Source organism: Diceros bicornis, chromosome 14 (genome assembly GCF_020826845.1).
Source record: "Diceros bicornis minor isolate mBicDic1 chromosome 14, mDicBic1.mat.cur, whole genome shotgun sequence".
Taxonomy (NCBI): domain Eukaryota; kingdom Metazoa; phylum Chordata; class Mammalia; order Perissodactyla; family Rhinocerotidae; genus Diceros; species Diceros bicornis.
This window is the reverse complement of record NC_080753.1, coordinates 43,544,015-44,120,730: the sequence shown is the minus strand read 5'-3', so window position 1 is coordinate 44,120,730 and position 576,716 is coordinate 43,544,015. Positions and strand designations below refer to the sequence as shown.

The following is a 576,716-nucleotide window of genomic DNA, read 5'->3' as shown; positions in this document are numbered from 1 at the left end:
CATTGGTAAAGGTAAGTATATGGTTAAATTCAGAATACTATAATAATGTAGTATGGTGGAGTGTTAACCACTTAACTCTAGTATAAAAGTTGAAGGACAAGAGTATTAAAAATAGCTATAGCTACAAAAATTTGTTAACAAACACACAACATAAAAAGAGGTAAAAAGTGACAGGAAAAACATGAAAGGAAGGAGGAAAAGTGTACATTTTTTGTATGTGATTGAAATCAAGTTATCAGTGCATAAAGACTGTTATATCTATAAGATGTTTTATGTAAGCCTCATGGTAATTACAAAGTGAAAACCTGCAGTAGATTCAGAAAAATAAAGAAAAGGGAATCAAAGCAAGCCATTACAGAAAATCAATTCAAAAAGGAAGGCAGCACAAGAGGAAGAAAGGAAGAAGGGAACCGCAAAACAGCCATAAAACAATTAATAAGATGGTATTAGTAAATCCTTACCTAACAATATTTGCTCTAAATGTAAATGGATTGAATTGTCCAATCAAAAGACATAGAGTGGCTGGATGGATAAAAAGACAGGACCCAACCATATGCTGCCTACAAGAGACTCACTTCGGCTTTAATGTCACACATAAGCTCAGACAGAGGGATGGAAAAATATACAGATCTTCCTAGACTTACAATGGGATTACATCCTGATAAACCCATCATAAGTTGAAAGTGTCTTCAGTCAAAAATGCATTTAATATACTTACCCTGCTGAACATTGTAGCTTAGCCTAGCCTACCTTAAACATGCTCAGAACACTTACGTTAGCCTACAGTTGGGAAAAATCATCTAATGCAAAGCCTATTTTATAACAAAGTGTTGAATATCTCATGTAATTTATTGAATACTGTACTGAAAGTGAAAAACAGAATGGTTATATAGGTACAGAATGCTTGTAATTGTATTGGTTGTTTACCTTCATGATCACATGGCTGACTGGGAGCTGGAGCTTGCTACTGCTGCCCAGCATCCCAAAAGACTGACAATCAAAACATCAAAATTGAGGGCTGGCCCCGTGGCTTAGCGGTTAAGTGCACGCACTCCGCTGCTGGCGGCCCAGGTTCAGATCCCGGGCGCGCACCGACGCACCGCTTCTACAGCCAAGCTGAGGTCTCGTCCCACGTACAGCGACTGGAAGGATGTGCAGCTATGGCATACAACTATCTACTGGGGCTTTGGGGGAAAAAAATAAATAAATAAAATTATTAAAAAAAAAGATCAAAATTGAAAATTCAAAGTACAGTTTCTACTGAATGCATATTGCTTTCACACCATCGAAAGTCAAAAAATCATAAGTTGAACCATTGTAAATTGGGGACTGTCTGTATTTCATGCAAGTGGAAAAAAAAGAAAGCAGAATTAGCAATACTTAGCAATAAGACTAAATAGACTTTAAGTCAAAAACTGTAACAAGAAACAAAGAAGGTCATTATATAATGACAAGAGGTTAATTCATAGAGAAGATAGAACAATCATAAATATATATGCATCCAACATTAGAGCATCTAAATATATTAAGCAAATACTAACATCTGAAGGGAGTATAGACAACAAAATGATAAAAGTAGGGGACTTCAATACCCCACTTTCAATAAGGGTTAGATCATCAAGAGAGAAAATCTATAAGAAATCAGCAGACCTGAGCTATACTTTAGACCAAATGGACCTAATAGACATATGTAGACTATTCCATCCAACAGTAGCAGACCACATATTGTTTTCAAGTGCACATGGAACATTCTCCAGGATAGATCATATGTTACTTTACAAAACAAACATTAGAAATTTAAGAACATTGAAATCATACCATGGTATGAAACTAGAAATCAATAACAGGAGGAAAGCTGGAAAATACACAAATATGTGGAAATTAAGTAACACACTCCTGAACAACCAATGGGTCGAAGAAGAAATTAAAGGAAGATCAAAAAATATCTTGAAACAAATGAAAATGGAAACATAACATACTAAAGCCCTATGGGATGCAGCAAAAGCAGTTCTAGGAGGAAAGTTTATAGTGATAAACACTTGCATTAAGAAAAAAGAAAGCTCTCAAATAAACAACCTAATTTTACACCTCAAGGAACCAGAAAAAGAAAATGAAGGAAGGAAATAACAAAGATCAGAGCATAAATAAATGAAATAGGGATCAGAAAAACAATAAAAAAAGATCAATAAAACTAATAGCTGGTTTTTGAAAAGATAAACAAAATTGAGAAACCTTTAGCTAGATAAGAAAAAAAGAGAGAAGACTCAAATAAATAAAATCAGAAATGAAAGAGGAGACATTACAACTAATACCACAGAAATACAAAGGATGTTATGAGACTACTCTGAACAACTACAAGCCAACAAATTGGACAGCCTAGAAGAAATGGATAAATTCCTAGAAACATACAACCAACCAAGACCAAATCATAGAAATAGAAAATCTGAACAGACCAATATGAGTAAGGAGATTGAATCAGTAGTCAAAACTTTCCAACCAAGAAAAGGCCAGGACCAGACAGTTTCACTGGTGAAGTCTTCCAAACATTTAAAGAATTAACACCAATCTTTTTCAAACTCATCCAAAAAATTGAAGAGGAGAGAACACTCCCAAACTCATTTCATGAGGCCAGCATTACCCTGATACCAAAGCAAGATAAGGATAAGCAAGATAAGAAAAAAAAATTATAGACCAATATGTCTGATGAAGACAGATTGCAAAGATTCTCAACAAAATACTAGCAAATTGAATTCAACAGCACATTTTAAAAATCACACAAAATGCCATGGGATTTATTGCTGGGATGCAAGAATGGTTCAACATATGTGAACCAAAACTTGTGATACACCACATTAATAGAATGAAAGATAAAAGTCATATGATCATCTCAATAGGCGCAGAGAAAGCATTTGACAAAATACAACATCCTTTCATGATAAAAACACTCAACAAATTGGGTTTAGATGAAACGTACTTCAACATAATGAAGGCCATAGAGGACAAGCCCACAGCTAGCATTATAGTCATCACTGAAAAGTTGAAAGCTTTTCCTCTAACATCCAGAACAAGACAAGGGTGCCCACTCATCACTTCTATTCAACAAAGCACTGAAAGTCCTTGCCAGAGCAATCAGGCAAGAAAAAGAAATAAAGGGCATCCAAATTGGAAAAAAAGAAGTAAAACTATCTTTGTTTGCAGATGATAAGATCTTATACATAGAAAATCCTACAGACTCCACCAAAAAACTGTTAAAATAAATGAATTGAGTAAAGTTACAGGATACAAAATCAACATACAAAAATTAGTTGTTTCTATACACTAACAATGAAATACCTGAAAGAGAAAAAAAAAAAATATCACTCACAATAGCATCAAAAACAATGAAATACTTTGGAATAAATTTAACCAATGAGGTAAAAGACCTATACACTGAAAACAATAAGACTTTAATGAAAGAAATTGAAGAAGACACAAACAAATGGAAAGATACCGTGTTCATGCATTGCAAGAATTAATTTTGTTAAAATATTCAAACTATCCAAAGTAATCTAAAGATGCAATCCCTATCAAAATTCCAACATCATTTTTTACAGAAATAGAAAAAATCCTAAAACTCATCTGGAACCACAAAGGACCCCAAGTAACCAAACCAATCCTGAGAAAGAAGAACAAACCTGGAAGCATCACACTTCCTGATTTCAAACTATACTACAAAGCTAGGTATGTATGGTACCATACCAAAACAGTATGGTACCGGCATTAAATGAGACACATAGACCACCAGAACAGAATTGAGAGCCCAGAAATAAACACTTGCAAATAGATCAACTAATATTTGACAAGGGAGCCAAGAATACTCAATAGAGAAAAGATAGTCTCTTCAATAAATAGTGCTGGGAAAACTGGATCACATGCAAAAGAATGAAACTGGACCTCTATCTTAGACCACTTACAAAAATTAGCTCAAAATGGATTAAAGATTTAAACATAAGATCTGAAATCATGAAGCTCCTAGAAAAAAATATAGGGGAAAAGCTCCTTGACATTGGTCTTGGCAATGATGTTTTGGATGTGACACCAAAAGCACAAACAAGAAAAGCAGAAATAAGCAAGAGGGACTACATCAAACTAAAAAGCTTCTGCACAGCAAAAGAAATAATCAACAAAATGAAATACAACCTACGGAATGGGAGAAACTATCTGCAAATCACATATCTGATAAGGGGTTAATATCTAAAACATATAAAGAACTCATAACTTAAATAGCAAAAGAAAAAATTCTGATTAAAAAATGGACAAAGGACCTGAGTAGATGTTTTTCCAAAGACATACAAATATCAGACAGATAACAAATGTCTTACATTACTAATCATTAGGAAAATTCAAATCAAAATCACAATGAGATATCATCTCAGACCTGCTGGAATGGCTGTCATCAAAAAGACAAGAGATAACAAGTCTTGGTATACACATAGAGAAAAGGGAACCCTTGCGCACTGCTGGTGGGAATGTAAATTGGTGTAACCATCATAGAAAACAGTATGGAGGTTCCTCAAAAACTTAAAAATAGAACTACCATATAATCCAGCAATCTCACTTCTGGGGGATATCAAAAGGAAATGAAAACAGGATCTCAAAGAGATATCTGCACCCCCATGTTCATTGCAGCATTAGTTACAATAGCCAGGATGTAGAAACAGCTTAAGTGTACACCAATGAATGAATGGATAAAGAAGATGTGGTATACACACATACACACACACAGACACACACACACTGGAATATTATTCAGCCAAAACAAAAAAGGAATTCCTGCCATTTGTGACAACATGGATGAAACTTGAGGGCATTACACTAAGTGAAATAAGTCAGACAGAGGCAGACAAATACTGGATGATCTCATTTATATGTGGCATCTAAAAAAGCTGGACTCATAGAAACAGAGAGTAGAATGATGGTTTCCAGGGGCTAGGGAGTGGAGGAAATGGAGAGATGTTGGTCAAAGGTTACAAACTCCCAGTAATAAGATGAATAAGTTCTGGGGACCAAATGTACAGCATGGTGATTATAGTTAATACTGTATTATATACTTGAAAGTTGTTAAGAGAGTAAATCCTAAATGTTCTCACGAGAAAAAAAAGTAGTAATCAGGTGACATAATGGGGGTGTTAGCTACCGCTATGGTGGTAAGCATTTTGAAATATATAAGTGTATCAAATCAACACATTGAACACGTTTAACTTACACAATGTTATACGTCAATTATATCTCAATAAAGCTGGGGGAAAAAAACGCAGAAAAAAGAACACCATTATGGAGGTGCCGGCCCCACGGCCTAGTGGTTAAATTCAGCGCACTCTGCTTCCGTGGCCGGGGTTTGGTTCCCAGGCACAGACCTATACCACTCGTCAGCAGCCATGCTGTGGTTGCAACCCACATACAAAATAGAGGAAGACTGGCACAGATGTTAGCTCAGGGTGTATCTTCCTCGGGAAAAAAAAAATTATAGAGATGTACCACTCTGAGATCCTGGGGCACCTTTTCAGGCTCTGAACCTGTATTTCCACTCTAGCCCTATCCTACTCCTTTTCCATTCCCCAAGTCATTCTGTTACAAGAAAGGATCTGATTGGCTCTTCACTAATAACTAAGGAGCAGCTAATAGATTCCCCCTTCCAGAGAGTAACTTGTAAAAAGAAACTATTTCGAATGCCAAATACTCTCTCATGGTAGTGGATTTACAAGATCAGCAAAGGCCCTATTGTTAGTAGGGGAGAAAGGAATGCAGAAAAGCAAAGATATTTGGGTGGAGACCACGCCCAGAACCCCCTCCAATCACGTGCTCCAACTGAGCAAGGCTAAGTGCTGCCGCCACTACCTCCCGCTGCACTCTCTGTCCATATTAATTTGCAAAATCCAAGATTCCCTGCAAAGGGGGAGGCTGGGCCTCAGAACTGGCCAAACAGAATTTCTCAGCCACAGTGTTTCAGAAAATGTGAAGTTGGATTTTTATCATTGGGAACCTGCCATCATCATTAAGCAGAAAAAATCAGACAGACATCTGTTCTGTCCGGGAACACAGAGAGCATATGAATCACAAGCTACTGCCTCGTACAGAACACTGTGGCCTCAGCTTGGACAGGCTGCACAGCCAGGCGGGCAGAGGCTGACCAGCCTGCAGTCATCCTAGGAGCAATGTAGGCCACCACCAAAGTGTCCAGTGGCTCGGGGCTCTGCCTCTCATCAGTGAGTGAACAAACTATAAGGAGCCCCTTCTCCATCATTGTCCCATCCTCCTATTACAGATCTTGAATTCCAGGAACGATTCTGAGAACTGAGCCTGCAAGCTGAATCTTGTGTTTTTCATTTCCTAAGCCTGTCATGATACTCTCTTCTCTCCTCCTTTTATCCAAATCTTATCCACCTGTCAAGGCTCATCTTCAGACCCAACTCATTCATTCACTAATTTATTCACTTACCAAAAATGAATACTTAATCTGTACAAAGTGATGTACTAGTCATTGTGTAGAATACAAAGTGAATTGTGGGTAAATCCTTCCTTCATGATGTTTATAAGCCTGACAAGGGAGAGTAAATAGATACATAAATAACACCAACACAGAGCAAAAAAAAAAAGTGGCAGTACCATAAGACAGGCAAGACTAGACGCCACATGGGTTCAAAATAAAGAACAATGAATTGTATTCAAGCATATCGAAGAAGGCTTTATTGAAAAGGTGGTGGTCATGCTAGGACTTGAAGAATGGGCAGTGCTTAGAGATACAGATAACAGGGAAGAAGCATAGAGAATCACTGAAATAAATAACAGGAAGGAAGAAAGTGCAAGCTGTATTTGAAAAACACCAAATATGTTCAGTGTCATGAGAAATGAACTGAGAAGGGGAATCATGAAATATAAGGTTACAAAGGCAGGTTGAGGCCTGATCACAGCATCCCTTCTGGAAAATAACTCAGGAAGGTACAGCCTCTCCTGACCCCTCTTCTCTGTGACTTTCCACAATGCTTCTGTTTGTACCTCCCTCTTTGTACTCTGAATGGCAGACATTCAAAAAATGTGTGCTGAATAATGAATTAACAAGACATTCACTGGTAAATGTTTCTATGACTATAACACAGGGAAATTGTGTGGTATGTTCCAAGTGAAAACTTGGTTGCTTCAAAGTAATCATCTTTGTTTCCTAATGTTGCAAAACTAATAAATAAAAGCTATGGTTTGTGCAAGGCAAGATAACGGTGATAATTCACATTTTAAGGGCATCTTGGGGTGAATAAATCATATCTTACTTTATCTCACTAATTCAAGTTACTTCAGATTGAGAGAGAACCAAAGGCAGATGTGCTAGTGGAATTTGGAAGACCTGTGTTGCTCCCAGCCTCCTGGATAGGCATGTCCACCCATGTGCCACTTCATCAGAAACTTCCACACAGACACCAGAGATGGCACAGGCTGGAAATAGATACGGTAAAGAGGAAATGAAGCAAATGCAGAATGCCTGGGAAACTTAGAAGACTTGAGACTCCAAGCTGAAAGTATCACAGGCTCCCAAAACATTTAGCTAAAAAATAGCAACAATAATAATAATAATGCCTATAATTTACTGAGTATTTGCTATGCACCAGGCATTGGGATAAATGCTTTATAAATATAATTTTATTTAATTCTCATAATAACCATATTAAGTAGATATTATTATAACCATTTTATAGATGAGGAAAATAGAGTATACAGGGGTAAAGCAACTTAACCAGGTTAAATAACAGGAGGTAGCGGGGCTGGGATTAAAACCCAGGTCTGTCTGACTTCAAGCCCGATTTAGACTACCTCTCTGAAATAATGGATGATAGATTCTTTGTGCATTGTCAAAAGAAACCAGGACAATGACCAGAAACCAACAAGGAAGTCAGGCGTGCCCTTCCTGAAGCCTAACCTCTGACAGAAGTGCAACTCAGAGCCCCTGGATTTTTGCATGTGTGCAGATTCCTATGGACTTTCAAGGATGGGAAAACACACCAACCGTGTCACAACCTAAGAATAAATAAATGTTCACCAAATCCACACACCGAATATGAAAAAAGCAAGCTAACGAGCAACATGTCAAAACATCTGAAAAATGCACTTTCATGAAGACTGGGAAGGGACAAAGGAATAAGGGGCACCTTCAGGCTTACGCAGTGTTGAAAGGTAGTGTTGAAACCGGGACAAGAGTTGTGAACTGGAGGAACAAAGAAGACACAATCATCCCTCTCCTTGGTTCCCCTTGAAGCATTTGCTCAATATCTACTTTGATTTCCCCTGTTTAATAAAAACAGAGTTGTTTCCTAGTCTTTTTTAGGCGAAACACACTTGTACCCTAAATTCTCTCCAGGAGATAACATTGTAGATGCCAGTCCGCCTCCAACATTTAGTACTTGTATGACCTGTGACATGTAATTGTGAGCTTGTATCATCATGGGTGCAAGTCACTTCTCTATACCTCAGCTTCCTCATCTGTAAAACTGAGATAATAAAGGTCAGCCACCATCTAGAGCTAATGTGAGGACTTAATACGCATATAATAAATATATTTATAATATACTTAAAGGAATGCCTGGCATAGAGTAAGCACTATGTAAATGTTAGGTGTTATTATTATTTTATGTGTAGAATGGCTGTGCAAATATTAACTATTTTAGTAATCATTTTCATTCACTGCCACTTACCAGTGATCTGTAAAAGTCTCATGAAGCAGGGGTCATTCTATTTATATGCTAGCCTGCCCACACCTACACAAATTTTCTGAGGTATTCACAGGTAATTAATTGTCTAGTGTGTTCTTGCCTTCATTCTTGTGTTTTTTCTTGAATATCATCATTTAATTCATTTTCCTCATCGGTCTTCCATCTCAAGCATTTAGACTTCCTGATGTTGAGGTCAGGGGCAGGTGAGGAGCTGGAAGTGCCCAATGCTGACAGAATTGAGAAGGTTCTTTCAGGGGGACAGCACTCTGCCGGCCAGAGAAGCTCCTCACCTCGTGTTTCATCAAGGACAAAATAAACAAGGTGAAGAGAAGCCTCTACACAGCCCATATGGGATAGTGGTGGAAGAAACATACATCAGATCTGTCTGCCTCCTTCATTCATTTAAAAAACATGTGTCTTGAGCCTGCTATGGCCAGACATTTTGCTGGGCAGGAGAAGAAAACAGCGGACAAGGCAGAAAGGCAGAGAAGGCGCCCGGCCCAGTGGAGCTTCAGGGTGGCACAGCGACCAGCCTTCCAGATGGCCAGCCACCCTCCTGTGGGCAAGCACTAGACCCAGGGGTGCAAGCAGGAAGGGAGTCTGGCGCCCCGCCCCTATCCGGGCCCCGCCCACTCGCCGGTCACCCGCGCAGCGTGGACCCGGCCCCTTTGGCGGCGGCGGTGGCGGCGGCCGCAGCTGCGCGGGCCTCGGGTGCGCGGGCACGCCGGACGCCCAGCTGTCAATCACGCGCAGGCTGAGCTTGGCTAGGCGGGAGCAGTGGCGGCGGCGGCGGCGGCGGCGGCGGCGGCGGCGATGGGACCCCAGCGAGAGATCTGCGGCTAGCTGGCTGCACTTGCTCCACGGGTCAGGGGATCGGAGGGGGCAGGTAAAGCCATGGGGAGCCCAGGGGTGCGGCTTTCTATGCTCAATTTGTCTTTCTCCAGTTCTCCCTCTCTTCCCTTTCTCTTCCCTTCCTCTCTCCTCACGCACATATATTCATATTCTCTCTCTCTGTCTCTCCGCCCCTCCCACACACAGACCCCTAACTCATTCACGTTTGTTATACCAGCACAAATGTCTACAAAAACGTGCGTATTAAAATCTGTGAACACAAATAAATTAAGGGTAGCCAACTCCATGCTTTGGCGGTTTGTGATTTGTGTTATGTAAGAATTTGGGAGGTGTACAGGGAAAACTTGAGTTTCGTTCCTGTGAGACAAGAAAAGTTGTGTATTAGGTAAGAGTAAATACGTGTATTTGGAGTTTGCAAAGCTGGCTTGATTTGTTTTCCAGGCTGAATTTAACCCCCACTTGCCCTCTCCACTCCTTTGCCATGTCTAAAGGTGTTTGAGTGTTTTGATATCTCAGGACCTAGTTATTTATGTTGTTAGAAAGGGGCGTTGGGTGGGGGGTCAGACCCAAGCTGAAGACCTCAAAGAAAACAGCTGGAGTTAAACAGCTGGTGTTTGCTTAGTTGGTTCCTGGCTCTGTAGCAAAAATGTTTTCAGCACCATGGAGAGCTCCTTGGGCTCCAGACCAGGCCAACCTTTGGTGAAGGGCACGTGTGGAGTCACTTCCTTCACAAAAAAAATGGGGAAGGCGACAGATAAAAAGAAGGGACGTTTAATCGAGAGAGACAGGCACAGATGAGAGAGACTTGTTTTCTTTTGCTTGTCCAGATCCAGGATCCTAATATAATTTGCTTGTCTCCCCAAATCTGCTCACATATCACCCAGAAAATAAGATTTGGGGGCAAAAAAACGAGTTTTGAAGAAGATTTGGCTATGGTTCATAGAGACTAAACCTGGAAAGTACTGAAAACAGTTTGTCAGGCCTCAACTAGGCTTAATCACCTCAAGTCTTTGAGGTTCTCCTGCAAATGGATGAGGAACTGTTCATCAGAAAGAATTCTTAATGACCTCTTGAAAAAAATGGTCCCAGATATTTTTTTATTTCACATGACTAGAGTAATGTAGGAAACCAATAGCTCTATAGCTGGCAATGGCTTTTTAATTAAATCTTGCCTGGGCACCTGTTTTTCTTAGGCAGATGGAAAGTAAAATGATCATGATAGGAGAAAATGGATATAGGAGTAAAAATCAACCTAACGAGAAAATCATCCAAAGAGCCTTACTACATCTAAAATGCATGTAAACAGAAAATACAATGGCTATACCATGAATGTATTTTACAGTATAATGGAACAGGTACCAAATAGATCAATTCTGGAGTATTTAGGAAACAAGTAATCTTTTTATTTAGAATTTGTAAAATACAAATGGATCAGTCTTGTTGGGATTATTGACTACATGGAATATAATTATATCAAAATAAGAATAACATTTGTACAGTGTGTTATAGTTTACAAAGCCCTTTTCATTTATGTTGTCTCATTTACTCTATAAACTCTGATTAGAGCCCATTGAAAAGTTATAAAATATGTTATACTTTTGTAAAAGTATAATCTCTGCTCTTGAACAAGAAGTCTTTTGTCAATATTAAAATGATTCTTTACAAGTTATAAGAATGGCTTATGAAATTTAGATTTTTATCTGGGTCACATTCTGCAGAGATTTTTTTCTTAAATAGGTTTGAAGAATGCACTGTTAAAAAGAAAGTGTAAGGAGTAAACAACAAGAAGAGGAAGAGGAGGATTTCAAAGGTAAGATTCAAACCTTGTCCCATGTAAATTCATAAGCACCTTGTGGTCTGCATAAAGCAGAAGTTTAAAGAGACTATGGGTTCTTTTTCCTCTTCTTATTTTGGTTTTGGACTTTATATATTTTACTTAAAAATATAACTTGAAAGATTAAATTAATAAGATAATTGCATATCATTACCCCTATTTTAAAAATTATTAAAGTGGCTGCATATCCAATGACTTAAAGAGTATAAAGAGGCTCATAGTATAGAGCCTCAATCTCTAGCACTGTTCCAGGAAAGTAAAATATCCCTGAAATGATCCATTGGTAGAAACACATTTTCAAGTTTTGAGGTCATGCTTATATAATTCCAGAATGCCTGGTTTAAAAGTAAAAAGGCTGTTAGCAGGCTTTCATGCCTTCCTGCATCCACTCTGAGTCTAACTGACTCTTGTAAGTGAATTCACCTTTTGGTTTGGTGTTGAATAAATGATCTAAATCAGCTATGTGTCCCTACCTTGCAGCACTGGCCCTGTGGAAAAGTGGCTCTAATGGGAACTTCACTCTCATTATCTCAGAATGATTTTATGGGAGAGAAAAGCAGTATGAAAAATTGAATGATATTTCAAACAGAATAAATGGAACAGGGCCTGTGCCTGGCCTCACGACTGACTCACACATAGAGCCATGGGAAAACACTCATCCTTTTTGTGCCTCAATTTTCTGCTTCTCTTCTCTCAAGGAGACCATGAAGACAAATAATGTAAAGTCTGTGGTGTTCTTAGAGTTCCATGAGGCATAAAGACTTATTTCTGTTTTTATGGCTATGAAAATTTTTCAAGTAAAATAAAAAGTAACTGCATATATTAAACTGAAATTCAGATTTCCAACAAATTGATACCATAGTGTACTGGTACATATAGAGATCATAATAACGTATGTGTGGGTTTGTTTGCCTAAGATAGGAATTGTTCGAGGGATTCTCAGCATTTGCACTCCCTCCTGTTGCAAAACATCTTTTGGTTCCCATTTTGCTCCACTTATTGCTTCAGGAATATTTCTCCTTCCAAGCAAGAGTCCATTGAGAGCAGACTGCCCCACTTATCTTTGAAACCATTATCTCACATAATCCGGCACATAGTTAGTGCTTTAAAAACATTGACGGAAGGGAGGAATAAAAAGTAAAGGACCAGTCAGGCCATCACCCACACCAACTCATGTAGAACTCTGTGCCAAGAAGTTTCAAAGTGCCTGAGTTTAAAGTGGTAAACAGGACAGAAAACCTCCCTGCCCTCATGAGGCTTACAGTCTATCATGTACACGGTCTATCAGGCCATAAACAAATAAACCACATAATAGAGTATCAGGTAGTAAGGAGCTATGAAGAGAAATAAATCTGGACAAAGGGATGGAGAGTGATAGAGGGCTGATATTTAATATGCTGATTGTAGGAAGCCTTTCAGAAGAATTTGAGTGGGGAGATAAGGTATGATGTTCTCTTCCGTGGGTCTCTGGGATATGACAGATGTGCTGTGTTGCTGAGAATTAAATATCCATTTAATGTATAACTGTGCATGCAATTGAGATAGATACCATAGGAAGAAAACCATGGGTGGATCCTCACTTAACAGCACCTAGAATGTCCCTTTTCATAGATGACCAAACAACCAGACACTAATGTTACTTGCATTCCATCATGATGGCCATGCAGGCAGCGAGGATGCAACAGGTTCCGCTAGAGTGTTTATAAAATGAATACTCACATGTACTCACTTAAATACAATACTGGAAAATATTTTCACTCTCCACCCTGCATTTATGCACTTCCTGGGATGTTAAGACTTTCCCTAAAGAAAGGCACCCTCCAGAGTTAATCATTTAACAATAGTCATAGATTTAACATACTGTTTTTGCTGCTTCTACTACAGCTATTGAAATAGAAACACCAGAATTCTCATGAAACCTTGCTCATTAAGTAAATGCTGATTCCAGCTAGAAAAGCATTTGACATATCTTCCATTTCTTCTCAACTCTAGTTTATTGTATAATAATTGCCCAGAGTTTTTGTTTTTTAAATCCAAGAGCATGGTTTTATTTATTTATTTATTTATTTATTTATTTATTTATTTATTTATTTATAAGGAAGATTGGCCCTGCGCTAACATCTGTTGCGAATCTTCCTCTTTTTCTTTTTTCTCCCCAAAGCCCCAGTACATAGTTGTATATCCTAGTTGTAGAGTAGTAGCTCTTCTATGTGGGATGCCGCCTCGGCATGGCTTGATGAGTGGTGAATAGGTCTGTGCCCAGGATCTGAACCAGCGAACCCCGGGCTGCTGAAGTGGAGTGTTCGAACGTAACCGCCACACCACTGGGCCGGCCCCAATAATTTCCCAGCTTTCAAAGTGACCTCCTGTATCTTCTTTATGACACTGGAGGTGTCAATCAACCAAGCAGATTCCAAATAACTGTAACAGTTTTTATACTGAGGCAAAAAGTTACTGGCTTCTCTATGAGAATTGTAACTGCTGAGATTTTGTAGGTGCAAAATTCTAACTCTAAAATGTTATATTTTAAAATACATATTCTCCCAAGTGATCTTTCTCCTCTAGAAGTGAATTCCAACAAGTTAAATGTTTGGAAACATGTATGAAGCCTCTAAGACCCCTAGGGGCTGCTATTTTTTTTATTAAGGTAACATTGGTTTATAACATTATATAAATTTCATGTGTACATCATTATATTTTGACTTCTGTGTAGACTATATCTGTTCAACACCAAAATTCCTTTGTATACTGCTGATGGGGATGTAAATTGGTGCAGCCACTATAGAAGACAGTATGGAGATTCCTCAAAAATTAAAAATAGAACTACCATATGATCCGCCTATTCCACTTCTGGGTATTTATCCAAAGAACACAAAAACACTAATTCAAAAAGATATATGCACCCCTGTGTTCATTGCAGCGTTATTTACAATAGCCGAAACAGATGAATGGATAAAGAAAATGTGGTGTGTATATATATACAATGGAATAATACTCAACCATAAAAAAGACGAAATCTTGCCATTTGCGGCAACATGGATGGACCCTGAGGGTAAAATGCTAAGTGAAATAAGTCAGACAGAGAAGACAAATACCATATGATTTCACTTATATGTGAAAGATGAAAAATAAACAAACACATGGGTACAGAGAACAGATTGGTGATTACCATAGGGGAAGGGGCATGGGGGGAGGGCGAAAGAGGTAAAGGGGGACATTTATATGGTGATAGATGGAAACTAGACTTTTGGTGGTGGACATGATGTGGTCTATACAGGGACTGCTATTTTAGGCAACATACATGATACTGAAGTAACTTGTTAAACAAATAAACAATACACAACCATCCAGCCTACTTAATACCAAGTAACTAACCTAACTGGTAGCTTATATGCTCTTTTAAACTGAAGCATCATGCATACTATAATAAAGCAGAATTTGGGACAATCTGACAATCAATCAATGAGGGTGTGGGAGGAGGTGGGAAATAGTAAACCAGCTGTTAATCCAACAAAAATAATGGACTCATTCTGTAGATTCATGGCCAAAGACTCCTGGAAAACTACATCTGGAAGGAATTAGAGATTATCTGGTCCAACCATGTTATTTTAAGGATGATGAAACCAGAGCCCAGAGAAGTTGATGAGCTTGCCTGAGATCTCATGACCAGTAAGTTGCAGATCAAGAACTAGCATTAGAGCCCATTCTCTGTGCTGTGTGGTTAGCACAACGCAGACCATGTTCTTGTGCTCTGTGTACCTGGAGGAAAAATAAGGCTCATTAGGATTCCTTTTCTGGAATGTATCTAACATCACTAAAAATCCATTCTGACTTAGAGTAGAGCCTTCCATCACTCAGGCTCAAAAACATTTGTTTTATGACACTTCCTATCTCTTTTATGATTTTACCCATATTGTGTTTAACAAAGTTGGACTACTGGGTCTCATCTTATAAAGCAGAAACATTTAACCTAGTGTGCCAGAAACAAGCTGTGCAGGGACTGACTACAATATGTCACACGGTCCTGCTCTGCATCAAAGCTCAATCCTGAGAAGAACGACTTCAGGGTCTAAGGAAAATAACTCTAAGGAAAATAACTCTAACTGTTGCTATGAGGGATATTTTTTTACCCCTATCATGCCTATTTTTTTTTTCATGTTAAAGTCTCTGATGCTTTATAGAAAATCTGAAAATATATACTTGGATGAGTTGGTTCTGGTTATGCAAGTATGTGATTCAGTTCATACTCCTGCTTGCTGTAGTAATTGTCATCTTTCATCTGCTCCCTGACTCATGGTGTAACCTTTAGCAGATGATTTTTCTATGCCTAAGTTTCTTCAACAACAAGGCAGCATTAGTAATACTAATCCCACCTCCCCTTGACCAAAATTTTATTAGAATGTCTTGAAAGAAAGTGCTTTTTAAATTATTCTACTTATATTCACTAGTAATAGACCCTTATTAATCATCTTCATTGTATAAGCATCAAATAAAAGGTACTAAAGAGATCATCCTAGCATTTAAAATCTGAAAACGAGATTAACAAAAGAATTTGATCCATCGGACTTTGCTGCTCTAATCAGGCAATGTACATTCTAAAATGAAATAATATACTTCTGAAATGTTTAAAAGTAAAAAAAAAATTTCCTCCCCTGCTCTCTCCTCCTGGGTGATTTCTTCAGAAACCGGAAGAAGGCACAGGGAGGTAAGCACTAATGTAATACTGACCAACACTGAAAAAGATGAGGTTACTGGTCACCATCAGTAGCACCTGTTTATATCATTTTTCTAAGATCAGGGCCATATTTTCCTAAATTTGACTATATTTTCTAGTCAAAACTCATTCGTGGCTAACAGCACACGTTTACCAAGATATTCTTATGGGTTGACTTTGTGGCCATGGAACAGAGAAATGCTAACTATCCCTGGTTTCAACTTTGATTTTAGCCCCATGATGCTATCCAACCAAATCTAGCGGCTACATAGGGGCACTTGCTAGAACTTTAACTTTTTCCTTTTGGCTAAAGATTACTACTTGGTTTCTTGATAAGTAATTGAAAACATTTGCTATGTCTTCTGTTAGCCTGGATTATAGCACAAGCCCTGAGAGAAACTAGTTCAATGGGAAAATACCCTTCTATATTGTTTTTTACTTTGTCATGTTGAAACTGACTCTGTCCTGAAAAGGAAAACCATCTAGAGGATAATTGAAAAAATCCAAAGAAGTATTTCACTTCTCCAGCTATATATTTATCTGCTTATGTGGAGATCAGAAAACCAAAGAATAGAGAATTACTAAGAATTCCCTTGCTCATCAAAATTGCTATCCCTCAGTAATTCCTTTTTTTTTTTTTTTTAACATGAGTTAATAACCAAAAGCCTCTATGGGTATTGATTAGGTCAAATCAAGTAGAAATTTCCATCTTAAGAAGGCAAAGTCCCAAACCACCTACCCAGAGCATAGTTTCATTTAACGATTCTCTGAATTCTTGTATATGCTAGACACTTCATGGAAAATAATATAAGGTTGGATCTACCCTCTCCATTATGCTCTAGCATCCCACGCGGGCAGATGTATCCACAAATAATGACTGAAATATCTGGTGCTAGAGTCAATGAGGTGTAAATTATTGGCCACACCATTTGTGATTGATAAAGCATGAAGCGTTAAGTTGCTCAGCAGCTTTCGTACAATTTGACAATTAGTTAAAACATTAGAGCAAGATACAGGAGATCCAAAGGCAAAATTTCAAACTGCTAAGAGTAACACTAAGTAGCTTCCTCAAGGGTATGTGGTTACGCATCTGAGAGGACAGTCCAAGACAAATTCCATCTGGAGCAAGGGAGAGTGCCTGCCTAATTCCTTAATATGTAAGTGTAAAGACTACTGGATTTTAAGAGACTAAAGATTTCTTGTCAAGACAATGAAAATCTCAGCTTCTCTGCTGCCATTTCTCATGTGCTTCATGCTTAAATTTTTGTATAATTTAAATGAGCTCTGCTGTTATGTCTCATTTCATTTTGGAGAACCAGTTCTAGTCATTGGAGTAATTTTGCATTAAGTAGAAAAGAGCAGCTTATAAGAAAGACAGGTCTTTAAAAGTGCCTTTTCTCTTAAGAAAAGAGCATTGTTCAAACACACTGACATTACTCAGCCTGGTTCTCACCTTTAATATGCCATTTGATCTTGGGGCCAGAGCCCATGGGGCTGACACATGTGGATGTTGTCATTCCAGCTGGGAAGGATGAGTTCTTGCAGCAACATCTGTGGATCCAAGCAGGCACAGCCTGCTACAGAGGGTGGGTACCAGCGCTATGGAGTCCGGTCCTACCTGCACCAGTTTTATGAAGACTGTACCACCTCAATCTGGGAGTATGAGGATGATTTCCAGATCCAGAGATCACCTAACAGGTGGAGCTCAGTGTTCTGGAAGGTAAGGAAAGAGCATGTGTTTAACTCAGGAAACGGAAAAGTTATTGGATGTGGTAAATACTGTAGCTCTAGGGAACTGAGAGGTTTGGTACTCTCTGTGTGTGCATCACTCCTGGTTTCTCTAAATGCAGTTTTCTTCCCTTAGGAAAGGAGAACATAAACCTTGGGCTGAAAAGGACCTCTAAACACAGCACAATTGTCGATTTGCAGGTTAAACTTAAATAGGTATAATTGCCATCATTAATTATTATTACTTTTGTTACTGTTTTTAATGTGCCATTAAATTCACCAACTATGAAGCCATCTATAGGCAAAACATTGTATGCTTTAAGCCTCCCTTACAGGCTTGGTAAGTATCATTTGACAAATTACATCAATTATCAAAAAGAAATAATTGAGTAGAGAGAGCTAATGCTGAGATATAATACAGTGGTCAGTGTACCAGCTCTACCTCTACCAGATCTGTAATCATGAGGCTTTCTGAGCCTCAACTTCTTCAAATAAAAGAGCTTCATTAGACAATTCAATATTTGCTCATACAACATATAAGTAGTGGGCACCTATTCTGTGCCAAGAAGTTGCACATTGCTGGAGATGAAAGTGGTAAATAGGAAGAGAAAAAGTCCCTGCCGTGATGGAACTTACAATCTATCATAAGAAGCAGACCATAAACAAATAAACCACATAATATAACGTCAGACCGTGACAAGTGCTATGAGTATATTTCAAGTGTATATCAAGTGGTTTTTAGATATGCTGATTGTAGAAAGGCTTTCAGAGGAGATGACATTTGCGCAAATACCAGGATGAGCTGAGGGAGCAGACCGTAAAATTGTCTGGCTGAAGGTCATTCTAGGCTGGGAAAATAGCAAGTCCAAAAGCTCTGAAATGGGAACAAGTTTGGTGCATTTGAAAATTAGCAAGAGGTCCAGTCTGATTGGAGTGGAATGAGAGGGGGAAAAGAACAGGTGATGAATTCGGAAAAATAACAGGGCACAGATGATTTCTGTAGAGCCTTGTAGATGATGGTGAGGACTTTGGCTTTTACCTTGAGAGACATGGGAAGCCACCTGAACATTTTAGGCAGAGGAGTGACATGATCAAACTAATTTTTTAACAGAACCATTCTAGCTACTGTACAGAAAATAGATTATCGAAGGACAACGGTAGAAGCAGCTAGATCATTTAGGAGGCTATTAAAGTACCCCAGCAAGAGATGATGGTGGCTTAGATTAAGGTGGTGTTAGTGGAGATGGTGAGAAGTAGTCAGATTTAGCATAAAGTCTGAAGGCCAAGCTGTCAGGACATACTGATGAATTAGATGTGAGAGAAAGAGGAGTCAGGCATGACTCACTTGCAGCCTGAGCTATTCAGTGAATGATGTTATGAATTTACTGGGATGGGGAACGCTAGGAAATCAATGGGATGGCTGGAGAACCAAGAGTTTGTTTTTGGCCATGTTATATTAGGGATGCCCGTTAGACTTGCAAGTGGAGATCTGTGGTGGTAATTTATATATACCAGTCTGCAGCTCATAGACTGGGAGTCAATGACATGGAATGTATATAAGGCACCAGATTAGACGTGATCACCTAGGAAGAGAGTAGGGACATCGAAGAGAAGAAGGCATTGGGACGTTCCAACACTTAGCAATCAAGGAAAGGACGAAGATTCAGGAAAGGATGCTGAGAAGATGCAGCCTTGGATGATGTCTCAGGTCCCCTCCAGCCCTAACATTCTGTGCCTCTGGGATTTCCAATCATTTCCAGCTTTCTCCCAAAAGATCTCAGAATTTTTTATATTGATATTGACATAAACTTACAATTTACTGGCAATATAGTTTAACAAGAGGCAATGTATAATGATTATGTGCATGGATTCCGTCCTCAGATTACATGGGTTCAAGTCCCAGCTCTTCTTTTTAATAGCTCTGTAACTTTGGGCAAGTCACTTGACCTTAATAGGCCTCTAACAGTGATACTTATAGTACCTACCACATAAAGTTGTGAGAATTAAATAGGATAATATTTACAAAGAGCTTAAAACAATGTCTGGTATGCACTCAATAAGCATCTGATGTTTTAGCTACTATTACCAGATGCTGCATGGAACATTGAGTTCTAAAATGGAAATAAAACTGGAAATCTAGTTAATAAATAAAGTATTGGGTAACATAGTTGTTAACATGGATTACTCAAGACTTGTGTTAATTCAAAATCTTACTAGTGTCACGTACTCTGCATTAGAATTGGTCAAGCCAGCATCCTTGCCCTGTAGAAATGTTGCCTCTGATGAATCCTTACTGGCCTGTACCAATGAAATACATAGCCAAGCTTGGCACATCTTGTATTTACCCAGATAAGTGGGTGGTTGCTTCTCTATGTGTCAAAAAAACAAATATTTGCCTGACAGATCTGTTGTGCCAAGAGCCTAAAATGCCACTGACATACAAAATATTGTATGCGTTCATGTGGATCCAAAGCACTAGCGGTTGTGTGATTTGTGAAGCTGTAAATCCATCAAATAATGTATAGGCATAGATTTAAAATAAAGAACTCACAGTAAATTACCAGTCCCAGAATTCAGATTTTGATATTTTCTCCCTTTGATTTTAGACAAACAAGATCCAAAAGTATTTGTTGGACCTGGACCTGTTGTGCTGGACCTACTTCAGAAAATAAAAACAGCAGAAGTCCATGGCCTTATAGAGATTATATTCCAGCAAAATCCAAATTCTAGACTCATATCCTAATCATAAAACACTAGACTAGGCATTCAGAAGCCTACAGTCAACCTGACTAACCTAAGAATTCACTGTCTTAGAGACCTCACCTCTACCAAGGGAATAAACCAACCGTTCTAGCGTTTCCTCCTAAGGAATATAAGTGAATTTGTCCCAATGGGTTTATGAAGCACTTTCTACCAATACAGAGAAAAGCACTGGTTAAACACATGTTTCTATTATGATTCGTTTTTAATGTTTTTTTCTTTCATTTAAAACTGCATCTGTTGGTGGTTCAAGGTGTTGGCTTCCCCTTTCTCTTCTTCCACTACAGTGTTGCTAACGGCATGTTGGTCTCTCACTGGGGGCTATGCTCACAGTGCCTCTGTAGCACTCTGCCCTTGAGTGAGCTCTCTAGCAGTGAGCAGCATGGAGGGGCTTAATAAGAACAGAGATTGGAATCAAATGGGCTTGAGTTCAAGTCTGTGCTCTGTCGCATGGATCATCGTAACATCTATCTCACAATGCTATTCTTTCTTTCTACAAATGTTTACATGTTCACTATGCACAAGTCTCTGTGGTAGGCTCTGAGATTCAGTTGTGAATGAGACACTATTCTTCACCTATGAATAAGATATTGCTTTGACCTGAAGGAGTTCACAGTCAAATAGGGAAGGTAGACATGCATACCAATTGTTACAATCCACCGTGATAAACACTCCCCTAAAAGTAGTCATAGTACTTACTGGGAGCATGGGGTTTGGGAGCAGGGAAGACCTGATGCAGCCCGGGGAAGAAATGGCTCCTCAGAAGAAATCACTTGTGAATAAGCAGGAACAGGGCATGCAGGCAGCTTGCAAAAGCTGAGTCGTGAGAGAAGATGGCATGTTCAGGAGAACTGAACTGTTGTTCAGTATGGCTGGGGCGAAAGTTTAGAAGTTGGAGGAGAGAGGTCAGGAGATGAACGTGGGAATGCATATAATAGCCAGATCACAGAAAACTTTGAAAGGCTGTGAAATGGAAATTTCTCTAGAACCTTCCAGCATGGGTACAGTAAGGAGGCAAGATAATAAATCTAGGCTTTCTTGGGGAGATTGTCTCACAGTCAGGTGTAAACACACACACACACACACACACACACACACACTCACAGTATTGCATTCTCAGTGCCTCACAGGTTCTGGATTACTGTGTGGTTACCTCAGTCACTACTGATTTATCCCGGTGCCTATAACTGCTTCCATCTGCATAAACCTATGTGACATGTTCCACCTACCCCCTGCCAGCCACTGCTGCTGCCCACAGATCAAACGGGCTGTGGTGGAATTTTTCTTTCTTATTCTGGTACTTGACCTTGACTAAGGCTGTTGTCACTTGATTGTCTGTGCAATGAACAGCCTCTGTATGGCAGGTATGAACTAATGGGAGCAGTCTTCTCATCCCCAATCATTCTTTCCTCACCTCAGAGTTACCCTCCTTCTTACCTTCTCCTCAACCCATATGAGAAATTTCTCAGAGGGCGTTCAACAGCAATGTGCACGTACAGGGCAAGACTGCCTCCTCCACAGCCTTACTGAAAATGCAAGTGACTCTGATCCCTCTCTTTTCTCTTAAGACCCCCATTAGCCTCCTATCTGGCCTGATCTCTCTAGTTTCCTCCCTGAGCTAAGTCAGAGTTTAAACTTTGTTCTTAGATTTGTCTTCAAGTTTTGCTAGATATTAAGGAGTTGGTTTTATGCTAGAGATGAGAAGAGCTATGGAAACCTCATAAGAAGAGAAAATAGGTGGTATTCTTTCTGTTTCCAAACATTTTGTCAGATGGCATTTGAAGGGTGGACAAGGAAGGATGAGGCTAGCAATGGAGACGTTCCAAATAGTGTTTCAATAATCTGGGCAAGATATAATAATAGTCTGCACCCTTAGAGTAGCTGTTGTGCTGGAGAGGAAAAACAAGATTCAAGAGAGGTTTATGAGGTGGAATCAATAAGATTTAATTATCTATTAACTGAATGTGAGGAGGGACAGTGAATGGGTGGATGACAGGAACACAGATAGAAAATTGGGAAGGAAGGAAGGAAGGAGTACCATTTTGAATAGTTTGAGTTTGAGGAACGTTTGGGACATTTTTGTGTAGAGCCTCCTAGTGGCTGTCAGAAATACGAGGCTAGAGCCCAAGAGAGAGATGTAAGCTAGAGCTGGAGATTTGGAAGTCAGTGGTATACAGGGAGGAGTTGAAACTGTAGCCACAGATTAAACCATAGAGAGAACATACTGAAGAAGAGACTTGAGTCAAAGGTGCCATCCTGGGGGACACCAATATTTTAAAAAGAACGTCTGGCCAAGCAGGTTAAGAGTGAGATCTTAAAGGAGATGTAGAAACAGGAGAGAGTTGTGTCTAGGATGACAATAGGTGATGGTTTTAAGAAAGCATAAGTGTTTACCATCAATGACTGCAGAATATTCAAATGAGGTAAAACTCGACAGTTAGGAGGTCATTAGCGACCTTTGAGAGAACAGTGTCAGTGAAGTCAGGGAGGACAAAGCGTGGCCATCAAGAGTAGGAGTGAATTCAAGCAGTAGCTAGAGAGGGACCCAGGGCTCTAGAATAGAATTTTGAAGATGCAAGTGATTGAATATGTTCACGTGCTGGAGGGACAGAGTCTTTGTAAGACAGAAGAGTTAATGTGGGATACCATTACCCAGGAGAGGGAGCGCTGTGAAGACTGCATGAGTTAAGGGATACGGAAAGACCTAGATCATAGCCTGGCATCGGTTGTTGCTTTGTAAAGCTCCGTGTCCCTACAAGCAGGTCAGGCAAGAGGGTCGGGACAGATGAGCTAGAATCTGCCATCACTGCTGGCGGGTGACACCACTCAGAGCTCAGGTCCCGCTCAGGAAAGGTCAGCAGCAGCCCTCAGAGCTGATGAAGAAGAAAAGCCACTTCACTTTTGATGCACTTCCCCGAATTACCTCTAACCCAGATGGCTCCTTTCACATTTAGCTCCATCCAGCGCCCCACCCCCCGCCACCGCCCCGCCACGCTAGTTCTTCCCTGACACGCTAGTTCTTGCTTCCAACAGTCATTACTGCCTCCTCTCTGCCAGAACAGCTGCGCTGTTGCTGCTGCCAGCTCTGCTTATTGGAGTAAACTGCATTTTCAGACCTCATCAGCTCACAGAGATAACAGTGAAGGAGATATTGATCAAAATAACAGCAGTCTCTGGCTTGTCACTCCCAGCAGCAGAATTTCTGGAATCCAAGTTCTCCTCCCTGTCCAATCTTCCTTTCCAACATCAGAGATTGTGTTTTCACATACGCTGTGTGACATCCTCCCCAAAGCCAAGAGAATCATCAGAAGTCACAGCTTCAACTTTTTTTGACAATTTTTATGATACTGTATGGCATCACTCCCCAAATTCTTATTCTTTTCAGGACTCCAACATGGTACCAGGAGTCCCTTTCTGGGCTCATCTCTTGAAGATCCTCCTTAGACTCGCTTTGATGGCACCTTCAGAATCCGGGGAGTTAGCTATTCGTTAGGTCATGCTCCCCTCCACAGACAGCGAGCCTCTCTCTCATACTCTGACATAACAAGGAAAAGGGAGAAGGCTCAGAGAGGCCAGCCATTTTCCAGTTCTTGAAGTGAGCAGGAGTTCTGCCATCTGCAAGGCGTGGTTTGCCTTTTAGCTTCCGAGGGATATTCCAAGGGTGGATTTTAATCTCTAACGCACTGCTCAGTTGAGGAGCAGACTGCTCTGAGAATCAATCACCTGGCTCCATATTCAGCAGTCTGGTGGTTTAAGTTAGTCAGTCAGGAATATTTATTGAGTGCAAGGCTGGAATGAGAGCTGCGGTGAGACAAGACAGAAATAGAAGACAAAGAGCATTGGCCTCAGTTGCTCTTAAGAACCTCAGAAACTAAGATGGATACATTTTTGCTGCTCTCAATTTTTGAGAATTAGTGCCAGTTCTTGAGGAGGAAGGTAATTTAGTGACATATGAAGCATGTCACCATGGATATTTAAGTTAATTTAGTTTGTATATTCAGGACTTTCCAATGTGAGTCATTTTTTTTTAAGTTATGAATAATGGTTAGTCTTTGGAGGTGAATTGATTTGCTGCTATTTTTAGAAAAATGTAGAAAGCCATCCAAAATGTTATATTTTACAACCCAATTTTTCCTGTAGTACTTTAATCTTATATAGAACAGTTTCTATTATTTTTTTCAGAAAACGTTATATTGACTCTATTTTTCAGTTTCTTTACTATATTACGTAATAGAAATTAGTCCATATAGGGTAACTAAAACTCTGTTGTAATTTTTAAAAAGTAATAGCAGTAGTAATTGGTGAAGTATCCTGGGAGAATTAAAATGGGGAATAAGGCTTAGAAGTCATGTAGACCTGGGTTGGAACCCAGCCATACCACCTGCTAACTCTGGGACCTTGAACTATGCTTCTTCGACCCTATAAACCTCAGCTTCTTATAGGTGAAATAGGAATAAAAATACCTTCCTCTCATAAGATGCTGGTGAAAACATATCTAGCTCTATGTCTAGGTCACAATAGAAGCTCAATGATGCTAGTTCTCCCTCCCCCTCCACTTTGCTAGGGTGATGGATTTGTGAATGTTTTCCTTCTATTATTGAAACCTTCCTTATTAGTGTATTACCCTGAAATTTAACAAATAAATAGGTTAAATAAATATACTTTAAATGTTCAAGATTAAATAGTGTTATGCATTTGGCTATTTTTCCAACCTTGTTATTCTAACTAAAAGCAATCAGGAACAGGAAGAAATGAAAAGTGTGGTTAAAAAATAATTAACTATATTAGCTGTTCTTTATTCCAAGCTCTGAGCATTGGTTGTAATGCTGTTGCTAATGTAGCATAATTTTACAAGAGAAGCATGTCCAAATAATAATAATAATAGCTACTTATTACAGTGCATTACTTAGCCAGGCACAGGGCTCAGTGGTTTCACACATGATCTCATTTAGTCCTCACAACAGCTCTATGAGGTAGGTACTATTATCATTTATCATTTTGTAGATGGGGAGATTAACAACAAGAGCATTTAAGTGACTTTCCTTATATGATTCAAGTACTAGTTGGCAATGCTAGAATCCAAGTCTGTTAATTCCAAACCTCTGAGCTTAAACCACCAAATGGTATATTACTTTCCATCTTCAGTGTGTTACATTTTATTAGAACTTGAGCTAATGCAATTTAATCTCCATCTGCTGTTCTTAACACTTCTCACCATCTGCACAAGGAAAACCTAAATAGCTACATGTTAAAAGAGAAAAAACACTGGCCTGGAGGTCAGATCTGTGGCTTCTAGCCCTGCCTCTGCAACTCACCAGTGACCTACCCTCCCCGAGTCTACATTTCCTCTGGCACTTATGGTTCCTTCCCCACTTACTTAGGGTAAGTAGTTACACAGACTGTCAATGTCCTCCAGCCAAAATCACGAGGAACATACCTATATGCTGAATGAGTTGAGTTTATTACTCATCACAATGAGAGAGAAAGATACCATAGGGGCTCCTGGGGCATTTCAGTAAGAGACTGTGAGAAAGGATGTATTATAAAATGTGGGCTTTGGTTGGGTGATTTGGGAGAGGGTCTAAGAGAGCAGGATTCACTCTGGATTGTCAGAGACAATTCTATGATTGGATATCTTAATAAATCTTATCTAAGGGGGGCGTAGACTAGAGTGAGACTAAAGCTGTAGTGGGTAGAAAAGCAGCAATCATTCATATTAGCCAGGGGTGGGCAGGGGGTGGAGGAGAATGGGGCAAGGGTGTTTGTTTGGTATTTCTTGGTTTCCACATGACCTTGTTTTTGTCTGTGCTTAGACAAAATTACGAAGTGGTCTTGTTTTGTGTCACTCCATCACGGGCGCAGAATGAGGTTGTCTGATGTTGATGTTCTGTGAGATCCATTGTGTCAAGAGGAGAACAACATGGTATCACTGTGAGCTCCAGGCCAGTTTCTAACATCAAGGCCTAGTCAGGCCAGCTCCTGGATATCAGGGCTACTTTTCTCTTCCTCAAGACCAAATGGGGCAACGTAAGCAAAAGGAGGCTTTGTCAATTGCAAAGCATCGTGCAAACAGAAAGCTCAAAGGAAAAATCAAGACAGTGCTACAGTTTCTGGTTGACATTAAAATCAGAAAGTTCCTCCTTTCACCTTCTTTTTTGACTAGAAAATTATGTAGGCTTCTCATACAAATTTGGAGTGACTAGGAAAATGCACTTTTCCCAAAAAATAAGACAAGTCCTGCCCTGGAGGGCTCAGGGATATCTGAACCACCGTGCTTACTCTGTCTTGCTTCATTGTGTCTTTCTCTAGGTCGGACTCATCTCTGGCACAGTCTTCGTGATTGTCGGATTGACTGTTCTGGCGGTGGGCTTTCTTGTGCCCCCCAAAATCGAAGCCTTTGGCGAAGGCGATTTTGTGGTGGTGGACACCCATGCTGTCCAGTTTAACGGAGCCCTTGACACGTGCAAGCTGGCAGGAGCCGTTCTCTTCTGCATTGGGGGCACGTCCATGGCAGGGTGCCTGCTGACGTCAGTGTTCGCCAAAAGCTACTCCAAAGAAGAACAATTCCTCCAGCAAAAGTTTAAAGAGCGAATTGCAGACATCAAGGCCCACACCCAGCCCATTACAAAAGCTCCAGGCCCAGGGGAAACAAAGATTCCAGTCACTTTGTCCAGGGTTCAAAATGTCCAGCCTATCGCGGCAACCTGAAAGATTTCCAGCCCCGGTACTCTCCTCTCTGATTTACACACAGTGTTAAAATGGAGCAGGCCAGTTTTTGAGATGGCAGGAATTTGGCGTTGACTTGCCCCAGGGCTGTGCTCGGCTGTGGGCAGTACAGTGCGTGGGCTCACCCTCGCTCAGTTCAGGTGGGTCTGGAGAAGGTTGATGCCATGTGTCAGCCTGTGCACGTGCACCCAGCTGCTTAAAGGGGTGCTTCTGTGTGCCCTCCTGGAGCCCTCTGGAACTCCCCTCTCATTTATTGTGACTGTGTGTCATTTTCTGTGTTATTGGAAAGTGCTGAACAGTTTAGACCAGCCTACCAATGGCCAACATGGTCCATTTCATTTTCTAATATTGGTTTTTCTAATCTTTCCTGTGTGGTGCTGCCTTCCATCCCTGTCCCACTGCGTGTAAGATATTGTCATGTGTGTTCATAGAAAAATCGAGTTCCCTGATTTTGACACAAACATTAGTCTTTTAACTATATCTTAACACGAAGTTCCTGAGATTGGATATAAATTTATCGGAGTTTGCCACGAATCTTTTTTGTTGTTTCCCATTTTTTTTACTTAAAAGGCTAAAATTGCCAACTTTAGAATCTTGGGAAAGAAATTAATATTAGGAGCATCTATTCATGCAGTGTCCAAAAGCACTGAATTCGAAGCCAGGAAATTTGAGTTCCTGCTACCGACTAGCTGTGTGATCTTGGGGAAATCATTTAACCTCCCAGGTCTCAGTTGCTCCATCTGTATAATGGGGGTCTGGGACTGTGATGTCTGAGATTCCTTTTTCGCCATGTGTCATCGTGTCTCCCCCACTAAGGATGTTTACGATGTCCTTGTGGCTCTCACCACGGTGGAATTCTCTGGACTCCTGGAAGGTTTGCCAAGTCAGCAGCCTTCTCGCTACCTACTCTTAAATATCCAACCCCAGCAGGTTATACAATGCTATCATATTTTTATAAAGACAAAAGTAAGCCATCCTCAAATAAGAAATCCGTGAGTAGATATTAACCTTAAAAAGGGTTTTCTTTCTCAAATAAGACATTTTATTCTCCAGCAAAATGTTCATCTCATCCCTTCGCACTTTTATTTAATCTGTGGATTTAAATTAGACTGAGGGAAATGGAACATGTGACCTTGGTCTTCTCTCAGAATTTGTGCCACCTTCAAGTTCTGTCTTTTTTTTCCTTTCTTCACTGGATAAATAAAATATGTGAAACAAGCAGAACCTGAATTGCATTGTCATCCCTTCAGTGTGGCTATTTTCTCTCCAACATGTAATTTTCCATTCTGAGGCTGAATAAGCTCTGATGTTCCCCTGGCTAAATGGAAGAATAAATGAGGCAATTAGTGTTCTCTGCGCACACTGTTTATTTTGCACAGTCCAGCATAAAACACAGGGTAAATCAGCATCCTCAACAAGGATCATTGGCCAGATTTGGGAGAAATTGTTCCAGTCTCTTCAGGTTCTTACCTTCCTGTGGAAATACCATTTTAATTTTATTCTTTGAAGCCTTATTCAAGCCCTAAGCATCTGTTCAAGCCTACATCATTTGAAGCTTTCCATGTTTGCTTCTGTGTTGTGCACCAATGAATCTTTGAGGATGAGACTTGACTTTTAAAAGCCTCCAGAATGAAAAATAATGGCTGGAGGGCTTGGGAACTTTTTGGTACAGGCATGATAGCAGCCATAAAAAAGCAGCTCTACTCCTTAGACAAAGGCCTAAAAGAAATAAAGATGGATAAAGGAGGAGCTGGGTCTGAGAGATTCAACATGCCCAGTCTCTCCTGTCCTGCTCAGGCTTTGTGGAAGTGGGTACTCGTAAGGACCCTCCCAGGCCCCATGGGAGGGATTGGGGGCTATTGTAGGAAAGCAGAGGAAGGAGGCTGAATGGTATTAGGAAATACAGTTTAATCTTTGGAAAGAGTACAGGCTATGTGTAATCAGAGGGCAGGGAGCAGCAGACTAAAGACTTTTCAAAGTGATTTTCAGGCCCGACTGGGCAAACGTCAGTGCTATGGCAAACCAGAACAGTCTTAGAGCATTGGTCTCAGCCTGCTTGCTCACACTGAACCAATTCTTCACTTCAGTCCTGGAACTCCTAAAGCAAAGTGAAACCACATCCTTATAGCTGGAGAGGGATGTAGAAGAGAAGGTGCTGAGACTGCAACTGAAGAAACTTGGAAATGAGTTCTGGCCTGGAGATCATGTAAACATAGAGTGTGGAATCAGTAGAAACCTTAGATGATATGGACCCAAGCAGGCAGAAGATTCCCCCACCACCCCATGTCAGCACTGACCCAGCAACCGCCATTTGCGTGGGCACTTCTGGAGACTGGACCCCTACTGCCTCCCAGGGCAAGCCTCTGCATCTTATGATGGTACTGTATGTTTAGAAAACCATATAACCACATGCCTTTCCCAAAACTGCCTTTCTAACCCTTCCACACATTGGACCAAATTCTATAATTCAAAGTTACCTACAAGTCTAACTGCTGTTACATAGGACTGCCTAGCCCTCCCACCCTGGCCCCAGGCCATCAATTTTTTCATTCAGTTATTTTCAGTCCTGTTGCTTCCCTGATTGTGTTCTTCAAGGTGACATTTCTATATGTTCTCAATGTTCCTAATTTGTCCATGCCATCTATTAAATAGGGTCCCTAGTAGTTTCAACATTTATATAGGTTATAGACTCCCTAACTTCATTAATTGCCTTACTTACTATGTACACAGTACCTCAAGCCAGAAAACTGATGACAAGAGATTGATTGTGTAAGCAACTCCTTTGTGTGTTCCCAAGGCCTACTGTGATCAATTCCAGCTCCTTCCCAGTTTTATTGTGACACATGCCCAGGAACCCTGCATTCTAGTCACACTCAGCTACTCCCCTCTCTAAATGTGCCTGCACTTTCCTGCCACTATGCCTTCATTCACAAAGCTTATTTTCCCAGCAATAACCATCATTCTCTGGCTATTGAACTCATCATTCTAGGCCACATCAGGAAATAATAGCAATAATAATAAGAGCTAATATGTATTGAATGGGAGGCACCATTGAAGCATGTTATGTATAGTAATTCATTTAATCCTCACAAAAACTCTATGAGGTCAGAGCTATTATCATATGTCCATTTTACAGGGGCGGAAACAGGCAAAGAGAGGATAACTTGTCCACAGAAAACCAGTAAGTGACACAGGCAGGATGCCGATCTAAGCAGCCTGGGTCCAGAGGCTGCACTCTCATCCAATATGCTCTTCTCCTCTAGAAATATCACCTTGTCTGCAGCTTTTCCTTGCTCTCCCTCTCAGACTTAATGTCTCTTCCTCAAGTGCCAGCATTTTGTACAAACAACACTCTATCGTACTTCTCTCTCTTTATTGCAATGATTTGTTTACACACCTGTTTCTTCCATTAGAAGCTAGCCTATTAGCTGCTTGGGTACAGGGACCATGTCTTAATGTGGTGAACCCTCATTAGTGAATACATAAAGCTACGTGCTACTGTTATATGGTCATTTAAAACAATTTTTGAATTTTTACTTAAAGCTGGGCATTGTGCTGGCACAATAGAAAACAGATTACTAGGGGCATTAAAGTTTTTGCATACCTAACGTGTGTGTGTGCCTGTGTGTGTGTGTGTGTGTGTGTGCGTATAGGGAAAAAAATCGATTTTCTGGAGAGGCCTAAGACTGAGAGTATGGATATGGTTGCCCCAGAGCAAAGCTCTCCTCAATCTAACACTTGGGTTGGGAGGAGCCCAGTCTAATGGCTAGCTTGCCATTACTACAACTAAAAACAAAATCCTCCAGCCAACAAGCCCTGCTCAGTGACATAGAGATACCAGCCATACTTCTCACTCCTGGGAGAGCTTGTTGGAAGAGCTAGACCTGCCTAGTCAAGAGCAGAGTAAATTGTCTCCAACAGTCCTAAATAAACAACCTGGTCCTTCATCCTTCAATATGAAAGTACAACCAGAATCTTCAAACATCTGAGGGAAATCAGCACCTTGAAAGAGGATATGCATAAAGAATAATAGACTCCAAAGGAAACATAAGCATTTTAGAAATCACAGGAGAACTCTAAAAAAAAAATCTAATTAGTCTTCAAGAAGAAATTACATCAATAAGACAAAAATAGAATGCTATAAAAAAGAACATTAAATAGTTTAAAAATAACAAATTACTAAAGGAATAAAGGCATTTCCCAAAAAGTAAAATCCCCTCTCATAAAAATAAAGAAAAATAGGAGACAAAAAGTAGAAGACATAGAGATTCAATCAAAGATAAAAAGATAAGAAAAAGAAAAATAGAGGAGAAAAAATTCATCAATAAAATAATAAAAGAAAATTTCTCATGGCTATAGAATACAGAAATCTTCAGATTAGAAGCACCTGCTGAATACTCAGCACTAGGAATGGTTTAAAAAAAAGTCAGACACACTTTTGTGGAATTTTAAGACACAAAAGATAAAAAGAATCCAAGAGGCTTCCAGACAGAACAACCAGGCATCTACAAAATAATAAAAATTGGACTGAGAAAAGAAAAGGGCTGTGATTTCATGCAATGGATGGTAAGGTAACTTTTAGTCTACAGAAAATACATGTTATCAAGAAGAAAAAAGAAAAGCAATAGAAACTCCAAAAAGAAAATTTAAAAATAAACTACACAAGGAGATCATGGTCCAAATATTAAGCATGATGGTGGAACCACAGCAAAGAATTGATAAAGTAAAGGACAGAGAAGCCATTTGAAATTTGACCTTCCCGCTAGGCACAGGCTACATCTAATAGAACAGGAGCTGGGATGTTGAATCTGCAGAGGAGGAACTGAACCCTGCCGCCCCAGTAGTTCTGCAATGACAAACATTTACAAAGACAAAATAATACAAACTCTTACTTTTTTTTTGATTTTTCAGAATCAAACTATAGACAAAAGTCTAAATTATGATTATAAAAGTGTATATGTGATAAATCCGATGATGTGAATGTAAAGGTAGAGCTAGCTAAATTTGGAAAGCAGAAGAAAAAAGTTAAGGGGGGATAATAGTAGGAATATTAATATCATCCTCAAATTTAGTGAGGAGGTAAGAGTAACCATCTAAAGTTCATGGAGAGAAGTAATGGCTTCAGTTTATAATTTGCAGTCATAAAGATAACGAAAGAACTAAAACTGAAATTTGACAAATATTAGAAAGAAGAGAGGGAATAAAATGAGATGTAAAGAAAGTAAATTAAATCCTCATCTTTAATTGTAGCAAATCAATCATTATTGTCTCAGTTAATAAATCAAGAAATAATAAATAAGTATATCATGTAGAGTTACAGAGGAAACCACTAGAGGAATTTCAAACAGGAAATGTTAAGAGGTTGCCTCTGAGAAAGGTTAGGGGAGGCCAGGCGTAAGGCAGGACTGTTTTATTCACATAGTGAAGACCAGGACAGACAGAGTTCCTATCCCCATGGCCTTTATATAGAATTGAAGCAAATCCTCGTTGTGTTAGATGCTTCAGAAAAAGAGCATCAAGGAATACTGTTTAAATAAAGGGATTTATCCTAGATTAAGGTTCTGGGAAGGCCTCCCTCAGGAAGTGATATTTAATCTGTCTTGAAATATGAGCAGAAGTTAACCAGAGTGATCCTGGCTGAAGAAGGAATTTGTTCTTTCTGTGTGTTGGGGGAAGCGAGCAGTGGACTATGTGAAGAGAGAGAGAAGAGCTTTCAAGGCAGAGGGAACAGCACATACAAACTCCCAGAGCCAAGAGTGAGTGCGGCACATTGAAAGAACTGTATTACGTGCCTTCTATCCGAAGCAGCCCAGGAGCCCTGGGGAGAGCATCTGGGATGACAAGGGCACCAAGCTGTGCACCTCCAGTGTGAACAACACCCTCTAGGGCTGTGAACAGGCCAGACTGGAGGATGAGGCTGAGCAACGGCAGAGGGTAAGGTTTCCTACAGAAGGCCAAGATCAGGCAAGAGGAGAAAGGGAAGCTTGAAGCTAGTAGAGGACAGCTCAGAGCAGCCACTGTCAGGAGAGCAGCAGGAAGTTGACCAGAAGTAAATACAGAGCTGATGGAGGAGAGTGGATGCTCTGTACCCCAATGCTCAAGGTGGTCTTGACTTTCTCTCAAGGTCCCTGTCTCAAGCACATCACCAACTTCAGAGTCTAATCCAGAGGAATCGCTCCTTGTCACTTCCTTTGCCTTCTGAGAAATGGAAAATGTCAGCAAGAAATGCTGAGTTTGTTACTCCCATATCTTCCCCTGAACCAATTTACTATTTGCTCTGGGAGAAAAAAGAAAGAGAGGATCTATAATCTTTGTTTTGCTAGAGAGTCTCTTTTGGAGTACTGCATGATGAGATGGAACTTAGAAAGGAAACAATGCCAAGAAAATAATCAAAATAGCTTACACTTGTTGAGAGCTTTGCTATGCGTGTTTGCATTTAATTTAATTTATCCTTGAAAACATTCTAAGGCTGACTACTATTATTCCTCCATTTTACAGATAAGGAAGTCTAGGCTCAGAAGATGAAGTAATTCATCCAAGAACACGTAACCAGAAAGTGATCAAACTAGCATTTACTCCCAGTAGCCTGACTCAAAGACTTCCCTCCCTGTGAATAGAATCTGCTGGAAAGGATGAAAGAGTAGTTACCTCTCCTTTGTGTTCAAAATGTCCCAGATTAAACATGTTCTTTATCACAGAGCTATTTGCTTTTATGGAACATAAAAAAGGGGGCAGGAAATATTATATACATATGTTACCACTACATGGGAATTCAGTCTAAACCAGGGCAAATAATAAAGGCAAGATGCCCTCTGAACTCAAGTGCTGAGTTCACAAAAGATAGTCCAGACTGCAATTTTTGTTTTCCCAGAAATTTTATAAGGGGCAAATCTGCTCATCTGAGAGCTCCTTGAATGTCAATACCATGTCTTACTCATATTTCTCCCCAACACCTAACACAATATCTAGCTCACAGTAGAAGCTCAAAACGTGTTTGCCGAATCAAGGTGTTTTAGTTCAAAAAACTGCAATAATTGTTCCTACCAACCCGACTTCTTGGTGACCTCCACCAATCCATATGATATTGGGAAGACTCATGTTTTCCATGCAGCACCTGAGTGCTTACATGCTTTGACCTATCCTAAAATGCGTTTGCTGGAATTCCTGGAAGCTATTAGTGCCTGGAAACCCGGGAGACGTTTGCACTTTTTTAACTACGCGAGCACAACCCAATCCCTGATTGAGGGAGGTAGCAGAGCCTAATGGTTAAGCACACAGGCTCTGGAGTCAGACTCCATACATTCGAATCCTGGATCTATCACTTGGTAGCTGCAGAACCCTGGCCATATCATTACATCTCTCTGTGTCTCAGTTTCCTTATCTATCAAGAATTATAACAACGTACCTGCTAGCATTGCTGTTGAGGATTAAATGAGTTAATGCATCTAAAGCACTTGGAGCAATGACTTACACAGATCTAGCACTTAATAACTGCTCATTATTAGCTGGGATGTGGCTCATTTAAAATGCACTCGTTTAAGGCTCCAATGGAAGGCATAAGGCCGCCATTTGCCTGTGTACACCCCTACAGTTATCCCTACTGTTGGCTCTGAAGTGATTTGAAATCCACCAGACAGGGCACTGACCTTTTCAACATCAAGTTTAATTAAGGCTGGTGAGTAGCTGAAGTGTAATGTTTCATGTCTTTCCATGTAGTTCAGTGAGAAAGATTTATTAACTCATTAAAATGTCTTGTTAGTTATTTTCTGCTACTTAGAATGACTGCTACTTCCAGCCAGCTACTTATCCCAGAAAAGACCCAGAATAGAATCTGACTTTATTGACTTCCTAGACTGGCATTTGGGTCACTAGATCATATTGCTCCAACATTAGGATAAAAAGCTTAAACAAGTGTGGTGGTTCGTTAAAACTCACCTGCCTCTGGTGACATGCAAAAGGTTATGGATGTGTGATGATGAGGCCTCGTCAGGCGGCCACCATATCCCGCTCCTGCTTGCTACAGAGTGGAGCTGGCCACGCGGGTGAGCAATCTGGTTCTGAGGAGCTGGGTCTCTGTGATGTTCTGGCCTTGCTTCCTGCAGGCTAACTGCTTGAGCCCACTAACCTCAAGCTAACCCGCCTCACTCTCCATTTGGCCCATCAAACTGTTTCCATTTCTAACACACAACCTCAGCCTCTCCCCCTCGTCTGCCTCACCTATCCTTTTAATCAAGTTGCAAATGTATTGTCACCTCTGTGGATGCTCGCTTTTTTGAAAAGAGCAGAAATGCTCCTCAATATACAATTCTGGAAATTCCCTTCTCCTCCTTATTCTGCAAAATGTGCTTAACTCTAGTGTGCAATAATAAATCCATATTTAAATTTTTGGTCTGTGTGTGTACTCTCTATTCTTTCTAGTCTTTTCTGGTTAGATTAGAAACAGTAGAACATAGTGGTTAATAACGTGAGCTGGGAAGAGGTGAATCTGGGACTCATCTATTTACTAGTTGCATGACTGAGCAAATTATTGACTTCGTGTTTCATGCACTTCATCAATAAAATGAAAATAATAGTAGTACCTTCCTCATATGGCTGTTGTGAGGACTAAATTTTTAAAAAACCAACTATGATACTTAGAAGAGTGTCTATCAATAGTTAGGTATCGAAGTAATGCTGTCATTTCTGTTGTTACAGTTATTTGTTGTTGTTGTGTTGTTGTTATAAGCTGCTGGTGGGCAGGGGCCCAATCACTCCCTCATGAGGCCAAGCAGAGATGGATATTTAATAAAATTCTTTTGATAATGGCTGTTGATGAGGGGAGAAAATGCCAAATAAGGTCTAGGTTTTTAATATATTAAAGTAGGCAAAAATAATTTCCTAGCAACGAAATTTCTGAATGCATTTCGTCCATCAACTTAAGCTTCCTTCTTATTATGACAATTTCCTGCTTTCAAATATTGAACACCAAACAGGAAATTAGTTTGAGGATGACAGTCTCCAGCCAAAGAGACGAAAACAATTTCCATGGCAAGTAACCAGACACTCTTCCTAGGAAATTTTCGTTAGAAAATGGATAAAATGAATAAAGATCTTGAAATAATCTCAATGGACTTCAAAGTTTCACTCCTAGAATTGAAGGGCAAAGTTGCACTTTCCCATCTGAAGAGCCCAAATCGTCATCACAATTTTGTTTTATTTTCTAACTGGAGATTGCCTTTCAAAAATGCAAAGAAGGACCTGACACTGCAGCTGGAAAGCGGATGGCTGTCTGGTGACTCCTTCATTGTGTTGGGGTCACTTACGTGTGCAGGAGCAGAGAAGCTGGGTTGCAGAGCCTGGAGGCACAGTGCTGTACATGCAGGGAGCTCAATGAACATTTCATTAATAATGAAGACGACATTTTTCTTTCTTTTATTTTTGCTGAGGAAGATTGTCCCTGAGCTAACATCCGTGCCCATCTTCCTCTACTTTATATGGGACACTGCCACAGCGTGGCTTGATAAGTGCTGCGTAGGTCCACACCCGGGATCCGAACCTGCAAACCCTGGGCCACCAAAGCGGAGAGTGCAAACTTAACCACTACGCCATCTGCCCAGCCCTGAAGATGACAATTTTTAAAACTTAACTAATGTGAGGTCTAAACAGGTATCTGGTTACCCACTAGTATTTCAAAGGAAGCCTGACACTGACCGCTTCACAGATAACCATATTTACATAGTAGAAACTTTCCAATATACCATTTAAATCATCTGCCACTATTCCACCTGGGCTGCATGGGTTGGGATCAATATTAATTAAGGCTCTAAGGTAGATACAAAGATGAAACCCCTGAATTTTACATTTAAACAGTTTATGTGTTCAGTGTTGGAAAGCTTACCAAAACTAATGCCAGGATGATAAGATGTCAAGCAATATGGGTTTGATCCATCTCACTCTCATACATACACATACTCACACAGCATCAACACCATGTCCATGAAAATTAATCAGCAGCTTTTAGTAACAGATGAAAGTCACGACCCTAGCAGGTTCAAGGTAATATAGGTACAGCAAGACCAAAAATAGAGCTTCGGGAAGTATTTTTGTCAATAATGGAAAAGCACCAATAAAGAATCAATTCTGGCTCAAGAGTGGATAGTAAAGCAGCAGTAAGAAGCCAGGGAATGTTGGCAGGAGCTTCAAAAGAAGATCCAAAAACCAAGTCAGAAAGCTAATAATCATAATATCTAACAGCTGCGGGATGCTTACTCTGAGCTGAGTGCTGTACACACATTCTCTCTGTAAATCCTCACAAGTCTATAAAGTAGCTACTATTATTTTCTCCTTTGCATAAGAAAGAGAACTGAGGCTCGGAGCGGTTGAAAAAGTTGCCTAAATCACACAGTAAATGTTGAAAGCCAAAATTCACACCAGGTCTGCCTGACGCTGAAGCCCGTCTGCTTAAGCACTGGAGACAGTGGAAGTGACCGGAGATGAAAGAGGAAGAGAGTAGAGGAGGTAGCAGGAGCTGCACAAGCCCTGGGTGGTCCAGCACCTCTATGGAGGAGGGATTCTGGCTCCGGATAGCTTGTCAAAAGCCAAGCTCACACTTGTCTTCTCATGTCATCTGTGCTACTTGACTGCTCTTAGAAAGGAGCTGCCTAACGCTTAAGCAGAGCTGGCATGTCCAAATCCCACTCGTACATCCAGGCTCAGTTCAAATGCTGTCTCCTCCACGAAGTCTCTCCTGATTTCTTAAATGGAAATGGTCACTCCTTCCTCTGAATGTCTTCATTTTTATTTCCCTTAGCACTTTCTATCTTATAGGACAGTTATTTAAATACATGTCACTTATTTAAACAAATATCAGTCACCCACCACTGGATAGGAAAATGTCGGTTTTGTTAATATCCAACTGATATGAACTTGTAGAGACAGAAGACTCACTATTCTCCAAAGAAGTGAGCTCTTGTTTCATCAAGTAGATTCGAGAAGTATCTCCAAGCTAAGGTGACCTTTCCTAGCCTCTTTTTCATCTAGCTCGAGACATGTGACTGAGTCTGGCCAATAGTATGTGAGCAAAAGTAATTGTATGCCTCACCCAGGCCTGGCCTTTAAGATGCTCCCGTATAATTCTCCTCTCCCTCTTTTGCTATTTGCTGGCTGGATGTCAACACTCTGGGCAACCTGAGGAACCATGAATATCATAGCCAATGTCAGCCTGGTTCCCTGAATAATTGGGTGATACAGTTTCCCACTCCCCACCCCCCAATACCTTGATTTTATGTGAACAAGATGTTATTTCCTATTATGTTAAACTTTGAGCTTATATAGTTACCTGTTAAAATAAACCAGAAGAGTAAGATTCAATTACCACTATGATAAATTCAGGAGGTCTCAGATCTGTATAGAAGCCTGAAGCCTAGGGCCTTGATAGTTATTAAATGTCAAGAATGGAGACAGAGCCTATGCCCATGCCAGACAGAGAGGTGGAAAAGAAAATGAGCCTTCTTCCTAACATGGGATCTGCTATGGTCTGAATGTTTGTGCCCCCACCAAAATTCACATGTTGAAAATCTAAGGCCCAAAGCAATGGTATTAGGAGATAGGGCCTTTGGGAAGTGATTAGGTCAGGAGGACAGAGCCCTCATGGATCAGTGCCTTTATAAAAGAGGCCCCGTGGAACTCCCTAGTCCTTTCCACCGTGTGAGGACACAGGGAGACATCAGCAGTCTGCAATCCAGAAAAGGGCCTCCACCAGAACCTGACCATGTTGGCACCATGATCTTGGAGTTCCAGCCTCCAGAACCATGAGAAATAAGTTTCTGTTGTTTATAAGCCATCCAGTCTGTGGTATTTTGTTATAGCAGTCCGAACAGACCAAGACTGGATCCCTCAAACAAAAGCCAGCTAATGAAGGGAGAATTAGAAACATTCTGCTCATAGGCTCTGAGAAATAGCATGGACCTTTTGCTATCCACCCTAGCTTCTTGGTAGAAGGATGTATATATATACATGTAAAATAAAAATCTAGTCACAACATTCATGGGGTCTCAAATTTATTCTATCCCCCGTTTTGGGGACTCCTAAATCAAAATAATGTCCATAGAAGAACCATGACACCTCTAGGGCAGTGGCAAAAGGAAATGTGAAACCTCTCAAGAGACATTTCCACACCCAGAGTATAAGTGTCATGCAAAATAAAGAATTCAAAGATGAGCTCACAGTAACAATGTGCAAGCCACACAAGAAAAGGACCCTCACGAGGTAAAGTCAGCAGACACAAGTACGGAAATCGACAACCAAGGAAGCAGAAATAATAACTTTTAAAGTCTTATGGGTCTATAATTAAATATTTAAATTTAGATATGTTCAAAATCATTAAAATTATAAAAGAGATAGGAAACATAACAAAAGCACAAGATCTCCAAACAGACAAAAGAACAAATTTGAAAAAATAAGTAGAGCTTCTAGAAATGAACACCAGTCATTTTTTTCCAGCTTTATTGAGGTATAATTGACCAATGAAAATTGTATATATTTAAGGGGTACAACATGATTATTTGATACACATATACATTGTGAAATGATTACCACAATCAGGCTAATTAACACATCCATCACCTCACATAGTTATCTTTTGTGTGTGTGTGTGTGTGGTAAGAACACGTAAGATCTACTCTCTTATCAACTTTAAAGTATACAATATAGTATTGTTAACTATAGTAACTCTGCTGTGTATTAGATCTCCAGAACTTATTCATCTTGTAACTAAAAATTTCTACGCTTTGACCAACGTCTTCTACTTTAAAAATACACACACACAATACCAGGTCAAGACAGTTTTATAAGTAATCAAAGCCTTGGGAAAGAGAGGACCCATATTTACAAGCTTTTTAGTGAACAGAAAAGGAGGGAAAGCTTTCTTTCTCATTTTATGAAGCAAATATAACCTTAATATAAACCAGAAAAAGGTCATATGAGAAATAATAAAAATAGATCAATTCCATTTACATAGATATAAAAATTCTAAATATTAGCAAATCAAATCCAACATATAAAAATACACATATATACATGGTTAAACCATTCTTACATTCTCAGGACAAACATCTTCCCATTTCCCCCACCCTCAGCCTCTAATATCCACCATTCTACACCCTGCTTCTGTGAGTTTGACTTTTTTAGATTCCACATATAAGTGAGATCATACAGTATTTGTCTTTCTTTGTCTGGCTTATTTCACTTAGCATAATGTCCTCCAGGTACATCTGATACCGGTTCAAGACAAGGGAAGCCATATTGTAGAAAAGAAAAACTCTATTGTAACTTTGAATGACCTCTGACAAACTAACCCAGCTGGATATGCCCCCTCCAGGAGATCTAACTGCTCTGCAGATTTTACCACCCCTGCTTGTGCATGTACCTCCCAGCTGCAATAAGATGATAACTGCTTTTTTGAGTTCCTTAGGAATGTGATGACCCCCGAACAGAGAATCTATGCTGATAGCCATCATCAGTGAAAATTGAAAGATCTGGTGTGGCACTCCCAGTCTGTAACACCAGACGATCAACATTCCTAACCCCCTCCCCAATAACACAATGGCCTATATAACTGCTGCATGATTTCATGCCGCCTTAAGATGGTTCTTTTGGACATGAGTCAGCCATCTTCCCTCTTGCTAGCAAGCTGTAATAAAAAAGTCCTTTTTCTCCTACCACCTTGCCTCTTGATTATTGGCATGTCCTGTGGCGAGCAGAAGGCCCCATGTTGGGCAGTAATACATCCATGTTGTCACAAATGGCAAGACTTTCTTCTTTCTCATGGCTCAATAATATTCCATCATTCATATATATATATATATATATATATATATATATATATATATATATATACACATACAACATTTTTTTTTCCAGTTATCTATCAATGGACATTTAGGTTTTTTTCCATATCTTAACTATTGTGAATAATGCTGCAATGAACATGAAGGTGCAGATGTCTCTTTGAGATACTGATTTCATTTCCTATGGATATATACCCAGAAGTGGGATTGTTGGATCATATGGTAGTTCTATTTTTAATTTTCTGAGGAACCTGCATACTGTTTTCCATAATAGCTGTACCAATTTACATTCCCACGAAAAGTGCCTAAGGATTCCCTCTCTCCACATCCTTGCCAACACTTGTTATCTTTTCTCTATCTGAAAATAACCATCCTAACAGATTTGAGAAAGATACTGCATCTGACACAAGCTTTTGTAATTGGGGCTATTACTTTGTTAAATGGTGGTAGTATATTATTGTCACCATTTGCAGTAGCCAAACTAGTAAATTAAATGGGGATGTGATGGGGACTACCACCCTCGCATCCTTTAAATTTTTAAGAATAACACTAATCTTTGCCATTCCCTCAATACGTGATATATATTTTCTTGGTCTAGAGGAGAAGTTTCAGGGACTTCCACTTGGCTTTTCCTACTCTAATAGCTTTTATTCTACAGTTCATAGGGACCAATGTGTGGGATAAGAATGGTGATTCAAATTATCTATTTGGGACCAAGGAAATGACACTGGGTGGGTCTGTGGACCCAGTGAACCCACTGTGATACAGACTTTGGCCAAGACTCCATTTAGTATCTGACTCACATACATCTCCACTCTAATAGAGGAGGCCATGATATCACTTTAGGTGCCCAAGAATCAGTGTCAACTTGGAACTTGCATCCAACAGTGTTCAAAAAAACAGTACATATCCCTTTCATCAGTGTATGGTTATCCAAGTAAATGGCTATAGGTCCCTTTGGGAAAAGACTGAGGGAATTACTAATCTGTGCCCATGTCATGGTGTTTCAGGGTCCTCCTCCATGGGGACCTGACTTCTTTAGTTGATCAGTTTTGGGACTAAAAAGTTAGGTCAGGCTGAAAACCAGGAAAAGGACTGTGACTATTACAGCAGCTGACCTCAGCCTTCTGTTCAATCATTCTTTACTCCTTTTGATAATATATATTAAGAAACACTCTTGTTAGCTGCTCATCTATTTTGTCTTTAGGAACCCCATATTCTATTGGCCATCCTTATAGATGGTCATGGCCATCTGCAAATCAGGCCCCTCTGGATGCCAATCCAATATTGTTGTCCATAATAGTAATTACTCCCACTTTGCTTTGGTTAGGTGCTATTCTGAGATCCCACCATCTTTGTTGTTGCTAAAGAGCCAGTTCTGCAATAGTATCTCCTACCATCCACTCCAGCCTACAAACTATAGCCATTACTGAGCTTCTAGAACAAGCTGGTGCTCACCAGCACACTCATCACCTTGATAAATGGTGTGTCTTCCAAGCTTTCCTAATACTTTCCTGTCTTTTTAGGAGACTCATTCTAGCATTCCCATATCAAGGTGTCTTTTGATTCCTTCCTCCATAGTCTGCCATGACTGTCTGGCATCTCTACTTCATTTAATTGGGGCCAGTGCTTTTTCCAGTCTACCCAGAGCCATCCCAGTAGCATATAAGAACTGTTTCCCAGGGCCCTTGCTGGGGGATTAAATCTCATGTCACCAGAGCATGCCTCCGAATTGACAAACTCTCTCTCCAACTATATATTCTTCCTGACTTGATCCAACACCCTCAGGTTCCACTCTGGCCATGCCATCCTGGATCTTGCAGGATGGTAAGCACTGTCTTGTAAGTGATCTGCCCTATTTGAGGCCTCTGCATAGTCTTCAAGCAAAGGGCAGCTCTAATTTCCAACAAGAGGGAGTGGGTCATTTCTTCAGATCCAGAGGGTTCAGGGGAAACTAGAGGAAGTTCAAAGTCCTCATGTTCATCTACCTAGATACTCCCACATCAGTCCTTGAGGTCCCAGTCCTTCCTCATTAAGGACCTGACATTGCCATAGCAGACTTGCTTAGGCTGACAATTCAGCCTTCCTTGAGTTCTTTCTCTCTTATTAAGTCCTAGGTTTGGTCTTCAGCTCTATCTGCCTTTGAATGTGGGAGAAAAGAATTCTTTTAAACGCTGCCAATGAAGTGCTCTGAATGTCATACTCTACTCTAAATTGCTGATTAATAGATCTGAACTTGCCATTTTCTTTCTTCAGTGTTTAAAGGGACACTTAGTGAAAGCAAGCTAATTCCACAGTCTTCCTTAGAGTAACTATTTCCCCATACACTTCTCAAATCCCAGAGACACTGCACCAGCTAGTGCCTCGTCCTCCACCTATATACTGTCCCAGTTTAGCAAAGGGGACACAGTATGCCAGAGACTATCAAACCACCTACCCCCCAGTGATGGGATACCCATTGCTGTCTGGCTAGTGAGTTATCAACCTCCAGAATTCCATCCTAAAAATCTATTTCCAAAGCCCACGCTAATCTGGTACCCCTGTCTTAGGTTGTGTCCCCTAGATGCAGAATCTGAGAGGAGGATTCTTGTATGACTTAGTGAGGAAGGGTTCTTAGGAGAAGAGGAGTGGGAGAAACAGGAGAGGGAAGAAGAGAAAGTGAAGCAAAGATGTGGCCTAGCTGAAAAGTAGCTTGATCCCACAGGGAGCTCTGGAGCCCAAATGGCACCACAGAGTTAGCTCCACCTTGAGACAAGGCGGCTGACATTTTTTCCTCCCATGTCAGTTAGTCATTGGCTGCAAGCTACCAATATGAGAATGTAACCTCCTGGGAAAGGCAGCTTCTGTTTGGCTTAGGGAAATTCTCTGAAGAAAGTCAATACTCACAGCATTTGGCAGATGAGTGCACTAGTCAAGTAAGATGGGATCTGGATGGGACACCAACAAGACTCCCTGCACACACTCATTGACCCATGAGTCAATGAAGAAATAGAAAAACTTAAAAAAACTACTTAGAGCCTATAATTTATATCACAACTGGTGGTTATAGCTAATGTGATACAAACTGGTAAATTTACAGCCTCAAAAGCATATGTTAGAAATTAATAAAGTCAAAATATAATTAGCAAGGCATTCAACTTAAGTAGTTATACAGAACACACAGAAAATAGTAAGAAGGAAATGTTAGCGATAAGAACAGAGAGCAATAACGAAATAGAAAATTAAACAGCACAGAGGATTAAAAAATTGGGGTTTCTTTGGAAAACATTAATAAAAACAAATATCTGGAAATACTGAACAAAAAAGAGATAAGCAGATATTAACAATATTACAAATTAAGAGAAAATGACTACATTTAGACAAGAGTTTTTTAAAGTTCTAAAAGAATATTATAAATAACTCTAGAAATAAATTTGAAAACATGAAAAAAATAAACAATTTTCTAGAGAAATATGAATTACCAATTTGATTCAATGAACAGAAAACCTGAAGAGACATGTAACCTTTAAAGAAATTGAATTTTTTTTTTTAAACTACACACACAATATAAGGCCGAGACAGTTTTATAAGTAATCAAAGCCTTGGGAAAGAGATGACCCATATTTACAAACTTTTTAGTGAACAGAAAAGGAAGGAAAGCTTTCTTTCTCATTTTATGAAGCAAATATAACCTTGATATTAAAACCAGAAAAAGGTCATATGAGAAACAATAGATCAATTCCATTTACAAACATAGATATAAAAATTCTAAATATTAGCAAATCAAATCCAACATATAAAAGTAAGTACATATACATGGTAATTAACGTTTGTCCTAAAAATGTAAGAATAGTTTAACATTAGGAAAAAAGTAATGTAATTCACAACATTTAAAAAACTGAAGTAGAAAATAATGAAAATCTTAATGGATGCAGTTTTGTAAAATTCATTCATAGTTCATCCTTTCAGAGTTTTCAAATAAAACATCTCTAAGAAAACTAGGAGTAAAATAGAAATTTAACTTGACATAAGGTATCTATCAAATATACAGGCAAACTTCACACTCAATGTTAACACTGGAAGCATTTCCTTAATGTCAGGAGAAGACAAAAATATGTGCTATTGCTGCTTTCATTCAATATGTGCTGGAGGCTCTAGCTAGTTCAATAAGATAAGAAAAAAAATGATTTTAAGGATTGGAATAGAAAAAAACAAATGTTATTTTTGGAGATAACATTATAGTCTTTATAAAAATCCTACAGAAACTTACAAACCACCTCTAATAATGGGTTCAGCAAGGTGCTGAATACAAAATCAATTTACAGAAATCAATGACATCCCTAGATATCATGAAAATAATTGGAAAACATAATTTTTAAAATTATTCTATTGACAATAGCCACAGAACTATAAGATATCTGGGAGTAAATATATTAAAAGATGTTCAAGACCTTTACAATAAAAATTATACAAATTTTTGGAAGGATTTTTTTAAAGATCTGAATGGACATTTTAAATTTACAGATAGGATATCTCAATATTATAAAGACCTATTCAGTTCTAATCAAAATCTCAAGAGACGGCCGGCCCGGTGGCGCAAGCGGTTAAGTGCGCGCGCTCCGCTGCGGCGGCCCGGGGTTCGCTGGTTCGGATCCCGGGCGCGCACCGAAGTACTGCTTGGTAAGCCATGCTGTGGCGGCGTCCCATATAAAGTGGAGGAGGATAGGCACCGATGTTGGCCTGGGCTGTCTTCCTCAGCAAAAAAAAGAAGAGGAGGATTGGCGGATGTTAGCTCAGGGCTGATCTCCTCACAAAAAAAAAAAAAAAAAAAAAAAAAAAATCTCAAGAGAGTTTTTCACAGAACCTGACAAGTTGATCCTATAAATTTATATGAGGGGCCTGGCCCCATGGCTGAGTGGTTCAAGTTCCGTGCGTTCCACTGCAGCAGCCCAAGTTAGCAGGTTCAGATCCCGGGCACAGACCTGCTCCACTCATCAGCCATTCTGTGGAAGCATCCCACATACAAAATAGAGGAAGAATGGCATGGATGTTAGCTCAGGGCTACTCTTCTTCAAGTGAAAAAAATAAAAAAAGAGGAGGATTGCCAATGGATGTTAGCTCAGGACGAATCTTCCTCACCAAAAAAACTAAAACAAAAGAAACAAAAAAAAATTTACATGGAATAGTAAAGAGCCAAGATATTTTTGAACTGAGTAGGGAGATTCACTCAACCAGACATCACTTCTTAGTATAAAGTTACAGTCATTTAAAAGTGAAGTTTTGGCATAGAGAACCCAATAAAACAGAACGGAAGCAGATCATCAGGCCAGAGAATCTATGGACAAACCCTCCTCTATAGGCCATTTGTCATGAGCAATGTTTCCTACATCTATGAATACAAGGACTTAATACACTATCACAAGGAGAGCTGGGTACCTCTAGGGCTTGGGTCATTTCCACTGCAAGAGATCACGTCTAAAAGTTAGAAGAAAAAGAAAAAAGAAAACATGGAGTATCACATGCCCTTTTATATTGCACACAGTCTTGAACATTTTTTGCATGCTTGCTATTTTCTAATTTTTTTGTGTGTGAGAAAGATCAGCCCTGAGCTAACATCTGTGCTAATCCTCCTCTTTTTGCTGAGGAAGATTGGCTCTGAGCTAACATCTATTGCCAATCCTCCTCCTTTTTTCCCCCCAAAGCCTCAGCAGATAGTTGCATGTCATAGTTGTACATCCTTCTAGTTGCTGTATGTGGGACGTGGCCTCAGCATGGCCGGAGAAGCGGTGCGTAGGTGCGCACCCGGGATCTGAACCCGGGCCGCCAGTAGCAGAGCGTGCGCACTTAACTGCTAAGCCACAGGGCCGGCCCTCTAATTTTTTTTAATTAGAGAGGAACCTTGCCTTTCAATACCTTAGATGAGACATGCTTCTCATTGTCTCTCACTACTGTCAAGCATCCTGGGTATGAAAGAAAGTAACAGTCACCCGTAGGTGGAGAAGCAGTGTCTGAACTGTAGCTAAGGAGCCTGACCCCAGGCAGTCCTCCTTGGATCCACTTCTCCACTGAGACAGCCTCTACTACTCTTCTCAGGAAGGGAGCTCATTAGCAGAAGACTAAGAAACAAATGTGGATAATATGTGATAAAAAATGTTATCTTGAGCATAAAATAGATTTTGTTGAACAAACACTTCTGAACTAATATCTTCTCTTGTATATTTATTGACAAAAAAAAGAAAAATCCTACATAATTTAGGACCCAGCAAAAAGAAGGGATCTGTATTAGTCTGCTCAGCTGCCACAACAGAATACCATAGACTCGGTGGCTTAAACAACAAACTTTTATTTTGTCACAGTTCTGGTGGTAGAGTCCATATCAAGGTACTGGCAGATTCAATGTCTGGTGAGGACTCTCTTCCTGGCTTGTAGATGGCCACCTTCTTGCTGAGTCCTCACATGGCCTTTCCTCTGTGTGCACATGGAGAGAGAGCTCTGGTATCTCTTCCTCTTCTTATAAGGACACCAGTCCTACAGAATTATGGCCCCCCGTTATGACTTCATCTAACCTTAATTGCCTCCATAAAGACTCTATCTCCAAATATAGTCATATTAGGGGTTGGGGACTTCAACACACGAATTTGAGGGGACATAATTCAGTCCATAATAGGATTCTCCTCCAATCTTGGGCCAAGAATTTCCCTAAAACACATAGGAACTTGGTATAGTTCCCATTACAAATCAATGGGGAAAAGACAGCATGTTCAATAAATGGCGCTAAGACAGTTTGCTATCCATGTGAAAAAAATAAAATTAAATTAGATCCCTAACTCCAACATACACAAAAATACATTCTTGGTAGATAAAGTCCTAAATGTGAAAAACAAAACATTAAAAAAATTAGAAAGTATTATAGAATATAATTGACACCAGCGTTGAGACAGATTTCTTAAATAAAGCAAAAAAAAAAAAAACTATAAAGATTAATATATTTGACAACATTAATATTAAATGCTTCTCTAGGCTGATATCATTTTTAGAAAAGCAAAAAAGGTAAATCATAAGCTGGCAGAGATATCTGTAAAGCATATAATGAGCTAAGGTTATACAGAATAAATAAAGAGGCCCTTTAAAGCAATAACAAAATGTCTAAAACCTAGTAGAAAAAATGAGATAAGCATGTGAATCAATGAAGAGGAACTCTCATGGCCAATAAACAAGGTCATGAAAATTTCTATAAATACATAGTAAACTAACATTTCTAAGCATTAGATAAACAAACAACAAAAAGAGGAATTTAATGACTGATTTGACATAGAGTGAGAGAATGGCAATAATTTAAGATGACTCCTAGGTCTCTAGTTGGTTAGTAATGGGCATCATTAACCAAGATAGGCAATATAGGAATCGAAATATATTTTCAAGAAAATAGAACATTTGAGTTTGAAGTAACTATGGGATATCCAATTGAGAGTTGTATACCCAGATCTGGAGGTCCCCTGGGAGAAGGTGGGCCTGGAGATACAGATTTGGGAGTCACAAGCACATAGGTAGCTGTTAATATCATGATTGTGTATGAGATTGCTCAGGGAGACTGCGAGGATTGAAAGAGAAGGAAAAGAAGCCAATAAATTAGCAGTCAGAGTCAGCGGAGAACCGTGACAATCCTCACACTCCTCTGTAGCCAAAAAGAACAAATACAGGGAAACCAGGGGGAGTTGCCTCATCATGAGTTTTAAACTTAATGTGTATTTTTTTCTTCTTTAAATCATTTCTGTTATTACTAAATCAGTAAATTTGTTAAATCAATGGAAAGAGAAATGCAGTACATCCCTTCATCATTTGTCTCTTTAACGGAAAATTGAATTTGTGAGGGCATTTGAGAGACCTGTACCATGATTTAATAGATTAAAGCCCCATTGGGGGAGAAAAAACATACCTGGAAACCTGCAGCAAAGCTGTATGTGTATTTTCATAAATAAGAATTTTATAACCAATGCATGCCAGCCATTTTACAATACCTTGTAGAAACTACAGTCACGGTTGGTTGTAGGAAGTTTCTAATGTCAGTTCACCAGATAGTCTAAAGAGATTTGATTTTGGCAACCTGGATGCCTCCTTTGTTGCTGAGGTTTGCTTTTTCACTCTTAGGGAATAACAAAGATACACGGGTCAACTGTGGTACATTAATGTATTCTTCTCAGTTATGGTACCTGAATCACACAAAACAACATATTTTGTTATTTCACAGCAAGAAGGCAAAATGCTTGCGTTTAACTTCTTTTGTTTCTCAAACAGGAAGGGAAAGAAACAAAACTACTTTAATTCAATAGAATGATAGCAGTGACTATCCCACAAACTGAAGCAGAATTTTAGCCAATCTCTTTGTAAAATTGCAAATTTATTCCTATAGCTAGATCCACACAAATGTGCATAATGTGTGTAATTTATTCTCTGCTTTTAAAGATGTCTTTATTTATCATAACAAAAATTCTGGACCTGTGTTTCTCTAACACTGTTTCATAAAATAAAAAACGATGATTTTTTTAAATATACCTGAAATTTTTATCAACTAAACAACAGGTATTGGGAGATGTAAAACTGTTTTCTTTATATAATGAAGTTTATTATCCATGCCAAATAGAAACAGAAGTATCTTTTAATGTGCTGAATTTCCACATGGCAAAAAGTTTCTATTGTGTTTGTGAAAAACATCATGCAAAGAATTAATATGTGAAAAATTAGCAACACAACATCATAAATAAACAATAAACCATCCAGACACATTTTAATTATATAAGACACAGATCTATTTACTCAAAAGATACAGTAAACTTTCATATTTTAGAGTGAGAGCTGACAAAGAAGTAAAAACCTAAATGCTCATTCTTTGATCAAAGTACAAATAATTTTCCTTACAAAGAGAAGTTCTAAACATCAATCCTATAAAAATGATGAGCTCAACTTAATCTTTACTTACAACATCAATAGTCACCCATTATCATTGTACATATTAAAGATTTAAGGCACAAGAAAAACATTGAAACAAAAAAAAGAATAAGGTTTCTCCAAACTTCTAAAATTGCCTATAGTCATTCCCTCTTCCCACATGCCATTACATGTGTGACAATAACTCAAACACTCAATTAAACTATGCAGTTTAAGCTGATGAACCTACAGAGAATTCATTTGGTCCCAATTCTCAGATTAAAGCTAGGTCTGGTGTTGGCTTAAGTCAATGTACCTCCATTAGTTACCTCTTGATTTTACAAATGCTTGATGGTTATCAAGACATGTTTTAATTCTTTTCTAATCCTACAGGATGTTATACCTCTTCAAAAACAATAGTTTTCTTCCTCATCAACATGTGGGGACACACGTTCATCCTCCATCAGAGTCACTTAGACTTCACAGTAGGAAATACACAAATTTCCTGTGGTCAGAACAAAAATCAGACCCATCTACATACCAGGATATTTTCTGAAAAGCAAAATTTTTATAGTATTTACAAAAATGATATGTAATAACAAAGAACTCGATGTGCTCATCACCTTAGAAAAACAGACTAGCATTTAAAAAAAAAATGGTTCCATTCCAGGACATTATATTCATACAAGGAAGCTAAAAAGCCTCCGTGCTGAACTTGAACATTAGATAAACTAGTGGACTAATAAGTCAGTCTTTCATCCTATTCATAGTGAACCTGGCTACTTGGTACCAAAAAGAATCCTCTCTACATTCATGTGAATCATGCACACACATTCACAAACAGTAATAATCTTTTGACAGAGCTTGTGTTATTATAAGATATTCTGCACCTAAAGTATATGGTACTTAAGGCTGATGACAAAGAACTAAAGAGCTATACTCTGTAGTTACTTTAGGAAAACAAGATAGATAGATAGATAGATAGATAGATAGATAGATAGATAGATAGATAGATAGATAGATAGATAGATAGATACACAGCTATATAGATACATAGATAGACACATGGATAGATAGATGATAGACAGTCATCTCTTTCTAGAATAAATTTTTCATTAAAATGCTGGTAACTTTCTTATTTTGAGAAGAATTTTAAATCTCTTAAAGTCTTCAAGAACCAAGTTTTAAAGCACCATGAAATAGTATACCATTTCTCAGCATTTCTTCTCACATGTTCTTATGAATTGCTTCTCTCAAAAGAGCCTTATTCTATTAATAACGCTGTGCCTGAGGAGGCCTTTTTAATATTTTAAAGTGTGTGAGTGCATCTGTATACGTATTTGATATGCATATATGTAGGTCTATATAGTCTCTTTCTGTTCAGATTGGCAACAGTTCAGACCTGATGCCACAATTTTAAATATGCAGATGTTTCTTAGGTGAATGAACTTTAACCTTTGCGTATAAGGTAGCTCATTCCGTGAAATTTTCGAGGATGTTGGTTTATGAGCTATCAGCTGGAAGAGTGAGCATGAATAACTTCATATTAGTACGGCTTCACCATCGTGACCTTACGGAATTATTTGACTCCGAGCCACATGTATACAGGATGGTTCTGTCTTTACAGACCGTAGCAGAAACTAACACTCTCAGAATAAAACAGGAAACATGAGAGCATCATGCTCTTTCTATGAGTCTGGCTTTCTAATATTCCCCAAAAAACATAAGAAAAAAATGTCTTAATAAATAATCATCCTATAGCTATAGAGAAAAATAATGAGGAAAAAAATAATGGCCATCTTGTGGCCATCATATCACGTTTTATAACTAGAAGTCCAGGGATGCTCAATAGCTATTTTAAGGGAAGCTAAGCCAAGTAAAATGTCCTTAGCATGAAAATTACTTTAGTTAAAATCTTCCTTACTTGCTCTGCAAAATCCCTAATGTTCCAATTCAACTAACAAACCAGTTGTTTACAAATGTCTTAAAACTCAATTAAGTATAAGAAAAGAGTTCCTTGAAATCAGGACTATGAAATCAATGCACACAGCATCACAAAAAACCAACACCTTAAAGCATTTTATTGGTTATCACATAAAAGCTACGTGAGTTTTTCATAGTGCCTTCTCTCTATGAAATAACACCTGAAGCCTAACCAAGATCTCTTCTGCTCACTCACATAAGTGGTCTCCAGATCTGTCAGTGAGTCTCACTTAATTGGTGGAGGTAGCCTGCCACAGAGGCCACCATTTCCACGGAGAAAATGTCCACATTTGGGAGGTGAATTCACTGCCATCATTTTTGTTAAAGTCATCTCCAAATGACGTCCACAATTTTCATTCTCTGTGAATGATTTCTTCCATGGTTAGATGACATATTTCATTCCTCTTCTTTTAGTACTATATGTTTGCAAACTGTTTTAAAGTGATTAGTTGTTCATCTCTCCAAGTTAGAGCACAATTACATCTTGTCAACTGATGGTAAAATATGCACATACAAGAGGAGAATTATATCTCCATTTTTCAATTTTTTGGTATAAGTTATTGCGGCCTATCACTTTCTTGAAGTATACTTAAAATACCAAACTTTGTTTTTCATGTAAAATAACATTGTGCTGCATTAAGATGTATCTTAAAAAGTTCCCCAAAACCTAACTTTAAAATATAATGAAGAAAAGAACAAGAGAAAAGAGACAGAATATTTTTATGAAAAAAGGAAGAGAAAAACTCATTAAAGAAAGAAAAGAGAATCACCTTGATAATTAGTTATAACTGCTTATAAATCCCTTATTTTTATAAACTATTTAAAATCATTAACTCCAGGCCCAGTGATAGTGTGGGAATTGTACATTAAAAAACTAAGTAGTCTATTTCCCTAATTGTCTCATTTGAAAAAATAAGCCTACTAGTAGAAAGCACAACCTAGATATTATACTAGAAATACAGTACCCCATTTACAATTCATCCTCCCAGATTAAGATACCCTTATATTATTATCTCTTTCCAATACTGTTACGTTATAGTCTCTGCTTATACTTCCTATTTGTGGAAAATATTAAAATAGCTGTTAGGGAAAATATCCCTGTTTTCTATAGTATTACGCGCTTTACACAACTACTTTGATTCCAAATGGTTGGTTATGAAACCTGGAGGGGAAAAAAATCTTTTAAATTTATGATTAATAATGAATTCTATGAAAGCACGAGAAGCTAAAATTTCAAATTTATAATTTCTACATAATTAGCAAAAATATTCTTTAATATGAGAAAAAATATATTATTTTTATATTTAAGGAAGAACTGCATCATCTCTTAAGAATTCAAAAAACTAATACACTTATGTTTTTCCCCATATATACCTAAAAAGGCAACTGTGAGTTAATTTAACCAGCCCGCAAAATCGTGATCAGGAACTGGTTTCATTATGACAATTTTTAAACTTTTTTCAACAATTTCTATCAGATGGCTTCTAATTATATAGAAAGGAATTTGCTAAAAAGCCTAAATATAACTGGCCATGAAAATAAATGTTTGCAGATATCCCTAGGGGCAAAAATATGACAAGGCAGTCCCAACAGAAATAAGGCAAAAAGCAAGTGAAGTTGAGCAGCGACAAACTCTTCATATAGCCTACTTTTTTCTATTACTCTGTCTTGTTTTTTTGTAAAAAACTCTTTGGAGGGAATTCAATCTTTGCGATAGCCAATATTGAGTTTTCTAATATAATAACATGAAGGAGAAGACAGGGATATTATTGGTAAAGGTAGATTGGATCAGTGAAAATTCACAGGATACCAGATTTGCAAACCATCCAGCCAGGCTCAGCAATACAATCGGGTATTCCTCTATAATTCCTTCCTGGGTTTGTGGCATTAAAGCCATAAGGATTAAAATCTGAAGCACTTAAGGGAGGGGCATGACAATATTAACCACTAATACACTGAATGAATACTCCCTCCTTCCAAAATGAATATCTTGCATTGTATTTTTAATTCATTTAAGGTGGATTTTGGCTAAGGAGGAAGAAAGAAAGGAATGTCAACAAGTCATGGAAACACTTCAACGTATTGCCATTTCCAAATTATCTCTGAAACTAAATTGCAATTTGTTTATTCAAGAGTTTATTGCTTTAAAAAAATAGTACATGCTTTCCTATTATCATTTCTTTAAAATTCTATGCTTTCTTATATAAGTGCTTTAGAATAAGCTGCCATCTAATAATCTTGCTTCTAAATGTATAAGAGTATACAATAGGAGTGGATCCTATTCTTTTTCATCCTTTACAAAGACAAATGGCCAATTGTCTTCCAGTGCAAACTCCCCTCTATCCCTTTTACTTAATTTTTCTAAATGACTTTTAAAACAACATGCCATTTAAAGAAGTCACTCTCCTTTAGTAGCTATTCAAAGTTATCTAGCCTTTCCATTACGTCTCTAATTTTAAAATTCAGTAGGTAGTCTTCAACCATATTGTCACATTATGTTTAGCAATAACTATATACTTATTATTCAAGTATTATAACCCTTCATTTTTCTTATAATCAACATATTCTTTTTTAAAAATCACCTATGCTACAACAGCATAGTCCTTGTTTTGTTCGTTGTTATCATTTTCTTGTGGACTAGTGATTTTTACTTCTGGTCTTGGTGGTCTTTGAGGGTCTAAGTCAACCTGGAGGAAAATAGATAAAAACAAAGACATTGGCTCTTTAGTTACAAAGGTAAGAAAATTCACAAGGAAAAAAATTATTCAATATTCCCTTTAATCATGTAAATATTCAACTAAAAACAGTTCCTTCGGTTCACTATGTTTTTTAGTGTACCATCGCCCAGTGGACACACCATTCTCAACAACTGACTTGTACAGAAGCCCTTTCTGAGACATAATCCACTACGCGTTTTTAAGGGCACAGACTCACTTCTTGTGCTGCAGGCTTTATTTTTCTCAATTTTTTCATTTTGCTTTCAGTTTTTCTTTTCAACATCATATTTATACTTTTCATTTTAGCATTTGCAGAGAAAAGGGAAGTGAAAAAGGCAGCATTTCTACCCCCATATCACATTAATCCAGCCCCAAATCAGATGTTCTTCTGTTAGTTATCTACTAGAATTCACAAATTCTTTGTGAATATGATTCCATGTACCATCAAATATCAAGGAGATAAGAGCATGACAGAAAATCAAAACACAGAGGCAGCATCTCTCCAGCAGCAACCATTGTTCCTGCCACTTGGACTTCTCATATGTTATCAACAATATTGTCTCATTTACAATTTGTCCTTCCCCCACTAGACTGAAAACTAAGGGGGTGAGCTTAGAATTAGCTGGTTTTCAAACTCAGCTCCATGGAATCCTGGAGGCTCCAAAGCCCCCACAAGGGCCACCAGTATGGGGACAACAGGAGTAGCTCCAGGTCCCCCTCCCCTACAAGCCATGATTTATGCTCTAAAAAGGAAAAAAGATTACTGAGACTATCTCTTATTTCACATTGTTATCTCGTGATATGTCTCAAATAGGATCTTGAATATAGTACAAGCTCAACAAATGTCGATTGATTGCTCTGTATTTGTCATGTATTTCCTGCCGTTTTCCTACAATCATATCACACATTGTCTAAGAACTGTTACATGGAACAAAATGTTATATGAGAAACTGAACTTTTAGTCATTTTATAAGAATCCTTTTTAAAAAGTTAATTATTAACGTATAATTTATAATTCATCTAAACTTGGTTTTTCACATATTTGGTATGCTTAAAGTATACCTATAGTAATAATCCTTTAGGGAGAATGAAAACAAAATATATTATCATCATAAGAGAGATGAGTCAAATAAGATTAAATATCTGTGGGTAACTGCTCTGCTGTGGCATGTGTATAGTCCTTAAAATCCCTAACTAGTCATGTACCAGGCACTTGTTCATTTGAGCTCCCAAGAATTTAGATTCATTCTCAATACATACCATGAACACCTGTACTTCAAATTATATAACCTTGATCCTGACTGATGCCCAATTCCTATGAAAGGCAGATTTTTAGAAGTTAAATTTATGGAATGGACGGACAGGCAATCTATTCATTTCTGTAAAATCTATTTAGGTTGTAACACTGAATTAAGCTAGACCACTGGAAAAAGGCATACTTGATCTTACTATCTAGGTCTCACATAGAATTTATACTTTGATTTCGTGCTGTAAACTTTCATCAAAGGCCGCTATAACAAAGAGCTGCTTCATGAAACCTACTAATACAGTTGCCATATAAATGACACTGAGGACATTGTCCTCTACATTATTGTGCTTCCTATATGATTCCCCCAGACAACAGATTTTACTTTCTTTGAGAAACTTTTTTTGGCATTTCTTGAGAAATTCATTTTGTTTCCTTATTGAGGGAAAGGGAATCATGTAATTGGCTGAATTGTTTTTTTATTTTAGCTACAAACAACTTCAGGATACAAATTGTAGCTAAATTTTAATAACTATGTAGAAGTGTATACGGGGAATTTCTTACAGAATACGACTATGATTCTCTCATCTTCAGAAAAGATGAAATGAGAGACATGTTGAGTATTTTCATTTAGATGTTAAGAATGTTTTTGTATAAGCCATACAGTAGATTATAGATAACTTTGTACTGGTTACTGAAACCTGGCCACAAGAACATCTTGAGTGTTTTGCATTTTACCAGTACTAAACTTAGTCTCCCTAAGCAAGGTAAAACAGATGAATCAATAATAAATAATCAGGAAGACACCATTCATCATACTGGGTATCAGGAATGAATACACCAAGGTCCACTTGAGAGATTACAGACTGGAGGGAGGTGGGCCCTGATCTGATGCACAGACAGGGAGGAAGGGCATAAGCGCATGGTGATTGTACATCCTGCCTTGTATACTATGAGACTCAACTGGAGCCTATTCATGAGCACGTAACTTAGCCTATCCTATGGAACTTTATCTATCCTACGGAAGAATGCCAGGACTTGAGAATATCCTGCCCCAGGGCCAGCAGTGGGACAACAAGGTAGGAAGGAAGCTTCGCCACATATTTCTTTGCCTTCTCTGTATAATAAATAAAATTAAATATTATTAAGTGCCTGGTCTATTAAGTGCTTAATTCAATTAATCCATTGGAAGAGGACTAAACAAATTAAACTTTAATATTTCTAGAAAGCAAAGAAGTCACTCATAACAGAGATGATATTCTTTATATCATGACTAAGTCTTACTGGTCTTGATATTCTTCTCTGGTTTGTATCTTCCCTGGTCTTAACTTATTTGTATTTGTTATTTGTATTTCTCTCTTTTGTTATACATGTTCTTAGAAGCCTCTGTAAATTTTTTGTAGAAGGAGGTAGGAGACGGATGGATGGATGGATGGATGGATGGATGGACAGATGGACGGATGATAGAAGGACAGACATGGTCTGTCAGATAGAGGGGTGACAGTACTTGTTGACTGACTGAAATGATGTAGTCAAGTAAATGGTACTGGATCCTCCCTACTCAGTTGTAAGTGGTTTCAAGGCAAGTCCTAAGTGCTTGAATAATTCCCTAAGCGTGCACACACAAACACACACACACATTCATGCATGCACATGAGTGAGTAAAAGCAATAGAAATACCTCATCTTGGCCATCAGCAGCTCCTTGAGACTTTATTTCCTCATCCACTGCCTCTTGAAGCTCACTGTTAACCTGATCCAGCTCTTCACCATTTTCTTCATCGGTACCTCCATTTACACGAGCGGGACCTGGTTCTTCACCATTTTCTTCATCGGTACCTCCATTTACACGAGCGGGACCTGGTTCTTCACCATTTTCTTCATCGGTACCTCCATTTACACGAGCGGGACCTGCCTCCTCCTCCCTGTGATCCGGGATTTCCTCTGCTTGCTCGGGGGCATCTGAAGCCTCCCTACCTCCCTCCTCTTCACCATTCATTCCTGAAAAGTCTTCTTTCTGTTCTACATCCTTGTTTTCCTTCTCTCCATCTTCTTCCTCATCTACTATTTCTGCTGGCCTCTAATGGATCAAAAGGAATAATGGATAAAAGTAAGAAGTGTAACAGAGATTTTTCCATTGCACATATAATAATGTAATAATTATAATACTACAGTCAAGTAAAACTTCCTTACATTTGCACAGTACTTTATAGTACATAACGTGTTAACTTTTACCGAATATCTACTGAATGTCACTCTTCACAAGTATTTTCTCATTTAATCCTCACAATAATCCTGTGAGGTTGGTATTATTCCCATTTTACAAGTGAGAAAACTAAGGTAGAGAAAGACCAAATATCTAGCCCAAGGTCCCACTGTTTACAAGTGGAAAAGCCAGAATTACAACAAAGCATGTGACTCCAGAATCAATGCTCTTAATCCCATGACAGATAGGAAACTAAACTGCAGGGTCCTTGGCCAATATCTAGCCGAGTGTCTGGCCCAGAGGGGAAGGTAAAAAAACTCTTTGTGGAGAGATTATCATCCTCATCACTAGTGCCTGGTGTGTATTTATATCTCTAAATACAAAAATGGGCAATGGCGATGGCACCAGGATATGAATCCAGGTTTTCTAACACTGGATGTGGACAGTTTTCCACACGATTGTCTAAGATAGTTGACATATACCTGCAAATACATAGATTGACTGTCATACAGATCCAAGGCCAAAAAACTATATGTCCTTTGTATAAAAATAATATATGCTCAAACATTTTATAAACTCTAATTAGGCATCTTTACTGTTATTTGGATACACGTAAATTTGCTCTAAAAAAGAACAAGAGGCCGAGTTCCAGAGCCAAGACTGTAGAGAGAGAAAGACCCAGGTTCTAGTCCTGGCCAGGCACTCACTGGCTGTTTCCTAACTTCTGTGAGTTTCAGATTCCCCACTTGTAAAGTGGGAATATAATAAAACCTCCATGGTGATTAAATGAGACAAATCATATACAGTCCCTAGCACAGTACCTGGCTGATCACAGATTCTAAAACAACATTAAAATCCCTTCCCATTTGTTATGATACATTCTTTCCTGGAGCTATCATATTTCGTCATAGCCCCTGGTAAAATAATAGTGTTCTATGTTCTATGTTAGGACTCCAGACCTGCCTCTTTCTAGCTGTATAACATTGGACAGGTCACTTAATCCTCTGGCATCTGTAAAATGAGGGTTTGAGACACAATTAACTCTGACCTCCCTTCCAGCTCTGAAAGTCCATTCTCCTCTAACAGCCCAAATACCTGTTATGGAACTGTTAATTGTCTTCTTATAAAAGTTAACATAATGCTCTCAGCTTCAGAAGTAAAGAAGGAAGGAAAAGAAGGGGAGTAGACTAAAACTTTGGGGTAAAATGCCCCACATTATTTTGAAAAGGAAAGAGTTAGAACCATGAATTCCTCTATTCTGTCAAAAATAAAGTCTCAAATTTGATTACATGATATCAAAGATGCACTTTAAAAAATGAAGGGAAAAATTAGTTGTTCTTAAGATATTCCAAAAGCATTGTTTGTCATCATGCAGATTAAATGACAGCACAGGGAGGCTTTCAAATTCATCTTTCAAATTTCTATTCAGATGCTTAATGGCAGACAGTGTAGGGCCCTAGTGATCCCTAAGCCTGCTGCCCTGGGTGAGGCCCTTAGGAAGGCTGAATGCTGGACAGAAATGAAGGGTAGGAGGGGGTAGATATGCCAGGTGCTAAAAAAAGGCAAGATATAAAAAAAGGTAACCCACAGTGCTTGGTAAAGACTTCTGGCTTTTATGTATAAGACCTAAATGAATGAAGGTGAGAAAATCCTCCAATTTCCAAAAGAGAAAAGAGTATGTTCCCATCTCCATACCCTTGTCCCATCCTCTCTCCATAGAGAGAAACATGGCACAGCATTGAGGCAGACGTAGTTGAAGTGATGAGCAGAGGAGAGTTTGGAGAGGGAGAGAGTGGGCATTGTCACTATGAAAACAGAACAAAGGAAATATCCTGAGCCGATGATGTTTATGCATTACCGAGGAGCAAGAGCTACAGAGGGCGCAGGAAAGGAACCAGCACCAGGAAGTCCAGGGGCTTCCTCAGTAAGACACTAAGAAAGAGGGGACTCCAGAAGGCAGAGAGCTAGAATAAGGAGCCAACTCAGAGAAACACTGTGGGTGGCTCCCCACTAACATGTCACAAGAGGCTAAGAAAAGGCCCAGGGGTCTCAGGCCTAGAGACAGCAAGTTCCCTTCCTGATGACTCTGAGGGATTTGGGGGGACACTCACTGTGGGACCCTAAGAGACATTGGGAGGGCTCTCAGTCATCACAACTTGAGCGAATGGGCTTCGAGCACCCGTTTGTAGTACCTAGGTCCTGAGACAAATGGGACCATCTCTACAACAAAGCACTCAAGAGCAGTGCAGTAACAAATCACATTACAATCTATATATGGCATGAGGAGAGAAGCAGCAAGAGCATGTGTCAGGAAAGGGACACTTCAAGGTGGAGTGTGGCAGCCTGCTGCCGGATCTCACATGTTCTGGTCACTGAGACTTCTAAAATACTGCGTGAACAGAGTTTGAGGATGGAGAGCAACAGACGAGAAGCAAATACACTGAGCACCTGTGACCTGTCTATGCCAAACATCATGCTCAGCGCTCAGACATTCATCATTTCATGAAACCCTCACAATAACCCTACGAAGTATGCTTCTTATGCCCATTGGACATATAAGGAAACTGAGGAATCACTCAACATTTCCCACATCAGACAACAGGTGAACAAGTAGGGCTGGGATTTGAACCCAAGGCGATCTTGTCCCGAAGTCTTGATATTCTTCCCTAAAGAAATAACACAAGAAGTTGCTGCTTCACCTACTTGCTACAGCAAGCACACTCAAGTGTATTTTCAATGGCCAGAAAACATGACATCTGCAGGAGGCAACAATACTTTTACTGTTTAAAGAATTACTGACCTGAGAACAAAACATTTCTGGATTTCTATTAAAGATTTTTGGTGTGATCCAGGCAGGGAACATGACAAAGATTGTTAGGCAGAGTACCTGAAGCAGTACATAACAAAAATCCAGAAATACTACAAGCACTAATGGCCAGTAGGAGCATACTTCTTTATAAATTATCTGTGAAAACTGGATAATTGTATATCACTCTCCTGGAAATTGTTGTACTACTTACTGTACCTAAACTTGCCCTATTCAGAGCAACGTTTGGTTTTGGTTTTAAAGAGAAGTTCTATAGCACTTCTTAATAAAAAAAAAATTAATAATAATAACATAGAAAACATAATTTAGTGTAATCATTTAGGAATGTAGATATATTCCTTGCCTCTCTGAGAATATATTACAGAGCTTGCTAAAGTCTGTTAAGGCAACCACTTCTGTCTAAGTGAGGAAAAGTCTGTTTTTCTTTCCTGACATCTGGATTTATACCTAAAAGTTGCAAAATGACTGTGTGCTGGTTTTTAGTTTTTAGTTTTGTATTTCTCATCTTACCCCTTTCTTCCTCCCAATTCTCAAACACATATACATTTTTTTCTCCTCTTAATGCAAAGGGCTGGTATATACCCTAATCTCTTTTTCAGGACAGAGACACCCAGCTATGAACTCAGGCTCTGTTCTCCTCACCATTATTACCACCACTACTAACAAGCAGGGTTATGCTTTCATCCCATTATTTCTATTACACTTTCCAAACACAGTTATTTTAGTAGTCATCAAGTAAAGCCACATCTGGTTAGCTCAGCCTTAAGAAATGCAAGATTATGGTGCTGAAATACCAATTTGATCAATTTAAATAAGACGGTAACATTAGTTAAAAGCCTTATAATCCTTTAAAATATCCTGAGTGTAGAACAAAATTTATTATTACTATGACACTACAATTCAGGGCAAAAAAAAAAAAAAAATGCTGCTATGACAGATATGTAATGAATAAATGAAAAGCAATGTGCTTTTTGGTGTAATCTCCTCTGAAGCAGGCATTAAATTATTAAAGATGTTTCCAGTGTATACATCAATCAAATCATCCCCAGAAGGAACACTGGGTTTTACACCCGTACACACACAGAGATAAAATCTATAGCATGGTGAGGGCCTGCAAGGAAGGAAAAGAATAGTCCTTCTATAAGAAGTGGGTGTCCATAGCTGGAGGGAGCTATGCTTTAGGATAAAAAGAAATATAAGGGGCAAAGTGAGCAAGTTGCACACTTCCTCAATACCCTGCCCTCCTTCTCTTGCTATAGAAAATCTATGGAAGAGGAATCTGGTACCCCCCTCACAACTCAGAGCTGACATCCAGCCCTGGCAGTGGGGCCCTCGCAAAGGAGAATTTACTCAGGTGAATAGGATTCTTGGGAGGCCATAGGCAGGACCACGGCTTCTATCACCTCATAGCTGGAACAGCCCTGCCCTGGGAGTTAGGCCATGAATTAAATAGCTACATGCAAAGCCAGACACAGAAGGTCACATGTCGTATGATTTCATTTATACGAAACATTCAGAATAGGTAGATCTATAAAGCAGAAAGCAGATTAGTGGTTGCCAGGGTTGGGGAGTAGGGAGAATGGGGAATGACCGCTTAATAGGTATGAGGCGGTTTCCTTCTGGGGAGATGAAAATGTCTTAGAACTAGATAGAGGTGATAGTTGTGCAACATAGTGAACGTACTAAATGTCACAGAATTGTTTATTTTAAAATGGTGAATGGTTAATTTTATGTTATGAGAATATTTACTTCAAGTTTTTTTTAAAAAGCTATATGTTGGGGGCCGGCCCAGCAGCTTAGTGGTTAGGTTTGCATGTCTAACAGCTTTGGCAGCCCAGGGTTCATGGGTTCAGATCCAGGGCACAGACCTACACACCGCTCATCAAGCCAAGCTGTGGCGGTGTCCCATATACAAAGTGGAGGAAGATGGGCACAGATGTTAGCTCAAGGCTAATCTTCCTCAGCAAAAAAGGGGGAGGATTGGCATTGGATGTTAGTTCAGAGCCAGTCTTCCTCACAAAAACAAAACAAAACAAAACAAACAAAAAAAAAGCTCTATGCTGGAACTCTTGACTACCAAGTAGAGCCATGTGGCCACTCCTCTGTGTCCGCTAAGATGCCCACAGAATGCACCACTTAACTGGGGGACCAACATCCAGCTATTTCCCTGCTTTATTCTACAGTTTGGCTCTTGGTAGCCACCCCTCTTGTGTCAGGTATAAAAAGCTTCCCTTCACAAAATATCTGGTAATTCTTGGTAAGAGATGGTGTCAAATGAATGAGAAAACTGAATGAATGAACTAATAAACAGATCTGAGAAGAGCAGCTTACTTAGAATTAATATATAGAAAGTGCTTGAAAAATACTTATTAGATAGCCACATTTTATTTTAATAATGTGTTTCTACTCCTCCCTCAAAAAAAATGTTGCAACTATTTAATTTCCTCAAAATCCTCAAGTGCTTCTCAGCCTCTGCCCATTTAGCTGGCCCTGCCTGATTGTCCAGTTAAGCCGTAACAGTCACAGCTGGCCAGACACCAGTGTTAGCCCATCCAGCAAGGGATGTCACGTGCACAGCAGCCCATGTTCCACCCGCACCTCAAAGAACCTGACAAAGATCCTGATAATGTTAACAATTTAGATAGAGAAGAGCAGACACAGCAGCCAAAGGGAGGAGTTGGGGAGTGTGGGGAGAAAGGAACTCTTTCCTCTACCTTGCCAAAGGAAAAGGTAAGAGAAAGAAACTGAGGATTCAACTTGAGGGACTGAGGAAGGAGGAAGAGAAACAAGAAGGAAAACCTTTTTTCCGAGTCCAAACACTCCGTCCTTTTCACAGTAAAAGGAAGCAAAGCTTCCACACGTGACTTTGCCTCTTCTGCCTGCAGAGGCCAGTTCTCACGTGATCCCACAAGACTGTGTTCATAGCTGAGGAATATCAATGGGGGATCCCTGGACAAGATTTATGTCTGCTGATGTTTCCTGCAATGGTGACATCAACTGGCAATGTAAAATATATACTGTGCAGGTTGAGTGCCTGTGGAAAGGCAGAGGTCACACTATAGCTTCAGGCCCGTGAAGTCACCTCATCTGGCCTCAGAGTCCCCTTTGGAATTTGAGGATGATAATAACAACCTCACAGGATTGTAGTAAGGATCAAATGAGATCATACACATAAAAGACTATTGTAAACTGAACAAGCTATATACATGTTTATTATTGTTATCACTCCATTTTTCTTGCCATTGAATGGGAAGAGTTGAGAGGCTGTCTGATGAAATCTTATACAGGATTTGCACTATTGAAATTGTATTCTAGTAGGCCACTTTGAGCAGCATCTCTTAAATCTCATGAAAACAAACAAAAGATGATATCAACACACTTAGCAATTGTCTTGCCCTTATCAGTTAATACAGTTAAAATGCAGGCTGATGTTCAACTTCTGGTCCACTGAGACTGTTAGGTGTGATTTACACAAACTAATCATCCTTGCTCTTAGTTATGTTTATTCGCTGCTTCTGAGTTCTCTGGTATGCAATTTTCACAACTAATTTACCATTCAATAGCTTTTTTTGTTTCTGAACTGCCATCCACTCTCAAAAGTAATACAAATGTGCCAGCAAGAGATACCAAACAAGCATGACTTCATAAATTAGTATATTCACTTAGGTAACAACACATGACTTTGTCTTTAGTAGGGATAACAGGTTGGCAGCAGACAGTTAGGGGTATATTAGCGCCAGACATGTTTCTCAAAGCACTGGCACACATATTTTCTCATTTCATCTTCCCAAGCAGTAGGGCAGGTGTGATTATCCCCATTGTATAGAGGGGGAAACTGAGCCTGAAGAAGTCAAGCAACTTGCAAAGGGTTACATGACTAGTGAGTGACAACATCTTTCACCTGCATCATAAAAAATATTAATAAACAATGGTTCCAATGGAAGGACAGTGGTCCTGGTACTTTATAAACTGGTCACCATGGTCACCAGACACCTGGATAAGCCCCACTCCTAATATATGACTAATGGACTAATGAGGCACAGGGACTGGCTGGGCTGAGCTGGGTTCCATGTCTCTGCTTATCCCCTCTCTACTCACTGTTGATCATCTTTCTTACAGATGTAGATTTTAACAAGTGACTCTGGGGGCCAGCCTGGTGGCGTAGCAGTTAAGTGCGTGTGCTCCGCTGCGGCGGCCCGGGGTTTGCAGGTTCAGATCCTGAGTGCACACCGATGCACCGCTGGTCAAGCCATGCTGTGGCGGCATCCCATATAAAATAGAGGAAGTGGACATGGATGTTAGCCCAGGGCCAGTCTTCCTCAGCAAAAAGAAGAGGATTGAGATCGGATGTTAGCTCAGGGCTAATCTTTCTCACAAAAAAAATAAAAAGTGACTCTGCTCCCTGAATATTATCTTTTTGATCTACTAGGCAGCATCAAATCAGAGACAAACCTTATCTTCTTACTGTTAAGGGCTGAACTGTGTCCCCTCAAAATTTGTATTTTGAAGTCCTAACTCACAATACCTCAGAATGTGACTGTATTTTGAGATAAAGTCTTTAATGAGATAATTAAGCTAAAACGAGGTCCTTAGGGTGGGCCCTAATCCAGTATGACTGACGGCCTTATAAGAAGAGATTGGGACACAGACATGTACAGAGTAAAGACTACGTGATGCCGCAGGGAGAAGTCGGTCATCTACAAACCAAAGAGAGAGATCTCAGGGGCGGCATGGTAGCGCAGGCAGTTAAGTGCGCGCACTCCGCTGCAGCAGCCCGGGGTTCACTGGTTCAGATCCCGGGCGTGCACCGACGCACCGCTTGGCAAGCCATGCTGTGGCGGCGTCCCATATAAAGTGGAGGAAGATGGGCATGGATGTTAGTCCACGGCCAGTCTTCCTCAGCACAAAAAAAAAAAAAAAAAAAAAAAGAGGAGTATTGGCAGATGTTAGCTCAGGGCCGATCTTCCTCACCAAAACAAACAAAAAAAAAAAAACAAGAGAGAGATCTCAGAAGAAACTGACAGCCGACACCTTGATCTCAGACTTCTAGCCTCCAGAACTGTGAGAAAACAAGATTGTATTGTGTAAGCCACCCAGTCTGTGGTACCGTTCCATACTGTACTTGTTACGGCAGCTGAGCAGACTAAGCAAGTACTACCTTACCTCCCTTGCCCTCCCCACCCCCACACACATTCTTATTCCTATTCCTTCCTCTCTCTGCCTCTTCCTCCCCTCCCCCCCATTTCCTTAAAAAGTCCTTCAGCACTAACTAGGGAAGTCAGGTCCCTCATAAAAGGAAGAGGGCTGGCTGGATGTGGCAGAACAGGAAGGCCAAACCCAGTCTTTCCCAGACAGAAGTATTAGGGGAGGAGGGCAGGGAGAGTGAGTGTCCTCTATGGAAGCAGCTGAAAAAGAGCCCTGGCCTGCTCCCTCTGCACCACACTGTAATTCATGCTGTTCCTTCTACTTTTACCCAGAATGCTCTTCCCTCCCCTCTGTTAGACCCACCTTCCCTTGAAGCTTTCCTGGCTCCCTCAGGCGTTATCACTCCTTATCTGCGCCCTTATAATACCTGACAAATTCCTTTAGTACACTCTAATCACAGCGTGCGGTTTTCCTCTACTTATGGGTGGTATGAAAATAGTGAACATGAATTGCTATCAAGTAGATGCCTCAAATCATGTCTGGAATGATTATGGACTAATGGCGAAATATCAGCCTTGGCTCTGTGGAGGCCCTCTGGAAGTTTCCAGAAGACAAGGGTTCTTTCTTATTCATCTTTGTGTCCATCACCACGTTTACCACAGTATTGTACTTGTCTTTGAATTAACCACAAATGTGCCTCACACAGATAAAAGCCAGCATAATACGTGCCTTGAGGAAAGGACAGATGACGATGACAAGGCTCACATTTATTGGGTGCTCTCCAGGTACCTGGTACTGTGCTCTAGGCACCTCACGTGCATAATTGTATTGAAACTAACCTCACGACAATTATTCGAAGAAAATAGTATTATTATCCCAATTTGCAAATAAAGAAACTGAAGCATAAAGAGTTAGGTAAACTCATCCAAAACTCCCACAGGTCGTGACAGAGGGATAGGACCTCATTTTTGACCACTGGCTTGTAATAACTATTTCCCCAAAATAATGTATAAAGCAATATCCCGAACTCAACACAATGTTAAATAGTTACTTCTAGCCTAGAGTCTTCTAAGCCAGTGCTTCTCCATCGCCTGCAGATTCAATGCAGACTCTGAGTCAGCCATCCTGAGCATCTGCGTTTCTAACGGCTCTCTGGTGCTGCTGATGCTGGCTGGTCCCCAGATGACACTTTGCATGGTAAGGCTCTAAGCCACGTATAATACAATATGGTCATAAATACACCACTTCCAAAAATCATTTTTGGCTAAAATTTCTAATTGCAATAATGCCTTGAAATAATGCCTCTTTAAATGAAGATTGCATTTTTATCTTAAAAAATACCAATTTTATTGAAAGCTAGGAGGAAACAGGATTGACTGTTGACAGAATGATGTCTGGCCATAAAGACAGTTCTACAAGATTTATTCTAATTACATCACCATGCCACTGTTTATTGAGTCAGGTTATAAAAAGGAAACACATCACTGCAAAGGCAAAAAATTAGGAAGATATTTTTACCTATGCTTAGTCTTCCTCCCTGACATTCACATCAAATTTTAGTCAATTTGTGACTAAAATTTTAAGAGAACCAGTTTTCAGGAAGAAATTGTTTCTCCAAAGAGTACATCCATCCTGAAATTCCAGGAGTAGCTCATGCCTATGAGTAATTGTGTAATACTATATTTTGTATAAAGTACAATCCTTATGTTTCACTGGAGTCAAGAAAGAGTACTCGTTATACTCTATCCTATATATTCACTAAATTGACATACATAATAGTACAACGATTGCAGAAGTCATTTCAATGATTCCAGCCTCACAGCCTCAAGAATAATCAGAGTGCAGCCAGAATAACAGACATCTTACACATATATGCACAATTATAGAGAATATGTACCCTTAAACATAGAGGTTTTTGTAAGAAAGTCGATGGGGCCGGCCCCATGGTGTAGTGGTTAAGTTCACGCCCTCTGCTTTGGCAGCCTGAGTTCATGGGCCCAGATCCTGGGCACAGATCTACATCCCTTGTTAGCCATGCTGTGGCAGCAACCCATATAAAAAGTAGAGGAAGACCGGCACAGACATTAGCTCAAGGCTCATCTTCCTCAAGCAAAAAAAAAAGAGGAAGATTGGCAACAGATGTTGGCTCAGGGTGTATCTTCCTCAGCAAAAAAAAATAAAAGAAAGTCAAGACTTTTACCTTTTAAAAAGCATATTATTTATCATAGGCAAATGCTCTTAATATTGTTATTAAAAGGTTACACCAGATTTTCTCCGTAAGAGGACACCAGCGTTGGCATTTCAAGTGCCTTTTGCCTGAGTTTGCCTACCTGCCTATCTTACTATTTATTTTGTAATGGACATTCTGAGAAAATGGTTGATTTGTACTGCAAGACAGAAAAGGTCTGGTAGTTTTTATTGCTGGCTACATCCTAGTGGGGATGGCTCAGGGGAAACCATAAGTATTCAGGTTTTCTAGAGAACATGCATGCAGTTACTAAGGTTAACTCAGGATTCCTGAGTGGTAAGTGGAAAGAAGATGGAATATGGAAATCATATGGAAATAAGCCACAAAATATTGAAAGCATCAATTACTTGGAAGGTATTTTCACAGACAGATGGGGCTGCTCAAATGACTTACACTTTAAAGTCACATCACTCCTCTGACAGGGACAGTGGCACCAAAAATCAGAAATGGGAAAGGCATCTAAACAGAGACTACAGCTAATGTCCCACCCACTTTAGAAGTAATTGTTGATTTTTCTTATATCTACATCAGAATTCCCTGAGGAATATATTTTACTGTTTAAGACACTTGCTATCTGAGATAACAGCACAAGTTAGAACTTTCTAGTCAAGATATCCTACCTAACCACCCAGCCCTCCTCCCCATCTCCACCTATCAGGTCTCCCTCCCTGAAATATACTAGACTTAGAAACTGGAGATCAGAACTGAAAAATGAAAAGACGACCTTAGAGGTCCACTTCTCTATGTAACGTTTGCAAAATTTGAAATGCGGAACGAATGAAGATCTGTTACAGGCTTTGGGTGGAAGGTGTGTCTGCGGATTTTATGGCAGAATTCAGGCACGGATGTTGAAAGTACAGAAGTTACCACACTTGTTTTTATTTCTGTTCCCATGGAAACTAAAATCATCTCCTATCCAAGTTGAATGAGGTGTTTTGAAATAATCAGTTTCAATTTTTCATGATCGCAAAGTACCATTTCCTGTTTTCGGCTTTCAGAGGCTTACTTTCACAGAAGGAAAAAAGAAAAAAAAAAACGGCTGAAACCAGATGTGGTTTGAAGTACAAGGCCCTCAAAAAGGGTGGTTGTATTCACAGATGTGACCCTCAAAGGACACAAGTAGAGTGAAGCTTTGGCCAGCCAGCTGCTGAGAGCTGGCTCACCCAGGCCCATTCGGGCTCCACAAGTTCCTGCTACACCCATTTGAGAAGATATAATACACTGAAAACTTATATTTAGATAGCATAAGAATATTTAGTCTTCATTAGAAAAAAAAAATTCCCCATTAAGTTTTCTCACTTTAGAAGTAAATGTCGATTTTATTTCACTGACATCAGAAATCTCTGAAGGCTACATTTTCATGTTTAACCCCATTCCTATTGATTAAACACAAATCTGCAAATGTGATGTCATAGAAAGCCTTGTTGATGATGCACAGGAAGATGAAGAGGCCAGATCATCCTCATCTTAACTCTTCTAGATGGGTGCGATGCTTACAGCACCAAACATGAATATGATTCACTAAGAGGATACGACTTGAAAATAAAGAATGGTGAATATGCTATTTGCACATAATTCCTCTTAGTACAAGGAGGGCAGTGAAGGCTGAGTGGCCCTCTACACAGACAAAATATGTTACTGTTTGCGGGCTCATTAGAAGCCCCTAATCTCCCCATTTGCCTTCCTTGAGGTGTTGAGAGAGAGTACCAAACCAGAAGCCAGGCTGTGTTCTTGTGGGAAAATGGTGCTCCCCGCTGTGAGGCTTTGTTTCTTCAATGGCAAAACAAGGAGTTTAGAACAGCTTCCCTTCTGGTTCTAAACATTTGGTTATTCTTTTGTTTTTTGTTTTTTGTTTTTGTGAAGAAGATCAGCCCTGAGCTAACATCCATGCCAATCTTTCTCTTTTTTGCTGAGGAAAACCAGCCCTGAGCTAACATCTATTGCCAATCCTCCTCCTTTTTTTTCCCCCTTTTTCTCCCCAAAGCCCCAGTAGGTAGTTGTATGTCATAGTTGCACATCCTTCCAGTTGCTGTATGTGGGACGCGGCCTCAGCATGGCCGGACAAGCGGTGCGTTGGTGCGCGCCTGGGATCTGAACCCGGGCCGCCAGCAGCGGAGCGCGCGCACGTAACTGCTAAGTCACGGGGCCGGCCCCTGTTATTCTTATTTTAATAAATACATTTCAATGAAGTAGATTTAGGGGTCTGGTCAGAGGAAGCAGCTTCCTTTACCTTTTTGTGTATTTTATTATATATGAAAAAATAATACAAATAACCTCTCCATTGAGCTTGCTTTTCATGAGAGAATCTGTAAGTGACTGCTGATTCTCCACAAGTTAGCAGGTAGAGTCAGTGATGAGACCAAGTCAGGGCATGGAGAACAAAACTATGTCAATGGCCACATTTGAGTTTCAAACCTCCTGTTTCTAGGCTGTAGATTCTTTAAAATGGCATTATATTCTCTACGTGCAGACCAATAATCACAAACTCAAGCCCCAGGAGCCACGCAAATGCCATCAATGTGTAATTCAGGAATATATATCCCATGTTATATAACAGGGAGTGCTGAGGCCTGTGGTGAACTAAAGAGCACATGGCCTACTAAAGAGATTCTGATATTGTAAGCCTTGTGCCAGCCAAAGATTCTCTCACAGGGGATTTGGTCACTGGCTGCCAGTTTGCCATCCCTAGCATAGATTCTATGAAGGCAGTTTATTTTCCCTAGGATGAATTAGTGTGAAAGTGATTTCTGGTTAAACACAGCACGTGAAACAAATGTGCTTTTTTCTTAGCTCCCTTCTAATACACTTCTAAATTGTCAGTAAAGGCCATTTAAAAAGGGATGAACCTATAGGACACAGAGGCCTGAAAAGGAAACAACAGCCACAAAATTTGGGAAACAGTAAAGCCAATGGATGTGGAGCCAATTAACAGCAGATCTGAGGATGCAAAACATTTGAGCCTGCAGGGAGGGGAAACCAACAAGCAAGCCTTTGCAAGCTGAAAAGCCTATAGAAGGCTTGGAGATTGGAGGAACCATCTGTCTGTGGAAAAGGGGACATAGATATGACTGAAAATAGGTGAATTGCCTTAAAGTCTTTAAAAGAAGCAGATAGAGGAGCCAGCCTGGTGGCATAGTGGTTAAGTTTGTGCGCGCCAGTTCAGCGGCCCAGGGTTAGCAGGTTTGGATCCTGGGAGCGGACCTACACACCGCTTATCATGCCATGCTGTGGCAGGCGTCCCACATATAAAAGTAGAGGAAGATGGGCACCGATGTTAGCCTAGGGCCATTCTTCCTCAGCAAAAAGAGGAGGATTGGCAACACATGTTGGCTTAGGGCTAATCTTCCTCACCAAAATAAATAAATAAATAAATAAAGAAGCAGATAGACTCTCAAGATCCCCTCCCCACTCTTGAGAAATACAAGAGGTTTATTCTCTAAAGATGGTGAACTACAGGGAAGCTGGACTCCAGCACAGCTGGGAACAAGGGCACTGTACTGAAACCAAGAAGGATAAATCTCTTTATCTAATGGCCAAGCTCCCTTCCCATAGTCAGATCCCAAAATGCTGCCAGCCAGGCTTACACCACCAAAGCAAGTGATAAAAAGATTCCACTTAAAGGAAATAAACCAACCCAAAAGAACAACATAGATACTGAAAATTGGAAGTCTGCCAGTAAAATGGCCAAAACCAATCACCCTACTGGGAAACTCACTCAATCTAATGAGCTCTGCCTATGCACACAGTTTCCTAAATGCTTTACTCTAAAATCTAACCAGATAGCCAAGGAAAGCCTCTAACATGGAGGCAGAGATCAAAACTTTGAAAGAAACAAAGAAAGAAAAAAAGAAACTCAGAAGAAATAAAGGTAGTACAGGAAAAGAAAGTTTAAAATAATAGATTAATCCTTGGAGAGATAAGGGAAGATATCACATCCATAAAACAAGAATAGGATGCTATAAAAAGAAACATTCAGAGAATATGAAAGAGCTCTTAGAAATTAATATGATGACTAGGAAAAAAATCAATTGACGGAAGATAAAAGTTGAGGATTTTTGACTTTAAAAAAGTTGAGAAAATAGAAAAAAATCCATAGAGATGGAAAGTAGGAGAGAAAATAAGATGATCAGTCTAGGAGGTCCTATATCCAAATACTTGGAGTTCCAGAAGAAAGTAGAGAAATAGAGAGAATAAAAATTATCAAAGAGATAATTCAATAATTTTTTTCCAGAACTGAAAAACAAACATTTTCAGAATAAAAAACCCACTAAGTATCCAGTCCAATAAGCAAAAAGACCTGCACAAGGCACATAATTGGAAATTTTCAGAACATCAGGAACAAAGAAAAGATCCTAAAAGCTTCCAGAAAGGGAAAAATGGTTATTTACAAAGGTTCAGGAAACAGAGTGGCTTCAAACCTCCCAACTGCCATTCTGGATGAGAAGGACAATTGAGTAACACCTTCAAAATTCTGAGAGAAATTATATCCAAGTTTGAGTAGAGAGAAATACATTTTTAGACATGCAAAGCCTCCAAAAAGAAATGTGCCTCTCATGAAGTTTTTCTCAGGAAGCTACTAGAGGTGAGTTTCATAAAAAATGAAGGTGTAACCAAGAGGAAGACGTAGAATTCGAGAAATAGGGGATCCATCCACTGGGGAAGCAAATGAAATTCCCAAAAGAATAGTGAAGAAAAATACCAGGATAACTCTGAAAAACAGATCTAGAGAACAAATAACCAGCTTGAGGCAGATGATTGAAGAGTTTGAGAAAAAAAATGAATTGAGATTTCATCATCACTGGATATGTTTGAGTATACCAAGAAGAGATCAACAATTCTAGCCGAGTTTGAAGATGGCTTGGTAATAACTATACAAAAAAGTAAGCAAATGAAAAAAAGAAATACAGGCAATTACTAAAATAGGGAGGAGGAAAAATGGGTTACACAAGAAAGGAAATGTAACCACAGTACACTGTATGGCTCAGCTAAGAAGAAAACTTACACAGTAAAAAATAATGTACAGATAAAACATTGACTTAGCCAAAAATTATTATAAAATTATAGTGGAAAGAAAGAAGAAAGGAGTGTGTGTGTGTGTTCGTGTGCATGAGGCTTTATGTGGGGGGAGGGGGAAAGGGGTTGGTAAGAGAGCTGAATAATCATCTTCCATAGTCATTAGAGATAAAATTAATAAATAATATCTAAATCTGAAAAATAAAATCAAGAAATTTATTTCATCGAATTTGAGACATCACCAATTAAAAGGATCTCCATCATTTTATGTACCTGTAAAAATAAAAAAACATGCCAATTAAACTACAACATGCCATTACTTGTAAGATCCAAAGGTCTCAGACGTATTGAAATAAAGAGGAGTGAGAAATCTATGGTTTAGAAATATAGCAGTCTATTCCATGAGAAATAACTAAACTAGTTCAAACCGGTTACCTCTGTGGAGCAGGAATCCAGGTGGGGAAGAGGGGGGTAGGTGGTTGCTATTTTTGTTACCATCTTTGTTGAACTAGTTGACTTTTCAAAATATTATATGTATAACTTTGATTAAGAAGTAAATTCCAAATAAATAAATAAGAAAATAGTATATAGTACAGCTTTCAATTAAAAAAAAAAAAAAAAAAAAAAAAGCTTTCACTGCTCCAGTGTTCATGATTCTGGCTTGAATGCTATTTCACGAAGTTACTTAGCACAAAAACATTTTGCAATTCTCATTATTTTACTACTCAAAGTCAACTACCAGCTGATGGGAAAAGCTATAAAACCATCTGAGACCACTCTCAAGCTTCTATCCCCATCTTCTGCGCTCTTCTGTCAAATGGAACAAAATCCACAATATAATTGCTTATTTGCCTATTTTATAGGTATTTATTTGCCTGTGTTTCTGAAATAATGGATTCTTCCTGCCTGATCTTTACTTACTAGGCGCAGTTCACTTAACTATAATGGAGCATGCTCATTTCTTGCCTCCTTAGCTTGGAAAAGCATCATTTTATAAATAGAGCATATTGACATAGAGTTATCAGTGCCAGGGTATAACCACAGGTGTTGGTTAATCAGACACTTGCTCCACTGCTTATGGAGAACCAGATTGATTTGGATGTGCATGCAAAAAAAATAGCAATTTTTAAAAGAGTGCTTTATTCTTATTAGACCTAAACTCTCCCCTGAGGAAAGATATTTGTCCTGGCCTCTCCAAATACACAAAAGACTGTGACATTCTTCAGTTTCCCAATGGTTTGGAAGTAGTAAGAAATCCAGGATCATTAACTTGTCTCTAAGAAATGGAGAGTCTGGATCTTGGGACAGAGCTCAGGTTCTTTCTTGGCTCAAATTAGTCCACAACGCCCCATTACACACCCTTACACACACAAACACCATGGTAAATGGTACCAATAGAGGCTATTAAGGACTATGAAAGGACTGAAATTTTACCCTACTTGCAAGCTACCACATCAGCCTGCCACAGTTTCATGGATGCTGGCAGAAGACAGGAGACTAACGGGTCAGAGACAGAGGACTTGATAGTGCTCACAGCGATAGCAGTAGCCAGAGTACTGGCATTTGCACCCACTCCTTGAGGCCCCACTCCCACAGGGCAATGTGAAGGGAGGTGAGTGATACACACAGTGGCTTGCGTTTCAGGGGAAGAACCCCAAGCTTAGGGAACCCAAATCTTTTTTTTTCCCAAATATTTTTATTGTGGTAAAATATACATAATATAAAATTTACCATTTTAACTAATTTTAAGTATACAATTCAATGGTGCCACAGCTTTTATAATGGATAGTAAGCCTGCTGACCTTTGCACCATAGAGAAACATTATCTTTATTACAGTGGACAATAAACAAACCCAGCCTTCACAGCAGAGTTTCTCAATGTAAGCACTACTGACACTTTGGGCTAGATAATTTTTTGTCGTGAGGGCCATCATGTGCATTACAAGATCTTTAGCAGCATCCCTGGCCACTACCCACTAGATGCCAGTAGCATTCCCTCAGTTCTAACAATCAAAAATGTCCCCAGAAATTGTCAAATATCCCTTTGGAGGCAAAATCACCTCCAGTTGAGAAGGACTGTTCCAAAGGAAGTCACTAGCTCTGTCTTTCAAGGATGTTCACTATACAAACATCCTCGAAAACACAGTCCAGAACTAAGGCAATCGGTGCTTCTGCTCACTAGATATGCAGAAACATAGAGATCCATGGAGAACTGTCTCTCAACAGAGGCCTCGATATTTACTTATAAAACTTGATCTGCTTTTCAGGCATAAATAAACTATTTGGCCAATTTGCACATGATATGTATACACATACACACACACACACGTGTGCACACACATTCCCTTCTTCATGGCCCTTTGACTAAAATTACAACGTGATTCACTTAGATGATGGGAAACCAGTCCAAAGAAGTTAACTAGCGATGGCCCAAAGGGGAGTGTATGTAAGTATCATTTACAGCTGAGCCAAGAACTATACGATGACTACATTGTTTTTCTTATGCAGGAATTTTTTTCCTTCCCTGGGTTAATAATTGGCTTTTTTTCCTTCATTTAATACTCTTCCCCAAGATCACTCCTATATTTTGAAGTTAGACAGACATGCATTCAAATCCCAGTTCCTCTACCTAACAGTACAAGTAAAGGGCAAGTAACTCCACTACATGAGCTCACTTTCTTTCTATGTATATCTTATGGGCTTGTCATCACAACTATATGAGATAAAAGTGCCTAGAACAGTATCTGGCACTCAGTAGGTACAAAATAAATGGTAGTTATTGTTTAATGAAGATCACCGTTAGGGCATGTCCTCAGAGTCATTCTTAAGGAGCTAGGCTGTTCTTACTATAATGAAGCTTACTATAACGGAGCTCTCCACTCATTTATCCACACTGTCACTTGGTTTGCCACAATATTCATAACATAACTGCTTAGGCTATGGAGCAAAAGGTCACCAGACCACAGAGAGAATGACTCTACGACCTGACCTCATAAGCCTCTCATGCCAACTACGTGAGCCAGACAATCCCAACTCTATTAATAACTCTGAAGAGGGTAATTCTGATCTTTTGTTACCTGGCTTTATTTCCTTCAAACTGACATCATCTTGTTGATATTGCCCAGCTTTTACCAATCTGTTTAATCGGTCTTTCTTGCATACTTGTATTTTAATAAGCTAGCACTCTCCAGTCAAATAAGACATCAGGCTCTATGGACACTTATCCAAGGCTGTTCGAGTATCATCAGAGATCAGTTCCCCCTGCCAGCTCCTCTTCCTTGTGATCATCAGATTTATAAGAAACACCCTTAACAGATTTTGTAACTTGTTCAGTGATTAACAAACAGATTTCTCTTTTGATAATAAAGCTATGGTTTTCTCTTGATATTCGGCATTTTGACTTTGGAATATAAATTAGTCTTGGTTTTGGCAGCTATCAGTTGTTGTACATACATGATGATTACTCTTCTTTGTCTTAAAATATAATATTTAATTATAGCTTCAGAGAAGACTTAAAATTCCATTTTCCCTCAGAAAAAAAAATACCTATAACTAGAGTTTATGAAAAATTATTAGTTGTAGCTAATCCTGGATGATAAATTGGATTTTTGAAATCTGTGTGATTTTTAACACATTAGGTTTGTCATCAGGAAGGCGATGCTTACAGAAAATGCCTGCGGAATAATCAAGCAGCGATTGCACTGCCGCACTAACACAAATGCAATTGAGAAGATCATCTGTGGAATTTGCTAGATTGTGAAATTTGCTTTTTGAAAGGGAAATATCACATAATAGTCAGAGGACAAGTGGCAATTCCTAGTGACTCCTATTCCCTTGAGCCTGGGATTATGAATTTCCCCTCCTCACCTAAATTCCAATCCTCCACTTAGAATTGTAAGAAACCTGGCTGAATTCAGTATTAAAAGGCCCAACCAACCTTTATTTCTTGCATCATTTAGCCAGAATTAACACTACTTAGTCCCTTCTATAAGCACATGTGTGTGTACACACACACACTCCTAAAAGTACAGTGTTCCACTGGCCTAAGAAAGAAAATCAATACACACGCAGCAAATGTTTGAATTGCATTTATATAAGCAATTCTTTATGAAAAACAAATTCCAACCACAACAATTTCAAGGACTGTAAAGGAGAGAATATCACGGCATTTTTTTTAAAAATCTGCTTTTGTAAATGAAGGACTTTTTTCCTAGATAAAAACCCCAAGCCAATACTCTTTTGTATCAAACTTTCTCCCTCTTTGTATCTCATACCTAATTCCAATCCACCTCATTCTTCAATGTTGTTTATTAAAGATATACCATTTGCAAAAATAACAATAAGAAAGACTTCATCCAAATGGCTATTTTTTGTAGGAATACTAGGAAAAACCGAAGGCGTTTTATTTTGTTTTGTTTTTAAGGTCGTTCAGCCCCATAGCACCTGAGTGGGTTTAACATATGCTTAGGAACAACGCGGAGCAGATAACATAAAACTTGAACAAAAATAGTAGTTATTGGTTTATACATATTTTTAAAGGCATGGAGATTACCTGATCAATGGGAATCTCAACTTGAGTATCTTCATCTTCTTGGACTTCTGCTGCCCCCCGTGTTTCAGATCTCTCTTCTCCAGCTTTGAAAATGCCTTCATCTATTATTTGAGAGAAATACACAGTGAAAATCAAAATCCAATTGTGACATCGTGTGGCTTCATCTTGAAATTACAATCAAATATCTAATGAATATTATTCTTTAATAGGTATTTTGGTTTTTTGTAGCCTCCTCCCTGCAATTCTTCCACATTTTCATTGAGAAAAGGTTCAGTGGCCCAAACCAGGCTGACCCAGCACAGCAGAGCTGTGTCTCAGACTCCTCCTCACCCTTTGGCTATCGATTTTTTTTTTTTAAGTATAGTGGACATACAATATTGTATTAGTTTCGGGTGTACAACATAGTGATTTGACATTTATATACATTATGAAATGATCACCCTGATAAGACTAGTAACCATCTGTCATCATACAAAGCTATTACAATATTGCTGACTATGTTACTTATGCTGTACATTATATCCCCGTGACTTATTTACTCTGATTAAGAGGTAAGTGGCTACTGATTTAATAACGCAACCCTGTACAGGTATTTAGACGGAAAGATTCACACCTATTATCTCTGTTCGCATCTCCTATACATGAAACAGTGATAATATTTGGTGCTTTAAAACATTACTTTTAAAAGTTTTCCTTTTCCAAGAGAATGCTATACACTGAATATAATATATTGGAATAATTCCCTCTATTCAGAGTAATACAAAAAATATTTTTACTGCAACAGAATCATAGAGCTGACTCTGCATCTCACACAAATCAATCTTTTATTTTCTGGATTTCCACAGGATTTTCAGAACCTGTGTCTTAAAATCCTTAACTATAAAATGTAATCTAAATCTCTAAGACTTTAGGTTAAGTTCCTTCGATTTGGTTTCCTATGGAAAGCAATAATAGCTGTTTTCCATATTTGAAGTAGTTTTAAGGTCTCCCCTCAGTCTTCTTTCTCCAGGCCAAGTAATCAAAGAATCACAGAACCATTTGTCATTCTGTCTATCTACTTGCTTCAGTCATTCTCACAGATGTTTTCTCTGTCCAATTTTTAAGGATCTCCAGGGATGGAGATTTCATCTCCTTCTCTGATCATCTATTACAGTATTTGATTATCTCTGCATCTAGAAAATATGTGTTCATCTTTTGTCTTAAAACTCCGTCTATTTCTCTAATGGGAGCTTGTTTCCCAGAGCGCAACTATTTAACACATTTCACATATTAATACTTCATATTGTTAAAGTTATCAAGTCACTCAATTAAACGTAAAATGTATTTTTACACTTGTTGAGGGTCAATTATATGTAAGGCACCATGTGAGCCAATGTGACCATCTAAGATATGAACGAGATATAGACTGTTTCTTCAAGCTGCTTACAGACCAATGAGTAGACAGAGAAATATACACCACCAATGAGGTGTGCTGAGGTAGGTGCTCTAATAGGTAAAGGCCATAGCAGAACACTATGGAAGCTGAGAAGATACAGCCAGGTGACAAAGGAAGGGAAGGATGGAGGGAGGAAATAGAACCAAACTCAAGCCCTTTTTGTTTCTCCTAGAGAAAACATTTTCCTTTTTAATTACTTTTTTTGTAACCTGACTGGATGTTGTCTTCTCTACTCTCCTTTTTAAAAACCAGAGACAACAGAGCTACCTTCAAAGCTGATTATACATGTTAGATTAATTCACATGGATTAATTCATTTTGAGGATTATCTACAGCAATCATTTAATCCCAGACTGGTTTTTACTATCATCCAAAAAAGTCTTTTCAGCCAATGATTCTTTCTCTCCATCAGCTCTTGTATGCTTAAGAAATCCAAAGTAATTTTTCACTCACTAGAGTTTTCTCAGTTAAATCATCCTATATATATATGTAAATTGAAAATATACATATATACAGGAATCACTACAAAATCATCACCAAATGATGATTTCAGCTTTGGCAGCTATTTTGGATTATCTCTACAGCTAATGTTCCCCAAGGACATGGCCCACACAGCACATCTAAGGATTACATCCTGACTGTATAGTGTCTCACATCTGAAGACATGGATCCACAATGAAATTGCAGCCAAAAGCCCAGGAATATCAGAAGAAAGAATATAGAAAATGAGACAGAGACTGCGGTGATGTTCTCGCATATATAGGCCTGGAGTAAGTGCAGAGTTTTGGTCATGTACTCAACAAAATAATCCTCACGCTAAGAAAAGTGCAGGGAAGGACACTTCAAGGAGCCATGAAAATAGCTTACAATTATTCTGTCCTAAAAGAGGAAAGTGAAAGGGAGTAATCTATAAAATTGGAGTCAACAGAGATAGGGTAAGGTGATATTTGTCTCTCCATCAAAATTCTGGAACTTGGAACTCAATGGTAGAAACAATAAAAATAAATTCTGTTTTATTCACAGGTGGAGTTTATAACCCTGAGAATGTGCAGTGGTGGATTTCCAAAAAGGGTTACAAAATTTACCAAATGTTATTTCCAAAATGGTTTAAAAAGGAAAATTAAATGTGTTTGACATTCATTTCTACCTTCCGAGTTACCTTAGAAGACAACAATCATAGTCATCCACAAAGTGTCCCTTGAGTCAACCTTCAGAGACAGATGCTGGACTCAGTAGACTATAGTTATGATCTACGGATATGACTTTTTTACACAACATTTTTGCATCCAAGTGTTGTACTTGCTTTCAAAGAGACTACAAAAAGAAATCGACAGATTATAAAGGAACATATTCTTAAATATTCAAATTCAATGAAATGTTTGTATCTAAGCAGAGCTATGAATGGCTTGCAGATGTGTTTTAGGATAAACATTTCACCAGAAAAGATGAATAAGATCAATAATAACAAATAAAATAAAATTGAAAGGGCACTGGAATGGAAAATGGCAGCCACAAGGATATAAAAGGCAAAGAGAGAAAACAACAAAACTCAACATTGTGTACGGTGATGCAAATAGAGAATACAAAGATGAACTGCTTGTCTGAGGTGTAGGGGGAGGGTTCTGTTCATCAGTGAACTGAGATGTGTAAGTCATCTCCTTCACCAGCACAGAGCAAGAAATGAAGGTCAGAAAGGAGTTCACAGAAATAAACAGAGACAAAAACAATGGAAGAACACCTGGAAAGTTAGTTTGTGATAGGAGAAAGCCTACTACGATCTTAACTTTTACTATAAATGTTATATAAAATTAAAAACAGAGTAACATGAATTCCTAAAGAAAAAATATTTTTAAATAGCATTTTCTGATTATAAATTTAGATAATACATATGCTTTTTAGAAAACTTGGAAGATGAAGAAAATAAGCATCCTTCTAATCTCACTACCCAGAGATAACCATCACTAATATTTTGACAACAGATTCTCTCTCTCACACATAAATTCATAAAACTAGGATCTTATTATATATATAATTTTTTAAGTTTTTTTTTACTTTAAAATCATATCATGAACATTTCCTCTGGCATTAAACGTTATCTGAACACACAATAAATTGCTGCATGTGGTGGTACCATATGTAATTAATGGACAATACTGAATAATGAAAAATTGGAGTTTTTAAGTGAATAGGGGAGATTTCATTCATTTTATTGGTAAATATGTATCAAGATCTACTGTATAAAAGTCACTCTAGAAATACAAAAGGGTTGCTCTCTACAGGCTTAGCATCTTGTGGAAAGATCACAGAGACATGGGCTATTTATCTTCCTACGTACATACCCTGTGGCTCCTTTCCTCTCTTATAAGTCCTTGTTTCCCAAGAGTAAGTATGGTCACTGCACGCAATAAATCCTCAATAAATGTTCATTGAAATGTAAGACAAAAAATAAGTTCCTGGTTTAAACTCTTTCTCACATGTTGATTCCCTTCCTGCTCTATGCCCCCTACAACCTTACCCCCTCACACACTCTGCCAGTATTTAATTCTCCCTCCAAAACTTCCCCTTGGGCATACTGACATCACAGTTTTGATATAATTAACTCACATAAATCCTCAACCTCTTCTCTGAGTGCCCCTTCCACGTCATTTTAAAGGAAACCTCACCAACCTATGTCTCTCCCCATCTTGTGTCCTACCATCAGAGTAGTTTCGGTGCCCAGGTGAGGAGCCATTCTATGCCATGGCCTGAATACTTCAACTTTTCAACTCCATTGACAAGCCCCTCAGCTCCACCTTACCACACACCCTTTTCATCATGTGGAGTGACTTCAGTTGCAGCCCATGTGCAGTCATGACAAAGAACGTATAGGTCACAGTACCACTGTGCTAGTTCTTGTCTTATGCCTATGCGCTCAATGCCCAGTCTACTGCTTTCACCCTTGTCCCTGTCTGACTGCCTGCTGGAGTCTTACTCATGGTTCAAATCCTCTTCAACTCTATAAAAATTGCCTCTGATCTCATTCCCTAACCCCACCACCAAACAGAACCAATAGCTTCTACTATACACTACTTTTATATCTCACATACTTAATTTATTCATGAATCATGCTTACTTTTAACGATTTCCTGTATCAGTTCTGCCCCCCTAACCATTAGACTACAGCTCCTTCAGGCATAGACCATAACTTTTGTCTTTGTAAGTCCTGTGCCCAGCACAATGTCAGCCACATAACAGGTTCTGAGATATGTGTTAAAATGAACTAATATACAAAGCATTATATAAACACCAAATTTTTGGCATTTTCTAGAAGTATTATCTGCAATAGAATTTGTATGGGTTTATACTTCATACAGGGCCAAGATCAGCGCGCCAATGTGAATATTCAAAAGTACGTGAATGTTCAATATGAATGTTCAAAAGCAGGCCTTAAAACCAGAAAATTAAAATTATCTAATACCAAAGAATTGCCAACAAGGCCAAACTACAATGGAAAATAACTTAAACAATATAATAAGAATATGTCCCCTTTCTGTCAGTGCCATAGTAAAACGCATCTACAGACACACTCCATGCAAAAAGGCAAAGAAAGATAAAACATTAAAAATTTAAAACACCTGCTTGCGAGGATAGATTCTAAAAGAAATTTGCAAAAATATTAAGTTTTTTGTCAAGGGCAATATTACACAAGCACTTCACAGCTTTATCACTTTCTCTTTATTATTACTGCTAATTTAAACTTGCAGAGTAAATTGGTGAATTTAGATCATAGTTATTGCTATAGAAACCTCAGACACCCTAACTATGACTTACTATGGCTAGGTGCCATCTAGGATAGAAAAGTTAGTCTCCAATGGGACACAAGTAGTTTTAGTGTCACTCAGGAGTTTCATAAAAACAGGAATTTAGTCTTACTCAATCCCAATGTCAACAGATAAGTGACATTTTTTGCCATAGATTGCCAATCTGTGAATTTGTGGTGTGCCAATAATAGTCTTGCAAATATTCAAGATTTCTTCTAATCTTCCTTTTAATAAGCATCAGTATAATTTTCAACTGCTCATGACATTATTTCTTATTTGAGTCTTAGCAATTTTGCTCCCTCTAAAATTAATTGTACATGGCAAATGTAATAATAGAAAGTCTGTACATCATATAAAAATAAACTTTTCTTCTATAGGTAGGAAAAGTAGGTTTTTGGAAAAAGTGATAATGAGATGATGCCTCATCTTGGAATGCCCCGCCCTAGCAGAGCGCCTAGTGCTTAGCTGTCTGAACTCACTATCTTTGTCCCTCACCCACACACTTTCTCCCACACTTTCTAATGTAGCTTCTGCAGCAGCACCCATAAGGACTGCTCTTGTCAAAATTATCAATGACCATAATGGTCATCTTTATGTTCTCATCTTACTTGATCTCCTAGCACCTTTTAATATAGGCGATATCTCTTTCTATCTCTCTCTCTCTTTCTGTCTCTATCTATCTATATCTCTTCATTTCACTCTCTTGGTTTCAGCAACAACACCAGCTGCTTCTTCTCAGTCTCCTTGGCCAACCCATCCTCCTTTGTTCAACTTCTAAGTGTTGGACCACCCCAGAGCAGCATCATGGATCTACTTCTCTATTTACACTCTCTTCCTAGGTAATCTCATCAAGATCATGGTTTGAATATCATCAATATGCCAATGACTCTCATCTATACCTTCAGCTTCAACCTCATCATAGATCCCCAAACTTACATATCCAATTGCCTAACTTGACATCTCACTTTGGAAGTCTAATAGGCATCTCAACCTTAACATGGTCAAAACAGAACTCTGGTTCCCCACCCTAAACTCATAGTCTATATTTCCCACCCCAGGAAATGGCACCACCACTCAATCCCAAAATCTGGGAGTTATCCCTTATTTCCATCTTGCTCTCACTCCCTACTATATCTATTCTATTGTTGTCTTGTCAGTTCAATCTCCTTTTAAATATATACCAAATCTCTGAATATTGTTTCCATCTCCACTACCAACTTGGTCTAATCACCACTGTTTGTTGAATTGGCTATTGCAATAGCTTACAAATTAGTGTATCTCTTCTTCTACTCTTGCTATCCTGTAATCCATCCTCCACACAATAGTGAAGTGATCTTAATAGATTATAAAAATTATTTAGAAACTTTCCAACATCTTCCCATCATACATAGAATCCAAAGTCCTTACCATTGCTTACAGAGATGCGATCTGGCACTTAACTCCCTCTTGGACCACATTTCATACCACTTTCCCTTTGGCCATTAAACTCCAGCTACATTCTGTTTCTCCAAAAGAAAACTCATTCCTACCTTATGACTTTGTGCTTCTTACACCCTCTGCCTGAAATGCTCTTTCTCCCTTTTTCTCTTTCCTCCTCCTTCCAGATCTCAGTAAATCTGCCTCATTCCTATTCCAGTGTCCAACCAGTCACTCATATTGCTCTATCTTAATTCTCTGCCTAGCATATGTTAGCAGTTGATATTTTTCTTGTTTATTTGATACACTGTTTGTCAGTCCCCACCAAAGTGTAAGCTCCAAGAAAGCAGGTAGCACGCCCATATTGTGCACTGCTCTATCTGCAGCATTTAATAGAGCTCAGAAGACAGGTGTTCAAAAGGTATTTGTTCAAAGAATGAAGAGCAGGCACTCAAAAATAATTGCTGCATTGAGATAGAAGGTAAGGAGTATTCAATTTAAAAGCCACTAGCCCAGTCCATTAATTCTTAGTATTGTTACAGGGTTTTTGTCCCAATCTGTCCACACTTGATAGTATAGCATTTTAATGGAGAGGAGGAGTCAAAGGGGATTGAAGAGAAAGAAGATTGAAGTACAACCTACACGGGGATCAACAAATTATGCTCTGTGTGGTGGGTAAAATAATAGCCCCTCAAAGATGTCCATGTGCTAACGTTCAGAAACTGTGAATATGTTACATTACATGGCAAAGGGGAATTAAGGTTGCAGATGGAACTAAGGTTGCTAATCAACTGACCTTGACATGAGGAGATTATCCTGGATTATTTGTGTGGACCCAATGTAATTACAAAGGTCCTTTGTGATTACAGAGGAGGAAGAAAGAGGCAGGAAATCGTTGTCAGAGGGATACAGGGTGAGAAAGACTTGACTGGCCATTGTGGGCTTTGAAGATGGAAGGGGGCCATAAACGAGGGAATTGGAGACAACCTCTAAAAACTGGAAAGGGGAAGGATACAATTCTCCCCTTAGAGCCTCTAGAAGGAACGAAGTTCTCCCAACACCTCGATTTTAGCCCAGTGAGGACCATTTTGGAATTCTGACCTCCAGAACTGTAAGATAACGAATTTGTCTGTTGTTTTAAGCTACTGAGTTTGTGGTAATTTGTTACAGCAGTAATAGGAAACTAATAAACAATGTGTCCAAAAATCATGGTCCAGAAAGAATATCAGGGCAGTAGCCATGGCAAATCCTCTTTATGAATCCTCAGATACCTGCTAGGTGAGAGCAGCCATTTCAGACACCCTCTCCTCCTCCTGGTATTAAGGCAATGGTCAGAAAACCTCCTGTAAGTCCACTGCCTTTTGTTTTCCTTTTTTGTTATTACTTATCTTTCTCATTCCCCTACAACCTGCAAAAACCACCAGCACCCCCAGACACCCACACATCTGCCAAAAGAAAAGGATTCGATTTTCTTAAGTCTTCTCCTAACCTAAAACCTTTGTAATAAAAGCCATTCGCTAACAAACTAGAAAGCAAGGATAAATTTGATATACAATACTGCTCTCATTCAATTACTACACTAAGGATCAAATTCAATGCCTGGATGCACACTACACCCAAATTCAGCTCTAATCTTTTTTCTTTGAATCATGAATAGACATTTTAGTGTATATTACGCAGTAAAGCAATAACAAACACTCTAGTAAAAATCAAAATGCTCCTCAATTATTTTTCACTTATCCCTTATGAATTTTATTGCCTTAAAAATGAAAGCAGAGCTGCTGAGGTAGGACAGTCACATCATTACTGTGTAGTTCATAATAAATATGAAGCTGTTTCCCCTACAGAAATGGGAAACAAATGCCTGTGCTTTTTAGCCTTTCTGCAACAAGAACAGCTGAAATGAAAGCATTTCCTAGTCCCAGTGCATAAATATTTCAGTTGAGTAACATTATAATACTTTAATCTTCTCAAGTAGGAAAAGTTACCAAAAAATTAATGAATGATATTTTCATATAATTGATGATAATCAGTATTTAAGCCCAACAATCTTGTTTAAAAGATACTTTCTCATAAGAATTATTAAAAATAATTTTTAAATAGTATTATAAACCGTATTTTAATATGTTCAGTGATTGAAATAGATTGAAATTCATCAGGACACATAAGAAGAAAAATAACAGAATAATGCTCAGTTCTGAATACTTTATGGAAATATTAGATATCTATTAAGTGGAAGCTCTATGTGCAAGCAAGAAAGTTTAATATGACTATAAACATTTTACTTTGATTTACCACTGAGACTATCTCATAAAAATGTCAAATTAAAAACAAAATGTTAATATTAAAATGTAGCTCATTAAACCCAGCAGATTACTGAGAAAAATGTGGGAAACAAGCTATTTATGGCTTTCAGTATATAAGATAACATCCTAAGAAGAAAAAAATATATAGATCTATTTATAAGAAAAATCATGCACCCTTTATATGTGCCACATCAGTTACCAGAGGCAGAATTAAAAGTAAAATTGGTAAGAAGGTGACACACAAATGATTTTCATTAGCTAAGGTTAGTGAACTACATTCATATGTGAAATATATTGACTTTCTAATAAAACTCTTCATAGATACAGATTGTTGTCATCACAACATCTAACTGAAAGTTAAAGACAGCACTTCCAGAAAGCTGACCCAGTATGAAGCAGTCTTTATGAAGTTCAGCAGGTAGTAAGGTAGAGAAGAAGAACGATTCACATGTAAGAATACTTCCTTTTGAGAGGATATTGGCCCACCCTCCTCTGATCCGTGTTACAACTTATACAATATCCCTCCTCACAACACCCCTCTGAATTAAAGAAAATTATCATTAGGAAGAACGGAAAACTAATCAAACAACAGCTAATGTTCTGAGTGCATCTAATTTCGTACAGCCATATAACCCAAATGTTTTTTAATCACTCATCTCCATATGTTTTATTATGGCCCATAAACTCAAATGGAAACTCTTTACAGAAATAAGAATATTACAAATGATATTTTTCTTGGGCAATTTAGAATATTACATGAAAATAACTACCCAGTCACTTAAATAGGCGGGTTTTCTTAACTGTGGTTTGAAATATTTGGCTTCTTTCTATTCCCTGTCTCCCACTCCAGGGTATTAAATATCATCTGTTATGCAATTGATGTTTAAATTTGACTATCAACTCTTTGCATAGACTTGATCTTAACCACCATGGTTATTTTACCTTGACTTTAAATGGGTGTAACAAAATTTTCTAAGTGTAGACATAAAGCAAAAGTAGGATTATTACCATTGATTTCCCGAGATCATAGGTAATTTTGTTCTTATCCCTACATTTCTATCTTATTCTTTTTAGACAGATGTTTTAGATTTTCATCAAAATCAGAAATATTCAGAGTACAGAGAATAAAGCACATATTTATAATATGTAGAATTCATGCTTCTTAATTATTTTATAATCTATATAAATTTTGATAGAATTTCCAAAGTTATATCAAATACGTGGACTGAGAATAATAAAGCAATTCTGAGTAGGTTTACCTAAGCCAAGAAGTATACATAGCTTTACTTTTGCATTCTAATTTTGTAACCTTATAAAAATTATACCGCAAATTAGTTTTAGTTTATCAGAATAATTGAATTGTTCCTCTAGTGACTTGGAGTTACTTATTAAGTGGCCTAAAATTCATGATTCCTGTTCTTAATTCCAGCTAGTCCAACTACCTCCAAATGACCCTACATATTCCTGTCTGTAAAAGAGCTAGCCATACAGAAACTACCTCTCTACTCTAGAAAATGTATCATGGTAACAAATAGTACTCACATATAACAGAAATACATAGTACTCAAATTCCTCAACTTTTTTTCATTTATTCATTTGTTATGCCAATATTTACTGAACTTCCTCATGCTCAGGTATGTGCTGGACAATAGCCAAGAAAGACTGAACAAGGCACTGGCCTCAAGATGCTTACTGTCTACTGGGGAATTTAAATGGAAAAATCAACAGCACAAAATGATAAGTGACAAGTGCTACACAGACTGTGCATAGAAGTAGGAAAGGGTAATGGAGGAGGGGGTCAGCCAAAGAAGGCTTCTGAGAGACACAGAAGCTGCAAATCAAAAGACAAACAGAATTAGGGGCCGGCCCCGGGGCATAGTGGTTAAGTTCAGTGCACTCTGCTTTGGCAGCCTGGGTTCACGGGTTCAGATCCCGGGTGCGGACCTACTCATCAGCTGTGCTGTGGCAGTGACCCACATATAAAATAGAGGAAGACTGGCACAGATATTAGCTCAGCGCTAATCTTCCTCAAGCAAAAAAAGAGGAAGATTGGCAACACATGTTAGCTCAGGGTGAGTCTTCCTCAGCAAAAAAAAAAAAAAAAAAAAAAAACAAGACAAACACAATTTGTCACTGAAGAGCAGAGGAAGGGCATTCTAGACAGAAAGGTCAGTATATGCAAAGATTTGGAGGCACTGGAATGCATACTATGTTCCAGGAACTGCAGTCAGACGAGCATGGCTGCAGCAAGGCTGCAGGGCTGGGGAGTGGCAGGTGAGCAGGGGAGTGATTCAGAAAACCTTGTCTGAGAGAACCAAGAATGTGAAATTGATCCTGAAGATGATGAAGACCAACTGAAGGACTTTAAGCAGGGAGTGGGGAGCACAAAGCTGGGGGAGCGTCCTGGAAAGAGGGCTGCCTAGATGGAAGGGGGTGGGGATTTATGGCAGGCTGTGTGTGGACGGGGAGATATGGAAGGTATTACTCAAGGCCCTCTAGGATGACATTGCTGAGATGAAGATACCAGGTCAGAGTGAGAAGACTAGCCGAGATTGAAGAAAGGAAACCCTGGAATGTGGTTCCGACTGAAGCAACAAGAGGCTGGTAGCCTGGAGAGATTAAAGAAATGGCATGGGAGAGAAAGCATGGAACTATGGTCTATGTGCAGCACCCGTTGTGGTAGTGCGACAAGCACTGCTCTCTAGGATTGTGGCACTACACTAGACATACCAGGTCCTGAATGAAGGCAATGGCAGTGGGATGGCTAGGAGGGGACACAAGAGACACTTAAAGTCCTGTCAGACACTTGTACTGACAGGACTCCATGACTGCCTGGATGCGGGAGTGAGAGAGATGAAAGAGTGGAAGGGAGACTCTAAGGTTTGTGGCTTAGGTGTCTAAGGGGTTAGTAGTGCTATCGATCAAGACACGAGGAGGAAGAGAATGGAGGTTGTAAGAAGGGAGATGATGAGTTTCGATTCTGATATATTGGTTTGAGTACCCCATTAAGCATATTGATAGGAATGTCCAGTAGATGGCTAGAAATTAAGTCTGTTACTAGAATAAAGTTCTGGGATAAGGATGTAGATTTGGGAACTGTCAGAACAGAGTTGGTAAATAAAGTCATGGGTCTGGATGAGAACTTGGAATAAGAAGAGAAGATGGTTGTGGACAGAGGTCTAGGAAACAACATTCAAAGGATGGGCAGAAGAGAAAGGCACAAAGATTAAAAAGAAATAACAAGGGGCCAGCCCAGTGACGCAAGCGGTTAAGTGCGCGTGCTCCACTGCGAGAGCCCAGGTTCGCCGGTTTGGATCCCGGGCGCGCACCGACGCACCGCTTGGCAGGCCATGCTCTGGTGGCGTCCCATATAAAGTGGAGGAAGATGGGCATGGATGTTAGCCCAGGGCCAGTCTTCCTCCGCAAAAAGAGGAGGATTGGCAGATGTTAGCACAGGGCTGATCTCTTCAAAAAAAAAAAAAAGGAATAACAAAAGGTACAAGAAAAAATAAAAGAGTGAGCTGTCAAGGAAGCCATGGGAAAAGTGAAAGTCAACAACAAAGGAGTAATCAGCATGAAAAAGTGTCCCCCAGCTTTGGCATCCCAATGATCAAGTCATTCAGATGAGAGTAATTTCAGTGGAGCATGAAAAGCAGGTTATATTGGGGGGTGGGATACAAGAGTAATGAGGGAGTGGAGGTGGGCAATATAGACCACTCTTTCAAGATGACTGGCTATGAAGTGGAGAAGAGAGACCATAGCCCTGTAAAACCTAACTCAGAAGTCTGAGGTCATGGAGGTAACAAGGGCTGAAAGGGGGTTAAATCCCATCTCTTCTGACTCCTGCCTTCCAATGAATTTGTCACAGTTGTCAGCACCATAAAGCTGTTGCCAAACCTATGTCCCTAATGTACAAGCATGTCTAATGAAATCCAAGCATTCTTGCAGAAACTCTAACAATTCTCATTCACTCATGGCCAAGCTGAACCAAAAAGCATCATCTTCATCTTGATAATATAAATGTAACTAGAACTGAATTTCATGCAAATATCAATCATTCTATAATTACATTATTGGAGTCTGAACGTCAGCTAAAGCACCTACATGAATTACAACATAATAATCTGGCTGCAGGGAGTTGGGGGCCAGGAGGAGATAGGGCAAGAAGGAGAGAAACCTACAGGGCAGCAGCCATCCCAGGAAACAAGGCACCTTCAACTCGCTTGCCTGAGTGAAAGCATTCCATTCATACGGTCATTAACAATCATTTCAGAGAAACATTCCCTAGTTCCAGAAAACTACTAAGAATCCATGCAAGGAATCTAAAAAACCAAAGGCTAAAGAGAAACCAGGATTGTAAATCTTCAAAATCTATCTGCAGTTGATAAATTTGAGGTAGAAGGCTGAAATACTTCTCTAAATATTTATTTCCAAATTATATACCTAGTATATACTTAAGGGATTAAACACCTAGCTCAAATATGAAAATAAAAATGGACTGAATGTGCATTTTCAAAAGTTGGTTATTAATCCCAATTACTACTAAATTACAGCTTTGATTATCGGAGGCTCCAACATTCACTTTCAACTACTACTAGCAGTAATATGCTTTAAAATAATGTGTTGTGGTTCCATAGTGTAGTGGTTAGCACGCCTGCTTTACATGCTGTGGTTCCATAGTGTAGTGGTTAGCATGTCTGCTTTACACGCAGAAGGTCCTGGGTTTGAGCCCCAGTGGAACCACAAGGCAGCAATTAAGTCTCCCAGGGATATTAAAATAATATGCTTAACAATGCCAATACTACTATAAGTATAATGCAAGTATCACCATGAGACAGGTGCTAGTGCTCCTGTGAACTGTGGTCCTCACGCAGGATAAAGCGACACGCAGTGCAAATATGTAATCAGCCATCCTGAATAACAGGATGGGATAATTTTTCAGCTAATCTAATCGGCGCAGGTAATGTGCCTGAATTGCTCATTAAATCTGAGTGAGGGTGTTTTCAATGTGATTGTTTCAGCATTTTACAAATGCTTCCATTTGCTTTAGACAATCAAAGTGAGATCTCTTAAATGCTTAGCATTTCAAGTGTTTATGTCTGCTCCACAGTAATTTTTGAAGAGGATGATAAATTTTTATCAGAGTTGATGCCTTGCTAAAGATATAACTCAGCTTTCATTGGTGGTTAATCTTCCATCTTAACATAAAATGGGAAGTTACAATGTACTCAATTTAGCATATCTTTGACTATGCATGAAGTCTACAATTCAAGAAACTGCTGTCAATAAATGGTAGATAAAAACAAATTTTTGCCTCAGATACGTTTCTCTGCAATATCTACCGTGTTTCAAATTTTATTTAAAATAGCCTGAAATAAATCCACTTGAATCCATTGAACTCCATCGTAAGATGATTATCTAACCACATACATTCTCATATATCAGCAATTGATATAGACATTCAGATATAAAGTGACTATATATCAATTTAGTACCAAATTTGAAAGAATCAAGTAAAAATAAAATGTCAAAAAATCAACGTGAAAAGAGATCTCAGTAGCCTCAATTAATGAAGCGAAATGTGCAAAATAGCTACAAAATAGTACTGTTTATTATGAAACTATCAAAACAGAGCAAAACAAATCAGTCAGCATTTTGCTCACTTTGATCTAATGTTGCTCCAACAATAGGTACTGACTGAGCATCCCCGATTCTGTGCTTTTCCCTTTAGTGTTATGACTCAGGGATTTAGTCTGTATCTATAACAAAAATCTATGTATGCTGCATTTTTGTAAAGATAGAAGACATTCTCCTCTAGCATTTTAACCTAAGATTGAAGCCCATCTAAAAATTTCATTCCAAAAGGAATAATTCTGTCTAATGGTAGCTTTCAGATATCCTTGTTTGTTTCTAAACTGATAATTGAGAAACACCAATAATCTACTTGTTTTAATCTTGGGAAGGAGGGAGAGAAATAAAGTAATCTTTCATTAGATTTTTCATTACAGTATAATTTTTAAGTATTTCCATTGCATTAAGTATGGTATGAATTAATTTTCATTGGTTATTATAATATTTCACATACTTCCAGTCAAGATAGAACACAAATATTAGTAAACCTAAGAAAAGATCTATTTCAGAATAAGTGGAAATGCTTATTATTCAGTCAAGAAACATTTTTTCCCCAGCATTTACCCGCAGTAAGATGTAAATTAATAATAATAGTTACAATATTAATAACGATGATGATTAGCTAATACTTATTAGATGCTTATTAAATGACAAATATCATTCTAAGCATATTACATATATTAACTCATTTAATGCCCATAACAACTTTATGAGGTAATTACTAATATTACCTGCATTTTATATATGAAAAACAGAGGTACTCTAAAGTTCATAGATAGCAAGTGGTGGAAGTAGGATTCAGATCTAGCAATCTGACACTAGAGTCGACACTTTTAATCTTTATCAAGCTTTCAATGACAGGTTTCCTAATCTTCCAGTCATGACCCATTAGTGGACTGTGACATCAATTTAATGGGTTACAACTAGTGCTTTTTGGTGGTTTGTTTTTGTTTTTGTTTTTTGGTGAGAGAGATTGGCCCTGAGCTAACACCTGTTGCCAATCTTCCTCTTTCCGCTTGAGGAAGATTGGCCCTGAGCTAACATCTGTGCCAATCTTTCCTCTATTTTGTATGTGGGTCACCGCCACAGCATAGCTTGATGAGTGGTGTAGGTCCAAACCTGGGATCCAAACCCGCAAACCTGGACCGCCAAAGCTGAGCGCGCTGAACTTAACCACTATGCCACCGGGACAGCCCCTACAACTAGTGTTTTCCAAATAAAATAGAAGAAAACAGAAAATAGATTACAGTGCCAGAGTCAGCTTCACGGGCATGTGACCTGTGCAGTCGCACTTGGCCCCACTCTATGAAGGGCCCCCCATTTGGCTTAATGCTGTGTTGTCATCATCCTGAAATTCTTAAGACTTTTATCATTGAACTTGTGTTTTGTAAGTGAAGTTCAATGAGACAATGGAGCATGTTCATGAGGAAAGGATATATGCACAATAAGCGTGCCCATGGTTTCTTGCCACCCCATTCCACATAGAGTGTTTGCGATGCCCCATGAGCACAGAATTCAGGTGGGCCTACAATGTATGGGAGTTTGTCCAGTCTCAAAGTGAGTACAAGATAAGTATGTTACGCCTGCATCAGAATAAGGGGTAGTGGGGTGGCTGACTGACCTAGAGGCCAGTAAAACTAGAACTCACTTCCAAGGAAAAAAGAAGGCAATGGCATTCTAAGAAATAAGAAAGACCAAGGGTAATCCTCTCCTACTCTTTCTCACTCATGTTACTTCCCTGTTACAGTCAACCACTTCTGCTGAAAATGATGATGACATAGAAGGAAAGGCAAACATAAGGCAACCATGGTTACTTCCCTTTTCAGTCCTCCTTATTCATCAGTACGCCTACGGTAGGGAGTGTTGGTAGGATGTTTGCATATTGAGAAGTGAAATAAACAGTTGAGTTAGTTTTAGACAGTATTTCCATTCTTTGCATAAGAACAAAATGTAAACACAGGTATGAGCTAAGAAATAATTGTGTGATTTTGGTGATTCCACATGAGTTAAATGCTCTTATATTTTATATTTAAAACTGGCATTGCACGTCATAAAGATAAATGGTAAAATTCATCTTCATAACTTAAATTTCTAATTTAATTTTTCTTTACTTAGAATGACAATAATAGCAAATAAAAAACACCATGACAACTCAAGAAAGAGAGAGACCATGAAAGAAAGGAAAAAGTGTATACTTAAGTACCTTTAATAGCACTTTTTTCCTACTTTTTGAACAAAAGGCCCCACATTTTCATTTTGCACTGGACCCTGCAAATTATACAGTCAGCCCGGTGCAGCACACACAGTAAAAGTAAATAGTGTTTCACAGAACTGTTATTTCATGAAACGAATATACATAAGCATATGTGGGTATACTGGAGCATGACGTACATTTTTTTCATACAAGGGGTCACAGAAAGTTTATAAACCACTTCACTATACTGGAGAAAATAAAAGGCATAAAAACTCTCTCTCCTTGCCATCCAGAAAAATAATCCACTTAATGGGGGCAACACAGTTACCTGAATTCCTGCTCCCTGTTATGTTCTATGCTAGTCTGAACTCCTCTGCTCAATTTCTAAAGACCGCACAATTGGGCCTAACTTTCACTTTCCAGCAACTTGTCCTACAGCTCTGCAACTAGACCCCTCAACCCAAGGGAAACATAATCACTCTTGCTTCCCTGTCCTCCCCTCTTCTGTTCCCCTTGAAACCGCCCAACTCCTCCACATCTCAGCACCTTAGCTCAAGCAATTCCCTCATGGCCACAGTGCCTGTCCATTCTTCCCTTTAAGATACAACTCAAGGGCCACCTCCCCAGAAGTCTTCCACTTCTCTGAAATTTTTGTCCTTTCTCTCTGTACCCTAATGGTACCACATTACAGACAATTTAGATATTGACACAGAGAGGATATGAAATTGTTTCATACTCACTTCTCCGAAAGCCCATGACATACAATATGGTTGGGCTACACACAGCACTCAATCTGGTGCTAGGAGACAGAGAAGGGACCTAGTGTTTTTGAATACCTGCTATGTGCTAAGCACTATGCTAAGCATGTTCCTCACAATTTCCCTGCCAAGTAGGTACTTTTATCCTACTTTATGGATAAAGAACCTGAGTTTTAAATAACTTGCCCAAGGTTGCACACAGCCAGGACCAAGGCCCAAGCTTCTCCCACCATGATACCTTTTAAATGATACCCACCCTGGAAGAACATTGGAGGAAGTAACACAACTATTAAGATAATCAACTGCAATTTACACCAATTAGACCAAACCTGAACAAATGATTTAAGAGTCACAGGGGAGAGCTACTTTACTTTTGAATTTTCAGGCTCCCTTCTAAGTTATGGATGAGAAGAAGCAAATTCAAAAGCTAAAAATGGAAACAGCAGGCCTGCATGGGGAAGTGGAGGGGCAAATAGGGCAGGGTGAGTAGTTTTGAGATCATTTTGAGAAAAAGAGAGAGAATACTCTTAAAAATAAACCAAAATGGTAGGACAGTGTAAGAAATTCAATTTTGCAGGAACAATAGAGAACAGAGGGCTATCAGTTAAAAAACTGGGGGCAACTCAGGCATAAAACACAAAGTGTGAGTTCGAGTCTGGTGTGTACCTTGGAGGGAGTCGGAGAAAGAAAAAAGTTTCATCTGTTTTTCACTTAAGAAAGTTGAGGACTCCATCTGTGAGCTTGTCTTTAAAAATTTTAACCTATTATTGAATTTTCTAACCATCTTTTAAGATAATTCTTCTTCCAGATAAAGTAAAACCATATTTTTTCTTAACTTAGGGTTTAACTGTTGGAATCCTTCCATAAAAGGCATAATTGCCAACATAACCACAGGTTTAATACCTGATTATATCAGAAATTCCAGTGGAAATAAAAATGTTAATGAGAGATATGAGTGTAACATGCACTAATACACAGTATGAGAACATCCATAACAATTTTATTCTTAGCTCAAAAGTGAAAAGCATGAGATTTAATTTCAAGGTAAGGAAAATTCTGAAAAAAACATCTCTTTTCCTTAGATGTTCCTCAAGCTTATGTATATTCTTTTTCATTGAAAGAAGAGTTAAAAACAAGGAGAGAATAATGAGCTAAGCTACAGATATAATAATAGCATATCCATAAGGCAGTAGAATAAACTAGAACACAAAATAAAAATAATCAAAAAATTGAGTAACTGTTTAAATGGTGAAGTCACAAAGTTTTATCATAAAGCTATTTTTATTTCCAACAATATTTGCTTATTTTAATACATTTTCTCTTTTTTGGGCAAAAACCGAGCTTTTATTGAAAAAATAGACTGATTAAAGTATATATTTTCATATGGGTATGTGTGTTTAAAAAAATTAATGTACTCCTCTTCAAAAAGTCAGTGGCCAAATGCATTTAGCACCCATTAATGAATTCCACAGCTGGGTTTAAATGGAATCTGGCAAACCTCTATCAGAAAACTTGGGAAAAGCTTTTAAGAGGGAGCTTACAGTATCATTGAAACTGTGTCTAACTGAACAGATTTCATTTTGAATGCTATTCTAAGAATATTCACACCATCCAATTTTACATTTAAATGTACCACGGGTTGTTCTTAAATACATTTTAAGCTGCACATTTTAAAACTAGATGATGAAACCGTATGCAATGGTCTTGCGTGGTCACAAAGGAAGCAGAGGAAAGACCGGCATTTCTGCACACGCGTGAGCAGGCTGGGCTAACTCTATGCCAACACAGACAGCGCTTCACCGTCTTGCTTGAATCGGCAACCATAAACCTATCTTTCATGTATCAGGCACCCCCTCTCATTTTCCCAATTTATTTATTTTACAAGATTCATGCAGGTTGTAACAATTTTACCTTAACTTTGGAAAGGCCTTTGAATTGTCAGGTAGTACACACTGGCAAATCAATAACTGAATAAATAAATGCATACATGATGGACAACCCCAAAAAGAAATTTCTCTGTTAAGTAAACAATCCATGTAAATGTTTTGCACGCCTGGCTAACTTTCTTGAATTTATCAGCCTGCAAAAAGAAGCCATAAACTGCATTGCACAGGAATCATGCGAACCAGGCTTTTTATAAATTATCCTGTGTCTGAGGATTTGCAGCTAACCAATAGTTACCATACTTGCCTATGTAACCACCAAACTGGCACTTACAAATAAAAGCAAAATTGAAGAGACAAAATGGTTAAAACCACTATTCATTTGAAATGGTTTAAGAGTAAAAACTGTTCTTCAACTTCACTCTACTGAGCTTTCCAACCAGTGGGAAATAAAAGTGAGAAGTTGCTTTTTGTAATGCATTAAATGACCTTGACCTCACCCTTGACCTTCCTCTTAAAGCAGAGGATTGAGAGAATATGGATCATCTGTAGCTACCCACTCTGAACTCGGATTCCCACCAACCCTCTCAGCAAAGAGGAAAAAGAAGGCGTGCGGGAAGGTTTCTCCCCAACAGGCAGAGGCAGCATGGAACAGCATCACTGGAGTCCACTGGGAATGGGCTCCAGATCCCGCTTTACAGTTTATAAGCATTTCCACTGGTTTGTCCGTTCATTCATTTTTTCGTTGTCTGAGCACCAACTCTGTACCAACTGCGGCAGCTACTCATTAGGTGATGAGGATACAAAGAATCAGACAGTCCTTGTCCTTCAAGGAAATGGCAACATATGCAAATCAGCACACCAGGTGTTCTAGAGGCCTGAGGGACATCTGCTTGGGGTACAATGGTGCACAGAGGATAGAGTCGTTGAACACCCAAGAAGAAGGGCATGGAGGAGATTTTGTTTAAGCTGGTATGAAAGAAAGAGCAGCGCAAGCAAGGCCATGCTAGTTATAGAGCCGACTTGGTCAGGTTCGCTTGCGGAACTACAAAAGGTGCCTTATGGGTGAAGCGTTGGATGTGAAGGGTCAGGGTGGTCAGAGATAAGGCTGGCAGGGTGGGGTGGGGCCAGCTGGGGGAAGAAGCTTTGTAAGCCAAGTAAAAGGGTTTGGTCGTGTAAAGGGGAACCTATGGCAGGGTTTTAAGCTAAGGAGGAACATGCCGAGATTTGAGTTTTAGAAAGGCCACTCTGGAAGCAGTTCAGATTTGAGCTGTATTGGGAAAAAGTAGGAGGCAGGAGAGCCCTGGGGGTGGCTCAGTGTGTTGGCCTGGGATGTTGGGGGACAAATTCTGAGACCTTAACATTAAGGAGAGGCAGAATAAACAAGAGAGGCCTATGAAGCAGGCTGAAAGACACAGAGGGGTAGGAGGAGAACCACAGAGGGCTGTCAAGGTTACCAACATAAAGACTTTTTTTTTAAAAGAGTGATCAAAAGAGTTAAATAACAATAACACTTTATTATGCTTGCTTTGTACCAGGCACTTTGCACGTATTAACTCCATTAATACTCATAGGGCTGTGATGATAATAATAATTCTAGCATGATCTCATTTTATAACTGAGGAAATTGAGGCAGAGATCATTTAAGTAACGTGTCCAAGATTACACAAGTTTTAAGTGACAGAGACACCTACAAGGGGCAAAGAGGCCAAGTAAGATGAAGCTGTTAAAAGACTACTGGATTTAACCTTCCAGAAGTCAAGGGCAATCTTTGCCAGTGCCTTTTCATTGGAAAGTTGAGAACTGAAAAATGATTCCAATATGTTGAAGCATCAATTGTAGGTGAACAGTTAGAGATATCAAGGGTAAAGTATTCTTTTACAGAAGCCAATGAGATTTGAGTCTTTACTAATATGATCTGCTCAGTTCTCCTTAGCTGAAGATCTTGTAAGCCCCTCTCAAGAGTGTTGCCCTGAGGATGACAGGGAGCCAATCACAATGACCTGACTTGCCATACTTCCCTCAAGACTTCCCTCCCCCAGGAAGCTTGTCCTGGCCTCCCAGTCTGGTTTCAGTTATCCCTCTTCTGTGATCCCACAGCACCCTGGACCTGCGTTTATAGTAGGTAGCACTTACCACCCACACTATAAAAACTCATTAACTCATCTAGCTGTGAATGCCTTGTTCATCTTTGTATCCTTAGCGTCTAAGAGTTATGAAACCAACCAATAAAATAATAAATGTGTGGGTGAGTGTTTCTGATATGTGCCTGATGTCTGATATGCTTAGAAATATTCTTCTTGGACTCAGGTAGAAGATGACATAGAGAACAATGGGAATGAAGACATTTCTTTTAATTCATAAACATTTTCTGCTCTCAGGTCTCCTCCTCCAACTTGGGGGTCCCTTCCTTACTCAGATTTTTTATAAATGGTTGCTGAGTCTGTGCTGCAGCAAAACTTTGGAAATGTTTAGCTGCTGTAGGGCATTTAAAATTAAATTTTTTTAATTTTAAAAATGGAACTAAACGTTTGTACCATTTCATTTAGATATACAAAGATAATTAGGGTGACAGTAAGTAACTCTTGAGCATCTGCTACATGTCGAACAACTTATTAGGTGTGATGGATCTGGAGCAGGCAGTAGACTCAAACGAACAGTTTGTCTCTGATCTGGAAAAGCATGCAGGTTAACTGGATAAACATACACACACATAAATGTGCGCATAGATAGATAGATAGACAGACAGACAGACATATCCATATGAAGATGGATAGAAAGTTCACAAAGAAGCACTAAAAACCGAGTATTAACATGACTACTAAGTCAGTCAACCATACTGAATACGGCTCCTCTTCACAACCAGTCCCCAACACCAGACAGGCAGATTGTTTAACTCTTCACTTAAATGGTATGGAACTTCCAGTGTTGGCAAGCCCATGATTTACTTATATTCTACACATTCATAAAGAGAGCATTAGATAGGAGTTTTGCCTATGTGATCACACATACATAAAATACACATGTTCTGAGACTATAGCTCTTTGGTAGGTCTGAAACTCCTTTTTCTTTTTTAATTTGACTGCCTAAGTCAGCCTAAATAAACAGGATCCCAAAAGATCCTGGCAATTGATTTCTTACTTTAAAATCATGTGATCCCATTAATACCAGAGCAGTAAAAACAGTATATTACACTAAATTATAAGGCAGTAAGTCTCTATACACTACCAGCCGTCATTGTAACATTTACATCTCCTACTGTTCCATTTTCTCTTGCCTATAGTCTTAATCAAAAATTAGTCAACAAGTATTCATTCTTCGTCACATGTGTGTTTCAGCATTATATAAGGAAAAAAGAATTTAACACTTAATATTTGCCTAATAGTAGATTTGTATTCTAATTGGAAGTGAACACCTATTGACTGACAAACTTTCATTGGTACCCACCCCCCACCCTCCATGACCCAGGGATTGTGCTAGCATTCAGGATATAAAGATAAACAAAAGACATAGTCCTTGGCCTCAAATAGATTACGTTCACAATAAATAACATTTTATAGAATAGATACCATAATAAAGTTATATACAAAGAGCTAATGGTACCCTTAAAATGAGTGAGGACTCAATGACGATTTCACAGAGAAAATGAAATCTGAGCAGGCTCTTGCAAGGCATTTGCAAACTCCATGGTGGGACCATCCCTGTATGAGCTTGAGCAATGAAGAACAGAGCAGACCAGACGAGACTTAGGAGCTATGCGAAAGAGATGGGCCCCACTCTGGTGAGCAAGAAGCCACCAAGGTTTCTAACATAGAGCCACGATCTTATCTGTGTTCCAGACAATAATTTGTGACTGTCAAGAATAGATTAAAGGGGAATAGGACTGGAGGCTGAGAACCCCTGAGGTAGGACGGTTCATAGGTAGAGAGGATATGACCTAGGGCAACAGCAGTGGGGTCTAGAGGTGGAAACTGATTCCACAGATAGGTTGGGTAGACCAAACAGCATCCTGCGGGATGCAGCAAGGAAGAAACACAGCTGAAAGATGACTCAGGTTTCTCACTTAGGCATCTGAGTAGAATATACCAGGAAGACGTAATTGGAGGGGATTCACAAAGAATGGGTTTGATTTAGAATCTTGTAAGTTTGAAAATCTGTGACATCAGTGAATGTATGCAAGAGGTAGCTGGGACGCAGGGCCGGGGTTCCAGGGACATATGGAGGCTAGAGACACAGGAGAGAGAGTCTACGACGTAACTAAGGCACACTACACTTAAAGATAGAGAAGGGGGTTGATCTTTCTTCTCAGACTGAGAAGGAACAGAAAGGTAGAAAGAAATGCAGGAGACAGGAATATAACAAAAACCGAGGCAAGAGGATTTGCGAAGGTGGCAGGGTACCCACAAAACATCAGCATGACATACTGATTTAATTAAGCAATAAACAACATGGATGCCTTTTTGAAAACCAACCTCTATATAAGATGCCAGTTTTGTGACTCAGTAAGCAAATGTGAAAGGTTAAGATTAGTCTTCCCAGGGGGAGTTGTACTTCCTCTGGACTTTCAGAGTATGTAGACTATGGAAAAGAGAAATGGAGGAGCAGGACATTCCAGGCAAGAATTAAAAATAAGAACAGAGCATTGGAGGAGCAGGGATCGTCAAGGGACCTAATAAAGAGACCAATCTTCCTGGATTAATGTGGAGGAGAAGTGGGAGATGAAGCGGCACCAGTCAAAAGGGCTATTGTGGAGCCTTACAAGTCAAACAGAGACGTTGGGACCATCCTAGGTCAGGCCGTAGCAACGCCCACAGGTCCTGTCTGCCAGGAGTTCCCTGTTCTGTACCACCAACCGACTACAACAACCCCAGATTACTCTTGGCAACTCTTTATCCATACTACCTCCTGTTCTGAAAACTAGCTGGGCAGGAAGACAGAATGACAGACTCGGCCTGCTGGTTTTGCTAATCGCGCATGCTGCAAACGACCCCACCTGCCCATTTTTCAGCTGACCCCGCCGGCCCAATGTTCACAGCCAACTGTCCCTCGATTAATCTGATAAAGAGAAGGGGGCATGTCAAAGAGGTCCAGGGGCTTACGCCTCAGAAATTCTCACTAACCTGACTATCAGGATGGGAAGGCAGAGATAAAAGACCTGGACTTTCTCACTGCTTTAAAATTGCTCGAAGGTGGTGATTCTCACACCCGCTGATTCACTCTTAAAAGAGCCTTGCAAGGCAAGAAAGAACACTGTTGTCTTTTTCTCCCACCTCCTTCCTTCTCTTCTGTGGTTTGTGCAAAAACACCTTTGTTTTAATTCACAGGCAGAATGTTGGCAAGCTTCTATAAACTTCTTTCACAATTTCTACTAAACACACATAGCAGCAGATTATATGTCAACTATCAGTATCTTAAATAACTGGACCCGATGAATAGAAAGGGGTTTCACTCTGAAATAATTAGGTGAAAATCAGTTCTGGCTTCTTTTTGGAATCTGGAAGCCTCTTCCTACTGGAGACAGGAGCAAAAGGTTACACTAAATTGGGAAAAATGTCTGCACCCGGCTTGGAGAAATTTACACATTGGCTTTTTAAATGAAGGCACTTTTTATAGCATTAATTGGAGATTTTAAGCAGCAGGTGGTGGGAGTTCATTTTATTTTGTAAGGAAAAGTCTAACAGTTGTCAAAGGGCCTGGGTACAAGTGAATTATTTTGAGTTTTTTCACAAGCTCTCTGAAATGAAGCTTTTACTGCCTGCCGCGTAATGGCCTTCTTTTGCCATGTAAATGTGGGATCAATCTAGTTTTAAACAGAAAGATTTTTCTAATGCGTTTTTGGTATTTTTCAAGCTGTGATACAGCTGATAGGAGTTCTTATAAAATGCGAATTACAGGAAATTCATATTTATAAGCTTCTGTGTGTAATTTTAGAGAGCTGACTTTTAAACATCTGCTAATGAAGAATTCCAAGAGCAGCACTGTGCACTAACTTTTCACATTTCCCTTAGACAATATCTCTTTCCCTAACCCAGACCCTGGTGGAGTAATCATGGCTTGAGGCCTTCCCAGAGTGGGTCTTATTTTGTGAGCTTCTGGTCACTGTCCAGAAGTGAGGGTATGACTCAGAGGGCGGGGAGAGGCAATGGAAGTGGCAAGGGAGGAGGGACGGGGTCAGGGGTCACAACCCCTTGAGGGAAGTCTGCTTCCCTGACAGTTCCACAGCGGCCACCGCCAGGTTTGGCGGTCTCAGACTTCTACAGTGCTTTGTGGTTCTGTTTTTGGCTTTTAATTTTCACTGGGAGAATACTGGAAATCATAGTATTGGGAAGCAGTCATGCGGTGAAAACACGTAGATGGGTTTCCCTTGCTCTTTCTGTACTGGTTTCCAATTGTTGCTGTAACAAATTACCACAAACTGGGTGGCTTAAAACCACACACATTTATTATCCTGTAGTTCTGTAATCAAGGTGCCAGCAGGGCTGTGCATCTTTCTGCAGGCTCTAGGGGAGAATCCATCTTCTTGCCTTTTCCAGCTTCTAGAAGCTATCTGCATTCCTTGGCTCCCGGCCCCTTTCCATCTTCAAAGCCAGCAACCGCTCATCATCGAGTTTTTCTTACAATGTCATCTCTCTGGTTCTGACTCTTCTGCCTCCCTCTTCCACATGTAAAGGACTCCTATGATTGCACTGGACCCACCAAGGTAATTCAGGACCATGTCTCTGTTTTAAGGTCAGCTGATCAGCAAACTTAATTCCCCCTTGCTTTGTAACATAACGTATTCACAGCTCCTAGGGATTAGGATGTGGATCTTTGGGGGCCATTATCCTGCCTACTACATTCCCATTAAATCTTTCAGAAAAACAGTGCAGAATGTTTTCAAGACATTTTCAAAGTAACTCAGCTAGTCAAATAGAAAAGCTGGTTTAGTCTGCAGGAGGAGCCCCTTCAGAACACTCACATTCTAATATGATAAAAAAAAAAAAAAAAATCCCCAACACGTACGACCACGTCCTCATACAACCTGTAAGTGAAGGTGAATTGTAAACATTTCTTGTTTGCACTATTTTAGACTCATGTCCTTCAGAACCACACAACCAGAGGGATGAGTCCCCATGTCCACACTTACACCTGACTAATCTCAGGACTGTAGGAGAAGTCAGAGGGTGCTGGTCCAGCTCTCGGTTCCTTTTTGAGAGGCCGGCTTCCCTCTCCACCCACCCCCCAGGAATAAGTGGGTCAGGAAGGGGCGCCGCAGCTATGGCTTTAAAGACACTGGAAAGACACCCGTGGGACCAGAGTTGGAGTGTCACCAAATTAGAATTACTCTAACCAGCCGCAAAGTAAAATCTTTGGAGAAAGTGTGTGCTGACTTGATCAGAGGCATGAAGAAAAGAATCCCAAAGTGAAAGGATCAGTTCGACTGCCTATCATGACTCAGAATCACTACAAGCATAACTCCTGTGGTAAGCGTTCTAACACTTGGGATCGCTTTCAGATGAGGATCCACAAGTGACTCATTGACTTACACAGCCCTTGTGAGATTGTTAAACAGATTACTTTCATCAGTACTGAGCCAGGAGTTGAGGCTGAAGTCACCATTGCAGAAGTTTAAATCAACCTTTTTAATAAATTGATTGTCAGTTGTCAAAAAAAAATCTGTTGTTAATTCAACAATATTTATTGAGCACCAACTGTGTCAGGCCTTATTCTGAGCATTAGGAAGGCAGAGGTGGCCATAAGCAGAAATCTTGGCCTCATGGAGCTTGGGGGCAGGAGAGACAATGGAGAGAGACACAATAAACACAAAAAGCAAGAATATTACATCATATAAGTGTTATGAAGTTTTAGAAAGAAGGTGCAATTTTAAATAGAGTAGTAAGGATAGGTCTCATTGAAAAAATAACATTCAAATAAAATCTTGAAAGGCATGAGGAATGGATATCTGAGGAGAGAATGTTCTATGCAGAGGAATGGCCGGTGCAAAGGTCCCGATGAGGGAGTAAACACAGAAAAAGTTACTAAATATTAAGAGGTTATAGCTTTTTCACTACAAAAGCTTCCCCTAAAATTCATTTGAATGCAAAAAGACTAGATCTGATCTTTTAAAAAACTCACCACCTTCATTTTTTATCTTAAGACTCTGTCTAGTCTATTCTTAGCACCAAATATTCTGTATAGGCCATGCTCCATTCAATAATGGTAGGGGCCAGTACCAGGGACTAAGAGAAACTGGAAGAAGTCATCACTGAGGGGCAAAATGACACAGGAAAGGGGGGTTTATGGAAGACACACCTTACAGGACCATGACTTGCCCTCCATTCGGGCAGAATCCCAAATGTAGAAATGGGAACAGTGAGAATGTCTGCACTCAGGGCCAGCTCTCTCTCTTCCTAAGTTCCCTTCCCAGCCATCGCCTTTATCTGACCTGGCCTTATTTCTGTATCTATTTCCAGGTTTGTTGTCTATCTCCTTCATGAGAATGTTCCCTCCCTAAAAGCAGGGTCTTGCCTGACTTGCCCACTCCCGTATCACCAAGAAGACTCTGGCCCAGTCTAGCCCTCCGTACCATTATATCTGGGATGTCCTTTCTGAGACCAGGCCAGGAGACTCAGTTACAGAAGCAGGCTCATGAAGAAGGAAAAGAGGGCCGGCCCCGTGGCTTAGCAGTTAGGTGCGTGCGCTCCGCTACTGGCGGCCGGGGTTCGGATTCCGGGCGCGCACCTACGCACTGCTTCTCCGGCCATGCTGAGGCCGTGTCCCACATACAGCAACTAGAAGGATGTGCAGCTATGACCTACAACTGTCTACTGGGGCTTTGGGGGAAAAATAAATAAACAAAAAAAAAAAAAAAAAAAAAAGAAGGAAAAGATACCAAGCTAGAAGCCTCTGGAAAAATACTGCAATTTCTACACACAAGAAAAGTTTGCTTTTAAAAGAACATGCACCTGTTTCATGACACGCTCCTTTCCAGCCAGCTCAGACCTGGGTCTTGTTGGGGCACAGAAACAACCTTCTCCCCACCCCTCACCACTACCATCAAGCACCTGCCTTTTGTCAGTACTGGGGGAAACTTTTATTTGAGGACAGTGCTACCTTCCTCACTCAAATGGAAAGCAGTTGAGAGGGGGAGGGAAGTAATGGCAGGAGGCATTAAAAAAACAGAACTGTAATTATTTATGTGATGAAAAGGTTGTTCTCAGGATGCTGTGCAGAGACACAATGTGATGGAACTATTCCCATCACATTAATAATAATAAAAAGGCCTTCACCTCCCATGACAAGAAGCCGCAAATCTAAATAATTTTATCTTCTCCTCTGAATATTTCCCAGGATACAACAGTAGCTCTCAGGCAGAGAGAAATTATTCACTGAGAACATTAAAATACTCCTTTTCAAAAATGACTTTGAGATTATATTTGTTATGTGACTTTGGTAATTTTGTGTGTGTGTATATATATACATACACACACACATATAAATTTCTTTTACTAAAATGCTCAATTTTGTTGATGGAGCAGTTTAAACTTTATACAGCAATTTTATCCACTGTAGAGATATAAAACGATATATGTCTGTGCCACCTCTAAAACATCAGTAATATCAGGTAGTCAAGCAGTGCATTTAAAATTTTATTTATATAAAATGCCATAAAATCAAAGCACCACATCTCAATTAACATGGCACAGAAATAGTTTAACTATTCTCCTACAGCACAATAAATATTAATTCATTAAGTTTTCAAACACCAAAGCAATGAAAGTTTATACCTCCCATACAAACAGAAGAATGTTTTCTCGTTTAAATGAGCACACTGTTGCCGTTGCACTTCAGAACTTTGTCTTCTGTGCCAGTTCACAAAGTCAACTCAATCAGCATGTTCAGGCACTAAACAAACTCACAAATACTAAAGTGTAAGCCAGAAGGCCATCAAAATTAATTAGATCATTATATTTTAGAGCCTCAAAGGACTTTAGAAAGCAAATGGTTCAACCCTTTCATTTTCCAATTGAGAACAGAATTGTTGGATAATTTGCCCAAGGCAGGACGAGACCCATATTTCTCACTTACACATGCAATGCTCTTTAATTCATGGTAGGCTGTATCTGGTTGATAGACAAAATATTATTTTGGGGGTTGAACATGGGAAATCAATTCATAATGCTGCTTTAGCAACCATAGAATCATCTCTATAGCTTACCCGAGCGCCTTCCAGAGAGTGAATGCTCAACAAATAGTTGCTAAATGTGAATGAACGAACGGCGTTCTTTGAAAAAGTATATTTGCTTCAAATTATACTTCCTTCTGGCTTTGGGAAAATCTAGAAAACTTTCCTTTCTGTATCTGCCTAGGAGCAACCTGGGAAACAGCTCTCCTGGTCTGAAGCACAATACAGCATGACAATCCAGGGCCACACTTGATGGTTTTCCCTATGTTGAACTCTTCTTTTTTTTCCCTTATTTTTAATGTGTTTTCAAGTGGACACAAACTCAGTAGGCAAGGTGTCCTATCTGACCACAATGGCTGTCAGACTTCATGAGAAAGTTCTGATAAAACAGTCTGCCCCTATTCCAAATGTTATGTAACTTTTAAATTTAGGTGTACTGTTATGTTCATTTCTAGAATAACTCTATTAGCCTCACAATTAGCTCAACATAAAATCAAGGGAGGGTCTGTTTTCTGGACCTTTGCCTGATTCCCTTCATAAATAATTTATACTTTTTATAAATGAAGCCTCTGCCCATTCGTACACGGTGTGGTTGGTTGTTGCTCTTTGTGTGTTTGAATCACCACTGCTTCATAAAAATGCAAGCACTTATCATCTGTGCCATTCTTCTTGATACCTGACCACTTGCTGAATTTACTGTTACCTATCTCATGGAGATGTCTCCTTCCCCGGATGAGATTATAAACTGCTTAGTATCAGAAGGCACATCTTATAATAGCACAGGGAGTAGTCGATAAATCCATGTTATTTTACCATAGGTTTAATTGTTTGAAGCTATTGGAAAGAAAGAACCAGGTAAAAAGTGCTCTTCAGTCAGGCAGTTTAATTAGAAATCCACTCCTTCCAGAAGAATGCCATAATGGGACGAAGCCCAAAATAAGTTCACTTAGCATGTCATTAATGATAAAATTTCTTTCTTTTTTTTTTACAGAGTTGCTAGTTTGATAGATGAAGAAAACATCAAACATAGAATATTTGCATTTCAACACAATAGTTTATGGATTCACTAGACCACATATCTATGTGTATATGATGGTAAAATGATATTTATGACGCATATGAGTTGGAAAATAAGATGATTACGTGGATTTAAGTATGTTTATTCATCCATTATTTTACTCAACAAATATTTACTATTTACCAAAGGCCAGATTAAATGCATATTATACCAAAATGAGTGAGCCATGGAATCTGCCTTTAACTAGCTCACTATCTAGTGAGGGATAAACATAAAATGTGAATAGAGTTCTGTACAAAGGTATGTAGATAAAGACTAGTAAAAGGTATATAAGTAAAGGTATATAGCTATATAGCAAAGGTAGAGGTATATACAAAAAGGCATATAGATAAAGACTAACAAATTGGACTTGGATGGGAGTAGAAGCCAGACCACAGGAGAAGGTTCAGGGAATATCTTAGGGAAGGAATACACCTAAGCTGAATCTTAAAAAAAACAAGCAAGTTTTGACAAAAAGAAGTCTGGGTAGTAGTATGAGCGGGGAGAATTTCAGACAAAGAAGATCATAAAAACCAACAGATAGTATGGGGCCTGAAGGAAATTATAAGCCATTTAACGTTGTGAGAGCATCAAGCCCAGTTTAGGGAGTGTTGGAAGATGATGAAGCAAAAGACTCAGATCATGAACTTGAGGGCTATGTTGAAGACCCCGGGTTTTGTCCTGTAGGTGACAGGGAACCACTGGAGGGTTTTAAGCATATGAACCACACATAGTCAAATTTTGTCTCAGAGAGATGACATTGGAAATGAGTACGGCACAGAACTCAGGGGGAAAAGACCAGAAGCAAGGACACCTGTTAGGAGATTACTGTTGCCTGTCGAGAGCAAAGGAGAACCTAAATAAGCACTGTGGTGGAAAGATGAAAAGCAGGGAACTTTCCTAATATTTACTAAGTAAAATCAGCAGGACGTGGTGAACAACTGGGAATATGCGGTGAAGGGAAGGAAGAAGTTAGGATTGTGCCTAGATTTCAGGCATAGGTAGGTAGTGACGACATTGCTCAAGATAGAAAGTTTTAGGATGGAAGATGGTTAGTTTAGTTTCAGGAATGTTGTGTACAAAGTCTCTGAACCCCCTAAAATGCTCATCAGTGTCCAGGTGTCAATTTGAAAAAGAATCTCTCTCATTGACCCCTATTTGTTTCAATAAACTTATCAAAATAATTGGATACTACATAGATGGCACACTGCCAAATACCCAGGTTATGGTAAGATGGAAAAGATAAAAAATAAATAAATAACAAAATCAAGACATAAAATGATCCTGACAGGCTGAAATATAGGTCAACAAAATTAAGTTCAATAGGAAAATATGAAAAATTCTACACTATGGGATGGGGAGATGTGACTTGACATGTGAAATTAAATGAAAATTTTAGTAGCACTTAAACTTAATATAACCTATATTCAGTCTTAAAACTTGGACTTTATTCATAAAAATATGTAATACATTTTTTAATGATACATTTTTCAGATTGAGGTGGGTCACAAAACCCTCAGAGTTCCATCAGAATGTTTTAGTGGCCACCACAGTATATAAGGAGGGAAAGCATAGGCAGGTGGGCCTCCCCACTTGTCCAGAAAATTCTCTTCAACCAGAAAAGATCTCCCTTTATTCATTATACAAGGAGGATTTTGTGTAAAATGTCCTTTAATGAAAGGGTTCCACTTCCAAAACAACTGATTGTGATCCTGAGGTGTAATCATCCCATATTAAACTCTGCACAAGTCAAACCACATCTTGGGGGCCGGCCCAGTGGCGCAAGCGGTTAAGTGTGAGCGCTCCACTGCGGCGGCCCGGGGTTCGCCGGTTCAGATCCGCGGCACGCACCAACGCACCACTTGTCAGGCGGTGCTGTGGTGGCGTCCCATATAAAGTGGAGGAAGATGGGCACGGATGTTAGCCCAGGGCCAGTCTTCCTCAGCAAAAAAGAAGAGATTGGCAGATGTTAGTACAGGGCTGATCTCCTCACAAAAAAAAAAAAAAAAAAAAAAACACACATCTTGGATGTTTGTGTTTAGTTCCAGGCATCTCATATGAAGGCGGGCACTGACACACCCAAAAGTTTACAGGCAGAATGTAACCAGGATGGGAAGACCCAGAAATCCTTCCCACTGAAGATGGCTGAAAGAATTAGGATGTTTTAGCTGGAGAAATACCCAGATGAACATCAACACCTATCTCCAAATATCTAAAGGGCTATCAATTAGAAGAGACATATTCTCCACACAGTCCTTCTGATGACTCCATCAGGAGCAAAGGATAGAGATGACAAGAAAGTAGATTCCGGGCCAACACAAGAAGTGATTGATCACATTCAGAGTAATACAAATGGTTGCCCTGGGAGGACGTGAGCTCCCTAAAGTATGCAGGCAATTCTATCTGCTAGAGAAAAGTTTATTAGCCTTAAAAGCTTTGTTTTGCAATTCTAGAATAAAAGATATACATAATCCAACTATATTCTCATTCAATGCCTCAACTCTGTGTGAGACTGCTATCCTTCCCAAATTCACTCATTTAGCAAGTATTGAGCATTCATGTCAGAACATGAATATTTTCAAACATGAATAAAGCATGGTCCTAGACCTCAAGTAGCTCACAGTAAATCACAGTAAATCACAGTACGTGTGATAAGTACAACTGAGGGAAAGACAAGTTACTATACCCACAGGAACGGCATTCCCTTCAGGCTAAAAGGAAAAGGGACAGGCTACTATCCTCTCCTGCTAGACCCAAGTCCCTGATAGAAACACATTTGTCTCCCGCACCAATATCTTATTTTCAGTCAGAGGTGGACCATCTAGACCAAAGTCTTTTCTTATTTTACTTTATAAGTCTGACTCATTCTAACTGCTGTAGACACAAACTGGGATGACTGCTGGGTTCACAGACAATCCTCTTTTCTTCGTTTAACAAACATTACCCCTCTAAGCACTGAGGTAGGCATGTCCCCAGCTAATCAAAAATCATTATTCCCTGACCATGATAGATCCAAGGGGTAGACACATGATACCAAACTGGGCGAATCAGAATCCTTCCCTGTGATATTTTTTTTTCAATCTGAAGTTAAAAGAGAAAAGTTCCCATTACTCTCATGTTCCTGGGCTTAAAGGATATAATCTAGGAGCTGCCTGCAACCATGCTCCCCTCACATGAGGGAAGTTTGTGTGCAACAAGCGAAAGTGAAGCCAAGGGGCTAGAAGAATTAGAGCTGAAAGACGCAAAGAGAATGTTGTGTGTGTTTATGACCCTGGTTCCAGTTTTCTGAAGTCCCCGGCTCTGCTCTAGTCTTTAAAATTCTTTTTTTCAATTCTGTAAATTACCTATTTCAATATTCAAAGTCACTTTCAACAAAAATATACATATGATGAAATCATACTAGAAAACAAACCTTAGAAAATAACACACTAATCCAAGCTGTTGTGAGATGTACAAAAGATAGAAACAAAGCAGATTATGTGTTTCCACTTGTTCAACTAAGGACATTTCTGAGCGCTAACAGTGTGACAGGCAATGTGTAGGTGCTGGGGATAGAGTAGAGAAAACAAGTATGGAAACCAGCAAGTACAGGTGTATACAGTATAAGAGCATACAGATTTGGGTACAGATGTAATGTAGTTGAAATATGCATAAAGATCATATGCGGCACTATTTGCAAGCTAAAAAGTCAAAATATTTTAGAACCCACAAACAGTGGCACTGACCAGTTAGAAAATCATAAACAACTAACGTGGCTATTGGCCACTATGATAAGTACCAGCTGAAAATCAGCCCTGATTATAGTCAGATTACTTCTTTTAATTCATCCCAAAAATTAATTATCATCCTTGAATCCTCACTGGCTTTAAGGCATACATCAGAAAGTAGGAAGAGGTTAGAGGTAGTAATTGAACATTGAGTTTATGCCAGTTTCTCTGATTACAGGCATCACGCAATTTATCTCCTGCTAATTGAACTGTAAAGTTTTTTCCATGGCGGTTTTGGGCTAAATTTGAAATTGGTAGACTTTTACAAAATTATTTGGTCAACAAGTTAAGATTAGGCCTATTCAGTCATATTGCTTTTCAAGCTATTTCCACAAGGTAATTTACATAGTGGGCCTAGGTAGTGGAAAATCATTAATGTTATTATTTTGATTAGTAGACATTTTGGAATAAATGACTTGCAGACTAGGGGACTAGCTAATTTCAAAATCAAAGTAATCCAAAGAGGCTAATCAGTGCTCTGCCATCACACACCGGCTGGATTGATAGAACGTATTTAATAGCATCATGCTGCAGGCAGAAACAAGAGATAGCCCACACAGAGAAGTACCAGATAAAGCTGGGAAGACAAAAAATCAATCCCTTGTGCAGCTGAGAGTGTAGGATAGTCATAAAGCTTCTACTGCACAAAAGCAGCAGGAGTAACTTCATTTCAATTAAGAGAATGGGAAGGAAATTGAATATTATAACAAGATAATGGGCTCCTGCTCATGCACAACTATTTGTGTAAAGTCAAAATGTCTGTTCCCAAAGCGCTTGATATTGACATCAAGACAACCAGTAACAATGAAAGTAATTTGTAAATGCTTCTTTGGGTGAAATCATTTTTCACTAGTTGTGAGATTCAAGTACTTGTCAAATTCTGTAATAGACTATGGGCCGATGCTTTACCATCAGTTTATAAGACCCGTGACCTTGAGCCAGATGGGGCTGGAAATGAAGCAGTCTGATGATCCATGATAGCTATGCGCAGGGTACGATTAACCAAGATAAATATTTAAAGGGAAAAAAAAAAATGGGTCTTGTGTTTTACTTTGTAGTTGTCTTCCAGGCCTTTCCAAGACTATGACCAAAAAGAATAGAAAGACCTGTGAATCCTAAACTTTTACAGTGCTAGCATTTTCTACGTAATTTTACGTAATTTTTTAGCATTTTAGGTAAATATATTTCATGTCATCACACACTAAAACTTGACTATGTCTTAAGATCAGGTCTCATTTACAGGTCGCAATAAAAGGTACCATTTACCTTTTACATTTACCATTTACATTTACCATTGTATTTTTATAAGGTTTCAATGAAGAAGTGAAAATTAAAAGATTGGAGAAAAAATATGCAGTGAATCATGTTTTTAAAATACATATAGCCTCTGGAATTTTAAAATAATTTCTAAAATATTCCCTAACTACAAAAACTTTAGAACCAAAAAAAAGGCTATTTTTCCATATTCATGAAAAGTTCACTAGGGAGAAAATTTAAATATCTTTTGGCAGTGTTTTTAAAGACTTGCAAAGAACTCCAAGAGTAATCTCAAGAGAGCTTATTTAAATAGGCCACCCTCCCTAAAGTTCTTCAAACCTGTGATTGTTTACTTTATGCCTTTCTATAGTTTAATGAATTATTCCTAAAAGATAGTAGGATATTCGAGTATACTTCATATTTTGGAAATGGAAAATAAAATTTTCTCAAGAAGAAATGACCCAAATAGCAAATTCATAGTTTGTTGTTATTTAATGGCACCCGTATCATCCATAAAATAAAATCCCGACTCCTTAGCTAGGTCCCCAGGGCCCTCTGAGTTCTGTGTTTGGGCTCCTTGTCTAGCTTCGTGTCATCCCACCCCATCTCCACACTTTACTGGCCAGCCTCCACCTCGCTATGCTCACCCACGCCTCAGAGCCTGGGCACATGCTGGTTCTCTGCCTATAATTATCTTTCCTCTGTCTACCTGGAGAAGGTTTATTTCAACCTCAGCTCTAGAGTTCTCCCTGACCTCTCTCTGTCCTCTCCGCTACTCCCAGGCAGAGTCAAGCCTCTGTTACAGCACTGCCCACAGCGCAGAAGCCACTCCTAATTCCTCACAGGAGACCCTAAGCTCCCTGAGGATGGACATTGCACTTTTTCCACGCAGCACGGAGCCTGACAGAGGTAGGCAGTCAAGAAATGCTGAATGAATGAATGAATGAATGAATGAATGAATATATTCCACTGAGAAGGCACTGGAGACTTCCAGTCAAGATAGCCTGGGAGTCTATCCTCTGAATCAAAGTGGTGAGCAGGGCTGAAACCCTGGGCTTGTGAGTTCCTCGTCTGGAAAAAGGGAGGAGTTCAGGAAGCTCCACACCGGCAGGGGAGCTGAGTCTTATCCCACACGTGATGGGGACCAAAGCCAGTCTAGCATGAGGCCACACACCTCTGCAGACGTCAGACAGATATGTTTAATCGAGGCTCTTCCACCGGCTAGCTGCGTGATTCTGGGCAAGTTACCAAACCTACCTGTGCCTCAGTTTCCTCATTTGTAAGATGAGGTTAATAAGAGTCCTACCTCATGGGGTTGTTAGGATTAAATGAGTTAATGTATTTAAACCTCTCAGAACAATACCTGGCACTTTACAAGTGTTGACTATTATTATTATTACTATTATTTTTTATTGTTATCATTGTTGAGAGAATGACAAAACCCCTCTTGCCAACTGCTGCCAGGGGCTGCAGCTTATATGGGGCTGAGGGCTAGTGTGGAAGGAAGCCCCAGGCATGGCCTGTGACCACAAGCTGAACCAAGTTGTCACTGGATCCATGACTGATTCTGCCATGCGGTGGAGATCCTACAGGGCAGGAACCCCAGACTTCTGAGGTAAGTCTGGTTCTGGCCTGCAGGATCAGATAAGCAGGTAGAGGCACCCCAAAAACCACAGGAATGGGAGTGGGGGCTGAGTGGGCAGTGGAGAGAGGTCAGGAGAGCGACATAGGAGACATAGGCAAACAAGGTCTAGCGATAAAACTCAATATGTCCTCACCACCTGCTTTACAATGTGACTTAATATTTACTTCTAGTCTCAATGCCTACTTTTCATTTCAGAACTTACACCTATAATGAACATTAGTAAGGCTTATTACGCAGCCTCCTGCTAAAGAGAACTCACCTTCTAGGACCTCCAAATAGACAACCAAAGTTTCTGCTTTAGAAGCAAACAGTTGTCATAAACCGAAAATTTTCAACCTAGGAAGTAAAATCCAGAAGACTTCAAAAAAAAATAGATCATGTTGTTCCTAACAATTAAAATCTACTTCTGTTCCTAACAGCTCTAAAGGAAAATTCAGAAATGGTGATGTTCTGTGTTTGCTTCTAACAGTTTAGATGAAAATATAAGTAAACACAAAATGATTTGGAACCAAGAAGTCTAATCAAAAGACTTTTCTTAAAAAAGAAGTGTGTGAGGTTGGTTTAAAAATAAATCAGAGGTGATGAGAAAAGGACAGAAAACTTATGCACTGTAAAATTACATGAGATGAGGAGAAACCATCCCAACCTTTCATCACAAGCTGCCTCTGACGCCTCAGACTCTCCTTCGTTTGATCTGGCTGAGTAAAAATGTCATCGTGTTCAACGAGAGCGACAAATTCTGTATCAGGAGGGTGAGAGTAGAATCCCCCTTCAGCAAGAGTATGAAGCTGGTCTACCCCACCTTCCTGGCTCCCTTTCTATGCCCTCTTCTACTTTTCCTCTCTATTCCTCCCGCTGGAGACCAATACTCTTTGTCCTCGTCCTCCAGCTCCTGCCAGTCCCCTCAGGTGCCCAAAGCCTGACCTTCCTTGGCAGTGGTCTGTGTCCCAAATCATTCTTTCCTCCACTTGCAAATTCTGACAAAATCCCTCAAGGCAAACTCAAGTAGCCGAAACTTAAAGTAATGTGATGGACTGGGGTGACACAGGCTCTCTCCTGCTACAAACACATAAAATTGCAGATAAAATGTGAACTCAAAAGTTTTATTCATTGCTGAGCTCAAAAGAAAGGGCAGTTCACAGCTACTGTAAGTAAAGAAGGGTGCTTCAGTGCTTCGAGGGGAGATGGACAGACATCTAGACTCTAGGGGTTGGGAGCTAGGATTTTAATGTCCTCAAGGTGGTGGGCTGGAACCGAGACCACAGCATAAAACTAAGATCATTCCAGGAGTTCCCAATCTCTGAGAAGTGGACTTTAAAACTGTGCACCAGACCAGAAAGCAGCAAGAAAGCCTGGTATCTCCCTGGGGTCCTTGAGAAATCAAAATTCCAACCACATACTATGGAAAAGGCTTTTCCTTTTTATATTTATATGAATCTAAATTTATATGAATCAAGCAGTGAAGAAACCTCCAGCCAAGAAATTAACCACAAAACTGGTCCAAAACCAGGAAAATTCCCACAGCCTCAGCAGAAGCAAATGCAAACACTCTGAAGGGATGCTTCTTCAATCCTAGGCACATAGGACTGTTTTAGCAAAACAAACAAACTTCTTGTTGAAGAGAGCTCACCATCAAAATTTATAAATGAAATGTAGAAATTTACCATGAGGGAGAGTCAGTAGACATGACAAAGAGAATTAGCACTCCAAGGGCAAGAGATAATAAAACAATTTTAAAGAGATTATTTAAAGGTGCATTAAAGGGCTGGCCCCGTGGCTTAGCGGTTAAGTGCATGCGCTCCACTACTGGTGGCCTGGGTTCAGACCCCGGGCACCCACCGACACACCGCTTCTCCGGCCATGCTGAGGCTGCGTCCCACATACAGCAACTAGAACGATGTGCAACTATGACATACAACTAGCTACTGGGGCTTTGGGGAAAAAAAAAAAGAGGAAGATTGGCTTTGGGGAAAAAAAAAAAGGAGGAGGATTGGCAATAGATGTTAGCTCAGAGCCGGTCCTCCTCAGCAAAAAGAGGAGGATTAGCATGAATGTTAGCTCAGGGCTGATCTTCCTCACAAAAAAAAAAAAAAGTACATTAAAATGATTACAGAAATAAAAGAGAACAGAAACAATGCTGAAAGAAAAGAACAGTATAAACAAAAACTGGCAGATTTACAAAAGAGTCTGATAGAACTTCTAGAAATGAAAACCACTGTCATTGAAATTAAAAACTCAATGTAGAGATTAAATACCAAATAGATTAAACAGATTATCCCAGGTAAAGAGAGTATTAGTGATATGGAAGACAGATCTAAGGAAATTACCAGAAAGCAACACAGACAAAAGAGTAAAAATCATAAGAGATCAAATTCCAGCTAGCCAAATTCTAAGAAAGCAAGTTGAACATTTTTCCATAAGATAATTATAAATCATGAAATGATGTAATGTTCACTCTCCAAGGATTATTTATATATTTTTAAAAAATTGATTATTCTAGAGCCAGCCCCACTGGCCTAGTGGTTAAGTTCAGCGTGCTCTATTTCCGTGGCTCAAGTTAGGTTCCCGGGCACAGACCTACACCACTCATCTGTCAGTGGTCATGCTGTGGTGGCGGCTCACATACAAAAAGAGGAAGATTGGCAGCGGATGTTAGCTCAGGGTGAATCTTCCTCAGCAAAAAAAAAAAAAAAAAAAAAAATTACTGTTCTAAATGACTAGACTTTTAGTGGTGAAATTTTAGAGAAAATAAATTCCATGACCCATTTAAATTATATAGCATCTTATAGGTATTCACTTAATGAACCTCATTATAAGATCTGTCTTAGATAATGATAAGTCTTAACTTGGCAAATAGGAGAGAGCCAGTTTCTGGGTTTTGTTTGTTTTTTTAAATTAACTCTTGTCTTTCCTATACCCATATATATGCTTCCTCTTGCTTAGCTTCATGGAGCATATATAATGAAGAAAAGGGAAATTGTTGTGAAATGAGTCTCACTTTCTCAGTAATTTTCATTATAAAATCAGAAGTGTACATCCACAGAAAAAGGTAACCCCAAAAGAGATTCAAATATCTTGTAAAACAGCTCACTGAGGCTCAGGCTGGTTTTCATATGGGTAAAGGGAGTCAACTACTGTTATGTTTTGAAGAATCCCAAGAAAACCACATGAAAAAATCTTTTCCAGCCAGTGCCTACTACCTGGAATTCCACTAAAATTATCCTATCAAATGCTCATAACTCTGGGAAGAGCCAAACAATAAGACATTATTTGTAACTTGGTGCAGCTGAGCTTACCATAGTCTTTTCAGCATGCAATTTTATTGGGGAGGGGAAGGGACAAGAGATGGCTGGAGAACTCTAGCCATCTAAAGATGGGGTACACTAAAGATGCATATGCCAAAGAAGGGAAGCAGATATTGAAAGAGAAGAAGGAGAATGTTCCAAACTCCAAACAAAAATCCATTTAGTTGCTCACAAATATATGCAGGGCTCTCTTCCATTCAAATTAGGACTGGTTATGTACCATTATTACACACAAAAAGAAATTGATTTAAAGGAGGGCAATTTGGAACACGGGTACGGCAATGGGCTTGGGAGCCAGAGCAATCTGTTCTGAAACTCAGCGATGTCCCTCAATAGCTGTGTGATCTTAAGTATGGTCTTTAACCTCTCTTCAGCTCAGTTTCCGCATTGGTAGGTTGAAATAAAATACCTTCGGCTGCTGTGGGTATTAAAGGAAAATATGTCGTAAAGTGCTTAGTAGAACACCAGCACAAAGTAGCTGCTCAAAAACTTAGCCATCCTCGTTACTGCAAGACATGGCATGGTGTAGTTCTGGGGAGCAGGCTTTGGATCTGAGCACCAACCCTGTCACTTTCCAGATCTGGGACGTCACACACAAGTTACATGGTCTGAACCTCTTCGAGTCTCAAATTCCTTATCTATAAAACTGAGATAGTAGCTGCCTCATGGCATTGTTCTGAAAATTAAACTATACGGCATACATAAAGAACTCAGTGTAGTGCCTGGCACACAGGAAGGCCTTAATCAATGGTAGGTATTATTGTTATTTCTAGGCACAATTTGCTAAAACCAGTTTAACTGGCAGGGGATGTGTGATTAAGCAAAAGGTCACTGTATGACCTTTGGAATATTAAGACACTAAGAGCTGAGTTTTAATTTGTAATTCCTGCGAGGGCAGAGACATCTGCGTACTACACACCAGATACTCCACAGATTGATGACTAACCATATAAAAAGATGTGCTGACCCGCCTCATATAAAAGACACATCAAATAAAAATACTATAAACATTTTCAAAATATGAACTTCTGCATAAATGTTAAATTAAAATGAAAGCTCAATAGGGAATAACTAGTAAGATGTTTGAAAATATAAGGCATCTGTTTCCACATTATGCCAATTAACCTAACGCCCTTACTCCTTTAAAACTGTAACTGCCAATTAGCAACACGCCATCTAGTGAAAAGCTTGAGTTTCTCTTTCGCATTTAATCATTTTAGGTATTTGTTTTCAGAAATGAAATAGAAAGGTGTAAAATGAGGTGACCGTAATCTCGAAGGCTCCTTCTACTTTGATTTCTGTTATTCTTATTCAATATATTAAAACTCAATCCTACAGTAAGCCATTCATTCTGAAGTGACTCACTTAAGAATACTTGGCGACTTCCTAAACAAAGGAATTAGCAGAGTGGAAGGCTCTGCTTTACGATTCTATTTAAAAGGAAGTTAATGTGAGCTGATTGCTTTCAACACCTCCATAATTAATAACTTGCCAGAACCTATTTAACTAGTACAAATTGCTAAAATTCTACTTAGGGGTCTGATAGTTTGAGTTCCATGTAGGAAGACAATTCTCTATTCACTAAGATATTTATTTTTCTAATTCAATTGAGACATTCAATACAGCTTCTCTCTAAAATTTTCACATACTAGTAAAGCCTCAACTTTGCTCACAGCTGTGCTGCCATGACATACAGCCATGTAGCCTTTCCTGAAGGAATAATTCCAGAGGTTTCAAGATAAGATGTGGATGGTTAGTTGCAAAATGCCTATACTTTAGGTTTCTATCTCCATTATACCAGTGTATGTATTTTATCCAAACCTGAATAAACCCAACCAAAATGTTAAATTATAAAACAAAAATGTTAAGGGATGGAGAGTAAGGAAAAGCTTCATCGTAATGACTGCCGATTGTTTTGAGAACCACATTCCTCAGGGATATTGTACCCTTAGCTCAGTGCTTAGAGATAATAGATATTACATATAGACCTGTTGAGTGAGTGATTCTGGTCCTTCCCTGACCCCATTTCCTTTTATATTAACTACATTTAAGTGGCAATATTCTTTGAATTGTAAATTTAAGAGTTAAAGCTCTTCTTTTCTGTTTCAGATGAAATCATTGATTACAGTCTAACAGGATGAAATGTGTTTTGTAGGGGAGGAAAAATAAGTTTTCCTCCACTCTCTAAGGTATAGTGACGGGTGTGTAAATTAAACTGGCAAAAAATTAACAGGAGGAAAGGTTTATTTCACAGGCACATGGGGGCTTCACAGAAAAGAAGTGAAAACCCAAAAAAGTAGTTAGGCCTGGGGGCTTATATACCATTTTAACATAGGGTGATAAATTGTAGAGAAGTGACTAGACAAACAAAAAGGAGTTGAGGCTTCTAGGGGTGGTAAAGTGTGGGATGGCAAATATATGGGGGAAACTAATAGAAGATAAGGGTTATTTTAGTAAGGTTTGTTTATGCAGTCTTAAAATAGTGCCATCTCTGGGGCCAGGCTGGTGGCACAGTGGTTAAGTTCGAGTGTTCAGCTTCTGCAGCTGGTGGGGTGGGGTGTGCACCGGTTCAGATCCTGGGCATGGACCTACTCACCACTCATCAAGCCATGCTGAGGCGGTGTCCCACATAGAAGAACAGAAAGGACCTACAACTAGGATATACAACTAGGTACTGGGGTTTGGGGGAGGAAAAAGAGGAAGATTGGCAATAGATGTTAGCTCACGGCCAATCTTCCTCAAAAAAAAAAGAAATTAAAAATAGTGCCGTCTCCAGTGATAAAAGCCTTCTCCAGTGATTAAGAGTTGTTCTCCTCTTCCTGATATGGGAGAGGGTGACAATTTACAAACAAAAACTTATGCTCTGCTTTTAGGCAGAATGGGAGAGGACAGCGAGTTCCTCCGATATCTGCAGTTTCTCAATGGTCTTCAGCTCAAAATAATTCTTATGCTAAAGGGTGTATTTTGGAGTGGCATATCCTGATCCCCTTTACTCACTTGAAGAACGGCTGCTGTGTAGCAGTGACTGAAGATAGTAGTCAGTTCACTCATTAGCCACCCATGACAGTGGTCTATGCTTTAAGCACAATTGTAATTTGAGACGCTTCGTTAGTAGGATCAAGTCCTTCGTGATTTGCTAGGTTTTAACCCCAATTCCTGGCAGCCTCCCTCCCCCATCCCTTTGACCTCAGCTGATAATCTCTCACCTGAAGGAGTAAGAGGTGAAGAGTAAGGGGTGGAAGACACCAACTGGCAAAAAGAATCTGGTCCAGGCAAGGTGGAATCCATTAAGCCAGAGTGCAAACAGTAACCAAAAGCAAAGAGGCCAAAGCTGGATTGTCAAATCCAGATTACAGGGCCAAAGGAGAAGAGAATAGGGCCAAGGATAAGGAGAGGGTGGCCTGAATCACAGGCCCTTGTCTGTCGCCAGTAATTATGGCTGACTGAGGCACAGAACCAGGGTGGTGCCTCTGTGCTTAGGACGAAGGGGACCCTACAGATGCAACAATTTTGCAAATATTATACACTTCTTCCTTAGGGCAATAAAAAATACAACCTGAACATACATATATTCTATGCATACAATTTTTGAAAGCATGTTGTGCCTTCTAGTGCTGTAAGGCAAAAGTTATTGGTGGTACAATCATAATAAGCACAATTTGCATAGACAAATATATATAAAATATGTTAACAATTCTAAAAAAATGACGGCTTTAGAAGAACAGAAATAATAGAAATTATTCTGCAAAATGTCACTTCCCAAGTTATATCCCAATCCTATACCTATCCTATTAATTCAGTATTAAAAAAACAGAAAATATAAATCATACCCCTAAAACACTACTACACCAGGCACCAAAATTACATAGCATGATGATGCATAATTAGGCACTTTCAAACAGCATTCAAGAGCGTGTCACAAGCGATGAAAAATGTAATTTATTTCTACTGACAGATATTAATTGCTCTGTGTTAGAAAATTTTTGAACCATTACTGATAAGCAAAAATGGTAACATAAATGCCTCAAAAACAACTGCAAGGAAAGAGGTATAGTTCTAATCATAAAAACTCCCATAGCATAAGAAAAAGCAATTTCTCAAAGAGGACATCTATTATTAAAATTTGTAAATTGTTGCCAAGACACAGTAGAAAGAGGCTCAAATGTAATGTGGCTTCCAGCAGGTCTAAAGTGTTATTAATCTCTGATAGCACTGGCTAATTGGAGTTTAGGATTTTGCCCTGTTTCCTTAGCAAATTATCTTTGTTAAGGCACAACTGGATGGTTGCAGGGGAACCTTCAGAACAGGAGGATACATGCAGAATAGATTATTCCTTTAAAACTGAACCCCAAATGGCCACCAATGAATTTCACTTGTAGTTTAGGAGGTCTGTGCTCTTCCTTTATTACTATTAGTGCTACTATTACTGTTAACTGATTTCAGACTGTTACTTTAGAGATTATGGAATTTAGACAGCAGCAATGGTGGTTTACACTGGCTTCCGTAGCTGGTGTGGCTAAACATAAGTCATCACAAATCCCATGAAATTCTGCTCTCTTCAAAAGACCTGTAGGTGAGCTCCTTTCATCCCCCATCTTCACCACCTCCCAACACCCGTGTCAACACTCATGATCTTTTCGTTCTCAGAGCCTGCCTAAACTAATCCACATCTGTACAGTACTGCTTCCAACTCTTGGGTCTTGGGCAAGATTCTGACACCTTGTGTCTAAATTCTGCTCCATGTCTTTATGTCCCTATTTCTGTCAATAGCACCACTGGTCTCTTAAAAACCTAGGCTGAATTTCTTGAGTTATCATTGAAGCTACCTTATCGCTTCCCCTAAGACCTTATTAATCCATTACCACCTTGCTATGCACAGTATCATTTCAAATCAAATAATTTTTCCAGTCTTTCTGGACTCCTGCCAATTTTGCTCTGGATACAACCATCAGATTATTCTCCCTAAAACACTACTTTCACTACATCAGACCACTGGATATATACTTATAATCTTCAATGCTTTGCCTCTGCAGCTGCAGGATAACATCTAAATAATTAGCTCAACATTTAAGGCCCTTTATGATCTCACCTCAGCCCATATCTATGGACCAGGCTACTCTCACTTTACTAATACTGTGCCCTCTACCTGCTGTGATCTATGAAATACAAACACAGGGTATTTAAGCTCTCCTGGCTCTGTATTTTTACCCAGGCAAATTCCCTGTGTCTCACATCCTTGTTTTCCCATTTTTTGATTTCAGATCAAATTCCAGGTTCTCTACAAAGCCATTCGAGCCCATAATGACTGCCTTCTTCTTCCTACTGCACTCATATAATTTGTAACATACACATCCTTGTACTTGTTGTATGTGGGGGTTCCGATTCCAGCCAGATCACAAGTCCTTTGATGGCACGGACTATGTCAAATATTTCTAGAACCCCATAACCTGCGCTCAGTGAATACTGCTGACAGAGCTGTCTAATCAGCTCCTTTAACAAGTAGAGTATAAAAGAAAGGGAGAATGCCATGCTGGCTATGGAGCAAAGCCACAGAACCAAAGAGATAAGGGGTAGTAACAGAAACCAGAATCTTAAGTGGAGGATAGGTCAGAACCAAATGAAATCATATGAACACACGAATTCAGATACAGCTAGACCAAAAGGGGAAGCTATGGTAAAAGCAAACAAGAGAGCAAAGGGATTTAATAAGCAAGAAAGTGGTAAAGTGGTGACCATTTCACAGTGTGTACAAATATTGAATCATTATGGTGTACATCTGAAACTAATATAATGTTAAATGTCAGTTACAGCTCAACGAAAAAAAACAAGCAAGAAAGTGGAAAGCAGATGGTAAGGGGAGGATGAGCCTGGAGCCATTCGAAAGCCAAAGTACAAAATTAAGAAACTTGACCTAACTGACAGATATGGGACATGGCTCTCAGCAGTGCAGGCACACAAACATTTTTCAAGTACCTCTGAAATGGTTACCACATTTGGCCATATGCTGAGCCGTAAAGCAAGTCTCAACAATTTAAAGAGACTGAAATTGTTTAAGTATGTTCTTTGACCACAGTGGACTTAAGCTAAAAATCTAAAAAAGATAACCAGAAAATCCAAAAATTTACTGTTATGAAATTAAGTAATACCATTTTAAATAACCCTGGGTCAAGACAAAATAACAATGGAAATTTAAAAATATTTTATATAAATAAGAAAAATAAGACATAACAAAACAATATTAATCCATTACCACCTTGCTGTGCACAGTATCATCTCAGCTAAAGATACAGCTAAAGCTGTGCTTAGAGGGAAATTTATAGATTTATATGTATACATTAGAAAAAAACAAAGAAAGACTGAAAATCAATCTAAATATCCATCTCAAGAAGTTAGAAAAAGAATAAGTTAAACTCAAAGAAAGTTGAAGAAAGGAAACAATAAATACAAGGGCAGAAATTAAATGAAAAGTTAAACAAATACATAATAGAGAAAAATCAAAGTCAAAATTAGTTCTTTTAAAAGACTAATAAAATTGATGGTCCATTAGCAAAACTGATTATGAAAAAAAGAGAGAAAACAAAAACTACCAGTATGGGGAAATAAAAAATAGTGCAGCAGTATAGACCCTATAGACATTTTTTAAAAGAGAATGTAAGGAATAATTTTACTCCAATAAACTTTTAAGTTAACGTGAAATGAACTTTTAATACATAACCTACCAAAGCTGACACTGGAAAAGATAAAAAACATAAATATCCCTAGAGCTATTAAAGAAACCCAGCCTGAAATTAAAAACCTCCCATAAAGAAAACTCCAGGTCAAAATGACTGCAGCAGTGAGATACCGAAAGGATAAAAATATCATAGCCAATGTGGATTTATTCCAGAAATGCAAAGTTAGTTTGATATCCAAAAATCAATGTAATTCACCACATTATAACAATAAAGGGAAAAAAATCATAAAAATCATTTCAACAGATGCAGAAAAAGCATTTAATATGACTCAAAATTCCTTCCAATTAAAAAAAAAACCTTTGCAAACAAAAAAGGAAACTTCCCTAATAAATTGAACCTCCTAAATCTGATAAAATGTACAAAAACAGAACAAACATCATTCTTAATGGTGAAACACTGAAGGCTTTCCCCCTGGAATCAAGAATGAGATAAAGATGTCTCATTACTAATTCTATTCAATTTTGTACTGCAAGTACAAAAAAGTAAGGAAAAAGGCTGTAAGAATGAAAGAAAGAAGTAAAACTGTCACAAAAATCAATTGTATTTCTAATATGCCAGCAACAAATATTAGAAAATTAAAATTTAAAACAACAGAATTTATAATAGCACCAAAATAGCACCTTTTTATTCTACTTTATTCTTAAAGAAGAACAAAATAAGCTGGATTTAATACTACCTGGTATCAAGACTTATGATAAAGCTAAAATAATTAAGACAGTGTGGCACAAAGACAGTAGACCAACGGAACAGAATAGAGAGGACAGAAACAGATTTACACATAGATAAACATCTAATTTAAAACAAAGGGAAATGATAGGAAATTTTCAAGAAATAGTACAGCATCAACTAGATATCCATGTATAGAAAAATTAATCTTGAGCCCTACTTCATAGCACATACAAAAATCAATTCCAGACAGATTGTAGCTTTAACAGTAGAAGATAAAACAATCAAGCTTCCAAAACAAAACATAGAAGTTCTTGGGACATGTAAACAATTTTTTTAAACAGGACACAGAAAACACTAATGCTCAAGAAAAAAATAATAACTTGGACTTTGTTAAGATTACAGACTTCTGTTCTACAAAAGAAATCATTAAGAGAGTGTCAAGCCACAGAGTGGGAGAAGATTTTTTTGTGTGTGTGTGTGTGAGGAAGATCAGCCCTGAGCTAACATCCGATGCCAATCCTCCTCTTTTTGCTGAGGAAGATTGGCCCTGGGCTAACATCCGTGCCCATCTTCCTCTGCTTTATAAGGGATGCCACCACAGCACGGCTTAACAAGCAGTGCATTGGTGCACGCCCAGGATCCGAACCTGCGAACCCCCTGGCTGCTGAAGTGAAGCATGAGCACTTAACCGCTGAGCCACTGGGCCGGCCCCAGGAGAAGATATTTTTGATAATATATATTCAACAAATGAGTCATATAAAGAACTCTTACAAATTAATATGAAAAAAGGCAGACAATCCAATGGAAAAAATGGACACAAGACTTGAACTAAAAAACACATCAAAGTGGCCAAAAGACATATGAAAAGGTACTCAACTTCATTAGTCATCCAGAAAATGCAAATTAAAATTGCAGTGAGACATCACTACTCACCTACTAGAATGGCTAAACTTCTTTAAACTGACAATAACACATGTGGTAAGGCTGTGTAGCAACTTGAATTCTCATACACCACTGGTGGGAGAGTGAACCGGTACAACCACTTTGGAACATGGTTTGGCAATATCTATCTATTAAAGATGAAATATGTATCTCATATGACCCAGCAATTCAACAGAAGTACTTACATACGTTCACCAACGGATATATCGAAAAAAGTTTATAGTAGGATTACTCGCTAAAGCCCCAAACTGGAAACAACATCAACTGTAGACTGTATAAATAATGCTATAGTAACACAATGGAATACTATATTGCAATGAAAATAACAAACTATTGTTATATGCAACAAAATGAATGAATTTCATAAACACAATTTTGAATGAAAGAAGCCAAACATAAAAGTTACAATATAGTGTATGATTCTATTTTTAAAAGCTAAAAAACCAGAGAAACTAATTTATGATGATAGAAGTCAGGTAATGGATTTCCTCAAGGAGTAATGTCTGGAGGGCTGGAAAGGGCAGAGCTTCTGCGGTGCTAGTTGTTGTATAATGGCAAATATATATTTGGTCTTGGTCCTGATATAGAGCTGGCATAGAGCTCCTAAAACCCTTGGAATGTCCTGAGTGATGAGGGTGATAGGAGCATCTTTTGTTCTAATGAGTCAACTCTTGACAGGCACCTTGATAGCTTCAGGATGGGGGCTGGTTACCAGAAAGACCAAGCCTTGATTAAAAGTTTGGAACTTTCAGCCCCCCACCCTAACATAGGTGGTGGGTGGTGGGGGGTTGAGATTGAGTTGATCATCAACGGCCAGTGATTTAATCAATCGTGCTTATCTAATGAAACCTCCATAAAAATCCCCAAATGACCTCAATGACAGGGTTTGGAGAGCTTCTGGGATGGTGAAGACACGGAGGCGCTGGGAGGGTGGCAGACCGGGAGAGGGCATGGAAGGTCCCTGCCCCTCCTCCCAGGAAGAGAAAAAAACCTCACACTGGTACTGTTCTATTTCTTGATCTGGCTGCTGGTTACGTAAGTCTACTGAATTTGTGAAGATTCATCAAGACTGTCTACTTATGATTGAAGTACTCTTCTGTATGTGTTTTATATGTCACTAAAAAGTTTAATTTTTAAAAATATGGCCGTGTTGTATGAGTGTGTGTCTTTGTAGCCATTTGCCCTTCTGGCAGACAGTTGGATGCTCAGGTGAAGAGAAGAATGTCCAAAAATTCAGCTGTTTTTGCTGGTTAGAGTCCAAGAGAACAGAGCACAAGAAAAAAAATAAACAAACAGAGGAGAGCGAGTGGCCTGAGTCTGTGTGTGAACCGGAGAGGGATTAGATTCATCGGGAGGCTGAAGATTGAGCTTTTGTAAAATTCTGTGTAGGGGGCCATGATTTAAAGTTATTCTCCATCATTTAATGTGAGAAATTAGAAATGTAAATAATCTTTAGTCCAAAGTGGCTTTTAAATCCTCTAGTAATGGAAAATCCGATATCATGTAGACAGCACTACACAAAGAATGATTTCACATTATAAATTGAGGAAAATTCATCAACTCAGTTTGGTTTTATAGCCTCCGTTTTTTTAGTGGTATCTTCTTAAGGCTGTTATCTTGGCAGCACAGTGCACCAATTCAGGGGCCATTCGACCATGGTGATTTCTTTATTAAATTATAACAAGATTAATTTTTCAGTTTTCCCCACATACAGCCATGTATTGCACCTCAGCTTTAACATTGATTTCTTAAGTCAAGTAAGCAGTCTTTTCTCTAACCTATTACTTTTCCTTGAATTTGAATAAAATGCCTCTACTTAACATGGATATAGATCTACTTTGCCTCAACACTGTGGCAGGCAGAGCCCCTGTTAATCTCCATGCCACTGGGAGGTTTGATTAGCAATTCTGATTTAATCAAGCTAATGTTGATTAAGAAATATGACCATAAATAATTGCAATGCCTAAATTCAAATAAAAGCACAGCCAAAAATCCATACTTCGGAAAAATTCAGTGATTCTCTCATTAAACTTTACAGAGAGCCTAGTACATGTTAGAAACTGAGTCAGATGATGGGCTCAGGAAGATGAATGAGGCAATAATAAGGGGTCTTGGCTCTCAAATTGTTCACGGACCAGTGGAGAAGAAGGACATGAGAACAAAAGGTTCTATTACGATGTAACACACACTATTGTAAAGTCATGTGCCGCGGTGGAGGTAGAGAGAGGAAAGGCTCAACTCTGGGAGTGTCAGGACAGATTTTACAGAAGAGACGATGCCACAGTGAGTCTTAAAGAGACTACAGTTGATGGGAACTGGGAGAGAATTCTAGGCACATGCGAAGGGACATGGAAAAGGCTCATGCAATAAAGAAACTCTAAAAAGTTCTGTATGCCCAACGCACATGTAGGAGGCTGGTGGAAGATGAAGCTGGAAAGAAAGACCATCAAAGTGAGAAGCTTCTAAAGGAACTTCATTAGAAGAGTTTTGAGTTTTGAGGGCATCACTGGCAGAGTTGTGAAGGACAGAGTGGGAGGGAGCTCAGGGGACCATCTAAAAGGCTGCAGTAGTCTGCGTGAAAAATAAGGAGATTAAATCAGGAATGGCAAGAAGGGCCAGATTCAAGAGACTCTGAGAAGGTAAAAATCAATGCAAATTAGCCCTGATTGGGTGTGGGAATGAAGAACATGGAAAAGTCTAGACTGACTATGAAGTTATCAGGATTAAAATGGCAGAAGGGGTCACATAGAGGGGATTAGAAAGGAATGAGGCAGGGACTGTTCAAGTCCTGAATTATCACTGCAGGCTGACAGAAACTATCAACACTTCCTTTGACCCCTGCCCACCAACATGGATCACTCCAGATTCGTAGCATGGTGATACCCTGAAATATGGAATATGTGAGGAAAATTAAGTATATAGAGGCAATTTAGGGCTTGTAATATTTTTTTAAACATACGCACGTAGGGTGTCTATGAGAAAGCAACGTAGAAATTTCAAGTAGTCAGGAATATCTAAGCCTTAATCTAAGAAAAGTAGTTGAGCCTGCAAACAAATTCCAACTTCATGTCTATAAGGAGGCTGTTGAGAGTGCGTCAAGGGAATTTTAGTAAGGGATACATAATAATGAAAAATGAAAGTCTATTACTTTAAGGAAAAGTCACAATTTTTTGTTGTTTTTATGGACAATGGTCTTTAGTATAAACAGTGATGTTCACTTGTCACTGTTATGATTTTTAAGAAGAGTCCATGGCAACTTTTGAGCTAATCTGAGAAAGAGTATAAAAATAATACGATAAGATTAAACCACCAAGGAAAAGCCCACCGCCACTACCAAAAAAAAAAAATTACAGTAAGTCTCTATTGTCCAATAAACAAATTTCTGAACAATCCTTCCTCTTCCTTGTTCATATTAAATTAAATTACTATTCTAATTTGGATAATTAATTAACATTTAACTACTCTTTAGTTTAGTTTAAACTAAACTAAAATGCATTAGAAATTTAAATGCTGAACTCAATCCTGGTTTTCCCTTTTTTTGTCCCCCAAATTCTATGCCCAGAACTTCCTCTCTGAAATAAACATCAATTGCCTATCTCAGCAGTCAGATTTAACCTCTCTCTCCTGCTCTCAAAGCCTTTCACATGGGATCTATTCTGCTACTTGTCACATCCTACCTTGACCTAGAGGCACTTTTGAGTCTCCAACTCAATTTTAGTCTTCATGAGGGGAAAACCATGTTTTTTCCCATTTTTATGCCTTTCCTTCAACGAGTTTACCATGCAAACAATAAAATGCAGTGAAGCAAAGTGGAGTAAGGAGATTAACCTAGAAACTAACTGATGTGAAAGAGAATCAGTGCTTAAGGTTATTTTTCGTTATTTTTTTTTTATTTTATTTGAAGAAATGATTTTGTCAACCCAGCTGACCTTTTTCTTCTCTCTCCTTCTACTCCTTTCTAATCCTATGGACCTTCTTTAACTACTCTATCATTCTTCAAAGACTTCTTCAGCTTTGGGTTTCAGACTGGAGTGGCAACTGAGTCTTGGTAGGGAGAAGGAGGGAAGCAATAAGAAGGCAGCCATGGAAGGAAACATGAATTAATAATAGATACCCTCCCTCCCCATCTCCAGACTCTCTAATTCCAGGTACTCAAGTTCCTCATTTCTGGCTTGGAGACCAGTCAAAGTAATTCATATCTCCTTACATAGATACTGCTATTAACCAATAACCTCTTTAGGCACTTTCTACTTTATAGGAGTGTTTTCTCATTCATTTTCATTAATGTTCCATTATTATAAAAATGCTAAATAACCATAATCATGCTTCTAAATTATAACCTCAGGGTGAACCTGGGAATAAAGTCTAAAGAGAATTTGATTATTCTCCCAACTAATTTCTAAAAATTAAACAAGAAACCTGCCTCACAAATGAAAAACTGCCTTATATCCATCTATTTACTAAAGAAACTTTTTGTTCCTTGGTCCCTGCTGTCTGAGGCTCACTCAGAAAATAAAAATTCCTAAGGGGTGAACTCATCCATCTAAAAGTTATTGAGTGCTGTAGTAATTAGATCTGGAATTCTGTTTTAGTTAGAAAACTTTACCAAACTGAAAATGTAATAAATCTCAAACACACTAGGACGGAAAGCACCAGAGAAACTGCAGAGACCATTTGTCCATCATGGTACTCCTGGTTCCTCTTAAGTTTTTGTCCTGGGTGGCTAATCATCTCGTCTCCCAGAACAATGACAGCCCCACCACTCATTCCAAAATTAGATGGGAATTATTGAGAACTTTGGTACCAATGGGGGTAAATGACAGTATCCTTTTATTTAATTAAGAAAAACAGCCATTACACCCTTTTTGCTCCTAATACATGCTTGGGCCAGTCTGACTTGGGAACTGTCTATTCTTTCAACTGGATCTTTTGGGTGGTTTTATAGTTATAGAGGAGTAGTCATTCATTTTCAGAATGCAAAATTTTCACCTCATTTTCAAAAAACAATTTTAGAATTCTGAACTATCACTTTCTTCATCTCTCTCATTAAGTACAGTTTAAATCCATTTTCTTGCTATTATTTTTTGGTGTTCAATTACTCGACAGAATGACTGTGCCTCTGTTTTTGATCTGAGATGTCAATCCTTTTTTCCCTTTGCTGGTGCTTTGCACACAGGTTCATAACCACACTAGGTACAATGTATGGAAGGTCACTGCACTGATACAGCTTGGTGCCCTGTGTTCAGTCTTATGTAAAATATACACAGAATCTCTCCAACACATTTAGGCTACAGACAACTATAAAGTCTGATTAAGACCCCTGTAATCATGAGAAAAACTCTAAACTTGGGGGCAAAGGACCTTTGTTCACATGCTACAATACCTTGGAAATAGACAGCTGTCATTTATTAAATGCCCTCTGGCTTACTGCTGCAAGATACTAAAGCTTTCTGCACTTTAGTCTTCAGATCCGTAAAATGGAAATTACTATTTCCATTTATGAATAATACCTACCGATCAGTGTTTGTTCCATAAAACAAGTGAGGTAATTAGAGGTAAAAGTGCTATACAAATGTTTCTCATTTCTACTTCACATCCTCTTCCTGTACTTGCTCCTTAAGAGTCAGGGTTGCCCCTCCTCTTCTAAGTCTATGGGTCCTCCCGAAGGCATCTTCTCCTTCACCTTGGCTTCAACTCCCACCTATTGGCTGATGACCTCCAGATCTACATCTGCAAGGGGAGTCTTTCACTGCCAGCTGATCCATGTACACCTCCTCTGGATGCCATATAAGTCCCTTTAATTCAACATGTACAGTCTTTCTCTCCTCCTGTGCACATTCCCTGAAAGTTAGTGACACCAACTATCCAGGCCAAAATCCTCAGTATCCCCTCAGATCCCATTTACTCTCTCACACCTTCCCATATGATCTCAGGTCATATTCATTTATTCATATTCATTCATTCATACATATTTCTCAAATCTGTCCTCTCCTCTCCATCCCACTATCCAAGACTCTCAAATCCATCATCGTCCCTCTCCTTGTCTACAGCAGCCCGTCTAGGTTTCCGTACCTCCAGGAAATCCTCCTCTAATGCCCTGCCGCATCCTCGTAGCCAACCTGGAGGTCTACTGCAGTTTTGATGGACAGTTCCCATATACTTCCAGGCCCTCCTACCTCAAGTTCCTGAGTCTTTGCCTGAGGCCTTTCTCTGGCCACAGAAGCATGTTCAGCCTGAGTGTGGGACAGGCCAGAGTACCAGGGAGTTAATGTTCCAAGAACAACCCTCAACCAAAGAAGGACAGGAATTGGAGGACAGATACCCCAGCTTCCTCACTCCTGCACGGGGCAATTCTGAGGTGTGTTTCATACACTCAGAGGGTTTCAGCAGGACCCGAGCTCCAGCTGCCCACAGGGGACCCTATTCAATAATACCCCCCTTATTAGCTTTCCTCCCTTCCATGTCCTACCTGCCCTTGCTTTCTGGGATCACCTCCCAAATGAACTACTTGCACCCAAGTCCTTTTCTCAGATCCTCACCTATTAAGCAAAGTTTTGGGGAAACCCAAATTAAGATAAACAGGAATGAGAATGGCATGAGATTTCTTAACCGCAACAATAAAAGCAGTGAAGTATCACATTCAAAATTCTGAGTGAAAAGTATTTCCAACCAAGAATTCTATGTCAAACTAAAAGTTAAATGCAAGAGTATGATGAAGACATTTTCAGACATGCTGAATGTGATATTGTGATATAATAAGAAATATAGTTTGGCCTTGCCCACAGTTCCTGGCACACAGCTCTTAAAACCTTTGTAATTTCCTAAGTGATAAAGAGGAATGGGAGCATCTTTTCTTATAACATTTGGCCTTTTGTCCTCAAATAACTCAATAACTCAAATAACTCCAGTTCCTGAAATAGCTCCAGAGCTAAGGTGAAAGGAGCGTCTTATTATTCATAACAAGCCCTTTCAACCACATCTGAGTTTATGCTAATAAGGTGACTTTTAGAAAGCTTATAAGGAAGGGGAGCTGGTTGCCAGGGGACCCAACCACATGATCAGAGGACTAGAACTTTCAGTCCCACTCCCACCCCCACCTCTCGGGAGAGGGGAGGGGCTGGAGGTTGAGTTAATCACTAATGGCCAATGATTAACAATGAGTTAATCACCATGCCTACATAATGAAACCTCTATTTAAAAAATCCTATACAAAGGGCTTTGGAGAGCTTCCAGGTGGGTGAACACATGGTCATGCCGGAAGGGCATGGAAGATCCACATCCCTTCCCCCATACTTTGCCCTATTCATCTCGTCCATTTGGCTGTTATAATCAACATTATACATTATAAACATTATATACATTATAAACATCATTATAATAAATGAGTAATCTAGTAAATAAACTATTTTCCTGAGTTCTATGAGCTAATCTAGCAAATTATCAAACTCAAGGAGAGGTCATGGGAACCTCCAATTTATACTGGTCAGTCAGACGCACAGGAAGCAACCTGGACTTGAGATTGGCATCTGAAGTGTGTGTGTGTGTGTGTGTGTGTGTGTGTGTTGTGGGGAGTTGGGGGGCGTGACAGCCTTGTGGGACTGAGCCCTCAACCTATGGGGTCTTCGCTAATCCCTGGTAGATAGTGTCACAATTGAATTAAATTGTAGGACACCCAGCTGTTGTCCGCAAAGATTGGAGAATTGCTTGGTGTGGGGAAAAAAACTCACACAATCTGGTATCACAGAGTTCTGGAGAGTACTGAGAGGAGAGCCGTGAGTGGAGTAGAGAAACAGGGAGAGACTTTCTTTTCACTGGGTCTCAAAACCTAATGACCATCTAACTACCCATTCTCAGAAAACTACTGGAGAATATGTTCTGCCAAAATGGAGTGAACCAAGAAGCAGTAGACATAAGACCCTGGAACTCAGATCTACACAGAAGAGAAGCAAAAGGAATTCCCAGACCAATCATGGAGGGAAATCTAAGACAACATACGTGCTGCAAGTATGTATGCAAGTCCAGAAGGCAACCTCTGCAGACTGGAACCAGAGATGTGAGGGCTCCACAGAGTGTGAGTGTTTCAGAAAGAGTGTTTCAAGAAGAAAATAAATGAAACTGCTAGGCTACCCAGTGAGTTCTGCTCTATGTATTTTGTAAAACAGCACCATCAACAGCCCTACTCTGTAGCCCCTGCATGTCAAGACAGCCTATGGAAAGAAGACCAGTTTTTGTGCTTGTTTTTGGAAAGAGCTTAATTTGGCCATTAACTAAGCATAGGAAGAACTCTTTGTGAAATACTGTTCTGGGAACCCAGAATTTAAAATTTCACAATTCAAATTGTGCACATATGTCTATCTGCCAAAGACTGAGTGGTCTCTTATATAAATGCAACTTAGAGGAACACAAGGTGCTGAATAAGATGGTGTTAGAGTAGCAGTGGGGTGTGTAGATGTGTGTATCGCGCATGTGTGTGATTAAAAGGGGTAGAGGAAGCCTACTCAGTAGAAGGGGTATCAGACCTAAGGCAGGGGTCTTAGAGGAAGTGAGTTTTCCTCACCTTGACCCTGGATCCACCATCTTATTCAGTGAGGGTATTAGACCTTCTCTCCCACTGCCATGAAATCTCATTAAATTCCTTTATAACCAGTAAGGGAACCAAACACAGTGAGGCAGGGTATAAAACAAAACGTGGCCTTGGGTCTTGCTATAATTCTTCAATCTGTCTAAACATGAGGGCTTTTAAAAGCATGCTGTCAGTTTTATTTTTCCCATCACTAATAAACATGATTCTTGGTTCCTATACACACGCCATTGTGAATTCCTATACTGTTTGTTGATCAATGGGACAGTAGACTCTAGCCCTGAAGAGCATAGGATCCAGAGTTTCACTGCCTGGATTTGAGTTCCGTGTAAAACTCAATGCCCAGATTCACACCCAGAAAGCAATCTACGACAGACTGAAACAGTGGGTCTGAGCCCCCATTACTGGCCGCTCGTTTGATCATACGCAAACGTCTTAACTCTTCAGTGCTTTAGTTTCTTTATTACTAAAATGGGGATGATGATAATAATAACGATACCTACGTCATAGGACTGATATGAAGATCAATGAGATTGTATACGTAAGTACTCAGTCTAGTCCTTGCACATGGTAAACACCCAGAAAATGTGAGCTGTTTATGTTAGCTATTGATCTGATCAGAACCACACAAAAAGAAGGTGTCTTACTTAATTTTCATCAGAAATTCCCCACACTGTTCAACAGTCAAGAAAGCAGTAATGTGTGGAAACACTGCTTATTCGAGTACCCCAGTGCTTCTCAAATTGTGCTATAGAGAACAATGTTCTTCAGTAACAGGGATTCAAAGTCTGAAAAAGCATGGAATATTTCCATATGAAAGTCTCTGATAAATCCTGTAGCAAAGAAAATGGCTTAACTTTGTATAATTCAACATTTTCCAAATTTATGTTTGAACATAGAACTCTTATTACAAGAAACATCTATTAAGAACCCATAAAACTAGTGCTCCACGGAACCCCCTTTAGGAAATGACAAGCTGTTCCCTGGATAAGAGCATCCACCTTAAGATCATCCAGAAGCTCTATGCAATCTCAAGGGGTCGTGAAGAAGCAGTGCAGGGTGCTGGGCTGCCAGCCCAGGCCTAAGAAGTCGTCCTCAATGATTTGGGTGGAGGATTCCTGTTTCTTACTATGGCACAAGTACTCTCCATAAAATGACTCCCCCTTTGTGTTGGCACCTTTCCCATCAAGCAAAACAAGCCTGGGAGAAAGCCAGCTATGATCAGTCCAAAGGTGACAGACACGTGCTCTTAACTTGTGCAGGGGCACAGAGGCCCTGTCAGTTCTGCCGACCTCCCTGTGAAAAATGATTTTTATTATGGCATTTTAAAGGAAATGTAACCTTGCCCAATTCACAGAAACAATTTGGTGTTATCATCCAATTGTATAAAATAAGAATAAATAGTTAGCTTTAAACCTACATAGCTCAGAAGTACTTTACAGACATTTTCTCTTTATCTTTATCCCCATTGTGACAGGATGCTGCAAGGTGATTGGCAATAAAGGTTATTTATTATTTTGAAAACAACTTAGGGTAACAGAGAAGAATAAAAATAGAGTTTATATATAAAATAGGCCACAGTCTACAAATGAGTCCCAGTATATTATATGAGTGGGGAAATATCCCTCCCCTACCTTATTATACCAAGCAGTATTTCGTACCTGTTTCAGACACCATACTAAATACATCTTAGTAGAAATGGTACTCTGGTACTGTACTACTTTCCACATGGACAGCAATCCAGGAGATGACTTAATATCAAGAAGGAGAAGATGTCAGTGCTTACAATATAAACACATTTTAGCATTTATGGGTGGTGAATGGAGTTTGGTCATTGAACTGGAGAAGGAAATTGCTTCTACTTCATCAAGGAAAATTTCTTGATAAGATACAACTATGACTACTCGAAGAAAATGTGTAAGTGCTAAGCAATTATTGCAAGAGAGAGAAAATGGAGTTGCCCTGGTGATTAGCAAAGTGTGTGGTACATAGTAAGCACTCAATAAATGTTTACGGAAGAAATGAAAGTAGTATTCTGATATAGCAAACGGAGTTCAGAAGTCTAAAGATTCATGAAACATGAGGGAGGAAATTCAGATGCAGAGAAGGGCTTGGGTTACAAGAGTTTAAGTCCTAGGATATTCAAGTAACTGTAAAAAAAAATTGGATTTGGCCATTTAATAAATAAACTAGAGGTCAACCTCAAAAATATCCATCTTCTTCAAGGTTCTCAAATTCTGAAAATTCTCAAGGTCTGAATGCTGAAGACTTAGACTCAGTCCTAGCCTGGTATGTGTGAGAGTAGAGCAGACCCATTATTATACCACATTGCTAGAGAGGAAAATCTCCTTGTCAGTAATAAACTAACTGCTACCACCTAGAAAACACAAAGGGCTCAAATCAACCACTCTCATTTACAAAGAGAATATGAAATACTGAAGCATGGAAGAGGAGAAAAATGAGAACTCCTCCAATCTCTCAGATAAGCTTCAGGATACATCAACACTCTTACCACTAAAGGGAGATAGGTCAAAACACATGTGAAAGCCTCCCTCACCCCTCCCCTGGACTCACGGGCATCAAGGCCCTACAGATAATCACATGAGAATGTCCACCTCTTAGCTAGCTACGTGTCAGCGTGGCAATTTCCAGAAACCACTAGCCATTGACATACCCTTGACTCTGGGATAACTGGTTTCTCCTCTTTTTTCCCCATTTGTAAAACTAGGGAAATGCTGTTACCTAATTCTGAGGATTTGTAGATGAAGCTTATAAAACATCAGATTAAAATCCACAGTTGAGATATTCTAAAGCATGGGTATCAGAATTGTACCATTACTCACTGTTCGGAATTTGTAGCCCTTAATTTCAATTGTCACCACAAATGTAGGCATAATGGACCTGCACATACACACAACCACACACACTCAACAAATGCTGAGCACTACTCTGAGCAGGATACTCTGCTGGGTGCTTATCTGTGTCTCATGTGTGAATGATGGCCGAGGAGCCGCTGAAACTCTAATGGACCGGGCCCTCATCCTAATCTATCTCACCACAGGGCTGGCAGAAAGAAGAGGAAGTTGGCGAGGGAGGAAAGTAATAAATCCTCTGGCTACTTCTTCCCCCTCCTGCCACCCTGTCACCAGCATCTCATGGACATTCCTGACATCACACCCCTCCCTAACGACTTCAGTCTGGGCCCTACCTCAGATCCCATGATGACATGCCCAGCCAGGGTGACTCAACTTTTCTGAAAAGTAGATCTTTTTCTGAAATGTAGATGAATCACACTTCAGCCTTTGGTGTGTCAGAAACTCATCACTGGTATGGATCCACGTTTTCTCTACAGCAAGCTACAGAAAAGCTCAGAGCTAACTTTGGAGGCAGCAGAATCAAAGAAATGCTGTGAAATTTGTCAGAGTCCTTGATGGGCCACGAAAGAAACACGACCTGTTGAGAAGTAATGGATAGCATCTATGAAAAGGGAGGTGGGCAGGCCTAAGCTAGGGGAAAAATGAAGATGAGACAATCCCAACATCATCCTCTTGCAGAGCATCAACTAATAAAAGAACCTCAGCCCAGACTTCAGTGTCCCCCTCCTGAAATTCTAGGTCCAGCCCCTCCACCTTTGCATTCCTCCTCAGACCCAAACCCAGTTGGATCCCTAACCTCAAGGCTCTGGCCTACACCAGTAATTTGACCTAGGGCAGTTCTGCATCCCTCTGTAGCAGAGGCACATGAGTTTCTGGCATTCTGAAATGGAACTTCTAGCTCACTTTCCCGCTAGAAACATTCTCGCACACCGCAGCTATCTTACGTGGCATCGTGAGTACAGTGCAAGAATTAAGATGCATTATGGGTTATATAGAACTTTATGGGCTACTTGTATGGAAAACGCAATGTGAGTAACAAAATACCTACTTACAATGAATGTCTGGAATAAAATCTTCTGAAAGTTTGGAAACATCTATGTAATTCAACAGCTCACAAACTCCTCCTTTTGAAAACAAAAAAGTATCTTCACACCGCAACCCTGGGCTATATAAAAAATAGCCCCCAAAAGAAGTTTACTGCTGAGGCCTCAACCCTATATCAGCTGTAAAAGAATGCTTTTCTCACGCTGCTTCTCCCTCCAGTGTACAAAGCGTGTACAAGGGCTGGATATGAAAAGAATATTTTCTAAAAAGGGCTAGTATCTTACTCCTCTCAAACTCAGATAAACATCTTACTGGCATTCAGCCAGCCTCTAATTTTTCAGTCTCTCAGCACTAAAGTGAACAGCAAAGTATACATTCCTAAACTAACTTTTATTAACAGAATTTGAATAACACAATAAAACTTGAAGAAATTACTAAAACCCCTTGCTGTACTAGAATTTTGTTGTACAATATGTCATTCCAACAAAGGTCATTGAGACACGGAAAAAGGCTTATTTTACAAATTTTTATCACACTAGCACTTGACGTAGTAAAATTTGACCCATATCCCACAACACTGCCATTGAGATGGGAAGCCACAATCAATGAATAGAAAATCTGTATTTCCCTGTCATAGGGTGAGTATGGTGGCAACAGACACCAATGTATCATAAATCTTACCTTAGCTTATTAAACAAAAGCAGTGCCCTGCTTTGTGAAGCCATGCTGGTGCCTTCTTAGATACTTCCTTCTGGTACACGATACTCTTTGGAGGGTGAGACTTGGGAGAGTACATTTGAAAAACGTGCTTCCTGTTTTATCTTCAGAGTCTCTTGTGACCGGGAACCATTCAAGTGCCTGAGCTGGTTCATCAGCTGAATCCAAGAAGCTCAAGTTTCAGGGACCCGGGACATGACTCTGAGGATGGATTGCAGTAATGCTTCACGCTTGGGGCAACGCAGCAAACCATGTGCAGGTTGTAGCTATTAGAAAATTCAAGAGCATGACTGCTCGAGGGCAGTCACCCAGCAAGGTCATCACATTCAGTCATGCTTCCCCGGCACTGCACCTGCTCCCCATCATTCATCAGGAGTCTAAACATCACAAGTTCCTTGGGAGCTATCACAGAACGATGCTGGGGATAAGCCAGGAACTGCATCAAGGATACTAGTTGGTGTGCGTGTGTGTGTGTGTTTGCACGCGCCCACACATGCAAACAGAATCACATCCTTCAAAAGAAAACAAGTCTTGTTTTTGCTTACATTTTAATACTCTGCTTTTGAAAAGTATTTATAATTATCGACACCACATAAGCCATAGCAACACAGACCAGGCTATTTTCTCTGCAGCCTTTTCAATATTTCTAAGGATCCCTAAATTCACTACCCTGTCTGTGTTCCAAGCGTTCTAAAAACACCAAATTTTTTCACGTAGAAAATATTAAAAATGTCAATGAATATAATCAATCCCAAAATACCATTTCAAAACAATTATCATTGCTACTTTGCTCGTGGTAGAGAGTGTAGCTAGTTAACAGCCTCTAAAACATATCTCAAGACACCGAAACCCAAGTGGAAAGTGTAACGAAGACACACGCTGGCCAGTTAAGCTGGTATTTAAATGCAGCACTAAAAATGCATTTCACACCCAACTTCATCAATCACCAACCAATCTCACTTTGCATCTTGGCTACCAAAAGAAAATGGGATTTGTTTCCCTGAAGAAATATGTCACTGCTCTGCTTGAATTATTAAGCTTTACTATTATAGAGAGAAACAGTCAAAAAAAAAAAAAAAAAAGAAAAAGAAATAAAATTAGACCCAGGTTGCCATCTACAGACTGATATCAGCACTGCTCATTCACACAGCATTAGATGTCAGAATTTCGGTAAATACCAGCAGTAAAAAAAGGACAAAATGTATGACTACAATCTTAATTATTAAAAAAATCAAGATAGCCTACGAAGTCTCTTTTTTCTAATTAACACGAGAACAGTATATAGGTAAAGAACACTGGATCAAAACTTTGCACAATTTAACATATGCTATAAAATAATCATAGATATTCATCCTAACTCTAAAACTTAACACTTTGAAATAAAATTGAATAGATTACTTAATTCCAAATTTAAAATATTTTTAAGTAGAAAAAACGATGTTTCATCTCTAAAACAAAATTCTTGCATTTTTTGATTCAATATTTGTGTATATTGTGAAATGACCACAATAATAAGTCTAGTTAACATCCGTCCTAATAAGTCTAGTTAACATCCGTCCCCATACATAGTTACACAAATTTTTTTCTAGTGATGAGAACTTTTAAGATCTACTCACTTAGCAACTTTCAAATGTGCAATTCAGTATTAAATTCGTGCATTTTTTAGTCATTATCTTGACTCGCCACACACCTTCCCTTTCACTTCGTTTCAAGTCCTTATTGTTTTTATCTTTCTAAGGAATAAGAGGCCTCTTGAGACATGAATATCCAAATGCACACTTGGTTCTAATTACTAAAACAGAGGACATTAAAACAAAAAGCAACTGCAATAATAAATGAATATGAACGCTGAATTAAGGAGCCAAAAAAAGAGAACAAGAAAGAGAGACAATTTTGATATTATAACCTGGAAACTTCTATAGCCAAAGACATCTGGAAGAAGATCTGATAAGGAGAAATAGCTCAATTTTCAAAAGTATGGATTTAAACTAATACCTTTAAATTTATCAAGTGATGATTTAATCTAGTGAACTGCACAAAATCTTTTTTCATTTTCCCTGGAAAAATTGTTTTTGGAAGCCAAGATTCATTTCCCAGGTCATATGTTCTTTCTATCAAGACAAAAAGATACAAAATGCTCCGTCTAAACTCTCCTATACGCTTCTAGATCAGTGGTATAAGCCTCTCACTGGGGAATAATTTCAGTCCCCAAAACCTTCATTTGAAAGACACCAGCTGTTGTTGTTCTATGTAACAATGAGATCCAGCAGTTAAAAACCTATAATCTGCACATTATAAAACTGCATTGGAAAATATACACTTAAAATGGGCAATTATCTAAAACAACTGCAGGATTCTCTAAAGACAAGGAAAGAAGAGCTGAGAGTTTCTACCTTTTCTTAGCGTTTTTAAAATATGACTTGCTTCAGTGTTCAACATGTTTTTGTTATTTTCATCCCCACAGATACAGCTGTAGTTGAAAACTATTTGTGAATTTCTACAAAAGCAAAAATACTTATAATTCAGCTTTTAATAAAGGTTACTTTCCTAGGAAAGAGGAAAATGTTGATACAGCCTCTTGTGTTCTCAAGTTTCTACAAATAAGAACCTGAAAAGATGGTGGTTCCCTTTCTCCTGAGGGACAACTACTAAATCTACAGACTTTTGAAAAATATAGTGGAAGGAGAATTTGGGATTTTTGTAAGCTAATAAGAGCCTCACAGAAAATAAGCAAGCAATATTTTATAAAAGCCTTTAATAAAAAAATAATTCACGCCAAGTTGAAAATGGGTCCTGTTTCTTAGTGGTTTTTAAAGTATTACAGAGACTTACCTATTTTGTAACTTCCATCATTCATTAATCAGTATTTATTAAGTGTCTCAAATCTATGAGACCTGTGCCAGTTGTTGGGGATTAAAACAAAACTAGTAAGACACAGCCGATGGCCTTAGGGGCTTTACGATCTAGTACATATTGATTAAAATAAAGCCTCTATTATTTTTAATGCTCAAGGTACAGCATGTTCTTCCAGGCTAGCTTTTTCCCTTTGGTGCCTGTCATACAATAAGCATTCAACAAACATTTGTTGACGGCATTTCACCCTAGCCTCCTTGTTTCATGGTCATGAAAAGGATTGCATAAATTTAAAGACAAGCAAAACTTGCAAGATAAATCTTAATATGAACCTACATTTTGCAGATAGCTAATAAGGCCCAAAAAAGTTAAGTGATTTGCCCAAGGTCAACAGCAGAACTGGGACAAGAATCTAGGACTTCGACTTCCAGCTAATCTCTATCATTTAAATCTTTGGAGATTTAAATTCTCCTCTACTCGTTCTTTATGTAATTGGCTCATTCATTTAGACTGTTCTTTTAACCTAGTCTCGCACACCTTTCTTCTGACTCTTTAATCATGTGTTCAGCATCTTCTAAACCTTCCCATGAGTTCATGCCATCTCCTCAGTTGTGAAGCCTACATTAGCTGCAATTCTCACGTAACTCTTCATATCGACTTTGAAATGAGCTGGAGCTCCCAGGTGGAAGATGGAGCTCTGTCCATGAATCTGAAAGCTTATCCCATCCATCCTCTTCCGGGGCACCCCAGGATGTCCCCTGCAGGGCATGTGAGTGGATCCCAGGGGGAAGGAGAAGCAATCACTCCACTGGGCTGTGCCCCAGCCACCCCTCCCTGCCCGCAGCATCACTCCACTCTCATGCACTGGGCTCACTGAGAATACGCTTGAAATGAAACCAAAAACAGCCCGTCTTCCAAAAACTCTAAGGTGAATATGCACAATTTTGACGTATATGTCCTTAGTTCATCACACTTTTATCCTGAAATCTCGTACTAATGCAGATTTTTTTCAAAAAATTTATTTTATACCATCTCTCAGCTGGTAATTTAAGATAAAACTACATAACTAATTTTGATATACATAGCTTATTGGTAAAGTTTTGTGTATGTTTTGTATTCTCTTGGGTATCAGTAAAATTAGTAAAACATCTTTTCAGGAAAGGTGATCTATGACTAAATATAAATTGTAATGAATGGAGACAAGAGTTGTAGACACACAAGTAAGAGAGATCGCTGTCAAGAGTAGTTGGTAAAAATGTTAATCAAGCACTGTCAGTAAGAGCACAGGATGGTAAAATTTACCTTTTTTTATAAGACCACCGCAAGAAATATTTTATCTCAAAACACAAGTCCTCATAGCACAACTTCTAATTACAAATGGAAGTTAAACATACAAAACAGTAGGATCTTTCATGCACAAAAAGTCTTCTTTGAAAACTATCATATATGACAATCGGGAGTATCTTCTGTGGGCCCATGGAAACAAATGGATCTAATTAAGAATTAAAATTGGGGGCCAGCCCAGTGGCGCAAGCGGTTAAGTGCGCGCGCTCCGCTGCGGCGGCCTGGGGTTCACTGGTTCGGATCCCGGGCGTGCACAGATGCACTGCTTGGTAAGCCATGCTGTGGCGGCATCCCATATAAAGTGGAGGAAGATCGGCACGGATGTTAGCCCAGGGCCAGTCTTCCTCAGCAAAAAGAGGAGGATTGGCAGATGTTAGCACAAGCTAATCTTCCTCACAAAAAAAAAAAAAAGAATTAAAATTGTATCAGAGCCTTAAGATAATGCTAATTAATAATAACAACAACAAACTTACCACTGTTCGGAATTGGTTGTGGTGAATCCTTTAACTTTACATTTTGTTTCTCTTTCGTGGGTTTTTCCGAATTCGCATCTTCTTTTTTCCCTTTCCTCTTTGGGGGCTGAGGAGATGAGTTGTCGCTGGATCCGACCGTTGACTTAGATTGGCGATCATTTCCCTGAGTGGCAAAAGATTAGACCCTTACTATTGGCTAATGGACTCCCAAAGTGATTCCTAGTCAATACAAGTCATTAACTAGTGGTAAATAGGACAGGGCTGGGGGATGGATGTATTGTGCTGCTTCTGCTCCTGCCAATTTTAATACCTATATTAGCTCTTCCTAGCAGCAGAGGAAGGGTCTAGGAAGGTCTAGCAGAGGAAGGAGAAAAAAATAACAACTAACAATTGTTGAGTACTTAATATGTACCAAGTATTCTATAAAATTATTTCACTCAATCCTCATAACCCTGTGAGACAGGTACTGTTATCACCCCACTGTATAGATGAGGAAATGAGGCTTGGAGGTTAAGCCTTGCCCAAGGTCACGCAGCCAGTAAGGAGTGGAGCAGGTCCACTGCCTTAACCATCCCCTCCCTCCTGCACCTGTCTGAAGAATCAGCAGCTATCTGCGGGATGAGGAATGGTGACAGCCCTCAGTCTGATCAGTTAATCTAGAAATACCTTCTTAACTAGTTATAAATGTATAGGTATCATCCTACAAGCAGACATACACTGCACTTGTAGAAGTCCTCCAATATTTACTAATCTGTTGGTGACTGCCATGATCTCTATGAATCTCAAATTCAGAGCAATACAGACACAAGCAGCTCAGGACCACATGCTCCCAATTCCTGCAGGGCGGACACAATGGATCACACCTTCCATGGTTGCCTGTGGTCCCCACGTGCCTCTGAAAATGAAGACCTCACATATGCGAAGTAAGCTCGTTGGCATGAAGGAGAGGTTGAGTTTCAGTGGCTCACGTTACTGGCCTGGGTACAGCTCCTGGAGAGCCAGAGAACAGCCACTACAGTGGTGGCTACTGTAAGCACACAAAGAACAGCTGTGCTGGTAACTCAGCCACTGCTTGGCCATTGCCACAGCAAGAAACTCCCTCCTAATAAGGCAGCCTTGGCTCTCAGATGCTCAGGTGCTAAACCTACCTGAGTGTGTAAGGTGTGAGGCTGCAAGTAATGGAAAGAATGCAAGTTTGAGAGACCCAAAATACCTGGCTCAGAGCCACTGCTCCGCCACTAACCACCTATGGGAACTTGGGCTAACTCCTACCTTCTTTGAGCCTGTTTCCTCATCAGTTGAAGGAGGTTAATGTACCTGCCTTTGGGTCTATCATGAGGATGAAATGGGAATGTCTGTAAAGTGAGTAGTACAGTGCCTGGCATGTAGTATTTGCTCAATGAATACCAGAGTGAGTGCTTTCTCCTCGAGCAGAGAGTTTTTCTCTCTTCTTAAAATTCCTATCAAACTCTTACCATATTGGGTGCAATCTTTATGCAACATCTGTACTATGCTACTATCTGAAAATAAATGTAGTAATATTAAGTAAACAAATCTGCCTAGAAACCTATTATAACTGCTCATTTTAAACATTTATATATTCAGTCATCCAGAAGCATTTAAATAGTTTTAGCCTTCACCAAAATAAGAACAGAAAAATTCACAGCCTTACAAATGAAGTTATTTATGCTATTCTGTCATAGCCTACAAGAAAATGAATTATGCATAGATTTATTAACAGTATGAAAACTTGTCCAAATCTATAACACTTTTCTGCACAATTTAATTTCCTATTCCAACTGCAATTTAAACATACAGTTTCCATTTAATTATTGCATTAACTGCAACCAGAGGTGTTGTTTTTTTCTTTCCTTTTCTTCAATGATCCTTTCTCATGAGGCCATAAACTGCCTGGCAGAAAAAATAATAATGTGATTATAGTGGAGATTCCAAAACCATCAGCTGGATCTCATACTCCAGTCTATTTTCACCTGAGTCTATTCATCCCAACATTTTAAAACTTTAAAAGTCTTGAATGAGAGGAGTAACCCTTCTAGCAAGCCAACTAGAATGTTCAGAGAAGCTGCTGAACTTTCGAGAACTAAAATGAAACTTAATGAATGAGCATGATGGTTTTTTACAGCTCTCTGGGAAAGGTCTTACTCACAAAAGGGGTCTAAAAAGGGAGAAGCAGACGCCCCATCCTGGTGTGCCTGGGGATTCGTACAATTTTAAAAATCAACTCTCTTGGTGAATATACAGGATGTCCTGATTCCCTACATTTCTGATAGAGGCACTCAAAGGGATGATTTTGGAGCATCACGAAAGACTAGTTGATTCCAATAATTCTATAAGGCAGGGCTTTGGTCATTGACACGCATCCCAATATTGATCATGACTAATCACTAGGTACTTTGTGAGTAAGGACTAAATGAAACTGAGAGAAAGGGAAGAATTGTTTTGTAATTAGAAAACTGGAAATAATATAAATGCTTTTCTTTTTAAAAAAGAAAACATGTTGATTCATCTAAAGTTAATACTACAAAATAAATATGTAATAATTTATATACAAATATGTAAATAAATTGTTAATATAAATTACATATACTCATATTTATTTACATAGTTAATTAAATAAATTATATATAAATTATATCAAGAGAGAGATGGGGAGGGAAGGACAAAGGAATGGAGGTAAGGATTTTCTTTTCTTTTTTGAGACTTTCACATGTGACTTATAACTTGGATACAGAGACAGCTAGTCGTTGATATCTGGGGGGCATACGGAACAGGGGAGTTTTGCCATCTCATAACAGCTATGCTAGTTGATAAAACAATATCATTGAGCACCTCTTATGGGCTAAACACCCATTAACACAAATATTTACCGAATTTATAGAGAGGTATTATTATCACCACTTTACAGATAAAGGAATTAACTTTCTCAAGGTTACTGAGGTCTGATTTTTTTACTACACTGACGTTTCCAAGGGACTAGAAACAGCGATTATATAGTATACTCTTCCCTAAAAACGCCATCCGGAAGTGACACTTTATCCTAAAGTGGAAGGAATCAAGAAGCAGCCTAATTTTGCAGCATGCCCTACACAAAAACTAGACCCCGTGTGATACTTCAGCCACTGTCCTGCCTTTTGCCTCACACATATATCAGCATATCCCACAGGAATAGCAAACCTCTGGCTCAAACTAACAAAAAAACTAAAGAAAGCCCTTCAATCACCCCTCACTGGACTGAAATTGGGATTTTTTTAATAGTTCCCTAGGCTCTCTGCAACAAGATCCAGTCAACTCAGGTTTCTTTCATTCCTACCAAAAGCCCATCTCCAGCCCCCATGAAAACGTGCCAAAAACATATAGGCCATAAAACATCAAGTTTAAAATAATTCTGTGAGAGGTTTGCCTCACAGAGCAGCCTTCACTATGTGTGTGTTTCAGCGATGCACCCAGGAGACAGGGGCAGGGGACCAGACCCAGACTCAGGCTGGCATTTCTCTCACTTGCGCATCTGGGGATGGCCAGTGTGTGAAGCCCTTTTATCCACAGTGGACTCAATTTCCCACAAGGCAAAATGGAGTTTGGGGAGCATATAAAATTTATCCTGCTTCACAGTGACTTTGTGATACATGGATAATCATGTCACTTTTTTACCAAAACCTTAGCAATTATAATATTTGAATCTGTAAATTACTGATCACAAGATATATTATTACCACATGGTAATAAGAACCACAAAAGACAATTTAATCTCTGGCTTTAACTTGCAAATACTTCTCTGATTTTCACATCTCTTCCACTAGAGGGTGCTTTGATGCCATGTAGTGTGACTTCCCAGCTAGAGAACAGCCTCCGGCTGATGGGTTTATTTTTCAAACTTAATAGAACTTAAGACAATTTACTTATATCTTCCTTTTGTTTTCAAGGCTAGAATTGCAACTTAAAATTATTCACTATTCGTTAATTTCTGTGACTCTCCCAGCACCAGGAGTCTGTATAAGGGGTGGCTTCTGGTTTTGTCCTGCTTTGCACAAGGCATTCCCTGGCTGTTCTGAAAGGGTCTGCTCGACCCCCAGAACCCGTCATTACCCACACGCCCTACCACAAGGGTGGGGCCCTGCTGACCAAGTCACGTATGCCCCAGCAAAGGTCCCCTGTGCAGACTATGGCAGCTTTCTCTCTCTCTTTTCTTTTTCTAAGTTCTATCAGGCCCCCACCCACACTCCTTTTCATTATGCAATAGAGCAATTCCTAGAAAGCTGTGTGGAAAAATGAATTCCAAAAAGTCTAGTTCTGTGTCGCCTGTGATTTGCATCCTGGGTTTGGGGATGCTTTCCCCATTGATTTGGCAGTGGTGCCTCAAGTTTTAAGCTAGCTCTCCCACAGTCCCTTTCACTCACACCCCCACTCAGTGCCAAGCAGTTAACGATCTTAAAAACACGTACATTCTCCAGGGAACCAATTAATTAAAAGAAAGGAGTAAATTAATCCTTCTGTTAAATATTGAGTTTGTGACTTTGGAATTACCAAGATAAGATGCTTTCTCTGTGTGGCTCACTGCCAGTCATTCACACACCCACTAAACAGGTTTAGTGAGAACCTACTGTGTGCCAGGCTGATGAATCCCCCTGCTCAGATGAAACTCCTAAAAGATGATGTAGCACCCTCTCTCACTTTCTCTTCCCGTATCCTGATGTATTTTTCTTCAAGCTTATCCCTGATTAACACCAAATGTTTTGTGCATTTGTCTTTCTCCTCCTCCAGAATGCAAGGTCCATACATCTAGTGTTTTCCCTGGAATCTCCGCCCTCCCCACCCCCCAAGCACTAAAACGGCACCCAGGACATAATACGCACTCAATAAATGACTGTTGGATGAATGCATCAACCGATGACAACAGACACTTACAATACACTCAAAGAAGAGTTACAATAGATGTCCATCTCCCCTGCTGCCGCCTGTCCAGGTCACCTGCCTCCCATACCTGGACTCCAGCTGCCTCACTGCCACCTGCTTCCATTCTTGTCCCGAGCCACTTCTCTGCAGATGCCACAGCCAGAACCATCTTTCAAAAACGTAAATCAAATGACTTCACTCCCTTCTTCAACCCTCAAATGGTGTCCCATCAAGGAATAACGTCCAAACTCCCTGCGTGTCCTACATGACGGAGCCCTGCCTGCCTCTCCAATTCCACCTCAGACCACTCTGGCCTTCTTTCTGCCCTCCTCACACGCCAAGCTCTTTACCAAGGGCCTTGTGACTGTTTCCTCTGCCATGGAGGCTCTTTTCTCCCAACTTTGTACGGCTGGCTCCTTTACATCATTAAAGTCTCAGAGAATTTTGTATCAATTAGTGCCCTGCCACATTTTATTTTCCTCAGAGCACTTATTACCATCTGAAATTATTTCTATATTTGTTCAGAGGTTGACAGTCTGTCTACGCAGATTGTTCCACCCTTCCCTCCACACACTCACACACACAGGCACTAAAAGGAAGTTCCATGAGGTCTGAAACCTTGTCTGTCTATTCACCACTATTTGCCAATTGCTTAGAGTAGTTCCTGGCACTCAGTAAGTGCTCAATAAATACATGTTGAATGGATGACTGAATGAGCAGACGAATGGATGGAAGAATATATAGAATGCTTTGGGAGCGCTGTGAAAAGAGGGACAAACTCTGCTATCATTTTATTTTTCTAAGTCATAGCATGGAAATATAATTTTGAGTCTTTGCTTTCTATGAGATAGAAACATATCTTATAATTTTGAGTCTTTCTTTCAAGGTCACTTCCTCAAAGAGGCCTTTCCTGAGACACCTATCTAAATTAGTCCTCCTTTTAGTGTCTCTCATCTTGCTCTGGACTTTTCTTTCATTTCTATCACATTCTGTAATTATATATTGATTTGTGGAATTGCTTGTTAAACCTCTGTCTCAAGTAGACCATGAGCTAAGAGAGAGCATTGTGTCTTTATGCTCATCACTATCTCCCTGGGGCTTAGTTCCAAGCCAGATACACAGAAAACTCAACCAGTTATTGTTAGATGACCCAGTATTCACAGCATAGATTCCAGAGAACTTCCAAAAAGTGAGCAATAAAGAAAATTGTACACATGTGCCTCCTGTACATGATTAAAGCAGGAAAAATATTACTCACTTTCAATAAAAAATTTAGACATTCCAAATTTCAGAATAGTAGGTACATAATTCCAAAGTTCAGTAATTGTGAATGCAAAGAGATGAGTCATGATCTTGGTTCTGACATCAACTTTCCCTGTGACCTCGGGTCAGTTACTCAGCTACACCGAGTCTCTGTTTAACTATCACTCTTCCAGCTGCACTGGGAGAATTAATGAGCTCATATTTGCGTGGTATGTAGAAGAGATTCTGCTCCAAAGTCCTGAAGAACAACCAGAGGACAAAATTTCCAAACCCTAAGTTCATGAGTTTTAGTTAGCTTTATAGTGGCTAAAATATATTTTTTCAGCTACTGGAAAATTCTCTCTTCTCTTCCTTTCCATACCCATGACATTAAGTTGCCTTGAGCCTAGGGCCTCTGTGGTTCTTACTGCACTATCTCTCTCTAGGCTCCCACTCACCCATCCTCTCACTCAACAGCATAATGCAGCCTGCTCCCTGCCAGGCTGTGCTGGGTGCCAGGAAGGAATACCACAATGACACGTTTCTGTTCTTCAACTATGACCATTATGGGGATGAACTCCAAATCTACATCGGAAGCCCCTGTCAGGCCTCGGTATCTGCCATTTACAACTACTTGCTGAACACTTTCCACTAGATTTTCTGATGACACCTATAACTCAATATGTTTGAAATTATGCAGGTCATTTCCTCTGACTGCCCTCTTCTTAGCCATAGGACTGCCATTTTTTCAGGAATCCAAGCTCAAAAACTTGCAGTGATCTCTGGCTCCAACCTCTCCATTAACGCCATGTGCCCAATCACCAAGCAAGTCCTTTGTTTCTTCATGACCAATAATCACCTCCTACTTCCTCTACCAGCTCCCTAGTCTAGGTTTTTATCCCTTTATACCAAGGCTATTGTAGTTGCCTAGTTGTAGTTGCCAATAGCTTTATACCAAGGCTATTGTAGTTGTAGATGAGACATAGATGTCTCATCTATGGCCTATCACCACGTTAAATCTCTCTCCACAGGAAAGATCTGACCTCCCTAGAATGGACTTGGATTAACATTCTCACCTCTCAGAAGCCCTCATGAGCTGCACTCTACTCAAAGATAAAGACTAGACTCTTCATTCTGACATTCAAGGTCATCTAAAACTGCCACCACTTGCCATTTTAGGAACATCAGCCTCCACACCATGATGGACCTCTGTTCCAGTCAGCCTGAGGTACTCATTGTCCCCCTCGGGCCAGGAGCATGAGCTCCATCCAGGCAGGCCATCCAGATTCAGTCCTTCCCTTGCTGTTTACTCAATGGGAGCCTCTGGATGTGCTAATTCTACTGTCTGTGCTTCCTTTTCCCATTTTTAAATGCAATAACAACAGTACCTGTCTTGTGGGGTGAGGATTAAATAAAACACATCTGTAAAGACATTGGCATAATGTTGAGCCCTCAAGTGTTCACTAAATATCAGCCAGCATTCTTGCTTCTCTGAGTGCTCATCTCTGCTCCTCTCCTCACACCATCTCTTCTATCTGAAACCCCTTTCCCCTCATTGACCTTTTCCTGAATCTTAAACAGTCCTCAAAGGCAGAGCTCAAATTCAACTTCCTCCATGTTGGAAGTTTTGGCCAATGCACATTGATTTCTTCTGTCTCTCTCATGTTTACCAATCTCACCACATATTTGGTATTTAGCTTTAGCTTGTTAGTTACCTTTTCAAGCTATCTTCTCTGTTTCAATTAAATTGTGAGTTTCTTGAGGGCAAGAGCTTTGTCATGAGTAGTCCAAGAGTCTATTTACAAATGAGTGGGTACTAAATGTCTGTTGTTTGTGAGTTCAGCACTACTTCCTCCCCCAAAATTATTTTTCTTTTTTCCAAGAATTTCATATGATATAACAAAAGGGGGGAAGAGATATCTATATCATCATTAGGAGACAGTATCATTGCCCAGTAGTCATTTATTTTACAAAATACCAATATAAGAATTTTGCTTAGTTGGGCCGGCCAGGTGGCGTAGTGGTTAAGTTCGGCATGCTCTGCTTTAGCAGTCCTGGATTCACAGGTTCGGATCCTGGACACAGACCTATACCACTTATCAAGCCATGCTGTGGTGGCAACCCACATATAAAATAGAGGAAGATTGGGGCCAGCCCAATGACATAGTGATTAAGTTTGCGCCCTCCACTTCCACAGCCCAGGGTTCACAGGTTTGGATCCCAGGCACAGACCTACACACCGCTTATCAAGCCATGCTGTGGCAGGCATCCCACATATAAAGTAGAGGAAGATGGGCATGGATGTTAGCCCGGGGCCAATCTTCCTTAGCAAAAGGAGGAGGACTAGCAACAGATGTTAGCTCAGGGCTAATCTTCCTCACCAAAAAAAAAAAGAAGAAGAAGAAAATTGGCACAGATGTTAGCTCAGGGCCAATCTTCCTCACCAAAAAAAAAAGAAGAAGAAGAAGAATTTTGCTTAGTTAATTCAGAAGGGGAGAGATGTCAAATTGATTCTGATCACTACCAGTCAAGCAATTCAGTCAACAGGGTAGAAAGAGAAGCTTCAGCCAGAAAAACCTGTCAAGGCAATACCCCCACATGACGTGAAACTCATCCCCATGAGGGAGTACAGACAAAAAATACAAATAGGTTAAGAAATTACCTACTAAATGCTTTGCACATAATAGGTACTTAATAGATGCTTGCTGAATTAACAAATGAATAAATGATGGATGGAAAAGATTCTGATAGGGAACTATTTGGGATGATTCTCAATCTTTAAAGGAACATAATTTAGGATTACCATTTTCTTACAAAAACTTCCTTTTGTTAGAGATAGAAAAAATTCCTCTTGTTAGTCTTTGTTAGAGATAAAAAACAAGACTGGGTAGACCACGGATGTAACCTAATAACGGCATTACTTCTAGTCTTATGTATTATTGCCTAGATTTCAAGCATGATATAAATGTTATCACGTCTATCTAAAGGAAAAAGGTATCTATTTTCAAATCTGTAGGGCCGGCCCCGTGGCTTAGTGGTTAAGTGCGCACGTTCCACTGCTGGCGGCCCGGGTTCGGATCCTGGGCGCGAACCAACGCACCGCTTCTCCGGCCATGCTGAGGCCACATCCCACATACAGCAACTAGAAGGATGTGCAACTATGACATACAACTATCTACTGGGGCTTTGGGGAGAAAAAGGAGGAAGATTGGCAATAGATGTTAGCTCAGAGCCGGTCTTCCTCAGCAAAAAGAGGAGGATTAGCATGGATGTTAGCTCAGGGCTGATCTTCCTCACAAAAAAAAAAGAAAAAAGAAAAAGAAAAAAATAGAAAAAATAAATCTGTATTTTAAAAATGTTAGCTTTCTTCTCGGAACTTAATTGTAACATTAATGTTCTAGTGTGGTTGCACATAATTGCTTATATACCACACGGCGGCGAAGTTTTATTTCTTCAAATTTAATTGTGACCCAAAGGACAGCCTCTCTGTATCGTACAGAAACATCGAACACTAATGAGTAAAGCGTCTGATACTTACACTCCCCTTAGACTTTCTGGATCCTACGATAGGAGGTAGTGAAGAAGGTTTCTGACTGCGGAAACAAATTGCAATTTAGAAATCTGAACGTTATTTACAGATAATATATAATGTAAGATAATTGTCATCTCAATTTGTCATCCCAACGGGGAAGTCAACTGTTTACAGACATCAGTATTTCACAAAAAGTACTATAAACTTTCCCGATTTCACTAAAACCATCATAAAATCTCCAAATTCCATTCCAAAAGATATGTCATACTTTCCTGTAAACTATTTTAATTGATGCTTACAAATGAATGTAGTACCATCTTAAATGTTTTCATACCATTTTTATTTAAATCACCAAATTTCCTATTTGCATTTCAAAAAATCATTTCCCAAGCCGAATAATGATCTTGCCAGATTGAGTTAAAAACTACAAATTTCCATTGTTTTTATAATATCTGTGATGTCTACCTCTGAGAGAAGCACAGAATGATAAAACACTGGCATTTATAGTCAAGGAATTTCTAAACCAGTCATTCTCACCAAAAAACAAAAAATTCCCTTCAATTATAAGAGTAAGTTGTTCTGCAGATGTCTATATTATTAGGAAAAGATACACCTTGAAACCCAACTGAACCTCTCCAAAAATAAGAGGACACATGGAGAAAGGTAAGTCTTACTCATTTGTCTGAAAAAGGCTACCAGGAGTTACGGATTTCTCACTGTCATTGAGTACACACTGCAGCTCACAGCAGGCTAATCCAGCATTGCTTTACAGAGATTGTGAAGGATTTGATTTCATGGATGGGTAAGGATGGTTAGCAATAAGTCTGCTGGAAAATAATTCTAAAGTTCTGGAAAACTACGTGCTCCTGCATACTTCAAACGCCACCCCCAATATTCCATTTTGTCTATTACTTATTTAGAAACCCTCGGCTAGCCTCTCCATCAAGCTACACAAATTGTTAATTAACGGAGAACAAATTGGTGACATTCTGCTGTCTCTCTGCCACATATCAGCCAGCCTAGCAGATAACAGCAACAAAAAATCAGTTTCCAATAGCAAAGTGGCCGTGGAAAAGCAGCAGAGTTGGATCCGGGGGCACCACGAGCAAGCCGAGGGGTCCCTGCATCTGCCAGGGGCCAGGCTCTCCAGGCATGCCTCTGCAGTCTGTCTACTGGACTGAAATAGGGCATCCTTCACAAATATGTGACATTTCATAGAGAAAAATAGGTTCCCAGTGCACTGTGTATAATTCAAAGTGTAATCTTTAAAATTTTGCATGTATTAACTATAGACCCAGCCACTCTACTTATTTGCACAAGTGGAATTATGTTGTTTTTATATCTTACAGTTACTATTAAAAAAGATATAACATATTTTTTTAACACCTTTAGATGTTTCTATATGTACCAACTGAAAAATTATTTGGTCTAGCTAAACAGCTAAGACATTATTAAAACTTCTAATAATGTATGCTGCATAGAAGCTCATTGCCTCATATCTTCTTCATAATAATAAATCTTTATCATAAATTCATAAGTAAATGGTAAAAAAATACTATATAGTCTTTCAGAGATTCCCAAAAATTGTATTTTTGTGCAATAGCTCCCAATTTCCAATCATGGCCAAAAACAAACAGAAAGTAAGGTATACATACATGCTTTCCATTCTAACTGATAAACAAGATAGTATAAAATACACCAGTGGTCAGCAAAAGAATCAATGCTATTTCAAGAAATAACTAAAATACGAGAAGTGAAGGAAGATGAAAACTTACCCAAAAGACCTTCTCATTGTTGACTTGTCAAAAAGTAATTCACTGTAAGGCAATTTCTTAAACTTATCTCTGCCGACGGCCACATAAAACTGTCCATTCTCCAACTCTGCCCCACTCTCAACCAGTTTTCCTTCTAAAGTATAAAGTCTGCCAAAATACGAATGCCAACAATTAAAATTTTGACAAGCATTGAAAGAACTGCTGAAAATTACAGAGTAAATAAAAACACTCTGCTCTTAATTTGGCTCATTTGTTACTATTCTAATCACTGAATTATAAATGCCTCCGAGTCATTAGATTCAACTCATTGCCAATGTTATAATACAGATACAATTACTATCCAGCTGTACAGTGTTTCACCCCAATAAACCTGACAATCTAAGATTAGGAGCCCCTATTGCTGCCACATTAAGATTTCACAGGGAAAGAATTAACTTGTACAGAACGTGGCGCTTTAAATGAAGCTCAGTTTGAAGCCTGTGAAGTTTGATTGTTCTATTTATATTTGTGAGCACTTTTTTTTTTTTTGTGAGGAAGATCAGCCCTGAGCTAACATCCGTGCTAATCCTCCTCTTTTTGCTGAGGAAGACCGGCTCTGAGCTAACATCTATTGCCAATCCTCCTCCTTTTTTCCCCCCAAAGCCCCAGTAAATAGTTGTATGTCATAGTTGCACATCCTTCTAGTTGCTGTACGTGGGACGCGGCCTCAGCATGGCCGGAGAAGCGGTGCGTCGGTGCACGCCCAGGATCCGAACCCGGGCCACCAGTAGCGGAGCACGCACACTTAACCGCTAAGTCACGGGGCCGGCCCTTGTGAGCACTTTTAAAATTTATTTCTTTAATGTATTTGTCAGGTTGACAGGCTTCTTACTGCATTCTGTGCAAGAGCATCCCTCAGTCAAAATATGACAGCCAAACACTCAGAACTGGGTCAGAAAACAAGCGGTAGGAGGGCAGGAGGTGAAACAACACATTGCCAGCAAGAATGATGCAGAACTGCATAGCATTCGTGCTTCTTTCTTTGTTTTCTTTCCCTCATCTTCCCAGAATCAAGGGATTTCACAAGAACTTCCCTTTACTGTAAAACTGCTGATGCAAACTACAATTAATATGTTACTTATTAAAAGAACAGTGATCACTTTACTAGACGATTTAAAGTGTCCACAGAATTCTTTTAAAGAACAGGAAAAAACAGTCTATTAGAAAACTGCATCAGAAAGACAAAACAAAAATATTGAAGGTTACAAACGAGAGTTCGTAACTGAAAGGATTTCAAGATAATCATTAAAAAAATTCTCACACTTCTTACATTACATAATAAAGGTTAGCGACACTTGCAAAGGCAAAAAATCCATTGAGCTGTCAGCTTGTTTACTGATTAGGTAAATGGCCATATCATACGGAGCAGGAAGTACAATGAGAACAGCCACCAAAACCTCTGAAATGTGTTTGTATTGAGTTAGTATAAAGATGCTCAAGTTTCTTTCTTTAGCACATTGTACTTCTATCCCTACAAGTCTAAATATCGACACTTAACCCAGATTTCTGGTTTTCCTTCCCTGATTTAGACCACAGTTTCTGAACAGCGGCACTGTTGACATTGTGGATCCGATAATTCTTTGTTAGAAAGGTGAGCAGGCTGTTCTCTGAACTGTAGGATGTTAACAGCACCCTTGGCCTCTACCCGCTAGATGGTAGTAGTAGCCGCCCCTATCCACAGTTGTGACTACCAAAAATAACTGGGACACTGCCAAATGTCCCCTAGGCACAAAACTGCCCCTGGTTGAAAACCACTGGCCTAGACCCAGACATTCTTCTTCTTTCGTTTTCCCTCAAAACAGGAAGATCTAAATCAGGAGTTAACTTTTAGAGCTAGAAATGAAAAGACAGCATAGCTGTGGATCTGGAAATAGCCAAGATATGACTGAGTTCCTCTGCAGGCAGGTAAAGGATACTGAATAAATTCTAGCCCATGATGTTAGCCATCTTTTATACGGCTCTTGTTAACCTGCTTTCTTCCTTTGCTACAAAACACAAGAAACATAAACAGGGAGTCGAACCGATTTTTATGGGATGCTTTTAATATATAAATATACTGATGCACAGGGAGGGTCCAACCATAAGACTTGTTAATGTTCTATTAAGGGAAAGTGGGTGTGTCCTAAGTCAGCAGCAACCAAATCTCACTTGTACCTGGAATTACTTTAAGAATTAAGTTTCTCCAAGTATTCAAACGTTCAGGGGACATATAACTGTATTTTCATTTTGGTACTTGTATTTGCATATATTTTATTTCTATGTATGAATTTGTTTCTATCAATCTATGTAGAAATAGGTATATCTGGGCATGCAATTGTGTGTGTATATCTTTGTGTGCTTTATATTACTTATTGAGTGGGTTTACATTTATGTAAATGTCAAAAGACCAAACTATATATCTAAAAAAAATCAATATGTAACTTGAGATCTGCCTTCACTCCTAACAAAAAAATAAAACCCAGAAGGATCAAAGGTTTAAATGAAACTAAAAAGTACAAGATGAAAACATATAAGAATGTTTTTGTAATCTTGGAGCAAGGAAGACCTAAGTTAGTCATAAAGCTTAATGATCATAAGGAAAGACTGAAAACTCAACTGCATCAAAATTCAACATATCTGTATGCAAAAGTAAACATGAAGAGTACCAAAAATACAAACTGGAAACATATTTAAAACTCATATGAGAAAGGGCTAATTTCCCTAATATGTAAAGAGTGCCTACAAATCAATAAGATGAATGTGCAAAGGCCATGACAGATAGTTCATTTTTAATGGAAGACAAATATGTGGCATTTATTTAGGGAATAGCTTAGTAGCTAAGAGCATAGGCTCTGGAGCCAGACTGTCTACCAACTGGGCTTGAATCCCAGCCCTGCTACCCACTATCTGCATAATCTTGAGCAAGTAACTTTCCCCCTCTGTGTCTCATGTTTCACGTCTATTAAAAGAGAATAATAATACTACTTACCTCAAAGGGTTGCTGAGTCAAGTTAAAATGTAAAGCACTTGAAATAATGCCTTGCATGCAAGAAATGATCAATAGATGTGGTTGTAGTATATTAAATAAATAAAAATCAAGAAACAATGAATACTATTTTTACCCAACATGAATGAAAAGACAAAATGTTTGTTCGTTTTACAGTATAGATGAGAGTATGAAAAACAGGCCCTGTCATACACTTTTGGTGAGAGTGCAAATTAGTACAAACTCTTTGGAAGACAGCAGTTTCTATCAAAATTTAAGCATTTACCACTAGACACAGCAATTTGGCTTCTAGACTTTTTGTCTCCTGATAAACTTTGCTTATATACAAAGATATGTACATATAATACCAAAAGATTGGAAGTGACCTAAATTTCCATCAAGAGGAGATTCTTAAAAACAGATTAGGCACACCTGTAAAATGGAGTATTTTGTAGTCATTAAAAATAATAAGAGAGATCTATTTGTGCTGATAAGAAAAATATCCAAGATTTGTTGTTACAGGAAAAAAGCAAGGTATATTTATATATTTATTCGTGTGTTTGTATGTGTGTTCCCACTTGTGTTTTTAAGCAATAAAAGATACATGTGCTTCCACACGCAGAGAATATTTCTGCAATAATGCAGAAAAGTACTGGAGAGAGGGACTGGGAAGACTGAGGGGGGAGAAATAGTTTTTATTTATATCTTTTGCCCTGTTTGAACTTTTTCTTTACCATATGTTAAGTATTACTTTCTATTTATATTTATATATTTATGTGTTAAACAAATATTTATATATACCTAATTATATTTAAAGTCTCAATGGCTGTGAAACTATATATACTCTTTGTGAATATACACACATTAATCTGTATACACATTTAACTGAAAGACACAATTTGCAATCATTTGAGAACTTATTTTAACATATATGTCTATAGAAAGATACATAGATATGAAAATGGGCATAAGAACTTGAAAGCAGGAGTGGACGCCACCAGTGGAGGATGTTAGAGAGACTGGGGTGAAGACAGGATTCAAGGAGAACTACGGGAAAACTCTTGATAGATTTCAAATATTTGAATGTCACATATTATATATATTCTTAATATGCTCTATACTTGAATATATATTTGTAACCCTCCCACCTAAAAAAAATAAATAAGTCAGCCTCCATCAAGGCATAACTGCATAGGCTTCACAACTTAAAAGCCACGATTTTAATCTTCACTTAAATTTCAGAACTTGAGAAAAATGCTTTCGATTTCTCAATTTAGGCAACCTCACTTAATTATCCTCTCTACTCTGCCTCCTTCTTAAAACTAGTAACACCTCCTGATGTCTGACTTTTTACCCTGGACAAATAGTTTGGAATGCCAAATAATCATAAATATCTCCTGACAGGACAGTGAATTAAAAGCCAAGGAGCTGACTCACTCAAAAAAGTGCTTCTCATCTAAAACAATGTTGATGCTCACCTATTTGCTCTAAACCAAAAGAATAAAAAAACAGTTAATATTTGTTGATGTGCTACTATGTGCCCAGGACTGTTGAAGCTCTTTATGTGGATTACCGCATTCCTATACCAACTCTAGGGGGTAAGTACTACTATGTATCCATATTAGAGATAAAGAAACTGAGGCATATGGAGCCTAACTGGTGAGCCAGAATTCAAATCGAGGGACCAGTGACTCCAGAGACCCTTGGGAATATCCTCAACAGTGCTAAAACCCATCCACTTACAAGAAGATTACTTTGACATACCTGTGGACAGCCCCACTCCTCAGAGTTACTTTTTCTGTGACCATCTGTAGTACGCGATCCCACTGATTCAAGGCTTTTCTAGGGATGAGGAGGCGAGAAGCTGGGCTGACAAGGTCTCCATTTGCAATCAAGCTGGGAAAAAAGCGAAGCCAGTGAGGCCAACCATTTGAAATAGGTATGCCCTTAAAACTACAAAACAAATCCCAAACCCAGAGAAAACCACCAAGCCAATTTCAACTCGAAATGTAAAGGGCTCAACTTACAAGATAGTGCAGGGTTCCTGGAGTGGTTTTCTAAAGCGAGCTGACACATTGATCCTGCTGTGGATTACTGGTTTTACCTTTAAAATCAAAGAAATAAATTACTGAGCTATGTTAGTTTTGTTTTTTTCTATGAGGAAAAACTATAGGTTTCCAGGGAACTGGCTGAGACCTGTTGTGCTTTTGTTAAATCTTTGCTTTTTTCCACTTACATAAATACTCTGGGCTCATCCTCTATGGATATTATGTGGCCCTAACAAAGCTCTCAAAAAAAATCTCCCTTAAGCCCTGGGCATACTGCTCATGATCTGTGCCAACAACAGAAATTGTTGAGCTATTATGAGAATTTTAAGGCAATTTTTTTAAAACAATGATTTCTGTAAAACAAAAATAAAATAATCCTATAAAATCTTGAACTCTGAAGTGCCCTCCCCCTCCAGCCACAACATAACATGTTTTATCATCTCTCCTCGCCCACTCTTATTTCGCTTGCTCTCTGAATCCAGGCCCCCACTGGGCCCTTCACCCCAACCTATTCTCTTAAGACTGACTCCCTCGACTTTTTCTTGACTTCACTTTTTCCCCTATCCATCAGCCGCACTCTTACCAACACCCTTGATTCCTGAACTCCTTGCCTCTGGATGGGTCTGGCCATCTCTCCCTCTCCTTTTGCTTCCAGGGTCCAGGCTGCTGTTAGTGAGAGTCACATGGCCGCACGGGGCGCCTGTGCCTGAGACAGGGCTTTGGCATCAGCCAGCCCTCCCCTCCTCCCAAGTCAACTATTTCTTACTCTTCCTGCAGTGGATGGGCCAAATCCCTACCTCTTATCCTAAATTCTAAAATCCCACTCCAGGCACACTCACCCTCAGGAGATCATTTCCTTTCAAACTTCAAGAAAATAGAGGCCAAGAGGCATGAAACCCTTCGACCTCTCTTCCCTCCACAACCCACCTCATCTACATCTTTACCACTTTCCTCCTTAGCTGCCTGTCTCAGAAGGATCCTTATCCCTTTACAAAGCTAACCTAACCTCCCATCTTAATTTTGTCCCCTGCTGCCTCTACTTGTTCCATTAATCATCTAGGACTCTCTATCTGGTGTCTTCAATTTCTCCCTTGACCCTTTAGGCCTCTCAAGCACTATCCTGTCCCTATCTCTCCTCTTCAACATTCATATTCCTACTTCCTTCCACCCTGCCGTCTCTTAAGTCTTCTGCTATCTGGTTTCCACCCCCACCACTGAAAGATAAAGCCCAACTCTTAAGCATGGCCTACCAGAATCTCCATGACCAACCACTGCTTACTCAGTTCCCTCATCTCCCAGCAATACTCCTTCCACACAGACCCCTAGTTGTGCCTTTAGTCTAACTAGCCTACGCCCCTCCACTCCCAAAACACACCCTGCATCCACTTCGAAGCCTTGGCTCATCTTGTCCCTCTGCTAAAATGCCCTCCCCAGTTCTCCACCTGCTGAAATTCCATTTGCTAATCAAGGCTCAGCTCAGTTATCACCAGTCCTTCCTGCTCATCCTTCTTTCACCTTCTGTCTCAAATTGCTACTGCTCCTATAGTATTGATGATAGCACTTTTGATTTTAGGAGTTCTTTTCTTTCTGATTTGAAAGGGAAACTTATAAGCAAAGGGAACTGATTAATAAAAATAGTCAACATTTATTGCACTGTGTTTAATGGCAAGCCCTGTACTAAATAATTTACATGCGTTATATATCATTTAATCATCAAAACAATGCCCTGAAGTATTATTGCTTAACTTCATTTTACAAATGAAACTGGAGCTTAATTAATTAATTTGCCTAAAATCACACATAATAAGGAGCACTGTTTTTAGTGAACCCATATCTATGAACCTCTAACTATTTACTATGCACTTTGGTAGTTATTTTAGAGATCAAATATTAACCCTAAATAATTTATGGGACTCTCTATCCTGCCAAATTACGCCATTTTGAGAAGAACAAGGAGTATGAATTCTTCCTGACTCTCCAGTGCCTAAAACAGTGCTCGGCAATGCCTGCTAGTTGCACAATAAACGTTTATTGAAATTTAATTAAAAGATACCTTAATTTAGAATAAAAATTTTAATTCTATCATAATAATTTTTTTACATTTTAAACCCAGAGAGTCTTGGTCTTAAACTAATATTTACAGTGATGTTTTTAAAAAAATATTTAACAGATAACATATGCACCTGAACAAAATTCAAGTGGCAAAATGGGGCATACAGTGAAAACGAAGGGTCCTTCCCACTCCTGTTCCCAACCACTAAGTTTCAACCAGAGTTAGCAATATTCATTCACAGTCAATGCATACATGTGCATATTATCTTATATAGATATTATATACACATAATTTTTAAACACAAACGATAATCTGCTATACCCATTCTTCTGCACCTTGCTTTTCTCATTTAACAATTTATCATGGAAATTGTTCCATACTGGTAGTTACAGCAAGGGTTCCTTCATTCTTTATCATAGCTGTGTATATTCCACTCTATGAACATGTTTAATTAACCTGTCCCTTAATGATGATCCTTTCCATAGTTTCTAAACTTCTGCTATTGCAAATAATGCCACAATAGATTTCCTTGTAAATATTTATTTGCATAAATATCTAAGTATATCTGTAGAATAAATTATCAGAATTGAGCATTTGCTGAAATAAAGGATAAGCAATTTTTTTTAGTTTAATGGAATTTACTGCAAGCTTGTTCCTGATCAATCCCAAGAGTCCCTTGATTTATTTGGTACATACACTATAGCACAAGAAAATAGATTCGATTTACCAGGAACGCAGTTTTGAGACCAGGGTTGTGGTTTACAATGTCCTTGGATGACTACAAATCCCTCTCCCAGCAGACTTGCTTACTCTTAAAGCTTAGCATATGTAACTGCAAATGAGTCCTCGCCTGTGTGAAGGACAGGCCTTTCTGGTGCTGTGCCTGTGCTAACAGTGTCTTCCTCTTGAAATCCTCCCACCTCTTAAACACAGCTACACTGCCTCCCTGACCACGCGACTTAAAGCTGCTGCCACATCCCTACTTCTCTGTTGCCCTTTCCTGCCCTATTTTTTTTTTCCATAGCTCTTATCATCAGCTGACATATTGTACATTTTATTTATTTGGTTTTTAATTTCTTGTCCCTACTGTTACTTTTTAGTTACTCTCAATATTAACTAATAATGTACTGAACACAACTTCATACTTAGTAGTTATTTTTCAAATATCTTGCCTACCGACCTTGATTGTTTAATACCTTATTGGATTATTGAATTAAAGGTGAAGGTGAATAAGTTATATAAACAAATAACTTGAAAACTCTTGTTGAGTTGGTTAAAATATGCCATTTTTCTTTAGAACATACATGTCTATAATTATACAGAAATTCATAAATACACATGATTTTTTAAATAATTATATAACTTTATTCTGAGTCTATACATTGTTGCTTGAATTAAATCAAACCATCTGTCTTGAATAAGCTGTTTTCCTCATTCATCATGACAAAAATATTCCCCAAATGTTCATGACTAACCAGCTGAACTGAAGATTGATCTTAAATATATATTAAGAGTCATTATAGTTAAAATAATAAATTAGTCTGTTTTCAGATATACTAATAAAATAACCTGAATAATTCAAGTAATATATCTGAATTTAAAAAAACATGTAAGACCACTGTATAAAACAATTAGAACTTTTCAGAAAAAATTACAATTTTCATTTAAAATGTATTTTTCTAATTGGTGTTTTAAACAATAACTTAAATCACACACAAAAAAAAAACTTAAGCCAAATCAACTGCACATAAGAAGAGCTTTTCCAGAGCCCCTATCAGGGATGACATGTTGGTCGTGTGATGCTAATTTAGAGACATTATAGCTTTAGATATTGGGAAACATAATAATAAATTAGAAGGTGTTTTTAAAATTTGTGAATTTTCTTAGTAGCCCATATGCTTTCCCTTGCCCTTTGAAAACAAATAGTATTTGAAATATGAGAATAATGTTAAGTATCAATACACATCGATACAGAGGGATGGACACAGGGATGGAGTATGAGGTACTCCCACTCAGACCCCTGTGCACCAGGAACCCCTCTCACTGGTGAGCAATCTGACCAGCATTAGTTTTGTAATCTGTGACTGTGGAACCAAATCAAATGAACAGGTATCAATGCAAAACTCAAACTTTCATTTTGGACCCAGCAGAGCTAATACTCCTGGTTGGCTTTGTCGGTTGGTGAGGGAACCACCACCAAACAAAAGCAGGACACGCTTATAGCTCACCTCTTGTCTTGACTGCACTCGGTTCAACACCGTCTTGTAAAACCCAGTTTATCTGGATATTGAGAGGTAGGCTAGCCTGGTGAACCAGAGAGAGGAGTCATTCCCTGAGTAGAAATTGATAGGTAGGTAGGTAGATAGATAAACTGACTAAGTATTTGGCTAACATTTTTTTTTTTTTTTTTTTGGAAATTTTTCCAAAGTCAAAGGTGGCAGAAGTGACTTAAGCATGTTTACTCTGCTAGAATGGGGTGAGCCAGGACTCTAGTGCACGTCTATGGATACTAATTAAATGTGCTTTCCAATATATCACTCAGTCTCTGGTATCTTATTTAGACTGTTTATGTCACAGATGGCCATATAAAACAAACAATGCTTCACAAGAACCTGATAAATCTAAGTATGTAATTTAACTCAAGTTCACAAATTTCACATGCACCTAGTAGGACAATATCACAGCTGGGTTAAATTCAAGTTAAAACCTACATGACTCAAATATACGAATCTTTTTGTTACAAAAAAAAAAAAACTCAATGAAACTAAAATTGTTGCTTTGAACATATATATGTGGAATAATAAGATCAAGATCTATAAACTGAGTAACTGTCTAAAGGTCTAAAATTTTGAACTCCAGGACTGATTGCCAATTCAATGCCTCACACCTCATTTTCTTGATCTATAAAAATAAGGATAATCTTGCTATACTAGCCCAAAGGGATGCTCCACGAACTAATTAATGAAGTGGCAATACCGCTCCCCAGGGCTGTTAGGCTGAATGCTTCGGAGAACACCTTTGCTTCAAATCTCAGCACTCACCACCTCTTAAAACCCTAGGCCAAGGAAACCAAACTCAGTCTAGGGACCTGAGGAAATGATGCTGGTGAACAGATACCATCACAAAAATCTAACAACCACTGACCTCTTGTAAAACTCATCATACAATTTAAAAACTCTATTTTAAATCATGCATAAAAACTCCATTTTAAAAAGTATATCAGGTTTTTATGACTGTTCATAAGACAGATTTAATCATTTAGGGGAAAAAAATGTGCTGAAGTTATTTATTTGCAAAATATAGGCCAATCTGCACCAAGAGGCTTCAACTCAATTTTCCTTATTGTATGGATTTAAGAAAAAGTGAGTAATGAGAATCTTTGAGGTAATCTTTGAGGAAACTTTGTTACTACTTTGCAAAGATAACACACAGCATCAAAGAGGAGAACAAAATCTTTTACAAAATATTTAATCAATTTTAACCACTTTTGATAAATGAGAAGAAGGATAAAAATTTTTAAAAGACACCAGAGTAGAAAATAACTTACCCTGGAGTTAATACAGAAGATGCATTCAAACTATAGATGGTTCTAAAGAGCTTTTTAAAATAATTACCCATTTCTTTTTCAATATTACTATTTTTTAAATAAAGGGAGACTGGTCAGATGCCTGATACATAGTGATGGGACCAGGCTGAGCGTGTCCCATGTTCATGGTATGTACCATAATTGACAATTGGAAGTGCCTCTATCAGAGGGTATTGCATGCTGGGAATATCTCCTAAACTTCATGGAATGAAGCCATTTATCCTGGAGATACACCAGATGAAAGAGAAATTTGAAAAGGAAAGGCTATATAACAAGAAGTGAGGACAATGACCAAAGTTTTCAAAAATGATGAAACTGAGGCTGTCCTACTTTGGGCTCATCATGAGAAGGGAGGATCTTTGGAAAAGACAATAATGCTGGGAAAAGTAGAAGGCAGTAGGAAAAGAGGAAGACCAAATATGAGATGGACTGTCTCCATAAGGGAAGCCATAGGCACAAGTCTACAGAAGCTGAGTAGGGCTGTTGAGAACAAAATATTGTGGACATCACTCTTTCATAGGGTCGCCAGGAGTTGGAGCCAACTTGACAGCAGGTAACAACAAAATTTAGAGGAATAACAATAAGAATGATGACTGGCTTCTCTTCAGAAACAACGTAAGCCAGAACACAATTGAAGAATATCTTTCAAGTGCTGAAAGAAAAAACTGTCAACCTGGAATTCTAGACTCTGAGAAAATATCTTTCAAATGGGGAAGTGAAATAAAAATATTTTTCAGGCAAACAAAAGCCAAGAGAATTTTCTTAGCAGACCCACAATACCAAAAAATTGTACAAGTTCTTCAGACTGAAGAGAAATAATACAAGATAGAAGTCTGGATCTGCACAAAAGAATGACAGACATCAGAAGGAAATATGGGAGTAATTTTAAAGACTTTAAAAAAAAATTTTAATCTTAAAGACTATTTTAAAGCAAAAATAACAATAATGATTCATGAAGTTTATAACCCATGTAGAAGCAAAATATTTAACAAGAATGCAGAAAGTACAAGTATAAATGGAATTATACTGTTGTAAAGTTCTTCATTGTTCATGAACTGGTAAAACATTATTTGAAGGTAAAGTAAAATAAGTTAAGAATGCATATTTTAAGCTCTAGAATAAATCACTAAAAAAAAAATCAAGAAGAGGCATAACTAAAAAGCCAATAGAGAGATAAAATGGAATAATTTTTAAAACATTTCATGAATCTAAAGTATGCAGGGGGGCCGGCCCCGTGGCTTGGCGGTTAAGTGCGTGCGCTCTGATGCTGGCGGCCCAGGTTCGGATCCTGGGCGCGCACTGACGCACTGCTTCTCCGGCCACGCTAAGGCTGCGTCCCACATACAGCAACTAGAAGAATGTGCAACTATGACATACAGCTATCTACTGGGGCTTTGGGGGAAAAATAAATTAATTAAAAAAAAAAATTATAAAGTATGCAGGGAAAAAGGAACAAAAACCAAATATTAGATGGAACAAACAAATAACAACATGGTAGACTCATAACCAATATGTCACTAATTTAGTAAATGTAAATAAACTAAAAATTCCAATTAAAGGACAGAGAAGGTCAGACTGGATAAAGAAACAAGATCCAACTATATACTGTTTACAAGAGGCACACTTTAAATATAAGGACTTGAGTAGACTGAAAGTAAAAGGATGGAAAAAAATATACCATGCAAATATTAATCAAGGAAATCCAGATTTTTTAATCAATGCAAAATTACAAGAAATACATAATGCCCATTTATTTTATTAATTTTCATAACTGATTTATGTTAAAGGATTTTTAAAACAAATACACATTTTAAACTTGGATATTTCTTACAAAACATACCCTATACAATATCTGACATACTAAAAAATCTTTTCCGAGTATTGTGATCTTTTGGACTTAAGAAAATTAAGCTCCAGAAATATTGTTAATCTGGGACCTCAAATAGCCAAAGCAATCTTGAGAAAGAAGAACAAAGCTGGAGGCATCATGCTCCCTGATTTCAAACTATATTACAAAGCTATAGTAATCAAAACAGTATGGTATCAACATAAAAACAGATACATAGATCAGTGGAACAGAACAGAGAGCCCAGAAATAAACCCACACATTTATGATCAATTAATTTACAACAAAAGAGCCAAGAATATACAATGGGGAAAGAACAGTCTCTTCAATAAACAGTGTTGGGAAAACTGGACCGCTATCTTACATCATACACAAAAATTAACTCGAAATCCATTAAAGACTTGAATGTAAGACTTGAAACCATAAAACTCCTAGAAGAAAACAAAGGCAGTAAGCTCATTCACATGGGTCTTAGTGATGATTTTTTGGATTTGACACCAAAAGCAAAGGCAACAAAAGCAAAAATATTCAAGTGGGACTAGATCAAACTAAAAAGCTTCTACACAGCAAAGGAAACCATCGACAAAAGGAAAAGGCAACCTACTGAATGGGAGAATATATTTGCAAATCATATATCTGATAAGAGATTAATATCCAAAATATATAAACAGCTCATACAACTCAAAAGCAAAAAACAATCGAATTAAAAAATGGGCAGAGGATCTGAACAGACATTTTTCCAAAGAAATCATATAGATGGCCAACAAGTACATGAAAAGATGCTCAACATCACTAATCATCAGGGAAATGCAAATCAAAACCACAATGAGATATCACCTCATACCTGTTAGAATGGCTATTATCAAAAAGACAAGAAATAAGAGTTGACTAGCATGTGGAGAAAAGGGAAATCTTGTGCACTGTTGGTGGGAATGTAAATTGGTGTAGCCACTATGGAAAACAGTATGAAGCGTCCTCAAAAAATTAAAAATAGAACTACCATATGATCCAGCAATTCTACTTCTGGGTATTTATGCAAAGAAATGAAAACACCAACTCGAAAAGATATATGCAGCAAGGGCCAAGATATGGAAACAACCTAAGTATCCATTAATGGATGAAAGAATAAAGAAAATGTGGTACATATACAATGGACTACTATTGAGCCGTAAAAAAGAACTAAATCTTGCCATTTGTGAGAATATGGATGAACCTTGAGGGCATTATGCTGAGTGAAATAAGTCAGACAGGGAAAGACAAATATGGTATGATCTCACTTATATGTGGAATCTAAAAAACTAAATAAGCAAAAACAGAACAACAAGTTCATAGATACAGAGAACAGATTGGTGGTTGCCAGAGGCAGTAGGGGGTGGGAGAAACGGGTGAAGGGAGTCAAAAGGCACAAACTTACAGTTATAAAATCAATAAGTCCCAGGGATGTAATGTACAGCATGGCAACTATAATTAATAATACTGTATTTCATATTTGAAAGTTGCTAAGAGAGTAAACCTTAAAAGTTCTCATAACGAAAAAGAAAATCTGTAACTACGTGTGGTGATGGATGTTAACTAGACTTATTGTGGTGATCATTTCGCAATATATACAAATATCGAATCATTACGCTGTCCACCTGAAAATAATATAATGTTGTATGTCAATTATACCTCAATTTAAAAAAATCTGGAATAGTATGGCTCCCAGATATTTTGAGTATATGATTTTCCATGGTATCAAAGAAAAAACCAACAGGGAATGTGTAGCTGGAAGCTACATTGTGTCGTTCTAAATGTTGGTACTTCCTAAATGTTGGTACTTCCCCCAGGGTTCCACCCCTGCCCTATTCTCTTTTGAAGTCAAACACTCTCCCTGGTCAAATTTATCCAACTCGATGTTATTTATTATCATCATCATTTTGCTGATGATGATCAAATTTCTATCTCTAGTCCAGATCTTTCTCCTGACACCAAATCTGTACAACCAACTGGAAATGTCTAACTCTCCCACAGCTCTTAAAAGACAGTTAAGACAAAGATTTGTAAAATCTGTTTGTACCTGAACACTTACCAATTCAGCAGAGTCACTATAACATTAGAATTTTTTGTTATTCAATTTGCATAAATCACCTGCATTTTTTTTGCAAAGCAGTAGCAAGAAAATGGACCACAAGACACAACATGACTCCTACATCCAGACAATGACGAAGTCCCGCAGCTTCTCCTCCCTCAAAATTGCTTCATCTGTCCCCTCCTCTACACCCTCCAAGGCCCAGGTCCAGGTCCTCACGAACGCTCACACGAGCTGCACCTAGCACGGACTAACAAGTATTCCTGCCTCCAGCACCTTTCCTCTCTCATCACCTGCTTCTGAATTAGTCTTCCTGAAGCACAGATCCAAACATGTGATCTGTGCTTCCCCATCAAACACCTTCAAGGGCTGCCACTGCCTTCAGATGAAGTCCACGCATCTTGGACTTGGATAGTTGAGATCATATTTGACCTGGCCTCATCCTATCACACTCTAACCTCATTTCTCACTATTCCACCACCTACCCTTCACTTAGCTGGATATAATCCTCTCCTCGGAAACTCTATATCATTTTGTCTGAATCTCTCACACAACATTTTTCATAGGTATAATATACTCCTCGTATATTATCAACATTTACGCAGACTGCATCTCTCTTTCATTTATTTATTTTAGTAATGAGCCTCATCTATAACTCAAAGATCCATTCATGGTGCTTTGGACATAGAATTCACTTAGTAAATACTTTAATTAAACAAAATTGGGACCATGCCCAGAATTGTATCAAATAGTTTTCATATGTTACCTTTACTCTTCACAATATCTTTATGTTAGTTATTTTCAAATAAGTTTAAAATTGTAAAATACATCAGAATTTATAAAATTCTTTGATGTTTGTTCCTCAAAATAACACTATGAGGTTAGTGTTATTCCAATTGTACAGAATTGAAAAGATGAGCCTCTCCACTCCTCAAGGTCATAGAGTAAGCAAAGAAGCAGTCACATGAATCCACTTCTGAGCCCCAGTCCAGGGTACATCCCCACTGCTCATGTTGCTCAAGACAGAAACTGGCCACTAGCAGAAATAGTAAACACATATTTGCACCCATTTAAGCAAAATTTTTCTTGAATTATATATAACTGAATATACGCAAATATTTTTATATATTGGCATTACCTAGACCATCCTTATTCAGCGGTCCCAATATCTTCTCGAGACCACTCAAGTTTCTCTTCCCTTGGCTGCTACCTGTCAAATAGTCTTCATATGATTATATCAGTATAATTTATGGAACTCCATGGAATGAAAATTAAATTCATTAACCCCCAAAACTTCCAGAAATTCCAGAAAGGCATGGTGGCAAAATCAGCCCAGCCATTGAAATATTTTCAACAGCATTGTTATATAATAATAAAAAATTCCAACCACTCTAACTTCAGTGAGAACCTAGTTACAGAAGACGTCTTTAATTATAACGAACAAGCTGTTTAGAACATTCCCAGAAGGGTCCAATTAGTTTCTACGAGCTGATGAAACCACTCATCTCTACCTGGGTCCTCTACAGGTCCCCATGTTGTTGTACCCAGTCCAGGGGCTGATTCCCAGAGGAAGGGTTACGATGCATCTGTCAGGTGTGGATTATTATCTCTTATTCAGAGGGTTATTTTTCTGCCAATAATGGATACCTTAGCATCAGTTTGCAGGTTTGTCTTTTGAACTATTCTCTATATGAATGTCGTTGAAGCAGGAAAACAATTCAAAACAAATTCCCAAACAAATGATATGGCTATTCAAAATAGAGCAAGGTAAAAGTTCACTTTTTAGCTCAAAAGTCACCCAAAAGTGATATGTCATCATAAATTTGTCCAAACCCATAGAATGTAGAACACCAAGAGCAAACTCTAGTGTAAACTATGGACTTTGGGTGATTATGACGTGTCAATGTAGGTTCATCAATTGCACAAATGTACCACTCTTGTGGAGGATGCTGATAATGGGGGAGGCCATGCATGTGTTGGGGCAAGGAGTATATGGGAAATCTCTGTACCTTCCCCTCGATTTTGCTGTGAATCTAAAACTGCTCTAAAAGTACATCAAATTAAAAAAAAAAAAACTACTGATAAAAAAAGAGACCCAAAAGATAAGATACCCATCATAAGTAATACCATCCTTGAAAAATTCTTAAATGTAAGCATATATTTAAATAAGTGTCCATAGTACTAAATCTTCCTGTCGTAAAAAACAAAATGCTCATCAATTTTGAACAATCAAATCAATTTCCTAACATATCACAAATTTTTAAACTATTGGCATTCTGGCTTAATTTTCTCTTTATTGAACTTTGTGGAATACTTTAAAAGATCAGATAACCCTAGGCATTGTGAATATATAATGTTAAGCCTCACATTTATTAACTTTATTCTAAAATAATTATTCGCAATGGGCACTTTATCTTACAAGAAAACTAAACAGGACTTGAGTCATTTTTAAAGAATTCATAAGTAAGTGTGTGTGGGTTTCCCTAATGCTATGCTGAAAAGAATAATATGCCCCCCACAAAGTTAAAAAATAACCAATTAACCCAAGAGAACTCTTAGGAGAAACTACAGGAACTACTACTAACCAAGCATTGAAAAAAAAATTTTTTTGGATTATTTGTCTTTTATTTTGTATTCCTTCTTAACTTACGACACCATAGTTACTATTTCACCATTGTCATTTTTGTTTGTTTTGTTTTCCCAAATGGGACTTTGGTTACCAAACCAATCCAGGCAGTGGAATGTAAAATTTCCACTAAGAATGCAGAGGAGCTGGAAGTGCGTACATAACAATGCAAGATGAAAGTGAGCAATGCCAAGTATGCAGGGGCAGTCCATGTGGGCAGAGTGCAATTTCCACGTGCATTTAAATAAGTCCTTTAGTCCTCAGGATTCCCACCGAAGAATGTGCCAACTGTACATGATCTACTTTCAGTCTTTCATAAATACTAAGAAAGCTATTAACCCACCAACAGACAGCAAGGGAAGGGACACACATTTTTAGTGACTATTAATTTTTCACCCACAATGCGCTAGCTCTGTGCTCCATGCTGAGGATTCAGTACCAAAGAGGGCAGACACAGCCTCCACTCTCACTGAGCTTATGTATGGGCTGGGATACAGGGGTGAAAGGCAGTAAAGGAGTAAAGGAATGAATAAAGCAGCACAGCAAGATTCAGGAGCACTGGACTGGGAGTGGGCTTCAAACTCCAGAAGCTCAACTCTTCACTGAGTGACCTGAAGCAAGTTACTTCACCAACCTGGATGGCCTTGTCTACTCAGCCGTAGGATGAGGAGACTGCATTTCAATAATCTCTAAGCTCCCTTCAAGTTCTCACATTCTCCAAAAATATTAAAGTGTTATTGAAACACAACTTATCTCGAACAAAAATAAAAGCTTTTAAGATTAAACTATTAAAAATATGACCTTGCTAACCCTAAGTGTCAAAGAATTGCTAATGCAATTGGGATCTCTATGATTTGGATTAAAATGTCATTATGTACACCAAATGGGATTCGATATAGGTATCCTCTCATAACTGTTAGAAAAATAATATAAAATTGACTAAAGTCAACTAAGTTTTTTATAAAATCATCTATAAACCTCAGTTTCAACTGCTTACTAGATATCACATTGCAGCCATATATCTCACAAGGCAAAAACGATAGTAATTAAATTTGAATTAACAAGAGTCAATGGTAAAAAGAAAGAGTCCTGAAGACCAGAAACACCCCTAAAATGGTTACAACACTTTATACTGTCCATGGACAGACTGATGACACCACTGACTAGCATTGTTCTAAATGGTTAGTTTAAAGGTAGTTCCCATGATTGCATCCTTAACCAAAACTATTTGATGTGCTAGTGCTAAGTGCTTGAGACCTTTCAAAAGAAATATATTTTTCTTGGAACAGGGCTAAAAGCTAAATTTAAGAATTTAGGCATGCTTCCCTCTCAAATTAATCCAGCCTTAAAAGTTTATGTCCTCTTTTCCCATTTTTATATAATAACTATACTTCTCTGAAAGAAATACTGGTGAAATACACTTTGATTTTCAGAAATACACTTTAAAGAAGTTGCAGGATATAAAATGATACATATCTATCTATGCTTTTTTCAAATACCTAGCCCCATAAATTGTCCCTGATAATGTGTGGTTCTGTAGCTCTTTAGTGAAGCACTTTCAAATGAAGGAAACTCCCAGGAATCAACTCACCCACACCAACCACCAGCCTTCATTGCAGTAGCTAAGGACACACGAAGCACCTCAATGCAGAAAAGAAAGAAAGCCTTCCGTGGGTGATACGCCTCTTCCAAAGGAAGAAGCAGGCTCTTAGGGTACCCCACATTGTTAAACCTGAAGCTGTCTGCAGTAAAATCCTGTATACATCTCTAATTCATTTACTTTCAGCACAGAGGGTTCATTCATTCAATGGCATCTATCAGTTATCTACTATGTGCCGGGCACTGAGGTAAGTGTTGAATATTCATTGGAAAATAAGTCACGATCTCTGCCCTCATGAAGCCCACAGAATAGCAGAGGGGGTCAGTAACAAATAAAAAACAAGAAATCAAACCAAAAAAAATACATAATCACAAATTATGAAAAATGCTTTGAAGTCATAAAATACGACAGAGATGTGCAAAACCTATCAAGAAAGAAAGAGTTGAGCATGCCTTAGGAATGGAAAGGAGTTTGGAGCAGCTAGAGTATAGGAAGTAAGAGGAGAGAAGGACAAGCTGGCAGGCACAATGCAAGGCCTCGTAAGCCAAGGTCAGAAGGCTGGATTTTAGCCTGAGTGCAACTGGGCTCCACTGCAGATTTTTACAGAGATCACTCTGGCTGCTATATGGAGGACAAACTGAAGAAAGCAAGACTGGAAGCAAAGATACCAAAAAGGAGGCTGTCGAGTTATCCAATTGAGAGACGGTAGTGGCTTTTCCTAGGGGATGACCAAGGAGAAAGAGAAAAGTAGGTAGATCCTAGATATACATATTAGAGGTAGAAATTAGAACCTGTTGGAAGAAGCATGTGCATATTGAAGGAAATTGAGCTTGAGCATCAAGCTCTGAGCATCAGGTGGACAGTGATACTACTTATGAGACAGAGAAGAAAAATCCGCACTGGCTGTTGAGTCAAGAGTTTAGTTTTGGACATTATATTGGGGATGCCTTCAAGTAGGGGTGTCATCCATATAGGGAGGCTGCCGCTCAAGGAAGAAGTCAGGGCTAGAGACACAAATTGGGGGCTAATCAGCAAATACATGGTATATAAAGCATGAGAATGAATGAGCTCACCAAGGAAGGGAGTAGAAAGCAAAGAGAGGGGTTCGGGACCAAGCCTTGGGGTTGAATAATGGAGGAGAAAAAAATTCCAGAGGACATGGGGAGAAAAAGACACAAAAGTAAGAGGTAAACCAAGAGAGGGCAAGGTTCCAGAAGTTATGAAAGTTCAGCAATATTGATTGCTGCTAGGAGACAGATTAAGATGAGGACAGGAAAATGACCATTGAATTGGTCAACAAAAACACACACAGAGATCTCCACAAAAGCATTATGAGAGAAATTCAGGAGATGGAACCCTCCCGAAGTGAGTTAAGAACTTGAAAAGGAGGTAAAGAAGTGGAGAGGACTCTTTCTGTTTGGCATTATTAATCTCTGTAGGAAACACAGAATAAGTTTAGGATAAGTTCCTTACTGTATATATGCTAAAATCAGGACATTTAGGAGGCATTTAGGGTAGGGAGAAAGCTTTCCAGTCTCCCTTGAAGCAGAGAATCAGCTAAATTCAAGAAGCTAAACAAGGGGAGATCTTTGAAGTCACACAATTACATGTGTCACATGTATTGGGTCATCAATGAGGAGGGTGTGAAACCCAACCATGAGAGGACTCACACAGGACGTTGTTGATCAAGAGGGACATAGAGTAGGTCAGCAAGGCAAAGGAGAGGGAAGAATGAGCCCAAGAAAAGCAAATCACCACATATGCCCCAGGGCAGTAGGCTGAATCATCCAATATAACTAGTGCCCTCTGGAGACAGGTATTCTCATACATTGATGATGAGAATGCAAACTGGTACAGGCTTCCAGAGGGGTATTTGGCAATATCTAACAAAACTACATAGTCTCTTATCTTTTGACTCAGCAATTTCACATCTAGGAATCTACTCTGAACATATACCTCATAATGTGATTTATAATAAGAAATATATATTGGGTCCTCCATCCCTGGCACAGAGTTCCTAAAACCATTGGAATTTCCTAAGTGATTAGAGCAACAAAGGCGTCTTGATATTCATAACAAACCCCTCTCAACTATACCTGGGAATTTATGTTAATGAGGTGACTTTTGAAAAGCACCTAAGGATGAGGGCTAGTTGCCACGTGAACCAACCATGTGACTGGAAGGTTGGAACTTTCAGTACCACTTTCCTGACCACTGGAGAGGGGAAAGGGGCTGGAGGTTGAATCAATCACCAATGGCCAATGATATAATCAATCATGCCTATGTAATGAAGCCTCCATAAAAACCCAAAAGACTGGGTTCAGAAAGCTTCCAAGTTGGTGAACACCCAGAGATTTCGGGAGAGTGGCAGCTCAGAGAGCATAAACCAGTAATCTCGTAAGTAAAATGTTTCTCTGAGTTCTGTGAGCAGCTCTAGCAAATTAATCAAACACAAGGAGGGGGTCGTTGAAACCTCCAATCTATAGCCGAGCCATCAAAAGCACAGGTAACAACCTGGACTTGCCTTTGGCGTCTGTTGTTGGGGGAGGGGGACAGGCTTGTAGCACCGAGTGCTTACTCTGTGGGATCTGATACTATCTCCAGGTAGACAGTGTCAGAATTGAGTAGAATTATAGGACACCCAGTTGGTGTCAGAGAATTGCTTAGTGTCGGGGAAAAAACTTACACATTGTAATGGGAATCAGAATCGTTAGGGGTATTGTTCATAATTGCAAAATATTAGGAACACCTAAATGCCCACACATAGGAGAATGGTTGAGAATAGTATGATATGTCCATACAATGAAGTGCTCTGAGGTTGCAATTAAGAATGAGACAGATCTTTATGTACCAATATGGAGAGATTTCCAGGATATATCATTAAGTAAAAAATAGCAAAGTGCCAAAGAATAGCTAGAGTGTGGACCCTTCATATGGGAAAGAAAGGAATATAGAAGGAAAAATACATGTATCTGCTCATTTGTGGAAAAGGACAGGATATGGACACAAAAGATAAATCAGAAACTAAGAAGAATGTTTTCTTATGAGGAATGGACAGGAACTAGGTGTAAAGAATGCAGGACTAAGAACCAAGTAGTAGGGATGGAGGGGGAGGAGGATACTTCTCTCAGTATACCTTTCTTGTATACCCTTTGACTTTTAGGACCATGGCAAATAATTAAGATCAACCACAATGTAGGGTACCCAAAATAGAACATAAGCAGTAACAAATGAACCTAACTGTATTACAAGAAATAACACAACCACACTGAAAGGGAAGAGGAAAAAAAAACTAACCTAAGTAACTTGGGAAAATAGTATTCTTACTGTATACTGGAAAGCTAACAACAAAAAGAACTACACAAACACTGACTCTAGTTAATTAAATGTTTCTCATAGGAGTATGGGTTAGCAATTCTAAAACTATTTTGTGTATACACTAAAATTGAACAAATACATAAATATATCATGGATAATGAGAGTGGCGTTTCCCATTGTTAGAGAAATAAGTTACGAATAAAGAATGCGGAAGGCTGGAATGAACCCTGTGGTGTTGGTGTGGAATTGGAGGTATCAGTATGAACTCAGTTTTTTAAATATATATTTGCATATATACACAGATGGATAGATATAGAAATAAATGTAAATGTGTGTATTTGCATACATACATATATTTTATAGCTCTGTCTATTGAGAGGCCCTAAAAGCAATGACATCTCAGTAGTAAGGAGCACCCCTAATGCCCAGATGTTGGTTTCTAAATACCATTCTCCAATAAAATGAACTGGGTTCTTTGCAAAAACAATTGATTCTAGGGCCAGGGAAGGAAAAATACAAAATGAGCCTGGAATATCTCCTGGTGCTAGAAAGTAACAAAGTACTCAAAAAATGGCAGAGCCATGTCAAAAGGACACAGAAGCCATCTTGAAAGACTCCCCAATGGTCAGAGCAGGGATAATTTAAGTAACAAAATGAATAATGATTGTACTGGATTTTAACCCAGAGAATAACATAAATATTCATGAGTCCATACTGATATAAAGAAATAAGTGAATAGAGAAATAAATGTGAGCAACTCTTCTGCACTGTAGAATTCCAACTAATAAATGTAGAAAGATCAATGGAAACAAAAAATCATCATTAGGCAAACATCAGAGTAATAATTGTTGCAGGCAAGAACCATCCATCCATGGATGATAAAATCTGTGGGTGAAACCCCAAATGATGAGAAACAGTATATCTGCATAGTCTTAAAGTATGTCCCCACAAGATACTTATTCATTACAAAAGAAGAAACAGTAACTTTACAGTGGAGAAAGCTGGTAGATTCCACCTTAACCAAGTGATCAAAGCTAACATCACTAGTAAGAAGACATCGCAGCATGATGTACTCTAAGGACAAATATAAATTAAAAGAGGATTAATTCTCCTTGATGAAAATAAGAGATTTCCCTTCCCATCTTTTTCTTAGAGCATTCACTTTAGAAAACTTGCAATTATAATTACTTTCTCCTCTTTTTGAAAGGTACCTACAATCTTTTTGAAGATTAGATAGGCCTTTTGTCAACTTCATGACCAGGTAATGTCTTTCTCAAGGACCTGGTGATGCCTGCCTTGGTATCAGTACCCCTACACTAAACCCAGCATATTTGGGGTTAAAACCAAAAGCACCCATCCCCTTTCCCTGCTTCTCTAGTTCTAATTATGAGTTCTTTTTTTTTTTTAATTAAGTATTCTTTTTTTTTTAATTTTATTTATTTATTTATTTTTCCCCCAAAGCCCCAGTAGATAGTTGTACGTCATAGTTGCACATCCTTCTAGTTGCTGTATGTGGGACGCGGCCTCAGCATGGCCAGAGAAGCGGTGCGTCGGTGCGCGCCCGGGATCCGAACCTAGGCCGCCAGCAGCGGAGGGCGCACTCAACCACTAAGCCACGGGGCCGGCCCTAATTATGAGTTCTTGAGGTTTATTACAGGGAAACCCATATCCAGAGAAGATTAAGAAGCTGAAGCTTCCCAGACCCCAACTCCTTGGCTTCCTGACCCCAGAATCTGCCATCCACCCCAGACGCAGACAACCAAGGACAACCACCTGCAGACTCCCTTATCTCGCCACGCCCCTCCCTGCAAGCAGCCTCACAAGGCCAAACCAGCAAGGCCACATGCACCCCCTCTCTACAAGCAGCCACATTCCTCACAACTTTTAAAAACCCTTGCTTCCATCTTTTGAGGAGACGAATTTGAGGGCTTCCTCTCATCTGCCAGCTGACGTCACCCGAACTAAACCCCTTTCCTTGCCATAGCCTGGCATTCCAGTTTTTATTTTGGCCCCTCTTGTGTGGCAGGTAAAAGAACCTGTGTTTGTGTCCAGTAACACTAGGATGTAAACATCAAGGGAGATAGCACCCCTATTTCCCAGTTTCTGTGGGGGGGACAGAAGCTTAACTTTGGGGAGCACCTTGTTCCAAGTTACAAAACTACTTCCTGTCATAAAGAAACAAGTATTTTGTTTTTCTTCTGGGAAAAGCCAATTAGCTAACACAGATGGTCACTCCCAATTATTAGGTGAATTTAAGATGAACTGTTCGTGACAAATGGTGCTCTCGTGTCCTCATACTTGAGGACTAGTTATTGTTTCTCTTGAAAACATGTATGAAGTGGGTTGCATCTGCGTGGCTCTATAAGAGGCAGATTTCTTTCTGTCTTTGCAATTGCCTGTGATGTGCATCATATTCTGCTTTAAAGCTTATTCAGTAATAAAAATGCTTTCTTTCTCTACCACCTTTGTAAACAGGATTTCTGGATTGAGAGAAGATTTTGTTTTTAATATATCTCCCCAATGGTACCCTCTGATACGAAGCATTGAGCAGGGTACAATATCATTTCCTGGTATTCTTGCCAAAAAATAAATGACCTCAACCCAATCACAAGAAAACATCAGGCAAACCCAAATTGAAGGACATTCTGCAAAATAATTGACCTTCAAAGTTGTCAAGGTCATGAAAAATTGAGGAACAGTAACAGTTAGTAGAAATCAAGGCAAAACTAAGTTAGTGATAACTAAATGCAGTGTGGGACTCTGGCTTAGATCCTGAACCAGAAAAAAAGACATTAGTGGGAAAACTGGCAAAATCTGAGTAAGATCTGTAAATTAGGTCATTGTATCAATTTTAATTTCCTGCATTTAATAACTATACTATGGTTATGTAAAATGTTAACAGAAGAAGCTGGGTGAAGTAAGGTATACAAGGAATTTTCTGCACTATTTGGAAACTTTTGTTTAAAATTATTTCAAAATAAAAAATTAAACAAATGTAATGTTTAATACCCCTTATCATAACAAAATATCTGATACATAAGAAGCCTCCCTTGTCCTGTCTTCACTTCCCTCGCCATCTTCTCGCAATAATCACACATAACTGTGCACTTAAAATCTAGTATAAAATACTTTCCGAGACACCAACAACAGTTTCCATTCGTACTTAGCATAAACTTAAGCACTTCTGTCATGTGATCACATTTGAGTTTTGGTTTAGTTTCAAACAAACTTGACCCTCTATTACTTTGTTAAGCCAAGAGATAAGTTGAAAAGAACAAAAAAAAATAGTCAAACTAAATTTGACACTAATTAACTATTTCTTGCACCACTAAAACAGAGAAGAAAGCACAGTTATCTCCCAAAGATCAGTCATGGGTTTTGTCACTAATATGCAAAAGGAGGGGGGTCTTTTTTCCACATACCAGGCTTATTAGCTCAGAACAATAAAAAACAATGGCTTGCTGTTAACCAGTGAACCTAGCTTAATTGGGAAAATATCTGCATTCCCTTGGGGTAGAACTCGGTCAAAAGAACCTCACCTCCACATCAAAACTGCACCATCCCCCAGGAGGTCAAAGTACATGATGTAGATAAAGAAGAATGTTCAAGGTTCAGTGAGTTTTTTTCCTTAATTAAAAGCATAAGAAGACTCAAAAAGTAACAGTTCAAGACTCACAGTGACTCCCCCCTTATAAGCTTATCTCCAGCCTCCCCCAATGAAATACATTCACCTGAGAACAGAAAATAAATGAGTGCAACTCTTTTAAGGAAAATGTAGGAAGAAACAAAATCTATATTTGGCCCATTAATACCTGCAAAAAACCAACAGTTTTTGATACTTTGTGTCTCATTTGTAAATAATTGTTAGCATGAACATCAAAGTGTCTCCCCTTCGTCCCATCTTTTTCATATTTCACTTCCTTCTCTAGGTGACAGTAGCCCATTAACGAGCAATGGCACTTGGTATCTAAAATATTTCAACTAAATCAAGAGGTAGAAGAAAGGGTTTCACATCTAATGCAATTGATTAAGGCCAAGTTCATTTTACTCCCAATCTGACTATTGCAGGGAAAGCCTTGGAACAGAAGGTCCCTGAAGTAAACTTTGCCTCTTGGAATAATCCAAAACTAGAAGCTCCAAAGACGCCTGGTCCAAATTCAAACATTCCATCTACGAGTGAGGGTGCAAGATGTCCACTTCCTAATATACCGCTCCTTTCTTCTCAAATAAAGGCACTCACTCTCAAGCCACCATCTTTAATTACACCATGAACAGTTTTTGCATTATAGTAAATAATAAATCATAAAGTTCTCCTGGTGATTGGAAAAGCAGCGTGGAATTTAGTTTCTTATGCCCTATGGAGGAACACTGAAAGTCTTGAAGCCTCAAACTACCCACCTTGGAAGGATAACGTAGATCTTGGCTCACACCTACAAAGACAGTACGGGTTTTGTCCTCTACTCCGAGCGAGTCCCTCAACTCACATCCTGAAGACATCACAGAGGAGACTTTGTATCCCCATTTCTACAAGGTTGTTACATAAAGAATGAATCAAAGATTTCCGTGACATTAGCACCTCTAGTCTAGAAGTTTTCAACAAATGTGTTCCACAAAATTTTCTGTAATTCCAAGGTACATTTAGCAGGTGGAGTGGATTTTTGTTATTCTTAAAAATAAATTACTAGAGAAAATCCAGAATATTTTTCCCAGTATGTCTCTTCTTTGTCATCACACTCACATCTCAGCCTACAGCAGGGTTTATTCCTTAGCATAATATCAAGGCTTGTTTACAAAAAACAAATACTCTACATGTAAGAGGGAGATGAGTCACATTATTTTACCATGTCTCTGATTTTTAAATAAAATTAAAAGGACTGAAAACTGTTTTTCAGTCTCATAACCTCCCTATTCTTTGTTGTTAGTGCCCTCAAGTCAATTCCAACTCCTAGTGACCTTGTGTACAGCAGAGCAGAACTGTGCCTGGTCTTTTTGCGCCATCCTCTCACCTTCTGGCGCTGTATCAGACAATGTTCCTCTGCTATTCGTAGGGTTTTCACAGCCAATTTTTCAGAAGTGGGTGGCCAGGTCCTTCGTCCTAGTCTGTCTCAGTCTGGAAGCTTGGCTGAAACCTGTCCACCATGGGTGACCCTGCTGGTATTTGAAGTACCGGTGGCATAGCTTTCAGCATCACGGCAACAATCAGCCACCACAGTATGACAACCAACAGATGGATGGATTCTGAGAGCACCAAATCTTACACACTAGACCATCAGGGCTGGCTATTCTTACTACCATAATATTTACTGGCTATTACTTCAGGCCTCCCTTCCCCACTGCCATGCTGAATCTCACACCACAAACTAGTGTAATTTTTCTTTATTACCATCATATATGTGAATATGGAATTTGAATTGTTGATCAAGTTTCACACAAAGTTCCAAAACCAAAAAAAAGAAACAAAAAGGAAGGAAGAAAGGAAAGAAAGAATAAAGAAATAGGAACGAAAGAAGGGAGGGAGGGAGGGAGGAAGGAAGAGAAAATTTCTGTTCTGGTCAACTGAGGTAATTGATGAAGCATATGTACCTCTGCATAATTTGCAATTTTGTAAGCATATCTACACAAAACTTCCAGTTCTCCCTGTTGATGGAGAAGAGAAGGAATATGAATAACCACAGCACTAGCTAATCCAAAACATTTAAAATTAAAATTTACTAAATCAGCCTTTTTCATTTTGCCAATATATTTATTATCTCCCTTTTTGACTCAGGCTAGTGTCAAAATGAGTGTTCATTTTCAAACACATCAACCAACAAAAGGACATCCCCTCTAAGCTCCCAGGATAGGAAATTCAGTCCAAATTTTAAAGTTTACTGTAGATGATCCATAAAATCGAAAATTTCAAAGATTGTTAAGAGCTGGCTGACACATATCTTAGCAATAAAGAGAAAAGATATAGAAAAGAAACTAGTTTATCTAGTAGGGGGGAAAAAATCACCATCATTCATATCAACAAAAACCAAGAATGTACGAAGAACTTTCACTTACATCCTCATTGAACCCATACTGTATTCTGGTTAAAGTATTTGTTGACTGCTGTCTCCTCAGACAGATGGTTCACTCTGTGAGCCCAGGGACTGTGTGTTTTATCCTCATTCCTCCAGCACAGCCCTGGCACATTGCAGGCAACAACAGCAAACATCTGTGGAGGCTTCCATATGGTCATGAACAAGTCAGGTTCCTGGACTATCAGAGCCTACAATTAACTAGACAGTATGCGTTTAATGAGTTGAGTTGAATTGAATTACAAGGAAACCTAGGTTAGGACAGGTATTGCTGTCACCACCAATTCACAGTTGAGGACACTGAAGCCATAAGGCAACCCAGCCCAAGACTTTTGACTACAAATTCTGAGATCTTTCTACTTTACATAAGCATTTTGTTTTAATTTCTATTGACACCTTCTCTGTGAACTCTACTTACTTGAAACTAATCTCTCCTAATATCTTCAGGGTCTTTAGCAACTTGGCAGCATGTGATGTGTTTGAATTTCACATATATAATTAGTTTTCACTGCAGCAATCCTCTTTCAATCAATCTCTTAACATTATAAACTGAGAATGAAGATATGGGGTGTTACTAGTAATCAAAATGAATATTCTGTAAATAACACAATTTTTAAAGCCTAGTAAATGTGCTAATTTGTCTTTCCCCTTGCATTTATTAGTCTCTGCTTAATACATATTTAGCTTGATTTACACTCTCCAACAGATGGCTAAGACGGCAAGCACAAGGAAATGAGATCTAGATGAATGTTCTTCCATTTCCAAGGAAGAAAATATAGACTACTTTCTGAGTGAAGCATAAATTCCCTGCCAATGAGCAAGGATAGTTTGCACGTCAAAAGATGTCTAATAAATGTTATTTGCTCAAGAAGCAAAGAGGAATACTTTCTCCAAAGCAAATATCTCCTCCATATATACAGAAATTTGACCAGCACTCCTGCTCAGGTCACAGAGTAATTCCAAATCCCCTGCCTAGGCACTCAACTGCTCAACTGGCACTGAGGAGTTGACAACTGAGGATTTTAAAATGGATTCCCTTGTGTAGATTTACCTTTACGGTTATTAGATCTCCAGGTAATAAAGAGTTTACATTCCTGTAAAGTACTCTACAAAGGATGTTAAACTAGCTGTGCTTTGGACATCTGAATATACGATACTTGCAATTTCAACTAGTTGAGGCCCCATAACTTGTATCTGAATTATCTTTGGACCGAGGGGGACTTTGTATAGTTTGAATGTCCAAAGAGATGAGAATCACTGCTTTGGGGATTTGTTATAGCAAAGCACATTTCTGTCAAGTTTGAGGCTCTTAGCCTATCGTACTCCAGGGGTCTGTTGCCCAAACTAGGGGCAACACAGCTAGGAAATTTTATGCTTCCACGTCCTTGCTCATGGCTTTCTTATCTCATCCTCAACATGTCTACTGAACTACTGATTTTTCAAGACCCAGCTCCTCTCTGAAGTGTCCTTTCTCTGATCTCCTTGCCATGTAATATTAATTGTATCCCCCCTTCGTATGTTCTTCAACATTGGATTTAAAAGATGTGGTGCATTTATCACGTTTTACAACTGTTATTTGTGTGCATATCTGTCATTCTCGCTAGACAATAAGCTATTCCTTGGAAAGTAGGGGCCACATATTTCTCATTTTTCATCCCAATCATCCAGTTCAGCATCTGACACATGGTAGATATTCACTTAATATTTCTTGATAACTACAACTTCAAGACAGATATAACTACTTTTCTAGTTTCCAATGAGGAAACTAAGTCTCAGAATCAAGATTGTAACTTAGGCCTATTTGGTTCCAAAATCCATGTTCTTTCCACTATGCCATGCCATCTCTCAATGATAAACAATGCTAAACTGAAGCATTCAAATAAAAACAGATGGGCATTCCCTACTGATGGAAGCATATACATTAAGGTTTGGAGAGATAATTCAGGCTAAATAAGCATAGTTACCCAGAATGCACGTAGCTATGTAGTAAGCAGGGAGACATACAAAATAATAAATAAGACAATGGAAGGAGAATGTTTACCTTCATGCCCTTTGCACATAAGATAGACTTCTTGGAAAGTCTGTATCAAGTTTGTTTGTTTGTTTATTTGTTTGTTTTCCTGAGCATAAAGTACCTTATTAAGAAGAAAAACAAGTTCAATCAAATCCTTTATCAACTTAGGTTTGTTGAAAGATTAGTTGGAAAAAATACCATTGCATTTATGCTTCATTTCAACTCTTCATTCCTACCCTGCAATCCCCAAATGATAAAGGTAAGGTAAGGAAGAATGGTGAGAAATTGGAACTTAGGATACAGTGGAGACAGAAACATAGGCAACAACTTAACATTAGCTGCCTAATGTTCCAAACAGAATGGGAAATTGCAGAGAGATTCCTTCTAGCACCCCAAAACTGGAACTAACCCATTTCCATGATTAATCTAGGTTTTACAATAGGCCTAGCTTACTTTGCGCCTTAACTACATTCAATACAAATAATTCAAGAAATCCACGAGACGACACAAAATCAGTCACACCTGAAACATTGAGTTTTCCCTGCATTATTTTCTATTCCACCAGCATCTATATTTATAACGCCAACATAAAGACATGAATGAATAAAATCGGGGGAGGGGTTTGTGGTCAAATTTCCACACTGTGTTCCTTTCCATTTAACTGTAGTGCTTACATAATATGAAATACTGAAGAAAAAGAGCACATTTATTTAAGAGAGCAAGTCTCTTACACTTTCTTGGATATGGAGGGAAAAAACAGCTACTTTAACCTTCAAATGAAAAAGAATGATACTTCATCCAGTGTTAGTCCCGACTAGTCTTCAATGAACACATTACCAGGGACTGTGAAATTATTAAAAAGAAAAAAAAAATTCCACTAAACATGCTTCAGAATTACTGTATCCCAATTAGCAATAACCATAAACTAGAAGTCAGATTTGTTTGCAAGGGCTGTCTAGTCAATTCCTGGCTGATCCCTCCTGGTATTACTTTCATTATGAGCACTCAGAAGAATAACAGTGTTTGGATGGCTGCTTGTTGCCATTACGTTTCCAGGTTACCAACTACCAAACAACCCCAGGCTGAATTAACTTCTAGACGTACTGTTCCAAAGACTCTCAAATTTGCCATATGCATCAAAAGATAAACCGCAATCTTCACACCCTTGGTGAGTAGAATAATAAAGCAAAGGGTCACTCTGTATAAACAGTACTGGTTGGGCAACCTTGCACTAAAAAGTCATTCTGTCTAGCTTCAAAGGAGGAGGAATTTGGCCTCTAAAACTATGTGAATACTTGGCCTTTTAAAATGGACGACCACAAAGAACACTTAAGAATTTTGATCTTGTAAATTTGCTTTGCTGGTGCATAAGGCAGGCTATCTTCCTGATTCAACACTGGTCCATCTCTTTCTAGATTACCATGGGCAGATAGGATCCCACAAATCAAGAGGGACAGAGGGAATTTGGAAGGAAAGAGTAGACAGCCATAGCCATTGAGGGGCAGGGAAATAGGATCCACAAGGAATGATGTTTTAAACGGACACTATTCAGTCTGAATAAGAGAAGACTAGCCTGTGGCTTAATCGTATTTTTCAACTCTGTGATGAACTCTTCCCCAGCACAGTGGTGCCCAACTGTGTTCCCAAAGGGCTTAAATTGCAGTTTTAGAAACTAGGTATTTTCATCATTAAAATGAAAAGCAACTGGAGCATTTTCTCTACTCTAAAAATACAATATTTGAGGAGAAAAGAAATACTGAAACCAAAAGAAGGCAGTAATTTGATGCCCTCTCCTTGTTCTTTCTAGTATGATAAAGAGACTAGTGACATACATCAGCTTGCCTTCTTGGGTTCCCAGCTCTTCCAGATGTCTCCCTTCTTTCACTCAAACAGCTACTGAAATCTCACCCATTCTATAAAATCTTTCCTATCTAACTGGAAGAGGGGAAGAGAATTCTCTCTAGTGATATGTAATTCCCACAGCTCTGCCTTCACTCACAGCCTTATAATATGCACCTGAGATAGGTCGCTAGGTAGACATGAGCGAGGAGTCATAGTTGGAGACCTTGCTGCATCAGTGAAGCGTCTTGCTGGCATCCTACAAGATGCAGATAAAGGAGAACTGAGACCCGCCTGGCACCGCCACGGGAGTCTGAGACCTTCAACCATGACAATAAAGATAACGGGTGCACAAACAGCACATACAAAGCCTTCTGCTACATACCTCTAGAGGACATTGACCTTTCTTTAATTTACATACAAATTCCATATGCATTAGGCCCCTTACTGCAGGGGATGACTACCATGACAGTTCCGGAGATTCCCCTAGAAGATCAAGAACTCCCCCTCCCAACATGTGAGTGGAGGAAAAACCATTACTGGCAGGTAACCAGATAACGCTAATTTCCCTCTAAACAGCCCCCAAAAAATAAAACTAACACAAGACACGGGGCAAATGCGTTCTCTGGCACAGCCCCGCTCCTCACTTGGAGTGTATCTGACCCTTCCTCTGATAAATCTTTGCTTGCTTGCTGTTGCCGTTGTGTCGGTGTCTGAATTCCTCTCCTACGCTGACCAAGAACCTGGGTGATCAGACTCCTCAGTCTGGTTACACACCAAGCCATGGCTTATACACAATGTTAACACATCAATCTAAGTCTTAATTTAATATTTTTTAAGTTATCTTATACCTTTATCAGTACTACCTGTCTTACGTGACAGCTCCTAAATGACTGCCACCCTTTCCTTCTTGATAAGCAGCCTAGCACAGTAGCCTGATGGCTCGGAAACATCAAAAGAAAGCAGCAGACTTGCCATCATGCACTGCAAACGATTTGACATAAACAGCTTTATTTTGTAATTCCATGTGATCTTACTAATTTCTTTAAATAACAGTTGACAAGTATCTGCTTCTGAAAAAGAAAATGTACCTTGGATCAATTAGGAAAAAAATCCTTATGTGGTTTAAATAACAAATGAAATTGACGCATTCTCATTTGCAGTTGCCCTTCTAATAAATATACGAGGACTTCTGATTTTTATTAACTTCTAAATCACATACATCATCTATCCTATATGAAGGAAACAGGAATTACTTTTGCCAACTTACTAGTGAATTCTCTTTCTATATGTCTTTCAGTTAGATAGGAAAGATTTTATATGATATTCTTCTCCATGACCCCAAGTATTTTTAGCAAATCAGTCTTCAAAACTTGGCAACAGAAAACTCTATTTCCTTTAATTAGAATGGATGATATATATAAATAATGGTAATATTTTAAATCCAATCCTTTATTTGATTATCTCTAAAATTATCTAAACGTGGTGCAGACGCATGACATTCAGATCAGCATGGTATTGTAAGGAGTTACCTAGTCACTTATTCATTCATTCATTCATTTATTAAGCAGACCCCGTTTCATTCATTAAATTTTGCTAATCCTAATTTGTTTTTATTTTACCTATAACTTTGACTTCCTGCTATTTCATTCCTTTTTCTACTCTAGTCATTAATTCATGTCAACTTCAAAACCCACTTGCTGACATGATCTGGAGTATTTTTTGCCAAAATTAACATGTTAATAAAAATGTTATTAAGAAATAAAAGTCAATTGGGCTAGAGCTGGGGTCAACAATGCATATCCTTGACCAAAAAATAAATCTGCATGTAATCAAGACATCACAGTATATATACTTTTTAACTTTGAAAATAAGATGTAAAACACACTGGAAAGAAATGTGAGAAGCTGGCTGCTGAAGCATTTTTTTAATCGTGTTTAATAAGCACAGGAAAGTCTAGAAGAGGAACATGCAAAGAGCTTAAAGATTAGTGAATAAAGTAAGAAGATAAAGAAATGAAAAGAGGATGGGAGAAACTGAGATGTAAGATGGAGATATCCAAAATGCTGAATATAAGACATAAAGAAAAAAGGGAAAAAAATGTAAATGTGACCTAATAAAAAAATTAAGCACAAAAGTTATTAAATAATTATATTTGGAATTAACCTCTATTTCTTATATCTAAATACATATATTTGTACATAAAAATATCTAGATATATTTAGAACTATCTAAATGCTTTTAAATATTTTTGTCATGATTATATGAAGTCACTTTTTAGATTACCTGCATTGTGAATGTTCCAATTTATCAGATTAAATTCTACATGTTAATAATGTGTTTCAACTCAGTTCAGGTGAGAAATTATATTTCAGAAGATCAAATTAAATGGCTCCTTTATGTTCTTTTTCCTGATTGACAATACTCTACAGGAAAAATTTCTCAGAACAGAGTGGTGCTTCCTCAGCAACCAGAAAACCAAGGATGAGAAATTGTTTATAGATTGCAATAAAGCATATATACAGTGTAGTTAATTCTGGAAGCAATTAAGTGAAAAGTCAGTTCTTCATTTCAGGATGCTAAAAAATAAGACATATGGAAAGGAGGAGACCCTGTGTGCTAATTCACAAAGTAACCATCAAATATATCGACATCTGAAGGTATGCAGTAACTGTATTTAAATGCTATAAGTGAAACAAATTCCTGGTGTGGCAGACTCTATTTTCCAAAAATGACCACAGCAATATTTCTGGTCCACTTCCTTTTCTAGAATCTCGTCACTCCTCATCAAGAAGTGAAGTCTATTTCCCCTCCCTGAAAACCTGGAAAGGACTCTGGACTGCCTCGAAGAACAAAATGCAAAGGAAATGATGCTGCATGACTTCTGCGTGCCTCTCTCTCTCCCTCTTTTTTTTTTCTCTCTCTCTCTCTCAGCACTTGCCCTTGGAACCCACTACCACTCTGTGAAGAAGCCCAAGCTAGCCCACAAGGAGAGATCCCACGGAAAAGGGCAGATAAAGAGGAACAAAGGCCCAGCTGACAGCCAACATTAGCCACCTAAGATGAGTGAAAGAGCTTTCAAATGATTCCAGCATCCAGGCTTCAAGTCTTCAGCTAGAGCTCCAGACACCAGGGAACAGAGAAAAACCATCTCTGCTGCACCTTCCCCGAATTCCTGACACACCCCATGGTCCATGTGTTTCAACTCAGTTCAGGTGACTGAAGAGCCACGAGCAAAATAAAGCTTTGTTTTAGGCTACTAAGTTTTGGGGTAATTATACAGCCTTAATGACTGGTACAAGAACACGTAGGACAGTATCTAAAAATCTACAAATTTTTAAACATCAAGGAAACAGTAATATTTAACCCAAAAACTAACTACAGCCATTTTCATATACCAGGAAAGGAGTATGATTCTACTCTTTCAAAAAAAAAAATTCTGTGTGCCAGACACTACGTAAGATGCTAGGATGGTACAAAGATGAGTATAAATAGGCACAATACCTGAACCTCTTGGAGTTTACAATCTAGGAGGAGAGACAGACTTCAATCATCTATTCAACTCCACAAAGGTAAATTCAGCTATAACAAGTGCTACAAAGGAGAAAGGCCCAATGTATACCAAACCTGGGCGAATTTGATCCAGGAAGGTGAGAGAGGGCTGCCCTGAGAAATTGACACTTGAGCTGGGGTAAGCATGAGCAGAAGAGGTAAAGGGAGAAACGGGGGAGAATGTTGCAAACTCAGAGAACCATGATGTGCAAAGGTCCTGAGATAAGAGGTAGCATGGGGCACACCATGGGCCAAAGGAAGGCCAGTAGTCATGCAATGTCACTTCTGTTAACATTCTTTCTTCTAGGCAGTCCAAAGTCCCATTCAAGTTCATGGGGAGGAAAAACAGACTCTACCTCTTGTTGAGGAGTGGCAAGGTCAGAGAAAATAGGAAGTGTTAGAAGAGTGGATCTGGAAAGACAGGAAGGCACAAGAACACACAAGACAGTATCTTTCAGACTTTTATTGACCACCATTCAGAGTAAGGAATACATCTTGCATTGCAACTTAATTCACACATGCACACTTAATCAAAATCACAGTTTCACAAAATAGTACTTACCCTCACTACCTACAGTGCAATCTGATATCGCCTGCTTTATTTGTGTATATATTTATCACAACTAAATTGATTTTCAACATACTAAAAGGTCATGGCCTGAAGTCTGAAAAACATTGATGTAAGGCCTTGTAGGCTAAGTTAAGGCATTTATCCCTATGCTAAAAGTAATCAGAAGTCACTGAAAAGTTTTAAACTCAATGGTAACAGGATAAGATTTGTGTTTCCATACTCCAGATGAAATAAAATAGAAAACAGAATGCAAAAGAAGCAGAATGGGTTGCAAGGAGACCTAATAGGAGACTATTGAAGTAATTCAGGCAAGATACGATAGTATCTTAAATTATGATGGTAGTGGTGGTAGAGGTGGAGAGAAATGGATGAATTTCAGATACTTAGGAGTTATAACTGGCAGGAGTGATTAATTAAGCACTGAGGATGAGGGACGCTTTTGACTCTCAAAACTGGATGGATAGTGGTACCATTCTCTGGAAGGAACACAGGAGGGCAACCAAGTATAGAGAAGGGAAGACAGCTCTTGCAAACAAGACTGGCTTCTAGTTTACGGTTACTGCTACTTAGGGTACAGTAATTCTAAAGCATGTTTAGTGGAATTTTTTTTTTAAATAATTCCACAGTCCCTGGTAATGTGTTCACTGAAGACTTTAGTTGAGACTTAACAATGGATAAAGTATCGTTCTTTTATCACCACGGGTGTATTTACCAGATATTCTGGACACAATACACTATCTGGAGCAGCTAAGAATAGCCCTAAATTTTTGCTTAGCAAGTTGATTAAAACTGGGACTTAGTGGTGGTCTCATCAAATGACATTAAGATGTCCAATTTTCTTCATTATAATTCAGTGCAGAGGTTGGCAAACTATGGCTCATGGGCCAAATTCTGCCTGTCTTCTGTTCTCCAATAAAGTTTTATTGGAACACAGCCACACTCCTTCACTCATAAATCATCTATAGCTGCTTTCCTTCTACAATAGTAGAGTTGAATAGTTACAACAGTGAATACATGGCCTGTAAAGTCTAAGATATTCACTGCCTGGTCCTTTACAGCAGTTAGTTAACAACAAGGGATCCAAAGACTTAAGGAGATAGAAATCTTGGAGCAGATGTTTCATGAGCACTCCACCCACTAATCTCCTATCTACGTGACTCAAGTGAGGATCCAAAACACACTCCCTTCAACAAGGCCTCGAGAAACACATCAATCAGGAATGCTGCTCCAACAACTCTAAAAGTACTCTAGTAATTGTTTTCTCTAGACCAGTCATGCTGGTGGAAGAGGCTGCATTTGAAATGGGCTCTCTGGTTTCAACGGGGTGTCAGGATTCTGGAGTGACAGAAGAAAAACGCAGCACTTAATCTCCAGAGACAAGGTAGCCTCAGTAACCAAGAAGAGACAGCAGAGTCCATGTGGTAACCGCAATCAACTGATCTGTAAGGACCTATGATGGCGACTAAAGGATCATAGGATTTCTAAGATTAAAAAAGTCATACAACCCATGACTTGACTTTTATAACAAAAATCTCCAGATCTTGTAAATAGAGGCCTACTTAACTACAAGTTGTCACAACTCCACAGTCAAGTATCAGACCTAACAGTCCTCCAAAATTGAAGAGGAGGCTTGGTACCCTTGTCGAAGGAACCTACAATATCACAGATAAATACTTTAAGTCTTCCTCAAAGTCTTCAATGAGATCTGCAACCACTCACCAGAGAAATGTGCCCTGGAGGGAGTGAAATGCTCAGCCCATTGAGGAAGGAACAGCCATTGGCTCTTGGACACAAATTCTCAACCTAGAATGTTGCTTCCATCCCCAGGAACACATCTCTTCAAGAGAAACTTTGAGTTTGTGAACTAAGTTATGTACAAAATATTCAAAATAGTAATACAAAAAAAGAAAGAAGGAGGACCGATTAGAAATAATCCAAATATCAGCAGTTTGAGAATGAATGAATAAATAGTGTTATATTCATAAAATGGAATACAATGCTGCAAAGAGAAAGAACTACAGCTCCCCACAACATGGATAAATACATAAAACATAATGTTGAGCAAAAAAGCAGGTTGAAAAGAATACGTAGAGTATGATTCCATTTTCATGAAGTTCCAAACTTAACTATATATTGTTTAGGATTATATATGCAGTAAAACTATAGAGACAAAGAGATGATTAATATAAAATTCAAGATAGTGTTTACATACTGGGATGAAGCAGGAACTGGGACTGAGGAGAGACACAGGAGCTTTAAGTGTACTTGTTCTGTTCTATTTCTTAAGCTGGATGTAATACACAGACGTTAATTTTATTGTTTTACAAATTGTAGGTACAGTTTCTCCTTTGTATGTAATATATAATTTACAGGTTTTTTTAAATAATACAGTTAATGGGGGACAACAGAAATCCTATAGAGACAACCTTATCAAGAGCTCAGCTCCCTCCAGAACAAAAATTTGGGCCACCCCACCAGTTGAGAATCCTAAGCAGATGAAGTTTTAATTAAAGGTAAGAAGGGAAGAGGAATGGATAGTAGAAATGGAAATCATGAATACCATCTCCAGTCTCATGATTCTCTGCAGAAATACGCTTATTTCCCTTCTTGTGATGTCATGTATATATTGGATATTACGTCTATAACTACCATCCTTTTTTCCTTCTCTCTTTACCCCATTGATTTACATGAGGTATTAATAGTTACACTTATAATTTAGTATACAGGTTGCAAAATATTGAGATGGGACAACAGCAGGACCAGAAAAAGAACAGACATCACCCAGAGATCCTGACTTGGAACAGGATGCAGTAGCTAAGGAGACTGTGGGTCACCTCCATTAGAAGAGGATGAGTGTATTTGCAGAGGTATAGAAATGTTAGCATTGATTTTGGCAGAAACAAAAGCTATGTTGCTGTTGAACCATCAAAGGACGTGTAGGGAATACTTTGGCTTTCCAGCACCTGAACACACTGCCTATTTGAATAGAACTCCCCTTATGTGAAGTTTGGAGGCAAGCAGATCTCCCCCATCATCCACAGAAGGTAAAAGAAGCCCATGTTCACTTTATCAGCCCAACTGCAGTTAAGCCATCAGAACATGACCTCTGCTTGGCCCAACAGTCTCACCCAGGGCTTTTACACCAGTACTAGTGATACAACAAAACAGAAAAGGTAAATGTGGTGCCATCAATAGCAACAAAGTCCAATTTCTAGGGGTAGTGTTTGCCATATCCACTGTGAAAAGTCTGGGGCAATGGTCTGAGAAGCTGAATGTCTCCATTGTTCAATGGTGGAGGCAATATTGTCCTTAACGGCCTAGTCCTGTGGCACAACGTGGTCTGGGTTCTGGCTGCCTCAACTCCCTTGCAACTGCTCATTCTCTGAGCTTAGTCCTCCAACTCTATCAGAAGTTTTAAAGGATATCCAATATATTTTCAAAAATTCCTTTTCTGCTAAAATAAGACATAGACATTTTCTTTTGCTTCCTGAAAATATCCTAGTTAATTCACATGTGTATTTTTCACTCTCTATATATCTCAGTCTTTGTGAAATTATGTGAACCCTCAATATTTGAAGAACAACCCCAAGACTCAGTCACACAAAGAAGTTTATTGTGTGCTATTTTATTTACTGATATATTTCCTTCTTCATGTATTTATTTAATAATAATCTCAACCATTTACCAAACATCTACTCTCTGGCCACCCCAGTCAGAAGGAATGATAAGTATCACCTAGCATCTGTAGAGGATTTTGCAGTTGATCAAGCACTCACATTTACATTTTCTCCTTTTGGCCACAACCTGTAAAAGCAGCCAATATGATGTCTTACTCCACTTACCAGCTACTCAGTTCAGATGGCCTTTATTAACATCAGTAGCAATGTGGCATAATTTCCATTTACTGAGTTCTAACCATGTATCAGGCACAGTGCTAGGAGCTTAGTATATATCTATGTGTTTCTAATCTTCACCACAATTCTTCAGAGGAAGTATTATTATTTCCATATTTCAGATGAAGAAAGTGAGGCCAATAGAGATCAAGTGACATATCTTGAGATCTTGGGGAAAAAAATGCAGCGTGTCTCCAATACATGATGCCTTCCCTATTCCCTTCCTCTAACCCTGCAAGTTGCTTTGTTTGCCTGGTAACTTGGTAGATGTTACTCAAAACATCTGGTCAGAACAGCTAAAGAAACCAAATGATAGTAAACATAATAAAAAAAAAAATCATTCATGGTTCTTGGCTCAGTATCTCTTTCTCTAATCTCTTTACACTCTGTAGTAAATTTCCATGTAAAAATATTTTTGGTTTCCTGCAGGAGCCCTTTCATAAGCAGACACGCCAAAGCCATTTCAAGTGCTGTATTGGAAACATTCAGCGTAAATATCCTATGCTATAGGGAATAATAGCAAAGGCAAAAAAAAAAAAAGTCAATTGAGAATACAACTAAAATAACTCTAGGCAAGATTTTGTGATTAATGATGACTTGCTAAAGAAGGATATTAAGGAAATTAAAATAAAATTGTGCCCCTTTTCTGGATTCACTTCCTAATTTTTAGCCTTTCTTATACATCTTTTCCTTCCTATCATCATTAAATCAGAGTATGATATATAATATATTATACTCTTTATTTATAGAATAAATAAATAAAACCCTTCACCCTCCAAATGCCCTTTCAAGAACAAAAAGACACTGAATGATCATCTTCAATTAAATTTGGTTAACTCAGTAGCAAATGCTTCCCTCTGCACAAACACACAACGTATTAGCACACAGTACCTCTTGACTGTGAGCTCTGCAGGACCGTGTCTTAGTCTTCAATTTCCTCCACTGTAAAATGGGAATCCTTACTTCATAAGGTTGTTGTGAGGATTAAATTAGATAATCTTTGTAAAGTGCCTAGAACACTACTAAGCACACAGTAAAGAAATAACACACATATACACACACTCACAATGGATTCTGGTTTTGTATATCTTCCAACATTTGGGTTGGCTTGATGTTCAAACAGTTAACACTTCAACTATTTCTGACTATCATTGTTATCAAAAAGCAAACAAACTGTTCTCTCTGTCTCAATGAAGGCGAATACCATCTATCTAGCAGCCCAGACCAGAAATCCAAGAATCATCCAACTAATCTCTTTTCATTCCCTCATATCCAACCTGTCACTAAGTCCTACCTCTCAAAGCTGACTCTTCTACCATCTACACAGCCTCTCCCATCATGAGTACCACATTCATCTCCATTAAGTGTTCTCCTGGGGGACGGCACGGTGGCACAAGCAGTTAAGTGCGCACGTTCCGCTTTGGCAGCCCGAGGTTCGCGGGTTCAGACCCTGGGTGGGGACCAATGCATCAGCTGTCAAGCCATGCTATGGCGGCGTCCCATATAAAGTAGAGGAAAATGGGCATAGATATTAGCTCAGGGCCAATCTTCCTCAGCAGAAAAAAAAAAAAAGAAGAGGCAGATTGGCAACAGATGTTAGCTCAGGGCTGACCTTCCTCACACACACACACACACACAGACACAAAGTGTTCTCCTGGCCTCCAACCTTGCTATGGCAGCAAGAGTGACCATGTCAATTCCCTGCTGAAATCCCTCCAATAACTTCCAATTGGTTTTAGGAAAAATGTCAAACTGCTTTTAAAGCCCCTCAATGGCTTGGTCCCTTTCTACTTCCCAAGTCTCATGTCTCACATATCTCCATCCCACCATCCTTCCATCCCAGTACCTTCCCATGCTTCAGCCCAACAGAACTTGCATAAGTTTTCAAATGTGCCATACACTCTCTCATTTGCAGACATTCACACATGCTGTTCTCTTTGCCTGGAACACTCTTCCCCACTCTGTCAGCCTGGCTGACATCTACTCAGCTCCTTTAGGTCTCAACTTAAATGTCATTTCTTCCAGGAAGCTTTTGAGGATTCCCCCGGCCTGTGGTAGCTGCCCCTCTAGCACCCTGTGCCTCTGTACCCTCCCATACAGCATGCTTCACTATGATGACTTGCTTGCTGATCTGTCTTCTCCATCAGACAACAATGTTCACAAAGGCTGTGACCCTGTCTGGCTTCCTCGCCATTGTAAATCCAATTAGCATGATGCTTGGCACATAAATAGGTACTCAAAACATTTCTTTGATGAAAGAATTTGTGATATTAATTTTTTACTACCAAAAAGTAAGAGCTATAAATTTGTGATTAGTATCATTCCCTTGAGCTCCAAACCCTCCCACATGAAAGGAGACCTAAAATAATAGCAGAGACATAGAGCAATTCATCTCCAGACTCCCCTTCTCCAGGCACTGCAAACAAAGCCATCTTCTATAATCCTTTAGGAGCACCTGGATGGAGTACTGGGAGAGTGCCATTATGATTTTACTGTTCTGTCTATATACTCAGAGTAATCACGTATCTGGGACACACAAGCTAAAGTAACATTGCTACATATTAAAATGCAACATCTAATCAAGATTGTCTTTCTACGAATGAATACATTTATAATGAGCGTTGGACAGGTTCTATTCACACCAAATTTGATGCACACAACTCCACTAACTTGATATAGTAGGATAGAGCAAAGGGAATTCCTAAACAGACGGAGAACTACAATTTGAATATGGATATATATAAGCAAGTGAATTAGGGAAGTGGGGGGGGAGAGAGTTTAGGAATAACTAAGAGCCACTAAGTAAAAATGCTGAAAATTCCTAGCAACAAATCATATTGCCTGTACTTCATTATATACATACCTACATATGCGTGTTTAGATAGACTAACAGGTAAGAAGTGCCAAAGTTAATCAATATTATTGATAAAATAATTGAAACAGGAATAACACAAGGGAATAATCTGATTAGGAGAAGTGCTGCCTAGGGAAAAGATAATTTAATCCAATTTCCATATACTATTTGACCAAATTAAATCAGTCGCGCTATCATGAGAAACAAGCTATACATTTGCAAAAGACATACTAGGGGCCGGCCCCGTGGTTTAGCGGTTAAGTGCGCACGCTCCGCTACTGGCGGCCTGGGTTCAGATCCTGGGCGCGCACCAATGCACCACTTCTCCGGCCATGCTGAGGCCATGTCCCACATACAGCAAGTAGAAGTAGGATGTGCAACCATGACATACAACTATCTACTGGGGCTTTGGGGAAAAAAAGGGACCAGGATTGGCAATAGATGTTAGCTCAGAGCCGGTCTTCCTCAGCAAAAAGAGGACGATTAGCATGGATGTTAGCTCAGGGCTGATCTTCCTCAAAAAAATAATAATAAAAATAAATTAAAAAAAAAAAAGACATACTAAAATAATCTTTTTGCTATAGTAAAATATATATATATAATTTTAAAATCGATATTTCAAATCATTGTTTTAACCCAGCTTTTAAAAATCAGGTGGGGAAGATCCTATACTAGCTAATGCAAAACTAGTAGCACTGGATATTAAGTTATCTGTTCATTTCTAGGAAAACAGGCTGTGAATGTGGAGTTTCATCAATTAGCATATAATTTACAAAATGTAATTTGGGTTATATTAGGTGACTTGTTTTATAAATGGTTCTAAAAGTTGGCAGCCCAGTGACATTCGATTGTATAACTTAAATAGCAAAGATGGCCCTTGAGGTTCATAAATCTTTGAAATTCAAAAATACTCACTGCTAGAAGGTGAAAACACACGCATGCACACACAAAGCAGCATAGAGCGCCATTAGAAATTTCCTAGAGAGAAATGTTCCAGAAATTAACATTAGAAATGTTCTAATGTTAAACATTAGACACTGCAAATATACTAAATCAATTTAGTCTTCTCTCTCCCATAATCCTTCATCACTTGGAGTTTTGCCCCCAGAAAACAGGTAGGCTGAAATCAATCTTAATTCAACAAACCAAACATCCAAACTATGTAATTATGGGATGATATCTGAGCTTGATCTGGTTGGCTGCTTAAAAAGGAGTCTTTCATAATAATAAATGGGAATTTTCATTGTTGATCAAGCTAGACATGAAGGCACACCACCCTCATACTTCACGCTGAAGTCAACCAAATGCAAAAAAATAGCCCTGTCTTTAAAAAATGCCTCCATCCATCCATTTTGAAGTACACAGAAATATATTTTATTTTGCACATAAAAATATGAATATTAGCCTACTACCTGCGAGACACAGCCCTTTTCAGTTTTTTTTCCAATATGGTGATAGATGTGAGGTGAATTATACACACTCTCGCCCATGCCTTAACTAACGCCACACTTGAGAGGACAGCTGGATGTCTAGGGAACAGTCTGGGGCCAGGGACCTAGCAGAACTAAGAGTCCCATGGGGTCCAAGCATAAGTCCTTGGCTCCATTAGCACAGTGTTCTCACCACACTACTCCACCAGAAAAACCACTCTGCATCTTTGAAACAAAGTTTCTACACGTTAGGTGCTGAAGAGTAAGCACAAACACACACACACACACACACACACACACACACACATACACACACAATTTGTTCTAAATTAAAGAGAAATAAAATTTAAACTGCCTAAACTGACAAGTTTCTATATCTTAATCAAAAATGAATGTATTATCACAGATGACTTTATCTGCTTGCTTCTTATTCACTGCTTCCTCTGAGTTTCTCTTCCCTTAAACACATCACTCTCTTGGGTTTTCTCTTCTGGACATAAAATGTGTGGAAAAAAATTGAAACGTCTTTTTGGATAGTTGCTATATCTATCGAGGATGCTAGGCTACCTTCAGCTCTAAATACAAAAACCAAACTCCAAAATAGGAATATTCTCCAAACCCTTTACTTTCATGGTGTTGCTTCCAATTTTGTTGCTTTTTTTAAAATTCTAACTGGAAGTGCCAGCAAATCACAGCATCACATGTTATTTACATTGAAGAACTCTCTGGAACTTGAGAAATCACCACAGAAGGTACCAACATGGATTGCTGCCAGTCACTCCAGCAGTTTTCTCCCACACACTGCCTCCTCCATGAAGGAGTGTGACAACCTGGGCACAAAATGGTCCTTCTGGGCTTCCTAAGATGGCTCTGACAACAATCTAACCCACAAAACCTTTGATTAGAGGGCTTTTTGAAAGTTAAGTCAATCTCAATTCATCTCCGCCATCTTGGTATACAACTGAAATACCCAAGTCAGAAGAATGTATTTATATTTTTAAATAGATGGAAAAGAGATGATACTTTCTTTCAATAAGTGTTTAGTAGTCTTCACTAATTTAAATTAAAAAAAAATTTCTTTCAAACTGATCTAAATTCTTCAACCTTCACACCACAGCTTAATTTTGTTTCCCCCTTTTTGGTACCCAGCTGTGGTGGAGAAGAGCTAGTCACCATATTCTTTGTAAGCACTGAAGCCAAGTATTAACTAGATCTAAATAAACCATTTTCTTCCCTTGGATTAACATCTCTGGTACTATTTTTCAATCTTTTTATTCTTTTTCATTTATCTTTTAAAATTCTTTCCAGGGTCCTCCTACATCAATTACCTTGTAATTCTGATTGGCACATGGTAAGTGTCTTTTTATATCTGTATGGCTAGAATCAGGCCCACTGCCTGGCATTCAGCAGGCTCTTGATAAATACTCTTGAGAAAATGTGAAATCATACATAAGCAGCACTCAGTAAATGGTTGAGCATAATTTATTTGTCGTCCTTGGATATACTTTGCTATTTACTTAGTCACATTTTCCTATTACTCCTATCATATGGAAATAATCATACTTCTATCATGAACAGTCCCTTTGACTTTACCAGAAAACTCAATAAGCTCATTCTAACAATTATCCTAAAATGTGAACTTCAGTATTGATTTTCTAGTAGGTGCACAGTATCCATCAACCAAGAGCTTGGTATACCTTGGCAGAACTTCAAATCATACTACGTATTCCTAAAATTTCATCTTCTATGTTTCTGAATCCCATGCAGTATAAGAACAAGCAGTTTTTCTCCATTCAGTAGGTGCTGCTGTTGGAGTTGCCAAAGGGACCTTATTTTAGTGTGGACTCAAATGAAATCTCTTTTTAAGAATAGTTTGATACTTCAATTAAGCGGTGTTTTTAAACATACACATTTAGTTACCAATTTAACTATTTTATTAAATTGTCCATTTTTTTCTTAAAAGGTTGATTATTTTCTTAATGTTTATTTATTAAAATTCTGTCTTTGCTTAGAATAGCTTATTACTATAAAAAAATTATACATTATCTAATTTGCATATCTTCCAATTTCATGGACATTTAATTTCCTCAAATCATGTCTAAATGCCAAATAGAGAATGCAAGATATATGGAACAAATGCCATGATACATGTTAATGGACAAACTAAAATCACCAACCTTTTAGCTTTTGATCAGAGCTGATCAATGGTTATTAAAGGATGTTGTTCATCTTCCAGCTTGATATGAACATTTCTCTTTTTTTCATTCTTGTTCAAATACACAATGCGCGTGCATACACACACACACACATAAGCAGCTCAATACAGAGTAAAGGTAAAATAAGAAAGTGTGAAAGAAAAATGAAATAGCCAGTCGTTCTTTAGAAGAAAACTCCATCTTCACAGAACCCTGGCAAGGTCATAGTCACCTTGGAATCACTATGACCACTGATGTGAACTGGCTGTCCTTAAAAGAATGCTTCTTACTTAGCAGTTACACCAGACAGGTGGGGGAAAGGTATAAAATAAAAGATTGGGGAGGGGCTTTAATTATTGTGGGAAGAACTCACAAAAGTGAGTTTTATTCTCTTTGATTTTGATTCTTCGATAAATTAGTAAATCTGACTAACATAATCTGGAAATCTTGCTCCAAGTTAAAGAAAAAAATATTTAAGAGTTTAACTATTTAATAGTTCCCACTTTGAACCCAGAATTCCCAGGCAAAAGATTAGTAAGTAAAACCACATAGCCCCATGCCTTCCTGCAGAAAGGTTAATAATTACACCCAATTTAATGTCTAAAATCCCATTCCCAAACAAAAGACTTTAAGTAGCAAATCTCATAGTATGTTTCATTAGAGATTACGCCTAATGATTAAACTGAAATGTGAAGTTTTAATAATGATATTCAAAACCTTAAACACATTCACGGGAGTAACTGACCTGAAGCACAACCCACACTCCCACAAACTTTCCAGACAAGGCAATGTTTTGAGGTTTCAAAAACTCTCCTCCTTTCTCTCCTCCACTCCAAGGTATTCCTGCAGCGCCCCACCCCACTAAGAAGAAACAAAGTTTATCCAAATTCTTTATAAATGAAAATCTAAAATGAGGGAGGTGTATTCAAGAGGATTCAATATGATGCTTATCCAACAAGGAGGCTTCCGTTCCTTGGGAAGGCATTCATTGGGGTCTTACTTCAGATATCAATTTGCAGATTTCTTTTCAAGGCAGCACTTCTCCAAAGTATAGATAGCATGCTTGCTCGTGGATGGATCACTTAGAATAAGGCAAGCCTGACCTGCTCTCTCCTCTTTCCTATCATTGCACTTATGACCCGCACCCTCCACCAGCAGATGAGGAAGAGTAGATAAAAGAAGGGGAAGCCCAAGCAGACCCTTGATTTTTTAAAAATATAAATGTTAGGAAGGGGGTAAAAATTATCTTTTCTGCTGACCCTGAGAGCACAGGTTATCAAGATTCAAGGAAACAAAATAAAGCTCTAAATTGTTCTGTATTAGAAATCAAGAAGATCTTGGGGTCGGGGTAGAACAGAGACAAGATGGGCAGAGGGAGAAAAAGAGAGAGGAGGCCAAGAAGCAAGGCCACGGGCTGGAGCCTGAATTGGCATATGAGACAAATAAGGCATTTAAGGCAAATAAAAGGTATTTTTAAGAATGAGGAAGTCTGATATTAAGTTTTGAGTTGTTGACACTTCTACAGGATCTACAAAACCTACTCCATTTCTACAAACCATTGGTAACCTTCACCACACACAAACTTGTGTGAATAGGGTATTTGTGAGGACATCAATGAAAGGATCTCATCTCTGAGGTGGTGGGGTCTTAAAGACACACAACCTGTAGGGGAACAAGACAGTCCACAAACTCAATTAATACTTTCGAAACAGAAGCTCGGAAGAAGAGGTGCTCATGAGATAATAATGCCTACAGGAATTCACAGAAATTTTGGGGAGAATATTGGGCATTCCCAAGGCTAAGTAGTGGAGGTTCAAGCCATTTTTATCCAATCATCAGGAAATGAACAATCCCAGCTGTTATGCAGGTTACAATTAGTAGCTTAAGTGTTTATAACTCCATCAAAATGGAACTAATTTTCCAGAAATTAAGTGTTTATTACTCTTCAAAATTTAGCCTCATTATTCCCTGACCCATTATTAATAATAAAATTCAAAAACTGTTTATCTAGCCCTCAAAATATAGCTCTTGAACCAAAGAAATCTACAAGTTCTCTAACACAGATCCATGTTGGTAGAGTTAAAATCGAGGCATAGCAGGCAAGGAAGGCTAAAGAGCAGTAAGTTCCACAAGCACAGGGGCCATGTTTGTTTGGTTCCCAGGGACAAGCACAATGCCTGGCACATAGCAGGCACACAGTAAATCCTTGCTGAGGGAACAGTATTCATTTACCACAGCTCCAAATTATACTAGAGAGACGATAAAAGTATCACACAAAGGTTTAACTACAACTAATTTTATGCTGAAACAAAATCCAAACAGGTAGTGGCCACGAAGACTTTTAGGCTATGTGAGACATCCCTCCCACATGTGAAATGCAGAACAACTAGGCATCATGAGGCATGCAGACGTCTACCTTAACTGGCTGATAAGGAACATTCAAAACTATAGAGAATTAAAACTATTACCAGCCCATTAATGCTAGGTACTACACAAAATTAGCAGACCTCCTGGAGACCTACCATCTAACGGACAGTTCTGAGGCATATGTGAAAGCCTATTCTGCTGAAGACCACTGGGCACAGGAACCAACCTGTAGTCTGACAAAATCAGCTTTACTAACTTGGTAGAGCAGTGGATGGCTCTCAGAGAAACCACAGAATGGCGCTGAGAAAGAGGGAGGAGGGAATCACCTCTTGGCAAGTTTGGGTTGTCATGGAAGGATTCTGAGAAGGGTGGAAGGGCAGCAGAGGTCAGTTCTGGATCGACTGCAGTTTTTGGGGTGAGATTAGGAGAAGTGAGGATGCACGAGGGGTTGTTATGAGGTCAGGGTGGTTTAGCAATTAAAGATTCCCAGGAAAATATGGGACCAGCAAAGCAGGTCTGGGGTGTCAGCAGTAAGAAAGCAGTAATCGCTTAAATACGGGGCGCTTATGGCATTTTACGGCTGCTGTGTGACTGTGAGAGAAGCAACGTTCTCCGCTAACTCTGCAGCAGCTTGCTATACTTCCATCCTCCACGCCTGACCAACGGCAAGGCTGCCATTTTCTCTTGTCCATCAAGTTGATTTTCACTCCTTCTGTCAGCGACAGGCTTTGACTCTTTCACAGATATAAGTATTAAATAATCCCCCCTTACTGAAGTTGTAGAAAGGGACATTCTCAAAACCTTAATCTAAGAGAGACAGGCCAAAAATAAAAAATTCTATTATATTTAAAACCATTGTAAACTGGCTGACCCTCAACCCTAATCCCATCTGTCCTTCCTCAGTCTCCTGAGCATACCACTAGCCCAGGACATGTGCCCTGGATAATAATGTTGGTTTACTTCCCTGTCTCCTCCCCTAGATTCTAAAAGAGCAAGAGCAGTGAAGTATTCATTCAACGCCCACTGCCTAACACAGTTCCCAGCACATCGTAAGTGCTCTGTAGCCAAGCTGTCCGCTTGTGCCCTCTGTATATAATGTGTACCAAGGCTTCTTATACAGTAAAACTGACTTGGAGCTCTAACTATTTAAGTATGTCATTATTTGAAGAATTCACTTTTTGGATGAGACATGGGCCAGGGGAATGATCAGTGGGATCTATAACTCTAGGTCAAAGAGGAAGGAAGCTTCCATTTGAAGAGTTCATAAATGGCTTTGCTGCCACATGGTAAAGTCAAAAGCACTTGAAATAAACAGCTCAACACAAACTGAATTGAATCCCGACCAAATTGAATCACTTATCATGTGGTACTAGAGATATCACATTTGTCTTTTCAGCAATGTATATTCCTAGAGGTGAGAGGTTATACAAGTCTTGTTCATTTTTGCTCCCCACCACTCTGCCTACCGTGCCGCACAGCTCAAGCCTCCAATCACATGAAAGCAAAGCAGATGAGGCAGTAAAAGAAGAAGAAAGGAGGCAAAAATCATAGTCAGTTAAAGCAAGAGGGTAAGAACTCAGTGCAGGCTAGTAAGGACAAGGAAAGGAATCCCACATGCAGATCAGAGGCTTCCAGCAACGACAGAGGACTCCCACAGACAGCTTATGTTACAGAGGAAGGAGGGAAGCTGGTGAGTCGACCTGGAACACGGAAGCACAGAATGAGCTCTGAGAGAAGGATTGTCATCAGCTGTTAGTTCAGGGCTAATCTTCCTCACAAAAAAAAAAAAAAAAGTAAGAATGAGTTTTGAAACTGACCTGAGAGAAGGGGGAGAAGCAAGCAAAGAGAGGACTGGGGAGACATAAACAAGGAGATGAGCTCCCAAGGTCAGAAGATGAGAAAACTGTCTTTATTAAAACCACCACCGATGCAGGGAAAGTGGGGAGAAAGATGAAAATACAACTATACAAATGACTGGGGAGGAGAGGCAAGAGTACAAGGCGAGTCTAGAAGATCTCTTTATGGGGATATTAGGAAAAGCAAGACGTGGGTAGAGAGGTGGAGGAAGTCTGCTCTGAGCCCCAAAACCGCCCGACTTTGGAGCAGATGCAAACCACCAGAGTCACCTTTTCATCTTTCTTACTCCTATGTCCTTTTTCTTCTCCCTCTTTATTTTTATCATCCTTCCCCTTTCCTCCTGCTTCCAGGAGCGTTGGCCAAATAACATCATGTGCTTCTCTCAGGTTAGTGGAACAGATCCGTTCGAGTTCTGCCTTTATCTATCCCAATGATATGGCCAGAAAGAGGAAGAGGAAAAGGGCTGGTTGTCCTTTCAGTGTCTCTTTAAAGATGAGCTTCACGGAACAGGAAGGCAATAACAGGAACCACAAAAGAACTTTGAATGTCGAGGTGACATGCACATTCTAGTTACCATGACTTGCGGTCAGCAAGTGGATACCATTGTGTCTAAATTATGAACTCTCTAAAGAGCAACCAAATTGTATTACAGACTTGGGTGAGGGTGCTCTGGAGGAGGGAAGGAATGCCACTAACTCCCAGCACTCACTGGCTGGGTTTCCTAGCCCCAGTGGCTTAGGACCCAGTGCTACACGTTCTACATAACCCCATCGAACTGTAAAGGTCCTTCTACAGTACCATGTACTGGGAATAATTAGAATTAGTATGTTTTAAGCAAATAGGATAACTGAATCATGTACACTGGTGTGGGGCCTTTTATTACATAGCCCCAACACTGAAAACTCAAATAGTATGAAATTACCTCATATTTGAGGAAAATGCCCTCAATTTTGATGAACAAGTAATTTTACTCACCCTTCATACTGAAACATCTTTGAATAAACATTGTTTGTCCTTCTACTGCATTGAATTTCCACCTTAAACAACTCTAAACCCTCCAATTCTATGTATTCATGTTCTAAACCTATTTCAGAATTAATTCTGTGAATCTCTCCCTGTGAGATTGAGAGTAAGCTGTGTTATCGTACACCAAAGAATAGCAGTCATCAATAGTATTTAACAAGGTGTGCAATCTTTTCTTGGCAGACATAAATGTTGAAAGGAAATCACCATCTTAGATCAAGAAAATACAATCTATAATTTTTGTGAAAGGCCAGCGTCTATCAAATCTGTTCTCACATTTTGAATATAGATAGTCCTCTAACTTATAAACTTGTTGAATTCTAAAAGTTTGACGAAAATCAGTTGTGGAAAGGAGAGAGGTATTTCTCCACTGTAAGAATTACACACACACAGGGGCTGGCCCCATGGCCTAGTGGTTAAGTTTGGCATGCTCTGCTTCAGTGGCCCGGGTTCAGTTCCCAGGCATAGACGTGCACCACTCCTTAGCAGCCATGCTGTGGTGGCGACCCACATACAAAATAGAGGAAGACTGGCACAGATGTTAGCTCATGGCGAATCTTTCTCAGGAAGAAAAAAGAATCACACACACAATAATTCTCAGGGCAGCTCACCAAAGCCTTTTAACTTGTGTTCTACCTAAAACAACAGCAATAATACTATAGAACCAACAGTTAAAGTAATGTCTCTATCGGAAAATGCATTCAGAATTCCCTTTTGAGATGCCGAAACTCTCCCTTTCTGGCAATGAAAGTAGGGGCTCCCGTTGCTCAAACCAGGCTTTGAGTGTGGCCATGGTGTGGTCTTTGGGGAGGAGGGTCTCTGTGCTGGAGACCAAGACTGGGAATGCAAAGTCAGGGAAGTGAACACACAGCCTGTCTAGACTGGAAGGAAAGGTCATGGCAGACAATAGTGGGAGAGAAGGTTCCAGGGAGCAAGTGGGACAGTGGGGCTTGGGGTGGGCTGAGCAAAAGCGCTACAGAGCATAGACATGCAGTTTCTCACCATCTCTACCCATCTCCTTTGCATCCCCAAATTTCTTCTATTTCTTTCCTTTTACCCTTTTTGGAAGGCTTTGTGGGGAATGACTGAAAGAAAGGAAAGGCTACAGCAGCGTCTGTGCTATAAAAGGAAAGGAAAAGGGAAGGGAATCAGCAGTAAGAAATAAAGTGGGAGAGATGTAGTCTTCTAGATAAGGGGTGGGTTTTTCACATGTGAGATGTGCATTCATAAATTAGAACCTTGTCTGTGTGGCTCGTCCATACACCCAAAGTAAAGAGAAAACAATAGCTACTGCTCTAAAGTGAAAGAACAATTAGCAGATTAAATTAACTGGAGTCCTTGTGAATGCTTCCTTTGTAAAGGATGATCTCTTTCTTTTTTCTTTTTTCTTTTTTTTTTGTTGAGGAAGATTTGCTCTGAGCTAACATCTGTTGCCAACCTTCCTATTTTTGCTTGAGGAAGATTCACCCTGAGCTAACATCTGTGTCAATCTTCCTCTATTTTGTATGTGGGTCACCACCACAGCATGGCTGACAAGCGGTGTAGGTCCACACCCGGGATCCAAACCCGCGAACCGGGGCCCCCAAAGCAGAGAGTGCCAAACTTAACCACTATGCCATGGGGCCAGTCCCAAGGATAATCTTTTCTTCAAAAAAAAGTACATTCGAAAAATTTATTACACACCTATTGCACTTCACCAGGCACAATGTCTTCATCAAAGACACTGGAATCCTAGAGTAAATATATGCTCATATTTTTAGGAATTCACACATCTCAAATTCTATCATAGAAATTCAGCTTCAGTCACCAGTTTCAAGCAAGGTAGCCTACTTCAAACAGTTGTGTATCCTTCAAACAAAATTATATCCAGAACTAATTCACCAATGTCCTTTTTTACTACTTGTTACAGATATTTAGCATTCTTTAGCTGTAACATAAGCACAACCTGAAAAATTTATACCTTTGTCCACTTCAAGCTATAAATCTTATCACTTTCATGAATAATTAATTTGACACACATTGAAAATCAAAAATACAAACAAGAATATTAATTATTTTAAACAATGTCTGGGAATAGCACCTCTTTCCAGAAATTATTTGAATAATGAATTTAATCTCATATTCTTCAAAATACCTCACAATTAGAATTTTTTCTCATGTAGTTTTTTTCTAGAGAGATCTATTTGGTCCTGTTGGGCATAAACATGACGTGAGAGGAAATGGCGAGAGCTGAGGAGTCTCTCTGGGGCTCTGTGCTACAAATGAGGAAAAACTCCTTTTTCTGTCAGCTATTTCCTCACTGGCAGAAGACACTCATCGGAAACACTTGTTTATGTGGGGTCAAAATGGGATAAGGGGGAGTCTGGGCTGGTGAGCAGAGTCCCAATCGGAGTTTAAATATAATTTTTCCTCTCTCACTGGGAATTTAAGGCTGTTGCCTTAACTTTGTTTTCAATCTATTTTTTCATCCACAAACTAAGGAATACGTCCTACAAAATATCTGAAAACTCCACTAGGGATTCAGAAGCTACGTGGAATGGATTGTTCTGAATATGTTCCACAAGACTCGTTTCTAGTCTTCGTGCAAGCTTTTGGTGACTATGCTCGAGTGAACTTTAACGCAAGTTAAAATGGAGGTGTTTTCCTGACATCACAGAAAGTACAACTGGCTCCTTTGAAAGTCTCAGGGGCAGTCAGGGTGATCCTGGCTATTTCAGACACTGGACTGTGAGAAGCAAGTTAGGACAGGGGATGTAGTTTCAGTAAAGACTGGTTTAACAGTGCTCAGAATCTCTCCCCACTTGACAGGGAAAATTCCTCTAGATTTCAACCAGAGAACAAGTAGCTAGAAAATGGGAAAAATAAGAAAACATTGTGTCTAATCCTGTATGTCTTAGGACACCTACTCAGTCTCTTCATTCCTGGTAATGATCCAAAGAAAGGGTTATCTTTACCTTAAATCATACAATGTCCCATTTATATACATTAGACAACTTATCTCTTATGAGTAGAATGCCATCCAAATCTCTAAGACACACCATAAGAAACACAAAAATGGCACTGTTATTTATTTGGACTTTCAAAATATTATTTGCATTACCTCTGAATTAACAACTTCCATTGGTCTTTTCTTGATTTCTCCTATTTCCAAGTAACTGAAGGGAAAAAAAAAAATAAGAGTTTCTTTTATAGCTTTTGCGTCAGATATGTAAATTTCTTTTTAAAAATTATTAAAAAGTAAAGCAAGCTATAGGAAATACTTAAGCCTAAAGAAAAAATCAATAGCTACTAATTAAAAGCTAGGAGGAACTGCTTTCAGCATCACCAGCCAGAGCTAACATGTGTCTACTCTAAACTTCAATGAAATTGAATTCTTAGAAATACATACTTCTATTGGGGAACATCTTTTTCCCCACAATGGTTAGCTACTTACTATATATATGATATTTCTGATACTTATATCAATTTTTATATAAAGAGTGGTTTGCTTGTAAAGCTGCTTAACAATTCCATTGATCATAGACTTCAGGTCAAAGAAAGTACGAGAGCATGCATTAGTGTAACAACTGTGCAAGGTTGGGAAATCTTTTCCCCTATGAGAGCACTTTAATGATATAGAAATGCTCAGCCATGTGGGATGGTTTAGGTATTGGTTCAGCTAAGAGACAGATGGGTGGACTAGTTAACCTCTGGAGACCCCTATTATTCCATTACTGTTTGCTACGGATATTAACTAGTGATCATTCTTTAACTATAGCATAAGCACAACCTGAAAACTTTATACCTTTGTCAACTTCAAGCTATAACTCCATCACTGTAATCTGGTTCCTCTGTGCTTTATACACAGAAAGTGCTAAATAAATATTTTAACATAAAACATAAGTATAAATCTAGCATTTAATTTATAACCATAAATAAATAGATTCTCTACCTCAACTATCATAATTTTATATTAAAATTAATTTTGGCTATTGCAATGTGTTTTATTGTTGTTGTTTGCTTTTTTGAATAGAATGCTTTAATCGATACCTGTGGAAATTATCATATATGTGTCCTAAATAAACAGTATCTATATAAGACAGTGCAACTATCCCCTCTGTTCAGCAATAAAATGGCTCTTTGCAAATCTGCAGGGGCTTATTTCTGACATAACACCAAAACATTCTAACTGTCATGTGCAGGAAATTAATCTCAGATCCACAAGATTAATGTAGCAGAGTCAACTTCCAAAAATGCATGGGGAAAATAATAATCTCTAGAATTCTCTGCTATGAAAGTTTAATGGCTACTAGAAGTTTAACCATGGTTTCAAAACTATTAGAAAAAATCTGCGTGAAAGAAATTCAAGCAGGAAGTTGATCATTTTTATTTGAAAAATATTTTTCTACCGTTGCTATCTTCCCCAACATCATTTAGGGTCCAAATGACACGAATTACCCTCAATATCTTCTCGGCTTTCTTTTGCTCTGCCAGTTGCTTGGTTTGTTATATAAACTTACAACTGCTAAGCATTTATGTAAGCATATATTTAGCATTTAAATCTTCTTGGCTTCTATCATTATACCCATAGATACTACCACTTTAACACAAATAAATAAACTATTCATCTGTCAGCATGGAAAACTAACCATGGACACTGTTATAACAAACTCAGGCTTTTTGTATGTGAATTAAAAGCAAAAACAACCACGCAAATCTCTCGTATATATAAAGAGTGATTTGAAGTGCACTTTCTATTTGGTTTGGAACTGTACCTGTTTTTATCTTTTGAGTTGGTAGTGCCAAATAAACAAAAGAGAATGTGAATTACTAAAGTGAGTCTACAATTTTAAGCTGTTAATAGATTCTGAACCAGATTTCCATTCCCATGAAATTGTTTTATATAGGAACTATTTAATAAAAAATAAAGTGTATGGTAAAAGGAACTGGCCATAGAGATGTTTTACATCTATGTAACACTTTGGTGTTTATGAAACACATTCAGATCCATAGTATTTACTTTTTACAACTCTGTGAGGTAGAAATGGTCATGTTCCTTTTCTTTATTAGGAAACTGACTAGCTGAGTCAAGTGGCTTGCCCAAGGATACAGAGCTAATAAACAGTTCAGTCTCAAGTCTCCTGATTTTAAGGGTTTTTTTTAATCTTTGTTTTCATACGTAGATTATGGATTATTTCTAGGTATGAGTTCCATACTTTCTTTAATCTAGCACTTCACTAGTTTGTGGGGGGTTTTTTGAGGTCATATTGGCTTAAACGTTGTGTAAATTTCAGGTGTACATTATTATATATCTGTGTATGGTGATGGATAAAAACCAGACTATTGGTATTGAACACAATGCAGTCTATTAAATTTTAAGTGCCAAGTTTCTTTGAAGCACACACCTTCATCTAGTTCTTTTCTATGAAGCTAGACAAAGCTAGAGAAAGGAGGTTTCAGGGAAGGGAAAAATAAATCAAATCGCATCCCTCACCTCCCATGAAAAGAATGTCTGGCATAACAAAAAGCAGAACACCTAGAACTCAATTTAAACAAACTTAGGAAAGAAAAGATGGTATTAGACAACTTTAGTGATATGTGGGAAAATATTTCTATACAGTTAAAATCAGAATTCACAAGCACAGATTTCTGGTAAAGATATTTTTTTGCTATCCAGAGGCTCAAACTGAATTTTAATTAAAATATTATATTAAAAACTATGCAAGATAGTTACCATATGATCCAGAAATTCCACTTCTAGGTATATACCCAAGAGAAATGAAAACTTACACATAATTGTTCATAGCAGCATTATTCATTATAGCCAAAAAGTGAAACAACCCAATATCCATCAACTGATTAGTGAATAAATAAAACATGGAATATTCATACCACAGAATATTATTCAACAATAAAAAGAATGAAGTACTGATACATGCTACCACATGGACGAAACTTGAAAACACTATGCTAAGTGAAAGAAGCCAGAAACACAAAAGGCTGCATATTGTATGATTCCATTTATACGAAATGTCCAGAACAGACAAATCTATAGAGACAGAGAGTAGATTAGTGGTTACTAGAGGATGGAGAGAAGCGGACATTGGGAGGTAAGGGGTTTCTTTTTGGAGTGATAGAAATATTCTAAAATGAGTTTGTGGTGATTGCTGCACAATTCTGTGAATATAGTAAAAACCACTAAAGTGGGTGGTTTATGTTATATGACATCTACCTCAATAAGGCTGTAAAAAAAAAAAAAACCCTATGAAATATTAAATTCTACCTGTCCTACAATCCCACCCTCACCAGGAATAATCTCTCTCAACTCTCAACTCCCACATAACTTTATTCTTCTAATTGCACTTATCCCTTTGTAATTTGCATGAAAAGTATTGGTGTGCATATAATCTGTCTCCTGTTACACTCTGAAGTCCAAAAGACGGGAGTGATGTCTTGTTCATCGTTTCCCTTCACAGACCTCAGCACAGTTTGCTAATTCACTACTATGAGTGAGCTCTCTGCCAGGAACTGGGGATAAGCGCCAATAATGACCCCTGTGCTTGAAGGTTTAACCATCAGGTACCTGGAGACAGACGTATAGACAAATACAGGAAGCCAATAAACTTTTCCAAGCATTATGCCAACGGCATAAACATGCAGGGGTGAGAGGAGGGTCACAACAGTGAGGCGTGGTCCCTTCTGCTTGGAATGAAAAGTTGCAAGAATTTAAACGGGGGGGGGGGGGGGGGGGGACACGACACAGGGGCACTTTCTCCTCTAGAGACAATACAGTATCCAATACTTCAAAGTGATTTTTAAGAAATCTTTATGTAAACTTAAAAGATAGGTTCCAAGAAAAAAGAAAAAGTGGAAAGAGAAAAAGCAGAACAGAAAATGCTAAAGTATCAGTTTAGTCACTAAATACTTTTCTTTTTTTTTTTTTTTAAGATTCCTGTTCCTGATACACACGTTTCAAGTCTATTTCTACAGCTGCTACCCAAGTGAAATTCCTTCTCCAGTCACACTCTCAAACTTGAACCCCAACTGCAGCGGGAGCGTGGAGAGGCATCAACGCGCGCAGTCACAGCCCTCGACACACTGCGGTGTGGGTGACCGAGAGTCAGTCCCTTCCTCGTGCCAACCGCACACCTTAGTGCACCCTGAAATGGTGGGCGGTGGGGACACACGGACTCACTTGAGTTTCTTGAAGGCTTCCTGGCCCCCAGCCACGTAGTTGCCCCCGCTCTGGATCTGCTCTAGCTTCCGGATGCGGTGCCCGGTCCGCGGGGTGTAGATGTTCCTGACGGCCCCAAAGGGCGCCTGAACGCCGCCCGTCACCTCCTTCAGGAAGACGTCGAAGCTGGACACCTTCTTCTCATGGATGACGACGCGGCGGCCCGCGAAGAAGGGGTCCCCGTTGCGGTACACCAGCACGCTCTTCACGACCGGCTGAGACAGGTGGCTGGACCTGGCGCTGGTGCCGCTGCCGCTCATCTTCCTCACGGGACGCCGGCCCGGCTCGCTTCTCCGTGGGGGGCACCTCCGCTGCCCCAGCGGCCTCAGCGCACACACAGCGCGGGGTCGCCCCTGAAACCACTGGGAAACAGACAAACCCACAGGTAAAAGCGAAGCAACGGCCGTGCGCCCGGCGTCCAGCCCGCCAAGGACCCTACAGGCTGCGGGACTCACGGTCCACGTTCAAGTATTTCACCACACTCTGCACAGCCAATCAGCGCTCGCAGTGCGCGCACGACACCTGTTTCACACGCCACTGGAAGAAGCAAGGTGTAACCACCTCGGGACAGGAGCCGCGCGAGGGGCTCTAACCAGGCAAGCCGAGTGCGCGCGCGCGCGCACACACACACACACACACACACACACACACACACAGAGGAATTATAAATACGATGAAACTCAATTTCTAACATCCTATTTGTGTTACTCTTTCCAAACGACTTAATTTTCTTTTCTCTCCGTGCCCCCTCACCTCTCAATTTCCTGCTGGCTTCCAAAATAAAGAAATTAAGATTTTGGCTGGAATTGCCCAGATTTTTCTTCGGAGAGAGCTCCCAAGACCCCTCGCCACCCCCCTCCAGATGACCCGCGCCGCCCCGCGGCGAAGCTCCCTTGGGCACGGTTTGAATACCGCGGGCAGCGGCGCGCAACCGAGTCCCAGGCGCGGGGCAGTGGGTGGGGTCCCCGGGGAGGCGCCCGCCGCGGGGAGCTTACCCACACTCGAGGGCCGGCGGGGGAGGGGCGGCTCGGGCGCAGGCCGGGCGGGGCGGGGCGGGGCGGGGGCTCGGCGCTGCGGCTCCGCTGGCACCGCGGTGAACTCAGAGGGGGCCGCGCGTCGCTCCCGCTGTTCCTCCCGCTGCCGTTGCCTCTGCGGGCCTCCCGCACCCGGGGGGAACGGAGTTGTTATTTCCCGCCGTTTCCATAGCGACTGCGGCCACGCGGGGGGAGTGAGTCCGTGAACTAGGCCTGGCGCGCGCCTGGGGCCCTTGGGCTTTGCCCGCCGCCTCGGGCAGAGGCGCAGGAGTAAGAGTTTAGGGGGCTGACGGGGAAGCCTGGGTGGCTTTATCGTGAGGTCATTCTATAAATGAATGGCTACCGTGTGCCAGGCTCTGTGCTAGGAATTGGGGATACAGCGGCGGAGAGAATAACCTACAATATTTTGAGTGCCTACCGTATGCCTAGCTTTATGCCAAGGAAAGGGTTTTTCACTGCCTCAAAAAAGCTAAATGGCTAAATGGCTGGCTGTGCCCCAGAGCCCATGTCCATGCTGTTTGTGTAGATTGCATCAGTGTGTGGGTAAAATAGAGGAGGTTTGAGAATATTAAGAACTTCAGTAAGACGTACTTTGTTCAGTCCAGTCTGGGATGTACATATTGTGGGACCAGGAAAATTATTTTTAAAAAGTTGAAATCTTCCAGCACATCTCTGCTAGTGTTACCTTTATGCCTCCTGAGACCTTGCCACTCTGTGTCGTGTGTAAATTTCATTACCGGGGTTTCCTAATTCATCACCTATGAATAGAAATAATGTTAATAATAACTACCATTAATGAACACTTAACCATGTGCCAGGCAGTGTGGTGGATTATTAGTACCACGCATTTTGTGTAGATTACCTAATTTAATGTTCACAGGAACCTTCAGAGGTAAATATTATTCTTTCCTCAAATGAAAAAACTAAGGTGCAGAGAAACCAAAGAAACTTACTTCAGGTCACACGCAAAAATTCAAACCCAGTTCTCTGTGATTCCAGAACCATATTAACTATCACATCATACCAAGCTGAAGGGTGAATGTATGGGACATTACAATCTTGGGCAGAAACATTTTTATTAAAGTTACTTAATACATTAATGCTTTGAGAGTTAATAGTTTTCAAAAGAAGATCAAAGAGAAGAGAACAATATGGAAGGAAAATAGAAGCAATTGTGAAGAATACACAGCTTGACAAAACGGATGGGGAAAATGTCTGTGCAAATGTGCTACTAAATAGGTGAATAAGACAGAATACCTGTTTTGAGGGAAGGAAGGCAGTATATCAAGCAACTCTCCAACCAGCCCAAACCACCCTACCACCCATACCAGCCCAGTGCAAAATGAAACCCTGTGTTCAAAAATTAAGAATATCAAGGTGGCAACAGCAGAGCATTAAACCAAACATGGGGATCTTCTAAGTGTGGGACCCTGTTGCCAGTCCATGAAGCCACCCCACATCTATATTCTGATGCCTCCCACAACAGTGTCTCCAGCCCAGATTTGTCTCCTGAGCCCAGACTCATTTATCCAGTGGCCTCTTGGACAGTGACGTGTTGATAAATGTTTAACTACTGGCTCTCAGGGTGGGAAAGGCCTTGAAGCATAGCATTTGCCAATTTTTGTAGTTTAAATACTGCAAACATGGCCAATTTCCAGCTACCAAACTGACATCATTGAAGGCAAGAGATGTGCAGCCTAGACTCATATCATTCACAGATCTCATGTTTTCCTCAAAACTGTCTCTTTTCCTATGTTCCCCATCTCCATAAATGGACCCTCATCTTCCCATTCACTCAAAGCTGCACATATACATTTCTCTTCCTTACAGAACACATTTAACTGTGGCAGAGAAACAACAACAGAAATAGTCATAAATTGGCAGCCTTTCTCTCTGCTCCTTCTGCTCGCTGAATTCGTTCTGAAGCTCTTCTCACTTATGCAGAATCCTAACACCAAGCCAAAGGTGAAGGATTTCAGAAGCCAGAAAGGCTAGATAAACCCTGATCATGAGGAGGTGAGGGAGAATGAGAAGCCACTTCAGATGGATGCTGGGGAATGTTTCAGAGCACACAGAAAGAAGAGGAGAGAGTTTTGTTTATAAGCTTCTTCCTAAGTGTGTGAAAGATTTTGAAAGTGAGAGAGATGGCAAAAGCGGATTCTTAAAGAAATTTTGCTCTGCATTAAAAATAATACTATAAAGGTATTTGAGGTTTCCTCAAGAGCCTGAGTAAATCTCTGAAATGCTTCCATTTATATTTTTCTGCTGAAATAATAATTACTGTAGTGTAATACTTTACTGAAACAAGACCACGTTGCACCCTGGGTTTATAAGGGTTCTTCAGTCAACCACCAAGTTCTATCAATTCTACCTCTCAGCATGGTATTGTAAAGAGCTACCTAGTCACTTGTGCACTCATTCATTCATTTATTTTTTTATTTTATTTTTTGCTGAGAAAGATTTGTCCTGAGCTAAGATCTATTGCCAATCTTCCTCATTTTTTTTTTTCCTCCCCAAAGATCCAGTGCATGGTTGTACATCTAGTTGTAAATCCTTCTGGTTCTTCTGTGTGAGCTGCCGCTACAGCATGGCAACTAACAGACCAGTGGTGTGGTTCCACAGAAGTGAACCTGGGCCACCAAGGCAGTGAGAGCACTGAACGTTAACCACTAGGCCATCAGGGCTGGCTCTCATTCATTCATTTATTAAGCAGCCCTCTCATTTATTAAATTTTGCTAATCGTAATTTGTTTTTCTTTTACCTATAACTTTGACTCCCTGCTATTTCATTCCTTTTTCTACTCTAGTCATTAATTCATGTCAACTGGTAATAGCTAAACTCTTCTTCATATACATGTACTGGGTTGCCTACCCCAGTTGGCTGTATCTAAAGTGCCTAAAAGTGGCTGTAAGAGAGACTATCCTCATCTCCTATACACAACCAAATCATGTAGATTCTACCTGCCTAACATGTCTTAACCCTTCCTCTTCTCATTATCCCCACTGTCTCTACCTTGGTTAGAGCTTAATAAAAATGCTTATTCTATACACTGCCACATATCTAAGGAGTTAAGAATAATAGATAGTGATAGTTTCCTACTTTAGTTTATTTATTGCCATTTAGAGTGTGAGATGCGTAATCACAATCTCCTGAAATGATAAACACTGAACCTTCTTCTATTTTTCATATTGCTTCCTGTCATAAAGTAAGCCCCGAAGAAACCTATAGGTATTTATCTTTAAATTCTACATAAACCAAATATCACATTTCTCTAAGTTACTGTTTCTTCCTCTGAAAAACATATACAATTTTATGTTAAGAGATTTGATATCAGGGAAAAAATATGCAGTTCACTAGGGTGTGATCTGCAAGCCCAACATTGAAATGGTAAATTTAGAGGCAGAAGGAAGGAAAGTTGAGAGAATTCACACAGAGAGCTTCTATTATCTCTGTGCTGCAGAAGAAAATACTATCTTGCCCGAATCTTCCAGCACTTTGCATCATGGTAAAGGCAGGTGTTTAATAAATATTTGTTAAATGAATTAATCTAAGAGTGAAGGATAATGTAGACATGAAGGAAGAAGGAAGAAGGGAGGCACCTTGAGGAGAGTTGAATAGCTACTATGATGTGCCTAGTATTGTGTTGGATGCTATTATGGGATATATGTGTCCATATATGGTTTCTGCTTTTAGTGATCCTTTAAAGAGAATATTGATAGAACTCCATTTCCAACAATGTGGTGAGCTAAATATTTTAAATCACTCTTCTAAAACAATAAAAAATGCTGTATTGAGAAAAATGTTTAAATCTTTTAAATGCATTGCCAATTTAGCAAGAATGAGAAGAATTCAGAAAAGCCCAAAGCTGAGTGAAAACAGAAACCTTGGGAGGTAAGCAAGCATTGAAATCAGGTTTAACCCTAAGTATACCTGCCTATGGCCTGGTGACCTGAAACTATTGTTTTGATAGTTGCACAGGGAGGCAGAAACAAGAGATAAGTCTAGGGCCTTCCCAAGATGGACAGTCTAAAAGGAGTCCCCCATGTAAATCTGGAATCTCAAAGAGTTCCACCATAAATGTAATGGTCAACAAGAATTAACCCTCTTCACAGAGCAAGTACAGCAAGGAGACATGCTTGTTTTTACATTTGTGCCAAAGGCAGAGGTGGGAGGGAAAGATAAAGGAATTTCCCCCTAATAATTCATAATCATAACAGTTGATTCTTGGGTAGCTTTTAAACCTAATTACTCTATCTTCATGATCTAAAGAGAATTAAATTTAAAGTGATTCTGGGTTGGAAATGCTCTCAGACAGCTGAGAGAGTCAAAACAAATCCTATCTGGAGGAACACAATTTCTACTAAATCTACAAATAATTCCCACAGATAATGTTCCAAGGAACATGAACTCACAGTCAAAAAACATAAAACTTAAAAGAAAACAAGCCATGAATGAGACCCTGAAGAAATAGCAGATAAAAAATAAAAAAAAAAAACATAGACCTGCAACGATTTAAGATATTGGAATTACCAGAGGCAGAACATTAAACACTTATGTTTAATATTTTTTTTGTGAGAAAGATCAGCCCTGAGCTAACATCTATTGCCAGTCTTCCTCCTTTTTTTCCCTTTTTCTCCCCAAAGCCCCAGTAGATAGTTGTATGTCATAGTTGCACATCCTTCTAGTTGCTGTATGTGGGACGCCACCTCAGCATGGCCGGACAAGCAGTGCTTGGGTGCGCGACTGGGATCCGAACCCGGGCTGCCAGTAGTGGAGCACACGCACTTAACCGCTAAGCCACGGGGCCGGCCCCTATGTTTAATATTTTAAAGAAATAAAATGATTGAAAATATGAGTAAGGAACAAGAGACCAAAAAAAATGACCAAGCGAAGTTTTTCAAAATAGTGAGATAGGATGTCTAGAAGTGAAAAACTTAATAATTAAAATTAAAAACTCAATGGAGAAGTTAAATTGCAGATTAGTCACATCCAAAAAGAGAGTTATTGGACTAGAAAATATATTTTAAAAAGTTATCCAAAGACAGCACAGCAAGATGAATAAATGAAAAATATGAAAGAAAGGTTGGAGGCTAAAGTAAGACTATTTACCATATCTCTAATCAAAATTCCAGAAGGAGAAATAGATATAATGGAGCAGAGGCATTATTTGAAGAGTTTTCCAGAATTGTTGGAAAGTAAAAATCCTCATAGTCAGGAAGTCAAATGAATCCCAAATAGGAAAAAATCAAAGAATCACCATCTAGGTACACTGAAGTGAATCTGCCATAAAAAATATACAAAAAGATGACCCTAAAAGCAGCTAGTGGGAAAAGACAAATTACCTACAAAGGAGAGACAATTAGATCAATGGCTGACTTCTCAAAAGCAACAATAGAAATTAAAAGACAGTGAAATAATAGCGTATAAATGGGGAGCAGAGTGATAAAAGTTTAAGTCTTATAAGAACCTTTTTGTGGAGGAAGATAAATATCATGATAACTTGAGATATTGTTATGAATGCATGTTAAAATGTTTATGGTAACCATTAAAAAAAAATAGACATACTGAATATAATTTCCCAACTGATGGAGAAAAGTTGGAATGAGGAAAAAGAAAGAGAGTCTTAATCTGAAAGAAAAAAATATTTTTTAAAAATAGTATGAAATATAGAAAGCACAAAATTATGTGATAAAAATAAATCCAGTTAGGTCAGTAATCACAATAAAAGAAATGAACTAAATGTCTCAAGTAAAGAAAAAGAAAAAACACCACTTCTATGCTGTTTATGAGAGACACACCAAAAATTGCAGGACATAGAAGCTACCACTTCACACCCACTAGGATAGCTAAAATAGTTTGAAAAAACAACAGAAAAAATAACAAGTGTTGATGAGGATGTGGAGAAATTAGAACTGTCATTTCTGGTGGGAATGTAAACTAGCATAGCCTCTTTGGAAAACAATTTGGCAGTTACTCAAAAACAGATAGGGTACCATATGACCCAGCAATTCCATTCCTAAGCATATACCTAAGAGAATTGAAACCATACGTTTACACAAAAATGTATACACAAAAGTCCATAGAAGGATTATTTATAACAGCCAAAAAGTATTAACAACCCAAATGTCCATCAACCGATGAATGGATATATCACAAATGTGGTATAGCCGCATCATGAAATATTCAGTCACAAAAAGGAATGAAGTACTGATACATCCTACAACATGGATAAACCTTGAAAACATTATGCTAAGTGAAAAAAGCCAGACACAGAAGGTCACATTTTGTATGATTCCATTTATATGAAAGGTTCAGAATAGGTAAATCCATAGAGACAAAAAGTAGATTAGTGGTTACCAGAGGATGGTGAGAAGGGAAAATTAGGAGATAAAGGGTTTCTTTCTCTTTTTTTAAAGATTTTTATTTATTTATTTTTTCCCCCCAAAACCCCAGTAGATAGTTGTATGTCATAGTTGCACATCCTTCTAGTTGCCGTATGTGGGACTCGGCCTCAGCATGGCCAGAGAAGCGGTGCCTCAGTGCGTGCCCGGGATCCGAACCCGGGCCGCCAGCAGCAGAGCGCACGCACTTAACCGCTAAGCCACGGGGCCAGCCCGATAAAGGGTTTCTTTTTGGGGTGATGGAAATGTTCTTGGAATTAAATAGTGGTGATGATTGTACAATATTGTGAATATAATAAAAACCACTGAATTGTACATTTAAGATGGTTAAAATGATGAATTTTATGTTATGTAAATTTTATCTAAAAAAATAAAAGGACATTGAAGTAAAGAGATGGAAAAATATATATCAGATGTACTATTCAAAAACTAACCAAGAGAAGGTCTGGGGTTGTATATTAACTGCAGACAGAGACTTTAAGGCAAAAAGGATCGTTAGAAATAAAGATCTTCTCCTAATGATAAAAAATTCAATTCACCAGGAAGATAGATTTGTAGTCATCTAATACCCATAGATCCAAAATAGAGCAACACTGACAGAACTACAAAGACAAATTGAGAAACTCACCATCATAATGGTAATTTATAGCACCCCTGTCTCAATAATTGACAGAAGTAGCAAACAAAAAAATTATAAGAACAACAAATGTTTGAACAATATATAAACAACCTTGACCTAATCCAGGGTCAGTAAACTTTTCTATAAGGAGTTAGACACTAAAATATTTTAGGCTTTGTGGGCCATATGGTTGTTGCCATTGTAGCACAAAAGAAGCCATAAATAACACGTAAACCAATTACCATGGTTGTGTGTCAGTAAAACTTTATTTAGAAAAACAGGCCACATTTGGCCCACTAGCCATAGTTTGCCAACCTCTGATAATGGATAAATATAGAAAAGCTAAAATAAATAAATTTTCATCTTAAGAAGCTGGAAAAACAATAGCAAAATAAACTCAAGGAAATAAAAGGAAAGGTAATTTTTTAAAGAAGCAGAAATAAATGACAATGGAATAAAGCATACCATAGAGATGATTAACAAAGCCAAAAGTTAATTCTTTGAAAAGGTTTATAAAATTAACAAAACTCTGGTGAAATTAATTAAGAGTAAAAGAATGACAGCATAAAGGAACAATGACAGAAATGAAAAAGATGGGACATACCATATATGCTGCAGACATTTAAAAGGCAATAGAGGATACCACGAACTTGATGCCAATAAACTTGAAAAAGAATGAAATGGACATATTTCTAAAAATATATAACTTCCAAAATCTGATTAAAACAAAAACAACTAACAGGACCCAAACAACTTCGCTGATGATTTCACTGGTAAATTCTGCCAAACATTTAGGGAACTATAATTTTGATCTGATACCAACTCTTTCAGAAGCTAGCATAACTTTTATACCAAAATCTGGCAAGTACAATAAAAAAAAAGAAAGAAAATTACATTAAATGTAAAAACTCTAAATGAAATATTAGCAAACAAAATCCAGGATGATATATCATAACTAGGTAGGATTTATGCCAGGAATGCAAAGTTGGTTTGACATTAGAAAAATCAATTAATTTAATTCCCCATGTTACAGATTAAGGGAGAAAAATCATGATTATTTCAAAAATTGCAGATCAAATTCAAATTCCATTTAGGATAAAATCTCTTAGCAAACTAGGAATAGAAGAGAATTATCTTAACATGACAAAGAGTATCCACAAAAAACAACCCTACCATAAATATTATATCTAATGATGAAACATTGAAAGTATTCTCTTTGAGATGGATAACAAGATGAAGTTGCCTGCTAGTCAATGCAGGCATAGTTCCTAGCCAAGGCAGTAAGGCAAAGAAAAAGAAATAGACTATATCTGGGTTGGAAAGAAGAAACAAAATTTCTTGTTCCCAAACAATCTGAATATATGTATAGAAAGTTTAAAATAATCTATAGATGAATTATTAGAATTAATGAGTTTACATTTCTAGACACAGAATAAAGATCTATTGCATTTATATACATGATCAGCAATAAACAGAAAACAAAATTCTAAAAAAAAATTACTTCCTGAGTCGGATGGTTAAGTTATACATTTGGAGAATTTTTTATTTTATTGGTTTTCAAATGTATCAGTGTAATGTTGTACATAATATGCTCTGATTTTCTTTTCAATATCTGTAGCATCTTTAATTATCTCCTTTTTCATTTCCAATTTAATTTCTTTGTTCTATCTCTCTTTTTTTTGCTGTTATGGGAGAGGAAAAGACTAAAAATATCCTTTAAAAAGAAGAAAAATGTGTTAGGAAATGCCTCACAAAAGTATCAGAATTAATTATAAGCCATAATACTTAAGATAGCATAGTCTTGCTGCAGGCTTAGGCAATTGGGCCAATGGAACAGAATAGAAAGCAAAGAAACGGATCTACATTATATTTGGACACTTGCTATATGACGGAGGTAGCAATATATTATTGGAGACTACACAATAAATGATGCTGACACAATATGTTGTCTGTGTGAATAAAATGAAATTTGAGCTCTCTCACAACACACACAAAAATCAATTCATGGTGGATTATACCTAAATGTAAGAGGCAAAACCTTAAAACTTTTGGAAGGTAATATAAGAGAATATCATCATGACCTCAAGGTAGAAAGAATTTCTTAAGTAATACATAAAAAGCACAAAGCAAAAAAGAAAAGATTTACACATCTGATTTAATTAAAATGAAGAACTTCTATTTGAAGAAAGAAGCCAGAAATAGAGAACGAAAAAAGCCACAAACTAGGAGGTGATATTTGCAAAATATATAACCAGTAAAGGACCACTACTGAGAATATATCAAGAACTATTCAACATTCAAAAAGGCAAAGAAAAAAAGACCTTAATTTTTCAAATGGCAAAAGACCTCAACAAGATTTTAACAAAAGAGAAAGCCTAAATGACCAATAAAGATATGTGAAAGGATGTTTAGCTTCATCAGAAATCAGAGAAACTCTAACTAAATCCTCCAAGATTTTGCCCCCATATTGGCAAAAATTAAGAGATGATAAACCAAGGTCATCAAGGATGAAGAGCCACAGGAACTCTCATCCACCACTGGTGAGAGTATAAACTAGGACAACCACTTTGGAAGTCATTTGGCAAGTCCTATAAAGTTGAACATGTGTGCACCCTCAGAACCAACATTTCTTCTACTTTGTACACATCCTAGAGAAACTCCTACACATGTGCATCAGGAGACATCTATAAGAACGTTGATAGAAGCTTTTCTCGTAATAAGAAAACAGACAATCCTAACGTGGAAGAACAATAGAATGGATAAATAAATAATGATACAGTTAGACAATGGAACATCATACAGCAGTGAAAATGAACTCAGCAGCATGCGACAACATGGAAGGCTCTCAACAAACATAAGCGGAGCCAGAAAAGCAAGACACAGAAAAGTATATACTGTAAAATTCCACTGGTATAAAATTCAAATGCATGCAGAACTAAATAATTCATTGTTTAGGGATCCAAAGTGGTAAAGCTATAAAGAAGAGTAGGGGAGACTGATAGACACAACGTTGGGGATAGTGGTTATGAGATAGGTAGCTAGGTGGACACGAGCGAGGAATCATAGTTGGAGATCTTGCTGCATTAGTGGAGCGTCTCACCGGCATCCAGACACGAGCAGGGAAATCACAGCTGGAGACCTCGCTACATCAAAGAAGTGTCTTGCTGGCATCCCACAAGATACAGATAACACCGGAGTCTGAGCCCTTCAACCATGACCATAAAAATAATGGGTGCACAAACAGCACATACAAAGCCTTCTGCTCTACACCTCTAGAGGACATTGACCTTTCTTTAATTTACACACAAATTCCATATGCATTAGCCCCTCTTCCGCAGGGGATGACTACCATGACAGTTCCGGAGATTCCCCTAAAAGGTCAAAAATTCCCCCTCCCAACATGTGGGTGGAGGAAAGACCATTATTGGAGGATAACCAGATAATACAAATTCCCTCTAAACAGCCCAAATAAAAATAAAACTAAGCCAAAACTCGGGGCATATGCGTTCTCGGGCACTGCCCGCTCCTCATTTGGAGTGTATCTGACCTTTCCTGTAATAAATCTTTGCTTGCTTGCCGTTGCCTTTGTCGGTGTCTGAATTCCTTACACTGACCAAGACCCTGGGTGATCGGACTCTTCCGTCCTGTTACCGTTACCCACTGTGGGTTGCGGAGATGGGATCTGGCAGGGACACATTGAGAGACTGGGGAAATGGTAATATCTCGTTCTTGGGTTGGTGGGGACCAGGCACATACATGTCTGCATATTATTGTTAATGTTTTATACTCCCCACATACATTTAAAATATTATTATTATATATTTAAAATTTAGTAATAATTTTTTTTTCCAAAAAGAGTTGAGGTGGATAAGTTTATTCTTATTTAGAAGGAAGGGAGGAAAAGAAGGAAGAAATGAGGGAGGGAAAGAAGGGAGAATGAGGAAGCGGAGAGGGAAGAAGGGAGGGAGAGGAACTACCAAGAGTGTGTAAGATTCCAGGTGCTTGTTGGCATTCAGGCAAGACGAGATGAATGGGAGCAACAGCAATCGGGAGGGCCACCCAGATGAGGTGAGTCTTGAGATGGGCCTTGAAGAATTGACTGGATGTGATACAGTGAAGAGATGGAGAAGAAATAAAAGGAGTTGTCATGAGAAAAAGAAGATGAGAAAGACACTATGGAGGAATAAGACTGGGAAGAATCCAAAAGACGAATAGTCCTCTTTCCTAGGCCTGCTTAGGAGACAGTGCGGAGGCCTTGTCTGTTGGGGGAGCCTGTGGTGAAAGACAGTGATGCGAGATGGCAGAGCCCCCACCACGGAGGGCCTTGAAAGCCGGGAAAAATCAGTGAAGCTGCCTGAGAGGAGGCCCAGCCTGTGGTGACCAGTGTCCCCTCTGAGGAATTGAAAGGGAGACTTGGACTCTCATGGAGGTACTAAAGCCCCCGCGTCTCTTAGCCATCTTGGGGAATCCAGGTTTTATGCTCCTGCTCTATTGGAAATGTCCCACAGTGATTGGAGAAATCTCTACTCTTCATCTTCTGGAGCTTAATTATGTGGAATCTGGAATTCCCTGAGAATAAGGGAGATGTGGGTTCCCACTGCCTTCTCACTGTGACTCTGCCCCTGGGCTGGGATTTCTCTGAAGCTGCCCTCCCTGTGGAATGAGGTTAGAAACCCTGAAAACCATATGCCCAGAGGCCCCATTAGAGTGTGCAGTGATTTGGGAACGTGGCTCTGTCCCAAGAGGGATCCATCCGCACAGGATCCTTACAGCTGAGGGCCCTGTGAGACTGGGTCCCTCAAATTGGGTCCTGCTCCAGATGGGCTCCAAGTCATACCTGGGTGGGGGAACAAGCCAACCAGGGGTGGGTTCAGAGTGAAATCCCCCTTCTTACATCTTTAGAGGCAAGGGAAGGGCCGGCCCCCGGTGGCTTAGCGGTTAAGTGCATGCTCCGCTGCTGGCGGCCCGGGTTCGGATCCCGGGCGGGCACCGACACGCTGTTTCTCCAGCCATGATGAGGCCGCGTCCCACATACAGCAACTAGAAGGCTGTGCAACTATGACATACAACTATCTACTGGGGCTTTGGGGGGAAAAGAAAAATTTAGAGGCAAGGGAAGCTCTCAGAGGCAGATTATAACATACAATATAAGTAAAGACATAAATACAGCTATTTTCTCTGCTTAAATGCCAGGTTTTTGTATAGTTAGGTCTCATCATTCAGATCTCAGCCAAATGTTTACCTCATCAGGAAGGCCTTCTCTAATAACCCCAAGTAGAGTGTCCCCTAGTCACTGCCTGTCACAATACCCTCTTCTATTTCCTGTTTATAGCACTTGCCACTCTCTAGGATGTCCCGGAGAGTGGGACATTGTGTGTTTCGTTGCTGCTCTATCTGAAGTGCTTAGAGGACTGCCTGGCACAGAGTTGGTGCTCAATGAGTGAATGAATATTATATATGCATGTGTGTAAAAGGAGAGAGATGAAAAGGGGGAGTGGGAGAGAGCAAGGAAGGGAGGGAGGAAGGAAGGAAGGAAGGGAGGGATAGGAGCAAGGGAGGGGGTGAAGGAAGGATGTCTAGCTTGAGCTCTCATTTGTTAGCTTCCAATGCCCACGCACTCATTATGGGGAACAGGACATGGCTCTCAGTAAAATCTGAAGTAATAATTTCACTATAAATTCCATAAAGCATTGAGCACAAATAGCCTTTCTTTTACATCATATATAAAATATAATGTGGGAGAGAGAGGGGGAAGGAGAGAGGCATTCTGATGCAGGAAGCAGAGTCGCCTCGCCATTGCCTCCTTGGACCCTGAGGACCCTAACGTGGCATCCATGGCAGTGGTGCCTGGCAAGAGACAGTGTCACTCCACAGAGGTAACTGTGCGCAGGTGCCAGCACCTGACTTCACAGCAGTAGAAGCCTCAGGAGGAAATAGCACCTGAGGAGCTAGAGCAGGGAATGAGGGACATGCAGAAGCTGTGCAGACTTAAGGGTTCACTCCCTGGGAACTCCTAGAAATAACTGGAGGGAACTTTTGGGGGTGGGAGGGTTATGGGATACACATGTAAGTTTCATAAAAGGCAAGAGTCTGCCAAGCTGGGCCTTATTACCTTTGATCAATTTTACCTCCTCAGGCCGGTCCTATGGCTTAGTGGTTAAGTGCGCGCGCTCCACTGCTGGCGGCCCGGGTTCGGATCCCGGGTGTGCACCGACGCACTGCTTCTCTGGCCGTGCTGAGGCTGCATCCCACGTACAGCAACTAGAAGGATGTGCAGCTGTGACATACAGCTATCTACTGGGGCTTTGGGGGAAAAATAAATAAAATTATAAAAAAAATTTTTACCTCCTGGCCTGACACGGCCTGGGAAAAGATAAGGGTTTGAGACCTTGAGAGTGACGGAGAGAGGTATATGCAAAAAAATTAATAGAACCTAGTAATGTTGAAAAAGACAAGTTAGTAACTACTTTAAATATCAGTATGGGTTTTTTAAAAATAACGAATAACTTTGCATTAGAGAGTTTCATCCAGAGATGCTGAGATCCTGCATCAATGATTGCTTCACAAACATTTCTGGAGACCCCATTCAAATGGGTATGATTAATGAGATTCTTTGACCAATAAGGCCACTTGTAAACTACAGACATCCTCAGAGGGATTCATCAATGCCCCATGCCTTCTGGAGGCATTTAACTAGCCACCTGGAGGATTCCCCTGTCTCTAGACAATTATTTTACAGCAAGGAAGAAAAAAATTGCCTGAGCTTTTCAACTACCGTCAAATTCACTGGAGTCGATAAACAAGTCAGATGGTCTGTGTAGCTGCCACAGATCAGTTAGGCACAAAACTTCATTCTTGAAGGATTGCTCTTTCCTACACTAGATAGCAAAGAGATGTGACCAAAAATCATATATTCCAGATGACAGAGAATCTGACCTCTGAAACTGGCTCACTCACTATTTATTGGTAATGATAGAATTTTACTAAAAGAGAGAGAAAGAAAATTGCTGACTAGAGATACTTTATATTTAAAAATGTATACACATTGCAAAGTATTCATCAAATTATTTAAATCTCAATTTAGCAAAGATTTTCACCTATTTCACAGGGATGGTCTCAAAATTGATTTTAACTTGCTTCCCTATTTCAAAATAGATTAGTTGTGTTGTTTTATTTATACATGATATTTGTAACCTGGTTGTGGATCCATCACTTAACAGCTGTGTCACTATGGGTCTGTTACCTTACTTTTCTTAGCTTTAGTTTCCTCATCTATAAAATGAGCAACAAAATCTTAACCACATAGGATTAAAAGAGATAATGAATGTATAATGCTTCAAGAAGTGCCTGACATATAGTATGTACCAAATAAATATTATCTCTTATTTTTTTAAGACAAATCTTTCTTCCTCTCTCGTGAAGATGAATGTAGTCAATTCTAGATATTACCTATACAGCAATTGGCCAGACTCAGTAGAAAACAACAGAGCAGCGAGAAAACAACCCTACCTTGGGTTTAGTCTGGAAGCCAATTCCTTCACTACCCGAGATGGGTACTGTTGGTGCTCAGCCCAGATCATCTCAGCTCCCTGTGACCTTGTGTGTGTCCCACCTCTGGCTTCTATGTGCCACACATTTGACTCTTCTTCACAGATGGCCTTCAGGCTACTGGAGTGGCGTCATTTGAACCAGCAGGGAGTGCCTGAGAGTTTCTCTTTCTCCTCTCACCTCCACCTTCTGCCACCCCACACCTACCCACTGTCCTTTACTCTGTGACTGATCAGCGTAAGAGTCTGAAAGCCCACCTCCCATACTTCAGGTCAGGTTAATTCTAAGTCATAAAGTGTACTTCAGAGCTCCCCTGTGGAATCAAGGTGAAGCTGCCCTTGGTGGGACGTTGCCTGAAATCACACCCTTACTTGGCTTCTTACCAATTACTTTGAAAGGACTTCCATAATAAGTCATTGTATACAAACCTATGACCCTACCCATTCTGACTCTCTCATCTCCAGTCCTGGACCTTAGCTGCCTACGTAATGCATACATTCATTCATTCATTCATTCATTATCAAATCCTGGCTCAGAACCTACTCTGGGCAAAACACTATTACTCATTTATACAGTATAGCAAATATTCTGCCCTTTCTCCACCCATCTCCACCTCTGTTTCCCTCTCCTGTACTTCCCAACAGTCAACTGTATACCCTAGAATGAAAGGAGGAAGACAGAGAGGGAGAAGAGAAGAAAGGAAAGGAAGGAAGGGAAGAAATGTTTGTTTTCAACTGAGTTCAAGCAGTAGATCTCGGGAACACATGCGCGCACACATACGCACCATCAGCACCCCAACATCCTCTCACCTTCTGTGAAACTCTACAAGTTGGGACCAAGGAGTGGTCAATTTCTCTTCAGTTGCTGGATAGTTTCTAATCTAACTCTCAGCAAATGTTAAGGCTAAAACAAAGTTTATCTTTAATGCCTCCTCATCACTCAATTTTCTGCCCCATTTTCACATCACGGCATAGTCTCTTCACCATCTTCTAACCACCATCAAAAGGATATTTTTTTGAAAGGAGGGGATAGAAAGTCCTACAGAGATATGACAAGGCTTCTGGGTCCCCTAGATTCTTATAGGAATTTTGAAATATTTTAAAAGGATTGCACTGGCCTCCTATTTCAGAAATTCTTTGCGTGTCGCGATAGGAAAATGCAGATTAAAAAAAAAATTTTTAAATAGTGGTCCCAAATGAACATCATTAACTAAATAAATTCACATTTGTCAATATAAAAATTCTTATTTGTAATTCCATTATGTTGCATTTTTGAGTAGGGTATCCACTGTAACTTGAGGTTTGACAATTTCAAAAGAAAAAAAACACATTTCCGGTCCTAGCATTTGATTCATAACATCAGCATGTTGTTCATCTGATTATGGTGAATTCTCCATTGCACCAAGTGTGTCTTGGAAAGTGGAGGGAGGCAACTAGCCTTTAATAACTACTGTGTGCCCAGTAAAGACTGTTCTAGGCACTTTATATGTATTCTGAATCAAAGAATGTAGTGGTTAGAGGAAAGCGCTCTAAAGCCAGATGCCTGGCATTGAATTCTGGCTTCACACATTGGCATGTTACTTAACCTTTCTATGCCCACAGTCTTCTCATCTGTAAAATGGAAGGAATGATATTACCTATTTCATAGGTTCTGGTGACGACTAAACGAGATGATACATACAGAGCATTTACTACAGCTAATTATAAATGCTAGTACTTTTTATATTTTGAAAAATTGTCTATTTGTTCGCTTTCTAATTGTTACATCATAAAAATAAATCTTCAATTTACAAATTTCTTGTATATTCCAAAACATCTTTTTTGTGTGATCATAAGAAAAAAATGTAATAGATACATGATGGTAACGTTCTGAGGCTAAAATATTTAGCCTATAATACAGATAAAATACTATATATTTACATTTTAAAAGAACAGCGTAACCTCAGAGTTTCTAAAGTGAGATGGTGCTGTGGAGGGAACTCTCTATTTGCAGAGTATTTCTGTGTCCATTGCATTAGTTTTCTAGGGTTGCCATAGCAAAGTATCACAGACTGGGTGGCTTAAACAACACGAATCTATTTCCTCACAGTTCTGGAGGCTAAAAGTCCTACATCAAGATATCAGCAGCATTGGTTTCTCCTGAAGCCCCTCTCATGGCTCGTAGATGGCCGTCTTCTCCCTGTGTCTTCACATGGTCTTCCTCCTGTGCGTGTCTGTGTCCTACTTTCCTCTTCTTATGAGGACACTGGTCATATTAGATTAGGACCCACTCTCATAACCTCATTTTAACTTAATTAACTCTTTAAAGACCTAGCTCCAAATAAAGTCACATTCTGAGGTAATAGGGCTTAGCACTTCAACATACGAATTTTCAGGGGTACGCAATTCAGCTCATAATATCTATTGTTTGTAATTCCAGTAGTGCCAATTCTAGCCCATCACCACCTCCTTTATTTTACACACTGTTCTAAAGAGCATCTGGTTTACATCTATTTACTATTTACATCTACATGTACTTCCTTTCTGGGAAAGTGGATATGCCTACAGGTCTTAGAGTGGACTGAAGCTGAGTTTAGAGCTGGTGGTAAATGAAAAAACACTAACCATCAAATGTCTCCAAGAGCCTTTAAATGACAGTTCAGTTACTTGCAAGAGGTACCAGCAAAGGATGTGGCAGGAGTCGGACTAGAGTGATTGCTGATACATTGACTCAAGTAATTATCACTTCATTCACCCTTTGATTTGTTCAGTGTATCTGTTGGCAATACACATCATTTGTATTGCCAATTTGTTTTGTTCTTATGCACTCTGGTTTCTGGAAACTGAAGAACAAAGTATTACACTATTTTACAGAAAACCAGAACCCTTGTGAGAATTGATCAACTATGACAAGTAAGGACTAAAGCAAAGAGCTTGGCTTTTTAAATGATTTCTGCCTCAGTGAGAGGTGTAAGAAGCTGCTGGGCTGACTTTCCTTGCCTGCAGGACAGCTGGAAGCAGCTGGAATATTGAAACTTTCCTGTGAGTAATTCCACTTATGGCACAATTGACTCTCTCTCACAAAGAGTTTGTTGTGATACTTTGATTCTTTGAACAGAAAAGCTATTTGAACAAAGCAATTTCTCCTCCATGGTGATTTAACAGTCCAGCTATGGGGAGAAAAAAACTTTCATGAAACTAAGCAACATAAGCTCAAAATCCTTTCAATACTTCAGGCCGGTCTCTACTCCCTTCACTTACAATTCAATTATTTTTGTCGCTCTCAACAGGAGCAAGACTTTCTTTGATTCCGAGTTAATAAAATTGTTACTCATTTTCTTCAGCTTGACTCGACAAACTGGCAAATAGCTTAGGAATGGTTTTACCATGTCAAATGAAGTTTTGTTCTCCTGTCTCTTAGCTCTTAATTATTTATATGCATCATCATTAAGCAGGTATAAATATCTTATTTACATATCCAAAGCAGTGTTTATAAAAATAAATAAAGCCAAAGTTTAGTAAGCGTTAATGCCTCCCTCCCCTCCCAAGAATCGAGATACTCTGGGTTGATGACTGGACTTGCTGCCTATCCAAGTTATTATCAGATTTCATTAAAGAGAAAATTAGAGTACTGCACATCTGAGGTTGCTGATTTTTTTGTTGGTAAACTGTGATAATTCTGAAAGGCTACTGCTGGGAAAATCTTAGATGTGCTTAGAAAATCCTAGATCAACTTTTTATTTAGTGCTTTGAAGGATTTTCCTTAGTTCACTGACAATTACTGAAGTTAAACAGTACTATCTCTTAGTACTTGGGAGGTTTTTATTTTGTTTTGTTTGTTTTTAGGGTAAAATGTCTTAAGCCACAGCAATTTATAATAAACAGAAGACATCGATGAAAGAAAACTACCCCCTGCTGTGAACAGCTAAGAGAGAAGTTAACCATTACAAAATAACAATTTTGTGGGAAATTATGTCACCGATACAGAAGTTATTGGTTAACTGCAGTCCAGTTTCTAGATTAATGGAAAGAGCTGCTTTAGTGAACCAAGATGTTCTGATGTCATTCAAAGTTTGGAAATTCTAATTAAAAAAATTTTTATCAGTCAATAAGACCATAACTAGATAGGAGGTAGTATTATTAAGCTTAGACACCCTAATATTTTCTACTCATATATATCAATTTCTTTTTTTTTTTTAAAGATTTTGTGTATTTATTTTTTTCCCCCCAAAGCCCCAGTAGATAGTTGTATGTCATAGCTGCACATCCCTCTAGTTGCTGTATGTGGGACGTGGCCTCAGCATGGCCAGAGAAGCGGTGCGCTGGTGCGCGCCCGGGATCCAAACCCGGGCCGCCAGCAGCGGAGCGCGCGCACTTAACTGCTAAGCCACGGGGCGGCCCTTCAATTTCTAACTTAATTATAAACTAACTACAGAAGTTTCAGCGATTACACAATATAATATTTTTCAACTCCTCATTTTTATGACCTATTTGATCATTTCCCAATGACATTTTCAGATAGTGCAGTAAAGCCATACAGGATGTAGATCTGAAAAGTACTTCTTAAAACATCTACGTGAAAAAATGAAAAGGCTTTAAGACTATTTAAGTTAAAATACAGCAGGGGCTGGCCCCGTGGCTTAGCAGTTAAGTGCGCACGCTCCGCTACTGGCGGCCCAGGTTCGGATCCCGAGCACGCACCGAGGCACCACTTGTCCGGCCATGCTGAGGCCGCATCCCACATACAGCAACTAGAAGAACGTGCAACTATGACATACAACTATCTACTGGGGCTTTGGGGGGAAAAAAACGATGAGGAGGATTGGCAATAGATGTTAGCTCAGAGTAGGTCTTCCTCAGCAAAAAGAGGAGGATTAGCATGGATGTTAGCTCAGGGCTGATCTTCCTCACAAAAAAAGAAAAAAAAATACAGTAAAACCTTACCTAATAAGAACTCAGCACACCCTGAACTCTAACTGATTTTTACCGAGATTAACTCAATTTTAATCTGGAAGAGACAAATGACAAAACAAGTTAATAGGAATTTACTCAAGCCAGAAGGAGGAAGAGAGGAAGGAAAAAACAAATCACCGCATTACATTTATTCCAAAATGTCTATTTTTTCACCATCTTTAAATCTCGGAACTCAGGATGTGACTTACAGTCAGAGAAGTCTTACACTTGTCCTTGACCAGATGGTGTATTGTGTGAGCAAGTAAGAACATGGCCATACTGTTGACATTGTCACCACGTGAGCTGGGATATGCGCATGGTTAGTACCTCATATGTTCAGTTTAATTGACTTTTAAAATGAAATATTTTTAAGATTACACCATGATTTAGCATTGAAACAAAAATGTTTCAGGAATGCCCTAACCAATATTTTGCTTACATTGTCCCTCTTATGTAAAAGAATGTTATATGATAAAAACCTATGTCTAAGTCAAGAAGAACAGTTTCAAAAAGTATAAAATTTTTAAAAATCTATATTATAAGAAAGCATCGTGTCATCATTTGAAATATTTTTCTTTGTTAGGGGTACATAAAATAATGATGCATCTTGTAATCACAGGTATGTTAGATTGGAAGAAGTAATGTCACTCCAGTCCATAGGGTTACTACTCATAAATCTCTCCTACAGCTTTCCATGTACAGCTGGAAGGCCCCACCCCTTGATCTTCCCTGACAAGTCTACGCCCTGGTTGCCATCATCATTTCTTCATCCCCGAAATGAGAGAGTTTCCCAGTAGGGGAGGAAGCAAAGCCAGCAGCTGCTTTCTCAGGATCCAGCCATCATTTTTTACTCTCATCAGCCAACTCTGATTATAAGATATCATGGAATTCAAAAGTAAGTTTATCTGGTGTAAAACCTGGTCCTGGGGTATTAATCAATAAGAAATTACATTTAGAATCATGACCCAGATTACCAAAGATTCATTTACTGTTGCAGAAAAAAATAATATCGTTTAGAAATATTCCCAATAAGAAGGATTGAAACGAAAATGGGCTCTAGTTAACTACCCATGAGCTACACCCATTCCCTGTACTTTCCGGTTGACTTAAGTGACGCAGTCCTACATTATAATTTGGGTCCTATGAGACCTTTCTGTAGGCGTTAGGGTTATATTAAAATGTACAGATGCAGGGCCGGCCCGTGGTGCAAGCAGTTAAGTGCACGCGTTCCACTGCGGCAGCCCGGGGTTCGCTGGTTCGGATCCTGGCCACGCACCGACACACCACTTGGCAAGCCATGCTGTGGCAGGGTCCCATATAAAGTGGAGGAAGATGGGCACAGATGTTAGCCCAGGGCCAGTCTTCCTCAGCAAAAAAAGAGGAGGATTGGCAGATGTTAGCACAGGGCTGCTCTCCTCACAAAAAAAGAAAAAAATGTACAGACGCATGGCCATCAGTTTCAAAACTTCACTTCCATGTCTAGTAAACTGGGGAATGTCCAGAACATTTTCAACCCTCCTGGAAAAGTGAAATTAAATTCTTTTCACATTATCCAAATAATTCATATCTGAACATGGCTTCCCATTGTGTTGGCAGAGAAAATACTGTGGCACATCCTATGACAAACTGGGTTTTTAAGAGTAAAATTTAATAAGTAGCATATACCATGTCATAAAAGGTTTTACTCTATTTAACTCTATCTCCTCCAATCTAAATTACATCAAAGTAATTTTTCATCAAACTTGCTGTATCATTCTTGGCTGTTATCTAGAGCCAATTCAAGCATATTACACATGCATTATGTATGCAAGTATAAAGTGCGTGTGCTTTTATTTTTTAAAGCACACAGATTAACACTTATTAAGGCCTTCTACCTTCCAAAGCCAAAATCTTAAACATTTTGACAGTAGCTAAATCTTTATAAAAAGAAAGAAATGCTGCCTTATATTTAACACCTTCTCAATGTACCTGTAGATCATATATAAAGGTGGAGACTACACCAACTATCAGGTGTCACCATGTACCATGTGTGTTCTTCAGAGTAGAGGATGTTAGTTTTAACACTTTGATTCTGAGAAATTCTTTAAAACAGCTGTGTTGCGCAGCGATTTTTCATCTCCAGGTACTATCCTACACTACTGATTTCAAAAATAGAACTGAAAAAATAAATGCAGTGGCAGGTGGGCATGAATTTAGATTATAAGAATGTGGTTAGATGTGGTTAGATTCTAGAGATGTAATCTAGTTGTGCTAGTTAATTTTATGGGTCAACTTGACTGGCCACAGGGTGCTCAGATTAAACATATTTCTGGGGGCCAGCCCGGTGGCGCAGCGGGTAAGTGTCCGAGCTCTGCTTCGGCAGCCCGGGGTGGCAGGTTCGGATCCCGGGCATGCACCGATGCACCACTTGTCAAGCCATGCTGTAGCAGTGTCCCATATAAAGTAGAGGAAGATGGGCACGGATGTTAGCCCAGGGCCAATCTTCCTCAGAAAAAAAAGGGGGATTGGCAACAGATATTAGCTCAGGGCTAATCTTCCTCACTAAATAAATAAATAAACAAACAAACAAACATATTTCTGGATGTCTGTAAGGGTGTTTCTAGATAAAATTAGCATTTGAATCAGTGAACTCAGTTATTGTTGTCTCCAAAGTGGGTGGGCATCATTCAACCAATGAGGGCTTGAACAGAACAAAAAGCAGAGGAATTTGCCCCTTTCTTCTGCGTCACCACTTGAGTGGAACGTCTCATCTTCTCCTGCCCTCAGACCAGCATTTACACCATTGGCTCCCCTGGTTCTCAGGCCTCAGACTGGAACTGAATTACACCACTGGCTTTCCTGGGTCTCCAGTTTACGGACAGCAGATCATGGGGCTTCTCAACCTTCATAATCGTGTGGGCCAATTCCTCATAATAAATCTCCTTTCATCCTATTGGTTCTGTTTCTCTGGAAAATACTGACTAATATACTAGCTGTGTTTCTGATTTCTAGATTAGGAATTCCCAGTATCATTTAACTCTCTCTGACAAGCATGTATTAAAATAGCTAATAAATAAATAAGCAAGCATAGGAATAGTGCTCCCTCCTGTGGCCAAATTCCTTGAAAATTTTCAAACATGGGAAAGCTCTCTCTTGCAAACCCCAGGTGGATCATGGACCCAGACCCTGGAGAAGCCCACCTACCAGTGTAGGTGCTGTGTGTAAACAGGAACATGATTTCAAAAGCTGGACTTTCAGTTTGGGATAATGCACACAAATAAATCATGACACATGTTTAAATCACAAAAACATAAAGAAAAATAAGATGTAATTCAGTGCTGGAGTCTGGTAACATTAGATTTGCACTTTTTAATGTCTACCACGTGTGAAGAAAATGTCCATCAACATATAAAGGGATATATCTTCTAAAGGGAAAAAATGGTCTTAGGGTTTTTGGATTCTTCTTAGTATAAAATACAGCGGTTCTCAATCTGGAATGATTTTGCTTCCCAGAAGAGAGTAGCAATGTCGGGAGATATTTTTGGTTGTCACCACTCGGGAGAAGAATGCTACTGGGACCTAGTGGGTAGAAGTTAGGGATGCTGCTAAACATCCTACAATGCACACACCCCAACAACGAATTATCTGGTCCAAAATGTCAATAAAGCTGAGACTGAAAAACCCTGACACAAGAATATTCTACAGTCCTTTTCATTCCTATGCAATATATAAACCTTCAACTCGTAAAGAGTATTTATTAAATACAAACCCAAATATATTTTGCTAAAATTCCAGCAATAAAGTCAGAAATTCAAGAAGGATGATTCTTATGAACTCAGTCACCTGACTCTATTCTTTTGGATTATATATTTTGTCTTATAATGTGATATATTTACAATGTTTAGATGTTGTTTTTCAAACTAGAAAATATATTTGGGTGTTTTGGCTGAGAGCCACTGTCGGGGGAAAGAGGGAGACTCTCCCTCTGCCCTTTCCCTTAAGGTTCTTATGGCTGGCCAAATAATTAACAAGACAGGTTAGCAGGAGAAAATAATACCAAGTTTAATAACATGTATACATGGGAGAAACTCAGAAATGAGCAACTCGTCCCTCTGTCTAAGCTGCTTGCTTAAGTATTGCAGCTAAAGGCGAGGAACGTGTTGGGGGTGGGTAGTGGCCTGGGACTTCAGAGGGCAGGAGGACAATTCTTTTCAGGGTCATCTATAGATAATGTGGTCAGGGAGAGACAGAGTTTTTGATAAAAGGGGCTTGGTGCCTTTCCTATTGTAGCTTCTATCCTACATTATCTTTACAGCCATCATGATAGAAGATCTGTTCCAGGAAGGAGCCACCATGTCAAATTCTTTAGGCAGTTAGTGGGGGAGGTCAAATGTCCCTCAGAGAAAACAATCAAGGTAAAGAGATATATTTCAGGGTGGCCAAATCTTGATCTCCTACACCACCATGGGATATAAAATCAGATATTCTTGTCCCTTGGAAAAATACTAGGAGAGTGAAGTTATTTAAATTAACTCCAGGTGGGTCTGAAATGTTTTCATTAGAAAAACATGCCTGCTAGCAATAGGTGTGTTGAGAGCAGGGGAAAAGAGATAGAACCAGATTGACTGTGACATAGTCATTCCTCCAGAAACCAAGGAAAAGCAATTCTTTTAGGACCAGCACCCAGCCTGGGATCCCTGAATCCTTAGGCTCTAAGAAAATAAGAAGAGTCTGAAAGCTATTTTCAACATTTAGAAATGATCTAATAACTATTGAACATTTATCTACAAGAAAGTTTATTAGACTCACCAAAATGAAAAACTCAGGGTGTGGACACTTATCACATACAAGTTCATTTCAGCTGATGTAATATTTTAGGAATTTCTAGATCCTCTGGGAAAAAGTAACATAATAAGGAGTTCTCTGTGGTTAAACAAAAAGTTGGAAACTACTGCCCTGAGGAAACATCGCAGTTGAGAAGAATAAGTATGGAAAAGTAAAACTATAATCCAATATTGCACTGACTTTTTTCCTCCACTTCATTTCTTCTGATGCTTAGTACAGTGGTTGGTATATAATGATAAACTCAAAAAATATTCTGGCTTAAGCCAGAACTTTAAAAAGGAGTAGAACCTCCTCAAGTTCAGAATGGTGGTGAGGTGGGAAGAAAGCCCCACGGGATATAATAGAGAGACAGGACAGTCTGCCAGACTTCGAAAGCCATCTCAGAGAACCCTCCTCCCACATCCACCCAGAGGGTCTGCATTTGTTTTTGTTAAAGAGACTCATAGGTTGTTTCCTTATGGTGCTTAATGAAAATTAGAGCTATGGTAACTTCCAGTCCCCCCACCAACACTACTCCACCACGCAGTCAGCGGCAGGGTGCTTTCAGCGTAACTCCACTATTTCATTTGGGGTTACTACTGTTTAGGCTAGTATATGCTAAGAACAAAGGACCCACCTCCTCAATCTCCTTTGCTGGCTTCTCCTCTACCCCTTGGTTGATGTGCCTTGGGGACTGGGATCCGGACCCTTTCTCCTGGCTCTCTCACACTCTTTGTAGGCAACCTCCTGCACTCCCAATCCATACGCCCAAACCCCCACATTTAGATATCTAGCCTTACTTTCTTCCCAGCTCCAGGCCAATGTATCTGTTGACTCAGTTGGATATTTACTTAGCAATCTCAAACTCAACACCTCCAAAATAGAATTTCCCGTCTTTCCTCTAAACCCTCTCTCCCTTCAGGTTTCCCAAACTCAGCACACAGCACTATAATTCACTATCTTGTTTCTCCCAGAATCGTGGCTTTCATTTTTACCTTCGGTTATTGAATGAATTGCGTCCCACAATTCATATTTTGAAGCCTTAACTCCCAGTACCTCAGCATGTGACTATATTTGGAGATAGAGCCTTTAAAGAGGTAATTAAGGGCTGGCCTGTGGTGTAGCGGTTAAGTGCGAGCGCTCTGCTGCTGGCGGCCCGGGTTCGGATCCTGGGCGTGCACAGATGCACCGCTTGTCAGGCCACGCTGTGGCGGTGTCCCACATAAAGTGGAGGAAGATAAGCACGGATGTTAGCCCAGGGCCAGTCTTCCTCAGCAAAAAGAGGAGGATTGGCATGGATGTTAGCTCAAGGCTGATCTTCCTCACACACACACACAAAAAGTTAAAGAGGTAATTAAGTTAAAAATGAGGCCATTAGGGTGGGCCCTCATCCAATCTGACTGGTGTCCTTATAAGAACAGGAGATCAGGACACAGAGAGACACCAGGAATGTGCACATGCAGAAAAAAGGCCAAGTGAGGGCACAATGAGAAGATGGCCATCTCCAAGCCAAGGAGAGAGGACTCAGGAGAAACCAAACCTGCTGACACCTTGATCTTGGACTTCCAGCCTCCAGAACTGTGAGAAAATAAACTTCTGTTGTTCGAGCCATCCAGTCTGTGGAATTTTGTTATGGCAGCCATAACAAACGAATACATTCTTCCTCTCACCAATCACCAAGTCCTACCCACTCTACTTCCCCAAGTCTGTCCTCTCCTCATCCATTTCACCTGCCCTCGTCCAATCTCCCATCAAATCTTTTATGGATGCCTGGAGCAGCCTCCCAATGGTCTTCCTGCTTCCACATTCACCCCCTACAATCGGGTCTCCAAAGAGAGGGCACAGTGATCATTTGAAAATGAAAATAGAATCCTTTGCCCTAGGTTAAAACTCTTTAATAGTTTCCCCATTTCTCCAAGAATGAAATCAAAACTCCTTAATTTAGCTGACAAAGCCCAGCAGGATCTAGCCCCTGCCCACCACTCTGGCCTCATCTAGAATTACGTGAGCTCCTCATCCACCATCTACCGTGCTCCAGGCACTGTCTCCTCTGATAGCTCTTCCAACAACCAAAAAACATTAGTCTCCCCACACAGTATTTCCCCTTGTTGGAAATTTTTCTTAGCCCCTCCTCTTTATTTGGCTAATGCTTATGCATCCTTCTGGTCTCAGCCAAATTGTCACTTCCTAAGAAAGGCTTTCCCTGACCTCCTATGTTGGTTCACCTCATAAGTCTTCATAGAATCCTGCACTGTTCTTTTATAGTACTCTTCACAAGTGAAATTAAACAATTATCTGAATAATCATGTTTTTAATGTCTGTCTCTGATATAGAAGCTCCTTGAGGCTAAGTGTCACATCTCTTTTTTGTATTCCCAGAGCCAAATACAGTGCCTGGCACATATTTGTTGAAGGGATGAAGAATGACCAGAACACATGATTACTTTCAAGACATGCAACTGAGGCTCCAAAGGAAGAGAATTTTCTTCTCCTAAAGGCCCAAAAAGCTTTAGAAGACTCTGAATTCTGAAGCCAGATATTAAAGGGCTATAAAAGCCAGAACATACAGCAAGTTAAGCTAGAGGAAAACATTAAACTATATAATATGTCTTATTTGCTTCTGGTCTGTATCACTGTATTCCCTGACACAGTAAAATTTTTTTGTACCTTAAATGACTACAGAGTACTCCATCTGCTAAGAGAGAGTGGAGCTTGGCTGGAATAAGAGGGTGGAGGATAACAGTAAAGATTTTGACAAGAGATTCTCACATATTGAGGTATATGGGGTAACTATTTGGGTTCAAAACTGATACAGCTTGAACCAGAAAGCCTGACTTATGGCCTATCAAACATACATTATACATCTGCTTAACCATTAGAGAACGCACTCTCTTAAGATAAGAATGCATACTTCCCCTCCTACGCCCTATTGGTAATGGCCAGATTAGTCCCTTTCCTGACATCACCGTCAGGTTGACCTGCTGATTTGCAACTGAATACCTCTTTGAAATTTTGATGAAAATGTATCCTGGGTGTGTTTAATGTATGTTCTAAAAAGATATAAGACTGTACTGAAAACCATGCTTCTCCAGAATGCTTTCTAAGGCCTTCTCGGGTTATAATCCTCACTCTGGCTCAAGTAAATTCACCTTATTTCTCTTCTCTATAGAATGGTTATTGGTTATTTTGCATTGACAATTTAAAGGAGGTAAATAAGAGGGCCCTGAGAGTGGGCAAGTAAAATAAAGAGCTGGCAATACTGAGGGCAGAGCTGGGGCTATGAATTGTATGGGCCTCAACCAACTAGAATTTAGGCTGCATGAAAGCAGAATATGAATTTCCTAGGGGTGCCATAACAAAGTACCACAAACTGGGTGGCTTAAAACAATGGAACATTATTCTTTCACAGTTCTGAAGGCTAGAAGACCAAAATCAAGGTGTCAGCAAGACCACACTCCCTCTGAAGGCTCTAGGGGATGTCAATGCAAAATAACAAATAAGCATTCTATAGATAAGAGAGATAAAGTGAGTTTTACTTGAGCCAGAGTGAGGATTATAACCCAGAAAGGAAGAAAGCTTTCTGGAGAAGCATGGTTTTCAGCGCAGTCTAACACCTTTTTAGAACAAAGAACATACATCAAACACACCCAGGATACATTTTCATCAAAGTTTCAAAGAGATATTCAGTTGCAAACTAGCAGGTCAACATGACCCTGATGCCGGGAAAGGGACTAATAAGGGTGTTATCAATAGGGTGTAGGAGGGGAAGTATGCATCCTTATCTTAAGAGAGTGTATCCTGGGCCGGCTCCGTGGCTTGGTGGTTAAGTGCGCGCGCTCCGCTGCTGGCGGCCCGGGTTCGGATCCCAGGCGCATACCGACGCACCGTTTCTCCAGCCATGCTGAGGCCGCGTCCCACATACAGCAACTAGAGGGATGTGCAGCTATGACATACAACTATCTACTGGGGCTTTGGGGGAAAAAAATAAATAAATAAATAAATAAATAAAGAGAGTGTATCCTTTACTTCAATGGTTAAGCAGATGTACAATGTATGTTTGATAGGCCCTAAGTCAGGCTTCTTTTGTTCTTGTCAGGGATGACAAGAGTTCACATATTGAGGTATATGGGGTAAGTATTCTGGTTCAAAACTGATTCGGCTTGAACTAAAGTCAAACTACCCTTATCTTTCTTATCTATAGAGTGGTTACTGATTATTTTGCATGGACATGGAGAATCCTTCTTTGCCTCGTTGGCTTGTGGCAGCATAACTTCAATCCCTGCCTCCATCTTCACATAGTGTTCTTCTCCCTCAGTCTGTCTGTGTGTCCAAATCTCCCTCTCCTTTCTCTGATAAAGACGCTAGTGGTTGAACTTAGGTCACACCCTAAATGCAGGATGATTTTGTCGGGGGAAGAGGGAGAATCTCCCTCTGCCCTTTCCCTTAAGGTTCTTATGGCTGGCCAAATAATTAACAAGACAGGTTAGCAGGAGAAAATAATACCAAGTTTAATAACATGTATACATGGGAGAAAGCAGGGACACTGCGTTTTTCAACACAATAGCAGAAATTCTCGTCTTAAATACCATGTTCAGCCAATGACAAAGGAGGATTTTGGGGGTGGGGGGAGTCAGTTACAGGAGATTACCACTAAAGCACAGTAAACAAGAGTAAGGTTATTATGCAGATTTAAGCCCTCAACTTCCACACTGATAAGTCTCTAGAAATGAGGCCATCCCCCACTCTTCCCAAAACAGAGAGGGAGATACCTTTACAAATGGAGATTTCCCTTATAAATGTAAATGATTGTCTGGCAACTCCTCGCAGGGCCATCCAGAGAATGTGGCCAGAGAGACAGAACTTCCAATAAGATGGGCTTGTTGGTGCCTTTCCTATTGTAACATTTATCCTACATTATCTTTACAGCCATCGTGATAGATCTGTTCCAGGAAGGAGCCACCAGGTCAAATTCTTTAGGCAGTTAGTGGGGGAGGTCAAATGTCCTCAGAGAAAACAACCAAGGTAAAGAGACAGATTTCAGGGTGGCCAAATCTTGATCTCCCACAATTTCATCTTGAGATCCTTAACTAGTTAAATCTACACTCTACTTCCAAATAAGGTCACATTCTGAGGTTCTGAGTGAACATATATTTGGGGGCCCTCTATTCAACTCATGACAGACAGGGACTTTGTTTCATTCACTCCTCTATCCCTAGAACCTAAAATAATACTTGGCACATCGTTTGTGCTCAGTAAATATTTGTGAAATAAATGCATTAACAAAAAAAAAAAATAAAAGAAGGGCAAAAGAATCGAGGGTGCTGAGGAATGCAGGTGCTTCCACTGAGGTGCCAGGATAGGGTATCAGCACCAAAGTGAGTTACCAGATGGGTCACCAGATGCAGTTTCCAAAGGGAATAATCTGAGAAGCCATCACACAACTCTTGGGCCTCTCACCCAGACGGAAGGTATAAAAGGATTGTAAGACTGAAGACTTAGGGGCAAGTATTATATGGAAGATTTGGAAAAAGCTGTGCTGTGGGAATCCCACCTCCTCAGGACCATCAAGAGAAAGGGGTAGGGGAAGTGCTTGCCCATTCACTTAAAGTCTAGTGAGAGGAACTTCTTTAGACCACTCCAAGGGCTTGAAGAGGTCACAGACTCACAACTGAGCAAGAGATAGCAGCTCTGTGCCAGGGAAGTCACTGCACTCCCTCTAAAGGGCATGAATCCTGGGGTGCAGACGTGACAATAGGAATATCAGCCTGGGGTTGTTTTTAAAAGTATTGTGCCCAGAAGAGCAGCATGTCAGGAAGAGAAGAACCTGGCCATTTGAGGCAAGAAGGGGCAGAATCTGAAAGCCATCAGGAGGGTCACTGCCCACATCAAAGGAATGGCAACCAGATGGGCCTGGAATGGGGGCGGGGGTGTGGGGTGTCGGGGGAGGTCTTCTGGAGAACCCATGAATATGCCCACAATGAAGTCAGCTTTAAAATCTGCCCTGCCTAGAGAGAACATGATGCTATCTTTCAATAAAAACTTTTGGTTCATGCTTGCTTTGCTTCAGTGCCCCAGCAGTCAGAAACAGCAGCCCTGGAGTAAGAAAGGCCAGTAGGAACGGGTGGAGAGAGCTGCTCGGAATCTCTACCCACAACAAAAATTCCTATTTGCCTCCAGGGCCAACAGGGAGAGAGGAACCAACTCTTTCCTTTGAAAGACTGAAGTGGTGATTATTGGGTCTGACATTGCAAATCACTGAATTGAAATTAGTGTATGGAGTGGACGTTTTAAATGACTGAATTGAGACCAGAGTGAACATGTTACCAGATACATACCCAGGTTCTTTCCCCGCCACATAAGAGGGGCCAAATAAAACTGGAACGCCAGGCTTATGGCAAGGAAAGAGGTTTTATTTTGGGTGATGTCAGCCAGGAGACAAGAGGTCTCAAATTTGTCCCTTCTCCTGGAAAGATGGAAGTCAAAGGGGTTTTAAAGGTTTTGAGGAATGTAGCTGCTTGTAGGGAGGGGGAGCCTGTGGCCTTGCTGGTCGGCACTTTCCCACCAGCCTGCATTTGGCCTTGTGAGGCTGCCGGCAGGGAGGAGGATGGTGAGATAAGGGAATCTACAGGTGTCCTTGGTTTTCTGTCTCTGTGGTGGATGGTGGATTCTGGTGCCAGAAAGCCAAGGAGTTGAGGTCTGAGAAGCTTTAGCTTCTTGATATTCTCTGGATATCCGTTTCCCTGTAACAAACCTCAAGAACTGGTAATCAGCAACTTTAGAGAAGCAGCGAAAGAGGATGAGTGTTTTTGGTTTTAACCCCATATATTCTGGGTTTAATGTAGGGGAACTGATATCGGAGCCGGTATCAACCATAGGCCTGAGAGACCAGAAAAGTCATGGAAACTGCCCAAGTTTTCAAGAGGCAGGAGAAGGACTAGCCCCACTCAGCAGGATTAAAGGGACAAAAATAAAGTGGCTTCTATGATTACACCCCATGAGTGCTACAATGTTCCAAGTACGAGTCATAGTGGTTTCAGATGGTCAGTTACATAATCTGGGTTGGGGAGAGAAGGAAGAGCAGTCAGGAAGGATTTGAGGGGAGAATATAATCCTTGTGGGTGTAAAGCCTCCAGGAGGCTATGGTCAGAGACTGGGTTATTGGCATAACATTTCTGAGGTGAAACAGTTCTGGTGAGAACACAACCCAGAGTATGAGGCTGGGATTACGTAATTGACGTGCTTTGGAGCTCAAGAAGCACGGAAAGAGATTAAGGAATGTTAAGGCCAAATGTGTTACAGAGGTGCAGAAATCTTCTAGGATCCTGTCCGGCTTGGGGTGAAAAGGAAGATGATGATCCAGGTCCCATTCCCTACCACTCTATCAAAACTGCTCTTATCAAAATCACCAGTAAACTCCAGTGTCACGCCCAACACAGGCAATTCTCATTTCTCATTTTACCTATCAGTAGCATTTAACATAACTGATCGCTTCCTCATTCTTGAAACGCTTTCTTCACTTGACTTCAAGGATCCCACCCTCTCTGATTTTACTCCTTCTTCCTGGCCACTCCTGCTTGTATTCTTCTGCTGGATCCATCTCCTCTTCTCGACCATTAAAGGCTGGAGGATCTAGAGCTCAATCATAGGAACTTTTTGCCGTCTCACTTCCTAAGAGATCTTACCCAATCTTCCAGTTTTAAATACTTCTATATAGTCCCAAATGTATATATCTAGCTCCAACATCTCCCCCGAACTCCACACTGCTTACCTGACATCTATGCTTAAATATCTATCTAATAGAGCTCTCAAATTTAACATGTCCAGAAACAAACACCATGCCATAACCTGCTCTCCATTCAAACTTGCTCCTCTCCAAAATCCCCTCTCTCAGTAGGTGGCACTATCATTGCTCAGTTGTTTAGGCCAAAAATTTTAGAGTCAACTTCTAAGCTTCTCTTTTTCTTACATTCTATCTGCAAATTTTGTCAACTCAGTCTTCAATATATAGCACCAAGCCCATCCTGTCTCCTCCTCTCTACCACCTCCACCTTAGCCCAAACCATCATCATCATCTCTCTGCTTCCACACTTGCCTTTCTGTAATCTCTTCACCACACAGCCAGAGCAATCCCTTTAAATATAAATTAGATCATTACCTCTCTGCTCAAAGTCCCTCAACGGCTCCCACCCCTCTCAGATTAAATTCCAAATCCTTGCCATGAATTACAAGGCCACGTGTCTGGCCATGTCCCAGCGTTTTACTAAGGCTTTGCAAAGGTCATCTTAAACAGAGCTGTCTCATTGTGCTGGGGGTAAAGTTTTAAAAAGAGTTATCACATGTTATCTTAAAGAAATGTCTCTGAAGGCACGTAATGTTTTTGAAAGATGTATTTCATCATTGATGCCCTTAGTAAAATGCAAAATCTACCAGCCATGTTCTCTATACCCATGGCTCTTTCCAGACTTCAACCCTCCAGGAAGCAATGCCCGAAGTCTTCCTTTGCTCTCAGTGCTCAAGTCAAACATCCCCTCTTCTGTGAAGCCTTCTCTCTGTCTGTTGGCCTCCTAATCCACCCCCAGTCCCAATACCCTACAGAAAAAAATGGTTCTCTCTTGTGTTTCCTTAGCTCTACGATCATATGTAGTGATTGAACGGAAATCTCTGAAACGTGTGTGTGCCTTAAGTCACTACCATGGACGGGACAAGTCTATTAACCCATACTTCAAAAATATGCATATACGTATACTGTACTTAATCAATTCTAAGGCTCACTTTTTTCAGATTTTAAGGAATGACATTCGGATGAGTCTTACGATATAATTAGAAAGCATAGTTTATCAGCGTTTTTTCTTTCTTGGTGGTACATAAAATAATGGTACCTTGAAATTGATACTCTCTTCCACGTGATTAAATGCAGAATATAAATCTTGTGCTTTTATATTTCTCATTCTTCACTGGCAAAAGTTTAATATAGCATTCCGTACGACAGTTAATTATTTTTGCTAATTAAACTTAAATATAAATTGAGTTGGGAACAGGCATAACTTCCTCAGTTCCAAGTTGCAGACACAATCACATGTATTAAAACACTCCAGAAATTGCAAAGCATTATACACATGTTGGGTATTTTTTCACATTTAAAGATTACTAGTTAATGGAAATACTTTACTTTCGGGCCTGACCACTCCAAGGACCCAAGGACGGAACGTGAAGTTCGATAGCTCGCCTCCCGCAGTTTAAGCGCGCCCCACCCACCCCTGAGCCCGTCCCCCCACACCTTACAGGTACAGGCACAGGTACAGGCCGCAAACTCTGATTGGCCACAGGACACAAGCAGCCTACCCAACCCCCCCACCCCCCCCCCTGCCAAGCACCTTCTGAGCATGCGCGGGAAATAAGACGCTCGCGCGACGCGCCCCGCGCATGCCCGGGACGCAGCCACGGTAGGGCGCTCGCGCGGGGTCGCGGAGCGCGGGTTGCTCTGCCACCGTCCGGCATGAAGGTCTGGGGTCTTGCTGCTGCCTCCTCGTCGCTCCAGCGCCATGGAATGCCTGCGGAGCTTGACCTGGCTCCTGCCCCGCGCGGTGGGGCTGCCCCGGCGCACCCTGTGTGCTCTGGCCTTGGGCCTGACCCCTGCAGCTCGCCCTGTTGCCGCCTGCGGCCGCGCAGCCGAACTACTCGGAGGGAGCCGGGCCGCGCTGCTCTGCGGGCCCCGCCGGCTCCGCGTGGCAGGTACTGTCCCCCCCACCCCCCGCAGCCCTGGATGCCGGTGTGGCAGTGACCTCAGGTCCCCGACCCCACCGCCAGTCCGGCGAGGCTGTGGCTGCCCCGCGCCGCGTCCTGCTCAGGCCTCGGTCTCTGGTCCGCCCTTGGGCGCCCGGGTGTGCTGTCAACCTGCACGGGTCCGCGGGCCGAGCTGTGTCCCACCAGCTCAGAACGCGACTGTGCCTTGTGCTCTGCCAGCGTCCGACCGGCCCGGCTCTCTGTCTCCCCACCGTCCCTTGCTGCACATCTCCCCGCCTAAGTGCTCTTGTGAGAAGGTTTTTTTTTACCAAGAGTTTCATCCTTATTCATCATGATAGTTCAGAAGTCAAGATTGGGTTCATCTACCTCGAATATTTTTATGAGTATTCATTTCTCTTCCCTGACTTCTGTCTCTTCCTTATGGACACATACATTTGTCCAGTTGCTCAGGTAAAGGGTGGGAACACACCTAGAAGGGAGGACGAAGACTTGGAGCCTTCGTGATAAGAGTTGTTCCTGAGAAAGATCTGACTCTGTTTTCAAGTACTGTGTAACCAGCCAGAGGGGTCAGAGTGGGGACCGGAGGGGTTGGGGGTGGAGGAATCTGAATTATTTTTTTACCAAATTATAATCACAGACGTGAGAATGTGGGTACTAATATTGCTCAGAAACAAAAGCATTAAAATGTATGACTTCTCAAAAATATTGCACTGTCCTTAAATATGTTTTCTCAATTGTGCTCTCAAAAGGCTCCCAAAGTAACTCTGTCACCACTTCCTTCTCCACACTCTTTGGAGACTCTTTTTGAGTTAGATTACATCCCATATTCCCTCCTTTGATAATGCTTGGGAACGCAGTTTCAGCCCGTCTAATGTTTCAGGACAAACATTGAGATTCAGAATCTCTGTCCTGGTAACACTTTATCTAACTTGTGACTGATTAGCAAATGCTGCTTTATAGCTCTCACCTTTACCTTGATTGTGCTGACCTTTATAAGATAGTGTATATTTTGTAAAAGGGAAACAACAAACCTTAGATGCTAACAAATTACATGAGTCATTAAATGTATGTAACGGGAAGGAATAAGATCAGAAATGAGAATATATCTACACATTCTGTGGAGTCACTGTGATTACTTTGGAAGTGTAAAATAATTGGTAATATTTTTACACCTTCTGCCCATTTCTTTTATGTGTAGTATTTGAAACAGTGTCCTTTGTCAGTCATTAAATTTACTTAGTTATACTTCAGAGCTCACTTCAACTCAGTCTGGTGTTTGAAATAGATTTATTTTGAAATAAAGATTTGTCTTCATTCCAGTTCACTCGGGTCTGCATTCCTCTTCAGTGGGTTATTTCATAAGTATTCACTATAAAGTATATTTGTGAAAAAAAGTTAACACACAGAAGTAAAATCTGTAGGTTTTGTAATTTATAGGTCAGTCAAATAATCCTGATACTGAGTTGCTGAAAGGTCAGATGGTACTTGGGATCTATGTTTTCTAAAATATATCTACCAATATAATTTGGATGAAGAGGCTTTTTTTTTTTTTTTTTGGTGAGGAAGAGATCAGCCCTGAGCTAACATCCATGCCAATCCTCCTCTTTTTGCCGAGGAAGGCTGGCGCTGGGCTAACATCTGTGCCCATCTTCCTCCACTTTATATGGGACGCCGCCACAGCATGGCCTGAACAAGGGGTGTGTCAGTGCGCGCCTGGGGTCTGAACCCTGGCTGCCATCAGCGGAGCACGCCCACTTAACTGCTACGCCAGGGGGCTGGCCCCGAAGAGCCTTTTTAAATTATTGAAGAAAGAATGGCCATTTTTGTTTAATCTCAACACTGTTGTACATTTGTTCATCTAACTCTGAGATATCAGTAATAATTAGAAAGAGAAAAGGGTGGTTGGAATCTATAAATTATTCTAATGCCTCACCTAAGCCATTACTTTTATTTTATTTTATTTTTTTTAATAATTTTATTTGTTTATTTACTTTTTCCCCCAAAGCCCCAGTAGATAGTTGTATGTCATAGCTGCACATCCTTCTAGTTGCTGTATGTGGGACGCGGCCTCAGCATGGCCGGAGAAGCGGTGCGTCAGTGCGCGCCCGGGATCCGAACCCAGGCCGCCAGCAGCGGAGCACGTGCACTTAACCACTAAGCCACGGGGCCGGCCCTAAGCCATTACTTATAAAAATTATTCCCTGCCACACCTACCTTAATCACCTACAAATATTAAAATTAACAAATAGAGTGTTTCTTCTTTTTCCTCTAGGAAAAAGTTTCGAAATGTAGTAAAATAGTCTGAAGACCTCCACATGCTATGAAAGCTGTATCTTAGCTATGTGTGAAAACAATTGTATGATCACAGGGAATTCTCTATTCGTTCTTCAGGTGAAGTGCACCGGTTTAGAACTTCTGACGTCTCTCAAGCCACTTTAGCCAGTGTATCCCCAGTGTTTACTGTGGTGAGTATGTACAGTACATTTGATAACTTACAGAACGTACTTCTCATTAAGTTAACTGCATTGGACTGGTCAGCCAGGATATTATTTATTTTTTGTTTTATGATAAATCATTATACTCATAAGTCGTGTTGGTTTTGTGTTTTGCTTAGCCAGTGGCCTGAGTGTCAGCTAGGTTTGGTGAACAGCACTCTTGAAACTTTGCTAATGACTATGCAGTGCTTCTAATACTAAAACAAGTCATTCAGATCACAGTTTCAGAGCTTCCTACTTGAATTCTCAAAATTTCCCCATGAATCTATTTAGAAGTCCTTGAAAGCTATTAGCCAAAGAAGGGCTTGAACCTATACTGTGCAACATAATATACACAGACGCATTTTGAAGGCAGTATGGTGCAGTGTTTGAGCACATGCTTTGAAGGGTTGTGATCTCTGCAACTTTCTCTGACGTGGTTTCGGAGAAAAAAATGAATGAATAAAATAACAAGAGTAATGTGTAGCACACACATAAATTTAGAGAAAGAAAAATAAGGCCGTTGGGGCAAAATGTTAACAAAGGGTGACTCAAGGTGAAAGTTCCTGGGAATTGGTTGTAGTATTCTTGCAACTTTTTTGTAGGCTTTTAGTTCTTTCAAAGAAAAAGTTTAAAAAAATAAGCATGCTTGCTCTCAGCCAGAGTTCCTGTATTCAGAGCTGAGCTCTGCCTCTTACTGTTAACTGGGTGGACTCGGACAAATTCTAATAACGTCTTTGTGCCTTAGTTTTCTCATTTGTAAACTGGAGGTAATGGTACCTACCTTGTAGAATTGTTGTGAGGTTAAATTAACTCATATATGTAAAACCTTTAAAATAGCATTCAACGTAAGCCATTATCATCATTATTATTTAGGCTTATTAATATAAGAACTTTTTTTAATAAACTGTACAGAACGAGATAATCCCCAGAATTGCACGTGAAAGTTATCACTGTTACTCACTGTTCTGGAAGAGTTGGCCATGGGGCCGGCCCCGTGGCTTAGCAGTTAAGTGCTCGCGCTTCGCTACTGGCGGCCCGGGTTCGGATCCCGGGCGTGCACCGCCACACCGCTTCTCCGGCCATGCTGAAGGCCGCATCTCACATAGAGCAACTAGAAGGATGTGCAACTATGATGTACAACTGTCTACTGGGGCTTTGGGGAGAAAAAAGGGAAAAAAAAGGAGGAGGATTGGCAATAGATGTTAGCTCAGAGCAGGTCTTCCTCAAACTTGGAAGAGTTGTCCAGTTTCAACAAGAAGACAAAATTAGATGTTAAATATTGAAAGAAGGTTCTTTGCAGGTGAAATCATTGTCTAGCAAGAACAGTTAAGAAAATCAATTGATACTATTTGAAATAATGAGAGTTTATAAAGTGAGCTAGCCAGCTCACTTTCTATGTAATGTGAGTTACATTAGTTACATTACAAAGTAAACATTTTAAAAAATGTTTGTATGATCTTATTTTTGTACTCAGAAAAAAATCCCATTAAAGAAAAAATGATACAAATAAATATTGAGATGCAAAAATATTCAGCATGTATTGTTAAGATGAAAGTGGAGGAGAGACTGCAAAGAAGTGTGTGTAACGTGAATATATGTAATAGGAAAAAGTCTGGAAGGACATTCAGTAAAATAGTAGAATGATTTTCTCTTAAAATTTGTCATGTCAGGTGATTAGTTTTATTTTACTTATCTTTATTTTCAGATTTTCTGCATCAGATATCAGATATATGTATTAGTGAAATAAATTTAAGGAGGAAAGCTAAAGCTAGTCTATATTACACAAATAAAGCTTGCTTTGATGTAAATTTCCCTTTAACATTGATATTTTATGGTGCCCATTATATATTGATCTTATCTTTGCTCATGAGAAGCAAGCTAAAATATGTATTGTGGGGTTTTATTATGCTATTATTAACACAGCATGCATATGTTTCCATTTGAATAACCTAGGGCTTGTACCTACAACTATATCTTAGAGTGGGTCTTTTCTGAAAATGCATATTTAATAGTAATTAGTACAGCCCAGCACATAGTGATTCCTTAAATATTATTTGACATCTTCAAACTTGACTGTGGACAGTATTACAGAAAAATGTTCCCTCTGCTTTACAGGAAACAAGTACATTTTCTGCATCGTGTCCTCTTGAAACTATCAGAAGAGACCTTTTCTGTAAATCTTAATTTGATTCTGCCGCACCCACCACAGAGACTTCATAGCCTCCAGTAGATACTTAGATTCACAAGTTAAGCCACACTTGGTCCCAGTCTATTCAGAAGGATAAAGGATAGGAAATGCAGAAGGGCAGCATCAGGTGTTTCCTCTTCAAAAGAAGTCCTTGCAGCCATCCAGGGGCTTCTCTGGCACCCTGTGTAACAGCTCTGGTACAAGGAGACAGTATTCTCAAAGGTGGGTGTGAGATCCACCATGGCTTATAATCCCCACACCCTCTAGTGCTAGTATCTCCTATATCCATCGCAGAGGCACATCCAGGGCTCCCACAAGGAACATGGCTAGTTACAAGAGCCACCACACTCAGAAAGGCAGAGCTGTGGCTTCCCACCAGGTATCTGTAATTGGTTCAGTCTTCCCAGTCCAGTGCAGTCTGCCAGTCATTGGGCACTTTTATCATAGCAATGTTGCCTAGTGACACCACTGATACTCCTTTATCACATTTCCGGGGGAACCAAGATAGAACGTTAATCCAAGGTCAGATTTGTCCTAGCAAAGGAAAAAGGGATTTTTTTTAACCCTGAACTCATAACTTAATATAACTGAAAGAAGGGCAGTTGTGATTTATATCTGCATTTCCATATTTGAGAGATATTATCATAATACTATATAATGCCATAAATAGCATACTCATTTGGGAGAAAATAATATTTTGTTTTTATTTTCTCTCTTCAGACAAAATTTGACAAAGAGGGAAATGTTACTTCTTTTGGTGAGTATCTTTAATTTTCTTCTAAATCACTTTTCTTTTCTTTTTTTATTTTTTGTGAGGAAGATTGGCCCTGAGCTAACATCTGCCAATCCTCCTCTTTTTGCTGAGGAAGATGCCCTGGGCTAACATCTGTGCCCATCTTCCTTCACTTTATATGGGACGCCGCCACAGCGTGGCTTGACAAGTGGTGCATTGGTGCGTGCCTGGGATCCGAACCGGCGAACCCCGGGCCGCCGCAGTGGAGGGCACACACCTAACCGCTTGCGCCACCGGGCCGGCCCCTCGCTCTTCTTTTTTAATCAGTGAATGAGTGATCTGATGGATATTATGAAATTGTAGTATTTTGAGTAGAATATTCTTTGTGTATGTGGATGTATTGAAGTAAATCTTTCTTCAGCATTTGTCCATCAGTCCTAGTCCTAATTGGAACTGGCAATACCTGGACTGTGCACATTCTCCCAGAATTGTTTTTTTTCTGTCAGGGAACACTTTGCTCTGACAGGACATTAAAGGAATGTTTTGGAGGGGAGAGGCTGATGTGCAGCTGGAGCAGAGACACACTCTTTTCCCTTTTCTTTCTCTTCTTTGGTCTCCCTTTCACAGCACTAGTCCTTATATTCACCTCCTCCTGTACTGTGTTTAAGGCAGAATTGCATAATACCGCTGACATTGCAGTGGGTGACAGAAGACAGGAGGGATCGGGCACTGGATGGCAGTCAGACGGAACTCTGCTGATAATTGTTCTTATGGACAGTTACTTTTTAAAATGAAACTAAGCATTACTTTACTGTCTGACCTCAGATGCAGGTTTCAGATCTCCTATGCATTTCCAACCCGATGGTCTCTGCTGTGCCTGCTATTGCTGAAATCCTAGTGGAATATTTTGGGTGTTTTTTTTCAATATCTCTTTCAAAAGATTGTTCTACTTAGAGCTCTGTCACAGGTGTGGTTTGATGCTACAAGTTCAGATATTACTATAACCAGTATCATTTCTTGAGTTTCCTCGTCTGTTCTGTTTTCTCTTAGGTAACAAATTTAGTTTTCAGGTAAGGAGAATCTGGTATGAGAACTGACTTCATTTTCTCATTTTGTATTAGTGCAAGAACAAAGAAAATTAAACTTAACTGTTCACAGATTTTTTTTTTTTTAATAATTTTATTTATTTATTTATTTTTTCCCCCAAAGCCCCAGTAGATAGTTGTATGTCATAGTTGCACATCCTTCTAGTTGCTGTATGTGGGACACGGCCTCAGCATGGCAGGAGAAGCGGTGCCTCGGTGCGTGCCTGGGATCCGAACCTGGGCCACCAGCAGTGGAGCGCGCACACTTAACTGCTAAGCTACGGCGCCGGCCCAACTGTTCACAGATTTAAAATACTGAAGATAATGTAGTGAGAAAAAATAGAAAATGTCGTTCTGTAGCATTCATATTTTAAAAAGATGACCAGTCTCTAGAGCCACAAATTGATACTGTAGTGATGTATAGCTATGGTTTTTATATTGGTCCCAAGGGGCTTCTAAGTGCAGAGAAATTTTATGAAGTATGGATAAGAGGAAAAAAGAATAGAGTTTGACCAGATTTAGCCTGTGTATGTTTTTGAGGTAAAAATCGGTATTAAAGACTCATTTTAGCTTTTGTTTCTGGTAGTAGTAGAAAATTATCTTGATGTTGGTAAGATATAAAAATCTAAACTCTTCAATTTATTGGTTGAGCCCACTCTTTTTATTGAAAATATTTCTTTTATAGAAAGGAAGAAAACTGACTTATATCAAGAATTAGGTCTTCAAGCAAGAGATTTGAGGTTCCAGCATTTAATGAGCATCACAACCAGAAACAATAGGATTATCATGAGAATGGAGGTAAAGGATTTTATTTCGTCTACATTTCTCCACTGCAATTTTATAAAAGTTACTATCTTGATCAATATCTAGGTTTAAAGTAATTTTGTAATAAAAATGGCTATGTGAAACATAAAATATTTTATAACATTGTTTTGAGTAGAACTTATTTTACAGGAATTACAGACATATGCTCAGCAGGCATAACACTGCTCTATTTTATGTTGGAAAAGTTCTGACTGCAGTCTCCGTTCTCACTGTTTGAATTTAGTCTTTCATTTCTGAAATGATAAGAGAAAGAATCTTGATTTATAATAGACATTTTCAGTTGTATACAGTTATGTATAATTGTACTATAATTTTAGCTCAAAAACATATTCTGGTTTTCCAAATAGCCCAGGAATATTCTTTAAAGTTTATAATCTTAAATTTTTGTTTTTATGCAAAGCTTTCTAAAATATATTATATCTTCCCTTGCCTACTCAGAGCACACCAAATATAATTTGACTTTCTTTAGTGATTCAGAATTAATGTGAACATAAGTTATTTTGGTGGGCTAAAGTTTAGGGTTCAGAAATAGATGAGGAGACAGGTCTCATTGGTGTTGGCCCTGCAGTGGACATGAGACTTGCTTTCTTAAAAAAGTCTTTGATGGTGGGTTTTTGTCCATTCATCTAGAATTAATTTTAAGAAATCAAAAGTAGAAGCAATCTTCTCCCAAGTGATTTGCTCCGGAAAACGTTCTTCACTTTTGTTATCAGTAGTACGCACCCTTCAAAATAGTATCTCTTTGATGAAGAAAGAGAGAAGTATGTGATAAAGCAAATTTAGCAGAATGGTAATTATATAATCTAAATGGTGTGTATATGGTGTTGACTGTATAATTTTTCAACTTTTCTGTATAAAAATTTTCATAATAAAATGTTGGGAAAAAATGTAAAAACAAAACTCAAATAATTTTTATATCACTCATCAGTGGCCATAGGCTACCCTTCTGTGTCACTTTTCTAACATAAAAGATGCCAGTCCTTCTCTTTAGAATAAGTTTCTAATTTCATAGTGTTCTAAATTAGAGCACAAAGGCTATGTTTTATCTTTGTAATTTCAAATTAGCTTAATATGTTTTGTTGATATTTGAAATAGGAAACTGTCCCATTTCAGTCAAACAAATTGTGATCAAACTAAATCTTTTCTTTTTTTTTTTTTTAATAATTTTATTTATTTATTTTTTTTCCCCCAAAGCCCCAGTAGATAGTTGCATGTCATAGCTGCACATCCTTCTAGTTGCTGTATGTGGGACACGGCCTCAGCATGGCCGGAGAAGCGGTGCGTCGGTGTGCGCCCGGGATCGGAACCCGGGCCACCAGCAGCGGAGCGTGCACACCTAACCGCTAAGCCATGGGGCCGGCCCAAACTAAATTTTTTCTAAAGGTCTGCCCAATACGTAACTTGTAAGATTTTATCTTGTTTCTTTTATTCCCTGTTTTTCTCATGATTATGCTAGAAGTCTTAATAAATAAATAATTTGTTTAATTCCAATTCTGTTGAGAGTGAATTAGAGGTATCAGGACACATATATTTTAGGCTTCCTTTCTTTAAAAAAAAAAAATGTTTCGGTGTTTTTTGAAAAACTAAATAAGTAGTGATTTGACTTAGGCTTAATCCAAAACTAATAGAGTATTAAATCCTATTTTATGAATGTTATTCTTTCCTACAGCTCTACAACTTGCATATACATATATGCATGTATATGTGTATGTATGGGTGTACATACATTTTTTTTTGTTTTTTTTTTTACAGTATTTGAAAGCTGTGATAACTCCAGAGTGTCTCCTGATATTAGATTATCGTAATTTAAATTTGGAGCAATGGCTATTCCGGGAACTCCCTTCACAGTTGGCTGGAGAGGGTCAGCTTGTCACATACCCTTTACCATTTGAGTTTAGAGCTATTGAAGCACTCCTGCAGTATCGGGTAAGCCTGTTTTTATTTAGCTTCTTAAATTTGTTCTGGTGTTAAAATGCTATTGAGTAGGAAGACAGGTTGGTATTGTTTCAATGGCACTTTCACTAACCCAAACAAAATGTCTCTAAGGGTCCTGTATAGAGAAATTACTTAATTCTTAAATTTTATGACCCAATCAAATAGATGTACGGTCTCTAGAAACAGTATATAGTATTTCTTTGAGAGTCATGGTATGACATTCAACAAAGCACATTTCAAGTTGGCTATCTTTTGTACAGTTTTAATAATCGTATTCAGGGGTGATAATTCAAAATACTTAAAATCCTAAATATGCTATAAATAAACATATCAAAAAAAGTTTTAAAAGGGGGCCGGCCCAGTGGCATAGTGGTTAAGTTTGCATGCTCTGCTGTGGCAGCATGGGGTTTGCAGGTTTGAATCACAGGCGTACACTTAGGCACCGCTCATCAAGCCATGCTGTGGCAGCATCCTACATACAAAATAGAGGAGGATGGGCACAGATGTTAGCTCAGGGCCAATCTTCCTCAGCAAAAAAGAAGATTGGCAACAGACATTAGCGCAGGGCCAGTCTTCCTCACCAAAAAAAAAAAAGTTTTAAATGTATTCCATTTTATTTTCTAAGTTAAATTGTATATAGTGTAAAACTGCTCACATGTGATAAATTTTATAACATAAATCATTCATCAAATCATCCTAATACTTTTTTTGTGTGTGTGAGGAAGACTGGCCCTGAGCTAATATCTGATGCCAATCCTCCTCTTTTTTGCTGAGGAAGATTGGCCCTGGGCTAACATCCATGCTCATCTTCCTCTACTTTATGTGGGACACCGCCACAGCATGGCTTGACAAGTAGTGCGTCGGTGCGTGCCCAGGATCCGAACCTGCGAACCCCAGACAGCCGAAGCAGAGCATGCGCACTTAACCGCTGCACCACCGGGCTGGCCCCCTTCCTAATACTCTCAAAATCATTCTTTGATTTGTTTGTATAATCCTTTGTTTGAGGCAGCTAAATGATGCCTGTGTTTGAGACCTAGTTTGACATAGGAACCATGTACAATTCTTCTAAGGACTGTTCATTAAATTGTTAGTCATTGGGTGTCTGGAGATCCTGTCAGGCCCTGAACAAGGAGGGTCACTGCTTTCTTGGCCCTCACAAATCTTTCATTATCTTTTCTTCCCCCTATTAGTCAGGATAGTACTGATTAGGAACTTGATGCATGCGAGAGTTGGTGCTAGGGGCATGCTACCCAGAGTGGGAGAAGGAGAGGAGGGTAAAGGAGACATGAGGTGGGTGGGGATTGGGTGAACCTGGTACCCTTCTCTTCTGTGTGCCTTGCTATACTGAGGGAATAGGAGATGGCTCCATCCCTGCTCAAGTTAATTAGACAACAGCACCAGCTAGTACCAGCCCATGAGATGGTGACTAGTTGGAGCCCAGTTACTAAGCAGGGAAAAAGCAGGAGAGGGAAACAAAAGAAGATGCAGACCACTGGTCAGTGACAGGCTGAGTAAGCTCTTGAGGGCTCATGCTGAGTTAAACAGTATATGCTGGAATTTATGTCATTAATTTACTGCTTCATTCAGTTACTGTTATGCTGTTTACCAACTGGTATGGAGGTATTTCAATATCTTAACAGCTAGTATAGCTGTATCAGTGCATACCTGCTGAATATCAACTGCGCCTATAGTAACCGGAATAAGAAGTATACTTTTGACTCTACACTGGTTTTTAAAGTCCAGATTATGTTTTGGTTTTCAAAAGAACTTTGTTCATAGGAATTTGGAACTGTATTCTGTTTACAAAGAACATAGTTATTATTTACCAAATGTAAAGTTTGTGTGTTAACCATGGCATGGCAGATGTTATTTTAATTAATCAATCTCCCATTCCTTTCATAAGTGTCTGTAGAGGAAGGCTCTTATGGAGTTAATTCCTTATCAGCCAAGTGTGAGCCTAGTAACAACATTATCCATGATTATCTTCTAACCCAGGAGATGTAGTTTTTGAATCATCTGGAATAGGCATTCTAGCAGTGACCATGTTCTGAAATGTTATCAGCTTTCCTAGCCATTATAGATTTCTGTATTTAATCAGAGGATTCACTGACCCTGAGTATTCTAAAAAGATTGTTTTAATTCTTATGAAAGGTCATGTTGTTGTCTAGATCAACACCCTTCAGGGGAAACTTAGCATTTTGCAGCCACTGATCCTTGAGACGTTGGAAGCTTTAGTGGATCCCAAACATTCTTCTGTAGACAGAAGCAAACTTCACATCTTGCTACAAAATGGCAAAAGGTAAATATGGGTGATTTACCAAGTTGGGACTTACACACAAATACCTTAAACTTCTTTTTCAGTAGTCCTAACACTGAAGTGTTGAACATAAATTCAGACACAAAATTAGTGTGATTATTACCTGTTTTAAAAATACCAACTTTCATAGTCTTGCTAAGGGTAATGACATTTTTTACTTTATGACTTACTCTCAGGGCCTTCATTGCCACATTTGGTTTTATTTATTGTTAAAATTCTGTGTTTTATAACTTTTTTTAAAGTAGGAAAGTAGCCAAGGTGGGAAATTGAGCTAATAGGGGCACACAGACTAATGTTTATTGAAAAGCTATTTTGGGTGAAATGCCGTATCAGCCTCTTTTACATGTGTGATCTCATCTCATCCTTTCAGCAGTCCTGTGCAGCAGTTGATGTTGTTCTCATTTAGAAGATGAGAAAAATGAGGTTTAAGTAACTTGTCTAAACTTATACAGCTAGTAAATGACAGATCTAAATTCAAATCCAATTCTCTCTCCCCTAAGGTCCATGTTCTTTTTTTTTTTGTTATAATGCATTCCAGAATTTAAGAATAATATTTTAATTAATTTTTATCATAAATTGAATAAACATGCTCTCAGGGTTTGTACCCCCTAAAATCTCTTCAAGAATTAACCGTTAAAATTCCTGAATCATTAGTTCTTTTTTTTTTTTTTAATTTTCTTTATTTATTTTTTCCCCCAAAGCCCCAGCAGATAGTTGTAGGTCATAGCTGCACATCCTTCTAGTTGCTGTATGTGGGACGCGGCCTCAGCATGGCCGGAGAAGCGGTGTGTTGGTGCGCGCCCGGGATCGAACCCGGGCCGCCAGCAGCGGAGCTCATGCACTTAACCGCTAAGCCACAGGGCCGGCCCCAAGAATCATTAGTTCTTTGTCCAAAAATGTTGGAATGTTTCTATCAATTAAAAGTAAATAGTCTTTATGTTATCATTGCCATATTTATTAAGAATAAAAATAAATTCCCAAACCAAAAACCTTAAATTCACAATGATTGTATGTTTCCGAGATAAATAATATATGCTGAAATTTATATCATTGCTTATTTTTACTGCTTAGTGCAGTTTGGGTTTGGGAATTGATTCTTAGTCTGCATGATAAATATCAAAATATTTTTTGTACAAACCAGTGTTTACCATGAATGTATAAGTGGATCTACTTCATAAGAAAAAGGCACTATTCTTGAAGTGAAATGTTTTAAAAGTTTGTCATTGATCATTTCTGTACACCTACTCTTACAGTCTATCAGAGTTAGAAACAGATATTAAAATTTTTAAAGAGTCGATTTTGGAGATCTTGGATGAAGAAGAGTTGCTAGAAGAGCTCTGTCTAACAAAATGGAGTGACCCACAAGTCTTGTAAGTCTGTGGTCATGCTTTGTTATTTATTCTCTTAGGATCAGTCTTCTGTCTTTTCTTCTCCAGGATGAGCTTTCATAGAGAACATCACATTTTTCTGAGATTGAGAATAGTGGCACTTTCATCCGAATTGTTTCAGTTTTCCCTGTGCTGTGTTGCATCTAATTCAATTTAACAAGGATATATTGAGTGCATACTGTGTACACAGCACTGTGCTGGGCTGTGGTCATGTAAAGATACACACCATTACCTTTATCTTCAAGGGACTGACCACTGACATGGCTAACACCTCTACCCAACTAACTTACAGTGGAGGTGGTGAGAAATTCACATGGGGAGGGAAAGGGCAGGTGAGGGGGATGAGTAAGACATTGGCACAGATTCTGTAAGTTTGGTTTAATATAAAAGTGCTCATCTTATAAACCTTTTTTCACAAGAATTTGGGAATCATGTTCTCAAACACACTCAAGTTAAATGTTTACTTTCTTTTTTTTTTTCCTGAGGAAGATTAGCCCAGAGCTAACATTCATGCCTATCTTCCTCTACTTATATGGGACGCCGCCACAGCATGGCTTGACGTGCGGTGGGTTGGTGCGCACCTGGGATCTGAACCAGCAAACCCTGGGCCGCCGAAGCGGAGTGTGCGCACTTAACCACTTGCACCACTGGGCCAGCCCCTAAATGTTTACTTTTTAAATACCGAAAATATTTCATTTTTGTTCTTTGTAGAGCAGTATCAGAAATTAATATACCTTTGTAATGTGTATAGTTTCCACACTCTGTACAGATTTTTAAGCATTTTGAGAAATTAGTTATCTATATTCTAATAAGCAAACATTAAGATAAAAAGAGCTGTATAATGTTTGGTATTGTAGCAGATAGATACAGTAGTGGAAATTTGAACACACGTGTAACTCTTGTTTGCTTATTAGGCTAGTCCATCTCTAATATACTTTATGATAGAAGTATTTTTTACAGACTACTTCATTCTCACTTACCCTCCTTGGTAGGGTGGGAAGTATAAGGAAAAGGGAGCAAAATAGCGATGTATTGATATCATTCAGAAACATTTGTTTTCATATATGAAAATGACATTATATATTTACCTTGGAAAGGAAATGCATTTTTTTGTGTTTTTTTGCTGAGGAAGATCTGCCCAGAGCTAACATCTGTCGCCAGTCTTTCTCTATTTTGTATGTTGGTTGCCACCACAGCATGGCTGATGAGTGGTGTAGGTCCGCGCCCCAGATCCGAACCCACAAACCCGGGCCGCTGGAGCGTGCCAAACTTAACCACTATGCCACAGGGTCAGCCCCCGTGAAAGGAAATGCTTTTTATGCTCATTTTTAGTTCTGGTTTTGTTTTACCTCCTAGTGGTATTGGATTTGCACTAATCATCAGCATTCACACATCTGGATTTTCTTGTAACTGGTGCATGGGAGTCCCTTGGATTGGGGCCATGGAATACAATGAACCTAACTCGTCTGTATAGGAATAGAACCTGTGCCCTGAACTTACCTGTGTAGTGTTTAGGGTCAGTTGACAAAGCCACTCATAGATTGGCCTTAATCACAATAATAGAAAAGGCAAAGGCTAGTTTTTTTTCCATTCATAGCCAAATATTATATACTAATTCAGGAAGCTTTTTGCTGCTACATGTATGATGTACATATTGGGGACATGTTAATTGTGCTAACTCTTTTAATTGAAGTGAAAAAAGCAGTACTGGAATTGACCACGCAGAAGAGATGGAGTTGCTCTTGGAAAACTACTATCGATTAGCTGAGGATCTTTCCAATGCAGCTCATGAACTTAGGGTACTGATTGATGATTCACAGAGTATTATATTCATCAATCTGGACAGGTAAGAAAGCATTATATAAAACAATCAGTAAGTACTTTCTTTATAAAATAATTATTATAAGGTAGTAAAGATTTTAAGGAACTGTCATTTTGGAAGGAATTATACCATCATTATCATCTATAACTACCACATGGAAGTGTGTCTTTTTTTTTTAAAGTGTAGATTTCATCCACGTGGTCTTTAGTAGATGATTTGGTGCATTTTCTGTGCATAGTTACTGGGCCTTTCTGATCTAAGGAGGTGTTCTCCTCTCCAGCCACCGTAATGTGATGATGAGGTTGAACCTGCAGTTGACCATGGGAACCTTCTCTCTTTCGCTCTTTGGACTAATGGGAGTTGCTTTTGGAATGAATTTGGAATCTTCCCTCGAAGAGGTGAGAATACTGTATTATTTCAATAATCTAGGGGTTGTTTTTTTAAGGTTTTGAAGGTTGTTTTTTTTTTAATGAATTTTAATAAGAAAGTCTGAACACGTATACTCCCCTTGTGAAATAAAATATATACTCTACTTCATTTAAAATTCAGGCAGTATTGTTGGACCCTGTTATAACATAGCTATAAATATAGCTTGGGTTACCTTGTGTTTCTCAAAACGTAACTACCCATGGGAAAGGTTTGACAAAACAGTGTTATGCTGTGAGGTAGTGTTAATAAAGGATTTTTATTTTTTTTAATTCTTATATGCCAGGCAGCGCTCCTGGCAGTTGGCAGGCTTTATTTGGCTCAATCATCACAACTCTGAAGATGGATGTATTACCCCTACTTTATAGATGAGAAAGCTGAGGCTCAGATATCTTAAGTAACTTGCCCCGAGGACACAGCTAGAAAATAACAGAGTTAGGATTTGAACCCAAAGATTTGCATCTTCCACTTTGTTCTACTGCCTTTCCAAATTAATATAACACTGAATTCCCAGGGTTTCATTTTATTGTAGCCTTGTGTTGTAGAAAATATCTTCCTGTAAGATTTCTAGAAATGAACGTGAATGTGCATTCAGGACACTCTGGCACTGGATTCTGTGTCCTAATTCACCAGTTCTATTCTCTGTGTCTAGGCTCTCTCCCTAGTCCAACTCACATCATCTCTCAGGACTGCTACTTTCTTTTATTTATTTTTATTTTTTAATTTTTTTGTGAGGGAGATTGGCCCTGAGCTAACATCTGCCAATCCTCCTCTTTTTGCTGAGGAAGACCGGCCCTGGGCTAACACCCATGCCCATCTTCCTCCACTTTATATGGGACGCCGCCACAGCATGGCCTGACAGGCGGTGCATCGGCGCGCGCCCGGGATCCGAACTGGTGAACCCTGGGCCGCCGCAGCGGAGCGCGCACACTTAACTGCTTGCGCCACCAGGCCAGCCCCATGCTACTCTCTTTTAAAAAGTGGTCTTTAAAAGAGGCAAATCTGGTAGTCATTCTTCTGCATAAAACTATTCAGTGGCTTTTGATTGCCCTTAAGACAAAAATCCCAACTCCTTGGCCTGTACGGCTTTTCCTGGTCTGCTGTGCCCACGTCTCCATCTTGTCTCAGTCACCTTGCCCTCGTTGTTAGTTGTTTCATCAGTATTTCTTGTCATTCACACTGCCTCCACACATCTCTCCTGAGCTCCCACCGTTTATTTGTCTAGTTCACTTCTACTTATCCCTCAGGTCTCAACTTCTGTGCCACTTCCAAGGAGAATCTTCACTGATTGCACCCCCAACCTAGCCAAGTAAAATTATTCCCCTTGTCATATGTGCCCAAGTAATCTCACACTTCCCATTTGTCACTTCCTCAAATTTGCAGTTGTTCAAACTCTGTACAAGATCATGAGCTCCCTGAGGCAAAGTCAGTGTTAGTCATTTTTAATGTTCCTTATAACAAGACGGTAAAAATAAATGTAATACATTTGTTCGTTCATCTCAGAATTAGATTTTTTGTGCCTGTTATATACTAAATTCTGCTCTCAGCCCTGGGGGTACAGCAGTGTCCTTGCACTTGTGGAGGTTACATTATAGTAGAGGAGGGAGAAAACAAACACATATATCAGTGCCGTAAAGAAAAATAAAGCCAAGTAAAGAAATAGAGGATGCCAGGAAGAGGTGAGACGAGGAGCATTTTAGAGATAGGGTGGTCAAGGAAGGTCTTTCCAAGGAGGTGACACTTGAGCAGGGACCTGAATGAAAAGAGCAAGTGAGAAGAGCTGAGGGGAAGGTGTTCGAAGCAGAGGGAACCACACATGTGAAGGCTGAGGCAGGAATGAGCTGAGCTTGTGCAAGGAACAGCAAGAAGGCCAGAGTGGTCAGAAGAGGGTGTGTGACGTGGCGAGGGATAGGGAATGAGGTCAAAGGACAGACAAGTTGAGACAGTGTTGATTTGGTAGAGCCTGGTAAGAGCTTGGGTGTATTTTAAGTGTGATAGGAATCTGTCAGAGGCTTTCAAGCCCAAAGCTAGACTAAAAGTTCGGAGGTAACCAAACTATCTTGTGCAACATAGACCTACCCTTGACGTTCTCAGAAGATAACTTCAAAGACCTTTGCAGGTTCCCTGATTTGTGACTACAGAACTCTTTGTACAGGTTCCTGTCTTTCTCCCAAATCATTTTTATTAAGAATCATGTTTATGTACCTATACTTACTCTACAAGCTAACTCCTTTTTATACTTAACTCTAGTATTTTCCCTCACTTAATACCTATTTTGCAAAAAAGGATTTTTAGAAATTCCTTTCTGATAGTTCTAGCATGTGCAATCCTAGGTATGGAGCAACCCAGTTGGAATGAGATATGAGTGGGAGGAAGTGAAATGAGCTTGCTCAGTAGCTGGGTGATTGGCTCCCTCAGAACAAGATTCAGATCAGTGCCTCATCAGTTATCAATTGTGCATCTCTAGGTTTCCTGAAGAATAGTTGAAACATGTTCATTAAATCCGTGGATGTCAAAGGTCTCTGTTCCCACGTAGTTAGGGTTAATATTTACAATGGTGAATCTAGGATAGGAGAAACTGTCATTTTTTACTTTTTAGTTTAAGATAAATAATCAAAGAATTCCCATATAGCCTTCACCCATATTCTTCAAACACCTAACATTTTATCACATTTTGTCTATTCTTCTGTCTCTATATATACTTCTTTTTCTAAACCATTTGAGAGTAAGCAACAAATGTGATGCCCCTTTACCTATAAATATTTCATTATGTATTTCCTAATCTTACATAACCACAGTACGGTTGTCAAAATCAGGAAATGAACATTGAAATAATACTGTTTTCCAGTCTATAGACCCTACCCAGATTTTGCCACTTGTCTCAGTAGTGCTCTTCATCTCAAAGAAAAGCTTGGATCCCATGTTGCCTATACTTGTCCTGTCTCCTGAGTCTCCTTTAATCTAGGCCAGTTCTTTCATCTTTGTCTTTCATGGCCTGGACATTTCACAAAGAATACAGGTCTGTTATTTGGCCCTCGACACTCTTTCTTCATTGTTAAATTCTGGTTATGCATTTTGTCAGTGTGTTTTTTACATTGAATCCCATTAGGAGACACATGATGTCGATTTGTCCCATTACTGTTGATACTAACTTTGATCATTTGGTTAAGGTGGTTTCTACCTACTTTCTTTCTATAAAGTCTCTTTCTCTTTGGAATTAAGTGTCTTGTAGAGAGATACTTTGAGAGTATGTGAAAATACTTATTGATTAAATTGGTTATTGGTTAAATTTTCACCCTCTAGTTTTAGCATCCACAACTTGATCCAAAATTGATTCATGCCTGAATCAAACATTACTCTGATGGTTACCAAGTGATGATTTTCTAATTCTATCACTCCTTCTACATTTATTCATTGTAAAGTAGAGCATTCCATTCTCTCCTAGTTATTTATTCACTTATATCAGTATGGACTCATGGGGTCTTATTTTAGTCAATGAGTTATAATCTGTTACTGTCGTTATGTATTTTGATGCTCAAATTGGCCCTTTCATGCTGGCCTCTGGGTACTTTTGACATGTCCTCATCAGTTTTTAATGCTTTTTTAGCCTCTGACACATGAGAGTGTTCTATTTCTAAGTGATGTGGGTAGACTAAATGGTGGAGGAGATAAAGACTACCATGAGTTTGAAAATTAGGTAAAAAAAGTACTGCAGGGCACACCCAGAGCAGAGGGAGCAGTAGATCTCCAGCTCTCAGACACACTTGTCCCTTCCCTTAATCTCCTAGAGGTCTCGCAATGTGTTTTGTGTGTATTTTATTGACACATGGAATTTTGACCTTGTTTGCCTCTGACTTGCTTACCTTTCAAGTTTATCACATTTTGGCACTCCCAGACTTTTGATTTATAAGGGATTACAGAACCAGTATACAGCAAAGAACAGTAATCATCTGTGTATACTAAATCGCATTTAAACAGAATTTTTACTTAATAAATTAGGGCCTTCTTTTTAGATAACTGGAAATGTGTTTACCATCCAAAAACAGTTAATTCATGTTAGCACTTGTCTTCCTAACATGTTCTGTCTACATCGAACTTGTGTTAAAAGGAGGCAGATTTCTGCTCAGTATATGACATGCATTTCTGTCAGTGATAGATGATCCCTGTGTAACAGGCTACTTTGAGGGAAAGTGAGCTCTCGATCACTGGTACTAACCAAGCCATGGTTGATAACCAACTAATAGCATAGCTGTTGATGGGATTCCTTTCCGGTGGGAGATGAACTATAAATTCTGTGATTCTGTATATAAAGGCATGAGCTAAGAACATTACACTGCAAAAATATTACAATTTTGAAAATGACAGTGAGGAAAAATGTTTACTGCAAGTCAGAGGGTCCTAAACTTTCTTGGTTCATGATGCTTTTAATGTCTTAGTAATTTTTTCACAGCATCTCTAGACCAAAAGTTTTTTATTGTTATAGTTTCCTTCATGTTACGTTACGTAACAGTTAACTTCATGTAGTAAAGTCAAAACAACTTAAGAACAGTAGTTCTCGTGGTATTCCACCGATGTCACTGTATCTCCCTTGAAAATTAAAATATTCTGGGGTGCTGTGATGCGTAAGGCACCTCAGCTCACAGTTTGGAAAATGGCTGTAAGCAAAAAATTTAAGTTGTATGTCGTATGTGATTATAACTATTAAAATTTGTATGCATGTAAATGAAGAAACACAAAGTAAAAGCAGTTATGTTTGGCTTATAGATGATTAAAAATATTTAAAACCTTTTATACTGTGTTTCTCTTTTGACTTATTTTCTGATTCTTGGTCTTTGGGTGCTATCAAGGACTTGTTCTGAGCTCTTTTCTGTAGGAAAGAGCTGTACAAAGGCTTCTTTTAGACTCTGGGGCAATAATAGTTCAGGGAATTTTCTCTCTAAGGAACCAAGCCTTTTGTGATTGAAATTAACTATGTTCCCTTTTAGGACCATAGAGTGTTTTGGCTGATTACAGGAATCATGTTCATGGGGAGTGGCCTGATCTGGAGGCGTTTACTGTCATTCCTTGGACGACAACTCGAAGCTCCTTTGCCTCCTGTGGTATGAAGGGTCTGGTTCACAGCAGTGTAGCAGGGTGGTCACAATCTTGGTTTTGATGTCAACTTGGGCACAGTGTCACAGGCTTTGTGACCCTGAGCATGTTATTTAATTTCTCAAAGCCTCCCTCAGTTTCCCCATCTGTCAAGTCACTACCACCTACTTCATAGTGTTAATGGGAGAATTAAATAATATGTGTAAGGCACTTACTAGCACAGTGCCTGGCATAACAAGTTAGAAATATTTTGTATGGAACACTGTGACGAGCATTATACATTTAGATATCTGTTAGTAATTGTGATGCAGGATTTGTCATAACCAAAATTGAAATGTAGAGAACGTTTATAGTGTTCTCATTAAGAAAACTTAGGAAGTTTACCTCCTTTTTCTTATCTTTCTACTTGTAATTTACACACTGGAGTAAGTCTTCAGACACTGACACATGGCTGGCAGTCCTTCCCTCATTAGAAGTCACATTATATCATTTTACTAGTGGCTTTTCTTTTAAGAAAGACACAAACTAGAATTAATTTTGCTGCTTTACTTAGGTGGCCTCTTTACCTAAAAAGACTCTCCAGGCAGATAGAAGGATGGAAATGAAACACAGCTTCAGGCCGGATGGACTTGGATCAAGCAGGAGCCTCCTCACAAACCGTTAGAAACAACCTGGTGGATGCTGAATTATTTTTTTATGGTAGTCACAGGAAACTTCAGATACTCTTTTAATACTTTCTTTTATAGAGTCAGAGTCTTGAAAAAAATCACTGACATTTAAATTATAAGTCTGTGGTAAAAATACTATGGCAGTCATCATACTGGAACTTAATTGCATTTTCTGCAATTAAGAATTCTGAGTAAAGCAGCAAGGTGCTTGCTTTGTAAAAGGCCAAAATTCTATTTCCTACAAACTTAAAAAGCTGTTTTTATAGACACGATGTGAGGCATGGAGGGATTAACTTAACAAAAGAATAGATTTTATTTTATTTATACATATCAAGAAAAGTGCGATTTCATGCCAAATGAAGCCTAGAAACTTGACAAACCCACAGTTACAAGATCAGGTAGCCGTAGTTTTTAGTCGGTACAGGGAATCACGTGCTTTCAAATTTCCTGACTCTCAGGTGACTGAAAAGCTAGCAAAATATATATCAACTTTAAAACAAGGACCGGAAGTTTGTGCTTTAAGTCAATATTTGATATAACCTTATGTTCTTGTATCTGTCCTCTTTTTATATAAAGGTGAATAAAAAGAAGGAAATGATCATTTAACATCAGCTTTATATGGATTCCAATTAATCAAGATTTTACTTTCTCGACCCCTGAAACTATTTTTGTTTGCTTGGCTATGATTAAAGCCTTTGGAAGTTGAGTTGAAAGGAAGTGTTTCCATTATGTTCCTGTTCTATAGCTGCTCTGGTCATGCCCTGATTTTGAGAGTAGGTGGCTGTACTAAAGGAAGATGGATGTAGCCCAGCTAATCTGTATGCCAGCACCTCAAAAGTTGACCGATGGGCTTCCTAAAACAAGGGAGTTTGATAAATTTTAGAATTGTGATCCTGTTTGTTTTCACAATCAGAGACTGCGGTTTAAAACAAATGGCTAATAGTTGTAAGTGTCAAAGCTGCTATCCTACTTAACATCTTAACTACGTTTTTTATATTTTCTGGAGGTTAAATACAGTTATGCAGTAGAACATTACAGTTATACTTGCCTCCAAAAGTAGCATTCTTGGAAGATTCCAGAGTGTCCAGAGCAGCTCTTGCACTACAAATACAGTAGTAATAAAAGAATATGCATACCCTACTTATGTTGGGGGTACTTCATACCCTAATTGATGTCATTTGAGGAAGTTTAGGGGTCCATTTACCACGTGGGTTTGGTGATAGGAATAAAAATCCTATTCCAATAGCTGATTTGAAAGAAAATAAATGAAGTTACTAGTAAAATTTTCCCCACTCCCATGTGTGGTTATGAGCAGCCATTAGAGGGAAGGTGTAGAATAGAATGGCAGAAACAGGCTGGGCTTGTCTTGGGTACCAAGTGGCTCACTTGGCACCTCTGGATCAGGAGTATGCTTTATGGTGTGGTTGTCGGAATGTGAACACACAGCACTCCCTAGCATCATAAATCTGTGTGATGATTTTCAAGATAAAGTACCTTTAATAATACTTAGATTTCATGGGGGCACTCTGCTTTGGCACAACTCAAAGCACTCTGCTGCTATTTTTGGTCATATGTTATCACTGTAAAATAGGTAATAAATATTACTTAACTGTGACATAGGAGGAAGTGGAAGGCCAGAGGGCAAAATTTGATTTGACTGAGATATCAGGCATTAGGATAGAATTTTGGTGATCTTTCCTTGTAGTGATACTCACTTAGTTTATGGGCTTGGGTAAAATAATTTTTTTTATAAGTTATAATTTTCCTCATGAAAGGGAAAATAAATGCAACTACCTCATAAGTCTGATAAAGGGAAGTTACTGATGGTCTGTAAAACTCTTAAAGGTGGTTAGATCAAGTATGGTTTCAAAATGTTAACTAGCTCTGCTTTGGTGATAGCAGGATGCTTCCTACATTAAGCTTCTCTTAAATAATAAAACAGACTATGCCAAAAAAAATAGGAAGTTTAGCAGTTTTAAAACAGACTGAGCACATGAACTGCTATTTGAAAGTGAAGTGATAGAATACCAAACACTCAGTTATGTGAGTAAGCAAGCAACCATATCTGCTGTTTAACATGTACAAGTAAGCACAAGGACTGATACTCTTAACAGGCTGTCTTTGTCTTTGGAAGGCCTCTCAGGAAATGTTGTGGAATGGATGTCATTTTAGGATGCTATTAACACTTGCTTTATTCTTGATAAACATAGACTGATAAATAACCACTAAAACAATTTCATATTAAAACGCTGTTTATGTTGATGAGTTATTTTGAGAGTTGTACACAGCTTTGTTTTTTGGAATTGCAATATTAAACTCTCTTTAAATTTAGGATTTGCTTTCATTAGTTTAGTGATACCTGTGGAGGTGGTCTAATGGGTGGTGCACAGAATAGGGAATACAGAGACCTGGTTTATTTCCAAACTCACCTCAAATCATAATTAGTCTCTTAGGTGTGTGATACAAAGGCATAAAACAATTCTGATCTTGAAGCCTTGAAGCAAGTTGTTACATATACAGATAATAGAAAGACAAAAATTGCAACTATGTAAATGTGTTATCTTGAAATAAAGGTAATTTTGAATTAAATTGTATTAACCTCACATTTGTGTTAAGGAAGTTAAAACCCTACAAGCTATTTCCATTTTTATTATTAAACATTTCAGAATCAGTGCTTAGAACCACAGTTAATACTTAGTGGAGTGAAAATCCACCTATGGGACTAATACATTAGACTGTTGTGTATTAGGGTTTTTTTGTATGTCAGGTTTTTACATATTTGCCATATAGGTTGATTTTGAACAGTGGGAGTACAATTTACATCATTTTTGAGTATGAGGGTAGTATGGTTAAATATCCTGTATAAAATCCTATAGGGGCCGGCCCCGTGGCTTAGCGGTTAAGTGTGTGCGCTCCGCTACTGGCAGCCTGGGTGCGGTCCCGGGCGTGCACCAACGCACCGCTTCTCCGACCGTGCTGAGGCCGCGTCCCACATACAGCAACTAGAAGGATGTGCAACTATGACATACAACTATCTACTGGGGCTTTAGGGAAACAAAAAAAGGAGGAGGATTGGCAATAGATGTTAGCTCAGAGCCGGTCTTCCTCAGCAAAGAGAGGAGGATTAGCACGGATGTTAGCTCAGGGCTGATCTCCCTCACCAAAAAAATAAAATCCTATAAATCCTATATGAAAACTTGCTTCCAACTGTATAAATTGTAACCTTCTCCACATGGTGCTTGCTTTCTTATATGTTCAAGCATTTAGAAAAATGTAAATCCTCAGGTAAATAATTACCATGTTTAAACATAAGCCCTGTCATCTAGTGAAGCATAATAACAGACACTTTGTATAGTAATGGTAGACCCAGTACTGAGAGAAACATGCTTTTACTAAAATGTAGTGTCAGTTTGTTCTATACTCAGACTTCTCAATTCATAAGTGAATACAGCTAAGTAATTTCTGGTCCCCTAAAAATAAACTTCCTTTTAATTAAAAATAATGCTTCAAATAGGTTGAGCTGTCAATAATTGTTACCCAAATGAAACCAAATGGTGTTTCTGTGCACTTTTTGCTGTGCCATGGGGAACCATGCAGCTAGCACTCCTCTAAGACGAGACGGCCCTGGAAGTGAGCGAGGGGTGCTATCTAGGTATGTGCCTGTTTTCCTGTATATACTCACCTTATGCCCACAGTTTTAACTCGAGTAGCTTTTCCTTGATTTCTGATTTAACTTTACCCTTCAGCTGGATTCCTCTCTCCTTCGATCAGTATCTACTCTGACTCTAGAGAAGCTGAGAAAGGTTCTTGTCATTTGTTCTTTTCTCCTGCTTTTAGTAGCATTTCACTAGTGTCAGAAGAAAGAGGTTCTTGCCTGATTGATACAGAACTGCTTACTATTTACAGATAACAATGCCTATAAATTCCTAGGGAAGCTGAAACTTTATGTACATTCCTTTCCCTTACATGCCACACTGCAGGGCTGGCAGGTGAAACCCACCCTTCTAGAACCAGCCCAGGAGGGAGAGAAGCCAAGGCCTGCTTCACTCCTCTCGGTCCCTCACTTACTTGGTCCTTTGTGGTAGCCTTTGGCTTAGGCCAGAGCTCTCTCCTTTCTGCTCTAGTTCTGTTGGCACAACTTGTGCCAACCTAATGCAACAAAGCCTTCTCGTGGGATGACTTAGAACTAGTGGAGAGTCACTAGGTTCATCAGCTGTTAGAACAGCCATTTCTACGAAATCATTTGAGGGCACAGAAAGGTGATATGATTTTAGTTTTTCTGTTTGCCCTTTACTATGTGAAACATTGAAAGTACAATAATCCTCATTAAGAAAGGACCAAATTATTTACAAGTCATTTTGGAGTTGTAAGGGTATCCCTCACCCCCATACTTTTCACTATACTGTTTCTCCTCCTCCTCCAACTTTTTTTATCCTGTATACCGTGCTTTCCATTTCACTTTGATTGGAATGGATCACCAATTTTAAAAGGACATTTTTAGGAGAATTGCGTACAGAGGTTTTTCCTAAGAGATAACCATAGAGAAGCCTCTCCAGGCATCAGAAAGACAGGTATTCATGTGGAAGAGGAAACAGGTTGTACAACAGAGTTACACACAGGCAATTAGTTAGGAAAGAAGAAAGGTTTAGATGCAAAGGAAGCAAGGAAGTAAACTTGGAAGGGGACGTGAATAATAATGTGCTATTTCACATCCTTCTGATGTAGTCATAATTTACTGTATTTCCAGATAGTCTGGCTATTAGCGTGTGTGTGTCTCCACTCCTGGGACCAGCCCTCTATCTAGTATAATCTACCAAGGCTCCACTGGATGTGCCACTTTGTCCACCAGAAGGCTCACCCTGGAGATGACTCGGCATGAGAGAGGGCAAGGCAGATTAGGAAAGCAGAGTGAAATCTTTAATCTAAACCAAGGCTATAAATATGAAGTGCCCCCGAGAGTCGGGCTCCCAAAGAACTCCTTCCAGCAGCAATGACAACTTGGTTCTGTAGAGGACACAAAACAGACAGAATTCATTATTCATTTATAACATCTGTTAAGTTGCTGCTGCAGTCCAGGCATCATGTTTTGCTCTGGAGATATAAAGATGAATAAGACATTGGCCAGAGCCTGTGGCTTGAACTTAAATGCCTCTTTCCTTTTGTTTAAATACCACTTTCTCACATCTGTAGGTTCAGAAAACCACAGCTGAGAACAGTCACTCCACTCCCTTCTCTAGTACATCAAGAATAAAGAAAAAGTACATCAGTGCATGTTTATCCCAGAATTCTAGTTGTGTACAGTGCAGACAGCATAGCTGGAATAATAAGGACTTCCACGAGGGGCTGCCTTTGTCGGTGTGTTTCCACCACCTCCTACTGCCCCTGCTGCTTGAATCATTTTAGGAACCATCTTTCAGAATTGCCTTCAAAACCTGCTACAGGTTTTTAAATGTTTTCACTGGTGGCAAATCTACATACTTAGGTCGGATTTGATTTTTGGAACCTACTAAAAGTTGTTCTGAACCAAGGCTGGTAAACAAGATGTGGATGATCCCACGGGCTGATGGTGTTTTGGTCAGAGCAGGGCATGACCAGGAAACAACCAAACCTTCTGTGAAAACAGTTCCTCCTGATTTAATTTTGAAAACTACAGATGGAATCCAGAAATAATAATAGCTAGCATTTACTGAGCCTTTACCATGTGTCAGCTACCACACTTAGCCCTTTGCTGGTATCTTTTTCTTATACCCCAGTGTCAATTAAAAGGAAAAATCTAAACTTATCTTCTTCTCTTATTTATGGAATTATTCATTTACTGAATTTGCTTGTAGTTTGGCTGTTACGTATGTTTCCTCTCCATTTCCTGGTTAAACCAGATTCATTCCTTAAATCAAATCTTCCCTTGTTTCTTGCCCTCTGTCTGCCTAGTCAGTCTACTCATCTTTCCAGATCCAGCTCAGGCCCCATGGGCCCTGCAGTGCCTTCCCTGACTCCACCAGCGTAGACCTCTGCTGCAGTTTCTGACTGAGGGCCTTTGGTTCTTCCTCATCATATGTTGACCGGGATGGTCTTATGGGTGTGTTGTACTTTTCCACCAAGACCATAAGCACCTGGGGGCAGGGACCATGTCTGCCTCTCTGGTGCTCAGTGTAACACTGCTCATAACACACACTCATTAGTTACTGCCCTGTCAGAGCTCTCGAGCTGACTGAAGGCAGCCCCACGAGAGGTTCCAGAAATACAGACGGTGACAGCACCAGCTTATCCATTTCATTACTTAATGCTCACATATAGAAAGGAAAAGAATCTTCAAAATCATAGCTTCTACTCAAGTCTCAGTACAAGATCACTGATCACCCTCAGATTGTCCATTTCTTAAATATATATAATCTCTGATTCATCTTTACACTCTGAGTGCTTCAGTGCCCCCAATCTCAGGCATATGTTGAGAAAGTCAAATAATTTTACTATTGACCCAACTGAACTATATAATTAGGAAGGTGAATTTGTGGTGTTATACAGAAAGGAATCAAATATAAATAACTTTTAGATGATCTGTACATCTCTCCTCAGTTGGTATAAATAATGGTTGAAATGTATAATTCTTTTTTTTTTTGTTTTTGGTGAGGAAGATTTGCCCTGAACTAACATCTGTTGCCAATCTTCCTCTTTTTGCTTGAGGAAGATTGTCCCTGAGCTGACATCTCTGCCCATCTTCCTCTATTTTGTATATGGGACGCCACCACAGCATGGCTTGATGAGCGGTGTGTAGGTCCGCACCTGGGATCTGAACCCATGAACCCAGGCTGCCGAAGCAGAATGCACAAAGTTAACCACTATGCCACTGGGCTGGCCCCTGAAATGTATAGTTTTTATATAATATGTGGGTTCTTCATAATATCTAATTTTTGGAAAACGAGTAAAATTTTAAATGCAAGCCAAGCTTATGACATAAAGTATTCCTGTGACTAGGCCTTTTGAGAATCCTTCCATAAGCTTAATGATCCATCTTTTTTTGTTGTGGTTAACCCTAAATTTTTGCTATCAGGCTTGCTTATAAATGAGTTAAAGCAAGGGCCACTTGACCTGTTGGCCACTAGAGGGCAGTTTCACCACAGTTCTCATAAGCCGGAGCTGGGTCTGCGCACCACCGCGTCTTACACACCTGACGAGTATATAGTCTAAACGATGAAGGCTTCCCCAGACCTTCATGCTACAGTTAATACTTAGGGCTCACCCTACTCTTTAGCATTTAATCCTATACTGATTTGCATTTTGTTTAACTTCTCATGTGTATAAATCTTATTTTTCCTCAAGAGCAGGGACTTTGTTTTCTCTTTTCTTATAATTCTCATGGCCTAGCCCAGTTCTGTGATATCATCTCCTAAAATAAATGAATGAATGGAATCAGTGGCTTAGCACATTTTAAGATAAAACTCTTTAACCTTCTGTATCTATTAAAATTCAAAAGGTACACAGCCTTTGATTTGGCAGTCTTCTAAGAATTTCATCTACAGGACTATTTGCACAATTATATAAAGATATAGATGCAAGGATGTTCACTACAGCACTGTCTGTAATAGTAAAAAAAAAAAAAAAAAAGGAAATAACTCTGAGTAAATGTCGATGAGAATGTGAGCCGAGGAAATAAAATATGGTGCATCCAGACAATAAAATATTATGCAGCCATTAAAAAGAATCAGATGGCTCTAGATGTTCTTGTCTGGGAAGAAGCATAACATAGTACATGAAAGTGAAATAATGACAAGAAGAAATGTGTGTTTATATGTTTATCTGTCTCAAGTCGTACAAAAACTCAGTCTGGAGGAAAACACACCAAAATATTAACAATGGTTATCCCTTATGGCAAGGGTCAGTAAAATTTCTTTGAAGGGCCAAAATAATATTTTAGGCTTTGGGGGACATCAGTCTGAAGCACCTAATCAGCTGCCATTGTAATACAACAGCAGCCATAAAGAAATGAATGAAGAAGTTTTATGTTCCAGTAAAAATTTATGGACACTGAAATTTGAACTTCATATAAAATTCACAAGGCATAAAATAGTCTCTCTTCTCTTAACCATTTAAACACTGAAATTTGAACTTCATATATAATTCACCTGTCACAAAATAGTGTCCTTTCTCATTAAACTTGTAATAATCATTCTTAGTTCATGGGCTATACAAAAACAGGCAGCACCCCACAGCTGTAATTTGCCAATCCCTGCTGTTGAGGATGAAGTTGGGGGAAGAGATTTTTCCCAAAAAAAGTGATGGGATTGTGTGTGAATGCTACTTTCTTTTTTGTGTTCCTCTATTTTTCAAATAAAAAGAAAATCTAAAATATAAACAAAATGAGATCATCGCCAAATCCCAGCCTTGGGACAAATATAGACAACAAAGAAGGACAGTCTGCGTCCTCACCTTTTCCTTTGACCTCACGGTGATCATGGAGCTCCCAAACCTTGAGCCAGCCTGTAAAACACACTGTCTGTTAATGGCCTCTTGAGACATACCGTAATATTTTATCAGTTTAAAATAAGGGAAAAAGGCAACTTTTGTAGTTTTTCTTTCTTCATTCCTTCAGGAGGTACTTACTTCAGGAGAAATCAATACGTATTGGGCCTGGAAGAAAGAAAATGGTGAGAAAGAGACTATTAGTGTTATTTCCGTTCATGTGAGTTTTTTTAACCAATTTTAAGTACACCCTTACACTCACATTTCTACGTTTCTAGAAATGTGCATGCCTTTTGACACCAGAAATCTCACGTAGGAATTTAGCTCCACAGAATAGATGTATAAAAATATTGACATGTGAATATCATATCATTTATAACTGAAAATTGGAAATGGACTAAGTGACAATAGTCAATTAAATAATGGTTAAACTATGGTTTATCTACAGATAAAATACTAGGCAGCCAGTAAATATATTGTATAAGAATATAGGAAGGCATAGAAAAATGTTCTTGTTATCGGTAGGTAAAACAAACTCAAGTTACAAAATTGTGTACAAAATCATGTACAACATGATCATAATTGTTAAAAATATATTCACGCACATAGTTTAATGGTTTAAGTGTACGCTTTAGAATCAGCTTTTGGTTCAAGTCCCCGTTCTGCCATTTCCTATAGCAGTGTGACCTAGAACAGCTTCCTTTCTGATCTGCAATTTCTTTATCGGTAAACAGGTGTAATACCAACTTAATAGCTTTGATGTGGAGGTACACATATATAAAGTGCTTAGCATAGTGCTAGGCACAGAGTAAATGCACAATGAATGGTAGCAATTAAGTTCTTAGAAAAAAAACTTGAAGGATACACATCAAAAGGTTAATTGGCATTATCTCTGCAGAGTGGAATTCTAGATAGATGATTTTCAATTTTCTTCTTTGTGCTGTTTTGTATTTTCTAAAATTTTTAACAATAAACTTTCATTAATTTCACAATTTAAAAAATAATTTTTAAATTTAAAAATAGCCAAGTGTTTTAGGCCCAGGAAACTTAAGGAAACCCACCTGGGAAAAGGAGTAAAGCAATGAAACAGGAAATAAAAGAGTGAGAGTTTTAGTGAAACTCCAATGGCCATGGCCTGTTTCCTTCTGCTGGGGCTCCTAACCAAGAAGTGGCAGGCTGTGACCAAGGACCAATGTGACGCCAGGTCCAAGTGGACGTGAGCTGTGGGGGCAAATGCTGCAGAACTGCAAGAATGCAGGCAGCTTGGGCCTGCAAAACACAGGCAGGTGATTATGTCCTGACCCCAGGACTCTGAGTGCGGGTAAAAATCGGAAGAGTTCTACAGTGGACATGACTTAAAAAAGAATCAGCAAGCAGCCGACCTTTCCCAATACGGTATAGAATTTTAAGAGAACATTTTACCTTTTCTTCTGGACATGGAGCTATCCATGACTTGCATTTGCCTGTCATGTCACCAGAGGCAGTGTGTTTGCCATTATATACATAAATGCGGCCGTCTTCTCCCCCAATCAGTCCAGAGGTTAAGTCTGCTATCCTCAGTGGGGCTGCCAGGATGATTTCATCTGTAAACAAGAAAAACTGGTAGAAGGAAGTATTTAACTCCTCACTGTCATCCTTTCCATTGTTCCACTACTGGATCCAAACCCTCCCACAAATAATATTAGTGCATCCTTTACCCTGCCTTCATCCTGACACAGTCAAAGGCTTTTGTGTCCTATTTCATCATGCATCAATAACAATTGATGTGGGTGACTCTCACGTTACCACCTGCAGGAAGTTCAGCTCACTCTTGTACATCCAGCTCTGGTCTTATCTGACTCAAAATATATCTAAATGCCCTTGGGCCCCTGGGCTGTCAATTATGAGGGCAGAGCCTAGATGACCCAATCAGGGGACCAGTTTATTTGTCAAAGGGACTCAATTCTTGACCAGAGGCACTTTTCCTTACCTACCTAAGCCATCGTTATCCAGGTCACTCAAGTGCAGAACTCCACCAAATCGGGAGAAGCGGCGGTCTCCACTGAAGGTGCTGAGCAGAGAAGGCTGCGAGTCAAGTGTCAGTTCATACATCCTCGTGGTTCCACCTTGGTGCAAGGTCATGGTCAGGAATGCCACTTTAGACACGTCATCTGAAACAAAGCAGGGTAGGGTACCTGCTGCCATCACAAGAATGAAGATAAGATGTAAAGAACTGAACAGAATCCTGTTTTTGCTTGTGCTTCTGTACCACAAGTGACACAGATCACTCAGGATCACACGGGACAGACCGTTTTAGTACTGGTCAACTCTGGTCATTAGGAAGGTACAGCTAGCTTGGGCACCGAGACCCAAACACTGGATAAGCTCGGTGATATCCCATCAGACAGATGTTCCTTCTTCCAGTCTTACCCCTCCAATACATTCTCCACAAAACCAACTTTTTTTTTTTTTTTTTTTACATCACAAACTTCCTATGTCACTCTCCTGACTTAACAACCCTTTGGATAATGTCCAAATTCTTCGCAAGGCCTTATATAGGCTCACAAGACCTTTCAGAACCTGACTCCCACTTATGGCTCTAGCGTTGTTTGGGGCCATTCTCCCTTTTCACCTGCACTTCACCCATAACGAATTTAAGCCGCAGCCCATTATATTTCTTATATCTGGGCCTTTGAACATGATGTGCTGTCTGCCTGGAATGGATGCCCCTTCCTCCACACTCCTCGCTCTCCTGCTCACACCCCTCTGCTGGCTAACTCCTGCTCCTCCAGAATTCGGCTCAGGTGTGCCCTCCACTGGGAAGCCTTTCTTTACCTCGTTGGTCTAGAGTAGGTGCCGCTCCCACATGCTCCTGTACCACACTGTACCCACTGCCTGCCTAGGACCCATCGCAGAGTGGCATAGTGTTCTGTTCCGTGTGTCTCCTGCATCAGGCTGTCAGTTCCATAAGTGATGGGACTGTGGCTTAGTAGCACAGTGTGCTTAGTAGTGCATTGTTGGTTCAAGTACAAATACTGCATAAGTCTTTTGAATGAACGAATTTTGAACAATTTCAAAACAAAGCTAGTTAGATTTTTGCCCACAGACTTAATCTTTTGGGACACAGCTCTGATTTCAGAAATCAGTATCTTCTACAAAAAACAGAATGGCATCTGTGGGTTGGGGTTGGTGGTCCTCTGAGGGGCTTACTGTGAGCCAGGCAGTGTGTCAGTGAGTAGATACAATCTCGCATCAGTGTCTGCTTAGTATCGTGTGTAAAACTGAGGTTACTAATTTGACTGTGTTCTTGGACAACCTTCCCTTATGCCCTTCTTTATACCTGATTATCAACTAGAAGCAACAGAGCTCAAAGCAGAGCCAGCAATAGTAGTCAGAAATAAAAGCTAGGGGAAAAAAAAGCTAGGAAACAAGAAACAGTACTTTAAAAAACTCAGCAATCTGAGGCTTTGTAGCATAAGAGTGAAGGACCTGACCTAACACGACAGCCCCCAAGAGTACAGTGTTTTAATCAAGTCCAGTCATTAATATTCAGGGTGAAAACCCCAAGAATCAGGAGAAGTTGAATTGCGAGAAAATCCTCATTCCCTTCTTCTCATGCTTTCTTTAGGGAACTTGACCTCCCTGGAGTGACCTGGAATATAGTAATATCAGGACCTCTGCTCCCCAGCCTTGTCCTGCCACAGGGAGGACGGTGACAGGTGGCTTCTCCCTCTGGCTCCGCCTGCCCACAGGATGGGCCCATTGGTGCCCGTTCCGCTTCGTGTGGGAGCGCACGTCGGCCACGGCCAGGTCTGCTTTCTAGATGCAGGCCTGAGTCCACATCTCTCTGCTGCTGCTACCAGGCCTTGAAGCGTGTGTCTGCCAGGCAGACCCAAACTCTCCCTCAGAAAGTCACCCCAAGGTCACTTTGCGGGGAAGGGTTAGAAAGCCGGAATGCAGCTGCCCACCTAGACCATGTTTTCCTGTCCAATTTTTAAAAGGCGCCTATTTTGATATCTGAATGATTCATTAGTCTACTTCTCAAATGGGTTCAAATGCACAAGGATGGGGAAAAGTTGTGATTAATTATCACTCCCAAACCTCTAATATTCATCACCATCTATTAAAGTAGAGTACATATTTAGAATAATTTCATCAAAATGTTGCTTTAAATTCTCAGAATTTAAAAAGGAAGGATTGAAAAGAAATGAATTATCAAAGCATGAAGACATGGAGGAACCTTAAATGGATATTACTAAGTAAAAGAAGCCAATCTGAAAAGGCTACATACTGTATAATTCCAACTTTATGACATTCTGGAAAAGGCAAAACTACAGAGACAGTAAAAAGATTAGTGATTATTAGTGGTTGCAGGGAGGGATGAATAGGCAGAACACAGAGGATATTTAGGGCAGTGAAACTACTCCGTATGATACTATAATGGTGGATCCATGTAGTTATACATTTGTCCAGACTCATAGAATGTACAACACAAAAAGTGAACCTTAAGGGGCCGGCCCTGTGGCTTAGCTGTTAAGGGCGCGCACTCCACTACTGGCAGCCCGGATTCGGATCCCGGGCGCGCACCCATGCACCGCTTCTCTGGCCATGCTGAGGCCACGTCCCACATACAGCAACTAGAAGGATGTGCAACTATGACATATAACTGTCTACTGGGGCTTTGGGGGAAAAAAAAAAGGGAGGAGGATTGGCAATAGATGTTAGCTCAGAGCTGGTCTTCCTCATCAAAAAGAGGAGGATTAGCATGGATGTTAGCTCAGGGCTGATCTTCCTCACAAACACACGCAAAAAAAGTGAACCTTAATATAAAATGTAGATTTTGGGTTATAATGATGTGTCAGCGTAGGTTCATTGATTGTAACAAATGTACCACTACAGTGCAGAAGGTCTGTAGTGGGGGAGGCAGGGCATGTGTGGGGGCAGGGGAAACATGGAAAATCTCTATATTTTACACTCAATTTTCTGTGAACCTAAAACTGCTCTAAAAAAGTCTATTAAAAAAAAAAGGATTCAGATACTTTAAAATTTCAGCCATTCAAAACATCTCATTTCTCTAATGATGCAGATTAAACAGTGTATTATCATGCACTCTGTAGACAATTAAGAAAAAAACCCCAAAGTAATCCTTTAGCATTTCTATATCTATTATTTGAGTAATAAAATTCAGCAGACCCTTGGTTTTTATGAATTCCGAAATCCTAGAATGCTATTATAACACCGAATTCTTTCCATAATGCTTATACTTTCCAGCTAAGGACCATTATTTTTAGACCTCAACTTTGTCTTCATTTCTATCAGAGCACTAGCCTTTGGGGTTTTCTTTGGGGGATGGGATTTTTTGAACATACACACAAGTGGTTTTTTTGTTGTTATTACTGTTGTTTTTGGTGAGGAAGATTAGCCCTGAGCTAACATCTGTTGCCAATCCTCCTCTTTTTGCTAAGGAAGATAGGCCCTGGGCTAACATCTGTGCCCATCTTTCTCTCCTTTATATGTGGGATGCCTCCCACAGCATGGCTTGATAAGCGGTAGGTAGGTGTGCACCCGGGATCTGAACCCAAGGACTCTGGGCAGCTGAAGCAGAGCGTGCTAACTTAACCACTACACAACCGGGCCAACTCCCACAAGTGTTTTTTTGTGTGTGAGGAAGATCAGCCCTGAGCTAACATCTGTTGCCAATCCTCCTCTCTTTGCTGAGGAAGATTGGCCCTGGGCTAACATCCATGCCCATCTTCCTCTCCTTTATATGTGGGACGCCTGCCACAGCATGGCTTGATAAGCAGTGTGTAGGTCCATGCCTGGGATCCGAACCTGCAAACCCCGGGCCGCTGAAGCAGAGCGTGTGCACTTAACCGCTACGCCACCAGCCCGGCCCCCACAAGTGTTTAAATTATTTCTCAAGAGTAACTTTACTTATAACAGCAGCAGAAAACAGAGCACTTGTAAAACACAGATGCACCTCACCAGCTAGACTCCCTCACAAGCCACAGGAGAGAGGACACTGCCTTGCAGTGTGGTTCACACTTGCAGTTCAGAAAAACTATAAACTATAAGTTACTTCATGTCACTGACTTTCAGGATTACTGTGAAGTAGTTAAAACTAGGAATGTCAAACTTGTGAATGCCAAGATTTTTTTTTCTCTTTTTTTTTTAACATATGATCATTATAAAAGGTGTGGAAAATACCAAAAAAAAAAGCATAAATAAAATTTACATAATGCATGTATTTCTTCCTGGAGAGCGAGCAATATATACACACATATAAACATACATACATACACACACATTTTAAGCAAAGTGGAGATTTTTGCAGATTATAAAATTTTATATTATTTTTACTTAGGCCATTTCTAACTTTTTGTTATTATAAATAATACTGTGATAAATATCCTTCCCCACAGTTCTGAATATTTTCTGAGGCCAGATTCTTAGAAGTGGTCCAGATATCATCCAAAGGAATGAGTATTTTTAAGGCTTTTGCCACTTTGCCAAACCTCTTTCTAGAAAAGGTTTATCAGTTTGCATTTCACAGCAGCGTATGAGTACCCACCTCACCTCAACCTTGCCATCGTTGAAAAGTATCTTTTTCATACTGAAGCACTTTGTAGTTACTAATCAGCACCCTAAAATCACACTAAATATTTAAACTGTCCATTGCGTATAGTGGCCACAGTCTGACCCAAAGATTCTGTTGAGCTAGAGATGGGACAGGGTGAGAGGGACGGCCTGACTGACATACTCAAACCCCAGACTGCCACGCTCAGGGGCTGCCCTGAAAGCAGATCAAATTTCTCAGATTTTGGTTAATCTGTACCTTAGAGCTGTGACTCCCACATTGCACACTAAAGCACTCCAGTGAACTCACAGGGATGCTGCAAAAAATTTGAATTTTCAAAGGTAACAAACACAATGACATCTGTCTGACGTCGCGTGGACTACTGCTGGGGGCAGTTCACGGTGTCAACATTAGATCCCCACATTCCTTTCAATGATGTCATCTCTTTGCAAAACTGGCATTTTAGGGGTTGTTATGATAAAGTGCAGGCACCACGAGAAAATCAGTGTGGCCTGGAAATGAGGGTAGTGGTGCCTAATCTGATTCCAAGGTCTGAGAAGTTGTAGGGTTCCCAGAAGGAGCTAAGATGTTAGGACATAAATACAGCGTGTGCAACCTGTGCAGTCACACAGGGCCCCGTGCTTGGCTTAATGCTCTCCTGTCACCGACTTGAAATTCTGAATAGTTTTTTAACAAAGGGCTCTGAACTTTTTTTTTTGTACTGGGCCCCACAAATTATGTATGTTAAATACAAGCAAAATACACATAAAAATGGGAAAATCTGAACAAGATCAGTGAATTATATCAATGTTGATAACTGGTTGTGACACCACTGTGGGTTGCAAGATATTATTATTGAGGAAAACTGGATAAAATGTTACATGGACTCTCTGTATTATTTCTTACAATTCTATGTGAATTTGTAATTATATAATAATATATATAAATTAACCTTTTTATTTGATATTTTATATAATATTTTATAATAAAGAGAAAATTACTGAGACAGGAAGGGCACTAAAACCAAGAAAGTTTGGGAAGCTCTAATTCACACCACTCCGGTAGAAAGAATGGTGAGGCAAATAAAATCAGTAATGTGTGTGGAAAGAGTGGAGAAATCACTATCTCGACTCTGTGAAGGAAAAAAAAAAAGAAAACTATACCAAAGGTAAGTCAACAAGTTTTTGGTGTTATAATGCTGTGTCCTTCATGATGCAATGAAAAATTTAGCTATTCCTTTGCCTGATCGACTTCTGATTATTTAAATATAAAATTGTAGGAAACAAAAATCTTTCTGAAAAAAATTTGACAATATGTAATAAGAGCCTTAAAAAAGATTAGATCCTCTAGTCCAGGAATCTATCTGAAAAACTAATCAGAAAGGCAGGCAAAGATTTCTGTGCATGGATGTTTAATAATACCTTATTTACAATAGTGAAAAATTGGAAACAACCTAAATTTCCAGCAATAGAATGATGTTAGTAAATGTTAGCATGTGCATATGGAAAAAAGGTGATACGGGTATCAAAATCATGGTTTAGAAGATATTTAATAATATGAGAACATGCTCAAAATATAAAATTAAAAATTAGGTGTGAAAATTATATAGTCTGAGCTTAAGTTTTTAAATATCTGGATAAAGGGTGATTTTTTTTTTCTTCTATATACTTCCTTGTATTTTCACAAATTTCTACAATCGGCAGGATTCACTTTTATAATCTTGGAGGGAGTCGATTTTTGTTGTTTTTGAGTTTTTTTAAACTCTCTTTCCCATAAAGTAAACAAAATAATGGTTTATTAATGTATGCCCTCAGAGCGGACCTATTCCTGGTTAACTGATTTATAAACTTTGCTCAACTCTTCCCTAGCTCCAACCTCAGGGGGATAGGATCTTTAAAAACACACTATGTTACTTTCCTGTGTGATGTGAGGTGGGTGTTATAATATCTATTTTGCAGATGATGATACTGATATTCAGAGGGGTTAAGTAATTTCCCAAGGTTACACAGCTTTCTATTAATGAGAAGAGGAAATATTCAAACTCAGGTCTGTCTGGCTCTGGATCTCCTAACTCCCCTCCTGTGATGTAGTCAAGCAGCTACATGACAAAGCAGCAGCAAAGTTTCATGGTCCATGACCTACCGTGAGTTGGGGCTCCAACCAGCAGCACTTGTGTCCGTGTCCCCTTCACCATTACGTGGCCACTTGACAGGGAAGTACCCAGCTTCCCCAATGCCTGTGAAATGCAGTAAGTCAATCTAGTACAGCTGAGAAAACTTCGTGGCGCCACTCTCCTGGGGAGGGAAGGGGCGCCATACCTTGTCTCCAGAAATGGTAAACCAGCTTTGGCAATTTGGCGGGAAATAGCCATACACCCTTCCAAGGTTCTGTTTCTCATCACGAACGCGGAACAAATGGCCCAGACTGGAATGAAGCACACTGGGTTTAGCTGCTGGGGCACAGGATTAAGAGCTGGCCAGGTATTCAGTTCCAAGGAAAGACAACCCACCTCATCCTCGCCCATGTCCCCCCCTCCGTATGTTCTTGGTCCCTGTGATCCCAGGCATTGGGGCTGGGGGCCGGGGAACCTTGTTCTCCAGAACAAGACCCACATTCTGCCTCCCAACTGACAGCAAATATAGGTTTGTTTACTATTATGGGCTGAATTATGTTCCCCCCAAATTCATATGTTGAAGTCCTAACTCCCAGTAGCTCAGAATGTGACTGTATTTGGAGATAAGGTCTTTAAAGAGGTAATTATGTTAAAATGAGGTCATTAGGGTGGGCCCTAATTCAGTGTGACCAGTGTCCTTATAAGGAGAAAGATAGCAGGGATGGACACACAGAGAAAAGGCCATGTGAGGACTCAGGGAGAAGGCAGCTGTCCACAAGCCAACGTTGTGATACCTTGCCCTCAGATTCCTAGCCTCCAGCACAGTGAGAAAGTAAATTCTTGTTGCTTAAGCCACCTAGTCTGTGGTGCTTTTGTATGGCAACCCTGACAAACTAATATACCTATTTATCCCATTTTCAAACTTCTAAGGAGAACTTGCAACCTTGTCTTTTCCTTGAGCCTTAGCTTTTCCTTGAAGGGTAAGAATTTCTTAGCCCCTTTCTCTGAACCCCACACTTAATGGGCTCCCACAGCAGCAGGCACCTGCCCCTTGTGCTCATGGCTCCCTGGGCCCCAACATCAGCACTCACCTACTGGCATTCTTCCAGGTCGGGCTCCCAACCAACAGCAAAGTTTTGTTGTTCACACTGACGCCGTGAAGGGAGTATCCTAGCCAGGCAAAGTCCTCCTCGCCTCTCACCAGCCAGTTGGCTGCCTGCACATTCAGCTGTTCTACACAAGACAACCAGTGCCTTTTACTTAAGGTGGGAAGACCACAGGAGTGGAGAGCGTGGGCCATTTTTGTAGGCCAGTGAGAAACGGGTTCATTTGGCTGAGTTTTTGCCAGAAGTCTTATATGCCCCCATTCTGTTCCCAGGGTCCCAATGTCAGAAATGGATCTCACACTTCGTATGAGAAATACATTTCTAGAGCTCACTTCTGTGGAGTGGAAGATGCTATTTAAAAAACGCCTCTGTTGGGCAGGTTAGAGCATCACTGGGATGTTTTAGTGTTTCTACTCCTACACTGGGAGACTATGAGAATGACCTATTAGCCCCCTTTGGATCTGGCTCTAGAGGCTGGATCTCTTTTTGTATATTCAGTGATTCCATAGCACTTGCCAGAATATCTGTCAGAGTGAGAGATTGTTAGAAAATTTAGGTGAGCTTCTCCGGCCACGCTGAGGCGGCATCCCACATACAGCAACTAGAAGGATGTGCAACTATGACATACAACTATCTACTGGGGCTTTGGGGGAAAAAAAAAGGAGGAGGATTGGCAATAGATGTTAGCTCAGAGCCGGTCTTCCTCAGCAAAAAGAGGCGGATTAGCATGGATGTTAGCTCAGGGCTGATCTTCCTCTTAAAAAAAAAAAAAAAAGAAAATTTAGGTGAAATGATATGGAAGGTGGGAAAAAAAGACATAAACCCATACGTAAGAAGAAGTCACCACAGCCATACAGAGCAGCAAAGGTCTCCACCCCTGCCCCCAGCAAGCTCTACCTTTGTCACTCTGGCTGGGGCCAGAATAAAATGCAGCCACGATTCCCTTCTGTTTTCCTCCACCTGGTGCAAAAGGGGAGCCAATCACCAGATCGGGCTCGCTGTCTCCATTCATATCTGTGGCCAAGAGTGTCCAGCCCAAGTTACAGTAGATGTCCTTAAGAGGAAACCACGTTTTATTCAGTCCTGGAGGCAATTAGGATGCAGTGAGTTCTAGTTTTCTGCACCTGGCTAAGGTGGTAAACATACCTGGCAAGAGATGGTGATGTTGGGGGAAGAAGACATTCTTCCTTGTTTGGAACCAAAGTAGACGTACACTGCACCCTAGGCAAGGACAAACCAAAGGGTGTCATAGTCTTGGGTGGTGACCCAAGAACCTTAAAAAACAGCCGAAGACAACTGACAATGAAATAAACCACCATTAGAGCTCCCCAGGGTCAGGAGCTTAATGACTGAGAGAAACCCGTCCTGTGCATTGCTACTGTGCTGAAATGGTTTTTTTCCTTGAGTCTATCACCTCCATCAGACTATTAGAACCCCCAAAGCAGAAACTGTTATTTTTATCTTTGCCTCCCCAGTGTCTTGCTCAGGATCTGCCATCCATAATTGTTCGGCGTATTTGCAGAATGACTTATTCAACTCCTCCCCTCTTCAAGGCCCAGCTGGGGTTCTGGTCCAGCCCATTATTCCTCTGAACACTAACATACCGTGTAGGTACATTCAGTTTGCCTCGGGTCACATGCTGTGCTATTATTCTGTGTTATGAACCAGTTCCTATCTTATAACTTGCCTATCTCCATCCTCATTCATTCTGTAAGCATTTATTTTCCATCATGAGCCAAGGACTACGTACACACTGATAAATAAGACCCATCTCTGTCCTCCTGAAAAGCTGGCAAATGGGTGATTATGACATCACAGTGTGGAAGGTGCTATATTAGGTGCAAGCACGAGATGCTATGTGAAGACATGTCACTCCTAAAAAAAAGGGGGAGAAAGGGCTTTCCAGGCAGAGGGAGCTGTATGAGCAAAGGTGCTAAAGTGAGAGAGCTTGATGGGTCTGGGAGATGATAGATCGTTTGCATGTCCAGAAACAGAGTGAGTGATGAGGGAGGGGCAAGAGGCGAGCCTGCGGTGGGTGGAGGGTAATGAAGGGCCTTTGACCTCCAGTGTCACACACGGTGCGCAGAAACTCGTGCCCTGCTACGGTATGAAGCACATGCGGGAAGAGAGCCCTGTGGGCCAGGATCTGGGGAACAGGGTGGGTTCTGTGCATGAGAGAGAGATCCAGGGAAGTCATCTCTCTGCTGTGATGACAGGAAGCTATGGATTGGCTGGAACTTCTGTCTCCCCTCACTACTATTCAGCATCATGAGAGGGGGGAGCGGGGAGGAGAGAGAAAAGTACCTGTTGGAATTGGGAAACCGTGAGGCCAAACTGAGGCCAGGGAGGCAGGAACTAGGTGCTGCCAGGTAACCTGAGGTCACATCAAGGACCCAAATGGGGGGCCTGAGATCCTCCTCCCACAAATGCTCTGCCTGGCACATCTGGCTCTCTGCTTTTCTCCAGAGGCTCCATCCAGCACTGGCCTCCCCTCAGTGGCTCCTTGCCTCCCACCCTATCCCCTCTCCCGCCACCAGAGGCAGCCTTACTTTGTATGTGAGCTTCTCAGAGCCCACGGAGGGGGCTCCCACGGCCAGGTCAGGCAATCCGTCCTGATTAAAGTCCAACACAGCCAAGGCTGAGCCAAAGCGACCTGAGGGCTGAAGAGGCACAAGTGACTTTCCCTGGGCTACGCCACAACCTTCAGAAGAACACTCCTGACTCCCTGGGAGTAGAGAGGCCTGGGGACCCCACCCGGCACCCGAGGGCTGAGGAACATAATTGCAACAACCTACAACACATCCTCCACACACCAGTTGAGTAGCTCTGCCCTAAGGATGTTTTTGGCATGTCTGTCTGCCTTGAGGGGGAGATGAGGTGCCAGAAAGAAGAGGGTCGGTTCTTAGAAGTTGTAGGTTTTTAGAAAATGGTTTGGTGTGCACTATGCCCCACATTAAGGACCAAACTCCTCTTGGAAAGTATCCAGAATAATAATCACATAACACCAGCAACAGCTGCTAACATTTGTTGAGTACTCAGGGTGTTCAGAGCCACACTGTGCATGTGGTAGCCACTAGCTAAATGTAAATATAAATGTGGCCGTTACTTTTATATTTAAGGTAATTAACGTTAAACAAATTAAAACTGAGCTCCTCAATTGCACTAGCCACATTTCAGATGCTCAAAAGCCAATGAGCTTAGTGCCTCCCATACGAGACAGCACAGCTATAGAACATTTCTATCATCACGGAAAGTTCTATTGGATGGCACTGCTGTAGACACTGTTCTAAGCACTTGACATGGATTAAGATAGGTACTTTTATTATCTCCACTCTCATGGTTTACAGATGGAAAACTCACTTTGGTCAGGGACAATTTTATACCAAGGTGGATTTTCTAGATCTTTCTTCTACTGTCTAGAATCAGCCTAGACTTAAAAGTAACTTATTAGGTTCTCCTATTCTTTCACAACTTACATGACAATGAATAGTCTTGCACAAGGTGGTGGTTGCCACATAACACACATGCCCCAGAATCCACATTTATTATTTATTGCCTAATCACTCCACATGCGTATGCAATGGCATCTATGAACACTGCCATTTCTACCAGGCAGGAACTTGATAAACAAGAAAGGATTGCTCCAGGACACAAAGCACGTTGGGGCAGGGTGGGGACCAAAAAGTAGGGACTCCTGCCAACTGAGGACAGGTTCATTTCATCACCACTGGCTGCACCATCAAGCCTTCCTAGGGGTCAACCAGTCATTCCTAGAGAAACACAGAATTTTAAAGCAGACAAACTCTTGAGATATCTATCCTAATCCTCTATTTTATAGACAAGGACACAGAAGGGTTGATTGTAGACCAGGGCTAGAGTGCAGGATTCCCACCCCCAGCCCATGCTTTAATCTGGCCATCTTCCAAATTATCAAAAGTCACTAGGGGAAGAGAGCATGAGCCACCTCCTTCCTCACCTTTGAGAGAGTTTATCACCCACGGGAAGCAGCTGCTTCTCTTAGTCCCTGTCTACAGGATCCCAAAGAATTATTATACCTTACACAACAATCTGACAGGGGAATGGCTTTGCGAAGAAGTAAGAAGTAACAAAAATGAGTTGATTTATTCTGGAACTTTCTCATGTGGTGTCAGAAGGTTCTAGAAAATGCCGTCCCTCTGTGACTGTGTGACCTCATACAGTGGCCAGTCAACTTATTAACACCTCTTGGACTCAGGGCTCCTTCCATCGGAGCCTAACTAGATCATAACCATTGTACTTTTCATTTTTTAAAGTACGTTCAGGCAAGCCATCTTATTCTGTCTTCACAGCATTAGCTCCACAGTGGAAGGTATAGTGGCTTGCCCAAGACAAGAACCATGGTCTGACCCAAAATCCAGGGTCCTTCCCCTGGTGCTTGATATTCAGAGCATGCAGCGCCACCAAGGCCCCCACACTTATCTGTAACCAGTAGCAGAGCTCTGTCTGCCTTCCTTATTGCTCTTGTAAGGACTAAGGCCGATGATGTCCTGGAGGAAACCCTCCAGGTCCACAGTGATCCCAAGAGGAATTAATGCTCAGACTCCATGAGGAACATTTGTACAGTCATGGTGAGATTTTTCTGGTAATGAATAATCACTTAAAGGAATGAAATCCGAACAAAGTCTAGAGTTTAGTTAACAGCTATGTATGAATGTTGGTTTCTTAATTTTGCCAAGTATGCCATAATAACGTAAGATGTTAACATAGGGAACACCAGGTAAAGGGCATGTGGGAAAGCTCTGTACTGTCTTTATAATTTTTCTGTGAATCTAAAATTCTTACAAAGTAAAACATTTATATATTAAAAAAACAAAAACAAAAGGAGGTTTTATATTTTCGAGAACTCACATCCTGATTGGCTACTCAAAGCAGTTCTAAATAGTTTGTGTGTTTTGGGAAGGTGTTAGACTAAACACTCAAAGTTAGTGATAGAATGAGATATAAAGTGAACATCCTTTTAAAAATGAGAAGTGCTGCACAGATGTAGGCCACTAGCTGTTTGTTACTATCATTCTTCTTATTGGTTATTAATCCTGGAGAATTTGCCCTGAAATGCGGGCAGTGGTTTATCGACACTAAAAGGGAAAATGTGAGCTGGGTGCCTCACCTCGAAGCCCTCCAGGATCCCGTGGGCCTCCTTGTCCAGGTCCAGGTCGACGGGGGGCAGGCCCAGGTCATTGCCATACATGAGGTACACTCGCCCAACTTGGACATGGCCAGGGCGGCTGTAGCCCGGGGCGCCCACCACCAGGTCCCCGTACCCATCCTGGTTGAGGTCAGCTGAGGTCATTGCCCTGTAGGAAAAAGAGGGAACCCACTGCAGTACCTACTGAGAGCTATGGGTAAAACTGTCTCCTGCTTCTTCCCTTTCTGGAATCCAACACTTTAACTTCCTCTCTTTAATTTTTCCATCCTGCGTGACCGTTGTGAATATTCACTTCTGAGGTTATTTTGTGTGAGTCACAGTCTTGCTCTCCAAGAAAAAACAACAAAACTGGGCAAATCAATGCCTCTGGCCATATAACTTGAGCAGATGAAAAGCATCCTCACAAAGCATCTTGTCCCATATGCGAAACCCAGAGCAGCTGAAGCACAATCCTGGGCTCAGCCTGAGAACAGAGAAGAAATTCGCCTCCAGCCAATGGCACAGGTTGCTTTCTGATCGGCTCAACTCATTTCCATCAGTTACCTGATCAAAGACAAGCTTGTGTTAAGAATACCGTTTTATTTCTACCATAGCTACATAGGGTGCCTTGTATTGGGAAAAAAATTAAACGTCCAGCATATTTACTGGACATTTCTAAATGACATTCCATGACCTACCGGTTATAGAGATAGACACACCTAGTCAAAGGTTTGAATGTCTCTGTTGGGGCTGGAAAGACTAAAAGTCATTTATTTACTCTAGTTCTTATGGACCCATAAAGAATAAATGGCAGAACAGAGGAAAAAGAGAAAAGTAGTTTGTAAAGAGGGTGACGCCTGGTGAAAGGGGCCAGACACACACACCGTGGAGACGCTGCTGTTCTCTGCACTCTTGAGGCTGGACGCTGGCTAGTAATGGCTCCTGGGAAGGACCTCTGCCCTGCTGCCCCCTGTGGCAGCGAGCCCAGCCAGAGGCCTTCTTTTGGATCTTTTAGGAAGGCAGCCAAGAAGAGCCATTATTCACAAGTGAACGGCCAATAAAGACAGCATTCACTTCCCATTCCCTGTGCTAGAGCTGAACGCGTTTAGTGGCCCGAAAGGAATGGCTGTCAGTAAGCTGTTCCAAGGGAAATGCATTGTCTTTGGATTTAAGCAGTGTGGTTTAAAAAAGAGAGTTTTCACTAAAACCTCCAGAAAACAGTCACTTTTATATACTTGGGCTCGGTTTGGGTTGATTTATTTTATTTATTTATTTTTTTTTGCTGAGGAAGATTCTCCCTCAGCTAACATCTGTGCCAAGCTTCCTGTATTTGGTATGTGGGTGACCGCCACAGCACAGCTTGATGAGTGGTGTGGGTCTACACCCAGGATCGGAACCCAGGCCGCTGAAGCGGAGCACACTGAACTTAAGCAGTAGGCCATGGGGCCGGCCCGGTTTTGGTTGATTTTTAAAATCAGACGATCCCCTAACATTCTCTTGATAAAGTGATTGTGGTGTACTAGGCTTTTGCCATATGAAGTCACAATATTCCAATCACCATATCATTATCTGCTTTTATCCTTCTAACGTCATTAGATTCCAAAAAATCTGTAACATTATATCTCCAAGAACATTGAAGCTTCACAAATATTCTATAAAATACTTTACTGTTGTGATTATTTAGTAAAGGGAAAGGTCCTTGTATGTAAACACATTTGGACCAATTTTAAGGAGCCAGTTTCATCCTTACAATAACTTAACCGCTAAATTAATGATGTTGGTTGGTTAGATTTTGTTGGTGATGATTGATTGGAAAATAAGGTGCTAACAGGCACCATCGAGAACATTTGTTGAATGGCTGAATGAAATTAAAACTGTTGAAAACATTCATGAATTAGATAAACTTATACCTACCACCCAAGCCTCGCATAGGGAAGTGACAAGAAGTAAGATGCTAGTGGGCTAGAGATGTGCTTTGATGGCTGGTGAGAGCTGCCTGTGAACATTGTCTGTATGTTCCTTTCCAAAACCTGGTACATGAAGGAGAGGGGAGAATCCTGAAAGAAAAAAATCATTACAGACAGATAAAGACACACAGCATAATCAACAAAGCTACCAATCTCCTGTCAAGAGCATTGGACTTTTGTAAAGGAAACAAGTTTTCACAAGGCTAAAAAATAAAACATTGATTCCTATCAACAAGCAAGATCCCTTAGGACAGGCAACTAGGAGAGTGAAGTCACTACCCCCAATATGTGCTGAGGGAAGGTAGTTATAGCTGTAGAGGTCGGGGCCAGCATGGGAAGAAAGATTTAGCTGGGTCAACCCAGACCAACTAAGACAGGATTGTCTGTATTAACCTGTAGAAACCAACTGAACAAGATAATTTTTATGGGGCTGGCTCTGTGGCGTAGCAGTTAAGTCCAGTGTGGTCTACCTCAGTGGCCCAGGTTTGCGAGTTCGGATCCTGGGCACGGACTTACATCACTTGTCAGCCATGCTGTGGCGGCGACCCACATACAAAATGAGAAAGATTGGCACAGATGTTAGCTCAGGGTGAATCTTCAGAAAAATAATAATAATAATTTTTACAGACTAAAAATTTTTAGAAGATAAGTCCACTCAATCTAGAACTATAATTATATTTGTATACTTTTATTTTCTTCAAACAAATGAACTGGAATATCAGGATGCCAAAACATCCTCCAAACCACACCCAAATTGAGATGCTGCTGAAAATGTGGAGCCCCTTGTTCAAAAGTTATGAAGAATTTTAAGGCAGTGACAGCAGAGCATTAAACCAAGTGTGGGGTCCTTCTAAGCATGACTAAGAGGCCCTTCTCTGTGATGGCACAGGTTGCACACCCTTAAGCAGTCCCTGCCCAGGCCCTTGCCCAACTCCCAGAGACGCCATTCACAATGTTGTCTAAACCCTTCTCCTGATGTTGAGAGCCTTCCACAATCAAGTGCCTGCTTACCTTCCCAACCCTCTCACAGTACCTTACATCCCTGTCTTGTGTTCCAAGCAAATAAGACTACTCAGATTCCCAAACATCCTGAAACTTTCCCAACTCACTGCCAGAAACACACGCTCACTGATGAAATACTGTCCACTATTCACGGCCTAACTCAAATGCCACCTCCTCCATGAAGCCTTCTCTGCTCTCCTCCAAGATAAAAATTATATCCCTGCTATCTAACTATTCCCTCACCCCACCATGGTATTTATTGCATTCTACTTACATATGGTTTTTATTTTTATCACCCCTATTAGACTGAAACATTCTAAATGTCAAAGTCTATCTCTCTTTCATCTTATATCCCCCCAGTAGAGTCTGACACTTAAAAGATGATCTCCTGTCTGAATGTTGTATGCAATAGTGAGCCTCCAATATTGCTGACACACTGTGCACTAAGGACAAAGCAGGACAGGCCTGGGGGCACAGGGCCACCTTGGGCTCCACCAAACTTGCCAAATGCCACTGAGGCCAGACTCACATCTCAGGAAGTCTCTGAAACAAACCAGATTTGGAGGCCAAGGATACTTGCTGGCCTGGCACACGCCCACGTGACTTTCAATGAACGATTAAATAGCCAGTGACCCTACAAGATATCATCACAAGAAGAAGCATGTTCCTCTTTCTCCATTAAAAGCAGAAAATTCTTACCGAGATCCAGGAATTCACACTGAAGAACACTCCTCTTCCAGTATAGTTTATATTTTTTCTAATATCTTTAGTTAGGGATACAGTCAAATGTCTATGAAAATCATTTTTCTGTACTTTTGAACTGTTGAAAAAAGAGGAATAAAATAGTTAAGACTGAGAAAACAACAACCCCCTAGAAAACCACGTTGACGAATATAGTCAAGTTAACCACAGGTTAAAAGACTATAAAATTTTAACATCTGAAAATCGAAGGAATAGCAACACAAAAAACAAAATTGTAGAAAAACCTTCATGGGAGATTCCACAAAATCTTTTAGTAAACACATTGCCACAGTTTAAAAGCCTGTCCTTATAAAAAATGATATTTCCTATAGCCTCAGAGTTCTATAGCGTAAAAGGTTTGAATTCTTTCCAGATTACTGAAAAATCAAAGGTATTTCCTACAAACAGTCAAGAAGTAGGTCTATAGCTGTTTGGGAAACTGGTATGCAGGCGTACTGATTTATCTTTAAGGACATGCCAGAATTAATTATATAATTAAAATACATTTTCAAATTCATATATTTTGCCTATAAACCAGATGCCTCGAGGAGCCAGGCAGGCTTCAGAAATGACTGAAGTGGAAGGCAGGCAACAGAAATGAATAAAGGGGGCCCTGCCTAAGACACCAGCGAGTGCAGGGGTTCTGACAATCTAGAGGTTGCAAGCCCACTCTAAAGGCATTCAGTTCAATTAAAACAAAAATTTGCCTAATTCAAATAAATTAAACAATGAGGGCTTAACTGAACGCTTTCTGCATATTTTCAATGCTTTTGAAGCTCTAGACTCTCTCTCACCTTAGGACTTTGCATTGCAATGCCCTCGTTTTGAGTATCTAACTCTTGTTCACCCTTAAATATCCCAGTTGAAACATCACTTCACGGACAGCTCTCCTGTGACTGGGTTAGGACACTCTCTGGTACATCTCCAGAGCACCCCATACTTTTCCTTCCTAATATTTAAGAGTACAGTTGGCCCTCAGTATCCATGGGGGATTGGTTCCAGAACCCCAACATACCAAAATCCACGGATGCTCCAGTCTCTTATATAAAATGGAGTAGCATTTGCATATAACCTACGTACATCCTCCCGTATGCTTTAAATCATCTCTAGATTACTTATAACACCTAATACAATGTAAATCTATGCAAATAGTTGTTCTACTGTATTGTTTAGGGAATAACGACAAGGAAAAAACGTCTGTACATGGTCAGTACAGATGCAACCATCGTAGGCCTTTCAATCCACGGTTGGTTGAATCCACGGATACAGAACCTGTGGATATGGAGGGCTGACTGTATTTACAAGTACTTGTTCCATGTCCATCCTCTAGCCAGGCCATACACTCTATGAGAGCAAGAACTGTTTGTCTTGTTCATAATGAGGTCTCTAGAGCCTAAAATAGTTCCTGGCACCTAATGATGAGGAAATATTTTATTATCTGTACTATGTTATTGTTATATTTTATTAATAATAAATATTTATAATATTGATACAGCTATTAAGTGCTTGAATGAATGGTTGGTGGTTAGTACCCAACTCTAGCTGGGAATACCACCTCTTAGAATACAAATCAGGCCATCTGGCCCCCTTCTTCAGAAACTACCGGAGAGATCTTCTCCCCACCCTGTCGCATTGATATATACTTTTTCAGGGTGAAATTTGGGTAAAGTTTATGAATAATAACAATAATAACAAAAGTACTAACACTATTAACTACCATTTAATATTTAGTGAGCAACTTACTAATTAATGTGCTAACTGCTTTACATCCATTCTTCCAGGTAATTCGTACCACAATTCTGGGAGTACGGATATGTGTTTTTTCCATTTTGCCAAACAAGGAAGGTGTAGCTCAAAAAAAACTAAGCAACTTGTTTAAAATCACACAGCTGTAAAAGGCAGAGCTGGAATTGGAACCTATACCTGTCTACAAATCCCATGCTTTCAGTGTCTACTGAGCAGCCCTCTAGGTGAGATGTTCTTTTTCTGTGAACGATTTTGGAATCCACTTACCTCTGGGTGTTGTTTTGCTGGCCACTGCATGCAATGAACAGAGGGTTCTCAGGTAGGTTGCAGTCACTGAGGAAATGATCACGTGAGTTAGGTATTTTTCTACCTTCCTTTCAAGCATGAATTTTCCTGAGAATTGATGGTACACTTCAAACTACCTCCAAAAGTCTTTGTGCAGAGGTGTTCATTACTTAGCCAGACAGGACCAGTAAAAGGCCCATGTCCTTCTCGCTGAGGGTGGATGAGCTGACTGCAGGGGGTATTATGGTAACACAGGCAGCCCCACACTGCTGGTCATCACGGACTCACAGCCTTCCTCTTCCCTCCCGACTCTACCTGCTCAGCTGCTCCATGCTGACATGAACTCTCTCAGAGCTAGAGACTATGAGAGAAGCTGATTCCCAACTGTGTTACCTTCTGCCCAATTATGCCCATTTATGTCTTAATTTCTCAATCTCATTCTTTGAAAAACAAAAATTTATAAACTCAATAATTAAACAGGGTAACTAAGTAGCCCCCTTTACAAGTGAATAGACCACAAGAGAATGTGAGAGGTGAACTGTTTTCATCAGGGGCTGTCCCCCTAACTCTGAACAGAAGCACTAAGGGAGTGAGTATTCCATCAGAAGAGTCTCTTCTAGAATGAAGACTATTTTAAGGAGAGGAAGATTTGTGTGAAGGGTACTGAAGGTACTGAGTATGGATTCTGAGGTGAGGAGGACTAGTTGCTGGAAAAGGAATTCAGAGAAGGAGGTGGGAAGAAGCAGAAGGCAAACTGTTCCTATCAAAATCATTCTTAGGGGGAGCTTGAAGCTGGAAAAGGTTTTTCCTTGAATTCTCTTTTCTCCACCACCAGGATTCAGACAGCAGCCTTATAACACTAGCACTCCAGTTACAAATACTTTGTGAGTTAAGTAGAGTTCTGGCTGGGAATGTACCATTATTTCACTGTTTCTTTAGGAAAATATACTATGAGTTTCAAGTGACATAAATTTGCCTTGAAAGAGAACCTATTATTAGTAAGTGAAGAAATGCCTATAAAATGAAAATATATTTTTCTTTCTGTCATGAATTTATTTGTGTTGTCTTTCTTTGGAGCCTTCTCTAAATTTCCCATAAATTCTAATTAATATTTCTTTGTATATGCGTGTAAAGACAATCAATCCCTGGAATTTTCTGCCTTGATAAATTAGGACAGAGATCAAGAGACAAGAAATATGTTCCTTCTCAATTATTTCCTCCCAGTTAAACATCTTCTTTCCTTAGCTATTTGTACAACCTAATAAAAAAAAACACCAAACATGTTTTCCAGTTTAAAGATCATTACCCATGGACTTTATAAAACAAATAAATGCAGGGCATTCACTCTAACATGGCCATGTGTTATGAATCCTTCCAATATCAACTTAACTTCTTACTAATAAGAATTATAATACTAGTAGCCAACATCTATGAAGTGCTTACTATATGCTAAATCCTATACATGAGTGACCTAATTTACTTCTTTTTTTTGCTGAGGAAGATTGACCCTGGGCTAACATCCATGCCCATCTTCCTCTACTTTACACGTGTGATGCCTGCCACAGCATGGCTTGACAAGTGGTGCATAGGTCTGCACCCGGGGTTCGCAAACCCGTGAACCCCGGGCCACTGAAGCAGAACGCATGAACCTAATCACTATGCCACCAGGCCGGCCCCTCATTTACTTCTTAAACCAACCCTATGATAAAGATGGAATTCTTACTGTCTCCACTTTACAGCTGAGAAAACAAAGCTTGGGGAGGTTTAGCAACTTGCTTGGGCTAACTCAGTAGTGAGTGGCACGTCTCTCAAATTTCAAAGCCCATCCTCTCTACAACTCATATGCACCTAAAAACCATGGCCATAGAAGAAGAGCTTGGGGATTTTACTTGAGGTTTACTTCACTATTAAAAATGGCGCTTATATTGGATTTTCTCTGCCAAATTGTTACTCACTGAGTCTTTAAAACAAGTTTAATGTTTACCAGGCTAATGTCAAATATATCAAAGGGAATTCTGTTTCAAATCAACACAATATATGATTATGGTTAACATTATTTGAATACTAGCAAATGTTTTTAAGGGCAAAGGAACATCACCCAGTGTATAATCCGCCTATATAGGCCACTGAACTTATAAACCCCAGCCCTCCTATGATCCTTACCTGGAACAGCTGCCCAGGTGCAGCTCCTGCCAAAGAACCCTCTTTCCCACTGCTGTGGCTGCTGCTTAAGTTTCCCATCCCGCCCTTTCCCTGCATCAGGTGCTGCCTCCAGTGCTCCCATCCCTACCCCATTCAGTTCAGCAGCATTGGCGGGGCAGAGGGTGGGGGAGGCGCAGGTTGTGTATACTTAGTGGCATGGTTGGCAACAGGTTCTGAGAGGAACTGTCAGACCATCAAGTAGATTCTGTGAGAGCTGAAAGGTCTGCTACAGCTGGAAGTGGGACAATCCCAATCTACCCTGGTCTTCTTGCCATCTGAGTCTCTGACTAACTACTGTCCTAAGCATGCTGAGGAGCAGAAAAGGAGCTGGAGGTTGAGCAGCTGTGCCATCTGGGTTAGATGTCAAATTCCAACGGAAGGCTGTGCTTTACAAATGCATCCATTTCTGATTTTATTTTGGAGTGTGGGGGTTAGGTGAAGTTCCCTTGGAAACCCTCAAACTCTGAGAGGCGGGTCAGGGAGAAGAGGAGGATCGCCATGCCCGAGGTGGAGCCTGTGGAGAGCTGGCACTCCAGCGCACAGCATGGGTTCTCCAAAAGAAACAGATGTACCACAGCGGTGGATGCTGATTCCTTCCCACCTGACCCATTTCTCCCAGACCACAAATTTTGCAATATCTATCATTCTATCCCTAAAACATGAGAGACGTCAGCAAATCTAACCAAATGGGTGCTAGTCAGAGTTTTGAGATGACCGAGTTTCCATTCTTTTCCCTCTATATGAGGAAAGGACAGCACTTCATGACACTTTTCTTTCATTTGATCAGTTGAAAACCCTGAGAGTTATGCTGGGGACGGGGTTAGCAAGGCAAGGAGTGACTGGTAGAAGAAATAGAGTAATAATTCACCTGGTCCCATTCTCTAACATGAAGCTCATCAGATGGTAAATTTTAGTGGACCAAAACGCCATATCATCCAGTCCTCCAAGGAAATATTCTTGGAATTGTTCCACCAAAAATGGGGACTTTCTAGAATAAGTGGGATAAAGCTATGGCAGAGAGAAAGGAAAATAAGTAAAATGAACAAGGTGCTTTTCCTAGTATCTTCATAACTCTATGATTTTGAATAATGAAGCCTTTACCTTGGAAATAGCTAGCATCTCACCATACCTGCAACATAAACAATAATTTTGACTGTGAGTTGTGGTTTCCACAGAGAAGGGAAGCAAATAATGAAGAAAAAGCTCCATCCACATGTATCCACTATCATGCAACTGTCTTTGAAGAAGCAAAATCCATAAATCTAAAATCCACTCTCAGGAAACTAAAACATTGAAAAGAGTGTTAAGGAAGTCACAATAAAATCAGTTGTAAATTTTCCTCCAGGTTACACTTACATTGCCAAGAACTGAAGGTAAGAACAGTCAATAATTGCCTTCTTGGTGATGACTTCTCGGCCATAGAGTTTCTTATAAATTTCCAGTAGATCTTCAGTGGGCACATACCTGTGAAAAGCATTAGAATAAGAGTTGTGAAGATGATAATGCAGCTACCAGTTATTCCATGATTATTATGTGTCAGACGCCATGCAAAGGGGTTTACGTGCACTATTTATTTATTTATTTATTTATTTTATTTTATTTTTTGTGAGGAAGATCAGCCCTGAGCTAACATCCATGCTAATCCTCCTCTTTTTGCTGAGGAAGACCGGCTCTGAGCTAACATCTATTGCCAATCCTCCTCCTTTTTCTTTTTTCGCCCCAAAGCCCCAGTAGATAGTTGTATGTCATAGCTGCACATCCTTCTAGTTGCTGTATGTGGGACGCGGCCTCAGCATGGCCGGAGAAGCGATGTGTCAGTGCGTGCCTGGGATCTGAACCCGGGCCGCCAGTAGCGGAGCGCGAGCGCTTAACCACTAAGCCACAGGGCCGGCCCCAACATGCACTATTTATTTAATCCTACCAACAACTGAGGTGTGGTTGGTACTATCCTATTCCCACTTCACATAGAGGAAACTAAGGCACAGAAAAGTTACATAATTTGCCCAATACTACAGAGCAAACAACTAGTACCTTCATCAAATATTTATGAAGGTACTTTCAAAGATAGGAAACTAACTACAAAATATAAAAGGGATGTTTAGTTTTGTGAATTCAGAGTTCAAGGAGCAAAGTCAAGTATTTTTATTCTTTTGAGTTGAATTATTCTCAAGAATCATTATTTTAAAAACACCAAAAGAGGCTCCTCACCGCAACATTCTACTTTTAGAGTACACAGTGTAAGGCAGTCAAAAGAATTCTAAGTCAGGCTTTTGATTCACAGATATTAGTTATTTCAGTTAGAATAACAGCAGCATCTTAAGATTACATTTATACTGAATCATCTTTTATCTTCATTTCAAAAACTTTAAAATATACCAGTCAAATCACAACCAATAAAACCTGATTTTAGTATGTTTATAATGAAGAATCTATTGAGATGTCCGTTTTTTATTTTAGAAGAGCACTGGAATGGTACTCCCAATAAAAATAGCTTAAAAGGCTGAACAAAATAACAAAAATATTTTTTTAGATGAATCGCCAAGCTAACAAGAAAGTGAAAATTTCCCAAAGGCCAAAAACAAATTGAAACTGGAAACTCTGGGAGGTAAGCAAGTGGGAAAGCCAGCTTTTGCCCTGAGAACATCTGCCAAACCCTGGGAGGCCGGAGGTTTTTTTGATGGCTGTGTGGTATGCAGGAGACAGGAGATAAAGCACAGGACCCACCCAAAGTAGGCCATCTCAGAGGAAACTCTGCATTAAAGGCTACAGCTTCTGCATGAGTGTTAGCTAGAAATAAACCCAACATACAAACGAGGACAGCAAAGAAACCTATCTTCATCTTGGCAATGGATAGAGAAGGAAAAAAGAACATCTCCCCCTAGTCACCACCACTACCCAGCCCCACAAATGTTTTGTCCTACATTGCTGCTATCTGTGTAGTCATAAAAACTTCAAGAGTTGAATGCACCTTTAAGTGGCCCCAGGTTAATAGTGCCTCAAGGCAGCCTTCAGAAGCCAAGACAGACCCTCTCTGGAGAAATGCAACTCTAACTTAGGCCTTGAGTAATTCAAGACCATGGAATATAACCAAAAGGGGATCAGTGGAACTACATTAATATCTGATAAAGGAGACTTGAAGGCAATAAGCATTATTAGAGATAAAGAGGGTCACTACATCATGATAAAAGGTTTAATTCACCAGAAATATATAAGATTTTGAAACTTAAATGTACCTAATAACATGTCTTCAAAACATATATATAGCAAACTTTGACAGAACTACAAGGAGAAATTGAAAATATCCACCATTGTAGGGGATATTTAACAAATTTCTCTCGGTAATTGTTAGATCAACCTGATAAAAAAATATATAGTAAAACTCTGTAATTTGTAGCTTATAAATGTTCTGATTTGGACAGTAAATTTAATAAGCTTAAGCTAATAAGCATATATATAACATTAAGCCAAAAACTGGAGAATTAACATTCTTTTCAAGAACATATGAAACATTTATGAAAATTGATCATATGCTAGGCCTTAAATCAAGATACAATAAATTTCACAGGAACTGAAAAGCAGAAGGAAGAAAATAAATATATGAGTAAAAAGTAATGAAAGATAAAAGACACACATAATAGAGAGGATGAATAAAGCCAAAAGTTTGTTCTTTAAAACAATAATAGGGGCCGGCCAGGTGGCGTAGCGGTTAAGTTCATGCATTCCACTTTAGCAGCCTGGGGTTCGCCGGTTCGGATCCTGGGCAGGGACCTACTCACCACTCATCAAGCCATGCTGAAGCAGCATCCCACACAGAAGAACTAAAAGGACCTACAACTAAGATATACAACTATGTACTGGGGCTTTGGGGAGAAAAAAAGTAAAAGAAGAAGATTGGCAACAGACGTTAGCTCATGCCAAACTTCCTCAAAAAAAAATAATAATAAAATTGAAAAATATTAGACAAGAATAATTGTTTGAAATATAAGGGGGGGCCGGCCCAGTGGCGCAAGAGGTTAAGTGCGTGCGCTCCGCTGCAGCGGCCCAGGGTTCACCGGTTCGGATGCCGGGAGCACACCGATGCACCACTCGGCAAGCTATGCTGTGGCGGCGTCCCATATAAAGTGGAGGAAGATGGACATGGATGTTAGCCCAGGGCCAGTCTTCCTCAGCAAAAAATGAGGATTGGCACATGTTGGCACAGGGCTCATCTTCCTCACACACACACAAAAAAACATTCAAAAAGAAAATATAAGGGAAGGCAGGATAAATAACATTACGGATAACAAAGGAAACATAAGTACAAATAAAACAAGAGCAAAAAGATATGCAGATATTATGAACAACCTCATGCCTAAATGTTTAAACATTTAGATGAAATGGAAAGTCCTAGAAAAATATAGAGCTCCTTAAGAAGAAACAGAAAAGCTGTACAGTCCTATAACCATTAAAGAAGTTTTTGAAAGTCCCTACAAAGAAAACACCAGGCTTAGATAGATTTACAGGCAAGTTCTACCAAACATTCAGGCAATTGAAGTTCTGATCTTACAGACTTCCAGAAAATAGAAAAGCAAGGAACACTCCCCATCTGATTTCATGAAGCCAGCATAACCTTGATACCAAAACTAAACATGGACAGAAGAAAGGAAAATTACAGTACAAGTTTACTCATAAACATAGATGCAAAAACTCTAAACAGCAAGAATAGATGCAACAAATATAAAAAAGATGATATATCATTAAAAAGTTGGTTTTGTCCCAGGAAGTAAAGTTGACTTAATATTAGCAAATAGATTAGATAATTCACTATATTAACAGATTAAGAAACACCTATCTCAACAGATGCAGAATAAGAGTTCAATACATATAAAATTGATTTATAATAAAACTAGCAGCAAACTAGAAATAGAAGAAAACTTCCTTAACTTGATATTCCTTGAATATCCTTAAAAGGATATTCACAAAAATCTACAGCAAACATTACACTTAATGATGAAATTCTGAAAGCATTCTATTTAAGATAAGGAACAAGATAACTATGTTCAATATCACCACTTCTATTGTACTAGAAATATCAGCCAGTATGATACAGCAAGAAACAGAAATGAAAGGTATAAAGAGTGAAAAGGAAAACCAAAATTTATATAATTTATATATTGTGAGTCTACAGTGAATTCAGAGGAACCTCAAGATAAATTATTAGAATTAATAAGATAGCTTAGAAATGTTGCTAGATACAAAATCAAAATTAGAAAGTCTCTTGCATTTCCACACACCAGCAATCAATTAGAAAATATAATAGGTACCAAAAGTTACCAATTTTGGTAGCAAATAAAAATATAAGGTCTCTGCAACTAAATCTAATAAAATGTGTAAGAGCTTGATGGAGAAACTTATAAAACCTTAGTTAAATTCATTAAGGGAGACAAAATATATAGCATATATATGGATAAGAAGACTCAATATTGCAAAATTGTTAATTCTCTTCCAATTAACCTCTAGATTCAATAAAATTCTAATCAAAATGCCAACAAGGCTTTCCTTGGAACATGGCAACTTGATCCTACCACTTTATTTGAAAGAGACAAGACAGAAAAATAGACAAGGTACGTTTGAAGAAAAAGGAGGACACGTTGGGAGATCTCCCCTAATAGATGTTCAAGATGTATTATAAAGCCACTGGGCCCGGCACTGTGGCTTAGCGGTTAAGTGCGTGCGCTCTGCTGCTGGCGGCCCAGGTTCAGATCCCGGGCGTGCACCGACGCACCGCTTCTCTGGCCATGCTGAGGCTGCGTCCCACATACAGCAACTAGAAGGATGTGCAGCTATGACATACAACTATCTACTGGGGCTCTGGGGGAAAAAATAAATAAGTAAAATTATTAAAAAACAAATAAAGCCACTGTAATTTAAAAAATCAGTATTGCCCAGGGATAGTCAATAGACCAACAGAACATAATAGAAAGCCCAGAAACTGACCCACATGCATATGGAATTTTAATTTATGTCAGAGAGGGCATTACAGATCAGTGAGGAAAGGGTAGATTATTAATAAACAGTTCTGGGATAATTAGTTATCTCCACAGGAAAAACTAAAATTAGATTCAAACTTAGAGTATACAAAAAATTAACTCCAGGTAAATTAACACAAAGCTAAAAAATAAAACTATAAAAGCTTTAGAAGGCTAAGTATAAGAATAACCTCATGCCCTCAAGATAGGGAAGGATTTGTTAAATAAGACATCAAAAGTACAAATTACAAAGGAAAAGACTGATATATTCAACTACATTAAAATTAATGAATTCTGTTTAAGATACACCATAAAATAAGTAAGACATGCCACAACGGTAAAAAGATATTTGTAACAAATAAATAAAGGATAAACAAAAGATTAGAAGCCCTAATATACAAAGAACACTCACAAATAATTAAAACAACCTAACAGAAAAATAAGCTAAAAACTGAACAAGATTGTCACTTAAAATCAAACACAGATGATCAATAAAACATGAAAGAATGTTCAATCTCCTTAGCAATCTGGGAAATACAAATTAAAAGTTTAATGAGATACCAATACATACCAAACAGGATAGAAAAAAATCAAAGTTGAACAATACCAAGTACTGGAGAATGCAGAAGCAGCAGAACTATTATACAAAGCTGATGGGAGTATAAAGGGGGAAGATCATTTGGAAAAAGAGCCCGGGATTACTTAGTTAAACTAAACTTGCATAAGCCCTACGGCCCGGCAATTTGACTTCTGGTGGTGGTTACTTGAGAAAGAGGCCCCTCGGGTGCACAAACGTACATACAAAAATGTTCATAGCAACACTAAGTGTAAAGCAAAAACACCTAACACTACTTACATATCCATCAACATTAGAATGGAGTAATTCATTTCGGGATATCCACAGAATGGAGGACCACATAGTGGTGAAAATGAATGAACTACAGCCGAACATATCAATGTGATTAAATCTCAGAAACACAATTTTAAGCAAAAAATTTGCAGAATACATACTGTGTAATTCTATATTTCACATATGGGTACATCCACATGTAGTAAAACTATAGAGAAAAGCCACAAAATGATTAACAGGAAACCTAGGGTAGTGGTTACCCCTGGTGGGAGAGGCGGTGATGTGATAAATGGGGGAAGGCAGGAAGCTTCCGAGATACCAATGACACTCTTTCTTAAACTGGGCGATAGCTACACAGGTGTGCATCATCATCTTTTTTTATTTATAATTATACATTCTTTTATATGTTTGGTATAATTCAAATATTTTTAAAGAATCTACTTAGACTATTCTAATCTGCAGTTTTACTTTTCAAAATTTGCGAATGCAGAAGAGTCCTAATTACATTGTAAGTTATGTTTTCTAAGGAAAAAAAGGGCCAAGTTCCTAAATGCCATTTAACCATCACGTTTGAATGTACATTGCTCTTACCAGCGCCGTGCGAGGTAATTAAAATTAAACTCAAACTGGCTCAATACGTCTCCTCCTATGGGATGAGAAAAATATTTACATTTGGTGGATTAGTAACAACACATAGCAGGCTTCTTTCAACACAAATTTGCACAATCCGGATGATTGGTTCTTCACATTGTTACAAGTTTCTGTTTTTTTTTTTAGGTATAGGTGTGTCTTTCTTTAAGAAAAAGTTATCTCTTAAAATCTTAGCTAGTAAAACACAAATTAAGAAAGGATCACCCATTCAACCAAAACATTTTTTACTTTAAGGAGAGAGATGGACCACAAGGGTTCTTTTAAACAAACACCACTCACCATCTAGTTTGTATACTTAAAGGTAATTTACTACAGAAAAAAGATGGAGTTTACCAATTTAAAGCTAATGTATTAGTAGACACTAGGCAATTGAATTTTAATCTGATATAAAAGTAAAGTTTTTCTAAAATTATGATACAAGTCAACAATAAAATGTGATTTTTTTAACAAAAAATACACATACACAACTTTTCAGAATTACATCTCTATGTTAAATGAGGTATGGCCCGTACTCTAAATGAACTGGGATATTCAAATAGAAAGCAGTATATGCTACTGACAAGATTTGGTAAAAAAATAAATATTTAATGTATAGTAGTGACTTCATTACAAATGAAATATAAAACTACTACAAAAGAAAACTTGGCAAATATAAATAAACAGTACCAAAATCACCAGTTGAATGTGCCTCAGGAAAGGAGCCATGAAAATCAATCTGAAAAAGAAAGAGAACCATCTGGTCTATATCACATATTGTAGCCCAAATTCCCACCCTACAGTGAAGTGAGTAGTGGGGAGACCACAGCCTAACCCAATGAATTGCTGAGGATGCATATGGACTCAATTTTCAAAGAAACGATATTATTTTACTTGTTAATAAAAAGTTATATTGGCAGCTGAGTTGTATACGTAACGTCTGGTAACAGAGAAAGGTACTGCAGACGTTTGTACCTAATAAGATACATACAAAATCTCTTCTGAATCTACGTTTAAGCTTCTCACAGAATAGTATTAATATCGATTAATGACCGGAGGGGACTTCCAGAAGCTAAGTCACCAGGTGAGATCACAGTTTTCTGTTTGGGGACATGCAATTTTCATATAGAAAATTAAAAAGGAAAAAACAAACACGTGGAACTATTACTTTTAAATAGAACCAAGTGGTAGATATTCATATCCTTATTAAGATACACAGCTTGAATGAAATAAAATTTCTCAAATATTGTTTGTGATTAAAACAAAACGTCACATCCCTCACTGTTTTCAGGGCACAACAGTCATTCTGCCCACGTGGATGAACTTACCCAGGTAGCAGAAGAGTAAGAGGAACGAATAGAAAAAGATAAAAATCTAACAAATACCACTTTAGGCAGGAAGTCTTATTTCCTGATGTCTGAATAACCCAAAGTTTTCCTTTCCTTTGAAAGGGTCAGTCTGGGATCTTGGGTAGGACAGTATCACTCCCGGAAAGGCATTAACCTTAAAGGTATGTACTCACATCTCCCATCGTCCTAAGGAATCCTTGTTCGATCCCCAGGCTATGCCAGCTGATATCAGCCACCATGTGAGAGGTGATTCCAAACAAGAAGGCTACCAATTTCTCTGTGTCCTGCCAAATCAGCAAGTTAGAGCCATGTGTGTTGGGGTTCTTTTATAACAATCCTATGAAAAGTTTTAATAAACACGAATTCATTTCCATTATTGGGACTTAAAAAAATCAGAGGCAGGTACATTGTTAGTTTCTAGTTCCCCAAAACCACAAAGGACTTTTTGAAATGTTTTGTATTACCTTGGAAGTGCTTTCACATCAATTACTATTGGAGCAAAATGACCAAGTGACATACCCCAAACTGTTAATAGTTTATTCAAATATTAACTATCCATCTACCATGTCCCAAGTACTGTGTTTGGCGTTAAAGGTACAACGGTGAGCAGCCCTCACAGAGCCTGGGGTGGGGGTGAGGGATACAAATGGGGTAAATGCAGGTGAAAAATAGGACTTGGCAGGTCTAGAACTGTATTTTTTCTTTAGGATCAGAGGGCCGTGCCTACCTTCTCCCAGGGAAGGGGGTAGTTCTCTCGGATATAATGAACACTTGCATTAAGAAATGGAGTCCAGTGCGTGCTCTCAGACACGTCATGGAATCGTCCTGACAAAACAAAAGCAGGCCAAAGGATTCTTTCTTAAAAAGTTGGAGACTCTCAATCAAATCTTTCATCCCTGCTGCTGCACTGCTGTGTCCCTTCTCCTTCTTCCCTCCCTGCCTCTTAGTTTCTTCCGTTGATGTTCACAGGAAGCCTCTAGAACAGAATAGAAAGGAGCCTAAACTGGCTCATAGCATCTCTATCACCTGAGCTGCAATAGAGGCTAGAAGAGTTTTCAATGTCTGTGCCCTGAAGCTAAGGAGATAAGTTGTGTGTTGTTTTTTTTTAAACCTTCTTTGTCCATCACAATCAGCCTCCCTAATAGCACAAAACACAAAAGCAGATACTCCAAAGGCCTTCAAGCATTTGAATTTATAATAATTGTTTTAAAATGGTACAGGCCCTGGGAGCGGGCCCGGTGGTGCGAGTGGTTAAGTGCGCGCGCTCCGCTGCGGTGGCAGCCCGGGGTTTGCAGGTTCAGATCCCCGGCGCGCACAGACGCCCCAGTTGTCAAGCCATGCTGTGGTGGCGTCCCATATAAGGTAGAGGAAGATGGGCACGGATGTTAGCCCAGAACCAGTCTTCCTCAGCAAAAAGAGGAGGATTGGCAGATGTTGGCTCAGGGCTGATCTTCCTCACAAAAAAAAAAAAAAAAATGGTACAGGCCCCAACCATCATCTGAGTGGGCCGTTGGATGTCCCATGTAGCTTTTTATTCCCACAGAGGGGTAGGAAAGACAGCAACTGGCATCTATTCTAAACCTCCAAATGCCACCAATTTTTCGTGGAATGTCAAATGTCACGAGGGCAAGTGAAAGCAAACTCCAGAGTCCAGATCCCTCAGTTCAAATTTTTTTTGCTGCCGCTAAAGTAAAAACAGCCTAATGAGTTTTAAATCATTGGTTTTTCTGAAAATGATTTTCAGAGAACTTGTAACTAAGAAATTTGACGTGCTCCAACAGTTTTCCTAGAGATAAAACTTACTTTCCTATTCTACAGAATACAGTAAAAATCCAGAAGTTAAGTAGAGAAGGAGCTCTTTTGACAAACGTCCACTTAAGCAAACTGCCAGATTAACCCAGCTCTTTGTTCCCTCTGTAAATCAGATTGACTGGAAGCAAAAGAACCCTCCCACTCCCCCGCAACACACACACTCCCACCCCCACACCTGACAGCCAGCAGGCCGCTGTCCCTAGGCCCCAGCACCCCGTCCCCACAGCTGTGCCACAGCTTACCAAGGTTAGCCAGGTCTGTTTCTAATCCTGTTTAAGCCAGTTGTTCCTGTTATTGTTACTATAGAATTTAATTCAATATTAGGTAAACTGATGAAACATATGAGCACAAAACCAAAGAGTTGTTTATTTGGCAACTGAGTATCTAAGAAAGTTAAGTGCTTTCGAAAGATGCAATAAAAGTGAATTACCAGAGAAGAAAAAGGGAACTCCTGTTGAAAAATGTGATGAGACAAAGGTAAGATTTGCAAACATTCATAAAAATCTAAGAGAAATCTGCATTCAAATTCCTTGTAATCGCTATATATTTTATAATTCTTTCTAACTGACTTTTTTGGTTCATGAGTCGTACCCTGGTCCCAATCTTTACATCAGATAAGAGGAGAAGCTACGGCTTTATAAAAATTGGAACATGCTGGATAGTTTGCATTCCTTTTCCGCTCTTTTCAGACCTTTTATTACTGTGTTTTGTCTGTCTCTAAAAAATGGCATATATTAAGTAATATTTCTAAAATTTAATTGACAAAAAAATCTTTTCTTTCTTTTTTTTATGTAAGATATCAAGGAAATGTTAAAATCTCAAGAGACATTAGGGCCCCCTGAATCCGGTTTGGGAAACGCTAAATTAGATATAATAGCTTAGACACAGCAGAACTACAACAAGCAAGCAAAATAATAGATTTGAAAAGTGAAAGTTAACAGACTAAGAGGGAAACAGAAAAAAAAACAAATCTGAGAAATATAAAAGCTTAGTTATGTGGGATCACAACTATAGGAGCAAGCAGCCCAAAACATTTCATTGACCACTGTGCAATTAAAATAAAAGGTAGAGGACCTCTAAAAGAGAAAGACAAAATGGACTCTGTGTGGTTAACCGAGACCTAAAACAAAACAGTCCAGTGGCCATGTCAGGACCGAGGTGCAGTCACATACTCTGTTCTCAGAAAAACTACAGTTTGTACCTGAAACTGAGCGCTCCTTCCTGACGGATGACGGGAAGCCTGCTATAGCTGATTTGGAACACCAGTATCTTTAGGAGAACTGGTGAATCAGAGGGCTTTAAAAATAACCTTGTGGTCTAGGGTTTTTTGCCTTTATAAACTCTGCCCTCCCACACCTTCCCAAGAGCATAATTTCAATTTGTTCTGAAGGCTGTATCTCCCTGGTTTGCAAACTATATGAGCAATAAAGCTTTCCTAACGAAATTTTGTATTCTAGATACCTTTGTTGACACTCTAAAGGCATCACTGTATTAAAAAAAAAAAAAAAAAAGTGGGATAATGGCTGGTGACCCTGAGACTCCAGAAACGGTTTATGCGATGACCCAGTGCACGGGATGTCTTTCGTTCATCTCTCCTGATCCACTCTCCATCCTTCTCCACCCGGCACTGTGCCTCTGAGGTAACCTGCTTCAAATGGTTTCTTTGTCCTTGGCTTTGGTTGGGTTGGGTTTGGCCAATGGGGAGAACCAACAGGACACCAGAGAAAAGGAGGAGAGGGAGGTTGGGGTGTTCATTCTCCCAGCTCCCTGATGTGGGGTCACAGTGGGCTGACCGTCCCTGATTGAAGCTCTGGCCCCCATCAAGCGGTCCTCTCCACACAGCTCTCTGTCTGCAGTTCCAGTAACTGCTCCCTCCCCTGCACTATCCCTTGCAATTTTCTTACATCTTGTCCACATCTTTGTAAACAGTCCACTTCTAAGACTCCCCTCAAATTACTCAGTTTGAGTGTGCCTGCTGGGGCCCTGACTGATACAACTCAAAAGCCCAGTTGACTGATGACACTACCTTAGATTTACATAACACTTGACAAAATAATATGCATCAATGCCAACAAAAATCCAGTAAAGGAGCAAAGCAGGCATTATTATTACTATGTTACAGATCTGGAAACTGACACTCAGCCTGGAAGTGACTTTTTCAAGGACAAACGTTAACAGATAACATAGAAGGAACAAAAACTCAGACCTTTTGATGTCTTTCAAAATGTTTTCTGCCACAAAGCAGTAAAGCAAGTAAGGACACTTAGAATAGTTAAAGTTTTCAGAATTTCTATGCTTAAACAACTAAGTTTTGGTTAAATAGAAAATGCAACTATGCGAACAAAGTCATTGACCAACAACAGTGGAAAATAGAAGGTGCTATATTTTTTAAGTCACAGCTATTCCTGCTAACCAAGTAAAAGTGACATCGTTCGGTCTGCAAATCTTCATCTTACCTCCTTCACAGATGCTGGGGTAAAATGCATCGGGAAACACAGATCCAGCCTGATATGCATCCTGGTGTTCAAGTAACAGCTGGGAAGCAGGAAAATACAGAGATTAGGGGGCTAGAGTCAAGAGCCTGAGAAAAGCAGGCCCAGTCCATTTCTAGCTATCAGATGCTAGAACAATTTGGGGGTCGAGGGGGGGAGGAATGGAGGAAGGAAGGAGGGCAGGAAGCTGAAGGGGTAAGTAAATAAATAATAAAAATGCATGCATAATCCAAGACAACATCTTACAATATATAACTCCACGTTCTTTCCTACCAAACACAGACAGGCTAATTAAGCAGCAGCAAAATCACTGATTTGAATTTCACCTCCTTTCATTTTCTCTGTCCACCCAGTACAGTAGGACTTCCCTATGGCTGATTCAGAACTGGTTGGTAGTAAGATTTTCAATGATCCAGTGAAAATCAATGAGATGAGAAAAATACAGACATATATACTTGTATAATATATACACATAGATATACATATACATACACGTATATATATAAATCAGTTTATAGTTGTTACCTGTGCTTTAGAGTTAAGTTATGTCCTCCACGCTTTTGGAGGGTTAAAAAAAATATTCTTTCCCTTTTCAAATGATGTAAAAGTAGATGGTAGAGGTTTTCTTTTCAATGTTCTTCCTTGGTTGACTGGCTCACTCCATTCCATTCCGACGCCCCATGGCATGCCCGGATGCATGTTCGAGTCTAGAAAATGAAGACTGCATTTCCCAGCCTCCACTGCAGACCCCACTTCTTGCCTTCTTCAGTAGCATGGAAGTACTTGGTTTTTCCACAGCAGAAGTAGGGAGCCCAAGTGTCCACAAGCATTGTACAGGGCATCCATTTTGCTAGTAAGGAGCATGGCTGAGGTAATGAGCTCCTGGAGCCAACAGTCAAGGTGGTGACTTGTTACTTTCCACACCATGTAGGAGGCAGTTGGCCCTGGAGCTAGCAAATGGGGCAGTGGCTGTTTGACTAGGCATAGGTAGCAGCTCCTTGGTAGGCCAAGGAGCTTGGCCTGTGTGTTGTTCTGGGAGTCTTTTCTGGACACTCAGTCTAGAGCCTACTCCTCCAGGTCTCACCATTCGTCAGCACTGAAGTCCCTAATTCTTGGTATTGAGCCCCTCTCAGCGTAAGCCAGCCAGAGGGATTTCCACTATCTGCAAATGAATTCTGATTGACACAAATGGGCAAAATAAAAGTTTGGCAACCCAACTTCTTACTTTTTATTGAAAAGTCCGTATTGAAGGACTTAATGTGGACCATACACAGAAGCAACAAAGAAGTACCTCAAAGAACTTAAAATATATGTAAATATAGTTTCAGCTGTTTTTTTTGTTTTTGCTTTTCCAGCCAGTATCCCATTCCCAGTCTTCTAGAGACAGAATTACTCTCTCCTGAGGAGAAAACTCATTCCATGCTGATCAGGCAGGCTGACCACAGGGGTACAAGGCCAGTGTATCCACTCCCATCAGCGTTTGGCTCAGAAATGCATGTTTGATCAAAGCTAGTTCAGTTAGAACCTTCCCCAAGACTTCTCAGCTAGAACTATGGGGAAGATGCCCTCTTCCTTTTGGGGATTTTAAGCTTGGAGGCTGAGTCGTGGATGGCCAGTGTCCTCCACATGGAGAGAGACAGAACACCGTCCAGACCTCTGGGGCCAGCTCCGCCCCAGGGCTATCAGTTACATGAACCAATCAAGTGTCCTTTTTTTTTTCTAAAGATAGCTTGAGTTGGACTTTTGTCACTTAAAAATAATAATTAACTTTATTGAATATTTACCTTACCAGCCACTGTTCTAGTCACTTTATATGTATTAAGACTTGTTGAGTCTGCATCTCCCAGTGAGGCAGATACTATTGTTTAACATGAAAAATAATTTTTGAAAAGTAAATGCATCAGCAAAATAGTCAGGAAACTGCTGGGGGGGAAAAAAGAATACAGAGGAAAGGTGTATCCTTCAGATATAGAAATGTATTTTTAAGCCACAGAAATGAAAACAGTATAATATTGGAACCAAAAGAGACAGATCAGTGAAACAGAATAAAGAGTAAAGAAACGGACTCAAGCATACATAATAACTTAATGTATGACAGAGACAAATAAAAGATAGAGTAATCAACAAATGGTGTTGGCACAACCCCATAGCAGTGAGTATTCCATTTTTGCATGGGGAATCCATGCTTGGCCTAGGCGACATTGACTTGAAATTAACATTATCAGTAACAGGTCACTGATCCCTATCATGCTCTATGACCCAAATAAATACAAGATGAATTAGAGAGTTAAATGTCAAAAATGGACCCATAAAATTAACAAGACAAAATTTAAGTGAATAATTGTATAATTTTGGAGTGGGAATAATTTTTATAAGCAAAATATACAGGCAAAAACCATAGAAAAGATTTATGCACTTAACTTACAAAAAATTTTAAGTGTTCTGCATGGTAAAAAGCACTAGAAACAAATTTAAGAGAAAAATAACCACAAGAATCATTTATTAAAGATATTAGCCCGTCATCTATCAAATAAGCCATTCTTACACATCAAGCTAAAAAGATAAATATCCTAATAGAAAAATGAGCAAAAGACATAGGCAATTCACAGAAGAGGTAATAGAAATAGTCAATAAACACTTTAAAATATATTTAACCTCATTAATAATAAGTTAATAATTAAACTGCCAATTAAACCTATACCAAAATACCATTTTTACCTACCAAATTGGCAAAAACTTAAAAAGAATAAAAAATAGGCCCTAAAAGTGAATGTTTCCAAACCTGAAGATACTTATGAAGAAATTTCAATGAAATACATGAACAATTAAGGATATCAACTCTTCCTCAGTCATCTATGTCTTCCTTGTTTTGTTTTTCCATTTGTTTCTGGGCCAAGGGGATTTGGCTGGCAGTGCCAGGGCTGAAGGGATTTGCCAAGCCTGGTCAGGAAATTGATCATATGCAAGGAGATTGAGCATGTAAGAATATATATTGAGAATAATGGTGGCCAGGTTTCTCACTGTTGGAGAACAAAGTTACAGATATGGACACAGAGAAGGCTAGAATAAATCCTGTGGTGATGGATTGGAATTGGAGATATTTTCATGTGAATTCATGGTTTTAAATAGGTAGACAGAGAGACAGACACAAATGCCCACTTGAAGTGAAATCTGGGACAATTTGAGCATCAAGATAAATGACAGTAATGTAATATAAACCATTGAATAAAATAAGAATCCATGAATGTATACTGATATAAATAACTATAAACGAGGAAGAAGGAAAAGCTCTATGTTACAGCAGAATGCCAGCTAATAAATGTAGAAGGAATAATGGAATCATATTTGGCAACCATCATAATAATAATAATTTCAGGCAAGAGTTATCAATGGATGCTAAAACTAGGGAGTAGAAGTTTGATGAGAAATAAGGTGTTTATATAACCTCAACATATCTTCCCACAAAATATTTACTTACTAATTAATTTAAAAGTAGAAAATACTTATTAACATTCCAGTATAAAAATGTGGCAGACACCCTCAACCAAGGGATAAAAATTAACATCACTAGGACTTCTACTTCCAGGAAGATGGAGTAGACATACTTTTCCCTATTGCTCTTGCTAAGTATAACTAAAAACCCAGGAAATTGTATATAAAGTGAACGTAAGACAATTCAAAGGTGGAGATAAGCGTGCAAATTGGCTAGAGAACTCAAGACCTTAGAAATAACACTGTGATGAGTTCTCCAGGTTTCCTTTTTGCCTCATATATCCCAAACTGGGCACTGAAAAAGCCAGCCACATAGAAACCCCAATGGGTACAGACCAAAAAAGAGCCCCAACAAACCCCTGCTCTCACTAGCCACAGGACCAGGAAGGGGCAGCCTAGCAAGACAGAAAACTTTTAGAACATAACCTCTTTACTCCAGCCAAACACCACAGAAAAAACTATGGCCCCACCCTTACCCCCCACCAGCTAAGGCCAAATGGGGAGCCTAGACTTCCCCCCTCATCAGGCTATAATGAGGTGCCCCAACATCCCCCCACCCCTGGAGTGGCATCAGAGAAAGCCAAGGAGGGAGCCAAGACTTTCATCCCTGTTGTCTTGGCCCTTTCCCCTACCCTTCAATGTCAGAAGAGCCTGGACAACCAATCCCAACTGGCAACAATGAGGATCCTCTCCCTTTCCCCACTGACGTGGTGTCAGAAGAGGCCTAGGGGAGATCAGGACGTTCACCACAACCAACCAGCAATAAGAGGACACCCCCGCCCTCTGACATCAGTAGAGGCCATGGTGAAGAGCAGTAAATAGGAACTCCTACCCCTCCCAGCCAGGGAGGCATGAGTGGAGGCCCAGCGGGGAACCCTGACTTCTACCCACAGTTGGCTGTTAGGAGGCGATGGCCCCCACCTCTCCCCCTAATGGAGTGGTATCAGAAGAAGCCAACTAAAACAGGAGGTTTAAATAAGATCCAGAGTTTCAAAACCTAATACTTTAAATGTCCAGATTTCAATCAAAGATCACTCATCACACCAAGAACCAGGAAGATCTCAAAAGAAATGAAAAAAGACAATCAATAGATGCCAACATGGAGACAGCACAAATTTTAGAATTATCTGACAAATATTTTAAAGCAGCCATCACAAAAATGCTTCAGCAAACAATTATGAACACACTTGAAACAAACAAACAAAAAACAATGGAAAGTTTCAGCAAAGAAATAGAAGATATAAAGAAGAACTGAATGGAAATTTTAGAACTGAAAAATACAATAGCTGAAATAAAAGTGAACATCACCAGAAATGGTACAAACTGACATTGTGAGCCTTCTAATGTGATGCAATAAAAATACAGCATCATTTTGATGTTCTATGACATTTCTGTCAAAAAATAACTTGTGGGTGAATCTATTATGAGGAACCAAATTAAGGTACATTCCACAGAGTTACTGGACTATATTTTCCCAAAATATGAAGGACATTAAAGACAAGGTAGGACTGAGGAACTGTTCCAGATTGGAGGAGATGAAAGGGAATTGACGACTAAATACAAACACGTGATCCTGAATTGTTCCTAGAACCATAAAGATGATTATTGAGACAACTGGTAAAATCTGATTGAGGCCTGAGGACTGGGTGATAGTGTTATTTCAAAACTGATTTTGTGATTGTGATTATTATACTGTGGTTATATGGGAGTGTCTTTGTTTTTGGGGTAATACACAATGATGTGTCAAAGGATAATGAGTATCATGTCAGCAAACAACCCTCAAAAGGTTCAGGGAAAAATCAGTTATGTATAAATAGAGAAGATAAAAAAGCAACTATGGGAAGTTGTCAACACTTGGGGAAACTGGGTAAAGGGTACACAAAAATTGTCTAATTTTTTCAACTTTTCTACGTGTTTTAAATTATTTCAAAATAAAAAGTTAAAATAAGGAATTGGTTAAATAAATTACGATACATTCTGGATAACAGAAAAATGTGTAATTGTTAAAAATTATTCTGAACATCTCTATTGACATGGAAAGATACCTCTGACATATTAAGTGAAGAAAGCAAGTTACAAAATAGTGTGTAGAGTGTAATTATTTTTGGGAAAAAAAGTACTAATAAATGCACAAAATGCCTGAAGTGATATAAAAAAAAAATGTTGTTAACATTTGTTCTTTCAGAGAATTTTTTTAAACAAATTGAGCTTCTATTAGTTTTATAATCAGAAAAGACAACATATTCTATGGGTGGGGAGGGAGAGGCAGGGCAGAGAGAGGACAGCAACCAAACAAATAACTACCACTGCCCTGATTTCATGGTTAACACACCACATTCTATTTATTCTTGTAAAGTGAATATCAGGGCAATAATGACAACCAATCTGAGGTCAGCTTGGTTCTTACAGTTCTTATAAATTAATAAACTGATGTTCTCAACTTTATGTATTATTATTATTTTTTTTTGAGGAAGATCAGCCCTGTGCTAACATCTATTGCCAATCCTCCTCCTTTTTTTTCTCCTTTTTCTCCCCAAAGCCCCAGTAGATAGTTGTATGTCATAGTTGCACATCCTTCTAGTTGCTGTATGTAGGACGCGGCCTCAGCATGGCCGGAGAAGCGGTGCGTCGGTGTGCACCCGGGATCAGAACCGGGTTGCCAGTAGTGGAGCGTGCGCACTTAACCGCTAAGCCACGGGGCCGGCCCAGTGCATTATTCTTTGATTAATTTGGTTAGCATAAGTCAAAGTCTTTAAAGTGCAGTCACCTCTGGATGTATTAACAAAAGATAATCCCAGAGCCCACAAAACTCAGACCCTGAATGTGCAGATCTGGCTGAGATACTGCCAGCCTGTGGGGATCTGTCCATCCAGCCAGCTAGCATCCTTCAGGCCACTTCCCTCTGTACGATTTTACCAAACTATACCGATGAGCAGAGGTCACCAAAGAGCAGGTTTTAGTAGGGATAAAGAGAAACTACAAAGTTTCCCACATAGGGAGATAGAAAATAGATCAACCTTTGAAAAGAGATTTCATGACAATATTATAAAAGGTAAAATAATCCCTATCTGTCTTCATAAATTAAAGGGGAAAATATGAGTACTCAGAGCACTTAATCATTTCCAATGATTTGGGTTAGGACCAAAGCTGAGGGGAAGAATCAGTGTCCATTTAATGATCTTTAAATTAATGACACATACCTCTACTAGAAAATCACTCTGCACACACGCAGAATTCATTGTTCGCGTGATGCATTAGGCAGATTCTTCCTTCTCCTTCTCTTTCCTGCCTACTTTCTATCACGGTCAGTGAAGATGACAATCAAAAATAAACGCTGTTTTTTCCCTGCAGGGCCTGTTAAATTGGCGAGTAAGGAAGTTGAAACTAATTAAAAGTGGTTTGGGGATATAACAGATTTCATATTTACCATCCTGCTTTCCATGCTGGATTATCAAGATTTACTAGCAATAATTTGATCCAATTCTGATGTCATGAGGGAATGTTAACCACTCTTATCAAATTTAAGTATTTAAGAAGCATCATGGTCACAAAGTATCATTTAGCTATAGAACTAGAAATAGTGTATAGGGCCAGAATGGGTTCAGCTACTTTGAGGATGGGTAAAGGTAAGCCATCAGATAGTCTGAGCAAGAAGAGAGCAGGAGGAGAAGTGGGAACGAGCATCTCAAAGCATACTTCTCAATAAACGCTTCCTTCTCCTTGTGGTGGTGTAATTTGTATACAACACACAGAGACAAGAAGTGAAAAATAAATGATTTGTCTCAGGTATGACATCTCTTTATAAAAACAAAAAAGATGTACCATTTAAATTCTTTCTAAAATAGTTTTTCAAATTATGATTCATATTATTAAAATATTTCAATGATATTATTTAAATTATATACATAAGATTATTTAAATTATATACAGCTCAAGTAGCACTGGAGGGGACATACACTTTTTAACCCAAAATATTAATGTTTTATAAAGACATAAAAATGACTTAAAATTACTATTTAAATATCTGTTAGGATCTTTGTCACCTAAAGAAGAAAGTTAATGCACAAGGAATAACAGAAAAAAAATCAAACTTTATACCTCTTTGTAGTTAACACTCCCATCCTGAAGGTGGAGAAACTCCAGCGCTCTGTGTCCTGAGAGAAATAATAAATACATCAATTAAGTTCAACTATAACTGAAAACAGAGATCATTTAAAAGGAAAATACATACTATTGTGATTGTAACGGTCAAAGAAGTTAGAAATGAAAATTGTGTACTGACTTGTAATTTTCATTAGCATAATTAGATTCGTGCAATATTTATATTATAATACCAATCAAATTTGCATAGTGATTTCAATTTTCTGCTTAACTAGCTCTATGACCTTGGTAAAGTTACTTAACCTAAGTAACCTCTAAGGCCTCGGTTCCCTCCTATGTCAAGTTCAGTAAATAATACCAAACTTACAGGTTTATTGAGAGAATCACAGAAAGTAAATGCTAAGTGACAAGCACAATGGCTGACACAGGGTAGGAGATTAATAAACAGAAGTTGTCATCATCATGTTTTACCTCAACAACCCACCGAGACAGATTGTAGGGAAAACCTAAGTAGGAAACACAATACAGGGCCTAAACTATGGACTGAATCAATGATCCTCAAATGTGTTTTCCTCATGAGAGCACGTTAGAAAGACAAAAATAATCTCAGAAGGCCACCTGCTTCACCCACATGCTCACACACATACAGACACACATACCCACGCCCTGACTCTTCTACAAATCAACAGGAAGGTGAACATTCCTTGTGAAGACACATTCAAAGGTGACACCTTATTTCTATTGTGAATCACCTCCAATTTTTTAATTCATACAACAAAAAAAATAGCCACTACATTATAAGCATTATTACCATGAGAGACAAGTTCACAGCCCACACAAATAAACTATAGATAGGATTCCAGTAATTTACAAACCCAAACCACTCAATGAGGCGAATTCTAATTAACTAACTCACGTAAATGTCAACTTTCCATATAGGCCCTCTACAAGAAACAAAAAAGTGAACCAAGATATTTATAAAATCATCTAAGTTACTAGCAAATAAATGTTGGAGTTTTAGTCTCCTTTTTTATAAAAAGCCTCAAAATCTGTGCAGATTAGGAGTTGCCTTTAATTATGTTCACATAACATACATGTTTAATATATATTAATGTTATATTTAATATATATTACTCTATTAGGACCTTTGGCACCTACTGAAGAAAGGCAAGCAATTATCTAGTTTTATTAAAATTTTAGATTTCATCTGTCTTGTAAATGTTTAAACTCTAAGGATTAAAAACATGAATATTTCCATTTATGTTTGCTCCTCTTCAGCCCACTTACATAGTTTTAACAATTTTAATTTCATAGAACTCAGTGTTGGAAGATACTTTAGAATTCATCAAGAAGTTCAACCCCGTCATTTTACAGAAGAGGAATTGAGAGAGAAAGTGAATCGCTCAGAGTCACACATCTGTTTTTCAACAAAGGGAGTTTTAGAACCTCAGATTCTCTTTTCCATAGTTTCCTGACTCTCTTTTAGCAATAAATGTTTTTTGGAAAGAACACTGGACTAGCTAGCTGTCAGGATGTGTAATTCTAGGCAAGCCACTGACAAGTTAGCTGTGAAACTCTCTAGGATCAATTTCCTCATATATAAAATAAAGGGACTGGACTCCATGACCTCTAATGTCCTTTCAAACGGTAAAATTCTGTGATAAGGTTCTTGCCCGCCAGAACTCAATATCTAGGTCTACTTTATACTGATAGATTTTCATATTTTATTTGTAATCTTGTTGTTTTGCACCTTTTCGAGATAGCATAACCTTAGAATATTGTTATTGTTTTTATCTAAACTAAACTCAGACATTATGTATATCTGAAAATTAATATTAATCTGAAAATTGCTGTAAAACATCATATCTAATTATATTACAAATTGACTCACATTTTCCACGAGTTAAAAAATATTACAAATACACTTCATACTGGAACCAAGTCTTTGTGCTAGCATTCACCTAGATCCAGATAACTCTGCCTTCGCTCCTGAGCCTGTGGGCACCTACGTGCTTTCTTCCCCAGCTCCTGTCATCATTCTGGGCACCTCTAATGCCAGTGACAATTCAAATGCCCTTGCTTCCTTGTCCTCCCTGAGGTCAACTACCTCTAAAACCACTTAACTCAGGGGACCCACTCCCATGGTCACACATGGCCCTTTACATAAACTTGGGAATGTAAAACAACAAAAATAAATCCCTCACTCCTCCTCTACTCCACCCACCTTTCTCCTCTCCCATTCTATCAGTTCTGCTTCCCGGTAACCTCTAGTTTATCCAGCTCCTACTTCCCCACCCAGAGAAACAGCCAGGGAACCTAGGACCAAAGAGGCATCAGTTCTCTTGCTCCCTGCCCCTGCACTGAACCCACCCCGACAATCCCCAACCCTGGATGACTCCAGTCACGGCTTTCTCCTCTCTGCTGCCCCACTGCTCAGTGCAGCTGGGGAACTCATCAATACATGGAATAGCCTATCTCTTCCTTAATGTCTTTGACAGATTTAGAATCTTTAACACCATGACAAGACTATGGCACTTACCTATTTCTATGTGTGTTGAAACACCACACGCTGAACTTCTAGAGCAGAGAGAGCCCAGCGCAATCAGCAGAGCACACCAGAACCTGAAAGCAGACATGCTCTCATTACTCACTTCTCCTATAGCGACGGGAAACGCTCAGAGCAGCTGCACCCCTGAGAGAGAGACCCAGGCTCAGACCCACTGCTTTCCCTCTAAGCAGGTCACTGACTCAGGAAGCTAAGCCTCATTTCAAAATAATATCATTTTCCAGCAAAGTCAACTATTTAATTACTGTTTAACTTCACCAGAACAGTAAACAAACTCCACCTGGGAGAGAAAAAAAAGCGATAAACTGAAATCTAAATGCCTCTAGGTGGAAGCATTGCCATCTTCAGACCGAGGTTCCCTCTGGATTTCTTTTTAACATGACATTTGCCGGAGACACTAGCAAAGTTGTCTCCAACTCTTCTTCGCTTTCTTAAAAAAAGACTCACTTGTCCATATTAATATTCCATATATTAGACTGCCTAACCTTATAAGCGCTGATGGCTTGTGCATCCTTGCCACACGCATTTATCAGGTTGCCTTGCTTCCTCGGCCGCCAAAGCTGCAAGTGCTGGGAAAGCTTTTATGATGATCAGCTGGAGCCAGCTTCTCTGTCAGTATTTGGCAACAGATACTGACACTTGTACAAGATTACACAAGAGCAACCACTCCTGGTCTATCTCTGGCTGTTCTTATAGGGCTTATCCAGAGCCTGTTGCACGAGCAGATTCCTGCAGCCCAAGCAAAGATGCTGATTCCACTTGGCTGGCGGGGATGGAGGTGGCGGGGGTGGGGGGGGGGGGTGAATTTACGACCAAGTAACAAGGATTCAGAAAACGCTAGCCTCGGAATATACCTGTTATGAAGTATCCAATTGATAGCACTTAATCCATGGGAAAAACTAAGTTAAGCTCTTCACGGAAATGATGGTGATCTTAAAGCTCGAATCATGCATATTCCATATTAAAAGCAAGAAAGGAGATCCTGAAAGAGTGGGAGGAAATGGTATTCATTGTCAGGTTAGCCAAATGGAAGAGAAGAATAGAAGAGGGGATGATCTGAGACCCTTAGGTGTCTGCCAAGTGTCACCTGTAACCTTAAGTCAGCCACCTGCAAAGCCCCAAGGAAAGGAACTCCCAGCTCTCCCTCAGCTCTGACTGCTTTTAGGCCAGAGCCCATAAACTGATGTGTTTTGTGTGGCTAACAGGGTGTTTTCTAAACTTAGGCCAACTTCTTTTTAAATGGGAAAATCCTCATAGAAATCTAGATTTCTAGCTCTCTTTAAAAAAAAAAACAAGAACGGGCTTGCTGAACTGACATTCCCATGTGATATGACGCCCGGCTAGCGCCGAGGAGCCAGCTGACCCCCAAGACAGAACGTGCCCTCCCCGTGTCCCCCAGACCCCACCATCCACACCGTGTGTGCCGATTTCCATGCCCCTTCTGGCCACTAGAGGCCATGGAGTTTGCCTCCTTCTCACTCTGGGCCTTCCAAAGCATGCAAGTGAGGTGATGGCAATTATAGCTTGGGGCTTTGGTAAACGCAGAACATCTGGGGGTAGTCAGTCAATGGTAACCGTAAGAGGGATGCACAGAGTCGACAGGGAAAAAACAATGCTGCCTGGAAATGATATCTAACCAGACTTAATAAAACAAACCCATCCAAAAAGCACGAGGGAAGGAAATGGTCTCAGTAACTAAGCAATACTAAGCCCAAATTTTTCATTACGTATTTTGTGTTTAAGGTTCAGAATGACTTAATTTTATGCACGTAATAAAATAGGAGGGAATTATTTGCTTAGGGATCATAGTGTGATGGTCATGAATATGATCTTTATGTGACAATATTGCTTGAATTTTTATGAAGTTTGTATTTTATAACCATGAAAACATCAAAGATAAGCCTTTTAAAAGAAAATTAAAATATAGCTTGCAATATTAAGAAAACTACTTGACGAAAATAAGTATATAGAATTATTTTTCTTTCCACCCACACCCCCTTTCCTAATACAGGTGGCTTTGTTATAAAGGAGGCAGCATGATTCTACCACTTAGAGCTTTTCTGGAAATAGACACACAAGTTGAGAAGTAAATATGCAGTTACATTAAAGAGTGGGGTGGGGGATATTTGCTTGAGAGCTGTGGGGCCTCAGGCTTCATTTGGATCCCTGTTCTGCTACATTCTATCTGGATGACCTTGGGCAAGTTATTAAAAATTTCTTCGCTTCAGTTTCTTTACCTATAAAATTATCCATAAAAATAGGGACAATAATAGCCACCACCTTACAGGGTCATTGTTGAGTCAGAGGATTAACACGTGTAAAATGCATAGAATAGAGAGTGGTATACAGTAAGTGTTCAATGCATGTTGATTATTATCATTCAAAAGAAATTTTCGCTTTCCAAGAGTCACCTTAGATTTCTATTGAGTAACTATTTTCCTTATTGAATTTCAAAAGATTAAAAAAATTTTATACTCAGGTATTCAGTAATACATTTTATAACAATTTAGATGTGTATAAAGAAAAATTGGGTGGGATTTTTGAAGTGAAGGTGGGTCTTATGTGCATAATGGGATACCAATTATTTATTTATTTTTTTTGGTGAGGAAGACTGGCCCTGAGCTAACATCTGTTGCCTATCTTTCTCTTTTTGCTTGAGGAAGATTGCCTCTGAGCTAACATCTGTGCCAATCTTCCTCTATTTTTTGTATATATGGGAGGCTGCCACAGCACGTCTTGATGAGCGGTGTATAGGTCTGCTCCCAGGATCCAAACCGAAAACCCTAGGCAGCCGAAGCAGAGCATGCAAACTTAACCACTCCACCACTGGCCCAGTCCTGAGATACAATTTTAATGTCCAGAATCTTTTGAGATAAAACAGACAATTTCAGCTCACTTCTATACAAGTCTAATATGTTGCTGTCACCATAGTGCCCTTTTAGCAAATGGAGGGTAAAACGGAGAAAGGTAAGAATTAGGAGAGGGAGGTGCCCAGGACAAGGGCAGGCTAAGAAGATAGGAAGAAAAGGTCCCTGTCGCGTAGTGGTGTTGTCCTCGAAGGCCCCGGTGAGCATACCCAGCCAGGCTCTGGGGGGCATCAGGGCAGCCTAGAAGCAAGACAGGAACCAGGAGAGAACTGTTCCCACTCTGAATGGGGGCTTGCAGAGGGCACAAACAGTGGGAAAGATGGCGAGGGCGATGTCGTGAATTTCCTTGGCTCTAGGCATGTTTGCCTTTGTGGGTCCCTTCCTTCATTAAAATAAATAAATAAAAATCACACTTTACATCTGCATTGGTATAAATATTAATATACTTATATTCAACCTAAAAGTTCATTTTTTTCTTCTGATCTTAGAAGAAGTAAAACATTTTTGTGTGCCCCTAAAAGTACTGTGGGCCCATTGTATCTACTGTGTCTAGTGGAGAAGTCAGCTGGGAAAGGGAGTGGGCACCGTTTGAAACAGAACCTTAAAACGATAAGCAGACTAATTTAGTATCAAGAGGGGCACCCATAGTCGACTTCACTTTTCTGGGCATCGGTTTCCTCTAAAGAACTATTTTCCCCGAGCCTGTAGAAATCAGCTCTCAATAGAGCTCCTTCTGCAGGCAGTAGGTGGAAATACGCCAGCTCCCTAGTCCCGAGTGTGATACCCACTGGCAGCGGTCTCCCTATCAGGACTTCTCCTCTTTCCCCAGTTCCTCCAATAGAATACAGAACGAAAGAGTGAATCCACACAAAAGATGAAACTCCACTGTTCCCACTTCTGCCAGAAGTGACTGACTCAAGACTGAGTGATGCTGACTCAACCAAAAGCAAAGTGAAAATTTAAAGTATTGCCTCGGTGGGCCAGCCCTGTGGCACAAGCGGTTAAGTGCGGGAGTTCGCCGGGTTCAGATCCCGGGCGCCCACGGGAACACCGCTTGGCAAGCCATGCTGTGGTGGCGTCCCATACAAAGTGGAGGAAGATGGGCACGGATGTTAGCCCAGGGCCAGTCTTTCTCAGCAAAAAAAGAGGAGGATTGGCAGATGTTAGCACAGGGCTGATCTTCCTCACACACAAAAAAAATAAAAATAAAAAATAAAGTATTGCCTCAGCATTTTGCAAATAAAAATCCAGTGCCCTACAGAGGAAATGAACAGACACTTCTCCAAAGAAGATATAGGATGGCCAATAGGCACATGAAAAGATGTTCAACATCACTAATCATCAGGGAAATGCAAATCAAAACAACACTAAGATATCACCTCACGCCCATTAGAATGGCTATAATCACCAAGACAAAAAACAACAAATGTTGGAGAGGATGTGGAGAAACAGGAACCCTCATACACAGCTGGTGGGAATGCCAACTGGTGCAGCCTCTATGGAAAACGGTATGGAGATTCCTCAAAAAATTAAAAATAGAAATACCCTGATCCAGCTATCCTACTACTGGGAATCTATCCAACGCACCTGAAATCAACAATCCAAAGAGGCTTATGCACCCCTATGTTCATTGCAGCGTTATTCCCTATAGCCAAGAAGTGGAAGCAACCTAAGTGTCCCTCGACTGATGATTGGATCAAGATGATGTGGTATACATGTACAATGGAATACTACTCAGCCATAAAAAAAGACAAAACCATCCTATTTGCAACAACATGGATGGGCCTGGAAGGTATTATGTTAAGTGAAATAAGCCAGAAAGAAAAAGACAAACACTGTATGATCTCACTCATATGTGGAATATAAACCAACACATGGACAGAGAAAACTGTATTGTGGTTACCAGGGGCAATGGCGGTGGGGGGTGGGCACAAGGGGTGAAGGGAGACATATATATGGTGATGGACAAACAAAAATGTACAACCCAAAATTTCACAATGTTATAAACTAGTAAAACATCCATAAAAAAAAAAACATCCAATGCCCTAGAAAAAGGTGAATAGCCCACAGTCTCCAGGAAAAGCCAGGAAGAGTCTCTCAACTCAGTAGGAATGGAGAAGAGGAGATATGTTGAGACTAGGGATCCTAAATCAATGCTTAGACTTGAGCTTCATTTGAACCCAAAAATTCGGAGTATAGGTCTGCTATTTTTATTTCTATCCTCATTCAAGTCGAAGCTTCCTTGCTGTTTCCAGAGTTTTAGGCCCAAGTCTAATTATGATTATACTTTGGTTAATTTAATTTTGACAAATGGTCCCATTGACTAGTTGGCGGCCTAACTTAAACCTTACTAGTGGCTTGACCTAGGGCAGCTAGTATGACTTGGAACGTCGCACTGAATTTAAGGTAGCTACTGTACTGAGCATTATTCTCTCACTGCAAACCCATGGGGTAGGTATGCTCCATTTTACAAAGGAGAGGACTGAAGTTAAGTAAAAATTTGTCGAAGGTTACAAAGCTTGTTGACAACAGATTCTGAGTTTGGATCCAAGTCTTTTTGTCTCCAAAGGCGCCGTTATGTATCAGGGGCACCCGTGCTCCCAATTAACGGAGAGAATACCTAGACACACACCCAGAAAAGCATCGAAACAGACGCTGAGCTACACTTCACCCCCTTAGAGAACCCTCGTCCCAAATCGTAAGCGCGCACGAGCTGCGGCGATGAAGAAATGTGATCACGTCCTTAGCATCTGGGGCAGACACCAGCGCATCCACGGACCAAGCGCAAATTCCAGTGGTGGGGGGGCCGGTTTAGAGGGATGACGTGGGGGAGGGAGCGGTTCTCCTGCAGCGGTTGGGAGGATAAGGAATAGTTACAGACAAATGAGCACCCGAGAAGGGGTAGGGTGACGGCAGCCTGCAGGCGCATCTCCCCGCGAGCCTTCCCCTCCCCTGCTCCAACCCTTCCCAGGTCGCGCAGGGAGCGAAGCCGCCCGGCGCTCAGGGCAAGGTCGCGAGTGTGGCGCGGCGGTGCGGCGCGAAGGGCGCGGGAGAGGGCGCTGCTCCGCGTCTCCCCAACCTGCAGCCTGCGTCCGCCGCCTCCTCGCTCCTCTCGTTGCCCGCGACCCCTGCACTCGAGGGAGGGCGCTCGCTTGCCTGCTTCCTGCTTCCGCCGCTGCCTCCCGGGCCATGGCGACCTGCTTGCGGCTGCCGACCTGCGGGGCCCCGCGCCTCCCGCGTGCGTCTCCCGGCCGCGGGCTCTGTCCCCGCGCCGACTGCTCGGTGCCCGCCGCGCGGCCCGCGCCCGGCCGGGCCTGGCTCCGTGGCTATGCCGGGGGCCCAGGGGGCCTTTCCGCCGCGCTGCTGCGCACAGATGGCTTCGTGGGTGGCCGCTGGCTCCCGGCCTCCGCCACCTTCCCCGTGCACGACCCAGCTAGCGGCGCCAACCTGGGCATGGTGGCCGACTGCGGGGTGTCCGAGGCCCGCGCCGCCGTGCGCGCCGCCTACGAGGCTTTCTGCAGGTGGAAGGGGGTCTCGGCCAAGGTGAGTGCGCACCGGGTTCAGGGGGCGAGGGGGCTCTGCCCCATGGTGAAACCAGCTGCGTCGCCTCGCCCCTCCCCAAGTCTGCGGGATACACCATGCGGAATGTCATAGAAACGAGATGATCAACAAATAAGTTTGGAGCGTCGGCTTTGTGCCAAGGACTGTGACAGGCGGGCGCTAGGGACACGGCCCCGCCTTCAAGCCTCAAAGTGTCCTGTAGGGGAGGTATGGTGAACAAATAGAGAGGCCTGTCTGTGTCTGGGTGTGATGATGATGATGGCTGGAACTAGGGTGGTAGCAGTGGAGGTGGTAAGAGTGGTCCAACAAAGGATATATTTTGAAGGTAGAGCCACCCGGATTCCCTGACAATTGGGGGGTGTGAGAGAAAGAGAGGAGTCACCGATGACCCCAGGGCTTTTGGCTACAACAGCGGAAAGGAAGGAGTAACCATCCACTGAGATGGGGAAGGGTGTGAGGGAGGAGCACTGGGGTGAGAAATCAGAGCTCAGTTTGCACACGTTGAGTCTGAGATGTCTGTTAAGACACCCAAGTGAGGATGTTAAGTAGGCACTTGGCTACCTGAGTCTGGAGGTTGAGAGGGAGGCCTGAGCTAGAGATGTAAGTGTGGGAGTCAGACGGCAGGCACTGACAGCTGTGGGAATGATGAGATCCAGGAAGGCAGTGGATCAAGCACTGACTGCTGGGCCCTCTGGCATCATTTGGGAGTACCCACTAGGGCCCAGTGTCAAGCCTGCCATACAGGGGTGTTACAGCGCAGTCTCCTGAGCTCTTCCAGCCCTGTCTCTGGTTCAGTGGCTGTTGGGAGCCACAGGGCTGGTGTTGGGGGCTCTCGCTGATACTGGCACCATCACCTGTGTTCAGATCACAGCTCATGTATTCGTGTGTTCAGAGGTCTAGCTCGTGTATTCTGCAATTGAGCCTGTCAGACCACACAGCCTTCCATTATCGTTCCTTCTCTGAACACACCTTGGGTCCATTGTCTGGCGTTTCCTGTTGACATCTTTTGCGTTGCCTCGTGTCTTTTCACATGTTTTCTGACCTCCTTTTTCCCGCCTTGTGAACTCCTGGAGAAGCTCTTGGAAAGAAGGGAGTTGATATTTATTAACCACCTCATAAGCTAATGTATTAGTCTCCTATGACTACTGTTAACAAATTTCCACAACCGTAGCACCTCAAAACACAACACAATCTTATTCTCTTACGGTGCTGGAGGTCGGAAGTCCAAAATGGGTTGGCAGGGCTGCGTTCCTTCTTCGAGCTCTGGAGCTTTCTTGCCTGGTCCAGCTTCTGGAGGCTGCCCACAGCCCTTGGTCTGTGGCCCCACATCACTCCAATTTCTGCTCCTGTTGTCACATCACCTTCTCTGGCTCTGACTCTCCTGCCTCTCTCTTATAGTGATCCTTGGGATTACATCCGGCCCAGCTGGATAATTCAGGATCCTCTCCTCACCTCAAGATCCTCAACTTAATCATATCTGCAAAATCCCTTTTGCCATATGAGGTAACATACTCACAGGTTCCGGGGATTAGGATGAAGACGTCTTTGTGGGCCATTTTTGTGCCTACCACAGCTGAGTACTGTTTACACATGTTCTATTTAGTCCTTTCAAAGGCCCTGGGAGGTAGATACTTGATCCATGTTGTGGAGGAGGAGGAGGAGGCTGGCTGAGAGAGGCTCATAGTTCACCGTCGGTAACTTCACTCCTGCTCAAGTGGAGGGTCTGGGATTTGAGCCCCATGTGACTCCATCCACCGTGAGCCTCCCAGGACCCCTGTCTGGGTCTTGCACATTCACACAGCTCCTCATGAAGGCTGTAGTAGTTTCCTGAGGCTGCTGTAACAAAGTACTACAAACTTGGTAGTTTAAACAACAGAAATTTATTGTCAGTTCTGGAGTCTAGAAGTCCGAAATCAAGATGTTGGAAGGGTTGGTTCCTTCTGAGGGCTCTGAGGGAAGGATCTGTTCCACCCTTTCCCCTGGGCTTGTAGAGGGCCGTCTGCTCCTTGTGTCTTCCACATCATCTTCCCTCTGTGTGTGTCTGTTTTTGTGTCCAAATTTCCTTTTTTTCTAAGGACACCAGTCTTATTGGATTAGGGCCCACCCTAACGAGCTCATTTTAACTTGATTACCTCTGTCAAGACCCTATCTCCAAATAAGGTCACATTCTGAGACAGAGAGTTAAGACTCTAACATATCTTTTTTGGGCAGACACAATTAACTGTAACACGGGCTCTGCGTACTTGAAGGTGATTCGTTGCCTCTGCTGGTTTCTCTGTTCAGCCTGCACGTTTTCTGGCAGCAAGCAGAATCTACTTTTTATTCTTATGGTTCTCGTGCTGTTTCAGGTTCTTCTCTCATTCTCTCTCAGACTACGTATGTGCTTTCTTCCTAGCAGGCCATTTACTCAGATATTTACTTTCTTTCTCTGAGCCAGGCCTTCTAGATTTTCATCTGTCTCTCACCCAGAATAAACCACAGCACACTAGCCTGTAGTCATCAGATTCTTAACTGGGTAAACAAAATGAAATTACGGTGGTAATGTTGTTTGAAGAGTTGTTTGTCAATGCCTCTTCTCTGGGGGGCTGAGATATAGAAGCCGTCATCTCAACAACACCCCCAAGAGGTGAGAGAACACAGCTTGTTAGCCTCTCCGAAACAGAGAACGGAAAGTACCCAGAGAAAGACAGTTAGAGGTGTTTACGCAGGCTCAGGCTCTCTGCTCACGAGTGGAATGAGAAAATGATTAAAATCTTACACCTGCTGAGTGGATTGGAATGTCAGAATGACAAACCAGGTTTGCTCATTACCCTGGGCAGCCCTTCTGGCAGGAAAGAGGAAACCAAAGATTCTTCTTTGCTTCAGATACACCTGTTCAGATGCAGGAGGTGGGAGCTCTGGGGCACATCTTTCTTTAGAGGACCTCTGTGTGTTAACCTGGACTCTCTGGGCCCTCTTTTTTTTTTTTTTTGTGAGGAGATCAGCCCTGTGCTAACATCTGCCAATCCTCCTCTTTTTTTTTTTTGCTGAGGAAGACTGGCCGTGGGCTAACATCCGTGCCCATCTTCTTCCACTTTATATGGGATGCCACCACAGCATGGCTTGCCAAGCAGTGTGTCGGTGCGCGCCCGGGATCCGAACCGGTGAACCCCGGGTCACCACAGCGGAGCACGCGTACTTAACTGCTTGCGCCACCGGTCCAGCCCCTTTTTTTTTGTTTTTTAATGGTTTTATATAAATGAATTCCTTTGTGTTTTTTTTTTTGCTGAGGAAGACTGGCCCTGGGCTAACATCTGTGCCCATCTTCTTCCACTTTATATGGGACGCTGCGACAGCATGGCCTGCCACGAGGTGTGTTGGTATGCACCCGGGATCTGAACCAGCAAACCTGGGGCCACCACAGCAGAGCACGCACACTTAACCTCTTGTGCCACCGGCAGGCCTCTGAATTCCTTTTTTAAAAAATTTATTTTTTTTTTTAAGAAACCCATAATATTCTTAATAGTCTTAATAATCCAATCCTTTTATCCATTTTTCATGATTTGGAAATTTTTTTAAATTGTAGTAAGATATGCATAGCATAAAATTTACCATTTTAACCACTTGTAAGTATACAGTTCAGTAGCATTAAGTACATTCACAGTGTTGTGCCTGGGCCCTCTTTTCAAGTGTGTAAAACTCTTTCTTATGCCTCACACACCCCATAAACCTCACCCCAGTCTGTGGGAGAAATCAAACTTGCCAGTGAGCTGTTAAAATAAGGAACTGTACTTGAGGACATTATGTTGAGTGAAATAAGCCAGTCACAAAAGGACAAATACAGTATGATTCTGCTTACATGAGGTACCTTGAGTCGTCAGATACATAGAAACAGAAAGTAGAATGGTGGTTGTCAGAAGCTGGGGGGAAGGGACCTATTTAACAAGTACAGAGTTTCAGTTTTGCAAGAAGGAAAGAGTTCTGGAGATGGATGGTGGTGATGGTTGCACAACAATGTGAAGGTAATTAATGCCACTGGAGTGCACACTTAAAAATGGTTAAGATGGTAAATTTTACATAATGTGTATTTTACCACAATTCAAATAATAATTTTTAAAAAGTAGGGAACTATCCCTTTGTGTAGTGAAATTAAAGTTATTCATATTTACCATAAACAATAACAGCTGTTCCATAATTTATGACTTGGTACACCCCTTTAGATGCAAGTTGAAATTGCATCTTTATTATTACTTATCAGAAAAAAGTCTGTATACCTGAAACTGATATAATGTTATATGTTAATTATATCTCAATAAAAAAAAGAAGGAAGGCCAATGTGTCTCCCTAAGAATGAGGCCACACAGCGAATATTTTAGGAAATTGAAGATTATTTGACAGTCTTTCTTACGCTTGGCATTTCACTATTTTTCTTTCTTTTTCAGGAGAGGAGCTCATTACTTCGGAAATGGTACGATTTAATGATACGAAATAAGGATGACCTTGCCAAGATAATTACAGCTGAAAATGTAAGTTCAGGGTCCTAACTTGCTACCCCACAAAATTGAGGAATTCTTAGAATTAAGAATTCTGAGCCTAAAGCTTGGGGAAGCCTCTAACTTCAGTGCTGTTCTGTAGCTAAAGAAAATGTGAATTCCTTGCCTAATGATCAGATATCAACTAATTATTGTGCCAGGTACAAACTTTTTCTAATGAAGCCAGGCGCTCATATTTCCTAAAACAAAATTTTTATGTACTAATTTACTCTTTAATAGTATGCAAGGAATAGATTTTGAGTGGAACTAAGTAAATCCTGCTTTTTCACCATTCCAGTTTTTTTTTTCCTATGTGGCTATTTTGGTTGATTTTTCATGTTGTTTTTGTACATTTAAAAATGTACCAGTAGGTGCTCTGTAGCTACAGTAAATTACACCATGGTCACAACATTTAGAAGATATTAGGAGAAAAAAACTAGAAGAGACAGTTCTAGTTGTTCCCTCCTAATTTTTAAACATTGACATGCAAATGATGATCAGTTGTGGTCTAAGGTGGCACACATGCCAATTAGTTGTAATTCTGCTTTCTAAAACTCAGACTGCTTAGAAATTTCTCAACAACCCCGTGGGTTTGTAATGGGAGACTTTTCTACTCTGCTTGCAGCCTCGAAGAATTTAGAAACACCGAGTCATGCTCTCGTTATTGGAAGGTAATAAATGTGTCCTTTTTTGATTTAATTTAGGGAAAGCCCCTGAAGGAGGCACAGGGGGAAATTCTCTATTCCGCCTTTTTCCTCGAGTGGTTTTCAGAGGAAGCCCGCCGCATTTACGGAGACATTATCAGTGTGCCGGCAAAAGACAAGCGGGCCCTGGTCCTCAAGCAGCCCGTGGGTGTGGCTGCAATCATCACCCCGGTACGTGCGGGATCAGAAGATCCCAGAGGAGGAGCTTGAGTAGGGACTTGGGAAACACCTCATTCTTCCCTGTGAAGAGGTGTGCTCTGCCTGATAGCTGTGTCACCTGTTCTTGGTTTCCTGATTCCTTTGCTGGAGGTGGAGGTGTGTTTCCTGGTCCTCTGTGATAATGTGAGGTGTGGTGGTGGCGAGTGGGAAGACATGTTTTTTAATGCCTGCAGAAGTGGGACGACTCACAGGAGGACCCAGGGGCCTTTCTGACTTGGCATGAAGGCTTCTTGGCATTGCCTAGCACATCTGAAAAGATCTTCTGGTATTTATCATTTTTTTAAAAGACTTAAGATATGACACATTTTTTAATGTGCCATAGTTTTAGGAAAATTTGATGCTTAATTTATGGTTATCATCAACAGTAGAGGGTTTGTGTACCCACCAGCAGGCACTGGGTGGGGTTCTGGAGGTAAAAAGGCTGAAAAATAAGGTATTGTGTTTGCCTGGATGGGGCTGCAGTATACTTGTGGAGTGACCAGCCTTCCTTGGACCTACCTTCTACCAGGGCCATATTAACTTCTCTGCAGTGTCTGCCAGCTGGTCTCAAGACTGCTGTTCTTTCCCTGCTCAGCATAATTATAGGCATCCCTCCCTTTTACTGCCTAGACTACTAGGTTTGACTCAAAGCTCACTGTTTAGCTGTGTGATTTGGGGCCAGATACTTAACATCTCTGTCTCAGTTTCCCCAAATCTGCGAAGGAAGATAATAATACCAAGCTCATTGAGTTGTAATGAGGATTTAATTAATTATAATTGAAAAGTGATTAGAACAGTGCCTGGTACAGAATAAGCATTATACAAGTATTTGTCAAAATAAAATAAAGTACTGTTAATATACGTAGATATCTGTAGCTGTCTGCATGTCTATTAGTATATAGAGAGGGGGAAGTAATAAACCATCTGCTATTTTCCAAATCTCCTTTGCTCATATTTTCTCCCAAAGGGTCAACTGTGGCCCTCAGGCCAAATCCAGCCTGCTGCCTGTATTTGTAAATAAAGTTTTATTGGGACAGAGCCATGTCCATTCATACACATATTGGCTGTGGCTGCTTGCAGATTACAACCACAGAGTAGCTGCAACAGAAACTATATAACCCATGAAGCCTAAAATGCTTATTACCTGGCCCCTTACAGAAAAAGCTTGCAGACCCTTGGTGTAGATAATTTTGTACTGTTTTAAATTCTGAAAATATTTCCTGTCTTGATGAGCCCTTGTCTCCTGAGTCCCTCAAGTTGACAAGTATCGGGTGTTCTGAGAGCTCGCCTGTGCAAGAGCCAGAGAACAGCTTTGCCAGGCAGTTGTGCAATGGAATTTGTTGACTGGCTTCTAGACCTATCTTGCTTTGAAGTATGGGGCAGTCCTTCCTCTCACCTACTTCTTCTGCTCTTCTGACCCCAGTGGAATTTTCCCAGCGCCATGATCACCAGGAAGGTGGGGGCCGCCCTGGCAGCCGGCTGCACCGTGGTGGTGAAACCTGCAGAAGACACGCCCTTCTCTGCCCTGGCCCTGGCCGAGGTGAGCCTCTCTCCCTGGGTTTGTGCAGAGCCGAAAGAGTCTGATATTTGTCTGGGATAGAAAGAAGCAATTTCGAAGCCTCTGTCTTTGCCTACATCTCATGCTGGATGGTGTTGTGTTCTAATTTACTAGCAATTATTTTAAGTCAGGTGTTGGTTTTCTTAGAAAAAACAATGGATGGGAGATTTTCTGACATCTGTAGGCAGTATATGTTTTAGGCTACCCTAAAAATGATCTCTCTCCATCATTTTTATTAAGTAGGCAGCCATAGCAACATGACTAAACTGGGAGCATTTCTCACATTTAGGGAACCTCATTTACCACTCCCTTCTCCAGTTCAATCTTAATTCAGTCAGATCTTGTCCTTCTGTTTAAAACCCTTTAATGGCTTCTCATGTCACTCAGAGTACAATCCAAACTTCCTGGGGCTGGCCCCATGGCTTAGCGGTTAAGTGTGCGTGCTCCACTACTGGCGGCCCGGGTTTGGATCCCAGGTGTGCACCGACACACCGCTTGTCCGGCCATGCTGAGGCCACGTCCCACATACAGCAACTAGAAGGATGTGCAACTATGACATACAACTATCTACTGGGGCTTTGGGGAGAAAAAAAAAAAAAAGGAGGAGGATTGGCAATAGATGTTAGCTCAGGGCTGATCTTCCTCACAAAAAAATAAATAAATAAACAAACTTCCTACAGTGGCCTTCAAGACCCTAGAAGATGCCACCTCCCCGGCCCCCAATGCTCCTCCTCCCTTAGCTATCACTCCATAGCCCTTTTCTTGTCTGCTCCGGCCACTCCGGCCCCTGCCGCTCCTCAGAGCACACCAAGCTCACCCCCGACTCAGCTTTACACTTGCTTTTCCTTCGGTCTGGAAAGTTCTCCCCCAGGGATGCCCGTGATTTGCTTCTTCAAGTCTTACTCAAATGCCACCTTCTCGGTGAGTCCTCCCCTGGCTACCCTATGTGAAGACCACAGCCTTGAACTCTTGTGCTCCTGGTCGGCGTCCTGGCTTTATTTTTCTTCCCATAGCACTTAGCAGCACCTAACCTACTAGATACTTTACTTACTTGTTTTGATAATTATCTGCCCCCACCAGAATGTAAGCTCTGTGGAGACAGGCTCTTGGGTCTGTTTTGTTCACTGCTGTGTGCCAGGGCCTAGAACAGTGCCTGGGTATAGGAGACAGTCAGTATCTGTGGGAGGGAGGGAAGGAACCAGGGCAGGATGGAGAGAAGAAAGGGGGGAGGGAGAGAAGGGGAGAGGGAGGGGAGGCTTGGATTGGTGGGCCTCGTCCTCTTTTGGGTCTCTTTGCTGCTGTTTTTGCACTTTGCCCTGTGGTCAGATAAAGGGGCTTCTGAAAGACCAGACCTAACCATGCCCAGGGCAGCGGCAGTTACCACGCTTGCTGTTCTAGACTCTCAGGGACCCGGTGCCGCTCCAGACCCAGTGCCTAGAAGCTCCTGTCCTAGAGGGCACTTCACCAAATGGCACCTTATTTCAGAGGCAAATCAGTCGTTTTAGTCATACAGAAGCATTAACTGAATGGAAGGCTTTTTTTTAGATGGGCTGTTATAGTTTTACCTGAAATCATTCTTAAATCTGTGCGATGTAAGTTAACCTTTTTATCAGACTCCTGAGGCATAGATAGAATTAATGGTGTATTTCCTACAGATTATAGTGTTTAGAGCCAGTACCAATGATTGTTAGACCCCACCTGCTTACAAAATTTATCTGAAAGCACACATCTATATTGATTGGAAAGGTTAAGAACCACATTTTTTAAAACCTCTATAAACTGAGAGATTATCTCAAAGGAAAAATGCAGCTTCTTAGACCTACAGAAAATAATAGGTCCTTAGTGAAGGCCTAGAAACTCCAAGGATCTCTCTTTGCCCTGGACGAGGCAGTTTATCCTGCTTTGCCTGTGTCTTCATTCAAAATAATCATAAAGTATTTGCATCCAGTGTTGTTTTCTGTTTTTTATTGTAAAATAAAGTAGATACAGAAAAACCATACAAAACAAATTTACAGCTCCATGAATGATTCTAAATTGAACACCCTTGTAAGCACCACCTAGGTAAGAAATAGAACTTTGCCAGCTGCCCCAGAAGGACTCTTTGTCCTGTCTGAATCCCACTGCCTCCTTGCCTCCCTCCCTCCAAGATAGCCTGTCTTGATTTTTATGGTAATGACTTTGTGGTTTTTTTTTTTCTTTTTTGGAGGAAGATCAGCCCTGAGCTAACATCTGTTGCCAATCCTCCTCTTTTTTGCTGAGAAAGATTGGCCCTGGGGCTAACATCCGTGCCCATCCTCCTCTACTTTATATGGGACGCCGCCACAGCATGGCTTGACACGCGGTGCATATGTCCGCGCCTGGGATCCGAACCTGGGAACCCCAGGATGCGGAAGTGGAACGCATGAACTTAACTGCTACGCCACCAGGCTGGCCCCAACTTCGTGTTTTTTATAGCTTTATCACCCAAGTGTGCATCCCAGGCACCATAGTCTTACTCATTTTTTAATTTGGGACATCTTGTAAGTCTCTCTTAATTGGCAGGTTCCCCTCCATGCTTTTCTTTCTCTTACAATCTACCTTTTGAAGAAACTGGACATTTGACCGGTAGAGCTTCCCATAGTGTGGATTTTGGTGGCACACCACGTTCCTCTGTCCGCTGCACCCAGACACTTCCTCAGACTTGGACTCGATCCCCTTTTTGTGTCCTTTTGTCAGGAGGCACGTATGTCTGGTTGTCTCTGCTTTCATGATATCAGCCGTTGCTGCTCAATGCTGCTCAGTCTCTTAATTCATTAGGAGTTGCAAACGTGGTAATATTTGAATGCTTTCATTTCTCTTTCATTTGTTCACTAGACTCCTTCTATAAAGCAAAGCGTCCCATCATCTCCCATTTGGTTACCCAGTGGTCAGTTCATACAGGAAAGGCAGTACAAGTGCTCCATTCTTTCTCTTTATTTACCAGTTTTCCAAGTTAATGAAGCTATTCCTACCATATGCTGAAGGTTACCAATTAGTTTGTTTTTTTAAGTATCATTATGTGCTAATAGATGTTAACATATTTGATGAGTTTCAGTGTGTTGTAATTATTATCCTTAATGAAGCTCAAATTGCCCTCATGTTTGGCCGATGGCAGCCCCTTCAAGTTGGCTCTTGTATCTTTTAACATAACTCGAACAGTCTTTGAGAAGTTCTTTGCTATCTAATATGACAAGATAGTTCAGGCTTATTATATATATTTCCTGCCCAGCACCTGGAATTAACCTTTTCTGCAGAAAAACCTTGTTTCCTTTACTAGGAGATGATATTTTAGGTCTACACTTGGGGCTCTAAGAATGGTCGTTGCTACTAGTTGGTCATTGTTTCTAGGCCTTTTCAGTGGGCAGGGCTAGGAAACATACATATTTGTGTACACATACACTAAAATACTGCATGAATTCATCCAGAAACTTCCAATTCAAATTTAATGCTACAGATACGTCTACATTTTATTTGTATCTCCTCTTTTCCTGGGTCCCAAGGACTCAGGCAGTGACTGTATTAGAGTACCCCACCGTTACTCATTTGCTTTATCCCACATCATACACACCACAGCTTCTGAATAGTCATCCTAGTATCATCATCACCAATATGCCTCCTGAAAATGGTTGAAGTTTTTTGTATTTCTATATCCATTCTTGTCATTTTTATTAATTAACCTTTTTATTTTAGAATAGTTTTACATTTACAGAAAAATTGAAGAGAGAATACAGGAACTTCCCACATACCCCCTATTATTAGCATCTCACCTTAGCATGGTGCATTTGTTACAATTAGTGAACCAACATTGATACGTCATTATTAACAGAAGTCCATACCTTATTCACATTTCATTAGTTTTTGCCTAATGTCCTTTTCTGTTCCAGGATCCCATCTAGAACAGCACGTTACATATAGTTGTCATGTCTCCATAGGCTCCTCTTCCCTATGATGGTGTCCCCGTATTTTGAAATAGTTATACCGTCTGTCTCTACATTGTCAGGGCTGTAACCATTACGTATACTGCATTGTCTCCCTTTCAACCCTCACTTAGACCTAGCTCACAAGCAGCTATCGTTTAATGCTTACCACCAATGCTTCTGTCAGGCATCTCCAGTCATTTTCTTCGTATGAACCTTGTTCCCTGGTAGATTCCTCAGGAAGGCCTCACAGAACAATATCCTCGTTCTTAAATGTTGACAACAGTCCATGCCCATTATGCTTGTGAATCAGTGCTGCTGGAAGTAAAATCCTTGGTTCACATTTTCTTTACTTGATTGTCTTCAATGTGTTCTCCATTTTCTTCTGATATAAAGTGTTGCTCTTGAAAAGTCTGATGATGATCTAAGTTTCTTGCCTGTGTAGATCAGCTTATCGTTTCTGCTAGTTACCCGAAAGCAGGTTTTTTCACTTTATTTTTAAAGACCAGTAATATCACTAAAGTCTGTCTTTGTGATGATTTTTTTGGGTCAATACTCCAGGTATACAGGGGCTCTTTCAATGTGTAGGTTCAGATCTTTTTTTTAAATCTCTGGAAAGTTTTCAGAATTTGTTCTTTACCCTTGGTTTGGTTTTCTTCTTCAGGAACTCCTGTTATCTATGCATTAAATCTTTTTTGTCACTTTCTCTTGTATCCATTTCATCTTTTCCCTCATTTTAAAAATTACCTTCTTTTCCACTGTCTATTTTTCTTAAGGTACTATCTGTTGTGTTTATTCTTGCGTTTCTTCTAGTTTGCTTTTCATTTCTGAAATGATTTTATTCTTTTATTTCTAATTCTTTCCTATGTTCCTTCACCTCATTTCTAAATTTTTCTAATTCTGATTCATGTTGTTCTTTTGTGTACTGGTACAATTTTTCTATCATTTTTTCACCTCATAGTAAGTTATAGTTGGATCTGTTTTGTGGACATGTCTTTCTGTTAAGCTTTTGTTATCTATGAGGATGTTTTTCTGCTCTTTATTCTCTTTTTTTCTTTTAATAACTTTGTGTGAGATTTGACTTTGGCATTTTTCTGAGAATTTAGTTTATTTTTATATGAAGTTCATTTTCCTAAACTTTTAGGAGGAAGTAGGGGTAGCGCTATCTTCTCTAATTTCACAGAGTGCCTTTGGGTTTCTTGCTTTCTGAGATTCCCCAGCTCCATTCCCTTCTCCACTTTTATCTGGGCCTTCTCCTCCTCCATCCCACAGTTCCCAGGTTCCCAAGGAATGTACCCTCCATGCCTTTCAGTCCTCATTGCAGAGTCCCTTGCACTCACCTACTATTGCATTGGGCAATTACAGTTGCTGTTCCAAATTGGCCTGCCCTGCGTTGCATGAACACCTGTGGGCTATTTGGGGTTCTCTGTTATCAGGTGCATCAGACAGCCTGCTACTTCCCTCTGCTGCTTCTCACAAAGGTGCTGATGTTCCCCAGCTGTTAGTGGTATGTTCCCACCCACTTGTAATTTGCAGTTTGTGGAGTTGCCTTATCATCCAGTGTTCTGTGCTGGTCTCGGTCTGTCAATAGCACTATCAGCTAGAAATGCCTGGGCATGCTCACCTGGGCCCACAGCAAGCTGCTCACAGATATTTCCCCTTTCAGAACCAGCATTGTGGCTGGACCAGCCCTTGTGGTGTTTATGATTGTGAGACACCCTCAGCAATAACTGGGAGGAAATGTTGAAAGATAAAGTTCATTCCTCACGTGTCCTTTTAGGTACATGGCACGCCTAAGGCCACACAGCGAGGCTGTGGGCAGAGGGAGAGAGAGAGAGAGCGCATGCGTGGGCCTGGGGTTCTGCTTTTATTGGGGTCCGGAATGGGGGCCCAGGGTTTTTCGGATTCACTCTTTATTGGTGGATATGAAACCTAACAGCAGAATTAAACATAGGAAGGCAAAAACAACTGGCCAAGTGGTCAGTTATCTAAGCCAACCAGAGATCTCTAAAGCAAAAGGAAACTTCAGGGGGAGGGTGGCCTGGCTCTCCACCTAGTCGTGTGGCTGGCAATGTGTTTGTGAGATGGCCGTCTTTGAAGTGGATGCAAGCAGAGCTAAGTCAGGCACTTGCGTTACAACTGGGGGGGAAAAAGACAATTCTCTGGCACTTACACTACATCCAGTCTTGCAAATGTGGTCTCTGATATTTTGGTTTGGCTATCTAATTGCTCTCTTTCTGTTTTTTTGAGGGGATACAGAGAGATTCGAAAACGGCTGCTCCCATTGTCTTCCCAGAATCCCCAGTCAGATTTGTGCAATAAGTTAATTGTTAGTGGGATTCAGAAGTCACAATAATTCAGGATATGCCTTATCCAGAGAGAATCGCCATGGAAAGAGCACAGGTTTCCAAGTCAGGCAGCTGTGGGTTAGGATGCTGCTTCTGTTACTCTCTAGCATGTGGTCTTGGCATGATTCTTCCCTGCTGGGCCTCCCTTTCCTCTCCACTGCTCTGGAAATCACCTGTGGGAAGGCCTTGCCCACCGCCCTGCACCTCGTAGGTGCTCGGCGAATGCTTCTCTCCACTCACTCCCCTGATTCTGCAGGTGAATCAAATAACTTTTCTTGAGCTCCTCTGATTTTTTTTTGGGAAAGAAATCCAAGGTGTGATGTTTTTTTTTGAACAGAAATTGGCATTGAAACTTATCCTTTAAAAAATTTTAAGTTGATGTAACAACACATTAATATCACTTTAGCACTATTAGGAATCTTATTTCAGTTCCAAATATATTCTTATTCTGTCCCCAAAGTCAGCTTAATTTTTTTCCATTCCTTTGTGGATTAAAACAAATATTTATTTCTTTTCCGTTTTTTCAGTTTGATCATTTGCTGCCACATGTTTGCTGTTTCTCTTTATAGCTGGCAAACCAGGCTGGAATCCCTCCAGGTGTGTACAATGTTGTGCCCTGCTCTCGAAGGAAGGCCAAGGAAGTAGGGGAAGCGCTTTGCACTGATCCTCTAGTGTCCAAAGTCTCCTTTACTGGCTCCACAGCTACTGGAAAGGTACGTGACTTAAATCTCAAAGCGCACAAATGTCATTCTAACATTTTCTGTTTGTAGAGTCTAAAAATAGGATTTCATCTTGATCACCATTTGTAGCAAGATTTCCAGCAGAGTGTTAAAAGCTGTCGAATAAAGTCATGTCTAATCATCCTCTGGAAATATTTTGGATGGTGTGACATGACAGAGGCTCGTATTCGACCATACTGAAGGAGTCAGGGCGGTGAAGCTTCCCATTTTTGTTGTATGTGAAGTGGCCGAAAGCTATCCATTGCATTCCCTCAATTCTAGAATGCATGTTTCTTCCAGAATCTAGAATTAAAGATTCCAGAAACACACAATTGATGTTGAAATGGATGTCTTAGAATTGAACAGAAATTGTATTTAGTATCAAGGTCCTGACAGAAACAGAAAGGTCTTTTTTTTTTAGATTTTTTCCTTAAATGTTGAAAAGTTGTTTCCCCAAAACTTCATGTGTGCGCCTGTGACTGGATTTTTATTTATCCTTTTAAATGTTCAAGAGACAAAAAAGGCAGAGTAGAACAAAAGTTTTTGTTTATGCTGTTTCTCTCCAGATAATATACTTTTTTCTGCTGGTATATATACACAACTATACATATATGTATATGTACTCACGCTAGACACAGACATAAACACATATCAGATAAAAATAAAATAAATCGGAAAGTTTTTGTGACGTTGTGGTCATTTTTAGTCACCATGAGAAGCAGGAAGGAATAAAGCAATTTTAATAATTCCCCACCATAATCACTTTTGTCGTGCCATAAACTCACACTCGGAGTGGCCCTTTGGGAGCCTTCCATTCGTTCATATCAGAAGCAGGGATTTTTAGATCCATAAACTGCTATAGCTCTCATCAGTGGATCTTACAATGCAAACTTACCCTCAGAGCGTTTCAGGCTGACTATGAAGTAGTTAAGAAAAAGAGAAAAAGAAAAAGAGAGAGGCCTAGGAGAAAGGGATCTAAAACCTTTGCTGTTCAAGCCAGAGAAGTTCCCAGGATGCTGGGCAAAGGCCAGCAACTCACTGCTCTTCCTCACTTGGCTCAGCAAACTGTCACCATCTGACAGACCCCCAGGAAAATGCCAACCGTGTTCCTGCCAAGTCCAACTTTGCCTCTTAAATTACCCAGGACAGTGATTCGCTTCAAGTGACTTAAAGGGAAGAGCGACAGGAATCACCAATAAAGGAATAACTACTCTGTATGTCAGGGGTCTCTTCTGAGCTGATCTTTCAGAGAATCAGGTGGCTGAGCTCCTGATCTTCAGGCAGAGAATCTCGCCTCTGACTGAATGAACCCCATACAGTGAGCCTGTTCTGGAGATGCCTGCCCTGCCCTCCCCTGCTTCCGGGGGACCACCCTTCCTGGGGCCTGCTGGGGGGACAGCAGCCATGTTTTATAGCACATAGCTGCTTGTCCCTTCCCACACAGAGAGTTGAACCATGAGTGAGCATTTGACCCAAGGTAAACAGACTCATAGGCTGGCCAATGACCTAGGGCAAGTGACCTGGCAGAGAAGGATGAGTGGGACAGTCACGTTCCCTCTCTAGGGCTTTGGAAGCTGAGGTCCTGAGAAGGTCAGTGGTGGGAACCAGAGTGGAAAGGATTCCTTAAGGGTGACAGGAGTGCATGCAGTACTGCAGGGCCATGGCAGGCCAGTGCCAGTGTCAGGCCGTTGTCCTGAGGGCGGAGTGGGAAAAAGACGTGGTCAGAGGACAGGGCAAGTTCGCATGGAGGAAGGACACCATGAGACAGGTCCTGTGCCCAAGGCTGGGTGGATGAACGTGAGGGACCCAAGAGTGAGCAAATTCAGGAAAATCAATGGCCTGGCAGAATTTCTTAAAAATTCAAAATGGACATAGCTATCTTGAGTCCAATACAGAAATATGTGTAGTCTTAAAACTTGTACTACCTTGTTGAATACTAACATTTCAATGAGAAGATGGTTACTACTGTTTAATTGCTGGGATATTAACATCTTGGCATATAGAGAAGTACCGGCATAGAAGCATTTTTCCAGCTGTTCTGAATTTTGACTGAGAGCCCTAACACAAAACCCACAACCCCAGGGTGTGTGGCACTGGGGGGCCATTCCTGGAGTGACCTTGAGCTTGTGAGTACTCTCTGTTTCAGTTGAACCATTCAAGTGGTTCCATCTACCCTGTAGCTATGACTGGACAGATACCTACTGTCCTGTGATAAAGCAGTTAAATGTCCCCGTGTAGCTTTTCTAGGCCATAAAAATTTCTTACGCGACATATAAAGCCTAATGGTTATATGTATCAAAAAGCCTTCCAATCGTGCATTGAGCTAACAATTCTACTTCTACAAATTTATACTGAGGGAATAATTGCAGCGTTATTTAAAATAGTAAGGAATTGGAAACAAATTTCCAACAGCTAGAGGCTGAATAAATAAATTATGGAATAGCCATGCAATAGAATACTATGCAGCCATCTAAATGAATGTTCTACAAACAAATATGCTGACATGAGAGAATCTTCACATTGTAGTGTTACATTAAAGGAGCAAAGTATAAAGTGTTGTCAACATGTTAAGATCTTCCGGATATTTGATTAATTAGGAAGATAAAGCAGGTTATAAAACTGTATAACTCTACCATCCTGTTTTCTTCAAAAAAAAAAAAAGTACATATACATGAACCTGTGTGGCCAAATTCTGGATGGATATACCTTAAAACTTTTTTTTTTTTTTTTGAGAGGTTTTGTTCTTTTTTCCCTTTTTCTCCACAAAGCCCCGGTAGATAGTTGTATGTCATAGTTGCACATCCCTCTAGTTGCTGTATGTGGGACACCGCCTCAGCATGGCCAGACAAGCGGTGCGTCGGTGCGCGCCTGGGATCCGAACCTGGGCCGCCAGTAGCGGAGCACATGCACTTAACCACTAAGCCATGAGGCCAGCCCCCATGTACCTTAAAATTTTATTAGTGATAACCTATGGGTTGTGGGATTCTGGGTGATTTTATTATCTTATCTCTATATTATGATTTTTAAGTCTATTATCACATGATTTTTTAAAATGGGTAGTACACTTATACGCTTCAAGGATCAAGACAGTGTAAACATGTTTACACGGGAGAGTCTCACCCTCACCCTGTCCCTGACTCCCTCCCTTCTATAAGTAATTACTTTTAGTTTCTTGTTATCGTCTCAATGGCTCTTTATCAAATACAAGCAAATATGAATGTATATTCTTGTTTTTCCCTTTTCTTATGCAAAGTATCAGCCCGTCTACACTCCTGTGCACCTGGCTGTTTTCACTGTTGGGTACTTTTTTGAAACAAAGGCTTCCAGTCCTGGTAGTTGTTTTGGGTGCTTACAGCCCTCTCTCCTCTGCCTGCAGATCCTCCTGCACCACGCAGCCGACTCTGTGAAAAGGGTCTCCATGGAGCTGGGCGGCCACGCTGCGTTCATTGTCTTTGACAGTGCCAACGTGGACCATGCTGTAGCAGGCGCCATGGCGTCTAAATTTAGGAACTCGGGGCAGGTGAGTCCTGGAGCATTGTTCAGGGGTTCTGTGTGTGTGTGTTTCACAAAGATCCCACCACCCTACTCATCCCCTGGAAGGTTCCTCCCATCGTTCATTCGCTCTTTCAGCAAATATGTAGTGAGTGCCTTCTTTTGCTAGGACTGTGCTAAGCTTGGAGGGTCCACAGAGAGAGAAGGTAGAGTCCCCGGCTTCAAGGAATTTCCTGAACAGCAATGTCTTTTAATCAAATTGTTCTCTCTTCTCTTCTTTCCCCTATTGTTTGAATCTGGTTATTTTCATAGTTTTCCCTCATTGGGCTTTTCTCTACTGAACAGGTATAATAAATCTCCTGAGGCGCAAAACAGCCTTGAACAGCTAGGGTCTGAGGCCTACAGTCTTAAGGAAAAGAAAGTGGGAAAAGGTTGAGATGGTGCCTTGAAAAACTCAAAACCCTGCTGCCTGGGATTCACTCCTCCTGAGTTGGGAGGGCATCCTAGACACCCACCACAGGCTGCACGCCCAAGGACCAGCAGTGTTCCCACGGGTGTCCAGGTTGTCACTGAGAGTGTGACAGCCTCAGCTCACACCTTCATAGGAAATCCTGGAATATTAGATCTGGCAGAGACCTTCAAAATTATCTGATACGAGTCTCACATTTTACAGACGAGGAAATGAAACTCTAGAAAGACTAATTGACTTGAGGTCACACATCCTAGGGTCCTGTCTCCCAAGGTCTATCCAAGCTGTTGCCAGGATCCTGGCTTCTTGCAAAATATTCTTAAGCACTTTGTGTTAAAGTACCATCAATAAGGAGTTTTAAATGCATTCCAGAAATGGAATAAAAACTCCTGAGAGGTTATATTATGGAAAAAAGGTGAAATGCTGTATAATATTCTATATTAAATAGTTTTCATCCTTGTGTTGGCCTTTGGTAATTAGTTTTCTCCCTTTCACATAACCTAAATAAGCTTGGTTATTTCAGAAATAGGTATGTTGCCATTTAGAAACACAAAATGCCAATGTTTGTAACCTTCAGAGTTATACTATAAAGCTACAACTTTGGAGTATGTTGCTTTAAGGCAATAAAAATGCATAGGACACAAAATTGACTATATACCCATTTCTATTAGAAAAATACACGATTAAGAAAAAAGACGAAGAAAATTTATCGATGTTAACTACATTTCCTGTAATGTGGTTATATTTTATAATTTAGAAAAGAATAAGCAAGGGTCTTTTCAATAATTTAGGCTGACATGGAAGAATGGTCTTTTGTCCATTTTCAAAATGTCAGATTCAGCCAAACCGTTGGAAGGTTTAATAACCTAAAGGATGTAAGTTAGCCTTTGACCGCACTCCTTCTAGCCCCTGCGCTCTGTCGCTGCAGCATCAGTCTAGCAGGGTTAGAGTTTTTTGTGTTGGTCTTTTCTTTCCCTCTTTGTTTCATAACGGCTTATTGAAGCCATTTGAAAAAACTTGGGTTAGTTGGCTTTTTTTTTTTTTTTTTGGCACACAGGTATTTATACTGGCTTACTTATTGAACCACAGAGGTGTGGCGGCTGTGCAGGGGGCTGGAGGAGAATGCGCACTTACTCAGTGCCTTTATCTTTAGCGCCAAGTCCACCTAGGAGGAAAACAGCAGGTTGGACACCTGACGAGAACCACCTGGGAAAGTGTTTTCACGTCCAGAGAGGCACCAGCAGTCACACATTTATTGGTTGGGTCAGTAGCTTCCAACAAACGTCTGCGTTTGTTTTCTTCTGTCTAGACTTGTGTTTGCTCAAACCGTTTCTTGGTGCAAAGGGGTATCCATGATTCCTTTGTGAAAAAATTTGCTGAGGCAATGAAAACACACCTGCATGTGGGTAATGGATTTGAGGAGAGAACGACTCAAGGCCCACTGATTAATGAAAAAGCAGTAGAAAAGGTAAGTTCGTGTTATTATCTGTTAAAGCAGATTTCATGGTTTTGGTATCTGAAGCTTAATTAGCAAAAAACTTTGATGATGTCTCAGCAAGGCTATTTTGGAAACAATGAAGAAATCGGGAAAAAGTGAATTTCTGCAATTTGTATGCCTCGAGTGGCATCATCTGGTCATAACCTTTTCCAACTCTGTCATTACGCTGAGTCCCCAGGAGATCCGTCACTTCAGATCTTTTACCGCCCTCCCTAAATTTTCTCTTATGGTGGTGATAATTCTATCCCTCGCTCCCTCAGGAATTAGGATCTTGAAATACAAAGTTCTTTAATCTTTTGAACACCTAAAAGGAAAGGAAGACCGATTTTGTTTTTGAAATTGTTTATATTTCAGCTGAAATGTTGGCTGACATTGACAACAAAATGCCCTTCCAGAAGAATCCTTGATGAAAGCATCCGGTAGGGAGACGTAGAATAGCAGAAGCCACCTTCAGGATTTAGACATGGCGAGAAATGGACACTGCCTTTAGGAAGGATTTGTTTGTTCAAAAAATATCACAATCTAGACTACTAGCTAGGTGAGCGTTCTTTCCTTGTTCTACTGTTTTAAAAAATAATCCTTTTTAGAGTTGCTTACAAGGAATATTCTTGTAATACCAGACATCCAGTATGTTCCCTAGATAAGTCTCTACTAGTAGAAAGGATTTTAATGGAATAATTTAAATCAGAAAATGGAGGTTGGAGATTGTGTGTGGGAAAGAAGGGAGAAGTGGTGGCCGGAAGGTGGGCACAGCCAGCCTCCTGGGTGTCACCTGAGGAACCACAATGAAATGAGAGCCAGGTCAGCACCTAGTGGGAAGCACAGCCTCACCACTATTCATCCGCCTCCTGAGGGCCATGCCCTGATGGCTTCCCTAACCCACTGGGCTGTCAGGTCCGCTGAACCCATGTCTGTTGCCTTCCCCAGTTGAAACCAAGGGAAGCATCGAGGTTTGACAGACCTGCATTTTTGAGGTGATGTTGGACCCTGGGGACTTGATTGGCCAGTGAAGACAATTTGGGTTTGTACCAGCTGTGGTTCAAGTCCCAGCATGGTGGTTCTTAACCCACCAGGTGCCTTGAACAACTACAGATGCCCAGGTCCCACCTGAGGAGACTGGGTGTGAATTTGTCTGGAGTAGGGCCTAGGCATTGGTATTTTTTAAGTGTCTCAGTTATTGCTAGTTTGCCAGGCTGGGAAACCATTGTCCTAGAGATTTTCTGTGTTGTTGTTCTTGCCAAAGTGAAGATGCAGACATTGCTTTCTAGAGGGCGCTGTTTTCTAGGACTTCAAGCAGCTACAGTTGAAGGATTTCTTTCTTTGGAGAGTTTAGTAGAAAACGTCTTGTCTGAAAACAATCCATTGTGCTGGCTTTAGTATACACACAGTCATAGGGTAAATTCCAGGAAAAAAAATTTGCACATCACATTTAATATGACAAGAAAAGGGTAGAGCATAGTCTCTTTGGGTACAAAGAGGTAGGTCCTTGTTAAGTATGTTAAATATAATTATTTTTACAGATATAAATCATAGAAAGCAAGCATCCTGGCTAATGGGGATTTGTTGCAGACGGTGGACTATGAGAGCGTTGTAGGGGGTGAGGATTTGAAAAGGGTGAGTCAGGATGGCAGAATGTGCCCAGGCCTATATTTATCTCTTCTGAAATCCTACAGAGCATTCAGCTGAGAATGGGAGGAGGGGGAGGACTCAATGGACCAAAGATCGTGATGAGCTTCTGGAAGGCAGAAGGGATCATGTTAATAGAAAAGTCACAGCAGCCAAGGTGCCCAGGGGAAGCCTGCAGAGAAATGGGTGCCAATTTTTAGGATGGAGGCTTATCTCGAATTGGCTGGGGTAGAGAGTAGGAATGGGAGTGGGGGAGAAATGGCGCTCATTGGTTATACTTTTCACAGTTTTCTGGGTCATTCCCACACCACTCCTTTCCATCACCATCACCACCAGTACATATAAGACAGCAGAGGCATTTGCTCTGGGTAGGAAAATGCCTCTGAAGAGCTATAGCAGCCTGCCTCGGAGGGTACAGCTTCGAGAGTAAGAGGAGGCGCACCAGAGTGGGTCTCCCCTGCCTTTGCCCTTTCGGGAAGGGGTTGCCCCTAAAGTGAAGTGTGCCAAGTCTGCATAAACCTGAGTTTGCAGTTGTCCCTCTCGTTCAGGGAAGAGACTGGAAACAGCAAAGGCCACCCATGCCACCCACCTAAGTTAATCAACCCAGTCCTTCATCAGAAAGTTGAACAACCAAGGATCATGACACCTTTGGGGCAAACCCTCAGCATATGAGAGGAAGGGTCAGGAAGAACAAACAGAACAGCCAGCCCTCAAGGAGGCAGGTGAATCTGGGAACAGAAAGGAATTTTCTAAGAATCTAATAGTATCCTCCTAGAGTTTTGAGAAGATAGTACATCTATGAAATAGAAGCAGTTTCTGTGAACATGAAGCAATGAGAACAAGAAAGAGTTTTTAGAAATTAAACACATGATGGTCAAAGTTTTTTTAAAAATCAGTAGGTGAAGATGGGAGACAGAATCAAGGAGAGCTCTTAGAATGTAAAGTAAAAGACAAAGATGAAAAATATGACAGAAATGCAAAAGAAATCAGAATTAATCTAAGGTGAGGGGGCTATCCATTTTAGTAATAGTTCTAGAAAGAAAAATTGAGAAGTTGGAGGGAAATGGCATTATCAAATAAATAATAAAAACGTCTTAGAGCTGGAGGAAAATAATCCTTCAGATTGAAAGATTTCGCTAATTGTCAAGTAGAATGAACGAAAAGAGAAACCCAGATATATTTTGCTAAAATTTTAGAATGTCAGGAACATAAAAGAAGATCCTAGAAGCTTCCAGAAGAGGAAAAAGCTGCCCACAAAGGAGTGAGAACCATTATTGAATCACACTTTTCATCAACAACACTAGCAGTGGAGAAGTGCACTCAAAGTTGTGAAGGAAAATTATTTTGGATCAAAATTCCATTGCCAACCAAATTGTCAATCACATAGAGGACGAAGTAAAGCATCAGACGTGAAGTGTCAGAAAATTCAGAGAGTAAACCACTCTCAGGGAACCTTTTTCGAAACAACTGCTTGAGGAGAAGGTATTAGAACAAAATGAAAGCGAATTCCAGGAAAGAGGACAATGTGGGATTGAAGAACCTGGAAGTAACCCAGGAGTGCAGTGAGAGCAAATCCCAGGGAAACAGCTGAGCATCAGGCCTAGAAAGACACCAGTATATACGTATCAGACCATCCAACCAATAGTGAGATCAGACAACTGAAAAGCAAAGAGCAGGGAGAAGGCAGCATTGCACACACGACGTGCCTCCTTAGTGCCTCTGTATCTCTGCATATTTGGTTCTTTCTACCTAAAAGGAACTAGGATACATTGTTTTTAACCTTTTTTTTTTTAAAAAAGTTATAGTTTTCTGCAGTTTAAACATTCAGCGAGATTGTGTCATTTCCAAAGTACCCTCAACCAACTTTCCCAAGGGCTCTTCTTGTTCTCTTCACACAGGTAGAAAAACACGTGAGTGATGCAGTCTCCAAAGGGGCCACCATTGTGACAGGTGGGAAGCGACATCAACTGGGAAAAAATTTCTTCGAGCCCACCCTGCTCAGCAACGTCACCCAGGACATGCTCTGCTCTCATGAAGAGACGTTTGGGCCTCTGGCACCAGTTATCAAGTAAGATCATGCAACTGGTAGGAAGAGAGGAGAAAGAATAGAAAAGAAAAAGGAAACCTAGAGAGAAATCCAGTTCATGTGCTGTTTTCTGGCCTGGGTGGGGAGGAGGCGGGCTGGAGAGGCAGAGAGCTGTGTTGTGTCAATGGAAGAGCCAAGTTCAATTTATGATTTAAGAAAATTTGTTTTTATCATTGCCTAGGTAGACCACAACATTTACCAGATTCTTGGCTTTCTTCTTGCTTTCTGCTGAACTCCTTTTTCTTCTTCAGGGAGTACATCCTCAAAGAGTTCTCTCAAGGGAGTCTGTGGAACTGAGTTTTCTATGTTCTCGTGTGATCTTTTATCTCACATTCACAAGTAAATAGTAATTTCCCTGGATAAAATTCTAGGTTCCACACTTTGAAGATATCACTCCGCTGTCTGCTTATTTCCAGAGTTGTTACTGAGAAACTGCTCTCTGGTTCTTGTTCCTTTGAAAGGGATCTGCTTTTTCTCTTTGGAGACTTTTGAAATCGCTCATGGTCTTGGACATTCTTACATGTTACTGCTGTGGCACTTGTGAGTTTTTTATTCTGAGGTCCTAATGTCTTCCTTTAATATCTAAACGGTTTTGTTTAGTCCTGGGAAATTCTTGGTCATTATTTCTCCAAATATTTCTCTTCCCTCCACTGATCCTTTTCTACCCTTTTAAGAAGTCTATTGTAGTCATATTTCCACTGCCATCTTCCACTTCTCTTAACTCTTGTTTGTTCCTTCCATCTCTTCATCCATTCCTGATGCCCTCTAAGAAACTCCTTCCCCTCCATCTGCCAGCTCAGTAATTCATTCTTCAAATACATCCATTCTGCTATCCAACCCATCCACCAGGTTCTTTATCGCAACAATTATTTTTTTCATCCTTGATCTCTCCAGTTGGTTCTTCCCTATAACTGATTCTTCCTGCTTTGTTATTCCCCCATATTTTGCGTGGATGCTTTTCCTTTTCTTACGTTTTTATTCTGTTCCACTATTTTTGCCTCCTCTGGTACAGGTTGTTCTGTTTATCTTTCTTAGTCTTGGAGCCCTCAGATGTCTTGTCATTTTCCCTGTGAACTCATCTTTAGCCCCTTGAACTGTTGGCAGCCTTGGCTAGTAATGTCTGCCTTAGGATTGTAGTAAAAAGCTTAGATGGTAGTTTGTGCTCCCTCTGATACATTTGGAGGGCGGAGGGTTGAGCCTCAGGGAGGGAGCTTCTAGTATTAAAATCTGGTCTCAACACCACTCCCCTGCCCTAGGTATCCTTTGCCCCCAGGGGTGTTTTACATATAGTAATGGGTGGGGGAGAAGAGGCATCTGGTTCCTGCTGCTCCTACACTTGTTTTGGATCGCTCACTTAGCCAGCTGGGCTTGAGCACTGCCTGGGTCCCCGCTGCCCTGAGTTGGCCCTGCTGCTTTTCTACCCATAGCAGCATAGCATTGGTCCAGGGATCCAGGTGTGTGGGCAACAGCACCTGAAATTCCCCGGTGTGATGGAGGAGGTACAGCCCCACCTCCGCAGGCTCCATAGAGCTCTGGCCCTTCCACCCCCTCCATGGGTGGCCCCCAGCTCTCCCCCTTGAGACTGTCATTTCCCCCCAGGATCCAACCACTTCTTGGCTTCCAGAAATGTCTTGCCCTTTTGGCGTTAGTTGTTGATTGAGGTTTTTTGAGCCGTGATTCTGTCTCTCCTCTGGCATCTCCAGCATCGGATTCCCAGAGAGAGCCGGCAGCTCTCTGTGCTGCCTGTGCCATCTTGTGCGGGACAGAAATCTTTCTTACATACTTTGCCGGCTTTGTTACCATCTTGCTAAGGAAGTTTACATGTTAGTCCACCACTGGGGAAATGAACCACTTGAAGGACTTTCATCTTCTTTGTTTTAATAAAACTTTTTTACCTAGACTGTGAACTTGATGTTTTCACAGGAAACGTCAAGGATGTAGTGGTTAGAAGGCAGACTTGGGAGTTGAATGGGGTGTAAATTCAGGCTTTGCTACTTCATACCTGTGTACCCTTGGACGTGTTAACTTCTCTGAGCCTCAGGGTCCTCATATGGGAAACAGGATAAGAACTAGTTCCTGCCTCACAGGGTAGTTATCAGGTTATATGATAGAATGTACATAAAGTGCTTAGCACATTGTCTCATAATATTATGGTGGTGTTGGTGGTGGTGGTGTAAATAAAATGTTAGTCAGGGAGGGGACCCAGTGGACTCCAGTGTCACCACTCTCTCCTTCTGGGGCACAGAGTGGTGGGAGCACAGCTCAGATGTTAGCAGATACAACGGAAAGGTGAAAATCCTTAATGATGTCACAACTGATTATGTGATTGCTATATTTTTAGGGATAACTGGAGAGTAGAGACATTGGCGATGCCCTGTTTTTCTGTTCTCCTGTGGATAGCATGGCTTGCTTTGTATGTTCAAGTGGAGAGAGAAGCCCTAGGAGACACAACTGGTCATCCTCAGAACAACCGATTCTCTTGGGGTCACCATCCTTGACCTTCCCTCCCCCAAAGCTGCCTTCTTCTCTCCCAGTCTTCCGATTGTATTGACTGGGGCCCAGAGCAGCCCAGCCAGCTCTGCCTGGTGCCTCCAGAGAGATGCTGGTCCCCACTGCTGGCAGATCTCTGAATTTAGGAATTGGGGTGCTTAGAACCTTTTGTCCCGGTTATAACTCTGGGGCAACAGACAAATGCCACTCAAATCTTGTTCCAGAAATAAAATGATAAAGCTGGAAGAGACTGCACAGGGCTTTGGTGCTAGCACTCTTTGATTCCAGAAAGGAACAGACTCCCGGCACCATCACTGTAAGTGGTAAAGCCGACATTAGAACCTTGGCCCCAATTTCCTCTGGACGGTCTTCATTCTACTACATTATGGTTCCTTCTAAACTATGCAGGTGTTACAACTGTTGTATATTCTCAGTAGGGAGCAAGAGCAGTAATCCTTTTCAAGGCATTTTGTTTGACATTCTGGGTACGCTGCAGTTCCCTGCACGTCAGCCTCCCAGTCTCTTGTTCCCTTAGAAGAGAGAAGGCCAGCCTTGAACGCTGAGTCATCGCAGCGTGTGGTGCTGTTTTCCTCTGTACTCTGCCCTGCGATCTCTTTGCAAAACTCCCATTTGCCCCTTGCCGTTATTTGGAAACAAATTGGGAGAAAAGACAGCTGGGTTTATTTATTCTCCCTTACAGATTTTGCTGACGACCCATCTTGACTTTGGCAGGTTCGATACAGAGGAGGAGGCGGTGGCGATCGCTAACGCGGCTGACGTTGGGCTAGCAGGTAGGCGGTGGTCCCCCTCAGTGGTCATCATGATCATTTCTGGAGCTGGTGCTGGGGTCTGCCTTTTAAACATCGCCCTGGGTTTTGAGAAGGAAACTTCATTGGAGCAGATGTTTTGTCGCTTTCCCAGGGACAAGGGCAGATTTGTGCAAGTTCACGTTCCTTTCCCTTGTGCCCCATGATGCACTTTGTGAGCTCCTTGGTTACTGCTGGGTGAGCAGTGGGAGAAGACGCAGTGCAGATTGTTCTAGAATCACAGATACCCCATAATTCCCATGGTCTCAGAGGCTTGATGCCTGGAAATTCCAAGGGCTTTTCTCCCATTTTGCTTGGCTCCTGGAAGCCTGAAGAGAAGAGGGAGTGCTAGACTGAGGGCACCAGCAGAGAGCATCAGGGATGGTGAAAGGAGCAAAGACAGCGCATGCAGATGCAGCCTCACTGAGTGGCCGCCCTTCTTTTAGATCGGAGATGGTCAAGGTGGCCACAGTATGTACCCTATTACCCTGACAAAATTATACGTGCGTAAATGCACTCAACAAAATTTATTTAGCGTCCACAGTGAATGAAGTACTGAGAAAGCTACAGAGACATAAAGATAGAGCTGTAACTCTGTAGAAGCTTCCCCTCTGGGTGTAAGAGAACTGTTTATAACCAGAGGAAGGATAAGCTGCTGGGAATCTCTCCCCACGCTATCTACTCCAAGAGTTCTCATAAAGCCGGGGTAAGGTGTGTGCACAGGTGCCTCTGCAATGCTGAGTCAGTGTTCCTTTCTTCCCTTCTCAATGGGATGATGGTGGAGGAAGCCCCACCCTGAACTAGGTCATAAGTGATGGGCAGGACTCTGACTGTGCAGAGATTGGAGGAGAGTGATTCTGGGCAGGGATCAAGAGAGTTTAGAAGTGAAGTAAGAAAGGGCGAGGAGAATTTGGAGAGGATGGTTGGTGATTGGAGTAATGGAAGGTAAAGCTGCAGATGTTGATTGAAACCACATTAGGAAGGGTTTGAATACCCACTAGGAATTTAACCTTATTTTGTAGATAACAAGGAGTCCCCGGAAAGTTTGGGCAAAAATATCACAAGAGGATGGGTGGAACAGTAGACAGCAGGAGCTGGGGAGGTTGTTGGTACAGTCCTGATAGGAGATGGTGAGAGCACTAGGAAGAGTGGAACAGAAGCAGAGGGATGCTTTCCAAAGGTTTGAGATAAAGAAACAGACAGGACCAACTCGGGGCTCTATATGCATAGGAGCAGGGAACATTCCAGGCCCGAGTGACTGGACAGATAGTCATTAATGGCATCCTCAGATTCAGACCTGATGTCTTTAATGACTATTCTACGTGCCATCTGTGTCCTTTATCTCTATGACAGGTTATTTTTACTCTCAAGACCCGGCCCAGATCTGGAGGGTGGCAGAACAGCTGGAAGTTGGCATGGTTGGCGTTAACGAAGGCTTGATCTCCACCGTGGAGTGCCCGTTTGGTGGGGTGAAACAGTCTGGCCTTGGGCGAGAGGGGTCCAAGTATGGCATTGATGAGTATCTGGAACTCAAGTATGTGTGTTTGGGAGGCTTGTAGGATTCTTCGGTTCTTTAAAAAATAAAAAAAGAAAGCTTATCTACATATATGAGGACATGCCATCCATTATTTTAAGTAAACTTGTAGGTCACCTGAATTACGAATTTTTTAAAGCTCATCCAGTCCTCGTAATCTTAAGCAGATGCCCCTCCCCTTACCTCACTAGGGACCAATAGATGCCACGTGCCTGTGGCTGCAGAATTCCTGAAAACCAGCATTAGATTTATAGAATGAAGCCCTGGGACACCACCATAACCCCATCTGCCTCAGAGCAAGATGCAGCGTGAGGCAGGCTGGCCCCTGCAGCCTCATCACAAGGGCTTGATCAGTGCCTGGGCAATGACACGACCATCTCCCACGTGGCTCTGGAGCTTAGACCCAGAGGGCTGCAGGGGAGACCCCTGAGTATGACTGACGGGCTGGTGAGGGGCACAGGATCCCTGGCAATCTGCCAGCTCAGCACTAAAGATGCTGTGTATTCAGAGGTGTTGCTGCGGAGGTTGAATTAATCATTTTTAAGACTTCTGAAATAGCACAGAATTGCCTGTGCTTCTGTGAGGAGTGAAGGAGCACCTCTCCCTTTTTCTGGATGATTTTTTATTTATTTTTAATTAATTTGGTTTTTTTGCTGGGAAAGATTCACCCAGAGCTAACATCTATTACCAATCTATCTTCCTGTGTTCGTTTTTTTTTTCCCCTCCCCAAAGCCCCAGTGCATAGTTGTATATTCTAGTTGTAAGTCCTTCTAGTTCTTCTATGTGAGCCGCCACCACAGCATGGCAACTGACAGATGAGTGGTGTGGTTCCATGACGGGGAAATGAACCCAGGCCACTGAAGTGGTGAGAGCGCTGAACTTTAACCACTACGCCATCAGGACTGGCTCTGGACGATTTTTTAACCTGAAGTCTTCATTGTCCTAAATTTACTGCTTAAAGATTATATTTTCATTTCTGTCCTATTTGCCATTTCATCTTGTTTCCTTTAGGAAACAAGCCCAAGTGTAAAGCAAAGAGCAGCGGAGGCAGCCTGGTAGAATGGAAGCCCACGCAGGATGGCTCCTTCGCTGAGTGGTAGCTTTGTTCTGTGGGCATGCTGTTCAGCAGCTGCCCTCCCTCATGTCGAGTGGAGAGTCTGTACACCTTATATAGCTCGATGGGATACTGCGAGCCTAAGACAAAGTAAAAGTATTTGCAAAAAAATGAAAATTCAGTGTAAGTACAGGAGCCATTATTGTTATGAGCAGCACCACCCAGCCCCGCTTGGGCATCCAGCAGGGGCTTTGCCAAAAGAAAGCCCACCCGCCCACCCACCTGAGCCTGAGTTAGTGGTTGTCCCCTGTGGCCTACTCTTTCTGTCCTCATGAGGGGCTGCTGCTTCACCCCCAAAAGAGCAAAAGCGCTTTCCCCACCGTAATCTCAAAAGGAAAAAGGATTTCCATCGTGGCCAATTCACCTTGTGGGAGAGGCATGAAGCCTTGAATTTCAGGCACCTCTTATCCAGTACGAGTTTTTACAGTTCATCATTTTAAAAAACAAAAAGAAAAACCCTGTGACCGGTGTTTCCTGTCACTCCAAAGAAAAACTCTGATTAAGACAATTCTGGTCTTTTCTCATATGTCGCCCATCTGTCCTGATATACTGAGGAAGAGGAATAAAGGCTGTTCCAGGCTGAATAGGCAGAGACGAAGCTCCTTCCTTTCCTACTTTCTCATGTGCGGAATCTGTGACATTCTGTGATTATTCTGGGTAGTGGAAGGAAAACGTGAGAGAAAGTAGTGCTAGAGGCGATTGCTCCTGAACCCCACGCAGTACTTAGCACTCCTCCCTGAGCCGTGGGGCAGCTGTGGATGAGGAACTCAAGGTCTGGAATATTGCTGTGCACAGGAACAACAGCCAGTCCTGGAGCTGCCTGACCTGGATTATACCAGCCGGATCTCCGAGGCCCAAATCCACCTCCGAGTGACACACATTGCCCAGGCCCTGCCAAGAATCACATACATAGCATGTTGACAGTTAATTTCTACTTTTTGTTTTAGTTTTTAGGTTGTTTTATATAACATTCTAATTACTTAAAATTTCGGTGTGTCCGTCTGTTTTCTATTAACAATAAAAATGCTCTAACATATTTTAGAAGTCTGGAGTACTGATGCTTGGAGGTATTTGGAGGAATACATTCAAATAAGTTTGTAACTTTGTAAGCCAGTGGATTCCTTGGTCGGGTGGCAGATTTTCAGTTTTCTTGTGTATTTGGCTCACCGGGTAGATAAACTGAAGGCCAGAGACTCATTGCAATAGCTTTGATTAATTTTGTAATTAAAATAATTTGAAAAGGCAATAGCTTACTGTTTAGTAAAATTGTTCTGGGTTGGGGGAAGAAAGAGAAGTGTTGTTCAATGAGCATTTTTTTGGCTGTTTTTCAATAAGGTAACCATATGTGGTGGAGGGGATTTTTTTTTTTTAAATATATTTTACAACATGAAAAGGACCATTAGATTGGGAGCTGGCAAACTACAACTTACAAGCCAAATCTGGCCTGCCACCTGTTTTTGAACTAAGAATGGTTTTTATATGTCCAAGTGGTTGGCAAAAAATCAAAAGAATAATATTTCATGACACGTGAAAATTATATGAAATTCAGATTTCAGTGTCCATAAATAAAATTTTATCGGAACACAGCCACACCCATTCGTTTACTGTATGATCTGTGGCTACTTTCTTGGCAGAGTTGAGTATTTGCTATAGAGACAGGATGGCCCACGAAGCCTAAAATATTTACTCTTTGGCTCTTTACAGAAAACATTTGCCAACCCCTGATCTACACCAACAGGGAGAGACTGACCTTTCTGAGTTTGTCAGGCATTATTTCTTTTTATTGAACACCTGCTGTGTAAAAAGTACTTTTCTGGGCATTGTTCCAATGAGTTCTCACCGAGAATTTCCCAGCAATTATCACATAACTCAAGTGAAATTACCCAGATAATGAATCTATTGGCCTTGAAAAAGCACTTTCTCAATTTACTTCCCCAGCTAGGCAGTGATTCTTATTTAAAGAGCTCATCTGGGGCCGGCCTGGTGGCACAAGCGGTTAAGTGCACGCACTCTGCTGTGGTGGCCTGGGGTTCGCCGGTTCGGATCCCGGGCATGCACCGACACACTGCTTGGCAAGCCATGCTGTGGCGGGGTCCCATATAAAGTGGAGGAAGATGGGCACGGATGTTAGCCCAGGACCAGTCTTCCTCAGCAAAAAAAGAGGAGGATTGGCAGATGTTAGCACAGGGCTGATCTCACAAAAAAAATAAATAAAGAGCTCGTCTGTTATCTTTATCCCTTTGAGTGGCTTTTAAATATGATTTTATGTCAACTGCTGTTTCTTCTACATTTATTCTTATGGAAAGACTCAATTAAAATGATGATCAGAAGCACAATGCAAATAAATCTATTTTATTCTTAACTTACGTTAGTAACTTTAAATTGTGCCATGTGACTGCCTTCGCTGAAGGCTGGAGACCAGGGTTTTAATTAGTCAGGTACAGCTGTTTTAGATGGCATTTTACTTGAATAATATTTATGCTGTGATTTTTTTTGTGTGCTATATTTTGTGAGATAAAACTTGGGAATAATTGTAGTGGGAAGTATGTAAACATTTTTGCTTTTCAAACATGTGCCCATTACTCATTTAACAGTTTTTAATCATTGTGTACGTGTATCAGTGTCTTGTCAACAGAGTTGTGTGTGTGTGATTAATAAATGTTGAATTAACAGAATTTCTTGTTTCTGTGTTAAGGTTTCTGATTGTGGCTTTTTTCTTGCCAGTTCATCATTTGAGTTTGTATTGGATATTATTAGACCTATTCAGATATGTGTGAAGGGTAGCAGAATATGCCACCCCCAATATGCCACTTTGGCATAAGGATTATTGTGAGCCGAAGGCAATCGAGAAGAGGCAGAGACAAGAAAAGCTCTCTGCCCTCCCCCTATTTGCTTAAAAGCAGGACATAAATTTACAAAAGTGTCCCCCCACTCCCCAGGAGGGACAAAGGTTAATCACAGAGACAACTCTAGACCGTGTCAGGCTGGAAAGGGCACCAGAAGAATCTATATAACAAATTTTACTAACTAGGCTTTATCTCCACCCCTGGAAGCCTACAACTGCTTTCCTTTGTCCTGTCATTTCTCCACAAATTTATTGTTCTTTGTTGAAGATGCTATATAAGCTGGAGTTTTAAACCACCTCTTTGAGTTACTCATTTTTCCCTGCATATCTTCCATGTATACATGAGGTATACATGTTCATAAACTTCTATTTGTTTTTCTCTTATTAATCTGTCTTTTATTACAGGAGTCTCAGCCAAGAACTCAGAAGGGCAGAGGGAAAATTACTTTTCCTCTCCTACATGTGTAAATGGTGCTCCCTCCCCAGAGAGCTGCTGGGCAGTGGGTGCCTTGGGCCAGGAGCCTGCATGTAAAATTTTGTACCTCGCATCTACAGGAGAGCCTCTCCCATGGTCATGCTCATTAAACGTTTGCTGAACTAAACTGAGAATTTACCTGGTTTGCAGATGTGGCTGCCTAAGAAAGGAGTATACCACAAATCTTTTAACTTTTTATTTTGAAATAATCATAAACTCACAGGAAGTTGCAAAAGTAATAGATTCTTGTGTACCCTTCACCTAGCTTCCCCCAGTGGTTAACATCTTACATATCTAACAAAACATCAAAACCAGGAAATACATACTGTTAATACAGACTTTATGCCGATTTCAGCCATTTTTACATGCACTCATTTGTGCGTGTGTGTGTGTGTGTGTGTGTGTGGTTGTACCCAATTTTATTACATCAGTAGGTAGATTTGTGTAGCCACCAGCACAATCAAGATACAGAGCTGTTTTATCACCACCAAGGAAATCCCATTATAGTTAGTTGGCTTTGAAAGTAGTCACTTGGCAAGGTTTTTTTTAACTTTTCATTTAAGGGTAACATACATGCAAAAAAGGGTACGTGAGTGCATAAGTGAACAGCTCACTGAATTTTCACAAACTGAACATACCCCAGAATCAGCACCCAGAGCAAGAAGCAGAACACTTCTGGAATGTGTTATGCCTGTTCTGGAATGACTAGTTTGCTTTTCAGTGAAGTCTTTGGACTGCAGGTCTCTCTTGAGGGTAAGTGCTGGGAAACATCTCACTTTTCCCCCAAGATCAACAGGATAATGCTTCAGCTTCGGGGAAACTTCCAAATAAGTTTTATGCTAAGTCTTAGGCTAACTCAGACGTCAAAACTTTTTTTAAAAGTAATGGAAAGCCATCACTGTTGAGATTATAAAGCTTTGGTTCATTTACTTTAGAAAACACAGTTTTGGGGGCCGGCCCAGTGGCACAAGCGGTTAAGTGTGCGTGCTCTGCTGTGGCGGCCCGGGGTTCGCCGGTTCAGATCCCGGGCGCACACTGACGCACCACTTGGCAAGCCATGCTGTGGCGGTGTCCCATATAAAGTGGAGGAAGATGGGCATGGATGTTAGCCCGGGGCTAGTCTTCCTCAGCAAAAAAAAAAAGAGGAGGACTGGCAGATGTTAGCTCTGGGCCAATCTTCCTCAAAAAAAAACAAAAAACACAGTTTTGGTCTCTCACTAAATGAATACAGAGCCCTTACGGGACTGAGAATGATCTAGGAGCCATTTAATTAGTTTCGCTAACTATAATAGTCCTACTCCCATTACCAGCATCTTTACCTCAACAAGTATTTACCTCATCAAAGTTGCTAACGGATTAGGTTAAATGACTTGGGAAGGAGGGAACTTGTTCAAGGGAGAAAAAAGTCTCCAAAAATGGATATATTTTATGATTCCATTTATATGAAACTCTAGAAAATTCAAGCTAACCTATAGTGACAGCAGATCAGTGATTGTCTGGGGAGGGAGAGATGACAAAGTATCCCAAGGAAATTTTATCTTGATTGTGGTGATAGTTTCACAGTTGTACATACTTCAAAACTTAAATTGTACTCTAAGTATGCAGTTCATTATAAGTCAGTTATACCTCAATACACTATTTTTTGTTTTTAAGTCAACAAAGCTTCAATTCCAAGACTTTTAACCCAATCCAGTAGCTCTTTCTCTCCAATCAACCCCTACTAGCTGCATAACAGGGTGGCAGCACTTATAACAGCCAGGCGTGGCTGTGAGGTTTTAGGGACTCAATAGCTAACACCTCACTCTTCCCAAGTTCGAAGCTGAGAAAGTGATGTAGGAGTCACACAGATGGAATACAAAATGTCACCCTGATTATTGATAGGCATTAGATTAGGGGATGTGACTTAAGCACACACGCCTTTCAGTCTAATTTGCATTTCCCCCAACTGTGGGCCTTCTCCAGCAGGGGGCAGACTGCCCATTAATATCAGAGCACCCTAGTATGTACCTGCTGTCTCTGCAGAGAGAAGGCAGGCAGAGCTGAGCATGCTCAGTTCCTTCCAAACCCCTGGCATCACACGGGAAGAAGGGAGCCAGGGGTGTTACTCGAGGCTTCAGCAAATTTTTTCTATAAAGGGCCAGATCGTAGACATTTTGAGCTTGGGACACAGTCTCTGTTGATTGTAGCACAAAGCAACCATAGACTACACGCACTTACTTTCCAGTAAGTTCCACGTGTCACAAAATAGTCTTAAGATTTTTTTCAACCATTTGAAAATGTGAAAATCATTTTTAGCTCATGGGCCACCCAAAAACAGGTCGTGGGCCAGTTTGCTGACTCCTACTCAAGGGAAATCCCACTACACGGAAGTGTGGGAGATCAAAATTGACCACCCTGAAATATATCTATCTCTTTACCTTGATTATTTTCTCTGACGGACATTTGACCTCCCCCAAACTGCCTAAAGAATTTAACATAGAAGACCTGTTCCAGGAAGGAGTTACTATCATATGATGGCTGTAATATAATGTAAAATAGATGTTACAATAGTAAAGGCACCACAAACCCCCTTATCAAACATTCTGTCTCTCTCTGGCCACACTCTCTAGGTGGCCCTGCAAAGAGTTGCCAGACAAACATTTACATTTATAAGGGAAATCTCTAATTCTAAAGGTATTTCCCTCTCTGTACTAGGAAGAGGAGGGATGACTTCATCTCTAGAAACTTATCAGTATGGAAGGAGAGGACTTAAATTTGCATACCATCGATTACTGTGATTTCTGTCTCCCTTCTGTCTCCCTCCCCACCCCCAACATCCTCCTTTCTCTTTAGCCGAAGATGGTATTTAAGATGAAAATTGCAGCTATTGTGTTGAGAAACTCAGTTTCCCTGGTTTGTCCCATGTATAGATGTTATTAAACTTGGTAGTATTTTCTCCTGCTAACCTTTTAATTATTGGCCAGCCAGAAGAACCTTAAGGGAAAGGGCAGAAGGGGATTCTCCCTCCTCCCCAACAGAAGCATAAAGAAAAAGTATTTCCCCTCTAACAACAACTAGGAGTTACAGAAAATACAGACACCTTTATTTAGATTAGCACATACGTTTAATAGTGTCATATTAGAAATGATACATGGGGAAAAATAATACATTTAAAAAAATAAAGCCAAGCTTTAAGTCAAAGTCCATGATAGCTTGGTCACACACAAAAAGAATGGTGCTGCCCCCTCCTCCCTGCCCAAAAAGGAGGCATCATTGACATGCTGCGTGGATGTTTTCTTACCTCCAGCATATTCTTTAGTCATAAACATGCTTGGCCTCTTAATGTGAGTTTGAATCCTCCATTGATTTTTAACCAGCAACTAAGAGTCTTGTTAGCCTGTAAGCCCTACAAATGCCCTCTCCCACATTCTAGGGCCCTGCTTTTCTGTCTATCCAAAGCTCTTGACGAGATTTACCTTCCAAAGGCTCTTAATAATAAGCACACCAGACAAAGAATGCTGTCTGTCATTCTGTCTCGTGCTCTGCTCCTCTGATAAGTAAGTGGGATAACGAGAGAGGACCCACTTTCTGATCACTATTGTGTTTATTTTTGATTCACTGTAGCATCAAGATCCTTTTGTGTGGAAGGGTTAGACAGGCCAGTCTGGGAAGGCCAGGGGCAGAAAGGAATGGCAGAAGGAGCACTTTGCAAACCAGGAGGGGTGGCCCAGGGCTGATCCCACAGAAGAGACAAGGAAGCTTCTCTCCCTTTGTCTTTTGTTCTCTTCACACATCAAAAGCAATTCCTCTTAGTCCTAGGAGCAGATGGTCCAAAAGGTCCACCAGAATTTGCCCTCCAACAGTTGAAGCCGGAGTTCTTTGTGTAGTGGAGGGAGGTGGGTGGAAAGCATGAACTTGGCAGCTTAAAAATTTGCATTCAATTCCCAGATCCACCACTTTTTGGCTGTGACCTTGGGCAAGTTCCTTAACCTCTCTGGGCCTTTAGATCATTATCTGCAACAAGAGAACAATAACATCTCCTTTTCAAGGATGATTGTAAGGATCAATTGAGTATGTAAGATGCGTGTATTATGTACATAAAGCCCTTAACAAATGATGGCTCCCTTCTTCATTGTACTCTACTGACCTATTTGGGCTGCCATCCTCTACGCCAGAAATTTCGTTTTGCACAAAAATAACATAACCCTGGTCACTAGGTAGGACATATTTTAAGTTTATGAAGATAAATATTGTAAAAAGCATCACATTTTCCTCCTAACACCATAGGTAGTGTTAAACTGGCTAGCAATACAGAAAGTATCAGCATAAGCAAAGAAAATTATTTTAAAAATATATTACACTCCTATACTTTTTAGTTCTGCCATTCCCCATAAAGTACAATAATTGAAAACAAGATGGTCTCATGAGCATGAATATTACTGGAGAGAGCAAAAGCACCTGAAAGCTTATTTTTTTCAAGGGCCCACGGGAACTATTTTCTTCTTGGCTCCAGCCCTGGTGATTTAAACCTGATGGTTTAATCGCTTTGCTTCTCCACTTCACCATAGCAAAGGAATCTTAGTTTTTCCCTCATGTTCCAGAAACTTGTGCAAGAGAATATTGTTTAGGTGCAGTCATGCTGGATCCCACAACGCTGGCTCTATCTGTCTGTGATGGGCCCCACCTCTCTTCCCAGTCTTCCCACAAAGAATGCCAAGGGCACCACCCAGGCCACCAGCCTCAGAACCAGGGGTGGAGGGGGAACTATGATCAGCCAACCAACTTGTCAGGCTACAGTTGACTTCAGTTCATTGCTCTGGGGTGCTGCTTTGTGGTTGGGGATGGGTGTTTTTCATATATTTAAAATGACTTATTTAGCAGAAAAACTATGTTTAATAAATATTTTAAACATATGAAGTGAATGTCTATGTCAAGTTGTTATTATGGAAAGTACCTGTAGGGGCCGAGGATCAGGAGCATACCATCCTAATGAAGACATTGTATCTCCGAGTTGGGAATATATACAGAGTTGCTGAGTCCTTATCCCCACCTATGGCAGGCCCACTGCATGGCCTATAAGGTACATACTCAGTAAATGTTTAATGAATGGATAATCACTTTTATTGTGTTTCATGTAAACTGGGGCTAAGGGAGGCCTCAGTGTAGTTTGTTTTTCTAGGAGAAAGAAAAGGCAAAGGATGTTAAAATGCTAGTTCAACTTTCAACCTACAGGTCATTGAACCCCACCTCCCTTTCGATTGCCTCCAGTTCTCAGAATACAATTCTTATTGAGCTCTTGAACTTCCGAGAACTGCTTTCTAGAGAGAGCACAGAAATGGCGGTTAGCCACAGCACAGGAGCGAAAACAGGAGGGCTTTGCTCTGTGCAGGGGTCACGTTCAGCACAGAAACGCTGCTGCACGGAAGACAACCCGCACCTCTGATGAACTCTTTAGTACACACAGCCATCTGACTTTATGGGTCCTACCAAGGAAACCATGTTCAGAAAGTCGTCCTTAAAGGCAATCACAGCTCCTAGGAGAAATCAGCCCTACTTAAATTCATGTGTAACTCACCTAAGGGTCTGCGGATAGAAACAGGTATGAATCTTTACTTTAACATAGGCAGTATACTACTGTGCCAGCTACAGAAACACAAAACTCTTCTAAGTATATACCTTAGTGTCTTACTCAGCCTTTATTCCTATTAACAAGTGTCCCAGGTAAAAGAGCAAGGTTTTTGTTTTGTTTTGTGTCTCAAAAACCCCAAAGCAGGTCTTTTTAAAATATGGGGACGCACACCCAGCCCAGCGTGAGAGGACATTAATGCACTGTTCTAACAAGAGTTAGCTTTGTGTTTTAACTCCTATCGACTGGTCCTGGATTGAAGGATTCCTGTGGTGGTCCTTCTGTTTCACAGCTGCTCCATTATCTGTCCTTTGAGCAACAGCTGAAGGAAGCTCCGTTTCTGAGGGAGCCATTCATGGAAACCTTTGGATTCCCTCTCTCCATCCTTTCTCGGCTGAAGATTGTGTCCTGATCACTGTCAAACTCAGACTCGGAGACCATCAGGCTGGAGTTGTGCTCTGTGCTTCGGTGCTTAATGCCTAGGGAGAAGCGGACAGACACAAAGGGCGTTTTTCACTCTCAGCTATCATCCTGGTTGCAGAGCACGGAGTTATGCTCTCTGCACCTTCAAAGCAATTGCTCACAACACAGCAGGAGGTTTGGGTTTCCTAGTGAGTAATAACAGGGCTTTGGAATCACACTGGAGCTTGAGCCCAAGCTTTGACACATACCAGCTGTGTGACCCCAGGCATGATACAGATGTGTAACCTCTCTGGGCTTTCAGGCTTCTATTAAGTTGGGAGATGAAGCATCTACTCCATGGGTTTATGGTGAGTGGAGGGGTTCAGAACAGGCATCCTCTAGATGTGCCACTCTGGCATGTGAAATATTTTGAGCTAACAGAGACCCTATGGGCTCCAGAGAAATTTTTACCTTTCCCTTAAAGAATTTAAATTGGAGGCCTTGGGCTGGCCCGTGGCTTAGCGGTTAAGTGCGTGCACTCCGCTGCTGGCGGCCTGGGTTCGGATCCCGGGTGCGCACTGACGCACCGCTTGTACAGCCATGCTGAGGCCGCGTCCCACATACAGCAACTAGGGGGATGTGCAGCTATGACATACAACTATCTGCTGGGGCTTTGGGGGGAAAATAAATAAATAAAATGTTTAAATTGGAGGCCTTGCCCATAATAAGAGTTATTACCAGAAATAACTTTTTATGACCTATCTGTATGGCAGGGCAAATCTCTAACTGTTACAGAACATCTGCTCTTCTTATCATCCTGTGAATTACCCTCCTTCCCTCTGAAGCCTCAGGCCCCTATCCCATTCCTTAGCTCAAGATGGCATATAGACCTCACTTTACCTGTCTCTCAACCTCTCGTGTATGTGGGGTTCCCATATGTATGAAATTAAATTTGATTTTCTTCCATTAATCTGTCTCATGTCAATTTAATTCTTAGACCAGCCAGAAGAAACTAGAGGGTAGAGGAAAATTTCTTCCTCCCTCACATAAGGAATAAGTGAGGTAGTGCATAGAGAGCTCTTGGCCAGCATTTAGCACACACTAAGCACTCAATAAATGAAAGCTGTTATAATTTTACTGTTTGGTTCAATTAAATATTTTTGGTAGAATATGTGATTGCAGGGGTCAAAATAAGAGACAGAACAGGTATAAGATATGATCTCTGCTCTCAACGAATTTATAATGTCTAAGCATTTAAGACAAAGACTCATGAGAAGATGCTTCATAACAGGCAAGACATTTTTAAAAATAAATCTTATATGAATCAAGAAGAGATAAACACACACTTATCAGTGGGGGTTGCTTCAGTGATGTTTCACATAGGACAGGATTTGAAGATAGTAGATATGGACAGGAGAATAAGGGAAGGGCATAGAGTATACAGAGGCATCCAGAAATATTTGAAGAAAACAGTCTAGAGCCAATGATTCCTGGAGGAAATAATGAAAGAGAAGCTGGGACCTCACAGAAAAGCACATGAGTACAAGGTAAGCCGTGAAGTGTGGATTTTATCCTATAAGCAAAGGAGTAACGTGATTATAATGTGGTTTTAGGAAATTACTACATAGTGTGCAGGATTGAAGGAAGATGGACAGTAAAATGGGGATAATCATAGCACATATCTCAGAGAGCTGTTCATAGGATTGGAATTAAATGGGTAAAGTGCTTAGAAGAGTACCTAGTACATATTAAACATTAAATACCTGTCGACTATTATAGTTAGTATTAATAGTCCAGAAGTGAGATTACAAGGATCTAAGCTAGGGTGGTGATGACGCGAATGGTGAGGAACGAGGGCAAGACTAGGCAAGATCAGGCGGTTGAAGCTGGGACAAGACACCCTGACCAAGTACTAGTGACTGAGGTTTAGAACCTGGTAATAATAAGAATGGGGCTCTGTGGATAGAAACAGGAACATCAGAAGGATGAGTGTATTTTAGGAGGAAGATAGTTTGGATAATGCAACCTAAAGCACTTTGAGCTCTTAGGTATAAAGTCGCTTTATAAAACCTCTGATATTAAATTATGTAAGGTAAATGGTGAGCCCTCAATAAATGTACGCAAATTTTTGTATTTCCTATGAAGCTTTTTCTGCCAAAGTCCCTAACTACACTCTCCATACACCATCAGTCATCCAGCCTGTGTGCCCACAGGACATCATCCCTGCTTCTGTAGGACTCCTGGGGCTCTGGTATAATTACCCTCCCTTGGGCTGTGAGCTCCCATAAAGGCAGGCATGTGCTCCATTCTCCTCCCCGCCTCCAGGGCTTAACCCCGAGTCAGGGCATAGGGTAGGCCCTCAACATTTACTGTGGACACTGGTGTGCATCTCACAACGTTGAAAGTGATTATGGCCCTCTGTAAGAATTAATTTAGTTATAAATCCAGAATTATAACAAATCCATAGAATCAGTGCGAAGCAGCCTCAGAGGGCCAGAGAGGGTTTAATCAGTCTCCAAGAGCTAATAAACGAGAATCAAAAAGTTAACTGAGGTGGACAAGGTGGTTCTAAGCATAGAGACCCATTCACTTTCTGAAGAATGTCAATTTTCTGTAAAAAACCCTTTGTGTCCATCTATATAGATAGCTAATTAGCTAATGTAGCTGCTGGAAAATGTCTGATTTTGAAGTCTAAATGTTCTTTTGCTGCGTTTCTGTGTAGCAGACCTAAAGGGAACAGCATTCAGAGATGAGCTGGGGTGAAACAGCATCACAGACTCCGCACCCTCCAGCCATGCATAGAGAAAAGCCAGGCCCTGGGACACCTGTTTGAAACGCAGTGTTTGTCCCGCAGTCATTGGTCGGTGCTCAGTTGATAATAGGCATTTCATATCCCTCACCCATTAACATCTCAAAGCTCTTTGCCAAAATGACATTAAATTTATAATACATCTACTCTCTCCCGGTGAGCATATCCTTGGAATTGACATAGGTTGTTTTCTTCACAGAAGCCCAGCCTCATTCTTCCTCCCCAGTTAAAGTCCTGACTACAGCCTGCTGCTCTCCCTTTACCCAGGAAACTCTCAGGGAAATGCCTGGATTAAGTCATTTCAAGATACCAGGAAATCACCTGGGCGATCGTCTTACCATATTTGGGCCTCAGCTCCATTCTTTCCTGGTCATCCATATTATCCAGGATGGTGTACTTTGTTTTTTTCCTTATTTTAGTCCTTTTTCGTCTGAAAGGAACAATGAAAAGCTCAACTCAGATTCTCAGAAAGGTAACTGGGATCCAGGATTTAAAATGTGGAGGACAGCAAAGGAAACGTTTTGTGTTCAGAATGTTAGTACATTCTATTAATAGGCATCTTTTACTAATGATATGTGTACACGGCCAGGTCTGAGCTCAGTGGGACTGATATACATCATGCATCTTGAGGAAACACTTTCAGGAGTAGGAACGGCCACACCACCATGGCCCACTAACTGCAGGCTCTCAGCTCAGCCTTGGGCTGGGGCACCAGGGACCTCTACAGCAACCCTCAAACCCTGTGTGTCGGCCCAGCGAGCTTTTCTGCTGGAGTAAGTCTTTCCTCAGAGACACCTGGCTGAGCAAGTTTTCCCCTGAACCTATACTACCCTGGAATATCCAAAGATGCAGGAATGAAAAGATGACATCCACTAGCAGTCAAAAAAAAAAAAAACAAAAAACAGAAATTGTAATAAATTCCCAAAATTACTTAGCAACAACTCAGTCTTTTATTTTTTCACAGCACATAAAACAACTGGGCTGGTTGTTTCATCCTGTGTGCTTCATAGGATTATTTGAAAATACACATCAAAACCATGGTAAGGTGTGTAGAGAACGAACAGTAGTTTCATAGCACAAAGGCAGTTTTCTGATAGCGTGGTGGGTCAGAGCACGGGCCTCTAACTCTGGGTGTAGCACTTACTAGCTGGGTGACTTGGAGATAATTTTTTGATATTTCCATGACTCCATGTTCCCACCTATGAAATGGGAGTAGGAATAGTCCCTTTCTCATATGGTCGATGGGAGGACTAGATATTACATATAAAGCACTTAGAGCCATTAATCACAATGGCCAACTTAATAAATATTCACAGTCAAGCATTTATCATCTCCTTGATACACATGTCACAAAGCTGCAGAATTTTTAAAGCCAAGCACAACAGTGTGACCAGCATCCCAGATGGTTCTAGGAAAACTTAATGGAATTTAGTCCTGTGAGGTCTGTGCCTGTGCTCTCCATCGCCTACCTTTGGGAATGTAATCACAGAACTAAAATAATTTATAAGTGGTCTACGAAAACTAAGGATTAACTATGGTTTACCATTATTTTTTTTATCCTGTCTTCTTTGGAGAGAATTTTATAGTGTTTCATAAGTGGACCCAATGCTGTCTTCTAAGGACTTCAAAGGACTAATCACTATCCCTACGAATCTCCACACAGAGGGTTGGGCACAGAGTTCTGGAAGATTCCAACAATGAGGCAGCTCTGGGTCTCTTCAGAGGTCAGCTCCATGGAAAAAGGAAGAAGGAAAAACCTAAAGCAAACTTCTCTTTGGTAATGGTATCACCTCGCTTAAAGTTTTACATTTATTAAATAGAACCAGGTAGATTCGATTATTGCCTCACACGGATAAAATAATCAAAATCTACAATTGGTATCAGCATACTTCTAGAACTCCTTTCTCACTGCGGGCAGATCAGTCAGGCCACTTAGTGTTCTAGTGAACATAATGCAAGACTGATAGAAAATAACATTAGATTTTATACCGAATCATTGAACCTTCTAGAAAATATGAGAGCTGCAGTGAGAAAAAGCTGCCCCCAGTATTATTCCATTCTCTAGGCACATATACCTTGTGGGGAAGAGTGCATTATAAAGTACTTTTTTTCCCCAGTTTTATTGAGAAATAATTGGCATTCACCATTGTATAAGTTTAAGGCATACAGCATGATAGTTTGATTTACATATATTGTGAAATGATTACCCCAATAGGTTCAGCTAACATCCATCTTCTCATATAGATACAATAAAAAGAAAAGAAAAAAGGAAAAAAATGTTCTCCTTGTGATGAGAACTCAGGATTTACTCTCTTAACTTTCCTATATACCATACAGCAGTGTTAGTATAAAGTCCTTTTCAAGACTAGTATGGGGCTGGCCCAGTGGCATAGTGGTTGCGTTTGTGCACTCTGCTTTGGCGGCCCAGGGTTCGCAGGTTCGGCTCCTGGGTGTGGATCTGCACACCGCTTATCAAGCCATGCTGAGGTGGCATCCCATATATAAAGTAGAGCAAGATTGGCAAAGCTCAGGGCCAATCTTCCCCACAAAAAAAAAATAAAATAAAATAAACCAGTTTGTCTTCATAAAAAAAGTGATTGTCAAACAGTTCAGCAGTTTAACAAACCCAAGCAAAAGCCACTAAAGCTGTCACATCCCATTTAATGATGTGTCTTGATTTCAAGTAAGTAAATAAACAAGCCCGCCAGGTACCTCTTGCAGCAGCAGATGCAAAGCCAAGTTAAGCCCCCTGTGAGCATGACGAGAGTGAGAGCCAGCACTGTCACATAGAATATACTCCACTCTGAAAAACAAAACCAGAGTGGACACAGTTCATACTCGCCGCAAAACAAGTTTATGTCAATGATTCACAATGCATATTTCTGAGTCCTTGCAACCAAAGGCCATCTGAGGTGTTGATCACACCTCCTCGGGCTGGCAGCAGAGGATAAGCAAGGTCACATACGGGTAATTGAAGAACAACCTAAAAGCAACCTATTTTTGTCTGGTTGGTTCAGGGACCTCATGGAGCACATATTTATGCTGACTTGAGAACAGAACAGTAGGAAAAAACTAAAATTAATCACATAAGAAGTAATGCCTCTGAAACACCCATGAATGGCACATCAAAATGTTTAATCCAAAATCACAAAAATCACAACCCTACACCCCAAAATAGTTCTGGCTTGATTTTAATAAAGCAAATAAAGTATCTGTATGGCTGCATGAAGCCACTTTTCACAGAGCCAGAAGACACTTTTCACAGAGCCAGACAGCAATTCAGAAATGACCCAATCTTCATTCCTTCCACATCCTTGCAGAAATCCAGCGTAAAAAGCTTCAGAGCAGCAATTCAGGAACAGAGAAATCCAAAGAGCAAAGACACAAGGTTTAACTCTATTAAATGTTATACATGCTCCTTGGAATAATGATCCAAGGGCTGGCTATCTTCACATTTTTATGGTAGTGAGTGGGAACATAATTTGGCAGTCAGCTCTTAACAATTTTTTCTGCAAATTATGCCCATCTGGGTCTCCAAGACAATAAATTTACTCTTAGAAATAGACTGGCATTGAAATAGTCTAGTCTTCCCCCCCAGAAGAGACCTAAGGGCACTAGCTTGGCCGGCTGAGGAGGTGGCTCCCATTTCTGGTGCCCGCCTGGGCAGACAGCCTGGAAGAGTGGGCCAATTCTCACGTTGATCTGATTCCAGCAGGCCCACACAGGGGCCACTCCACCAGAAGGCCACGCTGAGCCTGAGCCAAGGCAGGTGCAAGCTGGACACTACCCACGTGACCCAAAGCAACTTTCTTAGCAATGCCAGCCATGGTTAGCCAAACCTGCTCTGCCAAAGGGAATTTCCTCATCAGCAAGTTTTACAGAAAAGCCTTAAACACAGACCCAGAGGTGAATTGTGGGAGGATCTTAACTCACCGCCAAGTGAGCTGGTTCACTTGGCTTCAGGTGAGAAAAGGGTTGAATGTTTACAGCTGCAAAGCTAGGCAGCTGTGTCTGATATTTCAGAATGCGTTGTCTTAAAGCTCATGCCACCACCACACCAGGACTCACCGCAGTTGCTCTCGCCATCCTGGATGTAGCGCTGTATCAGGTTCTCCATCCACAACTGAGAGCAGATGCAGCGCTTTGTGATGGGGTCACAGTGACCGTGGCCAGAACAATTCAGAAGGCAACCTGTGAGGAAGCAAGCGAGGCTATGGTTATCACGGAGGAAAGAGGAATCCCTGGCTCCAGCTTGTGTATTTTCACAGCGTGGGCCCTGAATAGATGCATCTTGTTGAATCAAGAGCCTCTTATGGTGTGGACAGGGGTTCCGGGGATCGTCTCTCAGTATTGACAATCTCATCAGGAAGCATCAAAATGCATCAGGTAACAAAAGTCTTAAAAATTTGGCAAAAACACCCTCTGGCCTAAGAAAGATGAATTCTAAGAATTTATCCAGTGAAAATAATTGGGGATGTGAACAAAGATTTATCTACACTGTAGCATTATTTAAAATCAACTTCAAAGACTGTGAGTAGAAAACTGGTTGCATGAATTGTGGAACATATCCACGATGGAGTACTTAGTGGCCCTAAGTATCTTATTGAGGGATAAATTTGAAAAGATTTGAGGGCCCGGCCCGATGGCATAGCGGTTAAGTGCGCACGCTCCACTTCAGTGGCCCGGGGTTGGCAGGTTTGGATCCCGGGTGTGCACCGACGCACGGCTTGTCAAGCCACGCTGTGGCGGCGTCCCATATAAAGTAGAGGAAGATGGGCATGGATGTTAGCCCAGGGCCAATCTTCCTCAGCAAAAAGAGGAGGATTGGCAACAGATGTTAGCTCAGGGCTAATCTTCCTCCCCCCAAAAAAAAAATTTAAATTTGAGAAAATGATCGTAATATGATTTGAAGTTAAAAAGCAGATTAAAAATACATATCAAATTATCCTGATTGTATTAAATGTTTCCAGAGATGGGGAAACTGGAAGGAAATACATCAAAATATTAACAAAAGTTATCTTTGGATGGTGAGAATTCTAGACTCAAGAATCTAGAGGATTATTTTAACTTTTTTGCCTTTATGGATATCCCAAATTTCCTATAATAATTAAATATTACTTTTCTAGCTAGAAAAAAGGAGTTATTAAAAAATTAAGTTACTCCATATTACAGTTAAGAAAGTCAATTGTGGGTAGATACATATCTGAAACAAATTAAATTTTACTACCCAAACATTATCATATTCCTTGTAACTCTCACATTCCTCGGTGTCTATTAAAATAACCACTTTATGATAATAAGGGATTCATGTTACTCATAAGATGGGGACAGAGACCTTGGACAAAGACCACATTTCCACATTTGGTGCCAGGAAGGGGTGGCAAGCAAGGGGCTAAGAAAAGAGGTACAATGGAAGAACTTATAAGCTCTCTTAAATATTCAATAGTCTACACAACACCATCATCACAACCTAAGGCATGATGTCCAAGGTAAATAAATTATATAAATACAGCTTTTCCAGCCAATATTTATCTGTCTTTAAAACCGTTCTGACAGTTTAAGCATGAAATTTCTGACAATGACCATTATGTGAGAGTATAATTTTAAAAATTGACCCATGAGGGGCTGGCCTGGTGGCGTAGTGGTTAAGTTTGCGTGTTCTGCTTCGGTGGCCCAGGGTTCACAGGTTCGGATCCCTGGTGCGGACATATACACCACTTATCAAGCCATGCTGTGGCAGCATCCCATATACAAAGTAGAGGAAGACTGGCACAGATGTTAGCTCAGGGACCACCTTCCTCAAGCAAAAAGAGGAATATTGGCAACAGATGTTAGCTCAGGGCCAATCTTCCGCATCAAAAAAAAAAAAATTGACCGATGACTGTTGTTGCTCTCTAGTTTCCCTCAAAGACAAAGCATAGTTGGCAAACGTGTTGCAGGAAACCTATTGGAGAAACAAATGCTAAAACAAGTCCCTGGATGCTAAAGTGAAAATCTTTCCCTGCCAGTAAAACTTAGCCATGATTAGCTAGTCTGAGTCTTTTAGAATATTTCCACAGGAATAATCCCATTGGAATACTCCCATGGGAATTAAGTTATATATTTAATTTCTAGTCAAAAAAGTCTATGAGACCTGGCTACCGTCCTGCCATATTGGAACCAGATCATATTTCAGCTAGTCTCAGAAATCTTTCACTTTAAACTCAACGGGCAATTATTTATGTTTCTCTAAGGTTCTCATTGTACTTAATTTGATGGGATGTCTAGCTCAGTGGTATCCAGTTCTGAATATACAGCAATTAAATACTTACATTACTTGGGCTCTAAAAAATAAATAAATAATATTTCGGTAGGGGACAGACCTGCTGTGTCTATCCTCAAGACTTTGAAAAGCAAGAAATCGGTCTTCTCCTTTGAGAGCCGCCTGTGCAGATTTCGCGCTACTTCAGCAGCTTTGAGGACCTTGAAAGGTGGCCCACTTTGCACATAAAACACAATCACGGTGCTGCAGAGGAGACAATGAGAGAGGGCAGCCACATGGTCAGGCGGTGACTGACATGACGTGTCCACTCCGGCCAACCTGTGAAGTTGGCAAGGCAGACTGCCACAGCTCTGGGGCGAGGACACAAGGGGGTATCCTGTGGGCCAAGGAACTGATCTGTTTCTGTTCACCAATAAAGGCTCTTCAGTCCCAGAGTCCAGCTGATGACAGACAGACAGACCTTCAGAGAAAAGGAGCAGTGTGTATATGCGTGCAGACACAACCATACAAAGAATAACTTTCAGACATGTCTTTATTTTTACCTTCTTATTGAGATATAATTTAGCTACCATAAAACTCACCCTTCTAAAGTGTATAATTTCAGTAGGTTTTAGTATATTCACAAAGTTGTGCAACCATCACCACCATCTAACTACAGAACATTTTCATGACCTCGAAAAGAAACTCCATACTCTCCATTAGCAGCCATTCCCCAGGCCCCATAGTTCCTGACAACCACTAATCTACCTTCTGTCTCTACAGATTTGACTATTCTGGACATGTGATATAAATGGAATACACATGAGGCATTTTGTGTCTGGCTTCTTAGTATAATGTTTTCAAAGTTCACCCAAGTTGTAGCATGTATCAATACTTCCTTTTAATTGCCAAATAATATTCTCTTGTATGACTATATCTCATTATATGTACCCATTCATCAGTTGATGACTTTTGGATTGTATCCACTTTTTGGCTGTAGGAATAACGCCACTATGAATGTTTGTGTGCAAGTTTTTGTGTAGACATAAGTTTATCATTTCTCTTGGGTATATACCTAGGAGTGGAATTACTAGATCACATGATAATTCTATGTTTAGCATTTTGAGGAACTGCCAAACAGTTTTCCATAGAGGCTACATCCTTTTACGTTCCCACCAGCAATGCATAAGTGTTCCAATTTTTCCACATACTCGCCAACATTTATTATGGTCTGTCTTTTGGATTATAGCCATCCTAGTGGGTGTGAAGTGGTATCTCAGTGTGGTTTTTTTTTTGTTTTTTTTTTTTTGTGAGGAGATCAGCCCTGTGCTAACATCTGCCAATCCTCCTCTTTTTGTGATGAGGAAGACTGGCCCTGGGCCAACATCTGTGCCCATCTTCCTCTATTTTATATGGGACGCTGCCACAGCATGGCTTGCCAAGCAGTGCGTCGGTGCGTGCCCGGGATCCGAACCGGGGAACCCCAGGCCGCCGCAGCGGAGTGCGCACACTTAACTGCTTGCGCCACCAGGCTGGCCCTCAGTGTGGTTTTGATTTGCAATTCCCTAATAGCTAATGATGTTGAGCATCTTTTTATATGCTTATTGGCCATTTGTAAATCTTCTTTGGATAAATTTCTATTCAAATCTATACTAGTTTCCAAGGTTGCTATAGAAAATTACCACAAACCGGCTGTCTTAAAACAACAGAAATTTACTCTCTCACAGTTCTAGAGGCTAGAATTCCAAGATCAAGGTGATGGCAGGAACATTCTCTCTCTGAAGGCTCTGGAAGAGAATCTGTTCCATGCCTTTCTCTTAGCTTCCGGTGTTGCTGGCAATCCTTGGTGTGCTGTGGCTTGTAGAAATATCACTCCAATCTCCGCCTCTGTTATCACATGGCTTCTCCCTGTGTGTCTGTCTTTGTATCTCTCCTCTTCTTACAAGGACACAGTCACACTGGATTAAGGGTTCACCCTACTCCAATGTGACCTCATTTTAACTAATTGCATCTGCAACGACCCTATTTCCAAATAAGGTCACATTCATAGGTACTAGGGGTTAGGACTTGAACTTATCTTTTAGGGGGACACAATGCAACCTACAACAAGTGTTTTTATCATGAAAATTTTGTCAAATGCTTTTTCTGTGTATATTAAGATGATCATACAGTTTTTGTCCTTTTTCTATTAATATGGTTTACTACATGTATTGATTTTCATATGTTGACTCACTCTTGCATTCCTGGGATAAATCCCACTTGGCCATGGTGTATAATCCTTTCAATATGTTGCTGGATGGATCCAGCAATTCCACTCCTAGGTATATGTCCAAAGGAAATGGAAAACAGGATATCAAAGAGATATCTGCACTCCCATGTTTATTGCAGCATTATTCACAATAGCCAAGATATGGAAACAACCTAAGAGTCCATCAATGGATGAATAGATAAAGAAAACGTGGTGTGTATATATATATACACAGTGGAATATTATTCAGGTATGAGAAAGGGGAAATCCTGCCATTTGCGACAACATGGATGGACCCTGAGGGATTGTGTTAAGTGAGATTAAGCCAGACAGAGAAAGACAAATACTGTGTGATCTCATTTACATGTGGAATCTAAAAAAGGTCAACTGTAAAAACAGAGAGTAGAATGGTGGTTACCAGGGGCTAGGGAGTGGGGGAATCAGGGAGATGTTGTTTTGGTGTACAAACTTGTAACCAGTAGGTAAACCGGTCCTGGAGATCTAATGCACAGCATAGTGATTACAGACAATACTGTATTATAAACTTCAAAGTTGCTCAGAAACTTGATCTTAATTGTTTCCACCACAAACAAGAAATGATAATTATGTGACATGAAGGAAGTGTTAGCTAACGCTCTGGAGGTAATCATACTGCAATCTATAAATATATCAAATCAATATGTTGTACACCTTAAACTTACACAATGTTATATGTCAATTATATCTCAACAAAATAAATAAAAATACATGCTGTTGGATGCAGTTTGCTAGTATTTTGTGGAAGATTTTTGCTTCTATATTCATAAGGCATATTGGTCTGTAGTTTTCTTTTCTTGCGATGTCTTTGTCTACGTTTGGGAATCAGAGTAAACTGTCCTCACAGAATGAGTTGGGAAGCGTTCCATCCTCTTCTGTTTTTTTGGAAGAGTTTGTGAAAGTGCTGTTAAATCTTTAAATGTTTTGTAGAATTCACCAGTGAAGCTTCACTGGTGAAGCTTCAAGGGAAATTTTTTGATTACTGATTCAGTCTCTTTACTTGCTGTAGGTCTATTAAAGTTTTTAATTTCTCCTTGAGTCAGTTTTTATAGTTGTGTCTTTCTAGGATTTTGTCCATTTCATCTAGGTTAACTAATTTGTTGACATACAATTATTCATAGTATAATCCTTTTCATTTCTATAAGGTTGGTAGTAATATCCCCTTTCATTCCTGATTTTAGCAATTTGAGTCTTCTCTCTTTTTTCTCTTGGTCAGTTTAGCTAAAGGTTTATCAGTTTCATTGATCTTTAAAAGAAACAACTTTTTGAGCTAGCCCTGATGGCCTAGTGGTTAAAGTTCGGCATGCTCCGCTTTGGCAGCCAGGGTTCAGTTCCCAGGCACGGAACCACACAACTTGTCTGTCAGTAGCCATGCTGTGGCTATGGCTCACGTAGAAGAACTAGAAGGACTTCCAACCAAAATACACAACTATGTACTGGGGCTTTGGGGAGGGGAAAAAAAAAAAGGAAGATTGGCAACAGATGTTAGCTCAGTGGAAATCTTTCCCAACAAAAACAAAAACAAAAGCAAAAACCAAAGAAGCAACTTTCGGTTTTGTCGATTTTCAGACACGTTTGCTTTAGTGTTTGATATTTTATAAGTAAGGGAAATGTGTGATCCATTTTACAAAGAGTTCTATAAAAAATAACTAGAATTTGTTTTAATTTAGTACTTTTCTATGTAAACTTCTGTTATCGGGAAAATAAGCCTAAACAGAATAGCTGACAATAACTGGCAAATGGATTTACTACTAATGGTAGGTTTTCAATCCTATATTCTTTCTTTCTCTCTCCTCTCATCTCACCCTACTATTCATAAGTTGGATAAGAGTTTATAAATAAACACTCAATTAAATATATAAATGTTATAAGAAATAAAGGTAGAGGTTGAGCCTCATAGACTCCCAGAAGACAGCAATGGTAATCAATGATCCTCTCACACTGGGATAAGCCTCAGGCCCATGAACATGGGGCATGGATGAAGTCTGGCTGTGAAACGTCCTCTGTGCATGCCCCAGACCATTTGCATGCCCTCTGAAGATACCAGAGCTAAAAACTAGCTCCCTCTGATGTTTGCTAACTCCTTCATTCAGAACATTCTCAACCAGCAAACATTTACTGAGACTTATAGGAAGGACCCAGAATGATGTGGTCCTTACTGCCGTCCTTTGAGAAAAAAAGTATATGAATGAGAAAAAAGTACAGAACAAGCAGAAGAAATTAACAGCTTCATGCTGGGTTGGTGTGCAGCTCATACCTGAGGTCCGAGTGGGCCTGAATCTTCTGAACCTTAATGTCTGAGTCCAGCACGTTCAGCAGCACTGCCAGCTGCCTCACAACGGTGTCCTTCTGCTGCTCCGTCAGCTGCGCAATGCCAACCTGCAGGATGAGCTCCACCAGGCCACTCTTCCTGGGGTCTGGGAAAGAGAAGATACGGGATTTCCACTTGGAAATCACAGGCTTGACAAGATAAGGAGCAAGGCCTGTATGCAAGTTAGAGTTTTAAACAACCCCTGTGTAATGTATACATTTGGGTTTCAGGACTCAGATAAATTTTTCCAAATGCCACAGAGGCCCCTATCTGAGACTACTTTTTCCTTGTTTTATCTCAGGTTGTTGTCTATTAATTATTTTCCCAGAAGATAATCAGGTGTGCCTAATCGGCCTCTGGGCTACCTTGAAATTTCAGCACCTCATATACCCTGGGAAGGGAACTCAGTCTCCGAGCTCTGTGGGCACTGCCCAGCCCAGTCTACACTGGGGGTCAATATGGCCGCCTCATTGGAGCTGCCCCCCTCAGCACTCCCAGTAGTGAAGCCCTTGTGCCCATTTGACATTAGGTCCTTGTCTTCTGGCAGGAAAACAAAAGTGAAAAGAGATTCTTGTTGCCACATCCAGTTCTCCTTAATGAGTTATGAGGCTGTATCTGTTTGAGGATATACAACAACGTGCAGAGAAAGCCTCAAAGTGGGCCCAGCCAAGAGCTGAAGCAGCCACAGGAAGCCTCCCACACTGGGTTCCACCCGTGAACTGCAGAGAGCCCCAAAGGCTGACCACCCCCAGCACAGACCAGCACCACTAACCCGGGCACAGAAACCTGCGCGCACACCTGGCCGCACTTCCACAGTGGCAGTGTCCGTGTCTGAGGCCCCCTGACTGTCAGCAACTCGCAAGTGGAAAGTGTAGACTCCCTCCACCAGATTGGTCAGCTGCAGGGCTACACTGCGGTCAGAGCCGTCGATGACATCCTGTGAAATAACACGATTCGTGATTCAGTGCTCGGCTCTCAATTCTAGGCTTCTGTTGATCCCAAACCTCGGTGTCCCATCTTTTGAACGTATGCATGTTTTTAAGGGGCTAGCTGGAGAGGAACAGGGTGGTGGGTCAGCTGAAGATAGGAGCACTCCTTGGCGTCTCTTCCACATAAGCACCAGGAGAAACAAATTCCTCAGACAGTACTTCTGAGCTGAGCTTCCCAAGGGCTTTCTAGCAATTACCAAATTATTAATTTCATCCAATAGAATGAAAATCATTGAAATTAGGGTGGAGACCCCAAGGGTGAAGCATCCTCTCTGAAGAGTTTTCTGGGTCTTATTTTCAAACACAGTTTTACAATACTCTCCTCTTGGGTTCCCTCATACTGTATACCATGTTCACCTTCTCAAATGACCCAAGAGCCTGAATAGAGATGTCTCTGCTCTGTGGGGCTCAAAGCTCCAAAGAATTAGAGAGGAACCTCCCAGACCCCTCCTCTGAACTTGCTAACTGGAAGCCGGTGGTAAAAAAAGGTGACAAGTGTGCTGATGAGAGAGATGTTATCATTACACTTAGAAGTTAATCCACTATCTGGCTGAATAGCATTCACTCTAGAGGTACTTTAGAAAGTATAAAGCATTTTCAGTTCCTTCCCTGTGACCACTCCTTTGGTACATCTCCAAGAGGATATTTGCATCTCTCAAGTCCTTAGCAACAGCAGGAATGAAGATGTACCAAATTTATAGCCTATGAGGCTGAGTGATCTAATGGGGAAAAATGCCTGCCAGGAACTAAAAACCAGTATCTATGTGGTTTGGTTAAGGATGAGTTAGTTGACCTTGGCCAAGTCACTCTCCATCTCTGCATCTCACTTTCTGTACTTGTGACATGGAAACAGCAATCCTTGACCTATTGACCTATCTGGTACAATGTGAGGAAAGGAAAGAATCCACTTGGACCAAAGACGATTGATTCCTATGGAAAGAATCAATCTTTCCATAGGAAAGATGATTCCTATGGAATGATTCCTATGGAAAGACTTGGCTTCAAAGTCCCTCCAGGCTATGGTTTCCTACCCCATCCAAAGTCTGGTCAGGGAAAAAGTCAGAAACGACTTCAGCTTTTGTTTAAACCCAACAGCAGCCTACTGCCTCCAGCCCTCAGAGGAAATCTAGAAGCATCAAGACCTTAGTGGAGAACATGGAAAGGGAGATGAGGTCATAATAGAACTTATGCTATGCTATGAACTTACCTGTGTCCCCCTCCAAATTCATATGTTGAAGCCCTAGCCCCCAATATGACTGTATTTGAGACAGGGCCTATTAGGAGGTAATTAGGGTTAAATGAGTTCATAAGAGTAGGGTCCTGATCCCATAGGATTAGTGTCCTTATAAGAAGAGACACCAAAGAGCTCTCCCTCTCCACCATGTGAAGACATAGTGAGAAGGCAGCTGTCTTTGAGCCACAAAGAGAGCTCTCACCAGGAACCAAATTGGCCAGTACCTTAATCTTGGACTTCCCAGCCTCCAGAACTGGGAGAAAATCAATGTCTTTTGTTTAAGCCACCTAGTCTGTGGTATTTTGTATGGCAGCCCTAGCAAACTAATGCAGATATAATGACAAGTGGTCCAGCGGCAATTCTTTTCAAGTACTCACTCCAGCTGCTGGACTCTGGCCATCCCGGATCCACAGATAGGACACAATTCCTTGGTCATCAGTAGACCTTGAACCATCCAAAGTAATGGAGTTATTGGGAAGCACAAGAACATGTCTGCCACCAGCCTGGGCTCTGGGAGGACTATTATTTTCTAAGTCAAATATAGCAAAAATGAAAGCAAAGAGATTGATTTAAAACACTGGTGATAGAAGTATGTCATAAAATACCCATGACTGTTCCAGCTTGCAGATATGTAGATTTAACATAACCAAAAGGATTATTTTCTGCTCAAAATACCCATAAGATAATACATAGACTTTCTTAAAGCTCTGTTTATGCTTAGCTAGTTGTAATTTGGCAGCCTATACAGAGGAAATTTTTCTAATATCATTATGCTTTTTTTTCTTTTTAAAAAAGAGAAATAATGATTTTACTTATGTTCAGGGTCTAGAAAGTGAAAATATTTTGGCTTAAAACACACTCTGGATCATTTTCTACTTGTCTACACTATCTGGCCACAGAAATATTTTTATTTCAAGTAGTGCCAAATCTTGCCTAAGTAAAATAAAGAACTTAAGTCAAAAATAATTAGACCTTCACTCCGCTGACTGGGTGTTTAATATAAATGAACAATGTAAGAGCCATTTCTGATAAAACAGCCTCAGGAGAAAGGGGCCAGGGAGAATCTAGCCAGATTGGGATGTGGTGGGGAGACCATCAGACGACATGGTCCCAATTTGGGGATAAGGCTGCGATGAGGCAAACCCTGTTTGTTCAGATGGGTTTCTGGGACTCAATCTGACCCCTTGCAAATTCCCCTTAAAAACAAGTCATGCAATAGAAAATGGGATGAGGACAGTCAAATGTTGATCGAAGAAAGTAATTAACATCACAGTGGTCACCAGCCACTTTCATCCTGAGAAAAGACACTAGAGATTGGAGCAGAGACCATTGGTGCCATCACTAGCTTCTCCATTTTGTCCACCACACTCCCTTTTGGGTAGTACAGTGGGGAGAATCTGGTGTTAAGTTGGCTTAATTCAATTGTGGATCTAGAGAAAGGCTAGAAAGAATAGAAATAGACCAGCAATAAATTGAGTAGGCCCAAAAGTCCTTCTGTAAAAAACATTATCTAGACCCTATCTAGCTTCAAAATTGGAACTTAAGACAGCCACTCCCTTTTATGCCATGTCTCCACACTCTTGAACTTTAGTCACATTGCTCCCCTAGGTCCCTTGCCCAAACACTCCATTATCACAAATTCAATATATCCAAATCTGAATTGAAGCCCTCCCCCAAACCTACTGCTGTTCTTCTGTGAACCCAAATCCAGATAATCACACCATCATCCATCCATACACTGAAGTCAAATTCTTGGCATCACTTTAGACACCATCTTTCTTCCCTCCAGACACATTAAATTACCAAGTCCTGAGAATTCAGGCTCTAAAATATCTTTCCAATCTATCTTTTTTCCCCCTATTCTCCCTGTGTTGGCCTCAAGTAGGACTCATATCATCTCTTATCCAGCCTATTGCAGTTGCCTTCCAACCATTCTCCCTGCTTTCAGTCTCTCTTCCCACCAATCTATTATCTTTTAAAAAATCCAAATCTTTCAGGTAAAATTGCATGATGCTAGGATTTGTTTTAAAATGCTCCAACCAAAATAAAAGAAAATATGACTTGATAGATGAAACAAGATTGGCAAATGTTAATAACTGTTGAAGCTGGGTGATGGGAACATGATGGTCCATTAAGGCTATTCTCTCTGCTTTTATATGTGGTTGAAAATTTCCACAATAAAATGTATGAAAAAATCCAAATCTATGTCAATTTGCTGATAAAATTGCTTCAGCCTCTCCCACATTCCAAAGTCCTCAGCACAACACGACACATACAGCCCTTCATGGCTGAGCTTCTGTCCCAGGCTCAGCCACTTTCAGCCATGTACGCACACTCTTGCCAGTCCACAATACTTGAATTTTCCCATCTAGCTGTGCTCTTTTATACCTGTGAGCTTCAACACACTGTAATCATGCCTGCATTCATTCATCCAAGTAACCAACATTTACGATTTGCCACGAGTCTAGCACTGTGCCACATAGAGGATACAGAAATGTCTGAAACAAGGTTCTCAAGCAGCCACATGGAAAAGACAGACAAAGAGACATATCTAAAGCAGGATGGCACTAGACTAGACTACAAATTTCACATTAAGAAACAATATGGAGGAGTGACGTCAGCGTCATGGCGGAGTGAGCTTTCCCATAAACTCTTCCCCTGATAAGATACAACAAAAGGAACAGTCACAGACCAACAACAGAATCCCAGACAGTGATAAGCAAGATCAGAAAGATCCACACTACCGCACATCTGAGAGTGGAACGTGCTGGGCCCCCGGAGGAAGTGAGGAGAGGTAAGGAGAACTCCGCTCCCTCCCCATCAGATCAGCGATCCCGGTCCACGCAGCTCCCAGAGAGGGGGGACAGGCGGCCCTCTGCGGGGAAACCGTAGCTCTTCAGGCTTTCTCAGCCAGTGGGAAACTCCCACACGGGGGACTCAGAGCTGCTACAGGGTACCATCAACATCTGAGCACCCCAGAGAGCGGATAACGAGGGGCGAATGAGAAGCCCCCCACGCCAGGGACCCAGCGGGCAAAAGACAGAGTCCCCCCCCCCCCCCCCCCCCGGCAAACTGGACCCTGCAGCTCAGCGGACCAGACCAGACCAAGCAACCGGTGGATCCGGATGGCAGCAAACAGCTGTGCAGCAGAGCACAGAGGGCTCAGACTACACAGCCCTTTACCCCCACACAGTGGCAGCGAGTGGAAATTGCAACCAGAGATTTCCAGGGTGAGGAAAAACTAAGCCAATACAGGAACCACAATGCAAAGATACATCAAATCACCAGACCAGAAGGAAAATGACAAGCACCCAGAAACCAACCCTGAAGACACAGAAATCCATAACCTAAATGACAGAGATTTCAAAATAGCTATCATAAAAACACTCAACGAAATACGAGACAACACAGACAAACAATTCAATGAGATTAGGAGTTTCTTCACAAAAGAGATTGAAATCATAAAGAAAAACCAATCAGTGCTGATGGAGATGAAGAACACAATGGAGGAGATAAAGGAGAATCTGGAATCTTTAAAGAACAGAGCTGACAATATGGAGGAAAGAATTAGCATTTTAGAGGATAGGAATACAGATACGCTCCAGATGGAAGAGGAGAGAGAACTAAGACTAAAAAGAAATGAAGAAAGTCTCTGAAAAATATCTGACTCTATTAGGAAATGTAACAGAAGAATTATAGGTATTCCTGAGGGAGAAGAGAGGAAAAGAGGAACAGAGAGCCTATTCAAGGAAATAATAGCTGAGAATTTCCCAAATCTGGGGAAGGAGCAGGAAATACTAGTAAGTGAAGCCAACAGATCACCTAAATACGTCAACAGGCAAAGGCCCACTCCACGACACCTAGTGGTAAGGCTGGCCAAAGTCAACGACAAAGAAACAATATTAAGGGCAGCTAGACAAAAACAAAAAATAATGTACAAAAGAACTCCCATCAGGCTCTCAGCGGATTTCTCAACAGAACATTTACAGGCTAGGAGAGACTGGAATTATATATTCAAAATACTGAAAGAAAAACTTTCAGCCAAGAATACTCTATCCAGCAAAAATATCCTTCAAATATGATGGAGAAATAGTAACTTTCCCAGATAAACAAAAGCTAAGGGAGTTCACGAGACCCCTACAAGAAATACTCAAGAAGGCCCTCAGGCTTGAAAAAAACAAAAGAAAGGGACTACAAAGCTTGGAGCAAGGAGAAAAATAGGTAAACAAACTCAGAAAAATAGTAGATCTTTACCAGAATAGGTTAGCAACCACTTAAATACCAAAATCAAAGATCAAAGGAAGCAATTCACCAAAAATAAATTTAACCTCATCACTGTAAACACACAGCCACAACATAAGATAGAATAAGGTATAACAAGGACGACTTAGAAGGGGAAGAGGAAAGTGATTGAATTGACTTAGTATAAGGAAATAGGAGGCCATCAGATAATGGACTATCTCACACACAAGATTTTTTACACAAACCTCAAGGTAACCACTGAACAAATAATCAAAACAAAAACACATATGATAAACAAAGAGAAAACTAGAAGAGTCATAAGACAGAACAACCAAACTGAATTGGCAGTCCAAAACAAATGGGACAAGAAACAAAGGAAATGCAAAAGAACCAGAAAATAAGTGACAAAACAGCAACATTAAGCCCTCATATATCAATAATTACCCTAAATGTAAATGGATTGAACTCTCCAATCAAAGACAGAGTGGCAGGATGGATTAAAAAGCAAGACCCAACAATATGCTGCCTCCAGGAAACACATCTTAGCTCTAAAGACAAGCACAGGCTCAGAGTAAAAGGATGGAAGACAATACTCCAAGCTAATGGCAAACAAAAGAAAGCAGGTGTTGCCATACTCATATCAGACAAAGTAGACTTCAAGATGAAACAGGTTAAGAAAGACAAAGAAGGGAAATATATAATGATAAAAGGGACACTCCACCAAGAAGACATATCACTTATAAATATATATGCACCCAACATAGGAGCACCAATGTACATAAAGCAACTATTAACAAACCTAAAAGGAGACATTAACAACAACACAATAATAATAGGGGATCTTAATACCCCACTTACATCAATGGATAGATCATCCAGACAAAAAGTCAATAAAGAAATAGTAGACTTAAATGAAAAACTGGACGAGATGGACCTAGTAGACATATACAGAGCACTCCATCCAAAAACAGCTGACTACACATTCTTCTCAAGCGCGCATGGAACATTCTCAAGGATAGACCATATGTTGGGAAACAAAGCAAGCCTCAATAAATTTAAGAAGATTGAAATCATAACAAGCATCTTTTCAGACCATAATGCTATGAAAACAAAACTGGGAAAGTGACAAAAATGTGGAGATTAAACAACATGCTACTGGACAACCAATGGATCATTGATGAAATTAAAGGAGAAATCAAAAACTATCTGAAAACAAACGAAAATGAAAATATGCCATACCAAACCATATGGGATGCAGCAAAAGCGGTCCTGAGAGAGAAAATCATAGCGATACAAGGCCAGCTTAACAAACAAGAAAAAGCCCAAATAAGCAACCTTAAATTACACCTAACAGAACTAGAAAAAGAAGAACAAACAAAGCCCAAAGTCAGCAGAAGGAGAGAAATAATAAAAATCAGAGCAGAAATAAATGAAATTGAGACCAAAAAACAGTAGAAAGGATGAATGAAACAAAGAGTTGGTTCTTTGAGAAGACAAACAAAATCGACAAACCCTTAGCGAGGCTTACTAAGAAAAAAAGAGAAAAGGCTCAAGTAAATAAAACTAGAAATGAAAGAGGAGAAATTACAATGGATACCATGGAAATACAGAGGATTATAAGAGAATACTATGAGAAATTATATGCCAACAAATTGGACAATCTACAAGAAATGGATAAATTCTTAGACTCATACAACCTCCCAAAACTGAACCAAGAAGAAATGGAGACTCTGAATAGACCAATCACAAATAAAGAGATTGAAATAGTAATCAAAAACCTCCCAAAAAATAAAAGTACAGGACAAGATGGCTTCTCCGGTGAATTTTACCAAACATTCAAAGACGATTTAATACCCATCCTTCTCAAACTATTCCAAAAAATAGAGGAAGATGGAACACTTCCTAAATCATTCTACGAGGCCAACATCACCCTGATACCAAAGCTAGACAAAGACAATACAAAGAAAGAAAATTACAGACCAATATCGCTGATGAACATAGATGCAAAAATCCTCAACAAAATATTGGCAAATCGAATACAGCAATGCATTAAAAAGATCATACACCATGATCAAGTGGGATTTATACCAGGGACGCAGGGATGGTTCAACATCCGCAAATCAATCAATGTGATACATCACATCAACAAAACAAAGAATAAAAACCACATGGTCATCTCAAAAGACACAGAGAAGGCATTTGACAAGATACAACATCCATTTATGATAAAAACTCTCAACAAAATGGGAATAGAAGGAAAGTACCTCAACATAATAAAGCCTATTTATGACAAACCCACAGCCAACATCATACTCAATGGGGAAAGACTGAAAGCCATTCCTCTGAGAACAGGAATGAGGCAGGGCTGCCCAATCTCACCACTCCTGTTCAACATAGTACTGGAGGTTTTGGCCAGACCAATTCGGCAAGAAAAAGGAATAAAAGGAATCCAAATAGGTAACGAAGAAGTGAAACTCTCACTATTTGCAGATGACATGATTTTATATACAGAAAACCCTAAAGAATCCGTTGGAAAACTATTACAAATAATCAACAACTACAGCAAAGTTGCAGGGTACAAAATCAATCTACAAAAATCAGTGGCATTTAGGGGGCCGGCCTGGTGGCGCAAGCGGTTAAGTGCTTGCGCTCCACTGCGGTGGCCCGGGGTTCGCTGGTTCGGATCCCGGGCGCGCACAGATGCACTGTCTGGCAAGCCATGCTGTGGCGGCATCCCATATAAAGTGGAGGAAGATGGGCACAGATGTTAGCCCAGGGCCAGTCTTCTCAGCAAAAAGAGGAAGGATTGGCAGATGTTAGCTCAGGGCTGATCTTCCTCACAAAAAAAAAAAATCAGTTGCATTTCTGTATGCTAATAATGAACTAACAGAAAGAGAGCTCAAAAAGATAATACCATTTACAATTGCATCAAAAAGAATAAAATACCTAGGAATAAATCTTACCAAGGAGGTGAATGAACTATACAATGAGAACTACAAGACACTATTGAAAGAAATCGATGATGACATAAAGAAATGGAAAGATATCCCATGCACGTGGATTGGAAGAATAAACATAGTTAAAATGTCTATATTACCTAAAGCAATCTACAGATTCAATGCAATCCCAATCAGAATCCCAATGACATTCTTCACGGAAATAGAAAAAAGAATACTAAAATTCATATGGGGCAACAAAAGACCCCAAATAGCTAAAGCAATCCTAAGAAAAAAGAACAAAGCAGGAGGCATCACAATCCCTGACTTCAAAACATACTACAAAGCAATAGTAATCAAAACAGCATGGTACTGGTACAAAAACAGACACACAGATCAATGGAACAGTATTGAAAGACCAGAAATAAAACCACGCATATACGGACAGCTAATTTTCGACAAAGGAGCTAAGAACATACAATGGAGAAAGGAAAGTCTCTTCAATAAATGGTGTTGGGAAAACTGGACAGCCACATGCAAAAGAATGAAAGTGGACCATCTGCTATCGCCATTCACAAAAATTAACTCAAAATGGATCAGAGACCTGAAGGTGAGACCTGAAACTATAAAACTCATAGAAGAAAATATAAGCAACACAGTATTTGACATTGGTCATAAAGGAATCTTTTTGGATGACATGCCTACCCAGACTAGGGAAACTAAAGAAAAAATAAACAAGTGGGACTTTATCAGATTAAAGAGCTTCTGCAAGACAAACGAAACCAGAATCAAGATGAACAGACAACCCACCAGTTGGGAGAGAATATTTGCAAAACATACATCTGACAAGGGGTTGATCTCCATAATATATAAAGAACTCACACAACTGAACAACAAAAAAACAAACAACCCGATCAAAAATGGGCAGAGGAAATGAACAGACACTTCGCCAAAGAAGATATACAGATGGCCAATAGGCACATGAAAAGATGTTCAACATCACTAATCATCAGGGAAATGCAAATCAAAACAACACTAAGATATCACCTCATGCCCGTTAGAATGGCTATAATCACCAAGACAAAAAACAACAAATGTTGGAGGATGTGGAGAAACAGGAACCCTCATACACAGCTGGTGGGAATGCAAACTGGTGCAGCCTCTATGGAAAACGGTACGGAGATTCCTCAAAGAATTAAAAATAGAGATGCCCTATGATCCAGCCATCCCACTTCTAGGAGTCTATCCAACGAACCTGAAATCAACAATCCAAAGAGGCTTATGCACCCCTATGTTCATTGCAGCATTATTCACTATAGCCAAGAAGTGGAAGCAACCTAAGTGTCCCTTGACTGACGATTGGATCAAGAAGATGTGGTATATATATACAATGGAATACTACTCAGCCATAAAAAAAGACAAAATCATCCCATTTGCAACAACATGGATGGGTCTGGAGGGTATTGTGTTAAGTAAAGTAAGCCAGAAGGAGAAAGACAAACACTGTATAATCTCACTCATATGTGGAATATAAACCAACACATGGACAGAGAAAACTGTATTGTGGTTACCAGGGGCAATGGGGGTGGGGAGTGGGCACAAGAGGTGAAGGGAGACATATATATGGTGATGGACAAACAAAAATGTACTACCCAAAATTTCACAATGTTAAAAACTATTAAAACATCAATAAAAAAAATAAAATAAAATAAACAATATGGAACTTGAAGACATCTCTGCTCTTAGATTCCCAAGGAAGAGAGGAAGCAAAGCATAATGGTGTCGCTTGGACATGGATCTTTAATTGCCAGTAGTCACAGAAGGAGAGCAAAGCCACTGGAAGATACACTCGACAAACAAAAGGAAACGCTGTTTCCTTGGAGAAGGAGATTGGAAAACAGCTAACGTGCACAGAAGAATGGCTTTTTCTTGGCCAACCAGAGTTTGGCATCTGCTGTGAACAAGTAAGCAAACACCATTTCTGAATCATCATGGCCTAGCTTAGGGTCCTATGAGACTGAAAAGGAGAACGAGCCCAGACACCCTCCACCAGCAGACCCACCGGCCAACGCGCTAGTACTCACCCTTCTTCACGGCCACAGTGAGGGTGGTCGTGCTGCCCAGTCCCTGCTGGTCTTTCACTGTTAAACGGAAGTGGTAGGTACCCACCTGAAGACCGGTTACAGTGGCTACAGCTTTGTCGGTATTTTCCATCTCCACTGCACTGGGGCCTCTATAAAACAGGAAAGTGAATAACAAAAGGCAGGGGGCGTGGGATTCTGATTATGGTAGGCACGATATTTATGTCCTTATAGATGCTTCTTTTTACAGCTATAATATATACACTCTAGAGAATTCTAAGATAACACTTTATTCTCTAGTTCAGTGTAAGAGTCATAAGATAAGCCTATTTCAGATAGAGCCCCCTGAATGCCTGGGAAGAGGATTTTTTTTAATTGAGCTGTCAGTGAAATGATCTATCTTTGGAAAATAGAGCCTTAGATACTACTCCTATTTCTTCTTTGAATAAAATTAGGTTAAATTTTCACCTATCCTTAGGGAGAGTATGGAGGAGGAGGGAATGAGCCAGATATCAATCTCCTAAGAGAGGAATTACAGGGTAGTCATTAAGGTTGTGGGCTTTGTGATCAGAAAGCCCAGGTTTGAGTTCCAGCTCTTTCTCTCCCTATCTGGGCAACCAAAGGCCATGTGATCTCACTAGCCTCTGACAGCCTCAGTTTCTTCAGCTTTAAAATGGGAATAATATTATTATTTACCTGTAAGAATTGATATAGGAATCTATGAGATTAAGCATGTAAGGCACAGAAAATGTTAGATAATACAGATATTCCCTTAAATTCTGTACTTCTGTTGTCCACACTCACTAGATAGTTTGAGTGAGTGTAGAAAGGAGGCCTCGTGAGGACCACACCCAGGTTTCCCTGCACCCCCTCTGTCATGAAGATCCCCTCCCACCAAGTCTGCTCTATCCACCTGCCCTGGCTCCACCTCTCTCCACCGCCAATGAAGTCTATCTTGTCAATCCACACTTGACATATTCTTCAATCAACAGTACCCTGCTACTTCCAGGAACGTGCTTAAATCCTGACTCCTCAAGTTGGTTGTTTAATTTAGACCCTCCAGGGAAGAGGTAATATTAGCATTTAGCCGTGGATGTGAACCCAGCAGCTCAGTGATAAGAGTGACTACCTGACATGCTCCCAGTGGTAGAAAACAACGCCATGGTCATCACTGCTCCGGCTCCCATCCAGGGTGGTGCTCTCCACTGGGTAGACAAGCTCCTTATCGGGGCCGGCCACAGCTATCGGAGGCCTGTTGTCTTCTAGAATTGCAGAAACGGTGTGAAAAAGTATTATCTCTTTGCATTAAGTATGCTATCCCTTGGTTTCTTGATTTAAGCAAATTATTCATATTAGACCAGGTAGTTACTAGAGCGTGTAGTGTCCTCTGAGAAACCTGAGGTGAAACACTGCAGTCTCCTAGCTGACCCAGGAGTTAAATATTCTGAGTTTGAGACTGGGGTTACAAGCAGCAAGAAATACTGTTCCCTAATATACACATCTTTAGTTTCTTTAACAGATCTTAAAAGTCAAGGAGTCAAGAGAGAAGGAAAGGGAAGAAGGATGGGAGGAGGGAGGGAAGGCCATGGGGAGATAGAGAGAGGGAGGGAGGGAGGAAGGAAGGAAGGAAAGGAAGCAGGCAGGAAGGAAGGGAGGAAGGAAGGAAGTTAGAGAGTTAGTTAGCTGACATCAACGTGAAGAGACCTACTTTTGTTAGGTAAGGCTACTTCCTTTCACCTTGTGGCCCCAGTGCCGAATGTAATGCCTGGTACATAATAAATGCTCAAAACATTTCAGTTAAATGTCGAACAAAAGTAAAACATATGAAGTATCACTGATATCAATATTGATATAAATAAACCAAATTTCTGATTAAAAAAAGTCATGTAGTCAAAAACCAAGACATATGTTTGGACCAGGTCCCAGCCTCGCTGTCCTACTCGATAAAGCCCAGTGGTCTCCTACTGCCTTAGGATTAAGTACTTACGTGAACATACACTTACAAAGCCCTTGATGACCGAGCCCCTGCCTCTCTCTCCAGATCATCTGTTGTCATTCTAACCCCTACCCCTCACACTCCCATATCCTCACCTCTTTTTCTCTCCCTCCAGTCACACTAAATTCCTTTTAATTCTTTGAACCACCAGACCCTCTTTCACCCCATGGCCTTCATGCATACCGTTCCCACCGCCTAAAAACTCTTTCTCTTGCCCTTCACTGCCCACCCTTCACCTTCTTCACCTGGCCAACTGCAACTCATGCTTCAACTCTTAGTTCACGGAAGAGCTCTTTGCAGACACCCCAAGCCCAGGTAGGTGTCCTTTCTGTGGGCTCTCCTAGTACCCTGTCCTTCCCCTAGAAACGCACTGATCATGTGGTTTTATGTGTACTGGCCTAGGAGCCCTGCGAGGGCAGAGACCAAGTCTATTTTCTTTCATTCCACATCCCCAGGGTCTAACTAATAGCACTTATTACATATTAGCTGGATAAATAAATGAAAAGATAAACGCATTGTTTATAAGTTGAGTAGATTCTCAGTTGCCAGGACACTGGACAGTTTCTGGGACTAGCAGGCATGTTCTAGCAAAGTTGTAAAGCAAAGACCATTGTCAAGCAAAAGCCTAACTATCCTTAAGGTTATTTAAATCTGGAGGAAGGCAGAGTCCTGGGTTTTCAGGAAACCATTAATGGACTTTGAGCTGAACTATAGTCAATTCCCCCACGTCTGGCTACAAGCCACATGTAACTAGCAGCCTCTTCAAGAATCCCCTGGAGCTCTTCAGCAGAGTGGGACGAGGCATCAGAGCCCAAAAGTGAGTCTGTGGTCGCTCTCATTTTGTCCTTCAGGCTATGGTTTAGAGACACAGTCAAGACAGGAGTCAAAACCACAAAAGAAAATTAATTTTGTATTAAGATTCAGCTTCTGCAGCCCTGATTTCTCGACAGTTCAAAGATTTAGAGAATTTGCACCAAATTTGGCCTGTCTGAAGCCCAGAAGCCCAGGTGTCATTTCTGATTTCATCTCTGGGGCCAAATCCCTTTTCCATCTCACCTACCCGGCTGGACAATCACAGTGACCATAGCAGTGGACTGTTGCCTTGAAGAATCTGTCACCATCAGCTGAAATGTATAATCTCCTTCCTTCATTGCAGACAAATGAAGGTATGGGGTCTCTACTCCCTAAGCAATAGCAAATACAAAAATGAAAAAGAAAAGAAAACCTAATGTTAAAGAAGCATAAGTAATTAGTAGGACATAATGAAAAACTAATGATTTTACTAAATATAAAGATCCTGCTTGAAACAGAAATGTGTGTGCCCCAGGAAAATGCAATCCAAAGTTCACTGTGTATCCTCATACACTATTGAAGGAGGATAAATTAACACAGGCTTTTTAGAAACCAATCTGGCAACACTCATTCAAATGTTAAATGAGCACACTCTTCAACCCAGCAATTCCACTTCTTAGTGTCTACACGAGAGAAATGCCCACATGCACAAGGAGGTTTGCACATGGATGCTGACTAAAGCATTGCCTAAAACAGCAAAAAATGAAAACAATCTAATTTCATCAACAGGAGAATGGCCAAATCCACCACAATACACTATGGGATGCTGGTTTAAAAGAATAGAGTAGATTTATAAAAAAATAAAATGGAAATATGTCAAAGACATATTATGAAGCAAGAAAAGAAAGTCATGGAACAATGCATACAGTGTGACAGATATTGCTACATGCACATACACACAAAGAAAAGATTCTGGAGGTATACACATCAAACTGAAAATAGTGATCATCTCCAATAAGGAGACTTGGATGAGGTCAAGATGTATTTTCACTTTGTCAGAATTTATTTGAACTTTTTCTTTTTACTACAAGAAGCAATTCATGTATTACTTTTATAATCAAAAATAAATTTTTCAATAAGGCATTTTTTCAATTGAATATATAATAGTTAACTACTTGTTGCCTCCAGATTAATATCCTTCCGTTTTGTTGCTGCTGTGTTGTTGGTAATATTTCCAATTGTTGCCTATGTTTGAAGTTCACGGCATCAGGAAAAGAATTTTTAATTTTACGTCCTATTATAACTTATTTGCTTTTATAGATCCCAAAATTGTCTAAAGATAAATGTATCTGCACGTATTTTTTAAAGATTTTAATGGAAAAAGAAAATTGATAGGAAATCAACTGTGCTGTCACAAGGGGAACTTCTGAAATTTGAAATGCATACTTTTATGAACTTTAAAAAAAAGTGCTTTTACCTACTTTGATTAAATAGAGCAAGGCACTTTTTTCTGAAAACTTCTATAGAAAAAGTATAATTTCCTATTTGTTGCCTCAAAATTAATACGGTTACATGAATGCTTATGCACATGATAAAAAGGAATGCTGTGGCAGATGGGAACTGAGCAGACTAATGTCTCGCTGAGCACCCCCAAAGCAGCCATATGTTCTAGGTAATTGCACAGGCTTCCATGACCTTCCCTAGCACAGAGCACAGCCTCAGAAGGCTGCCTTGCACATTTTTTAGACTATTGTAAATGGTCTGGTTTACAGAGTTCATCTTTGTGACTGCCCCGGTTAATAACAAGCGTCACCCCTTTTGACATCTTAATCAATCACAAGGCAATAACATTGTTACTGGGGATAATCTTAGAGCATCTGCAGCAGGTAGACAGGTGTGGAGAGCTGTCCACAGCTAGCTCTGTGGCCCAGCACCAGTGACTTCCTTTGGATACGTGTCGATTAGATATGGATGAATTCTGGGGTACTAGATTTGGGCACATAATTCTCAATAATTAAGGGAAAGAAAATTTGGAATATTTTTTAACCAAGGAAATACAACACATCCTATCTTCCCGTTTTGTATCCAAAATCAGAATTTTCAACACAACAGAAGCAAACATAGCACTTGCCGCAACCCTTAGGTAAAGATGGACACTACACGGAGAGCTCTCCGAGGATATCTAGAGGACTCACGGCTCTTTCAAGTTCCATAAAAGCAATCAGTCATTTTTAATCCATCATAATTGCAAAGCACTTTCCAGAAATATCAGAAAGTAAAGTAGGTAAGTTTTCATGGAATGTCTGATTTCATCATAAATACTAATGAGAAATTTATCTTGGACGGGTGAGATAAAGTTTTAAGGAGAAAAGGAGGGTGGCAATGTAAAGTCCTATCTTTTTTCCATTAAACTCTTAAAGAATAACATAACTTCAAAAATACCAAGAATGGTTAGCAACAAAAACAAATAGTTCTGGCCATCACCAAAAGATCAAGCAAACAGCTCATACACAGTCACGCACACACACACACACACACACACACACACACACACACAAAGAGCAAAGTTCCAAGGTTATTATGTCTTGAAACAAATATATTTAAGATTTGAACAAATCAAAAGGCAAATACAAAAAGCTCTTAAAAAGAGACCACTGGAGGCCAGCCCCGTGGCTTGGTGGTTGAGTGCGCGGGCTCTGCTGCTGGCGGCCCGGGTTCGGATCCCGGGCGCTCACCAACGCACCGCTTCTCTGGCCATGCTGAGGCCGCATCCCACATACAGCAACTAGAAGGATGTGCAGCTATGACATACAACTATCTACTGGGGCTTTGGGGGAAAAAATAAATAAATAAAATTAAAAAAAATAAAAGAGACCACTGGATCCAGAAAAGATAGCAAGGAGTTTCTAAAAACAGGAGAAACAAAATAAGGAAGAATTTTCTGATGATGAGGTTTAGGTTAGACTATTTCTAAGGTTACTCCGAATACTAAAATAATATTTCTGTAGTAATGTTGGGTCAGACTTTTCCCAAACTAACCTCAAGGTCAAGTTGTCAACACAGGACCTGCTTAGTTGCTATTCTGCACTTATACAGAGTGGATGAGGGGCAACGACGTAAACTTGGAGGATTTGTGCTGTTCTAACAGTTGTAATATATCAGACAACTTTATAAAACACATTTTCTGAATTTAACTGCCCCCCATGCACCAATACTTGATAGGTAGTTACCTATAGATATGTGGACAGACAGATAGATGGACGGACAAATGGATGGATGGACAGGCAGATAGACAGACAGACAAAAGTCTGAAGGCAGGATAGAGAACTTGCCTGCATGGCCACCTCTTTGCTCTCACTCCCAGGACCCAGGGACCACTCATAAAGGACAATATGGTGATCATCACTGCTCTGGTTTCCATTCAAAGTGATGGAGTTTTGGGGCAAAGTTATGGTCTGATTTGGTCCCGCATTGGCAACTGGCGGATGGTCCACAGGATTATTGACTATTAGGGCTGCAGTTGTGGAGTTAGTGGCTCCATCTGAGTCTGTAACAGTCAACCTACAAAAAGGAGAGGAAGCCATTACACTGCAAGAATATGCCAAATCTTAAGGCAAGTGGTCAATTTAGTCTGCCCATGGTACATTTCTCAGAACAACTCAGGACAAGAGTAAACAGAAATTTGAGTATGAAGCTGAGAAAAGAACAGAGATCTGAGGATATCTTTCTATTTGTTGCTGTTGATTTACTTTGTTTTTAGCTAGTAATATTGTCACATGATAGAGTTTTATCTCATATGGGTTTCTGATTAGTCTTTGAGATGCTGGATGAAGAAACCATCCTCAGCCAACATAGAAGCCTCTCTCTAATACCTGAGTCTGAGAACGCATCAAGTTTAAGTCCTGCCTTCAGGCCTGAGCATGTAGAGACAGTAAATCACTCATGAATTTTCAGCTACAAAGTCTTTTAATGTTTTGATTCTTTTCCAGAGGACTTAATATAATGAGTTTTTCAGGACACTCCTTGCAAAGCAATTTTAGGATTAAGCGCTTTCAAATACAAACGATACTCAACCTCCACAAGCAAACAACAAAGAGAAGTGGACTGACTCTCCTTAGTAAACTCATTCCTGATGTGGCAATTGGATCAGTGAAATGAGGTCACTCCATCCTTCCGGGGTAAAGATGTTAGTTCAGAGCAGAGATGGATGCTAACAGGGTGTAAACAGGAATATGAGAAGGAAGCTATGGAGCAATCACAGGCCTTATTTGTAGGTGAGGTACATATACAGGGGGGCCCATGTATTCTGAGCTTCCTTTCACACTACCCCACATACTCCACACAACCAAGATCCAAATTCCAGTCCTGGCTCTGACAGCAAACCAAACACCTAAGGTTCCCCCTCCTCAACCAGGCTGAGTCAGCACACATTCTGGGCCCTTAAGGGACTTTCTTCCTGGTAAAATGGGGATAGCAGCAGTAACCTGTGTCAACCAGACGGTGAAGAATAATTAAATAAAAATGAATCAAAAGCACCTTATAAAGTGACATTTCACTATATATAAATTTTACCCCAATAAGTAAGTCAAGTGCTATAGAAAGACTTTCAATAATAACTTTTCTGAAGTCCCCTTAGGTTTTTATATCATAAAGTTCCCACAAGTATACTTTAACAAACCCTCAGATAAAAAGTAGACAATAATTTGGCAACTTATATCAAACTCCTTAAAACATACAGGCTTCTGACCTAGAAATTTTACTTGTACTCCAAAATTTAACTATAAGGATGTTGACCCAAACAGTGAATAATGGGGCTGAATTAATAAACTACAATGTATCAGCACAGCACCAAACATGATGTTGCAGATTATTTAATGACATGGATATTCATGATAAATGGGGAATCCAGAAACAGACCCACACATCTATGAAAACTTGATATAGGGGAGATGTGGCCTTGCAGAAGGAAAGGATAGACTAGACAATAAATAGTACTGGGACAATTGGCTGATTATCCACATGAGGAAAAATAAAATTGGATCTAACCACAGTAGATATACAATCAATTCTAGATGGGTAAAAATTTAAAACACAAAACTTGTAAAATTTTAGAAGAAAATATGGAAAGTAGCTTGCAAAACATCCTATACTTTTTGATCCAAACGAGAAAAAAATGTTTTAAGTTTATGTATGTATAGAAAAAGGACCATAAATATAAATAGATATATCTGCTTAGATATATTCTGTTTTTTATTTTTATAGCAAACATGCATTATTCTTATTATAAGATGAAAATATTATTTTTTTAACTCCTGCATTGTTACTTGTCTCTTGAAACCTATGTTTCTTCTGGATCAAGCTGTGGCTGCCAACGCGGTAAACCAAAAACAAACACACAGACACCCCACCAAAGAAGATATACAGATGGCAAGTGAGCATATGGAAAGATGCTCCACACCATATGTCATCAGGGAAATGCAAATTAAAACAACGAGATACCACTACACACCTATGAGAATGGCCAAAATCCAAAACACTGACAACTCCAAATGCTGACAAGGATGTGGAGCAACAGGAACTCTCATTCATTACTGGTGGGAATGCAAAATGGTGCAGCCACTTTGGAAGAGTTTGGCAGTTTCTCAGAAAACATACTCTTACCATACAATCCAGCAATCATGCTCCTTGGTGTTTACTCAAAGGAGTTGAAAACTTATATCCACACAAAAATCTGCACATGAATGTTTACGGCAACTTTATTCACAACTGCCAAAACTTGGAATCAACCGAGATGTCCTTCAGTAGGCGAATGGATAAATAAACTGTGTTATATCCAGACGATGGAATATTACTCAACAGTAAAAAGAAATGAATTATCTTGAAAGCCATGAAAAGACACGAAGGAACCTTAAATGCACATTGCTAAGTGAAAGAAGCCAATCTTCAAAGGCTACATACTGTATGATTCCAACTATATGACATCTGGGAAAGGCAAAACTATGGAGACAGTAAAAAGATCAGTGGTTGTCAGGGGTTGTGAGGGAGGGAGAGATGAATAGGCAGAGCACAGAGGATTTTTAGGGTAGTGAAAATACTCTCTACGATATTATAATGAGGTATACATGTCATTATACATTTGTCCAAACCCATAGAATGTACGATACCAAGAATGAACCTTAAGATAAACTATAGACTTTGGGTGATTATGATGTGTCCATGTAGGTTCATCCTTTGTAAAAAAAAATGTACCACTCTGGTGAGTGACGTTGATAATGGGAGAGGCTATGCATGTGTGGGACCAGGGAGAGTATGGGAGATCTCTGTATCTTCCTCTAAATTTTGTTGTAAACATAAAATTGCTGTAAAAAAATAAAGTCTTAAAAAACAAACAAACACACATGAGCACTGAATGCCCCATATGGCTGTTCATTCTGCCTCCACAGAGCCTATAGATTCCCAGGGATCTACTCTTAATAACAAAATAAGCTTGCAGAGTTGGTAAATTTCTTTTTGTTTTTATTGTGGTGAAGTATACATAACATAAAACTTACCATTTTAACCACTTTTAAGTGTGCAATTCAGTGGCATAAAGTACATTCACATTGCTATGCAACCACCACAGCTATCCATCTCCAGAACTTTCTCATCATCCCAAACCGAAACTCTGTACCCATTAAACACTAACTTTCCATTTCTCCCCTCCCACCACCCCATAGCAACCACTATTCTGCTTTTTATCTCCATGAATTTGACTATTCTATGTACCTCATACAAGTGGAATCATACAATATTTGTCCTTTGGTGCGTGGCTTCATTCACTTAACGTAATGTCTTCAAGGTTTATTCACAGTGTAGTATGCATCAGAATTTCATTTTTTTAAGGCTGAGTAATATTCCATTGTGTGTATACACCACATTCATCTGTTGATGGACATTTGGGTTGTTTCACCTCTTGGATATTATGACTAATGCTGCTGTGAACACTAGTGTATGCTGTAGACAGAATGTTTGTGTCCCCCTAAAACTCATATGATGAAACCTAATCCCTAATGTGGTTGGTATTTGGAGGTGAGTCCTTTGGGAGGTGATTAGGTCACGAGGGCAGAGCCTCTCTGAATGGGATTAGTGCCCTTATAAAAGAGACCTCAGAGGGATCCCTCACCCCTTCTACCAGGTGAAGACACAGTGAGAAGAGGGCTGGCCATAAACCAGGAAGTGGGCCTTCATCAGACACCAACTCTACCAATACCTTGACCTTGGACTGCCCAGCCTCCAGAACTATCAGAAATAAATTCTGTCATCTATAAGCCACTATAAGTTGTTATAGTAGCCTGAATGGACTAAGATAGTGTACAAATATCTGTTTGAGTCCCTGCTGTCAATTCTTTTGGGTGTATGTCTAGAAGTGGGATTGTAGATATGGTAATTCTATGTTTAACTTTTTGAGGACTTGCCAAACTTTTCTACAGCAGCTGCACCATTTTACATCCCTACCAGCAACGCACAAAGTTCCTATTTCTCCATATCCTCACCCAGACTTGTTACTTTCTATTTTTTAAAAAATAGCCATCTCAATAGGGTAAATTGCTTCTTAAGCTGAGATTTCAAATAAACCAAAACAGAAGTTTTTACAACCTGTGTAAAATCTAAAGCATTCTAGAGCACCTCCATGGACTTTTTAGTCAAAGATGAATCCAGTCAGATGCTTGAGAGTTTCTTAACCTCGCCAGACTTCAGAGGATTCATAAATACATATATACGGGCTCCTTCTCTGAAATCATGGGATTCTTAAAGGGGTACATGAGACCTTGAAATTATAATAAGCCAGAATGTGTGGGCTGCAGCTAAGCAGTACTTAAAGGAAAATTATAGCTTTAAAAGCTTTATAAGTTTTTAAGGAAGATCTCATATGAATGACCCAAGATTCTACTCTAAAAAGTTAGAATAAGAAGAGCAAAGTAAATACGAGTAAAGAAATAATAAAGATAAGAGCAGAAATCAACAAATTAGAAAACAAACAAAATTAACATAGCTTTAGTAAGGGGTTCTTGGAAAAGATAAACAAAATTAACAAACTCGTTAATTAGACTGATCAAGAGCAAAAGAGGGCCGGCCCGGTGGCGCAAGCGGTTAAGTGCGCACGCTCCGCTGCGGCGGCCTGGGGTTCGCCAGTTCGGATCCCGGGCGTGCACTGATGCGCTGCTTGGCAAGCCATGCTGTGGCGGTGTCCCAAATAAAGTAGAGGAAGATGGGCACAGATGTTAGCCCAGGGCCAGTCTTCCTCAGCAAAAAAAGAGGAGGATTGGCAGATGTTAGTACAGGGCTGATCTCCTGACACACACACACACACACACACACACACACACACACACAAAAAGAGCAAAAGAGAACACAAACTACTGGAAATGAAAAGGGGGTTATTACCACAGATCCTACAGACATGAAAGCATAATACGAAAATACTATGAACAGCTTTATGCCAAAAAAATTAACAATTGAGATAGAATGGACAAATTTCTTGAAAAACACAATTTACCAAAACTGATGCAAGAAAAAAACAGAAAATCGCCTTATATCTATTAAAGAAATTTAATTTGATACCAAAACTTTCCCCAAAGAAAACTCCAGGCCCAGATGATTTTACTGGTGAATTCTATCAAACTTTCAAGAAAGAAATACCACCAGTTGTTCACAAATGTTTCAGAAAATAGGGAAGGATGGATCACTGGCCAACTTGTTTTATGAGGCCAGTATAATCCTCACACCAAAACTTGAAACAGACATTGCAAAAAAGAAGAGAAAGGCATAGGCCAATATCTTTCATGAAGATAGACACAAAAATCCTTACCAAAATATTAGCAAGTTGAATCCAATGCTACATAAAAATGATATAATGACCAAATAGAGTTTATCCTATGAATGCAAGGTTGATTTAACACTCAAAAATCTCACATATAACATAAAAATAACTCAAAACAGATCTTAGATCTAAATATAAAACCTAGAACTATAAAACTTCTAGAAAAAAACATAGAAAAATCTTTGTAATGTTGGGATAGGCAAAGGTTACTTAGAACATAAAAAGCATGAAACATAAAAGAAAAAAATTGACCAATTAGACTTAATAAATATTTAAAACTTTTGTTCTTTGAAAGATACCATTTGTTGATTGATTTTTTTTTTCGGAGAGGAAGATTAGCACTGAGCTAACATCTGTTGCCAATCCTCCTCTTTTTGCTGAAAGATACCACTTGGAAAACAAAAAGTCATATACTGGGAAAAAATATCCATGACACATATACAAAATAAAAAACATTTCAAAACGTACAGAGACTCTTACAACTAAATAAGACAAACAATTGCAATTTTTAAAATAAGAAACAGATCTGAACAGATACTTCACAAAAGAAATTATATGAATGGCCAATAAGCATCTGAAAATATTCTTAATATCATTAGTCATCAGGAAAATGGAAATTAAAACCATAATAAGATACCACCAAGTTAGATAAATTAGATAAAACTAAAAAGACTGACTACACCAAGTTTTGGTGAGGATGTGAAGACTGGAACTCTCACACGCCGCAGGTGGGAATGTAAAATAGTACACCCACTTGCAGAAAGAGTTTTCAATTTCTTGAAATGTTAAACATAAACTCACCATAGGACCTAGCCTTTCCACTCCTGGATATTTACCCCAGAAAAAATGAAAATATATGTCCACACAAAGACTTGTACACAAATGTTCATGGCAGCTTTATTTGTAATAGTTCAAAGCTGTAAACAACCCAAATGTCCATATTAGATGAAAGGATAAATAACTGTGGTATATCCATACACTGGAACAATACTCAGCAATAAAAAGGAACAAACTATTGATACAGACAACAACATGGATGAATCTCAAAATCATCTGCTGAGTGAAAGAAGCCAGGCAAAAAGGAGGACATACTGTACTATTCCATTTATATAAAATTCTAGAAAGTATAAAATAATTTAAAGTGACAGCAGGTCAGTGTTTGCCCAAGGACAGGCGTGGAGGGAGAGATGGATTGCAAAGGGGCATAAAGAAACTTTTGGGGATGATGGAAATGTTTATTATCTTGATTGTGATGATGGTCTCGCAGGTGTACGCATATGCCAAAGCCCATCAAATTTTATACCTTAAATATGTGCAGTTTATTAGACTTCAGGTATATCTTAAAAAGTAGTAAAAAGAAAAAGATTAAGAAACAGATAAATCATACAACTCTGCCTTACTCTGACTCTGCGAAGATACAAACTTTCACATAACACAGCAAAAAGATGCCGTCCTCACCCTATTCCTGACAACCAAACCATATGTTTCCAATAAACAGGCACTTATCATTCATACTGATTGATTTAATTGATATCAGAGTCTAAAGTGGCTGCCAACCAAAACCCCCAAGGGAACTAAACCTGCCTTGCCTCTTCACCAAAATGAAAAGAAGCACAGTGTTTTATAGGCATCAATTTAAAGAAACAGTCAAAATATAAGTACCAGAAAGCACCATAAAGGTGGGGAACCCACTTACCTGAAAGTATAGTTTCCAGGAACAAGGTTAGACAAATGTAAGACGGGAGAATCAGCGGAGGTCTTCTCTTCTCCTAAGGGCCCGTTAATTTCTTCCCAGTGATAACTCACTATGTTAGTATCATCTGTACTTTCTGGAAAGATTGAACAATAAATGAAAACTAGAATGAAATGCAAGAATATTAAAACATAAATTTTGTACTTGATAATTTTGCATATTTAAATGTTTTTTTGTGAAATTATATAATCACATAGATTTCAACAGATATGTATTATGTGTTAGAAGGAGGATTTCTTCTCTTCTCTAAATTATCATCACTATTTTTCTTCTGGATTTCCACCAGATTTGAGTGAGGTTGTCCCCACTCAGTTGTGAATTTAAAAAGCACAGTGACAGGCGGTATTGCGTTTTTAAAAACAGGGAGTCAACCATGTGCAGCACATTGAAATACTACTTCTACACACTCAACTACAGCATATGATACCCTACTGATAATTTTAAATAGATCTCTGAACTGACAGATTCATAAAGAGCTAAGAGATACTTACATGTAATTTATAAAACACCTTCACCACTCTAATCATTAAGAGGTAAATCCAGAGAAAAGTAGTATCCTACGTAAAAACTTCCCTTTTCTACTTTAAAAGAGAGCAAACAAATGTACCATATAGAATCACAGAAATTTAGACCTGAAGGGAGCCAGTTTCTTCTAATTCATTTAAGAGAAGAACAAGTTCATGTGACAGATTAATAATTCTGAACAGTTTCCTCTACCTAAGGTATATTGAATTAGAGAAATCAAAATGTGATGCATTTTCTCATGTAAATATTTTCTTTTTTTTTGTTTCATTTTCATGCTGTTATGGGGGAAATGTGGACATGTATAGTTGAATAGATGTAAGTAATCATGTCAATGTAATTTCTGTATATCTGCAGACTTGCAAAATGGAGCAGCATTAGTGGCTGACAAGTATTCTTCTCCCAACAACCAAGACAACTATTCTTCACTCTACAGGATTTGGTATTAGCTTTGTGAATAAATGCACACAAATGCAAATACTGGTTACACTGATATTGTTGAACATATTTTGTCATATATTGTCATATATCTATACAAATATTAATATAGTATCAAACATAGGGTATGTTTTCAATCTATTCTCCTTTGCATGGACAGCTGTAGTTACACTGGGTAACTATATATAAATAGTATATATATAAATAGTTACCCAGTGTATATAAACCCATATAAACCCAAATAGAAGCAATGAACTCTGAATTAAATTAACAAAACATTACCCACCCTCACTGAAGGCAACCTTCTAAAATTTGTTAAAAAAAAAAAAAAAAGAGGAGGATTGGCATGGATGTTAGCTCAGGGCTGATCTTTCTCACAAAAAAAAATAATAATAAAAATAAAAAAATAATAATAAAATTTGTTAAAAGTGATTTTCCAACTACTCATCATACATACTACATCAAAAAGAGATTCTTTAATAATTACTTTAATTCCAAATCAAGTAACTAGGCCCTAAAGAAATTTTTCAGACAAATGAGACATTACTGAAGGGAGAGTGAGCACAAGACAGAGAAGTTGTGAGGAAGGAACTGAAGAACTTGAAGACACAAGACTAAAGAGGGAGATGCTCGTCTATCAGTGTATTAGTCCGTAAGTCCTCCCAGCCTTGATAGAAAGCACCCATTCAATCCCATAGTATGTAGAGCAAAAACCCCCCTAAAATATCACAGGATACACACGGCTGCCATCAATGAGGGCTGACGTCAAAGGCAGAGTGAGCTCTTGTATCTGGGGAGAAATGACTGCTACGGGCGGCAGGTTGACTCTTCTGGCTGTGTGACAGAAAAAAAGGACACTGCCTGAGGGCACGTTATGTATGCATACGTCATTACCCAAATAAAATCATCTGCTTTTAAAAATTAGTTAAAAACATCTTGTCAAGAAGGTATTTATCCTACAGCCTCAACTACGGAGAATACTTTTTAAAGGTTTGGAACTTTCCTATAAATTTTAGGAGCTTGTCTGCAGGTTTGCGTTTGTACACAAGCTCAGGCTCAGTGAACATGTATCATCGTAACCAAGGGGTTAGTCACAGAATGTGAGCAGTAATTGCAGAAAAGGAGCAATGGAGTACATTCCAGCTCCTGTGATTAACTGGATCTTGAGTCTTTGACTGAAGGCCCTCACCGCTACCACCACGCTTCAGCTACAGTAATAACCAGGCAGAAGGAGCAAGAGGCAGAGCTGTCAGCCCCAGCGGTAAAGGCTGGGAGGTGGCGCCGGCACAGAAAGGCTGGGAGGTGGCGCCGGCACAGAGGTGGCCCACATCAAGTGCAGGTTGTTCCTGCAGCCCAGCTTGAGGCCAGCCCATGTGACGCTCCCTGAGCCAGACAAAGGGCCACCTGTTTCTAATTCACACACAGACACGGCCCTATGTGCTGGCAGTGGCCTGAGAGGACCAGTGGGCTTGACAGCCCACAACATACATTTTCCTTGACCCCTCGGTTGCTCCGTTGAATGCTCCTTCCCCTAAGGTAAAGCTGAGTCATGGGGAATGGAGGTAGAAGAATGCATAGAGTAAATGTCAGCAGGGAAGCTTAAGGGACAATTTGCCACCATTCAGAAACAGCAAGCAATAACCTTGTATGGAACCTTAAACAACAGTGTCAAGCAAGTACTAAGAGTTATGCAGAAAGTAGAAAGAAAGCAAACATAATCCTTGCATGTTTTCTCTATAATAGAGACTAATGCAAAAATAAAAAATATATTACCATGTCATTCAGGCACTAAAAAATTGAGATACACCTGTTCAACAGGAGGCTGTTCTCTTACACAGGCTTACCTGGCTCAACAGTGACATTTACAAATCCTTCTCCAAAGGCATTGTCACTAGAAACCGCTACTTTGAAGGCATAAAATCCTACTGACAACTGCAACAGAAAGAAAGGTTACACAGGGAAACACGTGAAAGACTGGCTAGGTCCATTGCCTAGAAAGTGTAAAATATTCCAGAAGCCACTCTCCTAAAGTCAATATAGAGAAGGGAAAGTGTCTCATTTGGATCTGTGGAGACAATGCCATATGTTTGAAGCCAGTGCTCTGGAACACTGAAGATCACCCAGAAAGACCTTTAGCTTAGTCACAGATGTTCATGGGCCTTACAGAGGCACGAGTGAGATGGACCAGCCAAGGGCAGCAGTTCTTAAACTTGTGTGTACAGGAACCACACATTTTCGGCTACTACCTGTAGCTCTGGTGAGCCTGCTGTCTGTGGTCTGGGTACCACACTTTGAGAAACAGTGCTCAAGGACACGAGGGTGATGCACACTTGGATTGCACCATTACCTGTGTAGTCTCAGGAATAAAGACAATATAATCGCCTGGTAGGAAACCGGACCTTTAGTAGCTAAGTCAGCTTATTTATCTTTATGGGCCAGGAAGAAGGTGTTTTTCATCTCATGAGGTGCTTACATCTTGGAGAAATATTTGATAGTCAAAGCATTTGTGAACTGGAATGGAAATATTGGCAACTCTAGAACTGTGCCTAATTGAGAAGTAGAGATAACCAGAATGTCTCTACCACTGTAAAGAGAGCAAAAGCTAGAACACTGGTTTTTAACCTCACCACAGAGACCCTTGGACAGCCAGCCTCTTTGCCCCGAGCTGATATGCCAAGAACTCAAATAAAGAAAAGCTATCTGAAAGCCCCCTTATTTAACCTTCTGCCCATCTACTTACATGGTTGAAACTTGATTCATTTATATCCTTCTTTTGATCTTAATTATGAGAGAGACTTCTGGGTTCAACAGCTAAGAAGGTGTTAACTGAATTCTGTGGTATGCTGTCAAATACAACCACTATTTACCTGAGTAAAGTAAAGTAACTCCAGTTACTTACTTGAGAGAGATTAAGAGTTTGAGTGTGTCTTTGTTTTATTTCATCTTGGTAGTCTACAGGGTGGCTTATTAAACTCCATTCATAGTTATAGGTTGTTTCTGAGAGCAAAAAAGAAATATGAGTAGTTACAAATTCTGAAAAGTTACTATATGTAATCTGGGCAGAGGAAAAGAGATGACACCTTTAATCCACCAGTAGAGATTAATTTAGAAATACTGAACTCAACTTCAACTATCAACCAAGTGAGGAATAACAAGGTTTCTATATCTTTTTAATATATAAAAGATTAAATTTCTTTTTATTATAAGAACATAAAACCTACAGAAAATTTAGAAAAAAACAAAACTCCCCTATCTCTCTGTTGGCATTTGATGACTTTCCTTCCAGAGTGCTATATCCGACTATACATATAAGTTTTTACATAGTATAATCCACTGCACTTTTCTCCTTTTAATAAAGTCAAGGAGATTTCAATTCATTGCATCTGTTGTAGGGGTTTGTTTAAGGACACAAAAATGGATTAAACCTCTCTATAGTAAGATGAAGCTGTCTCTACCTTGAGATACTAGCAAAGTATGAGGTCCCTCAGTTGAAAGGATTAAATGCAAATGCCAAATATTATCATCTCTGCTTAAATTTAAATCCATATGTGATAGGGAGAAAATGAATAAAGGAACTAACCTGAATGAGAAATAGTTAAGCACCTTAAGAATGGATATACCTTAAGAAAGAATGCATTGACAGGTCACAGGGATAGGTCAAATGTTTGCTGAATAGCAGAGCAGTGGACAAGTGGAAGAAAGAGCATTTTGAACAACATTTTTTAAACAGCTGGTGTGAGGAATCCTGAGAACCTCAGAGCCGTATCATCAACACTGCAATTTCTGCAAACAGACCTTTGTGCACACACTACTTCCCTCTCCTAACAATGGAACCTTCCCAGGCTCCACAGGTTATCACAGGCCCAAATCTGGTATGTGGAAACCTCTCCTGCTCTCATATGTCACTCTGCTTTGCATCATCAGAAATGTATGAATTTCCATCCTGACCAATTAAAGGATATGTACTGTATTTAATTTCCTATCCTCTTACTCCATTTTTAACTATTTCAATAAACTTTAACACTTATGATCATCAAAGCCTTGTCATCCACTCCAGAACATTCATTTGTGACATTAATACAATGTTGCGAAAATGAATCAATGTTGTAAATAATAACAGCCACTAGTGGTCACAGAGGAAAATCAGTCTCTCACCTGCAGGGGGCGCTGGCACAACAAAAGCCTTCAGTTCAACTTCAGTTTTCGGTAAAGTTATCACAAGGTTATCACCAGCAGACACCATGAGCTCTTTCACTAAAAGTTAATTAGAAATAGTATGTTCCATTATATACTATAACGATGTTAAGTTACTTCCCTACAATAGATTTGTTTTTAGTATCCATAAAAGAACATATTTTTATAATAGTTCTTCATATGATTTTATCTAAGACACTTTTTTCCTCCAGCTAGTAACTGAACTATGCCCCATATTATGCTGTAGGGTAGACTTCATAAATTTAAAACTGTCTATGTGAGGTGCTGGCCCGGTGGTGCAAGCGGTAAAGTGCACGCACTCCGCTGCGGCGGCCCGGGGTTCGCCGGTTGGGATCCCGGGCGCACACCGACACACTGCTTGTTAAGCGATGCTGTGGCGGCGTCCCATATAAAGTGGAGGAAGATGGGCACGGATGTTAGCCCAGGGCCAGTCTTCCTCAGCAAAAAAGAGGAGGATTGGCATTGGATGTTAGCTCAGGGTTGGTCTTCCTCACCAAAAAAAAAAAAAGAGTAAAACTGTCTATGGGAGCGGGCACTGTGAAGAAATAATGATTCAGATTGAGCGAGCAAGGTGATGAGTGACAAGAGTTTTGTGAAACAGGTGGGGTACTATGGATTGGGTCTATTTTCTCTCTTGCTGCCAGCTTTTCTTGACTCCTTGGTATGTGCTATTTTTAGTCATAAAGAGACTGAGTATAATTGTAAGTGTTTCTGTATCATTAGTCATACACAACTCAGTTCTTCTGACAGTAACCACATGAATTACCACTAATGGCCTTGCTCTTGGAACCTTTCCAAGAGAAAATCTAGTTAACCTCAATATAAAAAGGCTATTTTAACTCAAGCAGCAGGAACATTCACTCTTATCAAAAGCACTTATCCACTAAATCAGCATTCAGAACAATGCTCGTTTACTTTCTCTAACCAGGATTACAGTGATATATTCAATTGGCTTGACTCAACTGGACATTAGTTTCATTTGTAAAATACAATTGAGATATGTCAAGATATCACATAGAGAAAAGCAAAGATTAAAAAAAAAAAAGCTGAGTGCCCTCGAGAGGTCTCAGCCACTTGGAGATGTTAGAGAGACATGTGGCTCATTTAAATCTGCTCCTCTCGGTGAGTACTTGGTCCCTTGAGTGCCTTCTTAGACCAGCTGCAGAGGCTTCGCTGCCTTCTCTGGCTCCTCTTTCCTGTCACTTTCACAGACTTGGTCCCTGAAAGTGAGCAATCGTGCACCTGGAAGGGACATTGGACCAAACCTACCATGTTATAAGATGAGGAAATTGAGCTCTAGAAAGGCAAAGCAAGTCGCTCAAGGCTATATGGATAATTAGGAATAGATCTACCAATATTTAATTAACTTAAATGTATTTATTTCAACAACCACTTATATATCAGATTAAACTGTGCCAGGCACTGTTCTAAGGGCTTTAAAATGATCAATTCATTTAATCCTCAAACAACTCTATGCAATAGGTACTATTAGAACCCAAGGATCCTAATTCCCAGGCCAGTTTCCTTTTCAATAGACTACACGGCTCCTCCTCCACCGTTATCCTTCTCTCTTCCGAAGCTCAGGATCAAAGTAAATAACCAAGGCAGAGAGGGTAATCCTCAAAGTACATTATGCACAGAAAGGCTCAGGAAACCTGACAAAAGTCTGAAAACTTCTTTATTAGTAAATCTAATGGGAGCTTTTTGGTCCTCCCCATGACCTCAGCAATACACGGCCCTTTCATTTCTCCTTCCTACTTGGAACTCTCTCCTCTCTTTCCTTCCCTCAGAACATGCTCTCCTCTTTATCTCCTACCACCTCTGTGGCACGGCCACTCAGTCAGCTCTGTAGGCCCCTTCTGCTCTCCCAGCTCTTAGTTTAATGATGTCTCCAAAGTTCCACCCCTTAGGCCTCTCCTCGGCTCATCCCACCACTCTCCCTGGATGGTCTCATATGCCTCCAAGTCTTCAACTATCACCTCTACACTGATGACTCCTAGTCCTTTATCTTCAGCCCAACTGCTCGTCTAATTTTCAGTTCCATATGTTCATTTATCTTAGAGTTCTTTTTCCTTCATCCTGACATTCAACCACTCATCAAATCCTAATGATTCTATTCTGTTAATATCTCTTGAATCTGGTTCCTTCTCTCCCTCCCTACAACCATTCACTACAGTTTTTTAACAGATCTTCTTGCCTCTGGTCAACTCTATACTATATTCTTGATTGAAATCTGATCATTTCACTTTCCTGCTTAACATCAATTAGGGATTCTCCATACTCATCCAATAAAGCACAAATTCCTTAGCATAGAATACAGGATCCTTCAAAATCTTGCTCTGCTTACCACTCCAGACTCATAACTTGCCATTCTCAGTCCATTCACATGATCAGTTCCAGCCATATGAACTCCTTACAGCTCTCCCAAAATGTCACAGGAGCTCTTTTTTTCTTGTGAGGAAGATCAGCCTTGAGCTAACATCAATGCCAATCCTCCTCTTTTTGCTGAGGAAGACTGACCTTGAGCTAACATCCATGCCCATCTTCCTCCACTTTAGGTGGGACGCCACCTCAGCATGGCCTGACAAGCGGTGCATCGGTGGGCGCCCGGGATCCGAACCCGGGCTGCCAGCAGCAGAGCGAGTGCACTTAACCACTACGCCACCGGGCCGGCCCCTGACATGAGCTCTTATACTTCTGTTCTCTTGCACAGGCAGTGAATGATATGACGCGTGGGAAGTGCCAAGCATGGTGCCTGGCACTCAGAAAGTGCTCAGTAAATATACTTATCATTATTGATACACGTTACTGCCTCGACCTGTACAACATACCAACCCCTTTTTAGCTGGCTCACTCTACCTTAGCATTCTCGCCTCTGGAAAGGCCTCTCTGGCCCTTCCATGTGGGTCAGGCGGGGTGCCCCTCTGCTCCCATAGCAGCCTCTCACAGCACTTACAATATTGTATCAAACCATCTATTTACCTGTCAGTCTCGTCTCCTGGACTATAGAGTCACTGAAGGAAAAGACAATGTCTATTTATCTTTTTATTCCCAGTGTGTAGCACCATTTCTGGCATATGACAAATGCTCAAAAACATGCCTGGAGGGAATGAGTGAACTTTAAAAGTTGTCACTACTATATTCTATAGCATATCTTCAGTACACTCTTTCCAGTTCTATTTTTTTTTTAAAGTTACCTGTCCTGGGAGCAGTGGTAGCAGATACTGGTTGCTCAGGTGTGGTGGACTCAGCGCCGATGATGCTAGTAGGAAGGGTTGGGATGCTATGCTCTGTGCTCTGTGGGATGACAGTGAGAACTGGGCTTTTCTCCATGGTGGCTGGGCTGAACTCCAGGCTGGCTGGAGGAGGATTACGGGAAGGCATTAGAACCTAGGAAATCAATTATGAGGATAAGTTGTTACGGAAAAAAATAAAGATTGAAGTCTTCAAGTCAACACAATGTCAGTGACCTTTTTCATAAATTAGGTTCAGTAGCATTTGAAATACCATGTCTAATATCACAAAACTCTGAACTCTAGACCATCTCTTTCAAATATTCTCTCTGCTATCTATTAAAAATGTAAGGCAACGGGGGTTGGACAATTATTACAGGCAAACACACACACAAAACATTCAAGATAAAGAGAGAGAAAATAATTACAGTAGCCCCCGAACCAATCAGTAAGACGATAATTGAAGACAATCAGATAATTCAACAGCAAACAGGCTTCTAGAGTAAATGGTCTCTCTTCATACCATCCATTGTGTATAAACTATAACTTGAAGTTATAGTTATAGAGTTAGCCAACTTAAAGTTTTCCAATTAAATATGTTCAAGAGGGCAAAGTCTCACAATACGAAAATAAAATGCTCTTCTGAGCCTCAACTACCAGTGCCTATGTGGAGCGAGGTAAAAAATACTCAGGCTAAGAAGATAGGAGACCCGAAGGGGAAGTTGCAGTGAGAAATCCACAGAAAGAAAAGCTGTAATTCAAATGTAAACTGGAGAGGTGGCCATTGGTGTTTACTGAAAATACAGCTACCCTTTCCTGCAGTTGAGAAAGGAGAGTAAGGATATGGCAGACGTTTTTGTGGCTGGAGACCTGATAACTGACATCACAGATAATATTAACTGAATACCCACTGAGTTCCAGATATTTACTAGGAAACTGCTGAAACCTTCAGCAACAAATTTCAGGAGCCAAGGCAAAAAGAAGATGAAGCATTAAACTGAAAACATATTGATCAGACTAAGAGAAATCAATTGACCAACATTTTAAAAAATCAGGTAGTGAGTCTACCATAATTTTAACATGTTCGATTTCCTTCAAGTTTCAGGCATCTGAGTTTGTGAAGTGAGTGCTAATACATGAGGCTGTGCGTTGCATCCCTAGCATACTATAGTGGGGCCTCTGCAAATTCCACAGGATGAACTGGATTTTTTTTTTAGTCTTATGGAATCTTGAAAAAATATTGCCAAGTTGAAATAAAGAATGAAGTCTGTAGAAATTAAGACACTTCTGATCAAAGTCTCAAAGTCACCAGGAAATGGCTGAGAGAGAAGAAAATCCTACTCTTGCCTCCTCTCTAGAACATTCGCTTCCCCACCATGCTGCCTCTCGAGGCTGCAATCACATGCCAGTTCTTCACTTTCACTATTCAGTTATCTCTAAATGACCTCCACATAGAACTCTTTGCTAAGTTATCAGGATACAGGTTCCCTTTGATATACCCCACCCAAAGAAAATGGATCTTCTATGGAAGCAACTGAGCACCAGCATCCCCCATTTCAGCATTTTGATTTAAAGCCAAGCCTGGTCAAGAAAAGTCTCAAATGGCTCTTGTTTCATTTCTCTACTCTTATTTACTTTGCAACAACTTTAGGTGAATCTGTCCAGTCTTGTCCACCTGAAAACAAAACTGCAGAAAATGTCCTTTGTCCTCTACAAATTTAATCTTGATTTGTTTCCAATTCCTTGAATTTGTCCTATTCAATTGTACTATTTTATGAATAATGCTGCTATGAACATTCGTGTACAAGTTTTTGTGTATATATATGTTTCCATTTCTCTTGGGTAAACACTAAAAACTGGAATTGCTGTTATAGGCAGCAGAATTTGCTACCCCAAAATGTGACTCTTTGGCTTGATTATTTTTAAGAACAAATGACTTAGGAAGGAACTTTGACCTCCCCCCAACTGCCTAAAAGAATTTAAAATAGAAGGCCTATTCCAGAAAAGAGCTAATACTGTAAATAACTACAGTATAATACGAACCAGGTGTGGTAGACAGGGAGGAACCTAGCAAGGCCCATTTGATCAAAGTCCTCTCCATGTTCCATTGTCTTTGCAAGGCATGGCGAACATCTGTTTACCAAACATTTGCTTTTCCATCTCCATGTGAATTGCCTTCCTCCCCTCTGAAGTCCCAAACCACTACCCCCAACATCCTCCTTTGTCTTTAGCTGAAGATGGTATTTAAGATGAGAGCCTCCACCATTTTGGCGAGTGACACTGTTTTCCTGGGTCTCTCCCATGTATACATGTTATTAAATTTGTTTGATTTTCTCCTGTTATTCTGTCTCATGTCAATTTAATTCTTAGACCAGCCAGAAGGACCCAGAGGGTAGAGGATTTGTTTTCCTCCCCTACACTCCCCAGCAGAACACATTTTGAATTTCTACCTGAATCTGTGTCTTCCAAACTGCAATTCTAACCTGCTCTTTAAATTGTAGTGATTTTTCCTCTGTTCACAGGCCTAAATTCATTCTTTTGTATGGTAATATCGCATCGTCCCAGTACCATTTGTTTAAAAGACTATTCTTTCCCCCATCGAATTTTCTTAGCACATTTATCAAATAAAATTGTACTATTTTAAACATTTTGGTGAGAGAAGAAATCTTTGTTTCTGTCATTATTCCAAACTTTGCACTTCATTAGAATAAAATTATAGTTCTTATTATGGTACCTATCTGTTTATCAACACTTGTTCAAGGATTATCTACAACTCAGCGCAGCTCCAAAAAATTTAATGTGACTGTAGGGGGAAATTTGTATTTCATTGGAAAATAAAACATTGTCTATAGGATATTCCTCCAGATTATCTGATTCTAGTCTTTCTTGTGTTTGAGCTATCTTACAACTCTATAAGTTGTATATAACTGATAACAAAGCAAAATAATTCTCGTCTATAGACATGTAGCTTTTACCCTGTTTGGTAGAAAATTGAAATTGAGCCCCCCCGCCCTGCTCCAAGGGAAAACCATTTTTGCTTCCATTTGCACATTTACTTCAATATTCTTGATCCATTAATGTGTTTATTCTTTGGGTTTTTTTGTGGAACAATTATAACATCTGCTTAGTTCCTTCATTGATTAGTGAATAGAACAAAATCTCTAACACATGTTCATTGTGTATCTATGCAATTCATGATTTTACCTTTTTTTGATACTTATCTTTTTTTTTTTTTTTTTTTTTTTTTTACCCCAAAGCCCCAGTAGATAGTTGTATGTCATAGTTGCACATCCTTCTAGTTGCTGTATGTGGGATGCGGCCTCAGCATGGCCGGAGAAGTGGTACGTTGGTGCGCACCGGGGATCCGAACCCGGGCCACCAGCAGCGGAGCGCGCGCACTTAACCGCTAAGCCACCGGGCCGGCCCAATAATTATCTTTTAACATAACCAACCTAAAGAACTAATGAGCCAAAAGATTTTTTAGTAGAGCTTGATTTGAAACACTTCCATCCATAAAAGCTAGAAAGTAAATGACTTAGCAACATAAAAGACAGTAAGTTATGTTACTCTTTAGTGATATGAGAAAAGAACATGGTTAAGCTTTGATACTTTCAGACTATTTTTTAACTGAAAGTTTTTAAAATTTTAAGACAATTACAAGTATAGAAAAATATAGAAACTTTGAAAAGTACAGAAAAATATGGCAAAGCAGAAAAAAACTGATAATCTCACCAGTAAAAAAGAATTTTTAGCAATTTGTTATGGTTGAGATTATAATGTATAGTCAATTCAATCCAGCTTTCTTCACTTATTCTAAGCTAAGCACTGATATCTTAAACCGTATTTTCCTTTAAAAAAAAAAACTTAGGGGCCCGACCCAGTGGCGTAGTGGTTAAGTTTGCATGCTCCGCTTCGGCGGCCCAGGGTTTGTGGGTTCGGATCCCGGGCGCAGACCTACGCACCGCTCATCAAGTCACGTTGTGGCAGGCGTCCCATATAAAGCAGAGGAAGGTGGGCATGGATGTTAGCCCAGGGCCAATCTTCCTCAGCAAAAAAAAGGAGGAGGATTGGCAACAGATATTAGCTCAGGGCTAATCTTCCTCACACACATACAAAAAAACAAACAAAAAACAAAGGGTATATTTAAAAAAGAAAAATCTTCATTGGTTTATGTCCCTTTACATTCTCATTGCCCTCTTGTATCTTGAAATACAATAGTTTCTCCCATGACCTGTCCTTCTGTCACTTCATTTCCAAATGCATTCAGCTTCCCCTGGTCAACATGCTCATCACATTCTCAAGTCCTGGCATTTCCCAAATGAGTAGCCTCTGAGCTCTCCAGCTACACTCTCCTCACAGCTCAGTCTCATTGTCCATCTCCCCGACCTTCTGCCTTAAACCTTAAACCTTCCCCCCGCTTTTGGGATGTCTACTTTCCCAAAGATTACCATGCCGTTTCACCTGGGTTTTTCATGGAAAGCTCTGTACAGATTACATTCGCTCCTTAGTATCTCTCTCCTCCTATCCAACTGATTCACATCACTGATGAGTTTCTAGCAACCCAAGCACCTATTGGGTCTTGAAGAAACTGTAGGGGTTCAGAATATGACACCCCAAAATATGGCACTTGACATGTTGATTATTTTGAATTAAAGGTACTTGAGAAATAATCTGGTGCAAGAAGGACACTCTGACCCCCCTCTGTCCCCCTGAAAGCAGAAGATAAATCTCCTATGTGAAAGGTACCCTCACTGTAACAGGAGGATAGAAGGCATCCTTATCACCAGAGACAGAGAATTTAGGGCCAAGGAGGCTATATAAACAAATCTTGTGTTAAAAAACAAGACAACAGGCCCAAAAGAGACTCATTTATGCTAAGCCCCATGTCACCAAACCAAGACATGCCTCAATTACAGTTTCAGCTCTCCCAGAAATGGAATCTTAAACTAGTCAATCAGAAATCATCTGACCAGCACTAGGTAAGTAATCTGCCTGATAGACCCCTATCATGCCCTAAAGAAAAGTGACCTGGCAATAACCAATTGGCTTTTCTGTCTAGTATAACTTCCTTGTTCCTACTCCCTTCTGGCTATAGAAGTTTTTCATTTTGTACAGTTCCTCAGAGCTCCTTTCTACCTGCTCGATTGGAGGCTGCCCGATTTGAATTAATTTTTGCTCAAATAAACTCTTAAAATTTGTAATATGCCTCAGTTTATCTTTTTTTTTTTTTTTTTTTTTTTTTTTTTGTGAGGAGATCAGCCCTGAGCTAACATCCGCCAATCTTCCTCTTTTTTTTTTTTTTTTTCCGCTGAGGAAGACGGCCCTGGGCTAACATCGGTGCCCATCTTCCTCCACTTTATATGGGACGCCGCCACAGCATGGCTTACCAAGCAGTGCGTCGGTGCGCGCCCGGGATCCGAACCAGCGAACCCCGGGCCGCCGCAGCGGAGCGCGCGCACTTAACCGCTTGCGCCACCGGGCCGGCCCCTGCCTCAGTTTATCTTTTAACAGTTCTTACTTCCTTTTTTTCTTTTTGGTGAGGAAGATTCACGCTGAGCTAACACCTGTTGCCAATCCTCCTCATTTTTTGTTTCAGGAAGATTAGCCCTGAGCTAAGATCTGTACCAATCTTCCTCTATTTTGTATGTGGGATGCCTCCACAGCATGGCTGATGAGTGGAGTAGGTCCGCACCTTGGATCCAAACCCGTGAACCTGAGCCGCCAAAGCGGAGTGCGTGGAACTTGAACCACTTAGCCACAGGGCTGGCCCCCAGTTCTTACTTCTTCACCAAGCCCAAACCCCTTTGTCTTGTCAATTCTTCACAAATTTATTGTTTCTTAGTCTAAAAGGTATAAAAGCTTCCTCCTTTGGTCACTTCTTTGAGTCTCATATTTTTACAGGGCTCCCCAACATCCAAAATTAAATTTGTTTTTCTCCTGTTAATCTGTCCTATGTCCATTTAATTATTAGACCAGCCAAAGAACCTAGAAGAGAAAATTTTTACACCCCTACAAAACCTACCATGATAGATTCTCAAAGCCCCTGGGTATATGTGCTGTGTATATGGGCTGGCTCCTGGGACTTCTATAAAATCCTCATTCACCTTAGACACTGGTAGAGGCATCTCCAGGGAGAAGTGCTAAATCATCGTTAGGTGACTCACTTGTGAAGGCAGAAAAACTATTTGTTCTTTTAAACAGTCTGGTCATGAGAGCATAGCAGAGGAACAAGATGTTTTGTTTCCAGGAAGGCTCTGAGTCATCTTTCTTGCTGACACCTGAGACAGGTGCTCCTAAAAGGAACCTACTGGCTCTGAAATGAGTGCCTGGCTCATTTCAGCATAACAAGTGCCCGGCTCTGAAAAGTAAACTCAGCCTCCTGAGCCCCTCCTACTCCCTCAAGCACATACCAATCACACCTACCTCTTTTCCAGAGCTGTTGTTGGATTGTTCCCGGAGCTGAAAAGTCTCTTTCTCCAATACTTCTCCTGAAGATGGAGTAGTCACCAAAGGAAGCAACACCCTTCTCTCAGGAGAGTGTTTTGGGGCTGGGGTCCACGCTGACTCATTCAGCTTATGGAGCTCCGGGTCCAGGGAATGGAGCTCAGGGACCTCTTGCTGCTTCTCCACTGACGCTGCTGGACTGTCTCCAGCAGAGGAGTTGAAACGTCCCTCGGGTCCCTCGCGACCTGGCAGCAAGCCCCAGTCAGTGTACTCGGCACTCCCTCTGGGCTCCTGCTTGCTGAGGGGCTGGAAGAGGTCCTGCTCCAGCTCCCGATAGTCATCCGAGTACTCAGACGTCTCCTCTAGGCCCCCGTCTTTGCCTAGAAAAGGCAAGTCCTTTCTGATATCCTCAAGTGAGTCCCCCCAGATTCCCGACGGGGCACCCCTGTTGAGCATCATCTCCCCAAAGTCCAGCAGCTGTGTGGGCCTCTGGGCAGGCCTGAGCACAAAGGTGAGATAAGACCTCATGGAGTCCATCTTCTTGGGCTCACAGTTCTCTTTGTGTGGGCAGCTCACCAGGTAGCAGCGGCCTTCAAACCACCAAGCCAGGTCACAGCTGGACAGGTCACAACAAGCGGCTGTGCAGTCTACCACCGGGGTGGGTTGAGGCACCCGCATGATTCTGGTAGTTTCCAAGTTCGGTAAAATGATTGCATTGGAATATGTCCTTCCTTCACTGCACTGCGTACAGGCACACCCTGCAAACAAGGCAGATTCCAACAAGAAGAAGAGGCATAATCACATCTGGGAAGCAAATAAACAACCAGCATTTCCCAGAGAAAGTCCATTGCGTTATCTTACAGTCCATCCATCAACACACCTCTCCATACGTTTCTCTTCCTGTCCTTCCACCCCCACCCAACCAGCCTTAGATCCTTCCACCTGTCCATCTCACCTTCCCTTCTCTCTCTTCACATAATGTTACTCTACTTAGTGAACAGAAGCATTCTTTTCCACATGGGTGTTGCTTTTATATTATTAATAATATTTTGCTCCTTACCCAAAATTCAGTTATAAAGGTTTACTTTAGGAACAATATCACATCGTTGCTGTTGTTATTTGAATTTTTTTTTAATCTCATAGGTTATTCCGATAATAGATCAATTGACAGGGAAATATCAAAGGAGACAAAAACTTGTCCTCAGTACAGGTCCATAACGACTAACTTGAATCTGATTCTAAATAATGAACTACAAATGTTTCCAATCAGCAAATACAGCAGGTATTCGAGTGCTGCTATGCAAGTGTGGGCCACAGACACAGTGGTGCAGGGCCACAAAATCTGTTACCAGTCCATGACAAAATAACAGAAACTGAGGCTTTTAGAAACTTCCATAGCAATTTGTCATTGCCTAAAATCCAAGTGCAAAATTACTTTTCTTCTTTTTTGTTTATTGGTTTGTTGAGATTTTACAAAAGAATCAGTCTGTGTTGGATTGGAAATAAAAATAAACTGGTCCCTCACCACATATAGTTTGAGAAGCACTGTATTAGAGCTCTGCTGCAGAACTCAGAATGGCAAGAGAGGGGCCAGCCCAGTGGCATAGTGGTTAAGTGTGCACTCTGCTTCTGCGGCCTGGGGTTTGCGGGTTCGGGTCCTGGGCGCGGACACCGCTTATCAAGCCATGCTGTGGCAGGCTTCCCACATATAAAGTAGAGGAAGATGGGCACGGATGTTAGCCCAGGGCCAATCTTCCTCGGCAAAAAGAGGAGGGTTGGCAACAGATGTTAGCTCAGGGCTAATCTTCCTCACCAAAAAAAAAAAAAAAAAAAAGAATGGCCAATGATCTTCCTAGTGAGGGCATATCACTGATAGTTCTTTTAATAACTGTTACCTTTGTCATGGTGACAGTCAGAGGTCACTGGAGGTAAGAGAAATGGTTAAATACAGTATAAGAATTATCTTTATTTTTACCTGTACACACGCCATTATTGTTATAAATTTTTAAGAATCATTCAGTGCCAAACATTGACTCTATAGGAAAGTCGAATCAGTCCAATTTAATAGGAATTAGATATAGTAGATAAGCATCTTTCCTAATGAATAAGCTAGCAACAAACTAATTCAACTGAAATGACATTTTCTCAAACACAAATCTCCTTTTTAAAAATCACCTTAATAGTTTTAGCCTTTTACTTTCTATGGAAAAGCTTAATCTCAGATATGAAGGGAAAAAAAAAAAACCCTCCAGCTGAACACAGCAAAATAGCATTTCTAATGAAGGTCAAGAGGTGATGCAGGGTGGAGAATAGAGAGATAGGTAACCCCCAACTCTCAACTCTACTCTCCAAAATATGGCCTTTATTTGTAAAGACACCGCTACATCCCTGAGTGGCCTTTAAATGAAGATCCAAGCTAGAAATTTCTTTCAAACACAAATGGCAAGATATGCTTTATTTCCCTTGAAAAACTGTTGGGTCATCTCCTTTGGGACAATGTGACTCATAGAAACGGTCCTGTTCCATTTCTGGCTTTGGCTATTAGACAGCTCAAAAGCTAACTTGCAAAACTGTGTCACAGAAACGCTTGTACAGGAAAAAGGCTGTGATCCTAAAGCAAGCAAATTGTTACAGGTGGGTAAGGAGAACGTTCCACGGCAGAAGCCTTCAACATAAGGCTTAAAGCAATCTTCAGTCAGGTTGGAGGTAGAGACTGCCATGTACCTCTGGGGCAGATCATCCCTTTGTTCTGCAAAAAATCACTGAATGGTGGGGCCGGCCGGTGGCGCAAGTGGTTAAGTGCACACGCTCCGCTGCGGCGGCCCAGGGTTCGCCCGTTCTGGATCCTGGGCACACACCAACACACCACTTGGCAAGCCATGCTGTGACGGCATCCCATATAAAGCAGAGGAAGATGGGCACGGATGTTAGCCCAGGGCCAGTCTTCCTCAGCAAAAAAGAGGAGGATTGGCATTGGATGTTAGCTCAGGGCTGGTCTTCCTCACAAAAAAAAAACAAAAAATCACTGATTGGGCTGTTTAGATATATATACTGTGGGAGATCAAAATTGGCCACCCTAAAATATATCTCTTCACCTTGATTGCTTTCTCTTATGGACATTTGACTTCCCCCAAACTGCCTAAAGGAATTTAACTCTGGGTGTAGACAGACTGGCAGGGTCCTGGCTAAGCCCATTCTTAACAAAGTTCTGTTTATCAAATATTTACATTCGTAAAGGTATCTCCCTCTGTGTAGTGGGAAGAGCGGGGGATAGCCTTATCTGTGAAAACTCTTATCAGGACGGAAGAAGAAGACTTAAATGTACATACTCATGATTACTATAAGTCCTGTCTCTCTGGCCACATTCTCTATAAGTGGCCCTGCAAAGCATTGTCTGACAAACATTTACCTTTCTCTCTTCATGTAAATTGTCTTCTTCCCCTATGAAATCCCAAAACACCACCCACTCCCAACATCCTCCTGTGTCTTTAGCTGAAGATGGTATTTAAGACGAGAATCTCTGCTATTGTGTTGAGAAACACAGTGTCCTTGGTTTCTCCCATGTATACATGTTATTAAACTTGGTATTATTTTCTCCTGCTAACCTGTCTTGTTAATTATTTGGCCAGCCATAAGAACCTTAAGGGAAAGGGCAGAGGGGGATTCTCCCTCTTCCCCTACAATACCTTTTTTTTTTTTGTGAGGAAGATCAGCCCTGAGCTAACATCCATGCTAATCCTCCTCTTTTTGCTGAGGAAGACCGGCTCTGAGCCAACATCTATTGCCAATCCTCCTTTTTTTTCCCCAAATCCCCAGTAGATAGTTGTATGTCATAGTTGCACATCCTTCTAGTTGCTGTATGTGGAACGCGGCCTCAACATGGCTGGAGAAGTGGTGCATCGGTGCGCGTCCGGGATCCAAACCCGGGCCGCCAGTAGCGGAGCGCGTGCACCTAACCCCTAAGCCACGGGGCCAGCCCAACCCCTACAATACCTTAACCAAAGATCTTAATGCTAAATAAAGAAGTTTGAGACGGTGGGGTTCCCAGCAACCTAACCATTCTTCCTTTGGGCTAAGTTGCCATAATTACTTCAAAATCTATTAAACTCACTCAAGAAAGCTCTTGAAGAGACCAGAGAACACTCACCCGTGTCTATAACTTCTACACATTCCTAGCCCAATCCATGAACATAGTAGGCACTCCATGATTGTTGACATCAATAAAATCACTGGTTAGCGTTTTTCAAAAGTAAAGAGGACAGAGAGGGAAGACAAGCAAACTGCAAATAATATTACTGGGGCTCAGTCATTCGAGGATTCTGAATTAATGGAAAACATCTCACAAGAAAAAGACAAAAAGGAATAAACAAGTGGGGATTTGAGAGGAAAAAAAATGAGTGCTCAAACATTACTGACAGTATTTTCCAGAGTACGGAGTACACTAAGCATGGAATAAAGGAACATTTTGTCACGCACACTAAACAGTGATGAATTTAATAAGATGGATGGATGGCCTGGGAGACTAATCTACAGGGAATGACAGGGATTTTCCAATGGTAGCATTTTCTAAAGTGGCCCTTGTATAATCTAAAACGATGCTTATAAAAATCTAGATGCTTCAAAATCATATCCAAGTGCTTGTTGACTCCTGATCCACACCTACTAGGAGTTCTGATTACAGTCAGTCTGGATCGGTCTAGGAAATTACATTTTAACAAATGTTGCTCTCAGGTGACAAGATTTTCACATATTGAGGTATGTGGGGTAACTATTCGGCTTCAAAACTGATACAGCTTGAACTAAAAAGCCTGACTTATGGCCTATCAAACATACATTGTACATCTGCTTAACTATTAAAGTAAAGAATACACTCTCTTAAGATAAAAATGCATACTTCCCCTCCTATGCACTATTGGTAACGCCCCATTGGTAACACCCAACGCCCTATTGGTAACGCCTGGATTAGGCCCTTTCCTGACATCAAGGTCACATTGACCTGTTAATTTGCAATTGAATACCTCTTTGAAACTTTGACGAAAATGTATCCTGGGTGTGTTTAATGTATATTCTTTGTTCTAAAAAGATATAAGACTGGACTGTAAACCATGCTTCTCCGGAACGCTTTCTAAGGCCTTCCAGGGTTATAATCCTCACTCTGGCTCAAGTACACTTACCTTATTTCTCTTATCTATAGGACAGTTATTGGTTATTTTGCATCGACACAGGTAAGCCTCATTATGGTTTCATCACACTTTGACAAACCCTGGACATAAAATCAGTTTCCCTGGCCATATCTCCACCCTCAGTCCTTGGTAAGTTCCAATGGGCTTGGCTGGCCTCACCCAGGCATGGATCACCAGAATTGATGCTCGCCAATGATTTTATGCCATAGGTCTGTCCTATGGCATAAATAAGCAAACAGAATATATAAAAGTAAAGATTTATGATAAAAGAGAGCCTGGTCATTTGCTTTCCAAAAAGACCTACTGTGCAATCCTTTTAAACAAATACATAAATAGAAAGTTTTCCTAGTATATATGAAATGTGATTTTATTTTCCCAAAAATAGTCATGATATTAAAAAACAATTTAGGGCCGGCCCCGTGGCTTAGCGGTTAAGTGTGCACGCTCCACTGCTGGTGGCCCGGGGTTCAGATCCCGGGCACATACCGACACACTGCTTCTCCGGCCATGCTGAGGCTGTGTCCCACATACAGCAGCTAGACGGATGTGCAGCTATGACATACAACTATCTACTGGGGCTTTGGGGGAAAAATAAATAAATAAATAAAATTTAAAAATAATAATAATAAAAAATAAATAAATAAAAAACAATTTAAATTCCTGTTTCTAGAAGACCACTCATGCATGAGGTCTGCTTTTCATGCCTTTTATACATAAAATAATTCTGTTGGAAAGTAAACACACAGCACCCTCATTTCAGGTCGATCTGAGTTGCTTAAGCCAGACAGGAAGCTCAACTATGACACTGCTGTCTCCAGGGAATGGTTTCCTACCTGCAATGGTCACCAGCAGCAGCAATGAAGAAAGTGCACCTGTGGGGGCCGCCATTCTGCCTCACACAGTGCGGGGAGGCAGGCTTCTGAGACTGCCCTGAGAGGCCTTTGGGGCGGGGCTGCCTTTGGTGTTTCTTAGGAGCCAGATCTGGCCTCAAGAACTTTAAAGGAAAAACAGAAAGGAGACAGAAGGGAAGAAAAGAATAGGTAAATACGAAAACAAACCAAGTTAGTTCTATCATTTATTCATGTCAAATGGGAATGCTGTCCTGTTAAAGCACAGGGCCATATCCCAGGCAAACCATCCAGCCAAAGTTTGGCTGCAAGTACAGTTCCTAAGAAGAAGCAAAGGGTCTCATGTTTTCTCCCCTTACAAGCCCAAACCTATGAAATAAGATGGAATCAATCATACTACTATATGACATCAATTCTAACATGTACATATTTTCATACTTTACCATCTCTAAAATCAGGATATCTTAAGTTGACCAAGCACTGGGCAGGAAATAGATGCCAATGCATGTGCGTCATATTGACTAAGTAGAACTGGTGTCAGAGGCTTGGAAGGAAGACAATCTGAAGCACTCTTTTAAGAAATGCTCCATCCCCTCTGCTTGTGATGGCACAGAAGCAATATTGTGTGGGAAAAAACACAGATATCACTAACTGCCTTGACAAGTGATTCAGCATAAATGGACTAAGATTGTGATGAAATTTAAAAATATATTAATTTATATTCACTTATAGTTCCTTTTTACATATGCACAAAAATGATTTATGATAAAAATCTGCCTAAAGAAATCTCTTTCATTGGGTAGAAATATTCCAAACAATAAGAAAGTAATGTACCATGGTATAATTGACAGGATTTTTTCTTCTTTAGTGGTATTTAAAATAATGATGCATCTTACAATCACTAGCATCTTAGATTCAATGAAATATAGTAACAGTAGCATTTTATTTTTGCCTGGCAATTTCTTTAGTGTGATCTTGACAACAACCCAGGCAATAATATTATCTCTGCCTTAAAGATGATGAAACTCAGGCTCAGAAAGGTTCACTGATTTGCCTAAGGCTGAAAAACCAGTACTAGAAGGTCTGGACTGCAAGTATTTGTTATTTCAAATCCATAACAAAGGCTCCCAGGATGAAGCACACCTAGGTAAGGGCTTCCTAATGAGTGTCAGAACCTTGCTGTGTGTTGCAAGTTGCTTTGTTACGGTAAACTAGATTTTAGTTCCAGTTCACACCACTCTCCCCACCCACCCCTTTGTTCCTTCCCCATCCACACTTACGCTCAGCCTTTGATGAGAGAACAAGACTCCTCCCTCCTTTCCAGAAGCATCTCAGTACATTTAGAAATTTACAAGTGTACTAAGGATGACAAAGAGGGGGACACACCCCGACAGCGGCCTTCCAGATAGATTCAAGAATGATATGCCAATCTGGGGAAGGTGGGAAGTATCAAAAGACAAATCTAGAACAATTTAGTAATCAGTTTGGTGTCCTTTATTCAAGGGAAAACAATCTGCGGAGTGCAGTCTTCACAGCAGTGGAGCGCTGTTCCTGAGGGATTTTGAGCAAGAAGGAATTTATAGAGCATCAGAGGAGGCAACAGGGAAACAGGGCATGATTGGCTAGGAGGTCAGGGATTTCCTGATAAGGCTCTCTGGTCCTGTTTCTAGGGTAAGGTGAGCTGGCTCAAGCTGAAGTGGAGGATTGGGATTGGTTTACATTAGGTTTCCTTGACAGCTGTTTCCCATAAGTGCACGGTGACTTAGGTTTAGATTTGCGACATGGGCCTTGCCACTGGGGTGGCCTGCAGGTTGTGGGTCCTCGTATACAAATTAACTTTATCAGAGGCAACTGGAAAGGACAAGGAGCCCACAAACAAAATCAAATACAGCATTCTGTGGAAGGGATGTTTTGGAACTGCCAGACCTCGCTTTCGAGTCTTCATCAAAAAACAACTCAAATGACCAGAATGCCTCCTGTTGAACTGCACTGACGGCTCTGTCACTGACCACGTGGAACAGGGTCACTGCCCACCCTACAACCATCACTGGCCAGTGCTCAGGGGAGGTCAAAGGGGGCCTCCAAGGGCCTAATGTAACTGAGCTGAGTTAGACCCAGAGACCGGAAAGGAACCAGAGTGAAGGTGACTTAAGGTAAAGTCAGGAAGTGGGTACAACACTTCTCACTGTCAGGATGACAAAGCCCATCAGAACACCAGCTTCAATAAGGTAAAGTGGAGAATGTAAACGTTCAGTAAGTGTCCCATCAGCTTCATGCCTAAAACCAGAACACCTGGTGGTGCAGTTTGCCACCAATAACTTCTTTTGCTCCAACGAGGAAAGCATGGTCTGAGATGGGAAGAGGGTAGAAGGGAAGACTGGCCAACTCCCGTCTACAGTAGTTGACCACTCCCTACCCAAAAGAAAGAGAAGAGCAAGTGGCCCTCCAGTAATGGCGTTCAGCCAGCTGCCCAAGACACTGCCCCAGAAAAGCAACGCTGCTGTCGGCCAGAGACAATTGGTCAAGAATCCCAAGGATAAAGACTGGGCCTCTACCTACCATAGGGTACCTTTGGGCAAATTAAGAAAAGGCACCTCTCTGGGCAGACACCACTCCAAAGGCAGACAGCTTGGCAAATGGACTGTAGGCCATTTCCCACTCCTTGACCCTTTGGCAGATGCCCTTGTGCAATGTACCTTCACAACCATATTGAACCTGAAATGCTTTGGAAAGCAATTCATTGTCATTATCTCAGTGCAAACTTACAGTGCTCAGCAACAAAAGCATTTCCTATCCTCAATATCATACTTAAGGTTCTTCGATTCAGTACATTAATACAAGCAAACAATGGCTCTCCATTTCCTCAACATTAAAAGGCATATGGACTAGATGTTATCAAAAGTCTTTTCAGCTCTAATAATTTACAGGCTTTGCTTTTTTAAATACACATTTAGTATCTCACGGGTTAAATTATGTTTTGACATATATTATCTTATTTGATCCTTATAACAACTCTCTCTGAGGTAGGAGTTCTTATTATTCCCGTATTACATGGAAGGAAACCTAGTTTCAGAGTCAGTCATTACACTCTAGATCTCGAGTTCTCCCTGTCACAGCCCCAATCCTCCTCTAGAGTTCTGGAAGCACATTCCACTCTGGGTTACTTAAGAGGACCTTCCTTACTTATCATTCAGTCTCTGAATTGACCAATTCTCTTGACAGAGTTATGCTTTCTCCTGCTGCTTGCCTTTTGCCACCTTCCTGATGTTTCATGTCCTCATTAAAGAGGAAGAAAAATATTAAAGAATTCACATAGAAAGCCTGTCTAGTTTTCTAAAAATTTTGATCAAAGGTAAAGTTAAATCTGAGTGGTAAAATAGGGCTTTTAAAATAAGGCTTAAGTTCAAAACGTTATAAATAGCACAAATCCGTATAGCTGTACATAAACTCTGCTCGGATCAACTTTATACATGGAAAGATCTGAAAGAGATGCTCCTCCCAAGGTGAAAACTGGTGAGAATAATTTATTTCTTCCATTTGATGATTTTTTTCTCTTCCTTTTTTTCTTCCTTTCTTATCTGTTTCCTACTTTTTAAAAAACTGAACACATCTTACCTTTGTATTAATAAAATACAATTATAATTTTTATATTTAAAGAAGGCTTAGATATTTTGACATGGTCATTTAACACAGCAACTTTAAAAAAAATTACCAAGTGGTGTGTAGAATGGATATTTCTGACTCCTGATATTTCTGGCCTGATCTTGTTCCTAAATCTCACTCCATCTCTGAGCTGCCTATCATGCGTGACCTCTAGATCATTCTAGAAAGCTCACCCCAATTGCATTCTTTCTCTTTGGATGGGAGTGATGCCATCACTGATTCAGAGATGGGGTAAGTAAGGCTCAGGGATGGGGTCAGAGAATGAATGAGATATAGGAATGGGGTGAGCCCGGAGACGCACAAAGCACAAAAATGTATTCAACAAGTCATGACGGAGCACTTCTTGTGCCAGGACCTGGACAAGAAAGGGGTGAGGGTCAAGGATGCAGAGAGAATGAGGCTCTAGAATGAGGTGAGGGTGACTGTGGCAGATTGCTGATTGTGTATTCAGTGCACATTCTCCCCTTATTCCTTAGTAATGAGACTCAGATAATTATTTGGGGCACTAGGGTACCCAGCTAAAAGACTGTATTTCCCAAGCCCCCTGCAGCTTAGTGAGGTCATGTGATTAAGCTCTGGTCAATGAAATATAAAGGAACTATTGCATAGGACTTCTAGGCAAAAGCAAAGCAAAGAAGCTCTTTTTGGTCTCCTCCTCTTTCCGTCTTCCTGCTGCCTAGACGAGGCGCGAGGGCTAGTGCCCCGGCAGCCATCTTCGACTATGCAGAGGCCTTGAGAATGCAAGTCAATGCTAGAAAGATGGGAGGTCCCCGATGACGTGGAGCTGCCATACCAGCCCTGGACTGCCAACCTTTCAGTTTTTCTGAGGAGAAAATAAACTTTTATCTCATTTAAGCCACTACTTGTCTTAAACTTTTTGCTATAAGGAGCCAGTTGTCATTTTAATTGATAAATGACATTACTTATTTTTTTTTTTTTTCAGTGTATAGGTTGTAAAATGCCTAGGTTCAGGTAAACTCACAGCAGAAACATATAGTGAGTAACAGTTGCTTTATGGAGATCTCAAATACTATAAAAGGCCAAAACTTTATGATAACTTAGTTATTTTTTAAAGTGGCAGATATGTCCATGAATTCTGAAACCACTTATATGATAGCTAGCATATGCTTTCTTATAGGAGCAATTAATTTTTTCTGTATATGTGTATGTATATTTTCTCTCCAACCAAACTGTAAACTTCTTGAGGAAAGAGATCAATCTTAAAACATATATTGTTTTATTGATATCAATATATTGATATATTTTGACTTCTATTTTACTCATTTCTCACCTACTAGTATTAACAATTTTAGGTTTTAAAAAGCTAATGTTTAACACAAGTACACAATTTAAATAAAAATGTTTCTTTAATTAAAAACATTTTTTTAAGCGACAGATGATTTCAAAATTGCTGGTATGGATAACAAAGAACTTTGCAGTCCCTAACTGTGAACAAAGTGACTGTGTAGTAGAAAGAAGACACCTAAATGTCTATTTTTAAACTTCGAGGAGCAAATTATTTTTTTTTTAAAAGTAGAAGTGGGGCCAGCCAGGTGGTGCAAGCGGTTAAGTGCACACACTCCACTGCAGCGGCCCAGGGTTTGCCAGTTCGGATGCCGGGTGCGCACTGACACACCACTTGTCAAACCATGCTGCGGCGGTGTCCCACATAAAGTGGAGGAAGATGGGCATGGATGTTAGCCCAGGGCCAGTCTTCCTCAGCAAAAAGAGGAGGATTGGCAGATGTTAGCTCAAGGCCGATCTTCCTCATAAAAAAAAAAAGTAGAAGATTAAGTTCTACCTAGTTTTTCTTAAAATTTTTACCATTAACAACCACCAGTTAGAAGAAATAATGGAAGACTATAGCAACAAAAAAAAGAGCATAGATGATATAATAGGAGAACATGCAAAAACAGCAAACAAAAAAATAAAGAATAGGGGCCAGCCCCATGGCATAGTGGTTGGGTTCACACGCTCTGCTTCAGTGGCGCGGGGTTCACAGGTTTGGATCCTGGACGCACACCAATGCACTGCTTATTAAGCCATGCTGGGGCAGGCGTCCCACATATAAAGTAGAGGAAGATAGGCACGTATGTTAGCCCAGGGCCAATCTTCCTCACCAAAAAAATAATAAAATAAAATAAAGAATAGAAAATCTAAGAATGAATTCAACAAGATACTTGCCTATCTATTTTAAAACAACTTTAAAATGCTACTGAGAAACACAAAGAAATTTAAATAAATGGAGAAAAACATGAGTAAATGTTCTTGGACAGAAAGACCCAACATCAGAAATATGTCAATTTTTCTTAAATTAACCTATAAATTTCTATGTTCCCAATAAAAATGATACTGGCAGAAATTATATATGGGGAAATGGGAAATGAGACGAAACTGATTCTAAAGTTCATATGGAAGAATAAATAAGAAAGGAAGGCCACAAAATTTTTGAAAGAGAAGAGAACTAAGGGGAAACTAGTTCTACCAGGCAGTGAAACATATTATAAAGTAATAAGCATTAGAATAGATGATACAGGTGCAAAAATAGATCACTGAATGGAACAGACATTCAATAAATAAATCCAAATATTTACAAAACTACAGGACATGATTAAATATGGCATCTCAAATCAGTGGAGGAAAAATAGATTATTAAATAAATGATATTGGAAAAATGAGTGGCCATTTGAAAGAAACGATGTTTTATCCCTACCTCACACCTTACACCAAGATAAATACCTAATGTAAAAAACCCAGGACTATAAAAGCACTAGAAGAAACTGTGGCATTGATGTTCGACAGAGATGCTGGGACAATTTAATGGGAAAAGAACAGTCTTCCCAACAAACAGTACTGCAACAACCAGACATCAACAGGCAAAAGAAAGCAATTTGACCCCTACCACACACCATATACAAAAATTAAGTCAAACTGGACCAAAGACCCAAATGTAAGAGCTAAAACTATAAAACTATTAGAAGAAAACGTAGGTGTAAATCTTCATGACCTTGGATTAGGCAATAGTTTCTTAGATATGACACCAAAAGCACAGACAACAAAAGAAAAAACAAATAATGGACATCATCAAAATTTTAAATCTTTTGTGATTTGAAGGATACCATCAAGAAAGTAAAAAGACAATCCACAGAATGGGATAAAATTTTTGCCAATCATTTATCTAGTAGGCGACTTGAATCTACAATATATAAATAACTATCACAACTCAATAATAAAAAGACAAATAATTTTTCAAATGGGCAAGGATCTGAATAGACAGTTGTCCACAGAAAATATACAAATGGCCTATAAGCACATGAAATTATGCTTAACATTATTAGCTATCAGGGAAATGCAAATCAAAAAGACAATGAGATACTCCTCACACCCACTGGCACAGCTAATATCAAAAATGCAAACAATAAAAAATGTTGTCAAGGATATGGAGAAAGTGGAACCCTCATACACTGCTGGTGGGAATGTAAAATGATACAGCCACTTTGGAAAACAATTTGGCAGTTCCTCAAACAGTTAAACATACTTACCATATGATCTTGCATTTCTACTCCTGTGTATATATCCAAAAGAAACAAAAATATATGTCAATATAAAAATTTGTACATGAGTGTTCATAGCAGCATTATTCATAATAGCCCAAAAGTAGAAACAACCCAATGTCCATCAACTGAAAAATGGATAAACATAATGTGATATTTCCCTATGTGGACTATTATTCAGCAATAAAAAGAAATGAAGTATTGATACATGCTATAATATGGATGAACCTTGATAACATTATACAAAAAACTTAAAAACATTATACTAAGTGAAAGAAGCCAATCAGAAAGGACCACATTCTATATGATTCCATTTATGAAATATGAGGAATAGGCAAATCCATACAGACAGAAAGTAAATCAGTGGTTGCCTAGGATTGGGAGATTAGAGAAAAATGGAGAGTGAATTCTAATGTGTATAGGATTTCCTTTGAGATAATAAAAAAGTTATAAAATAGATTGTGGTAATAGTTGTACAACTCTGTGAATATACTAAAAGCCATTGAATTGTACAATTTAATCTGGTGAATTGTTTGATATGTGAACTACATCTCAAGAAAACTTTTTTACAAAAAGAAAAAAACTATGGGAGATTATAGTCTTCAAGTGGGAAAGGCCTAAGCATGATATGAACTCAGAAATCATAATAGAAAAAAATGAGTAAATTGTATCCATTAATAAAAGATATAAATAAATAAAATTTTTTATGGAAATATCACCATATGTAAAGTCAAAGTGTCAACAACAAAGTGGGAAAAATATTTGCAATTCACATGCAGACAAAGGATAATTTCCCTAATATGTAAGAGTGCCCTCAAATCAATAACCATCCAATAGAAAGAGTCCATCAACAGAGAGAATACAGAAGAGAAAACATAAATGCATTTTCAGTAACTCAAAAGATGCTCAAAGTCAGTCAAAAAAAGAGGAACACAAAAAAAACTAAGAGATACCATTTTTTTACCTATGAGATTGTCATATATGAAACATCTTTCGCATTTTGCTGTGTTGGTGAGAGTATGGCTCCTCAGGCGTTCTCACTGCTTTCTGATGGGAGTGTAGATTGGTCCAACCTCCATGGAGAGCAGGGTGGCACTATGAACATTCCAGCAATTCCACTTCTAGGAATTTAATCTACAGATATACTCAAGCATTTATGCAATGCTGTGCACACTAGTTTATTCCTGCGTGCAATATTGGTATTAGCAAACAGACTGGAAACAACCAAACTTTTATCAGCAGGAATTGGTTAAATAAATTACAATCTGCCCATGTCATGAAATACCCTGCATTTGTGGAGAAGAAAGAGGAAGCTCTCTGCATGCTGGTATGTACCAAGAGTTATGGTTATGTGAAGAAAGCAGAGTGCAGAATAGTATAAGTGGTATTCACCATTTGTGGGAAAAGGGAATGGGGTGGGGAAAAATATAAATATGAATTTGCTTGAAAATGCATTAAATATTTCTGGAAGAATAAACAAGAAATCGTTCATGTCTGTTATGACGAGGGAGAAGGCTGGAAGACAGACTTTTTATTTTTTAACAAATAGCCTTTCGTACCTTTTGAATCATGTGAATGTCTTTAATATTTTATAAATAAATTAATTAATATTCTTGCCATTATCTTGGTCACTGGAGGCTTAGATCTACTGAGCATCAAGAGCTTCAGTAAATAACATGAGAGCGATAGAGAGCCCACATGAGGTCACACTCAGGAACAGAATATAACACAGAGGGGGATGGGGTATGAGTAGGGTGGCCAGATTTAGCAAAGAAAGATACAGGATTCCCAATTAAATGTGAATTTCAGACAAGTGAGAAATAATTTTTTTATTATGCAATATTTAGGACATATTTATTACTATATCTTGTCAGGCAACCCTAGCTCTGAGAAAATGCCCAGGCTGCCCTGGGCAGCTAGTTAGAACTAGAACTAGTATATGTCTCTCCCCGGAAGAAGGTCTACACGCAACACTATTGAGAGAAAGAGCTGACATTTACACTTCACTCATAGAAGTAACAGTTGGACCCAGATTCAGTCGATATGCTGAATCCCCACTGATTTATGAAATCATTTCATGTAAGCATGAACAACTTTTGTTAAGAGAAAGAACACAAGGAGTTACCATCATTCAAGTGAAAGAAAGAACCAGAGAGGGAAAGACCTAGAAAACAAGTCACTGAAAAACAGAGATGTATTTGTATTTTAATTTTCAATTTTTAAATTCAGTAAACCCTTATTTCAAAGAGATAGAATTACCGTGGTTCTCTGAAACAAATCATTTTTCAAAGCCAGCTGACAGCTTTCATCTCAGCTGGAGCTGAGTGTATGAAAAAAAATCCTGCAGGTGACAGCCAGAATCCAACATTTCTGATATTTACTTCTTAACTGCCTTGTTTTTTGATAAGGTTTGCCCAGAACTATCCCGCGGAGAATAGGAGGAAATATATTACTCATGTATGTCTCTTTCCATTTCACTGCAGTCGAGTTCACTTTTTTTTTTTTTTTTTTTTTTTTTGTGAGGAGATCAGCCCTGAGCTAACATCCGCCAATTTTCCTCTTTTTTTGCTGAGGAAGACGGCCCTGGGCTAACATCGGTGCCTATCTTCCTCCACTTTATATGGGACGCCGCCACAGCATGGCTTACCAAGCAGTACTTCGGTGCGCGCCCGGGATCCGAACCAGCGAACCCCGGGCCGCCGCAGCGGAGCGCGCGCACTTAACTGCTTGCGCCACCGGGCCGGCCCCTCGAGTTCACTTTTGATCTTAGAAAAAGTCACTGTAGTAGCTACGACCAGTAAACTCAGGCCAAGTAAGTAAGAACAGCCCCCTTGCCCCATGGCAGGTCTCCTAGGACTATGGTGAATCGAGTTGCACAGATGGATTCAAATGATGACAGGAGTCAGTGATAAAAATTTCTGAAATATGCCAGGACAGACACCTCAAGAGAGGAGAGCAAATTCGTCACACCAATCTCCATACCCTCCTCCTCCCAGCCTTCTTTCTAACACCCACCAATCTCCCTGCACTCTCTCCCCTGCTCTGCCAATATCCAGCTCAAAAGCCAGTTCTTCTAAAGAAGCCTTCCTCACTTCCCAAACATAGCCTCCAAGCTGAAGTTATTACTCTCTCCTCTGGAGATGTCCCAAGGCTAGATTATCACCACAAGTATAAGGTTGTATTAAAAGTACAATTAACATTTGTAAAAATTACCATTTATTTCATAACGTACTCAACACTTTGCATGCACTAGTTTTAATCTTCTGAAGCCCACTCCCAATTACATTATGTCCCCATTTTACAGATGATGAAGCTAAGGCTCAGACAGGCTAAGATGTCCAAGAATTAGAACCCAACCCAGTGTGTCTGACACCAGAGAATATGTTCTTTCCACTATTCTGTGCTGCCTTATGTGTCTGCCTCCATTAAAAAAAAGTTAATTGGGTTTTCTTCTAATTTACAAAAGTAATAAATGTTTATTATAGAAAATCCAAGCAATTAGGTATAGCAGAATGAATGACCTTGTTTTACCAGCCAGTGCCTCCCAGTCACTCTTCTTCTCTGCCAAGTGACCTCACAATGCCATCATCCCTCAGCATCTCAAAGCCTAGTTCCCACACAAAACCATGTTGTGAACCACGAGGGCAGGGACTGGTTGCAATGCCATCCCCAGAAACTAGAAGATGGGTTGCTACATGATAGGAGCTCGAATTTATTGGATGAAGGCATACATGAATAAGTGAATGATAAATCTCCCTTTGAATACATAAAAGTTAACTGTGATACATAATTTTTATATTCAAGTTATTATGAATTTTTGACACTAACTACTTTACATTATACATCTTTTTTACTTTGGTTTTATTTGCATATATGCAAAATGATATATTTACATTGCAGGATTGTTAATAATAACAAAAGATTGGAAACAACCCAAATGTCAATGTCAATTGACAGGAGACTGATTGAACAAATTATGATATATCCAAGTAATGGAATACTATGCAGCTTTAAAAAAGAATTTTGTATACACACACATATACTTATATATGTATATATACATATATACTATATATACACATACACATACTATATGGATACATATATGTATATGTACACATATTCATATAGTATACATATATAATATACAATATATATGCATGGATAAATATGTATATATGTACTTGTATTATATATGCATATATACAATATATAATACATATATAATTATATATATACACATATACATATATATACATTATACACACACACTGATAATATTGAAAGATCTTTAGATATTAAGTGAAAAAAGCAAACAGGGGCAGTGTTTATAGTATGACACCTTTGAGAAGAAGATGGGATTCCTATTTGCTTGCATGTATTTGCAAAAAGAGATCACGGAAGAATATACAATAAACTGAGAGAAGTGGTATATGTGGAGGGGAGGACAGGGGAAATTGAGCAGGCGGGAGACAAGGCTAGGAGCAAGACCTCTGACGGAGTATGTTTCTATATATTTTTATTCTAGATGATGTGACGTTGCCTCTTAATATTTTTAAGTTAATCAGTTTTAACGGCAAATAGTGCTACAAAACAACAGTTTCCTGCCCACGCTCCCCATCCGCAAAGCCTACTCTGAAGGTACAACCAGCTACTTTTAACGCTTCCAGCTCTTCTCTCTGGTACTTGCCTTCACCTTTGTAAAATACTGTTTATATTATTATTTCTTGAGTTTTCCATTTCAAACTCTCCCTTCGGCCTCTTTACGCAGACACACATGCACTTTCCCTTCCCTGTATTCTCCCTCTTGGCTACCTCACAATTTTTTATTCCATTTATATTCAGTGTGTCAGAGAGGGAGGCCCTCTTAATGCAAAAAAGAATATGATAGAAAATACGAGTTTCTCCTATAAATATGATGCACAGCTTCTTAAGCATGACAGTGCTTTCTAGGTGGACCAAAAGTCCAAGAAAATATTGTCAAAGCAAATAATTTCCCAGACTCTTCCACAGAAGACATTATTTGCTATTGTGAATGTTACTGACCCTTTGTCTTATGTTGTGTTATACTCCTTTGAAATATTGTTCGGATACAAGGCTTTACAAAAATGATTGGTATGAAAATCAAGGACATTTGAAAAGTCCTATCAGTTAATACAAAAGATTCAGCACGATCCTCTCCAGGTATTCTTAAAAATTCATTGTATTCAAACACCATGGAAGCTCAATTTATCTTGATGTTTTTAAGATGAATAATTTAGTTGATAATGTCTTACTGCAGTAGAATTTTTAATAAGGTTATTTATGACAGCTTATTTTCTAAAAACCTGTACACAATGCAAAGTAGACTTTTAAAATAACTTTTATTTTTCACAAGTGTTTACTTTATTATAAATATGTAAATAGTCTTCACTAACGAATCACATATAATCATACATATTTCTTTTAAAAAACTTTTGTCCTTCTCGTGGTTATTAAACGTCTCAATTGGTTGCTTGCTTAGTTTTCTATATATTATCACTATTTTTTCCCAAATGTAATGACAAAACTATAAAATGTTTCTCAGTAACTGAAACTTACCACTCATGTTATGAAGAAATAAATAAAATGCCAAAGGAAAAAGGACCTTAGGGGCTGCACTGTGGCGTAGTAGTTAAGTGCACGTGCTCCGCTGTGGCCGCCTGGGGTTTGCAGGTTCGGATCCCGGGCGCAGACTGACGCACTGCTTGTCAAGCCACGCTGTGGCAGCTTCCCACATAAAGTACAGGAAGATGGGCATGGATGTTGGCCCAGGGCCAATCTTACTCAGCAAAAAGAGGAGGATTGGCGATGGATGTTAGCTCAGGGCTAATCTTCCTCAACAAAAAGAGGAGGATTTGCATGGATGTTAGCTCCAGGCTGATCTTCCTGACAAAAAAAAAAAAAATTAGGGGATACTTGAAAGGATGGTCAAGTAAAGATATTTAAACAACTAAATCAAAAACCCAGTTTACCATCATTTCAATAAAAAAATTGATATTTTAGTAGCATAAAAGTAGGAAGGATATAATCTCATAATGAACAATCTTTTAAATTGAATACATTTAGTATTGTTAATAATTAAAAATATAATACTATTAATAATAAATTGGAATCCCAAATGTCCAATGTTAGGGTATGATTAAATAGTATTGTATATCCCACAGATCTATAACATCCGTGTATTACCGTGAAGTCCATGATTCAGTATTACATGAAAGATGCAGATTACAATCAGAAAATGCAGTATTACAGATGTGAGGGAAAAGCCTGGGTTTCTGTGTCTAGCAAAATGGCAACACAGTAACATATTGAGATTGTTGAAGAAAATATAATAAACACCTTTTTAAATAGGAGGAAGTCAAGATGGCGGAGTAGGCAGACTCTGAACTCACCTCCTCCCGTGGACACAGCCAATTTACAACTACTGGTGGAAAAATTACCCCTGAGACAGAACTGAAAACTGGATAAGAGGAACTCCTGCAACAATGGACAATCCTAACTGAGGTGGAAGAGGCAGAGACTCCCTTCTGGAGAGGAAAAACGCCGCCTTCACAAGCCGCCAGCTTCACGGCCGCCAGGAGCAGCTCACAGGTCCGCAGCCTCCCTGGAGGCACGGGGCCCTGAGCCAGGGAGCGCCCCCGCTGGAGGCATTTTGTGGACCCAGCACAATCGAGAGGAGTGGCAGAATATCTGACTTTGCCTGCTACTAAAACATTGGGGAGCACCCCCAGAAAAGCTGGTTCACAAAGAAATTAAAACCGGCTCTTAAAGGGCCCCCGCGCAAACTCACCCATTTCAGAAAGCAACCTAAAATCACCAGAAAGAAAGGTGCACAGTGCTGTGGTGACAAGAGTCTCACCTGATAGGCCCTGAGTGCATCTCGGTGAGAAGTGAGACCTCTCCAGGGACTGGGACATTGGCGGCAGCCATTGTTGTGGCCTGGTGTGGGCGTGCTGACACAGACGCCATTGGACTTCTCCCTGGGGCCTGCTAGCCAGGGTCTGCCCCACCTGCTAGAGCACCAATTTAATCCAGCTCAGCCAGGGCAGGCAGCCCACCCTAGAGACTGGCCCCACCCAACAACAAGCCCTCAGGCAACTTGTGGGCCTGCATAGATTGGTGACTGGATTCTCTGCAGCCTGGCAACTGAGCCGACTTCAGTGGGGCAGGGCGTGTACAAGGATCGGGTGGAGAGTGTGGGGCGGTGGCAGAGTGTGTGGGTGTGGGGCTCCCGCCGTGGAGAGACTGGGTCTGCTTCGGGAGGTCGGGGCACGCACACGGGGCAGGACTGTGTTGACTGTGTGTGTGGACCTGTGGGCAGCAGGGCTTGTCAGCTGCAGAAGACTTGTGCTTCTCAAAGACCCACATAGGGGGTTTGCCCCACCTTCCACAGCCTGAAACAATTGGGTGCTCCCGTGCCTGAGGCCAGCCCCACCAGCTGCAATCCTCACAGAGCTGACAAGAGACCTAAACGCTGGAGGCTTATAGCAATTGTAAGGCCCTGAGCCAACAACCTGCCACGCTGGGGGCCTACTCACTTAAAAGAAATACTGCAACACAAATGTGGTATTAGAACTTGCAGCCAACTGTGCTGGGGCTTCCCACACCTGATAAAGAGACTGAAGGGCCCACAACAACTACAAGCAGCTGAGCATTACAACAGCTGGCCAGGAGCATAACTCGGCCTCCCTGGGCGCCTACAGGGAGAGCAAACAGGCCACAACAGAAGGACACACGTAAGGCCTCCTAAGCCATCACTTACATAAGGTCACCTATCCAAGAGCAGGAGACGTAGCTGACCTACCTAATACATAGTCACAAGCACAGGGAAAGAGGCAAAACGAGGAGGCAAAGGAATACATTCCAAGTAAGGGAACAGGACAAAACCCCAGAAAAGGAACTAAGTGAAACAGAAATGAGCAACCTACCTGACAGGGAGTTCAAACAAAGAGTGTTAAGGATGCTCACTGATCTGGGGAGACGAATAGATGAACTCAGTGAGAATGTCAAGAAAGAAATGGAAGATATAAAAAAGAACCAATCAGAAATGAAGAATACAATACTGGAAATGAAAAATTCACTAGAGGGACTCAACAGCAGAGTAGAGGATACAGAAGAACGGATCTGTGAGCTGGACAAAAGACTAGAAGAAATTACACAAGCTGAACAGGTAAAAGAGAAAAGAATTAAAAAGAGTGAGGACAGTCTAAGGGACCTCTGGGACAACATTAAGCGCACTAACATCCATGTTATAGGTGTCCCGGAAGGAGAAGAGCGAGACAAAGGGACAGAGAATCTATTTCAAGAAATAATAGATGAAAACTTCCCTAACCTAAGAAAGGGAACAGACATCCAGGTACAGGAAGCACAGAGAGCCCCAAACAAGATAAACCCAAAGAGGCCCACACCAAGACACATCATAATCAAAATGTCCAGAATTCAAGATAAAGAGAGAATCCTAAAAGCCGCAAGAGAAAGTCAAGTTACATACAAAGGAAACCCCATAAGGCTATCAGCTGACTTCTCAGCAGAAACCTTACAGGCTAGAAGAGAATGGCATGATATATTTAAAGTGCTAAAAGGAAAAAACTTACAGCCAAGAATACTCTACCCAGCAAGGTTATCATTCAAAATGGAAGGAGAGATCAAAAATTTCCCAGACAAGCAAAAATTAAAGGAGTTTGTCATCAAGAAACCAGTGCTACAAGAAATGTTAAAGAGACTGATTTAAGGGGAAAAGAGAAGACCACAAATAGGAAAAATTATCTATTTCCATGATAAGAGGGTAATGGATACAAATGCACAAAAAAGAGGTTAGATATGATACCAAAAACATAAAAGGAGGGAGGAGGGGAGTTAAAGAGTAGAGCTTCCAGACAGAGGTCAAACTAAAGAGACCATCAATTCTGTATAGAAGAAGGAAGGAACAGAGAAGGACTACTAAAACACTGAGAAAAAAAAAGTTAAAAAATGGCAGTAAGTACATACTTATAAATAGCTACTTTAAACGTCAATGGACTAAATGCTCCAATTAAAAGGCATAGGATAAAAAAACAAGACCCATATATATGCTGCATACAAGAGACACACTTCAGACCTAAAGACACTCACAAACTGAAAGTGAAGGGATGGAAAAAGATACTCCCTGTAAATGGCAATGAAAAGAAAGCTGGGGTAGCAGTACTCATATCAGACAAAATAGACTTTAAAACAAAAACTGTAAAAAGAGACAAAGAAGGTCATTACATAATGATCAAGGGAACAATCCAACAAGAGGATATAACACTTGTAAACACGCACCCAATGTAGGTGCACCTAAATATATAAAGCAATTATTGACAGACATAAAAACAGAAATAGACAGTAACACAATAATAGTAGGGGACTTTAACACTCCACTTACACCAACGGATAGATCATCCAAACAGAAGATCAATAAGGAAACATTGGCCTTAAACGACACACTAGAACAGAGGGACCTAGTAGATATATACAGAGCATTCCATCTAAAAACCGAAGAATACACGTTCTTTTCAAATGCCCATGGAACATTCTCCAGGATTGATCACATATTAGGCCACAAAACAAGTCTCCATAAATTTAAAAAGACTGAAATAATACCAAGCATCTTTTCTGACCACAATGGTATGAAACTAGAAATCAACTATAGGAAGAAAATCAGAAAAGCCACAAATACGTGGAGATTAAATAAAATGCTACTGAACAACGACTGGGTCAACGAAGAAATCAAAGAAGACATCAAAAAATACCTGGAGACAAATGAAAATGAAAATACGACATGCCAGAATTTATGGGATACAGCAAAAGCGGTTCTAAGAGGGAAGTTTATAGCGATACAGGCCTATCTCAACAAACAAGAAAAATCTCAAATAAACAATCTAACAATGCACCTAAAGGAACTGGAAAAAGAAGAACAAACCAAGCCCAAAATCAGTATAACAAGGGAAATAATAAAAATCAGAGCAGAAATAAATGAAATAGAGACCAAAAAAACAATAGAAAAAATTAATAAAACCAAGAGCTGGTTCTTTGAAAAGATAAACAAAATTGACAAACCTTTAGCTAGAGTCACCAAGAAAAAAAGAGAGAAGGCACAAATAAGTAAAATCAGAAATGAAAGAGGAGAAATTACAACAGACACCTCAGAAATATAAAAGATTATAAGAGAATACTATGAAAAGCTATATGCCAACCAATTTGACAATCTGGAAGAAATGGATAAATTCTTAGAATCATACAACCTTCCGAAACTGGATCAAGAAGTAGAGAATTTGAATAGACCAATCACCAGTAAGGAGATTGAAACAGTAATCAAAAACCTCCCCAAAAACAAAAGTCCAGGACCAGACGGCTTCCCTGGTAAATTCTACCAAACATTCAAAGAAAACTTAATACCTATCCTTCTCAAAGTCTTCCAAAAATTGAGGAGGGGGGGAAGCTCCCTAACTCATTCTATGAAGCCGACATTACCCTGCTACCAAAACCAGACAAGGACAACACAAAAAGAGAAAACTACAGGCCAATATCACTGATGAACATTGATGCAAAAATCCTCAACAAAATACTAGCAAATCACATACAACGATACGTTAAAAAGATTATACACCATGATCAAGTGGGATTTATTCCAGGTATGCAGGGATGGTTTAACATTCGCAAATCAATCAACGTGATACACCACATTAATAAAATGAAGAATAAAAATCACATGATCATCTCAATAGATGCAGAGAAAGCATTTGACAAGATACAGCATCCATTTATGACAAAAACTCTGAATAAAATGGGTATAGAAGGAAAGTACCTCAACATAATAAAGACCATATATGAGAAACCCACAGCTAATATCATCCTCAGTGGTGAAAAACTGAAAGCTATCCCTCTAAGTACAGGAACCAGACAAGGATGCCCACTGTCATCACTCCTATTTAACATAGTACTGGAAGTCCTAGCCAGAGCAATCAGGCAAGAGAAAGAAATAAAAGGGATCCAAATTGGAAAGGAAGAAGTGAAACTGTCACTATTTGCAGATGACATGATTTTATATATAGAAAACCCTAAAGAATCCACCAGAAAACTTTTAGAAGTAATAAACGAATATGGTAAAGTTGCAGGAGACAAAATCAACATACAAAAATCTGTTGCATTTCTATACACTAACAACGAAGTAGCAGAAAGAGAAATTAAGAATACCATCCCATTTACAATTGCAACAAAAAGAATAAAATACCTAGGAATAAACTTAACCAAAGAGGTGAAAGAGCTGTACACGGAAAACTATAAAACATTGCTGAAAGAAACTGAAGAAGACACAAAGAAATGGAAAAATATTCAGTGCTCTTGGATTGGAAGAATTAACATAGTTAAGATGTCCATACTTCCTAAAGCCATCTATAGATTCAATGCAATCCCTATCAAAGTTCCAACAACATTTTTCACAGAAATCGAACAAAGAATCCTAAAATTGATTTGGAACAACAAAAGACCCCGAGTAAGTAAAGGAATCCTGAGAAAAAAGAACAAAGCTGGAGGTATCACACTCCGTGATTTCAAAATAGACTACAAAAGCTATAGTAACCAAAACAGCATGGTACTGGCACAAAAACAGACACACAGATCAATGGAATAGAATCGAAAGCCCAGAAATAAACCCACACATCTATGGACAGCTAATCTTTGACAAACGAGCCAAGAACATACAATGGAGAAAAGAAAGTCTCTTCAACAAATGGTGTTGGGAAAACTGGACAGCCACATGCAAAAAAATGAAAGTAGACCCTTACCTTACACCATACACAAAAATTAACTCCAAATGGATTAAAGACTTGAATGTAAGACCTGAAACTATGAAACTTCTAGAAGAAAACATAGGCAGTACGCTCTTCGACATTGGTCTTAGCAACATATTTTCATCCACCATGTCTGACTGGGCAAGAGAAACAATAGAAAAAATAAACAAATGGGACTACATCAAACTAAAAAGCTTCTGCACAGCAAAGGAAACCATCAACAAAACGAAAAGACAACCTAACAACTGGGAGAAGATATTTGCAAACCATACATCTGATAAGGGCTTAATCTCCAAAATATACAAAAAACTCATGCATCTCAACAACAAAAAAACTAGTAACCCAATTAAAAAATGGGCAAAAGACCTGAACAGACATTTTTCCAAAGAAGATATACAGATGGCCAACAGGCACATGAAAAGATGTTCAAAATCATTAACTATCAGGGAAATGCAAATCAAAACTACAATGAGATATCACCTCACGCCCGTCAGAATGGCTATAATTAACAAGACAGGAAACAACATGTGTTGGAGAGGATGTGGAGAGAAGGGAACTCTCATACACTGCTGGTGGGAGTTCAAACTGGTGCAGCCACTACGGAAAACAGTATGGAGATTCCTCAAAAAATCAAGGATAGAACTACCATATGATCCAGCCATCCCACTGCTGGGTATTTATCCAAAGAACTTGAAAACACCAATGCGTAAAGATACATGCACCCCTGTGTTCATTGCAGCGTTATTCACAATAGCCAAGACTTGGAAGCAACCTAAGTGCCCATCAAGGGACGAATCGATAAAGAAGATGTGGTATATATACACAATGGAATACTACTCAGCCATAAGAAACGATGAAATCCAGCCATTTGTGACAACATGGATGGACATTGAGGGTATTATGCAAAGTGAAATAAGTCAGAGGGAGAAGGTCAAATACCGTATGATTTCCTTCATTAAGTAGTAGGTAACAACAACAATAAACAAACACATAGAGACAGAGATTGGATTGGTGGTTACCAGAGGGGAAGGGGGGAGGGAGGAGGGTGAAAGGGATAATTCAGCAACAGGTGTGTGGTGATGGGTTGTAATTAGTATTTGGGTGGTGAACATGATGTAATCTATGCAGAAATAGAAGTATAATGATGTACACCTGAAATTTATACAATGTTATAAACCAATGTTACTGCAATAAACAAAAAATTTTTAAAAAAAAGAATAAATAAATAAATAAATAGCTGCACTCACAAGATAAGAAGGGAAACCCCCTAAGGCTGGAAACAAACAGGAAGCTGGGAAGCTGATGCTGAAGTGGCAGCTGCTAGAGATATCAGCAGATTTCTAGAACCCAGAGATGTGAGTTTGAAAGATACAGAGAGGACAGAAGTTAGAGCCTTGGGTCCATTCAAGTTGAGGAGTTGGAACTAAAGTGCCTTGTAAAGCCAGGGACCTTTAAGAGAGAGATCCTTGTGGGTGAAAGGGTGAACTAGAAAAAAATTGGGGACACTGGGCTCTGAGTGGAGAAAAATTTCTCCCTTGGGAACTGGCAACCACAGGTTTGCTTCTCACAGGTTTGGGGTCAACTGTTCATTACAAGTTTGGTCCAATAAACCCCCTGGGGAGAAATTAACTTAAAGTGGTTCTGGGTCGGTAGTAACCACAGGTACCTGGCAGGGGCAATTATAAATCCTTTCTGAAAGAACTCTCCTTAACTCCCAGAGAGAACCCAGACAAACCTGAACATAGAATTCAAAATTACAAAACACAGAGGCATCATGAAGAAAGGCAACAGAAAAGATAGACAAGGGAATTAGGTCCCTAAGATTTTCAGATAATGAAATTCTGGCATACAAATATAAAATAAGATGCTTAAAATGTTTAAGGAAATAAAAGAAATAGTAAGGTTTAAGATTTGTATTTAAAAAAAAGACCCTGGCAGATTTGAAAAATAACCAAGCACACCTTCCAAAAGCAAAAAGACAACACTTTTGCTACCAAACGCTCAATGGATGGGTTAAATAGCAGATTAGACACTGCTGAAGAAGTAATAACCTTGGAAGGTCACATTTGAACAAAGACTTAAAAGAGATGAGAGAATGAATCGTGTGGACGTCTGAAAGAAAGGAGTTCCAGGCAGACAGAATAAGAAATGCAAAGGCTTTGAGGAGGGAATGTGCCCGTGTATTCCAGGAACAGCAAGGCCAGCATGGCTAGAGAGGGGAAAGCACCAGAAGATAAGGTTAGGGAAGCAATGGGAGGCCACACCGTAGGGTGTGGGTCAATATCAGTGATCTTCCGCTTCCCTCTGAGATGGGAAGTGTTGCAGGATTAGCTCCCTCGGCTTGCATGTTGAGAAGACAGTGTGGGGGGCAAGCGCCAAGGCAGAGAGACAAGGCAGGAGCCCCTGCAGGAATCGAGTGGGAGGAGGGTGTCTTGCACCATGGTGGTAGCAGTGAAGGTCTTGAGAAGGAGACAGATTCTTGATGTATTCTGAAGGTAGAGCCTACAGGATTTGCTGATGGATAGGATGTCGGGTCTGAGACAAAGACAAGAATCCAGGATGACTGAGCAGCTGGAAGAATGGGGGTGCCATGACCAAAAATGGGGAATAATGCAAGACATCCAAGTGGAGCTGCCGAGCAGGCCACAGGATCAACATATCTAGAGCTCAGAGGAGAGAGGAGCTGGAGATGTAACCTGGGAGTCATGATCATATACGTAGTTAGTATTCAAAGCCACAAGACTGGGAGTAAGCCACCACCAAGGGAGTAAGTGTAAACAGAAAGGAAAGAGAAGAGAGGGGAGAATCGCCTGAGGGATGAACTAGAGCAGGAGAGAGGGGATGTGTGTAAGGGGAGGGACTGGCCTATCTTCAAACAATTCTATAAACAACGTTTCTCACCTAGTCAGATGGACTTGTGGGGAGGCCTTAATGTGCAAGGAGGAAAAACTTAAAATAAAATTATGCCTTCTGATCTTGAGAGTGCCACATTTTGCTGTCAGTAGGGTTGCAAATCACACTGTAGCAATTTCCCAGCTGCTTCAGCCAGAGCAAACCAAACACAGCTCCGGCCTGAATCAAAGTAGCAACCGACTAAAACAATAAATAAGTGGATTCCAATAACCGTTAATTCTAACACTGCCAGATTAATTGGTTTAAAATCCTGTTCTGTATTTCCTTGGTTAATAATATACCACTGGGGGAAAAAAGCTAGCAATTTATTTTCAATATAATTTATCAACCCTGTGGTAGGGAGTAGGAGAGTCAAGCTTCTTGAACTCAACATTCAGACATGCAAAAATATGCAATTCTACTTCGGAAATTTTTTTAAAAAGTCATTTTCGTAACCAGGGCTGCAGCACTCCAGAGCTTGGTTTTAATCTTAGCTAGGAAGATTCCAAATATGAGGGCCTCCTCAGTTTTACCCTGAAGGAAATGCTGACAATCCATAATTGTGTTTTCGCTTTTTCTATCCTCAACCTATCCCTGAAGAACTGCTATCCATTATGCCTGTGCGGGCAAAGAACTTACTTCCTACTGCCAATTCTCGTTGGTATTTCTTCAGAGCAAGAAACAGAAGCAATATGATATCAGCCAGAACTGGCACATAGGAAAACTGAGAAGCATATAATTATGCCTATCTCCCCTTTTAGAGAGTCTCAGTTGGGTCCTCTGCATCTCCTCCATTGATTCCCTTCTTTCAGGTTTCAGTAAACCTAAGCTTCCAGGCAAAGGTGTTGGCTGCTATCAATTTATTTAAGTCTTAAGGTCTTATTCTTTCTGAGGATGCTAGCATTTTCATATGGAGATCCCTGATGATCAAAGGGTATTCTAGGCACCTTTGACAGATGGTGTGATGGGAGATATTTGGGGACAGATGCTTGTCTTTATGGTTCTCTAATCATAGCTACTTAACACACCTACTTTATCATCAAAGCTTGAGAGAAGCAGGATGCTTTAGTAATAGACCAAGCCCCCAGGTGTTCATTGAAGAGGGACGGTTCTATCCTTGCTGTTCAAAGTATCTGAGCTCTCCAAAGAAGCAGATCCTGGAGACAAGGGTCACCATTATCCCAAGGACTGTCCAGAGACACAGCCCACCCAGCAAATATATTCACATTAATCTTTCTGGTGAAAATTAGCTTCATTAATAGAATTTTGGCAAGCTAAGAATAAAAAGAAAACTTTCTAGTTCAAGATGGCAGACTGGTCATTCTCTTTACTGTCTTTGCCATATTCCCAATGAAAAATAAAAAATAAAAGAAAGGGGGAAGGCAGGCAGGACTATGAACAGATGAAAGAAAATAAACTATAGCACTAGAAAAATAAGAATGACAACTACTAATAGACTAGAAATCTCAAAGAATTCTGGAAGATTGAAAGCAGATGTCACGGAACTGATGGAGAGAGAGGAAATCCATTCCCTAGAAACTGAGGGAGCACAGGACTATCAGAGGGAACACTGGAGACACTCCAAGCCCTGAGCCAACGAATGCAGAGATGGAATGGGCCTACACACAATCTTTGGAGAGATGCCTTAAAAGAAAAACAGATCTTAAGTAAAGCCAGAGAACTTCTCTCTTAAGAGATAGAGAGATCTGCCTGCATAGAGTCTTAGTGCCAGTACTGGGCATCTAAAAAGTGGAGAGCCAACAGAATCTGAGGACACACAGCTCTGTGCTGGAAGGAAACATCCTCTATTCCAAAGCACTGTATCTCTAGAGCTGAGCTCTCCAGCGACCTGGAGAGTCCCCACCCACCCACACCAGAGGGAAACCTGCCCAGACACTGCTCACGCATGTACTCAGATGTCACAGTTAACCTCCCACTCAATCAGTGAGAGCACAGCTACAGAGGAAAACAGCAAAATATCCTAATCAGCAGAGTCCTTCATAAATCAAAAAGAATAGACAACCAAGGATTGCCGGACATTTGAGAAATAAAAGAACAAAGCATGAAAGAGAAGAACCATGATAAATAAACAGGTCAGTTTAAAGAACAAAGAAAAATTTTACACATTGTAATTAATATCTTCAGAAAGATTTGAAAGGATACTGCCTCCATAAAATAAAAATAGGCTGCTACAAAAGAGGCAAAAAAATCAGAGAATAATAAAAAGTTCTTGGAAGTTCAAAATAGGATTGTTAAAATGAAAACTTAATGAGCAGGTGGAATAATTGCTGATAATACTAACAGGTAATATATATTGAGTAGTTCCTAGGTGCCAGGCCCAGGCTGTTCTTAGCACTTTAAATCTACTAACATCTTCAATCATCACACCAACCTGGTGAGGTAGATATTCTTGCCATTTTACAGACGAGGAAACAGAGCCAAAGACAGTAAGTCACCTGCTCAAAGTGAAACAGCTGGAAAGTGGCGGAGTCAGTATTCAAACCCAGGCAATCCGGTTCCAGAGCGCCTGCTCTACACGGCTGAAGGCACGTTAAACATCTGATAGGTAGAGTGGAGGAAATTCCCCTAGTGTACAAACACACACACACACACACACACACACACACACACACACAATGACAAAGTGGTAGAAAATATGGGAAAAGTTAGAAAGCATGCAGGCAAGTCTGGAATTTCTACCGTCTAGCTAACAGGCATTCTGGGAAAAAAGAACACAGACAATAGAGGGAAAGAAGTAAAGAAATAACAGAACAAAATTTCCTTGAAATGAAAAAAAGTCTTCAGATTAAAAGGGCCCACAGAGTATAAGCAGGATATGACCCAAGACATCTTGATAAAATCTAAGAACTCTAAAATCTTCCATAGAGAGAAAAATAGGTTATCTTCAAAAAAAAAAAGAATTCAGAGTAACATCATATTTCTCATAGGTAACACTGGAACCTTGAGTGCAATGGAGGAATTCAAAATTCTAAGGAAAAACTATTTTGAATCTCTTTATTGCACAAAACTATCTGTCAAATGTGAAAGCAAAATAGATATATTTTTGGACATTCGAAAATTCAGAATGTTATCACCTTTATACCTATGAAAAAATTTCTTGAGGAGAAACTCCAGCAAAATGAAAGGAGAATCGGAGAAAGATGAATGACATGATATATAAGAAACAGTGGCAGCTAAGTGTAACGCAGAAAGGGGAAAGGTTGGAAAGAAAATAGAAAATGACCCATTAGAAGATAATTGGAAGAATCTTGACACTCAGAATCCCTTTGCACATCTTCAAATATATCCCTTACCCTCACCCCTCATACAGTAGCGATGGAAAGGTAAAACATATATTTCTCAGAGTTCCTTGCACTTAGGGTTCTGGATTCAATTTAGAACCAATGAAATACTCTCAAGTGAGATTTGGAAGTTGGAAGTGAAGCTTTGAGTCCCTCTTGATTTCCTTCTATGTGCAATGCACTGTGGAGTGGACAATGGAACCTGCGGTAGTTTGCCACATGGTCCTGTCCTATTCAAAGTTTCTGCTCAGTCCTAAGGTTTATGCATTGTGGCATCCTGTAAGAATTCCTGTTTTCTTTTTATGTTTCTATCAAATCGTCCACCAAGTAGAATGAGAATTAAAATGGCACTGGGAAAATTCATACCACATACAACCCCATACCATCTACAAAATTTTAGATGAATTAAAGACCTAAGTGTGAAATGCAAAGTTTTAAAACAATTAAAAGAAAATGTAGCAGGAGTATCTTTGTAACCTGTGATTAGGGTTGGATTTATTAACAAGTCCCAAAAAGCAAAAAGTGTAAAGAATATATAAATGACTATATAAAAATTTATTCATTCTCAACTATTTATTGCTTCCTCAACCTGATAAACAGAATCTATGAAAACCCAGATCTAACACCATACTTAATTGCAAAAGAGTGAAGGCTTTTCCCCTAAGATCAGGAACAAGACAAGGATGTCCACTCTCTCCATTTCTGTTCAACATTGTACTGGAGTTTCTAGCTAGGACAACTAGGCAAGAAAGTGAAATGAAAGCATGCAGTTTGGAAAGAAAGAAGTAAAACTATTTCTATTTGCAGATGACATGATCTTGTATATAGAAAATCCTAAGGGTCCCCAAAGATACTGTTAGAATTCAGCAAGGTTGTAAGATATAAGATCAATATATGAAAGTTAATTGTATTTCTATAGCAATGAACAAGCAAAAATAAAATTAAGAGAACAATTCTATTTACAATAGCATCATAATTAATAAATACTTAGAAATAAATTTGACAAAGGAAGTATAAGACTTGGGCAATGAAAAGTATAAAACACTGTTGAAAGAAATTAAAGACCTAAATGAATGGAAAGATATCCCATATTTATGGATTGGAGTACTTACTGTGATTAAGATAGCAATATTCCCCAAACTGATCTACAGAGTCAACATAATTCCTCTCAAAATCATGACTGCCTTTCTTGCAGAGATTGACAAGCTGATCCTAACATTGATATGAAAATGCAAGGCAACCAGAATAGCCAAAACAATCTTAAAAAAAAGAACAAAGTTGAAAGATTCACATTTCCCAATTTCAAAACTCACTACAAAGCTACTAATCAAGACTGTGGCCCTGGCATAAGGATAGACAAATAGATCGACAGAATAGAATTGAGAGTCCAGAAATAAACCCTTACACTGGGGCCAGCCCCGTGGCTTAGCGGTTAAGTGCGCGCGCTCCGCTGCTGGCGGCCAGGGTTCGGATCCCGGGCGTACACCGACCACCGCTTGTCGGGCCATGCTGAGGCTGCGTCCCACATACAGCAACTAGAAGGATGTGCAACTACGACGTACAACTATCCACTGGGGCTTTGGGGAAAAAAATAAATAAATAAAATTAAACCCTTACACTTACGGTCAACTGATTTTCAATAAGGGTGCCAGAACAATTCAATGGGGAAGGAATAGTCTTTTCAACAAACAGTTCTGGGAAAACTGGATATCCACATGCAAAAGAATGAAGTTGAACCTCTACCTCACTATACACGAAAATTAACTCAAAATGAATCAGAGACCTAAATGTAAAAGCTAAACCTATAAAACTCTTAGAAGAAAACAGTTGTATATCTTGTGACCTTGGATTAGGCGACGATTTCTTAGATATGGCATCAAGAGCACATTAAAAAAAAAGGAAAACTAGATAAAATAGACATCACTAAAATTTTAAACCTTTATGCTTCAAAACACATTATCAAGAAAGTGAAAACACAACCAACAGAATGGCAGAAAATAGTTACAAATCATATATCGGATACAGATAAAGGACTTGTATCCAGAATTACAACTCAACAACAAAAAGACAAACAGCCCCATTAAAAAATGTGTAAAGGGTCTGAATAGACATTTCTTCAAAAAAGATATATAATTGACCAATGAACACATGAAAAGATGTTCAACATAATCAGTAACTGGAGAAATGCAAACCAAAACAACAATGAGATACTATTTCACACCCATCAAGATGGCTATAATCAAATGTCTAAAAAAGACAGACAATAACAATTGTGGAGGATGTGGAGAGACTGAAACACTTGTACGTTGCTGGTGGGAATGTAAAATGGTATAGTTACTTTGGAAAACATTTTGGTAGTTCTTCAAATGGTTAAACATAGAGTTACCAATTCCACTTCTAGGTATATACTCAAGAGAACTGGAAATATACGTCCACACAAAAACCTGTAAACGAATGTTCATAGCAGCATTATTCACAGTAGCCAGAAAGTGGAAATAACCCAAATGTCTGTCTACTTAAGAAGGAATAAACATATTGTGTTTTAATGGAATGTAAACATTCCATTCATACAATGGAATGTTATTTGGCAATTTTAAAAAATGAGGTACATGCTACAACATAGATGAACCTTGACAACATTATGTCAAGTGAAAGAAGCCAGTCACAAAAGGCCACACACGTATTGTATTATTCCACTTATATTAAATGTCCAGAATGGGCAAATCCATAGAAACAGATAATAAATTAGTGGTGCCAAGGACTGATGGGAAGGATTGCTTAGTGGGTACGAGGTTTTTTAATGAGGTGATGAAGATTTCTGAAATTAGATAGAGTGATGGTTGCATAACTCTGTGAATATACTAAAAACCACTGAATGGTATACCTTAAAAGGATGAATTTTGTGGTATATGAATTGTATCTCAATAAAGCTGTTATTTAAAAAACAGAATATTGAGCACCTACACATGCAAGGCAGTATTCTGGGTTCTGGGAATATAGTAGGGAACAGAAACCTCTCTTGAAAAGCTCATATTCCAGTGGGAGGCCCAGATAAAGCAGGTCCCAAGATCCACAAAGAATTTGCAGGTTTGACTGTACAATTAGTCTTAGTAAACTGTGTAGAATTATAGAAAAAAAAGGAGAGGTTCTAGGAGGAAAAAAGAGGTTCTAGGGAGGCTTCTGGGACAAAAGTTCTGATTTTTAGGAAAAGAATAAAGGTAATTTCTAGAAATTGCAGATTGAAACCTGGATGCCAAACTCCAGCAACATTCTAGAGTGAGTTATTGAACAGATAACTCATATGAGCACTTCAAAAAGGAAGCAATGACCAACTCATTGTGTGGTCTTTCAAAGAGCAGGGCAGGCCAGCAGAACTCAATTGTTTTTCTCCTTTCTACTTGTCTGTGTTTTCCAAATTCTCTATAATGATAATATGTAATATATCTTTAGCAACAAAAGAGGACTTCCTCTTCTTTTTAGGTAGCTACTGTTATGATGCTGTTAGATCAATAGAATGCTATAAGCATCATAAGCTGACAGGCTCTCCCAAGATATTCTGATGTGTGCAACGGAGAAATGCACCATGGATGATATAACAACTAGAGATCACTGTCAACTGGAGGTAGTGATTTCCTGTTCAAAATTTCTGCTGAGGACTTAGAGCTCAGTCATAGCCATGGAGAGAACTACATTGAGAACAAACTGGGAGGGAGGGTGGTTAGGTCTTGATGAACATATTTCCCTCCCTCCCACCCTCCCTCCCTTCCTTCCTTCTTTTCTCCCAGAAGACATAATCATTGTCTGATAAACAGAGATCAGAATGAGGCAATGAATGATAGAGTGAGGGATCCACAGCAAAGTGCCTACCTAGGTCATGAGCTGTGGCCCTGGTAGAATAAAGAAATCAACAGGATATGTAGCCCGAAAACTGGGGTTTACATCAAGGACCATGATAAGCTTGGTTGCTCTGTAACTGGAGGAAGAGGCCAGGACTTTGAGCAATCTACCTGCTAGTTCCAGTTCAGGGACCAACACCATGGTCTTAAAAATACATACCATGAGGGGCTGGCCCAGTGGCATAGTGGCTAAGTTTGCACGCTCCACTTTGGCAGCCCAGGGTTCGCAGGTTCGGATTCCAGGCATGGACCTACGCACCGCTTATCAAGCCATGCTGTGGCAGGCATCCCACATATAAAGTAGAGGAAGATGGGCACAGAAGTTAGCTCAGGGCCAATCTTCCTCAGCAAAAAGAGGATTGGCAACAGATGTTAGCTCAGGGCCAATCTTCCTCTCACACACACACACAGAAAATACATACAATGATCTAACAAACTGTTAGTTAATATCTACAGAAGATCTGGAAAAGGAACATTTAATTGTGTAGGTCATTTATATTCACAATTCAAAAATTATTAAAGACCACAAATAACAGCATAAAATGTTCACCAGTAAACTACTGAAGAGGTACTTTCAGTGTAGGAGCCTTCCAAACACAGCTTATACTATAGTGAAATGAACTAATTGTCCTACTGAAAAATTAGACATTCATCATTGTGCAATTCTAGCACATGTAGTGCTAGAAAGCATGTCCCAATGACTGGAGAACACAGACAATAAAAATATCATACAATGGCATCTAGCTTCCTAAAAAACAATATTTTCAAAAATCTAAATTTCATATATAAATAAATTAGTGGGTTTTTGCTTTTATAAAGTCTAACTTGTTTTAGAGTAAGTACTGGTTAAAAATGTCCTGTATTGTAATTTTCTAAATTTTCCCACTTTTTATTCTTTTGGTTTTAATGCAATAATTTTTCTAAGTAACCTTATGTTTCCCTGTTTCCTAGCCTGTAAGTTCTCTTCTTCAAATTGTTTTAATTTTAATGTCACATGTGATTCATACAAAAATTTTGAAGCATAATTATCCTTCAGGTTCTTAAAAGCCTGACTAGGTCCAAAATGTTCTGTCCATTTCTATGCCCCCATCAGGTGCTCATCAAAGTGCTTCTTTATTGAGTACAATTCCTGCATTAACCATCTGTACTGGTTTCCTGGAGCTGCTGTAACCAAGTACCACAATTGGGTAGCTTAAAAACAACAGAAATTTATTCTCTCATAGTTCTGGAGGCTAGAAGTCTGAAATTAAGGTGTCAGCAGAGGGCATTCCTTGGCTTGCAGCTACACCACCCCAGTCTCTGCCTCTGTTGACACAAGGCATTCTCTCTGTATGCCGCTATGTCCAAATTTCCCTCTTCTTATAAGGACATCAGTCATATTGGATTAAGGGCCCACCCTAATGACCGTATCTTAAATTGATTACATCTGCAAAGACCCTATTTCCAAATAAGGTCACATTCACAAGTATGGGGGGATTAGGACTTCACCATATCTTTTAGGGGGACACTATTCAACCCACAACACCATCCTTTGTACATTTCAAAAGAAGGACTTTCTGAAATGTGCCCGCCTTGTCACATTACTGACCCCATGGAGTACCTAGAGCAGGGGGCATTTTTTAAGTTTAAGGGTGAGAAAAGCCAACCATATTACAGTGAGAAGAAAGAATAACCCAGGCCTTCAGATACTGGGGATTTTCTTTCATCTCTGCCCAAAGGAAGCCAGCCAAGTCAGAACCAAGGTGGAATCAACGACAAAGGACCAGAACATGTGAAACCTCCATCCCAGGATATGGTACGTTGTAGCCAGAATTTATAGATGTTGAACGCTTTATCATGGCTGCCACTAGTTTTTGAACTAAAAAGCTAAAATGAGCTATGAAAGACAAAACTTGTGACTGAAACTTTTGCTGTCCCTTGGCTGCTGCATTATACCTGAGCTAAAATTTGTGATCAAGGGAATAAGTATGATTTTTAAAATTATATATTGCAAAACCCTGGAGCGGTACACCCCAGAAGAACCACCTTTTATTGGTTATATCTGTGTCCCCAACCTCTGGCACGCTGCCTGGATGGAATCTGAGTGAATGAAATACATCATTCTTCAAATAGCATGAAAAAATGTACACTAAAAAAATTACAATCAAATCATACTAATGAATGGCTATTTTCTTCTTTTAGGTTCTCCTTCAACTTATTCAATATGTATACAAATACTTTAGCAAAGCTATCATCTTAGAGTAACATAGTTCTTATTTTCATTTAATATTCTATCATAAAAATTATCCTTCATTATTACACTCTTCTTTAGTATTCTTTTTAGTTATTTTGCAATCTCCCATTGAGGTGATTATTATAATTTACTTCACCACTTCCTTATTGTTAGACAATTAGCTTGTTTCAATATTTCGCTTTTATAAATAATGCTGGAGTGAAATGCTTCTGCAGCCTCAGAAAAAAGCAAGTTGCCACTTTCTTGTCTGAAGGAAATGAAAATAATTCAAAGGGGGCCTAATTTCAAAGACCCAATGGAGCTTCTTCTGGACCGCATTTCCTGCAGGCTATTAAGAACAGGCGTATTTATGGTTTGTCCTGTTTGTGGTTAACTGACTAACAAAACTAAGTTGGCATGGGCCAGCCCCGTGGCTTAGCGGTTAAGTGCACGCACTCTGCTACTGGCAGCCCAGGTTCGGATCCCAGGCACGCACTGACACACCGCTTCTCCGGCCATGCTGAGGCCGAGTCCCACCTACAGCAACTAGAAGGATGTGCAACTATGACGTACAACTATCTACTGGGGGGCTTTGGGGGAAAAAAAAAGAGGATTGGCAATAGATGTTAGCTCAGAGCCAGTCTTCCTCAGCAAAAAGAGGAGGATTAGCACGGATGTTAGCTCAGGGCTGATCTTCCTCACACACAAAAAAAGAAAAAAACTAAGTTGGCAAACTCCTGGTTTTCAGAGCAAGTGAACTCAAACAAGACAGCTGTATTTCTATTTCAACTTGGCCACTAGGCCTGCCAGGGATGTTCTCTTCTTTTTATGATTCTTCCTTCCTTGCTTTATCAGCCACTACTTTGACAACAACTGTCTTTGCTGAGGCAGCCTTCAACCTCAGGGGTGACTGTAGGCCACGAGCGTACCATCTGAGCATCTTGGACTCAAGGAGTCAAGAAAACTGCTAGAAAGGAACGTGGTGATTTTCTGTTCATTTTGGGGGTAAGTGGATAAAACAGACAAGAGAACACTTCAAAGGATGGATAGACAGCATTTAGTGAAAGGGTATGTGCTGGGAGGAAAAAAAGGTAAAGGACATTTACATTTATATTTATTTATGCACCAATTGCTAGAGTAAATATTTTACCATCTTTTTTTTTTTTTTTTTAAAGATTTATTTATTTATTTATTTATTTTTCCCCCCTAAAGCACCAGTAGATAGTTGTATGTCATAGCTGCACGTCCTTCCAGTTGTTGTATGTGGGATGCGGCCTCAGCATGGCTGGAGAAGCGGTGCGTTGGTGCGCGCCCGGGCTCCGAACCCAGGCCGCCAGCAGCGGAGCACGCGCACTTAACCGCTAAGCCACGGGGCCGGCCCCCTTTACCATCTTTTCTAAACTCCCGCAAATTAAGACACTGTCTCACAGCCCTTGTACTATAAATAACACCCACAGTTTATACTCCTGGAGACACTGTTCCTACATTAAGAAGAAAAATTTCACAAGGTGAAATCTTGAGTGTACATTGTGGGGCTGTAAATAGTCTCCTCAATTATGGGAATAGCTTAGCCTTCAATTGGCTCAGCACTTTTATTTCTCCCTAAATTCAATTCTTACCTAATAGGGGATGAAGCCTAACTGCTTTGTCCTGCACCATAATAACTAAATTATCACCTTCAGAAAACACGTGAAAGGGAAGGCCAGTGAGAGTGTAGATGCTGTCCACCATCTGTGTGGGAGAGCCCAGTCAGTGCCAGAGGCCAGATGCGTTGTGTGTCAATGAAAGTGAACCTGCTTTGTGCCAAATTCTGAAGACAGCTGGTAATTACTAAACTTCCAAATCAGGCAAACGTTCATCAATTCTGAGACTGCTCAATCTTTCCATTCTATTTATCAGCAGGCCTATGATAGGCTGGTCAAAAAGTTTTCCTTTAGGATTTAACTTTCTGGCATTAAGTAAATAACTGTTCACTTATTCCCCACGAAGGAAAAGGACAAAATGGAAAGCAGGTAGAATATTGTCAGTAAATAATCTATCCTACTAATAACAAGGAAATAAATGGTTTTTGATATTCATCATCGCCATCATCAACATAATAGCCATTTATAATAGTCCTTTTATTCACAAGGCAATTTTATGTATTTCATATTATTTGAGCCTCCCAATAACAATTTGAGAGAGGTAAGACAGATATTGTTATCCCCAACAGGTATATAGAATATTCCGGTTGAATCGGTTGAAGTTCTGTGGCTCATCAATCAGAAGTTAGTTTCCAGTTTCTCCAAAACAAACCTCTAAGTTTCAATGGGTAAGGAATTTAAAGGTGATGAGTCAGGGTTGCTTTTTCTTGATCTTTCTCACTTTCAGCACTTTCTCTTGTCAAAGCGATTGATAAACTATTCACAGGTCAAACTCCTTCTTCCTCAACCTGCCTAGCCTGGAGAGCGGTGTTGAAAAGAAAGCAGCTCAGAAAGTACCTGTAGGAGAGACTTAGACCTGCTGCTCCTGCATCTACGAAGGCCTCTCAAGCTCCAAAATCCTCACCAACAAACGAAGGAGGTAAGGCGAAGGAAAGCTGGACAATACATTTAGCTAGGTGTCAAGCCAAGAATGTAAAAATCTGGCAATCTTTCAGTCCCATATTCTGTGCTTTGACTTTCTCCACTGAAAGCTGATGAAGTAAAATAAGTTCTAGAAAACCTGTGCCAATCAACACAGACTACCCAGGAATTTACTGGCAACAGAAGGTACTGGCCTTACAATTAGAGTGTAAAATGACTCCCTGTGAGGAGATCAAGCAGAATTAAGGGAAACACGATCCAGCAGTGGTTTTTAAACACAGAGAGGGCATTCGTGTGGAATGGGGAGTAAGTAGATTCTGTGAGGCTCCAAAGGGTGGATCAGGGAACAACTAGGAGAAAATACAGGCCAGGAAAAAGTGCCAAATCCCTCTTTATCAACTTTCTAAGAATCACATTATTAGGAAGACGATGGAGAGAGTAACACAAGATGTTTCCTCAACATCAAACCATCAAGCTAATGAAAGAAACATCAGCATTAGGGTTCGTTCACTTGGCTAGTGAAGACTAGCCAAGTTCTTAGAAGCAACAGCATCACTGTATATAGCAGGCAAATATACAGATAGAAAGTGCACTAATGAGAGACAGCCCATTCCCAGGCATGGCCAGAAGCATTACAAATATGCAAAATGACTTAAATATGACAGAGAATCTCTTTTTAAATACAATTATAAAACTGCATTGGTAGAGATAATGGAAGATACGAATAAATGGAGAGTGAAGGCTTGTTTAAGCTGGAAGGACAATAGAGATTAAAGATAACAATATGTTAGGTTAATAAAGAAACAAAGAATGAATTAAAACTCAACAGAATGCTTTAAAGTACTTAAAATTCGTTTGCAAAAAGTATGTAAGGATATTTGGGGAATGAGGAAAAAAGGCAATAATAGATTCTAAAACTCATTATAAGGCAAAAATCGTCTAAAATATAAAAACTAAAATGACTTTTTATTAGGGCTTACTCTGTAACAAAGTAGCAGTAACAAAACAATGGGATGGGAATTACTAAATAAATACCAACTAGGAGGAAATTTTACTTGGATGTTCAAAAGACAAACAAAATGCGAACAGTAAAAACAAATGAGAGAGAAGGAGGGAAAACACAATATTAGTTTCAAACGCAGGGACAAAATTAATTTGGGTCAAGGATTAGGTATTAACAAAGACAAGGTAGATAAACACAAAAATATTCAAATTCCACACAGAGAAAAAGAGTGTTCTCCAAAAAACATTTATTTAACACCTATTATAAATGAATTCAGTACTAAATGCAAGGATACAAAGATGAATAAAGCAGGTTTGACTGGGACCAGCCTGGCCAACTAACACAGGGACCCTCCTTCCAACAGACTAATGGGCGTGCAGGATACAACACACCCACACCTTGTAACACACACTTCTCTGAGTCAAGTGAGTTCTACAACATATTTTGTTTAATTTGCCATAACCTCTTTTTCTGTGGTGTATTCTGTGTTCTAGGGAACAGTTTTGACCCATAAAGGATGACAAAAGATATACAAGTAATATTTCCAGACCTATTGAAACCAAAGAAAGAGCATTACAATGATTGTCAAAATGCAAGTTTTACTGAGGTTCAAGGTGCAGTCAGGAAAATGGTCAAGGAAACAAACAATAATCGGCAAGTGTGACAGGCAGAACTCTAAGATGGCCCCATGACCTTCATCCCTGGGTGTTACTCCCATGATTATGCTATGTTTCACGGCAAAAAGAATTTTGCAGATATAATTAAGGTTACTCATCAGTTGGTCTTAAGATAAGGAGATCATCCAAGAAGTATTAACCTATCTCATGAGCCCTTTAAAACAGAGTTTTCTCCACCTGGTAACAAAAAGGAAAGTCAGAGAGAAGATATTGGACATGACAGAAATATTCCATTGCTGGTTTTGACCATGGAAGGTGCCACATGGATAGAACCTCTAGGAGCTGAGAGCAACCCCCTGAGACAGCCCGAGATCGCAGTCCTACAACTGCAAGGGACTGGATTTTGCCAACAACCTGAGTGAGCTGGGAAGCAAACTCTTCCCCAGAGCCTCCAGATGAGAATGCACTCAACTGACAACTTGATTTGGGTCTAGTGAGACCCTAATAAATGCTAATAAATGGGTATTGTTTTAAGCCAGTAAGTCTGTGGTATTTTGTTTTGCAGCAATAGCAAACTAATGCAGCGGGAAAGTAGGTGGACATCTATGACATTATAAAATATTATGAAGAGCCTCACAAACACCACTGCAGCCTAGAAGAACTAATGAATCATATGAATTGAGGCTAGAAAAAACCAGAGGCATGTCATGATGAGATTGAAAAGAAACAGAGGAAGGATTGCCAAGGTATGCCTCTTTATGGGGACTTTGCTTTAACAACCCAGTACGGTACTAATTTCTAACTTCCGTTTCCAGGCTAAATGGAGCATATGTATATTTACAAAAAAAAATTTATTAACATATAGCTAAGCTCTAGGCAGAAGCAATGCAAAATTTGTCTAGAGAAACAGTTTCCTGACACAGAACATACAACTCTAACAGAAAAACAATTTCTACTGAAGATGAGTCACCCTAAAATAATGTAATACACACCAAGGAGCAAACTAGTACAAAGGAGAGGTGGCAGAAGTAACAAATGGGAGCAAGAACTGAACATAAAAGCATACCTAAGAGACACTACAAAATAAGTACAGCCGTGCACTGCATAACAATGTTTCAGTCAACGGCAGACCACATATACGACAGTAGTCCCATAAAATTAATACCGTATAGCCTCGGTGTGTAATAGGCTACACCATCTAGGCTTGTGTAAGTACACGCTATGATGTTCACACAACAATGAAATCACCTAACGACATATTTCTCAGAACATATCCTCATAGTTAGGCAACAAATGACTGTATGTTTGAAGCAGTGAAAGATTAAAGTGAGGAGAGGAGACAAAAATCACAATAAAATAATAGTACAGTAAGATTTTTCTAAAAGGGCATAGTTTAAAAGACCCAAATCAGAAGTTGTGTAATTAAAATAAAGCCATTGAATTTTCAAATTAAGTAAACTGAAATGGAAGCAATATCTGAGGAAATAATCCAAAATGCAATTCAAAGAAATAAAAAGTTGGAAATGGAAAAGAGAGGCTAACAGTTATGAAGTAACAAATGGTTGAATGTACATCTCCAGATGGCTCCAAAAGGAAAAAATTGGGAAGAGGGCAAGACATAATGGCCAAGAATCTTCCAGAATTGATGAAAGACAAAAATCCTCAAATCCAGGAAGTACCAGAAGTTCTGAGCAGGTAAAAATAAATCGATTCCTATACCCACTGAAATAAAACTGCACAACACCAAAGACAAAGAGCAGATCTTATAAAGAACCAGAGACAAAAGACAGATTATCTTAACAGGAACAAGAATTAGACTGACAATATGATTTTCTTTTTTGTGTGTGTGAGGAAGATCAGCTCTGAGCTAACATCTGCCAATCTTCCTCTTTTTGCTGAGGAAGACCAGCCCGGGGCTAACATTCGTGCCCATCTTCCTCCACTTTATATGGGACGCTGCCACAGCATGGCCTGACAAGCGGTGCATCTGTGCGCACCCAGGATCCAAACCGGCGAACGCTGGGCCACCGCAGCAGAGTGCGCGCACTTAACCGCTTGTGCCACCGGGCCGGCCCGACAATATGATTTTCATCAGCAATAACAGATGACAGAACATACTGGAAATAAAATCTTCAGAGTACTGAGAGACAAAAACTGCCAACTTAGAACTTTATACTCACTAAACTATCATTCAACAGTAACAACGAAATAAGAGTTTTTTAGATAAACATTGAGGATACCACCTATAGACCCTCACTAAAAGAGTTGTGAAAGGAAAATTGACCAGAGGGGATGGAAGAAGCATTGGTAAGCTAGAAATTGACCAATATGTTGGTAAATAATAATAAAAATCTTATCCAAACTAAAGTGCTAAAGAACAATAATGTGGAAGATGAGAGAGGGGGAAATTGAAATTAAAGTACACTAAGGTCTTACACAGTTTTGGAGAAGAATGGAAAAATTTATTAACTTTAGGTTTTTTTAAAGTAAATATGCATTTTTAGAATAAAACTAGTCCCTGCTCTATAAAAGCTTATACTGTACGGTAATGGGTTAAGTGGTATCACAGAGGCACACTCACAGAACTAGATTCTCATCAAGGAAGGAGAGACTGAGGACATTAGGGAAGACTTCAGAAATGTGACATTTAAGCTCTAGCCTGAGGGATGAGCAGTTGCTTGGTGAAGAAAGAAAGGCATTCCAGGCTGTGGGGATGGAATGCACATAGAAAGCATGGAGTCTTGCAAGAGGTGGCTTATTTTGAGTGGTTCCATATGGCTAGAATGTAAGGAATATGTGTGGAGAAGGATGACATAAGAGGATGAAAATGTAAACTCAGAAGAAACAGTAAAGGACTATTTAGGTCACACCAAGAGGTCTGCACTTCATTTAGTAGGCAGTGGGGAGGCATTGAAGATTTTTTTATGTGTGAGGGAGACCAGCCCTGAGCTAACATCCATGCCAACCCTCCTCTTTTTGCTGAGGAATACTGGCCCTGAGCTAACATCCGTGCCCATCTTCCTCCACTTTATGTGGGATGCTGCCACAGCATGGCCTGACAAGCAGTGCGTTGGCGCATGCCAGGGATCAGAACCCCGGGCCGCCAGCAGCGGAGCGTGAGCACTTAACCACTACGCCACGGGGCGGGCCCCATGCATTGAAGATTTTTTAAAAAATTTTTTACTGTGGTAAAATATGTATAACATAAAATCTGCCATTTTAACCATTTTTAAGTGTACAATTCAGGGCATTACGTACATTGACATTGTTGTGCAACCACCATCACTATCTATCTTCAGAACTTTTTTGCCATTCCAAACTGAAACTCCGGACCCATTAAACAATAACATGCTCCCTCCCCCCAGTTCCTGGTATTCACTATTCTAGATATTTCATATTAGCAGAATCATACAATACTGTCCTTTTGTATCTGGCATATTTTACTTAGCATCATGTCTTTAAGATTCATCCATGTTGTAGCATATGTCAAAATTTCCTTCCTCTTTAAGGTTGAATAATATTCCATTATATGTATACACCGCATTTTCTTTATTCATTCATCCATTGATAGACATGACATTGAAGATTTTTAAGCAGAGGTGTGACATTCATATATCTGCTTTAGAAAGACAGCCCTAGAAGAAGATTGAAGGATGGTACTTGGGAACCAAGAGAGGAACTTGTTTCAAGAAAGTAAGAATGGTCAACTGGGTGGAAGAAGTCTGATAAAATGAGGTAGACAAAGTTTCTCCAGATGTGGGAAGAGCAGCTGCAGCACAGCAGTGGATAGGAAAGCCCGATGTAAGGGGGTGAGGACTAGTTAGCCAGTAGCATACTCCTAAACATGTATGTGTACGGGAAGAAGTCCTTTCCCATACTTACAATAAAATGTTAAGCATCTGGCACCTAGAATGTGGATGTTTTCTTGCTTTAAGACAAGGAGCTTGAAGATACTGAATTAATAAAATATTTCGACCTCCTGATAAATATAAATATACTGAGAGAGATGGTAAAGATAACGGCTTTATTGAAGATAAGTCATCTGAAGACGTTATTTTGAAAAAATTTTGAAGAAAGACAACTATGTTATATTGACCTGCAGACGGTGCAGCTACACATGCTACTCTTCATTTCAATGATGAAAGCAAAAAAAATGGTTAGGTATGCTGATAATCACGGTCTGAAAATAACAGGATGCTTACCCTAGAAAGGAGCAACCCATACTTCTGCATCACCACATGGAAAAACGTACTACAAACTGTAATGCTTAAAATTTTTGGGTGGCAACACTGCAGTTAACTTATCCTCAATACTCATAATTCTGGTGCTTTAAATTATAGCATGGAATGACCCCAGCTTTGAAAATTCATTTTAGGGTCTGAGTTATCCTCTTACTCTAGCTACATTGCTTAAATTAAATAGATGTTTACTAGAATCTCTTGCTTTTTTGAACTTAAGGAAAAGAACGCACAGCAGGTTGGATGTACTAAAACTTTCCAACAGGTAACATAATTCTACCAATGTTATTTGGAAGGGAACAGAGCTAAAACTCCAACACCATATCTTTATCTACGTGTGTGTCATTTCTTTAAGAAGCCTTACTTTGAAACTCAAATACCAATTGTTAAAAAACTCTGCCAAATGATGCAAAAACAGATGTTATTTTGGTCTAACCATTTTTACTGCTTAATAGAAATAAATAAGAAAATTTCTCACTATTGAATTCACATGAATAGTGTGTAAAAATACAGATTTAAAAAAACAAATAGAACAATAACCTACCCACTATTCTAGGCCTGTTGTAAATATGCTGCAAGGAAAAATTTATGCATTTTATGATGATTTGACATTATAAATCAGAACAAGTTTTGGTCACATCAAAATAATTGTATTTTTAATGCGAAATTATTTTGAAGATATAGAAAATATTTCCTGAAAAGAAATTTATCTCAAGAATAATAACTAACTTGTATTGAAGTGTTACTACATGCTAGGCAATGGGCAAAGAGCTCTTATATGTATTATTTTACTTAATTCTTATAGGAATTCCATTAAATAGGTCCTATTTTATTATCCCTATTTTACAGATGAAGAAACAGAGGCTTAGCAGGGTTGAGGCATTTGCCAAATGTGACAGACCCACTAAGTGGCAGAGCCACAGGCCTTCTGACCTGGTAATCTACATCACTGCCCCAGAAACAGTCGTGCCTGGTCCTACATATAAAGAGAATGCTTCTTCTCTGTTTGGTTATAAAAAAAATTAAGTCAAGAAAATTTAACAGCAAATCCATTGTTTTACATTAATAAATCACTGAAGCTCTTTTTTGACTTTTTAAAGATTTTATTTATTCATTTTTTTCCCCCCAAAGCCCCAGTAGATAGTTGTATGTCATAGGTTCACATCCTTCTAGTTGCTGTACGTGGGACTCGGCCTCGCGTTGGACGGAGAAGTGGTGCCTTGGGGCGTGCCTGGGATCCGAACCCGGGCCGCCAGCATCAGAGCGCGCGCACTTAACCGCTAAGCCACAGAGCCGGCCCCTCTTTTGACTTTTTAATACACAAAGATTTTGGCTGAATTATTTTTGTAATTCTGAAAGGAAATTAAGTCTCTCCCTTGGCATTTTACACAGCAAAGGTGTGATGAGTCTATCATCTGTAGTTCTAAAAAGTCTTGATACAGAAATGAAAACATTTCTGTTTTTCAAATTACAGAGGAATTCAGCTTTCTCTATGACTCCTAAGTGTATAAACCAAACTGGTATCTCCAGTTTTCCTCATTTGTATGTAAAATAATAAGCACAAAATAAAATTTTACATTTGGCATAACTTCAGTAGTCTCCACGAATGTGATGTCCTTATAATAAACAATTCAAAGCATCTGGACAGTGAACACGAATTTCAGGAACAAAGAAATAAGAACTAACACTCACTTCAAAAATTCTTGGTTTTGGGGGGAGGAGTTGTCTACAATTTACTTTTTCTATTATTATCAAAAACATCATTCAACTTTTCTATTTAAGCACTGGAAAACCACTAACATTTAACCCACAAACAAAAATGTTTGGATGAGCAAACTAGCAATAAAAATGGACATGACTGTATATCATATTCTTTTCTCTCTCCATATAATTAAGAGAAGGAATGATCGAAAGAATCATGACTTGCATAATTTCAGGTTTCTGCTCTTGATTAATAATATCTTATTAATATCCATTTCGTGAAGGAAGTTCAAAGGGAATAAGAGAAAAGCCATTAAAAGGCTTTAAGCTTCAGATTATGGTAAGGTAGAGAGACAAAATGAATTTAGCAAATGGCAGCAAGATCACTTAAATATTACTAAACGAAGTTTAAAGAAAACGATTCTACAGGTCTAAGAAATGCCATTCATAAGGTTGAGAAAATATGCAAATTTCCCCGACCCCACCCTACTAAGAAACAATCAATCAATGCAGCAATCAGGAAATGTCCTTTCCTAGATGTCCAGAAGAACCTTCAGAAACTCACCTCCTAAACTCAGGCGTCCTGATTCTATTTTTCTTTGGCATAACCTGCCTGCTTGCTGCCCTCCCTTCCCATCACTCCGCCAGCCGGGCTGGGAGGTAGGATACTGTACCTGGGGTCGCTGCTGGCGACACTGAAGCTCGCCCCAGTCGATGCAGCTGGCTCGGAGCTTCACCGCCGTCCCACCTGCTCTTCGTCGTCGTCATCTCCCGGCCTCACACACACCCACATTCACACACTGGCGCGCGCATCTGCTGTTAGAGAGGAGGTTACCGCCCCATCCGAGCAAAACCCTCGCCTTCTCTTCCCCAGGACGTAGCCCCGGAGGAGCGACTCTAGCTCAAAGCCGAGACAGGTGGAGGCTACTGCTGCGCTCTTACTCCAGCAGTGACAGCGATCGCGGCCACCGCTCCCGCGCCCGGCTCTGCGCCGGGCAGGTCAGGCCCGCCGGGGTCAGCCCGGGTCTAGTAAGGATGCAACCCCGGAGGACCCCCGCGCGCCCCCCGCGGCAGCTTCTGCAGGAGCTGGAAAAGCGCGCGCCGGTGATTCAGCGCCTTTCCGCCGCCGCGGTTACCACAGCGACGCGCGCGCACGCGCAAACACGCCCCCGGGGGTGGGGGGCAGCAGTCCCTGCCCAGCTCTCAGCTCCCAGCTCCCAGCTTGAGCTCTACAGATGGGCACCCGGGCGACACCTGTCCCGCAGGGGACCAAGCAGAAGGCTTTCGGGAAGCAGGGCGGCCTGCTTGCCCCACCTTCTTTCCTTCATCAACCTCTTCCCTATCACCACGGTCCTAAGCAGCCTGGGGGATGAGCGCCCCTCCCAAATGCCCGGGCCAGAGTGGTTCAAGGGAGCCGTGAGCGCACTACCTGGGCCAAAGACCCTTTGCGAAGGTGTCCCCAGAAGCTAAGTCATCCCACATGCACAGGTCCCACTTTTTATGCCCTACTATGTTTTGAGCACGTGCTGCTTGCTGACTGAGGATGGAAACCGGTGCCTGGAGAAGCCCAGATCAACTCCATGCTTTTCAGGTTAACTAGGTGCCCAATGTATTTCATTTAGACTACATTTGCGTCTATGGGAAGGTGATAATTTGAACCACAGAAAACTCACGCAAAAGACTCTTCCTTGCATTTATACTGTCTTCTTACAATAAAGATGCTCAAGCAACTAGGTATGGTACCATAGGGCAGAAAAAGGAAGCCAGGGCATTCCTTGCACATTCCCACGACTATGAAAGTATAGTGCAGTGCTGAGGACTGAGTCACACAGACCTGATGAACAAGCCCGTGAGGCTGTTCACTAGCTATGGATGGGCCTTGCACGAGTTACATAATCCTGCTAAACCCCAGTTTCCTGAATTATAACATAGAGACAATAGCACTCATATAGGATAACCGTGGGAATTAAATTAGATAATGCACATTAAAAGACTAAAAACCTGTCCAGGATGGAAAGAGAAAAAATCAATTTGGACTAAAAAGAAAAAGGCAACCCTGCCAATTGATCAAGCTGGGAGGGCAGACACAGATAAAACCAGATGCAAAGTTAATAGGAAATATTGTTTCTCCCAAGGTCATGCAGCTGTAAAAATCACATAACCACCCCCTTTGACTGACTACAGCTTTCTTACCACTGAGCCCCCCTTTGCTTTGCTATTCTCATCTGTAACTGGTGATACCCAATTGCTGAAGTCTCCTCCCCTCAAGACAGCACCCAATCCCTAGTTAATCCCTGCTTCTCCCAATCTGCCTCCGAAACAGGAACCAATCTGCAATTCCAAAACCCTTAGACTCCTTTAACCGGAACCCAAACCATACGAAGGACACTCCCCTCCTTTCTCTTCTCACATGGCTGTCCACAGTACCCTCAGAGTGCCCTCTGACCACATCAATAAATCTGACTTAGGGCCGGCCCCGTGGCTTAGCGGTTAAGTGCGCGCGCTCCGCTGCTGGCGGCCTGGGTTCGGATCCCGGGCGTGCACCAACGCACCGCTTCTCCGGCCACAATGAGGCCGCATCCCACATACAGCAACTAGAAAGCTGTGCAACTATGACATACAACTATCTACTGGGGCTTTGGGGGAAAAAAAATCAAATAAAAATTTTAAAAATTAATAAATCTGATTTAGTCAGACAACAGGCCTGTTCCCAGTGGTCTTTAAATATAGTACATATGGGCTTAGTCCAGAATGTTAAACCATAACATCTTTGTTAACTTGGAGCCATTACAAGGAATACCTATTTTGATACATATAATGAATATAATATCTATTTTGGTACTGAATGAAAATGTTAGCAAAAATGTGAGGCTGCTCTCTTCCACTTCCCTTCAGCATTCAAAGGGCATGTATTGAGCTCCCGCTACACGCCAGATACTATAATAGACACTAAGGATAAAATGATGTATCCTTAGTAGAGTTTTTCTGACTTCCTCTGCTCTTGTTAATATGCTGTTGGTTTGGGGCATTTGTCTTATTAAGCTGCACAATAAAAGACAAAGAACTATCCTATTTTGAAGGTGGGAGAAACTGACGTCTAGTAAGGTTCAAGTACATTCCACATCAGTGGCCAAGATGGTGTGTAGCTTATTGAAATAGAAGATTTCTTAGTTAGATTTAACCAAGAAGAGAGGTAAGGTATGCAAAACTACTATACTGGAAGAGCTTGAGATTCAAAGTAAAAAATTCAAGATATTGCAAATTAGTAGGTTCTTAGAGAACTAGTGCCCATGAAAGCAGACTAAAAGTGATTTGACTGTCCCTATTCACTTCACTTATACCTTGTTTCCTAGATTTTGTCACTATAAGCAGTCAATGGGAAAGTATTTCACTTGGGTGCTCTGAGTCATATAAAGGAAATGATACTCCTTTCATGGTTTTAAAACAATTTGATAATTTTTTATTTAATCTAATACACACTATGACATATTCTATTTTTTATATTTAGCCTTTCACTCATCTAGATATTTTTTGTAATGTGATGTGAGGTGGGGTTCTTCCGACTTATTCTTCCAAATGAATAAGCAAGTTATGCCTGAAACATCCTTTTCTCACAAAAATGAACTATTGCCTCCATAATTTATAACATATTAGCATTATTTCTCATCTTATTTTTAATTATTAAAATTATGATTAACATATGAAACTCCTTTCCATTGTCACTACAAAGGGAATATTATGTATAAATTCAGCTTGTCTTTTTTTAGGTGTTTTAGTTGTTAACTTTGACACCCCTGATGAAAATAAAGTTCTGCTACTTCTCATTCTAATTATTCCCACTGGCTTTCCTTATATATTTATTTTTGCTGAGGAAGATTGGCCCTGAGCTAACATCTGTTGCCAATCCTCCTCTTTGCTTGAGGAAGATTCACCCTGAGCTACCATCTGTGCCAACCTTCCTCTATTTTGTATGTGGGTCACTGCCACAGCATGGCCACCGACGAGTGGTGTAGGTCCGTGCCCAGGAACCGAACCAGTCTGCCGAAGTGGAGTGCGCTGAACTCAACCACCTGGCCATGGGGCTGGCCGCAGCTTTCCTTTTTTTATACTGAGGATGTCAATATATTCTTGGTAATTCTTGGCAGAGTGAGAAGCAACGTGGAAAGCTGTTTTCTTCCACACAGAGGTGAAGCAACAGCGGTAGAGCCAGAAACAGGAAGCAGGTAAAAACTTCAATCCTATCATGAGCACTAAAACAAACTATAAACAAGTAAAATTCTTTATTTAAAGTACATTTCTCTGAGGAAAAATTCTTTATCTAAAGTACATTTCTCTGAGAAAAAAATGTTTCCTTAAAGCACATGTAAAAGTGTTCCTTATTCACCTCTTGTAAAATAATTCAATTGTAAAATAATTCAATTTTATAAGTAGCAAAACTAGAAGGCTATTTCTCTTTACACATTTATTTTTCTCTTAGGAAAAAAGTCCAATGTCACCATAAAACTGACTTTAATCATTATCAAGCCTAATTTGCCTCTACTGGTGACATAACTACAAACATGAATCTTAAAAAGATAAGGAATTTTAAATCACAAGAGTTCATTTATAGCTTACTAATTATGTTGTTAGCTGACAGAAATAAAGTCTGATATAGGATAGTTGTCATCCACTTAAATGCAGATGATCATGGCTTTTTCATTTAAGATTATCTGAATTTGTAAAATATTATTAAAAGATCCAGTTCCAAGGACTCAGTAACTTATTTTTTTATTTGAAGACTTATGTAAGGTATCAACTATTTTGGTTCCTGATGTAAAAAATAAATCAAATACAAAGGCTAGCCCAAATACAAAGGCTAGCCCAAAGACAATGTGGCCCGGCTTGAAATCCAGCTGGCACCTATGAGCACTATTAAAAGCTCCAATAGCCTTTTGTTCCCTTTCATTAAGAGGCCTCATACTCTGAACACAGGTATGCTTTAGTCTAAATAAACATTAATATTTAGTTCTGAAATCTGAGGATGCAATCCACAAAAGAAAATCACAGTAGCTTTTTCTTTTGTTACAATTATCCAGCATATTAATTTCTCCTATTAAACCTACCTTTCTAGGCAGCTACAAATTGTATTTGCAAAAGTCCAGAACAAAATTACTCAGAACATTGAAACTCCCATTTGAAAAGCATTTCACAATATTACATCTAAGTTACACAGAAGACCCCAGTGATCACTAGGAAATCTACCACAGTCCAGTTTTTCCAACCCAAGGAGGTCCAAACTTCGGGGAATAACGTGGCCACCTTCTGCTGCTGCTCTGAAAAATATTCGATCAAAACGAAGCTTACAAGTAGCAGGTATTCCAAGATTAGAGTTCATTTGTGTATCCCATGTATACTGGCAATGCTTAGGTTTGCCCAAAAACTCCCAGACATCTAAAATGTTGTTGGGTAAACCACCACATTTGGTAACCTGAAAAGAAAAAGAAAGAAAACTGTAAGAGTCACAGTCTTTTTTCCTTTAATTTGAAAAGCTGTCTTTAGTACTATCACATCGAAGTGCAACACTTCAAATCAGAATGTCATGAATTATTTATTAATGCACAAATGCAAAACTAGCTATGTTAGTTATAACTAGATATACTATAAAAACTATTTTGCTGCATGGTAATAAATAATATTAAAATATCAAGGTAGCCAAGGAAGTCTGGAATCTGCCCTTTCTCTTCTGCCATAAATAGTTGCTGAGTGTCAGATAAAACTTAGAAGGCTGAAAATCCAAGGCCTCAGTTATTGCTTTTAGCAGTTTGTAAAAAAAGGAACACAAGTGAAAAGAAGGCAAAACTGTTAGTCTATAAATTTACAAGTATACCGTTTATGTATCCAATAATGTCAACTGCCTTCAGTTTTATCTGAAATTTACTAATATTAATCCTTCCTTCTGCCATTCACTCTCTAGGATTTTTAAAAAAATTTTATTGTGGTAAATATACATAAAATTTACCATTTTAATGTGTACAGTTCTACGGCATTAAGTACATCCACATTATCGTGCAACCACCGCCACCATCCATCTCTAGAACCATTTTTCCCACGTTCCCAAACTGAAACTATATATCCAATAAATACTAACTCCCCATTCCACCCTCCCCTCATCCCCTAGCAACTACCATTCTATTTTCTAACTGTATGAATTTGACTATTTTAGGAAACTCATTTAAGAGGAATCATGAAATATTTGTCCTTCTGTGACTGGCTTATTTCACTTAGCATAAGGTCTTCAGGGTTCATCTATGTTGTAGCATGTGTAGGTATTTTCTTCCTTTTTAAGGCTGAATAATATTCCACTGCATGTCAGTGGAATATTTTGTTATCCATTCATCTGTCAGTGGGCACTTGGATTGCTTCTATATTTTAGCTATTGCAAATAATGGTGCTATGAACATAGGGGTAGAAATATCTCTTTGAGACTCTGCTTTTATTTGTTTTGGGTATACACCCAGAAGTGGAATTGTGGAAATTATGGAAATTCTATGTTTAAATTTTGGAGGAATCCCCACACCACAATAGCTGCACCATTTTATATTCCCACCAGCCTTGCATGAGAGTTCCAATTTCTCCACATCCTCACCACACTTATTTTCTGTTTTTCTGATAATGACACTAATGGATATGAAGTGGTATCTCGTGGTTTTGATTTGTATTTCTCTAATAATCAGCAATGCTGAGCATCTTTTCATGTACCTATTGGCCATCTGTCTATCTTCTTCAGAGAAATGTCTATTTAAATCTTTTGCTCACTTTTTAACCAAGTTTTTTTTTTATTGTAGGAGCTCTTTATATATTCTGAATATTAACTGCTTGTCAGGTGATTTGCAAATATTTTCTCCCATTCCACGGGCTGCCTTTTCACTCCATTGATAGTATCCTTTGATGCACAAAAGTTTTTAGTTTTGATGAAGTCCACCTTACCTATTTTTTCTTTTGTTGTCTGTGCTACTGGTGTCATATCCAAGAAATCACTGGCAAATCTGATGTCATGAAGCTTTTCCCCTGTTTTCTTCTAAGAGTTTTATAGTTTTAGCTCTTACCTTTAGGTCTTTGATCTATTTTGAGTAAACTTTTGTTGTAAAGTTACAAACTTTAGGTTGTAAAGTTAGGATCCAACTTCATTTCTCTGCATGTGGACATCCAGTTTTCCCAACACTATTTGTTGAAAAGCAGGATTTTGTTTTTAACTTTTTTTTTTTGGTGAGGAAGATCGGCCCTGAGCTAACACCCGTTGCCAAGCCTCCTCTTTTCGCTGAGGAAGATTAGCCCTGAGCTAACATCAGTGCCCATTACCCTCTATTTTGTATATGGGCTGCCGCAACAGCATTGCTTGATAAGCAGTACGTAGGTCCACGCCCAGGATCCGAACCTGCGAACCCCAGGCCACTGAAGCGGAGTGCACAAACACAACCACTACATGACTGGCCCGACCCCTGAAAAGCAGGATATTTTTTTAAGTAGGTAAGTTAGTCAACCAGGTACTAAGAAACATAGCTGCCATAAAGTTACTGATTTGCAAATAGTCCAATCGAAAGCTTGACTTTTTAAAATAATCTGTGTACAAATACACAAAGTCACTGAGGTAAATAGAGCACCATTTCCTTGATTTGGGATACTGCCTTCATTCTGGCATTAAGTCTTGTCATGCTTTCACTTTCCATTTCACTTTTTCCTCCAGTCCTGGACCTTATGGCAGTGAAAATAAACAGAATCTCCATTTCAATTCACTTTACTCTGATATGAACTCAGCCAGAATGAGGAGAAAAGGCAAGGCAGGCTTACCATTTAATATGTTCTAAATAAAAGCCCTGAAAAATCCCAACACGTCTCAACCGAACTAAGAGGAAAGACTTTGTTGTTTCAGACCTGGACATGGTGGTAGCAGGAAAAAAGGCTAAAAAAGGTTGAAAAAAGAAAACTCGAGAAGGAAGTGAGAGTTAGGGACAACTATGATGGTCAAATCTTTCTGTTCTTTTCACCTTTTGCAACTAGAGAAACTGCAAATAAACCTGACCTTTTCTAAACTCTTCCAATCATTATTTTCTTTATACCTCTCGTTAATCAACATCTACTGTTTTGTGTTGTCTGTTTCACGTGCAGTACTTCTTTTCCCCAGTAATGTAAGAGCCCCTCCTGCCTCTGCTTCCCCAGTGCTAGGCACATTGCATGGGCTAAACAGATATTTGCTCAATTGCATCCACAAGGTCACTTACACATTTTGAGTGAATGAAGGTCCTACTTTTAAGAGCTTTGGTCAAAAGGAACCTAAATTAGTTTCCACAGCAATAATCTGCCCATAAACATTTGAAGTGACTTTACCACTCACTTCTTGATCCCTTAAATTTGTATCTCCAGCAAATATAATGGTAGCTGACTCTGGAGCCTCTTGTATTTTCTTCAAAACCATTTTTAACTGATTTATTCGTTCCTTAGCATGCCCTCTGGTGCTCTCCAAATGGGAAGTCATAAGGCAAAGTTCATTTCCTGACACATTCACCTGCAACAGGATAAATAATAATACTTGTTACAATTATCCTCTAACCACTAATGCTTAACTTTGAAAACAGAATCAGCAATTATTCAACTGAAACTAAAGCAAAAACTATATAATCAGCACTGTGCTTATCCTTCTAGGTCAAAGAAGTATAAAGCACTAACCCTGCTCCCAAAGAAGACTACTTAGCAAGCACCCACTAATACTTCAAGATCTATTTCAAATATCACCTTCACTGAGAGCCTTCCCCAATGTCCCCAGGCAGTCAGTGGCTCCCTCCTCTATACTCCTATAACATGCTGGAAAGACTGTTTTGAAAGTCCCCTAGACTGAATTACAGCACCATTATTTCTCTCCTACAAAGCCATGAGTCACTTGAAAGGAAAGATGCTTCTTTTACTTACTGCTATATTATCAAGAGCCTGGCACTCTAAATAATAATAGATCCTACATTGTTGGTATCTTAATTGCAAATGGTAAATGATTCTCATTCATTAATTTAACTGACCTTTTTTTGACTAATTGCCTACAGAATCAAGTCCAAATTCTTTCATATTGGGCACTCACGATCTTCTATAATCTGGATCCAATCTACTCTACCTACTTCCTGTCACACACCCCTCTTTGTGCCCTCTACATCCAACTGAACAGAATGCTCATTTACACCCATTTATGCCCGGTTTGATTTATACATACCTTGCCACTTGCAATTTGCAAGTATGCTCATGGTGGTTCTGCCGCCTGGACTGTTCTTAATGTCTACATCTTACACATTTTTCAGGGCCGAATTCAAATACAACTTCCTTCATGAAATTTTCACTAAACAACCTAGCTAATCTCATCATAGGAAAAAAAAATTTCTATGTATGGTGACAGATGTTAACTAGACTTATTGTGGTGATCATTTTGCAATATATACAAATATCGAATCATTACGTTGTATACCTGAAACTAACATGGTATGTCAATTATACCGCAATTTAGAAAAAAACAAAAAAAAATCTAGCTAAGTCACCTCTCCTTTCTCTAAACTTCCATGGCACATCATTATACCTCTCCTGTGGCATTTATGCCTTTCCTTTATTTTAGTAACTACATATATAATCTTTCCCTTGCTACTCTATGAGAGCAAGTTCAATCTGACTCATTTTTGTAAGCCTCACAGAGTGTACAACACAGTACTATGTACAGTGCATTTAGTAAAAAGACTACCTTAGGAAGGAAATGTGGAATGTTAGCAAACTCTTAAATATTCTTAGGAAAACATCTAATGGATCAAGGATTTTATTTTTACAAATTTTGTCTGTATTTGAAATTTATGTAAAAACAGTTTACAAAGCTCTTCAAGACTATTTTTAAAAATCTATAAGTGTGGAGCAAATTTTTCTCTACAGGAAATGGTTTTTTAAAAAAGACATCACCATGTAACTATAAAAAACAGCACATTCTTTTTTTAAAAAAACAATCAATTTAAAAAAATCACTTACATGCACACACAAAAGATTTCTCATCATCTTTGTATTTGGAAAAGGTATAATCTCTTGGCTTTTAAATTTCACTCTCGATTTCTTCAACATTATAGCTGTGAAATATCCTTCTTCATTACCTTCAAATGTTTGTGGAAAAGAATTTAGGCTGAGAGGTCAAGGGCATTTTGCAGTTTATCACAAGTTCCCCTGAAGATTTTACAACAAACAGGTATAGATATTTAAATGGATCTAAATCTTTAAGTAAATTATTATTTCAAAATAGTTGAAGATGGTCAACCATGTCCTTATGTTTACCTGCTCCTTCCCAAATGTAACTAGAAGTATGGAAGGAATATAAAAATAAAAATGAATTCACACAGTGCCAAAAATAGTTAATGTCGCCAATACCAAACAAGAAAATTTGAGAAATTTCTGAAAAACAGAGTAGACGAGACTTAAACTGACGCAAGTTGACGTGCATTTACCTCTCACTCTGGAAGCACCAGAAAAATTATAGTAAATGAATAAAAAATTTAGAAGAGTATAAACCTGCAAGAAGGAAAGAGAATAGAAGTGGAGGGGCAGTGAATGAAAGCTTCCAACAGTTTGTCAGAAAACAAAGTAGACGGAGAAGCAGTGACTGGTTTATCACAACAGAGGGAAACGGCTTGGGTGCCGGTAGCAGAGAGCCACAGACAGGAAGCAAGCAGATTTGTTCCACCAAAGCCTGGAAACTAAGCCCTTGAACACAAAGGTAAGGTACTAAAACAGGAGGGCTAGCTCAAGGTTCAACACACCCCAGGTCTCTTCCCCAACCCCTGACAGCCAAGTGATCACCGCTCTGCTAAGAGCAGACTAGAGGTTTAAAGAGAAACGGAATCTTAGAGGCCTCAGAGTCACCAGTCACTGGACGGCGAGAGAGAGAAAAGGCCTGAGGTGTGAGACTGAACACAGAGATCAAGTGAAAGTGTGCCTCCTCGAGAGAGGACACCTCAGCTCCCTTCTTTTACCTTCTTCCAGCCGGCAGGCTAAACAAGCACGCCACCCCCGCCCCACATCCAGAAGATGGAAAGCTAGAGAGGTTTTTTTTTTTTTAGAGAAACGGAATGGCCTCAGATTAAAAGGCTTTTTTATCCTGCCAGACTGACACTTGGGGGTCTCTCCCGAATGAACAAGCAGTTTGCTCCACAATCAATCCCTTACCCAGCTGTGGTGAGGGCACTGCATCCACCGCCCTGGGATACTGAACTGTAATTGGCTTTTTAATACCTGGAGTATACAGGCGAACCAAGAACTAAGAACCCCTATACATTTAGGGAACAGCTCTAATATGAAGGACAGACACTAAAACAAACAAAAAGAAAGATTGAAAACAATGCAGGGAAAGAGATTAAAACCTAAAACAAACAAAAAAACTAAATTAAAAAAGCCTGATATCCTCAGAGATAAGATGCTGCACCCATAAATCAAGAATAGAAAGTTCTAAAAAAGAGACATTTGGTGAACACGAGCACTGGGAAGTTAAAATAATGATATCTAAAATCAAGACAGTTGCCAAGAAAGTAGAACAGATAGATAGTAAAGAGATGGGAAAATAAGAGAGAAATATATGAAAATTCAAGGATCAACCAAGGAGGTCTACCATTTGACAAAGAGGGATTCCGGAAAAAGGGAAGGGGTAAAGAGAGAATAACGAAGGGAAGAAGGGAGGAAGAGAGAGGGAGAGAAAGAAGAGGAAAAGGAAGAGAAGGGAGGAAGGAAAAAGGAGAGGAAAGGAGAAAAGAATGAAAGGCAAAGGGAAGGAGGCAGGGAAACTAGAAAGATGGTAGGTGGGCCAGAAGGGGAGAGGAAGTTGGGAGAGGGGGAGGGAAGGGGAGAGAGAGGAGGCAGAAAGGGAAGAAGGAAGGAGAAGGAAGAGGGAGAGGGAGGGAGGAAAGGAGGGAGAGAGAGAGAAAAAAAGAAGTTTCCAGAACTGAAGGTCACAAAATCCAAACTGAAAGTCTCTACCAAGCATTCAGCACAATAAATAAAAAAAGACCCAAAGAACACTAGGGTTAAAAAGAAGACCCTCAAGGCTTCTGGATGGGAGGGGGGAAGAACAGGAATTAGAATGGCATCAGACTTATGATCATCAATAATGGAAACTAGAACACTGAAATAATGCCTTCAAAATTCTGAGGGAAAATGACTTGCTACCTAGAAATCTACGTCCAGCCAAACTGTCAACCAACGATGAGGATACAACACAAGCATTTTTAAAAATGCTAGGACTTAAAAACTTCATTCTCCAAGCACTATTTCTTGGAAAGTGATTAGAGAATGTGCTCCAATAAAATGAGGAAGTAAACCAAGAAAAATGAAAGCATGGGATTCAAAAAAACAAGAAATCCAAAACAGGAGAGAGGCAAAAAGAATCCCTAAGAGAACGCACAAAAGTCCTACAAAGAGAGAGACAGGGAGACAGAGACTGAGAGAGAACCTTCTCCTTAGCAATTCTGGATTAAAGAATAAATCAAAATTAAAATCACATATTATGTAAAAGAAGTGAAAGTCCAAGAAAGGATGAGATTTAGCCAAAAACCATGAAATGTAGCCAAAGTGGTATGTTAAATGCACTTTAAAAACAAAGTAGATGGAAAATCAAAAAACTAAATTATTCAGGGCAAAAAGCTGGAAAAAGAACAAAATAAAAAGGGATTTTTTAAAGATAAAGACTTGTTGAAAAAGCATAACTGCAATGCAATTATCATGCTTAAAATTTTTAACAATTTAATTTCACCAAAAAGCTACTCAGTGTCTCAAATTTTGGCAATTTATATTTTCCTGAAAAATCATCCATTTCAACCACTTTTTCACATACATTAACATTAAGCTGTATAACATATTCTCCTACAGTTTTTTTAGTATCCTGTGTCTGGCTTATCTTTCTCAAATTTCTTTTATCTGTGCTTTTTCTCATCTATGCTCCAACAGGCTAACTTTGATTTATCTTTTTCACTGACTTCTTTTTCAAAGAAAAAGACAAGTTAAATAACAGGAAAAATGTTACCTGTAACAATCTCATAACTACTTGCTTTCTTCTTTAGGTAGCTACAATATGGAGGAATAACTTCTTGTAGAAATATCACATCTGGGCTGTACCTAATTAAAAACATCAATTTATGATAAACACCAGGTATACTATTTGTAACTACCTAGATTAGGAAAATATCACAACATAAAAGAAACAAAACTATTACTCTCTAGGACACTTAATATTCAATGTTTATACCAATCTTTGATAACTATAAAATGAGAAATCTGTGCTATTTAACAGATATTGTAAAGATCAAATTTTTAAAAAAACATATACATGACAACACTTTAAAATTAAAAGAAGTGGAATCATTGACAATCAAAACCAGTAACACTGAGAGCCTACAATGGTCCTACATCTAAATACATGCTTTAAATGTTATGGTCTCTTTCAATTCTCTTGAAACAGTTGTTATCCGTGATGAAGAAAAGTGAGCTCCAGAGAACTTAAGTGGCTCACAAGTGATTACACAAGGTCAGAGTCATTATATGGCGGATACAGATTTTTTTGGTAATTTTATTTTCATGGCAATGATTATATACAAAGTTTAATTAGTAAAATAGTACTAGAAGGTTTCCAACAAAAATTAGTGTTCTCTCTCCACCACAACCCACAATCCTGCGCTCAGAGGCAATGACTCTCCATTCTTTCTGAGATGTTTCTTCTGAGAGCTGGACTGTCAACTCAGGTCTGATTCGAAAGCCCAAAACTTTGAACTGTTACCCTCTTTGTAGATAGGTAAGACATTATCATACTACCATCAAACAGAAGTAATAATACTTACAAAGATAAATAGGAACACACTCCTTGAGCCCTCTCTTGCAGATTGTTTGAATCCAATCCATCAACATTCCAGGTAATGAAAGAGAACATGCTGCCATCTTCTTGCTGAATATTTTCAGCTGTGCTGGTTTTAGAACTAACGGACTCAGTTGTTTCCTCATTGGTTAGGTCAACACTGGCAAGATCAGAATGAAACACAACTTTCCAAATAATCTATAAACTGATTAATTTAAAAATTATTTTGTTGGGGGCCGGCCCTGTGGCATAGCGGTTAAGTGTGCACGCTCTGCTGCTGGCGGCCCAGGGTTCGGATCCCGGGCGTGCTCCGACGCACCACTTGTCAGGCTATGCTGTGGCGGCATCCCATATAAAGTGGAGGAAGATGGGCATGGATGTTAGCCCAGGGCCAGTCTTCCTCAGCAAAAAAAGAGGAGGATAGGCATGGATGTTAGCTCAGGGATGATCTTCCTCACAAAAAAATAAATAAATAAAAATAAAAATTATTTTGTAAGTATTTGTAGCCCTCATCTTACAGATAAATTTTAAAAGAGCCCTAAAAGCATCTGCCTATAGAAAAGCAAAAGTCACATGACTGAGGAAAAAGATTCTTACTGTATTTTCCAAATGTTTGCTCACTTACAGTTAGAGCCAACTCAATATCCTTTACTGACATGTGTTGTTAAAATGATTTCATAAACTACAACCCCAAATTAGACTAAGTATGTAAGATTTCCAAATTTATTTGGAAATCATATTAATCATTTTAAATATTTGAAATAAGATCTCGTTGTGGCAGATAAAATAATGACTGCAACTTCTTTGTTATTTCCCTCATTGAGAGGTGAAGTCTAACATCGCTCCCCTTGAATTTGGGCCTTAGTGACTTGCCTGACCAGTAGAACATGGTGAAAAGAATATTCTGGGACTTCTGAGGCTTCATCCTAAGAAGGCTTGCAGCTTTCACTCAAGCCTTTTGGAACACTCTCTCCAGGAACCCTGAGCTGCCACGTAAGAAGCCCGACTACCCTGAGACTGCCATCTGGAGAGGCCACATCTATGTGCTGCAGTCCACAGTCTTACCTGACCCCGCCTTCCCCTATTCCCACCAAGGCCCAGACATTTGAATGCAGGGACAAAATATTGTCAAAAGGTGACTGCTAAGCATTTATAAACTTACATAAATTTAAGAAATAGGTTTTTGCATTTATAATTTCAATAAATTTAAGGCCAACATTTTAACTTCTTTTTTAAGTTATTTTTTAATTGAGGTATGATTGACATAGAACATTATATCAGTTTCAGGTTACAACATAATGGTTTGATATTTGTATACATTGCAAAATGATCACCACAATAAGTCTAGTTAACTTATCATTTTGAAATAATTTCAGACTTTCAGAATTGCAAAAGCAGTAAAAAGAACTCTACTCACCATTCAACCAGATAAATGTTAACATTTTACTTACTTTAACATTTACTTGCTCTATTCTTTTATTCTGAAACGTTTGCATAAATACTTTTGTATATATTTCCTAAAAACAAGGACAGGCTTACATATACACCCTAGTAGGGTTATTGAAAGTCAGGAAATTATCACTGATACATTACTATATAACTTAAAGACCTATTCAAATTTCGCCAATTATGCCACTAATGTCCTAATCCAGGATCACATGTTGCATTGAGCTGGCATGTCTTTTTCAATCCCCTCTAATCCAAATAGTTGTTCATTCTTTGTCTCTCATGACTTTGGTATTTTTGAAGAATACAGACCATTTATTTTGTAGAATGCCCTTCAGTTTGGGTTTATTCGATGTTTTCTTATGATTAGATTCAGATTTTGCATTTTTTGGCAGGAATGACACAGAAGTGATAGTGTGGCATCCTCAGTGCATCATATTAGGTGGCACCTGATATGGATTTGCCCCAGTACTGCTCATGTTAACCTTGATCATTTGGTTAAGGCACTATCTACTAGATTTCTCCACCGCTAAATTTTTTTCTACTAGATTTCTTCCCTTTGTAATAAGTATTTTGTGGGTAGGCACTTTGAGACTACATGAATATCTTGTTTCTCATTAACATTCACCTTTTAGTTTTAGTATCCATTGATGATTCCTGTCTGAAATAATTATTACTATGGTGGTTCCCAAATGATGATTTTTCTCTAATTCCTTTATACCTCTACTTTGAGTAGTTGGAATTCTACTGTAAGCAAAAGCGCTCCCTTCTCTCCTCGGCCAATGTATTTATATCAGTATAAATCCTTATTTTATTCTATAGATAAAGCCTCACTCTCACTTGATCTGAGTTCCAAGAGAAAACAGACCACGACCTAATCGACCACTTTGCTTGTTTTTGCCAATTTATGATTCTAGGGTAGGGGACTCCTAATGGTCCTCCATCCCACCACTACTCAGCTCGATCCACACTTTTTCTGAGGCACTACTTCAAGGAATCCACCTCTTTGTTGCAATGTCTTTATTGGTTACAATTTAGGTTGCAGCTAACAGACACCAACTCAGGCTAGTTTTAGCAAAACAGGAATTATAAGAAAACAGAAACACGGCACAGAGCCAGGTACAAGAACGCAGCTATGCCTAAGGAACTGCAATCAAGGCTTTCTCTCAATCCTACTCAACTTTCCTCAGATTCATTCTCTCTCTGCGGACCAGCATTCTCAGCTTCCTCATACACAAAAAAGGATGGGTACAGATCCCAAAAGGTACTAAGTTAACAGGTTACAGTTCCAGCTCCGCAGGAAGAGTGAGACTTAACTCTCTTGGTCCTAATCTCAAAATCCTAGGAGAGAGGATCTAACTGGCCAGCTTGGGCTAGGTGAATACCTACTAATCTAACTGGCTCTAGCTATTACAACATGGGAGCCAGAGGTACATCACTGTGGGTGAGTGGACAATTCCCCAGTAAGAGGCTGGGCAGATAGAGAAAGGAGCCTAATGAAATGATCTTGGTAGGCCAGTGCAAGTGAAAAGAGCAAAGAAAGGAAAAGAGTCTCCACTACGAACAGTTACTATACAGGCTGCCCATATAGCTGTAAGAACTTTACACATTCAATACATATTTATTGAGAGTTTATTACATGCTGAATATCATATTACACTCTGGAAAATTAACAATGTATACAGCAGAGACCATCTTCACCAAATGTGTAGTCCAGTGAGAGATATAAAATATTAAACAGCAATTATAATATGAACTAAGTTATTATGATAGGTGTCATGCAGGATGCTATAAGAGCATCATGTCTAAACTGGGCCTTTAAAGTTAATATTACTTAGTAAGGAAGGAGGAAAAAAATTCTAGGCAGAGGAAATAAACAGGCTAAATGAATACGTTTACAAAAGTTGAAAGGGAAGCGAAAATGGCCCACTGGAGAAAGTGAAAAGTCTGATATGCCTGGAACTTTTTCTGGGGTAGGAAAGAGAGGGTGACAGGTGAGGAACATGTAAAGACAGGCAGTGAGTGGTCAAACCATGGAGGGACTTATAAAACGTCTGGACTTTAAGAGCAGCAGCGCATGGGCCAGCCCCGGGGCTTAGCAGTTAAGTGCGCGTGCTCCGCTACTGGCGGCCCGGGTTCGGATCCCGGGCGCGCACCGACGCACTGCTTCTCCGGCCATGTTGAGGCCACAGCCCACATACAGCAACTAGAAGGATGTGCAACTATGACATACAACTATCTGCTGGGGCTTTGGGGGGGGGGGGGAAGGAGGAGGATTGGCAATAGATGTTAGCTCAGAGCCGGTCTTCCTTAGCAAAAAGAGAAGGATTAGCATGGATGTTAGCTCAGGGCTGATCTTCCTCACCAAAAAAAAAAAAAAAAAAAAAAAGAGCAGCAATGCAGGAAATGGGGAGGGAGCGTTGGAATTGTTAAAATTAAATACGAAATGGACATAGGTCTTGAGAACTTCCTGAGCAGACAAAACCATTTAACCCAGGAAAGCAAAACTACATCCAGCTTACTTCATGAATATAAGTGAAACTTAGACTATTTCTTATAAATACCTCTGAAGACTAACAAAAGAAACTTAGGTCATCTTCCTAAAATGGTATGAGATAATCCCTTTAACCAAACCTCTGCCTTGCAGGATATTTGGTCCTGTCCAAAACCATTTGGCGTGGACCCAATACGCTCATGGACGTTTTGGACAGGACCAAATGTCTGATGGACGTTTTGGAAGGACCAAACGTCTGCTAATAATCCCTTGCCGTCTGGAAATCCTCATTGTAATAAGCAATCATTGTAAACATTAAACAACTTCCCCGTTTTTACTTTATAAGCCAATCTATAACTTCATGCCCCTGAGCTTCATATCAGTCTTTGAATTTGGAAGCTCCAAGTTCGTGAACTGTTGTTACACGCACAATAAATTCCCATTAAATACTTTTTATTGATTGGTGGCTTTAATTTTGCTGTTTCGGGGTTTTTGACAGAACAACAGAGGTGGGTGTGCATTTCACAAAATTATTCTGGCTGACTAGCAGACAGTAAATAACATAGGAAGCAAAGAGACTTCCATGTTACCATTCCCCAATAGAGGTTTTTCCCTTATTCGTTTCGAACCTCTTCCTTACATAATTCCTATAATTCGAGGCAAAAATTACATTTCCGATTGTTCCTCCTTGAGCTCCAAATTAACGTCCAGACCTCGGGAGAGAGGCGTGAGCCCTGCGGCACCAGCACAAACCCCCCGCCTCTGGTTACTGGGCCGGGAGACCTGCCTCTCCTCAGCATCCCCGCCCAACGCCACGGCCAGTCCCAGGATGCGCGAGGCAACCCGCCGGCAACCCGCCTCCGCCCGGATGGCTCCCGGGCCCCGTCACCACTTACCAGGACTCGGGCGCAGCCGGGGGCTCCGGGGGCCTCTCTAAGGCGGTCTCGTCCACCGGCGGCTCGAAGTAGGAGTTCAGCGCTCTCTGAAAAACAAAGACCCAGGGATGGAACTCGTGCGCTCCACGGCCCAAGCGGGAGGAGAGAACAGCGAAAGCGTACTTCCATCTCCCAGTCGTTCTCGGCCAGGTAGCACTGCGCCACGGCGGCGTCGCAACTCGCCACCGAGGCAAACTCCACACACAGAAGCCGCCGCTTCTTCACCGCGGGCTCCCCTTCCTCCCGCTCCGCCTCCGGCCCAGCCTCCAGACCGCTGCTCGGCTCCATCGGCTCCCGGCCGGCTGACCGCCCCCTGGGACCGGCCCGGCAGCCGACGCCCGGCTCTGCGCAGGCGCCCGCTGCCCCGGCGCTCCCGCCTTAACAGCCCGGCCAGGAAACGTGCTGGCTCTCGCAGCGTGATCCGCCAGCGCGGGCACAACGGGGCGCGGAACGTCAGTGCGCGAGCCGCGGGGGACGGTGGTGGCGGGTGCGCGCGACGTCTCACCTGGAGCGCGCTGCGGGGCGGAGAGGCGTGCGGGCTCTTTGCCCTCTGCGTCCTTGTTGTCTTGTTAACTTCTGGGCTTCCCGCCTCTTCCGAGGTTCATTCTTGCGTAGGTTCCAGGAGCCGGCGAACGGTCCACGATGAGCTGCATGACAAAGAATCTGCAGGAGGTTGTGAAGGCCCTCGGCGATGTTCGCGGTTTTGATAGACTTTTGCAAAAGGTATGGGAGGCGAAGCGGCGGCTTGTAATGAAGGGAAAGAAAGCCCCGTGCTTGGTGCGCGGTGAGCGGGGAATAGTATTTCCCGCTCGATTCTGTGGGACTGCGCTCGTGAGTTCACCTCAGTAACTGTGATTACCACTGTAATGGAGCTCCATTTATGTGCGGGTCGAGTGCATGGCTTATCCCATTTAAACGTATGTAAATACGGTTATCATTCCTGGCGACAGAATTGCTCGGGTCTAGAGCTAGAAAGGACTGGAGAGTTCGATCCTTCAACAGACAAGCGCCTGCAGTGGTCCAGAGAAAAGAGTAAGATGCAGCCTCTGCGTTGAAGGCGCGCTTGCAGCCTAGAAGATTAAAAGATAAATGATTGCAGTAAGGTAGGAAAGCCAAGTGCTAGGTAGAGTGGTGCTCGAGTTAGGTAGCGCCAGTCGCTGCCCCTTTTGCGCGTAAAAAAACTAGCTCAGACTTGTAGCTTTCAGTGTCTTTGCAGAAGAACGTCATGTTACGTAGGAAGCCTTTATAAATAAGCATGAATAACAAGAGCCCTTGGTTAGGTCAGATTTGGAAGACATTTAACAACCTAAGAACTTTCAGGTTTTTCTCTAAATGTTTTAATGCATGCGTGCCTGTTTTCCTTCTGATTAGGATAGAATATTGGGAAATCGGGAAGTAATTTCGAAGTGGAGTTTAAAGGCGGATCAGCTGCGGCTTTTGTAGAAAGAATGTAGGACTTGGGAGCAAGGTCTCCCTCTTGGAATGCCGCATTTGGGCTGTATTTTCAAAATGTGAATAACTTTCCCTAATTATCTCTGAGAGCTTTTGTGAAAAACAGAGGAAATAATACTTAGACAAATGTATTTAATGTTTTCAAATAGCAAATACTACAAAATCCAAGGACACACTACTATTGAATAGTAACTTTTTTTTTTTGTTTTTTTGCGGGGAGGAAGATCAGCCCTGAGCTAACATCCAGGCCAATCCTCCTCTTTTTGCTGAGAAAGACTGGCCCTGGGCTAACATCTGTGCCTATCTTCCTCCACTTTATATGGCACGCCGCCACAGCATGGCCTGACAAGCGGTGCGTCGGTGGCCGGCTGGGATCCAAACCCAGCTGCCAGCAGCAGAGCGCAGGCTTAACCGCTTCGCCGCCAGGCCGCCCCTTAACAGTAACTTTTTGAAAGATGTATTATCCAAAAAAGAAGTATTGGTCTAAGAGGAAGTTTGAATTCCTTGAAGAATCTGGAGCCATTTTCATTGTTAAGCTTGCAGTACCCTATAGGCTTGTGTCTTCTCATGATAATCTTGCCACTGGTTGTATTTGCCTTTGAGTGTCTAATTAAAATTCTCATACCTTGAACAGACTTACTGGAACTGCCATGGACTACATGCATGCCTGAGTTGGCATTAGTGGTAGCTTCCCTTCCAAAAAGATAAGCCTGTTAAACCAGATGTATAGTTTGGCAGAAGTTGCAGTAAGATTGAATAGTGTCATAACCTGTGTCTAGATCAGAGCTGTCCAGTAGAGATACAATGCAAGCTACAAGTGTAATTATAAATTTTATATTAGCCACTTTTTAAAAAGTAAAAAGAAATAGGTGCGGTTAATTTTAGTGATATATTTTAAATTACTCATTATATCCAAAATATTATTTTAACATGTAATCAATACAAAAAGTATTAATTTTTTTGTACTTAATGTTTGAAATCCAGTGTGAATTTTACATTTACAACACATCTCAGTTCAGACTAGCCATGTTTTAAGTGCTCAATACTGACATGTGGCTAGTTGCTACTGTATTAACTGCATAGGTCAACACCATAGTAGGTGCTGTGTGTTTGTTAATTTGATCTAAAATGTTTTCTGGTTGTTTATGTTTTGTGGGCAGAGTTGCTAGGGACAAAGTATATGTTTATGCATAGTGATCCGTAAATCCAGTTGTGGACATGGTTCCTTTCCTTTCACTGTAAATTTTAAGGTGACATGACCTAGACCAGTGGTTCTCAGTTGAGGGTGATTTTGCTCCCCGTGGGACATTTGGCAATGTCTGGAGACATTTTTGATCATCACAGCTGGAGCTGGGTGGTTAGAGGCCAGGGATGCTGCTAAATATCCTACAGTGCACAGGTTCCCTCCCCTTTGTCCCCACAAGAAAGAATCGTCCAGTCCAAATATCAACAGTGCTGAGGTTGAGAGACTTTGACTTTGACCATCTTCTTAATCACTTACTTTGTCTTGAGTCAAAACTAGTTAAATTGCTACTCTCTGTTCTTTCTAAATATAAACCACATCTTTGCACTGAACTTTGAGTTGGTTGTTCAAATCACATGGGACTTCCACATGTCTTGGCATGGAACAGAAGGTGGTCTTTCCCTAATCTCTGGTTCACAATTCTTTATATTAACCTCCCTCTGTTACAATAACTAGTGTCTTTTTTGTTGCCTGATTGGACCTTGACTGACAGAATTATTTTATGTCAAGTAGTTGTCCCTCTGGTTATTTAAATACAACACCAGAGATTTTTCAAGGCAAGAAATGCTCATTTTTCGATGCCGGATTTTTAAACACGAGAACATTGCTAAAACTAAATTGAAGTGAGGATGTATATGGTCTCCCAGACCCACCTGTGCTCTTACTTCATTGCTTTTGCAAAGAAGAGGAAGCATAATGTTTCTGGGTGTAAGAAGCGAGTGAGATGTCCAGTACTGTCACTTCAAGTCTGCCCCATTACCCTCTCCCGTAGTGGCCCTACTGGCTGACTTTATACCCTGATAGAACCATCTCACCAAAACAGCTGCTTTTTCTTCTTGGTTGTATAAGAAAGACAATTCTATCCTGAGCACTAACCTCTGATTCTTTTAATGATTTTTTTTGAGTCAGTGAGTCAAGTAGAATAACACTTGAAAATTTGGCGGATAATATTCCAATGGGGGTTTTGTTTTTTGGACAGATGTTTTGACTCACCATATAGAATCTGGTAAATGATGGTGACTATCTAGTCCTCCAAAAATGATCTGTTGAAGAAGGCACTTTCCAATCAGTCCTGGTACAGATGTCGAGTTAGTGCATGAGATCTTACAGTGGAACTTTTTATTTTAGCCTGTTCTCTTTTTAAAACCTCTGTTTTTATCAGTGTTTATAGATACCCACAAAACCTATCTTTTATAAAACACTGATACAGAAAAACTAACACTCAACGCAAATGTTCTGTTCTTGCTATAAGGTCACTTTAAAATCAGTCAACAAATTAAGTACTGTGAAATTATAAAGAAACACCAACCACAGTTCCCTGCCCTTTAGGAGTTTATCATCTAGGAGAGGAGAAAAGTGGATTCCAAGGAACCGTTCCATCAGATGTGCCCTGAGAAAAAAAGAATAAGTTCAGGAAACATTGAGGTTTTACCTCTCTTTTTTTTTTTTTTTTTTTTGGTTTGGAAGATCAGCCCTGAGCTAACATCCACGCCAATCCTCCTCTTTTTGCTGAGGAAGACCGGCCCTGAGCTAACACCTATTGCCAATCCTCCTCCTTTTTTTTTCCCTTTTTCTCCCCAAAGCCCTAGTAGATAGTTGTATGTCATAGTTGCACATCCTTCTAGTTGCTGTATGTGGGACGCTGCCTCAGCATGGCTGGACAAGTGGTGCGTCGGTGCGCGCCCAGGATCCGAACCTGGGCTGCCAGCAGCGGAGCACGCGCACTTAACCGCTAAGCCATGGGGCAGGCCCCACCCCTCTTTTTTCTAATTGTTGTAAAATACACATAACAGAATTCACCATCTTAACCATTTTAAAGTATACAATTCAGTAGTATTAATTGCATTCACATTGTTGTGCAACCATCACCACCATCCATCTCCACAACTCTCTTCATCTTGCAGAACTGGAACTCTGTACCCATTAAATAGTAACTCCTCATCCCCCTTTTCCTCCAGCCCTGGCAGCCACCTTCTCCTGTCTGTCTCTATGAATTTGACTACTCTACCTGCCTCATATAAGTGGAGACGGTCTATTCCTTTTGCATATTAAAACTTTTGACTAGTTCTGCAATAAATAAACATGTTTCACTTTATCATGTTTAAGTTGTTTGCCAATGGAACTTTTCCCCCACAATAATACATGTGGAGGAATATACCTTGGGACTCTGAAGTGACAGGCACTGTGCTAGGATCTGGAAATACTATGTGGAATCCAACACACAAAGAAATAAGGGAGTGGAGTTCATAAGCTAGGTAAAATTGTGTAGACTCATCCTTATGGAAATGAGAAATGAAGATATGTAAGTGAATGAGATGTCTTAAGAGGAAGAACACAGACAAGGAGAAACATTAAGGATTTAGGACTGAACCTGGAGCACGTACAGGATTGAGAAAGAGGCGAGGAGTCTTTGAAGATGCTAGAAATGGTTAGGAAGGTAAGATTAGACCTTATACTTTCTAGAAGAACTTTGAGGATTTGGATTGACCACAGAAGGGCAGTAATATTATTTAACATTTATTAACGTGATATGCTAACAGATTTTTCCAAATTCATTATTGGCCATTAAAATTGCCTAGGGACAAGAAATGCACAAGAAAATAATAAAGCAAGATTTGTTCAAAGACTTATGTACAAAAATATTGATTGTAGCATGATTTGTGATATCAAAAATGGGAAATAACCTAAATGTCCAGCCATAGGGACACTGGTAGAAGAAATCACTGGAGCTCCGTGTGAAGGAGTCATGCCTTAAAAAATGATTTACTAACATAGGAACATGTTGTTAGATGATGTGTACGACTTTATAAAATTAGAAATTTTTTTTTTTTTTTTTTTTCCTCCCCCAAAGCCCCAGTAGATAGTTGTATGTCATGGCTGCACATCCTTCTAGTTGCTGTATGTGGGACTCGGCCTCAGCATGGCCGGAGAAGTGGTGCGTCGGTGCGCGCCCGGGATCCGAACCCAGGCCGCCAGCAGCGGAGTGCTCGCACTTAACCACTAAGCTATGGGACCGGCCCATAAAATTAGAAATTTTTATGTTTAAAAGTTTACATAGCATTTACTCTGTGTCAGGCACTGTGCATTTTGCTAATGTGAATTCATCTTTTTATGGTAAAAGAATGAAAGTCAAAAACAATAATCTGGAAGAGAATTTCACTATTTGACTAGGTGTTAAAATCTGATGTGGTAAGAAGAGCTGTGGAGACAGTCTCATAGGTAAGTGGGCACAAAGGATATAAACAGGCTGTTCACAGAAATGTAGACAGCCAATAAACATGAAAGGATGCTCAATAATGTCCATAGTCTGGCTATCTCATTTAAACCATGAGATACCATCAGATTTTGCCCATCATATTGTAAAATTAAGAGTAATAATATGCATTACTGATGAAGAATTAGGGAATGAGGCACTCTTATTCATTGCTTTTGGAAAGTAATCTGGCAGATTTGTTAAAAATGTACATACCTTTTACCTAGCTATCTAATTTTGCCAATCTATACAAATGAAAGCACCTTTGTTTATAATGATAAAAAACATGAAAAGAACACGTATATCAAGAAAATAGTTTAATAAATCTAGTATATTTAATACCAAGGAATACCACGCAGCTATTAGAAGGGATCTACAGTCAGGTGCCACATAATGATGTTTTAGTCGATGTCAGACCACATATATAACGGTGGTCCCCTAAGATTATAACGGATCTGAAAAATTCCTATCGCCTAGTGCATCCAGAAGAAAACACTCAAGAGGTTTGTCCAAGACTTCAAAGGATTTACCAAGGATGAGGAGGTTGCAGAAATCAACAAGGCTGTGGTTGAGATGGCAAACAACTTTAACCTGAGTGTGGATGAGGATGACATTGAGGAGCTCCTAGAGGTGGTTCCTGAGGAATTGACTAACGAGGAGCTGTTGGAACAGGAACAGGAACGCATACCTGAAGAATAGACAAGAGAAAAGGAAACTGAGGGAGGAAAAAAAGAAGAACCCCCAAGAAAATTCACAGTGAAGGGTCTCACAGGACCTTTTGCAGACCTCAACAAGCCCGTTAAAAAGTTTGAAAACGTGAACCCCAACACCAAAAGGTTTTCATTAACAGAGAGGAATGTTCGTGGTGCATCATCTGCTTACAAGGAAATCTATGATGAACAAAAGAAACAAACCAAGCAAACAACCATGGACATATTTCTGAAAAGAGTGACACCTCCTCAAGAAGAGCCTTAGGCAGGTCCTTCAGGAGGTATTCCAGAAGAAGGCATTGTTATCGTAGGAGATGACAGCTCCATGCACATTACTGCCCCTGAAAACCTCCCAGTGGGACAAGATATGGAGGTGGAAGACAGTAATATTGATGATCCTAACCCTGTGTAGGCCTAGGCTAATGTGTCTATGTCTTAGTTTTTAACAAAAAAAGTTAAAAAGTAAAAGAAAATTAAAAATAGAAAAAAGCTTAAAGAATAAGGATATGAAGAAAGAAAATACCCTTGTATAGCTGTACAATGTGTTTGTATTTTAAGCTGTGTTATTAGAAAAGAGTCAAAAAGTTTTAAAAAATTAAAAAATTTATAAAGTAAAAAAGTTATAGTAAGCTAAGGTTAATTTATTATTGAAGAAAGAAAATTTTTTTTTATAAATTTAGTGGAGCCTAAGTGTACAGTGTTTTTAAAGTCTACAGTAGTGTACAGTTATGTTCTAGGCCTTCACCTTCACTCCCCACTCACTCACTCACCCAGAGCAACTTCCAGTCCTGCAAGATCCATTCATGGTAAGTGCCCTATACAGGTGTACCATTTTTTATGTTTTATATCATATTTTTACTTTATGTAACTTTCTTATGTTTAGATACACAAATACCATTGTGTTACAATTGCCTACAATATTCAGTACAGTAAGATGCTGTACAGGTTTGTAGCCAAGGAGCTGCCTATGCTATGTAGCCTAGGTGTGTAGTAGGTTTGTGTGAGTACACTCTATGATGTTTGCAGAAAGACGAAATTGCCAAATGAGGCATTTCTTAGAATGTATCCCTGTTGTTAAGCAATACATGCTTCTATATGAATTGAGCTGGAGGAATAGATGTGATATACTGGCAAGAGAAAAATGAACATTGCAAAGTAATGTGTATAATATGGTTCCATTTTTATAATTTTATAAAAGGAAAGGAGAAAAACCCTATATATGTGTACATGTTTGAGCCTTGAGAATGATATTGAATGATATACAGCACTGAAGGATAGTAGGCAGGAAATTGCATCTCTGTACTGTTTGATTTATTTATTCATATAAGAATTTATTTTTGTAATTAAATATCTAATGAAGAGAAGTGATATGGCAATTTAAATGGCTCAGAAATAGGATTTAAGGAATCAAGATATGATTAGTGAAATAATGAATTCAAGTCAAGAGTTATTGGTGTTGTAGAGGAAATGGGTTGGCATCAACTCAGTAACTATAAATATTTGGGAAAATTAGTAATTTTAGCAGTGGGGAATGGATGACCAATGTCAAGGGAAATGATGATGAATTCACATTGCTTCTGCCATGGAAGCTCTCTCTGTGTACACACTCTGAAATGAAGTGCTGCTGAACTGTTACAGCACCTGTGTGAGTAGCCCTTTTAGTCAAGTCCTGAGGTTTGTGAAGATCTCAGAAAGTTATTATCTGAGAGCTTTAATAGAAATTAAATGTATGTATTTTAAAAATTTAGAACAGAACACTAAACAAAAGCAGTGTAATTTTTACCCAGCCACCCTAGGAGTTCCAGGAATTTCTGGCATACTGTTCCTCAGTGAACAGAGATTATTTAAACTTCTTTGTTGCTATTTGATTTGTGGTTTTATGTGACAACTAAGCTATTCCTCTGACCTTGGCTCACCATATTTGCATTCCTGCAGGGCATCATCCCTTCCTGGGAACGACTGTATTCAGGTACTAGATTCCAAACTGTAGATCAATTGCAAATATTCTACACAAGTTTGTGCTTTCCCACTTGAGAGGAGAACTGGAGGTGTGAATAGACGTTGTCCAAATCCTCAGTCTGTAGGGGATGAGGAAGCTCCTTCCCTGTCGGCCTCTCTTTTCCAGGTTTAAAGCAGCAGAGAACCTGTGTATGACAGAAATCTTGCCAGTGTGATTAATGTGATAGAGGCCTTCATAGTATCCACCTTTACAAGCATTCCAGAATGATTCAATAAAATCTTCCATTTACCAGCCTTTGGGAAAAGGTCCAGTGATTGCTTATATTCCTTCATAGCACATCTCTCATCACCACCACTCCGATGAACAAGAGTAGAATGTTACCTCAGCTGGTTAAATCTTCAAGGAATATTTAATTAAATTCCTCTTTGCTCTTCCCCAGGGCTTTGTTTTGCCTCCCATGTCACTCATTTGCTAACTTATGTTATGTTTGGCCTTCTCTTGTAACTTCTACTGGTTTGTACACTCCCTGAGGACTAGACAACATCTTACTCCTTTTTGGATCCTCTGCCCTTGCCCCAGTTGCCCCCCATTTACACTTCTATCCTTCCAAGTCCTTTTCAGATGGCATCCACTGTCCGTGAAAAGCCTTCCCTGACATCCCCTACTGTCTTCCTCTGATCCACTTCTATACCTTGGCTAACTTTTGCTATAGGACTTAGTGTATAGTGTTAAAAATATCTGTTGATTTATCTACCTTCTCTCTCCATACTGATAGTTCTTTGGGAGCAAGTCCCTAGTAGATGCTTAATAAGCATTTGTCAGTGCCTTGTGGAAGGTGCCTATAGAATGCCTTTCACATAGAAGATGCTCCCTGTAGTTTGTTCTGTCAGTTGCTGAAGCCCTAAATGTTAGGCATATTGTTATAGAATGCTCCTAGTTGACCTTCATATTTGAATGTATTCATTCATTCAACAAACATTTGAATGCCTACTGTGTGCCAGGCACCATTCTAGGCACCGGAGATATACCAGTGAACAAGACTGACAAAAGTCCTCCCACTCATGGAACTTATATTTCAGTGTAGTAAATCAAACACTAAACAAAAGAAGTAAATAAAATATATAGTATGTTAGATGGTGATAAGTGCTATAAAAGAAAATAAAGCAGAGACCAAGGATAGAGAGTATTAGGATAGGAGAGTTTAAATATTTTTTCCCTAAAGTTTTTATTCTTGTGGAGTTCTTTTTTGAAAGCTCAATTTTAAATAATGTGATAGTCAAAGGCGAGGAGTGTTCCCCTTCAAGGCCCTAGAGAAGAGCAAAGAGGAATTTAATTAAATATTCTCTGAAGACTTAACCTGCCCCTTCAAGGCAGGGGAACAGCAAATGTGAAGGCCCTGAGACTTACCACACTGCGTGCTTGTGGGATTTGAGGGGCAACCCCAAGGGAGCGAGTTAGGAGGTGAAATACTATGTACAGCTTCATAGATCACTGTAAGGACTTTGGCTTTTACTCTGGGTGAAATGGAGCTCCATTAGAGGGTTTTGAACAGAAGAGTGACATAATTTGACTTGTATTCTTAAAGGAGCATTCTTGTTGCTAATATTGAGAATGGATATTAGGTGGGTAAGGGCAGAAGTAGGGAGATAAGTTGGGGGGCAATTGTAACAACTGGAGAGAAATGATGGTGGCTTGGACCAGAGTGGAAGTATCATGAGTAGGTGGATGGGGGCTAGGGAAGTGACTGGGATTCTGGATATATTTGACGGTAGAGCTGACAGGACTTACTGATGGATTGGATAGTGAGATATGAGAGAAAGAAGAGTGATGACTTCAGGGTTTGGGGCAGTTTTACATATTAGGCTGTTTGCCCTGAGAAGACCTTGTACGCAGTCATCTTAAATTGGTCACGACTTGCGTCACCCGTTAGATGCATCCCTCTCCCTCTCCCCGCCTAGAGCTGCTTTATACTACATCCATCTTGAGCACTAATATTAGGGGACTTTGCTGTTTATCTGGTAGCTGGGATTTGTACAATCAGGTACACGGGGGTATGCTCAGAGAGAAACTGAACCAAAGAGTGGAAGGCAGGGATCTGACAGGATCATATTCACCTTCAGAAAAGCACCTGGATATCCAGTGTTTCCTCAAGCCTGTAAAGCAGAGTGCAAGTTCTGATTGCAAGAAGAAAAGCAGGTGGGCAGGAGTCACTTGCACAGTTTTGGCATTTTCAGTAATAACTAACATTTATTGAGCACTTTGAGCCAGACACTACACTAATACTTTATTTTACCTAGATTATTTCATTTAATCCTCACAAAACCCGATGAGGTAGGTACTATTATTATCCCCACTTTACACGTGAGAAAATTGAAGCTTAACTTTCTAAGTTCTGATAGCTGGTAAGTGGGATCTAAACCCAAGTTATCTGCTCCAAAGTCCATGCTGGTAACCCTACATTATAATGCCTAACTGTAGAGAACCTGACCTCTACGCTTCTGAGTGAAAGGACACAGAATGTGGCCTTTGGTCGTCTTGCGAGTCTGAATGATTAGTTGCCCCTAAGACTCCTGGTGGGCATTGCGGAGTAAGAGCCAGCAAAGGAGACTGTGGAGGCAGAGGAAAACCAGGAGAAGGTGTCGACATGGGAGTTAAGGAAAAATCAGGAAAAGGTTTAGATGTCATGAAATGCTGAGAGGTCAAGTAAGGGAAGGGCTGAAAACTATCTGATACATTTAGTAATTTGGGGTCATCATTGACCTTGACAATAGAAACCGTTCGACTTGGGCAATTTTAAGAAAACCCAGGGCAAATCAACTTTCAGTTTGATGGTTGTGTTCTAGAGTCACAGCTTTGATAAGGATGAGAGTTAAAATGTTTTGATTGCCTATGATACACCAGGTCTCGTTCTAACTTCTGAATTTGAATTTTATCTTAATCTTTACAAAGATTAAGGGGTTCTGGACAGAGCTTCCTATTAGGGACCATCTTCTTCATTGCTGTTTATTATTAGGCATCCCTTCTCACTGTCTTTACTTTTCAGTAAATTGAGGAAAGGGGAGACTGTGTGTTTGTCACCTGAAGTACGTCTGTCTGTGATGGAATTTAAGCCTAGATGTGTGGGGTTGGAGAGTAAGGTGCTGTGGTAGCATGAGTGATATAAACTCATGTGAATGCATGAGGTGCAGGGAAGAGACAGCACATTGCAGGCCATATAGAAAAGGGACAGATGATTGTGTGTGCGTGCACATGTAAGACAATTTTTATGATAAACTGAGGAGCCCACTGTGTCGGGCTGGGCTGAGCCATAAAAGTTCTTGCCAATCTACTGCAGTCACCCAACCTGTAGGATCCTGGGAATGGAATGTATCTAGGCAATTCTCTGTATTCTTGGGGCCATGGCAGATATATTTCTGGCCCCATGGCATCATAAAATGTTACACACCCATCTTCCCACAAGACACTTAATGAATCAGGGCCTAGTTGTCTGCAGCAGTCCAGGTGAGATGTGAGGGGAGGCTGTTTTGCATAGTGGTTAAATCTGAGACCTCTGAGTCAAATGGAGATAGTAATAGTATCCACTTCAAAGATTTGTGAAGATTGAGACAGTGCTTGTCAAGTTGCTGAGCATGGTCTCTAACACAAAGTTAGCTAAAGTTAATAACCAAATAAACAAGTGTGCCCCCTGTGGCCCATATCTTGACTGAGACTCTTGGATTCCTGGACCCAGTTCCAACATGGGGCAGGGAGCATTCCCCACACTTACAACCAATGCTTCAGGTACCACTTGGGTATCCTAACAATTCAGCTCGATTCTGACGCTATCTGAGACAGCATCAGATTCCGCAGGTTAGGGGTTCAGTCCTACAAGACTACCTGCCCCCTTCAGATGCCAGTCCCAAGTCCAGATTGTTACCTGTACTTCTGACCAATTGGCTATAAATCGAAAATTCCCATGACCTCCTCTCCTTGGGTTTGATTAATTTGCTAGAGCGGCTCACAGAACTCAGAGAGGCATTTTACTTACTAGATCACCAGTTTATTATATGTAACTCAGGATCAGCCAGGTGGAAGAGATGCATAGGGCAAAGTATGGGGAAAGGGCGCAGAGCTTCCATGCCCTCTCTGGATGGGTGGGCCACTCTCCCAGACCTGCATATGTCCACGAACCTGGAAGCTCTCCAGACCCCATCCATTTGGGGTTTTTTTGAGGCTTCATTACATAGGCATGGTTGATTAAATCATTGGCCATTTTGGGGATGGAGCTCAATGTCCAGCCCCTCTCCCCTCCCTGGAGGTCAAGGGGGTGGGACTGAAAGTTCCAACCCTCTAATCACATGGTTGTCTCCACTGGCAACAAGCCACCATCATTAGGTGCTTTCCAAAGTCACCTCATTAACATGCAAAGGACACCTTTGTCACTCTCAACAATTAGGAAATTCCAAGGGTTTTGGGAGCTATGAGCCAGGAACTGTGGACTAAGGCCAAATATATGTGAGAAATATATTTTGATCATCTGAATGATCAAACATATTTCTTATAAGTCACAATATTGCAGAGGCTAAGATCTATTTTCCTTTTTACAGTGTTCTTCCCCCTACCCCCCTTCTTCATCAAAGAGAGCTTAGCTCTGCATTGGCCTCTTCCCCCACAAGAGTATTTATTAGTTCTGGGAGGTTGGGTAGGACATTCCTTTATCTTTATCTTCCATTGGCTTAATTCCTTTATTTTCTTAGGGAGACAAGAATTGGCAACATGTGAAGGCATTTCTCTTGCCATATCAGGCTGACCAGTATGAAATTATTTATCTCTATTCCAATGTACATTTTAAACCAATTTTGTATATTAGTATGTCCTTTGGCCTTTCGAATTGGGAAAACGAAAAATAAAAACAATTAAAAACAGTATTCTGCAGTAGAAGATCCATTTGACCTTTGTTTTACTTTTTGTCACCCCAGCCAAAGTTAGATGATCAAATGAAACTTTAAGAACTGACCTCTACTAAACACACCGTGCCTTAAAATTACACTAAACTCCCTTTGGTGTCTATGAGGCTTTCATATTTGATTCTATTTCCTGAACTGCCTGGTTTTTTTCCTGCCTGTCCTTCAAGACTTGAATGTCATTCCCCAGAAAGCTGCTCCTAATGTCTCGTCCCTGACAATATATACTTTTCTAAAGTTAGATAGCCTTACTTGAAGCACCCTGTATTTATCCTATCTGTAGTAATTCCCTGCACTTCAGTAGTGTGTGTATGTCTCTTCCTTTAGACTGTGGACCCCTTAAGAGCAGGGAGTCAATCTCATTCATCTTTACATTGTCAATGCTTGATATGCTCACGCAAACACCTCAGTTAGGTGAGTTAAGCCTTAGGGCTGCTTGGTGTGTGTTATTAGTTTATGAGGACATCTTGTGGCTAAATCATTTATTGTATAAATAGATTTGATCCTGTTCTAACATTTATTTTTCCGTTGATTTATCTGTTAGGCAAAACATAACCTGATATTGTTTAGGATGGTTTATATCATATGGTTCAGTTTCTGTTTTATTTCAGGGCCTTCTAGGGGAAAACAATAGCAAAACCACTGAAGTTGTGGTTTGTGAAACTGAAATGTCTTCGTGGTGGGTGACTACAGACTTTATAGTTAGCGACTAGGGAAACGTGAAGGTAGACAGACCTAGATCTAAATCTCAGTTCTGTCACATCCTGGGTGACCTTGAGAATAAACCACTCTGAATTTGAGTCACCTACAAAGTGGAAATTGTCCCTTCCTTATTATATAGTATGTGTAAAGTGTTTGGCACAGTGCGTGGCATATGAAAGTGCTCAATAAATGGTAGTTACCTAGAATCTAACTACCCATTTAACACTTGAGACATTGCACCACCCCCAAATACAATAGACACACCAAATATTCATCCATGTTCTGCCTGAACACCTCTAGTGATGGCGACAATTACTGTTGCTGGACACAGCACATTCCATTCATAGTTCAGCTCCAGCTTCTAAATACACTATGATGTTTTCTCCTAGTAATTTAGATAGGATATAAGGAACACATTTCTATTCTTTTTCTATAAATGTCCTTTTTAAAGATGTTTGATACAGAATTTTAAATTCAGTGTTCCACGTTTTATCTTTCATGTAATTCTTTTCATTATGATACTCTAAATGGGGCAGGACCTTAAAAGCAGCAATTTAACTTTGCTGGATTCTGCTGTTAAACTTTTTATTTTATATTAAAATGGATTTATGGTATAAGCATATTAATTCTGGTAACTCATTGAATTACTGAATGCCTTCTAGTCTGTTTTTAAAATTGTTTTAAACCATTCAGTATGGAAGTTATTTTAAAAAGTACTCTGTGCAAAAACTTAGGAACCTGCAAATCAAAGCTGTGATGACTTAACAGATCACAGGGACCGGCTGGTTTTGTGGGTGCAAAATTTCTAAGGAGACATTAAGAAATGCCAAGTTGTTGTACATAAGGCCGAAAAGCTCAGATGAAAGGTTTGATTTCTGCAGAGGAGTGGCGATTAGTAAAAACTACTATTTTTCCCTAAATATTCCTTAAACAATTTACATAAGTGTTAGTTTCTACTATAGAGAGATTGGTAACATACTTGAATTTCTGAGTCAGTTTTTTTGAGGTAACTCAGTTTAATCCAATGATAGTTCTTGATGGGCTGTTTGGGCTTTTCTAATACCACAAAATGTTCAAAATTCTTTTTTTTTTTTTTTCGTTCTAGATAACTGTTGTCTCTGCTACTCCTGGGAAAGTGATTTGTGAAATGAAAGTAGAAGAGGCGCATACCAATAAAATGGGCACTCTCCATGGGGGTATGATAGCCACCTTAGTGGATAACATATCAACAATGGCTCTGCTATTCACAGAGAGGGGAGTCCCTGGAGTCAGTGTCGACATGAACATAGCGTATGTATCCAAACTGTACTCCAAGTAACTCTTTTTAATGTGATAACTCATTTCAAACAACTGAGACTAAACACATATATAACATAAGGCATGAGGCGCCCTTAGTTGGTCATCCTGAAGTGTGACTATAGATTTGCCCTAAAATATTCCATGGCCTTAGAATTTAGAACCAGAAGAACTAATTTCCAAGTGTAGTATACATCAGTAGTAAAGGGGGGAATGATCTAAACATTCAAAAAAGCAAACATTCAGCTTCTAATATGTACATGGGTGGGGAAAAAAATCATCAAGAACTCACGCCTCGTCACTCTTAAAAGTGCCACTTGTACAGATGTCTTATGAGGGTTGTGTTGAGTACATATAGAGAAAAGCCTGAATAAAATTCACAGAAAAGTTGGAGAAACCTTCATATATATGTTGTCATCTCCTTGTGACAAGGTGAACACAAATGTCCAGTTAGTTTTGCAATTCTGCATCTCTCCCTGCAACTGCACAGACATGCTCTATAGGTTTAAACTACATGATCAGAGAGCAGAACCCCAGAAGTCAGGGTGTCACTGTTGTAAAAATGCCTGCATGGGTCTGATGTTTCCAAATGTACAAAATTCAATTCCAACGTTAACTAGTACTGTTGCCAGTCCTGTTCATTAAAGAGTGCAGGGCCCAGGAATTTAGTTTCAAGACAATTGCTTTTTCCACCTAAGCAACAGAAAAATGATTTTTGTTGAGGGGACAGGCAGGGGTTAGGGTGGGAAAGCCAGTTATATGACATAAGGGCAATGTAAATAATGTCAGTTATCAGGTTTTTAAACAATCTAAATCTTTTATTAGTTTAACTTAAGAAACATTCAGGGCCGGCCCCGGGGCTTAGCGGTTAGGTGTGCGCGCTCCGCTGCTGGCGGCCCGGGTTCGGATCCCGGACGCGCACTGAGGCACCGCTTCTCCGGCCATGCTGAGGCCGCGTCCCACATACAGCAACTAGAAGGCTGTGCAACTATGACGTACAACTATCTACTGGGGCTTTGGGGGAAATAATTAATTAATTAAAAAAAAAAAAAGAAACATTCAGTCCCTCTTTACTATGGAAATAAATTGAGGGTTGCAATAAGCAAATCACAGGACAAGATGCAAGTGTTCTTTTGAAATTAAAATGTACAAAAAGGAAAGGGTCTGCTTGTCCTGGTGAGCATATTCAGCAGTCCTCATCTTATGGCATGTGATGAAGGGTAAAGACCAGAGGATGACTCTGCTTTGCCACAAGAGCCTCAGTTAAGAGCAGAGAGATCTTCAAACCTCACGCTGCATTTCATGATCTTCTAAGATACTGCTGGTTTCACAACCCTAAGAATTTTTAATAAGCCAAACATAGTTTAGGCCTTTCAAAGTATGTGTTGCCAAAAGTACTGGTCACGATCAAGAGCTGCCTGAGCTGCAAAAATCAATTCACTTGAACAGAAACTAGGACATAGTCTCAAAGATTTACCAGAGATATTTCAAAAGTAAATGAATGAAAGCTTATTACAAGTGGGTAGGAAGTGGATATAACATATGCATGTATATATGTATGTACAATTCATCACCAGGATTGTAAGGAAGGAGCTCATATTAATTCCCTATAATTCTTATATTAAGCCATTTTGGAGTTAAGTAAATTCTAAATATTGATATGACAAGATGTAGACATCAAGTAATACTTCACCTAGGAAGTAAAGCAGATTAAAATGAAAGCTAGAGGAAATCTTTCACTAGCCCCAAATAAATATGAAGTGGGAAACTTAAAAAAAGGGGGGTGAAAATCCTGTCTCATATTTATGGGAAAAGAAACTTGTGTGGATAAGGAATGGGTAAGATGGAACTTGGTCAGGACCAGCCATTCAAATTTGAATATCAGAAAGCTTACTGAAATTAAATGCCTTTTAGGAGTAGAATACGTAACATAAGAAGCCTGTTCTGTGATGCACACAACTTTCCCTTTTAAAACTTATTTGCTGTTAACTGTATTTGTTTCCTTTCAAGGTACATGTCACCTGCTAAACTAGGAGAAGATATACTGATTACAGCACATATTCTGAAGCAAGGAAAAACCCTTGCATTTACCTCCGTGGATCTGACGAACAAGGTCACAGGAAAAATAATTGCACAAGGCAGACACACAAAACACCTTGGAAACTGAGAGAACAGCAATGTCACCTGAAGAAACCCAACAATGAATATCAAGTGTAAATTTGACTTGAACAAATGTAATTTTCAAAATAAATTAGCACAACCAGAAGTACCTAATCCTTTCTTTGGGGAAAAGGACATAGAGACCACGTGAGATACAGGGTGAGGGTGTCTGTTTTTTCATTTTAAGCCTCTTCAGTTTGTTTTTTGGTTTTTTTTTTTCTGTGTGAGGAAAATCAGCCCTGAGCTAACATCTAATGCCAATCCTCCTCTTTTTGCTGAGGAAGACTGGCCCTGGGCTAACATCCATGCCCATCTTCCTCTACTTTATATGGGACGCCGCCACAGCATGGCCTGACAAGCTGTGTGTCGGTCCGTGCCTGGGATCCGAACCTGCAAATCCTGGGCGGCCACAGCAGAGCGTGCAAACTTAACCGCTAGGCCACCAGGCCAGTCCCTCTTCAGCTTGTTTATGATACTTACATGAAAAAAATTCTTAGCTGAAAGTGTTTTAAAAACTTAGGTAAAGCAAAGCAGCAGGCAGGGCCGTTTCGAGAGAAGACTACCTTAAAACGCAAGCCTATTACTAAGCTAAAGGGGGGATATAAATTAATGGTCAATCCTTAATGAATTTTAGGCCCCCTTAGCTCTAAAATGCCATGCTACATTTCCATTTTTTTAACCCAATTTCAAGATTATGGAACTTCAAAACAGATGAACCATAGCCCATATTGGAAAATAAAATAGAGCCATATGACCTAAAATTGTCAAGAAAGTTTGAGGCAAAGCACATTAGTGCTATAGGAGAGTCCAATGGGTGTGCTGCTTTTCTCTGATAGAGAACTTATCACAGGACTGGTATATTTTATATTAATGGAAGCAGAAAAGCATACTCTTATTAGCCACTTTTCTAGTACCCAGAATAAAACCAGGCAGATCTTGAACCTCCCAGTCTACAGTATGGAAGAGACCACGTTCACAAATTGTTTAGTCCATTTCTCCAAGTTCTCGTGACCACAGCGTTAATATTTGATTTCTGCATCAGGGAGTCTTAGTGAACATTCCGTGACTAAACATCAAACAGGAAGCAACTTTAAATAATGTGGAAACACAGTCAGTAGTTAAAGGTTGATTTTCCTTTGCTTGTATTAGAATACATGCTGATCTGTGCTGGATGGACAGAAGCAGACTTCACAGGAGCAGTGAGCACAGAGGGGACCAGGATCTTCATTTCTAATGTTTCCCACTGAAAGGAACCTGGGCTCCTTGGAGCAATAGCTGATTCCAGGGCTGGAAGCTAGGATAGGGAAGTTACAAGATGAACGTGTCTTGTGCTGGGAAGTAAGGAAGTGCTCAAGAAAATCACAGAGGCATGCAAATTATGCAGCATTGGAAACAAAAGGAATTGTTGAGTCTGTACTGTTCGGGTAGATAATAAATGGCAGAGACAGGATGCTCTTCCTTATAAATGAATGCTAATAACGTGGAGGAAGGGATAGACGTGGAAAATTACCATTTTGCACCATCATAGTACCAACTGATTATGGCAAAAATCAACAATGGCGGAGCCAGCCCTGTGGCTGAGCAGTTACGTGCTCGCGCTCCGTTGCTGGCGGCCTGGGTTGGGATCCCAGGCACGCACCAAGGCACTGTTTAGTCAGGGCATGCTGTGGCAGTGTCCCACATGAAGTGGAGGAAGATCGGCACAGAGATGTTAGCTCAGGGCCAGTCTTCCTCAGCAAAAAGGGGATTGGCATGGATGTTAGCTCAGGGCTGATCTTCCTCACACAAACACACAGACAAAAATGGTGCTCTTGATAAAGAGCAAGTTATCTGCATGTTGTTTCCCACAGATTGCTTTAGTTGCCAGGGGTAAACTATACGATGCAGAAACAGGATACCACTTTGACGAATCAAAATTAACAACAAAGCAAACCAACAGTGTGCTCCTGGATAAACCTGAGAAGGGCGTAAGGTCACTTTGGGTGATGGCTAGAATACGTAATCCAAGTCTAACCATGAAGAAACATCGCTCAAATGCAAAATGAGGAACACTTGATATTTTAAAAAATTGGCCTGTACTCTTCAAAAATGTCAAGGTCACTAATCAAGGCTGAGGAACCATTCCAGATTAAAGGAGACTAGAGCCATGACAACTAAATGCAATGATCCTGTACTGACTGCAGGAGGATAAAAAAATACTACCAAGGATATTAGGACAATTAACAAAACTGGAACATGGATGGTAAAGTGCATCAGTGTTACATTTCCTGAGTTTTATAACTTTACTGTGGTTATATAAGAATATTCTTATATTTGGGATATATGCCAAAGTACGACGGGGTAAGGAATCAAGATGTATGCAAACTCAAATGGTTCAGACAATATGTAGAAAGACAATGAAAACAAATGTGCAAAAATGTTCAAGACTAAATGTGGGTAAAGGTTTATACAGGAGCTTTCTATATTACTCTTAAAACTTTTCTAAATTTATTCTAAAATAAAAACCTAAAATCAAACCAATGGCTGCTGAAATGCCCAACTTGTTGACTATAACAGTGTAATTAATTCAAAATAGTAAAACAGCGAAGAGCTTGGAATCTAGCCTGGTTTAAATCCTCTCCTACTCATGTGAGCTTGGGTAAATTATACTAAACTTCTGCAGCGGTTTCCACTCAGGATTGTTAGATAAATTAAAAGCTTAGAACAGTACCTAGCCATGATAAACATTCCAAGTGTCATTTCAAATAAATTCTAATTGGTCAGAAAATATGTGCAAGTATTTTGAAATTAAGAGTATCTTTTTTCTTTTCCATGAAGGCAAAAGGCCAAGCTGGTTACCTATTAAAAAATGACAGAATGTCCTTGATTCCTGTTCTTGTTGAAATTACAAATCCAATTGCCAGGTTTTTGCTTCTCAATTTACTGTTTAGCCATGGAATATAAAATAAGCCCCTAAGGTCATCAGAGACACCTATGCAGTGACTTGGGAAAAAAAGTAACCACTTCAAGTTTTGTGTATTCACCTGAATAGTCAGGGAACTTTCACCTATTTTATTTAGGTTTTCATTTTTTCAAATTCCAACCAGAAGCTAAATACAATTGGAAACTGGTAAGTACTAAGTTTTACTCCAAAGGAGTAGGATCAATCAAATTTACCCCAATAAAAGTACGCAAACCCTTAAGCAAAGCTTTTCTTCACTTAAAAGAAAAAAAAAAAAGAAAAAAAACTATACAGTAGTCTTTCCTTATGTTCATTGCACAAAATGAGTTCTGCTTTTAGAACTTTGACACTCAATGGTTTTGTCTTTTTTTGTTTTTACAATTTAAGATCCCAACTTTAATAACTTTTTCTACTCCAAAAAAACCTTCTTTAGAATGGTACAAAAACCATTAATTCTGCACAATTCACTGGAATTTATTTTCTTTGTAATAATCTCTTTAAAACCCAAAAAACAAAACAGAAACCAAAAATGAAAGTCCTCTACCTATCATGGTTTCTGCAGCTATGAATGTATTTCTCTGTTTGATAGCTGCTTTAGCTACTTCAGACTCAGATCTGCTTTAATGTGTAAAATTATACCCACACTCAGCAGAATACTCTTTTATAACAGCAACTTGGGGAAAGAGATCTGGAAATAAAATACATATATTTATGAGTACCAGGAAACAAACATGGCCCAGTAAAATATGAGGCAAGAATGCCTACAATGAGATGCTTTTTTCATTTAAGATTTCTTTCCCACGGTTGTATTTTCTTTCTTTTTTAACAACCACTTCTGGTCGTTAAAATGAATCTGATAGTGCTCTGGAACAACGGTGATTATAGCAAAGCTATTTAGTTTTTTAAAATGTTATTTATACCTGTTACATTCACTTCTCACCCTCTAAATACTGATGACAGATGTCAAAGAGGCAAAAACCAGCACAAATGGAAAGACCATCAAAAATGAGTATCACCTTGTGCTTTCAGATACATTTAAGCATTTCAGTGTACAAGAGTCCTTTCATTTCACATTTTTAGTAAGATGCTGATGCAGTGCAGCAAATATGCAAAGCATCTTCTTTCACACAGTCCGTGCAGAAGACATCTAATTTTTTTAAAGTTCTGAGATACAAATGATAAAAAAAAAATCCAGGATGAATAAGTTTCAAAATGCATAGTGTTCTGTGCATGAGTCCATTTTCTTTAAACTCTGAAAGAATAAAGTGGTAAGAAAACAAGAAAAAACTGCTGCTGCACTCTCTGATCTCCATTTTGCTGGTCAGTACTCTATTCTGGCATATAAGGATGGAGGTGATCCTCTATGGTGCCAACTGCCCAGTGGGTAAGCTGTTCCTGTGGCAGGTAGAGGCAGATGCTGCATAACTTGAAGATTGTAGCTTTGTTTTTTGGAGTCTGGAAGGGGAAAATTTTAATATTCTTAGTAAATAAGACTTTAACATAACTGACCAATTGTTACATGAAGTCAATCTCCCACACTTTTTAAGCACTTATGGACACAGTAACAAACCACGTAGAGTAAGGGAATAAATTATGGTCCCTACCCATAGGGACCTTAGTCTGGTTAGGAATACAGAATCTTGCCATGCAAAATACAGAAAAACAGAGTAAACATAATTAGAAACTAAACAAATGTTTAGAGAATTTATGCAGAATAAAAAACAGGCAAGTCAACCATAGACTACTTGCTAAAAGAAATTAGGGATAAAGGCATTTCATGGAGACAGATTTGAATAGAAGTTTGAAGTCATGTTTGTATATACAAAGATACCAGATGTGATGACACTAGAAGCTAAGAGAAAATCAGAAGTAAAAAAAAGATTTAAGCATATCCTGGGGTAAAGGACTAGAAGAAAGCCAAAGCATTACCAGATAAATCAAACTCTAAGTATCATTATTAAAAAGTAGTTACTATTTTAATATCTAACTTATGGCAACCATGCGCTAGGCACTTTCACAAATAACCACTACTAGAAAATGGGAGATGGTGGGGCCAGCTGGGTGGCGTAGTGGTTAAGTTCTTGCACTGTGCTTCGGTGGTCCTGGGTTCGCAGGTCTGAATCCCAGGCACACACCTACACACCACGTCAAGCCATGCTGTGGCAGCCTCCCTATACGAGAGGAAGATTGGCACGGATGTTAGCTCAGGGCTAATCTTCCTCAAGCAAAAATAGGAGGATTGGCAACAAATATTAGCTCAAGACCAATCTTCCTCATCAGAAAAAAAGAAAATGGGAGATGGAATCTGAACCCAGACCTGCCTTCAAAGTTCATCTTCTTTTCACTATAGCAATCTACAATAAAGGCAAAAGAACAAAAGACTGCCAATGCCTGAAGCAGTCTATATATGTAAATTAATCCATACATATGCACATTTTTTTTTCATTTTAAATGTTACAACAACCTTATCAATATCATTTACTCAATTTAACAAAAAGAACATGCTCACAGAAGTTACCTGTCTAAGATCTCATAGCCAGTTAGTGGCTACATGTATTATCAGAATTCAGACTCGAGGCATGTGCCTCTATACCATTTGCCCATCCAAAATTATCCTCAGGTCTAGCCCTTATCCTCTATCTTATATTATGATAAAGGGCACAAGATTTCCAGTAAATGATTTTGATCAAGTAAGTTAATTGACTTCCTTAGCTATAAAATGGGAGTAATAAGATCTACACCTCAGAGGACTGTTGTGAGGATTTAATGAGCTCATACATGTAAAGTTCTTAGTATAGAGTCTGGTACATAATATACTATACATGTTGGCCACTATCCTATCAATCCCCCCGATGAACTAATAATAGAGGTTGATTCTTCTATATAATGCAAATATGGCAACATATCTATAACTTACAGAGATCAAGAACAAAACCTGAGTGGAAGGAGACTATGAGCAATGAAGACCAAATTCATCTACAACTAGGGTGACCAACCATCCCAGTTTGCCCAGAACTGAGGGGTTCCTCGGACTTGGGACTTCCAGTGCTAAAACCAGAACATTTCAGACAAACTGAGACTTTGCGCACCCTACCTACAAAACCAAATTTAGCTTATGACCTGTAATTTTCTTTTCATTAAAAGGATTCAAGCTGTTTGCTTCATAAAGCATAGAAAACATCTGACCTTGACACATAACAGGACATGATTTACTGTTTTTTTAGTGAAGTAACTCCTTCAAATCCCTAGTCATTTCTATACAGAATTAATGATCTCATAGATAGTCACATGAAAATGAAATCTCTACACTAGTAAACTAGTCATTATTAAATCTTCTATGACTAAAAATCTCTTTGTGTTGTGGATTCTCTAAGAGCCTGCTATATAGTTTTTTCACAACAAATAACTCAAATAAAAGTACACTATAAGCAGTTAAAAAGGAAAAATAAGTCAACCTAAAAATATCCACTACAGGAGAGCTAAGGCAAAGGAGAAACTGAAAATAAAAAAAAAAAAACAAAAAAACCCACCTAAGTTACATGGTTTTTCTAATAGTTTTATCAAATACCTCCAGTGAAATTAACTTTCTTCTGTAATTCCCAGTTCTTTTACTCGTACCTATACATAATTACTTAACTTTCTACAAAATAGAAAGCAAATACATAATCTTCCTAAGTAGTCTATCAGCTCCTCGATTCACCTTTGTATTTTTTAGTACCTTGCATAGGCTCTCTTAAATAAAAATAAACATATGTTACATAATGCAATTAACATAATAAATACTCTTTTTTTTTTTTGTCTTTACATAAACCACCTTCTCAATGAGGCATTCTCTGGTGACATCATCTAAGAATTCCTACCCAACAGTTTATATCTCCCCCCTTTTCTCTTAACACTTATCATTATCTAACTATATATTTTACTGATCTGCTGGCTCCACCACAATGGAATATGAATCCACGAGGACAGGAATTTTTGTTTATCTTGTTCATTGCTGTATAGTGCCTGGCACTTAGTAGGTAGGCACTCATTTGTTGAATGAATGATAAATAAATTTAAATGATGCTATTTTTAAAGATTAATAACAAAGTATTATAAATTCTAAGTGATGATACTCAGGTTTAGGTTGATCAGAATAAATAGCATTTTATATAATAACAATTAATTTGGAATACCTGGATTGCTACTTAAATTATTTAAAACACATGTGGATCTTTTAAACCCAGATGTGCCTCATCCCTTTAGATTTTTATTTAAAAGGTCAGTGCTTTTCAAATTATGTGTTTCCAATCATCTGAGGATTGTGTTCAGAATGCAGATTCTGATTAAGTTGGACTGGAGTAGGGCCTGGGAGTCTATATATTTAAGCAGTTTTCAGGTGATGTTGATCTGTCCACCATACTTTAGGTAGATAAGCTCTAGGGCAGTGTTTCTCAAACTCTACTGTACACTGGAATCATGACTTTTAAAAGCTCCCCAAGTAGTTCTAATATGCAGCAAAGTTCGGGAACCACCACTCTAGGATAAACCCCAGGATATCTGTTTCTTGTTTTTTAAATAACTTCAAAAAGAATGCAGTGTTGAGAGGGCAAAACAGAATTAAGTAACTTATATAGAAAACAGCTTGCTAACCAAAAAGCTTTCTAAATAAGCCCTTCAATGATTTAAAAATAAAAAAGTTTACCTGCAAGTGCTGTCTGTCAATGAAGAGAAACACTGACTGGTTAGGATTGTTGACAACAATTCCAGTCTTGTCCTTGCGGCTCAGTACATGCAGAAACTGTTTTTCATAGTCACCGTGATGAAACTCAAATTTGGCCTAATTAAGAAATACAAACATTTATATGTAACTACAAACAAGTTACACTACTTAAAACATCTACTGCACCCATATGCATATAGCTGTGCTGTCCAATATGGCAGCCTGGAGTGGCTACTATTTAAATTAATTAAATGCAATTTAAAATTCAGTTCTTCAGTAACACATTTCAAAAGCTCAAGAGTCACATGTGCTAGTGGCCACCATTTTGAATAGTCTCTTGAGATGTACAACACTTCCTTCATCACAGAAAGTTCTATTGGATAGCACTCCATTATATAATTTGACCTTCAAGAAAAACTCTGCACCAAAGTGACTAAATCCTAATACTCAATTTTAAGCCAAATTTCACAAAATAAGATTTTCAAACCTACTCAGCTCAAGACTCCTACCTTAGTACTTTAATTAACCCCAAGAGCACCTCCCTTCTTTCCATCATAACAAAGAAACACTAGATGACTCTTGGAAAGAAATCTATTCCAATCCCAGCGGCACATCTCACTACTTGTGTGACCTATGCAAGCAAATCCTTTAACTTTTCTAAATTTCAGCTTCCTCAATTATAAAATAGACAGGCTCTAACCCATCAGGTCAGTTAAGAGGATTAAAAGAAATATAAAGCCCATACCTCAAATATAGTTGCAATCCTCACAGATTGGGCTTCTGAGAATGAATTCCTCAAAATTTTTAAAAACATGTTTTCATGTGCATTTTTTCAGATTCTTAGAAAAAATTTAAGTTATGAAAGATTGTTATCAATTAAGTTAAAACATTCTTTTAATCTTTTTTTTTTTTTTTGAGGAAGATTGGCCCTGCTCTACCATCTGTTGCCAATCTTCCTCTTTTTCTTTTTTCTCCCCAAAGCCCCAGTACGTAGTTGTGTGTCATAGTTGTAGAGCTGTAGCTCTTCTATGCGGGACACCACCTCACCATGACTTCATGAGTGGTGAGTAGGTCCACGCCCAAGATCCAAACCGGTGAACCCCGGGCAGCCAAAGTGGAACGCACAAAGCTAACTGCTACACCACCAGGCCAGCCCCTCTTTTACTCTTTTACCATGAGGAAGATCAGCTCCAACCTCCCACAAAATGTCTGTGAAGAGGCCAAATGCTGGGTGAAAAGACCAGGCTAACAGAGAACTCAAGAAACCTAGAAACCTTAATCTGATATTTAGAAAATACTGAATTGTAAAATGATTGTTTAGTCCATTTGGTTCAAACAATCTTTATTCTCTTACTACATCAAAGACAGCAGGAAATACTAACATGGAAAAACCATCAGTTCCTGTTATCTAGGATTTTACCACCCAGAAGCTTTTCTTATCAAGTCATAACATAAAATATATGGTATCCCTACATACTCTTGTATGTAAAACATGAAACTGAATTGTACCTCTGCACAATTCAAATACTTACTGAACTCTTAGTATATGAAAAGCATATTATTAGATACTGAAAAATATGAATAAGATTATTTCAATCTTAAGGGGCTCACACACTGCTGAAAAGGACAAGCACATGCAAATATAAAACTTAACTTGCTTTAAATCTTTCCTAGAATAAGATGTGGTTATTTCTAAATCCTAAAATGAGTTCTTAATGTCAAAGTGCTATGGGAGGAAGGAAGAAAAAATAACAGAGTGGGAAATAATTAACAAAGAGGGCAATGTGGGCAGCATTAGCAGATGACTTTGGATTGAGCCTTGAAAGATAAGGATAATTTTCCCTGGGGAAAGTAGTAATGTCAATAATTTGGCAAATGCCATTCTAGGAAACAGAACCTACACCAACACAAATGTGTCAAAATCAAGATACTGTTCAACTAAGAAAGCTTCAAATATTTCAATATGGCAAATACCAGGGTGGATGGGAGAGGCCAGTAGAGTACCACACTGAAGAGAGATTTGAGTGAGACTAAAAAGGGCCTTCCATATAATTCTATGGCATTTCAATTCTACCCTATTGAATAACCAAAGATTTGAGAAAGAATGATCCACACCAAATAGAAAACTCTAATATGCAGCATGAAAGAAGCAATTCCCAGAAGAAAAGTAATGAAATATTTTAATAGTGTGATGAAGAGCTAACCTGCAGCAGTAGCATTAGGGATGAAGAGGAAAGAAGACACACTTTAATAGTACCTCCCAGTACTTCACAGTACTCTGAATACAGCGGGAACTTAACACTGAAAAATAATCTTTACTCTGGTTCCTATTAAATCTCACTACTGAAGTATTCAGATTTTAAAGTGCTTCAAGAGTCAAAAAAAGAAAGTTTGAAAGTTCAAGTTTACCTATCCTTTTCTCATTCACCTTAAGAACAAAGTTATTTTTATTCACGGCTTCTCATTCAGGATATTCATATATTTTAATACATCAGGGAAGTAAATTCGTTTGTACAATGTTAACTTACTTCTGTAGTTGAATTTTTTTAAAATATTTTTTAATTTTATTTATTTATTTATTCTTCCCCCCAAAGTCCCAGTAGATAGTTGTATGTCATAGTTGCACATCCTTCTAGTTGCTGTATGTGGGACGCGGCCTCAGCATGGCCGGAGAAGCGGTACGTCGGTGCACGCCCGGGGTCCAAACCCGGCCGCCAGCAGCGGAGCGTGCGCACTTAACTGCTAAGCCACAGGGCCGGCCCTGTAGTTGAATTTTATAATTACAAGACATTACACCTATATCCTACTGCTTATATTCAGTTCCTGATTTAAGGTTTCATAACACAGGGAACTTCCCAGAGAACAGGTTAGTCAGTTAGGAGCACATAAGATTTACAGTCAGCTCAGACTTATGTCTTGACTGCCACTGAAACTACAGGACCTCAGGCTGGTTATTCACCTAATCTGTAACTGCCTCAGTTTCTTTCTTTGCAAAAGGAGATTCATATCTACTAGTTATTTTAAGGACTGAGATTAAATGTATATTAAGTATTTAGGACACAGCTTAACACAGCCAACACTCAATAAACAGCCATGATTTCAAAGAAAACTAACACTTGAATCAAGACTATTTTAACACAATTATTCCAAATAAGGTCTCAGAGGGAAAGACAGGGTACCAGAAATTCAAAAACATACCATGATAAGTGGACCTAAATTTTTCCAATGGGAACTTCTGAATTGGGGAAAAAAAAAAAACAAACAGGGCCACCCAGTGGTGCAAGCGGTTAAGTGCGCGTGCTCCGCTGCCGCAGCCCGGGGTTCGCCAGTTCCGATCCCGGGCGTGCACCAACGCACTGCTTGTCGAGCCATGCTGTGGCGGCTTCCCATATAAAGAAGAGGAAGATGGGCACAGATGTTAGCTCAGGGCTGATCTTCCTCACAAAAAAAAAATAAAACAAAAAATCAAAGAAAACAAAAACCCTAACAGTGCTTCTGGAGAGCAGTTACAGTTGAAGTGTAAAACCTGTTCCGAAAACTATAAACATACCTTTTCCACTGTCTTCTTGCCTTTTATATTCTCCAGCACATTCATGTTAAATATCATCCATTAAAAGAAGACAAAATATATCATATCATACTTTTACCTATATTTAGCCTATGCGTTATCTTTACAACTTGTTACTGTCAAACAAATCTTAGAGAAAGGAATGATACTTTATTAGAGCTGATGTGTAGGAACATTACCAGGGAGAAAAGAGGAGTATACCAATTTGTCTATCACATACAAAAGCACCATCAAGATACTTCATAGTAACAGATAAATGCAAATTTTTTCAATGACAATTTTCATATTCCTAAGCATTAGCTGAAAATAAGCCTTCTAATATTTAGTTTAGTATACTTAAAATGCATCTTTAAATATCATTTTTTTCTGACTGTAAAATAAAAGTATGCTTATTGTAGAAAATTATACTATAAATAAAACTAGAATCATCAACACCTGGGTAAATGCCCTTAAATAAACACCAGAAATGGTCAAGTACATCAAATGACAAGTTAAAAGTTATCAAGACCTCAAGGAAGGGGAATTAAGAACCACTACTAATTTTACTTCTCTCCTATACAGTTTTATATGCAAATCAACTTCTAGAAAAGGATTTTTTAGATCAGATTCCTCTGAGAACCGGGTTAGGTATACTACAGTCATGCATTGCTTAAGGACGAGAACACGTTGTGAGAAATGAATCATTACGCGATTTCATCACTGTGAGAACATTATAGACTGTACTTACACAAACCTACCATACACCTAGGTTATACGGTACTAATCTTATGGGACCACTGCTGTGTACGTGGTCCATAGTTTACTGAAACGTTGTTATGTGGTACATGATTATATTTCAGGAGTGTGTGTGGTGCAGGAGAAGAGATCTTCTGAAGTTCATCTAGGGGCCCCTCTATAAATCAACAAATGTCTACCTTAAAAGATTTTCTCTGGCCGTAATTTTAAAGACACATGGGGTAGTTAGAACCACCTCCTTCTCAAGAGATTCTATAATCCAAATGCTTTCTCTTCTTGTATTACAATATTCAAAAGGATGGGGGGTACTCATGAAATAAAACTTATTAGAAAGCATATTCACAACAACAAACACATAGATACAGAGATTAGACCGGTGGGGGGAGCAAAAGGAGTAATACAGCACATGTATATGGTGACCAATGGTAATCAGTCTTTGGGTGGTGAACATGATGTAGTCTACACAGAAATCGAAATATGATGCACACCTGAGATTTATATAATGTTATAAACCCATGTTACCTCAATAAAAAATAAACTTTAAAAAAAAAGCAGAAAGCATACTCCCAAAGAAGTTCTTAACATAGAGACTATTTCAAGGAGTTCTCACTTATTTAAGCACTCAGCATACTTATTTTAGAATACGATACCTGAACAGGCCTAAAAGGCTCATCAGATTCCTTCCACCTAGAAAATAGGAGACAGACAATTTTTTCAATATCATTCCGAGGCCAAAGAATGAAATCCATCTCCTGAGTACAGCCAATCACATCCTATAAAATGATAAAAAAAAAAAATTTTACTTTCAAAGAAACAAAGCTGTAACAAGCAATGTCACAAATTATAGGGTTTAACTAGAGAAACATTTTACAAATGCAAAAGGTTCACCATATATCATTAAAAGGTAATAGTAATAGGACTGTATACAATCTGACTAGCTCATGACCTAAGTCTAACTTTTATCTTGTAGAGTCCAGTCACTCAGTCCAATGTCCCTCACATCAGGACCTAAATTCATCAGTGTACAGTGAAAACTCCAACTAAAGCTCTGATTTTTCTTTCTTTCTTTTTTTTTTTTTTTAAGTCCATGCACCTTTATTTCCACTTTTCAAAACCAGAACCTGTTTAAGCAAAGGTGTCTTCGAACTTCTAATATGAATCACTACCTTCTTATGATAGCTGAAATGTTATTTTTGTTATATGCTGACAGAAAACTACTTTTCTCCATTCTTGTTCCTCTTATTATCACAGTCCAGCATATTAATTTTCAAATGACCATAAACCTCTTCCACACCAGTACATGGTTATCTCCAATCTTCACCCAACCCACTAATTGTGGGGATCTCTTACTCAAGTACGCCAAGATTAACTTCCAATGAGTTGCAGAAGTTTAGAAGGTTGGCAACAATAATACCCTCTACTTTATTAAGTTTCTTATTTATAAGGGGCACGATGTTCTCCCCCTAAAAAGGAAAACCCAATAAACAGTAATATAAAACATTACCCATGGCAATAACATACACCATTATCAGCAAAATACCACATAAGAAAAGTTATCTATATGTTTTATTTGAAGTCAACTTTTAAAGAGAATCATGACCATAATAACTACCCATTCTTAGGGAGAAAAAAAGAAGCTTAACTCACAAAAACTTACTAAATCAAGACTTAAAAACAGAACTTACTCTTCTCATAGACTGGTATCGAGGAGCATGGAGCTGTACCACATCCTTCTGTAAAAGCTCTATGGAACTTTCCAAGGAATAGCTGGAATCTCTCACACCTTTCAGGATATTTTCTTCATAATTATTTGTCATGACTGGTATAACCTCAGACACTTCAAAAAGTGCTGATTTTTTCTTCTAAAAGACAAAAAAGGTGTATTAACTCACAGGTAGCACACTGTCTTCTAATATCCAGTTCATATTACAACGTCACGTATCTTCATCCTAACTCACCAAAATTCTTAACAGAAGTAATTTTTGTACCGAAAACACAGATTTTCAAATCCGTGGATCCTTCTGTTCTTCCCCCAACTCCTTTTTCCCCCAACCAAATACAAACAAGCCATTATCAGACTGTTTTACTGCCCAATTTTGTAGCATTATGTGTCCATAGCAAGTACTTATTTTAGACAATAACATTTCTTAAATGCTGTGAGAAACAAACAGTAGAGACCTCTAACATTTGGAACAAAAAAAAGTGATTTACTCGATGTAATTTCATTTAACTGGTTCTATATAACGCAAAATTAAAATCTCAGCAGCTTAAAAACAAAGCTATTCAGACAAATTAACTGTTTTACTCCTTAAAAGGATCAATTTCCATTACTCCTTCTGGGTATTATATAACTACAAGTGTCAATATTTGAAAGAAAAAGTGTCTAACAAATTGAGTTTCAAATTTAGTTAAGACTAAGTACTCATCAATTTAGGTTATAAAATTCATGAACTACTCTGGACAATTGCCTGGATGCTGTCCATTCCCTGAATAAAAACAGGTTTTCATCGATGTTTACGAACTAGATGGTAGAACTTGAGGCATCTTACAGATTAAATACAAAGACCTATTTTCACCACTTATATCTTGCATTTATTTCTAGTGAACCTACATTATAATATCTTCAACTAAAATCTGATCTCATCAATTCTGCAGCCAACTTTTTGGGAGAAAACAGAGAAGTAAACTCATGGTACTACCCAATCTTGGGACAATCACTTCTAAACAAATCACTTTTGAAACAACTTGACAATGCTATACTCTAGCAGCAATAAGAGCATTCTTAAATACTAACAACCTTTAAGAGTTGAGAGTGGGGGTACCTGGGAAACTTCCAAATATTAAATAGATACCACACCAAGATTCTATTTCTAAGCTGAAATCAGCTCACAATTTACGTACAAAAAATCAAAGTACTTCCTTACATTCATAACCTAATCTCATATGTCAAAGAGTATCAAAGACACTGTCCATTTTTTAAGTTGCAAAAAAATACTGCTTTTATCACGTTCTCCTTCACTACTCACAGTCATCATTTGCTGTTTACCTGTAGAATTAATTCTGATTAAGACCAAAACCAAAATTTAAACTTCCTCTTTAGGTCATTTTGAATTGCAATAAATTGCACTTCTAAACACAAATTAACCATTACAGAATTTATTGCTCCTAAAAATTAAAGTGTATTCTATTTCATTAAATGTACCATAAGAAAAGGTACCTACAGCATGGAGTTGAAGACAGACTGCTTTTAGCCCATAAACTTTTTGATTCTAACACTACTTTCATACATTCTACTTCTACTTTAGATGATTTTTAAATTTATAAAGTTCTCTATATAACTCCACATAAATGAAATTTATTATAAAACGTAAACAAAAGTTTCACGATGTTGCCCACCCCATGTTAACTAAAAGTGAACCCTACTAAGCTTTAGAATATTTCCAAACCAGTGAGTACTGAAGGCTTCCATTCAGTTATTACCCATAAGGGTGCAAGTTCGCATATAACGTAGACGTAGGTCAACCACTCTTTACTATTCAATTATTTAAGGCTAACAAATAAGTTAATACACACTTACAAAAATCACTTGTGCTAATTCACATTAAGAACTTTAAATTACCTTCTCCTTGAATACAAAGGCAATATACATCTTGAAGTCAAACTGGTCAGCTAGAGATTCTTTTTTCTTTCTAAGCTGAGCACGTAGTCTGTTCAGAGCTTGTTTCTTCCGGGAGTTTGGGTCCCCCATTTTGAAATACAGGTGGTACTAAAGCCTTTGGAAATTGTCACTAAACTATGGGCACTTTTTCTTAAGACTCAAGTACAACAGAAACAAGTCATTTTTTTCCTGCTAATATGATTGAATAGCTAAAATCACGACTGTAACCCAAAAACTGCACCTTCTGGCAATATTAGCAGACTGTCATATTACAGGGTCAAGAAACAAAAGCTGCTGTCCAGTCATGTTTAGACAATAACGTTTGGGATGGATGGGAAAAAGGAAAGGAAGGAAAGAAAGAAAGAGGAGAAAATACTTGAACTAACTTTTTGGAAAACACATTTGGCTTAATTGCCAAAATAAAGGTTGGGGGGGATGAAAAGCCTATTATCAGGATTTAGGTGTGCAATAAAACACAGCTGATGCCAGTTCAATCTTTAGAATCCATTCGGATTTTTTTTCCCCTCTTTTTTAGAGAAGGGATTATGAAAAGGAACGGGGAGGGGGAAGTGTGATCCTCGCTTTCCAAATAACAAAAAGGAAAGAAAGAAAAAAAAAAAGGAAACCACCAAACAAAAACCCCAAAAACACCAAATCAGGGTAGGTGAATGAAACTGAAATATCCAATTGGATTTTACCCAGCCAGACCCATGGCTGTAGTACCTAATTACTTAGTTATTTCAGATTTCACTATTGCTATGTATTGTCAGTGCTTGTTATTGATTACACTTGGTGGTGAGCAAAGAGGAAAGTGCAAAATCGGTAGAGAAGGACGGGGAGAGGTACAGGGTTTCCCTGCAATCAACTACAGTGTATACCGGGGGCGGACAGCTGTTGCCCAAAGGAGCCATGAGAAAAAATAGCGGAGTCATTACCAACTTCCCCATTACCCACGTTTTCACCCTCAGGCGGCTGCTAACGCTGCTGCCAAGGAAAATCATGATGGCAGAGGGAAAGGGGGTATATAATACGATATAATTATTCCGGCTCTGTGGTTAGACCTGATTAATGCCCGGGATCCCAATACCCTCAGCTGCATGCAATGAGTTCTACATTCCCCAAGGGAGCCTTCCCTATGAATCTGCTCCCGTTCAAGACCGTGGGGAGAGCAACTTATTTTCTTACAAGCATTGCTGAGGAAAAGGTGGCGGGTTCTTCTCCCAAATCCCAGGCAGTGCCCGGGGACCACCTGCCTTCCACCCCCCACGTCCCACCCCCACCCCTTGCCTTCAGCGGCAGCGACTCACTCGCACCACGGGAGACACAGGATCACTCAGGTTCTCACTCATTTCATCGTGGAAAGAATTCCCGCCCGGGTAGAGTAGGCGGGAAGGGTAAATGGGAAGGATCAGCGGGAAAAAAGAAAACAGTTGTGTTAATATTACTTTTCAAAGTATGCCCACCCAAACCCTCCAAAAAAAATTAAGTTCCCGGATTCCGGATTAGCTCTCGCTCAGGTTGAACAGACCATGTTTCCGAGTTTGGACTGTTTAGGGCGGGGTCGTTAGTTGGTTTCCCGAGGGAGCCAAAGGGATGGAATTGAGGCAGCTGGGGCGGGGCTGGGTGCCGGGGAAATCCCCTCCCTGTCCCCGCGGAGACCGGGACTCACGGACCGACTCTCGGGCGGGGCTCGGGCCCTCTAGCCGCAGCCTGCGGGCGGAGCGGTGGCGGCGGCGGAAGAGGAGGCGGCGGCGGGGGCGCTGCTCGCAGCACGGGCAGGAGCCATGTCAAGAGAAAACCACCAGCCAACTGAGCCCCTCCATCCCCGCTGCAGTGCGCACTGTGACCGGACCGCCCGCGCTGCTGCCGCCGCTCAGCCCCCACCTGGGACCCATAGTCTGGCTCGGCGCCCCGGGCGGCGGCGGAGGAAAAGACGCGGAGACAGAGGCGACGACGAGAAAGAGAGAAGAGGAGGAAAAACGAGGAGAAAGAGGGGTAGGATCGGTACTGGCGGCGGAGGGGGAGGGGAAGAAGGGGAGGGGAGCCCTGCGCTAAGGGATCTGTCAGCGAAGTAAACCCCCCAAAATAAAGTTATTTCAGTTCAAGCATCTGCTCTTGAGTCTTTCTTCCCCCCACGGGCGGGTTCCGGCTCTCAAGAAAGAAGGTCGAGGAGACTCGGAGGCGAGAAAAGCCGAAGCGGAAGGTGAACGTCCGCGGTGGCTCAGCCTCGTTCCCCCCCACCGGTGGCTGCGGAAGCGGCGGCGGCCTCGGGCGCCTCCCGGGTCCGGGGCAGAGTCGCGTTTGAGAAAAGAAGCGAGAACAAACAACTTAAAATGGCAGCGACGGCCGCTGCGTCACCCGCCCCTCACCGGCACCGCCCCAAATTCTCTGCGGCTGCGCACCCCGTGGGCCTCTACCATCTGCACGGAAATAAAGGGGGAGAAAAGACTGGAGCCGGGAACGTTTTCAGGGTTATCAAGGAGAGAGGAGAAAAGAGCAGAGGAGATGGTGTGAACAAGATCTTAAAAGGGTGAGTCTTTGAAATTAAACGTTTTAGTTGGTATTTCCGCCTCAAAGAGAGTTTAAGAATAAACACTCCCCTCTTGTCCAGTATGGACTTTCCATGGGGCGTGGAAAGAGGCAACCCATACTCCCTCCGCCCCCCTCCGTCTGGAGGTTCCAGTCTCCTGAGTTGGCTCCTCGCCCCTCCCCCACGGGCGTCATAAAACCACGCCCTTATGCCCTGGCGGACAAAGCACCCGGATGGAATCCTTCTGCCCGGGGCTCCTCAGCTTCTCAGACTCCTGCTGGGTGCGGGACGGGGCGGAGCTAGCGCGCGAAGAGTGGGCGGAGAGTAGGCGAAGGTGGGGGCGGAGAGAAGGAGGAAAAGGAAAGTGTGTGTTGGAAGGTTGGGGGGAGAGTCTCGTTTCACTTTATTGTGGTGTTATTTCTAACCCGCTGATTGGTAATCCTTCTGGGGTCTGCCTCGCGGTATCTTGCAGCGACAAGCCGAGAATTCATTTCCAACACTTGGAATTGAAACAGCGTGCAGCAGAAAGAGTGTCACGTTGGTCCCGCGTGGCTCTCTGGCCCTCACCTCGCCACGTGCGCAGGTAGGGAGGGCGGTCCTCAGGCTCTGAAGGAGATCGGAGGCCGTTGGAGCGTTCCTGCTGTGACTTAGGAGAAAAACAGCCGAACCAGCCCCGTGGATTTTTCCCCCCTCAACTTGCAGAATATAATTGCTATTGGGATCCCTTAGGACCTCAGACCTAGGTCCTGTCCCATAGCTCTAATGTGCTGATAAAAACGCCGTTATATAAGTGACTAATCAGCCAAAGGTCAACTCGACAAAAGCAAAGCTTAATGTCCTTTATGAGCCTCTCTGGGATGAAATTTTAGAAGTCAGTTGGGTCCCCAAATTACTGCTCTTCACTTAGTAAAATCAAAATAGGTTACCTGTAATAATGTTTTTTTCACCCATGAGCCAAAAGAATAATTGGGACCCACCCTTCAACATAGATTGTTGTACAGAAGGATGAGATTCCTGAGGTTTCCAAATTATTGATAACCTTGAAAGATAAAGCTAGCGTTTTACTATTTCTTCCCTGATTGATTTTCACAATCACGTAATGATAATTGTGTGGAAAATTCATAAGGGTAAACTTGAAGATTTCAGGTGTTTATGACATTGGTTTAAAAAAAGATGTAAAAAATTAGCAGTGGTTCATATCTTTTTGATCCAGTCTTAATTTGTATCCATCATATCCATGGAGGTTTTTTTTTTTTTTTTTGGTACCAGCTTTATTAGAAATATAATTCACAAAACAAAATTTACCTACTTAAAGTGTACAATTCAGTGGCTTTTAGTGTATTCACAGAGTTGTGCAACCATCACCACAATTTGAGAACATTTTCATTACCAAAACAAGAAACTTTGTATCCATTAGCAGTCACTCTTCTTCTTCCTCTTTCCCAGCATTGGGCAACCACTAATGTGTTCTGTCTCTATAGATTTGCCTTTTCTGAACATTTCGTATAAATGGAATCATACAATACTGGTATTTGTGACTGGCTTCCTAGCATAATATATTTAAGGTTTATCCATGTTGTAGCATGTTTTAGTACTTAATTCTTTTTTATTGCTGAATAATATTACATTGTATGGATATTCTGTATTTTGTTTATCCATTCATCAGTTGATGGACATTTAGGTTGTTTCTGCTTTTTGGCTATTACCAATAATACTGCTGTGAGCAGTTGTATAAAAGTTTTTGTGCAGATGTATGTTTTCAATTCTCTTGGGTGAGAATTGAATTGAACCTAGGAGTGGAATTAGAGACAAAAATGTTAACTCTACCTTTAACCATTTGAGAAACTACCAGACTGTTTTCCAAAGTGGTGACACCATTTTACATTTACACCAGCAATGTATGAAGGCTCTAGTTTCTCTACATCTTTGTTATTATCTGTCATTTTGATTATATTCATCCTAGTGGGTGTGAAGTATCTCATGGTGGTTTTGATTTGCTGTACCCTAATGATTAATAGTCAAGCATTTATTGTAGGTACATGTCTCTTATCAGATATATGATTTCCAACTATTCTCTCCCATTCTGTCTGTGGGTTGTCATTTTGTTACTGAACCAAGTGGGTTTGCCTCCTGGTGAGTTAAATAAGACTGCACCATTGGAAGTTGTCTCACAAAATCAAGTGTATTTGCAGCAAACAAGAAGTCATTTCCAAAGTCACGGCATCCCTGAACATAGGAAAGCAGGAACTTTTATTTGGTTGAGGAATGAATATTCAAAGAGGTGAATACCCACCTCTCCCTTTTGGGTGGGTATTTGCTTGCACAGGCTCAGTTGGAGAACATGCTTCCACATAATGAGGCCTAAGCTCCTCCTGGAGAGATCTTTGTATTAAAAATAAGGCAAAGGTCATGGTCGTAGCTCTTGTGGTGAGGCTTGGTCGGTTTCAGGATGGCTGGTGGTTACATCTCCTTAACACAAAAGGAACAGAAACAACTTGGAAAAACAGTTAATTGCTTCCAAACCCACCCTTAATTTCCTCTGGGCACTAGTTGGTGACATTTTCACTTTCCTAGTGGTGTTATTTGCAGCACAAAAGTTTTTAATTTTGATGTAGTCCAATTTATCTTTTTTTCTTTTGTTGCTTGTGCTTTTGGTGTCTTGTCTAAGAAACCAATGAAAAATTTTTACGTTACTATAATAATCATGAAAAAACAGGATGGAGCAGATGTTGAGGTAAAAAATGAAGTTTTCAGTTTTAGCTACTATGAAACAGAGTTGGAGATCCCTGGTCACAAGCTGAACAAATCCTATAACAATGTGTGCTGTGGGTCTGTAAGAGGTCTTAGTGAGATGAGCCAAGAAATAGCAGCAATGTGCCTTAGAGGAAAAAAACACTTCTAGCTCAATTTTCTCTGCAAGTGGAGGGGCTGTAAAATGGGAAGGATAATCAAAGGCAATGACCATAAGGTTCCTCCATGAAATTCAGATAAAAGTCATATAGAACTCACTTAACATTTAGCTTTGTTAACTATGGAAAAAGTCCACTTAATTATGTTAGAAATGACTTCTTTGGAGTCAGGCTGCTTCAAACACAATGAGATTTGTAAAGTGATGATGATGGCACCCTGACTAAAAATGCCTGCTTAATTTCCCCTTATGGGTTTAAATTGCACCATTAGATACATTGTGTGTCATTTTCTTTCTTGAAATGCAGATACCACCAAAGTTTACATTTTTAATAAAATAACACGCTATGAAGGTTCTGTGCCAACTTCCTCCCTGAAGAAACAGAATCCAGACGGCTCCAAGGTTAACCTCCCAACCTCTAGGCAAACCAACTCTTCTGCATTTGTTCCAAGTTAAGAAATGATTACTCAAGCGTATGCTTACATAGTGTAACTGAATGAGAATAAGATAGCCAATAAAGTATTTGACAATTGTTCTTCACTATTCTAAAAAGAACCAGCCTTCTCTCTTACCTTTGAAATATACCTTGTCTGAACACACATTCTCTTTCAAAAATCTAGTTTTCTCAACACCACTGCCCCTTATATTTATGGCCAGCAAGCATACTAGATTTTTCAGGAATTCGCAAATATTTTATCCCTTCTTTAGTTTATCCGACGGTCTTGATTTTTGGTCATATTTATGGTTTATAGTTTAATAAGCAGATAAACATCTACACAGAATAAGTTTATGCTTAGACTATACAAGCCTGGAGAATTAGTTCTGATACTCTATAGTTGGAGCCTAAAAGCAGCAGCACCAGAGGCCTGGTTCTCCAGATTTCAACCTTACAGGTTTACCATGTAAAACAACTATGATAATATAGGTGATAAAGTTTTCACAGTCCAATAGGGATTATTCACAGCATATACTCTAGCACACACAGACCTCCCAGGCACAACAGAGTCACATGGTTACTAAACAAAAAGGATATAAAAAGGAGAAAATATATTTGTTTTGACAGCTTTGCTTAGCCTTTTGGGGGGAGGGGGTGCAAGGAGATAGTTTGTTAATTTCTCCTCTAGTCTTACCCTAATTTCATATAGGCCCAAACTGTGGAGGTCAGTCCCTCTGCAGGCTGATAGTTGAATATTTACTGAAGCCCTAAAGCAAGTTATAGGCTTGGAAAAATGAGATTTGGCAAGGTAACCAGCATTGTCCCCAAGTTTGGAACACAGTTAAGAATCAGAGAAATATGCAGGTGAGTACTTAAACCTGGCTGTGTATTTTCTTTATTTTTTAACCTCTTCTTTCCCTGCTTCCTTTCTTTCTCCGAACTTTCATTTTTTCTTTTCCACTTAATGCTTTATGCCTACCGGCATTATCCAAAAATTTTACTTAGCCTCCTTCTGTTTACACTTTGGGTTTACAGATGCATAGCCTGCTGTCCGAATAAATCTGTTGATACCATTTGAGAAGGAATTTTTACCTGTTATCTTTGCCTATTAGTCTCGATTTGTAAAAGAAAAAGCAAATGCCATCAAAAACATTTTCATTTAGTTTTCCTTGACCCCTGGTTGCCACTGACTTTTGCTTCTTGACTTTCTTAATTTCATTTCAAAGATCTTTCTTGATTCCATGATACTCCCACAATTCAAAATGTTATTACTAACTATTCCATTTAATGTATCTAGGAAGGTTATAGCAGTCAATTGGAAAAATCTGGCTTCTGACACTTTTGTTAGAAATACATTGTCACCATTAGAAATAAAATGTTAAAATATTAAGGAATTTGCTTCATTCATTCTACCCTACTCCCACATACAAAGAAGGCAAATTTGAGTAGTTAATATATCAAGGAAAATTTAAATATTTGGGGAATTTTTTTCCTTCTTTCTCAGAACACATTTCACCCTCTATTCCACAAAAATTAGGTGTTGAAAAGGGAATGAGAAAGATATATACATGTATAATAATTTTTTCCCCACGTAGAGAGTATATTCACACAAGTATACTCTAATTATGGAAGTACATAAATTCTTTTTTTTTCTTTTTCTTCTTCTTTTTTTTTTTTTGGTGAGGAAGATTGGCCCTGAGCTAGCATCTGTTCCCAATCTTCCTCTTTTTGCTTGAGGAAGATTGTCCCTGAGTTAACTTCTTTGCCAGTCTTCCTCTATTTTCTATATGGGACACCGCCACGGCATGGCTTTATGAACAGTGTGTAGATCCACACCTGGGATCCAAACCCATGAACCCCAGGCTACTGAAGCAGAGCATGGGAACCTAACCACTACACCACTGGGCTGGCCTGGAAGTACATAAATTCTTTGTCCTGTAATAAAATAAAATAATGCATGTTCATGTGTGTGTGTATAAATCCTACGTGCAAATACATATACAGATAAACATACAGAGTAGTATTGGTACATTTTTTCATTTGAACATTGCATTATCTATTTCTGCATAATAAATTACCTCAAAACTGAGTGGTTTATTTTTTTTAATTTATTTATTTTTTTGTGAGGAAGATCAGCCCTGAGCTAACATCCATGCCAATCCTCTTCTTTTTGCTGAGGAAGACTGGCCCTGCGCTAACATCTGTTCCCATCTTCCTCCACTTTACACGGGACGCTGTCACAGCATGGCCTCACAAGCGGTGCCTGGGTGCGCGCCTGGGATCCGAACCTGGGCTGCCAGCAGTGGAGTGCATACACTTAACCGCTATGCCACGGGGCTGGCCCCTCAAAGCTGAATGGTTTAAAACAGCAAACATTTATTATCTCATAATTTCTGTGGGTCAGGAATTGAGGAGCAGCTTAACTGGCTGATTTGGGCTCAATGATGTCGCAGTCAAGATGTCGGTCAAGGCTGAAGTCATCTGAAGTCACCTGAAGTCATATGACTGGTGGCAGGAAGCCTTGGTTTCTCACCACATGGGCTTCTACATAGGGCTTCTTGAGTGTCCTCAGAACATGGTAGCTGGCTTCCCCCAGAGTGAGTGATCTCAGAGAGAGGGAGATGGAAGCCACAATGTCTTTTATGACCTAGGCTTGGAAGTCACACTCCATCACTTCCACATTGGTTATACAAGTCAGCCCTATTCAGTGTGGGAAGGAACTGCAGAAGGGTGTGAATACCAAGAAATGGGAATCATTGGGGCCACCTTGGAGGCTGGCTACTATAAACATCTTTTGTGTGTGTACACAACAGAAAGTTGCCATATAAGGGCACTTATCAAAGACCTCTAGTTCTATCATAAGGATAGATTAGCTCTGAGATCGACAAACTTTTTCTTAAAGAGCGATAGTAAATATTTTTGGCTAGCAGGACATACAGTCTCTGTTGCAACTAGTCAACTCAGTTGTAGAATGAAAGCAGCCATAGACAATACATAAATAAATGTGCACGGCTGTGTTCCAATAAAACTTTACCAAAACAGGCAGTTGGCTGCAGGCTGTATTTGGTGACAATGGACAGCAATAATTTATAGTCAGTGGCTTAAACAACAAAGATTTCTGTCTAACCCACACTGTGTTTCCACCACAGGTCTGCAGGGAGACTGCCTCATTATGGACTTTCAGGAATTCAGAATTATGGAGTATCACATGCTTCCATGATCACTGAAGCAGAGAACAGGAATATGGCAAATCCCTCACTGGCTTTTAAAGCTTCCACCTGGAAGTGACATCACTCCCACTCTCATTTCTTTGGCCAAAGCAAGGCATATGGCTACTAACTTTACTGGATCAAGGCAGTACAAACTTACCATGTGCCCAGAAGGGTGGTGAAGCAGATATATTTGGCGAACAGCACTAATAACTACCAGAAGCATATTACTTCTAATTCTTCTGCTCTTATTCTACCACTAGACCTCTTTCCTTTTTTATTGAAGATTACACTGTTAGTAATGTAGCAAGAACTCACCATTAGCAATGTTGTGGAAGTTCTAAACTATAAAGTCTATTTTTTAATCACATTTTGCCACTTTGCTTTTTCCCAAACACCTCTTGCCTCAATTGCTTCATCTCTGTCTATTGCCATTGCCATCTGTCTATTGCCATTGCTTTCCGCAGAGGTTTATGCTATATAACTTGTTTTTTCATTAGTGTAGAAGAATCATCAGGGCCAGCCCCGTGGCTTAGCGGTTAAGTGCACGCACTCCGTTACTGGCAGCTCGGGTTCGGATCCCGGGCGCGCACGGACACACAGCTTGTCCAGCCATGCTGAGGCGACGTCCCACATACAGCAACTAGAAGGATGTGCAACTATGACATACAACTATCTACTGGGGCTTTGGGGAGAAAAAGGGGGAAAAAAAGGGGGAGGATTGGCAATAGATGTTAGCTCAGGGCCTGTCTTCCTCAGCAAAAAGAGGAGGATTGGCATGGATGTGAGCTCAGGGCTGATCTTCCTCACAAAAAAGAAGAAGAAGAATCAGCATTTCTTCTGCCTGAAACAGAGCATCTCCAGCTTCCAATTCAAAGATAAGCTTCCTACTGTTCCCAGAAAAAAGAAATATAAGCTGTTAATATACCTCCTTTCTCGCAAATAGTAGGGAAGTTAATCAATTACAAATACTTATCGAATATTTACTATATATGTATACTGTGCTCTGTGTTTTGAAGGATAGAGAAAAATAAATATACTTGTCCCCAAAGAGTTTTTCATAGTTACCAACATAATAATAAACATCTGAAACAAGAGTGAGCAATACTACACAGTATAATTAAGAGCTGAATTGGGAATCGTAGGTGTTGAGTTGGATAGTAATAAGACAAAATGGAGGTCAATGAAGCCTAGATAAAACAGATGGGATTCACGGAGGAAGTCTGCTCAAGTTAGTTTCAAAAGTTGGGAAGAATTTCACTAGCTTCAGTTGGGAGAAGAGAAGGAAGAGAAGAAGGAATTTTCTGGAAAAGAGAACACCATAACTGAGGGCATGAAGGTGGATGCTAGTGGGCGTATCCATGAGACAGTAAAGAAATCAACGTAAATACAATGGAAGATGCCCATTTAGAAAGAGCAGGAAATAGTTTAGAAAAGAGAGAACGAAGCTCTGGTTCAAAATGGCAGCCTGAGCCCAAGCATTCTTCTCCCCTCCCTTATAATACACCATTAAAAAGAGCAGTAGATAATTTTTTAAATGAGTAAAGCCATAACAGCTAAGAGAAATGGGAAGAAAACTATCAACAGACAATAGCTTTTAAGTAAATACTGATGAACTGATGCTAGGGCGAGTGTAGCAGCCCAGTCAAAGCCCTCCTCTCTCTGGCACCCTATCCTTTCATTGTAATGGGAAGCTCCCTGTTTAGCAAGCTCTACTGATGAACACAGAACTTCCTGTCAGCCTCTTCTGCTTTCTGGGCAATTAACTAGCAGGAAAACAGACCTATATATAATAGTAGAGGAAACACATCTAGAAAAAAAATCAGTCTAATTCCTCTTTTTTAAATATAAAACACCCCCACATCACTGGACACACAAAGGAAATCAGCTACATAAAACAGAAGAAAACCAGAAGAAGCAAAAATAAAAGCTGACCTCACAAGAACCAATTTAGGTAACAGAAAAAGAATTTTTCAAACCTTTAATTAATATTCTCAGAGATATTCTAGAAGACAATATGTACCTAAAGTAAAAACAAGATGCTATAAAGAAGGAACAATTAGAGAATAAGAAAGAGCACCTGGAAATTAAAAATATGCTTGCCAAACTTAAATTTTTTCTAAAAAGGGGGAAATATGACATTAGAAAAAAGAGAAAGACAAAAAATAAAGAGAAAATATAAAAGACCTAGAGGTCAATTCAGGTTCAAGATCTAACCTATAGGAGTTCCAGAAAGGGACCCAGAGAAAATGCAAGGATAGAAGTTATTATAGAAATCATTGAAGAAAATATGCCAAAGCTAAGATAGCCATAAATCTTCAGATTGAAAGAGTATATTGAAAGATAAGCAAGATAAAATTAGATGCACTACGGAATAAAGATCCAGAAAGCACTCAAAGAGGGGGAAAATAGGTCACCCTCAAAGGAATAAAAATCAGACTGGCAACAGGCTATTTGCTATGATCAGGTATCAGAAAACATCAGAATCTTTTTTTAAATGGTGCTAAAACAACTGGATATCCATGTTGGGGGGAAAAAGACTCTCAATTCTCTCTCAAACCGCACACAAAAATTGAGATGAATCCTTGACCTAAGTGTAATAATGAAAACAAAAAGATAGAAGAAAACACAAGAGAATATCTTTATGACTTGAAGGTAGGAAGGACACTGAAAACAAAAACCATAAAAGAAAGAATTGATAAATTAAATTCATCAAGTTTTAAAACTTCTGTTCATCAAAAGGATTGTTAAGAAAATGAGTAGTCAATCCACAAACTGGGGAAAAATATTTCCAAAACATATATTTGACAAAGGTGTAGAATCCAGAATATATACAGAACCCTTAATTCATAAAAAGATAATCCATGTTTTTAAATGAGCCAAAAATTTGATCAGACACTACCTAAAAAAAAATACACAAATTGCACATGAAAAAGTGCTGAAAATCTGTAGATATTAGGGAATGAAAACAAAATCAAAACCACTACAAACTCAGCAATATGGCCAAAATTGAAAAGACTGACCACAACAAATGTTGGCAAGGATTGTGGAGGAACCAAAACTCTCATACATTGTTCGTAGACTATAAAATGGTCTGACCACTTTGGAAAAAGATCTGGCAGGTCCGTATAAAATGAAACCTATAGCTAGTCTATGACTTAGCAACTCCACTCCTAGATATGTATCCAAGAAAAATGAGAACTATGCCCACAAAAAGATGCGTACAAGAATCTGTATAGCAGCTTTATTCACAATGGTTGAAAACTGGAAACAGCCCCCTGTGTCCATCAATAGGGGAATGGATAAATAAACTGTGGTATATTCATGCAATGGAACAGACACAGACTACAACGTGGATGAATATCAAAAACCTTATGCTGAATAAAAGAATCCTTACACGAAACAGTGAATACTGTATGAGTCCATCTAGTTGAAATCCTAAATAGGCATAATTAATCTATGATGGAAAAAAATCAGAATAATGGGTGCCTCTGCAGGGGGTAGGTACAGAGATTTACTGGAAAGGAACACGAGAGAACATCTGATGTTCTGTATCTTGATATGGGTTTGGGTTGTAGCGTCAAAACTCATTGAATGGTACACTTAAAGTTGTCGTATTTTGTTGTATATAAATTTTAGCTCAAAAAAATTATAAACAAATTATAAAAAAATTATAAACAAATATCGAACGAATATTATGCATGCTAAAGTGTTTGGGAGTAAAGCCTAGTGATGTCTGCAACTCATTTTGAAATGCATAAAAAATAAGATGGATCAATAGATGAATAGAAGGATGGCTAGATGGATAGATATTTAATAAAGCAAATATAATGTTAAATGTAGAATCTAGGTGATAGGTATATGGGTGTTCACTGTGACATTCTTTCAATTTTTCTGTACTTTTGAACTTTTTCATAATAAAATGTTGGAGAAAAAGAAAACAATGAAGTATTACTTTCAACATTTGGGAAGAAAATGATCATAAACCTAGAATTTTACATACAGCTAAACTATCAATCAAGCTAGTAATAAAGCTATTTTCAGTTTTGCAAGGAATAAGGTGTTCTTTGCCCAACAAGAATCTCTTAGGGCACCATCCCTACCCCACTTGTAGTCCCTGTGGTTTAGGTAGGGTCATCCTAACTCCCACTTTAGGGGTGGGCCTGTGACCCAGGTTTGGCCAAGTAAGCTCACTTCATGCCCCTGGCCACCATGATTGGTTCAGAGATAGTTAGCAAGGTCTATCAGAGACTTCCTTAGGTATGTTGCTGGAGCTATCAGGAAAGTAGTTTTTACTTTTGCTAGGATCACAATCTGTGAAGAGGACATGAGCCTAGAGAGATGCTGGAACTTATCTTTGTGGGCATATGAGGTAAGCTTGCTTGAGAATGAAGCTGACGTAGAAGAAAACAAAGCCAGAGTATGGAGAGAAAGAAACAAGGCAGTGATGACATTCTTTGAGCTCCTGGATTCATTTTGGATCATAATTCCCTCTTTCCTTAAATTAGTTAGAGTGGGGAAAATATTAATGATATAGTGAGCAAATCATGTGTTTTCCTTGTAGTGGGTTGAATAGTGTCCCCCCAAAATTCATGTTCATATGGAACCTCAAATTATGACCTTATTTGGACATAGGGTCTTTGTGGATGTAATTAGCTAAGAATCTCAAGATGAAATCATCCTGTATTTAGGGTGGTCCCTAAATCCAATAACTGATGTCCTTATAAAAAGAGGAGAGGAGGGGCCAGCCCCATGGCGTAGCGGTTAAGTGCACGTGCTCCGCTGCTGGTGGCCCGAGTTCGGATCCCGGGCACACGCCGTCACACTGCTTGTCAGGCCATGCTGTGGCAGCGTCCCACATAAAGTGGAGGAAGATGGGCATGGATGTTAGCTCAGGGCCAGTCTTCCTCAGCAAAAAGAGGAGGACTGGCATGGATGTTAGCTCAGGGCTGATCTTCCTCACAAAAAAAAAAAAAAAAGAGGAGAGGACATACACAGCGTCACAGGGAAGAAGGCTATGCGAAGATGGAGGCAGAGATTAGAGTAATAAAGCTACAAATCAAAGAATCCCAAGGATTGCCAGTGCCACCAGAAGCTAGAAAGAAGCAAGGAAGGATTCTTCCCTAGAGCCCAGAGAAAGCATTGCCCTCCCAACACCTTGATTTCAGACTTCTAGCTTCCAGAGCTGTGAGAGAATAAATTTATGTTGCTTTAAACCATCTAGTTTGTGATAATTTGTTATAGCAGCCCTAGGAAACTAATATACCTCTCAATAAGAAAAAAAATGATTAGAAACTCTAAGAGAAAAATGTCCAAATATGAAGCAAACTAAAATGTGGCAACTGGTAGAGTGAAAGAAAAGAGGATGTATTTGCATGGATGTTAACAGTACTTTATTTTGAATGGCCCAGGGATTGTTTTTTTTTGTTTGTTTTTTTGTTTTTTTTTTTTGTGAGGAAGATCAGCCCTGAGCTAACATCCATGCTAATCCTCCTCTTTTTGCTGAGGAAGACCGGCTCTGAGCTAACATCCACCGCCAATCCTCCTCCTTTTTACCCCCAAGGCCCCAGTAGATAGTTGTATGTCATAGTTGCACATCCTTCTAGTTGCTGTATGTGGGTCACGGCCTCAGCATGGCCGGAGAAGCCGTGTGTCGGTGCGCGCCCGGGATCTGAACCTGGGCCGCCAGTAGCAGAGCGCACGCACTTAACCTCTAAGCCACAGGGCCAGCCCCCAGGGATTGTTAACAATGGATCTTAGGGGGAAAATTTACTCCTAGCACAATATTTGGCTCTACAGTGAACAATATTTACATAGTCATAATAATGTAAGCCTCATGTATTAACATTATGCTTTTAGAATAAAACTATAAACATATAGTTCTTAAATATTGTCATGCACAGATTATAATGCTATCATCCTTGACAATGTGAAACTAAAGATATATCTGACAGAAGTTGAAAAGTAGAAGGAGAAGGAGAAATGGAAGGAAGAGTGAGGGCACTAGTAGTCTCATTTTACTTTGTAAGGAGTTAAGAAAGACTCTCAAATGTTGATGGCAAGAAAAAGTTCAGAAGAACTAAAAATAATTTGTAACTATCAAAAACTGGGAGGAGAGATGAGGCAAGGTGGTATGCGGGTAGTGGTTCTGAGCCTAATTCTTTCTCATAAGTAGAAGATCTAAGTTGATAAATTAATAAATAGATGCAATTTATTATTTTTTTTTTAATTTATTTTTTTCTGAGGAAGATCAGCCCTGAGCTAACATCCGTGCTAATCCTCCTCTTTTTGCTGAGGAAGACCGGCTCTGAGCTAACATCTATTGCCAATCCTCCTCCTTTTTTTTTTTCCCCCCAAAGCCCCAGTAGATAGTTGTATGTCATAGTTGCACATCCTTCTAGTTGCTGTATGTGGGACGCGGCCGCAGCATGGCCGGAGAAGCGGTGCGTCGGTGCACGCCCAGGATTTGAGCCCAGCCACCAGTAGCAGAGTGTGCGCACTTAACCGCTAAGCCACGGGGCTGGCTCAATAGATGCAATTTAAAAATGCTTGTATAATAATATTATTTAGAGTTATAGAGTCAACCATGACGGCAAATAAAAAGAGATATGGTTGAAAGTTATTTCTTCAAGCATATGCTAGATCAAAGAAACTGTATGAAGGCTGCATCTGGGCAATGGGCTTGGGGTTAGGGCAGAGGACTGTTCCTTTTCATTATTAGCATTTATATTTCTTACACACGTGAATGGCTTTGATAAAAATACCGAAAGAAAACATAAGGTGGGTCAGATTATAGAGGGTCTTATAAAGGCTAGTCAGGGAAATTTAGACTTGATTAAGGCCTGAGAACGGCACTGGGAATGGTGGTAAAGAAATGGATTTTGACATTTAATAGAAAAAGCCTAGAAGGCTAAATGTCTGGATAGAAGATGATGGAGATAAGTAAAGAGGACAACAAAGTTTTTTGGCCTAGGTGACTGTAAAGGATTGAATTATGTCCCCCTCAAATTCATATGTTGAAGTCCTAACTCCCAGCACACCTCAAAATGTGACTGCATTTGGAGATAAGGTCTTTAAAGATATAATTAAGGTTAAATGAGGTCATTAGGGTGGGCCCTAATCCAATGTGACTGGTGTCCTTATAAGAAGTGGGAGAGACACCAGGGATGTGTGCGGATAAAGAAAAGGCCATATGAAGACACAGAGAGAAGGTGGCCATCAGCAAACCAAAGAGAGAGGCCTCAGGAGAAACCAAACCTGCCCACACCTTAATCTTGGACTTCTATCCCCCAGAACTGCGAGCAAATAAATTTCTGCTGCTTAAGCCACCTTAAGTTTTTATTGTTTCTGTGGTATTTTGTTATGGCAGCCCTAACAAACTAATACAGTGACTGAGAAATTGACCATGCCATGACCAGAGGTAGGAAAAGGGGAAGGGGGAGCCAGTTTGAGGAGGGAGATAGATTCAAATTGCAGTACCAGTGAAATATCCAGGAGTAAATAAATAATAAGCAGTGAGGGACTAAAGCTTAAGTGAGAAAGTGGCGCAGGCCTTTTTTAGCACAGGCTATAGGGAAGGTGATGTGACCTTGGGGTGAAAAAATAGAGTGTAGGAAGCCAAGGACTGAGGAAAGGGAATATCCAGTAAAGGGCTGGCAAGAGGAATGAATAGAAGGCAACAAAAGGAGAAGGAACTGCTAGCAAATAGAATGGAAACCAAGGAAGAGAGCATTGAGGTAGAAGAAATCATTTTTTTTTAATGCAATAGAGAGATCAACAGTATGAGAAACCAGAAAAGAATAATGGATTTAGCTAAAAAGAAGTCACTATTGACCTTTAAGAGAATAGCTTCAGTGTAGCTGTGGGGAAGGAAACCGGATTGCCAAGTATGCAGTGGATGAGAGTATGGACAGAGAGGGAATGGAACCCCAGGGCGTGTGTCTCACATTTAAGAGGTCAGGTAGCACTAGGGAGAAACAGCATGGTGGGAGGGGGAGTGACTATCCATAGAGACCTGCTGCATATAAGTGGGGACAGAACCAATGAAGGGGGAAAAAGAAAGAAGTCTGTGCAGAGGTGAAGACCTCCAGGGTTGCATTGGGTGGGTGGGAGCATTATGGATGAATTTATTTTAGAAAGGAGGGAAGATAAGCCTCCTAGGGAGGTAGGAGGGAAGATGGCTGTGAAGATATATGGAAGTAGGAATTAGAATAATTGTAGGAGCTTGAGACTTATTAGGAAGTCAATGAATGTGAGGGTAAGGGAGTGGAGAGGAAGACTGGGGAAAGAAAGTTGATTAGAGATATTGTGAATTTAACAGAAGTCAATAAGAAATCAGTAAAAGATACCAAGCAGTAGTCATACCCAATGACTAACAGGAGCTTAAGCATTTATAAGAATAAAGAATTAAGGGCTGTCTGGAGCAGTTTATGTAACCCATGTGTATGACCTCAAAAAACTCCTTCATGAATCATTTTCTGTTATTGCATTGCCATTTCCAGTGTTCTGGAATTCTATGCCACAAGCTAAAGGCCATTTATATAATCCAAAGCCAGGAAGATTCTCTGCTAGGAAGACTTTTAGTACAAAATCAACTATTCTCTGCTCCAAGTGAAATATTCAGATGGTCTACAAAGGCAAATGATTAAAAGCTTTGGAGACAAATATTTTGCTAAGCAAGATTAATCATGACCTCTTTGTATTATAGGCCTGAAGAAAGAAATGAAAGTTGGAAGTCAAGATATGACTCACTCTGCAACTTGGTAGCTGGCACTCATTCAGCAGCTCAACAATGTCGTCAGATCACAGGCTCCCTCCTTCTGCTCTGTCAGTCCTTATTCTTGTTGATTCATGAACTCAAAATGGCTCCCACAGCTCCCAACATCACAGGTACCTTCAAAGGCAGAAAACAAAGGGTAGTCAGGTAAAACCTTTATCCTCCTGGGGCTACTCTTATCAGGGGAAAAATTATATTTCCCAGTAACCCTGCAGTAGGTGGCCCCTCAGATCTCATTGGCCATACAAATGGATCACATGCCTGCTTACCCTTCCATGTAAGGGAGGCTGACAAAAGGACAGAGTACCTACGCCTGTCCTAGTACATAGTGACTCATCCCACAGGGCTGGGTACATCCCCCAAACAAAAGCAGGGACAAGCCAGGAGGATGGCTGTTGGCTAGGCACCAGCGTCTGTCAGAGTGAATTTAGCCCATCTAGATATGTATGTTTGGTCTTAATTCTGCATCACATTTTGTATAATGTTTTCTGGATTTTGTTTTTGTTTTTGTGTTGTAGGGGAGGAAGACTATCCTCTACCCACTCTGAGTCAAGACTATCCTCTACCCACTCTGAGTCCTTTCTGGCTGGGCCACAAATTAACTGACACGAGACCAAATAGCAGGAGAAAATCAAACAAAGCTTTATAACATGTATACATGGGAGAGACCAGAAAACTGACTAACTCGACAAAATGGTGGAGGTTCCCATCTTAAACAGCATATTCAGGTAAAGGCAAAGGAGGATGTTGGGGGCAGGGGGAGTCAGCTATGGGAGATTACCAGAAAAGCACAGTAAGCAAGAGTAAGGTTATTATGCAGATTTAAGTCCTTGCCTTCCACACTGATAAAAGTTTCCAGAGATAAAGTCATCCCCCCTTCTTCCTGGTATGGAGAGGGAGACATCTTTACAAATGGAGATTTCCCTTATAAATGTAAATATCTCTTACAAAGCGTAACTTCTACTTTTACTTGGTTTTCAGAACTTTGATAAGAACGGGCTTAGCAAGGACCCTCTCAGTCTATCCATACCCAGAGTTACCTATAGTGATGGCCTGTTCTGGGGACAGGACTTCTATCTTAAATTCTTTTAGGAAGTTAGTGTGGTGGAGGTGCGGGAGGCCAAAGTTTCTTTCAGAGAAAATAATCAAGGTAAAGAGATATATTTTGAGACAGCCAATTCTGATCCCCCAGGGTTACTTTTTAAGTCTTTCACTATATAGACTGTATTTTCTTCTGTGGATGTGAGTGTGGGTATAGTGTATATGGGTGTTTTTCCTAATAAGTTATAAGGAAATGTATACTTGTATTTTGTATACTAGAACAAGAACCACTTGTTCTAGTGGTTAGCTTTATAAATATAAATTCATATAATATACTTAATCCTCTATTTCTTTACACAGAACCAATTGACTCCATACAATGAATACTGATACAATTAGTATTTTACCACTTCTTACCTCTTTCTGCTCTTTTTGGTATTTATCGTTATATTTTTAAATATATTTATTCTACTATACTTGATTTATCAGTTTTAAATGATCTATTTTTATTCCTGGCTATTAAAAATGATTGAATCAACACAATTTAAATGACCTCTCTCTTTTTGTCACTTTTCCTCTCCTAACTGTTATTCATTATATACTTTCTGTAAAGTCAGATGGCAATTAGGATAAATGTAGGCACTTGGGACTTCTAATGACATACACAGGAGATTTTCTTGCCTGGGAGATTGGTAAGAAAATGGCTTTCACTTTGATAATGGAACTAGATACACAGCCTAATCATGAAGGAAAGACAAGCTTCTGCCCCAAGGTTATTTTGTTGAGATACAAAAGTAACAATATCTTGTAATCAGTAGTGCATGGAACTGAATATTAATGAAAATCTAGTAGTAGAGGGATATATAGCTTTTCTCCAGCATCCATCACGGGAGTTAAATCTTCGAGAAGGTGGGGTCCCCCTCAGGTCCTTAATTTTCTTCTGAATGTCATTAGTAGTTTTGGACCTACAGCTGTGCAACCCCAGAGAGCAGTGTAAAATAGGACAATCACCTTTGCCCTAAGATTAGAACTTGGGTTTGGTTCCACCCTGTTCTTTATGCAGCTCCTGCAAACTGTGACCTTTAGACTCAGCCTTGACCACTTATACCTCATGTCTCTTATTCCTGTCTCCTATTCCTTGGCTGACCTCCCTTCTGTCAGATCAGCAGGACCTGCCTAGCCTCTTCAGCCATATATTAGCTCTTCTGGTATTTGACATCTTATCTTCCTGACTATTAGTGTCTGCCAGACCCCTCCTAGTAAGCCACACTCCTAGTTATGTCCTTACCAGACCAATCCTGTCCTGTGGCTGGTTAAATCCCAGAGTGGCAGTTAGTTGGAAAGCCAAATGAGAACATTACTCTGAAAACCAACAGAAAGGTGTGTGTGTATGGGGGAGGTTGTCTATAACAGGATCAACAAACGTTTTCTCTAAAGGACTAGATAGTAAATATTTTAGACTTTGTGAGCAATATAGCCTCTGTCACAACTACTCAGCTCTGCCTGTGTAGCAGGCAAGTACCCACTGTTTTATTGGTGTGTGCCAATAAAACTTTATTTATGTTTTATTTATTTATTTTTTTTGTGAGGAAGATCAGCCCTGAGCTAACATCCATGCCAATCCTACTCTTTTTCGCTGAGGAAGACTGGCCCTGGGCTAACATCCGTGCTCATCTTCCTCTACTTTATATGGGATGCCGCCACAGCATGGCCTGACAAGTGGTGCGATGGTGCACGCCCGGGATCCGAACCCGGCCTGCCAGCAGCGGAGGGCACGCACTTAACTGCTAAGCCACGCCCCCCCCCCCCCCATGTTCTTAAGTTTTGTTTGTTTGTTTGTTTAATGAGAAGGCATGTGAACTCTTAATGAGCTCTACATAATTATTTATTGAAAGCGCCCAAGGGCCGGCCCCGTGGCTTAGCGGTTAAGTGCATGTGCTCCGATGCAGGCTGCCCGGGTTCGGATCCCGGGTGCACACAGACGCACTGCTTCTCCGGCCATGCTGAGGCCGCGTCCCACATACAGCAACTAGAAGAATGTGCAACTATGACATACAACTATCGCCTGGGGCTTTAGGGGAAAAATAAATAAATAAATAAAAAAGAAAGAGCCCTATCTTACAGGTTTTTAGATCTTACCAATTGCCCTAATTTCAGGAATATATGAATACTAGAAAATGGATAAAGAAGGAATATATGGGCATCTGGTCCCTTGCTCAGTTCTTTGTTTTGCTTTGTTTCTTTGTTCTTTGTTTTTTCTTTCCAAAATAACCAGAAATGCAGGAGAAATTGGCAAATAATGGCTTTCTTTTGTTCAAATGGCCTTATCCAACTTATTTTGGACTTAAGAAAGACAGTATTTCTGGGTAGTCTAGTATGCAAAATATTAGAGAACTCTTCTTAGTCTCATCATCCTTTATTGGTTACTTGTTAGTTTAGAACTGATAACCTGAGCTGAATTTTTAAACAAGGATTTTATTTGGAAACTGCCAAAATTTTAATTAACAAGCTTTTTTTATGTATAATTTTCATGATTATAGTAATCATCTTGATAACGTTGAGTAAGTCTTTATCCATACAGCCATTGTGATAATCATCACTGCGTGCTAGGCTTGTTTACTCTAAATAAACTTTTTATTTTATTTTATTTTATTTATTTATTTTTGGTGAGGAAGATTGTCCCTGAGCTAACATCTGTGCCAGTCTTCCTCTAATTTGTATGTGGGATGCTGCCACAGCATGGCTTGATGAGTGGTGTGTGGGTCTGCAGGCGGATTGGAACCCGCAAACTCTGGCTGCCAAAGTGGAGAGCGCAAGCTTAACCACTATGTGCCACTGGGCAGCCCTCAACTGTTTTATTTTTAAAAGCCAGCAAAGACCAAAACCAATGTATTTTTGACTTCCTAATCACATCAGTTGTTTTACTTCTGTTAAATCTATAGCTGCTACAGTTTTACCATATTTGGAAAATAAAAGAAAACTAAAAATGAAACTATCTTGCTTTAAACTAGTTCCTTTTTTCAAACTTTTCTTTTCCAATAATAAACATATGTTGCTTATTAATGCCCATCTTACACATTAATTTATTTTTTGCATTTTGTTGATTTAAATATCCAATTTTTTACTCCATTTAAAAAAAACACAGAAAACCTTACTAAAGGACTCAGCTTGCCTTCTTCCTTGTTCCTTATCTGACACATCGGCATTGTTTTCTGGTTCTTTTTCTCCTCTAGTCTCAAGGTCCACTTCAGCTCAGCTCAGGCTTAATTCTCAGCATAGGCGTTGTCTCCTCAATAACGACAAACTCCTAAAGGGAACATTCACCTGTCATTCAGGTATTACAGGGAGTTGAACATGCTTTTCTCTTTTGCTTATGGATTAGCAATCCATCCTCTAATGCTTAAAGGATTAGATGGAGTCCTTTCAAGCAAACCAGATTGCTTAGCCCTGTGAAGCACTAAGACCAACAATCAATGTGTACTGTGTGTATTTGGGGTTACAATGTGTACTGTATTAATGGAGTTTACATAGTCAACTTTAAATTATCTGTAAAGATGGGAGAGACAGGACCTTATCGTGGATAAATGAGATCCCACAACTTTATAATTGAGAAAGATGATATTCTGCTTCATTCTCCATCAAATCTTTTCCCTAAGTCTGTAACATCAAAATCATCTTTGCTTTTTAGCTACAATCCTTGCTCTGAATAGCTTCTGGGAATTGCTTTTTAGTAAACATGCAAAGGCTGGAAGACATAACTGGAAGATCAAAAGGAAGGAATATCTTCTCATTCTCCTGGGTTCTCCCACATAGCGCGGTTCCTATCCATTTTCTTACCGATGCCTGATATTCCTTTAATAAGGCAAAATGTTTTAGTTCTTAATTTGAGATAAAGGATGGAGCTGGAAATATTTAGAATGCCCAGGTTCAAGGGGTGAGCAGAAGGGGAGTTGGTGAAGGGTTCTGAGCAGGAACAATGAAAAACTCAGGAGGAAGAGGAAGAACTAGAGAAGCAAAAGTGTCATGAAGACTTTCAAACGGTTCAGCTAAAAAAAAAGTACATGCAGGGGGCCGGCCCTGTGGCTTAGCGGTTAAGTGCGCATGCTCCGCTATTGGTGGCCTGGGTTCGGATCCCGGGTGCGCACCGACACACCGCTTCTCCAACCATGCTGAGGCCGCATCCCACATACAGCAACTAGAAGGATGTGCAACTATGACATGCAACTACCTACTGGGCCTTTGAGGAAAAAAAAGAAGAGGATTGGCAATAGATGTTAGCTCAGAGCCGGTCTTCCTCAGCAAAAAGGGGAGGATTGGCATGGATGTTAGCTCAGGGCTGATCTTCCTCACAAAAAATATAAATAAATAAGTATATGCAGAAAGATAAACAAATGTGACAGGATGTTGACAGTTGTTGAATCTCAGTAGAGGGTGTACAGGCTTTCATAGTACCATTCTCTCAATTTTCATGTATATTTGAAATTTTTCAAAATAAAAAGAGTATGAGAAATCAGTGGACATGCCATATATATTTTAAAATTTTCTTTTAAAAATATTTGGAGAGGGCCAGCCCCATGGCTTAGCGGTTAAGTGCACGCGCTCCGCTGCTGGCGGCCCGGGTTTGGATCCTGGGCGTGCACCAAGGCACCACTTCTCCGGCCATGCTGAGGCCATGTCCCACATACAGCAACTAGAAGGATGTGCAGCTATGACATACAACTATCTACTGCAGCTTTGGGGGAAAAAAATAAATAAATAAAATTATAAAAAAAAATATTTGGAGATATGCAAATGTAATGTGAACATAAACTTACAACTGTAAAGTTATGATTAAATGTTCATAGTCATACCTAATGGAATGCACATCATATTGTGGTATGGACCTACTGAAATTGTTCCACTTGATTTTTTTCCCACTTACCTTGGCATTTGTTTAAACTAAGAGAAAAGATCATGTTTTCCTGCAATATATACTTGGTTCTTTAAATAACAATTGTGACAAATAGCAGAAAGAATTAATGAATGCTGCACTTGTAATCCATTCAAAACACCAACATTTTGGGTCGTACATAATGTCAGATTAATAAACAGAAACCTCATTAAATTGGAGTGGGGAGGCCAAAAGGGGGAGCTCTTATGCCCTATGGCAACAGCGGAGTCCAACAGGAAGAAGAAACACTTCCTCTTCTTGACAAGCAAGAAGCTCAGCCAACAAGAGACTGTCACAACACAGCCAATGAAAAGCCACTACACCTCTGAACTCTTTGTTTACAACAGCCCTCCCAACTTCCTCTTCCCCTCTATAGAAGACTTTCCTCTTCCCTTGTTGGGAGGGCTCCCCATGTGGCTTGCCATGGTTGCAGACCCTGAATTGCAATTCTTTGCTGATCCCAAATAAACCCATTTTTTCTGGAGAAATAACTGGCTGTCTATTTGTTTAAGGTAAACATTAATTAAAGAAATGTCTCAAACACTTTTCAAAATACTGTAGTAGCCAATGCATAGAGGCATGCCTTCGATGGGCACAGGAATGCAGCTTAGAAAAGAAAAAAAAAAAATCACATTATTCAATTTCTTTAAAAACACTGAGCAAGAAAAGCAAGACTGAACTTCACATACTAATTTTACACAACTTCTATACAATACCTTGACTTAAATTCGAGAGCAAAAGTTAAGACTCTCCTCTGCCATTTTGGGTAAATGACTGCATGGTAAACTTAGATGACTTTTCCCTCTGCATTTTACCTGAGAGTAGCCTTTTAAATTGTTTACCTAAAAGGAGGCAGGTTTGGCACTTCTATACTTATATCACCAATGTTAATATTTCTTGGGATTGGAGGAAGATTGATATTCTTTACAGCTGATACATACCACACGGGTTGGAGCACCTGCTATGCCAACCTCAGATTTCTTTGATTTATTTTGTGTATCAATTTATGTAACAATCTCATTCATGTTGGTCTCCAATACCATTCCTTCTATCACCATTTCTGCAAGAATATTGTGGACCTTGTCTATATGGAAAATTAAATCCAGTTCACAGACACTTTCAAAAACACTTGTCTAATGTTTCCAAGAATACTTGCATTAGATCTAAAACGTCAAGTTCATTCTCTGAAGAATGCACACGGAAGACAAAATATAATGTTGTGTAATGTCTACAAGTCAGTTTGCTGTCAGATCCTCCAGTTAATAATCCTCCTTCCAGGAAATTACAAATATTTTCATTTCTCTTAGATACCAAATGGAAAGTCTCCCTGATGATTTGCTGTTGTGTCTTCACTGCAGGGCTGGTAGAACTTGGAGAGCCTTGGCTTCCCATGGTTGTTGAGAATGAGGATTGCCTTGATCACGGCTGGGCCAGGCAGGGCTGACTCAGTAGACGTTAGGGGCCAGGGCTGGGGCAGTGAGAGAGCCTCCCCTTGGGATCCTGCTGGCCATCCTTTCCACTACTTGATTTTTTTAGTTGTCTTTTTGTTTGTTTACTTCTTATTTTGGAAATTTTTCAAACAATTGCAAGAGTGAAGATAATGGATGGATATAGAATGGAAAAGAGTGGATATAATGAAACACCCCCTACCCATCACCTACTTTCAACAACTATCAACATTTTCCCAGTCTTGTTCCTTTTCTCCCCACACTATTTTTTATTTTTCTGGAGTATCTTAAATCACATCTAAGATATCATATCATTTTACTTATAAGTATTTCAGAGGATCTCTCTAAAGATAAGGGCTTTTTCTTTTTTTAACATGCCAACAATGCCATCATCACACCTCGCAAAATTTATAATGATTCCTTAATAGCATATAATATTTTTGAGTAAAGTTTTAAAAGTCTCCAATAATTCTTAATAGAATTTTGTTTGAATTTTCTGATATTCTTAATTGGCCTTCTCAAGACTCAACTAATAGAATATTGAGAAAATAAGTGTCTATACTTGCTGTAGACTGAATGTTTGTGTCCCCCCAGAATTCATAGGTTGAAACCTAATCTCCAAAGTGATGGTATTAGGAGGTGGGACCTCTGGTAGGTGATTAGGTCTTGAGGGTGAAGCCCTCATAAATGGGATTAGTGCACTTATAAAAGAGACCATGGAGAGCTCCCTTGTCCCTTCCACCACATGAGGATGCACATGAACCAGGAAGCAGGTTCTCACCTGACACTGTATGTGCCAACACCTTGATCTTGGACTTCCCAGCCTCCAGAACTGTGAGAAATAAATTTCTATTGTTTATAAACCATCCAGTCTATGGTATTTTGTTATAGCAGCCTGACAGAATTAAGACAATACTTATGCAAAGGTCTTTAAGAAATTGAAATTCAACAGAAAACACTATCTGTGATAAAAAGATAAATAATGGCACTGGTGCCCAGAAAAAATAAAGAATTCAAGGAGAATTTTAGGTAAGATCTCACAAAACGTTTGACGTGACAATATTGTCAAAAGTATGGGAAAACAAGTATTCTGGTAGCTTATTAGTGGGAGTGTAAATTGGTTAGTGTACAACATTGCCAAAAGTACAGGAAAACAGGTATTCTCATAGTTTATTAGTGGGAGTGCAATTGGTTAGTCAGATGGCATGTTAAAAGGGTCACTGATGGGCCAGCCCTGTGGCTTAGCGGTTGGGTGCGCGCGCTCCGCTGCTGGCGGCCCAGGTTCGGATCCCAGGCATGCACCGGGGCACCGCTTCTCCGGCCATGCTGGGGCCGAGTCCCACATACGGCGGCTAGAAGGATGTGCAACTATGACATACAACTATCTACTGGGGCTTTGAGGGGAAAAAAAATAAATAAATAAAATCTTTAAAAGAAAAAAAGGGTAACTGAAGGAAGTTTAAAGAAAAGATTATTTATAGAGATATGCTCCAGGTTAAGGGAACCTTCAAGGGTTGGTGAAGCAGCCAAGGACAAGCAGCTGCAGGAAGTGGTTGCTCCTCCTGGCCTGATAGCGCAAGAGGAAGGAGCTTTTACTGAAATGTAGAGGGAGTTGGGGAGAGGCTGCACAACAGGCTTCTGGAAAAGGGATGCAGCTACTGCCAGAGGCTTGGGGCTCCTTCCTCCCGCCCTCTCATCTTGCGCCTGTGTTTCTCACAGGGAACCTGATTAGAAGTCGGTGGGAAAAGACACTGGCTGATACAGTTCTATAGAGGTCAGCCTCTCGGGGTACAGAGCTGAGTGGAGAAGGTAGTGAATATCTACAGGAGCAAACGGACTATCCAACACAGAGACAAGTTAACATTATCTATCAATTTTCAATGAACACTCTTGGATCTAGTAATTTGACTGCTAAGAATTCACCCTACAGAGAAACTCAAATGTACTAAAGAAGGAAAATAAAAAAATAGGAGTATTTTATGTTTGTTAAGAGCTTACTATGTACGAGTCACCAAGCAAGGCACTTTACATTCAATCCTGACAAGAACCCTATGAGTGTGACACTATTATTATCACCATTTTACACTTAAGGAAATTAAAGTTGGTAAAGCTAAGACACGGCCACAGAGTTAATGAGTGACAGCACAGGGATTTAAACTCAGACAATCTGACTCCAGTGTCTGAGCTATAAGGAAATCCACAGCAGCATAGTTTGTAAAAACAAAAGACTGAATACAAATCTAGATGACTCTGATTTGGGGACAGGGTAAATAAATTATGGTACATCTACACAACGGAATACTATTCAGCTTAAAAAAGAATGGGGTAGATCTACCTGTGCTGATATGGAAAGGTCGCTAAGATAATTTGCATGTGGGGACAAAAGCAAAGATACAGAAAATTGTGCATTCTATATATCCATTTGTACAGAAAAATGAAAGGTACACAAGAAACTCTGAACAATGGTCATCTCTGGGATGAAGGATAATCAAGGGAGAATTTTTCAGTGTAAACTTTTTAGTCCTGTTTTAATATTTTAATATATGTATTATTTTTCAATAAATACATGTAACTAAATAGTCACACACACACATGCAAACACAGAACAGAACAATAACAGCTAACTGATAGAGCACTATTCTAAATGTTTTACATGTATTATCTCTGAATATTCAAAAGAACTCTATTAAGTGGATATTATTCTTACCTTCATTTTTAAAATGGAGGAACGTGGATACAAACAGACTAAGTAATTTGTCCAAGGTCACTCAATGTATCTGTGGGGAGAGAGGGAGAATCCCCCTCTGCCCTTTCCCTTAAGGTTCTTATGGCTGGCCAAATAATCAACAAGACAGGTTAGCAGGAGAAAATAATACCAAGTTTAATAACATGTATACATGGGAGAAACTCAGAAATGAGCAACTCTTCCCTCTGTCTAAGCTGCTTGCTTAAGTATTGTAGCTAAAGGAGAGGAAGGTGTTGGGGGTGGGTAGTGGTCTGGGACTTCAGAGGGCAAGAAGACAATTCTTTTCAGGGTCATCTATAGATAATGTGGTCAGGGAGAGACAGAGTTTTTTTAGATAAAAGGGGCTTGGTGCCCCTCCCATTGTAACATCTATTTTACATTATCATTACAGCCATCATGATAGAAGATGTGTTCCAGGAAGGAGCCACCATGTCAAATTCTTTAGGCAGTTAGTGGGGGAGGTCAAATGTCCCTCAGAGAAAACAATCAAGGTAAAGAGATATATTTCAGGGTGGCCAAATCTTGATCTCCCACATAGCCCAGCTGGTATCTGAACACTGACAGTCTAGCTCGAGTCAGTGCTCATAACTCCTTCTCAATAAATGATTATTGTTGTTTCTGATAATTTGGCCAAAAGCAGTATTAGCTTTTTTTTTTTTTTTTTTTTGGTGAGGAGATCAGCCCTGAGCTAACATCCGCCAATCCTCCTCTTTTTTTGCTGAGGAAGACGGCCCTGGGCTAACATCGGTGCCCATCTTCCTCCACTTTATATGGGACGCCGCCACAGCATGGCTTACCAAGCAGTACTTCGGTGCGCGCCCGGGATCCGAACCAGCAAACCCCGGGCCGCCGCAGCGGAGCGCGCGCACTTAACCGCTTGTGCCACCGGGCCGGCCCCCAGTATTAGCTTTTTAAACAGCTACATTGTAGAGTTGTAGAGGTGGTTCGTTTTAACTCATAATCAGTCAAAACTTCTACGCTTTTTGTTTTCTTTTATGAGTTGTTACCAAGCCTGGTCTCCTCCTTCCCGTATTTGTATAATTTTTTTAAAACCTAAAAACATCTCTTTACATTTATTCTACTTAAAATGTTAACCTGTTAGCTTGGGATCAAGATTCCAGCCTGTGGAGATAGTTGTGAATCTTTAGTTAAGTCATTGTGTTTGCTGTCCTTCCTTGTCTTGAAACTTGATAAGCACATCATCTTTTGTGTCAACATGTAAATTACTGATAAAGATGTCAAACTGGACAGGGATGAACAGACCTTAGCCAGCCGCCTACGCCATCTGGACAAGCTGACTCTGATGTATTCATTTATCAACACTGGATGGTTCAAACTGCTGACTCATCTGCAGCCATTTCTTCATCTTGTCCCCAAGGACAGCATGATAGGTTTTGCTCATCATTTTGCTTGAATTATTTGTTTTATTCCATCGATTTACCAATTTAAGAGAAGGGACTAGATTGAAAGGACTTGTTTACAGAACACATAATAGGGTTTCCATTGTCATCTCATTCTTAAAGAAGTGTTTGCAAACTATTTGTGTAGTGGTGTTTGTTCACAATTTTACCAACAATTTAAATTTCAAAAATTTATTAGCCATGGGCCGGCCCCATGGCTTAGTGATTAAGTGCGCGCGCTCCGCTGCTGGCGGCCCGGGTTCGGATCCCAGGTGTGCACCGACGCACCGCGTCTCTGGCCATGCTGAGGCCGCGTCCCACATACAGCAACTAGAAGGATGTGCAACTGTGACATACAACTATCTACTGGGGCTTTGGGGGAAAAATAAATAAAATTATAAAAAATACATATATATTTATTAGCCCCTATTTTGAGAATTAAACTTCTCTTTTTTCAAAATTTGAGATTTTTTCCCCCCAGTCTTTTGGTTTCTCTTCACGTGTCCTATGATTTTTCAAAGAGTAATTACAAAGACTCAGAGCACATGTACCAATTCCTACAGTAGTATCCTAGGGATGTATTTTGTATAGTTCTAGACACAAATTCATTTAAAACATCTGCATTATCATCTGATGCTCTTACACACTCTTATTGGGCTTCAATTTTTTCTTTGTTAAAACTTTGCAGATTACTAAACATTGCTTTACAAAGAAGGTGAAGAAAAATAGTTGGTTATTTTCCTCGCTCACTGCTATCTCTCAGCATTTATGCTAACTCCATCAAAGCAGCAGAGAATACTGCTTTTCCTGTTTCTTTTTCAATTCAATGTACTTCTAAGAGCCCTTTCCCTCCCGATGGGGTGAGGGGGACTGAGAAAGTCTTCTTTTTCTCACCTCCATCTTTGTTCCCCCCCTAGAGGAGGCTACTAACCTGATTGGATTCTAAAAATAGTGACTGGAATACTTCTACTTGAGGGAGAGGTCACTACAGCGAGCTTTTCTCTTCTACTTCTCCTAGCTTCGTTGCTGCCCTCTAGGCAGGTCAGCCATTTGCTCTTTTTCTCTTCTCTATTTACATAAACCCTCAGGCATTCTCAGTTCCTGCTTCACAGAAAGACACATGTCTAGAGCCTAAATTGTGTCCTGCTGCTGAGTTTGCCAGAGAGCCCTGCAGAGGCAGTTACAGGAATCCACTTAAAAATGAAGGGTACCTGGTTTAGTATCCTATATGTTGTTGTATCTTGCATATCTCCCTTGAGAACCTTAAAGGAAGCAGAAATGGCTGGATGGAGGCAGGGTTTGGGCAGTCTTGAGTCCTCAGCCCAGTGGCTGCTTCATAAACGTGCACCTGAGCAGTTGCTCAAAGAAGGACCCTGTGCTTGGTTTACTGCTCTGCTGTCACCATCTTAAAATTTTGAATAGTTTTTTAACAAGGTGACTCGCATTTTCATTTTGCACTGGGGCCTGCAAATTATGCAGCTGGTCCTGACCCAGCCCTAATAACTAACTGCACTCCATCCCACCATTACTTCTAACAAAAACCTTCAGCTTCTAAGGGAGAGGAGATAATTTTCAGTTTATTCTGGCTTTTAGTTTTTCCAGCCCTGTTCCTCTAGGCTTTTGCTAATGTTGCATTCATTTTGAGGAAGGAACTCCCTCTTTCATCTTTTGTATAAAGCTTTTAAAATTCTGAACTAAGAAAACTCTGTACTCACATTGGTTCTTTAGATGCATCTCTCCTCTTTTCATTCTCACAGATTATACACAACTTAGACTGGAGCTTGTTTTTCTAATTTTCTTAAATACGTTTGGAGTCTTAAATCCAAAATAAATACATTTTGAGATATATTTTGCTTCTTTTCATTGAATTTTTTTCAATCTATTTTCCAAAAATCTATTATATATCTAACCCATAAATTCCTCAAACAGAAAAAGTCGCATTGGGCAAATCTATAACACAAATAAGACATCATTTAACTTCCCCTACTTCTTGCATCCGAGGGCACCTGCCTTAGCTCTTGTCATAGGCCTGATACTGAACTGCTTAATCTCAAATTCGTGTGCCTGACGCACAGGAAGCCAAACACTGAGACATCAGTGCTTAGAAATGGAGAAAGATTTATTCGAATTGGCCACAACGAGTAGGCGGGAGCCTGGGTTCACTCAAATCCGTAGGCGGGAGCCTGGGTTCACTCAAATCCGCCTCCCCAAGAGCAGAAAGCAGTGCGTTTTACAGAGCTAGGGGGCTTGGCAGGGGAGGCTTTGGAGAAACAAAGGGGTCACTCCCGCTAAGCCCCTGGCAATCTGACTTCTGGGCTTCAGGACTGCTGAGGGCGGTAATGTCCCCGAAGGCATGCTCTTTCTTCTGCAAAACAAGCTCACAAATCCTCTGGACAACAAGCTCACAAATCCTTGAGACCCCTGAGTCACCTCTCAAGTTAAACAGGAAAAACAGCAAATTGGTTTAATATCTACAGTACCCCTCAGGTAGCTGGCTTCAGGCCTCTTGAGTAGCACCTTCCTTGCCCACTAGAATACCCTTTTCTTTTTCACTCAAGTAGGAAGAAAATGATTCTTTCACACATCCACTTCCAGATTATTTATCAAGTCTCTTGCAAGAAAATAGCCTTTCTTGGAATGGTAGAAGGTAACTTCACTATCTCTAATAGATTGATTCCTCGAGATTTCTCTTTAGTTTAAGAATGTGTCAACTTATCTAGAGTAAAGGTCAGCAAAATACGGTCCTCAGGCCAAATTCATTTCAAGGCCTATTTTTCTTCTGCCTGAGAAAAGATGGTTTTTATATTTTTTAAGGGTTCTAAAAACAAACAAAGAGTATGCAATAGAGAAAGCTCAAAATATTAACTAGCTTGGCCCTTTACAGAAAAAATCTTCCCAGGCCTTGATTTAGAGAACAGTAACTACCTTCCCTCCTCACTGATGTCATAATAGAAAAAATTACTCTAAGCTTTAGCAAAAGGAACTTGTGGTCTTCAGCCTCCACTGGGTCCTTCATCTTGTACTTCCTTTTGGTTCTTTCTCCCTCTCCACAGCAGCTATTTCAAACCACTTCTCCTGTGCTTAAGAGCATTCCATTGAGCTCTACGCTCTTGGCAAGCCCACAGACCTTTCTGAGGAAAGTAGTCTCATAGACCTTTCTGAGGAGTAGTCCCAAGTGATAGCGAACCAAGTGGGCTCACCTCCTGGTGAGTTAAATAAGACTCTACACCAGTGGAAGTTGTCTCACAAAGTAAAGTGTATTTGCAGCAAATAGGAGGCCATGAGGAGTCATGTCCAAAGGCATGGCATCCCCAAACAAATGAAAGCAGGAACTTTTATTTGGTTGGGGAATGAATATTCAAAAGCGAGAGGCGGGTATTCGCTTGCACAGGCTCAATTGGGGAACATGCTTCCACATAATGAGGCCTAAGCTCCTCCTGGAGAGCTCTTTGTATTAAAAATAAGGGAAAAGTCATGGGCATAGCTCTTGTGGTGAGGCTTGGTCAGTTTCAGGATGGCTGGTGGTTACATCTCCTTAACATACAAAAGCAAAAGAAACAACTTGGAAAAACAGTTAATTGCTTCCAAACTCGCCCTTGAGTTTCTTGAGGCATCTAGTCGGAACACAAGCACAACGCTTTCCCTGTAAAAAGTCTGTGATTTGTGCCTTTTGCCAGAAGCCAACCCTGCTGCTCAGCCAGGAGTCAAAGGTGGCCAGGGTAAAGGGAGAATCACTCCCTCGGAGAGGTACAGTGGATCTCTTCTCAATGGGGATGCTCGTTATAGTGAATATTGGCAAACCCACCCATCAGATGCTCTTTTAGTGCGTAAATATGCTTAGGTGAACTTGGAAAAGAAGAGCCCTCAAAAACTCAGGTTATTCATCCAATCCACTGAGGCTGTTAATCTTGGTTTCAGAACTACTGGGACCCAGAGTAAGTGGTCAGCTGCTGAGGTGGTCTCCTATGCTGTTTCTGGGCCCTGAGCCTCCAGGGAACATAATCTCACATGTGTCTCTTTCTTGCAGTTTAGGGGAGCCTTCATAAATGCACTCTCCGCCACAATCGAGACCCAGCATATGCTTCGCCTGATCTAACAGCTGGTCTTGTTCCTACCACCTCTCTTCAGCTTCAAGCTTGCGCTTGCTAAGCTCTCCTTCTGGCTTCCCTTCTGCCACAAGGGAAGCATGTCTCAGCGGCCCACGCGGGGCGGGGGTGGGGGGTGGGGGGGGTGGTGGCGCAGTCCACGCAGGTGCAGGCAATGAGGGCTATGTTGTCTGTAGCTATTTGAAAACAAAACTGGTTAGGTGGTCTGTTTTTAACCATCACCATCCGCTGGCAAGTCTAAACAACATCAGATAAAATACTCCTTCCTGAAAACAATCTTTTGCTGGTCAGTTCTAAACAATTGTAGCGGTTATTGAGTTTTCATAATACATGTATAAGCTTGAAATGAGCACATTTTTATTATTCCCCCTTTAATAAACATGGTATTCTACATGGAAGGAAGTTCAGAGAATTCCCAGTTATACAGTCGGCATTCAACACACTCAGCCTCAGCCACACAGATGGATTGGAGAGCACATTTCCAACGGAATCATTGAAGTTCACTTTGGGTACAGTTCCTGTCTCCAGTCCCTGGGGTACTATATTTTTGCTTTTAAACCCTAGATTCAAAATAAATGATGGCACAGTGATTATAAAGATGGAGAAACAGAACTTGAGTTATTTCAATTCTGTCATCATATATGTGACCGCTTGGAATTTTTATCTGTTTAAAACTTAAAACAGTGAAACAGTGCAAACTGAGAAGTGTGGTATTTTGTTTGATAACTACAAATTTTAGTTCATACTTGAAATATTTTACTGAATTTGAGTAAAATCTGTAAAGTTGACATTTCTTCTTTCTTTTTTTTGCTGAGGAAGATTCACCCTGAGCTAACACCTGTGCCAATCTTCCTCTATTTTGTATGTGGCTTGCCGCCACAGCATGGCCGCCAAAGAGTGGTGTAGTTCTGCGCCCGGGAACCGAAGCTGGGCCACCAAAGTGGAGCATGCTGAACTTAACCACTAGGTCACATGGCTGGCCTGACATTTCTTCTTTTTTAATTAATTGTACGCAGGGATGGTTCAACATCCGCAAATCAATCAACGTGATACATCACATCAACAAAACAAAGAATAAAAACCACATGATCATCTCAATAGATGCAGAGAAGGCATTTGACAAGATACAACATCCATTTATGATAAAAACTCTCAATAAAATGGGAATAGAAGGAAAATACCTCAACATAATAAAGGCCATATATGACAAACCCACAGCCAACATCATACTCAACGGGGAAAGACTGAAAGCCATTCCTCTGAGAACAGGAACGAGGCAGGGCTGCCCACTCTCACCACTCCTGTTCAACATAGTACTGGAGGTTTTGGCCAGAGCAATTAGGCAAGAAAAAGGAATAAAAGGAATCCAAATAGGTAACGAAGAAGTGAAACTCTCACTATTTGCAGATGACATGATTGTATATATAGAAAACCCTAAAGAATCTGTTGGAAAACTATTAGAAACAATCAATAACTACAGCAAAGTTGCAGGGTACAAAATCAATCTACAAAAATCAGTTGCATTTCTGTATGCTAATAATGAACTAACAGAAAGAGAGCTCAAAAAGATAATACCATTTACAATTGCATCAAAAAGAATAAAATACCTAGGAATAAATCTTACCAAGGAGGTGAAGGACCTATACAATGAGAACTACAAGACATTATTGAAAGAAATCCATGATGACATAAAGAAATGGAAAGATATCCCATGCACGTGGATTGGGAGAATAAACATAGTTAAAATGTCTATATTACCTAAAGCAATCTACAGATTCAATGCAATCCCAATAAGAATCCCAATGACATTCTTCACAGAAATAGAAAAAAGAATACTAAAATTTTTATGGGGCAACAAAAGACCCCGAATAGCTAAAGAAATCCTAAGAAAAAAGAACAAAGCAGGAGGCATCACAATCCCTGACTTCAAAACATACTACAAAGCAATAGTAATCAAAACAGCATGGTACTGGTACAAAAACAGACACACAGATCAATGGAACAGAACTGAAAGCCCAGAAATAAAACCACACATATAAGGACAGCTAATTTTCGACAAAGGTGCTAAGAACATGCAATGGAGAAAGGAAAGTCTCTTCAATAAATGGTGTTGGGAAAACTGGACAGCCACATGCAAAAGAATGAAAGTGGACCATGTGCTATCGCCATTCACAAAAATTAACTCAAAATGGATCAAAGACCTGAAGGTAAGACCTGAAACTATAAAACTCATAGAAGAAAATATAGGCAACACACTATTTGACATTGGTTTTAAAGGAATCTTTTCGGATGACATGCCTACCCAGACTAGGGAAACTAAAGAAAAAATAAACAAGTGGGACTTTATCAGATTAAAGAGCTTTTATAAGACTAATGAAACCAGAATCAAGATGAACAGACAACCAACCAGCTGGGAGAGAATATTTGCAAAACATACATCTGACAAGGGGTTGATCTCCATAATATATAAAGAACTCACACAACTGAACAACAAAAAAACAAACAACCCGATCAAAAAATGGGCAGAGGAAATGAAGAGACACTTCTCCAAGGAAGATATACAGATGGCCAATAAGCACATGAAAAGATGCTCAACATCACTAATCATCAGGGAAATGCAAATCAAAACAACACTAAGATACCACCTCACACCCGTTAGAATGGCTATAATCACCAAGACAAAAAACAACAAATGTTGGAGAGGATGTGGAGAAACAGGAACCCTCATACACAGCTGGTGGGAATGCAAACTGGTGCAGCCTCTATGGAAAACGGTATGGAGATTCCTCAAAGAATTAAAAATAGAGATGCCCTATGATCCAGCCATCCCACTACTAGGAATCTATCCAACGAACCTGAAATCAACAATCCAAAGAGGCTTATGCACCCCATGTTCATTGCAGCATTATTCACCATAGCCAAGAAGTGGAAGCAACCTAAGTGTCCCTCGACTGACGATTGGATTAGGAAAATGTGGTATATATATATACAACGGAATACTACTCAGCCATAAAAAAAGACAAAATCATCCCATTTGCAACAACATGGATGGGCCTGGAGCGTATTATGTTAAGTGAAATAAGCCAGAAAGAGAAAGACAAACACTGTATGATCTCACTCATATGTGGAATATAAACCAACACATGGACAGAGAAAACTGGACTGTGGTTACCAGGGGCAGTGGGGGTGGGGGGTGGGCACAAGGGGTGAAGGGAGTCATATATATGGTGATGGACAAACAAAAATGTACAACCCAAAAATTTCACAATGTTAGAAACCATTAAAACATCAATAAAAAAAAAAAAACTGGAGAATGACTCAAGAACATATCCACATCAGTGGTACAATTTAGTATTTTCCCCTAAATTGTATCTTTTGCATGCAATACAAAAGTATTAATGCATTACTTTTTCCTTTTTTTGTGCTGTAATTTTTTCATTAAAAACTTTTTTTTTACTCACAGATGTACAAAGTTCAGTAACAGAACATTTTCACTTTCTGCATTTACTTTCTGGCCATTTTATTATTCACTTTATTACACGATTCCTGAAAATAATGTATGTTAAAAATGATCCACTCTAAATAAACTGGTACATCCAGACAGTGGAATATTTTTTAGCACTGAAAAGAAATGTGCAATCTAGTGATGAAAAGACATGGAGTGAACCTAAAATACATATTACCAAATGACAGAGCCAATCTGAAAGGGCTACATATTGTATGATTCCAACTATATGACATCTGGAAAATGCAAAACTATGGAGAAAGTAAAAAGATCAGTGGTTGCCAGGGATTGTGCAGAGGGGAGGAAGGGATGAACAGGCGGAGCACAGAGGACTTTTAGGGCAGTAAAAATACTCTGTATGATATTGTAATGATGTATACATGTCGTTATACGTGTCCAAACCCATAGAATGTACACTACCAAGAGTGAACTCTAATTTAAACAACTGTAGACTTTGAGTGATAAAGATGTGTCAATGTAGGTGCATGAATTGTAACAAAAGTACCACTCTGATGGGAGATGTTGATAATGGAGGAGGCTGTGCCCGTTTGGAGGTAGGGAGTATATGGGAAATCTCTGCACCTTTGGCTCAATTTTGCTATAAATTTTAAACTGCTCTAAAAAAATAATAAAGTCTTAAAAAAAAAAAAGATAACTCTGGTTATCTAATAAGCTCAGTACACCTCTGGGCGTCCTCTTCCAGCCCACAAGTTTTGAGCTCCCATGTTGTCCCGCCTGGCTGGGTGCCACACCTGCTCTACAGCCTCACCTGTCTCTCCCTCAGCATCTGCCACCTTTCCCCGTCTCCTGGCTCCTTTCCAGCAGCATTTAAACCTGCTCAAGCGTTTTCCTGTCTCGATCTTCCCTTCACTGCTAGATCACTTTAAGGAGTTTTCTGCACTTGTTGGCTCCCCAGGTTCACCTGCTACTCTATCCTCAACCCGCTGCAGTGTGACGGCTGCACCTGCCATGCCACTGAATCTTCTCTTACCAAGCCCAACTGCAACTTCTTATCGATAAATTAAGTCACTTCTGAATATTTCTGAAGTTACTTGACTTTGACAGTTGATCAATGCTTAGTTCTTCACATGCTCACCTCCACAATCCCACGCTGGCCTGGTTTCTCCCACCTCTTGGGTCGCTGCCCCCCAGCCTCTCTTACTAGCTCTGTTTTCTCCACCTGTTTTAGAGGTCCTCAGGGTTAAGTCCTGAGCCCTCTTGTCTCCCTCTCCACAATCTCTCTGAACGATCTCATTGACCTTCAGAGTGAGGACACCTAGGCTTAAAGAAGTGCAGTGATCTGTCCAAGGACATACTGTGTGATGGCATCAGAGTGAAGGACGTGTTTAATCCAAATCTGTTGTGTGCTAGACATTGTGTGCACATTGGGGACACAGATTGAGTAAGATACTATCCTTTCTCCTCTAAGTTTTGCAACCTGCATAGCCCTTCCCCTTTCCTCCCATTCCATCTGGCTCCTGCTATCCTTCAGGTGTCAGTTTAGATGCCCTTCATCTGGGAAGCTTTTCCTCACTACTCCTAAGACCGGCTGTGCCCTTTCCCCATCCTGTGAGCTTCATAGCACCCTCTACCTACTCCCTTGCATTTCTCACATTGTCTTGTAATTGTTTGTCTGTTCTTCCCCACTGTGCCTCCACTTCTTATAGTTGTAAGATCTTTTCTCTGCTTGAGCTGAGAAGAGCAGAGCAAGCCATGCTACTAGGAGCCACACCAACTCTTCCATTTTTCCAGAAAGGCCAACTGCCAGGGCAATGGACAGTAAGCTTACTGAGGGCGGCATGCCTGTGTCTGTGGGCACCATCACATTCCCAGTACCTAGCACCCAATACCTGGCATATGGTAATTACTCAGAAATTGTTTGCTTTATGAAGAAGGAATGAATAAATGAATGAATGAACCACTTGACTTTATGCTAAATGTTGGACTAGAATTTGGAGAAATGTGCCAGGCAGAGAAAAGATAATAGAGTAGGAGAGTTATTCTGTTTGGAGGTAGACAAAGGGACTAGCTGACCTCTGGAAGTCTTACCAATCCAGTGATTCTGAATTTGATTTAATATGGTCTCTGTGTGGGGAAATGGGATCTATTTTTCTTTGTTATTAAAATTCTGAAGAATGTTACTTTGCATAGATATTAATGAAAGTCTAGTTTGCTGCTCAAATGGTAAGAAAATCAATGTAGTACACAGGTTGTTAGATGAATGAGTCTTTCAAATTCAAGTTCTGCTTTTAATTAGATTAGATAGCATTGCCACCTAGTGGGTAGTAAAAAATTCTTCCTGGAACTATATGCCATTGTTTGGCAAATTATTGTGAATAAGGTTATTAACATTCTGAAACTAAATCTAAACAGGCTATTTCAGGCAGAATTCTGGTGGCCTGGCATTTACTGTAACTTAGGAGATCTCACTGACTGCTTATTGTGAAGTCAACAAAGATTTACAATGAGAGAAATTCAAGACTGAAATTTTTTGTCCTTAGAATACATCCCACTAAGAGAGCACAGAGTACTGTGTTCAAAATGTACTTGAGTTAATTCTTTTCTCTATGTGGTTACATTATCAATTTGATACACAGTTAGGATCGCTTTAGGGTTTGCTTGTGTTCATCCATTTTCATTTAATTTTTTCCCACATTTCATTATAAAATTTTCAAATATAGAGGCTGGCCTGGTTGTGTAGTAGTAAAGTTTGTGCACTCTGCTTTGGTGGCCCAGGGTTCGTGGGTTCGGATCTCGGGTGTGGACATACACACTGCTAATCAAGCCATGCTGTGGCAGGTCCCACATACAAAATGGAGGAAGATTGGCATAGATGTTAGCTCAGGGCAAATCTTCCTCAAGCAGACAGAGCAGGATTGGCCACAGATGTTAGCTCAGGGCCAATTTTCCTCTCCAAAAAAAAAAAAAAAAACCCCAAATTTCAAACATAAAGTGAAGCTGAAAAAATTTTACAGTGAACACCTATATCCTCACTGCCTAGATTCTACCACTAACATTTGACTATATTTGCTTTATCATATCCATCTAAACATCCCTGTATCTATCCATCCATCTTATGTTTTTAAAGCATTTCAAAATAAACTACATTTCTCTCTAAATACTACTTTAAGCTGTATATCATTAATAGCGTTTTTGATTTAATTTTTTTGCATTTGTAAAACATTTACAGAGTTTAAAAGTAAAAAAGTATATGCTCAAAAGTTTCACTCCCATCCTGTTTCCCACTCCCATGAATAACCATTTTCCATTTCCAGTAGTTTCTGGTTTAGCCTTTACGTGTTTTTTTAAAAAGAAGCAAATACATACATACATATATTCTTATTTCTTTCTTTTCTAAAGGTGGAATGCTGTAAATGCTCTTTCACTTCACTCTTTTCATTTAGTGATATAGCCTAGGAATTCTCCATCTCAGAGATCTTCCTAATTTTTTTTGTATGGCTTCATAGTACCACATTGTACTAAATAAACCATAGTATGACATAAACCGAAATTTTTTCAACCTATCTCCTGTGGATGTACAATTAGGTCATTTCTAATATTAGGCATTATAAATAATGCTATAGTGAAAAGCCCTGAGCATCTGTTATTTTAAATTTATGGTGGTGTATCTTCAGAGTAAATTCTCAGAAGTGGAATTGCTAGGTCAAAAGTGAATGTGCATGGGGCCGGCCAGGTGGCACAAGTGGTTAAGTGCGCGTGCTCCCATGCGGCGGCCCGGGGTTTGGCGGCCCGGGGTTTGGCGGCCCGGATCCCGGGCGCGCACCTACGCACCGCTTGTCAAGTCCCATATAAAGTGGAGGAAGATGGCTATGGATGTTAGCCCAGGGCCAGTCTTCCTCAGCAAAAAGAGGAGGATTGGCAGATGTTAGCTCAGGGCTGATCTTCCTCACAGAAAAAAAAAAAAAGTGAATGTGCACATGGAAATGATAGAAATGCATGGTCACATATGGCCAAATTGCTTAACATTTAGTGCTCCCATTAGCCTTGTATGAGAGTCCTTGTTTTCTCCCAGCCTCACCTATAGAGTGTTTTATTAGCTTTCTGTTGCTGTGTAGCAAATTGCCACACTCCTAATGGCTTAAAACAAAACACATTTATTATCTCACAGATTCTGTGTGTCAGAAGTCTGAGCCCAGCTAAGCCCGGCTCTGTGCTCTGGGTCTGACAAGGCTGTAAATGAGGTGTTGGCCAGGCTGTGTTCTCATCTGGAGGCTCCACTGGGGGAGAATTTGCCTCTAACCTCATTCAGGTTGTTGGCAGAATTCATTTCTTTGGGGCTATAAAATTCATGGCAGCTTGCTTCTTCAAGGCCAGTAGGAGAATGTCTTGGACCTCAGGAAAGGTCCAAGTGCCCTGTTGAAGGGCATCCCACTAATTAAGTCAGGGCTGCCAGGATAGTCTCCCTTCTGATTAATTTAAAGTCAACTGGTTTGGGACCTTAATTACACTAACAAGATGCAATTGCCTTTGCCATATAACATAACCTTTTCAAGCGCATAACTCCAGAGATCAGACATCATGGAGGACACTTTAGAATTCTGCCTACCAGAAGTATGTTGTCAAGCTTTTGAATATTTGCTAATTTGATAGGTGAGAAACAGCTTCTCAGGGTTTTAATTTGCCTATCTCTTACTATGAGTAAAGTTGAGCATTGTTTCATATGTTTAAGGACCATTTGTATATCTTTTTCTGTAAACTGTCTGTTTCTGTCTTTTGCCCATTTTTCTATTGAGTTGGTGCTTTTTTGCCTCTCAGTGTTTTAGGGCTCTTTATAAATTAGGGAAATTAGCCCTTTATCTCTGAAATACATTGCATATATTTTCTCTCAGCTTGTCATTTGTCTTTTGTCTCTGCTTATCGAAATCATCTGATTTTTTAAATGTTGACAATAAATTCAGTTTTTAAAGACAACTTGTAGGCCACCGCTACATAGGCTGAACAAAATATATCTAAAGGCTCACATACAGCCCATGGGCCACTATCTATATCATCCTCAATCCTTTAAGTAATTCTGCACCAAAATTGTCTCCTAAAGATAGCTTACTATATCATTTTTAACATCATTTGAGTCATAAATTCCAAAACCTCCACTGGTGATGTGTTCACCATCTCACATCTCTTAACTGTGTTTATACTACATCAAACAAATGGTTTGTCAAAAAGTAAATTGATGCAAACATTTGTGGCTGCCAAGGTTTTTATGGCCAAACATTTTCCAATATTTCTACCTCCTCACCCCTCATTTAATCCTTTCTAATATTTTTAAAAATTTTATTATTGAAAGTTTCAAATGTATATAAAAGTAGAGGGGATAGAAAAACGAATCCTCATGTATTCATATACACTAACTTCAACAGTTATCAATGCCAATCTTGTTTTCTTTATACCAGTGGCTCTCAACTGGGGGTGATTTTGCCTCACAGGGGATATTTGTCAATGTCTGTAGACATTTTTGATCATTACAACTAGGGAGCACTCCTGGCAGCTAGTGGGTAGAGGCCAGGGATGCTGTTAAACAGCATACAATGCACAGGACAGCCGCCGCAATAAAGACTTATCCACCCCAAAATGTCAATAGTGCCCACGTTGAGAAAGCCTGATTTATACCTTTACGCTTCCTTCCCACAATAATTATTTCAAAGCAAATATCATATATATCATTTCATCTGTAAATAATATTTACAGATTAAACCATTAGAGTAAAAACCACAATACCATTATTACACCTAATACCTTAACATCTTAAAACATCCAGTCAGTGTTCAGATTTCCCTTACTATTTTTTTTTTTTCCGTTGGTTAGTTCAAACAAGATCCATACTTAGCATTTGTTATTATGTCTCTTTTTGGACTCTATAAATCATTCCTTCTGCTTTTTTTTTTCATCTTGCCATTTAGTTGTTGAAGAAACCAGGTTATTTGTCCTGTAGAATTTCCTGTATTTTGGATTTTGCTGATGACATTCCCATGGCGTTTAACATACTGCTCTGTCTCCAGTATTTTTTTAAACTGGAAGTAGACTTCCAATTCAGATTCAATTTTTGGGCAGGAATACTTCATAGGTAGTATATTTATCATTAAAGAGATTTCCAGGAAAAAGCCAGTGAGTCTTCGTTTCTAAATATAACCTTAGTCATTTGGAAAATAAATTCTGAACTTTTTTCCCCCATAAAAAAAATCTTATTTAATTTTTAAATTGAGGTATAATTGACATATAACATCATATTAGTTCAGGTTGATTCAATATTTGTATGCATTGCAAAATGACCATCACAATAAGTCTAGTAACCATCCATCAACATACACAGTTATAGAATTTTTTTGTTGTGATGAGAACTTTGAAGATTTACTCTCTTAGCAACTTTCAAATGTGCAATACTGTATTATTAACTAGAGTTGCCATGCTGCACATTACATCTGTATGACTTATTTATTTTATATCTGGAAGTTTGTACTTTTTGGACCCTCTTCACCCATTTTGCCCAGCCCCCACCCTCCTGCCTCTGGCGACCACCAATCTATCCTCTGTGTCTATGAGCTCGGTTTTTTTTTTTTTAGATTCCACATACAAGTGAGATCATACGGTATTTTTCTTTTTCTATCTGACATTTCACTTAGCATAATGCCCTCAAGGTCCATCCATGTTGTGCAAATGGCAAGATTTCATTCTTTTTATGGCTGAATAATATTCCATTGTGTATATATACCATATTTTCTTCATCTGTTCATCTGTTGATGGACTTAGGTTGTTTCCATATCTTGACTATTGTAAATAATGCTGCAGTGAACAAGAAGATGCATATATCTTGACATTCTCATATTAGAAGATTTAGGAACAGAGAGTCTTTTTTAAAAAATTAATTAAATTTTTTTTCTCCGCAAAGCCCGAGTGTATAGTCTAGATGTAAGTCCTTTGAGTTCTGTGTGAGCCGCCACCACAACATGGCAACTGAGAGACAGGTGGTGTGGTCCTGCGACCAGGAAATGAACCCAGGCCACCGAAGCAGCGAGAGCACCGAACTTTAACCACTAGACCATCAGAGCTGGCCCCAGAGAGAGCTTTAGAGCTCATACTCTTAGCAGTTTTCTCAGATGGCAGCTTCACCTGGAATGATGGCCCTTCTGGGTGCTTACCCAAGTCTAGAGAATCCCATGTATCTTTCCTACTTACACCCCAGTACCTAAATGAGATAACCTGAGACTAAGATGAATGACTTCTAATTTCCTGACAGCCTCTGAACAATTTGAATCTAGTTTCTTGGGGATAAAATAATGAACTCCACCCTAGGGAGACTGAAAGGACAAACTGATTTAAAACAAGGAAGATTTTCCTCTTCTCAGATCCAGACCTCATTGGAGAGGAGGTGACAGCGGCAAAAAAGGGGTGCTATGCTGGTGGAACTTGTGGGAAACCTTCCCTCTGGAACTCGCCAGTCAATTTGGAGCTAAGAGGCAACAAATCCAGACCTGGCACCCGTCCTGACTGCAGCCCTATTCCTCACGGTTTCTTTGTCTATGGAATACAGAGATAATATTGACATTGTTCACTGAGCAGGCTTTTGTGCTGATCAAAGTGAAATGGCATATGTGAAACATTTTACCAAAGAAACAAATGTTAAGAAAGGATTAAAAATTATTTGGCTTTCAGGATGCTTTTCCTTGGTTTCAGGCTCTCTGATGCTAACCTTGTTGACTTTTCTCAGGCTCTCGGCCACTTGAAGTTTTCCCTTAGCCCAAGCTCTGTTTCCTCTCTGATTTGTATTTGCTGGAGCACAGTCACTTGGTGGCTGATAAGATGGGCTCCTGCCTTCCACACAGGAGGGGGTTCTACATAGATTTCCCCTTTAGCATCCAGGCAGTTTCTCCCAGGGACTTGCTGGTACTACCTCATCTTCATTTCTAGCTTTATTGAGATACAATTCACATACAATAAAATTCACCTATTTTAAGCGTACAGTTTAATGAGTTTTGGTAATTATATACAGTCTTATTACTACCACCACAATCAAGATTTAGAACATTTCCTTGACCCCAAAAAGTTTCCCCAGCTTCAGCTACTTTCGATAGCTTGAATTTGGTCTTTGCATTTTCTACTTTCAATACTCAGGGTCACTTCTGTGCTGGTCACCAAGTTTTATTTTTCTGAGAAACATCTCTTTTTTTTTTTTTTTTAATAATTTTATTTATTTATTTTTCCCCCAAAGCCCCAGTAGATAGTTGTATGTCATAGTTGCACATCCTTCTAGTTGCTGTATGTGGGACGCAGCCTCAGCATGGCTGGAGAAGCGGTGTGTTGGTGCGCGCCCAGGATCCGGCCTGGGCCGCCAGCAGCGGAGCGCACGCACTTAACCGCTAAGCCGCGGGGCCGGCCCTGAGAAACATCTCTGTTTTCATCTACTTTGCAGAGTAGAAGTAACTAATGGGTTTAGAGCTCAATAACTAAAGAATCTTTTCCTGGCTCAACTAAAAAGGTCCACCCTAAATTTTTTCTGAGTCATTTTATCCTTGAGTTTTTCCTTGGTCATTTTACCTCCACCCTCCAAGTGTGGTCATCTTTAGTGACCTTGTTGTATTTTTAATGCCTGAAGGAGACTTCTCAGGGTGGCAGGCATCCACTTTTCTCCAGGAGTAGCCCCTATACTTGGGATGGGGGTGGGGGGAAATTGCATGTCTGTGGGACAGTGCAGTGCATCCCCCCCATATACACATCTCAGCCAGAGTTTATTGGACCATCTGACCCAACCTGAGCCAATCAGATTCTCTTCCCTAGGAATTTGAAATGTGGACCATAGGGGCACAGAGACTACCATGGGAGCTCATCACACTAATGGCAGGATCCTGGAGACACAGTCTAAGGACTCCCGCTGTTGAAGTCCCCAGAAGTGTCCCCACGGTTTCTTCCCTTCCCATCTCACAAACTTTCCCTTTTTTCTTAAGTTAACCAGTTTATGTCTGCTGTGTGCAACTTGAGATACTTTACTAAACTGAAACCTATAATAACTGATATAATTTCTCCCAAAAGGTAGAATAGACTTGTTCTCTTACTGGCTGCTGGAAACCTATTCCCAAGAGCTATTGAGAGTGGAAAACTTAATATAACTTACTTGCTTCTTCCTGTATTGGGAAGCCATATACCCAGAGGTCTCCTTCCCCTCCCTGAACACAAGTCTGGCCACTTTCTTTTCAGCCAGTCTTAAGCCTTTCCTCTACCTCAAGATTTTTTTTTTTATACATACTATTATTTTCGTTCATATTTCATGATCTTCCCCCTTTTCTCTAACGTCCAAGAATAAAATTCTATGTCACCTGTATTATTTCTACATTCACCAAAAACTATTCTGATGAATTTGTTATTGGAACACATCTTGTATGTTCACAAACATATTACTATAGAGGATAGACCTTCTTGAGATTGGTGATGTATAAAAATGTCTGAAGTTTAAATTCTGGGCCTCATATATCAAAACTTACTCAGAAATTACTCTTTTCATTAAGGACAAGATTAACAGATTTTCAAAGAAAGAGGTTTTTCTCCTCGAGAGCCCTTTTAAAATGTAGGAGCTCGGGCCAGCCCCGTGGCTTAGCGGTTGAGTGTGCGCGCTCCGCTACTGGAGGCCCGGGTTTGGATCCTGGGCGTGCACCGACGCACCGCTTCTCCGGCCATGCTGAGGCCGCGTCCCACATACAGCAACTAGAAGGACGTGCAACTATAACATACAACTATCTACTGGGGCTTTGGGGGAAAAAAAAAAGGAGGAGGATTGGCAATAGATGTTAGCTCAGAGCCGGCCTTCCTCAGCAAAAAGAGGAGGATTAGTACGGATGTTAGCTCAGCTGATCTTCCTCACAAAATAAAATAAAATAAAATAAAAAAATCTAACACTAAAATGTAGGAGCTGCTTAGCATTGCTTCAAATACATTTCAGTTGAAACGAAATGACCATAAAAAGAAAAAGATCACACAAATGGCAGAACCCCTTAGGCAGCTGCTTTGTGGCTGTCCCAGAGTTTACGCTGGCTACTCCCACTTCTCAGCGAGGAGCGAGCAGTTGAAGAGTAGAATGGGAAAGCTGAAAAGCTTTCTGTTATGGGTTGAATTGTGTTCCCCCAAAATTCAAATGCTGAAGTCCTAACTCCCAGTACCTCACAATGTGACCTTATTTGGAGACAGGGTCTTTACAAAGATAATCAAGTTAAAATGAGATAATTAGGGTGGAACCTGTCTTACTCAATTCAGGCTGCTATATCAAAAATACCAGAGGCTGGGTAGTTTAAACAACAAACACTTATGTCTCACAGTTCTGGAGGCTGGGAAGTCCAAGATCAAGGTGCTAGCAGATTCTGTCTGGTGAGGGCTCGCTTCTTGGTTCACAGATGGCCATCTTCTCACTGTGTCCCTACACGGTGGAAGGGGTGAGGGAGCTCTCTGGGGTCTCTTTTTCATAAGGTCACTAATTTCATTTATGAGAGCTCCACCTTCATGATCTAATTACTGCACAAAGGCCCCACTTCCAAAGACTATCATATTGGGGATTAGGTTTCAACATTTTGGAGGGACACAAACATTCATTCTATAGCAGATCCTAATCCAATATGATGGATATCCTTACAAAAAAGGGAAACTTGGACACAGACACATATAGAAGGAAGGTAATGGGAAGAGTCATAGGGAAAAGATAGCCAACTATAAGCCAAGGAGACAGGACTGGAACAGATCCTTCTGTTATAGCCCTCAGAAGGAACCCACATCTGCTGTTAGAAAACAGAGCTGAAATCATTCATCTAACCATAAAGCTTAACAATTTTTGGTTCCTTTGACACTAATAAGACATAAGACATAATTTGCTCTCTCCTTCATATAAGATGTTCCTACTAACCCATCAGCTGATCATGGACTGTAGGGTACTCCTAGGCTTTTCCATTCTAAGGAAATCCAAGGACATCCTCGATCAATGTTCAGGCAAGGCTTTCTTTCTCATTGTGTTGGCTAATTTTATTTTATTTATTTATTTATTTTGCTGAGGAAGCTAACATCTGTTGCCAACCTTCCTCTATTTTTTGTATGTGGGTCACTGCTACAGCATGGCCACTGATAGATGAGTGGCGTAGGTCCGTGCCAAAGAACCAAACCTGGGCCGCCAAAACTGAGCACACCAAACTCAACCACTAGGCCACTGGGGTTGGCCCCTGTGATGGCTAATTTTATGTGTCAACTTGACTGGGCCATGGGTTGTGTAGATATCTGGTCAAACATTATTCTGAGTGTTTCTGTGAGGGTGTTTTCGGATGAGATTAATATTTATTTATTTATTATAATTTTATTTATTTATTTATTTTTCCCCCAAAGCTCCAGTAGATAGTTGTATGTCATAGCTGCACATCCTTCCAGTTGCTGTATGTGGGACATGGCCTCAACATGGCCAGAGAAGCGGTGCGTCAGTGCGCGTCCGGGATCCAAACCCAGGCCGCCAGTAGCGGAGCGCACACACTCAACCGCTAAGCCACGGGGCTGGCCCGAGATTAATATTTAAATCAGTAAACTGACTAAACCAGATTGCCCTCGATAATGTGGGTGGGCCCCACCCAATCAAATGAAGGGCTGATCCTGTCCCCCTCAGGCAGTAAGAGAGTACTCTCCTGCCTGAAGGCCTTTGAACTTGGACACTGGCTCTTCCTGGTTCTACAGCCCCTTCAGGCCTTTGGACTCAAACCCAGACATTGGCTCTACAGATTGTGGACTTGCAAGCTTCCGTAATCATGTGGGCAAATTCCTTATAATATGTATATCTATATCTATATCTATATCTGTATCTGTATCTGTATCTGTATCTATATCTATACCTATACCTATACATACCTCCTATTGGTTCTGTTTCTCTGGAGAACCCTGAATGATATACCCATCCTTTCTTATAGAGCCAGCAATTCATTCTCATCATATAAATTTACTCAACAACTAACTTTTGTAAAATTACAATTGTGAATTTTGTGAAAATTTTCTCCATGACTAAATCCTTTCAGAAATGGTCTGGGTTTAAGAAATAAAATATAAATAAATATCAAATAAAAGAGAGATTAAGAAGAAAATTTCTGCTTGGAATACACTTGTTTTGAAACAGGAACACTGACAGGCCATTGTGAAAATTCAACGCTTTCTTTATACAAATGACAACTAGCAGACTGAAATAGGTCTTTTGTAAATAACAAACGTGAAACTTGAAAATGAAAATACACCTTTAAAATACAAATACAATGAGAAAAGAAACGATAATGGCTTAAGTAAAAGGTTTATGTTCATCATAGACTGCATTCATTGTGTGTTTTATTTTTCATTTCCTTGGTACTTTATAATCGCCTGTTCACTATCTTTTATCTTAAAGCTGATTTATCTGCGGCCGGCCCCATGGCGTAGCGGTTAAGTGTGCGCGCTCTGCTGCTGGAGGTCTGGATTCGGATCCTGGGCGCGCACCGAGGCACTGCTTGTCAGGCCATGCTGTGGCGGCGTGCCATATAAAGTGGAGGAAGATAGGCACACGTGTTAGCACAGGGCCAGTCTTCCTCAGCAAAAAGAGGAGGATTGGCATGGATATTAGCTCAGGGCTGATCTTCCTTACACACACACAAAAAAAGCTGATTTATCATCATTAAAATTACTATATGTCTCATTTTATCTATTATTAAAATGTTACCTTAAAAATAAAAACCATAATTCTGATATATTGTCTGAATTCGGACATTTTTTACTGCTCTCATTTTTTTTTTTCACTTTATGTATGTCACAGGTAACCAAAAACCTAAGTTAAACGATTTGAATATAATTCAGAGCTGGGGAACTGGGTAAAATGGATCACTCTACAAATGATCCTATATGACCTTTTGGAATAAGTATGTAATGAATTGTTATTTGTTCCCCTGGGGCAGTTTTCAGAAGAACAGAGATCATGTAATAGTCAGGCAATTTCTGCACTCTAGCTGAAAATCTTGGGAATTTAGTTTAGCCTTAATAAGTGACAACAAATTTTAAAAAGGTACATGTCTTCTCAGTTGGTTCTATTGCCTTTCATTAACACTTTAATTTATCATTATTCTTTTTTTACTGAGGTATAGCTGACATAACATCATATTTTTAGTTTCAGGTGTACAACATAATCATTCGATATTTGTATATATAGCAAAATGATCATCACGATAAGGCCATATCATTATTTTTTATACCATGCTAAATGATTTGGTCTTATTTTTCTATTATGGTACATTATTGTGTTTCTTTCCTCCCTTCTCTTTTCACAAACTGATTATAAGTGCTATTGGGTAAGATACGAACAAACAGCTCTATCATGCACAGCAATGGAGTTTGTGCTTAGCTAGAAGTAGCTAATAGAAAGATTATAGAAAAATACCCATAAATTTTTTAAAAGTTGTATAGTGTAAGACTGTACTTAATTAAAGGATTATACCTGAGCCAATATTACTGCATAAACATAATCCTATTAATACCCATGGTTTCTTTACTGCAGATAAGACTACAGTATATTTGGACGCCTAGAAAAAAATTCTGATTAAATGACAACTACTTATAACTTTTTTCCAGATCCCTACAATTTGTTTTCCCTATAAATTTGTTCTTCAAAAGCAGTATGAAAGCATACATTTTGGAGACATTCCCAGTAGTTTGGGGCTTGAGGATCTTCTGTCTCTTAAGAGAGGAATATTTTCAGAACCTCGCTTTTATTTTGGGTGAGGAAGATTGGCCCTGAGCCAACATCCATGCCCATCCTCCTCTATTTTGTATGTGGGATGCCACCACAGCAGGGCTCCATGAGTGGTGCATAGGTCCCTGCCCAGGATCCGAACCTGTGAACCCTGGGCCACCGAAGTGGAGCACGAGAACTTAACCACTACGCCACTGGGCTGGCCCCTAGAACCTCACTTTTTCCACACATGAACTTTGAGTGAGAAGATCTGAAGTCTCAGTCTGCCACTGCCTAGCTGTGTGAGATCTTGGGCCTGTAATTTAGCCTCTCAGTTTGTAAAAAAGGGAGTAAAAAAATTTACCTCACAGAGGTACTGAGAGGATTCAGTGGGACAATGTACGTTATGATAGTTTAGAGCAGCCATGTCCCATTGAAATATAATGCAACATACAAATGTGAGCAGCCATGCCCCACTGAAATATTATGCAACACACAAATGTGAGCCACAGCTGTAATTAAAATTTTTTCTGGTAGCCATATTAAAAAAAGTAAAAAGAAACAAGTGAAATTAATTCTAACAATGTTTGTATTTAACTCACTATATCCAAAGTATCATTTCAACATACAATCAATACAAAAAATTCTGGAAGTGTTTTGCATTCTTCTTTTTGCCGCTAAACCTTTGAAATCCAGCATGTATTTTACATTACATCACATTTCAACGAAGACTAGGCACGTTTCAAGTGCTCAATAGACATTATGTGGCTAGTAGCCACCGAATTGGTATAGATCTGAATTAATTTGTCACATAAACTAGTTGATCACTTAGCAGGCAAAGCAGAAGGGCTCTAACCTAAACTGGTGAAAAGGGGGCTTCATAACTTTTTGTAAGTAGGCATCATCTCCTTTGGTATGCTGAATTTTAAAAAAGTCAAACAATACTGAAATGTATAAAGTAACAGTCTCCCCACACTATTCCAAAACTAACCAATACTATTAGCAACTACAGATAACATTTGGGTAAGTGGGCTCATGATATGTCTGGAAAATCACCAATTCTCTTATTGGCTCCGTAGGTTTTTAAGTATGGTAACCTCTAGATTCTACTCATCTGGTTTGCTTATCATTTTCATATGGAAGACATTTTTATTTTCTAGCTTTTTAGTTCTGGAAAGAAATAACATGAACTTTACTTTATAGTTTACCTAGTACAGACTACCTGAATATAACTTTTTACACATTTTTGAATATATACTTACCCATTTTGGCTCTTTTCAGTGATTCCTTTTTATGATGTGGCTGAATGAAGAAACGCAAGTCAGATTTACTATTTTAACTGGCTGGTGTTTCAAAGTCAAATGACACAAGGCTTATACCTATCACTGATCATCAGAATTCTTACTCTGGAAACCCAGTCTTCTACTGATAGTTTTCCAATTAACAGATTGTTTCTTTCATGAATTTAGATCTTATATATTTCCCTCAAACAAAGCTAGAACCAATGTGATTATGCTTTGTACATTTTGAGCTCTGTCAAAAAGAAATCTGGTGAGAGAGGTAGCAGGTGGCAGGAGATGGGGACGCAGTGTTGCCAAGTATACAGATGAGAAAGCATTTTTACAAAATGGTGCTGTAGAGTTAGATATTTCCTTCTCTCTGAGAACGATAATCTCATGAACAGTTAAGAAACGGTAAAACAGACGTGTGTTAATATTTATGGTTTGTTGTCAGTGCTCTCAATCTACTCCTAGAGACCCTGTGTACAGCAGATGGCAACCCTGCCTGGTCTTTTTGCATCATCCTCTCACCTTCTGGCGCTATATCAGCCAACGCTCTGCTGCTATTCATAGGGTTTTCACCTGCAATTTTCGATCCTTCTTCCTAGTCTGTCTCAGTCTCAAAGCTCCACTGAAACCTGTCCACCATGGGTGACCCTGCTGGTATTTGAAATAGTCATAGCAACACACAGCCACCGCAGTCTGACAATCCACAGATGGGCAGTGCGGTTCCCTGAGCCAGAAACGAACCCAGGCCACAGTGGCGAGAGAGCCGAATCTTAACCACTAGAGCACCGCGGCTGGCTAATATCCGTGGTAGGTGTAAACAAAAGATTTGACAAGACTCCGTTAAGCCCAAATGTAT

The 576,716-nt window shown here is 39.9% G+C and overlaps 10 protein-coding genes, 1 non-coding gene and 1 pseudogene across 24 annotated transcripts; 6 read left to right on the top strand and 6 right to left on the bottom strand.

The window, feature by feature from the left end:
• The first annotated feature begins 17,669 nt into the window (after positions 1–17,669).
• NRSN1 (neurensin 1) lies at positions 17,670–27,590 on the top strand. The gene is made up of 2 exons (XM_058554033.1): positions 17,670–17,858; positions 26,936–27,590. Exons 1-2 carry the CDS (start codon positions 17,670–17,672, stop codon positions 27,332–27,334), a joined length of 588 nt encoding a protein of 195 aa, XP_058410016.1. The 3' UTR covers positions 27,335–27,590.
• A 22,326-nt stretch (positions 27,591–49,916) lies between these two features.
• Positions 49,917–215,793, bottom strand: DCDC2 (doublecortin domain containing 2). Of its 3 annotated transcripts, none has more exons than XM_058555163.1 (11): positions 215,310–215,793; positions 211,236–211,290; positions 200,179–200,241; positions 161,361–161,437; positions 161,098–161,229; positions 156,330–156,476; positions 154,561–154,615; positions 144,870–145,032; positions 78,019–78,119; positions 57,709–58,107; positions 49,917–54,752 (listed from the first exon to the last, which is right to left on the bottom strand). In XM_058555163.1, the coding sequence occupies exons 1-11, from the start codon at positions 215,606–215,608 to the stop codon at positions 54,648–54,650; spliced, it is 1,596 nt and encodes a 531-aa protein (XP_058411146.1). In that variant the 5' UTR covers positions 215,609–215,793; the 3' UTR covers positions 49,917–54,647. The 3 variants fall into 3 exon arrangements, with proteins under 3 accessions (XP_058411146.1, XP_058411147.1, XP_058411148.1); XM_058555164.1 differs by lacking the exon at positions 200,179–200,241 and adding an exon at positions 197,301–197,351; XM_058555165.1 differs by lacking the exon at positions 200,179–200,241 and having other exon boundaries at positions 215,310–215,792.
• On the top strand, positions 91,645–91,717 carry TRNAV-UAC (transfer RNA valine (anticodon UAC)). Its single transcript has one exon. It is a non-coding gene; the product is annotated as a tRNA-Val (tRNA).
• Positions 100,041–105,052, top strand: LOC131414218 (small ribosomal subunit protein uS10-like; annotated as a pseudogene).
• Positions 215,794–250,124: 34,331 nt separating the features above from the next.
• Positions 250,125–273,971, top strand: MRS2 (magnesium transporter MRS2). Of its 2 annotated transcripts, XM_058555160.1 has the most exons (11): positions 250,128–250,415; positions 252,819–252,892; positions 255,813–255,849; positions 257,596–257,708; positions 259,488–259,661; positions 261,839–261,969; positions 263,241–263,357; positions 265,069–265,221; positions 265,478–265,595; positions 270,609–270,722; positions 271,268–273,971. In XM_058555160.1, exons 1-11 carry the CDS (start codon positions 250,226–250,228, stop codon positions 271,376–271,378), a joined length of 1,332 nt encoding a protein of 443 aa, XP_058411143.1. In that variant the 5' UTR covers positions 250,128–250,225; the 3' UTR covers positions 271,379–273,971. The 2 variants fall into 2 exon arrangements, with proteins under 2 accessions (XP_058411144.1, XP_058411143.1); XM_058555161.1 differs by lacking the exon at positions 265,069–265,221 and having other exon boundaries at positions 250,125–250,415.
• Positions 273,972–276,247: 2,276 nt separating this feature from the next.
• Positions 276,248–326,088, bottom strand: GPLD1 (glycosylphosphatidylinositol specific phospholipase D1). The gene is made up of 25 exons (XM_058555162.1): positions 325,992–326,088; positions 323,450–323,505; positions 315,824–315,902; positions 312,283–312,380; positions 311,729–311,839; positions 310,897–310,945; positions 310,171–310,225; positions 304,078–304,185; positions 303,823–303,850; positions 303,590–303,729; positions 300,502–300,567; positions 298,447–298,567; positions 296,693–296,835; positions 294,761–294,947; positions 292,164–292,274; positions 290,761–290,835; positions 290,512–290,668; positions 289,600–289,741; positions 288,714–288,819; positions 288,538–288,631; positions 281,813–281,989; positions 281,262–281,422; positions 279,981–280,007; positions 279,807–279,857; positions 276,248–276,386 (listed from the first exon to the last, which is right to left on the bottom strand). Exons 1-25 carry the CDS (start codon positions 326,086–326,088, stop codon positions 276,300–276,302), a joined length of 2,526 nt encoding a protein of 841 aa, XP_058411145.1. The 3' UTR covers positions 276,248–276,299.
• Positions 326,089–331,975: 5,887 nt separating this feature from the next.
• Positions 331,976–362,570, top strand: ALDH5A1 (aldehyde dehydrogenase 5 family member A1). Its single transcript, XM_058555159.1, has 10 exons — positions 331,976–332,428; positions 336,868–336,951; positions 337,662–337,832; positions 339,283–339,399; positions 346,270–346,413; positions 349,796–349,939; positions 351,690–351,848; positions 355,403–355,572; positions 358,813–358,871; positions 360,240–362,570. The coding sequence occupies exons 1-10, from the start codon at positions 332,075–332,077 to the stop codon at positions 360,443–360,445; spliced, it is 1,608 nt and encodes a 535-aa protein (XP_058411142.1). The 5' UTR covers positions 331,976–332,074; the 3' UTR covers positions 360,446–362,570.
• A 5,370-nt stretch (positions 362,571–367,940) lies between these two features.
• Positions 367,941–472,808, bottom strand: KIAA0319 (KIAA0319 ortholog). Of its 8 annotated transcripts, none has more exons than XM_058555154.1 (21): positions 472,420–472,808; positions 430,258–430,418; positions 424,221–424,999; positions 417,762–417,954; positions 414,505–414,603; positions 413,249–413,346; positions 412,194–412,281; positions 411,091–411,183; positions 409,333–409,465; positions 402,105–402,337; positions 399,045–399,164; positions 397,118–397,250; positions 395,992–396,140; positions 387,107–387,258; positions 385,305–385,443; positions 384,453–384,612; positions 380,033–380,175; positions 377,739–377,861; positions 376,383–376,473; positions 374,009–374,100; positions 367,941–368,982 (listed from the first exon to the last, which is right to left on the bottom strand). In XM_058555154.1, exons 2-21 carry the CDS (start codon positions 430,310–430,312, stop codon positions 368,963–368,965), a joined length of 3,093 nt encoding a protein of 1,030 aa, XP_058411137.1. In that variant the 5' UTR covers positions 430,313–430,418; positions 472,420–472,808; the 3' UTR covers positions 367,941–368,962. The 8 variants fall into 8 exon arrangements, with proteins under 8 accessions (XP_058411137.1, XP_058411133.1, XP_058411136.1 ...); XM_058555150.1 differs by lacking the exon at positions 367,941–368,982 and adding an exon at positions 369,915–370,938 and having other exon boundaries at positions 472,420–472,807; XM_058555153.1 differs by lacking the exons at positions 367,941–368,982; positions 472,420–472,808 and adding exons at positions 369,915–370,938; positions 472,311–472,372.
• Positions 472,809–476,010: 3,202 nt separating this feature from the next.
• TDP2 (tyrosyl-DNA phosphodiesterase 2) lies at positions 476,011–490,827 on the bottom strand. Its single transcript, XM_058555143.1, has 7 exons — positions 490,626–490,827; positions 490,464–490,549; positions 485,614–485,787; positions 484,803–484,894; positions 481,772–481,890; positions 480,117–480,287; positions 476,011–477,212 (listed from the first exon to the last, which is right to left on the bottom strand). The coding sequence occupies exons 1-7, from the start codon at positions 490,788–490,790 to the stop codon at positions 476,931–476,933; spliced, it is 1,089 nt and encodes a 362-aa protein (XP_058411126.1). The 5' UTR covers positions 490,791–490,827; the 3' UTR covers positions 476,011–476,930.
• ACOT13 (acyl-CoA thioesterase 13) lies at positions 490,828–508,327 on the top strand. Its single transcript, XM_058555149.1, has 3 exons — positions 490,828–491,225; positions 505,871–506,055; positions 508,072–508,327. Exons 1-3 carry the CDS (start codon positions 491,145–491,147, stop codon positions 508,226–508,228), a joined length of 423 nt encoding a protein of 140 aa, XP_058411132.1. The 5' UTR covers positions 490,828–491,144; the 3' UTR covers positions 508,229–508,327.
• Positions 508,328–511,230: 2,903 nt separating this feature from the next.
• On the bottom strand, positions 511,231–525,212 carry C14H6orf62 (chromosome 14 C6orf62 homolog). 4 transcript variants are annotated; one of them, XM_058555146.1, is made up of 6 exons: positions 525,133–525,212; positions 521,853–522,029; positions 520,818–520,940; positions 519,415–519,444; positions 515,847–515,981; positions 511,231–512,617 (listed from the first exon to the last, which is right to left on the bottom strand). In XM_058555146.1, exons 1-6 carry the CDS (start codon positions 525,172–525,174, stop codon positions 512,492–512,494), a joined length of 633 nt encoding a protein of 210 aa, XP_058411129.1. In that variant the 5' UTR covers positions 525,175–525,212; the 3' UTR covers positions 511,231–512,491. The 4 variants fall into 4 exon arrangements, with proteins under 4 accessions (XP_058411129.1, XP_058411127.1, XP_058411131.1 ...); XM_058555144.1 differs by having other exon boundaries at positions 523,787–525,173; XM_058555148.1 differs by lacking the exon at positions 519,415–519,444.
• Positions 525,213–548,659: 23,447 nt separating this feature from the next.
• On the bottom strand, positions 548,660–549,047 carry LOC131413502 (AP-3 complex subunit sigma-1-like). The gene is made up of 2 exons (XM_058554032.1): positions 548,808–549,047; positions 548,660–548,734 (listed from the first exon to the last, which is right to left on the bottom strand). Exons 1-2 carry the CDS (start codon positions 549,045–549,047, stop codon positions 548,660–548,662), a joined length of 315 nt encoding a protein of 104 aa, XP_058410015.1.
• Between the last annotated feature and the right edge of the window lie 27,669 nt (positions 549,048–576,716).

What these genes read in the sequence shown, in the direction of transcription:
- KIAA0319 (XM_058555158.1), bottom strand. Translation starts at nt 472,513, where the DNA reads ATGACGACGACGAAGAGCAGGTGGGACGGCGGTGAAGCTCCGAGCCAG. An exon ending in CCTGGAAACTATACTTTCAG is followed by an intron (nt 402,338 to 409,332) that starts GTAAGTGGGTTC and finishes TCCTTTTTGTAG; the next exon opens with GTTGACTGTTACAGACTCAG. An exon ending in CAGGCCCACTCGGACCTCAG is followed by an intron (nt 380,176 to 384,452) that starts GTATGAGCTGCA and finishes TCTCCTCTGCAG; the next exon opens with CACCGTGATTGTGTTTTATG.
- NRSN1 (XM_058554033.1), top strand. Translation starts at nt 17,670, where the DNA reads ATGAGTTCTTGCAGCAACATCTGTGGATCCAAGCAGGCACAGCCTGCT. An exon ending in GGAGCTCAGTGTTCTGGAAG is followed by an intron (nt 17,859 to 26,935) that starts GTAAGGAAAGAG and finishes GTCTTTCTCTAG; the next exon opens with GTCGGACTCATCTCTGGCAC.
- MRS2 (XM_058555160.1), top strand. Translation starts at nt 250,226, where the DNA reads ATGGAATGCCTGCGGAGCTTGACCTGGCTCCTGCCCCGCGCGGTGGGG. An exon ending in TATCCCCAGTGTTTACTGTG is followed by an intron (nt 252,893 to 255,812) that starts GTGAGTATGTAC and finishes TTCTCTCTTCAG; the next exon opens with ACAAAATTTGACAAAGAGGG. An exon ending in AAGCACTCCTGCAGTATCGG is followed by an intron (nt 259,662 to 261,838) that starts GTAAGCCTGTTT and finishes GTTGTTGTCTAG; the next exon opens with ATCAACACCCTTCAGGGGAA.
- ALDH5A1 (XM_058555159.1), top strand. Translation starts at nt 332,075, where the DNA reads ATGGCGACCTGCTTGCGGCTGCCGACCTGCGGGGCCCCGCGCCTCCCG. An exon ending in AGATAATTACAGCTGAAAAT is followed by an intron (nt 336,952 to 337,661) that starts GTAAGTTCAGGG and finishes GATTTAATTTAG; the next exon opens with GGAAAGCCCCTGAAGGAGGC. An exon ending in ATGAAAAAGCAGTAGAAAAG is followed by an intron (nt 351,849 to 355,402) that starts GTAAGTTCGTGT and finishes CTCTTCACACAG; the next exon opens with GTAGAAAAACACGTGAGTGA.
- LOC131413502 (XM_058554032.1), bottom strand. Translation starts at nt 549,047, where the DNA reads ATGGGAAGCCAAGGCTCTCCAAGTTCTACCAGCCCTGCAGTGAAGACA. An exon ending in ACGTTTTAGATCTAATGCAA is followed by an intron (nt 548,735 to 548,807) that starts GTATTCTTGGAA and finishes CATATAGACAAG; the next exon opens with GTCCACAATATTCTTGCAGA.
- GPLD1 (XM_058555162.1), bottom strand. Translation starts at nt 326,088, where the DNA reads ATGTCTGCTTTCAGGTTCTGGTGTGCTCTGCTGATTGCGCTGGGCTCT. An exon ending in TCCTTAGGACGATGGGAGAT is followed by an intron (nt 310,946 to 311,728) that starts GTGAGTACATAC and finishes TTTCTTTTTCAG; the next exon opens with ATTGATTTTCATGGCTCCTT. An exon ending in AGATGCTAGCTATTTCCAAG is followed by an intron (nt 303,730 to 303,822) that starts GTAAAGGCTTCA and finishes TCTCTGCCATAG; the next exon opens with CTTTATCCCACTTATTCTAG.
- ACOT13 (XM_058555149.1), top strand. Translation starts at nt 491,145, where the DNA reads ATGAGCTGCATGACAAAGAATCTGCAGGAGGTTGTGAAGGCCCTCGGC. An exon ending in TTGATAGACTTTTGCAAAAG is followed by an intron (nt 491,226 to 505,870) that starts GTATGGGAGGCG and finishes TTTTCGTTCTAG; the next exon opens with ATAACTGTTGTCTCTGCTAC. An exon ending in AGTGTCGACATGAACATAGC is followed by an intron (nt 506,056 to 508,071) that starts GTATGTATCCAA and finishes TTTCCTTTCAAG; the next exon opens with GTACATGTCACCTGCTAAAC.
- TDP2 (XM_058555143.1), bottom strand. Translation starts at nt 490,790, where the DNA reads ATGGAGCCGAGCAGCGGTCTGGAGGCTGGGCCGGAGGCGGAGCGGGAG. An exon ending in AGAACGACTGGGAGATGGAA is followed by an intron (nt 490,550 to 490,625) that starts GTACGCTTTCGC and finishes TTTGTTTTTCAG; the next exon opens with AGAGCGCTGAACTCCTACTT. An exon ending in CCGGCTGCGCCCGAGTCCTG is followed by an intron (nt 485,788 to 490,463) that starts GTAAGTGGTGAC and finishes TGATCTTGCCAG; the next exon opens with TGTTGACCTAACCAATGAGG.
- C14H6orf62 (XM_058555144.1), bottom strand. Translation starts at nt 523,915, where the DNA reads ATGGGGGACCCAAACTCCCGGAAGAAACAAGCTCTGAACAGACTACGT. An exon ending in CCTTTGTATTCAAGGAGAAG is followed by an intron (nt 522,030 to 523,786) that starts GTAATTTAAAGT and finishes TTTGTCTTTTAG; the next exon opens with AAGAAAAAATCAGCACTTTT. An exon ending in GATACCAGTCTATGAGAAGA is followed by an intron (nt 520,941 to 521,852) that starts GTAAGTTCTGTT and finishes ATCATTTTATAG; the next exon opens with GATGTGATTGGCTGTACTCA.
- DCDC2 (XM_058555163.1), bottom strand. Translation starts at nt 215,608, where the DNA reads ATGAGCGGCAGCGGCACCAGCGCCAGGTCCAGCCACCTGTCTCAGCCG. An exon ending in CCAGAAAGTCTAAGGGGAGT is followed by an intron (nt 145,033 to 154,560) that starts GTAAGTATCAGA and finishes TTTGCCACTCAG; the next exon opens with GGAAATGATCGCCAATCTAA. An exon ending in CTGCTGATGGCCAAGATGAG is followed by an intron (nt 54,753 to 57,708) that starts GTATTTCTATTG and finishes ATTTTCCTCCAG; the next exon opens with GTTGACTTAGACCCTCAAAG.